Source organism: Haliotis rufescens, unplaced genomic scaffold, assembly GCF_023055435.1.
Source record: "Haliotis rufescens isolate VD_foot unplaced genomic scaffold, xgHalRufe1.0.p SCAF_49, whole genome shotgun sequence".
NCBI lineage: Eukaryota > Metazoa > Mollusca > Gastropoda > Lepetellida > Haliotidae > Haliotis > Haliotis rufescens.
Genome location: NW_025964212.1, coordinates 1 through 576,716, shown reverse-complemented (window position 1 = coordinate 576,716; position 576,716 = coordinate 1). Strand labels below are relative to the sequence as shown.

The window sequence follows — 576,716 nt, the reverse complement described above, 5'->3', positions numbered from 1 at the left end:
GCTTACGGTGATGGCGAAGAAAAGAGGTTAGTCTTTTCCTCTTTGGATCAGCTGACTGTTTTGCAGTCAGCAGATAACTTCTACATGGATGGTACATTTTCATCATGCCCAGCCCTGTGGAACCAACTCTACATTATCCATGCCAGAAGAGGTTCGAAGACCTACCCCTTGGTGTTTGCTCTTCTTCCCGATAGCCAGACAACAACCTACTGCCGGCTTTTCCACCGACAGAAGGCAGAAGAACAGCAGAAACACAACAGAATCCTCGCTCCTGTCACCGTTCAGACCAACTTTGAGCCTGCCGCCACCCGAGCTATCGAGACTGAGTTTCCTGCAGCCAGAGTGAGAGGATGTTACCTTCACTTCACACAAGCCATTTGGAGGAAAGTACAAGACTTGGGGTTTGCTGTCCAATACCAAGGAGATCCTGAGGTCAGACGCTTGGTCAGAAGCGCATCATCCCTGGCTCAGTTACCGGAAGCTGACGTCCAAGATGCCGTGGTCGACGCCATGGACAATACGCCAGAACTAGACAACGCTCAGAGATTTAATGATTATGCAATCATATTCTAACAACTTGGGTTGATGATGATGCTAGATTCCCCATCCCTCTATGGAATCACCACCGAAACATTGGACCTCGCACGAACAATCATCTGGAAGGCTTCCACTACCGACTGAACAAGTCTCTGCCACATCATCATCCAAACATTTATCGTTTTCTTGAACTGATCAAGCAGATTGAGAAGTCTGAATCTGCCAAGATGCGTCAAATTGACTTTGGTGCTGCTCCCCAAGGCAGAAAGCGAGTGTATCGCGAGACGGAAAACCGACTCATCAGATTGTGGGACCAACTCCAAGTAGGTCAGAAAAAATGTTTTCAGTTTCTGGATGCTGCTGGTTGTCTGTATCCAACTGAACACTAAATGTGAAACTGCAAATTATAGGTGATTGATGATGATATGTGCTATGATGAATATATATGCTATGCTGAGGAGTATTAAAAGATTATTAAAAGTATTAAAAGTTGTAATTTTGTGTTTCTTGGATCATTCCACTTTAATTGTGGGTATTACAAAGGTAGTTATTGGTGCAGTCAACCATACCATATGTTGTTTTAACCCGTATGACTAATGGGCCGTATGACTAATGGGAGGACACCGGACACTGTATAAACACTGGACATTGTTTGGAAGAGGACATTTGTTCACCGTTGCAGTTGGCACATCTGATGTCACTTGTGCAATCAGAGCTGTCGTTATTCTTACTGCAACTGGAGCAGACTGCAGTGGTCTACCTCACTTACCCTCACTTATAAAGTAGATTATAATGGATTACTTTTTACAAAATGTTTTAATCTGATTAGCTAATGAGCTGGCTGAACCAAAAATGCTGGGTGAAACGAGTCACAATTTCTTGTCAGTGAACTGTGTTCACGACTCTTCACCACAACCAGCTTTTTCGACGTGCCATAGCTCTGCCCTTGGAACCAGTACATCTCATCAGGGACGTGTGGTTCCGGATCCTTGAAGAAGCCCGTGAAGACGCAAATGCAGAGAGGTTCGCTGACTATGTCACCAGCTATTGGGTAGAAGAGTCACAAGGTCGGTTAATGTGGAACCATTTCACAACTGACCCAAGGACCACAAACCACGTAGAAAGTTGGCATAGAAAGCTTGGATCTTTGATCAACACATCACATTCCAACTTGTTCATAATTATGGACTTCCTGAAGAATGACAAAGACAGAACTTAGACAACGATGAGTGTGGGCGGAAAGGTGAGACTACGAAAAAAGAAGTACTGCTAACTTGATGATGATCTTGGACTCTGCAAACGTCTTTTACTTGATGGCAGCAAGTCCATCATGGAATATGTGAATGCGGTCCCCCACCTTACTAGGTATTAACATTGTAAAATAAAATGTCAAATGAATTGAAAACATAAAATATGTCATAAAGTGAAATAAATGTGAAAAATATCTCAAGTTTTGTTTTCAATTTTAGTGAATTACTAGTAGAGCACTTCCGTTTGGTAGCAGACGACACAAGTCTGTTGGGGAAGCAGACGACACAAGTCTGTTGGGGAAGCAGACGACACAAGTCTACAGGGTAGGGGACCAGACTAATCCTATTGTTAAAAGATTAAAAACTTAATTGCCAATAATTGGTCAGGTAATTACCTAACAATAGGTGCCGGGTAAGTGAGGTACATGTACCCCCGACTGCAGAGCTATGACAGGACTGTTGACACTTGAAACATCGCAGTGGATGTGGTATATAAATAAAAAAAGCTTTGATTGAAGTTGGAAGCCTAGAAAGAGCAAGTATAAATGGATAGGTGTTAGTGTTCACAACAATGTCATGATCTTTTCTTGTAAAACGTGTAACAGCTGTTACCCCTTGAGATTTTAGTTCCTGAGCAATCTCCTCTTCTAACATATCAGACGGGCATTTGGCTCGGTCGCGGACTATGCCCCTGCAGGAATTCAAAGATTTATGTATAGAGACTGTAATTGCAGTATCGGTTAAATGATGTGCATTCAACAAATTTATGGATTGTTGTCTCTACATTCTATCAAGAGTGTACCAGACCGGAGACGAGTGACGTTTTTTACGTCACCACAAGTTCCTTGAACAGCCTTTGATGCTACAAAAGGGTTGATCTTGAGAGGAAGATCAACAATGCCTTCAACAACTAGAAATCGTGGCCAAGAGTCAATATTGGTTGAAAAAGATTCATCAGTAGAAGATGAAACAGTGTCTAATTCAACATGTCTTATTTTACTTTTGTAACGAGAACCAGCGAGTTGCTGAGTAGCCATAACGAGAGAGAAGAGATTCAAAACCCCTGCTCCCCGACCACAATGGAGTGTCAACAAGGAGGGTGTTGTAGTGGAAGCCGCCTTCAAGACACCGGGGTCACAGGGATGCTATACTCGTGCTAGACACGGGAGTCAAACAGAATAAAAGTCAGGCTGATTCTGCCCTATGGATTAGCATATGAACTATTATTCTGTTTAGGTAGCCTATTCCCCGCATGAATATATTGACAGGATTCCCATGTGCATGGGGTATAAAACGGGGTGTAACACCCAGCCAATACGCTTCGCCCAGTAACACCAGAGTAAGTCAGTAAAAGACTGAAAACTGCCCCATAATTATGTATGACAGACGAATCGGTTAGTGTTACAAGTATATGTGAAAACAAAGTTATTAAAATGAAGAGCATAATTGTTAAAAGTTACTTATAAATATATATAAGTGTTGTATCTTCACTGCAAAAATAATGACGTGTGTTTGTCTTTAGTATTAACATTCAAATACATGATATCTGTCTCAGCGATATTGTCTACGTTTCACCGGTGACTTAGCATTAGCGTTATATATATCTGCAAGAAACTGTATTTCTGAAGACATCACAATACAGTTTTTGCGATGCATCAAGTTTGCACTAGCGCTTGATAACAGACAAGTGTTTGGGTGTTTCGGTAGTTTAAATTCCTGGGCTTAATATTCTTGATTAAAATTTGATACTATGAACAATAAAAAGGTTATATTAGAGGATGACTTGAGAACGGTAACAGGCGTTAATGTATATCTGATATATATAAGATGACAAAAATAGAACGAGTAGTACTTCCAGTATCTAAGACGTAAGGGAAACATTTAATAATTAGATTCAACAATTCTCCCTTTAAGTACTTTTTCCTGACTTAAAAGTATTAATCCTTTTCCTGAACTCAGCCGTTCCTGAACCTTGTGCTTTTCTAATTATTTTGACTAAAATTGTTACCGTTATCATTGTGTTAGTTAATGAGACGAAATGGATGTCGACCAAGTACGTGCCATTTAATTTAAGCGACATCGTTCGATAAGGACCTTATCATGAGAATGTGTTTATGAACCACTCTCAAATAATTATGACTATGAAATCCGCGAAATCGCGCATGCACAGAACGGAAAATTTGGACAAGGCATTAAACAATCAACATGCGCAGAACGATTGAATTCAGTACTTCCGCTAAGCGCTACGAGTACAACGTCAAACTTTGGGCTGTAATCTAACACGCGAGAACTGACCAATAAGATGTGAGATGTAGAAATTCCGGTAGAGGCTGTTGCTTGTATGACAATGTCAATTAAGAAAAGGAGAAGCTTAATGATATCATTCTCTCCAAGTAAATTCCGATGTCAAATAACACCGTATATTGACGGAAAAAACCGATGGTTTGAAAGCGTCCATAAACGTCGTTTTCCCGTCCAATTACCATATACGAAAAAAAACCCCGCCGTTTTCGCGTTTGCAGTGTAAACAGGTAGGCGTTCTGCACCTGGAATATTTCTGACCTCAGCATTAAATATCATTCACTAACTCATTTACCCTGTATACGACAGTTAGGAAAATAAACCAAGGTTCGGTAAACACAAACCAGGCACCTACCTATCAGTTGGATTTCTGAAGATGAGAATAAACTTCGGATCTGTATACACGTGTCTCATAAGATGGGGTGTCATAACCACAGGTTTCTTTAAACCTACATTTTGTGGTATTTTTGGCCATCCTCGGAAATCTTGAAAATCGACCGGAGTTGCGTCACCTAGACGAACAGACAAAGTGAGTGAGCAGGCAAGTGTGTTTTAACGCCGCTCAGCACAATATTTCACTGATATCAGAGCGTATAAGCTGCGTGTGAAAGGAGGCGGGACCACTTTGATGAAAACCAGGGGCACAATGCTGACAAACCTGGAAACATAATCGAAGTGCGAACCAGGGATTTTCAAATTGTCAAATTATTCATCAAATGTATTAATCAGGTATACTTACCTGTGATCATGTTGTGGTGGCCTGTGTCTGTAGTTGTCTCTTTTATCCGGTGTGTAACAGTATCAAACTTTTGTTGATAGCAGCTGAAGTTGCATGGTGTCTCCGCTTTCATTTTTAAACTATTTTTAAAACCTGTGAGTGATTGAAATATCAATGAGTCATACTTTACTTGTGTGTTGTTCAACAAATATATGCACTACAATGTATGCTTTTATGATTATCAAACATGTTCTACCGCATTTTATATTGCATTCTTAGCCACACCAAAAGGTAGCCGTGTATCAAACATTGATCACTATCACTAAACTGCCACAATAAAAAAGTCCGCGTGTTCTGGAGATTCGCAGTCTTGAGATCTATCATGAACTATATCCAGTATATGGTAGTAGTGCAATCGATTTATCTATTGTATCATAGGTGACATGTGCTAGAATTGATTCCCAAATTGAAACATAAAGGTTAACCGAAAATGCAGTTCATCTCAAATCGTCAAACCAGAAAATAACCACACTAGATCAATGAACAATCGACAAATTATTTTGAAATATCATAACAGACAATACCACATTAGGGCCTATTACACAATAGTCACACAAAAGTCACAGTTGAATGTTCTGGATGAGACAGGAGCTGTGGGAATAGTGTCGGAAGCTGGCAGAAAACAGTTGAGAAAGGAAGGTCCTCGTCTCTCACTTATGCATGTTCAAACAGCCTTTAGAGACTTCCACATAGGGGCCTAGTGTTCAACACTAGTTGTCCCGTTACAGGATGTGAGTACAGTAAACTACGGTTATAACGAACTCAAAGGGACTACTAATTTTAGTTCGTTATAACCGTAGTTCGTTATAAGCATATATACAGTATAACTACAGCAAATAGTCGGGACCAAAAAGTAAGTTCGTTATATCCGTCAGTTCGTTATAAGCGTGTTCGTTATAACCATAGTTTACTGTATGTCCTTGAAAACTGAGCTGCATTGGATATCTGTTGCCTTTCTTTCTCGTTTTGTTTAACTTCATAAGGACTCGGCTGCTGTGGAGATACTATAAATTTTTCAAGCAATTTACACCGTGCAAGTTAACAATTTAGTGTTTCAAAGTCGTTTTTGTCCACCGCCACTGCCTCTGAGAACTCGTGCTTGAGCAACTTGGTGAACCCACGTTCATTTAGCCACGATTAAAAACCGCCACTCTCTATCGGAGCCATGACGACCGTCCTCCAAACTTGCAAATTAGACTGAGTCGCACCCTCTGACATTCATGGCGCACATGAAGGAAGCTGCTTGCGACGTCACCAGCACGGATTGGATTCCCGTGAAGTTAAACACTAACAAACACAAACAAACACACAAAAAAGAAACGCGCATACCATTATGTCGGTTAATATATGACGAATTATTCATATTTAAGAGATATTAGAATGGTTTGATGCACAAACGAATATACTGGAATGATGTGTGAGCCAACGCTCATGAACGCATCATGTGACGTCATAGATCCATGACTCGAGATGCATCAACTGTCTCGTACAGGATTAGCGTGTAAAGTTTGGAAATCACGTGCAGCATATCGGGATAGGAATAAAGACACTCCGTGGTAACACTTGACTGATCGTTATTTGTCATTAATTTGTACACATGGGAATCATCTCTTCTTTACGTACATACTTCTCTATATATTTCCAGGGGTCGTTTTTCTTTTGGCGGTAAGTATAGTATATTCATAATTTATAAATATTTGAAATCGAATTAAACAATGTCTCAATGTTTCATGTAAAACCACTTTTTAAAATGCAACAGACAACTGAAAACATTGGTTAGTTTATCGTGTAAATTGATTTCGAGAGCTGGAAGATCATAGGATGCATACGGGTATAAACACAACTCAAATTATCATTCAATGCATAAGGAGCACAGAACTCACCAGTAACATGCCACGTTTATCGGCACTACCACAACATTATCGGCGTATGGGAACGTATGAAGGTATGAATTATACGTTAGGCAGACCTGAGAGACACGCTCTACATGCGTTTACATACGCCAGATACACGTTACCTACACGGCCCGTTTCAGGTACCTTTCCCCTTCGCTGATCGCGCTAGTCATACGTTACTCATACGCTGGGCATACGCTGTCCATATGCTGAACACGCCAGATACACGCTGGCAATATGCTTTTATACGCTGTCATAAGTTATGTATAAGTCAGTGATACACCACTAATACGCCAGACATGCATTACATATACCGTTAACTCTCGTTATGTATACTCTATGGATACGCCAAAATCATGTTTTTTCGATAAAAGCTCGACATATGACAGCGTCCTAACTGTTTTTGTACACGCTAGGTACAAGTTACTCTAAAATGTTGTAGTGTGACAGGGCCATAAAGACCGCAAGTTCTGGTATGTATGTACAAATACACTTTGAAGTGAATGTAATTTAAACTCTTATCAATCATTCACTCATCCATACACAGTAGCATTATATTAATGGTAGCATTACCATATCTTCTAAGGCACCAGTAATGGATTTCCTTCTGGTTCAGAAAGACGTCTTCATGGGCCCTTATGCGGTAGGCGAGGTCGGTGGTCCCCGATTTGACAACACCCAGAATATGGTAGTAAGGGATGCACTTGAGACGTAACTTCCAATCCTCTTTCGCGTACCAGCAGGGGTTCTTAAAGGCCGACAGATATCGGGGTCTTTCCTGTAACACACATGTAAGACACTTCATTACAAAACAGCACTTCATTAACGTTTTTATATGCGTATGTACTTTGGACCATGTGGTGTGATAAGACAGTATGATCTCAATAAATTACTTTGCGACCAAGTATCGTGAGGAACCTCCTACCTATTGTGAGCGAGTGAGTGAGTTGGGTTTTAGCTAGCTGCTATCCAATGTCTGCCTGTACTACATGAAGTTTGCAGTTGCTGCCACTGAGAAAGCCTCAAATAACAAAAACGATTATATGTAAGCATCACTACATGAATTGTTTCATCAAGAACTTGAAAAGTGACATATCAAATAATGCCAAAAATAAGGTCAATATGTGAACTGATATGTAATAAAAAGAAATTTGCCCAAACCATTCATCAGTACTATCAACTTTTGACTTAACTCAATAGCCTGAAGACAAGTCCATTCCTCTTTGGTACTGGATTCCAAAGCTAAAAAACCCGTACAAAGAGTTATCGTATATAGATATATTACTAGGTTCAGCAAACGTACAACCAAATCCTTGTCAAAACATTTGATTTTTCAACTTTGTACACCACTATCCCACATTCCAAACTTCACATAGTGAAGAAAAAACTTCATTCCTTGATCGATTGGACATTTGTTACTAAACATGGTGACAATAGATTTAGTTACATATCTATCTTTAGAAGTTCAGGGGGGCGGTCGGGTAGCCTAGTGGTTAAAGCGTTCGCTCGTCACGCCGATGACCCGGGTTCGATTCCCGACATGGGTGCAATGTGCGAAGCCCATTTCTCGTGTTCCCCGTCGTGATAGTGCTAGAATATTGCTAAAAGCGGCGTAAAATCAAACTCCCTCAATCACTCACTCAGAGGTTCCGGACAATTTGTCAAAAATGAAAGCAAATGCCATCTCAAGTTTACTAAGAAACAGTATTTGAAATGTTGGAATCCCTCATTGATAACATCTATGTAAATTTCTTGCTGATCTGTATCTTATGCATTGTTATCCGATATCTGTTCAGATAGGCAAAAGTTTCAGGTGTATCGATGATCTATTATTGTTCAATAATCGTCTAAAAGCCAGTTCCCTTCCACTGATTAACCAACTTGAACTTTTACAATATGTTACATATATAGATCTATGCTTAAAGACTCAGAGTGACAAAAACCTCTTCATCATGGCAAGAGGGGTGAATTTCCAATAGTCAACTTTCTCTTTGTCTCTTTGTCTAGCAATATTTCAGCAGCTCCAGCCTTTGGCATGGTGTTTACATTCACAACTTTTGAGGTACGATCAAAGTGGTATTTCAAGGAATATTTCAAGGAGCGTCATACGACTCTTGCTCAAGGTTATTTGATCACGGTTACAACATTCAAGGCCCCATTAAAGCTTTCATTTTTTAATGGTCGACATCGGGAGGCAATTTCTAAATTAATCAACCTCCTGAATAGAAAACAACTTTTTTATCCTAAGGTGGTTGTAGCAATGAAGCAAATCCTTCACATACCATACAGAACAGATCTTCTGCTTCATCTGGCCCTGCTCCCATACATCGAATGTCAAGTTTCACTGGCGTGTCGTTTACTCTGTTGAATTCTGATACGTATCCATTTGGAAACATGTGCAAGCTGACTTCATAATGGTCCTTTCGACTGCCATTCCAGACAAGCCATAGTGAAATACACAGACCCAGCATCAATAACACCTGTCCTCCTAATTTGAGCTGCATGGTGAGGTGCTGGAAAGAGACATGTGTTCGCATTTCGTATTTTAAGTAAATTGAGTAATATGTTGAAATATTTTTCACCGCCTAAAATACTGGTACATGGGAGTCTACGCTTATATTTTATAATGGGATATAAACGTTTTGTGTAAGATTCATTTTGAGAAGAGTTTAGGACTGGAGAGTGAACATTTCCTTGTTATTTTCACTATTTTACAGTGAATCATAAAAACTAATTTATGACAGAATTGAAATCGTAGAACTGACTCTGCTGTCCGATTCAATTCCCTATGCCCTCGTGTTTGTTTCAGGTGAACATTGGACGTGCCTTTGCATGTGCGTATGACCGGTGCCACCGGTGGGGCAGGATATGCTCAACTTTTCAACACCTTGTATCATCACTAGTTAAAAGTGGTATAGCGTGTATAAAGCTAAATACAACGAACCATAACATTCACTCAATATTTGTATAATATAGCGTGTATAAAGCTAACTACAACGAACCAGAACATTCACTCAATATTTGTATAATATAGCGTGTATATAGCTAACTACAACGAACCAGAACATTCACTCAATATTTGTATAATATAGCGTGTATAAAGCTAAATACAACGAACCATAACATTCACTCAATATTTGTATAATATAGCGTGTATAAAGCTAACCACAACGAACCAGAACATTCACTCAATATTTGTATAATATAGCGTGTATATAGCTAACTACAACGAGAACATTCACCCAATTTTTTTTATAATATAGCGTGTATAAAGCTAAATACAACGAACCATAACATTCACTCAATATTTTTATAATATAGCGTGTATAAAGCTAACTACAACGAACCAGAACATTCACTCAATATTTGTATAATATAGCGTGTATAAAGCTAACTACAACGAACCAGAACATTCACTCAATATTTGTATAATATAGCGTGTATAAAGCTAACCCCAACGAACCAGAACATTCACTCACTATTTGTATTATATAGCGTGTATAAAGCTAACTACAACGAACCAGAACATTCACTCAATATTTGTATAATATAGCGTGTATTAAGCTAACTACAACGAACCATAACATTCACTCAACATTTACATAATGTATGTACACAGCAGACTGTGGTGAACAATACTTAAATGCTAATTAACTAGGTATTGGTCAACATGACGTTAACTCAAAATTCAGTGAGGGAGGAGGGGTGAAGACACGCCTACCTCAGAGAGATTTTGAACGATCACCGATATACCTGAAGCTTAATTTTAACTCCTTAGCCAAATTACCTTGTTTCGACTTTGCCAATCAGAGCAGAAAATGTCGATTCAAATGCATAAAGAAAGAAGGAGATCACGTTTGGGATGTTTACTTCTTGCCCAAATGTCTTAAGTCATGGCAAGAATATATTTGTCCATGATTCGATTACTGAAAGGCAATCATGCTACACACGGAATGTTACTTACTTCAGCGTTAAACATCATTCACTAACTCATTAACCATGTAATCGACTGCAACAAAATAGCTAAAAATCTGGAAACACAAATCAGGATCAGTTACATTTCTGAAGATGAGAATGAACTTCGGAACAGCATACACGTGTCTCATAAGATGGTATGTCACCCGATGCGTCACCTGAACGAATAAAGATGAGTGAGTGAGTTTGTTTGTCAGCACAGTATTTCAGTTATATCACGTAGTGTCAGCCTGAAGAAGTTTATCACTTTGGAGTATAAAGCTGACAAACCTAGAAACATAATTGTAGTGCGAACCGGGATTCACGATAATAGGCTATCGGCACGTCTCAGGGACCCAACACTGCACAGCGAATACCGGCGCCTTAATCGACTGGAGACCCGTACAAAGATAACAAAAAGTGAAATATAACACATTTATGAACACCTACATGTATGTCTTGGACATAAGGGCGGTCGGGTAGCCAAGTGGTTAAAGCCTTCGCTCGTCATGTCGAAGACCCGGGTTCGATTCCCGACATGGGTACAATGTGTGAAGCCCATTTCTTGTGTCCCCCGTCGTGATATTGCTGGTATATTGCTAAAAGCGGCGTAAAACCATGCTCACCCACTCACACTTGGACATACTTTTATGTCTTGAAGAAGTACTATGAAAATATAATAGGATTAACACGTATATTAAGTTATTGTACGTTAAATGTATAGGAATATACACTCGATGGGGTTTGGGGATTCCCTACAAAAAAATGTAAAATCGTTTCAGTCCGTCCTTTGTGTACCCTGTCAAACATCATGATATTTTCAAATTGCCTTATTTTTTTTATAAAATATATTCATCATGTACACTTACAAGGAATCGTGTTTTGGTAACCCGTTTCTGTAGTTGTCTGTTCTATCTTTTGCGCAGCGTCAGCAAACATATGTTGAAAGCAGCTGAAGTTGCAGGGTGTCCTCTCTTTCATGGACTATTCATAATCTGTGGAAATGCGATTTGAAATATCAATACTGTACTAGTATTATATATTGTTAAACACATATATGTGCTGCAATGAATACAGTTGTCATAAAAACGTTTTCGTATCTTATATTAGGCCATTCACAAAGGTTTATATATCTCACTGCTTACTGCTGTCTGGGCAATATTCAGATATTTGCTAGCTACAGAATCCGGTCACAATTAAATCCGGTGGTAATCCGGTTCGGGGGAGGGGTGCCGCCATAATGGGTGTGGGACTGGGGAGTAATGATTAATCTTATCATAATTTTATGATGAAGTTATAGGGTCACGAATGTGAACTCAAAACCTGAAGGAGTCTGTTAAGTTCTGAAGGCTCCTATTATTTCAAGCTACATGTATTCCTTCCCGCTCACTTCTTACATCATCCAGGTATAAACTTCTGAACTTGGCCAATAAAGTTAACAGGTGAGCAAAGTGTGTAATAATCTCACCCTGTCCAGGTGTAATCTTCTGTGTTTACGATAATTAATCTGGATTGACTAAACATCAGCATCTAACGGTAGTATCACTGATAACAAATTGTACATGTACATGTATAATCTCAGACATATGTTTTACAAGGAAAAACAAAGGGTCCAATCCACCCTGACCTTGGGGAAGATAATCATACTCTCCTGCCTGCCCTTTGAATGCTTGTCGAGAAAAACCTCGTGATTTTTTTTTCTTTCTACGTTTGGAACCAAATGGTAATGTATCTTTGAGTTGTTTATCTTCAGAATGTCTATCAGAATGGGCGGATGCATTTAATGATTGATCATTTTCACCACCCCCTGTTTGAGAGATTTGTTGATTTCTTGACAGTGCATTTGAATGTAATTGTTCATTTAGTGACTGATAATTTTCACATGCGTCGCTTTTAGAAATATCTAAAAGACAATACTTTGCATGTGGCATCAAAGCTTTGGCATTTGCAAACGATTTGCAACATGTGATTCATGAATGTAATTCAACTGATCTTTGATTCAGACCCGCACGTGCACAGTGATGTTTTACGGAATGTAGAACATGATGACGATAATCTTTGTAGTTTAGAAAAGTACGTTGGCAGGTTTTACATGTAAAAGCAGCTCTATTATTAATGTGATATAATTTTATGTGTTCAGTGAGATAATCTTTTCGTTTCTATTCTATACAGTATTTCACTATTGTTTAAAAAAAGAAGACAATTGCCCATTTTGTTTAAGTGTTTTCTCTGAAAAAAACCCAAAACATTTTAGTAATATATCGGTTTGTAAAAAGTAAATTGAGTAACATAATTACAGTACATAAAATGAAAAATGAATTAACACTCATCTTACCTGAAGAAAAGTGTCAACAGCTGCCTTTTTTCTGCCTCTGATCTTGAAGTTCTCCAACAATAAAACTCCTTGACTGATCCGAGTTTCTCTTCTGAATACAGATTGAAAGTTCTTGACTTGATCTTGACGTGCACTGCTATATATATGGTAAATTTTAGTTTGATTATGTTTACACACCTCGACCACAAATGTTTGCATAGACCAGACTCTATATGAGCTTGTTAAATTTTATTATCGAAGTTCAGAAGTTGAAACATGAAGAGTTTATAACTGTTATATTGAAATAACGGTACATTACATTACTTATATTTAATCAGTGATACTACCGTTAGATGCTGATGTTATAAAGTCATCATAAAATCATGGTAAGATTAATTATTAATCCCCACTCCCACAGCCATTATGGCGGAACCCCTCCCCCAAACCGAATTACCACCGGATTTGATTGTCACCGGATTCTGTAGCTAGCACTTATACCCTACTGCCGTCAATGCTTTCTGATTGACATCATACGTTTTCTTATTGATGTCTGTAAAACTTGTGGCCGACCAGAATTGTAATAGTAAAGAATTGCGATGGTTCAGTACTGTTCCCAATGTGTCCTTATACATACAACCTTTTCTAATACTCTGACGAGCAAAATAATCAAATGTATTGGATTCGAACACAAAATAATGTTCCCAGATCACATTCAACGAAATTTGTTATAAGCATATTCTTCATATGAGGAATCATTTTTTTTACTTTGGTGTCATCAGCATCAGGACGTGTTGTGTTGAACAGCACAACGTTACATCGACGAGGTATTCCAGTGGTTCCCTTCCTACGACAGAAACCATGGATCTTGTTTCAACATGACAACAAACAGCAAGTATCGCCAGTCACCTTCTACAGACCAATAACGTCAACGCTTTGCCTTGGCCAGCTGGCCCTCCTGACGTGTCAACAGGTGAGGTGAAATTGAGTTTAACGTCGCGCCCAAGATTATTATATATAGCGACGTGCATGCACGTGTGTGTGGCTGGTTGTACTAGTCCGGACGAATGCCGATTTCATAGTGCTAGCTCACTGAGATACCATGCCGCAGTTTAACATGAATATCCCACTCAGACACAGTATACTGACTCCGAGCCGACCAGTCCTTGTTTTAGCCCCTTTATGCTGAGCGCCAGACAAGGTAACAAAAAGTACCATCTTTTAATGTCCACTAGACCACGGAGGCGGTGGTGGCATGTCAACAATGTCACCACCTTGGTAGTCGGATTAGAACATGACATAACACTCCTGCAAACAGACGTGACCTAATACAGGCACATAATGGTGTCGAATACCTAATACGAGTTTTAGCATGTAGTGAAGCCTGATGGTGTTGTCAATATTTTTGGTTGCATTTTGGAAGCCCCGAGTAAAACAACCTCAGATGTCGCCGACCAGCACGCCGTCCTCTTCTTCAACCACGGCATCGACAAGTACGACTTCAGTGGGCACAGGGTCATCACAATTGGCGTCATCGTGAGTGGAGGCGTGTCATCTTCTCTGATGAAAGTCGCTTTTGTGTCTCCCATGCAGACGGAAGAGTCAGAATGTGGCGCTGACAGAAACGTTGTGGAAAGGGATCCATGGGGTGGACCTAGCGTCATGATAAGGGCAGGGATTGGACTTAATGCGAGACTTGGACCCATATGCTTTCTGAATGTTGGTCAAGGTCGGGTCACGGCGTCACTGCTCAGCGGTATATCGACCAAGTGATCAGACCCCTCGTTGTTCCATTTTTTGCACAACATCAACAACATATTTTCCAGCAGGACAACGCTCGTCCCCATGTTGCCAGAGCTACCATGGCCTTTATGCAACAACACAACATGCCTGTTTTACCGTGGCCAGCCCTCAGCCCTGATCTGAACCCCATCGAACACTTGTGGGATGAGGTTCAAAGGCGTCTGCACAATGTTCGCCCAGTCCCTACAACTGCCGATGAACTACGCACAGCTGCTCTGGATGTGTGCAGGAGGATCCCTAGGGTCTTCACAAATCGTCTGATCCACTCAATGTACAGGAGATATGTGGCAGTGATCAATGCTACTGGTGGTCACACCAGGTATTGACTGACATTTTGGGTATTGACCCGAAACAGTGTTAGCCCTTAACATTGGAAAAAAACAATTATGTCACGTACCTTTTAATCCATTAAACTGTCTTCTATCAATTTTTTTTTGTCAATCTTGCCCTATTAGTATTTCTTGTCTTTACTGATGTATACTGCATACTCGACTTGCGTTTCTTTTGCGTGTGAGTTTATCTCTGACAAAGACCACTTGTTTTTGAATTTAAAAAATGCAAAACAAGTGAATCAATGCCTTAAATTTAAGTAACATTCACAGAAAAAATCGATTTCCCCTAATGTCCCACAATATCTTAAATTTCATGAACAGCTTCATTTTCCTACACGAACACCATTTCATCCAGGACCGTGTTACTGAACGTGGATTTGGCAATTCATGATGCAAATTCCACAAACGACATTCGCCATACTGCTACCAAACTATTGGCCATGTAATCACAGGTGACTTCTCAATTGTTGACAAAAGCAATCTTTGCCAGTAATTCAAATTTGGACCAAAACATCACAAGCTGACTCCTAACTGTAGGGATCACAACTTAAAAATCTTTGTGGATACGCATATGCAAAAATTGACCAAAAAGAAGAGGAACCTGTTGAGTGTCTTTCAGAGCGGGTTGAATCAATGCGCAATATTGTCATTGGTAGAATACACAAACTGAAAAAGAGGAAACAGAATTGGAATGAACCAAGCGTGGCTACCTGACATGAAGTGTTCGCAGCTATTCCCACTGGCAAGGCCTCAAATAACATAACCAACACATGCAAGCATCACCACATTAATTGTTTGATCAAATAACTGGGTATAAATGACATTTCAATCAAATAATGACACAGAAAAAGTCAGTTAACTGAGGGAGAAATATGCCCAAACTGTTCAACGTTTGTTTGACTGAAATACCCAAAGACATTTCCGTTCCTCTTTTGTTCTGGATTCCAAAGCTCAATAAAAATCCGTACACAGAAACAGATGTTTTTGAAAAATGAAATCAAAGATCATCTGAAGTTGAATGAGAAAATAACATGTCGCCATGAAATACTGGACTACCTCATTGATAACATCTGTATGAAATTTGGGGATTGGACATTTAGGCAAAAAGTAGGCATCCTTCATGGGAAAAAATGGTGCTTACAACCTGATCTGTGTTTTTATTCATATTAATATGATTTTTTTGCTCTGATTGGCAAAATCCAAACAAGAGAATTTGGCTAAGAAACAAATCTTCACATTGACAGGAGTGATGACTTACCTGCCCTTTTCGCGAACACCTGGAGTCCTCTCTGATATTCAGTGAAGCATTCATACAATTTCCATCGCCATTTTGCCTCTCATGTCCAATAAAATATGTTTCGTCGGATCATCGAGATTGGTTATTTTCTGGCGTTGATGTTTGATGTTCAACCTAACATATAGTCAACCTTATGTTAATGTAGAGTAATATTCAAGCGGCCCTAAGCTTCACTCATTTGCTAGAACTAGAAGCTACACATGAGATCCCCTCCTCTGATTTATATTTGCAAGTGTTCAAAACCAGCTGTTGCGAGCGACAAAATTGATGTCTGATACAATTCCCCTCTTTTAGGTGAACTATTGACTTGTCTTTGCATGTGTTTGTGATAGTTGACACAAGTGGGGCAGCACACGCCCAAGCTTTCGCAAAAAGTTAATACCATCACTGTTTGATAGTAATTCTGAAACACATGCTAATGATATAGTCGGAATCGCACAGTGGACTCTGCTCTGGGTAGAGATTTCTTATGGAAATGTTTTCCCGGTTTGTATTGTAATTGTAATAAATACGGGACTAGTAAGCTGAAAATAATGCATCTATATAGCACTGCAGTGGTGCACCACACACATCTCGCAGCTGCACATTTTCGACATGTGTTACTATTAGAAAATATAGCTTTAAGGGTATAAAGTGGTCACAATGCCGCTGTCATTGCCGTTGTTCATGCTATGATTCACCTGTTTGCAGACTCTAGCACTTCCTTCCCCTCCGTCCATTCACGCACGTGACTGTTACAGTCGTATATTATAAAGTCCGCATACAATTATCTGCGCTTGCATAACCATATGGCGTACTCAAACATCACAAGTATTGTGAATACCAATCATGTACATACATTGTAAAATTAATTTCAGGGTGTGATTTTTAAAACAAAATAACTGAGCTCCAATTTAGGAGATTTATGGAGGTAAACCTATATAATGATTGAATACCACCTTTGTATGCAAGTCCATATTAATTTCATTTCCTACAGTACTTTTGAAGTATTATTGTGAACAATACAATTTTAACTCTTGTATAACAAACTGATGTTCTACTTCATTCGGTTACCCGTGAAGATCCGGGTTAGAATAGGTCTTCAGCAACCCATGCTTGTCGTAAGAGGCGATAACAAACAAACAAACAAAAACATTAACAATTAACCTTTCTTGTTTCAGGAGAACTGACTTGTTCGTCCGTTGGTGCTTCGATGCGGTCAAGATGGTGAACGACTCGTGAACGACTGCGTTTTCCTTCCTATGCATGATAGAACTAAATTTGGACGTTTTCTGTCAGTGTGAGGACGTTATGTAACCTAACTGATATATGAATTTCAATGGCCCCTGAAAGAAATGAATGTGGACAGAAGCTGGTAGCTCACGATTTAAAGATTGAATCCCCCACATCTAAACACTTGGAATGTTTAACAGCACTCCAGAGAGCTCATTAAAGACTTACCTTCAAAGAAATTGCCCAATAATACACAAGCTGTGGTGAACACTGAAAATGTTTTAGAAGTACTCGAAGCGCCTCTTTAACTCGAGACTACGCTTCCTCATGGCCTTGAGGCGATTCAGTCTGGAGCTAGACGTTGAAATTAGTCGCTTGTGTTACACTGGGACATCGTTGTTGTGTAATAAAGACACTAGTAACTCTCATAGTGATATGCATAATAATATTTGAGTTCACTGACTGACACAGCTTTTGAATGACCTGAACCAAACGTGCTTCAATAGAATTGATCTAAGCATACCCCTTCCATTTAAGACAATCATGGCTAGCAAATACCACTGTTACATCTTCTGTTTTGTAATACTAGACACGATCATGACATTCGTTTTAATTTGGTTCGCTATGAAAGGATCTGATCACACTTTCAATGGGATGATTGGACAACGTATCTTGTGGGACAAAGCTCCGTCTCATAGTAAGAAATACAAAATTCTCCATACAATCAGCCGACCCAAATTTCAAAATTGTTTGCCAAAATCGTGATCTCTGTACATCAACTGCAAGGGTTCACGCACTGTTTGTTGTCCACACGGCGCCTTCAAACCGGAAGAGGCGAGATGTGATCAGAGATATGTTGACAAGTGACGTCATCAACAGGAAGTACACAATACGGATCCTGTTTCTGATTGGATGGCCGACGACATTTGTGAGACGCACTCAAGGCGACATCAGAGAAGAGACAAAGCAACACAGGGATATTCTCCAGGGCAGGTTCCTCGACACTTACAGAAACCTTACCTACAAAGCTGTGTTCGGCTTCAAGTGGATTAGCCGACATTGCAAAAATGTGCACTACGTCATCAAAATGGACGATGACGTATATGTCGACATGTACAATTTCTTTTCCACATTATATCCTAGGTTCGACACACGCCATGCTGTCATATGCAGCAATATGCGCTATTCAACGGTTTTTAGGGACGGCAGGTGGAGGGTTGATGATCATGCATACAGACACTACGCTTACTTCCCCGTTAAGTATTGTAGTGGATATGCAGTGGTATTTAAGGGCGACATGGTACCGCTCTTGTACAAGGCTTCTTTGATGGCGCCGTTCTTCTGGATTGACGATGTTTTTATATACGGTACTTCTCGCACCTTCCTACGCTATGTTATCATACCACAAGCTCTGACAGGGATGTATTTCCAATTAAACTGGTCAAAAGCTATAGAATGTTTCAAAAATGCCAAACCATGCCCTGTCATATTTAGTTCGTTTAACCAGGATACACATAGGCTTGTACAGTTTCGACGGAATTTTCTAAAACTTCTAACACAGGATTTGTTGTTGTGATGCTGTACAGTTAGACCCGTGAAGATCCGGGAAGAGAATAGGCCTTCAGCAAACCATGCTTGCCATAAGAGACGACAATGCTTGTCGTAAGAGGCGTGTTACGACGTAAATTGTAATAAAAGGGTAAATTGTAATACTTGCAGCAAATTGTAATAATTTTGACGTAAATTGTAATAACAACGTAAATTGTAATAAAATTTGACGTAAATTGTAATACGCAAATTGTAATAAAAATTGACGTAAATTGTAATAATCTCAACTTGCGGTAAAATGTAATAACTTCTTACTTAAATTTAATAACCTTATAAGTTTAGTGTCAAAGGCGTTAAATGACTAGAACCTATCCTTGACAGGGTTGGTACAGGGTTTATCGTACAATCGTCATTAAGTATGACTTAGTGCGGGGTGTGGTACTTTTTGAAACTTGATATATCGAACATTGTTGTATATACATGTATATAAACTCACTGGAGTGTTATTTCTGTAGGTGAAGTACGTGGTTTCCTTGCATTTAAAGTGTGTTAGCAGTAGTTGAAAAGAGCGATTCAGCATGAAACCAAATTTGAAATGGGGTAAAACAGTTGTTACATAGTGTATGAAATACCCTCTGAAGACATATATTGCAGTCTCAAATTTAGAAGTCTTAACTCAGTTTCAGGGTAGGCAATTAGAACTAGGTAAAAAAAAATCGGAGCAAAATATAATTTGACTTTTTGGTAAGTCACCAGTCATTTCATTGGAATTTTAAGAGAGTATGTTATTACAGTGCTTGATGTAAGCCCAAATTACTTTAATCCTCTTAATCTTTCAGAGGAGGTTATGTTTTCAGGAGATTATTGTACGTATATATTTCGTATCAAGGTTTCTTGGCGCAATCCACCAACGATTGTCGAGTTTAATGATCTTCAAGTACGTTTCAAGGTCAAAGAGAAAATTTACTTTAGTGACAAACATATTTTCATCATAAATTTTCAATTCCTTTCTATTTGGATACAAGCAGATATATTTCAGCAATTGATTGCAAGAAATTTATGATAATCCGTATACTCTTTGAAACTGTACAAGAGTTATCCGAAGATACCGGATGTTATTTGTGTATGCACGGGATCTGTCAACTCATTTGTTGTATTTGAATTCTTCGTGAAAATAAAATGAATTGTATAAATATGATTCCCTCGTTTGTTTCAAGAAAAGGATCATGTACTCGTTATCAACTCGTACAGCATTTCCACTGCAAATCGACACACTGGTTGACCAGCCTGTGTTTGTACTCTTCGTCATCACTCGTTCAGTCGTGTCCAACTGGTCAACGTACTGTTGAAGCAAGTCATGCAAAATACATCTTGAAAAGTCTCATAAGAGTATTGAACAATAGGTCACAATTAAGTTATTTGTCGAAAATACGGTTGTGTAACCCATCATTTTGACCCCGAGGATTGATCTTTCAGTCATTTAAATTTATCGATGTTGACACCGCCCCTTAATGACGATTGTACGATAAAGCCTATACCAACCATCCCTAACTTAACAGTTTTGTACGTTTGTCATCATACACAGTATTTCTCGAATTGTACATGTGAAACGCAAGCTCAACTGACAAAGATCATTTCTAGTCAATTGGCGTCTTGGACGGTAGTAAGGTTATTACAATTTACGTAAGAATTTATTACATTTTACCGCAAGTAGAGATTATTACAATTTACGTCAATTTTTATTACAATTTGCGTATTACAATTTACGTCAAATATTATTACAATTTACGTTGTTATTACAATTTACGTCAAAATTATTACAATTTGCTGCAAGTATTACAATTTACCTTTTTATTACAATTTACGTCGTAACAAGGCGACTAACGGGATCGGGTGGTCATCCTCGCAGACTTGGTTGATGCATGTCATCGTATCCCAATGATAGGATCGATGCTCATGATGTCAATCACTTGATTGTCTGGTCAAGACTCGATTATTTACAGACCGTCGTCATATAGCTGGAATATTGCTGAGTGCAGCGTTAAACAACAAACAAAAAGACAAAAAGCTGTTCAGTTATGTATTGTCAATGTGAAACTCTGCTTTACATAGTGTTTTTAGGGAAACTGTACATCACCGATGGGACAATAAAAGAACTCCTAATTCAGGCTTTACGAATGGAACAATTGGCAGAAACCCAACAGGAAACACTGAATTCTGGTTGTTTGGACCAACTAGTTTCTAACCAGCGCAAGAAATCGAAATATGCGCTAAGACGATCAATACTGAACTAAACTTAATTTTACACTCAGGCCGCCATCAGCGATATAAGAGGTACACAATCAATGCACCAACATATACATGCACATTTGAATGTGGGTTAAATACAAAACATTTTTGCTGACAGTCGAATTACTGTAAACGCTGTTCCTCGTCATTGTTGTGTACACAGTTAGACAATTGATCAATCTGTGAAGCCATATACAGATAAATCATGATAAATAGTATTCAGCGTCAGTTATCAATATATTATATGGTGACGGTGCCTTTGAGATTGACAATGTGTAACTTCCAATGGGCTCTATAATAACTGTGACAAGGATCTGACCAGAAGCTCATAAATATATCGTTAGGGATACAGAGACAAAGATCAGGGAATATAGTATAATCAATGTTTGCATCACATCAATCAAACACGTAGGCCGTATGTCATCAAGTTGTTCTGATGTTGTCGTCATGTTGGCGGCTTGCATGTTTGACATATTAATAAACAAAATGCATGTCTTTGTTTGACTTGAGCACACACTTTCTACAAAGATTTCAAAGAGCATCTTAAATATGAAAACCATGAAGTTGTTTCCACTGACATAACCATTATATATAGGCATCACTTTATCAATTGTTTGATCAAAGAACTTGATATAAATGACATATCAAATAATACCACATTTAAGGCCAGTATGTTATGTGAGGAAGAAATCTGCCCTAACCATGCAGCAATACTATCTACTTTTGACTTGACTCTAAAGCGTGAAGACATGCCCATTCCTCTTTTCTACTGGCTTCCAAAGCTCCATAGAAATGCGTACAAACAGAGAAATATTCCTGGCTCCAGCAAATGTACCACCAAATCCCTGTCTGAAAGACTAACCATAATCCTTAATACAATCAAGGAAGGACTTTCTTTATATTCACAGAAAGTATTTTAGACAAGAGGAGTTGCATTAGATTTAGTTTGTGACAGAGAACTTTTAGTTCGAAAGGAATTAATAGATAAAGACATTTCACATATATCACAAGAGTATTCTGGACATTTCATATTTATCATTGGATTGGTTACAGGTTTTAGTCCATTAGTTAATGAAACAAGCAGAGATATTTTTCATTTGTAGCAATCGGAGTGAGTCACAATCTGGAACGTAGGCTTCGTCATTTTTCCGATTACGACACACATGAGCTCATGGTCAGATGTAACTTTTAACGAATGAAAATGAGGTATTGGGACATGTGACAAAGACAGGCCAGGCCCGAATACTATAAAATGATAGATTCAACATTAGGAGAGGAGAGCGCGGTTTGCAATCGATCGAGTCGAATCCCGATCCCGGCGTTTCGTTTAAAACGATCCCCACCTTCCACGACAGGTGTCTTTTATGGTACTTCAACATTGTGGAGTCGCTTTTCCGTTACCTCTGACATAATTCATTTATAATTGCCATCTGCCATGAGACGATAATGATGATAATTCCCTTATCTAGATAGGTTGTTCTTGCCCGTAATATTTCATATTGTAATGGCTTTGTTTCAACCATTCTACGGACCAGTTATTTGTGGGTGTTATATATTATTTGTCAGTAGGGTACAGTGAGAAGTTAAGACTATAAAATGGTTGCGAATTTGAAATATTTTATCATACTAGTTACCCCCTTTACAGATACCGAATTACAGTTTATTTCTACTTATTACATCTCATTATTGTGACAATATTGAATTAATTACTTTTCTGTAGAGACAAGACCTGTATTTGGAATTGGGTTCTCTCATATGATGGTCTCTTGGTTACATTACGTTACATTATTCTACTATTGTGTATCTTCTATATTACTTGCTACGTTCAATTACCATCGGTGTTTCAATGTGTGCTCTCAGTCCATCCCACAATAATTATATACGTTGTTCGTTTTGGTGTTATTAACTACCAAGCATTTGCTGAATGTTGTTAGTTAGAATTTTATAATAGTTGAATAATGACTGTACTGTTGAAGCAGTTCATGGGTTTTTGCGATTTGTTCGTGCTTATAAATGTCTTTTTATTATCATAGTGGTCTATATTGGTGAACCTCTAATGAGTAGTCCAGAAATTCGATTCCTGCCGTTATGATCCTTATATGCAGATATGCATATGCCAGAAGCCTATTATTGTTTATATAGTCTTATTTTTACAGACAAAAGTCTGAGGTGCAGATGTCACATCTTTATATGTATTAATATTTCTATAGTTGGTATGGTACTATTGACTTGTTGATCGTGAATTACCAGTATTTTAAAGTGTTGTAGATGATGGCCGTACCCCATTCTATAGGGCGGAGAGTCAAGCACTTCCCCCGCTGTCGTCTGGTCCACGCCAAACAAATAATCTGGCTTCTGGCTACACGCTTGCTGTCGAGGGTGTACGTTGTCCTATCACCTCTGCCGCTGAACACAGACCGCAAGCCAAAGAAGGTTATCCATGTCTGTCAGCACCCCCGACGTCTACATCTACAGGTGCTCACGACCCCCGCATACACGCTGTGACTCTGTCGGCATACAACATCTTTAGACAGCGACCAATCAACACCCAAGCAGTGTCAAGAAACGTCTACCTCTCGCTTTGCCACCCCAGCCGTGGCCCAGACTGTGTGCATAGGCCGTGTGTTCAGACATTAACTTTTTCGGTTAAGGGTTCAAGAACGTTGGACAGCGTTCCGCCAATTGACTTTTCGAAACAAGAAAGGAGCCAGTGAATTCGATTGGGACCAGCGACAAAGGAACTTTGGTGAATGGTGGTGCCATATTGTGGTCATGTGCAGTGACATTTGACATTTATGCATCGCTAGTAATTCGTTCTACATTGTATTTGAATAATATTTCGTGATGATTATGCTTTGTGGTTATACGAAGTAACATAGGATCATTTCTCGTATTCTTTAGCATGTAAATACATTTTTAATGTTAAGTATTCGCTGTTTTCCGGATATTTATAAAATTTTGAAATGGGTTACAATTTAATATATGGAATGATCGATCCTGTTTTACTTCTATTGTGTTGATTGTGATTGTATTTTACATCTCAGACCTGAACTCATGCTTATGTCTTCCGAGCTGTGAGCAGCTCTTGTCCACAGGCGGAGGATGTTATAAGGTTAAAATGCGTCTAAAAAAACATTAGAAAATGGTAACAAATTTAACCGTTTATAGCTGCAATGATGAGTTGCATTAGATATAGTTTGTGACAGAGAACTTTTAGTTCGAAAGGAATTAATAGATAAAGACATTTCACATTTATCACAAGAGTATTCTGGACATTTCATATTTATCATTGGATTGGTTCCATGTTATAGTCCATTAGTTAATGAAACAAGCAGAGATATTTTTCATTTGTAGCAATCGGAGTGAGTCACAAAATCAATAGAGAGATGATCAATTAGGCTCGTAGGCTTCGGTATTTTTCCGATTACGACACACATGAGTTCATGGTCAGATGTAACTTTTAACGAATGAAAATGAGGTATTGTGACATGTGACAAAGACAGGCCAGGCCCGAATTCTATAAAATGATAGATTCAACATTAGGAGAGGAGAGCGCGGTTTGCAATCGATCGAGTCGAATCCCGATCGATCTAAGTTTTCGCCATTTAGTGACGAGTCTGGCCGGTCTGATCCTGTCCTGTATTGATAGATGGGCTGAGAGTAAGTAAAACCATGTGAGTAAAAAGCTAGTGTTACGTTTCTTAATATGCGAGTATGAGTGCTGATGGAGACAACTTGGAGTAAGCGTCTTTAGACAATCACTCCTGGACGGAGCTGAACCGATGCTGACAAGGCGAGTTGCAAAGTCATGGCTTAATTGACCATGATGACCAGGAACGGCAATACTTTCAGTAACTGTAGAAGGGTCGCACTTGACGTCCGAAAGCAGTTACGACAATAACATCCGTGTAAAAGTTGGGGATAACACATTGAGGCAAGAAGAAGGCATCCCCAAGGTCACCAATGACGCTCCCCTTCTTGTGGATCTGTTTTTTTATGCTTGGATAGGCAAAGTCAAAACAAGGTAATTTGGTCAAGAAGTTTAACTTAAGCTTCAGGTATATTGATAATCTGATATCGTTCAATAACCATCAAATAGCCATTCCCTTCCGCTGATTTACCTACCCGAACTCATCTTCCCGAAGCAAGTGAGTTAACTGACTATAAAAGTCCAGTTTCCACCCTTGCCGAACTAGGCTGGTATTATTATGGAGTTACATTTTGGCTGGACTAACCAGTCTATGCATAGTCAAATCAAAATCGCGCACTGAAATCGAAATCCAGTTCGTAAAGTGTCATGCAGATTTCGGTCGACAGCAGGGTTTGCAAAGCATGTGCACCGTTGTCAACAGATATTTTCTATATCTTTTCATGTTTTTAATCAAGGTGCTCACGTGATTTGATGCACTTCGCGATGTAAGACTCGTTTGATCACAATATAGATCTTGATTATCGATCAGATCGTCTTGACTGGGCGCCACCGTTTTGTTTGAAGCGAATGCAAGTGATACGAGAGGTTGAATCTGATTGGTCAATAGGAGAGGCATAGAAAGGACATTACTAGTAATAGCCACTGGTGGCGCTACGATCGAGCCCAGGAATTCCAGCCTAGTTCGGCAAGGGTGGAAACTGGATTTTTAAAGTCAGTTAACTCTCTTGCCTCGGGAAGATGACCCGAACTAGAAACAGTTTGAACGCCTCATCCGTTTCATAATGATTCAGAGTGACAATACATTCTTCATAAGACTGTATGACAACAGGGATGACTTCAACTTTCCCTTCATGTCGAGCAATTTTCCAGCAGCTCTAGCCTTTGGTGTTTACATTTCACAACTTTTGAGATACTGTCAAACAGCTACTTTTACGTGTTTAGGTTTACAAAATGTACATCCATATAAACGTAATTTATAAGCATAAAGAAATATAAAGTTAGAAATGAAATAATTAAAGTAAAACCTTATCGTCTTATCCTTTGTGACGGTTTCGGTCATTTGCAATTAAGGATTGCTGATTGACGCCCTAAGCGATATGCCACCTGTCATGCATGTTAAATCTCAGCTTCATTATAGATTAAGAAGCATAAATGTCAATTTATTCAATTAATTAATCAATTTATTCATTCATTGCTTACATTGTCAAATCAGAATGATTTACGTATTTATGTAAATGCATTCACAATCATGAACATAACTGTATACTTGTACTTATGTAAAAGGGAGAGAGACAAGGGAGGGGTGGCAATCGACTCGGCTCGGGACAACGGTCCACACTCTTTGTAATAAGGACAGGAGGTACAGAAAGACATAATACTTATGTCTCATGTGCGATCTCCTATGGTAGTGACAATACAACCAAGCATGCCCTTTCTACCAAGATTTCAAAGAGCGTCATAAGGCTCCTGCTCAGCAGCAGTTTGATCAAGGTTACAACATTCAATGCCTCAGTGAAGCTTTTAAAAAGTTTTATGGTTGACATGGGGAGGACTTTTCCAAATTTGACTCATCATTGACAATAATGATATCTGATACAATTCCCTATTTGACTTGTACTATGCTCCCGTGTTTTAGTCGGATATCATACAATCGACTCTGCTTTTAGCAGAGATTTCTCTTGAATATGGAAAGGGTTTTGTCGCTTTTATTTACAACAAAAGTTGTTGAATCAAGTTTTCAACATTCAAGGCCAAGGCAAATTAGATGCGTCAGTGGCAAAACTGATGTCCGATGCATTTCCCTATTTTGACTTTGCATATTATGTTCCCGTGTTATTCAGGTGAACAATTGACTTGCCCTTGCATGTGTTTGTGACGGGTGCCACCTCACTATTTGATAGTGATTCATAAATACATGCTTATTGCCATAATCGTACAATGGCTGCTTTTTGCTGAGATTTCTTATGGTTATGGTGTGTGTGTGTGTGTGTGTGTGTGTGTGTGTGTGTGTGTGCGTGCGTGCGTGCGTACCTGTGTGTTTGTGTGTGTATGTGCAATATTCCAGCTGACAGCCTGTATAAAATCGACAATGTAGCCATTGATATTTATGACCTAGGGTACGATGACACTCTGTCAACCAACCTTAATTTGAATGTATGGCCTCTTAATGTCACACCCTGCATCTTCGATGAAGCCGATTATGAAAAGAATTATGGCTAGGAAATGTGTACGCATAAACATCGATCATCATATATGTAAATCGCATAGGAATCCTACTGCAAATATCACTGCAGATGACCCATGGTGACTTTCTTCCATGCCCAATGAAAGTACCCAACACAACAACATGACTCGCAAGCTGTTGCATCCTCCAAGTATGTTGTAAGGACCTATTTATACCTTCACTTAAGGTCAATATTAAAAGTAATTATAGCATGTTCGATCTTATTGTGATATGGCAGCAACACGCACGACACAAAGAGTAATATATATTCATGGATAGTTAGGGTCTAATATTCTGACGATTCCATTTCTCTCGTTGTTGAATGTATGCCACGAAGTTCCTCCATAACATAAAACAGTTGCACACTTGAAGAGCCGATAATTTGATATTCTTGTGGAGACGGGGAATGTTTGTTTTCTTGTTTTAATGTATGTGTTAAAGCGGTTGAACAAAGATCGGAGGCTTGCATCAAACCCAATCTATCAAGCTGTTATCATCGCTTCAGCGCATGTGTCAGATGCAATTGATGTTATTACACAACACAATATCATTCAAACATACAATGATTCCTGGTGGTGTATTAATTTTCATTCGGACGGACGTACTACACCATATTGAACACTGTAGGCTTGAGAACATGCTGGGGAGGGTATGTGGCGAAGACGATGTGTTGGCCAGATTTCCGAACTAATTTTAAGCAGGTGTGCTGAACGAGCTTACACCAAAGGAGTGTGACATTGTATGGAGATGAGATCATTTGGTGACAAGGTATTTTGTTTTTTCAATATCGACACATACACATATGAGAACGGAGATTCAGATGGTTTATTTATCTAGTGCGGAATGAAGGTTCACTACCCAGGGTTATGGAAAATCGAACGTAGAGGAGCGGCGAGGAACAGACTCTAACGTTTCAAGTTGCTCTTTGAAACAGTTATTTGGCTGATTATCGAAAACCCATCGTCAACAAATAACGTGATGTCTTTCACTTTCTTCATGGAAAGGTGCTTTGTGTGTATATTGTCGATACATATTTGCTTTTTAATTGTGATGTTTACAGCATTAGGGAATCACAAAGCAGGACACGAGGTCTGTGTAAGTGCGAACATTTGTGGCCCGTTAAAAGGTATTATAAACACTAACGTTGTGAAAGAGCATCGTCATAAACGACTACAACGTATTGATGACCCATTGTTAGAGGTGGTTCTTGAGAACACACAGCTGTGCCGAGGAGTTTCAGAGGTGGACGTTGTATTTATTGTCCACAGCTCTGCTGACCATTATCACCGTCGGCAAATACTTCGGACAATTTTCCAGAAGGAGAAAACATACCAAAATTACACATTACGACATGTATTTCTCCTTGGACAAAGGAACGATGTGAAAATCCAGGGTCATATCAACCAAGAATTCAGACAAAATGGAGACATTGTCCAAGGTGGGTTTCTGGACACATATGGTAACCTGACGTATAAAGCTGTTTTTGGAATAAAATGGATCAGTCACAACTGCAGAAATGTGAAATACGTCATCAAGATCGACGACGACGTTTATACTGATATCTATAATTTTTTTACACACGTGTACCATTCACATAAAGATGATACCAGAATACTATGTTGGGCATCGAACATGCCGTACGTCGTTATAAGGAGAACGGGGAAATGGAAAGTTCCGAAATTCGTTTTTAGACATTACCAATCCTTTCCTGTTGATTACTGTAGTGGTTTTGGTGTCATTATCCCCGGGAAGATAATTCCAGCGCTTTACAAGGTGGTGTTCATGGTGCCATTTCTTTGGATAGATGACGTATTCTTATATGGAATGGCCCGTGGTTTCATAACAGGATTGCAAGACCTTGGTGATGCTCATTATAAGGTTGGGGAGGAAGAAGTATCGACGTGCTTTAAAAAGCAATCGACGTGTGAACTTATCTTTTCCCTTATTTACCCAAACCGGATTTTGCCAACATGGAGACACCGACAAAGATATCTTCAAAACATTAAGAAACTTTGAAATGCTTACAACCCATCTTCTAAGGTTGAATAAGAAGGAAGTTCGTTGAGAACGTCGTTATAACTGTGCTTGTTGAAATTATCAATGATTATCGATGATTAAAATGAACGTATGCTTTATCTACATCGTGACACACCCTCGTGAGGACTAGGTAAGAATAAGTCGCAGTATCCTTTGCGTGTCGTAAGAGGCAACTATGGGGTAACTGGGTGTGGTGTGACGTGGCTGAATCAGTGTCGTCCAACCCCTACGGCGTTGTACATTGTTTATACTTTGTCACTGTTTTGTCTCGTTTGGATTCGATTTATGGAAAACCTGCAATATTGTTGTCTGCGGCGTAAAACAAAAGGAAATAAACCTTTCTGCACAAAAAAGGATCTATATAATTTACCGATGCAAGTAGTATGGACGGTCCAGGAATTGCTCGTCGTCTCCACGACCATCCGGTACCTGCACGACACCGACGGCATATACTGTTAATTTACTCAGTAGTTTGCGTATTTAATGTCATTTATGTTCTTGCAAATTTAGATGTTTGATAATTACGTTTGAATAGTCTACAGGTTAATGCATAAAATAAATACAACTTATTTGATGAACTTTGTAAGAAAGCACTCAACCTGTATTGGATGGCTCATGTGAAAATGTCGGGGGCAAATAGGTGTAATTTGGCTATATTGCTTTAAACGACTTCTTCTCTGGAACTAAAAGATAGATATCAACCATATTTGTTTGGAAGCATTCTCCGGTGGCGAGGATTCAAAATTGCACAAATGGTGGGGCTGACCCCAAAGGGGCTGAGGGGCGGGACCAAATTGGGGTAATTTGGCTATAATGCTTTAAACGACTTCTTCTCTGGAACTAAGAGATAGCTATCAACCAAATTGAAGAATCCCTTGTTGGTGGGGATTCAAATTGGAGAAATGGAGGGTGAAGATCCCCACCTTTAACCATAATGGTACAATTGAGAATGTAATGAGAGGAATGCACATATGCTACCAGGACTGGCCCTTCTGTTCATCTGTCCGGCACTCCCAAAAGAGTTAGAACCTTGACCATAACATGCTATGTTTTTGTTATGAAGAGAATAATACCTTTAATATGATTTATCCTGGATCATAACATGGTAACGGTTCAGATCTACATGTTACATTTGTATCTTGAGAAATACACATTCATGCTATCAGGTTTGACATCCACCCATTTTAAATGCTGACAGTCCAAATTACGAAATATTTGCAGTATTATATATACATGTACAATGCAAATGTGTATTTTGACATGATTGCGTAAATATCCAGGTGAGCAATACAGGCCCTATGGGCCTATTGTTGTTTGTTATATTTATAATCACAAATCGCTGCAATAACACCACTGGATCAGCTTGAAACAGAGCTGGATTTTCACGAGACATGTTGTGCCTTGTTGTTTGTTTGTTGTTTAACGCATTAATATTCCAGCTATGTAAAGGTGGTCTGTAAATAATCGAGTCTGGACCAGACAAACAAGTGATTGATAGCATGCTCATGGCTTTTCGCAATAGGGATACGATGACATGCATCAACCTATTCAGCAAGCCTGACCACCCGATCCCGTTAGCCGCCTCTTACGACAAACATAGTCAGCTCTTGCGGCACGCATGGGTTTCTGAAGATGGGTTTCAGATGTTAGATCGCAGAGGCTTTGGAACCCAAGGAGCTGGATCGCCAAAGTTTCTGCGTTAATCAGATAAATGGAATGTAAGCGCTCAGTTATTCGTCGGTCGTCATCACCATTTTTGATGTTGCTGACGTCACAGGCATTACAGGATGGGATCGTCTACAACGCTCTCCCTGCTACGCTTATAATTAAAAACTTCTGCTAACCTCTGTATGGTGACATAGGAAGAGGCATCCTTCCCTAGTGTTGTACTCATATCTTAATGGATGGCTTTTGGTGTTAAGCCCCTTTTCTGCAAGAACTTGATCACCGCAAGTTTCCGAAGGATACCCATTTGTTAAAGGTTACAGAGCCCTGTCATAGCGAAACAGTTTGCTCAATTGCCTCAATTTGTGGATATACCTCTATAAGTGTTTATGTGACGATATGCGGCTTTTCCAAGAGGTCGGTTACATGACCGCGAAACTGGCGTTTACATTTGTGTGAACGACACATGTGTGTGAACGACACGCTACTTCCACATCAATGGGAATTGGGAATTCTCTAACGCGAATGAATACAGAAACGTTGTTTCTGATCACTCAGATCCTTTAATCTTGAACTTACCGTTTTAGCTTACATTGGGATAAGTCAAATAGTTTGATTGAATGCTTGTTCAAGAATTTCCTCGCTACGACCTATCCCAGTGATCAAAACGAAGAAATGCACATCCAAACTGTGGACTGGATCCGTGTTTAGACTTACAGGTAACAGCCTTGAACAATCTATAATTAATTAGCATCTATTTGACACATCTTTGTCATCACCTTTCAATGATTAACCAGTTGATCAATGAGGTCTAACACGTGTAATCGCCACAGGTTCACGAACACCTACGTTTATCCATTATGATGTCCTGTATTTAATGTAAACGTATTGCGACGCGCTGTCACTGTGACTTACTTACTGAGGTAGTTCCTTAGAGTCCTTTTTCATCTAATGATTATATTATTTGGATCTATTTGTTGTAACCAAACTACAAAAGATGTTCCTGTGGAGCAAGTTGAGCATACGAACGCTCATGTAACCTCTCCTTTTGATGAACTATTTTATTCCGGGTTACAGCTGGTTGTTGTATGGACGTCCGTGTTAACATGAAGTCACGCGTACTTAATAAGTGAGCGCCGCTTTTAACAGTATTCCAGTTATATCACGGCGTGTCAGCTTAATGTGGGAGGAAGGCCCAAAGTGATGCAGGTCTAAGACGTTTACCACTTCGGTGAAACCCACGAGCACGGGTATGGTGCTGACAAACCTAGAAACATAATTTGGGCGAACCGGGATTCGAACCCACAATCATAGGTTTCTGGCGTGCCCAAGGGACGCAACTCTGCGCGGCGCCTTAGGCGACTGGGCCCCCCGTGCCCCCGCGTACTTATAATTAGTGACATTTTGAGATAGATATACACCCCTGTAGGTATAAACCATTGACATACAATTTTATAAGAATTGACTTTTTTTGTGTGTGAGTTCACTTGAGGATGAACCTTCATAGAATGAGAACAAAATTGTATGAACGTCGGAGCTTGCGACACAAAGTGACATTCAATTCTTAAATCACATCATGTTATGTCCACACCAAAAAAGTTTCACTGTTAAGCAATTCTCTGAGGTTCAGTCAACCCTCCTAGGTGGAGACCCGTGAAGGTCCGGGGTAGAATAGGTCTTCAGCAACCCACGCTTGCCGTAAAAGGCGAGTATGCTTGTAAGAGGAGACTAACGGGATCGGGTGGTCAGGTTCGCTGACTTGGTTGATGCATGCCATCGATCCCAATTGCGTGGATCGATGCTCATCATATTAATCACTGGATTGTCTTGTCCAGTCTCCATTATTTACAGACGGCCATTATATACCTGGAGTATTGCTGAGTGCGGCGTTAAACAACAAACCAACCAATCAAATACTAGGTGGAATAGTGGTCAGTGCGGCGTTCACCAACAAACAAGTCACTTCTAAATCCCACCCAGAGATGTTTGTAAAGATACAATTATAGAACGAAAATATTTGAGTATGCGAATTGTTTGCTTAATCCCCTTTCTTTACCCCTATACTTCCGTACAATATTTGAGTGAGTGAGTTGGATTTAACGCCGCTTTTAACAGTATTCCAGTTATATCGCGGCGTGTCAGCTTAATGTTGGAGGAAAGCCCGAAGTGATGCAGGTCTCAGACGTTTACCACTTCGGTGAAATTGTGCTGACAAACCTAGAAACATAATCGGGGCGAACCGGGATTCGAACCCACAATCATAGGTTTCTGGCGTGTCCAAGGGACGCAATTCTGCACAGCGAATCGCGGCGCCTTAGACGATTGGGCCACCCCTGCCCCCTACAATATTTGAGTGAATACATGACACTTTCATGGATAACAGCTTCATTTATTCTTTTTCAAGACGCTTTAGGGCTACTTCTTGCTCAGTCATCAGGTCAATACTGGGTTAGCGCATAGAGTTATATATACATGATGATATGTTCACACAAGGTAGGATTAATATCCATAGATTACAATATAATGACGAAACATAAGCAGGGCCTATCAGGATTTGAACCAACGTCCATATATTTCTGACACGCAAAAGGGACGCAACTCTGCACAGAAGTGAAGGTGAGGTGAGTGTGTGTCGTGTGAGTGTTGCTGCTGAGATACCATGTCGCAGTTTAACATTAATACCCCACTCAAACACAGTATACTGAGTCAACACGCCCTTGTTTTAGCCCCTTAATGCCGAGCGCCAGGCAGGGTTAAAACAAGAACAATCTTTTTACGTGTTTTGGTATGGCGCTGACGGGGATCGATCCTGCGAACATGGATGAAAGATGGCTATCTAAATTCCGATATTCCAAACATTGTAATTTAAATGAAATATGTCTGAACTGAACATATCTTTTTACACCTCCCGTTCTACTTCTCTGTCCTTCCTTCACCCTCCCTTCCTTTTTCTCTTTCGTTTCTTTCAATACCAAAAAAAGTGGGGGAAATTATGCCTTTATTACTGGTAGTCTTCGGATCTTAGTATTTGGGGAAAAAATAATTTTACACAGGTTTATTGTTTTCATGCAAGCCGCCCGGTGTTGAGGAAAAATAACATAGTAATGATATGGACTTAGATCATGCAGTTTTGTTACTGCAGCACGCGCCATCCCGGATAGGAAATAGTCATCGATCCACATAAAGGGAACAAGCCTGGTCGCCTTGTACAGAGCTGGAGTTATCGCCCCTGGTATAACGACAGCAAAACCACTGCAGTAATCCAAAGGAAACAGATCATACTGCCTTAGATCGTCCTTATCAATGGACCACTTCCCCCCTCTGTTGACAAGCACTGTTGAACTCTTCCACGACCAACATAAAACCCTGTTATCGCCCGTATATTGATGATAAATATATGTGAAAAACATGCGCAAAGAAACGTAAACGTCATCGTCCATTTTGATGACGTATTTCACGTCCCTACAGTTGTGGCTGATCCATTTCAATCCCATAACAGCTTTATACGTCAGATTCCTATAACTGTCCTGAAACCGACCTTGGACAATGTCGCCATGTTGGTTGAATTCTTGGTTGATTATTTCCTGAATTTTCACGTCGTTCCTTTGCCCAAGGAGGAATACATGTCGTACGGTATAATTTGTGTGTGTTTTCTGCTTCTGGAAAATTGTTCGAAATATTTGCCGACGGTCATAATGGTCAGTAGTGCTGTGGACAACAAATACAACGTCCACCTCTGAAACTCCTCGGCACAGCTGTGTGTTCTCAAGAACCACGTCAATATCAGCATCGTTAATACGTCGTGTTCGTGTACGACCATGTCCATTTGGCATTTTCTTGTATTCATCATCCAGGCCTTTCTCCCAATCTTCACGAAGATGATGTGATTCGCCTGAAGCTAAGATTGTCTTATTTTGTACTGGACGGGTTCCCAGGGCGATAACAATAACAACTGATACACAGATCTGAATACAGATAAGACACGTGATTGTGATGCTCCCAGCCAAACGCATGGTGGAAGGCCGCTTTGAAATGAAGATCAATGAATACTCATGTTGGTATATATGGCGTTGTATTACAACAGTAACAGCAGGGATTGATGTTATCTTGTCGACATGGTCTTATGTAGCCCGGTCATGTCCTGAAACATTAAAACTAATTAAGGACATGCTTTTGGAAACGAATAATCAGTTTCTTGTGGCGTCATAGAAAGTAAATCTCTCACCGTGACTTTTCTTATTTTGGTTTAAGGGTGTCTTTTAAAAATACAAGGTGGTGTTCTAAATAATGTATGTCATATTTAATATGTTTTAGTTTTAGGACCTTAAAACTCTTGCCGGTCGAGTGCAATAAAGATTATCTTTAGACACACTGGATCATTAATTAAAGATGATGTAGGATACTTTGATTCATAGTAACTGCATTTAGTACTCATCCCAAAATCAAACCTGCCCTAAGAGCAAGGGTTGTCACAAGGTCAATGAAGGTGAAAACATTCCAACACACATTGTCAGATATTGTTTGTGATTTAAGAAGAATTTCGCTTTATGATCATGAGTATACGTAGTAATATGATATGATATGATATGATATGATATGATATGATATAATATGAATAATATAATATAATATAATATATTACATTATATTAGAATAATATAATATAATATAATATAATATAATATAATATAATATAATATAATATAATATAATATAATATAATATAATATAATATAATATGAATGCTACAAACACATTCCCACCTTTTTGAAATAACAGGTCCTCCTTTCCTTTGCTGGTCCACATTAACCTATGTTGGTCGTGGGAGGCGACTAAATGGATTTTGTGGCCAGGCTCAGTGACAGGCTTCATTGCGTGCCATCATTGGTAACCCGACGGACATACAGATAGAACATTGCCGTGTACGGCGTTAAACAACAAACAAATATACAAACAAAACGAAATGTGAGGTTCGCCTTCCAGCTTCTGATTTTACCCGATGTGGAGTATTGAACACTTCAGAAGAGGCCGCTGTTGTTCAGCTTGTCAACAGATCAATATAGATTTAATTATAGAGGGCCAGCAGCATATACGTTCATACGACTGAGTGAACATGAGTTAAACATGTTGTCTGTTGCGGAATGAATGGAATCAATTACCTAAGTATTACCCTTGGCAATGGTCCGAGGTCAGACACTGTAGCCACTCAATCCACATTCCATTCAACAAGCGGGTCGTACACTCTTCCTCGTATTCCAAACGGTAGGAGTAAACGTCTAATACATGCTACACTTGCAAAAAAACCCAGTCCCTGTGTGTATGTGTGTGTGTGTGCGTGTGTGTGTGAGCGTGTGTGTGTGTGCGCGTGTGTGCGCGTGTGCGTGTGTGTGCGTGTTTGTGTGTGTGTATACTATATATTGTAATATGGCAGTGTAATGTATTGTTGAACAATGATTGTAACTGTATTACATTGTTTCTGTTGACACTCTGTAGAAGTTCATTGTATTGTATTTGGACAACGATTAGTTGTCAGGAATGTATTACTATTTAATGAAAGCAAGTGACGAAGGTATTATATTTAGATGCTCTAAATATCTGTAAATTTCCGCAATAGCATGGGTGTCAAGCGCAGTAGAAACATGTGGATTATTCTGTGATTTTCTACTGACACTGGACTGGTCTGGCACTGTGTAGAAAGTGCTTGAAGCTAGTTAGACTATATAAGGAGAGCGGGCGCGTGCGTGTCATCTCACATTTCATCTGACATTTTATCTGACATTACACCAAGATTACTTTTCGTGTGAAGATCACTGATCACACCGGATTCCTGACCCAGGCGGAACCATTCATTCAGTAACAGCCACGTGGCATTGTCTTCAACAAGACTGAGCGAGACCGCTTACGGCGGGACTCACACAGAACTTTCGGAACAAGGCCAACATTCGTTTTTTTACCCTGGCCGGCATGTTCTCCTGATATGAACCCCAACGGACATTTATGGGTTCACCTTGACCGACAGATCAGAAGACAACCAGCGGCACCAGTCAACTGTCAAGAACTGGAACGATGTCTCCTTGAGGAATGGCAGCGGATTACTCTCAGCGTCATCCGTTCGTCGCCGTGTTAAGGCGTGCATTAATGCACAAGCCGGCACTCGGTATTTTGTTCAATCTCATTAAAATCAGATCTTAGTTCTCGCTACTGCTAAACAAAGATCATCCCATTACGGGTCACGTCAGACCGACCTTGCGCGAACTTTGACTGACCATTTACAGCACTAATTTCAAATTTTTGACAAATTCTCAATTACAAATTTGAAACCTGAACAAAAGAACATTCTGGAATGGCCAGTAGATGGTCTAGATTGTATGAATTCAGTCGTTAAACCCGTAACTATCGTTCGGAATACCCCGTGTTAAAATTTTCGAGGTTGTATGATTAGAAATCACATTCCGATCTGGTAAGCGACGCTCTGATTGGTCGGATGAAAGGTCGTTCTGACGTGACCCCTAATGGGATGTCTTTAGATCTTTGTTTAGCGGTAGCGAGAACTAAGGTCTGATTTTAATGAGATTGTATTTTGTTGGTTTTGAATGTGCTTTCAGAAATGTTTAAGTCACGTTGAACAAGTGTTATTGTGAAACTTGTCATTTTGGACGCCCATGTGTCTTTGTGTCTCAGTCGTATAGTTTTTGTTTGGATAACATGAGCAGTTTCGCACATTATGTTTAATGTGGCTGCTTGTGCTAGTCTGGACTATAGCCATTTTCATCGTACTAGATACCATAACGCAGTTAAACATGAATAAGCTACTCAGACACAGTGTACCGAATCCGAGCCGACCAGACCTTGTTTTAGCCCAATAATGCCGAGCGCCAGACAGGGTAACAACAAATACCATTTTGAACGGTTTTGGGTATGACGCGGCCGGAGATCGACCCCGGACCTTCCGCTCTCCGGGCGGACGCTCCACCAATAGACCCCGGAGGCGGCCTCTACTCCTTTGGGGGGACAAAGTGTAAACTCAGCATATGCTGCTATGTTTTAACCAAAACATGGGACTTGACGAACTATTTGCACTTACCTTACAAGTTGAATGTTAAGTGCGCCACTTTTCCCCCTAACATTCTGCTTCCGCGGTTCCATGACATGCTTAAAAAAACCAGAGACCATATACCGATATATGGCCTCTGAAAAAACATAGTTGCCTATTTGGAAAATATTCAAATGAAAAGCCCAAGCAGCCCAAGTACATCATCAAACCTTCTTCATGGTCATATTTAGGTGTCTTTTGTTAATGAATGATAATTAATAAATTATTGATTACTGTATCCACATTTTTATCTTGTCCACTAGACTGACATTTAGTCTCAGAAATAAAGTTATCTTATTTAAAAATTAAATCTACCCAAAAAATTGAATAAAATCTAAATGGGGCCAGGAACAATCCTCAATCCTAGAGCTGAGGCAATCTAGACTTGCCAAATCAATGTAGACTTGAGTTGGACTCCTTTTTAAAATTATTTACACGCTTCCGAGAGATATGTGATTGTAGGACGTTTCAGTCAATTACTTCCGTGCAATTCTTTGATATCTGGTGTGGATGACGTGTTACTTTTTGCCATTTCAAATACTTTAAGAAACCGTTGGAAATGGTTCGTCGGATAATCAAGACTGGTTTTATGTTTACTTGTACGGGGTCGATGTTGCTGCTGGTGGACTGAATTCCCCGAGTTTCATCATAAGTTCAGTAGCATGTATATATGCTGAGTCAGGAAAGAAATGTTTAGGCCGAAATATTAAAACTGCCCTCCCCTGTGTTGCAAAATGAATATATTTCTGAAACGTTTTTTCTTAGCAACAGAATCTCTGCAATTGTTCACAGCAGACGTAATTCAGAGTTAACGTTTTTAGTTTCAACAAAATCAGCAAATGCACTATGGTGTGCCTGGATTTCTGAGCCATCACTTGATTGTCTGGTTTGGTTATATGCCGGCGTCGCATGGCAGGAGCACTGCTGTGTAGTGTCAGGCAACAAACTCTACATTTGTATACATATTGTTTGAGTGTCAGGTGGTACCGATAGGGCAGGACTTACCCTTTTCGCAATTGCAGAGGACGACTATAACTTTTGACATGAAACAGTTACAAAACATGTCTTAAGATGATCGATTTCGATCTCTACATTTCACCATGAATAGGTCACTTTGTAAACAATAATGAATGTGTTTCGTCAGAAAATTATTACAAGAAACGATATAAGAAAATTGATCACATATCGTGTATAAATGTGGGCGAGTCTGGAGGCGTGAATGAACGTCATGCGAACGTGAGGCAACATTTGAGTGTTGGTCTGTATGGCTGCCAGAATGGCTGCCTCTGCGCATTGTCCTTGAAAGAAAACATACTGGCGCCAATAGTTGTGCCATCTAGTCCATGCTGGTCCACGTTTTCTTCCAGACTATAACGCCGCAGGTATAACTTCCCCCCACCAGCATACTTTAGTATAACCAGAATGCAATGACTAGCCACAATGAATTAACATGATCGGTAGACGTGTACGCCGACGTCAAAGTCCTTCCAAAGCGTAGTTCGGAGTTGTCTAGATTCCCTCCAGTTGTCATTGGGAGTTTGATTCGGACCATACCACGCCGTATAAACGAATGTTTGATCAGTGAGTGAGTGAGTGAGTTGGGTTTAACGCCGCTTTTAACAGTATTCCAGTTATATCACGGCGTGTCAGCTTAATGTGGGAGGAAAGCCCGAAGTGATGCAGGTCTCAGACGTTTACCACTTCGGTGAAAGCCACGAGCACGGGTTTGGTGCTGACAAACCTAGAAACATAATCGGGGCGAACCGGGATTCGAACCCACAATCATAGGTTTCTGGCGTGCCCAAGGGACGCAACTCTGCACAACGAATCGCGGCACCTCAGACGACTGGGCCACCCGTGCCACCGAATGTTTGATCAAACGTTCATTTTTAAAAATCGTCTTTCTTTTTCATCTTTATTTATCTAGTATCTGCTCACATGCAGTTTATTTGTTCCCCGACCATTCGATTCATATGCATTCCAGGCATCATACTCAACTCCCTGGAAAGTATACAAACCCAATGATGACAATCACTGGATTGTCTGGTTTAGACTCGATTATTTACAGACCGCCGTCATATAGCTTGAATATTGCTGAGTGCGGCGTTAAACAGCAAACAAACAAACCAACATGTTATATATTTGGAGTTTTTGGTATGTGTTTCATCAAACACATTTAACTGAGAAACACTCCTTCCTTGAGTATAGATGGGCGTCTTTTGGAAATTGTCCTCTTTATTGATGAACTGTTCAGTTACGTACCTAAAACAGTATCTACCTTTCTAAGCATGGTTATTTGTTTTAAATGTTTGCACTGTAAACTATGGTATCTCCGTTTAATCGCGTAAATCTGTTTGACTTGTACTCTTATGACTTATAACATATATTTTCACTTCTTTCATAACACTCTTAATCAATAATCTTCACGCCGCATGTTGTGATCAGCCAATACTTAGGTGGAAACGTCCCTTGTTGTAGAAAGCTACACAAAACAAGTCTTTGAATCAGATCGATAAAAACAGAGCTACGCTGAAACCGTAAACTCTTGGAGCTCCTGTCTGCAAGCTGGGACCTTGTCAATGTCCCATGTATAATATTATGTTCATGTATGTGCACGAAGAACGCATTAAGAATATCGGGAGCGCTTTCTGCAGTTTAACGTTTCATTCGTTGATGTTTACCTGTGCTCGAAGGGAAACACATTTCCCGCATATCAACAGGGAAGGTACAATATACAAAATACCATATCTGCACTATTGAAGAAATAATAGTAAAGACTAAAAAATAAGACATAATTTGTGATAATAATCGGTATAGATCTTGAAGTAATACATGTACGAGCATGTTAATAGCCAGCTGCTAACATGCATTGTTTCATATCTGAACTTCCTGTAAAAAAATACGTCTACACACGCACGCACGCTCACACGTACGCAAGCAAAATATTTTTTTATAACCCAAAATAATAACCAGATAAACACGGTTGTCGCAAAAGGCGATTAACGGGATTGTGTGGTCAGGCTCGCTGACATGGTTGATGCATGTCATCGTATCTCAATGGACATGATGTCTATCACTGGATTGTCTGGTCCAGACTCTATAGTTTTAGTCTATGGTATACAGGTGTTACGTATCAGTGACAGTAATGTCCGATGCAATGTCCTCTTTGGACTTTACTATGTGTTCTCGTGGGGGACTATCGCAACTATTGGAGGGGAAGGAAGGGAAAGATTTGTTCAAGATGTTACTGTATTTTGTATGATGTGGTGTGATCTTAATAAACTCTCAATCTAGATCTCCAACACACTGTTGCAATTTGCAATCTGGTGAAGGGTGGTGATTAAACTTGTGATCAAATGTGAACGTGTCAACATAGCATAGCATTGTTTGAAGAAGCCAGACCCCTAGGGCTATGAGTGAGTGAGTGAGTATGGTTTTACGCCGCTTTTAGCAATATTCCAGCAATATCACGGCGGGGGGACACCAGAAATAGGCTTCACACATTGTACCCATGTCGGGAATCGAACCCGGGTCTTCAGCGTGACGAGCGAACGCTTTAACTACTAGGCTACCCGACCGCCCCTCCTAGGGCTATGAAGTTAATTTGGTTATGTAAGCATTGATGGCACAGGTATCAGCATATATAAAACAAAAGCAATGTGATATGATCCTCATGTTTTAGTACTGTAACACGAACATAGAAAACTATTCAAATACAAAGTATACCCATGATATCTTTCAAAGACATGTAAATATTTGAAATTTTCAAAAATTTCTAAATATTTTGTGCCCCAGAAAATGCTCATATTTCAAACCTATGTAAATATCGAAACTGGTCAGATATTTTACATCCTAGGGTAATCAAACGAAATGCATTTGAAACGTACTATGATCAGGTATTCACTGGGGTATCAACTTCATTTGTGGAATATTCTGCAAATACGGTCACATCATTCATGACAATGCTCCTTGTGCATACAACTATAAACGATGACCATAAGTTTTAAAGTTGTAGCTTCATATAAAAGTTCATATCGGGAATCCTACGCAAATCCGGTCATTGTACGCATTTGATACTGTATATGTGTTTTTTCAAAGATGTAAATCTGGCTTGTGGTCCAGTGTATTGAACTACCGTGGCAGTACCGCCGCGATACTACACCGTGCTAATGCGGAAACATCATGGCACAACCGCAGCAATCACGCTATCCTTCAGAACTGTACACCACAAGGAACAAGCAATACTGAGGCGAGTGAATGTGAGCAGTTGTGTATCGCTGAAAGACATTGCGTATACAATATACATTCAAATATAAAATGTCAATGCAAGAGAAAAGCAAGCCTAGATTTGCTGCCGAAGATTCCATACACCACAATCAGTCGATACCTAGGGCGCGTCGAAGTCACGAAACGCTTAGAGAAAGCAAATTATTCTCTCATCCCGGGGTCTCCAAAATTGTGAAGCGTTTGCGCACTCTTCCAAAAAAGCGGCGCAACTACCGCTTGGTTGCCTTGACGTAGAAGAACGTAATAGAATAGGCTCGACGACAAACAGATGTAATTTATGACTACTTTGAAGATGTGGGGCAGACTTAGGATGATAGGGTGTTAGCTACCTTTCTTCATTTCCTCGTTGATCCAGGCAAGAATTTCTTGTTCCGCTGTCAAAGTCAGCCGCCATTTTGGTTTAAGAACGAAGCGACCTCAGCCAGCGATTGTTTCGCTTGCAAGCGGCTGAAAGTTGCTGTACATCGCTTGCAAGCGATTCGCGCTTTGCAACGCACCCCTAATCGCATCAAGAAGCACTACGATGACGTAGGTACTCCTGTCGCCGTTGCCACATGGGCAATATCAAGTTTGAATAAACAGGAGAGAATACAACTTTACACTTATCATCTTCGTTGAAACAATTCAAAAGTGTTCTCCCATTAAGTTTATAAAGTTCTGGATTGAGGTTTTTCAAATTGGCCAGGAAACTACGCGCCATGCCAAACAAGAAGACGTCATCGACCCAGAAGAAGGGAACGAGACGCGTTGCCTTATACAACGCTGGAATTACAGATCCGGGCATTACAACAGCAAAGCCACTACAGTAGTCCACTGGGAAATAGTCGTAATGCCTGAATTGATATTTCTGTACACTCCATTTCCCACGTCTGTTGACTTTAACGGCGTCATGTTCATATAAAACCCGACAGAGGATACAGTTTGTTAAGGGTATATCATGATATATGTATGGGAAAAAGTTATCAAGATCCACGAAAACATCATCGTCGGTTTTGACGACGTATTTCACGTTCCTGCAGTTGTGGCTGATCCATTTTAATCCCATGACAGCTTTATATGTCAAGTTCCTATAGCTGTCCAGAAACTGACCTTGGATAATGTCTCCATACTGGTTGAATTCTTGGTTGATACGGTCCTGGAGTTTTGCATCGTACCTCGTTAATCCAAGGAGAAACAGCAGATGAATAGTGTAGTTTTTGTAATTCGAGCCTTTAAGAACAGTCCTAAAAACACCGCGGCGATCATGATTGCCTCCAGCACTGTGCACAACGAAGAGAAGATCCACTTGAGAAACACCTTTACATAACAGTTTATTTTCCAGAACTACGCTTAACCGCGCATCTGTGTCACCTCGCGTCAACCTATGTCGATTTACGTTTGTGTCGTTGATCTCCTGGTAATAAATCTTTTTCCAGTCGCGTTCTTCACGATATCTGTATGTGTCTGAGATTGTCTTGTTCTTAACTGTGTGCAATCCAAATATGTATATGACAATGGAGACGCAGGCTTGGATCAGTACCAAGCAGATGAACACACTTTTTGTTCCAACATTCATGCTGATTTATTCGTCACAACATGAAACAAGTCTAGCGCTAAACAGATCCGAATCTCCGCCAGAAGAACAATACCAAAGCTTTATTTTCCTCCTGATCCGGTTCCATGAGCGTACCGTCTGTCCATGGCGGAGTTTAGGGCTGGAACATGCAGTGAAAGAAAACGGGTTAGTATCAACGTCATTTGTCGCGCTGTGTTTCTGTCTTTCAGTGGTGGGGGTAGTCTCGTGGTTAAAACGTTCGCTCGTCACGCCAAAGACCCGGGTACGATTTCCCACATTGGTACAATGTGTGAAGCCCATTTCTGGTGTCCCCCGCCGTGTTATTGCTGGAATATTGCTAAAACCTGCGTTTTACCATTGCTTGAAATATACCAGTGTCCATCATCTCGATCTAATTTGTAAAAGCAAAATGATTGGACAATTTGTGCGTACTTCATTATGTTAAGTTTGACAGGCATGTCCATAAAGATATGAAAGCCTTACCTATCTCTGACGATGTCGACCACAGCAGCCTTCAACATAACTCAAATAACACTCAAGCTGTGGTTCGTCTGATAATCAATGTTCAGTTGTAGCTTGGTATCGTCATCATTGTCAGCGGAATGGCAAGTGGGCGGAGCGAAAGTCGGCTATTCTTCACAGTATGAGAATACTATCATAATGTTCTCATGAAAAGTCACTGGTTGTTGATGCGACATCTGGTCAAACATTGACAGCAAGATTCGTTATCTGATTCTATGTATTGAGTGTTGCTTGTGTACGAGGGCCATTCAATATATAACCAGCCTAAGCTATTTATCAGATCTTAACGGTTGCATGCTTGTCACGTGCTGTGCACCAATGTATGTCATGTGCATAGACAAAGTTTCACTGAGGAAATTGTATTTGAAGTCACACACGTGATCTATAAAGATGGCAAGGGTAGATGCTGCCAAATTTTCGTCAAAGGTTGAATACAGGGCTGTTATTAGGTACCTCTACTTAAAAGGGAAACCGGGAAAGGAGATACATGATAAATTGTCAGATGTTTATGGTGACAGTGCACCTTCGTATGCACAGGTCAAATTCTGGGTTGCAGAATTTAAGAGGGGTCGGGTGAACTTGGAAGATGAGCCACGCCCTGGCAGGCCTGACCAATGGCCAAACCAGTGAAGCTGTGAGACAACTGGTTGTCAAAGACAGGCGAATGAAGGTGTCAGAAATGGCCAAGGCCTGGCTTCGTCATTGTTAGTCTACAATAACAAGTGTTTGATTCTTGAGACAGAAGAAAGACATACTACTGTTTGTCAATAAGGAGTATGCAGAACATTCGACCTACTTCAGACTATTGTTTACTCTTTAAAAAATAAATATGTGTATATCACTCGGGATGTCAAAAGTAAAGGAGGAAATGCATTGACAGGCATAAAAAATGTTCATTTTTAACATTTAGACGTGTAATTGATTTTCTTAAAGTAAAGTAATTTTTGTTGTTGACACATTTAGATATTATTTTTTTTCAAATGACAATGATAAACTTTCTCATTCAGGATTAAACTTCTTCTTTCAGAGTCAGTGATTTAAATATTAAGGATCCGAGTTAGAATTGTTCTTCAGCAACCCATGCTTGTCGAAAGAGGCAACTGTCGGGATCGGGTGGTCAAGCTCGCTGACTTGGTTGATGAATGTCATCGTAATCACGTTGCGTAGATCTATGCTCGTGATGTCAATCACTGGATTGACTGGTCCAGACTTGATTATGTACAGAACGCGGTCATATATTGCTGCGTGCGGCGTTAAACAACAAACAACAACGTAACGTTAGCGACTCTGGCTGTATCGGATATGTATCGATTAGGTGTCCAACGTAGAAAACGACCACTCGAATCATTATGGCCGGCTGAAACAAACATTTGAAAATTTGGAACGTATACTTCTTTTCACAACGCCCAGAACGTGAGTCTTAATAAAGACTTCGTGAGAAAAACTCGATCATAGGGGTCTGCTATAAATACCGTATTCGACATAATAAGCGCCAAGGGCGCTCTCAAAATTAGAAATAGGGGGCTCTTATTAGAATATTATTTTGTTGAAAAACAACAGAGTTGAAAGATCGTAAATTTCGTGGGTTTTGCTGACAGCCTGAAATCTTTATAAACGACAGATATATTTTTCCAGAATTTAATTTACCATGATTAAGGATGCATAAAACACACATATTATTCACTCAAAGAAGTAGCTATAGAAGCCATGGAGGAGTACAATGTTGGCGTGAACTCCCCCCCCCCCCCCAATTGTATCATGCAGAGTGCCATCCGATCTGCAGTCATGTTTGTGCTCAGAATCGACCACTCATTTCAACATTGGTTATGTACCTGTACTCCTTTAGAATAAATATTACCCAAAGCCATGTTAAGCTTCGATGTAAAAATAGTCATAACGACCCTTAAATATCATAATGATCATTTGCAAAAGCATTATATTAATTATTTTGTGTAAAGACAACTCCGATGTTTCAGATTTTCCAGAAGGAGCTAACAATATGAAATCACCAACTATTCAGCTGTAATAATTATTGGATATAAAACGAGCTTCCCATTTGATATCGATGCCAAAATATAAATAACGTCCCTTTTAATATCAGAATCCTCATTTGCAAAAGCAATATATTCATATGTAAAAAGACATACTCCGATGTTCAAGATCTTCCAGAAGGAGTGAGTGAGTGAGTGAGTGAGTATGGTTTTACGCCGCTTTTAGCAATATTCCAGCAATATCACGGCGGGGGACACCAGAAATGGGCTTCACACATTGTACCCATGTCGGGAATCGAACCCGGGCCTTCGGCGTGACGAGCGAACGCTTTAACCACTAGGCTACCCGACCGCCCTTCAGAAGGAACTTATCAATATGTTATATTATCACCAAGTGTTCAGCTGTTATAATTATTGGATATGAAACGAGCTTCACATTTGATTTCAAGTTGATGTCCCGAGTGGAATATTTCACGAGTGACATAAGCTTGACGTGAAATGGGAACAAGTTTTATATCATATTTATTACCAACGATGATGTTTAATCAATTATCAACTAGACTACGCCATGTTGATGTGTCCTTTTGATGAGAACAAAGTGCCCATCGATACAACACGTGCAAAATGCCCCTGCGAACTAGACAGCTGAAAGATTTGGGACATCGAAGCAAATGGCATGCTTTTGTCATCCCACAGTCGCCACAGTCGGATATATACATATCTTAAATAGAAACAACACGTTAACGTTGAAATGGCTGGTACTATCGTAACGATGAGGCTCACGCAGTATTGTGTGTCCATAGAGGAGTGCTGCATTGAAGTATGATAAGAAGGAGCTTACGTTCAGTTTAGTGTTACAAACAAAAAGGCATGATCGCGGATGAGTTTCGCCGGTTTTTGTTTTTGTCGCATGACGAATTTCACCACTGTAGATCGGCACTCGGCGGCGTTTGACATGCACAAATGTGTGTCATTCGAAGGTGTGAGATTCAAATAGTGAGTTGGGCAGGGCAGCCCACCACTCTGACTGGATTTCATACATGATAGAACCCGCATCTACAAATCAGTTGTTATCACAACCTCATCAAAAATCGGTAACTTACCTTACGTTTGCCTAGGTTTTACGATTGGACCGCCTCCGTTGTCTCGTGGTAGAGCGTGCACCCGGAGAGCTGAAGGTCCGGGATTCGATCTCCGACCGCGTCATACTAAAAGACATAAAAAGATGATACTTGTTGTTACCCTGTCTGGCGCTCGGCATTATTGGGCTTAACCAAGGATTGGTCGGCTCTAAGTCAGTATACTGTGTCTTAAAGGGGTATTAATGTTAAAACTGCGGCATGGTATCTCAGTGAGCTAGAATTATAAACCGGCATCAGTCCGGACTGGTACAAGCACAAATACACACGCACGCACACACACATACACAAGCACGCACGCACGCACGCACGCACACACACACACACACACATGTACACACGCCCCCCCCCCCCCCCCCCCCCCCCCCCCCCCCACGTACATGTACCTCGCTATATAAGTGCAATAGTGCAATAATCTTGGACGGGACATTAAAACAAATTTCAGTTTACTTCACTGTCATGATCAGATTCCTTCTCAGTTCACATCTCTCAACGTCTACCCAAAGCCACAGATAGTAGGCCCGTATTCGTCAATAGTGATTTCGCACACATGGATTTCAAAGACCTGATTGACTTGTTCGGCCATTTTTGTAGTCCATTAGACAGCAGGCGCTTCTAATGAAAGTGTATTCACTTCTATCTGGACCAAGAACATAATACTAGTATATGAAACTCGTATGTTGCTGATACATTTATGTATATTTGCAAATGCATTATGTATATAAGTCTGCTTAAATGAATAAACCTACATTGTGAAGCAATGTTATATCTATAAAAGAATTCACCTTGGTGGTTACCCTCCCTTGCGTGATATTTGTGGATTAGTGCCTGTAGATTAACCCAGTCACCAGACGGTCGAGGACATGTACACCTGAAACAGACTTCAATCTTTGTACCCATTTTGTACTTCGGTGCGACGGGCGAACGCGTAAACCACTAAACTACCAAACTGCCCTTTTCAGAATTTAGGACAACTCATAACTTGTATTTGCGATGAGTGACGCGTTTGTAAAATGATAACAGAACACATTCACAATTCTTTTCCGTTTACAGTCGGTTAACATTTGTTTTTAATCATACAGAACTTACCCCCGAATGCAGAGTACGTATGATACCACGTTTTGAATATTTAATATGTATTCCCTTGAATCTGTATTTGACTGTCTTCAAATTGTGAAAAAGCTTTCGGTTTCACAATAAAAAGGATAGCGCTAAGGCACTGTTGCTCACCGGGTATATTCAGAGTCAGCTGAATGATATATTTAGTGAAATCTTCAGCCATCAAGCGAGGAAAATGTGGCTGCTGATGATAATGTGGTCTGCGGATGGACAGTATTATGTCGATATTCTTTAAGCGTCTTTGTGGTGATACGCATTCGTGTAAAGTATGAGGTGAAGTATAAGTATGTAGCATTTGGCCAAACACGACACGAAAAAGCCCATTTCCTGACGTTTGGAATTGTGTTGGTATAAATGTAAACACACATTTCCAAGTATTCCAAATCATTTGGTTCTAGTTACATGTATGCTTAGTTTGGGGATGTGTGGACATGTTGTAGAAATGCACACAATTGCGTCAGTGTCCATTCCCGTCCATTATCCTGACAGGTGTGTTACCAGTCTTAGTGGCAGAGAGATTAGTGATGTCATTTCATTGTGACGTTACGATGACCGTTTATGTCGCAATCGTCTAAAAACACATTGTGATGCAATTTCATAGTGGCGATATCTCCTCGTGGGTATGTAGCGTTGCCAGCCATCATGACAATGATCTTCGTGTATGATTGTATGCAGTTCCGAATGCTGAAATTTCAAAATAGAAACAAATAAGAGTACATGTCGTCAGCACTGGCTGGTCAATGCATAAGCTGCATCCTACATCGATAATATAAAACCGAAATATTGAGTTCAATATACGAAAGGACATTTATGTAGACATTGGCAGACGTGTGAGATGCATTAGAAACAGGACCGGTGTCGGAGGCCCAACTCAATCACAGGCTTAAACCCGGCTCTGGTGTGATTTGGGCCAAGGCTGAGATCACCCCAGAGTGATTTGGGCCAAGGCTGAGATCACCCCATGAGTGATTTCGGCCAAGGCTGAGATCACTCCAGAGTGATTTGGGCTTAGGCTGAGATCACTGTAGAGTGACTTGGGCATAGGCTAAGATCACTCTAGATTGACTTGTTGACTTGGACCTAGGCTGAGATCCCTCTAGAGTGACTTGGGGCAAGGATTAGATCACCCCAGAGTGATTTGGGCTAAGGCTGAGATCACCCCCAGAGTGATTTGGGCCAAGGCTGAGATCACCCCAGAGTGATTGGGCCAAGGCTGAGATCACCCTAGAGTGACATGGATCAAGGCTGAGTTGACTCTAGAGTGACTTGGGCCTAGGCTGAGATAATTCTAGAATGACCTCGGTCTAGTCTGAGATAATTCTACACTGACTTTGACCTAGGCTGAGATCACTCTCGGCGTGTGATGTGATGATAGAGTGATGATTTGGACCAAGGCTGATATCATTCCAGAGTCACTTGGGCCTAGGCTAGGTGAGATAAGTTATGACTGACTTGGGCCTAGGTGGAGATGGCTCTATAGTGATTTAGACCAAGGCTGAGATCACTATAGATTGACTTGGGCCTAGGCTAAGATCCCTCTAGAGTGACTTGGGCCTAGGCTGAGATCACACCAGAGTGATTTGGGCCAAGTCTGAGATTACTCTAGACTGATTTGGGCCTAGGCTGAGATCAGTCTCGACTGACTTGGGCCAAGGCTGAGATGGCTCTACACTGATTTTGACCTAGGCTGTAATCACAATCGACTGATTTGGGAAGTGGGAAGTGACTCATTTGAAAACATAAAACATGAGATCAGTTTCGACGTTGTACACCATTGGCGTCTGTGTGGGGCGGCACAAGACGTTGAGCATGGAGATGAGGTGAATGTAGAAGAGTTCTTATAGTCGGACCCGTAACTCGTACTCCAAAAGCCTGATGAAAGCTTGCAGCAAATTTGATTCGCCTTTGAGCTCGATTTCTTAAAGCCTGGTTTCGGATCAATCCATCCTGCAATCTTGTCGTTGACCTGGTACGTCCTAAATGTTTGGGTTTGTTCGTACCTATTCCATGGTCTGCTGATCACAGTCTGTAAAACATTGAACGTACTGGCAACTGCACGCTGCGTGAGTGAAAACAGGTAACTGTTAACCGTATGATAAACAAGATCAGTAAGATTGACACAAATAATGGTCCACAGAAATTAATCGTCCTTTCTTGAAAGTGTGGGGGCGGTCGGGTAGCCTAGCGGTTAAAGCGTTCGCTCGTCACACGCCGAAGACCTGGGTTCGATTCCCGACATGGGTACAATGTGTGAAGCCCATTTCTGGTGTCCCCCGCCGTGATATTGCTGGAATATTGCTAAAAGCGGCTTAAAACCATATTCACTCACTCACTCTTGTTTAGTGTCAGGTTTTACAGACATAAACCTACTTACAAACATGTAGGATGTTTCTCGTCAACACATCTTTGTTCTAATATTTGTTGTTAACACTTATGTTTACCGATCGTCTACTTTTTTAAAGAGAATATTTCAAATGTCCATGTTCGATTGTATGTTCTAAAATGTCTGAATGTATAAATTTATTGGTAATGTATGTAGCTGGTGTTGTGAGTTGTGCGTACTGCTTGGTGACACATGAATAAAAAAAACCTCGATTAATTCGGACTGATGATACCTTTTTCATAATGAATCATAAACACATGCTTATGATACTGTCAGAATTGAACAAAGGACTGTGTATGCAGCAGAGATTTCTTATGATTATGAAAAATGTTTTGTTTATATCTAAGAAATTGTATAACAACATGGTGAATCAGTTATAATTTTTGGTGTGTTTTTACTATTTATAGATTACTTTTTTAATATTTTATTTCTACGTGGAAATGATTTCATGATCTTTGGTAACCTTCCCAGCAAGTGTGTAATTGTTGGGTTGATAATAGTCGGTATTACTTCAAGTTCTCTTCAAACAAACACAGGCAAACTTTAATAAATGAGTGAGTGGATGAGTTGGGTTTAACGCCGCTTTTAACAGTATTCCAGTTATATCGCGGTGAGTCAGCTAAATGTGGGAGGAAAGCCCGAAGTGGTGCAGGTCTCAGACGTTTACCACTTCGGTGAAACCCACGAGCACGGGTATGGTGCTGACAAACCTAGAAACATAATCGGGGCGAACCGGGATTCGAACCCACAATCATGGGTTTCTGGCGAGCCCAAGGGACGCAACTCTGCACAGCGAATCGCGGCGCCCTCGACGACTGGGCCACCCGTGCCCCCTTAATAAATGAAATAACTCCGTGTGCATAATTGGGTTCATAAATGTGTACTTCGAGTGCTGAAACAGTTCCAGATATCAATACTCTTTGTTTAGCCGTCCAACATGTACATACATATTACACTTCGCATATTGACAAGGTCCCAGCTTGCGGAGTGAGTGAGTTGGGTTTAACGCCGCTTTTAACATAATTCCAGTTATATCTTGGCGTGTCAGCTTAATGTTGGAGGAAAGCCCGGAGTGATGCAGGTCTCAGACGTTTACCACTTCGGTGAAACCCACGAGCACGGGTATGGTGCTGACAAACCTAGAAACATAATTTCGGCGAACAGTGATTCGAACCCACAATCATAGGTTTCTGGCGTGTCCAAGGGACGCAACTCTGCACAGCGAATCGATGCGCCTTAGACGACTGGGCTAACAGAGGCCCCTCCAGCCTGCTGACAAGAATTCTAAGAGCTTACGGTTTGGGCATAACTTTCTATATTCATCTGAGGCAAAGATTTACCTTAATAGCGAACACCTGGCGACATCAGTGATTTTCAGTGATCCGTTCATATAATTACGATGGCTATTCGTGTACCCCCAAAGCAATCTGCTTCGTGAACAATCAGGTAAGAAGACGGTCGAGCCTTGAGTGAGTGATTTGGGCCTAGTGGTGGCGAGTGATTTGAGACCAGGTAGAAAGCATTCTCGAGTGAAGGGATTGATTTGAGCCTGATACACAGGCGCACAAGAGGTGATACAGTCTGTCTCTTGCTTGTTTTGTTTTTGTTTGTTTGTTGTTTAACGCCGTACTCAGCAATATTCCAGCTATATGACGGCGGTATGTAAATAATCGAGTCAGGACCAGACAATCCAGTGATTAATATCATGAGCATCGATCCACGCAATTGGGATCGATGACATGCATCAACCAAGTTAGCAAGCCTGACAACCCAATCCCGTTAGTCGCCTTTTACGACAAGCATAGCCACCTTTTTACGGCAAGCATGAGTTGCTGAAGACCTATTCTACCCCGAAATCTTCACGGGTTCTCTTGCGTGTATGTGAATGATGCGGCAAAATATTTTGCATTATTTTTTGCAAACTCTTTCACAAATTAAGTTCCAAAAACGGTAGCATAAACCGTTGGTGCCCTTGTACTCAGACAAACAACAATGATTTATTTACACCCTGCACATTAACGAAGAGTTAATCCTTCCAAGCTGGTCGACTGTCAAGTCAACATGTGGCAATACCACACAGGTTGGCAATGAGCATACTTGAACTACTTGAACGAATCATTCGGGACGTCGATCGATCTCGGAACCAAATTTCTCAACAACCTCAGAAATTTGGAAGTGTCCAGTTGTACTTTCATCAGTTGTGTTTATCTCAGTTGTGATAACAGATGATATAAAAAAAATATGTGTGCACATGATCGATAATCACACACACACACACAAACACACACACACACAAACACACACACACACACACACACACACACACACACACACACACACACACACACACACACACACACACACACACACACACACACACACACACAAACACACACACACACACACACACACACACGTGCATGCACGTCGCTTTATAAGTGCAATAATCTTGGACGCGATGTTAAACCCAATTTCACCTCACCTCACATCATTATCCATGCAGTTAGCCTCTCGGAGGTGGAAGAGGGCCAACCTGTCTAGCCGCTGTCCCAGGGTCAAAGTCTCGACTATCTTTAGCTTCAGTGGCCAACCGGCCATTCGCAAGGGTTAATCACAAGCCGCTGACCCGCACATGACCCTGTGCTGCTGGCCATGATAATGATAGCCCAGCTGCTGTTATAATTTGTATTGGGAGCACTCTCAATTAAATCAATCAATCTTAAATAGATATATTTCACTTACTTAACTGAGGGAATATATAAAACATATATAATAATTTCAAACCTGTATAAAACTGATCACTTTTAATTTTCTCATTCCGTTACACTTGAGCACCGCTTAGAATTCACTGAGTTAAATCATTTTATGAGCATACATTCCTAACACTTGGCATATAAAGAGATGTTTCTCATGCCAATATTATTTTCCTCAGGAAATGTCGCCTGTGGGCAAAAGAAAAAAAAATCCACACCTTATTCCAATCATGAGGGCACTCATGGAAATGTGCTATTTCATGCAGTGTAGAGTTTCTGGGATGTAATAGACAAAGTTGAAAGTAATATTTACAGGCAGCAAAATCAAAGGTGGCGTTCCTAAATGAATTGACTTTCTCTTTAATATTTAATTAAGAATAAGAAGTTCAATCTTAATGGAATACTAAAATTCAACACATTGCAATGCTACATTTACAGCAAAATATCTGTTTCTGAGATTCTGAAGATGTGAAAACGAGGACTTAAATTATTATTTTCCATAATTGAAAAGCAAAACGTCACATGTTCTTTAGACAAGTCGCTCTCCCCTATTACAACCCCACAACGACGGTAACTATTCAGCATTACGAGGCACTACCTCTTCGATAATGCCAGTGAATGAGTGAATGTTGTCGAGCACCGCAGTCACCAATATCCCAGTTATATCATGCGGCATGACCTGACGTACCTGTAGCCGAAATTATGAATAGATTTAACGCTTTTAGTGCGAGTGAACATATGCTGACTTTAATTAAATAAAATTATTAATAAAATTATTACTAACATGTATCAAAAGGTATGGCATATAATGATCACAAGAGATTCTTTGTCTGATTTTTAAGAAAGTTACGCCGAAACCGTTCAAGCTCCAAAAAATCATCGATATTTGTGCTGAATATGATATCACAGGGTTTGGTATATTTAAAACACCCTAAAGTCTTGGAGCCGTTTGTTTGGAAATACATGCTAGTTGGAACGTATGTTATGGGAACATAGCGTAGAAAGCTACGCGAAGTTCCATATATAAAAATATCGTCGATCCAGAAGAAGGGTGCCATTAAAGAAGCCTTGTATAGGATCGGTACCATATCACCTTTAAATACAACTGCATACCCATTGCAGTATTTTACGGGGTAGCATGAGTAGTGTCTGTAAGTATATTCATCCAACATCCATTGTCCTTGTCTCTCAACACTTGTGCAACTTTTACCGATACATACAACAGCATGTCGTTCTTCAAATTTTGGATATAATGTGTAGAAGAAGTTGTGCATGTCTACATATACGTCATCGTCCATTTTGATGACGTAGGTCACATTTTTACAATGTCGACTGATCCATTTGAAGCCGAACACAGCTTTGTAGGTAAGGTTTCTGTAAGTGTCGAGGAACCTGCCCTGGAGAATATCCCCATGTTGCTTTGTCTCTTCTCTGATGTCGCCTTGAGTGCGTCTCACAAATGTCACCGGCCATCCAATCAGAAACAGGATCCGTATGGTGTACTTCATGTTGATGACGTCACTTGTCAACATATCTCTGATCACATCTCGCCTCTTCCGGTTTGAAGGCGTCGTGTGGACAACAAACAGTGCGTGAACCCTTGCACTTGATGTACAGAGATCACGATTTTGGCAAACAATTTTGAAATTTGGGTCGGCTGATTGTCTTGAGGTTTTGTATTTGTTTGTAGAATACGAGCGACGAGGACGGGTCAGTTCTTCAAACCATGACCGTGTATGTATTCCATCCACCAAGTCGACAGTGGAACTAAAATATTTTACAGCAAACTGAATTAAGATGAGTGTTATAACAGCTTGTATCAGCGTAAGGAGTAGCAAGTATCCTCTGTACTTGGAGACCATGATGTTAGTCTTAAAGAGGCTATCCGGCATCATTAAACACTTGCAATGTTTACAATTGACGGCTTCAACTATTCATTTATGAGCCCCAAGCTTCATTTGTAGTCATGATTTTAATAATTTTGCATTGACATGGAACAGACTTTCCTTCTATCGAAGTTCTTTAATGATATATGTTTCCACCATGCACCACTCGCTTTACTTGTGTTCGCTGCAACTCTTCCATCTCAGTTCACCTGAAAAGAGAAAAGTTAAGTGAATTTGTGTATGTGTACACACTTTCATAATTGACCGTTTGTTCTTTAACGCCACGGACCGCCTTCGGGGTCAAATGAATAGAGCGTCTGCCCGGAGAGCGGAAGGTCGTTGGTTCGATCACCGTCCGCGTCATAACAAAAGTTATTTAAGTATGGTATTTGTTGTTACCCTGCCTGTCGCTCGGCATGAAGGGGCTAAAGCAAGGACACGTCGGCTCGGAGTCAGTATATTGTGTCTGGGTGGGGAATTGATGTTCATCTTCGGCATGGTATCTCAGTGAGCAAGCACTATAAATCGGCATTAGTCCCAACTAGTACAAGCAGCTACATACAAGCGCATTCACGTAGCTACATAATCTTGAACTCAGCGTTATTCCCTCATTTCACCTCACATCTGTGACGCAACACTAAACAATAGGCGAGCTCTTGGAGTAGCTTGTGGGGAAGCTCCACGGATGTACTAGAAAGCCTCAGTACCGTAGTAGTTTAAAGATCTAGGTATTCTCGTCTTGACATTCGAAAGTGTATGCAAATGAATCTAGACGTTGGCTTGATCATGACGCCGCAAGGTTTTGCTATTTTACCCATGGATACATCTGAGGTTTCTGACAGTTATAATCATGGGTCTCGTTCATAACGAAGCATCATATGTGCATTGTACAGTCGCTGATAGATCGATCAGGAAGTTTAAAATTATAAACAACTCTACAATAAAGCCACGATAACCACACAACCATCGACATGCTCTTTAACAAGCCGCAGCTGTGACGGAGGTTCTGAGCGTCTGGAACACGAGCAAGGCACAACCGCCTGAGACCTTACATCTGTGGCAACACAGGCGTCATAGAATGCGGGTTTGTGTTGGTCCTTGTGTATGGATGTTTGGTGTCAATTGAAAGTATGTGCCGAAAGTAGTTGACTCAGGTCGATCAAAACCTTGATTTTTCTCTCATTTGTTTATACATCCACGCGGTTCGTTTACTTTAGATCTGGAGATGGCGGCATTGGACTTCTTATTAACGTCAATAGATGTACATACAGAAATAAATTGTTACTTATATTATCGATCATGGAATTTCAACAGTTGAAAACCCCTGGTTTACTAGGTTTGAAATGAACTATCAAATTTGAATAATTTTTATATAGCAAATCAGAACCAGATTCCTATCTACAGTACAATATAAGAAGTAATTCGTAAATTAAGATCGTTGTGTGTTAACGAGGACAGCGATCTGACTCGGATGAGAAACTGAGTTGGGTTACACACTCACCCTTTCGACAACGTTTCAGTCCGCTTGAGAGGAAAACACCAAGGGCATTAAATTAGTCATGTTTTGAGTGGGTACTGTGACGTAACCTTTAGCAATAATCCTGCATTTACACGACCGAGGACACCTGAAATGGGTTTCAAGGAATCAAGGCATCAGGGCATGGTCTTCGGCTTGACAAGCAAACGCTATCACCACTTGGCTTCCCTAACTCTCCACCATTTTTGGAATCCAACGAGATTGGGTATGGTGCTGACAATCCAAAGATCATGATCGAAAACAAATCTGAGATTCGAACCCTTATGCAACATGAGAACATATTTGGTTTTATTTGTTTGTTGTTTAACGATGCACTCAGCCACATTTAAGCACTTTGACGGCGACCTGTAAATAATAGTCTGTATCAGACGACGATTGGTATTTGGAGCAACGACTTATGTCGTCGGGCTCCTAACGGAATCAAACATACTAACAAGTCACCAAGCCTGATCACCAGCTCAGTTAAAGCTTTAGTAAACTCAACATAGGAACCTTGCATATTTTAATACTTTAGGGCATACTTAATAAAAAATGATTGATCAAAATCAAATTTGAATAACGGAAATACAGTAAAACAAACGATAAATCATTACAGGTGGAATCGTCCCCCAAACAAACAACAACAACAACAACAAGAACAACAACAACAACGCTACTGGGTCTGAGGCGGCTAGCCTTTGGCGAGGTTAATTGTGACTTTGAAAGGGTAAATGAATAGTAAAATATGCATTTGTTCAAGGTATGTTGCTATCTTTTTATGTAACGTGTAATGTGTTGTATACATGTTGAGTCAGTTTATGAAAACTACCAATTAATATTTTACAGACGCTTCGAATTTTTATTATATATGAGAGGGCGACATATCTTCTTGCAAAGATCATTCCTGAAGGTATTGTACGCAGCTTCAGTAACCGTTGAGGATGGTGATGGTGTGACGATCGTTGAAAACATAATGAGTGAGTGAGTGAGTGAGTGAGTGAGCTGGGTTAAACGCCGCATTTAACAGTATTCCAGCAATATCACGGCGGGGGACACCAGAAATGGGCTTCACACATTGTACCCATGTCGGAAATCGAACCCGGGTCTTCGGCGTGACGAGCGAACGCTTTAACCACTAGGCTACCCGAACGCCCCCGGCACCTAGTGAAGTTTTGTATATACGTCAATGTTGCTCACTCACTCACTCACTTTACCACTTCGGTGAAACCAACGAGCCCGGGTATGGTGCTGACAAACCTAGAAACATAATCGGGATTCGAACCCACAATCATAGGTTTCTGGCAATGCCCAAGGGACGCAACTCTGCACAGCGAATCGCGGCGCGTTAGACGACTGAGCCACCTGTGCCCCCTGAAAAAATAATGGGTAGACCTTCCTGAAATGTTGTACAACCGTTTCCTTTAATGTATATGTAGAAAACAAAACATGTGACATGTAAATGATGTGATGATGTGTGACACGTTCAGACAGTGTGATATATTCTGTGTTGTTGTGTAAATAATGTGAAGCGCAGCAGATTTTTAACAGTGTTATATATGATGTATTGTTGTCAAATAAATAATGTGAAGTGCAGCACGTTTTCTCAGTGTGATATATGATGTATTGTTGTCGTGTAAATAATGTGAAGTGCAGCACGTTTTCACAGTGTGATATATGATGTATTGTTGTCGTGTAAATAATGTGAAGTGCAGCACGTTTTCACAGAGTGATATATGATGTATTGTTGTCGTGTAAATAATGTGAAGTGCAGCACGTTTTCACTGTGTGATATATGATGTATTGTTGTCGTCTAAATGATGTGAAATGCAGCAAAATTGCAACAGTGTGATATATTATGTATTGTTATCATGTAAATGATGTGAAGTGTGACATACAATGTATTGGTGTCATGTAATTAATGGGAAGTGTGAGATATAGAGAATCTCACCCGAGTGTCTTTTGACATCAAATATATCGATACGAGTTGATAAAAGTGGAAAAATTCCGAGGCTTGCCGAGGATTTTTGCCACTTTTATCAACGAGTGTTGATATATTTTATGTCAAAAGACACGAGGGTGAGATTTTATTTATCATACAACATCATCCTTCCAGCTTTTTCAAATTGTAGACAGTAATTAGCAGTGTCTTCACTGGGAAAACGTCCTGCTTACAGCTTCAGTAGCAGAGCCATTAGTGATGTCAGTTGATTGTGACGTCATGGTGACCAGTGATGTCACAATGGTCTGCAAAGCATTGTGATGTAATTTCATCGCAGTGTACAGTGTACAGTGTAGTTATCGCTTGATCTCATCCAAGCGATATCTCCTGTGCGAGCCAGTTTTGGATGATAAATAATGTATTGTTGTCGTGTAAATAATGTGAAGTGCAGCACGTTTTCACTGTGTGATATATGATGTATTGTTGTCGTGTAAATAATGTGAAGTGCAGCACGTTTTCTCAGTGTGATATATGATGTATTGTTGTCGTGTAAATAATGTGAAGTGCAGCACGTTTTCACTGTGTGATACATGATGTATTGTTGTCGTGTAAATAATGTGAAGTGCAGCACGTTTTCACAGAGTGATATATGATGTATTGTTGTCGTGTAAATAATGTGAAGTGCAGCACGTTTTCACTGTGTGATATATGATGTATTGTTGTCGTCTAAATGATGTGAAATGCAGCAAAATTGCAACAGTGTGATATATTATGTATTGTTATCATGTAAATGATGTGAAGTGTGACATACAATGTATTGGTGTCATGTAATTAATGGGAAGTGTGAGATATAGAGAATCTCACCCGAGTGTCTTTTGACATCAAATATATCAATACGAGTTGATAAAAGTGGAAAAATTCCGAGGCTTGCCGAGGATTTTTGCCACTTTTATCAACGAGTGTTGATATATTTTATGTCAAAAGACACGAGGGTGAGATTTTATTTATCATACAACATCATCCTTCCAGCTTTTTCAATTTGTAGACAGTAATTAGCAACGCTTCACTGGAAAAACGTCCTGCTTACAGCTTCAGTAGCAGAGCCATCAGTGATGTCAGTTGATTGTGACGTCATGATAACCAGTGATGTCACAATGGTCTGCAAAGCATTGTGATGTAATTTCATTGCAGTGTACAGTGTACAGTGTAGATATCGCTTGATCTCATCCAAGCGATATCTCCTGTGCGAGCCAGTTTTGGATGATAAATAATGTATTGTTGTCATGTAAATACTGGAAAGTGCAACACTTTTTCACAGTGTGAAGTATCATGTAGTGTAGTGTTATGTAGCGGCACTTAAATATTTGTTTCACTTTAGATCTCTTACTCCCCTTTACTCCTAAGTTGACCTATCGTTGTGCTGACACCACACAGAGCAAAAGCTGTTTAATATAGTGTGAAACTGTGTATGCAAATAAAGCAAGTGTCCCTTGCTGAGTATTCTACATTTATTTTTCCAAGGCAACATAGCTCAGCTCACAAGCTGTTCAATATTATTTATGAAACTTTGTATACACATCAGACAAATGCCGAACTGATACCCCTTGCTTCAAAGGAATTAAAATGAAATATATATAGTTTGCATTAAGTAACAGGTTGGGCACATGTTCAAATGAGGGTAGTGTTCATTTACAGAGCTTAACTGCAAAATAATATTCTGGATATTTTAAAGACTTAAATCTTGTGTTTGCAAGGCAAAATCTTGACTATTCAACTGTAGGTAGGGTTCGTTTATGGAATTTTGTACATACATCAGCAACTTCTAAACTGTGCCGTTTGATTTCCCGGAATTTATAATTTTCATTTTCTTGCCCTTCTGTGGAGGAAATTTTACAGTTTTGTATCCAGGGCCAAACATACAGCAGACGTGTAAGATAATTTGTTCCATATTTTCACATTGTGAGAACTATAAACGTGAGTAGGTTTCGTTTCAAACTTTCTGTTAACCAAAGACAATTGTCATGTGACACTAAGGACCGGAAGTGCTAAAATGGGTCGTTTCAAAGCTCTCATTTGTAATTTAAATCTTACATAGCCGGCGCTTACAAGAGACCCGGCGTTTATTGTGCTGTACGCTGCTTCGGACCCGAAGGAGGCCTGAGTCTATTAAAAAAACAACCTCCGGTTATAAGAGGAAATACGGTACATGAAACAAGTAAGGTACTTGTATCTGTCTGGGAAAGTTCACTTCACCTTCACTGGAGAGAGTGAGTTATATCACGGCGTGTCAGCGAAGTGATGCAGGTCTTTGACGTTTACCACTTCATAATCAGTGAAACCCTTAAATACGGGTAAGCTGCTGCTAAACTTAAAAAAACATAATTGGGGGCAAACCGGGATTCGAACCCTTGAACCTACAATCATAGGTTTCTAGCTTGTCCAAGGGATGTAACTCCGCGGCGCCTTAGACGACTGCGCCACCTGGGCCTCCACGAGTGTTATGAACCTGCTGAAGCATACAGTGTTGTCCTAAATGAAGGGACTGTTTTAGTTTGGTTGCAGTTTCCAAACATTCTTCTTATTAACCTCAGACCACCTCCGTGGTGTAGTGGTAGAGCGTCCGCCCGGAGAACAGAAGGTCCGGCATGAAGGGGCTAAAACAAGGACTGGTCGGCTCGGAGTCAGCGTCTGTGACTGAGTGGGGTATTCATGTTAAAGTGCAGCAGGGTATCTCAGTGGGCGAGCACAAAAATCCGGGCTTCAGTCCGGACTAGTACAAGCAGTCTCTCGCTCTCTGTCTCTCTCTTATCTTCTCTCTCTATATCTCTATCTGCTCCCCCCCCTCTCTCTCTCCCTCTCGCTCTCTCTCTCTCACGTGCATGCACGCCGCAATAGAAGTGCAATAATCTTAGACGCGACGTTAAACCCCAATGCACCTCAGCTTTTTTAACATTTTAATTATACTGATGCCTATGTCCGGATGGATTACTACTTCTACTACTACTACTACTACTATAACTACTACTACTACTACTACTACTACTACTACTACTACTACTACTACTACTACTACTACTACTACTACTTCACCCATATATAACGTGTCAGATTTCAGTGAATGTTCATAACACTACATTATTACCCCGGTCAATGGATCAGAGTGCACTCGATATTTATTCTCATCTTCCTGGGGAATATACAACCCAAGCTCACCATGAGACAATAGATAGTTAAAGTCTCATCCTACCGGGTACCCATTTACTAATGGGTGAATCGACGCCACATGTAACATGTGTTTCAGCGTGGGACTCTCGGGATTCAAGTGGGTGCAAGGGTGACCCAGTCGTCTATGGCGCCGCGATTCGCTGTGCAGAGTTGCGTCCCTTGGGCACGCCAGAAACCTATGATTCTGGGTTCGAATCCCGGTTCGCACCAATTATGTTTCTAGGTTGGCAGCACCATACCCGTGCTCGTGTGTTTCACCGACGCGTGAAAACGTGCTGCACTTCAAATTATTTACACGACAACAATACATCATATATCACACTGTGAAAACGTGTTGCACTTCACATTAATTACACGACAACAATACATCATATATCACACTGTAAAAACGTGCTGCACTTCACATTATTTACACGACAACAATACATCATATATCACACTGTGAAAACGTGCTGCACTTCACATTATTTACACGACAACAATACATCATATATCACTCTGTGAAAACGTGTTGCACTTCACATTATTTACACGACAACAATACATTATATATCACACTGTGAAAACGTGTTGCACTTCACATTATTTACACGACAACAATACATCATATATCACTCTGTGAAAACGTGTTGCACTTCACATTATTTACACGACAACAATACATCATAAATCACACTGTAAAAACGTGCTGCACTTCACATTATTTACACGACAACAATACATCATATATCACACTGTGAAAACGTGCTGCACTTCACATTATTTACACGACAACAATACATCATATATCACTCTGTGAAAACGTGTTGCACTTCACATTATTTACACGACAACAATACATCATATATCATACTGTGAAAACGTGTTGCACTTCACATTATTTACACGACAACAACACATAATATATCACACTGTCTGAACGTGTCACACATCATCACATCATTTACATGTCACATGTATTGTTTTCTACATATACGTTAAAGGAAACGGTTGTACAACATTTCAGGAGGGTCTACCCATTATTTTTTCAGGGGGCACGGGGGCTCAGTCGTCTAAGGCGCCGCGATTCGCTGTGCAGAGTTGCATCCCTTGGGCATTGCCAGAAACCTATGATTGTGGGTTCGAATCCCGATTATGTTTCTAGGTTTGTCAGCACCATACCCGTGCTCGTGGGTTTCACCAAAGTGGTAAACGTCTGAGACCTGCATCACTTCGGGCTTCCCTCCCACATTAAGCTGACTCTCTCACTTGGGAGTCAAGCTGACGAACACGGTCACCCATCCAACATTGCTTAACATGTGACAAGCGCTTTACACCGGTTCACGTGTTACTATCTTAATTGCGTACATGTTAATGTGCTCCTTCTGTCGATCAATCCGTCATCATAAAACACAATATGCCAATAATGTATATGCGTGTGTATTGAATCTAAAATATAATATATACATCATAACGTAAGCGTCCTTGGCCGTGTTAGAATGGATCTTCAGTTACCCATACTTGTCATGAGAGGCGACTAATGGCAGGCCTACCAAGGAAAGCCAGCAGTTCAATGGAACCAACCACAGTAAATCATGCGCACGCAATCGGTTAGTTGCGGTCTACATTTTATCATTACCAAGCAAACTCTATGGGTACTGTGTCTTGTGTGTAATTTGTGTGGCTATTTCTTTGCAGTGTGCGTACCTATTCCGTACTTTGCTCTCTGCTGGTTTTCTTTGGTAGACCAAAAGCCTTCTTGGTTGAAACATGTCATCGTATCCCAACTGCGTAGATCGATGCTCATGCCCTCAAACACGGGATTATCTGGTCCAGATTCGATTATTTACTGACCGCGGGCATAGAGATGGAATATTGCTGAGTGAGGCGCTAAACAACAAACATCAACGTTAGCGGCTCTGCGTGTACAAGATAAGTATTGATTCTCTGTCCAACAGTCACACAGTAAACCACTCGAATCATTATGGCCGGCTGTATTTGGCAAATTTGGAATGCATACTTCTTGTCACACCGCCAACAACGTGCGTCATAATTAATAAAGACTTCGTCAGAAGAAACTCGATCATTTGGGCATGCTTTAAATAGATCATAAAGAGCATAACCATTTGGGGCCAGCTATTTGATATACGCGGGGCACAATGACCCAAGCAGTCAGGGAAAGCATTATGTTACAGTTCTTAGCCAGGAGCTGATGGTGATTCCACTTTTCTTTAATTATCATCGAACAAATTACTTTTGATAATTACAGAAAACTACGGCTATAACGAACTCAAAGGGACCACTTATTTTAATTCGTTATAACCGTAGTTCGTTATAAGCATACATGTATATACAGCATACATACAACAAATGGACGGGAACCAAAAACAGTCCGTTATATCCGTCAGTTCGTTATAAGGATGTTCGTTATAAACGTAGTTTACTGCAGGTAGTTATTTACCCTTCAACCCCCGACTTGGGTAACCCTGAAGCTGCGGTTGCAGGATCCCTTGCGTTTATTATCAGCTGTTCTGTACCTCCTCAGTGTTGAACAACTTGTAATAAACGATGAAGAGATGCGTTTGCCATAGTTCATACCTAAGTTACCACATAATTTGTCACAAAAAGGGAATAAATAAATCTCCCTACCTCAGTTCTGGGAACATCACGCCTAGGATCAATGTTGTTTTCTAGGTACACATTAATGCATGCAACATGCCGCTGGGTTGGTATCGAGTTATCAGTAAACCAAGGCAATAGCAACTGCTTGAAGCTGGGAACATGTGTTCAGTATCGACCTTGGAGGAGGTTGCTCAATACAACGTTGTAAAATTGAGCTTAAAAATGGAATGACACGTGGTACTGCACAGTGTACACATGCCACAAATCAGGGGAAGTTAAGCAACGTTGGTTGCGGAGAGGTGCTGGCTTGGTGATTGTGTATGGTAGCTTGACTCCTGAGTGTGTCAAAGGATTCGTTCCTGGCCCATAGTGAAACAAGAGGATTTGTTCTAAATATGCCTCTGTTCACCCAGCAGAGAATGGGTACCCGGTGGGATGAGATGGAAATGTGACTCATTCGGGAGCTTGGGCTGTATACTTTAAAATCTGAATGCAAACTGGTTCAAAGACTTAATAATATAGTAGCGCCATGAGCATTCAATTGGAGAAATGGAATTATTGCCTTTTGCTATTTAGAAATTTTGGAAATGTGACTTTTTTTATTTCCATTAACAAATGTTGAGTTCCAATCACTGAAAGTTTCCTTTCAATGAGCAAAACTCATGTATTACATGCATTTCCTCCTTATCAATCTAATGGTCGACTGGTGGCGTTATCATATTTTATATTTTTCTAATTCCGTCGAAACAAATCACTACTCCGAGTGATATTGTAATAGCAACACCATCCCACTATCTCATTGACACTTTAGAACAAATGGTGGCTTTAGTGGTCAGTGGCTGGTTTGTGATAGACATAAGTTATTTGTATTTCATACTTGTTGACGATTGTAAGAATACAGAGTTAACCTTAAAGTCACATCGTTATTGATTCAGCCCAGAGAACAAGTTCTGGAATCACACACTAAGGCGTCTAAGGCGCCACATCTCGCTGTGCTCGAATCCCGATCCGCTTCGATTATATTTCTAGGTTTGTCAGCACCATACCCGTGTTCGTCTCACCAATGTGGTAAAGGTCTTAGACCTGCATCACTTTGGATTTCCTCCCGCATTTAGCTGATCATGACGCGTCGTGATGTAATTGGAATAAAAGTTCAAAGCATTGTTAATTCTCAAACTCACTTTTCTCCGCGACCAACGAAAACGAACCATCAACTCCCCTCTCACGACCAGCATAAGATGCTTGGGACCTATCGCCTTTAAATAAAATCGCCGAATCAATTCAATGTCAAGTGAAAACGTTAATGACAACAACATTGGTCATTTTCTAAAATACCATTTAATAATAGACATGTGATAATCATAGTTATGCACCAACCTGCCGTACTAGATCCCGTGTGAGTTTGAGGCTTGTCCCAAAGTTCAGGTTCATAATCCGCAGGTAGTGCAATGTCTTTGAAACAGAACGAGCGGCCAGACCAAACACATAATCACACGATGATTGGTTAAAACATTGCACAAACTTTGTCTTGTGAAGCTGAGAGAAGTTGAACTTGGCGAACTCTTCAAAATGATGGTCAATACCACTGCGGAGTATCCCAAACAGAAATGCATCATCCACCCAGAAGAAAGGCACCATCTGAGCAGCCTTGTGCAGTATAGGCATCATGGCCCCTGACAACACCACAGCAAAACCACTGCAGAACGACCATGGGTACGACCTGTAATGGCGAAATACATTCTGGTCTATTGTCCAATGTCCTCGCCGATCTATGGGCACGCTGTTTGCGGGCATCTTGTTACACAATACCAATCGCGTGTAGCTGGAGTAGTCGTGGTATATACGATGAAAGACGTTGTATAAATCTACATATACGTCATCGTCAAGTTTGATGACGTATTTCACATTGGCACAATGCAGACTCACCCATTTCATACCCATTGGTCTTTTGTAAGTCAAGATTCTGTAGCTATCTTGGAAGTTCCCCTGTAATATGTCGTCATATTTGTCAAATTCTTGTCGAATCACCGTCATTTCCATCACATGAGCATATTTGGTTCTTCCCAGCAGGAAGAGAACACGTATCGAGTAGTTTGTGTACAGAGAACTGTTTCCGAGTGCCAGTATTGTTCTCATGGTATCGCGTCGTTTCCAGTTAGTCAAGGCAGAGTGGACCATGAACAAAACAGACAGCTGGTTGTCAGACGGACACAATGTCCTGTTTTCTAGGAGGATCTGTGTGTTCAGATCTGTGACGTAGCGAGTCTTAGTATGTCCACGTCTTTGTGGCACGTTGCCGAACGTTCCTTCCAAATCTTGGTGCATGTTCAATTGTAGTTCTGAAAACCTGGACTTCAAGAAAGACCAGCCAACAAACGTGTGGTATGGGAAAAATACAATTGCCACAATTTCAATACACAGCAGCAGCTAAAAACATTTCAGTGTCCTTGTAAGAAAATGTGCATCCATCACGGCGGCTGTTAGGTTATGTTTTACCGGAGTGATAATAAATGTGCAGGTTTTATTTTGTACACTTTATCTAAATTTGAGAGGTTAGGATGTGTCATACTTTTAACCGATTATTGAGCATGTTGAGCAAATATTTCTGAAGATCAATATGCAAATAAAATTAAGCCTCAAGGTTCTGGAATATTTGCAATATGCTCGTATAAATTAATTAAAGTGATAAAAGAGATTCAAACGACGGTTCGAAATAGTCATCAATCTGCCAACACGTGGACCAGGGTCATATCGACCAGCATTTGGCGGGATCCAGATCGGAACTGGATACACTAGTTTCACTGCTTCAAGTAACTATCGTATTACAAAACGCATTCTAGCGGCGTTCAGAACCTTTTTCATTCTCATACGACGTTGTAGTTCAGGTGAAGCAAGAACACAAATGCCAAATAAAGAGACGCAAAACAGATGTTACACCTTTAAACCAATCCTATCAAAACCCTTCAATACTGAATTCTGTTTCTACCTGTCCCCAACTCTAAACACATAATGACGTCAATTTGCGTTGCTAATTATTCACACAATGACATTGTATTTTGAATATGATATTAACTCTTTTAAAGATAAAACTAATAATAAATAAATAAATAGCAATCATCATCATCATCATCATCATCTTAATAATAATAATAATAATAATAATAATAATAATAATAATCCATAGAAAATATTACATACAAAATTCTTTGGAATAGACCCGTATACAGCTTCAAAACTACCGAGGCCAAAAATCAATTTCTGCCCCTTTTGACACCAATGTGATTGTCCAGGTTCCGGAAAAACATGGCAAATATGCTGACCTCGCTTTCGAAATGTCATACTTGCATCCTAAGTACCAAGTTGTTCGACTCCCTACTTTTCTCGGTGCCTTAGGTTTGATACCTCCCAATCTGTTGACTGACATTGTGAGAGTACCAGGGGATTGCTGCCAGCAATACAGCCCTTCTGACGATCTGGGTAATGCACAAGGCTGCCGTGTTGGGGAGGCTTCACATTCTCGGTGGGTTCGACCAGGCAACGCTTCCTGGGAGAAGTCTCATTTGCTTTCTGTGTGTGTGTGTGTGTGTGTGCGTGCGTGCGTGCGTGCGTGCGTGCGTGCGTGCGTGTGTGTCGGGGATCGAAGCACGGACCTTCCGCTCTCAAGACAACGGTGGTGGGCGCTAAATGAAGGAGAAACAAGAGATTGTGAGGATATGTGTTTAATGCTTTAGTATTTGAAGTTGTACCTGTTAATAAGACAAGGCTCAATTCCATCAGGAATTCTGACACCTGTTTACCAAACGACGCTGTATTTCTGAAATTTGACACTATGTTGAGTAATTATATAGGGTTTGATGTTAAAGCTGCTATGAATATATCAGTTATATCACTATATGTCGGCTTAATGTTGGAAGAAAACCTTTAAACGTTACGTAGGATGGCGACTTTTAACCAAACCGTGTATTTAGCTGACAGAGCATGTATGATAATTTAAAATTTATCAAAGAGGTCCTTACAGTTTTCAACTTTGGACTTTTAAATTGCAGTAATTCATTGTATAAAGATATTCAGTGATATACACTTATCAATTGATTCGCTACTTGTTTCCTTACAATTCTTTCTATAGTTTCTTCCATATATACAAGTATATAGGCAATATCTAACAAATGATGAGAGTAAATGATTAAACTATGGCATCGCATCCCCTTTAATTTCTGGGTTTTAAAGCCCCGTTTTCCTTCAACACAACTCGAGCGATAACGGCTCTGAAACGCTTGGATATATTTTGACAGCGAGAGCTTCTTTTCGTTGGTTTGTATTTTGATATCTTACGGGAGCTTCTATCACTAACGCGGCCGTAACATCACAAACGTTTAATAACAATGATCATACGTAATATCACTTAAACAATTCTCAAAGCGTCCACTCAGTATTATCTTATCTGTAACGATAATAACGCTAAAACAAATTTATGTCAAACTCACGAGGAAGGATGCACAAGTTGCTGTTGTAGACAGAACCTGGTAATAAAGTCCGTCTGGTGTTAAGTATATGTGTCCAACACAAGTTAACACCACTCCTGCCGATAGTAAGTCTATGTTATGAACTGCTGGACGTTTCTGCGAGAAGGTCAATGAAGACGTGCGAGCACCAACTTAACAAATGTATCTGTATACATAAAACTACAAACAGAATCCAATCATGATTAACAGTTCAACAGGTTAAGGAATTCACTGACAACATACGATATATCAAACAGGAAATAATATCACTGTTCTAGGTCAGCTGACTCATGTCACGTGATCACATCAGGTGTAATGCTGTGAGATTGGGCTTCTTGGGATCAGCTGATCATTGAGTTAACTTTGTGAATTGCCTTTGAAATCAGCAACGAGCAAGACCAGGACTTGGACTGATTCAGGAATTGTTTTATGTTATTTGATTATGTACGGATTTTACAAATGTGAATACTTTCACATATGGGTCACACGTAACATACAGAAACCCGTCCCCATCAAGACAGATACCACGAGGATATTCCAGATCATCCTGTTGTGTGAGGACATCTCTGACAAACTGCCCCGACTCTGTCAGCTGAATCACCTTGTGGGAGTATCCGTCTACAAGCAGGACATCTCCTGTGCTGGTTGTGGTGATACCCCAAGGCCCTGTCAAAGCTCTGTCTCCTGTGGGAGTGTAGGTGAAAACAGCTTCTCCTTCACTGGTCACAGATACAAGGTAGCTGACTCCTCGTTCACTGACTATCAAGTCGTTATGACTGGTGACATGGATATTGTCTGGATTCCTTATGACGCCCGTGTTGACAGACTTCAGTATCTTCCCTGTCATGTCCAGTATGTCCACAGAGTGAGACTGTCCATATGTACCTGCCACCAGCTGTGAAGGACTCAGACAGGCCAGGGCAAAGTACATCTTGCTTGTTTTGATAGTTGACAGCAATACAGGCTCTGGGGTGACATTCACTGTAACTATTTGCTTACTCCGTGGAAGACTGAGAGCTACCTGACTCTCACTTAACTTTGCTATATGCGACGGCCAATCAGAAAGCAGTAGCTGATTAACATGCGTGTTTGGTTTTGATGTGTAATATGTTTTGAGGCTCTTGTTAGTGTTATCTGCAACTACTGTCACATTTATACCGTCAACAGTTAACACTGTGACGTCACACAAACACGGATGCGTCTCATCCCCGTCCGCCTTAAAGTCAATAGTGTGATGTAGAACAGGGGTAGACTGGCGGTCACTCACACCACGGACAACAGCAACCTCCCCCAGCTGTAGCTCTTCCACTGCTTTACTCAGCTTGTCCATGTCGTGTGTGAATACAACTCTTCCTGACGCTGATCTGTTGTCCATGTCGTGTGTGAATACAACCCTTCCTGGCACTGGTCTGTTGTCCGTGTCTCTGATGTCTGTAGACGTCTCACGCACCGACTCATAGACGGCATACATGTCCATCTCACAGTTGGACGTCACAGCATTGGCTGTGAACTCATACTGCTGTTGGTACATCTGCAGCTCAATCTCCTGGGATTTTATTTCTGCTTGAATTGTATGTAATTGTTCGCCAGAAGATCGGTCGACTTTATCAAGGAGTTGTTTCTCCTTCCTTAAAATCATGTCTACCACTGCCTGTCGTGTTTTTCTGATACCATCTTTGATATTTTGCGCATTGGAATTTATTTCTTTGATTTGAGATTTCCTGAAGATAATGTTATTTTCTGAAGTTGTCATATTGATTTTCAGTTTTTGGTTTTGATTTGACAGGTGTTCTCTGACAAAAGGGGTCATACTATCTAAAGTATCGACATCGTCACATTTCCTGTGTTTTATACTGCAGCATGTATGACAAATGGCCATCCTACAATCTTTACAGAACAACTCTATCTGTTTGTCTTTGTGGATATTACACATGAAGCGCTGCTTAGATTTTCTCTTGGTAGCACCAGACACATCCACAACTTCATGGTCACGTGACGTTGGTATCATGTTGTGCATCTTCAGACATCCATCACAGAAGAAATCATCACAGACGGAACACCACGACGTGGCAGGAGTTGTCTTCCCTTGTTGTTTGCAAACAATGCAGATATTCACATTGGCAGCTGTAATGACAAATATCAACCTGTGTTTCTGGATAAAGGTACACATACATCATTAAACTGAAATATGTTGACAAAGTTTTCACAATATTTATATTATAAGTATATGATAGGATCTGTTGACAGAAGCTCCATGGTTGAAATTTATGACAAATGTATCTGAAAACAAAATCAATCAAAATGTCCAAAATATATCTGGGATAATGTTTTGAGCAATAAGATGATAAAAAAAACAATACTGCTGTTTTCAACAAAAAAATCACATCTGATTACACATTCATGGAGTTTATCAATTCATTATTTCTACATATATTACTACCAAATACAATTCAGTTTCACAATTAGATTAAACCTAATACATCCTTCTATAAATGATTGGTTGTACTAAGTGAACTTAAACTATCAAATAGTTACCTTCTGCCCTGGGTCCAAAGTCGTCCATCAGCCCTTGGATAACGTGGCTTGGTTTTAGCTGACCGACCCACTCCTCAACTGGACTGACAGGGTTGGTCACCTTCGTCAGCTGTCTACAGGAGGGACATGGGATGCATTTGGCTTGTATTGCGTGTGGCTGGGTGTTGGTGTATTTTAGCAGACAGGTCTTACAGAATGTGTGATTACATTCAAGTGTGACAGGGTCTGTGAACACCTCTGTACAGATGACACAGGTGAGGTGGTTGTCTGTTAGTTTCTTAGCGGTCGCCATCTGAAGTAAAACATATTGCTGAAAAAATATTGATGCACATGTAGCTACAAAGAATATCGTCTGAAACAAACAACACTGACTTGCCTTAATAAAACTTGTCAATGAATGTATCAACTCTGACATCCAATGACGTAACATCCTTATACGACATGCGCAGTTAGAGTTAATATTATCTTCAACAGAAAACACCTCGCCACACTTCAAACTGGGCTACTGCTTCAGTGCAGCTGTGGGTAAAGGGGGATAACTCTTGTAACTTTAGTTCCATACATTCATCTGACACAGTGAGTGAGTGAGTGAGTATGGTTTTACGCCGCTTTTAGCAATATTCCAGCAATATCACGGCGGGGGACACCAGAAATGGGCTTCACACATTGTGCCCATGTCGGGAATCGAACCCGGATCTTCGGCGTGACGAGCGAACGCTTTAACCACTAGGCTACCCGACCGCCCCTCATCTGACACACAATGTACATGCACACATCATTGAGTGGAGAGACTGGAAATTAATTATAAATGAAAAACACGTATGTGGTGAAGTGATGCCAGGAAAGGTACATAAATATTGCTTTTAAGCAATGAGCTGAACCATAAAGTGTGAACATGAAAAATACATGTGAATGAGTTTAAACCGAACTAGAAGAACAAAGTCGTTTCCATCATGGTTTTATTTCAATTTGCATAAGGTTCTTGTGTAGAAACATTTAAGCCCCTGTGTCAAGTTCTTATACTAATATGAGTAACATATGTCACTAGTGATGTGTACGGGATTTTAGAAGCTGAAACGGATTGTACACCACGAGACCAAAGGACGTAGTTTCATTTTCAAAATAGTCGGCACCTTGTGAAGTTTTGCATATACGTCAATGTTGCTCACTGACTGACTGACTGACTGACTGACTGAGTGACTCACTGACTGACTGAGTGACTCACTGACTCACTCACTCACTCACCCACCCTTCCACCCACTCACTCACTGCCTCACTCACTCACTCGCTCATTGGGATGTCACCGATCTCTGTTCAGGAAACAGTACTCAGGCTAATGTGATAAATATATAAAATAACACGTGTCTGTTTGCAGGATTTAGTTCACCTTGTTATTGTCTACATTGTAACAAAACATTCAGCAGTCTCAGGGCTGTATGAAAACATTTATGCTATGTCCACTTTTCACTGAAATCCGTTAATCGTGTTACTTCCGTATAATTTTATATGTAAACTAGTGTCCAAAAGAGACGATACCAACTTATTTTCAAAATTGTTTTTTACTAAGTGAATTGTCAAGTATGAAAACATGCCAATTCGTATTGCACATCCCAAACACAGCATAGTCGATAAAAAATACCGGGAAAAAACGTAAATTTCGTGAAAGTGACATTTCCCTCTCTAGCATGTTTTGCACGTGCAGAAAAAACTGTATAAAACGGCTGATCAGACACGTTGATATCACAGCAACAAAAAGAACACAAGATATGCCACGTTTGACAGCCATCGAGAGAGAGAGAGCCTTTGGAATGGTCCAACAAGGAGCGTCACACGTCGACGTCGCCGGAAGGTTGGGCTGCGCACGCATCACTATCACCAGGTTGATGCAGCGGTTACGTCAGACAGGTCAGACGTCAGACAGGCCCAGGAGTGGAAGACCACGAGTAACCACGCCCCGTGAAGATCGTTACATCCGGGTATTACACCTGAGGAACCACACCGTAACAGCGACGTCCACGGCGGCTACAGCACTAGGACACAGGATCAGTCGACAGACCGTCTACAGGAGACTACGGCAGTATGGTATCCGGCCACGTCATCCCTACCGCGGACCGCTCCTGACGCCTCGACACAGGAACAACAGACTGATCTGGGCCAGGCGAGTTCGACGTTGGCAAGAGCAGATTCCTCATCTTCAGAAACGATGGACGGCAGCTTGTATACCGACGATTTGGTGAACGTTTGGCGCCAAACTGTATCCAACAGGTCCGGCCGTTTGGAGGTGGAGGGTTAATGGTTTGGGGTGGCATATGTGGTGACGTCAAAACGATGCTTGTCGTAATTCGTGGAAACCTGAATGCACAGCGTTATCTTGATGACGTCCTACGGCCTGTTGTGGTGCCCTTTATTCAGCAACAGCCTCGTGGACTCCTTTTCCAACATGACAATGCAAGGCCACACACAGCAAGATTGACACAGAACTTCCTTGCCAACGCCGACGTACAGATTTTGCCATGGCCCGCATGTTCACCGGACATGAATCCCATCGTGCACTTATGGGACCACCTCGATCGGCAAATCCGACGTCGCCATGGGCCTCCAGTCAACGTCCAGGACTTGGAACGATGTCTCCTCGAGGAATGGCAACGCATCACTCCCAACGTCATCAGACGTTTGACGTCATCAGTCCGTAGGCGTGTTCTGGCATGTATTGATGCTCACGGTGGACATACCCGCTACTGACTTGACTTTGAGACGTGTGGTGTGACATTTCCCGTTGTTTCTGTGATCATTGCTCTAACGAAATGTTCATTTTTCGACCCCACCCATCTTTAAAGGCTTGTCATATTGGTTGTACAGATTTTATTGAAATGGAAATTTTGTACAGATGTTGTGAAAGGATTTCTCAAAAGCATAACACCAATCGTAAACTTCTGCATTGTTTAGTTTTTCTTTTATGTCGTTGCAAACAGGTGGTATCGTTTCTTTTGGACACTAGTTTATATGAAATATTATCACATACAGTTTCATGATGGTAATATTGCATATCCATCCCACCATCATCGCTAACTGTTAAATGGCGGCAGTAGCTAAAAAAGCATTGAATGTTACGCGCAAAACGTGTGCGTACATGCATGCACATTAAAACATAATCACACACACACACACACACGCACGCACGCACGCACGCAGCCACACACGCACACACGCACATACGCAGACAGGCAAGCACAAACGCACTAACATCCCAATCTTCTCCCCTCCCCACGGCCAAGGCCATGCAGCTGCATCCCATTCAAGTGGATATCGCGGGTTGTTTAAAGGGACATAACCCTTGTGATTACTTGTATATCGTCACGTAGCCTTGATCGACTGACCCATCTACTTTCTGTATCAAAGTGTAATCTCTGTCCTTGCATGTTCACATATAACATAGGTAAAACACGACAAAACCCTTTCCATAGTCCTAAGAAATCTCAGCTAACATCCCAACAAGTTACTGTAAGAAAATGTCTTATCAAATTATATCCATAGAAACACCAGGGGGTGTGTGGGTGGGGTGGGGTGGGGGTGCGTGAGTGCTTGCGTGTGTGTGTGTGTGTGGGGGGGGGGGGGGGGGGGAGGTATAATGTACGTATGGTGTGTGTGTGCGTGTGTATGGTATAATGTACATATGGTGTGTGTGTGTGTGCGTGCGTGTGTTTGTGTGTGCGTGTACTTGTGCGTGTGTGTGTGCGTGGTATGGTGTGGGGTGGGTGTGTGGGTATCTACGTGTTTGTATATGATTGCGTGCGTGACTTTATAAGTAATTTGGCGTGTGTGTGTGCGTGTACGTGTGCGTGTGCGTGCGAGCGTGCGTGTTCATAACCCAACCTTAATTTTAAACATTGTGTTAGTATATGTCGTATTTTACATTATCTAGATCATGACGTTATAATTTGCTTTTATGTCTAAGTGTCTCGTAGGCCATACCTCGGATGTTATATTTTATTGTTCTTGTACGTGTTTTAGCATGAAGTGTATATAACATGGGACACTATAATAAACAGTATTCTCTCTCTCTCTCTCTCTCTCTCTCTCTCTCTCTCTCTCTCTCTCTCTCTCTCTCTTGATCGACTGACCCATCTACTTTCTGTATCAAAGTGTAACCGCCGTCCTTGCATGTACACATAATGACAAAGGTAAAACACGACAAAACTCTTGCCATAGTCCTAAGAAATCTCAGCTAACATCACAACAAATTACTGTTACAAAATGTAATCTGTATGCCTGACTTACCACAATGACTACACCGCTGTGACTCGACTGTCTGCCCTCGTCCCACTTCCTGGCTGCTTTCCTTCTGTGTGTCACGTGACGTGGCTTCGTTTACGTGATTTCTTGAAGCACGTATGTACAGGGATCAAAGTATAAGCAAACACGACCCGAATCTATTCGAAAACATGCAATCAACATGACACATTTTTATGGGACACATTCTCAATCTGTCTATTAGGTATTTATCTGAAATTAAACTAATGTGTATAATTCCCATTGCTATTTGAATCAATATTGGACTGATAGAAGGTACGCGATCTGAAACCGTTAATGGGCAAATTACCCAGCCGTTACCGAGCAATGACATGGCCTTGAAAGCAAATAAATTTGACTTTACTTGACATGCGTTTACAGTCACTGTAGATAAAGTTATTGACAGGATGCCGACAAGATTTTACTAACACGATTATCTGGACTCGTATGTTTAATACTTATTCACCTGATATAATCATTTGTTTATATATATATGGATATGATCATTATAACCGTTCTTGTTGGGGTCCCTGAAGCGGTAAACATCTTCGACCTGCGTCACTTTTTTCCTACATTAACCTGACATGCTCCGAAAGGACTGATAAGTTCTTTAAAAATCTAAACACAGCTATATCTTTATCAGTCGGAATATAATAGATACCCTGTGGAGAACGTAAGGATGATGGTTCGGACTCGAAGTGGTTCACTGTAAGGATTTGTACAATTGTAAGGAGCCACATACACAAATGTGGGTGCACGTCGCAAAATATGTGAAATAATCTCGAACGAGATGATAAACCTCATTTCATATCTGAATCATATCTGTTAGTGTTGGCAATTTTTTCACAGGTCACAACGTCAGGTGACACCGGTTTTTCGCACAAGATAACATACCTAATTACAAAACAAACGTATTCTACTCCCACCACGTGGTTGATTATGACAATCGGAACAGTTCACAGTGTACAATATACTGAACAATGTAAAATATGTATAATATACTTTTATACAAAGTCAGAGGTGTTGGAGGTGTCGATCTCATCCGAGAACAACTGAATAACCTAAGACCTAAATGGTTGATCCCTATTAACGGATCAGTCTGTAATGACTGTTCTATCTTATGAAGGGGGCGCGGGTGGCCCAGTCGTCTAAGGCGCCGCAATTCGCTGTGCAGAGTTGCGTCCCTTTGGCACGCCAGAAACCTATGATTGTGGGTTCGAATCCCGGTTCGCCCCGATTATGTTTCTAGGTTTGTCAGCACCATACCCATGCTCGTGGGTTTCACCGAAATGGTAAACGTCTGAGACCTGCATCACTTCGGGCTTTCCTCCCACATTAAGCTGACACGCCGCGATATGACTGGAATACTGTTAAAAGCGGCGTTAAACCCAACTCACTCACTCACTATCTTATGAAACATTAATCACGTCATGCACTGTGAACTACAATGCGTTCGCGGATTAGGATAACGTGTACAGAAAGAGTTACCTACCTTAGACTAGAGCCGTCGCATGGCTCATTCGGATCAGATAACTATATATAATAAAATAATGCATGTATTGATGCTTTCATCATTACAGTAAATTATATTTTTATGTTTCACAAAGACGGAATTCGTGTATTCTCTGTTGTATTTCTTGGGTTATTTACAGATAACGTTTTTTTCATAGTAATGCCTTTACCCTCAACCTGTTAGCATGTCTTGATATGTGTATGAGTTGTTTTAATATTTCTATGTGCTGTCTTTAACATTCGTATATGTTGTCTTAATATTTTTATGCATCGTCTTGATACGTGTAAGGGTTGTCCTCATATTTCTACGCGTTGTCTCAATATATTTGTATGTGATGTCTTAATACTTGTATGTGTGGTCTTAATATACTCTTAAAAAAAGAAACGCAAAGCCAAATTTGTGAGAGGTAGGAAAATACATTTATACGAACAACCGTACAAGGTATTGAGCCAAAGTGTTGTGGAGAGAACACTTGGTGATTGTTGTCATCTCAGTTATCGGTACATAGGAAAAGTCCAAGTCGAAGGTCAGTTACTATCAATAACGCGTATTTCCCCCGTTGGAATCGATAGCGGCCTGACAACTCCTGTCTATGGAAGAGTCAAGCATACGAATCACTTCCTGGGGAATGGTAGCCCACTCGGCCTGCAACGCAAAAGCCAACTGCTGCAACGTCTTGGGTTGTGGTTGACGTCGGCATTGCCGTCTAATCCAATTCATCATACAGGTGTTCTATCGGGTTCAAATCCGGGGATCTGGAGGCCAGGGAAGAACATCAACGTTGTTCTTGTGTAGACAGGCTCTTGTGATCCGTGCTGTATGCGTTCGAGCGTTGTCCTGCTGGAATACACCATTGCCGTTGGCTGCAATTGGGAGGACGCGTGGTGGGAGAATTTTGTTGATGTATTGTTGTGCCGTAAGATTGCTCTGGATATGGACCAAACCTGTCCTACCATGATGAGAGATATATAGCCGCCCACATCACAACGCAACCCCCACCAAACCTGTCCACTTCCTGCACTCAGTTCCCGGCGTAACGTTCTCCCCGATGTCGGTAGACGCGTGCTCTTCCATCCCCACTATGGGGGCGAAATCTTGATCCGTCGCTGAACCAGATATGTCTCCATCGCAGTTGAGACCATAACCTGTGTTGACACCAATGCAATCGTTGTTGACAATGTTGTCGACTGAAAATGACGCATCGAAAAAGAAGTCTTGCTCGTAGACCTGCTGTTCTCAAACGGTTTCGTACGGTCTGGATGGAGATTCTGCGCAGTTCTGGTATTTGGGATGCGGTTGAGGTGGCTTTGGTCGTCCTTTCACGTAGGTGGCGCAATCGGATGTAGCGACCTTGGGCGAGGGTGGTTACTCTTGGTTGTCCCGATCTTCGCCGATCACGAGTTGACCCATGCTGTTGAAACCAATCCCATAGCCTTGTGATGGTGCTGGGCGCTACATTGAAAACCCTGGCTACAGCTGATCGGGACCCCCCTACCTGCAAGTGGCCCATGACGGGTTTTTTTGCACTTCTGTTAATCTTTCCATGTTGTTGAACTGTCACTGTTCGATTGACACATATGCCGTGCAGTACGTGCAGCTCCATGGCCCTTTTGTTTATCCACTGGTTGCGTTTTTTCCGAATCCTACGTGTTTCCCGACAAATGGTTTGCATGTCCTTGTTGTGATCATTTGATCCGGGACAGTTGTCACTGACACAATAACACATTAAACCTCTTCATTTTGCACCTCTTGGTCCGCTAATTTTGCTATTATTGCCAAAAATATCCGTTTTTCGTTTCTTTTTTTAAGAGTATATTTGTATGTGTTGTTATGATATATACTGAACCGCAAAGAAACGTCAGCATGGATATATATATATGAGAACCTTAATTGTCCAAACACTGTAAACATACTTTGAGAAATATTAAAAAGATGAAACTTGGCAATACTGATCATCAAGGTTGATATTAAAGTGCCAAAGTGAAACACAACACTAGTCTCTGAGAAAATGGCATCACAAGTCAGTATCTCGTTAATGACTGCCGTTCAACGTTGATACATGGAATGGATACGGCGGTTGATGAAGGCCATAGGCACTTGCGCCCACACTCTGAGGAACGCCTGGAGCAGTTCAGCTGCAGTTGTCGGCCTTGGTCGGACATCATTCAGCCATCTTTGAATCTCGTCCCACGGGTGCTCAGTGGGATTTAAATCGGGACTGAGGGCAGGCCAATGCATGGTTCTGATGCCAGTCTGCTGGTGGAAGTCTCTTATTGCTCTCGCAGTTTGGGCACGGGCGTTATCATGCTGAAACTCGTAGTTGCGGCGACGTGCCAAATGAGTTATGGCATGTGGTCTCAAGATTTGATCAATGTGCCGAGCTGCAGTAACACAATTGCCTCTCTCTGGACCAATGTTCTGGAATACCACAGGGCCGACCCTCTGTGCTAGACCAATTCCACCCCACACCATGATGCTCGGACCACCCCAAGACTCTCTCTCAAAAACACAAGCACCCAAATAAGGTTCCCCACTGCGTCGCCAGACTCTCCCTCTGCCATCTGCTGTTTAGATACAGTAACGGCTCTCGTCTGAGAAGGACTCTTCTCCACTGCTGGTGGCGCCAAAGCTGGTGCTGTGTTGTCCACTGAAGACGGTATCGGCGGTGACGTGGTGTCAGAATGGGTCCTCGGTGTGGCCTGTGACAGTGGAGGTGCCTGCTCGCCAATCGCCAACGCACGGTGTCCGCACTAATGTGTCGCTGGTGTGTCCCCGTGGTCTGTCGAGCAGTTTCCGCATGATCAGTAACAACGCGATCTTGAAGTCTGTCTTTGTAGCTCCATGTTATTTAATGACACTTATGCTTTGTAGAAAGGCGCCGAGAGCCTTTATCAACAATAATATAATAAGTCTACTTTCTGTATCAAAGTGTAATCTCCGTCCTTGCATGTACACATAAAACACGACAAAACCCTTGCCATAATCATAAGAAATCTCAGCTAAGATCACAACAAGTTACTGTTAGAAAATGTAATCTAAATGCCTGACTTACCACAATAACTACACCGTTGTGACCCGACTGTCTGCCCTCGTTTCACTTCCTGGTTGTTGGCCTTCTGTGTGTCAGATGACGTGGCTTCGTTCACGTGATTTCTTGAAGCAGGTACGTACAGGGATCAAAGTGTAAGCAAACATTGCACGAATCTATTCGAAAACATACCATTAACACAACACAATTTTTGGAACACATTCTCAGTTTCTCTATTAGGTATTTATCTAAAACACATCTAATGTGTATAATTCCCATTACTTTTTGAATAAACATTTTACTGGTAGTAGGTACGCGATGTGAAACCGTTGTTGGGTCAATTGCCCAGCTGTTACAAGCAATGACTGATTATAGCTTACGAACATATATACCAAGTGTTGTTCGACTCCCTATTTTCTCGGTGCCTTAGGTTTGATACCTCCCAATCTGATTACTGACATTGTGAGAGTACCGGGGTTTTCTGCCAGCAATACAGCCCTTCTGACGATCTGGGTAATGCATAAGGCTGCAGTGTAGGGGAGGCTTCACATTCTACGAAACGTTCTGGGTGGGTTCGACCAGGCAACGCTTCCTGGGAGAAGTCCCATTTGCTTTCTGGGCGGCGTGAAGAGGGGGCAAGGGCTCTGAGACGATGATGAGCCCAACCAGCATGAGTGTGCCGGGATCACCCAAACCCTCTCTTATGCATTTATATTTAATAATCTGTACATAATAATGCAAAATAATTTTAGCGCCACGCACAACCACCACGTTGAAGAACACATTAAAGCTGGAATTGTGTTATTTAGCGTAAAATATGTCTAAACTTTGGTTTCCATATTAAGTCGAATGTAAGATTACCATTACACAAAAAAGCGACAAAAGTCTTTCCACATCCAATAGAAATTTCTACAAAGTCGAGTGTACGATTCCGACTATATCATAAGCATGTGTTTATGAATCACTATCAAATAGTATCAGGGTGTCACATAAGAGGAATGGCGAAGATGGGACTGGTCCCATACCTGTATATGCTGTAACATTGTGGTCCATGATCATTTGTCTCAGATTTGGCAGACTGGAATATTCTGATACTCTGTGTCGATGCCTGCCATAATAGGTTTTTATTTGATAAAAGGCTGTGTTGCAGATAAAAAAAGTGTTCAAATTTGATCCTTCTTTCTCAATATTAGCAGGATATATTTGAATATCAATGCTGACAAGTGTTGTTAAGTTCACGTGGCTGTTGTAAGCATTTTAAACTGTTGATTAATTATCATAATGAGCTTCAGTGGCGTAGCACTATTCTTCATAATTCCCCATTGACATATTACAAAGTACAGTATTAACAGTGTCAGGTGAGGTGAAATGGGGTTTAACATCGCGTACAAGATAATTGCATTTATATAGCGAAATGGTTGCACGTGTGTGTGTGTGTGTGTGTGTGTGTGTGTGTGTGTGTGTGTGTGTGTGTGTGTGTGTGTGTGTGTGTGTGTGTGTGTGTGTGTGTGTGTGTGTGTGTGTGTGTGTGTGTGTGTGTGTGTGTGTGTGTTTCTGCTTCTACTTCTTCGGACTAGAGATATGACGCGACCGGGGATCGAACCACGGACCTTCCGCTCTCAAGACGGTCGCTCTACCACTAGACAACGGTGCCGAGCGCTAAATGAAGGAGAAACAACAGATTGTGAGGACATGTGTTTAATGCTTTAGTGTTTGAAATTGTACCTGTTAATAAGACAAGGCTCAATACCATCAGGAATTCTGACATCTGTTTACTAAACGACGCTGTATTTCTGAAATTTGACACTATGTTAAGTAATTATATAGGGTTGGATGTTAAAGCTGCTATGAATATATTAGTTATATCACCATGTGTCGGCTTCATGTTGGAAGAAAACCTTTAAACGTTACGTAGGATGGCGACCTTACACCAAACCGTGTATTTAGCTGACAGACCAAGTATGATAATTTAAAATTTATCAAAGAGGTTTTACAGTTTTCAACTTTGGACCTTTAAATTGCAGTAATTCATTGTATAATGATCTTCAGTGATATATACTAATCAATGGAATCGCTACTTATTTCCTTACAATTATTTCTATAGTTTCTTCCATATATACATGTATCTGGGCGATATCTAACAAATGATGAGAGTAAGTGATTAAACCATGGCATCGCATCCCCTTTAATTTCTGGGTTTTAAAGCCCCGTTTTCCTTCAAAACAGCTCGAGCGATAACGGCTCTGAAACGCTTGGATATATTTTGACAGCGAGAGCTTCTTTTCGTTGGTTTGTATTTTCATATTTTACAGAGCTTCCATCACTAACACGGCCGTAGCATTATCACAAACTTTAAATAACAATGATCGTACGTAATAAGTTGACACCACTCTTGCCGACAGAAAGTCTATGTTATGAACTGCTGGACGTTTCTGCGAGAATGTCAATGAAGACGTACGAGCACCAACTTAAAAAATGTATCTGTATACATAAAACTACAAACAGAATTCAATCATGATTAACAATTCAACAGGTTAAGGAATTCACTGACACCATACGGTATGTAAAACAAGAAATAATATCACTGTTCTAGGTCAGCTGACTCATGTCACGTGATCTCAGGTGTAATGCTGTGAGATTGGGCTTCTTGGGATCAGCTGATCATTGAGTTAACTTTGTGAATTACCTTTGAAATCAGCAACGAGCAAGACCAGGTTTTGGACTGATTCAGGAATTGTTTTATGTTATTTGATTATGTACAGATTGTACAAATGTGAATACTTTTACATATGTGTCACACGTAACATACAGAAACCCGTCCCCATCAAGACATGTACAGATACCACGAGGACATGACAGACCATCCTGTTGTGTGAGGACATCTCTGACAAACCGCCCCGACTCTGTCAGCTGAATCACCTTGTGGGAGGCCCAGTCTACAAGCAGGATATCTCCACTGCTGGTTGTTGTGATACCCTGAGGCCCTGTCAAGGCTCTGTCTCCTGTGGGAGTGTAGGTGAAAACAGCTTCTCCTTCACTGGTCACAGATACAAGGGACTTGACTCCCCCTTCACTGACTATCAAGTTGTTATTACTGGTGACATGGATAAAGTCTGGATTCCTTATGACCTCTGTGTTGACAGACTTCAGTATCTTCCCTGTCATGTCCAGTATGTCCACAGAGTGAGACTCTCCATATGTACCTGCCACCAGCTGTGAAGGACTCAGATAGGCCAGGGCGTAGTACGTCTTGCTTGTTTTGATAGTTGACAGCAATACAGGCTCTGGGGTGACATTCACTGTAACTATTTGCTTACTCCGTGGAACACTGACAGCTACCTGACTCTCACTTAACTTTGCTATTCGCAACGGTCTATTAGAAAGCAGTAGCTGATTAACATGCGTGTTTGGTTTTGATGTGTAACATGTTTTGAGGCTGTTGTTATTGTAATCGGCAAATACTGTCACATTTATACCGTCAACAGATAACACTGTGACGTCACACAATAAGGGATCCTCCTTATCCCCGTCCGCCTTACAGTCAATAGTGTGATGTAGAACAGGGGTAGACTGGCGGTCACTCACACCACGGACAACAGCAACCTCCCCCAGCTGTAGCTCATCCACTGCTTTACTCAGCTTGTCCATGTCGTGTGTGAATACAACCCTTCCTTGCGCTGTTCTGTTGTCCATGTCGTTTCTGAATACAACCCTTCCTGGCGCTGGTCTGTTGTCCGTGTCTCTGATGTCTGTATACGCCTCACACACCGACTCATAGACGGCATACATGTCCCTCTCACAGTTGGACGTCACAGCATTGGCTGTGAACTCATACTGCTGCTGGTACATCTGCAGCTCAATCTCCTGGGATTTTATTTCTGCTTGAATTGCATGTAATTGTTCGTCGGAAGATCGGTCGACTTTATCAAGGAATTGTTTCTCCTTCCTTAAAATCATGTCTACCACTGCCTGTCGTGATTTTCTGATATCATCTTTGATATTTTGCGCATTGGAATTTATTTCTTTAATTTGAGATTTCTTAAAGATAATTTTATTTTCTGAAGTTGTCATTTTGATTTTCAGTTCTTGGTTTTGATTTGACAGGTGTTCTCTCACAAAAGGGGTCAGACTATCTAAAGTATCGACATTGTCACATTTCCTGTGTTTTATACTGCAGCATGAATGACAAATGGCCATCCTACAATCTTTACAGAACAACTCTATCTGTTTGTCTTTGTGGGTTTTACACATGAAGCGATGCTTAGCTTTTCTCTTGGTAGCATCAGACGCATTCACAATTTCATGGTCACGTAGCATTGGCATCATGTTGTGCATCTTCAGACATCCATCACAGAAGGCATCGTCACAGACGGAACACCACGATAAGGCAGGAGTTGTCTTCCCTTGTTGTTTGCAAACACTGCAGATATTCAGATGGGCAGCTGTAATGACAAATATCAACCTGTCTTTCTGGATAAAGGTATACATACATCATTATAGTGAAATATCTTGACAATATTTTCACAATTTGTATATTATAAGCATATGATAGGATCTGTTGACACAGGCTCCATGGTTGAAATTTATGACAAATGTATCTGAAAACAAAATCAATCAAAATGTCCAAAATATATCTGGGATAATGTTTTGAATTTACAGGAGAGCAATTAGATGATAAAAAAACCAATACTGCTGTTTTGAAGAAAAAAATCACATCTGATTACACATTCATGGAGTTTATCAATTCATTATTTCTACATATATTACTACCAAATACAATTCCATTTCACAATTAGATTAAACCTAATACATCCCTCTATAAATGTTTGGTTGTACTAAGTGAACTTAAACTATCAATTAGTTACCTTCTGCCCCGGGTCCAAAGTCGTCCATCAGCCCCTGGATAACGTGGCTTGGTTTCAGCTGACCGACCCACTCTTCTACTGGACTGTCAGGGTTGGTCACCTTCGTCGGTTGTCTACATGAGGGACATGGGATGCACTTTGCTTGTATTGCATCAGGCTGGGTGTTGGTGTATTTTAGCAGACAGGACTTACAGAATGTGTGATTACATTCAAGTGTGGCAGGGTCTGTGAACACCTCTGTACAGATGACACAGGTGAGGTGGTTGTCTGTTAGTTTCTTAGCGGTCGCCATCTGAAGTAAAACATATGGCTGAAAAAATATTGATGCACATGTAGCTACAAAGGATATCGTCTGAAACAAACAACACTGAATTGCCTTAATAAAACTTGTCAATGAATGTATCAACCCTGACATCCAATGACGTAACATCCTTATACGACAGGTGCAGTTAGAGTTAATATTATCTTCAACAGAAAACACCTCGCCACACGTCAAACTGTGGTACCTGCTTCAGTGCAGCTGTGGGTAAAGGGGGATAACTCTTGTAACTTTAGTTCCATACATTCATCTGACACACAATGTACATGCACACATCATTGAGTGGAGAGACTGGAAATTAATTATAAATGAAAAACACGTATGTGGTGAAGTGATGCCAGGATAGGTACATAAATATTGCTTTTAAAAACAATGATCTTAACTATAATGTGTGTTGCTGGAAAATATGTGATTGAATTTAAACCGAACTAGAACAATAAAGTCGTTTCCATTATGGTTTTATTTCAATTTGCATAAGGTTCTGGTGTAAAAACATTTAAGCCCCTGTGTCAAGTTCTTATATTAATATGAGTAACATGTGTCGCTAGTGAGGTGTACGGGATTTTTCAAGCTGAAACGGCTTGTACACCACGCCATTTCTGGTGTCCCCCGCCGTGATATTGCTGGAATATTGCTAAAAGCGGCGTAAAACCAACTCACTCACTCACTCACTTGTACACCACGAGACCAAAGGACGCAGTTTATGTATTAATTTACCTTCTATTTGAAAATAACCGGCACTTTGCAATTGTAAAGTTTATATGTTTGCGACTGTGTCATAAGACAGCTCACATATACTCACTCACTGACTTACTAATCGTGTACGTACCTGTATATAAATATATGAAGTAAAACATAATCGGAACATGAAACTGACGATGTCTTCTTTCTATTAAATCACAAAAAACATCTCCCGCCACCCCGAACACTCCCCCCCAAACACCCAGCCACACACACACACACACATCCGACCCCACCCCACCCAGCCATACACACACACATACACTGTCCACCACCCCAACCTCCCACACACATCCACACACAGACAGACAGACAGACACACACACACACACACACACAGCTATACCAATACACAAACACACATCAACACACAATACGCCCACACAACCACACACCCACGCACACGCACGCGCGCGCACCCAACCACCCCCCCAACCCCCCTCCCCCCCTTTTCTCTTCCCCCCCCCCCCCCACACACACACACACAAAACAAAACAAAACAAAACAAAACACATCTTCATCAACATCCCCACACACACTCACCCCACCCCACTACAGCCACGGCACAGGCCATGCAACTGCAGCCGACGTAAGTGGATGTCGCTGTTTGTTTAAAAGGACATACTCCTGGCGAAAACTTGTATATCCCCCTGTAGCCTTGGTCGACTGTCGCAGTCTGTCTGCATACCTCAAAGTTGGCAACAATAACACTTTGTGGAAAAGCACCGCGAGTGGGTAGCCGCTTTCAGCGATGCGATTTCAGATGACATTATGCAGAAATATACAGATGTCATCCTCTTTGGATACGTTGGGATATGTTGATACAAGTCTACTTTCTGTATCAAAGTGAAACATTTGCCGTTGCATGTACACATACTAACATAGGTAAAACACAACAAAACCCTTTCCATAATCAACGGAAACATCATCCAAAATCACAACAAAATCCACTTGTGTAAATGCTGTGAAGATTGATCTGTTAGGATATATATAAATGTCAAAATTACCTTAAGTGTCTTTTATGATATGTGTTTTAGTTAGTTTTGTTATTTAAGGCAGGCTGAACCTTCTATTATCTTCATAATGTTCTATGATACCGAAAATCAGTGTCTACAAGTCAAGTTTAAGTTGGAACTCCATTCCCGGGAAAGTTTAGATACCGAGAGGATGTAACCCAACACCTACTTGCCTTAATACAACATGTAAATGAATGTATCAACCCCGACTTCCAATGACATAACATCTAATACGACAGGTGCAGTTAGAGTTAATATTATGTTCAACAGAAAACACCTCGCCACATGTCAAACTGGGGTACCTGCTTCAGTGCAGCTGTGGGTAAAGGGGGATAGCTCTTGTAACTTTAGTTCCATACATTCATCTGACACACAATGTACATGCACACATCATTGAGTGGAGAGACTGGAAATTTAATTATAAATGAAAAACACGTATTTGGTGAAGTGATGCCAGGATAGGTACATACATATTGCTTTTAAGCAATGAGCTGAACCATAAAGTGTGAACATAGAAAATACATGTGAATTTGTTTAAACCCAACTGGATGAAGAAAGTCGTTTCCATAATGGTTTTATTTCAATTTGCATAAGGTTCTGGTGTAGAAACATTTAAACCCCTGTATCAAGTTCTATACTAATATGAGTAACATGTGTCACTAGTGAAGTGTACGGGATTTTAGAAGTTGAAACGGCTTGTACACCACAAGACCAAAGGACGTAGTTTCAATTTCAAAATAGCCGGCACCTTGTGAAGTTTTGCATATACGTCAATGTTGCTCACTGACTGACTGACTGACTGACTGACTGACTGACTGACTGACTGACTGACTCACTCACTCACTCACTGACTCACTCACCCACCCTTCCACCAACTCACTCACTGCCTCACTCACTCACTGCCTCACTTACTCATTGGGATGTCACGGATCTCTGTTCAGGAAACAGTACTCAGGTTAATGTGATGAATAATAATAAAATAACACGTGTCTGTTTTGCAAGATTTGGTTCACCTTGTTATTGTCTACTTCTAACAAAACATTCAGCAGTCTCAGGGCTGTATGAAAACATTTTTGCTAGGTCCACCTTTCACTGAAATCCGTTAATCGTGTCACTTCCGTATAACTTTATATGTATATGAAATATTATCACAAACAGTTTCATGATGGTAATATTGGATATCCATCCCACCATCATCGATAACTGTTAAATGGCGGCAGTAGCTAAAAAAGCATTGAATGTTACGCGCCAAACGTGTGCGTACATGCATGCACATTAAAACATAATCGGAACATGAAACTGACGAAGTCGACCTTTCTATTAAGTCACACACACACGCACGCACGCACGCACGCACGCACGCACGCACGCACGCACGCACGCACGCACGCACGCACACACACGTACGCACGCACATACGCAGGCAGGGAAGCACAAACGCACTAACATCCCCATTCTCTCCCCTCCCTACGGCCCAGGCCATGCAGCTGCATTCCATTCAAGTGGATATCGCGGGTTGTTTAAAGGGACATAACCCTTGTGATTACTTGTATATCGTCACGTAGCCTTGATCGACTGACCCAGTCTGTCTGTGTTGATTACAATAACACTTTGTGGAAAGGCACCATGAGTGGGTAGCCACTTTCAGCGATGCGATATCAGATGACATTATACAGAAATATACAGATGTCATACTCTTTGGATACGTTGGGATATGTTGATACAAGTCTACTTTCTGTATCAAATTAAAACCTCTGTCTTTGCATGTACACATACTAACATAGGTAAAACACGACAAAACCCTTTCCATAATCATAAGAAATCTCAGCTAAGATCACAACAAGTTACTGTTTGAAAATGTAATCTGAATGCCTGACTTACCACAATGACTACACCGCTGTGACTCGACTGTCTGCCCTCGTCTCACTTCCTGGCTGCTTTCCTTTTGTGTGTCACGTGACGTGGCTTCGTTCACGTGACGTGGCTTCGTTCACGTGATTTCTTGAAGCAGGTATATATATATATATATATATATATATAAACTTTATGATTTCATTATTTTATTATATATATATATATATATATATATATATATATATATATATATATATATATATATATAAATAGTACGTTATTAGTTCATATCAATGTGTGCCATTCAGGTCTAATATGAAGGAAAATATGTCTGAAATATCACACTTATTCTATACTATTCTATACTCATTCTTGAGGCGATATGTGAAAGCTGTATATCCCCTGTTTTAAAATTATCACATTAACGCCTCACACATGTCAAATATGTGTATTTCTTGAATATGCACTATCGGTCACGTGGCCTTGAAAGCAAATAAATTTGACTTGACTTGACTAAATGGCATGTTTTCAGTCACTGTAGTTCATGTTATTGACGGGATGCCGACTCCGTGTCATCGGGTTGATCTGTAAAATTTAATAAATAATAGCCAACGATACCAAAAATCAGTGTCTACAAAACAAGTTTAGGTTACGACATTCCAGGGAAAGCTTAATGTTAGAGTACGTTTGTGAGAGGACATAATGCTGTTTTGACGATAGAATTTACAAATGACATGTGATAAAATGGTCAATACGTTTATACTATGTATAAGGCTCGCAAAAGTCCAAATTCAATAGCTACAGACAACCTATGGTTAGCTGTACATTGAAAACAAATCTTGTGTTTTTGTGATTTCAGTTTGTAGATACAAATGATAAAAACTTGTATAGCGTTTATATTTTGGTTTGATATCATGACCTTTCTGGACAGATTTATGTTGGAGACCCGAAGGGAGGCGTCAAAGAAATTGTTTCTTTCAAAACACATTTGTTTTAAGCGATTACAACTTTCCTTTTCCCATACAGAATATCAGATCCCCTAAACTGAAGGAGAGAAGTCAAACAATTTGGGTTTGGGAAAAAAATTCTTTTACCAATTATGACTTATTCACATGATCACCCCATCCAACCAATGAATATCAAATAGTCGACCCCTTAGGCCGGGACAGGTTTTATTGGCCGTGGTTTCGAATCCGATTATCTGTAGTCATTATAACCATACTTGTTGGGGTCCCTGAAGCGGTAAACATCCTCGACCTGCGTCACCTTTTTTCTACATTAAGCTGACATGCTCAGATATGATTGAAAAGTTCTTTAAAAATCGAAACACAGCTATATATTTATCAGTCGGAATATAATAGATACCCTGTGGAGAACGGAAGGATGATGGTTCGGACTCGAAGTGGTTCGCTGTAAGGATTTGTACAATTGTAAGTAGCAACATACACACATGTGGGTGCACGTCGCAAAATAAGTGAAATAATCTCGAACGAGATGATAAACCTCATTTCATCTGAATCATATATGTTAGTTGTTGTTAATGTTGGCAATTTTTTCACAGGTCACAACGTCAGGTGACACCGGCTTTTCGCACAAGATAACATACCTTATTACAAAACAAATGTATTCTACTCCAACCACGTGGTTGATTATGACAATCGGGACAGTATACAGTGTACAGTATACTGAACAATGTAAATATGTATAATATACTGTTATACAAAGTCAGAGGTGTCGGAGTTGTCGATCTCATCCGAGAACAACTGAATGACCTAAGACCTTAATGTTTGATCCCTTATTAACGGATCAGTCTGTAGTGACTGTCCTATCTTATGAAACATTAATCACGTCATGCACTGTGAACTACAATGCGATTAGGATAACGTGTACAGAAAGAGTTACCTACCTTAGACTAGAGCCGTCGCATGGCTCATTCGGATCAGATAACTATATATAATAAAATAATGCACGAATTGATGCTTTCATCATTACACTAAATTATATTTTTATGTTTCACAAAGACGGAATTCGTGTATTCTCTGTTGTATTTCTTGGGTTATTTACAGATAAAGTTTTTTTTCATAGTAATGCCTTAACCCTGAACCTGTTAGCATGTCTTGATATGTGTATGAGTTGTCTTAATATTTCTATGTGCTGTCTTTAACATTTGTATATGTTGTCTATATATTTTCATGCATCGTCTTGTTATGTGTAAGGGTTGTCCTTATATTTCTATGCGTTGTCTCAATATATTTGTATGTGATGTCTTAATACTTGTATGTGTGGTCTTAATATACTCTTTAAAAAAAGAAACGCAAAGCCAGATTTGTGAGAGGTAGGAAAATACATTTATACGAACAACCGTACAAGGTATTGAGCCAAAATGTTGTGGAGAGAACACTTGGTGGTTGTTGTCACCTCAGTAATCGGTACATAGGAAAAGTCCAAGTCGAAGGTCATTTACTATCAATAACGCGTATGTCACCCGTTGGAATCGATAGCGGCCTGACATCTCCTGTCTATGGAAGAGTCAAGCATACGAATCACTTCCTGGGGAATGGTAGCCCACTCGGCAAAAGCCAACTGCTGCAACGTCTTTGGTTGTGGTTGACGTCGGCGTAGCCGTCTAATCCAATTTATCCCACAGGTGTTCTATCGGGTTCAAATCCGGAGATTTGGAGGCCAGGGGAGAACATCAACGTTGTTGTGTAGACAGGCTGTTGTGATCCGTGTCGTATGCGGTCGAGCGTTGTCCTGCTGGAATACACCATTATGGTTGGCTGCAATTTGGAGGACGCGTGGTGGGAGAATTTTGTTGATGTATTAATGAGCCGTAAGATTGCCCCGGATATGGACCAAACATGTCTTACCATGATGAGAGATAGCCACCAACATCACAACGCTACCCCCACCAAACCTGTCCACTTCCTGCACTCAGTTTCCGGCGTAACGTTCTCCCCGACGTCGGTAGGTGCTCTTCCATCCCCACTATGGAGGCGAAATCTTGATTCGTCGCTGAACCAGACATGTCTCTATTGCAGTTGAGACCATAACCTGTGTTGACACCAATGCATTCGTTGTTGACGATGTTGTCGACTCAAAATGATGCATTGAAAAAGACGTCTTAGTCGTAGACCTGCTGTTCTCAAACGGTTCCGTACGGTCTGGACGGAGATTCTGCGCAGTCCTGGTATTTGGGATGCGGTTGAGGTGGCTGTGGTCGTCCTTTCACGTAGGTGGCGCAATCGGATGTAGCGACCTTGGGCGAGGGTGGTTACTCTTGGTTGTCCCGACCTTCGGCGATCACGTGTTGACCCATGCTGTTGAAACTGATCCCATAGCCTTTTGATGGTACTGGGCACTACATTGAAACCCCTGGCTACAGCTGATCGGGATCCCCCTACTAGTAAGTGGGCTATGACGTTGTTTTTTGCACTTCTGTTAATCTTGCCATGTTGTTAAACTGTCACTGTTCTATTGACGCAGATGCCAGGCGATCCGAAATCCTGCACTTTAATACCGTTCATAGTACTGCTACACGTGCAGTGCGTGCAGCTCCATGGCCCTTTTGTTAATTCACTGGTTGCGTTTTCCCGACTAACGGTTTGCATGTCCTTGTGATAATTTGATCCGGGAAATTTGTTACTGACACTATAACCCATTAAACCTCTTCATTTTGCACCTCTTGGTCCGCGAATTTAGCTTTTATGACCAAAAATATCCGTTTTGCGTTTCTTTTTTTATTGAGTATATTTGTTTGTGTTGTTATGATATATACTGAACCGCAAAGCATCAGGTTTATATTAAAGTGCCAAAGTGAAACACAACACTAGTCTCTGAGAAAATGGCATCACATGTCAGTATCTCGTGTGTCCGCCATGTGCATTAATGACTGCCGTGCAACGCAGATACATGGAATGGATGAGGCGGTTGATGAAGGCCATAGGCACTTGCGCCCACACTCTGAGGAACGCCTGATGCAGTTCAGCTGCAGTTGTCGGCCTTGGTCGGACATCATTCAGCCATCTTTGAATCTCGTCCCAAGGGTGCTCAATGGGATTTAAATCGGGACTGAGGGCAGGCCACTGCATGATTCTGATGCCAGTCTGCTGATGGAAGTCTCTTGTTGCTCTCGCAGTGTGAACACGGGCTTCATCATGCCGAAACTCGTAGTTGTGGCGACGTGCAAAATGAGTTATGGCGTGTGGTCTCAAGATTTGATCAATGCGCCGAGCTGCAGTAACACCATTGCCTCTCCCTGGTCCAATGTTCTGGAATACCACAGGGCCGACCCTCTGTGCTTGACCAATTCCACTCCACACCATGATGCTCGGACCACCACAAGACTCTCTCTCAACAACACAAGAATCCAAATAAGGTTCCCCACGTCGTCGCCAGACTCTCCCTCTGCCATCTGCTGTTGAGATACAGAAACGGCTCTCGTCTGAGAAGAGGACTCTTCTCCACTGCTGGTGGCGCCAATGCTGGTGCTGTGTTGTCCACTGAAGACGGTCCCGGCGGTGACGTGGTGTCAGAATGGGTCCTTGGTTTGGCCTGTGACACTGGAGGTGCCTGCTCGCCAATCATCAACGCACGGTGTCCGCACTAATGTGTCGCTGGTGTGTCCCCGTGGTCTGTCGAGCAGTTTCCGCATCAGTAACAACGCGATCTTGAAGTCTGTCTGTGTAGCTCCATGTTATTTAATGCTGATGACACTTATGCTTTGAAGAAAGGCACCGAGAGCCTTTATCAACAATAATATTTCAGGGGCTAACTGACATATTTATACAGAAATTTACAGATCCTATTTGGATACGTTGGGATATGTTGACACCAAGTCTACTTTCTGTATCAAAGTGTAATCTCCGTCCTTGCATGTACACATAAAACACGACAAAACCCATATTTATACAGAAATTTACAGATCCTATTTGGATACGTTGGGATATGTTGACACCAAGTCTACTTTCTGTATCAAAGTGTAATCTCCGTCCGTGCATGTACACATAAAACACGACAAAACCCTTTCCATAATTATAAGAAATCTCAGTTAAGATCACAACCAGTTACTGTTACAAAATGTTATCTAAATGGGTGACTTACCACAATAAATACACCGCTGTGACTCCACTGTCTGCCCTCGTTTCACTTCCTGGTTGTTGGCCTTCTGTGTGTCACGTGACGTGGCTTCGTTCACGTGATTTCTTGAAGCAGGTATGTACAGGTATCAAAGTGTAAACAAATATTGCACGAATCTATTCCAAAACATACCATTAACAGAACACATTTTTGGAACACATTCTCAGTTTATCTATTAGGTATTTATCTAAAATACATCTAATGTGTATAATTCCCAATGCTGCATTGGTAGTTTGTACGCGATGTGAAACCGTTGTTGGGTCAATTGCCCAGCTGTTACAAACAATGACTGACTTTATATATATTAGAACCACAACCATCGTGGATGTTGTTAATGTTACAAAATAAGTACATAGAGATGATATCGGTGTGCCATTCAAATCTAATAATATGGAAATCATGTCTGACATATCAAACTATATCCCATTCTAGAAAGTGTTATGTTAAAGTACGTTTTTGAGAGGACAAGATGCTGTTTTGACAATAGAATTTACAAATGACATATGATAAAATTGTTTTTATTTCGTCAACACATTTGTTTTCAGCGATTTCATTTTAACACATAACCCCTCCTTTCCCCAATCAGGAATATCACATACTCGATCCCTTAAGCCGTTGCCGGTTCTACTGGCCGTCGGTTCGAATCCAGTTAAGTCCGATTATGATCCGTAAGCTACATACTCGTGCTTGTCGGTTTCACCAAAGTGGTAAGCATTTTCGACCTGCGTCACCTTTCTTCTACATTAAGCTGTTTTTCTGTGTTTGATGTTGTTATTTACAGATCATGTTTTCATATTAATGCCTTTACCCCGAACTTGTTTTCAGGTATCATACCGACACACGCATATATTCATATGTCTGAATTAACGATTTATTCCAGGTCATTTCGATAAAAAAAACATTCTGTATTTTCTTGGATGAGTTAGCCGTTCATCAATCTTTACAATGGTCGACGGTCATTTTCAGCTACGTTCTAGGCAAGATTATGCTGTCACTGACAAATCGAATCCCATATTCGTCCTGATTATGTTTCTAAGTTTGTCAGTACCATACCCGCGCCTCATGTGTTTCATGAAAGTGGGAAACGTCTGAGACCTGCATCACCGTGGTCGTTCGTCTAATATAAACCTGATACGATTATTACATATAATAATAGGTATTCTACCATGAATTTGGAATTTACTCGATTCTGATTGGTCAATCAGAGGCTATTAAATCCCAATAAACCCCCTCTGATTGAAACAGCTGGTTTGATGGCCGCATCACTGCGGAAGTTAATATTCATAGAATAGTACTATTTTCAGTCATTGTCGGTAGGCATATTTAAAAAATTATATCTACAATTACAGGTTACAAAATGCACAGATGCGGTTACTACAATATTCAAAGGATGTGTGGCAATACATTTCGTGCAGAAAAACACGACAGAAATCAACAAAGGGAATGTATTTACGTTTTGGAGACAACAGAGAGCTTGGAATTTTGGCGCTTTTCTATATACGACTGTGACGTCATATCTTTTGCGTCACAATGAGCGATATGACGTTATAGTGGTGACGCGCGATGTAGAGCGAGAGACTTGCAAAGCTTGCTTTGATTTCTTTAGGGATGCCCACCTCATATTAGCTTACTAAGTTGCCATGCTTATATGCTTTCAATGGCTGTCATATGTTCGAGTGAAGTACAATTTATCACGGTGTAAACAAACCATATTTTGTTCCGTGATTCCGTAATTCAGATCGATAACCCACTCAAAACACTGAACTCAACCCATGCCGCTTCACTCAGTGTATTTGCTACCACCAAAGAGTTCGCGTTTTATTTAGTCATGGTAGAATGGAGACAAACATACTGTGTTTTCAATGTAGAGCTAGGTTACCTGTAGATTAAACCACGCTAAATTTAACATTTGAAACCTCACGCTGCGCGTTCGGTTCCAAATTCAATTTAGCGGGGTTAAATCTACAGGTAACCTAGCTCTACATTGAAAACACACTATGTTTATCTCCTAATTATAAACACCAACGTGGTAAATGAACATCGCAATAAACGACTACAACGTATTGATGACCCGTTGTTAGAGGTGGGTCTTTGGAACACACAGCTGTGCCCAGGGGTCTCAGAGGTGGACGTTGTATTTATTGTCAACAGCTCTGCTGACCATTATCACCGTCGGCAAATACTTCGGAAAATGTTCGAGGAGAAAACATACCAAAATTATACCATACGACATGTATTCCTCCTCAGGCAAAGGAACGATGTAAAAATCCAGGGTCATATCAACCAAGAAACATACCCCAGTTTATCTGATGATAACCACTGCTCCGAGTGATATTGTAATAGTAACACCATCCCATTTTCTCATTGACACTTCAGAACAGATGGCGGCTTTAGTGGTCAGTGGCTTGTTTGTGATAGACATAAGTTATTTGATTTCATACTTGTTGACTATTGTAACAATACATAGTTAACCTTAAAGTCACATCGTTATTGATTCCGTCCAGTGAATAAGTTCTGGATTTACACACAAAGGCGTCTAAGGCGGCGCATCCTGCTGTGCTCGAATCCTGATCCGCTTCCATTATTTTTCTAGGTTTGTCAGCACCATACCCGTGCTCGCCACACCAATGTGGTAAAGGTCTCAGACTTGCATCACTTCGGATTCCCTCCCGCATTAAGCTGATCATGACACGCCGTGATGTAATTGGAATAATGATCAAAGCATTGTTAATTCTCTAACTCACTTTTCTCCGCGACCAACTAAAACGAACCATCAACTCTCCTCTCACGACCAGCATAAGATGCTTGGGACCTATCGCCTTTAAAAAGAATCGCCGAATCAATTCAATGTAAAGTGAGAACGTTAATGACAACACAGCATGACACTGGTCATTTTCTAAAAATGCCATTTAATAATACATGTGATAAGCATAGTTGTGCACCAACCTGCCGTACAAGATCCTGTGTGAGTTTGAGTCTTGTCCCAAAGTTCAGGTTCATAAACCGCAGGTAGGGCATTGTCTTGAAACAGAACGTGCGGCCAGACCAAACACATAATCACACGATGATTGGTTAAAACATTGAACAAACTTTGTCTTTTGAAGCTCAGAGAAGATGAACTTGGCGAACTCTTCAGAATGATGGTCAATACAACTCCGGAGTATCCCATACAGAAATGCATCATCCACCTAGAAGAAAGGCACCATCTGAGCAGCCTTGTGCAGTATAGGCATCATGGCCCCTGACAACACCACAGCAAAACCACTGCAGAACGACCATGGGTACTACCTGTAATGGCGAAATACATTCTGGTCTATAGACGAATATCCCCGCCGATCTATGGACACGCTGTTTGCGGGCATCTTGTTACACAATACCAATCGCGTGTAGCTGGAGTAGTCGATGTATATATGATGAAAGACGTTGTATAAATCTACATATACGTCATCGTCAAGTTTGATGACGTATTTTGCATTGACACAATGCTGACTCACCCATTTCATACCCATTGATCCTTTGTAAGTCAAGTTTCTGTAGCTATCTAGGAAGTTCCCCTGTAATATGTCGCCATACTTGTCAAGTTCTTGTCGAATCACCGTCATTTCCATCACATGAGCATATTTGGTCCTTCCCAGCAGGAAGAGAACACGTATCGAGTAGTTTGTGTACAGAGTGGACCATGAACAAAACAGACAGCTGGCTGTCAGACGGACACAATGTCCTGTTTTCTAGGAGGATCTGTGTGTTCAGATCTGTGACGTAGCGAGTCGTAGTGTATCCACTTCTTTGTGGCACGTTGCCGAACGTTCCTCCCAAATCTTGGTGCATGTTCAATTGTAGTTCTGAAAACCTGGACTTCAAGAAAGACCAGCCAACAAACGTGTGGTATGTGAAAAATACAATTGCCATAATTTCAATACACAGCAGCAGCAAAAATCATTTCAGTGTCCTTGTCCGAACAGGTGCATCCATCAGGGCGGCTGTTAGCTTATGTTATAGCGGAGTGATAATAAATATGCAGGTTCAATTTTGTACACTTTATCTAAATTTGAGAGGTTAAGGATGTGCCATACTTTTAACCGATAACTGAGCATGTTGAGCAAATAGTTCTGAAGGTCAATATGCAAATAAAATTAAGCCTCAAGGTTCTGGAATATTTGCAATATGCTCGTATAAATTAATTGAAGTGATAAAAGAGATTCATACGAGGGTTGGAAATAGTCATCAATGTACCAACATGGGGACCAGGGTTATATCGACCAGCATTTGGCGGGATCCAGATCGGAACTGGATACACTAGTTTCGCTGCTTCAAGTAACTATCGTATTACAAAACGCATTCTAGCGGCGTTCAGAACCTTTTTCATTCTCATACGACGTTGTAGTTCAGGTGAAGCAAGAACACAAATGCCAAATAAAGAGATGCAAACCAGATGTTACACCTTTAAACCAATCCTATCAAAACCCTTCAATACTGAATTGTGTTTTCTACCTGTCCCCAACTCTAAACACATAATGACGTCAATTTGCGTTGCTAATTATTCACACAATGACATTGTATTTTGAATATGATATTAACTCTTTTAAAGATAAAACTAATAATAAATAAATACATAAATAAATAGTAATAATAATTATAATAATAATAATAATAATAATAATAATAATAATAATAATAATAATAATAATAATAATAATAATAATAATAATGATAATAATAATAATAATAATAATAATAATCCATGGAAAATATTACATACAAAATTCTTTGGAATAGACCCGTGTACAGCCTCAAACCTGTCGAGGCCAACAAACCTGATCTTGTCCTTTTGGATAAATACAATGAAATCATTTATATCATTGCAATTTCTGCCCCTTTTGACACTAATGTGATTGACCAGATTCCGGAAAACATAAGCTGACCTCACTTTCGAAATGTCCCACTTTCATCCCAAGTACCAAGTGTTGTTCGACTCCCTATTTTTCTCGGTGCCTTAGGTTTGATACCTCCCAATCTGTTGACTGACATTGTGAGAGTACCGGGGTTTGCTGCCAGCAATACAGCCCTTCTGACGATCTAGGTAATGCACAAGGCTGCAGTGTAGGGGAGGCTTCACATTCTACGAAACGTTCTGGGTGGGTTCGACCAGACAACGCTTCCTGGGAGAAGTCCCATTTGCTTTCTTGGCGGCGTGTAGAAGGGGCAAGGGTTCTGAGACGATGATGAGCCCAACCAGCATGACTCTATTATGCATTTATATTTAATAATCTGTACATAATAATGCAAAATAATTTTAGCGCCACGCACAACCACCGCGTTGAAGAACACATTCAAGCTGGAATTGTGTTATTTAGCGTAAAATATGTCTAATCTTTGGTTTCCATATTAAGTCGAATGTAAGATTACCATTACACAAAAAAGCGACAAAAGTCTTTCCACATCCAATAGAAATCTCTACAAAGTCGAGTGTACGATTCCGACTATATCATAAGCATGTGTTTATGAATCACTATCCAATAGTATCAGGGTGTCACATAAGAGGAATGGCGTAGATGGGACTGGTCCCATACCTGTATATGCTGTAACATTGTGGTCCATGATCATTTGTCTCAGATTTGGCAGACTGGAATATTCTGATACTCTGTGTCGATGCCTGACCATTATAGGTTTTTATTTGATAAAAGGCTGTGTTGCAGATAAAAAAAGTGTTCAAATTTGATCCTTCTTTCTCAATATTAGCAGGACATTTAAACTGTTGATTAATTATCATAATGAGCTTTAGTGGCGTAGCACTATTTTTCATAATTTCCTTATGACATATTACATTAAAGTACAGTATTAACAGTGTCAGGTGAGGTGAAATGGGGTTTAACATCGCGTACAAGATAATTGCATTTATATAGCGAAATGGTTGCACGTGTGTGTGTGTGTGTGTGTGTGTGTGTGTGTGTCTGTGTGTGTCTGTGTGTGTGTGTGTGTCTGTGTGTGTCTGTGTGTGTGTGTGTGTGTGTGTGTGTGTGTGTGTGTCTGTGTGTGTGTGTGTGTGTGTGTGTGTGTGTGTGTGTGTGTGTGTGTGTGTGTGTGTGTGTGTGCGTGCGTGTGTGTGTGTGTGTGTGTGTTTCTGCTTCTACTTCTCCGGACTAGAGATATGACGCGACCGGGGATCGAACCACGGACCTTCCGCTCTCAAGACGGTCGCTCTACCACTAGACAACGGTGGCGGGCGCTAAATGAAGGCGAAACAACAGATTGTGAGGATATATGTTAAATGCTTTAGTATTTGAAGTTGTACCTGTTAATAAGACAAGGCTCAATTCCATCAGGAATTCTGACATCTGTTTACCAAACGACGCTGTATTTCTGAAATTTGACACTATGTTAAGTAATTATATAGGGTTGGATGTTAAAGCTGCTATGAATATATCAGTTATATCACCATGTGTCGGCTTCATGTTGGAAGAAAACCTTTAAACGTTACGTAGGATGGCGACTTTTAACCAAACCGTGTATTTAGCTGACAGACCATGTATGATAATTTAAAATTTATCAAAGAGGTCCTTACAGTTTTCAACTTTAGACCTTTAAATTGCAGTAATTCATTGTATAAAGATCTTCAGTGATATACACTTATCAATGGATTCGCTGCTGATTTCCTTACAATTCTTTCTATAGTTTCTTCCATATATACAAGTATATAGGCAATATCTAACAAATGATGAGAGTAAGTGATTAAACTATGGCATCGCATCCCCTTTAATTTCTGGGTTTTAAAGCCCCGTTTTCCTTCAACACAACTCGAGCGATAACGGCTCTGAAACGCTTGGATATATTTTGACAGCGAGAGCTTCTTTTCGTTGGTTTTTATTTTCATATTTTACGGGAGCTTCCATCACTAACCCGACCGTAGCATTATCACAAACTTTAAATAACAATGATCGTACGTAATGAGTTTACACCACTCCTGCCGACAGAAAGTCTATGTTATGAACTGCTGGACGTTTCTGCGAGAATGTCAATGAAGACGTACGAACACCAACTTAACAAATGTATCTGTATACATAAAACTACAAACAGAATTCAATCATGATTAACAATTCAACAGGTTAAGGAATTCACTGACAACAATCGGTATATAAAACAAGAAATAATATCACTGTTCTAGGTCAGCTGACTCATGTCACGTGATCTCAGGTGTAATGCTGTGAGATTGGGCTTCTTGGGATCAGGTGATCATTGAGTTAACTTTGTGAATTACCATTGAAATCAGCAACGAGCAAGACCAGGTTTTGGACTGATTCAGGAATTGTTTTATGTTATTTGATTATGTACAGATTGTACAAATGTGAATACTTTTACATATGTGTCACACGTAACATACAGAAACCCGTCCCCATCAAGACAGATACCACGAGGACATGACAGACCATCCTGTTGTGTGAGGACATCTCTGACAAACCGCCCCGACTCTGTCAGCTGAATCACCTTGTGGGAGGCCCAGTCTACAAGCAGGATATCTCCTGTGCTGGTTGTTGTGACGCCCCAAGGCATTGTCAAAGCTCTGTCTCCTGTGGGAGCGTAGGTGAAAACAGCTTCTCCTTCACAAGTCACAGATACAAGGGAGTTAACTCGTCCTTCACTGACTATCAAGTTGTTATTACTGGTGACATGGATAAAGTCTGGATTCCTTATGACGCCCGTGTTGATAGACTTCAGTATCTTCCCTGTCATGTCCAGTATGTCAACAGAGTGAGACTGTCCATATGTACCTGCCACCAGCTGTGAAGGACTCAGATAGGCCAGGGCGTAGTACTCCTTGCTTGTTTTGATAGTTGACAGCAATACAGGCTCTGGGGTAACATTCACTGTAACTATTTGCTTACTCCATGGAAGACTGACAGCTACCTGACTCTCACTTAACTTTGCTATATGCGACGGCCAACCAGAAAGCAGTAGCTGATTAACATGCGTGTTTGGTTTTGATGTGTAACATGTTTTGAGGCTGTTGTTATTGTTATCTGCGACTACTGTCACATTTATACCGTCAACAGTTAACACTGTGACGTCACACAAACACGGACGCGTCTCATCCCCGTCCGCCTCACAGTCAATATTGTGATGTAGAACAGGGGTAGACTGGCGGTCACTCACACCACGGACAACAGCAACCTCCCCCAGCTGTAGCTCTTCCACTGCTTTACTCAGCTTGTCCATGTCGTGTGTGAATACAACCCTTCCTGGCGCTGGTCTGTTGTCCGTGTCTCTGATGTCTGTAGACGCCTCACCCACCGACTCATAGACGGCATACATGTCCCTCTCACAGTTGGACGTCACAGCATTGGCTGTGAACTCATACTGCTGTTGGTACATCTGCATCTCAATCTCCTGGAATTTTATTTCTGCTTGAATTGTATGTAATTGTTCGCCAGAAGATCGGTCGACTTTACCAAGGAGTTGTTTCTCCTTCCTTAAAATCATGTCTACCACTGCCTGTCGTGTTTTTCTGATATCATCTTTGATATTTTGCGCATTGGAATTTATTTCTTTGATTTGAGATTTCCTGAGGATAATGTTATTTTCTGAAGTTGTCATTTTTATTTTGAGTTCTTGGTTTTGATTTGACAGGTGTTCTCTCACAATAGGGGTCATACTATCTAAAGTATCGACATCGTCACATTTCCTGTGATTTATACTGCAGCATGTATGACAAATGGCCATCCTACAATCTTTACAGAACAACTCTATCTGTTTGTCTTTGTGGATATTACACATGAAGCGCTGCTTAGATTTTCTCTTGGTAGCATCAGACGCATCCACAACTTCATGGTCACGTGACGTTGGTATCATGTTGTGCATCTTCAGACATCCATCACAGAAGACATCGTCACAGATGGAACACCACGATGTGGCAGGAGTTGTCTTCCCTTGTTGTTTGCAAACAATGCAGATATTCACATCGGCAGCTGTAATGACAAATATCAACCTGTGTTTCTGGATAACGGTACACATACATCATTAAACTGAAATATTTTGACAAAGTTTTCACAATATTTATATTATAAGCATATGATAGGATGATAATGTTTTGAGTTTACAGGAGAGCAATAAGATGATAAAAAAACCAATACTGCTGTTTTCAACAAAAAGAATCACATCTGATTACACATTCATGGAGTTTATCAATTCATTATTTCTACATATATTACTACCAAATACAATTCAGTTTCACAATTAGATTAAACCTAATACATCCTTCTATAAATGTTTGGTTGTACAAAGTGAACTTAAACTATCAATAAGTTACCTTCTGCCCCGGGTCCAAAGTCGTCCATCAACCCCTGGATAACGTGGCTTGGTTTTAGCTGACCGACCCACTCCTCTACTGGACTGACAGGGTTGGTCACCTTCGTCAGTTGTCTACACGAGGGACATGGGATGCATTTGGCCTGTATTGCGTCAGGCTGGGTGTTGGTGTATTTTAGCAGACAGGACTTACAGAATGTGTGATTACATTCAAGTGTGACAGGGTCTGTGAACACCTCTGTACAGATGACACAGGTGAGGTGGTTGTCTGTCAATTTCTTAGCGGTCGCCATCTGAAGTAAAACATATGGCTGAAAAAATATTGATGCACATGTAGCTACAAAGGATATCGTCTGAAACAAACAACACTGACTTGCCTTAATAAAACTTGTCAATGAATGTATCAACTCTGACATCCAATGACGTAACATCCTTATACGACATGCGCAGTTAGAGTTAATATTATCTTCAACAGAAAACACCTCGCCACATGTCAAACTGGGGTACCTGCTTCAGTGCAGCTGTAGGTAAAGGGGGGGTAACTCTTGTAACTTTAGTTCCATACATTCATCTGACACACAATGTACATGCACACATCATTGAGTGGAGAGACCCGACATTAATTATAAATGAAAAAGACGTATGTGGTGAAGTGATGCCAGGATAGGTACATAAATATTGCTTTTAAAAACAATGATCATAACTATAATGGGTGTTGCTGGAAAAAATGTGATTGAGTTGAAACCGAACTAGAACAATAAAGTCGTTTCCATTATGGTTTTATTTCAATTTGCATAAGGTTCGTGTGTAGAAACATTTAAACCCCTGTATCAAGTCCTTATACTACTATGAGTGACATGTGTCACTAGTGAGGTGTACGGGATTTTTCAAGCTTAAACGGCTTGTACACCACGAGACCAAAGGGCGCAGTTTATGTATTAATTTACCTTCTATTTGAAAATAACCGGCACTTTGCAATTGTAAAGTTTATATGTTTGCGACTGTGTCATAAGACAGCTCACATATACTCACTCACTGACTCACTAATCGTGTGCGTACATGTATATAAATATATGAAGTAAAACATAATCGGAACATAAAACTGACGATGTCTACTTTCTATTAAATCACAAAAAAACATCTCCCGCCACCCCGAACACTCCCCCTCAAACACCCAGCCACACACACACACACACACATCCGACCCCACCCCACCCAGCCATACACACACACATACACTGTCCACCACCCCAACCTCCCACACACATCCACACACAGACAGACAGACAGACAGACACACACAGCTATACCCATACACAAACACACATCCACACACAATACGCCCACACACCCACACACCCACGCACACGCACGCGCGCGCACCCAACCACCCCCCACCCCCCACCCCCCACCCACCCCCATACACACACACACACACACACAAAACAAAACAAAACAAAACACATCTTCATCAACATCCCCACACACACTCACCGGCCAAGCAACTGCAGCCGACGTAAGTGGATATCGCTGTTTCGTATTAATACGACAGGTGCAGTTAGAGTTAATATTATGTTCAACAGAAAACACCTCGCCACATGTCAAACTGGGGTACCTGCTTCAGTGCAGCTGTAGGTAAAGGGGGATAGCTCTTGTAACTTTAGTTCCATACATTCATCTGACACACAATGTACATGCACACAACATTGAGTGGAGAGACTGGAAATTAATTATAAATGAAAAAGACGTATTTGGTGAAGTGATGCCAGGATAGGTACATACATATTGCTTTTAAGCAATGAGCTGAACCATAAAGTGTGAACATAGAAAATACATGTGAATGAGTTTAAACCCAACTGGATGAAGAAAGTCGTTTCCATCATGGTTTTATTTCAATTTGCATAAGGTTCTGGTGTAGAAACATTTAAACCCCTGTATCAAGTTCTATACTAATATGAGTAACATGTGTCACTAGTGAAGTGTACGGGATTTTAGAAGTTGAAACGGCTTGTACACCACGAGACCAAAGGACGTAGTTTCAATTTCAAAAAAGCCGGCACCTTGTGAAGTTTTGCATATACGTCAATGTTGCTCACTGACTGACTGACTGACTGACTGACTGACTGACTGAATGACTGACTGACTGACTGACTGACTGACTGACTGACTGACTGACTGACTGACTGACTGACTGACTGACTGACTGACTGACTGACTCACTCACTCACTCACTCACCCACCCTTCCACCCACTCACTCACTGCCTCACTCACTCACTGCCTCACTCACTCATTGGGATGTCACGGATCTCTGTTCAGGAAACAGTACTCAGGTTAATGTGATGAATAATAATAAAATAACACGTGTCTGTTTTGCAGGATTTGGTTCACCTTGTTATTGTCTACATTTTAACAAAACATTCAGCAGTCTCAGGGCTGTATGAAAACATTTTTGCTAGGTCCACTTTTCACTGAAATCCGTTATTCGTGTCACTTCCGTATAACTTTATATGTATATGAAATATTATCACAAACAGTTTCATGATGGTAATATTGCATATCCATCCCACCATCATCGATAACTGTTAAATGGCGGCATTAGCTAAAAAAGCATTGAATGTTACGCGCCAAACGTGTGCGTACATGCATGCACATTAAAACATAATCGGAACATGAAACTGAGGATGTCGACCTTTCTATTAAGTCACACACACACGCACGCACGCACGCACGCACGCACGCACGCACGCACGCACGCACGCACGCACGCACGCACGCACGCACGCACGCACACACACACACACACGTACGCACGCACATACGCAGGCAGGCAAGCACAAACGCACTAACATCCCCATTCTCTCCCCTCCCTACGGCCCAGGCCATGCATTCAAGTGGATATCACGGGTTGTTTAAAGGGACATAACCCTTGTGATTACTTGTATATCGCCACGAAGCCTTGATCGACTGACCCAGTCTGTCTGTGTTGATTACAATAACACTTTGTGGGAAGGCACCATGAGTGGGTAGCCACTTTCAGCGATGCGATATCAGATGACATTAAACAGAAATATACAGATGTCATACTCTTTGGATACGTTGGGATATGTTGATACAAGTCTACTTTCTGTATCAAAGTGAAACCTCTGTCTTTGCATGTACACATACTAACATAGGTAAACACGACAAAACCCTTTCCATAATCATAAGAAATCTCAGCTAAGTTCACAACAAGTTACTGTTTGAAAATGTAATCTGTATGCCTGACTTACCACAATGACTACACCGCTGTGACTCGACTGTCTGCCCCCGTCTCACTTCCTGGTTACTTTCCTCCTGTGTGTCACGTGACGTGGCTTTGTTCACGTGACGTGGCTTCGTTCACGTGATTTCATGAAGCAGGTATATACATATATATATATATATAGAAACTTTATTATTTTATTATATATATATATATATATATATATATATATATATATTGAAATAGTACGTTATTAGTTCATATCAATGTGTGCCATTCAGATCTAATATGAAGGAAAACATGTCTGAAATATCACACTTATTCTATACTATTCTATACTCATTCTTGAGGCGATATGTGAAAGCTGTATATCCCCTGTTTTAAAATTATCACATTAACCCCTCACACATGTCAAATATGTGTATTTCCTGAATATGCACTATCGGTCACGTGGCCTTGAAAGCAAATAAATTTGACTTGACTTGACTAAATGACAATGTTTTCAGTCAATGTAGTTCATGTTATTGACGGGATGCCGACTCCGTGTCATCGGGTTGATCTGTAAAATTTAATAAATAATAGCCTACGATACCAAAAATCAGTGTCTACAAAACAAGTTTAGATTACGACATTCCAGGGAAAGCTTAATGTTAAAGTACGTTTGTGAGAGGACATAATGCTGTTTTGACGATAGAATTTACAAATGACATGTGATAAAATGGTCAATACGTTTATACTATGTCTAAGGCTCGCAAAAGACCAAATTCAATAGCTACAGACAACCTATGGTTAGCTGTACATTGAAAACAAATCTTGTGTATATGTGATTTCAGTTTGTAGATACAAATGATTAAAAACTTGTATAGCGTTTATATTTTGGTTTGATATCATGACCTTTCTGGACAGATTTATGTTGGAGACCCGAAGGGAGGCGTCAAAGAAATTGTTTCTTTCAAAACACATTTGTTTTAAGCGATTAAAACTTTCCTTTTCCCATACAGAATATCAGATCCCCTAAACTGAAGGAGAGAAGTCAAACAATTTGGGTTTGGGAAAAGAATTCTTTTACCAATTATGACTTATTCACATGATCACCCCATCCAACCAATGAATATCAAATAGTCGACCCCTTAGGCCGGGACAGGTTTTATTGGCCGTGGTTTCGAATCCAATTATATCCGATTATGATCCTTGATCTGTAGTCATTGTAACCATACTTGTTGGGGTCCCTGAAGCGGTAAACATCCTCGACCTGCGTCACTTTTTTCTACATTAAGCTGACATGCTCCGATATGATTGAAAAGTTCTTTAAAAATCTAAACACAGCTATTTCTTTCTATCAGTCGGAATATAATAGATACCCTGTGGATAACAGAAGGATGATGGTTCGGACTCGAAGTGGTTCGCTGTAAGGATTTGTACAATTGTAAGTAGCCACATACACACATGTGGGTGCACGTCGCAAAATAAGTGAAATAATCTCGAACGAGATGATAAACCTCATTTCATCTGAATCATATATGTTAGTTGTTGTTAATGTTGGCAATTTTTTCACAGGTCACAACGTCAGGTGACACCGGTTTTTCGCACAAGATAACATTACTAATTACAAAACAAATGTATGCTACTCCCACCACGTGGTTGATTATGACAATCGGAACAGTATACAGTGTACAGTATACTGAATAATGTAAATATGTAAAATATACTGTTATACAAAGTCAGAGGTGTCGGAGGTGTCGATCTCATCCGAGAACAACTGAATGACCTAAGACCTAAATGTTTGATCCCTATTAACGGATCAGTCTGCAGTGACTGTCCTATCTTATGAAACATTAATCACGTCATGCACTGTGAACTACAATCATTATGCGTTCGCGGATTAGGATAACGTGTACAGAAAGAGTTACCTACCTTAGACTAGAGCCGTCGCATGGCTCATTCGGATCAGATAACTGTATATAATAAAATAATGCATGAACTGATGCTTTCATCATTACACTAAATTATATTTTTATGTTTCACAAAGACGGAATTCGTGTATTCTCTGTTGTATTTCTTAGGTTATTCACAGATAAAGTTTTTTTCATAGTAATGCCTTAACCCTGAACCTGTAAGCATGTCTTGATACGTGTATGAGTTGTCTTAATATATCTATGGCTGTCTTTAACATAATAATAAGTAAATGTTGTCTTAATATTTTTATGCATCGTCTTGATATGTGTATGGGTTGTCCTTATATTTCTATGCGTTGTCTCAATATATTTGTATGTGATGTCTTAATACTTGTATGTGTGGTCTTAATATACTCTTAAAAGAAAGAAACGCAAAGCCAGATTTGTGAGAGGTAGGAAAATACATTTATACGAACAACCGTACAAGGTATTGAGCCAAAATTTTGTGGAGAGAACACTTGGTGATTGTTGTCATCTCAGTTATCGGTACATAGGAAAAGTCCAAGTCGAAGGTCATTTACTATCAATAACGCGTATTTCCCCCGTTGGAATCGATAGCGGCCTGATATCTCCTGCCTATGGAAGAGTCAAGCATACGAATCACTTCCGCGGGAACGCAAAAGCCAACTGCTGCAACGTCTTGGGTTGTGGTTGACGTCGGCGTAGCCATCTAATCCTATTCATCATACAGGTGTTCTATCGGGGTCAAATGCGGGGATCTGGAGGCCAGTGGAGAACATCAACGTTGTTGTTGTGTAGACAGGCTCTTGTGATCCGTGCTGTATGCGGTCGAGCGTTGTCCTGCTGGAATGCACCGTTGCCGTTGGCTGCAATTGGGAGGACGCGTGTTGGGAGACTTTTGTTGATGTATCGTTGAGCCGTAAGATTGCCCTGGATATGGACCAAACCTGTCCTACCATGATGAGAGATAGCCGCCCACATCACAACGCTACCCCAACCAAACCTGTCCACTTCCTGCACTCAGTTCCCGGCGTAACGTTCTCCCCGACGTCGGTAGACGCGTGCTCTTCCATCCCCACTACTGGGGCGAAATCTTGATTTGTCGCTGAACCAGACCTGTCTCTATCGCATTTGAGACCATAATATGTGTTAACACCAATGCAGTCGTTGTTGACGATGTTTTCGACTCAAAATGACGCATCGAAAAAGACGTCTTGCTCGTAGACCTGCTGTTCTCAAACGGGTTCGTACGGCCTGGACGGAGATTCTGCGCAGTCCTGGTATTTGGGATGCGGTTGAGATGGCTGTAGTCGTCCTTTCACGTAGGTGGCGCAATCGGATGTAGCGACCTTTGGCGAGGGTGGTTACTCTTGGTTGTCCCGACCTTCGCCGATCACTGGTTGACCCATGCTGTTGAAACCAATCCCATAGCCTTGTGATGGTGCTGGGCGCTACATTGAAAACCCTGGCTACAGCTGATCGGGACCCCCTACCTGCAAGTGGCCCATGACGTTGTTTTTTTGCACTTCTGTTAATCTTGCCATGTTGTTAAACTGTGACTGTTCTATTGACGCAGATGACAGGCGATCCGAAATCCTGCACTTTAATACCGTTCATAGTGCTGCTGCACGTGCAGTGCGTGCAGATCCATGGCCCTTTTGTTAATGCACTGGTTGCGTTTTTCCGAATCCTACGTGTCCTTGTTGTGATCATTTGATCCGGGAAATTTGTCACTGACACTATAACACATTAAACCTCTTCATTTTGCACCTCTTGGTCCGCTAATTTTGCTTTTATGGCCAAAAATATCCGTTTTTCGTTTCTTTTTTTTAAGAGTTTATTTATTGTGTTGTTATGATATATACTGAACCGCAAAAGAAACGTCACCATGGATAGATATATGATAAAACTTAATTGTCCAAACACTGTAAACATCCTTTGAGAGATATTAAAAAGATGAAACTTGGCAAAACTGATCAATCAGGTTGATATTAAAGTGCCAAAGTGAAACACAACACTAGTCTCTGAGAAAATGGCATCTCTTGTGTCCGCTATGTGCATTGATGACTGCCGTGCAACGTTAATACATGGAATGGATGAGGCGGTTGATGAAGGGCATAGACACTTGCGCCCACACTCTGAGGTACGCCCAACGCAGTTCAGCTGCAGTTGTCGGCCTTGGTCGGACGTCATTCAGCCGTCTTTGAATCTCGTCCCACAGGTACTCAGTGGGATTTAAATTGGGACTGAGGGCAGGCCACTGCATGGTTCTGATGCCAGTCTGCTGATGGAAGTCTCTTGTTGCTCCGCAGTGTGGGCACGGGCGTTATCATGCTAAAACTCGTGGTTGCGGCGACGTGCCAAATGAGGTATGGCGTGTGGGCACAAGACTTGATCAATGTACGGAGCTACAGTAACATCATTGTCTCTCCCTGGACCAATGTTCTGGAATACCACAGGGCTGACCCTCTGTGCTAGACCAATTCCAACCCACATCACCCCACATGATGCTCAGACCACCCCACGAGTCTCTCTCAACAACACAAGCATCGAAATAAGGTTCCCCACAGCGTCGCCAGACTCTCCCTCTGCCATCTGCTGTTGAGATACAGTAACGGCTCTCGTCTGAGAAGAGGACTCTTCTCCACTGCTGGTGGCACCAAAGCTGGTGCTGTGTTGTCCACTGAAGACGGTCCCGGCGGTGACGTGGTGTCAGAATGGGTCCTTGGTGTGGCCTATGACAGTGGAGGTGCCTGCTCGCCGATCGCAAACGCACGGTGTCCGCACTAATGTGTCGCTGGTGTGTCCCCATGGTCTGTCGAGCAGTTTCCGCATCAATAACAAAGCGATCTTGAAGATGCTGTCGCACAATTTGACGACCCTGACGCCGGGTGGTGACACTTGGTTCTCCACTACGTGGTCGGTCATCTGTGGTGTTGGTGGTCTGGTACCGTTGCTGGAGCCTGTATATGGATCTTAAGTGGATTTGAAATGCATTGGTTACTTGCCGGTCGGTTTTTCCAGCTTGCAATCGTCCAAGGGCTTGGCGTCGCTGATTTCTTGTCAAGCTTGGCACGTGGTAGCAATTCAATAACGAGTGAATGTTATCCGATCTGGGTGGATTTTTATAGGGCAAGAAATTGGGTAACGCATATGCATTTCAGTTTCCAAGGAACTCACGTGCATCGGGTTACCATGGCCGTTGCCGTGATGCATTTGGGCGATCGGTTTTATTGTCATCTGCTTTGTCTTTTTTTATCATCAAATTTCATTTTTCCGGACAAGGTAATGTTAAATTTTAGAAACTTTGACAAAAATTACCCAGTTTTATAAATGACAACTTTTCATGCAATGTTACTTGGGGTGACGTTTCTTTTGCGGTTCAATATATTTATGTGTTGTCTTACTATTTTTCTTAATATTAGTATGCATTGTCTTAATATTTGTGTCTTAATATTGAACAGTATATGGAACAGTGACGGTCATCTGTTCTCAATATCTTGAATAACCACCATTAGAGTCCAAAACTGACTGATCTCGAAATGTGGCCTGGGTGCCACTCTGCCAGCTGATATTCTCCTTCGGATGTTTGTTTCTCTTTGACATTCCATTTCTTGCGGGGTGGTCGGGTAGCCTAGTGGTTAAAACCGTTCTCTCGTCACGCCGAAGACCTTGGTTCGATTCTTGAAATGGATATAATATGTGAAGCCCATTTCTGGTGTACCCCGCCGTAAAATTGCTGGAATATTGCTGAAGCGGCCTAAAACTATTCTCACTCACTCACTCCATTTCTAGCGTTTTCTGATCAAAACTTTCTGATTTTCCTCCAATCAGCAACGCCAAAGCTGATTCACCACAAAGTTCCTCATCAAACACAAGATTCACTTTGACTCTTTCTCATCGACTTCACTACCGTCTTGTTGGTGCTGATTGTTACACCAAAATCGTTGCAGGTAGAGGAGAATACGTCCTTAGCATTGAGGACATTGAGGGCACAATCAGCGAACAGAAAGTCTCTTGTTAACATGGACATTGGTCAGTTGACAGCTGATGTATGGCTTTCTCTGCTTCAGGCGGGGTAGGTTGGCTATGCCGTGGATGTTGTTGAAATCGGCTTGCTTGTTATTGTCGTTGAGGTAGGCTTTGTATGGTCTGTGCTTCACCTCCAGCAGCTTTGTGAAATCCTCATTGTTTTCATCAAACCAATGATGATGCTTACGCTTCGTGGTACCAAGGGTCTCAAAGGCTGTTGCATAAACAGTGTCGGAAAGGAAGCCCTGCTGTCTTCCACACTCTCTGTGACTTGGATGAGTTGTGCACACTCTTCCAGTGACATGTAGGCCCCTCACAGACTGTTGTCGTCTTCAAGCGTGGAATGTTCATGCACTTTGGTACTGGCTATCCACTGGGGCGCCGCTGGTTTAGGATTCTGATTTTCATCTTTGAGATGATGAGTCCCCCCCCCCCCCCCCCCCCCCACACACACACACACACACCCACCCCCAACCCCACACACCCATCCTTCTGACGAACTTAGCTAACTTAGAACTTGTTCTTAATAATATCCTCAGGTTCAGTCATGGTGGGTGCGTAGGCGCTGATGATCGTGGCCTACTTCCTCCCTGTGAGGGACAGTGTAATGGTCAAGTCATTGTATCCCGAAAAAGAGAGCTCAGCTTGCTGACGAGTGCATTCCTCAATGCAAAGCCAAATCCAGCTTCGCGCCGATCTTTTGTGGCTCGCCAACTCCAGAATCTCCTACCCAAATCTCCTTGATGCTTTTTCAGCTGTCCCTCCTCGGCAAGACGTGTCTTGCTGAGAGCAACGATATGCTACTGCTTACAGATATAGCTAGCCATTGATTTCCTGTGAATTCCAACCATTTGACGGTTGTGGGAAACCACGATATTCAGATTGTTCCGTAAAATTTTAGACAAAAATATTTATGCTTCAGACTGTTGAAAAACAGAAATAGTCTGCCACGAGTTTACATTGTTGCAATAAAGTTTTAATTGAATTTTTCTGGTTTTGCAGCAGAAGCTGAAGAATATATAGTCTCAATGATGGTATTACATATTGAAGAACTTTGATTCTTTCAATGCCTTTTCATAAATACATTTTCAGAACGATTAACGTGACATTCAGAATAAGGGCTGGTATTTGTTTCAAAAGCCCATCGTATTAGATATTCTTAAAATATCGACTGTAAATATCAATTATGATAAAAATGAATTAGAAACAATTGTTTGAAGGGACTATTGGTATGAACTGTTTGCTTGTTGGCTATTTCCCCGCATTTCCATGGCAGATATTATGTCAGCCACAGAAACTTCTTGTCCTGTAGTATATCTGCCAAATCCCGATTGTATCTGCTGTAAAATGTGTCAAGTAAGACACGGGTCTTTTTAAGCATAGGTCCTTCACTTTTCTTCTTCTTGCTGACATTGAGATGAGGCACACTGGAGATGTAAGACAACCACTCTTCAGTATAATCTGAAATACAATGTGCCTTTGTATGAGTTATCCTAAAGTCGGAATATGTGTATGTCAGTAGCTGAGTTGGTCTGGGGAATTATGTTGACATATCCCAAACACATAATTATGACAATGTTATCTTTCCTTTCATACTTGTTTATATTTCATGAAACTGAGCATCGTTCATCTGCGTCACTAATCGAAAGGAAACTTACGCAGCCGGAAAGAAAAAGATAAAAACTCACTTAGTTTCAAATAGTTGTACACTTTTCTCAGCTGAGCTTTTGGGTCTTGATCGTGGTCCTCTGTTCGCAAGATAAGGAATTGCTCCCTTGGAAAAACCTTCAGCCATTCTCGCATGTACACTGAATAGCACCCAAAGAAAATGAAAGTCTGGGAAAGAAAAATGCGAATTGTAATATGCGATAACGTACATCAATTTAGCTCCTAATTGCATCACCATGTCATTCAGCATTTACATATGTACACATAAGTTAATATATCACATTTCTGAACTGGTCACTGGTCAAGAGATATTTCCTACCTGAAGTGTTCGTGCTATGTCACTGCTGTACAGACAATGCTCCACCGTGTCGTTCTTCATGCAGGTCTCCTCGATCTGAATATCCCTTGTCACGGCTTCATGGAAATCCTCCACTGATCTTCTGGTCCGCATAATATAGTCAGAATACAACCTGCAATGATGTAATCTGGCATTCAGGGGTGCGTAAAAATCAAGACGTACGGATGATGACCAACTTGTCAGGATGTTATAAACCAATTTTTTTAACATGCATGCTATGAGCTTTGCATTCGAACAGAAAATTATGCCGAGAGATCTGACTGAAAATATTACCAATGAAATTAGCATTAGAATGTTATGTTCAGAAGTTTAACCAAATCATTTTTATTTGTGTTACTATCTTAATTCTTTATTTATATCTAATACTATACTTATTTAAATTTCAGATGACTGATATATGTAGAATACATATTTAAATATATTGATTGTACTTCAGACGTGGTATATTCATAAAATGCAAAGTTATTTTAGTATGTTTAGGAAATGTAAATGTACCTTCAATATGGTAATGATATGAAAAGGGGTCAATATTTAATTGTAGCCTTCGATAATTCAAATTAAATCAAATATTGATTTTCTACAAATATGAGATATATTTCCATAATTTGATGTATCTGTTAATGTGGCTGTTAATTTAATTTTCTCATTCTGTCAAAATACCATTAAATACCCGTTCTCAGAGGTCATGTATGCCTGGAGATTATGCTGTAATAAGATCTCAAGTTATCAGGGTCATAAGCTGTTTATGTGCTACCTTCATGCGTTGTGACCATGACCTTTAAAATCTTTAGATCATATGCCTAGAAGGTCACCTTAATTTCATATACCCTATTTCAGATAATTATCAATGCGATCATTATGGCTTTTCTCAAATAAAAGCAACAAAGAGTAATTTTAAAATCATCTGAAATTTCCTCTAAAACAGTCAATTGTGTGATTCCGACTATAACAAAAGCATGTGTTTATGAATCACTATCACATAGCGATACCAGGTGTTCTAAAAGACGTGAGTGTATAATTTGCACAACCGATGGCAACCGTTAAATACACACCAAAGGCAAGTTAATTGTTCACCTGAAAAACACAAGGAAAAAAATGACACATGTCAAAACAGGGATTTTCGTTGGACATCATTTTAGTCACCGTTGTGTCGAATTTAGAAGTGTCCTCTACTTGTCTACCATAATACTTTTTGCAATCTTCACTGAGGCTTTGAATGTTGTAACCCTGATATAAAAAAAAGGTTGTAGCAAGAATGGTAGGACGCTCTTTAAAATCATGGAAGACAGAGCATGCTCGATTGAACCTCAAAAGCTGTGAAATGTAGGCTGGGGCTGCTGGAATACTGGTCGACATAAAGGAAAAGTTGGAAAGTGGAAGTCATCCCTTCTGTCATACAGTGAGAGAGGTTTTTGTCACTCTGAATATCTAAGCATAGATCTATATATGAAAAACAGATTAAATAGATTTGGGAACAAGCATACACGTCCGGGTGGTAAAATAGATAACAAGGATTTAAAATTAAGGAAGATCACCTAAACAATCTCATTAAAATCATATCTTAGTTCTCGCTACTGCTAAACAAAGATCTGAGGACATCCCATTACGGGTCACGTCAGAACGACCTTTCGCGAATTTTGACCGACCAATGAAATGACTGACAAGAAATCGACATTAGCCAATCAGAAGGCAGCTTTCTCGAGCTTTATGACACTAGTTTCAAACTGGCGACTACGCTTCGAAGAATATTTTGACGTATTCTCTATTAAAAACTTTAAAACTGATAAGAAGAACACTCTGGAATGGCTTATAGTTGGCCTAGATTATATGGATATAATCATAAAACCCGTAACTGTCGTTCGGAATACCCCGTGTTATAAAGTGGGATAAAGTCAAAGCCCTCGCCACCAACCTCAGAGACTTCGAAATCAGAAAACTACAAAAAGCCATCAACATCAAAAGACTCCAACCGTCAATCAACCGCGATCAAGGCTACCCCTGGCATACCCCTGGCGTACCATCAACTCATCAAAGACCTCAATCAGTTTTAATCCTTGTGTTTATATTACTGGCGTCACTCTTTTGTTTATGCTACTGATGGTCAAGTGTAACTACATCTTAAATCTACTCTACTGTAGGTCATGTCCCATTAGTCATACGCCCATTTGTCATACTCCCAATAGTTAAACAGCAAATGAGGGATTAGTTGAAACAACAATAGGCATATACCCTTTGGTAAAAATGGATTAGTCCACTAATTAGAAAGCTTGGGATTAGTTTATTCTCCGATGAAAACATAAACGAATGTTATTAAAGTAATATACATTGAAGTTATTTGAACATAATACATGACAGCCTTTGAAAATCAAAACATTCAAATTAATGTTACTTAAATAAATACTTATGATGTTTTAGGAACAAGTACAGGATTCATCTCAAACTATTTACTGTTCTTTACTGAGTTAATTTGAGTTTACTCAATTTAGTGAAAAAATACAAACTAGTACATAAAAGTGTCTATGTTTTAGACTCTAGCATATCACTCTTGTTATCATGGCAGGATTGATTGAAGTGGAATATGTTACTTCTAGGCGAGGTACACAGCAGGTACTGTTTCAAGGTCACCTTCACAACAAGAACTCTGCAAAGGAACACTGTATCCACTGGAAGTGTGTCGTGAAAACTTGCCGTGGTAGAGTTACAACAGTTGGAAACTATGTCAGGAACACTACCCCTCATAACCACGGCCCTCAAGAACCTGACACAGTTAGATTTGTCAGTAACATGAGGAAGAGGGCCAGAGAAGAGATCCCCCGATGCCAACCCTGTACGAGGAAGCAGTTGCCCAACAAGATCCTGAAGTAGTACCTCATCTACCATCCTACGCAAGTGTCAGCAGTGCCCTTTACCGGCATAGACGACACACCATACCAGCTCTCCCACTGGCAATGGGTGATGTGGAACTTGAGGGAAAATGGACTGAGACAGCTGACCATACCTGTTGTTTGCTGACGGTGATGGCGAAGAAAAGAGGTTAGTCTTTTCCTCTTTGGATCAGCTGACTGTTTTGCAGTCAGCAGATAACTTCTACATGGATGGTACATTTTCATCATGCCCAGCCCTGTGGAACCAACTCTACATTATCCATGCCAGAAGAGGTTCGAAGACCTACCCCTTGGTGTTTGCTCTTCTTCCCGATAGCCAGACAACAACCTACTGCCGGCTTATCCACCGACTGAAGGCAGAAGAACAGCAGAAACACAACAGAATCCTCGCTCCTGTCACCGTTCAGACCAACTTTGAGCCTGCCGCCACCCGAGCTATCGAGACTGAGTTTCCTGCAGCCAGAGTGAGAGGATGGTACCTTCACTTCACACAAGCCATTTAGAGGAAAGTACAAGACTTGGGGTTAGCTGTCCCATACCAAGGAGATCCTGAGGTCAGACGCTTGGTCAGAAGCGCATCATCCCTGGCTCTGTTACCGGAAGCTGACGTCCAAGATGCCGTGGTCGACGCCATGGACAATACGCCAGAACTAGACAACGCTCAGAGATTTAATGATTATGCAATTATATTCTAACAACTTGGGTTGATGATGATGCTAGATTCCCCATCCCTCTATGGAATCACCACCGAAACATTGGACCTCGCACGAACAATCATCTGGAAGGCTTCCACTACCGACTGAACAAGTCTCTGCCACATCATCATCCAAACATTTATCGTTTTCTTGAACTGATCAAGCAGATTGAGAAGTCTGAATCTGCCAAGATGCGTCAAATTGACTTTGGTGCTGCTCCCCAAGGCAGAAAGCGAGTGTATCGCGAGACGGAAAACCGACTCATCAGATTGTGGGACCAACTCCAAGTAGGTCAGAAAAAATGTTTTCAGTTTCTGGATGCTGCTGGTTGTCTGTATCCAACTGAACACTAAATGTGAAACTGCAAATTATAGGTGATTGATGATGATATGTGCTATGATGAATATATATGCTATGCTGAGGAGTATTAAAAGATTATTAAAAGTATTAAAAGTTGTAATTTTGTGTTTCTTGGATCATTCCACTTTAATTGTGGGTATTACAAAGGTAGTTATTGGTGCAGTCAACCATACCATATGTTGTTTTAACCCGTATGACTAATGGGCCGTATGACTAATGGGAGGACACCGGACACTGTATAAACACTGGACATTGTTTGGAAGAGGACATTTGTTCACCGTGGCAGTTGGCACATCTGATGTCACTTGTGCAAACAGAGCTGTCGTTATTCTTACTGCAACTGGAGCAGACTGCAGTGGTCTACCTCACTTACCCTCACTTATAAAGTAGATTATAATGGATTACTTTTTACAAAATGTTTTAATCTGATTAGCTAATGAGCTGGCTGAACCAAAAATGCTGGGTGAAACGAGTCACAATTTCTTGTCAGTGAACTTTGTTCACGACTCTTCACCACAACCAGCTTTTTCGACGTGCCATAGCTCTGCCCTTGGAACCAGTACATCTCATCAGGGACGTGTGGTTCCGGATCCTTGAAGAAGCCCGTGAAGACGCAAATGCAGAGAGGTTCGCTGACTATGTCACCAGCTATTGGGTAGAAGAGTCACACGGTCGGTTAATGTGGAACCATTTCACAACTGACCCAAGGACCACAAACCACGTAGAAAGTTGGCATAGAAAGCTTGGATCTTTGATCAACACATCACATTCCAACTTGTTCAGAATTATGGACTTCCTGAAGAATGACAAAGACAGAACTTAGACAACGATGAGTGTGGGCGGAAAGGTGAGACTACGAAAAAAGAAGTACTGCTAACTTGATGATGATCTTGGACTCTGCAAACGTCTTTTACTTGATGGCAGCAAGTCCATCGTGGAATATGTGAATGCGGTCCCCCACCTTACTAGGTATTAACATTGTAAACTGTCAAATGAATTGAAAACATAAAATATGTCATAAAGTGAAATAAATGTGAAAAATATCTCAAGTTTTGTTTTCAATTTTAGTGAATTACTAGTAGAGCACTTCCGTTTGGTAGCAGACGACACAAGTCTGTTGGGGAAGCAGACGACACAAGTCTGTTGGGGAAGCAGACGACACAAGTCTACAGGGTAGGGGACCAGACTAATCCTATTGTTAAAAGATTAAAAACTTAATTGCCAATAATTGGTCAGGTAATTACCTAACAATAGGTGCCGGGTAAGTGAGGTACATGTACCCCCGACTGCAGAGCTATGACAGGACTGTTGACACTTGAAACATCGCAGTGGATGTGGTATATAAATAAAAAAAAGCTTTGATTGAAGTTGGAAGCCTAGAAAGAGCAAGTATAAATGGATAGGTGTTAGCGTTCACAACAATGTCATGATCTTTTCTTGTAAAACGTGTAACAGCTGTTACCCCTTGAGATTTTAGTTCCTGAGCAATCTCCTCTTCTAACATATCAGACGGGCATTTGGCTCGGTCGCGGACTATGCCCCTGCAGGAATTCAAAGATTTATGTATAGAGACTGTAATTGCAGTATCGGTTAAATGATGTGCATTCAACAAATTTATGGATTGTTGTCTCTACATTCTATCAAGAGTGTACCAGACCGGAGACGAGTGACGTTTTTTACGTCACCACAAGTTCCTTGAACAGCCTTTGATGCTACAAAAGGGTTGATCTTGAGAGGAAGATCATCAATGCCTTCAACAACTAGAAATCGTGGCCAAGAGTCAATATTGGTTGAAAAAGATTCATCAGTAGAAGATGAAACAGTGTCTAATTCAACATGTCTTATTTTACTTTTGTAACGAGAACCAGCGAGTTGCTGAGTAGCCATAACGAGAGAGAAGAGATTCAAAACCCCTGCTCCCCGACCACAATGGAGTGTCAACAAGGAGGGTGTTGTAGTGGAAGCCGACTTCAAGACACCGGGGTCACAGGGATGCTATACTCGTGCTAGACACGGGAGTCAAACAGAATAAAAGTCAGATTCTGCCCTATGGATTAGCATATGAACTATTATTCTGTTTAGGTAGCCAATTCCCCGCATGAATATATTGACAGGATTCCCATGTGCAAGGGGTATAAAACGGGGTGTAACACCCAGCCAATACGCTTCGCCCAGTAACACCAGAGTAAGTCAGTAAAAGACTGAAAACTGCCCCATAATTATGTATGACAGACGAATCGGGTAGTGTTACAAGTATATGTGAAAACAAAGTTATTAAAATGAAGAGCATAATTGTTAAAAATTACTTATAAATATATATAAGTGTTGTATCTTCACTGCAAAAATAATGACGTGTGTTTGTCTTTAGTATTAACATTCAAATACATGATATCTGTCTCAGCGATATTGTCTACATTTCACCGGTGACACAGCATTAGCGTTATATATATCTGCAAGAAACTGTATTTCTGAAGACATCACAATACAGTTTTTGCGATGCATCAAGTTTGCACTAGCGCTTGATAACAGACAAGTGTTTGGGTGTTTCGATAGTTTAAATTCCTGGGCTTAATATTCTTGATTAAAATTTGATACTATGAACAATAAAAAGGTTATATGAGAGGATGACTTGAGAACGGTAACAGGCATTAATGTATATCTGATATATATAAGATGACAAAAATAGAACGAGTAGTACTTCCAGTATCTAAGACGTAAGGGAAACATTTAATAATTAAATTCAACAATTCTCCCTTTAAGTACTTTTTCCTGACTTAAAAGTATTAATCCTTTTCCTGAACTCAGCCGTTCCTGAACCTTGTGCTTTTCTAATTATTTTGACTAAAATTGTTACCGTTATCATTGTGTTAGTTAATGAGACGAAATGGATGTCGACCAAGTACGTGCCATTTAATTTAAGCGACATCGTTCGATAAGGACCTTTTCATGAGAATGTGTTTATGAACCACTCTCAAATAATTATGACTATGAAATCCGCGAAATCGCGCATGCACAGAACGGAAAATTTGGACAAGGCATTAAACAATCAACATGCGCAGAACGATTGAATTCAGTACTTCCGCTAAGCGCTACGAGTACAACGTCAAACTTTGGGCTGTAATCTAACACGCGAGAACTGACCAATAAGATGTGAGATGTAGAAATTCCGGTAGAGGCTGTTGCTTGTATGACAATGTCAATCAAGAAAAGGAGAAGCTTAATGATATCATTCTCTCCAAGTAAATTCCGATGTCAAATAACAACGTTATATTGACGGAAAAAAACGATGGTTTGAAAGCGTCCATAAACGTCGTTTTCCCGTCCAATTACCATATACGAAAAAAACCCCGACGTTTTCGCGTTTGCAGTGTAAACAGGTAGGCGTTCTGCACCTGGAATATTTCTGACCTCAGCATTATATATCATTCACTAACTCATTTACCCTGTATACGACAGTTAGGAAAATAAACCAAGGTTCGGTAAACACAAACCAGGCACCTACCTATCAGTTGGATTTCTGAAGATGAGAATAAACTTCGGATCTGTATACACGTGTCTCATAAGATGGGGTGTCATAACCACAGGTTTCTTTAAACCTACATTTTGTGGTATTTTTGGCCATCCTCGGAAATCTTGAAAATCGACCGGAGTTGCGTCACCTAGACGAACAGACAAAGTGAGTGAGCAGGCAAGTGTGTTTTAACGCCGCTCAGCACAATATTTCACTGATATCAGAGCGTATAAGCTGCGTGTGAAAGGAGGCGGGACCACTTTGATAAAAACCAGGGGCACAATGCTGACAAACCTGGAAACATAATCGAAGTGCGAACCAGGGATTTTCAAATTGTCAAATTATTCATCAAATGTATTAATCAGGTATACTTACCTGTGATCATGTTGTGGTGGCCTGTGTCTGTAGTTGTCTCTTTTATCCGGTGTGTAACAGTATCAAACTTTTGTTGATAGCAGCTGAAGTTGCATGGTGTCTCCGCTTTCATTTTTAAACTATTTTTAAAACCTGTGAGTAATTGAAATATCAATGAGTCATACTTTACTTGTGTGTTGTTCAACAAATATATGCACTACAATGTATGCTTTTATGATTATCAAACATGTTCTGCCGCATTTTATATTGCATTCTTAGCCACACCAAAAGGTAGCCGTGTATCAAACATTGATCACTATCACTAAACTGCCACATTAAAAAAGTCCGCGTGTTCTGGAGGTTCGCAGTCTTGAGATCTATCATGAACTATATCCAGTATATGGTAGTAGTGCAATCGATTTATCTATTGTATCATAGGTGACATGTGCTAGAATTGATTCCCAAATTGAAACATGAAGGTTAACCTAAAATGCAGTACATCTCAAACTGTCAAACCAGAAAATAACCACACTAGATCAATGAACAATCGACAAATTATTTTGAAATATCATAACAGACAATACCACATTAGGGCCTATTACACAATAGTCACACAAAAGTCACAGTTGAATGTTCTGGATGAGACAGGAGCTTTGGGAATAGTGTCGGAAGCTGGCAGAAAACAGTTGAGAAAGGAAGGTCCTCGTCTCTTACTTATGCATGTTCAAACAGCCTTTAGAGACTTCCACCTAGGGGCCTTGTGTTCAACACTAGTTGTCCCGTTACAGGATGTGAGTACAGTAAACTACGGTTATAACGAACTCAAAGGGACTACTAATTTTAGTTCGTTATATCCGTCAGTTCGTTATAAGCGTGTTCGTTATAACCGTAGTTTACTGTATGTCCTTGAAAACTGAGCTGCCTTGGATATCTGTTGCCTTTCTTTCTCGTTTTGTTTAACTTCATAAGGACTCGGCTGCTGTGGAGATACTATAAATTTTTCAAGCAATTTACACCGTGCAAGTTGACAATTTAGTGTTTCAAAGTCGTTTTTGTCCACCGCCACTGATTCTAAGGCCTCTGAGAACTCGTGCTTGAGCAACTTGGTGAACCCACGTTCATTTAGCCACGATTAAAAACCGCCACTCTCTATCGGAGCCATGACGACCGTCCTCCAAACTTGCAAATTGGACTGAGTCGCACCCTCTGACATTCATGGCGCACATGAAGGAAGCTGCTTGCGACGTCACCAGCACGGATTGGATTCCCGTGAAGTTAAACACTAACAAACACAAACAAACACACAAAAAAGAAACGCGCACACCATTATGTCGGTTAATATATGACGAATTATTCATATTTAAGAGATATTAGAATGGTTTGATGCACAAACGAATATACTGGAATGATGTGTGAGCCAACGCTCATGAACGCATCATGTGACGTCATAGATCCATGACTCGAGATGCATCAACTGTCTCGTACAGGATTAGCGGGTAAAGTTTGGAAATCATGTGCAGCATATCGGGATAGGAATAAAGACACTCCGTGGTAACACTTGACTGATCGTTATTTGTCATTAATTTGTACACATGGGAATCATCTCTTCTTTACGTACATACTTCTCCATATATTTCTAGGGGTCGTTTTTCTTTTGGCGGTAAGTATAGTATATTTATAATTTATAAATATTTGAAATCGAATTAAACAATGTCTCCATGTTTCATGTAAAACCACTTTTTAAAATGCAACAGACAACTGAAAACATTGGTAAGTTTATCGTGTAAATTGATTTCGAGAGCTGGAAGATCATAGGATGCATACGGGTATAAACACAACTCAAATTATCATTCAATGCATAAGGAGCACAGAACTCACCAGTAACATGCCACGTTTATCGGCACTACCACAACATTATCGGCGTATGGGAACGTATGAAGGTATGAATTATACGTTAGGCATACGTTAGAGACACGCCCTACATGCGTTTACATACGCCAGATATACGTTACCTACACGGCCCGTTTCAGGTACCTTTCCCCATCGCTGATCGCGCTAGTCATACGTTACTCATACGCTGGGCATACGCTGTCCATATGCTGAACACGCCAGATACACGCTGGCAATATGCTTTTATACGCTGTCATAAGTTATGTATAAGTCAGTGATACACCACTAATACGCCAGACATGCATTACATATACTGTTAACTCTCGTTATGTATACTCTATGGATACGCCAAAATCATGTTTTTTCGATAAAAGCTCGACATGACAGCGTCCTAACTGTTTTTGTACACGCTAGGTACAAGTTACTCTAAAATGTTGTAGTGTGACAGGGCCATAAAGACCGCAAGTTCTGGTATGTATGTACAAATACACTTTGAAGTGAATGTAATTTAAACTCTTATCAATCATTCACTCATCCATACACAGTAGCATTATATTAATGGTAGCATTACCATATCTTCTAAGGCACCAGTAATGGATTTCCTTCTGGTTCAGAAAGACGTCTTCATGGGCCCTTATGCGGTAGGCGAGGTCGGTGGTCCCCGATTTGACAACACCCAGAATATGGTAGTAAGGGATGCACTTGAGACGTAACTTCCAATCCTCTTTCGCGTACCAGCAGGGGTTCTTAAAGGCCGACAGATATCGGGGTCTTTCCTGTAAGACACATGTAAGACACTTCATTACAAAACAGCACTTCATTAACGTTTTTATATGCGTATGTACTTTGGACCATGTGGTGTGATAAGACAGTATGATCTCAATAAATTACTTTGTGACCAAGTATCGTGAGCAACCTCCTACCAATTGTGAGTGAGTGAGTGAGTTGGGTTGTAGCTAGCTGCTATCCAATGTCTGCCTGTACTACATGAAGTTTGCAGTTGCTGCCACTGAGAAAGCCTCAAATAACAAAAACGATTATATGTAAGCATCACTACATGAATTGTTTCATCAAGAACTTGAAAAGTGACATATCAAATAATGCCAAAAATAAGGTCAATATGTGAACTGATATGTAATAAAAAGAAATTTGCCCAAACCATTCATCAGTACTATCAACTTTTGACTTAACTCAATAGCCTGAAGACAAGTCCATTCCTCTTTGGTACTGGATTCCAAAGCTAAAAAACCCGTACAAAGAGTTATCGTATATAGATATATTACTAGGTTCAGCAAACGTACAACCAAATCCTTGTCAAAACATTTGATTTTTCAACTTTGTACACCACTATCCCACATTCCAAACTTCACATAGTGAAGAAAAAACTTCATTCCTTGATCCATTGGGCATTTGTTACTAAACATGGTGACAATAGATTTAGTTACATATCTATCTTTAGAAGTTCAGGGGGGCGGTCGGGTAGCCTAGTGGTTAAAGCGTTCGCTCGTCACGCCGATGACCCGGGTTCGATTCCCGACATGGGTGCAATGTGCGAAGCCCATTTCTCGTGTTCCCCGTCGTGATAGTGCTAGAATATTGCTAAAAGCGGCGTAAAATCAAACTCCCTCAATCACTCACTCAGAGGTTCCGGACAATTTGTCAAAAATGAAAGCAAATGCCATCTCAAGTTTACTAAGAAACAATATTTGAAATGTTGGAATCCCTCATTGATAACATCTATGTAAATTTCTTGCTGATCTGTATCTTATGCATTGTTATCCGATATCTGTTCAGATAGGCAAAAGTTTCAGGTGTATCGATGATCTATTATTGTTTAATAATCGTCTAAAAGCCAGTTCCCTTCCACTGATTAACCAACTTGAACTTATACAATATGTTACATATATAGATCTATGCTTAAAGACTCAGAGTGACAAAAACCTCTTCATCATGGCAAGAGGGGTGAATTTCCAATAGTCAACTTTCTCTTTGTCTCTTTGTCTAGCAATATTTCAGCAGCTCCAGCCTTTGGCATGGTGTTTACATTCACAACTTTTGAGGTACGATCAAAGTGGTATTTCAAGGAATATTTCAAGGAGCGTCATACGACTCTTGCTCAAGGTTATTTGATCACGGTTACAACATTCAAGGCCCCATTAAAGCTTTCATTTTTTAATGGTCGACATCGGGAGGCAATTTCTAAATTAATCAACCTCCTGAATAGAAAACAACTTTTTTATCCTAAGGTGGTTGTAGCAATGAAGCAAATCCTTCACATACCATACAGAACAGATCTTCTGCTTCATCTGGCCCTGCTCCCATACATCGAATGTCAAGTTTCACTGGCGTGTCGTTTACTCTGTTGAATTCTGATACGTATCCATTTGGAAACATGTGCAAGCTGACTTCATAATGGTCCTTTCGACTGCCATTCCAGACAAGCCATAGTGAAATACACAGACCCAGCATCAATAACACCCGTCCTCCTAATTTGAGCTGCATGGTGAGGTGCTGGAAAGAGACATGTGTTCGCATTTCGTATTTAAAGTAAATTGAGTAATATGTTGAAATATTTTTCACCGCCTAAAATACTGGTACATGGGAGTCTACGCTTATATTTTATAATGGGATATAAACGTTTTGTGTAAGATTCATTTTGAGAAGAGTTTAGGACTGGAGAGTGAACATTTCCTTGTTATTTTCACTATTTTACAGTGAATCATAAAAACTAATTTATGACAGAATTGAAATCGTAGAACTGACTCTGCTGTCCGATTCAATTCCCTATGCCCTCGTGTTTGTTTCAGGTGAACATAGGACGTGCCTTTGCATGTGCGTATGACCGGTGCCACCGGTGGGGCAGGATATGCTTAACTTTTCGCGAACACCTTGTATCATCACTAGTTGATAGTGGTTCATAAACACCTGCTCATGATCATGATACAATCGGAATCGTACAATTAAATCTGCATCAGGCAAATATTTCTTATGAATATGAACAGGGTTTTGCCTATTTTATTTAGCATATATATCTTTGGATAATAGAAACAATTTTGGTCACTTTCAGTTATACTTGTTTGTTTGTTGTTTAACGCCGCACTCAGCAATATTCCAGCTATATGACGGCGGTCTGTAAATAGTCGAGTCTAGGCCATCTAAAGATGGGCAAATAAATAAATAATTGAATTGATCACCTATGCCAGATAAGTGTCACATTGGGCATTTCCTTTCGGTAAAAGGTATTTTCTCCACCTCCAAGTTTCAATAAGTAGATTATGGTTACAAGTTCTAAACTTAAGTAAGACTCGCCAAACGTTTTCCCAGAGTACGTTTAAATAATATTCAAAATATAAGCGATCATTTTTATGATAATATACATTGTGCCTTTTGAAGACTTATCTCTTGAACTTGTCCAATACTGTAGGTTATCGTCATTTAATATTTCATGGACTAAATGTTTTAGATAAGTAGGATTTTAAATTTTTTGTGAAAGTCAGATGTAGCTGGGTCCAAGTTCGTCAAAAGTTCGTTTGATATATGTAATCCATTTATGTTTGCATTTTCCAAATAGGTCGTCATTGAATAACAACTTGTATACAAGAAAGGATAATTGAGATGATTTCCCGGAAAGTAATTTTGCCCCAAAATTTATCATTCTTATTTTAGCGGTGTTTGATAGATGGAGTCCAAGTTCACCATGTACCATGCAATTTCGAGTACATTTTCTTAATGATAAAATATATTTTACAAAAACGCAAAGGGAAACCTTCTAGAGCTGAGATGTTTTCAAATCCCCATACTACGCATCCGTAGAGAAGAACTAGTATAACCATACTGTCAAAAAGCCGCAGTTGACATTTAAGTGTCAAATGTAACTTCCGTCCTTGTCATAAAACATAGAGCAAAGCTTTCGTTGCTTGTTCCTTTAGCGTTTTCTTTGTAAAAGTGGATTAAGAATTTATTTGAAAGATAACACCAAGGTCGTTATGGGAATCAACTATTTTTCCAAAACATCATGACCAATTTTGAATTTATGTTCATAATTATTTTTTTGATCAACCAAATATTTATATTTTAGTTTTGGGAGTATTAACCTTAAATCTGCAATGTGAACCACGAACAGGTTTTCTTTATTGTCTATTGATTGAAGGGCAACGGAGAACACTGCTTAGAAGTTTGATTGATACTTATACCATAAGTTGTTCGTCGAAGAGTAATTATACAAGTGTTTAATCACAGTTCTTTCAAAAGCTTTCCCAAAACAACTAATACGAAATTCCGGTTTAGATAGATACAATGGCATGGTCACCTTTCTTGAACAATAGCATTTCATTTGGCTTTTCACAACCATTAGGAAACTCACTTTGCTCTGATGATAAATTGAACAATTGAGGTAAGTGTAATTCCAATAGCAGTTCATCTGTATAACATGTAGCATAGTGAGTGAGTTCGGTAAAACGCCGCTTTGAACACCATTCCAGTTAGTCGCGGCGTGTCAGCTTACTGCGTTAGGAAAGCACGGAGTGATGTTGGTGAAAGAGGTTTACCACTTCGTTAAGAGCCCATGGCGTATCGAGATTCGAAGCAACGACCATAGGTTTCAGGCTTTCCCAAAGGACGCAACTCTGCACAGCACCACCTGTGCCCTCTTGATTAATTAAAGTCAGGGAGCATCTTATCATTGAATACATATACGAGGAGACGTTTCCTAATTATTTTCTACGCTCTCATACTTATGGTAATTATCCGTTATAACAGTCTCGGGAGAACAAGTAGAATCACGATAACAAGTCTTAACAAAGCGTATCTGCCAAACAAGAGCCAGTTCGTTGACAAAGGAGATTAGAGAGTCACTGGCAACATGTGCTGTATTATTGAAATGCATTATCTGTCTGTCTATATCTTTCTTTACTGAACACACTGAATAATGTTTAGTGATATAAACATATAGGATACAAGAGCAGCATAGCCACAAAAGGAAATGCATGGGCCACACTCCATTGTTTGGTACAAAAAATACACTCAATACTTGTATAATGTAGCGTATATATAGCTAACTACAACGGACCAGAACATTCACTCAACATTTGTATAATATAGCGTGTATAAAGCTACCTACATCGGACCAGAACATTCACTCAATATTTGTATAATATGGCGTATATATAACTAACTACAACGAACCAGGACATTCACTCAACATTTGTATAATATAGCATGTATATAGCTAACTACAACGGACCAGAACATTCACTCAATATTTGTTTAATATATCGTATATATAGCTAACTACAATGGACCAGGACATTCACTTAACATTTGTATAATATAGCGTGTATATAGCTAACTACAACGGACCAGAACATTCACTCAACATTGGTATAATATATCGTGTTTATAGCTAACAACAACGGACCAGGACATTCACTCAACATTTGTATAATATAGAGTGTATATAGCTAACCACAACGAATCAGAACATTCACTCAACATTTACATAATGTATGTACATAGCAGACTGTGGCAAACAGCACTAAAACGCTTATTAACGAGGTATTGGTCAACATGACGTAAACTCAAAATTGAGAATAAGTATTGGGTTTTCAAAAGGCTACGTTATGCATTAATAACTGTCAAAGACATCGTCTACTTGGAATGATAGGGATGTGCGATTAACTATGGTCTTCAGATAATTTTATATTGTCGGCAGTGTTTGTCTATACATCCATCACATGGACCATGGTATGTTGACAGTTTGATCAATAGGACTTGAACTCCAGTGTAAGCTTTCAGTAAAGGGTTAACGTTCTCAATAGGTTGTTTAAAACAATAACTGAGTGGGTGAGTATTTGTTTTACGCCGCTTCTAGCAATATTCCAGCAATATCACGACGGGGGACACCAGAAATGGGCTTCACACATTGTACCCATGTCGGGAATCGAACCCGGGTCTTCGGCGTGACGACAGTTACTACACTGGCCAGGGAAATACTAGACGTCCCAAATATGCAAGATATTTGACCTACGGAGTATCTAGACTTTCAATCATTAAGAAAGGCACTTGACCAAAAGAGTAACTTGACTCCCAATCGTAAATAGGTACTTGACCTAAACTAGGCAATCACGGGAAAGTTGGCTATCCACGGATTACTAGAAAAAAACGGGGTACGAAAGATACAAAAGCTTAGCTCATAGGTTTAGCTCAATACCACCAGAGTAAGTCAGTATTAGATTAAACCTGCCCCGTATTTACGGAGTTTTCGACCAAAATTATTCGAGACACGCCTACCTCAGAGAGATTTTGAACGAAGTCAGATCAGCGATATACCTGAAGCTTAAGTTAAACTCCTTGGCCAAATTACCTTGTTTTGACTTTACCAATCCGAGCAGAAAATTTCGATTCAAATGCATAAAGAAAGAAAGAGATGTTTACTTCTGGCCCAAATGTCTTAAGTCATGGCGTGAATATATTTGTCCATGATTCGATTACTGAAAGGCAATCGTGCTACACACGGAATGTTACTTACTTCAGCGTTAAACATCATTCACTAACTCATTTACCATGTAATCGACTGTAACAAAATAGCTAATAATCTGTAAACACAAATCAGAACCAGTTACATTTCTGAAGATGAGAATGAACTTCGGATCAGCATACACGTGTCTCATAAGATGGTATGTCACCTGATGCGTCACCTGAACGAATAAAGATGAGTGAGTGAGTGAGTTTGTTTGTCAGCACAGTATTTCAGTTATATCACGGAGTGTCAGCCTGAAGACGTTTATCACTTTGGAGTATAAAGCTGACAAACCTAGAAACATAATTGTAGTGCGACACGGGATTCGAACTCACGATAATAGGTTTCCGGCACGTCTCCCAACTCTGCACAGGGAACACCGGCGCCTTAACCGACTGGAGCCCCGAACACATTTATGAACACATTTATGAACACCTATGTCTTAGACATAAGGGCGGTCGTATAGCCAAGTGGTTAAAGCCTTCGCTCGTCACGTCGAAGACCCAGGTTCGATTCCCGACATGGGTACAATGTGTGAAGCCCATTTCTTGTGTCCCCGCCGTGATATTGCTGGAATATTGCCAAAAGCGGCGTAAAACCATGCTCACCCACTCACACTTGGACACACTTTTATGGCTTGAGGAAGTACTATGAAAATATAATAGGATTAACACATGTATTAAGTTATTGTACGTTAAATGTATAGGAATATACAATCGATGGGGTTTGGGGATTCCCTGCAAAAAATTGTAAAATCGTTTCAGTCCGTCCTTTACGTACCCTGACAAACATCATGATATTTTCAAATTGCCTTATTCTTTTTATAAAATATATTCATCATGTACACTTACCAGGAATCGTGTTGTGGTAACCCGTTTCTGTAGTTGTCTGTTCTATCTTTTGCGCAGCGTCAGCAAACATATGTTGAAGTTGAAGTTGCAGGGTGTCCTCTCTTTCATGGACCATTCATAATCTGTGGAAATGCGATTTGAAATATCAAGACTGCACTAGAATTATATATAGTTAAACAAATATATGTGCTGCAATGAATACAGTTTATATATCTCACTGCTTACTGCTGTCTGGGCAATTCAGATATTTGCTGGCTACAGAATTCGGTCGCAATCAAATCCGATGGTAATCCGGTTGGGGGGGGGGGGGGGGGGGGGGGGGGGGGGGGGCGCGCCATAATGGGTGTGGGACTGGGAAGTAATGACTAATATTATCATAAGTTTATGATGAAGTTATAGGGTCACGAATGTTAACTCAAAACCTGAAGGAGTCTGTTAAGTTCTGAAGGGTCATATTATTTCAAGTATTCCTTCCCGCTTACTTCTTACATCATCCAGGTATAAACTTCTGAACTTGGCCAATAAAGTAAACAGGTGAGCAAAGTGTGTATAATTTCACACTGTCCAGGTGTAATCTTCTGTGTTTACGATAATTAATCTGGATTGACTAAACATCAGCATCTAACGGTAGTATCACTGATAACATGTTGTACAAGAAAACTGAATCCCCATTTGATTGATTGTTTCTCCCCCAATTCAGACTGAAGCACATGTATAATCTCAGACATATGTTTTACAAGGAAAAACAAAGGGTCCAATCCACCCTGACCTTGGGGAAGATAATCATTCTCTCTTGCCTGCCCTTTGAATGCTTGTCGAGAAAAATCTCGTGATTTTTTTCTTTCTTTCTTTCTACGTTTGGAACCAGATGGTAATGTATCTTTGAGGTGTTTATCTTCAGAATGTCTTTCAGAATGGGCGGGTGCATTTAATGATTGATCATTTTCACCACCCCCTGTTTGAGAGATTTGTTGATTTCTGGACAGTGCATTTGCATGTAATGGATCATTTAGTGACTGATAATTTTCACCACCCCCTGTTTGAGAGATTTGTTGATTTCTGGACAGTGCATTTGCATGTAATGGATCATTTAGTGACTGATAATTTTCCCATGCATCGTTTTTAGAGATAGCTAAAAGACAATAGTTTGCATGTGGCATCAAAGCTTTGGCATTTGCAAAGGATTTGCAACATATGTGATGCATTAATGTAATTCAACTGATCTTTGATTCACACCTGCCTGTGCACAGTGATGTTTTACGGAATGTATACGATGACGATAATCGTTGTTGTTTAGAAAAGTACGTTGGCAGGTTTTACATGTCAAATTAGCTATATTATGAATGTTATATAATTTTATTTGTTCAGTGAGATAATCTTTTCGTTTAAATTGTTTCTTCACATTTCTGACACTGATATGTTTGTCTAAATGTACTGCAATTTTTTATATCTCATTAGATTTGATTTTGTGCTGTATGCATTGAAGCATATTTCACAGGTGTACACTGGAGTTGTTTTAAGGTTAGACATAATTCTTTACAGTATTTCACTATTGTTTTTAAAAAAAAGATAATTGCCCATTTTGTTTAAGTGTTTTCTCTGAAAAAACAACAAAACATTTTAGTAATATATCGGTTTGTAAAAAGGAAATTAAGTTTGTTACAAAATTACAGTACATAAAATTAAAAATGAATTAACACTCATCTTACCTGAGGAAAAGTGGCAACAGCTGCCTTTTTTCTGCCTCTGATCTTGAAGTTCTCCAACAATAAAACTCGTTGACTGATCCGAGTTTCTCTTCTGAATACAGATTAGGAAGTTCTTGACTAGATCTTGATGTACACTGCTATGTATATGGTAAATTTTAGTTTGATTATGTTTACACACCTCGACCACAAATGTTTGCATAGACCAGACTCTATATGAGCTTGTTAAATTTTATTATCAAAGTTCAGAAGTTGAAACATGAACAGTTTATAACTGTTATATTGAAATAACAGTACATTACATTATTTATATTTAATCAGTGATACAACCGTTAGATGCTGATGTTATAAAGTCATCATAAAATCATGATAAGATTGATCATTAAACCCCACTCCCCCAGCCATTATGGCGGAACCCCTCCCCCTAACCGGATTACCACCGGATTTGATTGTCACTGGATTCTGTAGCTAGCAAATATACCCTACTGCCGTCAATGCTTTCTGATTGACATCATACGTTTTCTTATTGGTGTTCTGTGAAACTTGCGGTCGACCAGAAACGTAACAGTGCAGTATTGCGGTGGTTCAGTACTGTTCCCAATTTGTCCTTATACGTACAACCTTTTATAATACTCTGACGAGGAAAATTTTCAAATGTATGGGATTCGAACACAAAATATTGTTCCCAGATCACACTCAACGAAATTTGTTATTAGCATATTCTTCATATGAGGAATAATTTTTTTACTATGGTGTCATCAGCATCAGGACGTGTTGTGTTGAACAGCACAACGTTACATCGACGAGGTATTGTAGTGGTTCCCTTCCTACGACAGAAACCACGTTTCAACATGACCACAAACAGCACGTATCGCCAGTCACCTACGGTGCATCATAACCCGCTGATGTCTATTTGCTAAATTTATGATAACAGACGCTACATTTGGGACATCTTCATAGAGTTTGGTAAATTTCATTTGTTTGTCAGAGTATATTGGATGTTTCTTAATAAAATGTCTGATCAATTAAGGTTACAAGTGTGCGTTAATTGTCAGGATTTAAACGTGCAAACATAGGGGAAAACACATGATTATATAAAAGTGGTTAAAATTTGGTTGACTATTTGCAATCTCAGTAAAAGAACCACGTTCAATAATGTCAACCATAAAACAAATGGCATCTGAAGTTCACTGAGAAAACATTATGTGAAATGCTGGACGTATGCATTGATAACATCTATAATTTTAAATTTGGGGATAACATCTACACGTCTGTGGGATCAAGGTGGAGTGATATTGCTCATTATTTTTTCCGAAGAAAGGGAGATTGGCTTCAAAGAAATAAATAATATTTTTTGTATATATCACATCACAATATCAAGTGTTACCTGTATGGACTTATGTTGACCTTGATGCCATGCTATTTCCATTCACACACACGGTTGCATAATTGTTATCTGTCATATGTCCAGGTCGGTGGACGGTTAAATCCTCCCTGATGCTCTCCATTTTCCGTCTTGTGGAGCCAGCATTGGGCGCTATTGTCATAGACGGTGTAGACATTGCTGACATCGGACTTCATGATCTCATGGAGAAACTTCATACCACAGGTAGTATCTGTCTTATAAGCATATCCGCATGGTATTGATATCAGTAACTTGCATACAACATCTTCTTCAGAAACAGCTCTCATTGATTTCTCACCGACGTCTGTGCCTGATTTTGAATATACCAAATCCAGACAAACGATATATTAATTTACATCCCAAACTATGTTTTCAGCAATATTTCTGTATGTTATCTTCTTGAAACCTGTACTCGGAACTGGACATAAAAGTTACCTCATTTTTTATAATTCTCTTCTATTTAGCCCTAGTCAAACTACTTTTGAAACTAATGATGCTTCACAAATCATCATATATTTATTACAATGATGGACAACGCCAGCTATTATGTGTGACTGGAGATTCGTGAAGATCCGTGATAGAATAGATCTTCAGCAACCCATGCTTTTCAGCAACCCATGCTTGTCGGAAGAGGCGACTAACGGGATCGGATGGTGAGGCCCGCTGATTTGATTGATGCATGTCATCGTACCTCAAAATGCGTGGATCGATGATCATGATATCAATCACTGGATTGTCTTGTCCAGTCTCGATTATTTACAAAATTATAAATATTGCAGAATGCGAGGTGGATAAGTCAGAAAAGATAAGATAGATAAGATAACACTTTATTATCCCAAAAGGAAATTTTACATCAGCACAAGATCTCAGCTTATTTATAGATACACAATACAAATAAATAAGAGCATCACAAACGAAACATTAAATGTGATACTAGCTAATAACTGCTCAACATTATGTATCAGAAAACGTTTATAAAACCTGGTACTTGCTGGTATGAATGAATTCCGGGTACAATTTCTCAGTATCATAGTATGATAGCATATAAATATGTAAGCGTATGTTAGAATTGTAAGATTTGACATTTTCGAGTTAAAAAAGAAAATGAGGGCGACAACTAGATCTTCGAATGACGCAGACTGTTTGTATAAGCTTTGGTATTGTCAAATATGTGATAGGGTGGGCCGGGGTTGGGTTGCCCTATTGCGCCGAAGGATGTCACTGTCAAGAGTAATCAATCGTTTTGTTTTGCCGAAATTCCCGTTAAAGTTTACGAAGTCTTTTAACCATCCTCTGTTTCATTACAGCAAAGACGTATATATCTATGTACGTCTTTAATAACGATTACCTAGCTGCGAACAGTGAATTGTGAAACTGTGACACCACCTTGCCAATATTCATCACGTGACGGGTGAATACTGATCATTTGACGAGTCAATATTCGAGGTCAGTGTCAGTCACATGATTTTGAGGTCGACATTGAAATGTATTGATTCGTCACTAGGTAGAGAATAACCAATGGAATTGTAAGATTCTTAATAGAGGTATAACAGTTATATACATTGACTAAAATATGTTTTTTTGCGTTTATTGGGGCCTTTGAAAACAATAAGTTCACAACTAAGGGTGACAACTCTGCACAGAGACATGTGGTGCAGGTCACCACTGGACCGTCCCTTCTCACCCAACGCCAGGTATACTTACCTAAACACGTTTAGGAGACGCAGAATTATTATGTTGTAACTTTGGATTTTAAAAGACAATAACAAAATAACACACAAATTTTAAGTCCATATTGTATACTAAATTAGTTTATTATTTAAACCTATGAAAATGGTTCTGTATTATATGAAATCTGGTGACTTCATTGAAAAGCAATGGGTTCTTTCAGAACATAAATATACGTTTAGAAAGACATCATCATATGGTCAGTGAGGTTTAATGATGTTACCGTCCTCGAGTGTTCAGCTGGAGTTGACTCCTGCATCACGCGCCATCTGATAGAACACACCTTTCGTCTGGAGCAGTTTCTCTGGGGAATCGAACTCCTTTACCTCGCCCTCATCAAGAACTAATCTTCGTTACTTATCATACTGGTATTGTTCCGATGCACGTAAAACTTGCAGCTGCTGCTATCATATAGATATCGATAATGCTACACAAGATAGGTATTCTGCTGGGTTTTTTATGACCTTATGGGCCTTAACAATCTCGTTTCATGTGCACGCTTGCAAGTTTAATGTCTCGTCATTGTCATTCTCCGTTACGGATGTGCATGAAGAAAATGAATAAGGACTGTAAATATGATCAACAATGGTTTGATAGCGAATGCCAGCTACTTAAAGAGGAACGATGTAGACGTTTAAATAATTTTAGAAAGAATAAGGATAGAGGATCACTAACCGACTATAATAGAGTAAGAAATCAGTACAACGATGTTTGTAGGAAAAAAAAGACAGACTATTTCGAACAAAAACAGAAACTGTTGGAATCAAGCATAGATAATTCTAAAACATTTTGGTTATCGCTAAAAGCCATTAAACCAAATATATATTGCAAAAATGTCATTGATATTCAAGCCTGGTTGGAGCATTTCCAGGAATTGTTTTCAGTTCCATTTAGCCATGACGATAACAATTTATTTGACATGGAATTCGACGAAGATAAAGTTGACAGTGTAACAGATGATATTCTTGAATGTCCAATATCTAAAGAGGAAATTATTGACAGCTTATCCAACCTTAAAGATAATAAGGCATCTGGAAATGATAATGTGATAGCAGAGTTTTTTAAACATTCTTCAGATATTTTAATACCATATTTGGAACTAATTTTTAATATCCTTTTAGAGAGATCATATTTTCCAGATAATTGGCATTATTGTCCCTCTTCACAAACAGGGCGCAACCAGCGATGTTAATAATTACAGAGGCATAACTTTCCTAAGTACATTCAGTAAAATATTTACTTCAATTTTTAATAAGGGACTTGTTTTTCTGGGCGGATTCTTTGGATAAGATAAGTGAGTCACAAGCAGGTTTTAAAAAAGGATACTCCACCACTGACAATGCTTTTATCCTATATTCTATAATTCAGAGATATCTATCAGTGAAACGAGGGAAGCTATATGCTGTATTCGTAGATTTTGCAAAAGCTTTTGACTCTGTGAAAAGGGATAACTTGTGGTCACTCTTTCAAAGACATGGGCTAAGTAGCAAAGTTTGAAAGTTATTATGCTCTCTATATAAAAATGTGAAGGTGTGTGTCCGGAACAATGGTGCTATATCGGATACTTTTGTAAGTAGCAGGGGTGTCCGCCAAAGGTGTATATTAAGTCCCGTCTTATTTTCCTTTTTCATAAATGATTTGGCATATCAAATCCAAAAAAATTGCACTGATTGAATAAAACTGCACCCCGAAACTATTAAATTATTTCTGCTTCTTTTCGCTGACGATGTAGTCATGTTCTCGAGCACAATACCTGGCCTGCAAAAGCAAATACATGTATTAGAGAGTTATTGTGACGAGTCAAAACTTACTGTAAATATGGATAAAACCAAAGTTGTAGTTTTTAAAAATGGTGGTAACATATCCAGAAAAGAAAAATGGTTTTACAGAGGGAAGCCTGTAGAAGTTGTAAATACCTAGGCTTGTGATTTACAAGTAGATTAACTTTGTCAAGGAATGCACATAACATTTCATTGCAAGCCAAGAAATTTTTTGTAGGTATATTAAAAAGTCTTAGAGTTCTGGACAATGTTACATATGATGTTTATTTTAAAATATTTGATACAAAAATAAGCCCGATGCTATTGTATGGATCAGAAATTTGGGGTCTAGAACATTTGGATGTTATTGAGAAAACACATTTATATGAATGTAAACGGTTTTTGGGGGTAAAATCTAGCACAGAAAACGCAAGGGTATATGGTGAATGCGGACGGTTTCCCATGTATATCAATAGTTATTTAAAGGTTATTAAATACTGGGTCAAGCTATTAAATATGCCATCTTCAAGATACCCGAAAAAATGTTATGATATGATGCTTCTCTACGACAGCCATGGGAAAAAAAATTGGGCATCAAAAGTTAAAAACATGTTATACGAATGTGGATATGGTTATATTTGGTTATGTAGATATGCCACAACATTTCTTCTCCCGTTTGACACAGACTTTAAAAGATATGTACATTCAAAAATGGCATGGTTCTTTGTCCAGTTCTAGAAAAGCAAACTACTACACTACATTTAAGACTACTATTATACAAGAACCTTATCTATTAAGTGTAAATTTAATTAAGTTTAGAACAGCTCTTTCCCGATTCCGTTGTGGCTCACATGATCTATTTATTGAAACAGGCAGATATGAAGGTATTGCAAGAGAACACAGACTTTGTAGGATTTGTAAAACTGATCGTACTGAAGATGAATATTACTTTTTATGTGTATGTCCAGTGTATGAAGATTTAAGAGCAAAATATCTAATTAACTATTTCTACCGCAACCCAAACGGTAAATTAATGACTTGTGATTGTACAGAAACTATTAGAAATTTATCAATGTTCATTTATCATGCCATGAACGTAAGAAAATGTAAGTCTGGACCCGTTAGCCAGGAAACTGTAGGGAACGTCCATACAAAGTCCGTAAAGTGACTATAAATGACATAATATTGAAAGTTGTTTATGCGGGCGATTTAGCGATTTAGACACAATAGAGAATACTTGATTATCGGCCAAAACAGATTCCAATGGGCACAAAAGGTAACATAGTGGTGCAAGTTTTATGAATAACACATACTACACATACTAAAACCCGTATGAATTTGGGGATTTTAGGTATTTCGGGAAAAGATAAGCTTATCCTATACAATAGGCATTCGATGGATTACAAAGATACTGAATAAACGTCAGTGTCACTATTGACTGTCCATTCATCTAATGTTATATACGTGGGCATCCATTCATGCACTCAAGCAACGACGGAAGGTCAAGATTCAGCTTAACCCTTACCCATTGCGCAGTCAGCATCAAACCCTTATTCGCTTAATGTTGAAACCGAATGGATAATAAATAGAATCATTTGGGCTGTTGATGAACTGTTGGACGGTTCTGCGCCGGAAGAGCGAAACCTAGCCATAATCAACTCTAAAATCTCTTCGCTTTCGTGATGCTACAGTAAAACTGGTCACGCTACCGTACTCCAGATTGACCTCCATCTCGCTCTGAGTAATCACCATGAACCCCAAGGCCGAATTGATCTAGAAAAGGGCAATATTTGGTACTATGGTGAGTCAGAGCGATATAAGACAAAGGCGGTAATTTTGATAATAGCTTCTAAATTCCGGAAAAGAACTACCCGACACGTTGGTAAATAGTCCAAACACTCTCGTCCTAGCTATAAAATGTTGAAAGTTTTTTTTTATCTAAGATCACTAAACTTGTAGACAAATCTATGAATTTATTTTGATAATTGGATTTGGCAGCAATTCGGATTTCTACACGGCTTACGTTCAGATCTCTAATTAAACGTATTCTAATTTAATGTATGAATAAATGGGTAATGCTTGCATTATCGAAACTGATATATTATCCTCCACAAACACAACACTTTATCTGCAAGATCAACGTTCAATCATAACCCTAAGAGCCACTACAAAACACCTGTAGTTTTGTTTTTCCCCAATGAAAATGAAAGGTACATCCAGTAAGAAAGCCGTCCGAAGCCCAACAAAAGCTTCAGACCTGATTCCCTTAGTCAGGTTCCGCAGTAGAGATTTTGCACTGCAGATAACGTTGTCAACAACCAAGAAATGTATACCCATCCACCTCACCGTAGAATTATTAAAACCATCAGCAACACGGATTAAAACGTCTCTTTTGGGCATATTTTGAAAAGCGATCGTAAGGCGTAAGTTTTTGTTAGCGCAGGAGACGTCACACGTATAATCTCCCTGGTTTAAAGTGCTAGAGGAAGCTATTATGTTTCTATAAAAAGGGACCAGGGAGTGGCAACAGATTAGTATGTCAAGTGTGTTAAGGTTAATCGCAATACGTGTCAATAGTAAAGACTGAACATTTTGAATTTTTTTGACTTCTGTCAGAGGTTCAGAAAGAACATGTCATGAAATATATTTTTTTATGTTGACATCCCTCCTTATCATTGAAACTGAACAAACAATTGATTGAAATATGTTCATTTCACAGCAGGTTATCTTAATAGGATGTTCTGTGTTGGCGCAGAATCAAGATACGGAAATTGGGAAATCAATGACAGATAAGCAGTCGTATTTCCGGCAACGTTTTACAAAGCTCGATCCCCGGCCGCGTCATACCAAAAGACTTGTTGTTACCCTGTCTGGCGCTCGGCATTAAGGGGCTAAAACAAGGACTTGTCGGCTCGGAGTCAGTATACTGTGTCTGAGTGGGGTATTCGTGTTAAACTGCGGCATGGTATTTCAGTGGGCTAGCAGTATAAATTGGCATCAGTCCGGACTAGTACAAGCAGCCACACACACATACACACACACACACACACACACACACACACGCACGCACGCGCGCGCACACACACACACACACACACACATATATATATACACACACACGCACGTGCATGCACGTCGCTATATAGGTTCAATAATCTTGGACGCGACGTTAAACCCAATTTCACCTCACCTCATCTATATGCTGCCTTTAATATGTGTATATGTTGTCTTAATATTTTCATGCATCGTCTTGGTGTGTGTATGGGTTGTCCTTATATTTCTATGCGTTGTCTTAATATATACTTGTATGTGATGTCTTAATACTTGTAGGGGCTGTCGGGTACCCTAGTGGTTAAGGCGTTCACTCGTCACGCCGAAGCCCCGGGTTCGATTTCCGACATGGGTGCAATGTGTGAAGCCCATTTCTGGTGTCCCCCGCCGTGATATTGCTGTAATATTTCCAAAAGCCGCGTAAAACCATACTCACTCATTCATTCACTCGCTCAATACAAGGTATTGAGCCAGAATGTTGTGGAGAGAACACACGGTGATTGTTGTCATCTCAGTTATCGATACATAGGAAACGTCCAAGGTGAAGGTCAGCTGCGATCAATAACGCGTATGTCACCCGTTGGAATCGATAGTTGCCTGACATCTCCTGCCCATGGAAGAGACGAGTAAGCGAATCACTTATTGGGGAATGATAGCCCACACGTCCTGCAACGCAAAAGCCAACTGCTGCAACGTCTTGGGTTGTGGTTGACGTCGGCGTAGCCGTCTATCCAAAACATCCCACAGGTGTTCTATCGGGTTCAAATTCGGGTATCTGGAGGGCCAGGGGAGAACATCAACGTTGTTGTTGCGTGGACAGGCTCTTTTGATCCGTGCTGTATGCGGTCGAGCGTTGTCCTGCTGGAATACACCGTTACCGTTGGTTGCAATTGGGAGGACACGTGGTAGGATTTCAATTACGTTGATTAAGCGTTGAGCCGTAAGATTGCCCTGGATATGGACCAAACCTGTCCTACCATGATGAGAGATAGGCGCCCACATCATAATGCTGCCCCCACCAAACCTGTCCCGACGTCGGTAGAAGCATGTTCTTCCATCCCCTCGATGGAGGAGAAATCTGGATTCGTCGCTGAGCCAGACATGTCTCCATCGCAGTTGAGGCCATACCCTGTGTTCTCGACACAATGTATTCGTTGTTGACGATGTTGTCGACTCAAATTGACTCATCGAACAAGACGTCTTCCTCGTAGACCTGCTGTTCTTAAACGGTTTCGTACGGTCTGGTTGGAGATTCTGCGCAGTCCTGGTATTTGGGATGCGGTTGAGGTGGTTGTGGTCGTCTTTGCACGTTGGTTGGGTAATCGGATGTAGCGACCTTGGGCGAGGGTGGTTACTCTTGGCTTCGCCGATCACGTGTTGACCCATGCTGTTGTAACCGATCCCATAGCCTTTTGGTGGTACTGGGCACTAGATGAAAACCCTGGCTACAGCTGATCGGGATTCCCCTGCCTACAAGCGGGCTATGACGTTGTTTCGTTGCACTTCTGTTAATATTGGCATATTGTTGAACTGTCATTGTTCGATTGACGCAGATGCCAGGCACGTGCAGTACGTGGAGCTCCATAGTGCGTTTTTCCGAAACCTACGTGTTTCCCGACTAATGGTTTGCATGTTCTTGTTGTGATCATTTTGTTCCGGGAAATTTGTCACTGACACTATAACACATTAAACCTCTTCATTTTGCACTTCTTGGTCCCATTATTTTGCTTTTATTGCCAAGAATATCCCTTTTGCGTTTCTTTTTTGAGGAGTATAATGTATGTGTTCTCATATATTTATGTGTTGTCTTACTATTTGTCTTAATATTTGTATGCATTGTCTTAATATTTGTGTCTTCATATTGAACAGTATATGGAACAGTGAAGGTTACGGTCGTCTGTTTTCAATATCTTGAATAGCCACCATTAGTGTCCAAAACTGACTGGCATTGTCGTTCTATGGAAGCAATCAAATGTGACCTTGGTGCCACTCTGCCTGCCGATATTCTCTTACCAATGTTTGTTTCTCTTGGCAATTCCTTTTCTTGCGGTGCAGTCGGGTAGCCTAGGGGTTAAAACCGTTCTCTCGTCACGACGAAGACCTGGGTACAATGTGTGAACCCCATTTCTGGTGTCCTCCACCGTGATATTGCTGGAATATTGCTAAAAGCGGTCTAAAACTATACTCGCTCACTCTCTCCATTTCTAACGTTTCCTGATCAAAGCTTTCTGATTTTCCTCCGATCAGCAACGACAAATCTGATTGACCATAAAGTTCCCCCTCAAACACAAGATTCATTTTTACACTTTTTCGTCGACTTCCCTTCCGTCTTGTTGATGGTGATTGTTAGACCAAAATCAGCAGGCAGAGGAGAACAAGTCCACGGCATTGAGGACATTGAGGGCACAATCTTCAGCGAACAGGAAGTCTCTAATCTTGTTAACATGGACATTGGTCTCAGTGTGAAGACGTGGAACAGCTTGCCATATGTTCTATATGATGTGTATGCCTGGATCGGAGGCATGGAAGGCTTCTGTCAGTATCGCTGTGATGCTAGAGCCATCACGCAACCTTGTTTCACTCCATTTATGACTAGGAATGGAGAGAATGCCTCGACACCATCAAAGAATTGAGCCTGGATGCCGTCATTGAACTGCTCGACTGCCTGGATTAATCTGCCTGGGCATCCAAACTTGCTTATAGACTTCCAGAGACCCTCCCGACTGACAGCGTTGAACGCTTTCATAAGGTCGATAAAAGTGGTGAAAGTGGTCGACATGTGGTTCCTGACATTTCTCCTGCGGCTGGTGTGTAGCAAACACCATGTCAGTGGTACCATGCTCCTTTCGGAAGCCACATTGTTCTCTGGCAGCAGGTCATGTTCGATGTGTTTGATGAGGCCGTTGGAGGAGTATTCTGGTTTGGATAGAGTGAGTGAGTGAATTGGGTTTAACGCCGCTTTTAACAGTATTCCAGTTATTTCGCAGTGTGTCAGCTTGATGTTGGAGGAAAGCCTGAAGTGATACGGGTGCTGACAAACCTAGAAACATAATTGGAGCGAACCGGGATTCGAACCCACAATCATAGGCTTCTGGCTTGCCCAAGTGACGCAACTATAAACAGCGAATCGCGGCGCCTCAGACGACTGGGCCACCCTTGCCACCGCTCTGACTAAGAGACTGAAGCTGTAAGGGAGCTTACACTTGTTATTTATTTCGTCAGGTTCAGTGCTGGTATGTGCGTAGGCGCTGATGACCTTGGCCTACTTCTTCCCTGTGAGGGACAGTGTCATGGTCATGAATCTGTCATTGTGCCCCGGAAAAAAGAGCTCAACTTGCTGACGAGTTCATTCCACAATGCAAAACCAACTCCAGCTTCGCGCCGCTCGTTTGTGGCTCGCCTACTCCAGAATCTCCTGCCCAAATCTCCTTGATGCTCTTTAAGCTGTCCCTCCTCGGCAAGACGTGTCTTGCTGAGAGCAACGATATGCTTCTACTTACAGATATAGCTAGCAATTGATTTTCTGTGAATTCCAACCATTTGACGGTAGTGGGAAACTACGATATTCAGATTGTTCATTAATATTTAAGACAAAAATATTTATGTTTCAGACTGTTGAAAAATGAAATAGTCTGCTACACGTTTACATAGTTGCAATCAAGTTTTAATTTAATTTCCTTCTGATTTTGCAGCTGTAGCTGAAGAATATATAGTTTCCATGCTTGTATTACATATTGGAGAATTTTGATTCTTTCAATGCCTTTTTATAAATACATTTTCATAATAATTAACATGACATTCAGAATAAGGTATTTGTTTCAAAAGCGCATCGTATTGGATATATAGAGAATACTACACTCATTCTCGTTAGTGTAAATACATAACAGCTTGCGTTCGTTGACAGACCAAACTGCGCATGAATATTGATATATGCCCAAATATGGGCATTGTTGACTTTTCTATGCATACGCATTAACAACATGCGCCTGCAGTTGTGTTTGCAAACAAAACAACACCGACGCTCAAGATCCTTTTGGAAGAAATTCTTCAACTTATGTTAATTCAAGCGCCATGTTGTTAGTACGCAGGACACCTATAAGTAATTTGAAAAGTCACATTAGCGCCTTGCCCTGAATATCGGACCAACAGTCGGTCACTCGCACTGCCTGGGTCCCGTCATGGTTCGGTTTCCTTGATCTATCAGCTGAATTAATATCATGTACGTACCATTTTGGAAGAGGGAAATCAGAGTGTTCGCCAAAGACATCCATGTTAACTGTACCACTAAATACTGAACACGTGAAAATCAACAAACTGAAGTCTGCTTTCATGTCAGTGACAGCTTCGAACGATCGAAGGGCAAGGTCACCACCGGATTAAGAAAAGACATCTGTGATCTACTCACAGCGTTTTACGCTAGAGAGAGGGAATGTTATTGTTCACATTTGGGATGTTTGGGGCCGTAAAATCAGAAGTCAGGCACACTTCCACGGAGTTTTCGAATAATTTGTATCGGAACTGTTCACTTTTAGTGATCTAGTCGTGCAGTCGTGTACAAAATACGCTTCGAAGGGGACACTGATGACACAACCGGATCGTCCTAAGTAAGTCTAGATATTTGCCCAGATAGTGTAAACAGACTTCATTTTCCCCGTTTATCATTTTACGTTAAATCAAATTGAAAGTTGCGAAAGTGGTCGGGTGCGATATGCTCATGGGGACCCTCTCTCTATTGATCGGTAGTCGTACATTGGAAATGGATACAGCTCGATTATATATATATAATGTCTGTAAAAGCTCTATGCATAACTTATATAGAATGCAAACCGAATTTGACTAACCTGTTTGGTTTAATAAAGTGTTTGTAAATATCTCTCGTTCACATGAATTTCTTCAGTTCTGCCTTGTAGTTGCAAAATGAATGACGTCTCGCGATGTTTTATGAATAAAAAAAGTAGTCCCGATGTGACAGAGGTCACGGTTATACAATCAACACGAATAAAACAAGGTCAACCTTGTACGACACACGTGTGACGTACGGATTTAGTATTTTTATAAGGCTCAAATGCGTCTCAAAAACATTAGAAAATGGTAACAAATTAAACCGTTTATAGCTGCAATGATGAGTTGCATTAGATATACAAAGTTTGTGACAGAGAACTTTTAGATCGAAAGAAATTAATAGATAAAAGACATTTGACATTTACGTGTATCACAAGAGTATTCTGGATATTGCATATTTATCATTGGATTGGTTCCATGTTATCGTCGATTAGTTGATGAAACAAGCAGAGAGGAAAGATTCTTTTCATTTGTAGCATCCGGAGTGAGTCACAAAATCAATAGAGAGATGATCACTCTGGCACGTAGGCTTCGGTATTTTTCCGATTACGACACACATGAGTTCATGGTCAGATCTAACTTTTAACGAATCAAAATGAGGTATTGTGACATGTGACAAAGACAGGCCAGGCCCAAACACTATAAAATGATACCTTCAACATTAGGAAAGGAGAGCGCGGTTTGCAATCGATCGAGTTCTCCCCAGTTAGTGACGAGCCTGACCGGTCTGATCCTGTCGTGTATTGATAGATGGCTGAGAGTAAGTAAAACAATGTTAGTATAAAGCTTGTGTTGCGTTTCTTTATTATGCGAGTATGAATGTTGATGGAGACAACTTGGGAGTAAGCGTCGTTAGACCAATCACTCCTTGGCTGAGCTCACAAGGCGAGTTGCAAAGTCATGGTTTAACTGACCATGATGACCAGGAACAACAGCAATACTTTCAATAACTGTAGTAGGGTCCCACTTGACACCCGAAAGCAGTTACGACAGTATCTTACCACCTGTATCTTTACCATGTGGGTAATAATCTCAAAATATCGACTGTAAATATCAATTATGATAAAAATGAACTAGAAACAAATGTTTGAAGGGAATATTGGTATGAACTGTTTGCTTGTAGGTTATATCCCCGCATTCCATGGCAGATATCAAGTCAGCCACAGAAACTTCCTGTCCTGTAGTATATCTGCCAAATCCCGATTGTATCTGCTGTAAAATGTGTCGAGTAAGACACGGGTCTTTTTAAGCATAGGTCCTTCACTTTTCTTCTTCTTGCTGACATTGCGATGAGGCACACTGGCGATGTAAGACAACCACTCTTCAGTATATTCTGAAATACAATGTGCCTTTGTGTGAGTTATCCTAAAGTCGGAATATGAGTATGTCAGTAACTGAGTTGGTCTGGTGAATTATGTTGACATATCCCAAATACATAACTATGACAACGTTATCTTTCCTTTCATACATTTTTTTTATATGTCATGAAACTGTCACTAATCGAAAGGAAACTTACGCAACCGGAAAGAAAAAGATAAAAACTCACTTAGTTTCAAATAGTTGTACACTTTTCTCAGCTGAGCTTTTGAATCCTGATTGTGGTCCTCTGTTCGCAAGATCAGGAATTGCTCTCTTGGAAAAACCTTCAGCCATTCTCGCATGTACACTGAATAGCACCCAAAGAAAATGTAAGTCTGGGAAAGAAAAATGCGAATTGTAATATGCGACAACGTACATGACTTTAACTCCTCATAGAATCACCATGTCATTCAGTATTTACAGATGTACACATAAGTTAATATATCACATCTCTGAACTGTTCACTGGTCAAGAGATATTTACTACCTGAAGTCTTCGTGCTATCTCCAGGCTGTACAGACAATGTACCACCGTGTGGTTCTTCATGCAGGTCTCCTCGATCTGAATATCTCTTCTCACAGCTTCATGGAAATCCTCAGCTGACCGTCCGTTCCGCATCATATAGTCAGAATATAACCTGCAATGATGTCATCTGGCCTTCAGGTGTGCGTAAATATCCAGACGTACGGATGACCAACTGGTCAGGATGTTTTAAATCAATTTTTTTAAACATACATGCTATGAGCTTTGCATTCGAACAGATAATTATGCCGAGAGATCTGACTGAAAATATTACCAATGAAATTGGCATTAGAATGTTATTTTTAGAAGTTTGACCAAATCAGTTTTATTTGTGTTACATTCTTTAGTTATATCTAATACAATATTTATTTAAATTTCAAATAACTGATATATGTTGAATATATATATTATTGTACTTCAGACATGGTATATTCATAAAATGCCAAGTTATTTTAGTATGTTTAGAAAATGTAAAGGCACCTTCAATGTAGTAATAATATAAAAAGGGGTCAGTGTTTGATTGTAGCCTTCGACAATTCAAATAAAATCAAATATTGATTTTCTACAAATATGACATATATTTCTATAATTTGATGTATCCATGTCAAAGACATATAATTTTGTTTGTTCTCATTCTGTCAAAATACCATTAGATACCCGTTCTCAGAGGTCATGTATGCCTGGAGATTATCCTGTAATAACATCTCAAGTCAGCAGGGTCATAAGCTGTTTATGTGCTACTTTCATGCTTTGTGACCATGACCTTTAAAGTCTTTAGATCATATGCCTGAAAGGTCACCTTAATTCCATATACCCTATTTCAGATAACTATCAAGGCGATCATTATGGCTTTTCTCAAATATAAGCAACAAATCGTAATTTTAAAATCATCTGAAATTTCCTCAAAAAAGCCAATTGTGCGATTCCAACTTTAAAGCAAGTTAATTGTTCACCTGAAAACACAATGAAAAAAGGACACATGTCAAAACAGGGATTTTCATTGGGCATCATTTTAGTCACCGATGTGTCGAATTTAGAAGAGTCCTCTACAAATGTACCATAATACTTTTTGCAATCTTCACTGAAGCTTTGAATGGTGTAACCCTGATATAAAAAAAAGGTTGAAGCAAGAATGGAATGACGCTCTTTGAAATCTTGGAAGACAACATGCTCGATTGAACCTCAAAAGCTGTGAAATGTAGGCTGGGGCTGCTGGAATACTGCTCGACATGAAAGAAAAGTTGGAAAGTTGAAGTCATCCCTTTTGTCATACAGTGAGAGAGGTTTTTGTCACTCTGAATATTTAAGCATAGATCTAAATATGAAAAACACGAGACGATCTCCTTTGTTTATAGTTAAAAGCATAAAGAAACAGATCATCAAGAAAGGGAGCACCATTGGTGCCCATTGGGATGCCAACTTCTTGACTAGATGTCTTACCACCACATTTTACACATACATGTATGTTATCAGTGAAGAAATGCTTCATTGATTGCTCAGTAAAACTTTAAATGACATTTGCTTTCATTTTTGACAAATTGTCATGAAGCTTTAAAGTTAGAGATGTAACTATGTCTCTGGTCACCACGTCTGATGTCAAATGCCCCATGGATGAAGGAATTAATTTATCCTTACGTTTGTCGTGTGGTATGACATAAAATATATTGACATAATTGAATCGTCTCAAATACAGTCTATAAATATAAGGAAAAGCCTTCCGTGATTGTATTAAAGAATATGGTCATTGAGACAGAGATCTGGTACAGTTGCTGGGCCCAGCAATATATCTATCTTTGAACGGATTTTTATGGAGCTTTGGAAGCCAGTACAAAAGAGGAATGGACAGGCTTAATTTAGAGTCAGGCCAAAGGTACCGATGCGTGCTTTTGGCAGATTGCATCCTTAGTAAACATATTGGTCTTAATTGATATGTCACTTATACCCTGTTATTTGATCAAACATTTAATGGCATTATGCTGAATTATGATGGTTATGTTACGTGAAGCCTTGTCAAAGCTAAAACCTTACTTCTTTGTAAAGAAAGATCGTATGAACATTTTCTAAAAACGTGAAAGAGATACATGAGGAGGGCTTTGTTGTGTCAAGGTGAGCTAACAATTAAAGCTATCAATACATAAAAAAAAATTGTTTTTGTTTTTTAAATAAACATCCATGCTATTTGATCAACAAGAACTATATCTACAGCCTAAATGTAAACAGACATGCATATGGTTACATATCTATATTCGTTTTCCTAAAACAAACAATGGCTGCTTACAGTATCCTGATGTGGATTCAGAATATGTCAATAGTACATTATGCTTATAAGTGTAAACTGAAGACTCATGGCCTGCCCAGCTGCTCTGGGAGTCAGTCCCTGTTATTTAGCTGATTAGAAGTCATGGCGTGCACAGTTGCTCTTTGGGTCAGTCCCTGTAAGTTCGCTGATTCGAAGTCATGGCGTGCATAGTTGCTCTGGGGGTCAGTCCCTATTACTTAGCTGATTAGAAGTCATGGCATGCATATTCGCTCCTGCTTTCGTACACTAGTTAGCCTAACCCTGATTCGATTATTATTATTATATCTTAAGGAATTTACTGTTGATGCGTTTTTCTTAATTGGCATGAACGATCCGGGAATATTGTCAATATACATTGTCAAAAGTCAGGCACCACGTGATATATGTCATGGCCCAATTGACATGCCGTGTCACGTGACACGTAATTAACCAATTGAATTGTAAAACCAATTCCGTTACCGGATAGCAAATGACAGCATCCACAACAACGCGCGGCTGCGAAGAAAGAAAGAACGTAAAACCCCTCTCTTATTAATAATTATTACATTTCTGTATATTTTTGTTTGTCTTTTCTGTTACTTTATATATCAAGGTTTATGTAGGGTTAACCTTAGGTATCATGTTATCTAATTCCCATATTACAAATGAAAAAATAATATATAAACGTTTTTTTAAAGTTTAACGTAGAATAAATGTGTAGTAAGCATTAGGAGTTACTTTAATCTTAATACTTAGGATGTGATGATATCTAAGCTTTGCATCCTTCAATTTCTTCGTATTAAATTTAAAATAAGGGTATATGAAAACATCATATATATAGATTTCTTGATTCATACTTGATTCATACTTAATACAAGCATTCATACAACACTAATCCGTCCGCCGATTTGATTAAAACAGCATTATATTTCAGTAATAGATAGATTACATTACAGTGAGGTTTTGTGCTCTTTCATTCTGGTGTTGATGGGGCAGGATGTTTTACTTACGTTAGATTGTCCAAAGTTGCAGTCAATTTTGTAAACTACACCTTTAGGCTAATAGGGTTTGGTTGTGTTCCTACCGTTGGCTCTTAGCAGGGTGTTGACAACAGAAGTAGTCCACATTCACCGCCACAAGCCATCAATCAACAGAGATCAAGGCTATTTCATCCCATCTGCCTACTATGAACTCATCAAACAACAACCACTTATCCTATTTAATTGGCTTCGTGTCCCATTAGCTTCCACCTATGTGCTCTCTGTCCATGGTGTTGTGACAGTATTATCGTTCTGTTGTCAACACTTACTCATGTTTTCCCACTCATGTATGCAATTATTGTTGTTACTGTTAATTCTCCACCTACTATATATATTCTGTACAATGCTGCTCATTCAGTCTTGCTTGACAACAGTATAAGGATCTATACCGAAACGTTGCTTTTTACAGTATTAAAGAAGTTTTCATCCATAAAGATTTGTGTCTACCTTGTCACCATTTGAATGGTTAACAATATTGTTAAAAAAACAACGTTTCATCACTCGGAACATTTTTTTTCAGAGAATGAATATGAGTTGGTAATCAAACGTACACGCTCATATCAATACCTCTCAAATACATTATATACAACATCCTAAGGATAACGATAACAACGAAATTTACAAATTAACAAACATGAAAAACATTTTGATTTGATGTGAATCTGTGTGCCATGCATGTAAATATAGTTGTATGCATATATGTATATGTTTTTTTTAGTCTGAGTGTAGTCTGGCATAAATATAAGAAAAAGTTCATTATGAAATTCTTCAATCATTTCGATTCCCGGAAAGGACTCAACCCCCCAAAAGCGCGGGAATCTGTACTTTACTGAGAAAGTTTTATCACAAATATAACAGTTGTTACATTTGACCACTTTCTAAATGGCATTGTGTGTACATATATTTTTAACTGTATATTTTGGTATTTTCATCCCCAAAAAAACTTTCACTATTATCCTCAAAAGCGCAATTATATTCAAACATATATATATCAGTCACTTTTCAAATCAATACGAGTACGTAAAATTATGTTTCATTACAAAGTAGACACAATTTATGGATAACAACTTATTTATTAACTGTAAAGTCGACGTTTCAGTATAGATCCTTATACCGTTGTCAAGCTAGGCTGTTGATGGATGTTGATTGCTACGTCTCCATGTAGACGACGGATGAATTATGAATGGTTTGATACATGGAATACATAAAAATTGTTCCAGACCTATGGACTGACTAATCAAAGTTTATTTACATGTAACAACATTGAACTCTTGCCGATACGTAATAGGTCTATTGTAGTGGCAATACATTCTCTAATTACACCTGTCACAAGGGACAGGCCATTTGGGTTTGTGCTAAGGGACCGTGTATTCACAAAATAACACACAACAAACTATCTACTTAGTCCTGTGATGTTGGTGTTCTTTGGCATTAATGAACATGTTTGTTTGTTTCTTTGTTGTTTAACGCCGAACTCATCAATATTCCAGCTATATGACGGCGGTCTGTAAATAATCGAGTCTGGACCAGACAATCCAGAGGTTGACAACATGAGCATCGACCCACGCAATTAAGATCGATGACATGCACCAACCAAGTCAGCGAGCCTGACCACCCGATCTCGTTAGTCGCCTCTTCAGACAAGCATAGTCGCCTTTTACGGCAAGCATGGGTTGTTCAAGACCTATTCTATCCCGGATCTTCTGTAAGTAGATAATTGGTTATGCCGTCCAAGCGCGGGCGGATTGATGCATGTGTACTTGGTCAAAATAAAAGAATTACAATTCGTTCTGAAATAGATCATAACTGTCATTTATAATTGTTTCAGTGTGTAGATGTTTCTGTTATCTTGTAATGATGTAAATCACGTCCCTGTTACTTTTAAAATAAAATACGTACGTCAGGTTTCCCATGTTTCCCATAATTTCCTAAATTGCTGACATATGTAATTTGTGAATTCTGGTAGGTTGATAAATTAACAATCTATTTTAGTAAACATTATACAAATTAATCTAACAAGCATAGAATTCGCCGATCGTTTTCGATAATTTAATTTGTAATACGAAAACATAAAGGGATTCCTTTTTACGAATATCATGAAAAGGTGAGTTGATACTAAACTGTTCACTCATTTCCAATAGATTATATTACACGGGAGGTCGTAAGTATTCCATATATTCGTACGGGTGAGTCGCGCACCGTGCTAGCTGCTTGTACGGAGTCTTGGTAAGATTCTTTATCTGCACGTTCAACAAAACGTTTTTATTTTGACAGTATATATTGATTTATTAAGGTAACCATTTGGTTTCATGCGCTTATATTATAAGTTGTAGCAGGATCACTTGGGGTGCATGGGGTTTTTATGCGCCCCGCTTAATTTCATACACCGAGCTGTTTTATGCGCCCCGCTTAAGTTTCATACAACGAGCTGTTTTATGCGCCCCGCTTAAGTTTCATACAACGAGCTGTTTTATGCGCCCCGCTAAAGTTTCATACCACGAGCTGTTTTATGCGTCCCGCTTTAGGGTTTTATACCACGAACCGGTCGCATAAAACCCCATGTGATCCTGCTACAACGAATTAATCTTACCGACATGTTTTAATAGGACATTTTCAAATAATTAAATCAACTTCAAAACTGTTCGAAAACAGTTATTTGATTGAGCTGAGGTCTTTTACGACCAGCAATGGGGTGCTGAGGAGGCATTCTTGTCTACCCCGGGTCCCCACAGGGGACGTGATCTAGACTACCAGTTGTCGGATGTTCTTTTTTTGTGGGAGAACCGGTGGCTTTGTGGGTTTGATCGCCAGCTGTGTGTGCTGGCGATTATCACTCTGGCAGTGTGGGTTCGAATCCCGGACGGGACCCAAACCCGTACGAGAATCTGTACTTTACTAAGAAAGAATACGATGAATATAGCATTTGTTGTTGGTAAATGTTTAACCGATGAAAGAAAGCAAAATAAAGGTATATTCGGCTTTGAATGGGTAATAATATCACAGATATTTACGGATTTTGATGACAACTTGGAGGACCTTCGTAACGTCTTCTCAATTCAGGGGTGGGTAATTAAGTGTGTGTGAGTGAGTGAGTGAGTGAGTGAGTGTGTGTGTGTGTGTGTGTGTGTGTGTGTGTGTGTGTGTGTGTGTGTGTGTGTGTGTGTGTGTGTGTGTGTGTGTGTGTGTGTGTGAATGTTGGACATAACATTATATTATAACAAATCTAGAGCGGAATGGTAGTTGGAGTTGGAGTTGGAAAATCATGTTTGCTATGTCCTTCTTAAGGTAGAAAATGCCGCGCATGAATGTATTAATGAGTCTTTAGCATTAACATTCAAATGCATGCTATCTGTATCAGCGATATTGTCTTCGTTTCACCGGTGAGTAAGCGTTAGCCTTACTATCTCGTAGTATATATATATCTGCAAGAAAATTGTATTTCACGATACTGTTTCTTCTGTAAATCACGTTTGTACTAGTGCTTGATAACAGCCTTGTGTTTGGGTGTTTCAGTAGTTTAAATTCCTGCGCTTAATATTAAAAGGTTATATGAGAGGATGACTATAGGCGTTAATGTATATCTGAAGATGGCATAAATAGAACAATAAGTAGCACTTCAGTATCTAAAACGTAAGGGAAACATTAATAATTAAATTCAACAATTCTCCCTTTAAGTACTTTTTCCTGACGTAAAAGTATTAATCCTTTTCCCTGAACACAGCCTTTCATGAGCCTTGCGCTTTCCTAATTATTTTAACTAAAATTGTTACCGTTATCATTGTGTTATTTAATGAGACGAAATGGGTGTCGACCAAGTACGTGCCATTTAATTTTAGCGACATTGTTCGATTACGACCTTATCATGAGAATGTGTTTATGAACCACTCTCAAATAGTTATGACCATAACTACTAGGAAAGAATTCGTGAAATCGCGCATGCACTGAACGATTGCATTCAGCACTTCCGCTAAGCGATACGAGTACAACGTCAAACTCCGGGCTGGAATCTAACAAGCGCAATGAACAATGAGATGTGAGATGTAGAAATTCCGGTAGAGGCTATTGCTTGTATGACAATGTCAATCAAGAAAATGAGGAGCTTGATGATACCATTCTCTCCCAGTAAATTCCGATGTCAAACAACAACGTTATTTTGACGAAAAAACGATGGTTCGAAAGCGTCCAAAAACGTCGTTTTCCCGTTCAATGACCATACATGAAAATCGACGTTTTCGTGTTTGCAGTGTTAACAGGCAGGCGTTCTAAACCTGGAATATTACTGACCTCAGCGTTAAATATCATTCATTAACTCATTTACCCTGTATACGACAGTTAGGAAAATAAACCAAGGTTCGGTAAACACAAACCAGGCACCTACCGATCAGTTGGATTTCTAAAGATGAGAATAAACTTCGGATCTGTATACACGTGTCTCATGAGATGGGGTGTCAGAACCACTGGTTTCTCTAAACCTACATTTTGTGGTATTTTTGGCCATCCAAGGAAATTTTGAAAATCGGCCGGGGTTGCTTCACCTGGACGAACAGACAAAGTGAGTGAGCAAGCAATTGCACGTTTGGTTTAACGCCGCTCAGCAAAATATTTCACTAATATATATCAGGGCGTGTTAGCTGCGTGTGAAAGGAGGCGGGACCACTTTGATGAAAACAAGGGGCACAATGCTGACAAACCTGGAAACATAATCGTATAGCGAACCAGGAATTTTCAAATTGTCAAATTATTCATTAAATGTATTAATCAGGTATACTTACCTGTGATCATGTTGTGGTAGCCTGTTTCTGTACTTGTCTCTTTTATTCGTTTTGTAGCAGTATCAAACCTTTGTTGATAGCAGCTGAAGTTGCATGGTGTCTCCACTTTCATGTTTAAAAGTTGTTTAGAACCTATCAGTGATTGAAATATCAATGAGTCATACTTTATTTGTATGTTGTTGAACAAATATATGCGCAACAATGTATGCTTTCATGATTATCAAACATGTTCTACCACATTTTATATTGCATTCTTAGCCACACCAAAAGGTAGCCGCGTATCAAACATTGATCACTGTCACTAAACTGACAAGTGTAAATTGGCACGGCTCCCATGGCCGAAAGCTATGCACATCCCGGACGGGACTCAACCCCAAAAAGTACGAGAATCCGTACTATACTAAGAAAGTGTCATCCCAAGTATAAGTATATTTGACCACTTTGTAAATGGCATTGTGTGTTCATATTACAGTTGAATGTTCTGAATGAGACAGGAGTCACGGGAATAGTGTTGGAAGCAGGCAGAAAACTCGATAGGTATCCCTTGAGCACAGAGGCAAGTAGAGAGGTCGCAATCGCAAGGCAAGATGAGAAAGAAAGGCCCTCGTCTCTCACTTATGCAGGTTCAAATAGCCTTTAGAGACTTCCACCTAGGGGGCTAGTGTACAACACTAGTTGTCCCGTTTCAGGATGTGAGTATGTCCTTGAAAACTGAGCTGCCTTGGCGAGATCTGTTGCCTTTCTTTCTCGTTTTGTTTAACTTCATAAGGACTCGGCTGCTGTGGAGATACTATCAACTTTTCAAGCACTTAACACTGTGCAAGTTGACAATTTTGTGTTTCAAAGTCGTTTTTGTCCACCGCCACTAATTCTGAGGCCTGTGAGAACTCGTGCTTCGGGAACTTGGTGACAGACATGTCGGTGAGCCCACTTTCATTTAGCCACGATTAAAAACCGCCACTCTCTATCGGAGCCATGACGACCGTCCTCCAAACTTGCAAATTGGACTGAGTCGCACCCTCTGACCTTAATGGCGCACGCGAAGGAAGCTGCTTGCGACGTCACCAGCACGTATTGGATTCCAGTGAAGTTAAACACAAACAAACAAAACAAAAGAAACGCGCATACCATATATGTCGGTTAACATATGACGAATTATTCATAATCAAGAGATATTAGAATGGTTTGATGCACAAACGAATATACTGGAATGATGTGTGAGCCAACGCTCATGAACGCATCATGTGACGTCATAGATTCATGACTCGAGATGCATCAACTGTCTCGTGCAGGATAAGCGTGTAAAGTTTGAAAGTCACGTGCAGCATATCGGGATAGGAATAAAGACACTCCGTGGTAACACTTGATTTGTACACATGGGAAACATCTCTTCTTTACGTACATGCTTCCCTATATGTTTCTATGGTTCGCGTTTCTTTTGGCGGTGAGTATAGTATATTCATAATTTATTAGAATTTGAAATCGAATAAAACAATGTTTCCATGTTTCATGTAAAACCACTTTTACAAAATGCAACAGACAACTGAAAACATTGCTAAGTGTATCGTGTAAATTGATTTAACGAGCTGGAAGATCATAGGATGCATTCGGGTATACACACAACTCAAATTATCATTCAATGCATAAGGAGCACAGAACTCACCAGTAACATGCCACGTTTATCGGCACTACCACAGAGAAAAGGGCCATTGGTATGGTCAGTTGGGAGCCAGACACAACACCTTCGACAGATACTTTGGTTGCATTCGTGCAACAATCATTGTCACTGTCAGGTTACCGTCACAAAACCGATAGACAGGGCAGACAATGGACACACCAAAGACAAGCAGAACATGTGTCTCCACATTGAACGCAGATAGCTTTTTGCTTATTCTTCAAGAATCACTTCTTGCCTGTTATAGTCACCAGCTTCAAATGCCCCAGGACACGCATATTGTATACAACATTAAAGTTTTAATTTCTAGGGAGCAAGTTCTAGCTCTTCAGACCGCATGGCAAAGTGAATGTGTATCGTCGTCTGAGAGGTCTGTGTACAGTGAAACAAGTAAACTGTAAAGACCGCAAGCTTTGGTTTGTATGTACCAATACACTTTAAAGTGAATGTAATTTAAACTCTTGTCAATCATTCACTCATCCATACACGGTAGTATTATAATAATGGAAGTATTACCATATTTTCTACAGCACCAGTAATGGATTTCCTTCTGTTCCAGAAAGACGTCTTCATGGGTCTTTATGCGGTAGGCGAGGTCGGTGGTCCCCGACTTGCACACCCCCAGAATATGGAAGTAAGGGATGCACCTGAGACGTAACTTCCCATCCTCTTTCGCGTACCAGCAGGGGTTCTTAAAGTCCAACAGATATTGGGGTCTTTCCTGTAACATAAGACACTGTGACATCATCACAAAACAGCACTTCATTAATGTTTTGCATATGGTATGATTTGCAAACGCAGCATCCTCTGCGTATGTACTTTGGACCATATGGTGTGATAAGACAGTATGATCTCAATAAATTTCTTTGTGACCAAGTATCGTGAGCAACCTCCTACCAGTTGTAAGTGAGTGAGTTGGGGTTTGGCGCCGCTTTTAAATTTATTCCAGTTATATCACGGTTTGTTGGCTTAATGCGGGAGGAAAGCCCGAAGTGATGCAGGTCCCAGACGTTTACCACTTCGGTGAAACCCACGAGCACGTGTATGGTGCTGACAACCCTACAAACATAATCGGGGCGAACCGGGATTCGAACCCACAATCATAGGTTTCTGGCGTGCCCAAGGTACGCAACTCTGCAAAGCGAATCCCGGCGCCTTAGACGACTAGTCCACCCGTGCCCCCCACACACCCCACACCCTCTTGTTTGAGGTTATTTGATATATATCCCAAGGTGGTTGTAGCAATGAAGCAAATCCTTCACATACCATACAAAACAGATCCTCTGCTTCATTTGGTCCTGCTCCCACACACTGAATGTCAAGTTTCACTGACGTGTCGTTTACTCTGTTGGATTCTGATACGTATCCATTTGAAAACATGTGCATGCTGGTTTCATAATGGTCCATTCCACTGCCATACCAGAAAAGCCACTGTGAAACACACAGACCCAGCATCAATAACACCAATCCTCCTAATTTGAGCTGCATGGTGAGGTACTGGAAAGAGACATGTGTTCGGATTTCGTATTTAAAGTAAACTGAGTAATATGTTGAAACATTTTTCACCGCCTAAGATACTGGTACATGGGAGGCTACGCTGATATTCTATAGCCGGATATAAACGTTTAGTGTAAGATTCACTTTGACCGGACCGGAGAGTGAACATTTCCTTGTATTGACAGGTGGATCGATGTTCATGATATCTATCACTTGATTGTCTGATCCAGAATCGATTATTTACAGACCGCCGTCATATAGCTGTAATATTGCTGAGTGCGGCGTAAAACAACCAACCAACCAAGCATAAAAACTTACTTTTGACAGAGTTGGAATCGCAGAATGGACTCTTCTATCCGATGCAATTCCCTATGCGTGTTTGTTTCAGGTGAACATTTGACTTGCCTTTGCATGTGCGTATGACCGGTGCCACCGGTGGGGCAGGATATGCTAAACTTTTCGCGAACACCTTGTATCATCACTATTTGATAGTGGTTCATAAACACATGCTCATGATCACGATACAGTCGGACTCATATAATTGAATCTGCATCAGGCAAATATTTCTTATGAATATGAACAGGCTTTCGGCGATTACTTAGCATATATTTCTTTTGATAATGGAAACAGGTTTGTCACTTTCAGTTATACTTGTTTGTTTGTTGTTTAACGCCGCAATATTCCAGCTATATGACGGCGCTCTGTAAATAATCGAGTTTAGGCCAGACAATGCAGTAATTGATATCATGAGTGGAAGACAAACGTTCACTATATATAGCTCTTGCTATAATTTGCTATAGTTTACATACATCTCTTTGTATTACATATATAAATATATATATAACTACAAATATATTTTATCTTGCTCTACCAAACCACCGTTCCGTTTAATATCCAATTAGGATCAGTCAGTGTATTTTCGACTTTACAACATATATTTCTAAGTGAAGCATCTCTTCTTCATTTAATAACTAAAGCAAAAAAAACCTTTCCATTTGCAATTGAAATCTCTGCATAACGCGGAGTCAATAGTACGATTCCGACTAAATGAGCATGGGTTTATGAATCCCTGATACAAAGCTAAATGCAGAGTACATTGTACGATTACGACTGTGTCAGGAGCACGTGTTTTTGAACAAAGGAAAACAATATACTAGTATGTACATTGTATTTTCACATTCATAACCACTCACACATTCTTCTGTGTCTTCACATTCTAGTCAGCAAAACACATAATTTAACTGAGCTAACTTAAGTCCAAAAGATAAGTACGATGGGGCCTTAGGAGGATTTTAGATTATAAGTGTTTTGTAATGTTGTGTTGAATTAAATGTTCTTTCAGTTAACGGAGTATCATCATTCCTCGGCTTGATAACCCACGGGAAAACAGCTTAATGTGAAGGTTTAAGTCTCGTACACCTATACCAAAACCTCACATACGTATTCAAATGGGCCTGATGAAAACCTGATACATTATATTGAGAGTGTCTCGGTTTAACATCATTTAGAAATATCTTTAGCTTCCTTTTGTGAGAATATAACAGCTTGCGTTTCGTCAGGATTGTATAAAATCAACCAACTTTTGGCCCATTCCTTTAATAAAGCTAAACTTCTGTACATTTTATTTTGTATCATTGCACAACATCTTGAAGACTCCAAGTGATGTGTAATCAGTCTTGTAATACAGCTTGAATTATCTGCTACGTCATTAATAGGAAGAGTAAAAAGAAAAGGCCCTAAGGCTGACCCTTGGGGGACCCAGCCTTCTTTTAACCTGTCTGCGATTGGGCTCCATTCACAAAAACACACTGATTATGATTACACATCTAACTAAAACTCCACTCTAACAAGGGTCCTTTTCAGCTGGTTTGTGTGCCCTTTATGCCATACGTGGTGCCTCTTCGCTTAACTGAACTTATATTTACACTCAGGAGTACAAAAATAGTTCAACACCATGATAATATAATATAATATAATATAATATAATATAATATAATATAATATAATATAATATAATATAATATAATATAATATAATATAATATAATATAATATAATATAATATACAAAAACATCTTTGCTGAGCATGCATGCAATTTATACAGATTCACTGGGGTAGCAATATATGTGCATCTCAATAAGAGGGAGAGTTACTTGATTGTTTAGTTTTCTCAATGTTCCTAATCGTGAATTATTGAAAAGTAAATTCATTTTATGTATGTTGGGTTTATTGTAGTAGAATCTGTGTAAAAATTGTTTTCTTTCGTTTTCTAAAGATGGACAAATAATTGAATTCATCACCTATGTCAGATGATTAACAAAGTGGGCATTTCCTTTTGGTTAAAGGTATTTTTTCCACCAAGTTTCAATAGGGTGATTGTGGTTACAATTCTAAACTTAAGTCAGACTCGCCAAACGTTTTCCTGCAGTACACTTAAATGGTATTCAACATATAAGCAATCATTTTTATGATAATACACATTGTGCCATTAGAAGTCTTATCTCTTGCACTTGTCCAACACTGTAGGTTATCGTCATTTAATATTTCATGGACTAAATGTTTTAGATAAGTAGGATTTAAAAAGCTGTGTAAAAACCAGATGTACATGTAGCAAAGTCCAAGTTCGTCAAAAGTTCGTTTGATATATGTAATACATATATGTTTACTTTTTCCAAATAGGTCGTCACTGAAAAACAATTTGTATACAATAAAGGATAATTTAGATGATTTCCAGGAGATGTAATGTAATGTAATGCATTAATAACTGTCAAAGATATCGTCTGCTGTGAATGTTAGAGATATGCGATCGACTTAGGTCATCGGATTGTTGGCGTGACCAGCAGTGTTTGTCAATCCATCCATTACATGGAACATGGTATGTTGACAGATCGATCAGTATGACTTGAACTCCATTGTCAGCATTCAGTATAGGGTTTGCGTTCTCAAAAAGGGTGTTTAATACAATAACTGTCAAGGACATCGTCTGCATCATTAAATAAGAATACAGTAATAATTGAAATTGTGGTAAAAGTCACTATGTCACTATCAGATAATTGTATCAATAGACGACAACAAAAAGGATCAGAAGCCCATTCTAAACTGATAATGATCACTGATTAATTAAACCAGGGCAAATATACATGCTCATTAGCTAAGCAATTGTAGAACAGTATTCAAAGATAGTAGCTAAAACAACACTTTGACAAGATATTGACAAGATGCCACGCCAGCCAATTATGTTGGCTGCGACCAATTACCTGGAAATCAATCAACTCACCATTCTTTGTGTGAATACCTCCAACGGGCCTAAATAGGGAGAAATAAACCCTGAGTGCTTATCCTTACAGCACGTTTCTTGGACAATAAAATATACGAAACACGCCTGATTAGCAAACAAGTCTTATAGATTAAAGTTTCAGTTACTAGACTGTCCAAGGAAATACTAGACTTCCCAAATAAACAAGATATTTGACCTGTGGCGAATGAACATTCAGGTTAAATATAAGTAGTGTACCTGCAAATATGTTGCAAATAATCCTGGAATCACGTTTTCAACTTGAAAATGGATACACTTTATCTTGTGCTACAAAGTACCTTTACCAGATTGAATGAAAAGCTTTACTTAATTTAAAGCATGAATAGATATTGAAACTTACCTGTCAGTCAGCACGCATGAAATGCAACAAGTGTCCGTGAACAGGATGTGTCTGTGTTGCTCCAAGACTTTATCACTGCTTGATCACTTGGTGACAGATTGCCGCTGTATACTGCTGTACAAGGTAGCGGCATTCAGGTCAGCTAGAGTCTTGGTCTTCCCCTGATGTTGCCACATACATCTCTGACAACTAAATATGTGCATAACTCTGATTGAACGTTTTAGTTATTGTTGCTCGATGCACATAGTACAGCGGACAAACCCAGAGCACAAATTTCAGCAGGGTCAGTCAGAGATTAGAAGGGACATAAATCGTTCTCAAGATATTATTGGTAATAACAGTACTTCATAGAAATTGTCCACACAAAAAAACCAGTTGAAAGAATATTGCCAATTGCTTTAGGCGATGGGTGCTGGCATATTTCTTTATTTGTTAAGAATAATGCATGATCTTTCAAACGCTTCGACAATTTGTGAACAGGTATTCAAAAACCTGAAGCAAGCCATTACAACGGCCCCTATCCTTGCATGCCCTGACCAAAGCAAATAGATCCCCACAGCCGATTCATCTAAAACTAACCTAGTGTTATAATCTGTACTTAAGGCTAACTAAATTCGCATCACTTAAATAAGTTAAATGTTGATTCATTATTTAAAATAAAATCGACAAAAGCCACTCCATATACTTCAGAAATATTATGAGCATGTGTTTTCGGATTACTATCCTATAGTGACGATACCAGGTGTCGGATTCAATTATGTCAACCATAAAACAAATGGCATCTGAAGTTCACTGAAAAAAATTATATGTGAAATGCTGCACTTACGCATTGATAACATCTATTTTAAATTTGGGGATAACAACTAATATACATCTGGTTTGACATCTACATGTCTGTGGGGCCAAGGTGGAGTGATATTGCTCATTATTCTTTCCGAAGAAAGGGAGATTGGCGTCAAAGAAAGAAATACTATTTGTGTACATATCACAATATCAAGTGTTACCCATATGGACTTATGTTTACCTTGATGTCATTCTATTTCCATTCACACACTGTTGCATAATTGTTATCTGTCATATGTCCAGGTCGGTGGACGGGTAAATCTATTGTTATAGACGGTGTAGACATTGCTGACATCGGACTTAATGATCTCAGGGAGAAACTTGCTATCATACCACAGGCAGTATCTGTCTTATAAGCATATCCGCATGGTATTGATATCAGTAACCTGCATAGCAACATCTTCTTCAGAAACATCTCTCATTGATTTCTCACCGACTTCTGTACCTGAGTTTGAATATACAAAATCCAGACAAACGACAATTCAGGAACTTATAAATGTACAACCCAAATTATGTTTTCAGCAATATTTCTGTATGTTATCTTCTTGAAACCTGTACTCGGAACTGGACATAAAATTTACCTCATTTTTATAGTTCTCTTCTGATTAGTCCCAGTCAAACTACTTTTGAAATTAGAGATGCTTCACAAATCATCATTTATTTATTACAATAACGGACAACGCCAGCTATTATGTGTGACTGGAGATCCGTGAAGATCCGTGATAGAATAGATCTTCAGCAATCCATGCTTGTCATAAAAGGCGACTATGCTTGTCGGAAGAGGCGACTAACGGGATCGGGTGATCAGGCTCGCTGATTTTATTGCTGCATGTCATCGTACCCCAAAATGATATCGATGCTCATGATATCAAACACTGGATTGTCTTGTCCAGTCTCGATTATTTACAAACCGCTGGAAATAGGTGGAATATTGCTGAGTGCAACATAAAACAACAAATAAATAAACAAAACTGTTTGACCCGAACACTCTTGAAGAAATCCAAGGTCCTTGTTATTGATGATGCAATAGCACGTTACAGATGACAAGATCCAACAGATCATCAGGTCAGAAATAAAGGAGGTGAAATTATAGATATTGCAGAATGCGAGGTGGATAAGTCGGAATAGATAAGATAGATAAGATAACACTTTATTATCCCGAAAGGAAATTTTACGTCAGCACAAGATCTCAGCTTATTTATAAATACACAATACAAATAAATAAGAGCATCACAAACGAAACATTAAATGTGATACTAGCTAATATCTGCTCAACATTATGTATCACAAAACGTATATAAAACCTGGTACTAGCTGGTATGAATGAATTCCGGGTCCCATTTGTTCTCAGTATCATAGTATGATAGCATATAAATATGTAAGCGTACATGTATGTTAGAATTGTAAGATTTGACATTTTCGAGAAAATGAGGGCGACAACTAGATCTTCGAATGACGCAGACTGTTTGTATAAGCTTTGGTATTGTCAAATATGTGATAGGGTGGGCGGGGCTTAGGTTGCCCTATTGCGCTGAAGGATGTCACTGTTTCGTATTTCTGTCTTCAGTCTTATGATAATGTTAATGAGTTAACGTAGACTTTGAAGTCATTATTGTCGACTTAGTATACAAATAATTACTTTTGACGAAATCAGTTTGCGAAAACAAGGACCCTAGGACCCGACCGAGAACGCAGGCAAGTCTTTACTCGTCAAGATTAATAAATCGTTTTGTTTTGCCGAAATTCCCATTAAAGTTTACGAAGTCTTTTAACCATCCTCTGTTTCATTACAGCAAAGACGTATATATCTATGTACGTCTTTGATTACGGTAACTTAGCTGCGAACAGTGAAATGTGAAACTGAGATGCCACCTTGTCAATATTCATCACGTGACGGGTGAATACTGATCATGTGACGAGTCAATATTCGAGGTCAGTGTCAGTCACATGATTTTGAGGTCTACATTGAAATGTATTGATTTGTCACTTGGTAGGGAATAACCAATGGAATTGTAAGATTCTTAATAGAGGTATAACATTTATATATATTGACTAAAATATGTATTTTTGAAAACAATAAGTTCACAACTAAGGGTAACAAAGGGTTATGTGATGCAGTTCATCACTGGACCGTCCCTTCTCACCCAACGCCAGGTGTACTGACCTAAACACGTTTAGGAGACGCAGGATATTATTATGTTGTAACTTCATATGTTAAAAGAAAATAACAAAATAAGATACAAATTTTAAATCCATATTGAATAATACATAAGTATAGTTTTTTAACCTATGAAAATGGTTCTGTATTATATGAGATCTGGTGACTTTATTGAAAAGCAGTGGGTTCTTTCAGAACATAATTACACGTTTTTGTTGGTGCGCCGTGAGGTTTAATGATGTTACCGTCCTCGAGTGTTCAGCTGGAGTTGACTCCTGCATCACGCGACATCTGATAGAACACACCTTTCGTCTGGAGCAGTTTCTCTGGGGAATCGAACTCCTTTACCTCGCCCTCATCAAGAACTAGAATCCTGAAGAACGAAAGCGTATTAAAGTAATCTTCGTTACTTATCATACTGGTATTGTTCCGATGAACTTAAAACTTGCAGCTGCTGCTATCATCTTAGAAGATATAAACAATAAAGGCATTCTGGGTTTTTTATGTCCTTATTGGCCTTAACAATTTCGTTTCATGTTCACTCTTGCAAGTTTAATGTCTCGTCATTGTCATTCTCCGTCACGGATGTGCAGCAGTTTAAAGGGAAAAGAAAGTTTTGAGTGTGATTTTCCCTTTTACCCAAATACGTATGGAAGTAACTTAAAGGTGCCCAGATATATCTTGCCCAAACTGTAATGTGTACACAAGTGGTTTAGCAATCTTGTAAACCATACACACGCGGGCTTATGATTAAAACTTCACGAACTAAATATTCAGAAATCACAAACTGCGAGGTGGTCAAGTCGTGTCCCATGCCACAGTCGTGCCAGGAACCTATGGTCGCTGGTTTGAATCCCAGTCAATCTATTCAGTCTATTGTTCAGACGACGTTATATTATCAATTCTGGTGCCATGAACAATTGGTGACGTCATATCGTATTGTTCTCAACAATGAAGCAATGTGACGCCTTATCGCTTAAATTGACCAATGAGCATTGTGAATAGCTCAACATTTGTAAATATAGACAACTCGATATTTCGACCTTTATGGGTAGTTATCAATGAATTTATGTGTACTTAAAATTACCTGTCGTAGTCGATGACCGTGTTGAGCCTGTGGGCGATGGTCAGCACCGTGCAGTCCTTGAACTCCGACCTGATGGTCTGCTGGATAAGGTCATCTGTTTCCATGTCAACGGAGGCTGTAGCCTCATCAAGAACAAGAATCTTGGCTTTCCGGAGCAGTGTTCTAGTCATACAGAATAACTGACACTGCCCGACACTGCGGAAAAGGTCAATAATAAATCCATTGATGTTTTACACTGTACATGGTTATAATAGTATTCAATCGTTATTCTACCAGTAGTCTAAAGCCCCAGAATTCACTGTGCAAAGATGCGTCACTAAGAAATCTATGGTCGTGGCTTCGAATCCCGGTTAGCCCTGATAATGTTTCTAGCGTTTTCCAGTACCATACCCTAGCTCTTGGGTTTTATCAAAGAGGTATATGTTTGAGAACTGCTTCACTGATTACCCTTTTCGCGAACACCTGATGTCATCACTGATTTTCAGTGATCCATTCATGCCAGTTTCACTACTATGTTACCTTTTACGCTAAATGGATTCTGTTCTGTCGGATACTCTCTGGCGTTTCTCTGACCTTTTAAATTACGACACGCAGCTGACACGCTGTAGTGTGACTGGAATACTGTTCAAATCATTGTTAAACTCCCTCCCTCCCTCGCTCCCTCACTCATTATTCCGGACATCGCTATGGTCAACTATAACCAAAAGCAAACATCTAACGTAAACTTGCGAACTCTATTTCAGCGGTCCCCTTACTCCTGACGCTGATTCAGACCCTTACCTTCCACCCACCACCTCTCCTCACCTGAAGTTGCTTCCTCCCTCTCCACAGTCTGTCTCGAGCCCATCAGACAGAGATTCCACAAAACGGCGGAGATGGGTGTGGTCCAAAGCCGCCCAGATTTCCTCATCTGTGTACAGGTCCTCGGGGTCAAGGTTCATTCTCAAGGGACCCGTGAAGAGGAAAGGGTCCTGAAAAGAAGTTATGATCTTTGGGGTCATTCCGTTGGAACCATGTCTTGTTTTAGATTATATTCAAGGAAAGCTTTTCATTTGCTCTGGGGTACGGGTGACGGTGTGGTTTTCAGGGGGCAAAATTTGTTATTCAGAGTTGCGTCCCATTTCCATGCAGGATCCGCTGGTTTTTGTTTTCCTTGATTGTGATCTTGTTGTAATGTATAAGAGCTTGACTTTCCCCCTAAGTCATCACTGAAAAATGCTGCTGTTCAGGGCAAAGTTATACATGCAAGTGAAGTACTCACTCAGTCCAGGCTGCCTACCTGTGGTATTATAGCTAGTTTCTCCCTGAGATCATGAAGTCCGATGTCAGCAATGTCTACACCGTCAATCACTATAGCGCCCTCTGTTGGCTCCACAAGACGGAAAAGGGAGAGCATCAGGGATGATTTACCTGCTCCTGTTCTGCCGACAACACCAATCTGTAATACCACGTGATCATGATTCCATACAAAGTTTATGATAAATGAAGTTTACAAAAAAAATGGACTTTCCTCCATGATTACCCTTATCATTATATGAAATTATTTCATGATCATCTTCCAAATCATTACTCATTCCATGAAGAGACATTCCACCTACCCTCTCCCTCCATGTCCAACAAAATGAGACTTTCCGCCAACGTTCTCCCCTCATTGTGCAACAAAATGAAACTTTCCACCTACCTTCTACCCCCATGTACAGTAAATGAGACATTCCACCTACATGTACCTTATCCCCTCCATATACAGTAAATGAGATGTTCCACCTACCTTCTCTCCCCATGTACTGTGAATGCGACATTCCACCTACCTTCTCCCCTCCATGTACTGTAAATGAGACATTCCACCTACCTTCTCCCTTCAATGTCCAATAAAATGAGACTTTCCGCCAACATTCTCCCCTCAATGTGCAACAAAATGAAACTTTCCACCTACATCTACCTTCTCCCCTCCATGTACTGTAAATGAGACATTCCACCTACCTTCTCCCCTCATGTACTGTAAATGAGACATTCCACCTACCTTCTCCCTTCCATGTACAGTAAATGAGACATTCCAGCTACCTTCTCCCCTCCATGTAAAGTAAATGAGACATTCCAGCTACATTTTCCCCTCCATATACAGTAAATGAGACATTCCACCTACCTTCTCCCCTCCATGAACAGTAAATGTGATATTCTTCAGCACCAGATCCCGGCCCTGACGGTATCGCAGACTGTAGTTAATAAATTCTAGCCTGCCTCTGTCGGGCCAGTTGAAGGGGAGTTGTCCCTTTCTCAAAGCTGCCTACAATTGGATACAGTGTAACATGGTCAGTCTGGACCCGTTAGCCAAGAAAACTGTAGGGAACGCCCATACAGAGCTAGTAAAGGGACCATAAATGACATAATATTGAAATTTGTTAATGCGGGCGATTTAGCCGGGAATATGGCCAAGACACAATAGATCTTAATAAATAAAAAAACGTCAACGCCAGATTCCAATCCAAAAGGTAACATAGTGGTGCAAGTTTTATGAATAACACATACTACACATACCAAACCCGCATGAATTTGGGGATTTTAGGTATTTTGAGAAAAGTTATGTTTAGCTTATACAATAGGCACAGGATGGATTACAAAGATACTGAATGAACGTCAGTGTCCCTATTGTATGTGCATTCATTTAATGTTATATACTTGGGCCTCAGGACGTCCATTCATGCACACAAGTAACGAAGGAAGATATAGATTCAGCTCAACCCTTACCCATTGCGCTGTCACCATCAAACCCCTATTCGCTTAATGATGAACCGAATGGATAATAAATAGAATCTCACTTCATTTGGGCTGTTGATGAACTGTTGGACTCTGTCCATAGACATGAGATTGACCTCCATCTCGCTCTGAGTAATCACCATGAATCCCAAGGCCGAATTTATCTAGAAATGGGCAATATTTGGTACTATGGTGAGTCACAGCGATACAAGGCAAAGGCGGTCATTTTGATAAATGCTTCTAAAATCCTGAAAAGAACTACCCGACACGTTGGTAAATAGTCCAAACACTCTCTTCCTTGCTATAAAATCTTGAAAGTTTTTATATCTAAGATCACTAAACTTGTAGACAAATCTATGAATTTATTTTGATAATTGGAATTTGGCAGCAATTTCGGATTTCTAGACGGCCTACGTTCAGATGTCTAATTACACAGCAATAAGATAAAGAATGTATGAATAAATGGGTAAGCTTGCATTATCGATATTGATATATTATCCTCTACAAACACAGCATTTCATCTGCAGCATCAGTGTTAAATCGTAACCCACAGAGCCACAACAAAATACCCGTAGTTTTGTTTTCCCCCAATGAAAATCAAAGGTATTACATCCAGTGAGAAAGCCGTCCCAAGCCCAACCAGAGCTCCAGACCTGATTCCCTTAGTCAGGTTCCGCAGCAGAGATGTTGCACTGCAGATGACGTTGCCAACAACCAAGAGATGTATACCCATCCACCTGAGCATAAAATTATTAAACCATCAGCAACACGATGAAAAGCGACCCTCTTGGACATATTTTGAAAAGCGATCGCGAGGCTTAAGTTCAGAGCTTAAGACAACATACGTATAACCTCCCTGGTTTAAAGTACTGGAGGAAGCTATGAAATCAATGACTGATAAGTAGTATTTCCGGCAACGTTTTACAGAGCAGTTATGCAGGTGTTCGCTAATTGTGTTAACTTATTGTGTTTACTGCTTGTGTCTACCCTCATTACAAGCCCGCTAAAGGATTTAATACCTTTATGAATAAAACTCGTGTTACAGAAAACTAGATCCGTATCAAATCCTAACCATACTTATAACTCATATTTTACATCTGCTACAGATCCGTGAAGATTGGGAATAGAATAGGTCTTCAGCAAACTATGATTGCTGTAAAAGGCAACTATGCTCGAGGCGACGAGAACGGGTGGAAGGATTCGCTGACTTGGTTGATGCATGTCATCGTATCCCAATTGCGTGGATCGATGCTCATGATGACAATCACTGGATTGTCTGATATAGACTCGATTATTTACAGAACGCCGCCATATAGCTGGAATATGGCTGAGTTCGGCGTTAAACAATAAACAAAAATCTGCTGCAGCGAATCCCGTACGCAGTGACAAGTTATTGAGTTCTGTACCTCGGACAAATGTGTGAAAACAATTATTTTGTTGAATTAATCTTTCCAGTTTCACATGTTGTACCTGTTAAGTATTCAATCCAAACAATTGCCCAGCTTGCCTTTCCAAAACCCGTATCATTTGCTGTCTCACCTGTGAGACAACAGCTGATAGCCAGGTGGTTAAAGTGTTCGCTTGTAACGCCGAAAGCCAGGGTTCGATTCCCTACATGGGCACAATGTATGAAGCCCATTTCTGGTGTCCCGCGCGTGATATTGCTGGAACATTGCTCAAAGCGGCTTAAAATCAAAATCAATCATTCAATCCATTGATAATCGACGCTGGGTGACAGGGCTTGGATTTAGTTACAAACTAATTCGTTCTAGAAAATAATGGAAAAAGCAATTTGCCACAGGTGTTTACACACAAATATTAATGTCAATACCAGCTTTATAATATTATGCTAGATGATCCTGAATGTTTGTTCTGTCCAGGAGGTTTGTGTATGTCGCTACTCACCTGTATATAATGATAGTAGTAGGCAAGTGGTATGATGAGCACTGTGACGTGGGGGGAGCTATACACAACAGCAACGAGAGACACGACCACGACAGCCACACAGTCCAGCCAGAACTCAAGGCCAAATGGCAAGTCCCCGTCAATCTTGTCTATGTCATGTGAGAAGCGATTGGTTATTCTGCCGATTGGTGTTGTATCGAAGAATTTCATTGGAGCTCTCAGGATGCTTGTTAGCAATTTGTGATGCAGTTCTCGCGAGGCCTTCACCACACCGACCGTTGTGACGGAAGTGTAGATCAAGATGCAGAACGCTGCAATATTATATTGAGATCAAGATTGCCAAACATAGGGGTTGATACCACGATACCCACAGGGGATATTACCATCACTGCCAAACACAAATTCGTCCATAAGTTGTAGACTCCACATGTGTCGTCCGAATGGTGTGCGGAAGGATGTACTTTGCTCTAAACCATGCATGTAGAGATACACTATTCACTGTGTGTGCGCTAAAATTACATTCTCATCTCCCTGGGGAATAAACAACCCAAGCTAATGCCCTACAAGGTTTTGCATTCACGTTACCACGTCGACCTACAGGACGCCCACTAGCTCTTGAGTGAACATAGGCCTATCGCCAACAAAGTGACGATCCGGAAGATACACCACACGTGTGTCTTCGTAACCTATGATTCAGTGATGGGTAGGACCAAATCATTGGAGTCAAGCGTGCAGAGCTCGGTCACTCTTACAACATCACTCCACCGCCTGCGTTGCCTGATTTGTGAACTGTGAACTAAGCACAGGACAACGTATCGCCACATTATCCCTCACACTCAGCTGCTGGGACATGGAACACATGGTGCCCTTAATTCCCATATCAAACTTCTAACTGAAATTGCAAACTTACACATGGCTAGACCAAGTCCACTGTAGACGCTCAGGTACTGCATGTTGGTCTTCCGTATGTCCTCCTGTGTTGTTCCATTAGTGAGGACGCCGTCTATGACACTCTTCAGTAGAGGGTCTTCCGTCCACTGGGCTAGCCAGATGTTACCCTCCAACCAGAGGATGTAGTACAGGCAATAGGACGTCACTGTTAACAACATCTGCCAGTAGCCGTAGGCTCTCGCATAATCCAGAAACAGGCTCCATGTCCGCTGTAGTGAAATTTGGTACAGCGTACAGAGAGAGCAGTGGACTTGACGGGTTAATGTGGGTTTCTTCACAAAAATTAGAAGCATCTAATAAGCTACGTACAAACCTCAAAAGGAAGTGTTGTTTATGTCGTAACAATTAATAATATAACAGAAATAACAAAGGATACATCTTCGATGAGACGATATTGCCCAGAAGAGAGGATAAGGAGACTGCTTATAGGAGTGTGAGGGTGGTCTTTGGCTGTTCTGAACAGAGGTGTGCTTAATGCTCTGGTGACCATTTCCATCAAGGTCTGAACGACGTAATTATGGTAACGTACGGTATTGATACATTGTCTCAGTGAAATGAGAGTAATATGGAAAAGAGACATGGTCGATATCATACAATTTAAGATAGGCAACTGGCACAGACGATGCGCAACTTTAATCAAACGTCCTAGGACTGCTTTATCAAAATCTCCCATAGTACCGAGGCAACAGATTAACAACTAGGCTACAACCATGGCTTTCACTTGTGACGGGAAATAATATACGATGGTTTAATTGCCAGCGGGATATTCAGAAACATCCAAGCTATATCAGGAGGGACACTAGGAGTTGGCTCGAAACATTGTAATCGCGTTGGAGATCGAACCAGGGTCTACCCCATTGCCCAGACGAGCTGTATGTGGTATATGCCGGTACCTTTCCACCAACTTCCACTGGTTCCTCCTCTTCAATGCACTTTCCGCCAGATTGCGAGTCATCTTCTGAGGTTGACAGATGTCTGGAGGACTGCCTTGATGTCTTGATGTGGGCCACTTCTGCAATTGTATGTTTGCCGTCAGTTGTTGCGGGTACATCCTCGCTAAAACATGATAGTCAAGCACATCTCTTACCATGGCATGGACAAAACGGTACTCGCATTTAGCTTTTTAAAAAGTGGAATCCGCAAGCAACTGTGTATAATGTAAAATGTTCAGACTTTTCTGAAATATGTGTTTGTTTGTTGTTTAACGTCGCACTCGGCAATATTCCAGCAATATGACGGCGGTCTGTAAATAATCGAGTCTGGACAAGACAATCCAGTGATTGACATCATGAGCATTGATCCACGCAATTGGGATACGATGACAATTATCAACCAAGTCAGTGAGCCTGACCACCCGATCCCGTTAGTCGCCTCTTACGACAAGCATATTCGCCTTTATGGCAAGCATGGGTTTAAGACGTAAAGACTATAACGAAACAGGTATTAGATATTACTCTTCATATGATGATACAAGCACACACATTTGCATCAGTCGCCTTTGGGAAGATAAGAAAAAAACATCCTCACCCACCGAAATGTTTAGAGTCGCCATTTTATATTACCAAGACGGCCAATATATGTATGTGGGTGCTTCGTTCGGCCCAAACAGTTTCATTAATATGTTTTACCATACAAAAAATCAAGCTGACCTGTTCAGACGAATCAGTTTTGTTTTCACATCACTGCCTACATCTTCCTCTTGGCCGGTCTCTAGGTCTGAGAGAAAAAAATAAAAATATACTATCAAATACCATTAAACCTGGACACATGTTGACGATGTTCATTTGGCATCTTTTAAATAATAAAACCAGTGATAGTAACAAGCTAGTGTAAAGTAAAGAATGAGAAATCCGTACTGAGATCATCACGTGTGATTACACGATACCCTAGCAGTAAATAATTGCCCAACTTGAACTGTATCTGTAGACATGATGCATTTACTGATGTTGATATAACTGGTTAAGAGATTCTTGAAATGCGGCAGTATTTCGTCTGTGCCGCTGGGTATATGACATTCACACCTTGTATGTTTCGTTTGTAACACGGGTGGTCACGTGGTTTAAGTTGCCTCTATTTATTCGCTGTGCAGAGCTGTGTCCCTTTTATGTGAAAGGGACAAATGTGTTGTGAAACTGAATGATTGTTCAATGCAGCGTTGTACCCAACTCATCGACCGGCTCTTTTATTTAGCATATTCTCATAACTCTAACCTTACAACAAATAGTTACTTTTGCAACACTATTCATAAACCAGAAAGTGAGCCATATCTATCACTACTACCACTACTTCTACTACTACGATGCCAGCGACGAATATTTCCACGACTACGACGAATATTTCCACTACACGACCTCAACTTGTGCTACAACAGGTCACGAATGCCAGAGGCGTGTATGCTGCCGCAATTCGCTGTGCAGAGTTGCGGCCTTTAGTAGTGTAAGATGATCGCGGGTTCGAATCCAGGTGGACCTTATGTTGCTGGATTTGTCAGCACCATATTCGTGCTCTTGGGTTTCACCAATGATAAATAAACGTCTAGACCTGAATGGCGTCGGTCTTTTCTCACACATTAAGCGGACACGCCGCGAAATAATTGAAACACTGTACAAGCTGCTACCCACTCTACTGCTACTACGACGACTACTTCTACTGCTAAAAATAGTAAAATAAAAATGATAATAATGATGATGATGATAATAATAATAATGTGACTTCTACTACTAATACTACAAGGTCAACTAGTACCGGTACTACTACTACTACGAAAACAACAAATGCATACTAATGTGACTTATACGAGTACTTCTAAACTACAGAAAACTACGTTTATAAGGACCATGCTCATAACGAACTTATTTTTTTGTCCTGACAACTGCTGTATATATGCTTATAACGAACTACGGTTATAACGAACTAAAAGAAGTGGTCCTTTTGAGTACGTTATAACCGTAGTTTATTGTACTACGACTGCGACTACTTTCTGCCGTATTCACCTTCTACGCACGCCCTGTTGTCCTCATATTCCACCAGGTAGGATCGCAACACACGTGTGAACACACCATCACTGTTGAGGAGGTCGCGGAACGACCCCGTCTCCGCCACTGTTCCGTCCCCCAAAACGACAATGTTGTCAACGCCAGGCAGGTAACGAACGTTGTGAGTTACCAAGACTCGTGTCTGATGAATCAGTATTTGAAAAGTCTACAACCACTGTTTAAAAGTTCAAGTATCATTCGACTGTCATCTTGGATGTTCGTGTGACTTACACACACAACGACATAATTCTTTCCTTTTTTCATCCTCTTAAGGAACCAACCGAACACACACACACACACACACACACATACACACACACACACACACACACTTGAATCCCAAATTGTCAGCAACATACTTGTCACAAAATGAGTAAAACGTCAAATCAATTTGAGAGGGCATAAGCTAACGCTGCGTGATGTTACTAAAAACTGTTTAAAGCTCAACCACTTCCTCACTTATTGACGCGATCATTTTAAAAGAATTAGTGGTGTAACCCCGAACGCACCTTGTCTTTCAACATCCCATCTGCACCTATTACAAAATCGAAGATGTGTTTCCCCACGTGACTGTCGACAGCACTGAGCGGATCATCCAGCAGATAGATGTCAGCATCGTTGTAGACAGCTCTGGCTAGAGAAACTCTCTGCTTCTGTCCTCCACTCAAGTTGATACCCTGATGGGGGCAAGACAGGAAACAAATACAAGACACAAGACACAACGTTGTAGACAGCTCTGGTTAGAGACACCCTCTGCTTCTGCCCTGCACTCAAATTGATACCCTGATGGCAAGACAGGAAACAAATACAATACACAAGACACAACGTTGTAGACAGCTCTGGTTAGAGACACCCTCTGCTTCTGCCCTGCACTCAAATTGATACCCTGATGGCAAGACAGGAAACAAATACAAGACACAAGACACAACGTTGTAGACAGCTCTGGCTAGAGACACCCTCTGCTTCTGTCCTCCACTCAAATTGATACACTGATGGCAAGACAGGAAACAAATACAAGACACAGCATTGTATGCAGCTCTGGCTAGAGACACCCTCTGCTTCTGTCCTCCACTCAAATTGATACCCTGATGGCAAGACAGGAAACAAATACAAGACACAAGACACAACGTTGTAGACAGCTCTGGTTAGAGACACCCTCTGCTTCTGTCCTCAACTCATGTTGATGCCCTGATGCAAGATAGGAAACCTATACAATATACATGTATACTGAACAACAAAAGCTCCTGTGACATTGAATAAGATTTAATGCAAAGTTATGTTTTTTACCAAATCTGAATCAATTCCGGTTTGCAACAGATAAAAGACTCCTGTAAGTGTTCAAAGGGTTTAATTTGCCATACTGTCTTCAGAAAATGCGTGTTTTCATAAAAAAACAACATGAACATGCCAAAATGTCAATTTACAAATCAATAGCGAGTGTGTCCACCTCTGGTTGCGATGCAAGCAAGACATCGTCGTCTAATGGAATGGACCAGGCGTCGCACATAGTCCTGTGGGATATCTGTCCATATCTGCTGGAGCATGTATCGAAGTTCCTGGAGTGTCTGTGGAACACGTGGTTGACGTCGAAGGCGCCGATCCATCTCATCCCACATGTGCTCGATTGGTGAGAGATCAGGGGAGCGAACCGGCCAGGGGATGACATTCACTTTGTTTTGTTGAAAAGAATCCCGAACAAGTCGAGCAATATGAGGCCGGGCGTTGTCATGTTGAAAGGTAATGCCTGGGCCATGACGACGCAAAAATGGTAGAACAACAGGGCCGATGATCTCCTCGCGGTACCGCTGTCCGTTGAGATTTCCCTCTACCACTATCAAACGGGTCCTCTGTCTTGCTGTAATCCCACCCCATACCATAACGCTGCTGTCCCCGAACCGATCTTCTTCCATGACACAATGATTGACGTAACGTTCACCTCGACGTCGGTACACTCGAATCCGTCCTTCGTTGTGGCTGAGGTGAAAACGACACTCGTCAGTGAATAGAACTTGTCCCCACTGCAGGGCCGTCCAGCGAAGACGCTGTCTGCACCGATATCGACGTGCTTGACGGTGGTTTCCTGTCAAAATAGGACGTCTGGCGGGTCTCCTTGCGACAATCCCTGCTCATCTGGGGCGGCGACGTACGGTTTGTGAAGATTTTCGTCGAAGGCTAGGGATGCTTCTTGCAGTCACTGTTGCTGGCTGGAATCGATTTCGTAGGTGTGTTGTTCGAATCCAGTTGTCGTGTCGATTATTGGTTACGCGTGGCCTGCCACTCCGAGGATGGTCCCTGACTGCATTCGTCTGTTGCCAACGTTGCCATAAACACCAAATATTGTTTCCGTGGACGTTAAATTGTCTTGCAACATCACGTTGACTCGATCCTGCTTCAAGCATTCCAATGGCTCGCAGACGCTCATTTTCGGACAGGCGTGGCATTTCGTAATGTTGAATAATTGCGTAAATTTGTTGTTTTTCTGAGTGGTTGTTGTCAGCACGATGCTAAACAATGCATATGGAATCCCGTTAACGCATATGTTTTTATACCCATTCTTGGGTAGTGAAATGCATGGGGCTTGCATAAAAGTCAACTTTTGCATGGAAATGCATGCTTTTCTGTAGCAGTTGCATTTTTGTGACTTGATTCCATACATGTACTCCAATATTGAAAACCAAACTTTATTTGTTTGAAAAATACACTAAAATATTGGTGTCACAGGAACTTTTGTTGCTGAGTATACAAGACACAATAGACAACTCCGGCTAGATACGCCTTCCACGTCTCCCCTCTACCCTATTCTAACCCATGTGATACCCGGATGACAAGTTAAGCAACAAATACAATACTCAAGACACATCTTTAGCTAGAAATATTCTCAGCTTCTGTGCATGCCCAGGGTTTTCTTCAAAAATAATTGTTTACATAAGATTTTTAATTTATGTCTCTAAATAAAAAGTATTGAGGGTCACTCACCCTCTCCCCTATCTCTGTCAGGTCCCCCGCTGGCAGCATATCCAGGTCAGGTTTCAGGGCACAGCACTCCACCACCTCATCATACAGATGTCTGTCCATTGGCTTCCCGAAAAGGATGTTGTTCTGCAGGGTGTCGTTCTGGATCCAGGCTTGTTGAGGTACATAAGCAACACGACCCTGCAAGTGTATAGAGCTCTAAATAGTGTTGAAAATATGAAACCTATTACTAGAAACTGCTAAAGCCTGCGAGAACCAGACATGAGGTGTATTGTCCGGACCATTGTCTGCTATGCCGTGTGTAACAAAGTGTAGAGTCATAAGTGCATCTCGGCAAATGTGTAGGGTACAATACAGAGAAATGTGTATTTCAGATTGACGTAACAATACTCAATCATTAGTATTAGTATATTCATTAGCTTTGTGAAAGGCTCCTTTAAAATAAACTGACGTCCAAAAGAAACTTTACAAACTGAATATATAAATTTCAGACAAAGTATAATTTTTTTCGAAGAAGTCTATCTAAAACACATCACCTAAATACAACAATAGTGTATGCATAAAATGTTAATCGTCTGTTACATGTTTGCGAGATAACACGCGAAAAAGTGAAAAACACGTGCACCATGGACAACTGCAAATGCACGTGCGGGTAAGGGTATAAAACGATTGCAACGGCAAGTCAGACATCCACAGTGATAAAAAACACACAAAAGAAATGCCACGACTCACAGTCGAACAACGTGAACGAGCCTTGGGTATGGTACAGATGGGAGCCACCCACGCCAGTAATTCCACGAACCTTCGGTTGCCCCCGTGTTGCCGTTACCAACTTAATGCAACGTTACAGACAGACAGGGCGGACCACTGACAGGCCAAGAACGGGCAGACCCAGGGTGACCATGCCCCATGATGATCGGTGCTTGCGTACCTTGCACCTCCGAAATCGCTTCCTGACAGTGACGTCATCGGCGACAAATGCCTTAGGTCACAGGGTTAGTCGACAGACAGTGGCCAGGAGACTCAGGGCTCATGGAATCAGGGCGTTTAGACCATACAGAGGACAGCTATTGACAGCGCAACATCGTCGTCTGCGATTGAGATAGGCTCGGACTGTACGACGTTGGCAACGAAGTGACTGGCAGAGGGTTGTCGATTCTGTATGTTTAGGGCTGATGGAAGACAACGTGTTTACCGCCGAAGGGGTGAACGAACGGCGGCGTGTTGCGTGCAGGAGGTCGTACCATATGGTGGAGGGAGTGTCATGGTGTGGGGAGGGATCTGTGGGCAGGAGAGGACACCGCTGGTCATCGTTGACGGAAACTTGACAGCTCAGCGTTACATGGATAACATTCTTCTTCCAGTTGTCCTACCATTTCTTCAACAGCAGCCACGTGGTGTCATTTATCAGCATGACAACGCTAGAGCCAATACAGCCAGAATTGTCACTAACTTCCTCGCAGCCAACAACGTCAACGACCTGCCGTGGCCTGCACGCTCACCCGACATGTCCCCCCATAGAACACCTCTGGGACTTGATGGATCGTCGTGTTCGACAACGACCACACTCTCCAGCCACCCGGCAAGAACTGATCTTGGCCCTCCAAGAAGAATGGCGTCAAATCCCATGTGACCTCATCAGACGACTGACTTTTTCTGTGCGTCGAAGAGTTTTTGCGTGTATTGAGGCATTTGGGGGTCACAAACCCTACTAATGACTTGTTATTGAAATTGAGCGATTGTTTATGTACTCTGCCTATTGTCCATGATTCTGAAAGCTCGAGTTTTGTACCACACCCAACTTTGGGGGGCTCTGACGTCATTCTCGGTAGCGGTATGATTGTCATTTTCAGTGATGATTATGTTGATATATTGATCTTCTCAATACACTTTACTTCATGCATGTATGTTTTGTTGTTTTTGAGCAACAGTGATTTCAAACTCTGGTACAGTTTCTTTTGGACGTCAGTTTATATTGTCCGCGTGATATTGAGGTGTGATATTGAAACATCATTTTGAGGTGTGATATCGAAACATCATTTTAGGTATTAAAAATAAAGTGTAAAGCTTGTTTGTTTGTTGTTTAACACCGCACTCAGCAATATTTCAGCCACATGTTTCTATGTTTTTGTTTTGTTTTTCTTATTTTGTTCGTATATTTGTTTCAGTGTTTATGTATTAGAACATAGTACATATATAACTAAATGCTTTCAATGTATAGGTTTTTACTTCTACAGCAATAAATATTCATTATTATCCATGCATTGTCCTAATTACTATTCAATGCTTAATTTACAGATTCTCATTTACAGGCCTAAAGGTAAGAACAAACGCAGCGTTGACCAAAAGTTGAAAAACAATTCTTCAGTGCCAGTAGACAAATAAACTCCCAGCTTCACGCTGGCGGTGTGTAAATAAACGAGTCATGGCCAGTAATTTCAATGATTGATATCATGAGCATCGACCCACACAATGGGGATCGACGACATGCATCAACCAAGTCAACCAGACCACCTGATCCGGTGGTCGTCCCATACGACAAGCATATGGTTTACTGAAGACCTGTTCTAACCATGATCTTTACTATTGTTGGCATGCGTGAGACCCACTTCTTTGATTCCTTCGATTTAATCTAATTTCATCAAAATGGATAAATTGTCAAACATTTGAATTTATATAACCCATGACAGTCATTTGCAAAAGCAACGATCATGTTTTGGACTCGCCTCCACGTATACATGTACCTGGACACTGAAATACTAACGATGTATTATGAGACATAAATTTTGTTTGACCTCTTATTTATTTAGCATACCTTGACACTGAGATGACCTTTAACCTTCTGTATCTCCCCCATCACTGCTGCTACCAGTGAAGATTTGCCCGCCCCCACATGCCCGACCACAGCCACCAGACTCCCCTCGGGGATACGCAGGTTCACACTGTCACAAAAAAGACAGTATTCGTCACGACCAATCCTACCAGGGGTAGACTATGAAATACCGGGGTGGTGAGGATGGGTTTCTGGCACTTATGTTTGCGAATGTTACAAAAATATTTATGTAAACCCTCCCTCAGATCAAGTTAATATTTCACACAATTTTCAGGAACAAATTATTGCTTTCTAAATCATACCACCAACACACACACAATCCACACCCAAAACATAATATCAAATGATTGGCCTCTAGTCTGTTCGTACCGTAAACCTTTTATACTAAATTCGTAGGATACCTCATATTTCCTGTTATCATATGAAATGGATTTTTTATGGCACTTTTCAAGAATTGTACATTACTTACGCTTTTAAGGCTGGTTTAGAACTGCCGTCATCCCAGGAGAAATTGGCATTCTCCATCTTGATAGCAATACCTACGGACATATTAAGTTGGGTATTGGATTTAATATAAACCACATCGATTAAATCTCAGCCAATAAGTCAGTAAATATTTAATACCGTGACTCGTTGACAATATTTGTAGAAAGAATTTGACCTACCATCAGTGTGATCATTTCCTTCTGAACTCGCTTCAAACTCGTCCTCCCGTAGAAATGTCTGTAGTCTTCTGACTGAAATACGCGCCTGAAAATATGGATCCATGATTAGTCGTTACGCAGTAAATAGTTTGTTTGTTTGTTGTTTAACGCCGCACTCAGCAATATTCCAGCAATATGACGGCGGTCTGTAAATAATCGAGTCTGATCCAGACAATCCAGTGATTGACTTCATGAGCATCAATCCACGGGATACGATGACAAGCATCAACCATGTCAGCCCGACCTACCGATCCCGTTAGTCGCCTCTTACGACAAACATAGTCGCCTGTTACGGCAAGCTTGGGTTGCTGAAAGACCTATTCTACACTGGATCTTCACGGGTCAGATAGATTGGAACCTATACTCTTACCAGGTATGCCCTCGGGGTACTTTATCAAGTAATACATTGCCCGATGTTACGATACGATGTGGCAAAGGTAAATTTGCAGTTTACCTTGGTGATGTCAAATACGATTTCTGGCGTTTGACTGATGGCAAATCGGAGTAGATTCAAGAGTGACACAACGGCGAAGGCAGATCTCGGTGACAAAATACTGTCTCCGTTCAGGTAGTAGAACCCACAGAACATCACCACGGAAATCTGGTGATAGATGTAAAAGTTGCTTTACCATTGATGGAATACAAATATTTGAATGACTGACGGTAAAAATAAGTGATATATATGTAATTAAGGCGACATAACCATTTCCATATGCATAAGATATATCTGTCAAGAGTCCATTCGACGATTCCGACTATATCACGAGCATGTGTTTATGAATCAGTATCAAATAGAGATGATACCAGGTGCTCGCGAAATGGTGAGCCTATCCTGTCCAACCAATAACGCCCGTCACAAACACGTGCAAAGACAAGTCAATTGTTCACCTGACAAAAACACGGGACCATGTGGTACAAGTCAAAATTAGGAATTGCATCGGACAATTGGAAGTTGACATCCATAAATTATCTTCCTTAAATTGAAACATGTTTTCTCACAGGACATGTTTTGAATGGCATGGCCAACAACAGGGGGGGGGGGGGGGGGGGGGGGGGGGGGGCATCAATTTGTGTAAACGCTTGACAAAACGTTTATACACACGCATAGTATATCCACTATACATCGAAGGCCTATCTTACCACATATGGTGATGCGTTCCAACTGAAGACGTTGAAGGCTCGGACCACGTACAGACGTCGCAGAACAGACAGTTCCTTGGTCCTGATTGCGTCAAGCTTGTTTCCGAAACACTTCTCCCAGGCATGGAGCTTTAATACCTTACATAGCAAACTCATGATGTTATAATTAGGAAATGTTCATAACACGAAAATGACGTTACCAATCTTTCACCTTACGACTCTTAAAGATTGGGCAATGGGAATAATTTTAATAACAGAGGTCCCTTTATAATGCACCAGATTCAATTCGACAAGTGAATACTCACAGTGCTACATTATCATTACCACGGTCTGTGGATCAGTAGCAGTCAATTTTCATTCTCAGACCCCTTGGAAGTATACAAAACAAGCTGCCGTATAAGGCCATGGAGGCATTAACAGTCACAATACAATATCATCCTACCGAGTACCCATTCATTATAAATTTGTTTTATTATGGCGTGTTTTACTTTAACTTAATGTTTGAAATTATATTTTGATACATTTTCTTTCAGATAGTTTGAAACATTTTTTACATTCTTATACATATCTTAATAGTTTTTTTACACCTTAAACTATCATATCATATTAAGATGAACTCTGCCCCTGTGAATGGATTGCGTATAGTAATACTATATATTTCATTCGAATCCCGGTTCGCCACGATTATGTTTCTACGTTTGTCAGCATCATACCCGTGCTCGTCGGTTTTATCAAAGTGGTAAACGTCTGAGACCTGCATTACTTCGGGCTTTCCTCCCACATTGAACCGACATACTGGATATAACTTGAATATTGTCAAGTGAGATGAGGTGAAAGGGGGTTTAACATCGCGTTCAAGATTATTGTACTTATATAACGACGTTCATGCATGTGTGTGTGTGTGTGTTTGTGTGTGTGCTTGTACTATTCCGTACTAGTACTAATGCCGATTTTATAGTGCTAACCCAATGAGACACCATACCGCAGTTTAACATGAATACCCCCCACATACACATTATACTGACTCCGAGCCGACCAGTCCTTGTTTTAGCTCCTTAATGCCGAGCGCCATGCAGGGTAACAACAAATTCCATCTTTTAACGTCTTTGAGTATGACGCGGCCGGGGATCGAACCACCGACCTTCCGATGTCCTGGCTGACGCTCTATCCACTAGACTACGGAATACTGTTAAAAACGGCGTTAAACCCTACTTGCCCCTCACTCACAATATTTTACAAGCGTGAACATATTTCGGAATTTTGTAGGACCATCTCTACCTTCATGCCTGTAAGTACTTCATTCATCAGTTTCATCTTCTCGTCCTTGTTATCGGAGTTCTCGTCGAACAGATCCCGCATTCTGACCGCGATGTACACATTGATGGGCATAATGAGGACGACGATGACCAGTCCAAACCAAGCTGCTGGACCAAGGATGCGGAACAGCTGGGAGAAGACCACAAAGAAGTGGAGTGGAGTGTACATCACCTCGGTCAAGTGGGTCAGACGGAAGGCGATGGTGTCAGCGTCACTTGATAGATAGTTGGTCATCTCACCTACTGAGTATTTCTTTCGGGACTTCCAGTGGAGATTCATTGCCTTCAACACAATAATTGAAATATATACATTGTAGCTCCGTATTTTTCATGGAACATTTTTTAAATATGAAACGCCAGAGAAGAATCAGTCTCGATTATCTGCAGAAACAGATTCCATTTGGGGTACAAGCCAATATGGCGGTGACACTTATATGATTGGATAACTGAAAATACAGTGATAATACCAGGTGTTCGCGAAAAGGGCAAGTACACTGTTCTACCGGTGATGCAATGGCTGCTGATTTGTCCAATATCCTGTTCGTGGTTGCATTTGTCGCAACTACAAACAGTTGGGTAGCCTAGTGGTCAAAGGGTTCTGCCCTTACGCTCAAGGCCTGTGTTCGATTCCCAGCATGTGTACAATGTGTGAAGCCCATTTCTTGTGTCTCCCGCCGTAATATTGATGGAATATTACCACAGGCGACGTAAAGCCACACTCAACATAGTGTATGGCTATAACGTGAGAAAAAATTTCTAAAGTTTGATATTCGTAATATTTCGTTTTGTTCAAATTTCAGAAAATATGTTTCTTGTTCTAGAAAAGAATTATTAACTTGAATACAAAAATGGCGAATGAGTTATTTCAACAGCCATATCTGCAGAAAACATTATATCCCCGAGAGAGCATTGCCGTTACATTACTTGTATGTACATAAATAATCCAAACCTATTTTAAAGGTTCGTTAATAATCTTAACAACATTCCTAAAAATATTCTATGCCTTTTGATCATTCATATTCTTATCACTGACATGGTAGAATATCGAAGATGGAAGAGATAAATTCAAGAAAAAGGTGGAACATTATGGTATCTTCACTAATGCCGTCACAACTCTTCTTTTGCCGAAAACGTACTGTATTGTACCAGATTGTGACTTTTAGAGTTATTAGCTGGACAGCTGAATAATTTACATTCGGAGTATTACATATACAAACGACCCGTGAAGATCCGGGGTAGAATTTGTCTTCAGCAACCCATGCTTGCCGTAAAAGGCGAGTATACTTGTCGCTAGAGGCGACGAACGGGATCGGGTGGTCAGGCTCGCTGATTTGGTTGATCTCAATTGCGTGGATCAATGCTCATGATATCCATCACTGGATTGTCTGGTCCAGACTGGATTATTTACAGACCGCCGGAATATTGCTGAGTGCGGCGTTAAACAACAAACAAACCAAACAAAACATACACAAACCTTTAAGAGATAATTACACCAATGGTTTTTATCACAAAGCGATCGTTATCTTTCGGAAAACTAATACATATGTTAACATATGCGAGTTACGGCAGTAATTGAGCTAAGATCGCATTGCGAAATTGTTCCACCTGTGCTCAAAACGAAGTTTACCTGAATGAACGTCTTTAAGACATGGGTGCACTCAGTCAATATTGAATATATTGCTTGAACCAATGGCAGTGTGGTCTAAAGTACCACGAATAAAGAAGTGGGCTTTTCAAGTAGATATTAAACGAACCTTTTAGAAAACAGATGACATGAGTGATGAGCGTAAATGCATCTCGAGGCTATGGTTGTTGAAGAAGGAGTGTTCAAACAATACCCCCGCCGTCATCAGTAGCAGCAGCAGGACCATGGACAGCAGCATCCCCATCCACACACTGGAGTTGGGGTCATCAGTTGTGTCGATCAAGTAGCTAAAATGTACGAGTGAGTGAGTGAGTGTCAGATTGATGGTGTGAGTGAGTGTCAGATTGAGTGAGTGAGTGAATGTCAGAGTGAGTGAGTGAGTGAGTGTCAGATTGATGCGGGAAAGTTACCAAGAGCACGGATATGGTACTGACAAACCTATTAATACATATAAGAAGACATGAACAGTAACTGAGGTTTACAAATGTGTAAGTGTAAGGAAGAGATATTGGTTCGATTCTTCGATTCACACTGATGGTGACTGACACTGGCTGTCATCAATTTGTTGCACACGTTATAAAAATATATTGATGTTAAGTTCGCTATAGGTTAATTAGTTGTACAGAATAATTCTATACTCGCGTTTATTACATGGTGGACGTAATAATCCTCTACAACTATTAACGTAATATCAGTCTCCGTTTTAATCATGTACTACTGTGGACCACTTACGTGAAAGGTTTACATCTCATCATGACAAGTCTCAAAAACTTGTTCCATAAAGAATATAGGAAAGATGCGTTTTTGAAATTATGAGGTAAAAGGAAATGTAACACTAAATTGCAGTTTATATAAAAAATTAAAGGTCATCCAATGCACAATGGTACACTTATAAATACATAAAAATGAATACGCCGCTTTTACTAATATTCGAGCAATATCTCCGAAGGGACAGCCGGAATGGGTTCACACATTATTCCAATCGAACTCAGGTTTTCGGCGTGACGAAGGAACGCTTTAACCACCAGGCTACCCGACCACCCCAGCTGGGAATAAGCAGACATAAATGTCACCATAACGTGTGTGAGAAATGTAAACTTAGTCTTTAGAAAGACTATGTGGATCAGTCTTCTGCCTCACTGAACATTATATACATTAAACTGTAGTTTCGAGGTGTGTACTTTCAAGAAATCAAAATTTTATGAACACGAACATGTTTGCACTGATTTAGATCGAGAATAAATGCATGTATAATGAAAACATGAATAATTTAAGTTTGAGTGAGTTAGTGAGTGAGTATGGTTTTACGCCGCTTTTTGCAATATTCCAGCAATATCACGGCGGGGGACACCAGTAATGGGCTTCACACATTGTACCCATGTCGGGAATCGAACCCGGGTCTTCGGCGTGACGAGCTACCCGGTCGCCCCTTTTTAAGTTTGAGAATATGGTACCTACCTCATGAAGAAAGGATTTGTTGTCCAAATTATTATATACTGCAAAAATCTAAGACCCATTGCTTTGAAGAACTCTTTCCAGAATGTCTTGATAATAACCATCCACAGTGAAAGGTGTTTGACTTTCTGACTCGGTTGTGTAAAATCCTGGGTCTTGACGTGAGCATGTCCTACTGTTTGTTCCCTTGTTCCCTTTCTGTGTCTTATGTCAGAACTGGACCCCGTGGTACTCTGATTACTTGATGGAATGTCCTCTGTTCTTGATGAATGTCTGAAACAAAGGTTGAATGTATGACGTTCAAGGTTGTGTAGGGAGCACGGGTGGCCAAGTCGTCTAAGGCGCCACGATTCGCTGTGCAGAGTTGCGTCTCTTGGGCACGCCAGAAACCTATGATTGTGGGTTTGAATTCCGGAATCCCGATTATGTTCCTAGGTTTGTCAGCACCATACCCGCGCTCGTAGGTTTCACCGAAGTGGTAAACGTCTGAGACCTGCATCACTTCGGGCTTTCCTCCCACATTAAGCTGGGACGCCGTGATATGACTGGAATACTGTTAAAAGCGGCGTTAAACCCAACTCACTCACTCACTCAAAATTGTGTACAAAACGTAATCGAACCTTGAGCAAACAAATGATATGATGAACAACATGAGATTCGACGTAAAAGGTCGTTACAATTTTACCCTCCATATAAATATAACCATGTGAAAGAACCATGTGCAGGAGAGAATATTGAAATACCTTAAGAGGAATCCCCGAGTATCTAGGGTATAGTATATCTCCAAGCTATTAAGACCCGTGTAGATCCGGGGTAGAATAGGTCTTCAGCAACTCAAAGCTTGCCGTAAAAGGCGACTATGCTTGTCGTAAGAGGCGACTAAGGGAATCGGGTGGTTAGGCTCGCTGACTTGGTTGAAGCATGTCATCGATCCCAATTGCGTGGGTCGATGCTCATGATATCCCTTACTGGATTGTCTGGTCCAGACTCGGTTATTTACAGACCGCCGTCATATCGCTGGACTATTGCTGAGTGTGGCGTAAAACAACATACTAACCAACCATCCACGCTATTTAGATAACTACCCATTCGCCATCAAAGCTTGTTTCGGCAGTGACGTCATCTCAATCCATGTTACGACAAATAATCATTCATAGGCGTTCTCTCTCATGTGAATGTACAGCTAATTTAGTGTCATGTCATTCGAAGCCGACGAAAACGAGTCTGTAGTGGTGAATGGGTCAAAGGTATTTAATATAATAATAATGGAGCTTTAATAATCTTAATAACCGAAGATGCTGGCACTTGTATGATGTGGGGAACCGAGACATGGTACTTGTCTGTTATTAACTGCTATGACCATAAACTGAAGAGCAAAGGAAACGATACCTCTCACTATTTTGTCCTATGTTTGATATTCACTTGAAAATAGCTCATTATATGAGTTATAGGATATCATATCCAAACAATGAACTGTACTGGCGTTTAGTTGGCACTCAAAGAATACTTCTACATGGTTTTACATTTGAAAATATAATTTGATGTAAAAAATTAAAAATTAAAATAAACGAACTCGCCACTGCAGATGAGTATATCAGACATCTTATCTTTGAAAATCAATATGCTTTTACGGCACTTATCAAACATGATAGGGGTCATGTGGTTGCAGTTTTATTTTAGTGCACTAGTGTCACTGGATCTTCTGGTCCATCGATCACTTGCAACTCTTGTTAAATTATCTGCCGAAACAGATTACATTTGGTGTAAAGGGCAAAATAGCTGTGGAAACTATGTGATTGGAACACTAAAAAGTTGTACTGGGATGCGACGGCGGTCTGTAGACAATCATGTATTTTCTTTGGGCACTAAGTTTATACAAAAAATCACATATGCATGACTTAGCAGGCAAAGTGAATACTGAATTAAATGAATTAAGCTTCCTTTGTCAGTTGGACTGATCCTAGTCCCTCTGATCAAAACTGACCTTGCAGATCTTGATCTTGGCTTCCCTCCGGAAAGGATTCTCTCGAACTTTGGGCACACATTTTGACATTTCTCCCTTGGGTTTATGGCCCAAAGTGTGTCCTCGGTAAGTGGTTCTGTGTACGCCTTCTTTAATAACCTGCAAATACAAGTTGCGGGGTGTTTGTTTTACGCACGCATTTCTTTAGTGTGTTCACCCTCAATTCACCTTTTATTGTTATTCCTAGAAGAACAAAAAATGAATAAATTCATGTTGCTGACAGTGTATGTAACGTTTCATAAATTCACCCAATGAGAATAAAACAGGATTATTTCACGAAAACATGAAATCGAATTGTTCTCTGATTAAGTTTAAATCTTGATATTATCGCATCCTGTACGACGAGCAGCTGAGAACATGTGAACCATTAGTTTACCCTAGTGAACAAAATACTCGACCCATGAAGGTCCGGGGTCTTCAGCAACCCATGTAAGCCGTTAAAGGGGCGACTATTCTTGTCATAAGAGACGACTAACAAGATCGGGTGGTCAGGCTCGCTGACTTGGTTGATGCATGTCATTGTATCCCAATTTCGTGGATCGATACTCATGATGTCAATAACAGGATTGTCTGGTCCAGACTCGATTATTTACAGACCGCCGTCATATAGCTGGAATATTGCTGAGTGTGGGGTAAAACAACAAACAAACAAAATACCCCTGGAAAGAGTCAAGCATCAACGCTCTATGGGGGGCACATGTAACCGAGTCGTGCAAGGCGGCGCAGAGTAGCGTTCGAATCCCAGTTCGTCCTGATGATATTTCTAAACGTCCAAGACCAGCATCCTCCCAAGCGGATGCGCCGCTATTTAACTGAAATACTGTTCAAAGCGGAGTTTATCCAAACTCGCCTACTCACTCTGCGATCAGCTTCGAACTTCCATCGCCAATTATGCCAACCCACAGTGATATGACTGTCCCAAGTGGTGTTAAACCCAACTCACTACCTATGTACGCTTCATCCCGGTGGCAATGACCAATGCTCGTCTGTCTCCCAGATCCTAGAGAATAACTTAAACATGAATCCAACTCAAGTCTAGAATGATTTGGCAAGCCTGAAATAAAGCATTGTTCTGGGCTCCATATGGATTTTATTTTTTTATTTTGTAGATATATATTTTAAAATATGTATAATAACTTAATTTCTGGGGTTAAATATTAGTCTAGACACCGCCTACCTACCCGTTAGACCACAAGAAGAAGAGTCGCGACAGCTTCGAGGCGTTGATCTCCGGACATGGCGTCGGCTGCAGACATACCCAGAAATTATCTTGATAATACAGCTACATCGAACTAACTCGTCTAAACTTGTTCCTTTCGGACGCAGAATAACGGGCCGACTATTGGATGTTCTTTTGGGGCTGATTTTTTTCAGCTACATGTACAGCTGCAAAACTAGATATTTGGTAATTAAAGCTATGTGCCTGAATATTTAATGAAGAAAAACACCTAGCAACAATGTATATTTTTCTGGTCAGAATAGTCAGAAGCATAATTATTTTTTTCAATTATATTCTGGGCCAATGTATATTTTGTCGATAAAATCCCAATCCAGAATATCAATTGGTTGGTCCCTAAGGACCTACAGAAAGAAACGTAGTGCCACAACAAGAAAATACATTTTTAAATTTATATATTGTCATTTCAAACGTCACATTAGATAATATTGTTTCCACCCCTCTGAGTAACAGTTGTTAGTGTAGACCATTTTTAAAAATACATGCTATAATATACAGAAGAGATGAACGAAAAGAAACTAACGAAGCATTTGTATGCGTTTATGTTGCCATAATCCTAGAAATAGGCCACGGCCGAGAGTGGACTAATGGTTAAATAAGCATCATCCGTCTATAATAAAAAAATCAAACTTTATGCGTTGATGGTTGTGGTCATACATTGCAAATCCGCTACGCTAACAAACCCGTGAAGATCCGGGGTAGAATAGGTCTTCAGCAACCCATGCTTGCCGTAAAAGGCGACTATGCTTGTCGTTTTCAGAATGTTCAGATTCGAGACAAACACTGTACAGAGATTACAGGGTTTGAGACGAAGTCTGTGGAGATAATCGGTATCGAGATAAACATATGCGGAGATGACAGTACAAATACAATACAAAAAGAGAGTATGTTGCAATAACAGCCTTCAACATAACACGACCCGTGAAGATCCGGGGTAGAATAGGTCTTCAGCAACCCATGCTTGCGGTAAAAGGCGACTATGCGTGTCGTAAGAGGTGACTAACGGGATCGGATGGTCAGGCTCGCTGACTTGGATGATGCATGTCATCGTATCCCAATTGCGTGGATCAATGCTCATGATCTCAATCACTGGATTGTCTGGATCAGACTCGATTATATAGACTCGTCATATAGCTGGAACATTGCTGAGTGCGGCGTTAAACAACACACTCAGACATACAAGCGCGCTACGCGGATAAAGTAAATATATCCATAAACTAAAAAATAATTGAAGCCAATTCTTAATTTATATCTTCACCTACAGACAAAGATACAATATTTGTAATGTGTTGTTCTATCTATTCATGTATAAATCTCCACAAGGTATACGTATATGTCGAGCAGTGACTATTGACATTATGATAGGCCTATCGATCGGTTTGGAGGTGAGGTGAGGTGAAATGGGGTTTAACGTCGCGTCCAAGATTATTGCACTTATATAGCGACGTGCATGTACGTGTGTGTGTTTGTGTGGCTGCTTGTACTAGTCCGGACTGATGCCGATTTTTATAGTGCTAGCTCACGGAGATACCATGCCGCAGTTTAACATGAATACCCCACTGAGACACAGTATACTGACTCCGAGCCGACCAGTCCTTGTTTAAGCCCCTTAATGCCGAACGCCAGACAGGGTAACAACAAGTACCATCTGATAACGTCTTTTGGTATGACGCGGCCGGTGATCGAACCCCGGACCTTCCGCTCTCCGGGCGGACGCTCTACCACTAGACCACGGAGGCGGTTAGATCGGTTAAGACCCCTTACACAATATGATTCCGTAATTACAGGCCACCGTGACATAGTTGAATGTTGAATGTACCGTTAAACACAACTCATTTATTCATCATTGCCACAGCAACTTGAAACTGATAATCAAACAAATATAATCAGTAAAACCCAGATCAGAGACTCGAAAAGGAGTGTACTATTTTTAGTTTGCTATTTATAGAATACTTGGAAATTTCCCCGGAATAATATAAACTACATGTATACAAACAACTTTATGCTTTGTTGGTTATTTGTATGAGGCTTCATTATTATTTCTATATTTTCTTCATCATGATCATTATATATTAGTGTCAGATAGTGTTTTGTATACATTTAAGATACCTTGAGTTAAGTTATAGTAAACAAAACATACCTCCAGATGTGTATCTGTCATGTTTAAGAAGTAACCTAATTCTCCGTCAACATTCCGATGTAACAAAGGCCACGAATGAAGCTTTAGCGGGCTGTTGATAGGGGAAACCTATGTCTCGGCGTTGTGCAATGTGAGTAGCCATGTGACCAAGCCATACGCTGGGACGTATGTTGTCGGAAGCTGATAACGGCGGTGTAAATGCAAATTTGTTCCTCATAAAATTTCTTTCGAAACTAAAATTGCGTTTTGAGGAACGACATCAAATTCGACTAATCAGTATGCATTCAAATTGCATTCTCAACTCCCTGGGATGTATTAGACCATAACTGCACATAAATATCCCTTTTTGAAACCTATTCGCTGGGGTAAACAACATGAATTCGTAGAGTGAATGCTGCGCTATACAAATGTATATATTATTTCTTCCTCCTCTCCTTCTTCTTATTATTATTCATAAAATATCAGTTATCATAACCCCATGAAGGCGTGCGACCGATGAAAGTAATCACTCTCGCCTTTCAAATTATAATGACTGTTATCTTAGTTTAGGACCGGAGCTTTATGTCTGTGGTTGCATTTATGTACACGACCACAAAGTCTGTGCGTACTTTTTCATACTTTGGATAAGATCAGATACTTACATGTTTTATATTTAACGACCAAAACACAAGTATTTGTTGTGGACTCGAATATAGTATGGGCATTGCCAGGATATAAAATCACAATGACATTATGTTACATTTATAATGAAAATAAATAAACTCTTGAACATAATATTACAAGTAAATATATAAATCGTTATGTTGTTGAATTTCAAGCCTTAAATACATTAAGCGACAACCGGGTTCGAGACACCCAATGTGTAGATATTATTGGGTTTCGAGACAAAACGTGTTGGGCACCTAGGTGGACAGTACGTCAATGTGAGTGTTTATGAGATAAACCAAACAATCGCTGATATATAAGGGCTCTAGAGAAGATTATGTCGAAAGAACATGGTTCAAGAAAGACAACGCGTTGAATTTTCAGATTCGAGCCAAACACTGTACAGAGATTACAGGGTTTGAAACGAAGTCTGTAGAGATAATCGGTATCGAGATAAACATATGCGGAGATGACAGTACAAAAGGAGAGTATGTGGGATCGGGTGGTCAGGCTCGCTGACTTGGTTGATGCATGTCATCGATCCCAATTGTGTGGATTGATGCTCATGTTGTCACTAGATTGTCTGGTCCAGACTCGATTATTTGCATACCACGGTCATATAGGTGGAATATTGCTGAGTTAAACAACAAACAAACAAACAAAACTTCACCATACGACGGGACGACTTTCAGCGCAGACATTTATTTCAAATGAAGTATAGCGAGACGAAAAATACACTAGTTAAGACAAAATGTTATACAATTTCGCCATTTCTCTTCTGTTGAAGCTGACGAATAAAAAAGGTAGCCTGACTGAATAACCATATTTATTCTCAGTCGTGCCAGCAATGTGTATGGAGCCTCGTTTCATTTCTTTCATAGAGCATTTTCTTCTGATCTCTGTATCTGAACACACCAGCAAGCCTACAAGGCCATGTTTGTACTATGAGGTCAACCCTGCAGCTTTGGCCATGCTGTAAAATATGCTATCAGGCTGTTGCAGCAGGGAGGAGGGTGTGTCAAACTCACACACACAGCCGTTGTCCAGGACCAGGATCCTGAATATCAAAGAAAAATAAATTCACACATGCATCATAAAGCGCATACGCGTATACGTAGCATGTATGTATATAATGAATGCTTAATAACATTTGAATGGTAAAAGATATATGATTGACTTTTTGTGTGTTTTGTTTTACCTATCGTAGTCCATGACCGTGTTGAGTCTGTGGGCGATGGTCAGCACTGTGCAGTCCTTGAACTCTGACCTGATGGTCTGCTGGATCAGGTCATCTGTTTCCATGTCAACGGCAGCTGTAGCCTCGTCCAGTACCAGGATCTTGGTCTTCTTCAGAAGAGCTCTGGCCAGACACAAGAGTTGCCGTTGACCAACACTGAAAAACGAGCGTATATTTCAGAAAATATTGTATAATGACCGAAACTGATTTCAATTTCAAGTCTTTAAGTTGAAACGGCTATCAAAAGCGTTTTCTCGACGCACCGAAGGCTTGGGTTTAACTTCGATTGCTCTTGAATACGTACAATGTGTGAAACTCATTTTTGGTGTCCTTTACGTGGTATTGGGGGAATATTTGATAAATGCAGCGTAAAACTATACTCATAACTCAACATTTATATATCCATCGCCTGTGTGTCTCCGTGTCAGTGTTTTTCTGTGTGTCTATCAAGATCTATTTGTATGTCTCTTTCTAGTTAATCAGCAGCCGTTCTGAAATTATCTTGTATTTTGAACCTCATGTTGTCTCCTCCTTCGCTGCACTCATGCTCGATGCCTTCTGGAAGCGTGTCCACAAACTTCTTCAGATGCGCGTGTTCCAGTGCCCGCCAGATATCTCCGTCTGAATACTGGTTGAAGGGATCCACATTACTTCTCAGACTTCCTGCGAACAACACAGGGTCCTGAAAACAATGACATCAATCTGTCAGAAAAATCAACGACACTAACGAATACATGATCTAGACATACTATAATTCAGACGGTATTGCTGTGAGGCGAAAATATGTAATTATATGGATAAACGATAGATAAACGACCATCTATGTAGACAGAAGATGTGCTTTGAATGATACAAGGAGACAGCAGCAGCGTTTGACCTGAGGTAGTATGGTGAGTTTGCTCCTGAGATCATGCAGCCCGAGTGTACTGACGTCAACGCCATCTATGTTGATCTCTCCTCCTGCAGCCTCTATCAACCGGAACAGGGACAGAGTCAGAGAGGACTTCCCCGCTCCCGTCCTGCCAACGATGCCCACCTGGAATGCAAACCCAATGAGGCACCTTACTTCAAGCCTTGAAAAATATTTTTTTATTTTTCACGTGGGTCAAAGCATGCCATGTAGTTTTCCGTATGTAAAAAATGTCTAGTTTTATCTGGCGTCAGTACACTGTTTTAGAAATGTGTAACGGCAGGGACTCTTAAGGCTGCCAACCCCCTTATGGTACGCGGGATTCAGGGTCTATTTAGAGGGTAATCAGAACAGACAGAACCGACTTTCATCAGTGAAGATGACCCTCTGCCAATCACGTCGCTGCCAACGACGTACAGTCCGGGCTCATCTCATCTTTGTCGACGATGTTGCATTGTCAATAACTGTCCCCTGTAAGGTCTGTAAGCCCTAAGTCCTTGAGCCCTGAGTCGCCTGGCCACTGTCTGTCGACTAACCATATGCCTTAAGGCATTCGTCGCTGATGATGTCACTGTCAGGAATCGATTCGGAGATGCAAAGTATGCAAGTACCGATCTTCATTGGGCGTAGTTACCCTGGGTGTTTCTGTTCTTGGCCTGTCTGATTTCTGCCCGGTCTTTCTGTAACGTTGCAGCGGGTTAGGTACAGCAACACGGGAGCAAACAAAAGTTGCAAAACCAATGCGGGCATGTGTGGCTCCCATCTGTATCATACCCAGGGCCCGTTCGCGTTGTTCGGTTGTCAGTCGTGACATTTCTGTGGTGTGAGTGAGTGTTTGACGTGCCGTCCGTATCATTTATATACCCTTATTGCACGTGTAGTTTCGGCTTCCCAAGCGGCACGTGTTTTTTCTCTTTTTCACACTTTTATAAAAAAACCCGTTCCATAGGCATGTATCATTTTCTGCATAGAACATTGCAGTATTTTGACTTTGTGTTTTGCATCGATTTAGCTTGAACCTGTGTTGTTAGATTTTTGCAATTTCATTTTTAAAGTTGTTATGTTTCTTTTGGCCATCAGTTTTAGAGGACGTTGAGTCAACCCACCCTTCCCTTGTCACCTTGATGATTGGTTAATCTCTTTGGTCACACGAATAAGGGGTCCGACTATCAATCATACCAACCTTTTCCCCAGAGTTGACAGTACAGGTTATGCCCTTGAGGACCAGGTCCAGTCCCTGTCTGTACCGAGTGGAATAGTCCAGGAACCTAACAACACCCTGCTGAGGCCACCTGGCGTCTGGACGCCGTTCGGGTATGCTCCACCCTGCCTTGTAAGGAAAAGGAGTTTATTCTCCAGCCTGCATGTGTAATTAAACACTGAACATTGGATATGTTGTGATGATACATGAAATTTAGTACATTAACCTTTCAGTTTTTGACAATGCAGTAAAAACAAAGCTCAAGGCAAACCAGTCTAGATTATCCGTCGAAACAGATTCAATTGGGCGTAAAAGGCAAAACACAAAACAACGGTGAAAGCTGTATTAATGGATAACTGAATATGTGATTACACCAGGTGTTCGCGAAAAGGATAAGCATGGCCTGTCCTACCGGTAGTGCCCACCATTCACACAATTTGCATAAAATGTATATGTGTTGCCTGACATGAAATGACATGAAAGGCAAGGGTCGCTAAAGGCGCTGGAGTTCATTGTATAGCATTGCTTCCCTTAGCCAGGATCCGTTGACCGTCGGTTCGAGTCCCAGATTCGCCCAAAAATAATCACTGTACTTGTGGCTTATACCAAAGTGGTAAAGACCCGCATCACTTCGGCCTTTTCTCCTCCATCGAGCTGACACGGCGTAATGTAACTGAAAACCCGTTCAAAGCCGCTTTAGACTCACTGACTCATATAGGCCCTCAACCACCCTCACCCCCACACGACCCCCAACCCACCCCCACTGCATTGCATACCTCGGACTCTATCCCACTGTACTGCTCCACCCTCTCTACCGACACCACCTGGGTCTCTAGGTCAGTTACCGCCCTCACCAGCCAGTTGAGATTGCTTGTTATCTGAGAACAAAAACATGTGTTAATATATGAGTTTCCTTATTCTAAACTAATGTTTCACCCCACCCACCCCTACACACACACACACACACACAAATTAAGAATGCTATTCTTTTTTCTCTTTACATCAATAGATATCTGCACTGCACAATGTTATAATATTTGATATCTTTGTATACTTGTTCATGCTTATTAGTATCAGGTTACACATTCATGACTTTTCAGCCGTCATTATATTGTAAGTATTATCTGTAACATATGTATGCGAAAACAAATAACATAAATAAATGCATTTAGACTTATCTACATGGAATGATCTTGGGGTTAAATTTGCATTGATGTCATGATAAAAATATTTCATTTTAAACTAACTATGATGCTATATCACAATAATATCTAATAAATAGATTTAACACTAGTACTACAGGTGTCTTGAAGTACTGTTGAATGAAAATCAAGATATGTAGCTAAAGCAGGACAGTGCATGGGTTGTAAGGAAACTAACTTGTCAACAAATGTTACCGAAACAAGAAGATACAACTAGCATTTACATCTATTTAGATAATATACACATCTTGTTGGGTAGACAATATGATTTGTTGTTAGTTGGGACAAATCTCTGTACTTTACTACTATTTTAAGAGCATGATTATCAGAATTTGAAAAAAAATGGATCAATGAAGTTACCCCTGTGATGACTCAAAGCACTAAAGGATGGGATACATTTTATAAGGGACAGAATAAAATTGGTAAATCTCTTATTTCAAAGTATGATGACTGGTTTGTATATTTCAAATAAGCAACTGATTGGTTGATAGATGCATGGTAGGTTTCATTTGGTTTTATTCTAAAACATATTGTCGGAATGAAAAATAAATCAGATGCAAGATGAAATGTTGATATGAAAGCAACATATAGAAATCAGTTTTTTTTAATTCTGAAGGTTATTTCTTCTTCAACTATAAGTAAAGGCACGGATGTGGTAAAGGTCTGTCAAGATGTCCATGTGCTGCACATGTAGCCATTTCTCCAATTTTCTTACTTTGATGTCCATAGTAGAATGAAAACTATTTGTTTATTTGAATGCTACAATAGTTAAGGACTTGTCGGTGTAACACAACGGCTGATAAATTAAATGAATTTGCATTACTAGTAATTAATCGATGCAACATGTTACCCAAGGCTGACAGAATGCCTTAATATCGTTTTTTATGGCGTTTCCCCAGCTATTTTCCATCGTGTCAGTTCGTGTTTAAGTTGAAGACTGAACAAATGGTGGTATTCTAATGTAATAATCACTGCAAATAGGTGCTAGTTAAAGTATTAAGAAGTAAACGACCGTTTTTGAATGAAGTTGCAACAGGGTAGCGTTTTAGCTTGGCTCTGTCTTTACATGCCACTATAACTGTCCGGGAACCAGACCGGAAACGACAGGTTGGACCGTCGCTTATATCATTTCAAAAGGAGAGTTCTTGCCCTTTGGAACAAAAAGATCGCCCATTGGATTTGTATGTACATTACAAAGAAATCAACTGCACCCAAGTCATTTGAATAATACAGCATACACTGTAGAGGCTATTTCGCCCCTGTGAAATGTGCTTTATTCCTCGAGCGATATCACTGATATCTTTATGTGAAAATTGACAAGAAGATTGACATGATTTTATTATCAATTTATCAATTATAAATATATACTATTGCTACACTATCGATCACATTATTACATTTTTTTATAACGATGTTTACCTGCAATGCGTACGACACCGACAGACCCACAATGCCACCGGAGAGGGAGTCACGTGACGACACGGCAAACATGGAGGCGGCTAGCAGAATGACGTTACCTAACAGTTCCAGACGGAACCCAAGCCATCTGTGGACAAAACTGTATGTTGTGAAACACCGTAATTCAGGAAACCCCTGACATTCGGTCAAACTGATACCTATACCATAGACTGGTTATATGTAACTAATTGGTTTCAGCAAGTGTCACAATTACGTCACGTCCGGTCACGTGATATGCAAATTAAAGTCATAACTACACAGAAAGATGTTGTGTATGATACTTATTGAATTCGACTTCACAGCTTTACAGTACATATTACGAGAATATATGTTGGAATAACCTACCGTTGAGCCGAAAACGAATAGAAGCTAAATCGCTGGTTCTTGTCTACTCTCTCCTCGGATGCCCGGATGAATCGGGACTGTTCCTGAAATGCTCGAATGACGCTAGCCCCTGACAGTGTCTCCCCGAAGTGACTGTATATCGGGGAGCGGGTTTTGGACTCAATCCTTTTCAGCTGCCGAGATGTTCCGATGTAGAATACCTGTTTTGAAGTGAATACTGTAAGGACGTTCGGTACAACTCCAGTTTGCAACACAGCATCCTGATAAAGTCAGAATACAGTATGGATCGGATCATTACAGTCTCTGTTGTCAGTACATATTCTCAGTTATTCCTAGGTTCAAAATGTTTATTCATCGAAACTTACTTGTACATTGTATGTCAATAGCATACTGAGGACGAACAGATGCTCTGTATTCAAATGTCCAATTCAGAGTCAGAAAATGCTTTTTCATGCGCATATGTCAGTTTTTATGGTAGATCGATTACTAAAAAAGTGACCCAGTCCTCTAAACTGTGGACACAATTCTTGTTCTTATTCTCGTCATACTTGGACGCGACGTTAAACACCATTTCACCTCACCTATTCTCGTCATAACTTGCAATGATGTTAATTATGTCGTTTAGCGATACAAGCATTTTCCTTGATATCATTCCTGTCCTAATATTAGGAACAAGCAATGTTGTTGGGTAACGTTTTTTCTGCTCTTCAGTTTATGTTGGCAATTGTTTCCATTTTAAAATATCTGCTTATCGAAACTTCCCAATGACATGGAAGATTTAGCAGAGAACATACGAAATGTTTTCAAGTACAGTAATATTAATCTTCATATGACATTTTTTCTCTTTTTCATATGACCATATTGCATTTCGAATAAAACGGGATCTGTCTAATTGATCGACACCAAATGCGTCTGAAGTCGAAGTAGTACGATCCTGATCCTATGTCTAAACATCCAGATAGTGGTTTCTGTGATGAAAAACAAATCACGGAAATTCATACTCATACATGCAGAATAATAAAAAAGAACATTTACCTTAACCTTATCTTTTTATTTTGACAAATGTCTTCCCGAGCGCCCCCCACCCCACCCCTGACGTTAACTACTTTAAGAAATGACCAACAAGTATGTCAATAAATGAAGGGAGCTCAGTTTGACGCATCTTTGTATATTATTTAGCTATTTTCACCTGGATGCTGGAGGAACACAATAACTGATCTTTATACATAAAATGATGTTTTGTTATTTCATCTGACTGGCAACACCATTGAAAAAGATCATTGAAATTCCATCTTTAACTTAATTTTATTTCGACCACCTGCCCCTAAGGTTCTGAAAGAGAGTAATCATAAAGCAAGTAATACTAGGCCTCAGTATGTTGAGGATGTTCTCTTCCTACCAGAATGAAGTAGTAGAGGATGAAGAGCGGGACAACGACTGCCAGGAATATCGGTGTGCTGTAGGAGATGACTATCACACAGCTCAGTACCATCAGGAACGTGTTAAATGTGATCTCTATCAGATGGGACATCAGTGTGTCAATGGCTTCAATGTCCTGAGAGAACCTGTTGGCAATCCGGCCAGTTGGTGTTGTGTCGAAGAAGGACATGGGAGCTTGCAATATATTTGTCAGCATTCCGTGATGCAGAACACGTGCCGCGTGAACAGACCGGAAACCCCACAGGAAGGTGAAGGTCAGCATGGACACAGCTGCAAGAGTTACGTTATAATTAACCATGGCTGTGTACTTACATAGCACAGAGTGACATTCTACAATATTTTAAATATGCATGCGTTATTGTTACTATCATCATTTCTCTTCCACGGTACAACTTTGTCATTGTCAGAAGTCCGAACTTGTCTGTACAGGAGTTCAACTTCTGAACAAATTTAGTATCATTGGGAAGATCTTGATGAGACAATTTGAAGTAATCTTTGTCCTAATGTTTATTCAAGACCATTTGCCCACAAATGGGTTTATGACATTTCCGAAATGAAACTGACAGATTTCTTTTACACAATTATCGGGCAGATAAACATATTTCTCCAGAAATATTAGAAATCTTAATATTTTCAGAAATCGTACATTTATGCCAATGTAGTTGTTACATTTTACATCCTGCAGTGAAACCCCAAATCATGTCGACCATCGACATCAAATCAAGCTGTACCCAGATATTGGCGGAGTGTCGAAATATTTGCCATAGTGCAAGCAGATGAAGTCATTGCAATCGTATTAAACCTAGATGCATGTATATTGTGGTAAGATTAACCGCAATGCAACTGCACTCCCCGGCACTTTATCTATTCCAACTTACCCCAAGCGAATAGTTCAAATATCTGGGAACTGTTTGGAGGATAGCGTGTCAGGTTGTCGAGGTCGGGTTGTTGCCTGCATCAGCCATATGCTAGACTACCATATGCCTCTGACTATCGGCTTTACCATAGGTCCTACCCATCAAGTGAGACAAATGAACAAGATCGCAATGTGTTGTATACATACGCACCTTGCATCACACCGAATCCTCCGTACACTCCAAGGTAATAGTTGTTCTTCTCAAGTCTCTGGGAGCTGTTTGCGGGATAGAACGTCAGGTTGTTGAGGTCAGGGTTGTCCGTCCACTGACTGAGCCATATGCTAGACGTCACAGAGGCGGCTTGATACACGACGTACAGAAGGGAACAGAATATCAAGAAGCCCATCCCAACTGCTCGGGCATACACACCATACACGCGCCATGGTACCTGGACAACGGATGTGAATAATATTTCGACAATGTTATAAAATGGCAGCCACAAAAGAAATAGATTATCAATATAAAAGTGACAACATGATGCGACAAGTGTTCGCGAAATGGTAAGAGCATCCTGCCACACCAGTGGCACCCGTCACAAACACATGCAAAGGCTAGTGTTCACCGACAAAAACATGGTAACATATGGTACAAAGTAAAATAGGGGCAAAGGCAAGAGATATGAATTCTTTGTTTACTATCACATTTCAGATTTCTGTACGATGCCAAAGTCACTTTAACGAAAATTTCTCTGCGGTTTCTTTCTAAAAAAATCATCCTCTAAAACACCCCGACATATGATCCTATTTGTTCCTATAATGATCCTGTGAGATCATCTAAAGATCTTATGAAGTTCCTATGAAGATCCCATGACAATCATAAATACAACATGGACAATATCATTAGTTCTGACAATGCATCACGCAGTGCAATGTTCGTATCTCTGGATAGATTACAGATGGTTCAGTCAAAATGTCCATCTTCAGATTTGCATCCCGTCTAACGAATTGAAATCAGATCTTCGCTCCACTACACATTTATCACATTACAGGTCATATCGGAATGAAATGACTAACAGGAAATCGACATAAGCCAATCAGAAAGCAGCTTTCTCGAGCTTTACGTCACTAGTTTCAAACAGGCGACCATTTCAGACTATGCTTTGAAAAATATTTCGACAAGTTTTCAAAAGAATTGAAAACTGAACATAACTGTCGTTTGGAATACCCCGTGTCAAGCTTTTCGAGGTTGTATGATGAGAAAACACATATCGACTGTCACTTTCCCGATCTGGTAAGCGACGCTCCGATTGGTCGTTTTGACGTGACCCGTAAGGGGATATCCTCTTATCTTTATGGCACAATGATCTGATTTTGATGGGATTGGCATCATTAGGATCCTTGGCATGTCACCACCATTACCTTTCCAAGGTAAAACGTCCAGTTTCACTTCAGTCTTTCAAGACACATAAACTTAACACGTCGTGATATAACTGAAATACTTTTCAAAACAATGTGAAACCCAACTCACCAACTCGTCTCTAAAAACTGATAGACAACCTATATTTAAGGTGTTGACATTGTCTTCAACAGCTATACATGTAGGTGGTGTATTTCTGTGAAGATAATGCAATGACTAAAGCTCACCTTCCCTTCCTCTACCTTCTCCTCCTCCACCAGCTTACTCTCCTGTTTAACCTCCTCCTTGAGATCCTTTTTCCTCTTCTTCATTTCATAGCTCTTCTCAAGTGATTCTGTCAGTGATTTTCTAAAATGAACAATGATCACACGGTGTTGATATACACCGATCAACACAGTACTGCACTGATCACTACTGAGCTACACTGTTCGACACCAAACTACGCTGACATACCGTTCTCGGCATATTTTCACTGACCAATGTTGGTATACACTGATCTGTACGAATAGGTAGAACTGCACAGATATATCAGAGCTACGCTGATCTACGTGTACTGACCAACGCTGACCTACGCTCGTCCGTACTGATCTTAGCGTTGTCAGTTTCCTGTAGGAACATTTCCTCTTGTACGTTACGCCATTAAATATCGGTCATATACATGCATGTGTAATTTGCCTATTAATTGCCTAATTGCTATTTTTGTACGAACGTTTCAAATCTGAACCTATAAAGACATTACTCCCTTTAACCACATGTTTACAACCATAGATAAATACACGTAGGATACTCCTATTTATCATATAATGGGTAGGTTTCTCGGCAGGATAAAGCCAACGGATAAAAACGATATCCGTTGGGGTCAAATGCGGATAGAGATGCAAATATCAAAGGTCAAGTAGGGACTACTTTCAGTGTTTATAAACAAACATGGCGTCGCCCTCGTCATTCGGCGATCGAGTCAGAATTAACCATCGGGAATCTGGATAAACTACAGGGATAATTGCTATCATTATCAAACAACAGTCTAATATACTGAAAATCAGTGTCTAACTGTGACGTAGCTAAGGCATTTTATAAGTTTGGGCAACTTTAGAGATATAAATTTCGAAACAATTTTGCGAGGGCACGAGGCCTAGCCAAGCGGGATCAGTAGCCATATGTCTGTGCTTGTAGACCTCTGCGGCTTGAAACCTTCTCCACAAATTAAAATAGTTGGATTTGGCCGAAATATGTTTGAATTGCTACCTTGTTTCCCTTTGTCGCTGTGTGTACATCTGACTACACTTCTTAACGTTATGACAGGATAGACCGACTGTCAACGTCTGACCGTGGCCGTGTGACGTCTCATAGACTAGGGTTAGAGTAGCTTTCCTTTGACAAAGGGCAGTTACTCTAGCGGACAGACCGATGGATTGCCGCGAAAGGCAATTAAAAACTATTGTTGTTTTGCGTATATGTTGCTTCGTCACTGTATAAGAAACAGATTTCAGTTCGAACTATATTGGCTACTGTCACTGTCCGACTGACACACCACTTACCCTGTGACGTAATTAATATCAATGCGCGCATTCTAGGAAAACTCGCAATGTTTCGGTAATGTAAGTGAGAGAGGGAAAGCGATTTTGAAGCATAGAATTAAATAATGACATTATATAATAAAGAGGTTATCACGCTTGAGTGTTTTGGGATGGTAAATATCCTGTATTAGGAATAAACACTATGTATTTAGCTCGCCAAGGCTCGCTAAATACAATGTTTATTCCTAATGCAGGATATTTACCATCCCCAATCACACTCGCGTGATAACCTCTATTGACTAGACCTTGTATGTCTCTTCCAACATGAAATGTTCAAATGGTCCTATTCTCTGGAACTCTCTTCATCACATATCAATGATCTGTGGTTTTCATTAGTGGTGTACTCACAGGCGGGCTATTTTCACTCCACCTTCAGTGTCCTCTTCTGATGTTACGGACTCGAGTCGTTGGAGCACCATGCGCTTCATCTCCATCTCTGAGCAAGAAGTATGTTTCAGGAGGGAATGCAATCGGTGAGGTGAGTCAAAATGGGGTTTAACGTCGCGTCCAAGATTATAGCACTTATATGGCGACCTGCATGCACGCACGCGTGCGTGCGTTCGTGCGTGCGTGCGTGCGTGCTTGTGCTAGTCCGGACTATTGCCGATTTCATAGTGCTAGCCCACTGAGATACCATGCTGTAGTTTAACATGGATACTTCACTCAGACACAGTTTACTGAGGCCGACCAGTCCTTGCTTTTTTCCCCTAAATGCCGAGCGCCAGGCCGGGTAACAACAAGTACCGTCTTTTAACATCATTTGGTATGACGCGGCCAAGGAACGTATCCCGGACATTCCGCTTATTCTACCACTTGACCACGGAGGCGGTCGGAAATGCAATCGGGTTGCCGTTACCATTATGACCAGGCGGAAACCATTGACAACGTCATCACAATATCATTAATGGAAACAGATACTTTCAGTGTACGTTCTTTGAATAACCGATTACATCGACCATATGTAATTACATCTGTCCACGAACCAAGGATCGAAAAAGTTGCAGCTTTACTCAGTACTAAGAAATATGACATTATTGGAAAATAGAATAGAATATATCCCATCTCTCAATATTGACTGACTAACTAGAATCGAAATTTAGGGCGAATCTTGGATTGGACCCCACGAACAGACGAATATGACGGGACGCAAAAGTATGAAACGATTAAACCACCTGTGCCCCTATGTCCGTGATGTTGTACTAGTGTGGATAGTGTAATGTCCATTATCATAAATTGGTATTTCTCAAGTGGTTTGTTTACCTTCTGGGTCATCGTCGTTGTTATCCTTACTTTCTAGGAGGTAAGTTTGTAGGAACTGGGCAAAGGGTCCGTTATGCTGCAGAAGCTCCTCATACGTCCCCTTTTCTGATATCTGACCACTGGTCATCACAAGGATAGCGTCCATCTCTGGGAGCCAGTGGATGCCGTGAGTGACCAATATTCGCGTCTATGTAAAATATACAAGCTGTATTTTACTAAAACATACGAATTACTATCCCATGTCTGACCAATGAAGACGATTTATGTATTAACATACGGATAAACGCAGACATACCTTCTTTGCAAGGAGGCCCTTGCTGCAGATGAGCTTATCAAATATATGTTTCCCCACGTGACTATCGACAGCACTGAGTGGATCATCCAGCAGATAAACGTCGGCGTCGTTGTACACAGCTCTGGCTAGAGACACTCTCTGCTTCTGCCCTCCACTCAAGTTGATACCCTGTTGATGAAACAAGAATATCCACATTCTGTCTACACTCCTGGTGTGTCGGAGTTGAAATAAATTTGTACCAGTCACACTGAAATGGGCACACCCACACTATTCTATGTATAAACGGACCGACCTTTTGTTGTTAACGACCTGGGAGAGCTGGGAGGATTTCTTCCCGAAAATATTGTCCCCGAAAATTCTTGAAAAAATAATAATTGTACTTCGTACTGAAATGTCCATCTATTTTGCAAAATAGCAAAAGAAATAAATGAAACATGATGACAGTTCGGAAGTAATGACTACTCTCCGATATCCTTGCACTCATACTTAATGCAAATAACATCTGAAACCATTGAATAAATTTACAGTTTGGTCATCAATTTCATAATATTATTAAAAATAACTTCGGAATTTTAATGAAAGTAATTCCTACAAATTATTTTAGGTGCAATTTATTGGTACTACCTGGAGTAATGTTAAAATGTTTAAACAGATGTCTTACCAATAATGGGGTTATACATGTATGCTTATACAGACACCAAACAGATCTAGACCATTCACGACTTTACAATCCACAGCAATATAAACAAACCCTAGACATCACAGAGCAGAATACACATTAGTAAACATAAATTATAAATAAAAGTACATTTTGGGAAAATAAGAAAATGGATGAAATGTTATTATTAGTATGCTGCATACGTCCTTAATTACCATGGTGCTATTTGAGGAACATAGCTTTCTAACCCACTCCAAACTTCTTTCCACCAGTATACAATGTACAGTACCCGCTCTCCTATCTCCGTCATGTCTCCTCCAGGTAACATCTCCAGGTCTGGAGTCAGGGCGCAGCACTCCACCACCTCATCATAGCGCTCTCTGTTCATGGACTTCCCGAACAGGATGTTGTTCTGCAGGGTGTCGTTCTGGATCCAGGCTTGTTGAGGTACATAGGCAAGTTTTCCCTGTTGGCAGTGACATGTTTCAGTTGAACTTCATATTTCAATATCAGTATTGCAATTGCACAACAAAATAATGTTAACAATGATGGTTGAATTATTAATCATGTTTAGATTCTCTGATGCAATAAAATCTCCTTACAAATTGCGATAAATACATAGATTCAAATTCATATTTCTTTCGCTTGAATAGCGTGTTACAATTTTGACACCTGGTGTCCCTGTGCAGGATGTCATACCTTCAAACACACTTGTCCTTTACATTTGTGCATCTCACCAAACATAGCTGAGATGAGAGATGATTTCCCCGCACCGACCTGACCCACAACGGCCACCAGCTGTCCAGTCTTAACTTTCAGATTGATGCTAGTAGAAAATGTATGGAATTTGAGGAAATATCATAATGTATCAGTTGATAAACAAAACGTATTGAGTTTGTGGATACATATCTATGATCTTCAATAAGATATTGGATGATTTAAATGAAAATTAAAAGTCGTTACATGTAATATATGTTTGACACCTATATAACATCAAGAGTAAATTTCAACAAAGATTGCGCACCACACCCAGAGAACCCGGACAATTGCCTGGCATCATCTGGACATGCTCTGAATAAAGATCCTGATGGTAGCCGTTGTGATTCGGAGCCACTCTTCTTGCAGAACTGCAAAGTGTTGGTCCAGATTGTGAGGCGCCCATGACGTCGCCTCACATGACGTTCAGGTTCACCACACAAATCAGGATTATTCAATAATTGTTCATCCTTGATGGTGATCTGTATCAATTTCATAACGCTATGGGTATATCCGATATATGTACGTCTACTACGACGATGCCGGATTTCACATTACAGACAAATCTATGGATATTTAATCCAGAACTGCAGATTTCAACCGATTCACGGTTCGATAACTTATTGGCATGTGGGTGATGGCCCTAAGCTCATCCGTCATGCTTTCTGGTGATGTGAATCTATCCCTTAACGCTATGGGTCCTTCCACGGTCTGCTGTTGTTGTACGTCAAACATGATTCGGAGCACAATTGGTCACAATGGTTTAATATCGGCATCCCGGTTATCTCGAATTCGAACTATGGTCAACTCGATATATTTTGTCGAAGGACCCAGGAACTTTGAGCTAACAAGGTTCCATTGTTTGAGATGCTCACTCTTTCAAGGTTGGTCCCATCTCTTCATTCCATATGAATGTAGCATCAGTGACAGTCACTGCTTCATCTGAGGAGGAACATCATTACACATAGACTCCATACATGAATCTTCATATACAAGCTGCATTATATAGAGACCACGACAGTAAATACCTACTGAGACGTATTACGCTTACGTTAGTTACAGGCGTTAGAGAGAGTGAGTGAATGTCGTGTTACGTCACAGTCTGACTACTCAAACTATATTACGATGGCCTAAAAAAACAAGTGTTTCAAAGCGTGATCAACGATCTATATCGTCGGTGCACGAAAACACATTTCCGTCAAGCATTGAGACACAATTTTAGTCAATTCTTTGGATAAGTATGGGGCTCTGAGAGAGTAGGGGTGGGTTGTCTGTCATATCTCTCCCACGTTCTCCCCCATCGCTCGGTCATTGCGTTTATCTGCGTTGCCCAGCTACATCTATGGGGCACAACTCACTAGACACTACCCTCTAAAATATAACGTCCTCCAATTTACTACGTCACCAAATTGCGAACGCGTGTTCGAATCTCCAGGAATAACGTCATGACAGAACAATGTTTTATCGTTGCATTCGTTCTCCGTTGCTCTTTGCGATTTATTGCGTAGCTATCGTGTACTGTCAATAAAAGGATAAGGGTGAATAACTAAACCATAGGGTTGATGAAACACTGAATATGGAGGTTAGGTTAATACCATGTCTGTTACTCCTCTGCACGCTGTTGTCATCTAAATCGCCGTTGTTTAGATACTTTTCAATCCTCTTAATAGAAACATTTGCCTGTAACACAAGGTATTAAATTACAATAATATGGCTTAATAGAACAATAAGGAACACGATGGTACAGGTGATTGGGTGTCTTTGTTTCTCACTATAGTGCATAACATAACATTTGTACATAATGGTGTGTAAGATAATTTCATTCAAAGTAGTTTTATTACTGCCCCGATTTAAATCGCACAATAGCAGTTCTTTATATTTGGCTGAATTTGTCAAAAATCTCTAGCAGCTAGAGGGATGATATAAATCCTTATGGTCAGTCTCCATGGTCCCTGGTATGGTGACCTTACTTTGGTAACTGGCGATCTATACCCCGGATTTTTGAACTGTCAAATAATAGATTAAGTCATAACGTTTTAATGCTTTTAAACTAGTTTTAAATATAAAAAACTGTGACAATCTGGTGATCATACTGTCCATTATACTGTGGACAGAGATCAATATATTACCAGAGTATAACAATGTGTTGTGCTTGTTACAATATGGCTGATATAATGCAACGGAATTTTAGATCTCACGCAATTGTATATAATGGAAGTCGAGGCGTTGTGTTTCCTCTCACATGGTCTTATTAATACCAGTCTTGGATTCTTGTTTCGCTGACTGAGCAGCCTGACCTCATATAATTATATGCAGTTATAGTTATATATTATATAACGTATGTTATGAGTTGAGTCAGTGCCAGAAAAGTATAAAAACATACCCTACCCTCACAAAGTCAGCTATGATTTCTGGGAGGACAAGCATCGCAAATCTAAGATTGTTTAGTAGGGCCACAGCTACAAAGGCTGTCTTTGGGCTGAGGTAGTGACCTGGAGCTGTGTAGATATACGTCAGGAAGGTCACCAACGTCACCTGAAACACAGTGACATCTTATCTATGTTTTTCACTGAGGATTCCACGACGGAATAGGATCCAAGTAACCAATAGTTATTGGTCCATGAGCCAGACCCCAAAATTTTATAAAGCGGTACCACTTGGGGTGGCAAAATCTCAGTATGATTTTTTGAAAGTCAGATGGAAAAAAACGTTGAAAGCAATCCGGGAATTTGGACAAGGCGTCTAGCGATCCGTGGTTCGAATCCCATTACGGAACTCGGAAATGTTATGTCCGCTACATATAGTCCATGAGCCAGACCAGATATTGGTACCACCTGAGGTGGCAAAATCTCAGTATGATTTTTTGAAAGTCATATATCCATAGAGGAAAAAAATATTTGAAAGCAATCCGGGACTTACAGCTGCAGCTTAGTGGTAGTAATCACCACATAAAGGGGGACCCCAGAGTCGAATCCACGGGACTAGATTTCAGGGTAGGGGAAACCAGAAAGTGGAATTACTTTACAAGCAAAAGTCATATTGTGAAGTATGACCACTCAAAATGTTGGTATCCTTTTTGGCCTGGTAAAAAACGGTTTTTGATGCATTTTAAGACAAATGTCGTTTTGCGCTAAAAGCATACAAGATTTGTATGAAGTAAGGCTTCCTGAAATATGTCATTATGTTTTGATAAAAAAAACTACTCCTATTGCTCATAGTCAGGCCCTATATGTATTTAGATGATGGTTAAGTTACATTTTGATGTAATTTGGTTACCACTAATCCAAGAAGAATGTCATCTAGTACCATATATGAACTCGGTTTCAACCTGAATATATTACAAAATATAACCATTTGAGTTAGAATAAGAAGGGACCTTTATTCTGCAAAAGAAAAGACAAACTTAATGTTTTGTTCTAAAGTTGAATTTTGAGACAATGACTGCTCGCTTTCAATGGCCTCGTCAAAAGAACAAGAACAGGGATGTGAGCCAGAAGCATTATGTGAGCATATAATCTTTTTTTCTATTGGAAAACAGTTGCTAATATTTAACTCTACTTAACATATAAAAAAGTTTAAATGATCAAATACACATTTTCCAAGACACATTACCGGTACCCCAGCTGGAGCCATCTGGTGACAATTAATCACAAACTGTCAACATACAGTACATTATAATACATCAAGATGGCAGTTTCCATGTAACGGTTAAGTATTTCTAAGCAACTTAAAGATATGTACAATATCTAGATATATGTATCTTTAATTTGCTAAGAAATACTTAATCTTTACACGAAAACTGTCATCTTGATGTATTCTTCTGTTTTGTATATTGACAGCTGGTGATTGAGTTCAGCGCACCCTTGTGGCCTTATGTGACGTGACAATGAACAGTTTTTAATGCCTTTGTACAACGACAACATGTGACTATCGCACTCCAAAATTTCATATTTGTATCTATGATATTAAATTAAATATATCGACTTTATTAGGTTCAATAAATTTACTAACACATCTACCTATGGCGCATTGAGCGATTATCTCCTTTAGCTGTATGAGTAGTATAGAGCTTTATCACGCGTGACCTTGCAATGTTGTACATCGTATCTTACCGAATAGCTCTTTTGCGCACTACCTATGCAATGTATCGTATGTTATTCAGGCAGCCAGGGAGAATGGTTCCAGGGAGGAATTAAGGTCAAGCATGTAACGCGCACTCAGTCGTTCTCCCTTCACACTGCTATTGCAAATTATTGTTCAACACGATTAAATACCAGGCTTCTATGAAGCATGGCTTTGTTTAATAAACAACACATGTAAAACAACGGGTTTGATATCAGATATCAATAAACAACACATGTAAAACAACGGGTTTGATATCAGATATTTGTAATAAGTTGTCTTCACAATCACATGTATGGTGCGTGCTGTGCAGATTTGAGCACAGTTTCAAGTAGTTCACTGTATGTAAAATAGGATTCATACCGTTTCATACGGCGGTTTATGGTTCTGCATGGTTTATTGTATTGACAGTTGTTTTAACTTCCTGCAGAGATTATACACCCGTATATGATCTTTGCTTCTGGATACACTGGAAATCAACATGTTGGCCCTTAGTTTGCAATTATTCTCCTGAAAAATAATTCGGTTGCATGATATATTCACGATGTTTGGCTTGAACATAGTAACATTCTTATAAACATTCTTCAAATTTAAGCCGGAAGTAATCACAACACAAACCCAGTTCACCAAACGGAACCGTACACAAGAGTAGTGAGTGAGAGAGTGAGTTGGGTTTAACGCCGCTTTGAATAGTATAATTTCAGTTATATCACGGCGTGTCAGCTTGATGTGGAAGGAAAGCCCGAAGTGATGCAGGTATTAGACTTTCACCACATTGGTGAAACCCATGAGCACGGGCATAGTGCTGACAACATAATCGGGGCGAACCAGGATTCGAACACACCGTCATAGGTTTCCGGCGTGCCCAAGGGACACCACTCTGCATAGCGAATTGCAGCGCAAACGGCGACTTTGGCCAACCGTGCCCCCGTACACAACTGTAACAAACTATCATACAACAAAGATGTTGAAGGTGGGATATGTATTGCGTAATTGCCCGACTTTTAGGCAATCCCGTTTACAAACTGTGATGCCGTCAGCTGCTTCACTGGAAGAGGAAAGGTTTCAGCCCTTGGGCTCCTCACCAGCGACATACACAGCAACACATTGACTTGCGTAGGCACAAGCTGGAATGTTTCAGCACAGCTGTTCAAGGCACTAGTCACAAATGTGATGTCTATACAGCACAAGGACACTTATTGAGAAGTGAATTGCGGTTCAACCACCCTTGTTTCGGTCTACAACAATCAAGACTTAAGTTTCTAACACTTATGTGATAAAGATAGTTTTTGTGTCTAATTGTGTGATCTTAACAATATTAATATTCATTATGCAAGATATAACTGCATTTTATGTTATTGCGGTTAGCATATCGAATTTAACCCTATTTGACCTTCAGTTTAATCTTGTGAGCCCAAATAACAGAACAATGTATCTTCAAAACAACTGACTACATCTAGCACATGGCCTTTTTAATTTGGAGTTGAGAGTTATAAATTCATGTGAACTTATTTCAAGCAGCCCAACCTCATACAATTTTACATCTTTTTAGCGCATGATGACATTCCTTCTAAAATGTACCAAAAAAACCGTTTGTACCACACCATAAAAGATAATAAAGTTCCTTTTATCAGACTTTAAACAGACTTAGGTACTGCTTGGCTTCAATCATAGCCCATTTGGGTTAAGAAAGTCCCATTAGTGTGGCATCTGCAATATATATTCTGGTAGGTGATAATATTTTAAGCAGAGGTCAAATGTTGTGACCTACCTTTTTACCGTATTAGTCCTATATTACATACCAACAAGTAGAGCATCAGGTTACCAACATTTTGAGTGGTCATACCATATGACTTTTGCTTGTAAAGTTATTCCACTTTCTGGTTTCCCCTACCCTGAAATCTAGTCCCGTGGATTCGACTCTAGGTGTCAAGATAATCTTGTATATTTTAATTATATGTTAGTACTTCAGATAGATGTATTACGGTATGGTTACATTAGTATATTAAGCTTAGCGGGTTGTTTTTAGATATTGTCAGGTAATACTATGGGAACAGGTTAGGTTCAGGGAAGCGTGACTGGGTACGGCTGATAGCTGGGGAGTTAATTGGTGTAACAATAGGGAGGTCAGGGGTAGCTTGGGCTTTGGGGTCAGTTTAAATAGCGGGGCAGGGTAATAATTTGTACAGTCAGCCAGAATCAGCATGGTCATGTAAGGCATGGACTAATATTGTGGGAGACTTCTACTCTGGTTGGCGTAAGTTTTTACATTTATTGTTTCATGTAGAATTGTATTTTAGAGGATAGAATTTTGAGTTATGTATTGTTTTCAAATGTAATTATATACACATATTGATGGTAATAGCGTAAAGCCACTGTAACAATAACCACAACATGATCAAAGTATAAACAGTTCAACTCAGTAATATGTAAATCGGAGTATTGGTGCATGGCTGTATGTATTGTGAGGTAGTGACACATACCTCAGTGACTGTAATTGCTTATATTATATTGTAGTGTCCCGGAACTGGCCGGTTAACCTTAGAGTGCGTAGGAGGGAAGAACCTCCGATATTACGTAGGAGGAAGTAACAACCTCCAACATCACGTAAGGAGAGAAGTTCTCCGACCCTACGTAAGGAGAGAAGTATCTCCGTTTTTCCGTGTACACATCGTAGGATGAACACAGCCGTGGCATCCATGTAAACAGGCACCCTTAACTCCGTGGGGATAACATCGCCTGGGTGGAAAGTTCACCATTCGTTATTACGAGGAAGAATTCTCGTGTGAACTGCTCAATAACATCAGAGATTCCAAAGTTCTGTATAGAACTGTTGTGACAGTGACAGTGGAGTGGCTTTGTATTGTTTGTGGGGTTGTTTTTTTTGTGGTTGTGTGTTGTTGTTGTACATATGTACACACACAAAGTTTTATTGTGTATTAGTTGTGTTATTCTTAGAACATCTGTATTAGTGTTAGTATTGGTAGAAGTAGACTATTAGTATTAGGATAGTGTATCGTGATAGTTGTATTGTTAGTAGTAGAGAGTTGTATTATTAGTAGTAAACATTTGTACTGTTAGTATTCAGATATTAGTATTAGTAGTAGATGGTAGTATTGTTAGTTGTAGTAGAAGCTAGATTAGTTAGTTGTGTTAGTTAATTTGGTATTAGTTTGAATTTAAATATTGTTATTGGGATTTAAAATTACTTTAAGGGAGGGAATAAATCTTTATTACAACTTCATTTGTGTTTGTGGTTGATTCAATACGTGACATTTTGGTGGCAGCGGTGGGATATTTAATTATTGTCACTATTGAATTAACTCAGACCATCATTCTATGAGAGATTAGGAGTTACTTCCTTGATGGTTGATCCTTGTAGTATTTTTGTGGCCAGATGTGTGATAGGTCCTCCGGCACCACTTCTACATCCTTGAGTGTACGAGTTAGAATCAAGGTTGGTAGGGTGTACATGTATTTCATTTATTGGTCAGATTAGGCTATTGTTTGGAAGTTTATATTTTTGGGTTCCATTCTATGCAGGAATGTACTTTTGTATAGTCTAAGTTCCTATTGGTAGCATTCATTATTCACAGTTGTCCAAGACTAAGCCTGCTGGGTTTAACTGTACTTGTTCTTCACACTATCACCATACAGCTAGATATGGATCTTGAAAAGATTATCAAATTGGGTCAGAGTTTAGGGTATGAGCAAAATGATTTGAGGACGTTTGTAAAAGAACAAACTGAGTTAGAGAGAGAGAAAGAGAAGGAAAAGTTGGAAAGAGAGGAAAGAGCAAGGGAGCGGGAAATCAAGAAATTAGAATTGGAGGAGAGAAAGGAGAGAGAAAAGTTAGAATGGGAGAAAGAAAAATTAGAATTGGAGGAGAGAAAGGAGAGAGAAAAGTTAGAATGGGAGAAAGAAAAATTAGAATTGGAGGAGAGAAAGGAGAGAGAAAAGTTCGAATGGGAGAAAGAAAAATTAGAATTGGAGGAGAGAAAAGAGAGAGAAAAGTTAGAATGGGAGAAAGAAAAATTAAGAGTGCAATCAGAGGAGAGAATAGAATTAGCTAAGTTAGAAAAGAGTTATGCTGGAAATAATGAAGGACAGGTAGGGGAGAAACAATCAGGTGCTGCACCTAAGATGCCTAAGATGCCTCCGTTTGATGACCGCAATGACAACATTGATGCATATCTTCAACGGTTTGAACGGGTAGCTGTAGCACAGGGTTGGAAGCCTTGTCATTGGGCAGCATATCTTTGTACGCTACTAAAAGGTAAGGCTTTGGAAGTATACTCCAGATTAAGTGTAGATGACGCAGAAGATTATACTGCTGTTAAGACTGCATTGCTAAAACGCTATGAAATGACAGAGGATGGATTTCATCAGAAATTCAGAACTGCTAAAACTGATACAGGTGAGATATTCACACAGTTTGTAGTTAGAATTGAGAACTATTTCAACAGATGGATTGAGCTTAGTGGTACTCAAAAGACTTTTGAAGGTGTGAAAGATTTATTGTTGCGTGAACAGATTTTAAATGTAACTGGAAGGGATCTTAGTATATTCTTGAAAGAGAGAAAACCAAAAGATGCTATGGAAATGGCCAGACTAGCAGAACAATTTATAGAAGCCAGAGGTACAGGTCCTGTTAGATATGGTAAGCAAGGTAGTTTTGGTCAACATGACAAAACAGAGGTCCGAGGTAAACCAGGAGAGAACAAGGCGCCAGCTGGTACAAAACCCAAACCATTTATTCCTATTAAAGAAAGGACATGTTACAACTGTAGTCAAATTGGACATTTGGCAGCACAGTGTAAGAAACCCAAATATAACGTGGCAAGTATCCAAGTAAGTGAATATACCAGTAACGTGTCTGCAGTCCTTCCAGATAGTACAGATGTTGAGGCAAGAATACCTGAAGTTGTACATGGTGATGCCACAACTTCAGAGAGGGTGAGTGAACCGGATGTAGCCCCAGGAAGCATGTTTACTACAGACCATAACATGCCTATTCACAAGGGTAAGGTAAATGGCAAGCCAGTGGATGTACTGAGAGACAGTGGCTGTACTGGCGTAATAGTGAGGAGGTCAAAGGTAGAGGATGAATGGTTGTCCTCAGAAACGCAATCTTGTAAGTTGGCTGATAGTAGGGTCCTAATACTTCCCGTAGCATGGATTACCGTGGACACACCCTTTTATACAGGAAAGGTAAGAGCTGCATGTATGGACACACCACTCTGTGACCTGATATTAGGCAATATTCCAGGAGTGAGAGAACCAAGTGATCCAGATCAGACGTGGGATAAGGATGATATCCAGATGGTAAGTGCTGTGGAAACAAGAGGCCAAAGAAGAGTAAGACAAGAAGGCATGAAACCACTGAAGGCACTGAAACCTGTGGGGCTGACATTGAGTCGAGGTGAGTTCATTACCCAGCAACAACAGGATTCCAGTTTGGACAAAGTCAGGAAATTAGTGGAGGAAGGGAAAATTAGGGAGACCAGGCATAGTATTTCCTCTTACTATATTGAGAATGATATGCTCTATAGGAAGCATACCTTCACCAAGTTTGACAAGGGTAAGCAAGTTGTACAGGCAGTTGTACCAGTAGGGCTGCGTACCCAAGTGATGAAAGTAAGCCATGAAGCATTGATGGGAGGGCACCTTGGAATCAAAAAGACTTTAGATCGGGTTATGTCTCAGTTTTATTGGCCAGGAATAATGGGTGATGTTAGAAGACATGTGCTGTCCTGTGATATTTGTCAACGCACAACCCCCAAGGGCAAGGTAAGAAGAATACCACTAGGACAAATGCCATTAATCGAAGTACCATTTGAGAGAATAGCCGTTGACTTGATAGGCCCGTTGTATCCTGTCACTGACAAAGGTAATAGGTATCTTTTGACGGTAGTTGACTATGCAACCAGATACCCAGAGGCAGTACCTTTGCCAAGGATTGAAACTGAGTATGTTGCTGAAGCTCTTTTTGAAATATTCAGTAGAGTAGGTATCCCCAAGGAGATCTTGACGGACATGGGAGCCCAGTTCACTTCAGGTGTAATGAAGGAGGTAAGTAGATTATTATCCTTGCATCAGCTAACTACTACCCCATATCATCCTATGTGTAATGGCCTTGTGGAAAAATTCAACGGTACTCTGAAGACAATGTTGAAACGAATGTGTGCAGAACGGCCATATGACTGGGACAGGTATGTAGCTGCTTTGTTATTTGCATACCGAGAAGTACCTCAAGAGAGTTTGGGATTTGCTCCCTTTGAACTACTGTACGGGCGTACAGTGAGAGGGCCAGTGCAGATTCTCAGAGAAATCTGGACTAAAGACATACAAAATCCTGAGGTAAGAACTACTTATGAGTATGTGTTAGATCTGCAAAACCGACTGGAAGACACTATTCATATAGCACAACAAGAACTAAAAAAGAAATCAGGTAAGTACAAAAAGTTCTTTGATGCAAAATCACAAGCACGAAAAATGAAAGTAGGTGACAAAGTGTTACTTCTGTTACCTACTGATTCCAATAAACTCCTACTCCAGTGGAAAGGTCCATATGAAATCTTGGAGGCCTTTGGTATTGGCAATTACAGGATACAGGTAGGTAATAAGACTAAAACCTATCATGCAAACCTACTGAAAAAGTACATTGACCGAGAGGAGATCAAGGACACAACTGTATGTGACGTCAGCATAGCTCACCTGATGTATGCTAGTGCCGGGCTAGTAGATGTCAAAGCGGAAGAGGTAAGTATGTTAGACATAGTTTCACCTGCGCTAGTTTCTAAAGAAACATATCAGGATGTAGACATTTCCAAGGACCTGACAGAAGAACAACAAATTGAGGTGAGAGAGCTCGTAAGTGAATTCAGGGATGTGCTGAGTGATTTACCAGGGAAGGTAGACTGTATGCAGTATAAGATCAAGTTGACATGCAATGAGCCTATAAGATCCAAACCATATCCGCTTCCACATCACATGAGGGACGTTGTGGCCAAAGAGATACAATCAATGTTAGATATGGGGGTGATAGAACCCTCTCACTCACCATATGCTTCCCCCATTGTACTTGTGAAGAAGGCTGATGAGACTTACAGATTTTGTACCGATTTTCGCAAGTTAAATCAGGTAACGGTCTTTGATGCAGAACCAATTCCATTAGCCGATTCCGTATTTGCAAGGCTTCGACACTGTAAGTACCTAACCAAAATCGATGTGAGCAAGGCATATTGGCAGATCCCAATGGAAGAGAGTAGCAAAGAACTGACGGCCTTTATAACCCCTGATGGGTTATACCAATGGAAGGTGATGCCATTTGGAGTTGTCAACGCACCAGCAGTATTTTCCCGACTCATGAGGCAAGTATTACATAGCATACCTAACACTGACAATTACATAGACGACATCATAGAAGGAACAGAGGAATGGTCACCTCATGTGGTAAGTCTGAGAGACATATTCACAAGGTTAAGACAATTTCATCTTACAGCCCGACCATCAAAGGTAAAAATAGGATACAAACAGTTGGAGTTTTGGGGGCACAGGGTTGGGAGTGGCCTAATTCAGCCGGAGGGTAAGAATGTGGAGAAAATCCTACATGTTGAACGACCACAAACTAAGAAACAGGTCAGAGCCTTGCTAGGATTATCGGGGTACTACCGGAAATTCATCCCAAATTATGCAGCCATACCAGTGCCTCTGACTGATCTTACCAAGAAGGGCAAATCAAACAAGGTAGTATGGACAGAGAGTCAAGAGTTAGCTTTCACGACGTTGAAAACACACATGTCAAGTTTTCCAATTTTGAAACTGCCAGACTTGGAGAAAACATTCCTAGTAAGAAGTGATGCTTCTGACGTCGGAATCGGAGCTGTTCTTTTACAAGAACAGGAAGGTGAGCGGTTTCCAATACTGTATGTGAGTCGAAAGTTGGCAGAACGTGAGAGGGCGTACTCTACCATAGAAAAGGAGTGTTTGGCAATAGTATGGGCAATACAGAAGTTAGAAAGATATCTGTTTGGGCGGGAGTTCATTCTTGAAACGGACCATCAGCCCTTAGTATGGATGACCAAAGCCAAGTTGACCAATGGACGAGTAATGAGGTGGGCTCTAACTTTACAACCTTACAGGTTTCTGATCCGTGCAATCAAGGGGATTGAGAATGTGGGAGCTGACCTCTTGAGCCGGTGTTCGCCCTAGTCACACTGTGTGCATAGCAGTATGTAAATAATGCATTTTTCAGCATCATAGTGAAGATATGACAGTCATTACTTTTTGTGTATTATTGTTGTCATTGTGTATATATATGGTTTTGTATTAGTTAATGACTTTAAAAGACGTTAGGACAAAGTTACATGTGATCTTGTTTGTTATATAATTGTGCTCAGGTACAATTAACTTAAGTGGGGAGGTGATGTCAAGATCACAGATAATCTTGTATATTTTAATTATATGTTAGTACTTCAGATAGATGTATTACGGTATGGTTACATTAGTATATTAAGCTTAGCGGGTTGTTTTTAGATATTGTCAGGTAATACTATGGGAACAGGTTAGGTTCAGGGAAGCGTGACTGGGTACGGCTGATAGCTGGGGAGTTAATTGGTGTAACAATAGGGAGGTCAGGGGTAGCTTGGGCTTTGGGGTCAGTTTAAATAGCGGGGCAGGGTAATAATTTGTACAGTCAGCCAGAATCAGCATGGTCATGTAAGGCATGGACTAATATTGTGGGAGACTTCTACTCTGGTTGGCGTAAGTTTTTACATTTATTGTTTCATGTAGAATTGTATTTTAGAGGATAGAATTTTGAGTTATGTATTGTTTTCAAATGTAATTATATACACATATTGATGGTAATAGCGTAAAGCCACTGTAACAATAACCACAACATGATCAAAGTATAAACAGTTCAACTCAGTAATATGTAAATCGGAGTATTGGTGCATGGCTGTATGTATTGTGAGGTAGTGACACATACCTCAGTGACTGTAATTGCTTATATTATATTGTAGTGTCCCGGAACTGGCCGGTTAACCTTAGAGTGCGTAGGAGGGAAGAACCTCCGATATTACGTAGGAGGAAGTAACAACCTCCAACATCACGTAAGGAGAGAAGTTCTCCGACCCTACGTGAGGAGAGAAGTATCTCCGTTTTCCGTGTACACATCGTAGGATGAACACAGCCGTGGCATCCATGTAAACAGGCACCCTTAACTCCGTGGGGATAACATCGCCTGGGTGGAAAGATCACCATTCGTTATTACGAGGAAGAATTCTCGTGTGAACTGCTCAATAACATCAGAGATTCCAAAGTTCTGTATAGAACTGTTGTGACAGTGACAGTGGAGTGGCTTTGTATTGTTTGTGGGGTTGTTTTTTTGTGGTTGTGTGTTGTTGTTGTACATATGTACACACACAAAGTTTTATTGTGTATTAGTTGTGTTATTCTTAGAACATCTGTATTAGTGTTAGTATTGGTAGAAGTAGACTATTAGTATTAGGATAGTGTATCGTGATAGTTGTATTGTTAGTAGTAGAGAGTTGTATTATTAGTAGTAAACATTTGTACTGTTAGTATTCAGATATTAGTATTAGTAGTAGATGGTAGTATTGTTAGTTGTAGTAGAAGCTAGATTAGTTAGTTGTGTTAGTTAATTTGGTATTAGTTTGAATTTAAATATTGTTATTGGGATTTAAAATTACTTTAAGGGAGGGAATAAATCTTTATTACAACTTCATTTGTGTTTGTGATTGATTCAATACGTGACACTGGGGTCCCCCTTTATGTGGTGATTACTACCACTAAGCTGCAGCTGTGAGTCCCGGATTGCTTTCAAATATTTTTTTCCTCTATGGATATATGACTTTCAAAAAATCATACTGAGATTTTGCCACCCCAGGTGGTACCAATATCTGGTCTGGCTCATGGACTATATGTAGCGAACATAACATTTCCGAGTTCCGTAATGGGATTCGAACCACTGATCGCCAGACGCCTTGTCCAAAATTGACAAAAACTCAGTCAACATGATGTAATACGTCAGATGACACCAATGCCTGCTAACCTTGTGTGACTTGAATAATGCTAGTGATGGTTACAATGTTTGACCTGGTTATTTGTGTGTCATCGAACTCGGCCGGCTTGTGTCGGTTCTCATGCAATCGACCATTGGTTTGGAGGAATGATGTGTATGTGAACACATTTCAAAAGCAACGATGAACAATTTGTTTTCATTTTGAGACAAGCAAACCATATTGCCTTTGCTACTTTTGTTTTAGAACCATTGGAACTAACAAAAGACCAGTGGAGCTTGAAAAGGAGTATTAACCACTTCGGCGCATGCGTAGATTAATTCACTTACTACGCATGCGCACAATTTATCGAAAAGGGCGACAAATGTCTCGTTGTCGCATTGTAACCTGCAAGAAGACTCGTCCCCCTATCAATGAATGTTATGCAACGAGTTGACAATTCTTTTAACTATGCCCGTTTGCGCTTAGACGCAACCAAGTCGCAAAAATGGGCACGAGAGGGGCACGAGTCGCTATTCGGAGTTGGTCACGAATGGTAGAGAGACGTGGCATCAGTCCTGCTCAGTGATGACATTCTTATAACGAAGAAAAATTAAAAAGTTATCAGTAAATGTATGTACTTACTAGATATGGAGCCAGCGTAAAAATAAACATCATCATAGCATGAAGTATAGAGATCTTCCAAAGACCCTTGAGTTCATTCTCTCGAACATCGGTGATTTTCCCCTGGAAGGATGGTTCCCAGGCATATAGTTTGAGAATCTGCAAGCAGTGATCGTTATTCATTAACTGAAGATTACGTTTGTTAACTGTTCAAAAGGTAGTGACAAACATGCATTGATTGAAAGACTCAACAAAGAGCCTGACATTATCACCCGGTCAGTAGATCAGTGTTCGTCTTAATGAGTGAGTGAGTTTGGTTTCACGCCGCTTTTAACATTATTCCAGTTATATCACGGCGTGTCAGCTTAATGTGGGAGGAAAGCCCGAAGTGATGCAGGTCTGATACGTTTATCACTTCGGTGAAACCCACGAGCACGGGTATGGCGCTGACAAACCTAGAAACATAATCGGGGCGAACCGGGATTCGAACCCACAATCATAGGTTTCTGGCGTGCCCAAGGGACGCAACTCTGCACAGCGAATCGCGGCGCCTCAGACGACTGGGCCACCCGTGCCCCCTCCGTCTTAATGATGATTATGTTTCAATGTTAGTCAGCACAATACCCGTGCTCGCGGTAAAAATGAATGTCTAAGATCTTGATCACTTCGGGTTTTACCCCACATCAAGCGGAAGAGCCGTACTTTGACTGGAAGTTCGAGTGAGTGAGTGAGTGTAAGGAAGGGAGGAAATGAGTTTGGTTCAATCCCGCTATGAAATAAATTTTAGATATATCACGGCAAGTCAACTTTCAATGTTGAAGGAACGACAAAATGAGGTAGGTGGTAGATGTTCATCCCTACCACGACACCAACGACGACATGAATGGTTTTGACAAACCAGCGATCATAATCCGGGCGAATCAGGGATATCATATTGACGATACCGGAAGGAATCATGCCCCATGCCCCATGCCCCATGCCCCATGCCCTGTCCATACAATCCGCCCGGAGAGCGAAAGGTCCGGGGTTCGATCCCCGGCCGCGTCATACCAAAAGACGTTAAAAGATGGTACTTGTTGTTACCCTGTCTGGCGCTCGGCATTAAGGGGCTAAAACAAGGACTGGTCGGCTCGGAGTCAGTATACTGTGTCTGAGTGGGATATTCATGTTAAACTGCGGCATGGTATCTCAGTGAGCTAGCACTATAAATCGGCATCTGTCCGGACTAGTACAAGCAGCCACACAAACACACACACGTACATGCACGTCGCTATATAAGTGCAATAATCTTGGACGCGACGTTAAACCCCATTTCACCTCACCTCACCTGTCCATACAAGTGTTTAGTTACGGACCTTAATACCATTCAAGACTTCATTAATAATCTTCATCCTGTTGTCCTTGAACTTCATCACGCTGCTCTGAAACTTATCCCAGAAGGTCATATTGACGTAGTTCAAAGGCATGATGACGACCATCAGCCCCAGACCCGCCAACATGGCCAGCCCAAGAGTGTTAAACAGCAGGTACAGGGCAAGGACCATCTGGAGAACGCTTGACCAACTGCCCCAGAACCACTGGATCATGAGTCGGATATGCTCAGTGTCCACCGACATCAAATTTACGATCTCTCCAACAGTGGACTCACGCCGAGATTGGATATTCATAGTAAGGGCCTGAAAAGATTTAAGACATATCACACTCGCGGTTATCATGGACATGAGTATTAACATTAAGAATTATAACGCAAAACTTGAAGATTCGATATATCATAAGCAAGATTTTTTATAAATTTGCCAAGAGACATATCCGATGCAATTCCCTATTTTGACTTGTACCACATGTTCCTGTGTTTTTTTTAGGTGATCACTAGCCTTTGCGTGTGTTTTTGACGGGTGACTTTTCGCGAAAACCTGGTATGATCACCCTTTGAGTATGATTCATAAACACATGCTCATGACACAGTCGGAATCGTACAATCAACTCTGCTTTTGGATTTCTTACGAATATGGAAAGGGCATGTCACTTTTATTTATGAATCACTATTAAGTAGCGATGACGCAAAGTATTCGAAAAAATGTGAGTGAAAGTATGGACATGGTGTATCCATCATTGCGAAACCCTATGTAAGAATTGTAAGTATTGGAATGATACAGTTGCTGTTATTATACATGAGTCCTGGAATATGACAATAGTTCATCAAATGTATAGATGACCAGGGCCCCATTGCACAAAGCGATCTTAGCGCTACGATTAAAGTAAGTCTATGTTAAAGTATGGGAGTTAGGATATCTAAGCGCTAAGATTGCTTTGTGGAACAGGCTCCAGAAAAGTCGTCACAAGTGAAATTTGCCCACTTGTATTACCAAATTGATAATTATATGAAGCTTCATCGGTGTCTGGGGCGGTCGGGTAGCCTAGTGGTTAAAGCGTTTGCTCGTCACGCCGAAGACCCGGGTTCGATTCCCGACATGGGTACATTGTGTGAAGCTCATTTCTTGTGTCCCCCGCCGTGATATTACTGGAATATTGCTAAAGGCGGCGTAAAACCATACGCACTCACTCACTCACTCACTCGGTGTCTGTGGGGTAGATTATTGATTTTGACGTCATTTAAAAGAATATGCAATACCCGAATGTGATATAAAATTGAGAAAACCAACATTTCGTCATGATTATATAATTAAATTGTAATCAAGTATTGATATCAATGTGTCACGGCAAGGAGTGACACTGGTTTACTTGAAGAACAAATTCTACGAAGAGAATTTGTTTGCAATAACAGTTTGTGGATATTATTGTGTAATCTTTGTAATATTATGATAATATTTAATATTTATAATTATATAACCGATTCGCTTATAATAAACATGATCAAGATGCTTCACAATAAAATCCCAGGAAAACGAATTTGGGTGCATTTTCCTGGGGATAATGTTGAGTTTGATTTAACGTCGCTTTTAGCAATATTCCAGCAATATCACGGCGGGGGACACCAGAAATGGGCACCACACATTGTACCCATGTCGGGAATCGAACCCGAGTCTTCGGCGTGACGAGCGAACGCTTTAACCAAAAGGCTACCCGACCACCCTTATGCTCTCTGTAACCCATGTTGGATGTATACATGTTGATCATAACAGAACTGGCATAAAACCAACTGACCGACACAAAATTTGTTTAGTAGTATGCTACAGGTCTGCAATACATAAATATAGCATGATAGACCACGCATGCTTGCGTCAAGTATAAAGCATTTCATTTATGAGAAAATGGGTGATGAGATGTTTCCTTATTTGTAGGCTTTTGCATGTTCATATGAAGGACGCTTTTATCATCTATTTACATTAGCCGTGTGAATTTCATCAGTGATGAAGATTCAGTGTATATTCCTTACCTTTCTATATAGTGCTGAGATAACTATAGCTCTGAATCTCAGAGACATCGAGTAAGACTGGTGCCAGGTAGCTTGGAAGCTGAGAGACTGGATGAGGATGGAACAGGATAGGATCACCCCAAGAGCGTAACCCTTCCATGAAGGCGCTGCCTTGTCCTCTGTGAAGTTTATCAACTCTCTGAGGGTTTAAAGATATCATGGTGATACGTAGCTGGGTTTTTTCTCAAAGACACCATCGAGAAGGATGGTTTGGAATGAGGAGCAGGGAATGCTTTTTTTCAGACGGATTAGACTGATTGCTAACACAACGGGTTGTAAAAAATCGAGTCTTGGTCCTGCAAATCAGTGATTGATAGCGTGAGCACCATGTCACAATGTGTCATTCAGGTGAGACATTGTAACCGTTTTATCATCACCTCAGTCCGCCTTTGCGACGTGTATGGAGTATTGAGGATCTATTCAGAATCAACTGGGGAAGACGTTTCAAGAATTTAAATTAAGACATATCAGGGTGGGGAAAGGATGGGTGATGAGGAGGAGGAGAGGTAGGCAGGATGTAGGAGTAGGTAGCGAGAAAGGAGAATTGGAGACATTGCTTGAAAGCTTAAAATGACCGGGAATTACACAACAGAAAATAAGCACTATTTACCCTAAAAGCAGCGGGTTTGTGATATACAGCAAATCGTAGAACAGCTTCCAAATCTGAGACTGCAGGAATTCGAATCCTAAGGCTTTCCACAATACTTTCATCAAAGAAATCTTCCCTCTCAACTTTTTGTCGTAGCTGGGTGGATCTTTGATATCCTTGTTACTGGTCGATCTGGAGATCAGCGGTGTCCTTTCATTGCAGTCTTCAACACTAACTCCATTGCTCTTGGAATAAGCAACATCGTGCTCTACATGCGCAAGACTGGGACTAAAATATAACAGAAGTTATACATTAATCAAAAGGACACAAAAAAAACATGTCATTGTTGGTGTTCAACTTACTACCGGTGAGCGTACATAATTAAAACATATACTAGGATCACATTATTTACATAAGTAAACTTTAGATGCCTGCACGTGAGAGGATAAGTATCCATCAACAATGGATTGAAAAATTATTAACTTTGAAGATTAACTTTATCGACGCATCACCTATTAACTTCTATGTACATTACAAGTAAAGTTTGTAAATATCATGCAACTATGTTTTACCTTTATACAATCATGATATGCCTCTCGTTATTATGATGCAACATCCTCTTCTCATTATAATGATCCAACAACGCATCCCTCATTACTGTGAGGCAACCACGCATCCCTCATTACTGTGATCTAACCACGCATCCCTCATTACTGTGATGCAAATACTCATCCCTAATTACTGTGATCCAACCACGCATCTCTCGTTACCATGATCCATCCACGCATCCCTCATTACCATGATCCATCCATGCGTCTCTCATTACCATGATCCATCAACGCATCCCTCATTACTGTGATCCAACCACGCATCTCTCATTACTGTGATCCAACCACGCATCCCTCATTACTGTGATCCAACCAAGCATCCCTTATAACTGTGATCCAACCACGCATCTCTCATTACTGTGATCCAACCATGCATCCCTCATTACTGTGATCCAACCAAGCATCCCTCATAACTGTGATCCAACCACGCATCCCTCATTACTGTGATCCAACCACGCATCTCTCATTATCATGATCCAACCACGCATCCCTAATTACTGTGATCTAACCACGCATCCCTCATTACTGTGATGCAAATACTCATCCCTAATTACTGTGATCCAACCACGCATCTCTCGTTACCATGATCCATCCACGCATCCCTCATTACCATGATCCATCCATGCGTCTCTCATTACCATGATCCATCAACGCATCCCTCATTACTGTGATCCAACCACGCATCTCTCATTACTGTGATCCAACCACGCATCCCTCATTACTGTGATCCAACCACGCGTCCCTCATAACTGTGATCCAACCACGCATCTCTCATTACTGTGATCCAACCATGCATCCCTCATTACTGTGATCCAACCAAGCATCCCTCATAACTGTGATCCAACCACGCATCTCTCATTACTGTGATCCAACCATGCATCCCTCATTACTGTGATCCAACCAAGCATCCCTTATAACTGTGATCCAACCACGCATCCCTCATTACTGTGATCCAACCATGCATCCCTCATTACTGTGATCCAACCAAGCATCCCTCATAACTGTGATCCAACCACGCATCCCTCATTACTGTGATCCAACCACGCATCTCTCATTACTGTGATCCAACCATGCATCCCTCATTACTGTGATCCAACCATGCATCCCCCATTACTGTGATCCAACCACGCATCTCTCATTATCATGATCCAACCACGCATCCCTCATAACTGTGATCCAACCACGCATCCCTCATTACTGTGATCAAACCACGCATCTCTCATTACTGTGATCCAACCACGCATCTCTCTTTATCATGATCCATCCACGCATCCCTCATAACTGTGATCCATCCACGCATCCCTCATTACTGTGATCCAACCACGCATCTCTCATTACTGTGATCCATCCACGCATCTCTCATTATCATGATCCATCCACGCATCTCTTATTATCATGATCCATCCACGCATCCCTCATTATCATGATCCATCCACGCATCTCTCATTATCATGATCCATCCACGCATCCCTCATTACTGTGATCCAACCACGCATCTCTCAGTACTGTGATCCAACCACGCATCCCTCATTACTGTGATCCAACCACGCATCCCTCATAACTGTGATCCAACCACGCATCTCTCATTACTGTGATCCAACCATGCATCCCTCATTACTGTGATCCAACCAAGCATCCCTCATAACTGTGATCCAACCACGCATCTCTCATTACTGTGATCCAACCATGCATCCCTCATTACTGTGATCCAACCAAGCATCCCTTATAACTGTGATCCAACCACGCATCCCTCATTACTGTGATCCAACCATGCATCCCTCATTACTGTGATCCAACCAAGCATCCCTCATAACTGTGATCCAACCACGCATCCCTCATTACTGTGATCCAACCACGCATCTCTCATTACTGTGATCCAACCATGCATCCCTCATTACTGTGATCCAACCATGCATCCCCCATTACTGTGATCCAACCACGCATCTCTCATTATCATGATCCAACCACGCATCCCTCATAACTGTGATCCAACCACGCATCCCTCATTACTGTGATCAAACCACGCATCTCTCATTACTGTGATCCAACCACGCATCTCTCTTTATCATGATCCATCCACGCATCCCTCATAACTGTGATCCATCCACGCATCCCTCATTACTGTGATCCAACCACGCATCTCTCATTACTGTGATCCATCCACGCATCTCTCATTATCATGATCCATCCACGCATCTCTTATTATCATGATCCATCCACGCATCCCTCATTATCATGATCCATCCACGCATCTCTCATTATCATGATCCATCCACGCATCTCTCATTATCATGATCCATCCACGCATCTCTCATTATCATGATCCATCCACGCATCTCTCATTACTGTGATCCATCCACGCATCTCTCATTATCATGATCCATCCACGCATCTCTTATTATCATGATCCATCCACGCATCCCTCATTATCATGATCCATCCACGCATCTCTCATTATCATGATCCATCCACGCATCTCTCATTATCATGATCCATCCACGCATCTCTCATTATCATGATCCATCCACGAATCTCTCATTATCATGATCCATCCACGCATCCCTCATAACTGTGATCCAACCACGCATCCCTCATTACTGTGATCCAACCACGCATCTCTCATTACTGTGATCCATCCACGCATCCCTCATAACTGTGATCCAACCACGCATCTCTCATTATCATGAACCATCCACGCATCCCTCATAACTGTGATCCATCCACGCATCTCTCATTACCATGATCCATCCATGCATCTCTCATTACCATGCTCCAACCACGCATCCCTTATTACTGTGATCCAACCACGCTTATCTTAATACTTTTAATGCAACCTCATGTCCATCATTAATTGCCATCACGCAGATATCACTCATGTCAAGCATACGAACATGTTTTACCTGATATGGTCCCTAGATACTTCCTTTTCCCAGGCAGATAGAAACCGGGGCACGTTGTTGGCGGACAAGTCCCGGGGGTGAAGGTCGTCCACATCATTCTCAGTCAACACTTTTTTGTATCCTCTCAGTATGAGGCTAAATTTGAAGAAACCCAACAAAACAATGACCACAAATATTGAATTCACAAAGATGTGTGTTTGTCAAGTTATATGTAATAATAATAAGTTGCTGCCTATGATAACGCTTCCGTTAGTGATTGTATTACAGATATATAGTTGTGGTGATTAATTAAAATGGTTCCTTATCCTGCAAAGTTAAAGTAGTGCTGCAAAAGCTGAGTAGCTTGACGTCTTGAACAAAAGATAAATATGAATTAAATCATTGTTTGTAATTAATAAGTGCGTTGATCATTTTGCATTATTCCTTGTGTCATAACACAAGTTAGAGCAGATGGCTACAAGGAATGACGGTGTTTTAAGATATCCACAAGTAACTTACCTGTTTGCCCACCAGAAGGTGATTCTGGACAAGAACGAAGCCGACACTTCAGGTGAAGCTCTCTGGCGAAAAGGTACAAAACAAATTCCAGTCAGTTTACATTTCATGTTGTCCTTCACTAAATAGTAACCTGTGACTAACAATTAACACTGCTTTCAAGTCCAGATTATCCCCTGAAACAGATTAAACTTTGACGTAAGCATCAAAATAACTGAATATATGGACCACTGAATATCAGTGATGACACCATGGGCCAGGTGTTCGCGAAAACGATAAGCATGCCATACCCTACCGGTAACATCCGCCATTGACACAATCTACATATAAAAGTTAGTATTTATTGCCTGACGCCACCGGCGGCCTGTAACCAAAGAAGACAACTAAGTGATCGCTGAACAAGAAAATCCAGTTACACGATAGTGCACTTACTGATTTTTGTTTGGAACTAATAAAAATGATATGTTTATTTTGAATAACGTCTGCTGTGTACAGAGTACAGAGAATCTGCTGCTAAAAAATAAAGAAAAACGCTTAAGGAATATATCTGTTTTGCAACACAGTGGGGGCGAGTTTAAATGTCTCGGCCCAAACATTTGACAATGGAATGGAACAGACAAGTAAATTATTATAATAATGTAAACGTTTTCATAATTAGATTCTCTCGAGATATGTAAATACTTACAAGGCAGTTAATAGATATCGTGATACTATCACCTTGGTTCATGTACATAGTCCTTATTGTCACTGATTTAAGCCATAAATAGGTGTTTGGCATGTCATAAGAGTAACGTACTTTAGGAGAAAGACAAAAAGTGTTATGCAAACAATTTTTCTCCTAACAATATTTTACAGTTTTCCCAAACCTTGAATCATCATACATGTACGTCTTGCTTTAATTATTAAGTAACAATTTGATCCCACATGTTGTAAATAAAGTATTAATAAAGTGTATTATAACAGCATGTTGGATATACCTTGTCCTGAAGTGATGACTCCGCAAAGCAACTTAGTATCAGGCCCACGATGACCAGAGCAAAGTAAACGTAGAACATGCAGAACTTAAACATGTCTACGTCGTATTCCTGAAAGTAGAGGCGACTTCTTCTGTTTGTTTGCGCAGAGCATCATCAACGAGAAACAACGAATCATATTTACATGACCTTAATTTGATCAATACTTAATTGAACCATATATATAACTATGTCATATAAACATATGAACACTTTGCAAATGTCTATGAGCTTCATACTGGGGTCGGACTCGGATGGTCCAGTTGTCATTAGTCCATATACTTGCTATGCTGGGTTGCATCCCTTGCTCCGAATCGGGATATGATACAAGAGCCAATGGGTTCGAATCCTAGATTAGCCCCGATTGTGAATTTTGGTTTGGTAGAACCAAACCCATGCTCGTTTGTAAATGTCTACGAGCTGTCCCACCTTGGACGTCCCTCACAACTCTCAAGGACGGGTGTTAAACGAAATCTTGTTCTTATCCAACTCGCTCACTTTACAATCCGCTAGGTGAACACTCTACCTCTTGTATAATGTTGGTGTAGAACGGCACTACTGCAGCCACAGTCAGAATGACGCAGAATATGAAGAACACTCCAGATGTGGTGAGACCCTTCCTCCTTTCCAGGAACAGCAACACCATGGCGTAGACCTGAGGAATCACTTGTCATATGTATGTCAACCAAATTATTAAAGACGTCATTGTTCACATATGATAGCATAGATATCGGGGGTGGGGAGGGGTGTGGTGGGGTGAGCGGTATTGATGAAGGTGAAAGACCATAGAAGGTTCACTATTCACATATGCCGAAAAAGTTAAAAAATATAGTTTATTTTACTAAGTAATGGTTAAATATGCTATTTGCAAATCATTTAGCACCTTTAATATAAGAGGCACCAGCTAAAGTTATTCTGCAAACTTTCATCTTCCTAGGACGTAAGGTGTTCGAAGGGATGAAGAAATTGTGTATGACAACATGATGGCCGGATAGAAAGGCTTGGAATTATTTCTATGCGTTTCCGTAGCAGTAACGTACCACCAGTATAACATTTCACGTAGGACATACCTGTGTCGAATTAATTAAACGGGAATTGGTGAGAGACTTATTTCACGTCGTTAAATGTGAATTACTACATACACGATTCTATTTTACAATTCTGCAAGGAAAATATATGTTGCATTAAACCATACATACAAACGTGATGGTCTTTAATATGGGTGCAATATAGTTTGCTGAAAAATTCCCAGCATGCTCTTCAGATGACGCCCGAATTATCTCCACAGCTGACACAAGCACCAGCAGTCCACACACCATCTAGAAATTGATAAATGAATACAAAATGTAAAGCAAGTCGGACATACTCTTGGAATTCAAAGACTACAAATACTTGGAGTCTTTCAGGAGTAAGATCGCCCTACTGATCATGACCACTTCTTTAGAGGCAAGGGGGATTGTGGACGAGGTACTACGTGGTCTAGTCGAATAACCTTACCGGAATATGGCCAGCATTGTCAGAGAGTTATACACATGTGAACCAGCGAGAGCTGGGGATTTGAAGTTGGGAGTTGCAGAAAAGACAGATTTGTGTTTTTGTTTTTTGTTTCTTGTTTAACGCCGCACTCAGCAATATTCCAACTATATGACGGCGGTTTGTGAATTATCGAGTCTGGACCAGGCAATCCAGTGATTAATATCATGAGCATCGATCCACGCAATTGGGATCGATGACATGTATCAAGCTGGTCAGCGAGCCTGACCACACGCTCCCGTTTGTCGCCTCTTACGACAAGCATAGTCGCAAACATGGGTTGCTGAAGACCTATTCTACCCCGGATCTTCACGGAGAAGATTTGTGTTGTCGATCTAGAAGTATCCTGTATACTATGAAAGTCTAATAGGGATACATCATCGATGAATTGAAGGTACACAACGGCGTGATCAACGGTCTGGTGGCCATTTCCATTGAGGGTCTAGATATACGTTGTAACCCATGTGAAAAACTCAGACATTGCTATTTTAAGTTACTTAATTATTGATAGATGTATATGCCACTGAATGGCATTGAAACAAGTCTAGTCTCTCTTTATGAAGGTTCTTTGAGACTGATCACCACAATTACCAATGAACGGTTGAAACGTATAATTAATCGATGTGTTGTGGCCTAATAAACCTTTAGCACAGATACCATTTCAGTATTGTTCAAACAGTCCTCCCAAGATATATGTAACGACAAATGAAAGGTTTTGTACACACCACTATAATATGGTGCCCAAGCACATAACGTCACAGTCCGCAATAGAGTAGCGATAAAGAATCAAGGGTTAAATACACTGTATATTCGAAGCATATATTTCCTGTCGAATTCGTGAATAAATATTTTCTTTCGCGGCGATGCGGGCATCAACATGACCTAAGGGACCGACCATTTAATATTTGGGAGAGCGCCAGGGATTTTATCGAAAAATTTGTATCCGAATTTTTTTGAAAAACATTAATATGCTTTATAGTGTTGAAACAAGAAATTGTCTGCCACAAAAGTTTCATTCTTGCAATGTGCTTTTCAGGGGGAAATATTTTGGTTCATAGTTTTAATTAAAAATCCATCTGGTATTGCAGCTGTTGACCCTTGTGCTCAAAGTTGTTTTGAACAGTGAATCAAACGGTTACTTAACCATTTTCATGTAGTATTTCCAATATGAAGAAAGAGACGTCGGTGTGACGTTCAGGAGGTAGTAGAGATAGAACGGCGACGTCAGCCACAACCACCCACATGGCACCCACACCAACACCGTGGACTGGAAGCAGTCTGTGAACTGAGGCCATGTGTTGTACCAGGTCAGGTTTGTGTCCTGGAGAAGATAGAAGAATCCTGATTACACATTACCCCAGAACCAAGAAGCTGAGGTGTTCCTTGTATTAAAGTTGATTTACGTATGCATTCTGAGCGGAATGTCAATAATTATAGTTGTTCATACATGTATGGTAGTAGTAGTAGTAGCAGTAGTAGTAGTTCTGTCCCACCGCCCGTAGTAGTAGTGGTTAGTTTGTTTGTTGTTTAACGCCGCAATATTATCAATATCCGAGCTGTGTGACGGCCCAACCAGAGAATCCATTAATTGAGATCATGAACATCCATATTCGCAAATGGGATATACGCATCAACCAAGGCACCAAATCTGACCACCAATTAGTCGCTCCTTCGACAAGCATAGTCGCCTGTTAAGGCAAGCATGGGTTGCTGAAGACCTATTCTACCCCGGATAGTAGAAACAGTAGTGGTGGTGGGGACAGCAGCAGCAGCAGCAGCAGCAGCAGCAGCAGCAGTAGTAGTAGTAGTAGTAGTAGTAGTAGTAGTAGTAGTAGTAGTAGTATGAAGTTTCCAGATCTGATCCTGTTGAGTATTTATTGCGAGGCACTGAGAATGTCGATTTATGGCGAACATAAGGTGACACGAGAGATGTGACTGGTTATCTCCCTTTGTTCAGGCTGACGTGACTCATTCAAGTGGGTATTGCAACGAATGGTGCAATCGATGGCTTATCTTTAACTAATACTAACAAAGACAATTGACTAATGATTGCAAGTATGCTATAATTTAAGTATATTATTATATGTATCCCTAAATCAGTGTGACAATACATTGCCTATAACGACTGTCTGAAACACACATCAGAGTATCATACAAACTGTAATTTAGTTTTCTCGGGTCAACCTTAATTGACAATGGTCATGCTGTGAGTTTGAAGTTTAATCCATTTTATTGTTGTATCCTATTATGGTAGAGATTATTACAGTGATGCCGGTAGTCAGTTCCTAAACAATGGCGGATTAACGAAGCATGGTTATGTTGTACCCAGAATGGCTCCATTACATATTCTAAAAGTTATGCCCAGAAGGCCGGGTTTCCGGATTAACGGAGGTTCAATGTACAAAAAATAAAACATATCAAACACAACATGTATAAAAAGTTGCACTTAAAAACTTAACATTTTTAAATCTGTACATATACATTCTACGTGTATATGAAATGACATTTCAGTGTGTAAATGTACATTCAACAGTGCATACAAATATACATACATCTTATAAGATAGTGAACGATGAATTTCAATTAAAACAGGAGCACACTCAAAAAGATATATCTGTCACTTACCCATACCGGCGTCCCGTTACACAGCGAGGCCATTGTGTCTGAGTGTTTTATGGTAAGAACCTCATTGAAGATAAAGCTGTCGCATGAGAGTACATGTGCTTATCTGCGTGTGACCTGACATGACCTGATTTCTCTTCTCTCGGGTCTCTTTCATCATGTGACCTGCTGTTGCCCAGCCTTGAGTAACCCCCCACCGCTAGTATGCCACAAACACAATACACCTGTGTACGCCAGGGTGCCGTTGTCCAAAGCGGTCTTAGCGTTATGGTGATCGTTACTCCCATACCTCAACATCTAGACAGTCGTAGCGCTGAGGTTGTTTTGTACAACGGCACCCAGGCCTGGTATTGTCATGTTAGGCGATATGGTGTAGTTTAAATTGCCACAAGTTGAAATGGTCACTTGAAAATGTCAAAACGGCCACACTATAACTTTCAATGGCCACATGAAAAAAGTGTATATAGTGTAAGTTTATACTTATTTGTTCTATTTATCTCATTAATCTAAATAATTACAATACACTTTGGTCGTTCGTAAAACCTGTGTTTGTTGTCTTTACGAAGATTTTGTAATACATACTTTGATACTGTGAGTGACAACACTTATTGGATTGACGTTTTTTTGTTTAACGCCGCCGCACTCCGCAATATTCCAGCTATATGACGGCGGTCTCGAAAATCCAGTGATTGATATCATGAGCGTCGATCTACGCAATTGGGATACGATGACATGCATCTACCAAGTCAGCGAGCCTGACCACCCGATCCCTCTTACGACAAGCATATATAGGCGGCTCTTACAGCAAGAATGGGCTGCTGAAGATCTATGCTCTACCTGGATCTTCACGGGTCGGTGTAAGCATGGAGTGAAGCAGATCCCCCGCATTACTTGTCACCAAATAAGTGCCTGCTAAGTGTGTAAAGTGTAGAAAACTGTCCTTAAGATGCAACATACTTTTGAGTGTGACTCCTGCAAGCAGCGCATCCATCGAACATGCGGCCAGGATGTTACTGATTTATGTCTTTAGGTGCTAATCAGTTAGAGTGTTTACAAATGTGCTTTGGCACGAAAATTTGTGTAGTAACATCTAACTGAATGCTTTCCAATTGTTAAAAGGTTATTTATTATCATTACAAAAGAAAGCAGCCCTGATCAAGCTTCAGGCCGGGTCACTGCAGAGAATTTTACAGAGGAAACCGTTGGAGACAACCCTGCACAAGTCTTCACAATCATGAAAATGAAAGGGTTGCCAACCGTTGTCGTGAAAAGATCTGACCCGCGATGACTGTGCCCGTCAACAATCACGTTGGAGATTCGCAATGTTTGCTATTTATATTCACATATTATAATTGATAAAACTCAAAGTCTAAAACAAGATGTTGTTCTTGTTCTTATTAATTGTTTGCTTGTTTGTTTGTTGCACGCCGCACTCAGCAATATTCCAGCAAAATGGCGGTGGTCTTTAAATTTAAAAAATCTTGAACAGACAATCCAGGGATGGATATGAGCATCGATCCACGAAATTGGGATACGATGACATGCATTAACCAAATCAGCAAGTCTGACCACCCGATCCCGTTAGTCGCCTCTTACGCCCAGCATAGTCGCCTTTTTACTGCAAGCACGGGTTGTTGAAGACGTATTCTACCCTGGATCATCACAGGTCTGTTCTTGTTAATAATATTATAGGTTGGAACAGGCGAAGCATTAGTGATGAACACTAAACAATCAAGCACTTGGTGATTTTCAAGGTACAACGTACACACAGTATTAGTATTCTGTTTATTTCGTAGTGGAAATAATCATTATACAGTATATGCAACTCAGCTATTCGTACTATGAGGTCAACCCTGCAGCTTTGGCCATGTTGTAGAAGATGCTGTCAGGCTGTTGCAACAGGGAGGAGGGTGTGTCAAACTCACACACACAACCGTTGTCCAGGACCAGGATCCTGAAAGATGCATGTTAAGTGTAATCAATATACAATATATAAAGCCCAATGGTTTTGTTCTAGGAGATCAACCCTGCAGATTTAGCCATGCTGTAAAAAATGCTGTCAGGCTGTTGCAGCAGGGAGGAGGGTCTGTCAAACTCACACACACACCCGTTGTCCAAGACAAGGCTCCTGAAAGATAGATGGTTAAGCCGAAAAGCGTTCTTGGCTTTTGTTTTTGCTGTTTACAATTTATTAATGTATGTAAGTGAGGATTTGTCATTTGGTTATCAGTTGATTTTGCCTAGTTATCGATGAATGAATTATTGTGTGGTGAATCGTATTGCTCGTTTCTAGTTTGACTGACGAAGTTGGAAGATCATGTGAATGAATGCCTGGAGGCGATATCGATATTGCATATGCTTATTCGAAACTGTTGGCTCGATAAGCCTGAGAGTTTTCAGGTCCTTGGTCCTGCCCAAAACTGAAACACATGCTGCATGTAGTGTCACCCTGGACAAATAACTTCGTTCGAAATATGCCTCTGTTCACCCAGCAGTAAAAAGGGTACCTGGTAGAATGCGATGGTGATGTCCCTGTAGCTCATATGGTGATCATATGGAAAGTGAAAGTAGCTTTGTTCGAAATATGTTTTTGCTCACCAGGAGTAAAATTGTTAAGATGAGATGACATGTGACTTTTACCCTTCTAGGGCTTGACATGGCAGTGTGGGCTGTATACTCCCCAGGGAGCCGAGAATTGAAATCGAGTGCACACTATTTAATTGATAGGGGTGTTACTGCAACCGTGCACTTTGTATTTAGTGGCATGAATCGATCCTCGGGAAGAGTTATCCCCCTTGGAAGGGTTAGTTTGTATTGGTAGCCATGCACATGGAATGAGGTGAGAAGAACACTTAAATATAGCGACATGCATGTACGTGTGTGTGTATGTCCTTTGTATTTCTCCGGAAAAATGCCAATTTTATAGTATTACTAGACCACCAATCGAGATACCATGCCGCAGTTTAACATGAATACTCCACTCAGACACAGTAAACCAGTCTTTGTTTTAGCCCCTTAATGCCGAGTGCCATGCAGGGTAACAACAAGTGCCATATTTGGGTATCACGCGGCCTGGGATCGAACTCCTGACCTTCCGCTCACTGCGCGGACGCTCTATCTACTAGACCACGGAGGCAGTCGTGTTTCTTGGAGCTTTACGATACAAGAATAAAGCTTCTGTATGAACACTACGGTGCTGTTATCTTGGATGGAAATGGCTCACTGGCTGCGACTGTCGTTATAGAGAAACACTCCGCTGACACTCCGTCGAAACTTTGTGCTCAGGTTATTTCGGATATTCGGTAATCATCTTCCCGAGGTAAGTGAGTTAACTGACTATAAAAGTCAAGTTTTCACCCTTGCCGTACTAGGCTGGTATTATGGAGTTACATTTTTGCTGGACTAACGAGTCTATGCATAGTCCAATCAAAATCGTGCACCGAAATCGAAATCCGGTTCGTAGAGTGTCATGCAGATTTCGGTCGACTGCAGGATTTGCAAAGCTTGTGCACCGCTAACTCGTTGTCAACAGATATTTTCTAAATCTTTTCATGTTTTTAATCAAGGTGTTCACGTGATTTGATGCACTTCGCGATGTAAGACTCGTTTTATGACAAAATAGATCTTGATTATCGATCAGATCGTCTTGACTGGGCGCCACCGTTTTGTTTGAAACAAATGCAAGTGATACGAAAGGTTGAATCTGATTGGTCAATAGGAGAGGCATGGAAAGGACATAACTCGTAAAAGACACTGGTGGTGCTACGATCGAGCCCAGGAATTCCAGCCTAGTTCGGCAAGGGTGGAAACTGGACTTCTAAAGACTACGAGATGTTCGATAATGGGATATTCTTGGACTGAACTGTGATTACCGTGCATTAAAGATGATTTGTGTTCTTGTTCAGTGAATAAACATTAACCATCAGCTTGACCTAATTCTGTGAGAACACTGTCGGCAAGAGCCGGTCAGTATTTAGATTTGATGAAATTTCACAGCTATTCAGCGCTCACGTGGAGAATGTGGGGTCCTGCCTGCAAGCATGGATCTATTTTAGCAGTGGTGTAACCTTGGTGTTCCTGTTCATGGGGAAACTGTGGACTATGTGCAAGGATATCTGGGACTCAATAACGTTATGTTTGGAGCAATTTTCGAATATTTTTATGTGTCATATAATATTGAACTTCGTGACTGCTTATTGTGAAATGAAGTGATGGAAACGTAGGAAATGTCCTTGCGTTTTTTGTATGTTGAAGAATGATAATTTGACATCTATTTGTTGTGCTCTTGAAACAAAATAATATGTGAGATGTTGTTACTTCTTGTGTAGATTAGTTATGATAATAGCTTCTAATGGCTTATAATGAAGAATATCATAGATGTGATAGAGTAGGTAATGATAATGACAGGGAAAAGACTATCCCGTTGTTTCAGAGAAGATCCTGGATAGCATTGCTCTTCAGCAAACCATACTGGCCGTAAGAGGCTACGTACTATGCGTGTCGTAAGAGGCAACTAACGAGACCGGATGGTCGGGATCGCTGACTTGGTTGATGCATGTCATCGTATGACGCGCGTGATGTCAGTCACTGGTTGGCTGGTGCAGACTCGATATATAACAGATCATTAAAACTAATAATTTGTAATACTACATTGCAAAATTCAGAAATGGAGACAAAAACTAGCAGGCTTATAAGAAAGATACCTGTCGTAATCCATGACGGTGTTGAGTCTGTGGGCGATGGTCAGCACCGTGCAGTCCTTGAACTCTGACCTGATGGTCTGCTGGATCAGGTCATCTGTTTCCATGTCAACGGCTGACGTAGCCTCGTCAAGTACCAGGATCCTGGTCTTCTTCAGAACAGCTCTGGCCAGACACATCAATTGCCGCTGACCAATACTACAAAATAAATGTTTGTATAATTGTTAATATAATTGTTTCGGTATAACAAAACGAATGATTACTCCTTGCGAGGTCAATATGCGAAATCAGCCTCATCTCCCCTTGTAAACTCACGACATGCACAAGTCACTATAACATAAGAATGTGTTTATTACAAGCATGGGTTAAATATTCTGCCACAGAAGCCCAATTATGAAGCCTAAATACTGTACCTCATATTTCCTCCTCCCTCGCTACACTCGTGTTCCAGTCCATTAGGAAGCGACTCCACAAACGTCTTGAGATGAGCCTGTTCTAGTGCCCGCCAGATCTGATTGTCTGAATACTGGTTGAAGGGGTCAACATTACCTCGCAGACTTCCGGCAAACAATACAGGATCCTGCAAGAGCATTTCAAAGCATTTCGTCATATTAATCGTTCAAGAGTTCAAACTGGTTATTAATATGAACAATATCATATGAAATGTCCACACGTATGACGCCAATATTGATGACAAGGAAACGCTTACCTGAGGCAGGATGGTGAGTTTGCTCCTGAGATCATGCAGCCCGAGTGCACTGACGTCAACGCCATCTATGTTGATCTCTCCTACTGCAGCCTCTATCAACCGGAACAGGGACAGAGTCAGAGAGGACTTCCCCGCTCCCGTCCTGCCAACGATGCCCACCTGAAAACCGATTTTTAAGAGTGCCTAAAACCTTTTGTTTACCCATGTCTTCATCAATGCTGATCACCGTCCCTGTTCAACACACATATCAAAACCACAATTTGTGGAGCAAGCGTGAACTATATAATATGTGTATATTGTTTCCCATTTGATGATATTAATTAATGTCCCTATATTACCTTTTCCCTGGGATGAATAGTACATGTGATGCCCTTGAGTACAAGATCAAGGCCTTCTCTGTACCGTGTTGAGTAGTCGAGGAACTTCACCATCCCTGAGTCTGGCCAGTCGTGATTTGGACGTCTCTCGGGTATGTCCCATGCTGGCTAAAATATACATACCATTTATTTTGACGGTCTAATCTTCATGACATTCAAAAATATTTTTCTTTTTGAGAAAACGTCAGTGTATTTGAGTACATGATTTAATTTTAAATCAAGTTTTTGTTCCTCCCTAACCCCAAAATGAATATAGTCTATAACCATATTACGTTTATTTTCAATTTTTGTTATTATCAAGCACTACTGCAAGGTTTGGTTCCAGGTAATTCGAAAACAAATCCTAAAAATACCTCCATGTGGTTTAATCTAATGTATCTATATGTTAATTTAGGCTGTTAGTATTGAAGTCAAGCACATCTTTGTATTTACCTCCGACTTGATTTCGAAATATTGGATTGTCTAATTCAACCAGTTAAAAAGTGTACTTTTCTCCTCACCTCCGATGTGATTTCTGTATACTGTTTGACCCTCTCCACAGACACAACCTGTGTCTGAACTTCAGATATCAGTTGAACCAACCAGTTTAAGTTGGCCGTTATCTGAAAGTCATGTATACATTGATTTCGAAGACCAAACACAACATTTACTCGCTTATATACTTCCCAACGACAGATGTGAGTTTCAAAAACGACTCCTCCTTTCATAAACTTAATACAGCCTTTAAACTTTACCGTCACGTTCTCACGTTTCAAGTGACATGGATGGCCTATAATACATTTTCAATGTGTAGATCAAGGTCATAATAGGTTCAATGTCAACGACAGGTCACTCATAAATTGCAAATACCCAAGATGTTTAGGCTGTGTCAAAATAAGCATTATTCAAGACGAACGACATACCTCAATAGCATATGAAACCGACAAGCCAACAAGCCCTCCTGACAGTGTGTCTCGGGAGATCACAGCAAACAAGGAGGCAGCGAGAACGATGATGTTTCCGATAATCTCAAGGCGGACACCCTGCCATCTGAACAGAAAAAAACGTTATACCTGGATGTGATACAGACAAATATACAGACGCAGCCACATACGTATTCGCAGACACAGACGCAATGGCATAGAACAGGGCCCATTCACATACACTGTAACATAACAAAAACACAATCGAAGTGCCATAGATGCATCTTTAGACACCAGTACAAACAGTCAAAAGCCCAGAATCTCCACCGGTATGTTGCTAAGTCTAGGTGATATGAAGCAATGTATAATGAATGTTTGATCCAGTTCGAGTATCAAGGTAAAGACAAAAATGACATTTACCTGAGAGCACAAAATGCGTAAAAGGAGAACCTCTGGTTTGTGTCTACCCGGTCTTCTGATTCTTTGATGAACCTCGACTGAGCTTGGAACGATCTGATAACACTGGCTCCGGATAATGTCTCCCCAAAATGGCTGTATATCGGGGAGCGAGCTTTCGACTCTAATCGTTTTAGCTGCCGCGAGGTGGTGACGTAGTATCCCTGAAAGTACACGTATTGTTGAACTAAGGAGTCCATTTGCTGTAATATAAAAAGATATCGTTATATAATGTTCTTGTCCAGGATAATAAGGCATGGCTATGTCATGCTTTGTTAAAACATGTTTTATTTTCAAAATCTAAGTGTCTGTTATCCTTACATTACATAATCACAAACCTGTGTATTCGAAGAGAATGAACGTTCACCTGTACAAAATGGTAAAGAATGACCAAAGGAAAGACAACGGCGAGGAAGATGGGCGTTGTGTATGAGATGACAATGATGCTACTGAGGACTTGGAACATGGTGCTGATGGCTTGCTGTGCTAGAGTAGGCATCATGGTGTCAATTGAGTCAATGTCCTGAGAGAATCTGTTGACAATTCTTCCGGTGGGTGTGGTATCAAAGAAGGACATTGGTGCCTTCAGAACGCTTGCCAACATTCGGAAATGCAGTATTCCAGAAGCCTTCACTGTCCTGATATTCCACACAAAGGAAAATATGATGATGGTTCCAGCTGAAAAATATATGATCCAGTCAGATCCTTTCATATATGTTTCAAACAAATATACTCCTCTGCATTCAAATCTTACGTTCCATTGTCTGTCAGCACCATACCCAGTTCTTGAGTTTCACCAAAGATATCTGCACATCCCAACAGAGTACATCTTGAAGTTGTCATCCATACAAATTGCCAAGCGTTTACGACCAGAGTCACTTTACTCCTACATTTAGCTGAGACGCTTGGCTATACCTGAAATACTGTTTAAAGTAGCATTATACCTCACCTCACTAACTCAGATCTTACTTTGAGCTAGACCCAAGGCACCATAGATTCCCAAATAGTAGATGTTCCTCGTCATTCGCTCTGAACAGTTGGAAGGAAGGAATGTCACATTGTTGAGGAGGTCGTCATCAGTCCATCTGCTGAGCCATGTGTTTGCTATTACTGATGTTGCTTGAAACAGTGCATACATGACCAGAGCGAATGTCACAGACCACATACCTACAGCCCTTCCGTATGCTAAAAAGACATTGAGTGCAACCTGAAACGAGAAGATGGCCAGTGTATTGAATAGTTTTCATCATAGGAGAAAATATTTCACTAACAGTAAGAATTCCATTTCAACCAAATTGTTCAATTATGTTTCAGATCGCGGACACAAATTGCAGCTCATGAACTAAGTTCAAAGTCTTGTGGCTGCCAAGATTCATACCATTGTTACCAGGCTGGTGGACCTATAATCACTGGTGACTTCTCTATTGTTGACAATAACAGCCTACTACCAATTGCGATCACAAGGTCTGTAGCCTTTCCCACTGACACAGTCTCAAATAACATAACCATTATTTGTAAGAATCACCACATTAATTGTTTGCTAAAAAGGGCTAAGTGACTTTTCAAATAATGTGACACATACGAAGTGTACATATATCTAAACAGAGGAAGAAATATCAATATATATCTATATATATAATCGAGGAATTTTATAATCGAGGAACGTGTTTATTTATATTCACAGAAAGTATTTGGAACAGATGGAATTAAAACCATGTGAATTCTCCAAAAGGGTTTCTTGAAGTTTGGCAATCTCTGAGAAGAACCAAGTGCAATTACCTCAAAACAATATATTTTTCAACTTTGTAAAGCTTAATTCCTACATTTATGGGGTATAGTTATATCCCCATTTACAAATTTATCAAAAATGAAATGTAAATGTCATCTTAAGTTTACTGAGAAGACATATTGAGAATGTCTGAACTTCCTCATTGATAAGCTACACTGTATGCAAGTTGGGGACAGGCAATACGTACACAGAGGCATCCCCATGGGCACCAATTGTGTTCCTATCTGTGCTGATCGGTTTTTACATGCGTATGATACAACATTTTTGCTTTGACTGGCAAAAGTGTTTTTTTTTAAATTTGACCAAGAAGTTTAATTTCAGCTTCTTCATGTACATCGATAATCTGATAATGGTCAAAATAGTCAATAATGGTCAAAACGCCAATTCCCTTCCACTGATTTCACCCACGTGAACTAGAAGTAATTAACACCAGTGAAAGCACGTTATCTGTTTCATAAAGTTTCAGACAGAGTGACTTAAAATAACTACAACCTGTTGGGCATAGAATCGCAAATAATTTCTCTGTTGTTGATGCAACAATACCCTGCTAGCAATTGGAATCACAGCTTTAAAACCACGGGGTCATTATGTATTCTGTGGAAACAATGAGTCGACCGAGAAGATGGGCATGTTGAAAGTCTCCCAGAGTGGGTTACATATGTCAGTGTGTGATGACTGTCTGCTCTCATATGCAAAATTAATGCGAGGGATTTTGGCCAAGAGGTTGAATTTAAGCGTCAGGAATATTTATGATGTGATATCGTTCAATTATTGGTAATAAAAGAGACCAGCGAAACCGCTTCATCTGTTTCATATTTAGATCTCTGCATAAAAGTTCAGAGTGACAAAACACTGCCCTCAAGACTGCATGACAAGAGGTATGAAAACGTTCCCTTTCTGTCCAGCAATATTCTAGCAGCACCAGCCTTTCCTATCGATATTTCCCAGCTTTTGAGGTACAGTCATGCATGCTATTTCTACCAAGATTTCAAAGAGTGTCATTTTGCTCAAAAGTTGTTCGATCTAGGTTACAACATTAAAGGCCCAGTAAAGCTTTCAAAATATTTTATGGTAGACATGTGGAGGAAATTTCCAAATTTGACACAGCAATGACAAAAATTATGTCTGATGCAATGGCGCATTCATTGTGTTCCTGTGTTATTTCATGTGAATAACTGACTTGTCTTTGCGCGTGTTTGTGACGGAAAGCACACGCTGACCTTTTATCGAATACTATTTGATAGCGATTTATCAACACATGTTCATGGTATGGTCGGAATCAAACACTCGACTTTGCTTTCAGATGGAATCTTATAATTCATTTAGCATGTCTGGTGCATTTTCCTACCACGTATTCCCGTTTGTTTAGGTTAACCATTGATTTGCCTTTGCATGTGTGTGTGTGTGTGTGTGTGTGTGTGTGTGTGTGTGTGTGTGTGTGTGTGTGTGACGGCTGTGAGGCTGGATACGTTCATTTGTGTTTCCCTTTACAAAACTGGAAATGGAGCAACATGCACTCCATCAAAGACTTCGGAACTTGACATGGGAATATGACTAATAGAGTTAGATTAGACGGCGCTTTGCACAAAGTTCATTTGTATCACCCTAAGACACCGACATAGACTTGTAAATGCCAAATAATAAACATTTTTAAACTTAAGTAAAATCAATGGTATGGTGTCGTCAAACTCAGTATCATGCTCAGGGAGAGTATGTGATTCGACCCTGTCATCTGTGTGTCCCGTGACGCAAAAGGGACGCACCACTGCTCAGCGATAGGCAGCTCATTCGGGCACAGCGTCACCCCTCCTTGAACAGAATATATACATTGTAAACGTGGAGGATCAATAAGACATGTGACCATTACAAACCTTTCCTTTCTCCACAATCTCATCTTCTATCAGTTTACTCTTCTCATTTAACCGATCCACACTAACCACTTCCTTCTGGTCTGGGATGGGTTGGGTCATGTCTGCACTCTGGATCAGGGATGTGCTACAACACGTCATCAAATCATTTATGTCACCTATTAATAATTAGTACATAAACATTATTGGTTTTATAAATGTCAGTATTTGGAACCACCAGCTGCTTATGCAACCGGTTCCAAATGAAATTTCCTGGTATCCAATATTCAAAAGCATTCACAAATGAAAACACATCATCTTTATCAACATTGTAAAATACAAAGTTATCAGTTATCAACACGTCAGATTGAATGACCGTCTCCCAGTCATTTTACAATAACGAATAAAGGTGGCGTAACTTATTTCAAATTTGTTTTTAAATGTCAATACATAGAACAATATCATGTGTGTGTATCTGACACATGAAAATAAGCCAAATCCACCATTTGCACACGAGAGACATATCTAACTTACAGACTGCGATATGGAAATGTTTCATCATCAACTCTCGTATGTAGAAGCTGGTTATGCAATAGACTCTGTGAAACATATAAATCAATATGTGTTTCTTCAAAATTTATGCTGCCTTCTTAAATGAAACTTACATGAGTGCTGCACTCTCCTGGACCTCCTGTCCCGCTTCCTCACCCGATGTCATCACTTCCAGACTTTGAAGCAGTTGTTTCTTCAGTTCAGTCACTGTATAATGTCATATTTGATGGAATTATTTACACCACCGAAAGTATTAATTGTTGTGTTATGTCATTCCATTCACTAAATAACATAAAACGAATCGTAGCTTACCGTCAGCTTCATTTTCATCTCCATCAATGGTCTCGAGGATGTAGTTCTGGAGGAACTGGGCAAACGGACCGTTATGTTGCAGAAGATCCCTGTACGTCCCACTCTCTGATATCTGACCACTGGTCATCACGAGTATAGAGTCCATCGCTGGGAGCCAGTGGATGCCGTGAGTGACCAATATTCGCGTCTATGTAAAACAAACAAACTGTAATTTACTTAAACTTCCACCTTTGGTAGCCAGTGGATGCCGTGGGTTGCCAATACCCGCACCTATGTAGCAAATTCAACATAGTCACTGATATCATGATTGTTTCAATGTAAAGCATCATGTAGTTGTTAAATATCCAATACCAGAAGTAAATGTGTTCGTACTTTTCCTGCAAGGAGCCCTGTCCTACTGATGACTTTGTCAAAGATGTGTTTCCCCACATGACTGTCGACAGCACTGAGTGGATCATCCAGCAGATAGATGTCAGCATCGTTGTAGACAGCTCTGGCTAGAGACACTCTCTGCTTCTGTCCTCCACTCAAGTTGATACCCTGAAGACAAGATAGTAAGCACAAATAATACACAGGACAATGCCGTATATACATGTACAATGTAGCTGGATTGATACTCATACTGCTTTTGTCCTAATAATCCCCTGAATGAGAATATAAAGATTTCAACAAAGATCAACTTTTATTCAGAACTTGTGAGCCTCGGGCCTTTTCGTGGAAACATTTTTTTGGTGCAAACAGTATAGAATTAAACATATATTAAAACTGCTGTTGTGAAAACGTATGTGCACGTTATCAAAACTGGAATATTTGTGTTCAACCAGCATTTGCGTGAAACAATGCCAGAACTTTGCTGTATTGGTGGAAAGATGTCAAATTTGGGTTTTATATGACTTTGTCTAAACTGGATATAAGCTGGACCAATTAACATATTATAACAAATTCCGGCTTATTGATAAGAGACGGCCAAAATTTGAAACATTTCAAAATAGCAAGTAACTGAATAGAATATCTAAAAATATCAAATAGACATATCACCTTTTCCTAACATCCTATTATTTAAAGTTGATTATTTTTACAATCGTTCTCTACCACGGAACAATAATTCGATGGAGCCTATCATTCATGATGAAGAAGCATGTGAGACATTCACAAACCTGCATGATATGAACTGCCTGCAATAAATAGCAGTTCCTCTAAATATTGGTTGCATTATGGATGATACATTGACTGTGACTGTTGACACACACATGCAAACTATACAATACTGATTGCTCGCCTGTGTTCTAATACTCACTCTCTCTCCAATCTCTGTCATATCACCAGCTGGTAACATCTCCAGATCTGGAGTCAGAGCGCAGCACTCTACCACTTTGTTGTACCACTGTCTGTCCAAGGGCTTCCCGAACAGGATGTTGTTCTGCAGGTTGTCGTTCTGGATCCAGGCTTGTTGTGGTACATATGCTATGGGACTCTGACGTTAATATCAACACAAATAGATAGTTGAAAACAGGTGAAAAGTAAACTGTTTGACATTGGATGCGTATCTGATAAAATGTTAAGTAACAGGGTGATTTAAAAAATAGAAGAAGAATAGTAACCTTCAAGATGACTTGACCTTGAAGTTTGTCCATCTCCCCCAAGATTGCAGACACGAGTGACGATTTACCAGATCCGACCTGACCTACAATGGCAACAAGTTGACCCTCTTCAACAGTCAAGTTGATGCTGAAAATATAATTTTATCACCTATCCATTCAAAATTGTACTGTAGATATGAAACAGATTGTCTTTATATGTGAAACAAATAAATGGAAATTACATGGTTTAAGTAGACATTTGATATTATTTAAAGAAGAGGAAGTGTGTAATTTCCTACAAACATTACTTTATAAGATTCCAGCCCTGGTCTGAATTCCACTGAAAACTTCCATCTGTAATCTTTAATGCAGAACCTGCAAATAAGGCAACCTAATTAATTTTTTGCTGTCAAAAATGGACAAGGATAACCAGATATGATTCGTAATGACAGATCTATGATACTGCTAAAATGTTAAAATACCCATGCATAGTTCCTTGTCATATATACATGTAGTCATCAATATGGTTTAAATCCTGGAATTCTACCTGTATGTTCCTTAAATAGACATGTAAATATAAGAACGTTTTCATCAGATATAATGTTAATGCATCGACAGTTTGAAAAATCAAAACGTCAGCGCCAATCGGTCTCAATTGTATGCCGAAACAGATTCCATTGGGTATAAACAGGCCATATTGTGATGGAAATTATATGAAGTAAGTTTTTCATATTACGTGAATAGCAGAATCCTTCGGAGAAGAGATAGCATTTCAGAGTACTCATTGCACTCATTGCAGTCTCGTATCAATACTCACTTTGTGTCGAGTTCCAAGAGACATGGTCACCAGCTATCTCTTCAGTATTGAGGAACGTGTTGATTCTCTTTACTGATACTATTGTCTGAAACGGATTTGTTCATAAGTTTTCATGACCATGTTTATCCGTTTTGCATTTATGAAAATGTATTTCAGTTTGCAAGTTTTGATTATATCCTACACTATGTTGTATATCAAACACTTTTTAAAACGTCATTGCTTTGGTCGTATTCTTAATGTGTATATATTGTCCTTTAAAGTGGTACCATGTTTGTCCCGTGAATCTGTAAGATAATGATCCAGAAGTGTTTAACGCTAAACTGAACAATACTCAAGCATTATGGCGGCAGTCTGTAAGTAATCGAGTTTGGACCAGAGAATCCAGTGATTGACACCACTAGCATCGATCTTGGCAAGTGGGATAGGGTGACATGAATCAATCAAGTCAGCGAGTCTGGCCACCTGATCTCTTTGGTGGCCTCTTACGGCAAGCATGGGTTGCTGAAGATCACTTCTAACCCGGATCTACACGGGTTTGGTTTTATCATTCCGACCCAATCATGATGGGGACACCAACAGTGGATCGCACACAAAGTTCCATGTTGGGAATTGACAAGGCTACCTAACCCTACAGGTCATAATTACCACTCCTGTTGGTGTTGAGAAAATAATGAATAGAAAATCATGACAGCCTCAAGCCAAGGCGTGCCAGAGTAGCACCCCACATGGTCAAGCATGATAGCACATTTACCTGGTTACACAATGAATATAACAAACAGAATGGAAACTTGAAAGTATCCTCTACCTGGACCAAGCTTGAGCAAAGTGGTTGTAGACTCCCCACAGCGAGTCGGATGACACCTAATAGGGAGATGGAGGTGAAAACAACCTCAGGTCTGAGGTAGTGGTCTTCGGATGTGTAGATGTATGTCGTAAACATTGCCAGAGATATCTGCAACATCGACAGTGTGCCACAGCATGGGAAAAGTTGTATCATAAATCCCATCTCTAAATGTATGTACAAATAAGGGATACGTCGTTATTTCAATAAATCTAAATAAGAATTTACGTAGAACTTTTCTCTGTTCTAATGCGTTATTTTCACTTTTTGAGGCACTCTTTTAACAATCCCGATCTTATGGTTGAATGCATATACCAACAAATATGTTTTCAGCTCAGTTTTAAACATTTAGACATGTACTTTAATGTATCTGATGCTACACCAGCTTTTTAGTTACCAAATGTGCAAGTATATGTTGTTACAAAAGAAGACGCTGATCACTAGATTATTATTTTTGAGATGGATGTTTGTCTGAATCAGTTCATTTGTGTACTAATGGTTAACTCATTGTGTGGTTATAAAACCAGCGTGAGGATTTTAAACTGAACGGATGATATCGGCGACCACTGTAGCAGCATCCTTCTAGTAAGTAGTTCATGAACATACAAGGTAGGGAACGAGAGTCCACGTGAAGGTTGTGATACTTTTTAGGAAGGAGATCGTCCACAATGTATGCATCTCCTTCTTCCGAATCTCAAGGATCTTGTCTTGGAATGACGGCTCCCACGCATATAGTTTTAAAATCTGTCAAAGCCAAATGAAGATAAATTTTCTGAGAATAATTAAACAACTGCATGAGAAAACCTGTTTCATGTCTCGACAAAGCAATTGACGCAAATGGTAATAAGCTTATATCTTGTGGATGACATCATTCTACATGAACATATTTTTGGCTCATACTTAGTAAATAGAAAGAGGTAATGTATTTTATGAAAACACCTGATTACTTTCCGGAAAGTATACGATCTGTGTTATTTCATGTGCAAAACAATTACACACCTGCAAATGTTTGTTATGAAATTAAGAAGAAAATGAATAAACATATTAAATATTAGTTGTGACATGGCAAGTTTCACTGGCTTCATTCATTAGGTCATACAGTTCAGACACGAAGTAATATGATATAAATATATACGTAATACCATGATAGAATATGAAACAGAATACCCTGGTAGAATTGGGACGTTAGGCCCTTCCGAACATTAAGCACTGTTTTATAAGCTGATATTTCTAATATGAAGGCCAATGGTAAAAATTGGCGATTATTTGTGCTATTTAAGGAAGCCGTTTTAGCTGTGTTAATGGGAGACTTACTTTGATCAGTATACTAGCATACTGAGTAGTCTTTAAAGAAATCCGACCCAAACATACATGCATATGAATTAAAATTATTTACAAAAGCACACTGATATTTCGACAGAATGTTGCATCTTTTTCTCTTTTTTAAAGGCAGGGTTCATAAATATGATACGCAAACAAAAATGGTTTGATCAGATAAATAAGGTAATCAGTTATTTATTTTTTTCACCCAAACGGTTATTAGCAAATTCTTACGTGTACTCAGCTGACTACCTTGATTCCATTGAGGACCTCGTTCATCATCTTCATCCTCTTGTCCTTCTGTTGCATCAGATCAGTTTGATGCTTCTTCAGTCGGAACGTCACGTATGTATTTATTGGTATAAAAAACAACAGCACTGCCATACCAGAAAACATGGACGATCCCAGAGACTGGTACAGCAGATATAGACCAATGGCGATCTTCATCGGATTTCCCCATATTCCCCAGAGACCCATTGTGAACCCGCGGAGATGTTCCACATCCACAGACATCAGGTTCACAATCTCACCCACTGTCGACTCCTTCCTGGCCTTGTTGCTCATCCTCAAGGACTAGGGAAAACAAAGTACACTCATTAAACATGTACAATATTTGTGAAAAAATAATACCACAACAACAGAAATGAACAATAACTGAAAGTCTGAAATCATCATGTCCCGGTCGTTTTCATAAAATATATTTAATAATTTATCATGGACTGAATTTATATTATGATGTCTAATGAATTGATCAAGTTTTTCTTAATGCCACTTTAAAGTGTATTTCAGTTATAAGAAAGTGTATCTGATATGTAAATTACCACTTTGTTAAAACCCATGACGAGAGGTATGGTGCAGACAAACCCTGACACATGATCGGGGCGAATCAGGAATTCGAACCCACGATCATAGGTATCTGGATGAAAAACGACTATTCTCAAGTAATATACAGTAATATACCCCCCTCTCCAAACGTGTATTTGGAAAAATCTATGATATTAATGTAGCTTTGTAGACATTCCTTCTGGCAATTGTCTGTATTTATTTTACGTTTGCTGATTGATTAAGTTGATACTTTAGCGATTAACTCTTTCTGTAATCATTTCATACCTTTCTAAAGATAGCTGATATAATAGCACCTGCAATCCGCACTGCTACTTTCTCCCCTTGGTGCCAGTTTGCATGGGCAAAGACCGTTTGGGTCAAAGTTGAGAGACTTAAAAGCGCACACAACACATAGCCCTTCCACATCGGCATTGTCTTGACAGTTGTAAAGGCGATGAGCTCGCTGAAACAGACCAGTATATATGGAGCATGTTTATACAAAACGTAATCACTATGGCTTTCACATGTCCCTATACATGTTATGAACAAAGGAGTGATCATGAGGGAGTAGCCAAATGGTTAAAGCTATGATTTCCCTGATGAAAACCATGTGTGGCGACCATTGCTGGTGTAACCCCGCCACCGTAGGCTTGAATATTGCTAAAATCGCCATATGAATATATACTTCTTCCACTTTGTGTATGACCTATTATGTATACTACTCATTTGAATACACTCGCAAAAAGCATTGATTGTGTTTTTTGTTTCAGCTAAACAACCTGAAATATGCTTCTTTAAAGTAATTATGTTTAGGATTCGTGGAATAAAATAGTTGAAATTTCTGTAAATAATAATGTGCTTGAATACATTTTGGATCTAATTATATAACAGGAAAACACAAAGAACCACATCTGATGTGACATAGCAATGCCTACCGAAGCAGCAGTGGGCTAGCAAATCTTAGCAATTCGCTAACAACTTTCCATACTTGGAACTGTATTAAGTCAAACCAGAAGGCCTTCCACAATATCACAACCAAAGAAATTGTTTTTGTTGGGGCAGCTACCGCCTTCTTCTCTTGTGTCACTTTGGTGTTGCTGGTCAAGAGAGGTGACTTCTCATCACAAGCAACAGTTGGTAGAGATTCATTTGGTCCATTGGAAAACGATACATTGATGTATTCATTCTGCACTTTATGTCTGAAACGGTAACAACCAGTGTAATGATAGTTGAGGATAGTTTCAGTGAGAAATACAAAATGAATTGACAAACATGGTCCATCAGTATTTCAAAATTCCATACAACAACCTTAATTTCAGATTTTACCTCGTCAAAGAAGATTCCATACTCCTAAAGGAGCATTACTGTGTTAATTATGTCTCTCAAAATTGTTACTAAACGTAATTCGCCACGTCTTCGAGTGAGTGGTTGAGTGAGTGATTTAGGTTAAACGCCGCTTTTAACACAATATTCAAGTTATATCACGGCGCGTCAGCTGGATTGTGGAAGGAAAGCACGAAGTGATGCAGGTCTGATCATACGTTTACCACTTCGGTGAAATCCACGAGCACGGGTATGATGCTGACAACCCTAGTAATGTTATCGGAGCGAACCGGGATTCGAACCCACTTCATAGGTTTCTGGCGCACCTAAGGGACGCAACTCTGCAGAAATCGCGGCGCCTTAGACGAGTGGACCACCTGAGCCCCCGTGATGACAGGAACTGTCATCGATCGTTTATGAGAATAGGTTATTACCTTTCCCCAATGTTCTTTTCTTTCTGTTTATCCCACTGAGCAAAGAAACGGGACACGTTGTAAGCAGATGATTCATCGGGATGCAGATTGTTGACATCAGCCTCTGTTAAAGTCTTTCTGTGCCCTCTACGTATTAAACTGCAATAAGGTGCATGAGTAGTAGTGGAGTGAGTGAGTGAGTTGGGTTTAACGCCGCCTTTAACAGTATTAGTTATATCGCGGCGTGTAGGCTTTATGTGGGAGGAAATCCCGAAGTGATGCAGCTTTCGGACGTTTACCACTTCGGTGAAAACCAACAAGCACGGGTAAGGTGCTGACAAACCTAGAAACATAATTGGGGCGAACCGGGATTCGAACCCATAATCATAGGTTTCTGGTGTGCCCAAGGGACGCAACTCTGCACAGCGAATCGATAGGCCGTAGACGACTGGGCCACCCGTGTCCGGCTAGCACTGCTACCATGAGGATGTCAGAGTATGCTACTTATGTCACTCTTACAATATATAAAAATATTTGCAGGGCAAAAGAAAGCTTACACTTGAAATTGGGTCTGACCCAAAACTTAAAAACGTGATCAAAATGTTCCTAGCTTCACTTGTTGTGCTATACTCATTGATATGGTGCATGTAATGTCACTTGATACCTGTATGAAACACATCACCATCGAATAACCATCTTGTTTGTTTCATCTTTAGCCACCATCAAACATGGGTGTCCACTTTCTTTTGTTCGGGACTTTTCATGGAGTTACAAACATGAACATACGAATACAGAAAATCAATATTCCACCATTTGTAAATCATTGGATAGATTAGTGGTTTAAATGCTGGCTTGTCACTGACCGGAGTTCGATTCCTAAATCACCTGGTGTATCAGGTGTACCCCACGGTGATAGGATTGGAACAGTTCTATGTTTAACGTTACCTGAAACCAAACCTCAAATTACTGCCTGTGCTAGCTACCTGTTCATCCACCAAAAACTTATCCTTGACAGAAAGGAGGCTTGCGATTCAGGACATGATGACTGAAAGTATATAAGGAAGAAATAGTTGTATCTTTAGCCAGAACTCACATATACAGGTAGTTAACAATGACGGTAGGAGCATCGTCCTTAACAAAAAGAGTTGTCACGTTTTTCAGTGCATGTTTTAACTGTTAAGATATTATTTGGAATAGCAACCAGTGATTGATATTTGATTAAATTTCAAGAGTTTTTTTATCAAGACTTTTCAAGTGTGTTGTCTTTTCGATCAATCGATCTGGTTTTATTTATAAGGAATGCCATACTGTTTTATCTGTAGATCTTTTGTCGGATGATTCTGCAAAGCAGCCCAGGAAGAGCTCCAGTGCAACCAGGGCATAATAAATGTAGAATGTCACTGCTTGAAATGCATGATGCATGTCTTCCTGAAAGAAATAGAACTCTTATATATGTGCCAAATAGATATCATTGTGATATCACAATTTTGAAATAAAATCATTTGGGAAAATCTAATGATACCTCATCAATTGATGGTATATCTGCCTCACATTCCAATGTATTGGTCGTTTGACCATGATCACATCCTATAGTTCAAATAAGGTTTACCGTTGAAAATGTAACTGAGTGGAGAAACTTAATCCATTGCAAATACCACAATTGAATGATCTCAATGACTCCTACCATGATGATAAACTATCGCCCAATCTAAGGCTGATGATTTGTCACTGTCAATGCAGACAATCGTAACCCCCATACGTTAACATTGACCTACGACAGTCATTGTGCTAAGATCGCTTTGTGGAACTGGGCCAACTACAGCGTGTCTTCAGAGAGGGAGCTGCATTGTGGGTTAATATCAGAAATTAATAAAACGACATTTTATTATGCTTCGCGTATACCTCTTGTAGGATGATGGAGTAGAAGGGGACGATGCCAGTCAGTGTGAGCAGCAGCCAGAAGGTGAACATCACCCCGGAAGTGATGAGGCCTTTCTTCCTCTCCAGGAGCAGCAGCAACATAGCAAACAGCTGAAATAATAAACCAGTCAAAGATGCTTGAGGCCACTGAACTAACTATCCGCGGCAAAATGTGCTCAATGAAAGGAAACAATTTTTGGAATACGGGTCTAATTTGAAAACTAGTATTTATTAAATTTGACTATATATAGAAAGTAACAACAGATGGTGTAGACGAAACACTTACAAAGGTGACTGCCTGGATCGCGGGTGCGACGAATATGGCTCTGAAGTTGGCGCTTGTGCAACCATCTGCATCATCGATCAGCCGTATCACCGACAATAAGACAAGGAATAAACATGCTATCTGAAAGGCGAATTATGAGCTTCCTTCATTGCCTTTTCTGAGTGAATGATGTGCAATCAAAACTCCACTTTGAATTATGTTTCAGTTACATCGCGGAGAATCAGTTTGCACTGAAATTAAGCAAAGTTTGTTACGGACACTGGTAGGATGATCATGAATAACCGCGTTTGGCAGCTTGACCCTTGAGAGTTTCTAGGGCTTCACATGTGGTGTCTGTAGGTTGGCAAGTGACTTTGTTCAAAATATGTCCCCGTTCACCGAGCAGTGAAATGGGTACCTGGTAGGATGAATTAGAAATGTGACCACAGCACTTGTGGTGTCTTTTTCGGCAAGTGGCTTTGTGCGAAATATACCTGTCTATCAGACGATGAGATGGTAATGTGACTGTTACCCTTCTAGCACCCGACAAGGGTTGTACACTCCCCAAAGAGAGTGGAAATCGAGTGCAAACTGATCCGTTGACCGGAGTAATAATGTTAGCCCTTTATGCATGCAAGGGTGTATCGAGGCTGGCGCAACATAAGTACACACATTACTATCAGCATAACGTGGAGAAAGTGATGCAGTTGTTATATGTTGGAGAGGCAAACCAAGGATCACAATTACCGCGAAACTGGGATTTGGAATCACCGGATCCTGTCGCGGCTAAGGGAGACAACTCTGCACAACGACATTGAGACGCCTTTGTAGGATATTTACAATGGATAGATCGACGGTATTTGGAACACTTAATATAGACTTATATGCCATTATTAATGTTGGTTTAAAATAATGAAGTGGGATTTATTACTATCAGCTTCTGCATGACAATGTAAGGCTAACGCACGAACCACAGTGCAACTTCCCATTCCAAGTTCATTAATTATACAACGTGAATAACCTAGTATAGGTTTTCATCTTACGAGTTCAGCTTTAAATTTATATCTTGATGAAAGTGACATCGCTGTGACGTTCAGGAGGTAGTAGAGATAGAACGGCGACGTCAGCCACAGCCACCCACATGGCACCCACACCAACACCGTGGACTGGAAGCATTCTGTGAACTGAGGCCATGTGCTGTACCAGGTAAGGTTTGTGTCCTGGAGAAGAGAGTATGCGCATGAATCTTCCCCAATAACGTACGTTAAGCACATATATACAAATGGTTTAGTGCTATGAGGCCACAGAACGTTTCAGGTTTAAAGATTATTATAAACATTGTTTTAAGAGTCGGTTTCCTTTGTATCCCTTAGCAACGAGTCGGTTGGAAATATTATTTGCAATTGAATTATATTTTAAATTTTGTCTTGACTTTTGTTATGATGTTTTGGTGTGTGTTATAGTACGATTTCATGCCGTATTTTCAATTAGTCCATATTTGTTTCAATCATGACATATATACATTATTTTCATAAATTTGTCATTTAAGCGCTTTGATTGTAGGATCGTAGTCATGACAGCAGTAGCGACAGCTTTAGAGCACGAGACCAATGACCAAAATGAGCTAATGTGCCCAATACACTTCACACACAAACCCTTAATATTGTTACTGCTGTAAGATGTTCGTATTGAACAACCTGTATCTTGATTGGTGGTACAGACAGAAAAGGATCTACTTCATACAAAATACCATTACAAATGACGGCATTCACACAACTCACCCACAATGCAGTGCCATTGCACATCGAGGACATGTTTAGGGTTAAGTAACACTCTACAACCAATGACTCAGTTATCTCCTGACCTGACCTAGGTCGATCAGCACGCTTTTTCACACGTATGGCCCGTGGGGGTTTCAACAGCTGGGCCTCTGTCTATCTCTGTATTCCTTCGATTTATGCCATAATCCTTGATGGAAGCACGTAGCGTTTCCGCAACACTTTGAGGGCTACAGTTACAATGGTCAGCACCGTTGCGAATATGACCTTCACAAGTGTGAGTGAGGTGAAATGGGGTTTAACGTCGCGTCCAAGATTATTGCACATATAAAGCGACGTGCATGTGTGTGTGTGTGGCTGCTTGTACTTGTCCGGACTGATGCCGATTTATAGTACTAGCTCACTGAGATACCATGCCGCAGTTTAACATGAATACCCCTCTCAGACACTGTATACTGACTCCGAGCCAACCGGTCGTTGCTAACACACACACACACACGCACGCACGCACGCTCGCACGCACGCACACACACACACGCACACACGCACGAACGCACACGCACACACACGCACGCTCGCACACACACACACGCACGCACGCACGAACACACATACGCACACACAAACGCACACACACACACGCACACACACGCACGCTCGCACGCACACACACACACACGCACACACACGCACGCTCGCACACACACACACACACGCACGCACGCACACACACACACACACACACACACGCACACACACACACCATATCCAACAAAGATTCAAGAGGGGATATACCTCTAATTTTGTCGACAAGATTAACACAACTTAAAGATACACATTCGCTTTGTTTATCTACTAATGTAAACAGTGTGGTACGCGGGACGCGAATACAATCGCATTTGGTACGTAGACTTTTTAAAACAAAATAATGGTGTCCTTTATTTATTTTATTTTTTCAGTAACTTAACTTCTAATCGCACTCTTTTATGGCCTAGAAACGTTTTCTGAAGCATTTCATTCTGCCTTTGTAGAGTGAAATCTGACATGTGCTTTGGGTGGGTGAAATGAAATGAGGTTTAACGCCGCGTCCAAAATTATTGCACTTATATAGCGACGTGCATGTACGTGTGTGTGTTTGTGTGGCTACTTGTACTAGTCAGGACTGGTGCCGAGATACTATGCCGCAGTTTAACATGAAGACCCAACTCAGACACAGTATACTGACTCCGAGCCGATCAGTCCTAAAATATAAAGTATACATATAGGATACAGGGTAACAACAAGTACATCTTTTAACGTATTTTGGTATGACGCGGCCGGGAATCGAACCCCGGACCTTCCGCTCTCCGGGCGGACGCTTTACCACTAGACCACGGAGGCGGTCTGTGCTCTTGGGATTTGTGTTAAGTAGCATTCGGGATTTAGGGCCGGATGAGCAAATGAGACTTAGAGTGGAAAATTAGATTGTATTCAGAATTCAGGAAACGGGGTGGCACCCTTATAGCTGCAATATTTCTAACAGCAATGGTCTGGTCCAGGCGGCGTTAGACAATAAACAAACAAACAAACAAAACAATTCCATCTTGTTATGAGCAAAACATGCCCTACGACTCTTGCTCAAAAGTTATTTGATCAGAGATCACAGCATTTAGGGCCTTTTAAAGGTTTGGAAAAGTTATAAAGTGGACACATGGAGATCATTGTTACGCATTTAAAGTTGTACCTTATATTCATGTTTGTTCAGTTGACTTGCCTATGCATGCCTATGCACCTTTTCGCGAACACCTGCTATCATCGCTGTTCGATAGTGGTTTATAAGACGCTATTATGATATAGTCGGAATCGTACAATCTATCAATATGTTTAAACATTTAGGCCTGACAACATTGGTTATTTTGTGATGAACGCGAATCGATAACGCTCTTTGTTGACCTTCGATGCTTTGCATGGTACAACATACACACAGTATTATTATAGTGTTTATTGAGAAGGTGAAATATTCAATAGACAATATATTACACCCAAGAGTCTTGCATTATGCCGTTAACCCTGCAGCTTTAGCCATGTTGTAGAAGATGCTGTCAGGCTGTTGTAGCAGGGAGGAGGGTGTGTCAAACTCACATACACAGCCGTTGTCCAGGACCAGGATCCTGAAACGAAAGAACGTCGAATTGAAAATTAAGATACATAACTATTTAAAAGTATTCATGGGCTCTCACTATCACTTTTCTGAAAAAATACGTTTAGTCTAGTGACGACGTCACCGAAACCTGTAGCTGGCACACATTCTTCTACGTATACTATATTACATCATTGAATACAAAAACAGAAGTCTACCTGTCGTAGTCCATGACGGTGTTGAGTCTGTGGGCGATGGTCAGCACCGTGCAGTCCTTGAACTCTGACCTGATGGTCTCCTGGATCAGGTCATCTGTTTGCATGTCAACGGCTGCTGTAGCCTCGTCCAGTACCAGGATCCTGGTCTTCTTCAGAAGAGCTCTGGCCAGACACAAGAGCTGCCGCTGACCGACACTGGAATAACAACAATATGCTTGTGGAATATTTTATTCATGAGGAGAACTACGTGAAAGTAGTGCAAAGGTCTATTAATTATTGGACATCAGGATACAAAGTCGGCAGTGTGGGAAAAGCAGGTTAACAAATATAAGAATGACAAAACAAAATTACAATGTATTGATTGTATTAACACCGTTCTGCGTGAAATGTGTTGTAACGTTGATGATAAATCAACAAAAACAAACAAACAGACAACTGGTAACATGACACAATGTTAAGTCTGGTACCTCATATTTTCCCCTCCTTCGCTACACTCGTGTTCCAGTCCATCAGGTAGCGTCTCCACAAACGTCTTGAGATGAGCCTGTTCTAGTGCCCGCCAGATCTGATTGTCTGAATACTGGTTGAAGGGGTCAACATTACCTCGCAGACTCCCGGCAAACAGTACAGGATCCTGCAAGTAGCGTTCAAACTCCTTTCAAGAATCTTTATATTCATCATTCAACAGTTCAACGTAGTTTCGTATTAATATATACGATTAATATGAAACGACAACGCCTATGGCGCAATTGTTAATGACGAGAAACGTTTACCTGAGGTAGTATGGTGAGTTTGCTCCTGAGATCATGCAGCCCGAGTGTACTGACGTCAACGCCATCTATGTTGATCTCCCCTCCTGCAGCTTCTATCAGCCGGAACAGGGACAGAGTCAGAGAGGACTTCCCCGCTCCCGTCCTGCCAACGATGCCAACCTGGAAGTTACATAAGCGTTTCATTATGAACTATTCGTGCTTGCATGAGCAACATGAATCTGAACAATCATTTATTGACGGAATGTTCCTACATGTATTTGGCACTTGTTTGAATGTGTTCCTCGCGGTGTTCATCGGTTGATAGATATATAAACTGTCGAGACTCAATACTATAATAGTTGACGTGGCTGGTGAAATGACAGTGAGAGGCTTTTGGAAACGTTCATGTTTTAGAACACTCAATAAGCTGTCATACTCGACGTTTTACAAAAGTAGAACGCTTATTGTAACCGTGTCCTTCATTCACGACGAGTTCTATCTTGAATTGCTCGCCCATTATAAGAACACCCCTTGGAATGATTAGTAGGTAACACACGGATTGCCAACCTTGAATATAAGAGATCTGTGTAGCGTAATGGCGTGTCAGAAACAGGGTTGGGGAATTTACTATCGCTGTCAACTTTTAAAATTGAGTTAAGTTTTAAGGCATTCCAGTATAATGCCTATGTGGAAAGTTAAAAGTGACGCAGTTTGCAGATACTATGTTTGAGAAAAAGAGGAGTACAGGTATATATATATATGTGTAATCATAATATAGGTTTCGAGCTTTCGGAACTGCCATGCATTAATAATCAGAAATATTGACATATACACGTGGGCCTTAGGAAGGGTAACAGTGACATTTCACCGCTGAGCTATTGGTTTCTCTATTAGCCTGACAGTGTCAACATTAGAGCCTTATGAAACAGCAGATTACCAATACTGTTACCTTTTCTTTAACCCGTGAAGATCCAAGGTAGAATAGGTCTTCAGCAAGCCTTGCTTGCCGTAAAAGGCGACTGTGCTTGTGGTAAGAGGCGACTAACGGGATCGGGTAGTCAAGCTCGCTGACTTGGTTGATGCATGTCACCTTATCCCAATTGCGTGGATCGATGTCAATCACTGGATTGTGTGGTCCAGACTCGATTATTTACAGACCGCCGTCATAAAGCTGGGATATTGCTGAGTGCGGCGTTAAACAACTAACAAATAAACAAACCTTTTCTTTAGCATTAACAGTGCATGTAATCCCCCAGAGAACAAGCTCAAGCCCTTCTCTGTACCGAGTTGAGTAGTCGAGGAACTTCACCACCCCTGTGTCTGGCCAATCGTGATTAGTACGTCTCTGAGGTATGTCCCATGCCGGCTGAAGAAATCAAGATGAACAAGTTCATTGTCAAAGTCAAAATCTCGCTAAGCATCAGCATCCTCACAGGGGACACCTGTGACTTATTAACATACTGACATATAAATTTAAAGGTTCCATTGAAATGTATTTGATTTTTACCTCTGAATCTATTTCCGTATACTCTTTGACTCTCTCCACGGAAACGATCTGTGCCTCTACTTCTGAAACCATCTGCACCATCCAGTTCAGGTTGGCTGTTATCTGAAGTCAATGTACAAACGTGCACCCATACTTAAACAACGCAGGTGTGGATACATGGGTTGGGCGTTAGATGGAAGATACAAGGCAACATCATCATGTCATGCTATCCTTCATAATGTCCACACAACTGTCGCATAAAAGGACTGATTTAATATGCCGACTGTTCATCGTGTCATTAGCCACGAACAACAGCAAGCTTGATGCTGCGACGTTAAGCAATAATCACTCACTCATATCATTTATTGGAACACAAATTACGTTCATAATTCCATACCTAGCGTTGCACCAGCATGGTCATAGGAACACTCACTGTATATTGTTTACTATGAGTGAGTTAGTGAGTTGGGTTTAACGCCGCTTTTAACAGTATTCCAGTTATATCACGGTGTGTCAGCTTAATGTGGAAGGAAAGCCCGAAGTGATGACGTTTACCACTTCGGTGAAACCCACGAGCACGGGTATGGTGCTGACAAACCTAGAAACATAATCGGGGCGAACCGGGATTCGAACCCACAATCATAGGTTTCTGGAGTGCCTAAGGGGCGCAACTCTGCACAGCGAATCGCGACGCCTTAGACGACTGGGACACCCGTGCCCCCCTGTTTTACTATGTATATGATCAATCTCTCGTAACTCCACAAAAATGGATTATGTACATTAAATTTTACATAAATGTATAACATTGTATATACTATTGTTGTACATAAGAATAGCTATATGTCTGTCTGTCTGTCTTGTTGACTGGCTCTAGATCTGAGCTGTCTTCATTGCAAGAATGCTAAAGGATGATTAGTACACTATCAAAATAAAAACTATTCATTGTCACTTTTATGGTCACAATCATTTTTAAAAAAAATAACATGCAATGTTTTAACCTTTTAGGAAACGAATACTACCTCAATAGCATATAAGATCGACAAGCCCACAAGACCTCCTGACAGGGTGTCACGTGACATGACGACAAAAAGGGAAGCAGCCAGGACGATGATATTTCCGATGATCTCCAGACGGACACCTTGCCAACTGTCACAATACAAAGGTGATATCAACACGAAAGTAGACCTGATGGCACTTCCTGTAGAAATCTATATGGCGACAAAACGGAACTCCTCACTATTGATGCTTTGGTTAGCGTAAGTAGCTTCTTTTAAAGTTACTTGTCATAACTGATATCTCAGAAATTGAATTACATGTCGAAGTGAATATTTCAAGTTTATACTGTGTAAATGTATATGACGACATGTTTTACAAATTCAAAATGTCAACCAGTCTCCAATATTTGCCGAAACTGATTCAACAGGACGTAAAGGCAAAATAATAGTGAATGGATCATTGCAGATTAGTGATGACACCATAAGGAAAGTAAATACCAGTGAGAAAGGAAAGTTTTACAAATTCAAAATGTCAACGTCGGAAAATAATCAGTCTCGAATAACAGATTCATTTGATATGATTCACAGTTTTATGGCAAGTGATTCCTGTTTATATCCTCCATTCTTTAGAGATCCATTCATATAAATCCCATCACTATTTTGCCTTTTACCCTCAAAGGAATCTGTTTGGGCAGTTAATCGAGACTGGTTATTCTCTGGCGTTGATGCTTTGATTTTGTATGCCGGATAGGAAGGTTGCGCATGATATCAAACCACTGCTTTCGATTTCTGTTTTGTTTGTTATTTAACGCCGTACTCCACTGACTGTCACGTCATGGGCTTCGATCCACGCAATTGGTATATAAAGATATCCAATCAACCACGTCAGCGATTCTGACCACCCAATCCTATTATTTGTGTCTCACGACAAGCAAAGGATGCTGAAGACCTATATTTTTACCCGAGATTCCGCACTCGTACTCGATCATCAAAGGTTCATTTAAATAAATTGGCATCGGTGTTACAAAAACAACCAAACAAAAGCATGTTATCACATACCAGACAGCACCCACTGAGTAAAAGTTGAACCTCTGGTTTGTGTCTACTCGGTCTTCTGATTCCTTGATGAACCTCGACTGGGCTTGAAACGATCTGATAACACTGGCTCCAGATAATGTCTCCCCAAAATGGCTGTATATCGGGGATCGAGCTTTGGACTCTAATCGTTGCAGCTGCCGTGAGGTGGTTACGTAGAAGCGCTTTTTAAAACAAGATGTATTCTTTTATTTTATGTTAAGAATACCAGAATTTTAAAAGTATTTGTTTATATGATGAATTTTACCCATGCATGTATTATCAAATATTGAGATATCCGATTTATAATAGAGTTATCTCACTATCACGATATATCCCCTTGACATTTTTAGATTGAATTTTAAAATAGGCAAAGAAACATTCCAAAAACGTGTGTTCAAACGTCATGTTCTGTTATGGTCTTTGATATATCTCAAAATGGTAATGGATGAAACAGATGTAAAACACATGTCCTCGAAAAAGCAAAGCTACATCCTGCTACGCCATCACATATGCTAATCTATGCTATGTTACATTATGACATGCTATACTGTAGTCTAAAAGGCGGACCCTAATGTCAACCTGGAGATATTTTCATGTCATCAAATGGAAAGAAAAAACTCGTTTCAAGACGATTGATGTTTGATGACTGGCCAATATGCCAAACCCACGAGGTGAGGTGAAATGGGGTTTAACGTCGCGTCCAAGATTATTGCACTTATATAATTATATAGCGACGTGCATGTACGTGTGTGTGTTTGGCTGCTTGTACTAGTCCGGACTAATGGCGATTTATAGTGATAGCTCAGTGAGATACCATGCCGCAGTTTTTAACATGAATACCCCACTCAGACACAGTATACTGACTCCGAGCCGACCAGTCCTTGTTTTAGCCCTTTAATGCCGAGCGCCAGACAAGGTAACAACAAGTACAATCTTTTGACGTCTTTTGGTATGACGCGGCCGGGGATCGAACCCCGGACCTTCCGCTCGCCGGGCGGACGCTCTACCACTAGACCACGGAGTCGGTCTGACAAAACCACGAACAATAAATGAACAGGTGCTAACAATATCACTTTGATACTTAAAGGATCTATGTCTGTGAGGGGACAATCAATAATGGCTGTATTTACCTGAACAAAGAAGTACAGAATGACCAAGGGGACGACAACGACAAGAAATATGGGCGTGGTGTAGGAGATGACGATGATGCTGCTGAGGACTTGGAACAATGTGTTGATAGCAGACTCCACCAAATTCGCCATCCTTGTGTCGATGGTATCAATGTCCTGGGAGAACCGGTTGACAATCCTGCCCGTAGGTGTGGTGTCAAAGAAGGACATCGGTGCCTTCAAAACATTCCTCAGCATGTTTAAGTGGAGAATACCAGAAGCTTTGACCGTCTTTAGGTTCCACAAAAAGGAAAATGTCAAGATGGAAACGGCTGTAAATATAAGAATTTACCCGAAATTGACATTATTTGGAATGGTTCCTTTGATCTGAATAAAAATAACGTATGGCTAAATATTATATCAGCATGATCAAGAAAGAAATTCGGCAATATATATTACTCTCTCGTATGTTAATATGTCTCTAGGAACTCTAATAATTTTAAATTATTTCTTTTCAACCAGGAATATCAAATATTCAATTATTAATCACATTATATAACAACACATGTTTTATCCCTGATAAAATAGAAAGTAAACAATAACAGAAAACAAAAACAATATTTCCATCATACATGTAGTTTGCGGTCAGGTCTTACTTTGAGCTACACCCAAGATACCATAGACTTCTAGATAGTAACTGTTTTTCTCCATTCGTCCTGAACTGTTGGAAGGAAGAAGTGTCAGATTGTTGAGGGAGCTGTCGTCAGTCCATTTGCTGAGCCATGTAATTGATGTTACCGACGTTGCTTGAAATAACGAGTACATGATGAGAGCGATTACCACAGTCCAAGGGCCTATAGCTCTGCCGTATGCAAGAAATACATTCAGTGTAACCTGGAACAAGATAATTGATATTGAATCAACGGCAATCTCAGTAGCGTTGATCGATGCTCATGATGTCAGTCATTGGATTGTCTTGGCCTGACTCAATTATTTACAGATCGCCGTCATGCTGTTGTAATATTTCTGAGTGGGTCGTTAAAGGGCAAACAAACAAGTATATTTTGTAAAGTACCAAGAACTATAAATGCCAGAGCATTACTCTGCCAGCATAAAATTATATACCAAACACTTAATGTCTAGGCCTTGTGGTTCGCTCTTATATCATATTTTGGTTTGTCAGCAACCGAGTGGTACACATCTAAGACCTGCATCAATTTGGGTCTCCCTCCCACCTGTACCTGACACGCTGTGATATAGCCGAAGTACTATTCGAAGCAGCGATAGGGGCAAGTCACTCACTCACTCTAGCCAAGCGACGACAAATGATAGACCATACATGACATTTAAAAAAGTAATATTCAAGACAACTGGCAAGAGGGCACATGTATATCAGCTAAATTTTCCATTCTGCATTTATGTCCTACCCGTGAAGAGCCGCGGAGGAATAGGTCTCCAGCAACCCATTGTCGCCGTAAAAGGCGACTATGCTTGTCGTAAGAGGCTAGGCGAACAACGGGATCGGGTGGTCAGGCTCGCTGACTTGGTTGAAGCATGTCATCGATCCCAATTGCGTGGATCGATGCTCATGATATCAATCACTCGATTGTCTGGTCCAGACTCGATTATTTACAGACCGCCGTCATATAGCTGGAATATTGCTGAGTGCGGCGTAAAACAACAAACCAAACCAAACATTTATGTCCATGAGTTGATATTATATTGATGAGTCAATGCTTTTGCAAATACTTGTGAATATAATCATGCATATAATTTTCAAGAAATATGTAATAAAATATTACTGTGACACCATGCGAGGATGTTATGTAATCATAAATACTTTTCCAGTCTCTACTTTTTCTTCCTCAATCAGTTTACTCCTCTCGCTTAAAGGTTCTTCCTCCTTCAGTAGTTGGGATTGTTTCACGTCTGTGGTTTGGATCAAGGACTTCCTGTCAGACATGCATGTTAAAACTATAAAACAACATATGTTTAGGTGCACCTAATGGAAAATGTTTTTCCCGAGTTTGGATAGGTTCCTTCTTTGCGACAATATTGCACTTTAGTATTATTATATTTACACAAATATAATAATAAAATTATTTTAGTTATGTTTACACTTGGTAAATAACACGTACCAAAACGTCTTTGGTACTCAATAATAATGATTTGAAAACTTCTGCAGTGTCTCTCGAGATGATGGCATATTTGGTTTCATTTTTGCATTCTTCCGCGGTTATCCTGCCCAGTAGCAATGGACACTCTTTTAATGACTATGCAACTTCCAAAGTGACATAGACCAGGGCCCACTTGCACAAAGCGATCTTAGCGCTACAACTATTGTAAGCCTATGTTAAAGTATGGGAGTTACGATCATCTTAGCACTAAGATCGCATTGTTCAAGTGGGCCCAGGAGATGAATTATGCTATTTGACTGAAGATATCAGAAAGGCACTGGAAAACAAACACTCATTTCACGAAATGACTGAAAGAGTTAGTTATTTCAGGATATGACTGATTTCACAGTCTGACAAAGACATATATACGTTGATGAGTTCAGATAACGTGATACAAACTTACATTAGAGTTACCCTCTCATCATTCGTCTCCTCGCTAGATGTGACTGATTTCATCCGTTGACGAACACTCTTCTCTATTTCAGTCACTGTTTTAATAAAAGTGACTAAATCTGATTTACCTTCTCAATACTCAAAGGACACATTATTGTGACATACACAAATTCAAGGAAAATCGCTGTAAACCTTTACTGCCGATGATGGAAGTATATCTGTTGGAGGAATCATGTCTGGAGGTTTGATAACGAGCAACGGTTCATATGAAGAACGCTCTCCCGATATGCAAATAGGTCGTCACACCAGGGGGTTGGGAGGTAAGATCAGAAGCGGGTGTGCGCCAATTTGTGCTTGAGCAGGAATTCATGCAACGTTGATGGAGGATTGGAAGACATCGCAAACGTTTCACCCAGACATGGTCGATTGACAGATCAAGATGTCTTGAAAGCCAGGGTAACATACTAACATGCTGCGAGGTACCCGGATACATGCATTCCTCTGACTCGACAACTACCGTTTTCACTTAGGCACGGCATCAAAAACATGGAAACAATCTGTCCCAAATATTCATTAGTATATAACGTAGTAACGTTTCAAAGAGACCTTTAATATCAGCGACAGTTAGTGGGATGCGTATATCGAGCTTTTACATAAATGTACCTGGTTCAAATGAAAAAAATGAATATTAAGGACAACTTTTGCCTTGAAATTTATTTCTTATTGTAGGATGTAGATTTACTATGTTAGATCGTTGTGAAGTCCTAGTTCCATGCGCTGTGTATTTGATCATGAACATGATGAATACTTGTAAAACCTACATTCGAGTACGCTGACATCAGGATCATTGCCCTCAAAAAGATATTTCTGTATGAGTTGGGCAAAGGGTCCGTTATGCTGGAGAAGCTCCTCATACGTCCCCTTCTCTGATATCTGACCACCGGTCATCACTAAGATAGCGTCCACCTCTAGGAGCCAGTGGATGCCGTGAGTGACCAAAACCCGGGCCTTGGTAGGAAGAATGAAAGTTATTATAATCTAAAACATGTCGTAGATTCTAGTGAGCGGGCAAGTAAATGTGTACGCTGATTTTAGCATTATTCCAGAAATATCAAGGCAGGTGACACCAAGAATGAGTTTCACACAGTGCACCCAGTATATAGCTTCACATATTTATCCTAATTCAGAATCATTAACCATCAGTTTTACGTGTATAAAGTACATGGCGTTCTTACCTTGCCTGCAAGCAACCCTTTTCTACTTAGGACCTTGTCAAAGATGTGTTTCCCCACATGACTGTCGACAGCACTGAGTGGATCATCAAGCAGATAGATGTCAGCATCGTTGTAGACAGCTCTGGCTAGAGACACTCTCTGCTTCTGTCCTCCACTCAAGTTGATACCCTATAGCAGTAAATAAACGGTCAGTTTTTGCCTTTTCTTCTTTTTTTCTACTTTTCATACACCACCGCTGGAAGTAGCAGTCAACCTATATGTAAACTATATGGTTTACAAAGGGCGATGTATTGCTCGGGTTTTACAAAGCACAAATGTGGCCAGCTTAAGACCGAGTCTAATGATAAGCATATAATAGTGAAGGCATCTTCTACTCTAGAATACTTACGAATATCACGAGATACTCACTCTCTCCCCAATCTCTGTCATATCACCAGCTGGTAACATCTCCAGATCTGGAGTCAGAGCGCAGCACTCGACCACTCTGTCGTACCACTGTCTGTCCATGGGCTTCCCGAACAGAATATTGTTCTGCAGGTTGTCGTTCTGGATCCACGCTATCTGGGGCACATAAGCCATGTGACTCTGTCAGGAAATAAGCACGAGTTAGTATTTAATACAATAAGGTTAGGATAGAATTATTTGACTTTATTTCTTTTTGTCCAACACTATAAATGAAAGAAAATAGAAACCTTCAGACTGACATGACCGTTGACCTTGTTCATCTCGCCCAATATTGCAGATACAAGTGAAGATTTTCCCGATCCAACTTGACCTACGACAGCTACAAGCTGGCCTTCGTCAACAGTAAAGTTGATACTGAAAGAAAAGTGTTCCTTTCGCTAAGGGTTATGACAGCTAAAAATATCCATTCTGTTTTAATTAGTTCAATCAATTAGTTCTATTCAATCAAGAAAGGGAGGACTTTGATGATATCGTTTTCTCCCAGTAAATTCCGATGTCAAATAACGACGTTATTTGGACGGAAAAACGATTGTTTGAAAGCGTCCAAAAAACGTCGTTTTTTCCGTCCAATGACCATATACGGAAAAAACGACGTTTTCGTGATTGCAGTGTTAGTTACGACCAAAAGCAAGTTCTTACTGTAGAGCACATTATGACCGTATAGTCGAGTACAGGTAACTGAGTGTGTTAAGCATCAGGTTTATTTACTTTGTGAGAGCTGGTCCAAGTTCGGAAGTCCACCGAAAACAACCGTCTGTGATCTTCAGTGCAGGATCTGAGATGATAACGATGTAAGAAAGATTATTTGAAATGTTATTTATTTGAGTGACCACTCCCTTGGTATTGGAGACATATTAGCTTCCATTAGAACCGCAAGCTGCAATGACGTCTGAACTGAGCTGTATTTTATCAGCGGCATAAGCGGTGCACCAATCAATGCCTAACTTTATACAGATTCACTGAGGTAACAATATATGTGCAACTAAATAGGGAGAGTTACTTGATGGTTTTAAACAATGACATGATGATTTTACAAAATTTGGACAATCTTCTCAATGTTCCTCGTCGTGGATTATTGAAGAGTTAGTTCAGTTTATAAATATTGGGTCTAATGATGTAAAATCTGTGCAAGAATATTATTCTTTCGTTTTCTGAAGATTGACAAATGAACAAAAAGTGGAACTCATCACCTTCCGTCAGACACTTTGCAAAGTGGAAACTTTCCTTCAGTTGAAGCTATTTTCATCCATTTCCCAATTTATATATATTGTAGGTAAGTTATGGTTAAAAGTTCTAAACTTAAGTAAGACTAGCCATGTGTTTTCTTGCAGTACGCTCAAGTAATATTCAAAATTTATTTAATTAGGTTTTGTGACATAAAACATTGTGCCTTTTGAAGACTTATCTCTTGCACTTACCAACAATGTATGTTTATGTCAATATATTTTTCATGGACGACATGTTTTAGAACATTAGGTTTTTTTAAATTGTGTCATAACCAGATGTAACCAAGTCCAAGTTCGTGACTTGACCTTTCTTACAATATATTGGCATATATCAGTCTTTCAGCGTCATTCATATAATCAACTAATGTATGTCTTCATTGATAGGGCTAAAAGTTGTTGTAATAAAATCGGACAAAGTACACGTCCTTGCATTAAGGTCACCACTGATAAAAATACTATTGTCGGAATCTACAGACAACTTACACGATATTTCAGTGTGTAGTCTGGGGATTTTTTCATTAGAGTAATATGGTGAACCGAATATAAGCAATACCAATATATACATCTCCCTTACGAGACGACCGCCTTCGTGGTCTAGTGGCAGAGCGTGCGCTTGGAGAGCAGAGGGTTCGGGATTCGATGCCCGGCCGCGTCATACCAAAATACGTTAAAAGATGGTACTTGTTGTTACCATGCCTGGGGCTTAAACAAGAACTGGTCGGTTTGGTGTCATTACACTGTGTCTGAGTGGAGTATTCATGTTAAACTGCGGCATGGTGTCTCAGTGGGCTAGCGCTATAAAATTGACATTAGTCTGGACGAGTACAAGCAGTCACACACGTACACCCACGTGCATGCAGGCCGCTATATAAGTGCAATAATCTTGGATGCGATATTAAACCCCATTTCACCTCAAGATACATGTAGCAATTAACGGGAGGCGAGAAACCAGATTTCATATTCCGAAGATTCATCTATTCTATGAAAGTACTTTACGTGCTATAACAATTCACAATAGAAATTGACTTTATATATACAAGTGCTTCAACTTAAGTGGTAAACGTTGACGAACTTTGTCCCTTTGTCCTCAATTACACCGTCATACAACTAATACAATGTTCTAATTTTTCTCACTATTTACGTCAAAATATGTGTAAAATGATGCAATGCCAGTAAATATAAAACGCCAACGTCAGAGAATAACCAGTCTCGATTATCCAAAGAAACAGATTCCACTTGGCGTAAAAGGCAAAATAGCGGTGAAAATCAGTGATGACATCAGATGTTCGCGGAAAGGGCAATCTCCTTCTGGGTATCTTATGCAACTAACTTAAGGAAAGCTTATATCTATCAGTATTTTTATAGAATACCCCTTTCCATCTATCTTTGACTATCACATGGTTGCACGTATCGCTTGTCAGCTGTGAAACTGCAGTCATGTGTTATACAATGGCTGGAACTTCATGACCATTACATACCTTGTGTGGAGCTCCACAATATCTGATTATCATCTAAATCTTCCGCATTGAGGAACTTGTTAATTCTCTTCAGTGACACGATAGCCTGAAATTGCAAAACAATGTCTCATGTAGCGCTGACCAGATATGCATATTCATACTACTACTGTTACTCCTATATATCACCAGGAGCATTAGCGGGTAACAGTGGCGCACTCACCTGAGGCGCTACAATCATGATATGATATTGGGTTCGAATCCCTGTTCGCCCCGTTTATGTTTCTGGGTTTGTCAGTATGATATCCGTGCTCGTGGGTTTTACCAAAGAGGTACATATGTGAGGCCATCATCATCTCGGGGATTCCTCCCTCATCAAGCTGATATGCCGATATGCCTGGAATACTGCTTAAAGTGGTGTAAACCCAACACACTCACCAGGAACACTGGGAGTACATATTTCAAAAAGGAACAAACGGTCATATACATTGTACCTGAACTAAATCTGTGAAAAGAGTTGGTAAACTGACGACCGCTAGTCTGACGATGCTTAAGAGTGACATGGCAGTAAAGACGACATCAGGTCGGAGATAGTGATCTTCTGATGTGAAAATATATGTCGTGAACGTAGCTAGTGATACCTGCAAAATATACACATTAGATTAAAGGTTCTGTATAAGCCTTTTGACATACGAAGCAGGCGTGTAATAATGATCACACATGCCCTGTGACAACTGCGATTGGCAAAGAAACAATTCGATCTCCACGACCTGACCTGCATTGTCAGTACAGCTGTTTTGCACTGATGTCAGGAGCAGGATCGATGTTATCAGTTATGTGGTAGTAGGTTGCTGGATGCACTTTAAGTTGGGACACTGGGATACAACGGCTAACTAAGGTTGGGATCAACACATCAACACTATCGTACAACTTCGTGAACCTAATCGAAGTGTCACTTGTATTTGTGTAATAATATTGATTTTACTAAATGTGGATGGATACTCGCACTTGGATGATGTATTAACATTGTATAATGCCACGAGACTGTTATTCTTAAATACGAAACAATGCTAAAAAATAGTGATACAGGCAGTATCAGAAAAAAATGAAGAACAAACAAGGATAAATTCTGTAACTTTGTTCAGGACTATCCCAAATGACAAACTTCGTTCCTGTGACTCATGGGGCATTTGTGGCTACAAGTGGTGGACAAAGATATGCTTATATTGAAATTATTTGTTCCTTTATTTCTATATTCATATGCGTCACACACATCATCACACCTTAAACACAAAAGGATTGGGTTGCAATGGTAGCTGATAGACATACGAGGTAGGGAATAAGGGTCCAGGAGAAGGTGTTGAAACTCTGCGTGAGGGAGATCTTCCACAAAATGTGCAGCTCATGCTTCCGGACCTCAAGGATCCTCTCTTGGAATGACGGTTCCCAGGCGTATAATTTAAGAATCTGGAACAACAGGGAAACATACAAGTACATATCATGTAGAATATTACTTACAATAGTTGTCAGTACACGCACACGCAAACGCACGCACACACGTACTTAATAATATCATGAATCCTTATGAAACTAGTCATGTACACTACGTCTTCTTCTTATCAAACCCCCCGGCCGCGTCATACCAAAAGACGTTAAAAGATGGTACTTGTTACCCTGTCTGGCACTCGGCATTAAGAGGCTAAAACAAGGACTGGTCGGCTCGGAGTCAGTATACTGTGTCTAATCATGAGTGTGGTATTCATGTTAAACTGCGGCGTGGTATCTCAGTGAGCTAGCACTATAAATCGGCATAAGTTCGGACTAGTACAAGCAGACACACACACTCACACACACACACACACACACACACACACACACACACACACACACACACACACACACACACACACACACACACACACACACACACACACACACACACACATACAGGTCGCTATATAAGTGCAATAATCTTGGACGCGACGTTAAACCCAATTTCACCTCACCTCACCTCACCTCACCTCACCTCACCTCACCTCAAACTCCTGTATATTTAAGGTACGGTGACTCCACTGAACACTCTACCTTTATTCCATTGAGGACTTCATGCATCATCTTCATCCTCTTGTCCTTCTGTTGCATCAATTCAGTCTCATATTTCTTCCACTTGAAAGTGGCAATAGTGTTGACGGGCAACAACACAAATAACACCGCCATCCCAGCGAACATAGAGGCTCCCAGAGACTGGTATAGGAGGTAAAGGGCAATAGCAATTTTCAGAGGATGCGCCCACGCTTCCCAGGCCCACATTGTAAACGTTCGTAAATGTTCTACGTCCACAGACATCAGGTTCACAATTTCACCTGTTGTCCATTCTGTCTTGGCCTTGTTGCTCATCCTCAAAGACTGAGAGTTATGTAAATAGGAGATGTTACATGTGCTACATGTGTTACAGACTACAAGTATTAAAAGGAAGACACTACATGTACAAGTAAGAATGTAACCTGTATGGTTATAGTATGGAAAGTGGATAGAAATAGGGTTAAATGCTGCAACAATATGTATAAAAGTTAATTTTATGCTTTATTCAGTTGTGTATGAGGACAATAATGGATTGATGTTTTGCTATGGTGCCTCAGATGCATTTAAGAATGAGTATGTCTAATAAGCATCACTGATTTTGTAGACATTAATAACTCATGTCTATGATTTATGGGATAGATTAATGATCGATGTGTTCCTTTATTCTTCAGTTTTTTAGCAGTTCATACTCAATTTGATCTACGCAATATCATAAGCCGTCACATGGAATTGTATAAGTAAGTATACCTTTCTAAAGATAGCAGATATGGTGACAGCAGCCACCCTCAGCGCCACCTTTCTAGCTTGGTACCAGTTGGCTTGAGAAAAGACTGTCTGCGTTAATGTGGAGATAGAGAGGATGACACACAACACGTAGCCTTTCCACGTGGGTATTGTTCCGTCTGTTGTGAACGTAACGAGCAGGCTGCAATAAATACCTATCAATGTGAGTGTATTTCTCTATGGGCTGATCATGGTAGTGTATTTCTTTACTGCTTGAACATAATGATGCACAATATCTGTAGGCACGAAATGCACACATATAGTGAATGCTATGATAGTCAATGATGATTCATGATCAGGCTTCAGAAATGTATCACCAGGAATAAAAGTATATGATGGTGTTTAAACTATTCAGTTATTCCTTCAATAATGTATGGCGTTTTATGCCCAGGGCAGCAATAACTCATTTATATGGAGGAGGCATGAACAAAAATGAATCTGGATTTAAAATACCCGGCAAGGTCACTTTATTGAGCACGATGACACACCATCAGTCAGGATTGGATTGATGCTATCCAATCCAAATTGTGGTTGCCGGTAACGAGCACTCATTACTTCAAAATGTTCGTGTTTTCAAATTCCATGCTAGAACCAGTTTCTTGAATCAAATCTTATCATGTCGTTGTAACACTGAATACTGTTTTCAATCAGATTCATTGCTCCAAGAGAACAAGAACCCCATCTACTGACGTGGCCAAACAAGAACGAATAAGGAGATTGGGCATCTACTAAGGTTGCACAAAAATTAAAGGATAGTATATTTTGCCTGTGAATGAATTCCTCGTTTCACTTCCTTTGTTTCCCTAATACAAATCACCACAAAATCAAACAGTGGTTGATTGAAGAACAAATAATGACAGCAATACGTACCCGAGTATCAAAGGACTAGCAAACTTAAGCATCTCGCTTACAAGTCTCCACAGCTGACTCTGTATCATATCGAACCAGAAAGTCCTCCATAATGTCATAGCTAGGGACACGTTGTTGCCAGTGAAAGTCAAATCCGCTTCTGTCATCTTCGTCGTGTTGTCTTTTATCAACAAAGGAGACTTTTCATCAGCAGCATCCACACTGAGAGATTCGCTAAGTGTTTTAGAATATAACACTTCCCTGTCTCTGTCTGTCGCGTTTTCTCTATGAAAGAACGTCAAGGAATACACATTTTGCCACCCAGTTACAGTAATAGGTTGTGAAATTAATCCGTATGTGGAGCTGATTGTTTCATACAATAAGTTTCATGTAACTAATTCTCGGATTTTATTAGTTGCTGCGTGTTTCTTGGCAGAGAGAAAACAAGTGACATTACAGATATGAGGTGTGACGAAAACCAATGTTTTGTTACATACTGTACGTCAATCTAGAACAGTGCACAGAGCTCTAAAGTAGAATATATATAAGGGATGTATTGTCCCTGGTGTCTGTGAAGAAATGGAATAAAATGATTACCGTGTCTTGGTCTTGTCTATCTCTTTGACCCACTGTGGTAGAAACCGCATCACAGTAAGGGCGGACGCTTCATCGGGATGAATATCATAGACGTCTGTTTCTGTCAAAGCCTTCTGATAACCCCTCAGTAATAAGCTGTGAGCAAAACATCAGAAATGTCAGTTTGCATCTCATATTTAATGATAAAGCAGGAATTCAGTGTGAGCAAGTTAATGGCAAACTATTCGCTGAAAGTGTATATTCCATTGCACTAGATATGCAATATCATTGACTAAGCATAATAAGGAGACTCCCATCCCTGCAGTCACAACCCGCAACGCCCAACGATATCTCTAATATAGTGCAAATTGAGTTTTTGCAAACGTTACAATAATCCGATATTGGTTATTTGCAAACATTATGAACTATAAAATCTGTTACGGTTTTTAAAAAAAAGCTCTACAATGTACCTTTAAACTTTTCTGTTATAACTGCATTTTTAACATGGCATTTTGTTATAGTTTTTGATCATCCTACCACTTCGGCCAAAGGGGCCTTATATTTTGGAGGAAAAGCTTTAGTAGTGTTATGAAGTATTATGTGCATGTGTAAATGGCATATGTTTGTTTCATGTTCTTTAAAATAAACATAAAATTATATGTAAAATACGAAATTTAATTTTGCTCGACAACTTAATCGACAACCTTCCATATATGTTCTGACATATTTGATAATTTTCTGTTGGTGCCTAGGCTATATAAACATACTAGGGTGTGATCTGGATTATAAACCATCAAGAAGACCATCAATTATGACAGACAACATTATTTTTCTTGCATAGCAATTACTACAATTTTGTAGCGTGACCTGTTCATCCACCAGAAGGTAATCCTTGAGAGAAAGGAAGCACTCAGTTCAGGGCACGGTTCCTGAAAGAAATAATTTATTGAGTCACTTTGAAAATTTGCATTGAAAAGTTGTATAATTGTTGTTGTTACTAGCATCTGTTTGCGATTATGTCACACTTGTGGTTGGGGATGCATTGATTCACCAAAGTCTTGATGGATCATGGTTGTGCTGCAGTATTGTATGATGGAGATATTGTATCGACACATAAACAGTGGATGTATATAAGGACATGTATGAAAATGAATATGAATGTCAAAATATGTACGCTTATTTACACAGTGTCAATTATGTTAAGTGAGAAATGAATCGACAATAATAATCTTGCTGACGGTTTGTTTGGTCATCAACACCAAAACCTGCAGGCAATACGTAATCAGTGGCTTCTTACAGCGGAATAATGCAAAACAGACCACAAATGTAGATCCCCAGTGGGCGTGGTATAATTGTTTGATGGTAATGGGTGAACGCAAAAGAAATTGCTTGGTTAGCAAATTAAATGTTATGGAATCACATGGAAATTATTCATAATACACTACATGAATATGAGGGCATATTACTAGAATATATATTTTTCCATTTATCGTATCTTGACGTTGCTTTAGAAATACATATCTTAATGTAAGAGGTGTCTCGACACAGCCCTTCATATGCTTTACAAAACCTTCTACATTAGAACCACGTTATGAGATAAACTAAGTAAATTACTAATGTTTTTTCATCAAATATATTGAAAAATATGTGAATCGACTAATGTAAACACACGTACATGTAAAATATAATAATATGTGCCTGTAGATAGCACGAAACGTGTTGAGAACAATAACGGCTCTGTGGGAATAAGGATCTGGCGGCTGGTAATTATGTTTGTATTACAAGTCATACCGTGTTCTGGATAGTCCCTTCTGAAGACGTCTCTGCACAACAGCTCAGGAACAGCTCCAACAGTACTAGCCCATAGTATATGTAGAATGTTACAACTTTAAGGGTGGTCTGTCCATATTGCTGAAACATATTGAACGTTAATAATACAATTTTAATGTCAAAATATATCCATAACCGTAAGTATTGTCTACTTAGAGCGATTGTACGATTCCGACCACGTCATAAGCTTGTGCTTATGAACAAGGTGTTCGCGAAAATGGGCGTACCATGCCCTATCGGTGGTATATGTCACAAAACACAAACAAGGACAAGTCAACTGTTCACCTGAAGGAACAGGGGAACATAATGGCTCAAGTCAAATCAGGGAATTGCATCAGACATACTTTTTGTCACTGATGCGGTGAGTTAGGAGGTTTCCTGCATCAAATTTGGAAGAGTCTTCCACATGTCTGTAAGCAATCTGTGAGAAGGTTTTAATGTCAGTGACATGATCAGACACTACTGATAGCTAGGGTGTTTTTGAAGTGACACCCGTTATTCAATTGGATCCAACAGAAAATATGGGTAACCTTGATGTGTTGAGATGGTCACCACTGGAGATACATCTTCGGTGACATGGATTTTCGAAGAGATAGTGCTAAAATAGCAAAGGGAAACCTCTTTGGGGAGTCAGAAAACCATCTGTTCAGAGCAATCTACTGATGATCAGCATGAACAGCATTTTAATAAGCGTCGTGTGAAGCTTAATCACCTGATTTACAGAAGATGGACTGAGCGTCTGTGCTCTTTTTTTTTGGAGGATGTAAGATTCCTCTGGGAAAGAGGTTGCAGATCCTTATAACGTTTGACTTACTACACAGTCTAACCATGTATGTTTTCTATCTGCACCTTCTTCATCCCTTACCTTCTTCTTCCCTTACCTATTTCATCCTAAACGGTTAGTATTCATTTCATGTAGGTGTGCATAAAGTATCATTATTGATATTAACATGGCGAATGGGTCCATACACTTATAATGACGCAAATAAGCCGAATGACCATATTCACAAGTCAGACGAATTTCGTTACGCTGGAATGCAGACACCCAGTCGTCGACAGATATAAGTAAATAATCTGCTCCACAATTTAACAAATGGTTTGTTTTTTAATCAGTCACACATTTTACACAACCACCTTGGTTCATGACAATTTCATCTTCCATTCACATAGTCGCATACAATTCTCTATAAATAAGGGGAAGTGGGGTAGCCTAGCAGTTAAAGTGCTGTCTTGAGATCGTCGCTCTGGGGACCAGTGTTTGATTCTCAACATGAACACATTATATATATTGTTCAACCTTTTGCAGCAGCCCGACGTGAGGTTGGATTAATATTGGTATGTTACTCATTCAATCTCTATAAAAGACGTATTAAGCCATTACATTAGTTTATTTGTTTCTTCTAGCTACCTTCTCGAAGATGATGGAGTAGAAGGGGATGATGCCAGCCACTGTGAGCAACAGCCAGAAGGTGAACATCACCCCGGAAGTGATGAGGCCTTTCTTCCTCTCCAGGAGCAGTAGCAACATAGCAAACAGCTGAAAAAAAGACACCATTAAGATGTGCATTTGGTTTGGAAATTGTCTTAAAAGCAGACCAAATAACTCAAACCAGACATGGTAATTGGACAAAGGGTTGCTATGTCGCACGTATGTCTTTGCAGGGACGTTTTTGTTCCACAGATCAAATAGGTTTAGATGGCCGAGTTGGGTTTTACGTTGTTTTGGTGTCAGATTGATTTTGAAAGCACCATGGGATGCAGGTCTTGGACGTTTACCACTTTGGTGAAACCCATGAGTACACGATGATGCTGACAAACCTAGAAACATAATCAGGGTGAACCGGAATTAGAACTCACAATCATGGGTTTTGGGAACGTCAAAGGGACCCCCCACTGCACTTAGACGTTTAAGCCACCCGTGCCTATAGGATGTGCTGATTAGAAATACAGTATATTAATATCACAATACTTCTACTTGTTATGATAAAGGTATTTGCAGGGTACGAATTATTCTTGTCTTACAAAGGTAACTGCCTGGACTGCAGGTGAGATGAACAAGGCAGAGAAGTTGGTGGTGTTGTAACTATCTGCAGCGTCGATGAGTCGTATGACAGAGAGTATGACGAGGCATGAGCACACTATCTGAAAGTCAACACAAAAACGAAATAATGTATCTGCTCAAAGTCCCTCCTCATAAGGCCAGCAAAAAATGTGTTGTACTCTTGTCATATCACTGGCAGCAGGAACACCTTTAGTTCTGATTGGCAAGATGATGCAGAAGAACGCACTGACATACACACTGGTAGACACAGGGGTGTTTAACCTGTTTCGCAATTGTCGAGTTCATTGAGTTGGTAGGGAGGTGGGGGTAACCTAGTGGTTAAAGCGTTAGCTCGCCACGTCGAAGACCCATGTTCGATTCCCCACATGGGTACAGTGTGTGAAGCCCATTTATGCTGGATATTACTCGAATACTTCTAAGAGAGGCCTCAAACCGTACTCACTCACTCGCGAAGCTAGTTGGAATATGCTCACACGAGCACGAGCTGATTGTAGCCATGTGATAGTGTCGATCTGCTTCTTGACATGAGTGTGTCAGTCACTCATACACGAGAATCACAAAAAAATAACAATGTTCAGCTGAATATCGAACCGTATTCAATTCCTTACGTCTTGGCTTGTGATACGACTTAACAGCGGCATGTTACGCTTAACGCTGTATCCAATGTGCTAGTGTATGCTATCATCCCCAGAACGTTATGGACTATGCCACTCATTCATAATTATTGGGGTCAGGTCACGGTGTAGGCGCGTGGAACTGCATAAATAGGCAGCATGATAGAGGCCATGACAAGAATACAGAATCGGTCTTAATACGGATATAAAACAACAGCGAACATCACCTGGCCTATTAGGATTGTGAATACCCATCTTACGCTTCGGTCGGTCTTAATACTGCTATCTTATACTACCCTATATATTCTATTGCTATGTGTCGTCAGTGGTGTCATGCTTCTTGTATAATATTTCACGTTCTCTTTCTATATATAATGTTGCTGTTTGTAAATTAGCAATCTCATTAAAATCAGATCTTAGTTTTCGCTACCGCTTAACAAAGATCTTAGGACATCTCATTACGGGTCATGTCAGAACGACCTTTCGCGAATTTTGACCGACCAATGAAATGACTGACAAGAAATCAACATTAGCCAATCAGAAGGCAGCTTCCTCGAGCTTTACGACACTAGTTTCAAACTGGCGACTACGCTTCGAAACATATTTTGTCGTATTCTCGATTAAAAAAATTAAAACTGATAAGAAGAATGTTCTGGAATGGCTTATAGATGGCCTAGATTGTATGGATATAATCGTAAAACTCGTTACTGTCGTTCGGAATACCCCGTGTTAAATATTTCGTGGTTGCATCATTAGAAAACACATTCCGACTGTCATTCCGATCTGGTAGGCGACGCTCTGATTGGTTAGGTGAAAGGTCGTTCTGACGTGACCCTAAATGGGATGTCCTCAGATCTTTGTTTAGCGATAGCGATAACTAAGATCAGATTTTAATGAGATTGGTAAACTAGTGACCTCCGTTTTTTTAAAATTACGAACGTGGTTTCTTTAGAATTTAATGTCTTTGCACATCACGATTTATCATATTAAAACACAAAATAACGAATTTCTGTACCAGAATTTTCATGTGAAAAATGTGAGGTGGGTGTTGGAAAATCCAAAATGGCTGTTACTGACGGTACACAGTCTCATTTTAGGTAAGTAACAACCATTTTGGACTTATACGGGTATACGGGTTCATACGGGGTCAGTAGTTCCGGTCTCTGATTCTCACTTTGAGAATAATGCTTAATTTCTGGCTTTTGAAATCAGTGATGTTAAACCACACTGAACATTAATACTGTGAATGTTCAGCTTACATATATGATGATATATTTACCGTCTTTGCTAGATATTTATATCGTGACGACAACGACGTCGGTGTGACGTTCAGGAGGTAGTAGAGATAGAACGGCGACGTCAGCCACAGCAACCCACATGGCACCCACACCAACACCGTGGACTTGAAGCAGTCTGTGAACTGTGGCCAAGTGTTGTACCAGGTCAGGTTTGTGTCCTGGAGGAGACAGAAACATCCTGATTACATATAATTAAGCAGGATGCCACGAAACTGGGGGGTTCGTGGTATTAAAGTTGTATTGTTTCTACTAATCATAGTTACTGTTGTACATATGTGTATGTAATTAGTAGTAGTTGTAGTAGTAGTAGTAGTAGTGGTAGTGGTAGTAGTAGTTGTTGTAGTAGTAGTTGTAGCAGTAGTAGTAGTTGTAGCAGCAGTAGTAGGAGTAGTAGTAGTAGTTGTAGCAGCAATAGTAGTAGTAGCAGTAGCGGGAATCACTCACGCACGAATACGGCGTTAGCATTGGGCGTCTCAACATGCGTGATTCCCGTGCACCCTTTTGAGTTGAGTTGATTGGTTTAACTGTGTCATATGGCCCTGTGACGCAGGGGTAGCATTATGCAGATGGCTGTTTCAATGAAAACTCGTTCCACCCGTGACGAACAGGTCTGGTTGTTGATGAAATATAGTGATAGCTAAATAGACAGGTTTTTTATTCATGTACCGATTGTCTTTAAATGTAATATCCAGTTATGTATGACTGTTTAATAATCTCATACCAACTTTGACTGGAGTAGGTTCAATAGTTTTTTCAGATATTGTAGTAAACGTCGGTACCTTAAATTACCTTCCAGACTATATAGTAGACCACAGGGCAAGTCCTGTAAGTAGGGCGTCGATCTGTGGCGCTGCCTTCTTTCTACTATAGATCATTAACCAAAAGTATTCGCAGTGCGGTATCCTTGGATGCTTAAACCGCTTAATTATTGTTGTTTTAACGCATTAAATCTGGGAGCCATCTAGTGAGCGATGTTAGTGGTTATGTTACTCATAGTAATTAGTGTCAAATTGACATATCGACCGTCTAGATTACTAATGCGCCTAAATCACAACTGGTTCTACTACAATAATTAAACTACCACTAGTACTGTTACTACTACATCGACTACGACAACATGCTTCTACTACTTCAACGATAACATCTACTACACAAGTAACTAATCATATACAACCTTGACAACCACAATTACTACTACCACCACTACTGCAACAAAATATGCTACTAGTTAATATCTAGAACTACGAGTACTGTTGCTACAACCAGTATATAAAAAAACAAAGTATCAAAATTCCAAAAACATTGTGTTCAGAAAACAGGGTTTCCGGAGTAACAGGGGTTCACCGTAAAAATACAATTACATCACCATTTTTCTAACCTTGCATTAAAATATTCGTTTCTGATTGATTATTTCTGTTTCTAGTGACAGATAAGGTACACATTTCATACACCCCCTGGGAATACCGAACTACCTTACCAATGCGAATACAGTGATATGATTACATAATCTCGAAGCAAAACACCTTTCAAGGGCAGTGTGGCGAACTAAACCGGGTTTTCCCGAGTAAAAGCAAGGGCGATAACTCTAGATGTGTTTGTGTCTGCTCGCGGTCAAAATGTCCGTATAACTAGTCAAACTGTTGAAGACATTTACCGACAACAGTGCCGGTCTGATAAATTCGTTGTCAGCCGGTCCCTCGGGGTGTGACTGAACCTGTGTGCGGGCCTACGGCCCAGAGCCGGTGGGCTCGCACATAGGGTGCATCTCTTCATATACCGCTGGAGACCGGTCGACAACTGATAGTGTACACCATTGTATTTTAAGGTCCAAAAATTAAATTTTCTAAGGGAAATTCCATATCAGTGTACATTCGTCATACCAGAGACCATATGATATGGTCTCTGGTCATACTCAGTGCATACCACACGTGGACCTTTTTTGGTAGCGAACGATACATGTAAACTGAAGTAGGTGGACAACTAATAGCATATATCGGCTACTCACCCATATCTGGGTCCCGTCACAGAGCGAGGACATTGTGTGTGAGTATCCAATGGTCGGGGCTAAAGTTGTTTAGCGTGCTTATCTGCGTGTGACCTGACGTGACCCGATTTCTCTCTGTGGTGAAACGACATTAACATATCAAGATCTTTACAGCGTTAGCTAGACTAACATTTAGTCTCTGAAATCTTATATTACACAATATCCTTCTTGACTCTAAAACTAAAAAGAAATTCCCTATGCTGATTAGAGCTAGCTTGAGCTGGCTAGACTTGCTTTTGTATGCATTTCTAGATAATGTTTTTTATAAAATAAATATATTCCATGGTCATGGTGCAGGACTAAGCGTTAGCCCGCTTGTGGAATTTTCTATCACTATCACTAGTACCACGTGCGAAGCAGAGAGGGCGAGAGTGAGTTCGGTTTTGTGAGTTGGGTTTAACGCCGCTTTCAGCAATATTCCAACAATATAACGGCGGGTAAACTGGAATTGTCGCCCATGTGGAGAACTAAACTCGGCTCTTCGGATTGACGAGAGAACGATTTTACAAGTAGGCGATCACCACCGTTTCTGTCATACACGAACTTCAAGAAACACTCGCAGAGATAGTGTCAACCTTGTCGTCACTGCAATAAAATGGCAACTTTTTCCATATGGAAGTATAATGTTTCAGTTGTTGTACGGTAATGTTTTCAGTAAACAATGAACAGTACAACCTCTGCGTGAGTGAAGACATTTTAATAAGAAACACTTGATCAGTTTACAGCAAAATTATCTTCACCCTTTCTTTCCTTTTTCTTAACGTTATTTACGAAGCGTTGGTACTTAGATGTCAATAAGTAAAAGCGACAAATCCTTTTCCATTGTACGATTGCAACCATATCATAAGCATGTTTGTGAATTACCATCAGATACTGATCATACCAGGTGTTTGCGAAAAGGTAAGCGAATCCTGTCCCACCGTCTCAACACTTTCAAGTATACAGCAATATTTCAATAGGACAGGTTATGATGTTTGTGTGTGAGTGTGTGTGTGATATTTTGGTGGCGGTGGGGAATCTCTGTGTGCGTGCGTGCGTGCGTGCGTGCGTGCGTGTGTCAGCCGGTGATTGAGCAATTGGTGAAAGAGTGTCGAGTGCTGCCTTCTCAAGAATGCTTTGGTTCTGGAATTAAAGTTATCTACCCTTGAGGGTCAATGTCCATGACAGGCTTGAACGTTCAGGAAGTGCCTGTATGGGACGGATGGTTGTATCCATATAAGAGCGACAATATATAGGCGATTCGAGGCCCTTTAAAGTATTCGACCTGACTTGACTTCTGATCTACTTGCCAAGTGCTGAGTTCCCACCAGCTTCCAAGAATATTCTGGATTCACAAGCGGAGACAGGCCTCTTTCCAGACATTCAACAGTGATAATATTCTGAACATTCATGAGAGCACTTACCATTAATTTTTTAGCCTTTTAATTATTGCTGCTGCCACTCATTTGCCGTTTTCATTGTGGACCTAAACTTGTGTGTTTAAATATAACGCATTGAGTGTTCTTTAAACTTGTGTGGTTATTTTCTGATTTCACAATTAAACTGTTTTTTAGATAAACCCGTTTAACTTTGAAATCTCCTCGTAACAACATCATCTAGTTATGGTGCGTTAGATTTGAAAGTCCTCTGCCTCTATTATAAAAGTTTTACTCAGGCCTTGAATGGTGTAACTCTGATCAAACAGCTTTTTAGCAAGAGTCCAAAGTCGCTCTTTGACATTTTCGTAGAAAGAGCATGCTCATTTGTATCTAAAACGCTGGAGCTGCTGGAATATTGCTCATCATAAACGGAAATTCAACTTATGGAAAGCGGAAGTCTCCCTCTTGTCATATAGTCTTGTGGCCTGGAAAGCTTTGTCCCTCTAAATCTTTATGCATAAATCTAAATATGAAAAAGAGGAGGAGGTTTCACTGGTCTCTTTTATTATCTAGTTCTGTGAACTAGTTTAAATAACCAATATACAGTATATAAAGCCCAATGGTGTTGTACTATGAGGTCAACCCTGCAGCTTTGGCCATGCTGTAGAAGATGCTGTCAGGCTGTTGCAACAGGGAGGAGGGTGTGTCAAACTCACACACACAGCCCTTGTCCAAGACTAGGATTCTGCAAGCATAAACAATTCAGTTCAATTATTATTTACCTGAATACGTCACTTTAATATTGATTTATACACATAAATACTTCAATTATTACAAAGAAATGGAAAGCATATACCTGTCACAGTCCATGACCGTGTTGAGTCTGTGGGCGATGGTCAGCACCGTGCATTCCTTGAACTCTGACCTGATGGTCTCCTGGATCAGGCAATCTGTTTCCATGTCAACGGCTGCTGTAGCCTCGTCCAGTACCAGGATCCTGGTCTTCTTCAGAAGAGCTCTTGCCAGACACAAGAGCTGTCGCTGACCGACACTGAAATATGCCAGAAGGGTAACCCACTTGTTGGCAAGTTATAGGGTTGTGGTTGTGCAGATATATATTTAGTACTGACAAATTAAAATGTACAGTAGTAGTACTTGGAAAGGAACAATATTAAGTGATACAATGCTAAGTCTGGTACCTCATGTTTTCCCCTCCTTCGCTACACTCGTGTTCCAGTCCGTCAGGTAGCGTCTCCACAAACGTCTTGAGATGAGCCTGTTCCAGTGCCCGCCAGATCTGATTGTCGGAATACTTGTTGAAGGGGTCAACATTACCTCGCAGACATCCGACAAACAATACAGGATCCTGCAAGAGTGTTTCAAAGCATTTCTTCATATTAATCATTCAATAGTTCAAAATGGTTCTCCGACATTGGTACAATTTGTGAAGCCCATTTCTGGTGTCCTCCGTCAGATTATCTCTGGAATATTGCTAAAATATTGCTAAAAGCGGCGTAAACCATACTCGCTCACTCACTCACTCAAACTGGTTATTAATATGAACAATATCATATGAAATGACAAAACGTAAGACGCCAATATTGATGACAAGGAAACACGTACCTGAGGTAGTATGGTGAGTTTGCTCCTGAGATCATGCAGCCCGAGTGTACTGACGTCAACGCCATCTATGTTGATCTCTCCTCCTGCAGCCTCTATCAGCCGGAACAGGGACAGAGTCAGAGAGGACTTCCCCGCTCCCGTCCTGCCAACGATGCCCACCTGGTATGTACAGAATATGTGTACTGGGAGCTCTCAGCAATAATTAAGTGTTCATAGTTGGCACACGTTTGAAAGTGTCCTTTGTGGAGTGAGAGACTTGGGTAACATTCATCATTATTGATTCAAAGACCACATAACGAGCAGTAAAACAGTGACATGTTAAGACTTAGATGCTTGTGCTACAGGCCCGACATTTCTAAAACATGTTTCAGAGAGCGTCATGCGACTCTTGCTCAGGAACTGTTTGATCAAGGGTACAACAATAAAGGCCTCAGGGAAGCTTTCAAAAAGTAACTGGTGGACATGTGGAAGACATTTCCGGACGTGACGCCTTGGTGAAGAGGGCGATTCCTTGTCTTGCCTTGTGCTGTGTCTTCCTGTGTGTTTTTCAGGGTGAGCAATATTGACTTGCCTGTACGTGTATTTGTGGCGGTTGCTCCCGGTGGAGCGAGGTGTGCTCGGCTTTTTGCAAGCGCCTGGCCTGGTGTCCTCGCTTTTTGAGGGGGATTCATAGGCGCATGCTCATGATGTGGTCGGAATTGTGCAGTCGACGGCGGGGGTTTCTTGTGGGTAAGAGTCTTTTATCGCTTTTATTTTTATAAAAATCAATGCATAAGCAAAAATTAACAATAATTTACCTTTTCCCTAGAATGCACAGTGCACGTGATTCCCTTGAGTACAAGGTCAAGGCCGTCTCTGTACCGAGTTGAGTAGTCGAGGAACTTCACCACCCCTGAGTCTGGCCAGTCGTGATTTGGACGTTTCTCGGGTACATTCCATGCTGCCTAGTGTAATTCATACAAAAAAACCATACAGTGTCAATCGTGATTAGAAAGATCACGCCAGAATCCTTGAAGATAATACTGAAGACATATTGATATACTGGCATATTAATATGTGATGTGTATTTGACTTTTACCTCTGAATCTATTTCTGTATACTCTTTGACTCTCTCCACGGAAACGATCTGAGTCTCTACTCCTGAAACCAGCTGCACCATCAGGTTCAGGTTAACGGTTATCTGAAGTCAAAGTACCAACCAGCATAAATCCATAAACACACAGAGCAGACACATGTACACGGTAGAGCAACAAGCACAAAAGGCACCATTATCATAATCAAAGTGATAACCCCTTTGTTTAGCCACAAGAAATCTCTTCCCAAAGAGAATATTTTGTAAAGAACAACTCATTGCAACAAAGTAATTTTGGGGGACGGCAATTTGTTTTAAACAGTCTTAAGCATAATTATTTTTTGTCAAGAATTTTCGGGAACAAATTATTTTTTCCGATGGATTCCGACTACATCAGTCGCATGTGTACGTGAATGACTATCAAATAGTGATGATACCAGGTGTTCGAAATAAGGTGAGCCTATCTTGCCCATCGTCACAAACACATGCAAAGGCATGTCAATTGTTCACCTTAAAAAACACAGGAACATATGGTACAAGTAAAATTGGGAATTGCATCGGGCATCATTTTTGTCATTGTCACTGAATTTGGAATTTGGAAATGTCCTCCACATATCTACCATAAAAGTGTTGTTTGCATACCATACCTCAATAGCATAGGAGATCGACAAGCCTACAAGACCTCCTGACAGGGTATCACGTGACATGACGGCAAACAGAGAGGCGGCAAAAACGATGATATTTCCGATAATCTCCAGACGTACACCAAGCCATCTGTGAAATACAGACATTGATATAGTGAAACACTTTTCTTTAGAATGAGTTGGTCAAACACCACTCTGTAAAGGAGTTCAGTTACACAGCATATCAGGGCATGTCAGCTTAATATGAGCGGAAAGCCCGATACGGTTCTTTATCACTTTGGTAACACCCACCAGCAAAGGTATGGTGCTGGCAATACATTGATCATAATCAGTGGGAATCTAGGATTCAAACCTGAGATAATATGATCCTAGCACGCAAACATAACAAACACAATTTGTGCACATATTTTAAAATCTTTTGTGGAAATGAGTTTGGGCATACAAGACATGATTTCGAAACGAGTCCGAGTCGACTTCCTGTACAAATCTAATTGTCCGCACAACCACTTACCTAACTAGTGATGCCGTGTTAAATGGTCAGGGTAACCTATCTGATTATAAGCAGTAGTAACACAGTTTGCAGTTGGGAATGGCTTCAGTGGCCTTCATGTGAGAGTATGCCTTGAATGGAAGCTGGCTTCAGACAACGTGATTTCAATAAAAATGTTCTCACATACCTGAGAGCACAAGATGCGTAAAAGGTGAACCTCTGGTTTGTGTCTACCCGGTCTTCGGATTCCTTGATGAACCTCGACTGAGCTTGAAACGATCTGATAACACTGGCTCCTGATAATGTCTCTCCAAAATGGCTGTATATCGGGGAGCGAGCTTTGGACTCTAATCGTTTCAGCTGTCGTGAGGTGGTTACGTAGAAGCGCTTTTCAAACAAGATATATTCTTTTATTATGTTAAGAATAATGTATTGATTCGAAATCCGATTTCTTGCAAGTTTACCCATTTCTAGTTCACCAAGTTATGATAGTGAAATCTATGATATCGCCATGACACTTCCTGTTATGGTATGCGATTCACTGAAGAGGCGAAGGAAAATGTCACTTCAAACCGTTCAAAGAAGATTCATGTCGATCCCGAAAAAAAACCCAACTCCGATTGCATTACAAATGTTTAAACCGAGACGGATATATTTTGGTAAGGGCAACAATCAAGGGTAGTTGTGTAGCATCACTATTTGATGGTGATTAATAAACACACGTTTATAATATAGTCGGAATTGTAAAATCGATTGAGCCTTTGTCACAGATTTCTTATGAATATGTACAGGGTTTTATATACTTTTATTTACCTGAATAAAGTAGTATAGAATAACCAAGGGAACGACAACGACGAGAAATATGGGCGTGGTGAAGGAGATGACAATGATGCTGCTGAGGACTTGTAACAATGTGTTGATGGCGTACTCCACCGTACTCGGCATGCTGGTGTCGATGGTGTCAATATCCTGGGAGAACCTGTTCACAATCCTGCCTGTAGGTGTGGTGTCAAAGAAGGACAGTGGTGCTTTCAGAACATTCCTCAGCATGTTCATGTGGAGAATACCGGAAGCTTTGACCGTCCTTAGGTTCCACAGAAAAGCAAATATCATGATGAAAACAGCTGTAAATAAAATATAGAAACTCAAATTGAAAATACCTCAACAGTAACTTCGATCTAAATATATATTACGTTTGACATTGGCATAAAACAATTATTAGATTTGACAAGATAGGTTAATATGTCTCCAAAAACTATTTTGAATAATTTGTCAACATAATACAATATATCCATATTTTATAACAATATATAACACATGATTTAAGCCTGATAAAAGTATCCAAACAGTAAAAGAACATAAATACAATAGTTTTATCAGACATGTAGCTTGCAGTCAAGTCTTACTTTGAGCTACACCCAAGACACCATAGACTCCAAGATAGTAATTGTTCTTCTCCAATCGTCCTGAGCTATTGGAAGGGAGAAGGGTAAGGTTGTTGAGGGATGTGTCGTCAGTCCATTTGCTAAGCCATGAAGCTGACATTACCGACATTACTTGAAATAACGCGTACATGATGAGAGAGAATACCACAGTCCAAAGGCCTATAGCTCTGCCGTATGCAAGAAACACATTCAGTGTCACCTGGAACAAGATGATCGTTACTCAATTCAATGGTAATACAATCGTAGTCTACTGAATCAATAGAGCCCCTGAAAAATAATAAATATTTCTATATTTTCATATGATAAAAACAACTGACAGGATAAAACAGTTGGAAGGATATATTGTAAAGTGAAAGAAATATGTATATACACAGTATTTTAAAACATTATTGTGAGACCATCAGAGGATATACGTGTACAGACCTTGCCAGTCTCCACTTGTTCTTCCTCAATCAGTTTACTGCTCTCGCTCACAGGTTCTTTCGCCTTCAGTAGTTCGACTTGTTTCACCTCTGTGCTCTTCATCAGGGACTTCCTGTGGCACATGCATGTCCAAAAAACAAACACAACATACGTTTTGGTGGAAATACTGGTAAATACAGATGCCTGAGTTCGGATAGGTTTTTTATAATGCTGCATTTAATGTCAGTGTGATAAATATAGCATGTTTCTTTAACAAATAATTTTCAATTTAACTTCTTTAAGTTGTCTTGAGAAGTTGGTATGATGAACAAGGGAGATAGTTCTATGGACATAAACAAATAATCAAGTGACAACGGTGTTAAGTGTCTACACTGAAACGTCGCAGTCATTGTCGAAAAGAAGTTGTATGTCCATAGAACTATCTCCCTTATTCAACATACGTTTAGGTGGAAATACTGGTAAATACATTCGCCTCAGATAAGGTAGATTTGATAATGCTGCACTTTAATGTCAGTATGATAAATAGAACATGATAATTTGACTAATCATCTTCAATTTTTGCAACCTTTAGAATTTGTTTTTCCAAAATTGTGATTTTTCACTGAAATCATTATTCCTTGATCCTTGGTGCCAAAAATGCTCTCATCAACCTGTCCTTTTGAAATAGTGTTGTATACTTGTAAGCGTTGAGCCGGGCCGGTGGGACAGGATACGCTCACCTTTATGCGAACACCTAGTATTGGTAGTATTTGATAGTGATTCATAAACATGTTTTTGACATTGTCAGAATCGTATAATAGAGCTTTCTTATTATTATGGAAAGGGGCTCATTGCTTTTAGGTTCTATGTTTCATTAATACACAGGATGATTAGGTCTGATGAAGTGTCACTGACTTACATTAATGTAACACTCGCTTCGTCAGTCTCCTCGTCAGATTCCACCGATTCCAGTCGTTGGAAAACCTTTTTCTCTATTTCAGTAACTGTTCAAATAATGTCAATGTTAGGTTCTTGAAATCTTATATGAAGTTAAATTTTGTATCATCAGATTATCAGAGTAACTCTGTAAAACTGGGTGGTCGGGTAGCCTAGTGGTTAAAGCGTTCGCTCGTCACGCCAAAGACCCGGGTTCGATTCCCGACATGGGTACAATGTGTGAAGCCCATTTCTGTTGTCCCCCGCCGTGATATTGCTGGAATATTGCTAAAAGCGGCGTAAAACCATACTCACTCACTCACTACTCTGTAAAACAATTCAATTTTCAATATATATCCCATACACTGATTACTAGTATTTGATAACAAACACACAGATTACTTGTGAAATGCTCAACCTACATTCGGGATCACTGACATCGGAATCATGACTCTCAAAAAGATTTTTCTGTAGGAACTGCGCAAAGGGTCCGTTTTGGTGAAGAAGCTGGTCATATGTCCCTGTCTCTGATATCTGACCATTGGTCATCACATGGATGGAGTCGACCTCTGGGAGCCAGTGGATGCCGTGAGTCACCAAGACACGTGTCTGGATGGTTTAGGTGAAAGTCATTATTGCATTTGTAGCAGATCGTAATGGATAGGCAAGTAAATGAGTATCGTTTTATGCTGCTTTTAGTATCATTCTTGAAATAGCAAGGCAGATGACACCAGAGTAAATCCCGTTTATAGCTGCACATACCAATGGTAATCAAGAAAAATATGACATTAGTTTTACATGTACGTATGTATGTATGACTGATTTTACACATTTACTTTAACATATATAGAACGGGCGTTCCTACCTTGCCTGCAAGCAACCCGTTTCGACTTAGGACCTTGTCAAAGATGTGTTTCCCCACATGACTGTCAACAGCACTGAGTGGATCATCCAACAAATAGATGTCATCATTGTTGTACACAGCTCTGGCTAGAGACACTCTCTGCTTCTGTCCTCCACTCAAGTTGATACCCTATAGCAATAATACACTGTCAGATTATTCTAGTTCCTCTCTTCATTTTGCCCTTTTTTATATACCAGCGACAAAGGTCGAGGTGATTGAATTACTGGAGCTGGTTTTATTCTGTAGTCTGCTTTCCCTCCTAAATGAAGACGCTTTGGTAGCAGGTTGTGATGAATTGCTCGGGTTCTACAACTCGCGGTTAGATAAGAATTGAGAGTGGTTATAAACATATAATACTGACGGCCTATTCTATTCTAGAATACACACAAGTACCACGAGATACTCACTCTCTCTCCAATCTCTGTCATATCACCAGCTGGTAACATCTCCAGATCTGGAGTCAGAGCACAGCACTCTACCACTTTGTCGTACCACTGTCTGTCCAGGGGCTTCCCGAAGAGGATATTGTTCTGCAGGGTGTCGTTCTGGATCCATGCAATCTGGGGCACGTAAGCCACGTGACTCTGCCAGGAAATAACCACAACTTAGCATGAGTGTATGAGGGCTAGGATAAACAAAATTCCTTTAGTCCAACACTACAGCAGTATAAAAGAAAATAGAAACCTTGAGACTGACGTGGCCGTTGACCTTGCTCATCTCGCCCAATACTGCAGATACAAGTGAAGATTTTCCCGATCCAACTTGACCTACAACAGCTGCAAGCTGACCTTCGTTAACAGTCAAGTTAATGCTGAAAGAATAATTTTCGTTTAGCTTTAGATTATGACAGCTGAAAATATCCATATGTCTGTTTTAGTTCTGAGTAGGAGTATGTAATTATATTTGAGAAAATCATGGGCGAACAATCGAGTATGGTAGCGTCAATTGATTGTTATACATGTACGTATATGGTGTATTTACTTTGTTAGAGCTGGTCCTTGTTCAGAAGTCCACTGAAAACATCCGTCTGTAATCTTCAGTGCAGGATCTGTTGTGTTATAATGTTTATTGGCATGAACATATACTTCTAACTAAATATACATGCATTGTCCTTATGGTTCAAGATGGGCAGTGAACAAAGATGAATAAAACATTGAAAACTTCATGCATCATTTTTCTGGTCATTTTAGCTGAACACACAAGTACATTCACATCTATAAGGGAGGGGCGTGCAAAGGGGTTTGGACTTAAGTTCGAGACACATTTGGTGTGCAACGTACCGTTTCAATGCATATATTATAGGGGTTCTAAAGGATCCATTTTGTCAGCAAATCCGGTTGTAAAGCCAGTTGAGCCCAAGTTATTTCTTATCAGTAAATTTGTTATTATTATTCAATGGCATAACCACTGCACACTGATGGGTTTGGTGCAATGAGAAATGTAAATAATTCTATTGAACGTTACTTGATGGTCACGATACAGTCGGAATCGCTCAATTAACAATATTTCTTCTGAATATGGAAAGGGGTTTGTCTGTTTAATTGTGATGGGAACACACTTGGATGACAAGAAACGTGTTCAGGGGAATAACAGACATGTGCGAACATGATTTGTAAAGGTGACTGTTAATACAAGTCATACCTTGTCCTGGATAGTCCCTTCTGAAGACGTCTCTGCACAACAGCTCAGGATCAGCTCTAACAATACTAGCCAACAGTATATGTAGAAAGTTACCACTTTAAGGATGTTTTGCTCGAATTGCTGAAACAGGGACACTTTGGATCTTAAACCCTGATCAAACAACACTTGATTCATGTGGCGCTCTTTGAAGTCTTCTTAGAAACAGCCTGTTCGATTGTACCTTAAAAAATGTGTTTGTTCGTTTGTTGTTTAACGCCGCACTCCGCCATATTCCAGCTATATGACGGCGGTCTGTAAATAATCGAGTTTGGACCAGACAATCCAGTGATTAATATCATGAGCATCGATCCACGCAATTGGGATCGATGACATGCATCAACCAAGTCAGCGAGTCTGACCACCCAATCCCGTTAGTCGCCTCTTACGACAAGCATAGTCACCAAACATGGGTTGCTGAACACCTAATCTTTTTTAATCTTTTTCGTTTTGAATTGTAGACACCAAAGGTGTTGACTCTTGGAACGTTGACGTCATCCCTCTTGACATACAGACTTACAGATAGTTTTACTTTGTCACTCTTAAACGTTATGCATATATTTAAATATGTTAGAGATGAGGTGGTCTCACCAGTCTCGTCTTTTCTAGTTCAGGTGGGTAAGTCAGTGGAATGGAATTGGCTATTTCACCATAATTGAACGATATCAGATCATCAATACACAAGAAGCTTAAGTAAACCCTCTTGATTCCCTTAGTTGACTTTACAAATCCGAGCAGATATTCCGATTCATATTAATGGATTAAAGTAGGAGAATAATCAGGTTGAATAAGCTACCGAATAATATACCATTGGGCGTTATAAGCAAAACAGCGGTGAAACTTATATGAAAGAAAATCGGTCATGACACCGGGTGTTCGCAAAAAGGGTAAGCATATCCTGCCCTATCAATAGTACTCGCCACTCCCAAAATTTGAAAAGAAAGAAAAAAGAAGAAAGTGTTTGTTTGTTGCCTGACGGTCCACAGCAGTAGTCCAATAATACGACTGGCCTGTTAACAATTGAGTCCTGACCAGACAATCCAGGGACAGGATAGCCCATTAACTGATGTTAAAACAATATGTACATTTTGAATTACGTCTGCTGTGTAAAAGTGCCGATATTCTAGTGCTCAAGTAAAGAGCAACGTTTACAAGTATGTTCGTTTTGTTACACAGTTGGTGACAGTTTTAATGTATCGGCCAAAATGGTAATGATTCCACTTGTCTTAATTAAATACATTCTGTGAATGTAAAGATAGTCATGTCTTGATTGTTTTAAGGATTACGATTAATTTTTAAAACACGGATTTGGTGGTTCCTTTGCTGGAACAACCAATGTGTCGCTTTTTCTACGGATGTTTAGAAGAAACACTGTCTTGTCTCTGTCGCACGTGTTTGCTCTATAAACGAAACTTAAAGACAAACACATTTATACAATTATAGGTTGTAGACTCAATCAGTAGGTGTTTGTTTATTTGTTGTTTAACGCCGCACATCATGAGCATCGATCTATGCATATGGGATACGGTGGCATGCATCAACGAAGTCAGCGAGCCTGACACCCGATCCTGTTAGTTGCCTCTTACGACAAGCTTAGTGGGCTTTTATGGCAAGCATGGGTTGCTGAAGACTTATTCTACCCCGGATCTTCAGCTATTCAGCTTTGTAATCCAGTACAAAGGGGGAGGAATGGTCATGTCTTCAGGTCATGTGTTGATAGCACTAATGCGTCGTTTTGGCAGAGTTCTTCCTCAGAAAACATACTGGACTGTAGTTATGCCTACATATTATACATGTTTACTAATATGTCTAATCAGGCATTAATTTAGTATGATGGTTTCTTTGAGCTACCTTCTTGAAGATGATGGAGTAGAAGGGGACGATGCCAGCCACTGTGAGCAGCAGCCAGAAGGTGAACATCACCCCGGAAGTGATGAGGCCTTTCTTCCTCTCCAGGAGCAGCAGCAACATAGCACACAGCTGAAATAAGACACCAATAAAATGTTTAATTGCTTTGGTTATTGTTTTAACTTAGCAAATAGCTGAAACGATGCATTGCCATTGCACCAAGGATGTTACATATTATGGTCACTATGTGATCGCAGGCATGAGGGTGCGATAGTATTACATCGAATTATTACTGGGACGAGTAATCAAGCCATTTGGAACCGACGGAGTCAAAACTTCCGGGCATGGAATATTCAAAAATACTGGCGAATCTGAAAACACAGATAGTTTATTGACAAAATACAAAAGCTATCAGTCCTTTTTGGCAACATTATCTCCATAAGTGAGACAGATATGAGGTAATTGGAAATATTATACGTCAAGCTGGAATGTCATTACGTCATTATACAGTAGATGGCGTCATATGCTTCCGTGATAACTGACCCCCACCTTTTTTGCATAATGTGTGAACAGTTATATCACTGTGTGTCAGCCTAATATAGGAGCTCGAGGTAAGACTCAAGTGAGGCACCTTTACCACCCTGGCACACTGCCCATGAACCAAGAAACGTAAGCAGGGTGAATAAAGATTCGAACACAGAAACTTAGGTGTCTGGTACGCCTGAGCGACGCAAATCTGCTCCTAAAAAATTAAGCCAACCTCGGACCCAAGATCAGTGAAGCTAAATAAAGTATAATATTTTTATCAAAATACTTCTACTCCTACTGTCTCGACAAAGATCTGGATTAATTTTTTTATCTTACAAAGGTAACTGCCTGGACTGCAGGTGCGATGAAGAAAGCAGAGAAGTTGGTTGTGTTGTAGCTGTCGGCAGCGTCGATGAGTTGTACGACAGATAGTATGACGAGGCACGAGCATATGATCTGAAATTCAACACAAAAAAGAACGTTTCTAAAGAATGCCTACAAAAGAATGTCATTTCACTTACAGCAGTCACACATTTTTGTTTTGTGTTGCAGCCAAAGCGTTATCAGATTAATCTCAGATGTAGATGCGGAAGGAGAGTGAATTTCACAGAGTAGAACAATCTTCCAGATTCACTGCTATATATACTACTCAAAAGAAGTTAAGGATCACCTGATTCTTTCATGTTACAATAGTTAATCTCTCATGCCATGACAGATTAACATTACCAATATGAAAGAATCGGGTGATCCTTAACTTCTTTTGAGTAGTATATTTACTCCATTTGGAAAAGTGGACATACACCTATCATACAGCAACCTGTATACGGTAGTCCAGTTGAACAAGTATTTGTTATGATGAAAACAATATAAGATAATACATCTTCATTTCCATCTTGGTGAAGGGAGTAGCTGACTACAAGAGTGGCCCATGTGTGGTCATGTTTGTTTTCTTCATTTTTAGGGGGTGATATTGTTTTCTTCTTAAAAGAGAGCTGAAACTTTTTCAACCAATGAAGAGAATGTTAGTTTTTCTCACTATTCGCAAACACATAATAACTGTACAGATGTAGGTAATTTTGAGACAGAACGTTGAAAATAGCAGTATAATAAAGCATTTGTATACTACGAAAGACTATATTTTACAACATGTGCAGTAAAACACAGTGGAAAGTTTCCTTCAAATTGACAGAAAACTGGTCAACTTAACACGTTTGTACTCAGAGCTACTGGAAGAATGTACCTTTCAATTACTAAGATTGTGGACTATGATGGACATGAATGACATAAATTTTGATGTAAACTGATGACCAAAACAAACATTACCAAACTGAAAGTTGGACACGTTCGGTCCAAAGCCCAAATAGTGTTACAAAATGGCTGAAAAGCATTCGCCCGAACACAACCAAAACAGTTTTACTGGGTAATGCACGTGCTACAGTACCCAAATCAGTGGATGAGTTTGGAATGAAACTTTTGCTGCACTTGCAGCATGCCAACCTACATAGATATGGGTACAAAATGGACGATGTACAAACAACCAAACCGTTGGGCAGTGACAAATAACATAAACGGTACAACTGAAAAAAAAATCCATTGGAATGATACACTAAGGAACAACGCATGATCACGTCGCAAGGAGTTTTGGCTCTTGCAGAATGACATTCACCAGGCTGTTGGTCTGTTAGAGGCACACTGGATGGATGGGAGACCTCCTGTCACAACCCTCCGGGAAAACTTTACATACGCATCCTCCATCTGAGGAATCGTATTATCACGGTGACGTCATCAGCTGAGATAGACATCCTGTCAGTCCTGCGTTGGGACTGTCCAAAGGCGTGTTTTGCCCGTGGTTGGTAGTTCAGGTGATTCTTCATCGTCGACGTCATCGTTGGTGAGGTGGCGGCCTTGGCTCATGCCACGACTAGCCTTACCATCCATCCTCTACTGTCAATGATCTGGGCACGTCTGATTGACCATGTCAATCAGGCTTTGTGAGTGAGCGAGTGAGTATGGTTTTACGCCGCTTTTAGCAATATTCCAGCAATATCACGGCGGGGGACACAAACAATCTTTGCCATAGATTATAGACGCCTCAATGCTTTTTCCTCTACCAAGTTTTGAAGATGTTGTTGATGCCATAGGCGACAGCCATGCCAAAATGTTTAATGTCATTGCATGTGCTAGTGGCTTTTGGCAAATACCACTCAATTCAGAAACAAAACACGGCCTTCATATCGGCGAATCAGCTTCCTTTCAGCCTCTAAAATGCTCCTATGGCATTTCAGCAAACCATTTCAGAGTCACTCAAAGAAATGAATTGGCGTTACACACTAATATATTTAGATGACAACATAATAGTTTCAAAAACGTTTTGGAACATTTGAATCACTCACTTACCCCAAACAAAAGGAAAATTCGTGACAAGACAAGTCGCCTACTTAGGGCATATCTTCCGAAAAGATGGTATTCATGTTAATCCTTCCAAATTCAGTCACACAGATCCCACCCCCGTAAAATGTCCATGACATGCGTCATTTCTCAGGTTTGGCCTCGTATTATCACAAATGTGTAGCAAACGTTTCTCCTCTATGCAACCTTCTTAGAAAATATGCGTCTTTCGAATTGTACAACAATTTCCAACATGCAGATGAAGCAAGCCCCATCCTGGCATATCCTGAAACAAACCCTTCATCCTCACAACTGATGCATCTCAAACTGCAATAGGGAACAGTTCAGTCCAACTTGATCCTCATGGCATAACCTGGCACAATGATGTTGTTAATTCGTGTCCTTTGACAATACAAGGATCTTCATTGACCTTGGTCATGTTCTGTTTATAGGAACAACGTTTTAATACAGAAAGGCTACAAGCATATTGTCTGGTAATGGCTTTGCTCACGAAATACTCTGTATCATTGAAAAAGGCCATATTGCAGTCGCGACTTTTCATGGGCGATACCCAGCTGCGTCATACCAAAAGAAATTAAGCGATGGTACTCGTTGTTACCCTGTTACGCTTGGAATTGAGGGGCTAAATCAAGGACTAGTCGGGTCGGAGTCAGTATACTGTATCCGAGGGGGGTATTCGTGTTAATATGCGGCATGGTATCTCAGCGGCCTAGCACTATAAAAAAGGGCATTTGCCTGGACTAGTACACACACACACACACACACACACACACACACACACACACACACACACACATGCACGTCGCCATATAAGTGCAATAATCTTACGCTACGTTAAACCCCATTCACTTCCCCTCAATTGTCAACCCAGAATGGACACAGGATCCGTAGGGATTCATCTTTGAAGTAGAATCCATGCAGACTTAATGGATAGGGTGGTCACCCTCGGTGATCGTGCTCCGACGACATGGATTATTTGTCATAATATCTGTCATTGGCTTGTTTTTTCCGCACTGCATAAATTTCAAGCTAGAATATTGCTGAGGAACATACAAATTAATATTAATACGGCTATATTATAAAGTATCGACCAGGCCTTTGAAAACAATTATGTAAACTATAACAACAGGGGACATTACTTGGTCTATTCATATATTAAATATTCATCTTACAACTTGATGTTCATTTATATCGTCATAACTTCATAATTTATTAAAGGGGAGTACACTTTACCATCTTTGCGACATATTTATGCCTTGATGACAGTGACGTCGGTGTGACGATCAGGAGGTAGTAGAGATAGAACGGTGACGTCAGCCACAGCCACCCACATGGCACCCACACCAACACCGTGGACTGGAAGCAGTCTGTGAACTGAGGCCAAGTGTTGTACCAGGTCAGGTTTGTGTCCTGGAGAAGACAGAAGCATCCTGATAACACATTTACCAAGAAGTGGGGGTATTTGTGGTTTTGACGTTGTATTGTAACCACTAATTCTGGTTGCAGTTGTTAACACATGTATGTAAATAGTAGTAGAAGAAGAAGAGTGAGTGAGTTGGGTTTAACGCCGCTTTTAACAGTATTCCAGTTATATCACGGCGTGTCAGCTTAATGTTGGAGGAAAGCCCGAAGTGATGCAGGTCTCAGACGTTTACCACTTCGGTGAAACCCACGAGCACGGGTATGGTGCTGACAAACCTAGAAACATAATTGGGGCGAACCGGGATTCGAACCCACAATCAGAGGTTTCTGGCGTGCCCAAGGGACGCAACCCTGCACAGCGAATCGCGGCGCCCCAGACAACTGGGCCACCCGTGCCCCCAGAAGAAGAAGAAGTAGTAGTAGTAGGTGGTGGTGAGGTGAAATGGGGTTTAACGTCGCCTGCAAGATTATTGCACGTATATAGCGACGTGCATGCACGTGTGTGTGTGTGTGTGTGTGTGTGCGTGCGTGCGTGCGTGCGTGCGTGCGTGCGTGCGTGCGTGCGTGTGTGTGTGTGTGTGTGTGTGTGTGTGTGTGTGTGTGCGAGCGTGCGTGTGTGCTTGTACTAGTCCGGACTGATGCCGATTTATAGTGCTAGCCCACGGAGATACCATGCCGCAGTTTAACATGAATACCCCACTCAGACACAGTATACTGACTCCGAGCCGACCAGTCCTTGTTTTAGCCCGTTAATACCGAGACAGGGTAACAACAAGTACCATCTTATAACGTCTTTTGGTATGACGCGGCCGGGATTCGAACCCCGGACCTTCCGCTCTCCGCCACCACGGAGGCGGTCTAGTAGTAGTATTAGGTGTAATACTAGTGGTAGTAGTAGTAGTAGTTGTTGTAGTAGTAGTTGATGTACAAGTGGTGGTGGATGTAGTAGTGGTAGTAGTAGTAGTAGTAGTAGTAGTAGTAGTAGTAGTAGTTATTCGGTTAGTAGTTCACAGTAGTTGTTCACAGTTATTATTGCCTCTGAGTATATGTCCAAAGCTGTTGTCATATGACAAGTGATATGTGATTGGTTATCTCTCCCTTTCGTCAGTCAGATGTGACTCATCAAGGTAGATACTACGAGCGGTAAATCACTGACTCATCTTTGGCAAACATGTTACAATATAAAGACACATCTATAACTAGTTGGATATATTGGTCATACAAATCATGGGTATATCGTTCGTAATAATGACTACAATTATGTATCCAAACAGATACAGTCAAGAAAGTGGGGTTACCGGATAAACAGGGTTTGACAGAATACATACAAAACTATGAAACATGTACATCATTTCACTTAAGACTCGACAATGGGAAATTAAATTGTACTGTGAACGTATTCATTCTTCATCCCCAAGACATGATACACTAACGTATTATAAGATAGTGAAACATGAACATAAACTGAAACAGATGCACACACAATAGCTTAAATTGGCTACCTACCCATACCGGTGTCCCATTACACAGCGAAGCCATTGTGTGTGAGTGTTGAACGGTTGTTACCTGACTGAAGCTATATATCCATTACTTGTTCTTATCTGCGTGTGACCTGGCATGGCCTCATTTCTCCCTGTGAGTGAATGAGTGAGTGAGTATGGTTTTACGCCGCTTTTAGCAATATTCCAGCAATATCACGGCGGGTAACACCAGAAATAGTCTTCACACATTGTACCCATGTCGGGAATCGAACCCGGGTCTTCGGCGTGACGAGCGAACGCTTTAACAACTAGGCTACCCGAACGCCCCTGTGGTCGAAGCGGGTCATTGTTTGCTCTTATAAACCTACTGCCAATTGTGCCTGTTGTATTGTAGATGTATTCCTCTCTCGTAATAACCTCTTTGGAGATTTTGCTTTTTCCTAGTAAGACCTCATCCAGGGTATGAGTTAATGATAAAAAACTCCTCCTCGGTTTTGGTTGAAAATGTAAAACCTCGAGATCGGGAAAAGCCCTCGGGCCTATGACCAGGTTTCACAATTGTCTCGTTATAATTATAAGGCGCCAAATGTAGATTGAATTTTGGTTAAAATTAAACTCTTTTGAAATTTATAAGCCATAGCAGTCACTACCCCCTCGGAGGCGTGTATTCTCCTATATACATCAAGCTCCCCATAGCTATAGCCCCTTTCCCGAAGTCCTCTTGCGGTAGGGTTTGGTTTGGTTTGTTGTTTAACGCCGCACTCAGCAATATTCCAGCTATATGACGGCGGTCTGTAAATAATCGAGTCTGGACCAGACAATCCAGTGATTGACAACATGAGCATCGATCCAAGCAATTGAGACCGATGACATGCATCAACCAAGTCACCGAGCCTGACCACCCGATCCCGTTAGTCGCCTTTTTCGACAAGCATAGTCGCCTTTTACGGCACGCATGGGTTGCTGAAGACTCTGTCTCGGATAATTTTACCGCCTACAACATACTACATTGGGGGGATTGGGGATTGGGGGGTAGAAGGGCGCGGGGGGGGGGGGGTATAGTTCTGATTGATAAAGCCGGGGTGGTATCATGCTAAAATAGCCCCTCAACGGTAGGCGTGTGTTTGGTATGTCAACGGTCACATGTTCACAATGTTCTTGGTTAAATGAAGCGAAAGGTAACCTGACCCTCGATTTCATTTATGTTCAATAAGCAACGTACGTGGACTTCGTTGTTTTATACTGTGATCAGATACAAATTGAAACTAGGGCACACGTGACCGCGATGTGTGAGGTCATCGCCTTGGAATGCGGGCGGTTAACGATAAACATATGCTCCCTGTCTCGGCTGAGCAGGACGTTGGTTGAGTGAGGTTTAACGCTTTGTTTAAGGTTTAGAAAGGCTTTTAGCAATATCACGGCGTGGGACACCAGAAATTGGCTTCAAATATTGTACCCATGTAGGGAATCGAACCCGGGTCTTCGGTGTGACGAGCGAACGCTTAAACCACTAGGCTGCCCCACCACCCCTAAGCAGGATGTGTTGGCAACTTATGAATTGAGCGGCTACATTGAGTGTGAAGTGAGCACGTGTTATAAATACCTGCAGTAAAGAATATTTTTATTCACAGTTTCATCTTGCCCACAGAAGGATGGAAGGAGTATTCGTGTTGTATTTATATTAATTCCATTTGAAATTGAAAAAGGTTCAACCAAGATAACCAACAAAATGAATTCTTGAACACCAAACAGGTTATGAGAGATTATTACCAGGTCCTGACGCAACACCAGATATCAGGGCGTACGTATAGTTCAGTACCCAGGTTGCTGGTAGTGAAGGGTTGGTTGGTTGGTTTGTTGTTTAACGCCGCACTCAGCGATATTCCAGCTATATGACGGCGGTCTGTAAATAATCGAGTCTGGACCAGACAATCCAGTGATTGATATAATGAGCATCGATTCACGCAATTTTGATCGATGACATGCATCAACCAAGTCAGCGAGCCTGACCACCCGATCCCGTTAGTCGCCTTTTGCGACAAGCATAGTCACCTTTTACGGCAAGCATGGGTTGATGAAGACCTATTCTACCCCGGATCTTCACGGGACTGAAGGGGGCGGGAACACAGGCGTATCATCGATCTCACTGTCTTTGTTTAAGTCATATCTCGAACAATAGATTCACCAATTGTATTCGAAGATCCGGGTAGAGAATAGGTCTTCAGCAACCCATGCTTTCCGTAAGAGGCGACTAACAGGATCAGGCGGTCTGTCTCGCTGACTTGGTTGATGTCATCGTATCCCAGTTGCATAGGTCGATGCTCAGTATGGCATCACTGGATTGTCTGGTCCAGACTAGATTATTTACAGACCGCAGTCATATACATGTAGTTGGAACATGGATGACTCCGGCGTTAAAACAACAAACTATCTGTGATCACTAATAACTATTTTTATTCAGTTTCACTCATTTCTCATCGGCATTCACGTGAGAACACTTAAGTAACTTGCTGCCGAAATGTATACAGTAAATCCGCTTAGACCGATCAGGTAAAGTGGTCTGGTTAGTTAGGCTTGATTAGATATTGGCAAGTTGTAAGAAGGTATCCTGCGTTTGATACAAATGCATCAATCGTACGTGGTGAGGTCAGTAAACAGTGCGTGAAGTGGGTTGAAAGTTTGGCGATTGTAGGTGTGGGGACGTTCTTTTGTCTAATTTTGAACTGTTAAGCCATCAGGGGAATTTTATGCTTAATTTGGACTTCCAAATCAGTTCGAGACAACAGAAAGATTCAGTTCGACAGATCCGAATATAAATAATGATAAATATTGAAAGAATTCGATGAGACCAGAGTTCGAGACAACCGGGATTTCGACACATCCATGTTCGACACAAAGAGAATAATATGACATTACATCATATTAAGAAGTTTCTGTTCACTTCAGACGCCTTTGAGAGACATAAAAGCGACAAAACCTTCTCCATATTCATAAGAAATCTCTGCTAAAAGCAGACTCGATTGTACGATTCTGACTACATCATGAATATGTGTTTATGAATCACTATGAAATAGTGATGATACCTCGTGTTGAAGTCATCCCTCTTCTTATACAGTATTGTAGACTTGTAGAGAGTTGTTTGTCACCCTCAGTCTTTATGCACAGATCTAAATATGATCAAACAGACGAGGCGGTCTCACTGGTCGTCTTTATTTCGAGTTCAGGTTGTAAAATTAGTGGAAGACAATTGGCCACTTGACCGGTTTTTACGATAATAAATCATCGATATACCTGAAGCTTAGGTTAAAGTGTTCAGCCAGATTACATTGTTTGACTTGCCGACCCGAGCAGATATTCCAATTCAGATACATAAAGAAGAGAACACCAAGAAGGGGAACACAATGGGTGGCCATGAGGATGCCCACGTCTTGGCTGAAGGTTTTACCTCCAGATTTCACATAGATGGTAGCAATGAGAAAGTCTTGCATTTCACCAACTAATTTTTTTTCATTTTTGTAACTATACCATTGGTCAACACGGTTAGTAAGAAATGCGCCATGGATCAAGGTTTTCCTTGGGTTTCAAATGTGGGATAGTGGTGCACAAAAGTTAAAACATCAAATGATTTGACAGAATTTAACTTGGTTCATTTCTGAAGCTGAAAACATTCAAGGAATTCAACATGATTTTCATTTTACAGGTCGTACTGGTTTCTGTGAGCATAAAGAAAGTGCTTCATTCATTGTATTGAGTATTATGCTTAATCTTTGAGACACGGATTTGGTGGTACGTGTGCTGCAATATATCACCCCTTGTACAAATCGGTATAACGCTTTGGATTCCAGTACAAAAGAGACATGGACATTCTTCAGGTCGTGTGTCTTGCGAATCTACCGCAATATTATAAATATTCCCATCTATAGTAAGGTGATCTGACTAATCATTGGTCACATGATGTTTGTTGCTATTTTGTTGGTACATAACAATGGACATTTGTTCATGTCTTCGCGGAATATTGTCTTTGGCTATTTCAACAGATGCACACCATTTTTGCGTCTAACCTCTTAAAGTGGCGATCCTTAGCAAATGTTGTATTGTATGCATTGACAATATCGTTCTTATGTTTATTTAGTTATAGGTTTTTCCTAACAGTCATGACAACTTAACTGGTAAAAACCTGACGGCACCATGTTGATATTTTAAGATACATTTTGTTAAATATAACTTTATAGGAAATCATCAGAAATTAAGCCTTCATATTTTAATTTGTCAAGACATTTCAGCCCCAATTGAATGTGATAAGGAATAATAACACGGACTGTTTGTTTGTTTGTTTAAGGGAACTTATTTCTTACAGCATATTGTAAACAGCAAGTGAATGAAATGTAGCCAGTGATTTGTCAGCCTACGATGGAAATAACATTGTCGAACATGTTTTCCCCGCCAAATGGTATCAACATCTCTCAAACGTAACTGCAAACTGTGGTTATGACATGAGAAAAACTATCTATGGTATCTATCAATGTACATGTCATCATTTACGTAGCACTGATAGTTATATGTATATGACACAATTTCGAAAGGACAAGGTACGATAAGGGCCCTTTTTGGACCTCGGTATATACTACAGTAAACTATAAGGAACACGCTTATAACGAACTGACTGATAAAACGAACTTATTTCTTAGTCCAGGCCATTTGCTGTATATATGCTCATAAGGAACAACGGTCATTACGAACTAAAATTAGTGGTCCCTTTGCATTCGTTATAACCGTAGTTTACATAATTTAACTTTCCGGTCCATAGATCACTTGATTGTCTGGTTCATCAGAAATTAAGCCTTTTAGCAGAAGTACTGCTGCTGGGTGTCAGGCAATACATACTTACTTTTTATGCAAATTGTGTGGACGGCGGATGCTACCGGTAGGGAAAGATATGCTTGCAGTTTTCGCGAACACCCGGTGACACTGATATTCAGCGGTCCATTCATATAATTTTCACAACTATTTTGCCCTTTACGCCGAATGGCACGTTTCGGCGGATAATCAAGACTGGTTCTTCTCTTGCACTGACGTTGTATAGTTAAGAAATGAGGAAATATTTTACAAATCATAAACATTAGACTTCGTTCACTACAACAACTGCATGTTAGGGACAACAATGCATAGGCAAGGTTTAAACTGTCAGAACTGCTTCTTAGAGCCTTTAGTAAACCTTTTTTTCTAATATTTGCTTTATCAAGCTACAAATTGACTTGTCTTTGCGTATATTTGTGACGGGTGTCTCCGTGACTCCGTTCTGTTGACTATTAAAAGGGTTTTGTCGCTTTTATTTGACCCATGTTGATCTTAGGAAGTGTTGAAAAAAACTACCAAAAAAATTCTTGTGTCAAGGATACTTCGATTTTCTCTTCTCTGATTTTAGCCATACGTATCATATACCATCATGTCAGCAGTCGAAAACATTAAAACTGACATCCTAGTGGGCCATATACTGAGTGTATGATATCGTCGCTTTAAACAGTATTTCAGGTACATTACGGTATGTCAGCTTTGCGTGGAAGGCAATTGGTTCACGGGTATGGTACTGGCAAAACAAGAAACATAATCAGGGTAAACCGGGATTCGAACTCACGATCTTGGCTTCTGGCACGCCTATGGGACTCAACTCTGCATAGCAAAAGGGGTGATAATTAAATTGTCCCAGTTAATTCTTTTGAAAAACATGATTATGCTTCAAACTGATGGAAAAAAGATTGCTGGCCAAAAATGACATTGTTGCAAGGCTCATAGTTTTCATTAAAAGAGTATCTGGTTTTGTGGCTGTAGCTGACAGCATACATAATCTCGATACATATAATATCAAATATATCGGTCCCTTAGCAGTGACACCCTTAAAATGGGCGATAATGAAACGTCCAAGTGGATGTCAGTGATCAATATGCCATCTATGGTAGAGCGGACAGAAATGACCGAGTCTGGGCTCGACACACTTGTGGTTGAAAGCATGGACAACTAGCCATATAGATGGGGATGGTGGCACACAATTCATCCTGTCACACACAATATCCTGCTGTTTATTTTGTAGTTGAATCAATATAAAAATGTACAACCCAAATGATATGTATTATGTCAACCCTGCAGCTTTGGCCATGTTGTAGAAGATGCTGTCAGGCTGTTGCAGCAGGGAGGAGGGTGTGTCAAACTCACATACACAGCCGTTGTCAAGGACCAGGATCCTGAAAGATGCATATTAAGTTCAATCACTGATGGTATAAACAAAGCAATTCAAATATTATTTAATTCATGCTTGCCGTAAAAGGCGATTATGCTTGTCGTAGGAGGCTACAAAGGGATCGGGTGGTCAGGCCCGCTGACTTGGTTGATACATGTCATCGTATCTCAATTGCTGTTAATTGATGCTCATGATGTCAGTCACTTGATTGTCTGGTCCAGACTCGATTATTCACAGACGGCCGTCATAAAGCTGGAATATTGTTGAGTGTGGCGTGAAACAACAAACAAACAAACAATTATTATTTACCTTTGTTTTTTTTGTATATGTTTCGCAGCTATTTGACTGCGGCCTGTAAAGAACCCAATCGGAACCAGAAAATCCAATGATTAATATTCGGAGCATCGATTTACACCAACGGGTAATATGACACGCAATCAAATTAGTCACCGAGCCCGACCACCAGATCCATTCAGTTAGCTCTTACGTATTATTTACCCTAATATGTCATTCTAACATGCGTTTACAAAAGGCCCAAGGCGTGGAATTATCTACTGCAAAAATAATAATGAGAATAATCATAATACGAAAAACAAGAAAAGTGACCTGTCGTAGTCCATTACGGTGTTCAGTCTGTGGGCGATGGTCAGCACCGTGCAGTCCTTGAACTCTGACCTAATGGTCTGTTGGATCAGGTCATCTGTTTCCATGTCAACGGCAGCTGTAGCCTCGTCCAGTACCAGGATCCTGGTCTTCTTCAGAAGAGCTCTGGCCAGACACAAGAGCTGCCGCTGGCCGACACTGAAATATGCCAAAAACATTTTAGCGTTTTGGTTGTGCAGATATATATTCAGCAATAACACACTAAAATATACAGTTATAATACTTCAGAAGGAACATTGTTAAGTAACAAGAAACAGCGTTAAGTTCGGTACCTCATATTTTCCCCTCCTTCGCTACACTCGTGTTCCAGTCCGTCAGGTAGCGTCTCCACAAACGTCTTGAGATGAGCCTGTGCTAGTGCCCGCCAGATCTGATTGTCGGAATACTGGTTGAAGGGGTCAACATTATCTCGCAGACTTCCAGCAAACAATACAGGATCCTGCAAGAGTGATTCAAAGCATTTCTTCATATTAATCATTCAAGAGTTCAAACCGGCTATTATTATAAACTCTATCATATGATATGTCCACACGTATGACGCCAATATTGATGACAAGGAAACGCTTACCTGAGGCAGGATGGTGAGTTTGCTCCTAAGATCATGCAGCCCGAGTGTACTGACGTCAACGCCATCTATGTTGATCTCCCCTCCTGCAGCTTCTATCAGCCGGAACAGGGACAGAGTCAGAGAGGACTTCCCCGCTCCCGTCCTGCCTACGATGCCCACCTGAAGAATAATTTATAAAAGTGCCTCAAAGATTTTGTTAACTTATGTGTACATAACGATCTCTCGGTCTGTAACACACATACGACGAACACCATTTGAGGAGCTGGTGTTGAAAGCGTAGACTATATAATAAATGTATATTTTGTGATCAAATTAACAATAATTTACCTTTTCCTTGGAATGCACAGTACACGTGATTCCCTTGAGTACAAGGTCAAGGCCGTCTCTATACCGAGTTGAGTAGTCGAGGAACTTCACTACCCCTGTCTGTGGCCAGTCCTTATTTGGACGTCTCTCGGGTACATTCCATGCCGGCTGGTGTTATTCATACAAAAGAATATTCAATGTTTAAGTCCATCTCGATGAGAAAAATCATTAAACTTTTGTTTTAAAAAACACGTCGGGTTATACCGATGACATAATGACATGCTGACATACTAATAATTTCTTTGAAGTGTATTTTACTTTTACCTCTGAATCTATTTCCGTGTACTCTTTGACTCTCTCCACGGCAACGATCTGTGTCTCTACTTCTGAAACCAGCTGCACCATCCAGTTCAGGTTAGCGGTAATCTGAAGTCGATGTACAACCCTGAATAAATCCATACAGACACACCGCAGGACCTACATGTATGTACATGAGTGGACCACCAAGAAAATGGGTACCATTATTCCAGTTATATCAGCGTTCGAAATACCCGATTTCAACTCGGGCTGCCAGATTTTCAAATCCCCATGCCCGACGGTCGGGTTATATTTCATATGTGAAAATATTCTAAATATTTCCCAATGATAAGCATTAATTCACATGTAAAGATGAATGATAAAATGTAACCAAAAAGAAACCCCTTTAGCTTTTAGACAACCTAAAGTTTAGGCCCTATTTAGGAATAAGGATATTTACATGATATATTCTAGGATATTAAATATAAATCTGACCTAAAAAGTGTTTGCTATTTCTTTTCTTGCATTACTTCATGTTCAATGAATTCGATTTAAAGTTTTAATTAAATCATCCTGAGAAACATATGATTATAGTGGGCAGGCAGGTTTTGGTCAGGGCTGGCAAGTATTTCAGCAAGCCAGTCCGAACCGTGATTCAACCCCACAATCATAGGTTTCTGGCGTGCCCAAGGGACGCACTGCACAGCGAATCGCGACGCCTAAGACGACTAGGCCTCCCGTGCCCCCAGGCCACCAAGACAATGGCCACCATCTTTATAATAAAAGACATCTCGATTGTACGAATCCGACTGAATCATGAGCACGTGTTCATGAATCACGGTCTGATAGTGATGATGCCAGTACTGTTTTGTTCTAGAACTGATCCCTGTACTTTGTGTTTTCAAACTTCGAGTACAAAGTCACAAACGCCAACAGTTTATCATATCATTGATCACTGGGGAATACAGGGTATACGCTAATTACATGTGCAGACAATACATACACAACTCAACACCTTACCGTGTACCAGTATTGTCATGTGAGTATGGGGACAATCCACAAATGCAGGGAATTGGTTCATATAGAATCTTCAGCCGCACAGCAATCCACGACCACATGCTATATGTATTGTTAAATGATTGTGGAAAAAGCGAAAACTTAAATTGAGGATACAATTGAACATCCATGACCTAAACGGCAGATTTTACCTCCAGTATTAAAAACCAATTCAGAAGAAGAAAATCATTTGGCTGAAACAGAACACTTTCTGTAATCAGAAGAAATCCCTGTCAGTCCGACTGATTATGAGTCATGTGCATACCTCAATAGCATAGGTGATCGACAAGCCTACAAGACCTCCTGACAGGGTGTCACGTGACATGACTGCAAACAGGGAGGCGGCCAGAACGATGATATTTCCGATAATCTCCAGACGTACACCTTGCCATCTGTCAAATACAGACTATGATATAATGAAAGTTAACTCTTTTCTTTAGAATGAGTTGGTCGAACACCACTTTGTACAGGAGTTCAGTTACACTAGCATATCTGGGCGTGTCAGGTTAATGTGGGCGGAAAGCCCGATGCGGTTCTTAGACTTTTACCACTTTTGTGAAACCCTTGCTTGCTTGTTTGTTGTTTAACGCCGCACTTCAGCTATATTCCAGCTATATGACGGCGATCTGTAAATAATCGAGTCTGAACAAGACATTCCAGTGATTGACATCATGAGCATTGAGCATTGGGATACGATGACATGCATCAACCAAGGCAGCGAGCCTGACCACCCGATCCCGTTACGACCAGCGTAGTCGCCTTTTCGGCAAGCATAGGTTGCTGAAGACCTATTCTACCCCGGATCTTCACGGGTCTGTGAAACCCTAAGCAAAGGGTTGGTGCTGGCAAACCATGGATCATAATCATGGTGCAACTGGGATTTAAACCCATAGGATCCTGGGATGATAGGAAAACATTGTTAAAGTCTTTTGTGGAAACTAGTCTTGGCTTACACAGATATATATCAAAACGAATGCAGATTGGAGACGACTTCCTGTACAAAGTGTCCGCAAAAAAGGTTTACCTTACTATTGATGCATTGTTAAATGGTCAGGGTATCTTAATTAAATATAAGCAGTAGTAACACAGTTTGTGTCCTCGTGATACGAATTCAATGTAAAACTATGTCTCAAAAATTTACACCTCGTCAATAATGTCAGGCCGGTTCCGTCCTGTTGTGTGAGGAACCCCTGCTCTAAACGTATTCATCTCTGCTGCTTTGGCAATGGTTTCAATGGCCTGCATATGAGAGTATGCCTTGAATGGTAGCTTGTCAAACTGGCTTCAGACAACGTGATTTCAATAAAACTGTTCCCACATACCTGAGAGCACCAAATGCGTAAAAGGAGAACCTCTGGTTTGTGTCTACCCGGTCTTCGGATTCCTTGATGAACCTTGACTGAGCTTGAAAGGATCTGATGACACTGGCCCCTGATAATGTCTCCCCAAAATGGCTGTATATCGGGGAGCGAGCTTTGGACTCTAATCGTTTCAGCTGCCGTGAGGTGGTTACGTAGAAGCGCTAAACAAACAAGATGTTTTAGTGGTATGCTACGAGTAAAGGTAAGATGACTCCTCAAACATGTTTTTTGTTATATGACGGTTTGTGGTGAGGTGAAATGGAGTTTAATGTCGCGTCCAAGATTATTGCACTTATATAGGGACGTGTGTGTACGTGCGTGCGTGCGTCTGTTTGTACTAGTCCGAGCGCCTGGCAGGGTAACAACAAAAAACATCTTTTAACGTCTTTTGGTATGACGCTGATCGATCCCCAACCTTCTGTTCTGTGGGCGGATGCAGCCAAGTCTCCAAACACGAATCTTTTTCTGTCAGCTCTTGCGAGCAGTATGAATTGTGTTACCACAAGAACATGGAGGAGATCATATGACGGTTTAAAAGGCAATGATTCGAAACATATTTTCATGTAATTTTACCCATTTCAAGATTGACACTTTTGGATTGAATTCTGATTGGTATCATTTGATAACAGCTAAAATAGGTAAGAAAATCATCTCATGATAAATACGAAAAGCCACGAATATGTTTTGTTGTTGCCCTTGATTTCTGTAAATATAATATGGATGTAAATATATGTGAATATATTCATGAAACACCAAAACTCATTCCTGATCGATATGGTATGCTATTCATTGAATGTCAAACAGAAAAATCATTTCAAATCGTTCAAAGAAAATTGACATGTTTGATGATCGACCCCAAACACAAAACAAAATTCCCATAAACGTTTAAACCTAGTTTCGTTCTGTTTTTGTAAAGACAACACAGAAGTATAGCTGTGCTTACCTGAATAAAGTAGTATAGAACGACCAATGGGACAACAACGACGAGAAATATAGGCGTGGTGAAGGAGATGACGATGATGCTGCTGAGGACTTGGAACAATGTGTTGGTGGCGTACTCCACCAAACTCGGCATTCTGGTGTCGATGGTATCCATGTCCTGGGAGAATCTGTTGACAATCCTGCCCGTAGGCGTGGTGTCAAAGAAGGACATTGGTGCTTTCAGAACATTCCTCAGCATGTTTAAGTGGAGAATACCAGAAGCTTTGACCGTCTTTAGGTTCCACAGAAAGGAAAAAGTCATGATGAAAACAGCTGTAATAAAAAAAACAAAATAGCAACTGATATTGAAAATATTTTGAATGGTCGATCCTCATAAAAATTACGTTTTACATTAGCATTAAAACGTAATTATATTTGAGATGATAGGCAAATATATGTTCCCAGGAACTACTTTAAATAATTAGTCAACATAATACAATATATTCAGATACATGTTTTAAACCTCATAAAATGTATCATAACAAAAACAGAACACAAATACAATATTTCCATCAGACATATAAATTGTTGTCAAGTCTTACTCTGAGCTACACCCAAGACACCATAGACTCCAAGATAGTAATTATTTTTCTCGATTCGTCCTGAGCTATTTGAAGGAAGAAGGGTCATGTTGTTGAGGGAGGTGTCATCAGTCCATTTGCTAAGCCATGTATTTGCGGTTATCGACGTTGCTTGAAATAACGCGTACATGATGAGAGAGAATAACACAATCCAAAGGCCTATAGCTCTGCCGTATGCCAGAAACACACTCAATGTCACCTGGAACAAGATGATGGTTACTTAATTCAACGTTAATGCACTCGTAGTCTACTGAATCTATGACGCCCCTGAATTATAATAAATATTTCTATATTTTCCTATTATAGAAACAATTGACAAGATTAAAACATTCATCAGAAGGATATGTAGTAAAGTGTTATGTATTAAGTGGTTGAAATATGTGTTAAATCACATTTTTGTGAGACCATCAGAGGATATATGTAACAGAAAAAACTGACAGGATAAAACATTTATAAGGACATACTGAAAAGTGAAATAAAGAAATATGTATATATACAGTATTTAAAAACATTATTGTTAGACCATCAGAGGTACATATACTTGTACAGACCTTGCCAGTCTCCACTTGTTCTTCCTCAATCAGTTTACTGCTCTCGCTCACAGGTTCTTTCTCCTTCGGTAGTTCGACTTGTTTCAGCTCTGTGCTCTTCATCAGGGACTTCCTGTGGCCCATGCATGTCCAAAAAACCAACACAACATACGTTTTGGTGGAAATACTGGTGAATACAGATGCCTGAGTTCGGATAGGTTTGAGATAATGCTGCACTTTAATGTCAGTATGATAAATATAGCATGATTCTTTGACAAACATCTTCAATTTTTCAGAAAAAAATTAAGACATTTGATTTTTGAGGGAGAAATACATTCCTTTATCCACGGAGCATTTGTCACAAAACGTGCTGATATATATATATAGTTACATTTCTATCTTGAAAGGTTTACTGAGAAATCAATAGTTGGCATCCCCAAGGGCAAATCTTTCAAAATGTTATATATACACATGCTCAAAAGTTAAGCGCCACCAACCATTTTTGTGAGCTGTTACTTTTGGCACTTAATGATGACTATTATAACGATATGTACGATTGTTATAAGCCGTATATGTAAACCTCATGTGATGCAAAAGTTGTCCCAAAGCAACTTATCTTGTGTTCCAAAAGAATATGAGCAGAAAGGAATTTTACCGAAGACCAGAAATTGAAGGATTAGAAAACATTGAAAAACTTTTTTTGTCATGTAACTGTCATGATATCAGCTGACCATATCAGGTGTCACATAGGCACCCTAGGGAGTGTAGAGTCTATTGCAAGACAGAAACGTCAGTAACGTGTGTATGATCAACGGACATTGACCACAGCTTCAACCCTACGCCTCATACTCATTACAAGTCGTTGAATGCTTCTCAGGGACAAATGGAGCCATTCTTCATGAAGTGCGGCTTCAAGTCCAGCGAGATTTTGAACTGGGGGATCACGATCGCGATGTCTGATTTTCCGGCCAAGAATGTCCCAGAGATGCTCAATCGGATTAAGATCCGGACTACAGGCCGGCCAAGGAAGAGTGGCAATAGCTTCTTGACGCAAATAAGCCAAAACTGCCCCAGATCTGTGTGGTCTAGCATTGTCGTCTTGTAAACAGGTCTTGTCTGAAGAGGATGGTTGTCAAAATGAGGGACTGCCACTGGACGAAGAACGGCATCTTGGTATTGTTGGCCATTCAGGTTTCCACGAATTGTCACCAGCGTAAGTTTGCAGCCGAAGGAAAAACAACCCCATATCATGACAGACCCCTCGCCACATGCTTAGGTCTTCTGGATGTTCCTTGATGCAAAACGAGTGTTACGTTGCCTCCAAACACGTATACGACCATCAAGAGTTCGTAGCAGCATTCGACACTCGTCAGACCAATGGATCCTTCTCCAGTTGGCCAAGTTCCATCGACTACGGGCACGACACCATATCAGACGATTCCGAATGTGCCTCTCAGTCAGTTGAGGACGTTTTACTGGACTTCTGGCGTTATAACCAGCCGCTCTGATGGGTAATCCACTGCAGTCTTAAATCTGTTGAGGTGGCAAATGGATTTCGTCTGACTATTCTGAAAAGACGTCTATCCTCTCTGTTAAAGGTCTTTCTTGGCCTACCAGACCTTTGCCTGTCATTGACATCATTGGTTTGACCATGTTTTACAATCAAACGAGTGATAACACTGTGATTACGCCCAAATTGTCTTGCAATGGCCCTTCATGACATGCCAGCATTTTTCATGCCTATCACTTGCCATCTTTCAGCGTTCGTTAACTTTTTCCTCACCATGGCTGATTTTCAACCTCTATTGGAAGGGGAATCTCACACAGGAGCAAAATGCGACCACGGGTCTGAAACTTGAATTTCACTATTTATAGGGTAGGGGAACTGCAGCAACACGTAAAGCACGCTTTCCTTGTGGTATCTGGACAAATTTGGGTTCATGAAACTATGGAATCCTAATTCAGTCATACATCATCATATTTCGTATTTCTGATTCCCACACGTGAAATCAAGAGACTATGAATATTGTGGCGCTTAACTTTTGTGCATGTGTATAGCAGACACGTGGAGGAGATTTACACATTTGACACATCAGTGACCAAAATGTCAGATGCAATTCCTTATTTCGAATTGAAACAAATGTTCATGTGTTTGTTCAGGGGAACATTTGCCTTTGCATGTGTTTGTGACGGGTGCCACTGATGGTCAGGATACGTTCACCATTTCGCGAACACCTGGTATCATCACTATGTGATAGTGATTCATAAACACATGATGATATTGTCGGAATCGTACAACAGGGTCTGTTGTGGCAGATATTTCTTCCAATTATGGAAATACACATATATACACAAATATCCACAGTGATAAGTTCTGATAGAGTGACACTAACTTACATTAGTGTGACACTCTCTTCGTCAGTCTCCTCGCCAGATTTCACCGATTCCAGTCGTTGTAGAACTTTCTTCTTTATTTCAGTAACTGTTTAAAACCCAACGTCAAAGTGAGGTAATTGGAATCTAATATGACCTTTCATTTCGCATTATTAGATGCAGTGTTACGTTACTCTGTAAAATCGTCGTAAATTCCAAATATCATACACCAATTTGTTATGAGAAACACATAATACTTGTAAAATGGCCAACCTACATTCGGGATCCTTGACATCGGAATCATTGCTCTCAAGATATTTCTGTAGGAACTGGGCAAAGGGTCCATTGTGGTGAAGAAGCTGGTCATATGTCCCTGTTTCTGATATCTGGCAACTGGTCATCACAAGGATAGAGTCCACCTCTGGGAGCCAGTGAATGCCGTGAGTGACCAAGATACGAGTCTGGGTGGTAGAGGTGAAAGCCAGTATTGCACAAAACATGTTGCAGATTATAGTGGGTGGACAAGTAAATGAGTATTGTTTTATGTTGTTTTCAGCAGCATTCTTAAAAATCCAAGGCAGATGTTCAGCCTGTATACAGTTTCACATACAAATGCCAATCAAGAATAATATAACATTAGTTTTACATGTCTGAAGCGAAAGTCACTATATATATTTGAAATAGTTTTTGGCTTCTAATCTTAGTATAATCAGTCTCCTGTGATGTTTTTAGCCAAATTGGACTTCTTAATATTGTTTGTCACATACATGGACAAATTTTTTCAGTCAATTTGTAAAATAACCTGGGCATGTTGTAGTTTGCCTAAGTGAATCCCATTTTACACATTGACCGTACCATATATAGTTCAGAATGTTCCTACCTTGCCTGCAAGCAACCCTTTTCTACTTAAGACCTTGTCAAATATGTGTTTCCCCACATGACTGTCGACAGCACTGAGTGGATCATCCAGCAGATATATGTCAGCATTGTTGTAGACTGCTCTGGCTAGAGACACCCTCTGCTTCTGTCCTCCGCTCATGTTGATGCCCTGATGAAAAGATAGGAAACAAAAACAATACAGAAGACAATGTTGTGCACAGCTCTGGCTGGAGATACTCTCTGCTTTGTTCTCCACTCAAATTGATACCCTATAGCAATGATACACTGTCAAATTCTGCTCGTTCCTCTCTTTATTTTTTCCTCACAAAAGTCGAGGTGATGGACTAACTGGGGTTCATTCCATTCTGAAGTCAACACTCCTCCCTAAATGAATGAGATGTGGTAGCAAGTGGCGATGAAATGATGGGGTTCTACAACGCACGATTACTGAGACTAGTGAAAAGTGACGGCCTATTCTACTCTAGAATACACTCAAGTGCAATGATATACTCACTCTCTCCCCAATCTCTGTCATATCACCAGCTGGTAACATCTCCAGATCTGGATTCAGAGCGCAGCACTCTACCACTTTGTCGTACCACTGTCTGTCCATGGGCTTCCCGAACAGAATATTGTTCTGCAGGGTGTCGTTCTGGATCCATGCAATCTGGGGCACGTAAGCCACGTGACTCTGCCAGGAAATAAGCATGAGTTAGCATGCATTCAATAAGAGTAGGGTATTTTACTTGATTTCTTTTTGTCCAGCACCATAACAGTATGAAAGAAAATAGAAACCTTAAGACTAACATGGCCGTTGACCTTGTTCATCTCGCCCAATACTGCAGATACAAGTGAAGATTTTCCCGATCCAACTTGACCTACGATTGCTACAAGCTGACCTTCGTCAACAGTCAAGTTGATACTGAAAGAATAATGTTCATTTTTCTTTAGATTATGACAGCTGAAAATATCGATATGTCTATTTTAGTTCCGACCAGGGATATGTGATCATATTTGAGAAAACTATGAGTGAAAAGTCGACTGTGATAGGTATATGGTTTAGTTACTTTGTGAGAGTTGGTCCTTGTTCAGAAGTCCACTGAAAACATCCGTCTGTAATCGTCAGTGCAGCATCTGTTTTATGAATATGATAACCGATGTTGACATATGGAGAAGGTGTTACATTATTTCTTCCTAAACATACACGATATATCCGCATGGTTCAAGTTGGGCAAGAACAAGAGAACACTGACGACGTTATGCATTTTCTGGTGATTTTAGCTGAACTCACAAGTACATGCACTCTCTTTGAGGGAGGGGAGTGCGAGGGGGGTTGGATTATGTTCGAGACATTTTCATTTGTTATGCCATTGATCCAATGCATATATTGATGGTGTTCAAGGATCCATTTTGTCAGCACATCCGGTTGCAAGACCACCTGAGGCCTAGTTATTTTACTCCCGTATAGTTTTATCCCATTTCATCCCAACCCACCACCAAATTTCACATGCTCGCCCTTGAAGCTTTCAAGGCATGCTTTCGTGTTACATAATTAGTGAAATATCATAACCATTACATACTCTGTGTGGAGTTCCACAGGATCTGTGTATCGTCCAAATCTTCTGTATTGAGGAACTTGTTTATTCTCCTAAGTGACACCATAGCCTGGAAGCATGAATTGATCATGAAACGATGATTGAATCAGCCACACTAGTGTCTCTTTTATTACTGTTTGTACAATATATAGAAACACTTTCAATAGCCCAATAGTACCATATTTCAAAAGGCCCAGAAGGTCAAATACCTGAACTAAATCTGAGAAGAAAGAAGGCAAACTGACGACCGCCAGTCTGACGATGCTTAAGAGTGACATCGCAGTAAAGACGACATCGGGTCGGAGATAGTGATCTTCAGATATGAAGATATATGTCGCGAACGTGGCTAGCGATACCTGTAAAAGATACACATTATTCAAAAGGATCCATATGAGCACTATAATGAATAAGAACATTATACAAATGTATAATAATGATCACACATGCCCTACAGCAAATGCGATTGGCAAAGAAATACTTTGTTGTAATGATAGTTAATTGAAACACTACAGAAGTTTGTTGTAACGATAGTTGATTGAAACACTACAGGAGACTGTTGTAATGATAGTTGATTGACATACGAGGTAGGTCCTTCTTTACATAGTATAACACAAGAAACACTACAGGATCTATGTTGCAATGATAGTTGATTGACATACGAGGTAGGGACTCAGGGTCCAGGAGAAGGTGGTGAAAACCTCCATGAGGGAGATCTTCCACAGAATGTGAAGTTCTTGCTTCCGGATTTCAAGGATCCTCTCTTGGAATGACGGTTCCCAGGCATATAGTTTTAGAATCTGGAACAACAGGGAAACATGCAAGTTCATTGCTTTTAGACTCTCAAAAACGGCAGAGCAGCATGTAAAATAATGACACATATACATATATTATTCACATACTGGAAACAAAGCAGAAAATAGTATCTTTGTATCATTGGAATAAAGTCGATTGTAGCAGTCACTCCTGCCTGATTTGTGACACACTACTACTTATCCTACCTTTATTCCACTGAGTACTTCATTCATGATCTTCATCCTCTTGTCCTTCTGTTCCATCATTTGAGCCTGATACTTTTTCCACTTTAATGTGGAAATAGTGGTGACGGGCAACAATAGAAATAACACCGCCATCCCAGCAATAACGGAGGTTCCCAGAGACTGGTACAGGAGATACAGGGCAATAACAATTCTAAGAGGATGCGCCCACGCTTCCCAGGCCCAGAAAATGAACGTGCGCAAATGTTCTACGTCCACAGACATCAGATTCACAATTTCCCCAGTTGTCGAATTTTTCTTGGCCTTGTTGCTCATCCTCAAAGACTGATGAAAATGGAAGATTTTACATGTTGGTAGGTCATGTTGGAGTGAGTCAGTCAGTTTGGTTTAACGCCCTTTGAAGATTATTACAGGTCTTAGTTGTTTAGTACTGAAACCCACATGGGTGTTGTGCTGACAAAACTATAAACAATCAGGTCTAACCAGGATTCGAACATCCTGTCAGAGGTTCCTGGCACGCCAAAGTGATGCAACTTGTGTCATCAGTGTCCCCTACATGTGAATTGATAGTTTACTATGATAAATGTAAGAAACGTATGTGTTGAAGACTTGGACCACTAAAATTATGAAAAGGGAGATACTGTCAGCACTATACCCGTGCTCGTGGATTTCACCGAAGTGGTAAACGTCTAAAACCTGCGTCACTTCGGGCTTTCCTCCCACATTAAGCTCACACACTGTGATATAACTTACATACTTTTAAAAGCGGTGTTAAACCCAACTCACTCACTCACCTTAAGGAAAACTTGAGTTAGTGGAAAGATTATGAATCTTTTTCTTTCTTTACATTGATAACCCGTACACTTTGATTTATAAGGTAGAATTACGATTCATGTCATCTTAAATAGTTCAGTTTTGTAGCAGTTCATAATAAAAATGGGCTACACGGGATAAAAGATGACACACGGAATGGTATTCAATTATACCTTTCTGTATATTGCAGATATGGTGACAGCAGCGATCCGCAGTGCTACCTTTCTCCCTTGGTGCCAGTTGGCTTGAGAAAATGCTGTCCCAGTTAAAGTTGCGACAGAGAGGATGGCACACAATACATAACCTTTCCACGTGGGTATTGTCCCATCTGTTGTGAAGTTAACGAGCAGGCTGTAATAAATATTTATCAATGTGAGTGTATTTCTCTATAGGGGCCGGGCATTTGGTATCCGAGGGATGGTCTGGCATTTTTTTAAAAAAAATATCTGTATTTGAAAATAGTTTACGGAAGAAATGGTTGACTGAAATTGCCGGATGTTCTAAATTAAAAGTGTTGGGTCTTTCTTACTGAGATGAAAATGTATATTATGAAACTGTCCAGGACAGTTATTGCGTATATGTAAAATATTTGTAGTAAACTGTAGGCACGAAATACCCTAAATTAATGAATGCAAAGCTGATTCAACGATGATGAATGGTTTGGCTTCAACGTCTCCAGGAACAGCGACACATCAGAAATTTGAGTTGAAGTTTTTCATTTACACAGCAAAACATATCAATGGTTATTGGACAGCAATTACAATAGCAGTACTTACCCGAGTATCAAAGGACTAGCAAACTTAACCATATCGCTCACAAATCTCCATAGCTGACTCTGAATAATGTCGAACCAGAACGTCTTCCACAACGTCACTATGAGAGACAATTTGGTAGTTGTGGGAGTCAAATCCGCTTCTGTCATCTTCATCGTTTTGTCTTTTATCAACAAGGGGGCCTTTTCATCATCAGCATCCAGACTCAGAGATTCATTAAGTGTTTTAGAATATAACACTTTCTTGTCTCTGTCTCTCCTGTTTGCTCTACAAACGAAACTTAAGGACATACACATGGATTCAGTTAGAGGTTGTGGAATTAATCATTATGTGTTTGTTTGTTTATTTGTTGTTTAACGCTGCACTCAGCAATATTCCAGCTATATGACGGAGGTCTGTAAATAATCGAGTCTGGACCAGAGAATCCACTAATTGACATCAAGGGCAGCAATAGGGATACGATGACCTGCATCAACCAAGTCAGCGAGCGTGACCACCCGATCCCGTTAATCCCCTCTTGCGACAAGCACAGTCATCTTTTACGGCAAGCATGAGTTGCTGAAGACCTATTCTACCCCGGATCTTCACGGGTCAAATCAGTAAGTGAAGTCGAATATAACATATATTCTAAAAAAGAAAGTTTTACTGTCAAAAGTAAATTTCATCTATGGAAAGGATTCCATGTTGCATTGCTATACGTAAGGAAAACGACATAAACATTTCCAGACCATAATCATCAGAAATCTCTGCTGAAAGAATGTAAGTAAAGTCCATTTTAGAGTGTCATAAAACGGTTTTAATGTCTTTCATTGAGTTAACATCGATGATCCTTGACATTTGGAGCACATGTCGATCTCACAAAGTATTCAGTTAACAAGTGAAGTTTGAAAATCGTCATGCCAAGACAGCGAGAAATAACGCAAATGGTAAAATTGAAGATGGTGAATCACAAACATCAGTGGCAGGGCCTTTTGATGTGACACCACAAGAGATCGTTCAAACAAAGGCTGACCCACATCACCATAGCAGCCCAGGAACACTAAGTGCATACATTCATTGCTTGACACCGTGCTAAACACCATGAATGACGCCGTGCTTGATACTGTGCTGTCTCAAAGAAATTATTCCTTGAGGGACAACGTCGGCATAAAACAATTCAGTATTAAATAGCTCGTCCCGTCGCAGTCTGTAAAGATTCATGAAAGGCAGAGCATACACGTACAGGATCTCAACCAAATTGAGCATATATGGGGTCAGCTTGACAGGCGTTTACATCAAGGTCAATCAGGGCCACATAATCCGCAGCAATTACGCCAAGCTCTTTATAATCCAGAAGGATGGTATGCAGCTCCGCAAGTGTCTTGGTTCCAGGTGCAGTGCAGGCATTCAGTCCAATGGTTGACACACCCGGTACTGGGCTTTACGATTGCCATGATTGAGATTGTGACGTAAGCGACGCATGCTAAGATATTTCCATTAACGCTTGATGAACTCTGTGTATTATCATAATTTTCCAAACTACACGAACCACGTATTGCTTTTTAAAGCCTTGGTGAACTCACAGAATCAGTCTTTTATAACACATTCTTTTGGGGGAATAATAAAAAAAAAACTCATAAGGGCATGAAGATAGGTGAAATTATTTTCAGTTCTTCTCACTGAGTATTGTAACAGTTGGCCTTTGTTTTCACTGTTTGCAAAAAGACCCATAGCAACCCGACGTCTTATGGACGCATTGTTGCAAAAAAAATAGGTTGACGTCCTCCATTGTTCATGACGTCATGCTTATGTGAGGTTCGACTTATGAACTGTTGTCTCCATTTTAGATCAGGAAACCAAAATGTTTCCACAATTTATCAGAACAAATACAATGTGCAATATAAATAACAACCTACTCGCAAGTGTGAATGACGGATTATTTCTCTTGATGACCTCGCAATAACTTATAAAATTAATTCACACGAAACAGATAATCCTCAATTCCTCGTTGTTGTAAGTTAGTCTCTAAATAGTTAATTGTAGGTTGTCACTGTCCACAGAGAGTAGACCTTCAGTGGAATAAAATAGAAGGAAATGATTACCTTCTCTTGGACTTGTTTATCTCTTTGACCCATCGTGGCAGAAACCGTGTTACGGTGTGGACGGACGATTCATCCGGATGAATGTCATAGACGTCTGTTTCTGTCAAAGGCTTCCGATATCCCCTCAGTAATAAGCTATTGGAAAATTTCACAAATGTAAATTTTCAGAGTCATATTTGGTGGAAAACAGCAATTTAAACCCAGATGAAACTATAGATTAACAGTTTAGTTACTTGAAAGAGGCCCTTATCAAAGGGTGTAAGGAAAACGCATCTGTTTTTCCTCGATATTTGACACATTTCTCAAAGTATTCTGACAAAAAAAGATTGTTATGTGTCGGTTTCTAAACTAGATAATCATTCCCCAATAAAATGGAGCCACAAGCGTTTTATTTTCCTTCCTCACTCTTCTCTTCCTTAACAAACCCAAGCATAACCAAAGTCATAATTTAACCCTCACATGATGCAAACAATAATCACAAAATATATTCTTGTCCAATGATATCAATTACTGCATATATCATGTTATGTAGTGTGACCTGTTCATCCACCAAAAGGTAATCCTTGAGACAAAGGAAGCAAATACTTCAGGACACAGTTTCTGAAAGAAAGCAAGAATTATAGATATTTATTCAGACAGTTTGAAAACAGTCGAAGGAATTTTTGGTTGGTTGGTTTATTGTTTATCGCCGCAATATTCAGTATTTCAATTATACTCCGGCTACCGGTACTTCCAGAGCAGATAAGCCAGTGATTGACATCATGAGCATCGATATACACAATTGGGATACGATGATATGCATCAACCAGGTCAGCGAGTCTGACCACCCGATCCCGTTTGTCGCCTCTTACATGAATTCTAAGCAGGATCTTCGCGAAGCTCCAATGTATCTGACATTGGAAGTAATATGTTCACTGTGTCATATCAGACTTTCACCATTAGACACATTGATGAGTTCGCTACAATGAGTAATTAAATAGATTATATGTCGTGCAATCGACTCGAGATTATGGTGGTTTGGGCTCTTTTATTGTGATGTGAACAGACTTAGATGACAAGAACGTGTGGAGAGGAAGCCAAGTTATAAACGCTCTGTTGAAACATGGATTTGTATATATTGACTTGTGTTACATGTCATACCTTGTCCTGCAAAGTCCAACCTGAAGACGTCTCTGCAAAACAGCTCAGGATCAGCTCTAACAATACTAGACCATAGTATATGTAGAAAGTTACAACTTTGAGGATGTTTCGTTCGTATTGCTGAAACAGAGGGATAAGCTTTAGGTATAAAACCCTGATCAAACCATATTTGATGTGTGTGACGCTCTTTGAAATCTTCTTTGAAAGAGCCTGCTCGATTGTAACTCAAACGTTGTGTAGACATCAAAGGCAAGCGATACTGGACATGAAGGGGAAGTTAACAATTAGTCCTCCTCTTGTCATACAGACATTTTGCAACACAGTGGATGGCAGTTGTAATCGTAATAATCCCGCTTGTCGTATATACATTCTGTGAACATAAAGAAATAAATGTCTTGATTGCCTGTAGCATTATGGTTAATTTTTAAGACACTGATTGGTGGTACATTTGCTTGAACCAGAAATATGTCACTTTTGGTACGGATGTTAATAGAGCTTTGGAATCCAGTATGGATGGTCATGTCAGGTTTCAGAGTCAAGTCGAAGGTTAATTCCTCAGTTAACATACTGGACTATGGAGATGCTGACATATAATTCACGTTAACTAATGTGTCTAATCAGCCATTGCATAAGTATGATTGTTTACCTTCTTGAAGATGATGGAGTAGAAGGGGACGATGCCAGCCACTGTGAGCAGCAGCCAGAAGGTGAACATCACCCCGGAAGTGATGAGGCCTTTCTTCCTCTCCAGGAGCAGCAGCAATACAGCAAACAGCTGAAATAAGACACCATAAAAATGTTCAAATACCTGGGACATTGTTTATATTCCGTTTATAAACTTGATTTATGGATATATCAACTTAATGTTTCACAAATGTTGATTGAAATGTTTTTTTCTTTGAAAGGTCCGTATACTATTGAAATACATCCAAGATGGTCGAAGGGGACACAGGAAAGTAAACCTTGATCTTATTCCCCTCCCTACCCAAACAGTACTTTTAAGAGGTAAATTGTCTTTTAATTTTGACCAACGACCATGTGTTTTTTTGGACAATCTCTACATCAAGCTACCAATGTGCAAATAATAATAATTATAATGCAAATGGAAGTTGCTTGCCAATTCTGGAGAATTTATTGTTTTGGCGAAAATATTTCTTGAAGGCAACACTTTCAGGATGTTCAAATGCTTGGGATAACGTTTATTGTAACAACTAACACATAACTGAAAGGATGCATTGTTATTTTACAAAAAATCCTATGTATGGTAACTATTTGGTTGCAGCGTTAAGGGTGCGATGGTTTTACGCCGAATTATTAATGAGACCAGTGGCACAGACGCCTGGTAGCCAACACAGTAATCAAGCCAGTGATAGGTATTTCATTTGGGACCGAGGGCGTTAGGCTGAATTTTCAAATGTCATTATTTCCGGGCATCGAATACTCAATTACACCAGCAAATCTGAAAATACAGAATGTTTATCGACATTTGAAAAAAACAAAAGCTGTGAGTATTTTAGTAACCCTCTCTCCCTAAATGAGACAGATTCTAGAATGACAAGACGTCAAGCTGAAATGTCATCTCGTCAGTGGATACAGTTGATGGCGCCATATGCTTCTGCGATAACTGACCCCGACTGTTTTGCCGAATGTAATTAGTTATATCATGTTGTGTCAGCTTGAAGTGGGAGCGCGAGGAAAGCCTCAAGTGATGCTCCTTTACCACTGTGGTGAAAATTATGTGCACCGATATGGTGCTAACAAACCAAGAAAAGTAATCCCTGTGAACCTTGATTCGCACATACGAACATCGGTGTATGGAACGCCTAAGGGAAACAACTATGCACGTAGACAATTAAGCCAACCGTGCCATCAAGACAAAAGGAAAATACAATATGATATTGATATAAAAATACTTCTACTTGTGTGAACAAAGATCTGGATTTATGTTTTTTGCCTTACAAAGGTAACTGCCTGGACTGCAGGAGCAATGAACAAGGCAGAGAAGATGGTGGTGTTGTAACTGTCTGCGGAGTCGATGAGTCGAATGACAGATAGTATGACAAGGCATGAGCACAGGATCTGTAAGTCAACATAAAAGAACGTTTCTTTAGAATGGCGTACAAAAGAATGTCACCTCACTGACGGCAGTCATACATTTTAGTTCTGCTTTGTAGGATGACGCAGCAACACAATGGCAAGGCGTTATCAGATTAATCTGAGATGCAGATGTGACAGGAGAGTGAAATAGCACACTGAAATATTATACCATTTTGTTGACATTCTCGTGTACACAGATCGGGTCTGTCACGTGACAAGCGTATCACATTATTACCATGCATGTTCCAATTCACCAATTCCTACCAAATGTACATGTGGGTTAGTCTCAGACGTTTTGGGGTGCCCCCTTCAATATCGACAAACACTTTTGTTTATACCTGCGAGGGTTTTAATAAAACGTCAACGCAAGGGAATACTGCTGAACTGATTCCATTTGGACAATTATAAAAGTGAGTTGAGTTTAACGTCGCTTTAACAGTATTCCAGTTATATCGCGGTGTGTCAGCTTAATGTGGGAGGAAAGCCCGAAGTGATGCAGGTATCAGACGTTTACCACTTCGATGAAACCAACGAGCACGGGTATGGTATGGTGCTGACAAACCTAGAAACATAATCGGGGTGAACCGGGATTCGAACCCACAACCATAGGTTTCTGGCGTGCCTTAGGGACGCAACTCTGCACAGCGAATCGCGGCGCCTCAGACGACTGCGAAACCTTAGACGCCTTAGACGACGACGGTGAAACCCACGAGCACGGGTATGGTGCTGACAAATCTAGAAACATAATCGGGGTGAACCGGGATTCGAACCCACAATCGTAGGTTTCTGGCGTGCCCAAGGGACGCAACTCTGCAGAGCGAATCGCGGCGCCTCAGACGACTGCGAAACCTTACACGCCTTAGACGACGACGGTGAAACCAACGAGCACGGGTATGGTGCTGACAACCCTAGAAACATAATCGGGTCGAACCGGGATTCGAACCCACAATCATAGGTTTCTGGCGTGCCCAAGGGACGCAACTCTGCAAAGCGAATCGCGGCGCCTTAGACGACTGGGTCACCCGTGCCCCCCACAATTACATGAACAAATCACGGAACATCACTGGTACCTAAATGGGCAGCATGATACAGGCTATAAACAGATTTTGTCTCGGATTGTGTCTGGAGATATGTAGTTATTATTTTAATTAAAACAAAGAGCATAAATATTCTCTTATGAATAATACGTTTCTAGAAAAACACGTTGCAACAATGCATTTATGTGTCTGACAAGTTGACAGTCTGAAGCATCATTGCTTGTTTTTATCAAGAATATTCTGGGACAATATATCTTTTTCGAGGGTAGTACACTTTACCAGTTTTGCTATATATTTATGCCTTGATGAAAGTGACGTCGGTGTTACGTTCAGGAGGTAGTAGAGATAGAACGGCGACGTCAGCCACAGCCATCCACATGGCACCCACACCAACACCGTGGACTGGAAGCAGTCTGTGAACTGTGGCCATGTGTTGTACCAGGTCAGGTTTGTGTCCTGGCGGAGACAGAAGAATCCTGATTACACATTACCCGGGAACCAAGAAGCTGAGGTATTCGTTGTATTAAAGTATTACTTCTACTAAGTATAGTCACAGTTGAACATACGTGTATGTAAGTAGTAGTAGTAGTAGTAGTAGTAGTAGTAGTAGTGGTAGTAGTAGCTGTAGTGGTGATGGTAGTGACGGGTTGTTTGTTGGTTTGTTTTGTTGGTTTGTTTGTTTGTTTTACGCCGCACTCAGCATTATTCCAGCTATAAGACGGATGTCTGTAAATGATCGCGTCTGGACCAGACAATCTAGTGATTGACATCATGAACATCGATCCACGCAATTCGGATACGATGACATGCTTCAACCAAGACAGCGAGCCTGACCACCCGATCCCGTTAGTCGCCTCAAACAAAAAAAACATTGTCACCTTTTACGGCAAGCATGGGTTTTTGAAGGCCTGTTCTTTACCGGATCAGTAGTAGTAGTAGCAGTACTAGTAGTAGTAGTAGTACAACATCACGGGTCAGTAGTAGTAGTAGTAGTAGTAGTAGTAGTAGTAGTAGTAGTAGATCATCACGGGTCAGTAGTTGTAGTAGTAGTAGTTGTAGTAGTAGTAGATCATCACGGGTCAATAGTAGTAGTAGTAGGAGTAGATCATCACGGGTCAGTAGTAGTAGTAGTAGTAGTAGTAGTAGTAGTAGTAGTAGTAGTAATGCAACCAATTATGTCTGATTAACGGGACTTGACTGTTTATCAGTTGTGTGATTGGTTATCTCCCTTTAATTTGTTCAGACACATGTTACTCTGTGAGCTAGATATTACGGGTGGTTATTATAACAATGTGCCCATAGAGTTGCATCAATAGTAGAACTTGATGAACTAAAACTTGATGAAAAATCATGCCGTGTATTTGAAACATAATCTATATTACTATATTGACGTAAACTGCAGGGTTAAAGGAAAATACACGTAAAAAATTGAATTTGACAAGAAAATTACCAAACGTTTCTGGGCTAAAGTAGTCGCCGAAAACACTGCAAACTTAAAGTCCGCAACGCAGCTGTGATACCCGCATCAAAAACAATACCATGAAATAACCATTTCTTGCATTGTTTGTATAATATTTAGTTACCATCAAACATTGGTGTATAGATCTGCAATTAGTTTATTAACATAGAATTCATTGTAATGATACCCGCTAATCCAGCATGCACCGTTCATATAAACGAAGCATGGGTAAATCGTATGTAGGAATGACTATAGTTCTGTAGCCATAATGATACTGTCCAGAAAGTGGGGTTACCGGATTAACGGGGTTTGGCTGTATAAAAAAACGTGTACATGACGTCACCAAAAGACTCTACGAAATAGCAGTAACTCGTCAACGTGAAATCAGATGTTGCTGTGAACATGTACATTCCTCACCCCCTATACATGATACACTTACGTATTATAAGATAGTGAAAGATGAACATAAACTGAAACAGATGCACACACAATAGCTAACATCGACTACTTACCCATACCGATGTCCCATTACACAGCGAGGCCATTGTGTGTGAGTGTTAAAATAGCAGCTCCCTGGCTGAAGCTATAAGTCCAATGAGTACATATGCTTATCTGCGTGTGACCTGACAAGGCCTCATTTCTCCCTGTTGTGAAAGCGGATCGTGGTTTTTGCATATCAAGCTCCCCACAGCGATGCCCTCTTTCGCGGAGTTTTCTTGATGCAAGGTAATGGCCATTCGCCACCAGTCGCATGTTTCCGTGATTATAAATATAAAAAATAGGGTAGTGGTAATATATATTAAACGGATTTAATTGATATAAATATATATTTGGGTGATTAGCTGGTTTCCAAGATAACCCTACACAAAAACTGTGTTATCAGATCGTGTCACACACCTTTATTACATTAACAAGTGATAATTGAAAAAAGAATACAGGTTGCTGGAAGAAAAATTGATTCCTCAATAAACATTCACAGCCATATGATGGTTTATATACCACAAATCATAATCGCAAAGATATATTAGACTCGAACGAATTATTTGGGAATCTGTAAAAGAAAAGAAAGCCATCGTAAAAGGATCAGCATTAAATACAGACAGGAATTGGAAATGAAAAGTTCATGTAATAATATTATGGGTTTTAAATTACCTAAATTGGTGGCGTATCTAACCTGTAAAAGACGAGAATGTTACTCCCACACAATTAAATCAGTTAAAGATATTTACATGTATGTTATATCTAGCACATAGTTTTTACTCAGCTACATGTCTTTACATTAGTTGATAAGATTGTAATTCTTCCTTTTTTTAAACACCTCAAATTTGAACGAGCTTCGAAATCTTGTTTGTTGTCTAACGCCACACTAAGCAATATTCCACCTATATGACGGCTGGCCGTACATAATCTAGACATCACCAGGGAAACCAGAAATTGATATTGTAAGCAACGATCCACGCGGTCGTGGAACGATGGCACCAGTCAACCGAGTTTAAGAGTCTTCGCATCCCATTCATTAAGACGCCTCTTAACCGCCTCATAACGATTCTTTGGAATCCCCTCGGTGTTTGAATATTAACATAGTCTCACTATGTTGCTGGTGTGTGTTTAGAAAAACTTCTACTCATCTTTTAGACATGGTGGATATGGCATTCCATCATAATTGCATTGTAACTAGTGAGAGAGTAAATATGGTTTTATGGTTTTAGCAATATACCTACAATATCACGGCGGGGTACACCAGAAATGGGCTTCATACACTGTACCCTTGTTGGGAATCGAACCCGTCTTCGGCGTGACGAGCGAACGCTTGAACCACGAGGCCGTCCTTTTATTGTAATTAATTCATATAAAATTGGTACACCATTTGTTAACGGTGTTCATGAAAGTACAGATTCAGCCATCAAATAGATGAGTTTTAAAAATGTCCTTTAAGCACTGAAAAGACAATGTCAAATCTGCCACGCTTAACTGAACATGTCTGAGAAATTCATTGGTTAAATGAGTTAAATCCGAAAACCACCTTGGTTTTGTCAGTTTTCTTCATCTAATTTTAATATCTTATTCAATAAGTATTTATTTGTAAATAAAATACGAACAGTTGATAATGAATGAGTTGAATGTCTGGCCAAATATATTTTTGTACAAAAGAATATGCTAGTATTTATCACAGGGAGGTTCAATACTTTTACAACAGGAATAAGCGAGAGCTGCTGTAATGCCTACAAATCGCGGGTATAATTAGAGTTATGGTTCTTCTTTGAAGTAGTTCTCGTGTTCATACGCCAATGTGGAAGCCTTTGAGAGGGTCACAAGTCTACATTCGGCATGTTTCGGAATGGGAGGAGTTGGTCACGAATGAGGTAAATGCCAGTTATGCCCCAGGTGCCAATGGGATCCGCGCGTTTTGATTGGTTAAGGAAAGTCCCGCCGGGGTGACCTCATGCTAAAAATAGCTCCTCGCCAGAAGGCCAGAACGGTGTCTTACGAGGCGTTGTGTAATAATTGGGAATCCCCGTTGCATGACATGAACACAATGCTCTTGGTTAAATGAAGCAAAATGTAACCTGACCCTCGAATTCATTAATATGTTCAATAAGCAACGTGGACTTCATTGTTTCATACTGTGATCATATTTGCAGTAAATGACATACCTTCAGCCTTTTTTTAATTATAGACAGTAAAATCATATCCCATAAGCCTTTCTTAGATACAGTTTGAAACCATGGCAGAAATTACCGCGATGTCAGAGGTCATCACCTTGGAATGCCGGAGGTATACGATAAACATATGCCATCTGTCTCGGCTAAGCAGGACCTGTTGGAACTTATGAATTGAGTGGCCTAAGTTGTGCCTGTAGTAAAAAGGTATCAGTGTACGAACCTAGCCTCAATTGTGTTATTGATATCTTATCCTGTAAAAAACAAACCTGTCTCAGTGACTCCGTTCTTGTGACAATTGAAAGAGAGTTGTCGCTTTTATTTGACCCATGTTGATCTTAGGAAATGTTGTGAAAAACTACACACAAATATCTTGTGTCAAGGATACTTTTTAACCATACGTATCATATACCATCATGTCAGCAGTCGAAAACATTAAGACTGACATTTTCAGTGGACCATAAACTGAGTGTGTGATATCGTCGCTTTGAACAGTGTTTCAGGTACATTACGGTATGTCAGCTTGGCGTGGAAGGCAATTGGTTCACGGGTATGGTACTGGCAAAACAAGAAACATAATCAGGATAAACCGGGATTCGAACTCACGATCTTGGCTTCTGACACGCCTATGGGCCTCAAAAAAAGATTGCCGGCCAGAAAAAAAACGACATTGTTGCAAGGCTCATAGTAAATGACATTGTTTCAAGGCTCATAGTTTGCAGTAAAAGAGTATCTGGTTTTGTAGCTGTAGCTGGCAGCATACATAATCTCGATACATATAGTATCAAATATATCGGTCCCTTAGCAGTGACATCCTTAAAATAGGTGATAATGAAACGTCCAAGTGGATGTCAGTGATCAATATGCCATCTATGGTAGAGCGGCCAGAAATGACCGAGTCTGGGCTTGACACACTTGTGGTTGAAAGCATGAACAACTAGCCATATAGATGGGGATGGTGGCACACAATTAATCTTGTCACACTCAATGTCCTGCTGTTTATTTTGTAGTTGAATCAATATAAAAATGTACAACCGAAATGATATGTATTATGTCAACCCTGCAGCTTTGGCCATGTTGTAGAAGATGCTGTCAGGCTGTTGCAGCAGGGAGGAGGGTGTGTCAAACTCACACACACAGCCGTTGTCCAGGACAAGGATCCTGAAAGATGCATGTTAAGTTCAATCACTGATGGTATAAACAAAGCAATTCAAATATTATTTGATTCATGCTTGCCGTAAAAGGCGATTATGCTTGTCGTAAGAGGCGACAAAGGGATCGGGTGGTCAGGCCCGCTGACTTGGTTGATACATGTCATCGTGTCTCAATTCCTGTTGATCGATGCTCATATTGTCAATCACTGGATTGTCTGGTCCAGACTCGATTATTTATAGACCGCCGTCATATAGCTGGAATTTTGCTGAGTGTGGCGTTAAAAAACAAACAAACAAACAATTATTATTCACCTTTGTTTGTTTGTTTATCTTTCGCAGCTATTTGACTGCGGCCTGTAAAGAACCTAATCGGAACCAGACAATCCAGTGATTAATATTCGGAGCATCGATTCACATCAACGGGTACTATGACCCCACCAAGTCCATTCAGTTAACATGAGTTTACAAAATAATAATAATACGAAGAACAAGAAAAGTGACCTGTCGTAGTCCATTACGGTGTTGAGTCTGTGGGCGATGGTCAGCACCGTGCAGTCCTTGAACTCTGACCTAATGGTCTGTTGGATCAGGTCATCTGTTTCCATGTCAACGGCAGCTGTAGCCTCGTCCAGTACCAGGATCCTGGTCTTCTTCAGAAGAGCTCTGGCCAGACACAAGAGCTGCCGCTGGCCGACACTGAAATATGCCAAAAACGTTATAGCGTTTTGGTTGTGCAGATATATATATTCAGTAATAACACACTAAATATACAGTTATAATACTTGAGAAGGAACAATGTTAAGTAACAAGAAACAGCGTTAAGTCCGGTACCTCATATTTTCCCCTCCTTCGCTACACTCGTGTTCCAGTCCGTCAGGTAGCGTCTCCACAAACGTCTTTAGATGAGCCTGTTCCAGTGCCCGCCAGATCTGATTGTCGGAATACTTGTTGAAGGGGTCAACATTATCTCGCAGACTTCCAGCAAACAATACAGGATCCTGCAAGAGTGATTCAAAGCATTTCTTCATATTAATTATTCAAGAGTTCAAACCGGTTATTATTATAAACTCTATCATATGAAATGTCAACGCGTATGGCGCCAATATTGATGACAAGGAAACGCTTACCTGAGGAAGTATGGTGAGTTTGCTCCTAAGATCATGCAGCCCGAGTGTACTGACGTCAACGCCATCTATGTTGATCTCCCCTCCTGCAGCTTCTATCAGCCGGAACAGGGACAGCGTCAGTGAGGACTTCCCCGCTCCCGTCCTGCCTACGATGCCCACCTGAAAAATAATTTGTAAAAGTGCCTCAAAGATTTTGTTAATTTATGTGTACATAACGATCTCCCTGTCTGTAACACACATACGACAAACACCATTTGAGGAGCTGGTGTTGAAAGCGTAGACTATATAATAAATGTATATTTTGTAAAATTAACAATAATTTACCTTTTCCTTGGAATGCACAGTACAAGTGATTCCCTTGAGTACAAGGTCAAGGCCGTCTCTATACCGAGTTGAGTAGTCGAGGAACTTCACTACCCCCGTCTGTGGCCAGTCCTTATTTGGACGTCTCTCGGGTACATTCCATGCTGGCTGGTGTGATTCATACAAAAGAACATTCAATGTTTAAGTCCATCTCGATGAGAAAAATCATTAAACTTTTATTTTAAAAAACACGTCAGAATCCCTGAAGGTTATACCGATAACAAAATGACATGCTGACATGCTAATCATTTCTATGAAGAGTATTTTACTTTTACCTCTGAATCTATTTCCGTATACTCTTTGACTCTCTCCACGGCAACGATCTGTGTCTCTACTTCTGAAACCAGCTGCACCATCCAGTTCAGGTTAGCGGTAATCTGAAGTCGATGTACAACCCTGAATAAATCCATACAGACACACCGCAGGACCTACATGTATGTACATGAGTAGACCACCAAGAAAATGGGTACCATTATTTCAGTAATATCACGGTGTGTCAACTTAATGTGGGAGGAAAGCCCATAGTGATGCATGTCTCAGACGTTTACCACTTCGGTGAAACCCACGAGCACGGGTATGGTGCTGACAAACCTAGAAACATAATCGGGGTGAACCGGGATTCGAGCCCACACCATAGGTTTCTGGCGTGCCCAAGGGACGCAACTCTGCACAGCGAATCGCGGCGCCTTAGACGACTGGGCGACCCGTGCCCCAGACCACCAAGACAATGGCCACCATCTTTATAATAAAAGACATCTCGCTTGTACAAATACTACTGAATCATGAGCACGTGTTCATGAATCACTGTCTGATAGTGATGATGCCAGTACTGTTTTGTTCTAGAACTGATCCCTGTACTTTGTGTTTTCAAACTACGTGTACAAAGTCACAAACGGCAACAGTTTATCATATAATTGACTGGGGAATACAGGGTATACGCTAATTACATGTGCAGACAATACATACACAACTCCACACCTTACCGTGTACCAGTATTGTCATGTGTGTATGGGGACAATACTTTTAAACCTCTACGCTAATTTATTTGAGATTCACATACACAAATATTGTAAATTGATAACGCCAACAGTCAAATTAGTAATATTGCATAAACTGTTTAGTCGTAAGATGAAGTACTCAGTACTAAGATGTGCATGTTCTAACATATAACATACATATGAAATGTACTCAACCTACACATGTACATATGTAAGCATTGAACTGAGTGTTTAGTCATTGGTTGTTTCTTGTAGATAATTCATATATATATATATATATATATATATATATATATATATATATATATATCCACAAATGCAGGGTACTCGTTCACATGGAATCTTCAGCCGCACAGCAATCCACCACCACATGATGCTATATGGTTTGTTAAATGATTGTGGAAAAAGCGAAAACTTAAATTGAGGATACAATTGAACATCCATGACCTAAACGGCAGATTTTACATCCAGTATTAAAAACCAATTCTAGAGAAGAAAATCATTTGGCTGAAACTAAAGGCAACAGAACACTTTCTGTAATCAGAAGAAATCCCTGTCAGAGTCCGATTGATTAGGAGATATGTGCATACCTCAATAGCATAGGTGATCGACAAGCCTACAAGACCTCCTGACAGGGTGTCACGTGACATGACTGCAAACAGGGAGGCGGCCAGAACGATGATATTTCCGATAATCTCCAGACGTACACCTTGCCATCTGTCAAATACATACTATGATATAATGAAACACTTTTCTTTAGAATGAGTTGGTCGAACACCACTTTGTACAGGAGTTCAGGGCGTTCAGGGCTTTCAGGGCGTGTCAGGTTAATGTTGGCGGAAAGCCCGATGCGGTTCTTAGACTTTTACCACTTTTGTGAAACCCTTGCTTGCTTGATTGATTGTTGTTAAACGCCGCACTTCAGCTATATTCCAGCTATATGACGGCGGTCTGTAAGTAATCTAGTCTGAACCAGACATTCCAGTGATTGACAGCATGAGCATCGAGCATTGGGATACGATGACATGCATCAACCAAGTCAGCGAGCCTTACCACCCGATCCCGTTACGACCAGCATAGTCGCCTTTTCGGCAAGCATAGGTTGCTGAAGACCTATTCTACCCCGGATCTTAACGGGTCGGTGAAACCCAACAGCAAAGGGTTGGTGCTGGCAAACCATGGATCATAATCATGGTGCATCTGGGATTCAACCCATAGGATCCTGGGATGATAGGATCCTAGCATGCCTATATAACAAACATTTTTTTGTAAAAGTCTTTTGTGGAAACTAGTCTTGGCTTTCACAGATATATATCAAAACGAATGCAGATTGGAGACGACTTCCTGTACAAAGTGTCCGCAAAAAAGGTTTACCTTAATATTGATGCATTGTTAAATGGTCAGGGTATCTTAATTAATTATAAGCAGTAGTAACACAGTTTGTGTCCTCGTGATACGAATTCAATGTAAAACTATGTCTCAAAAATTTACAGACAGGTCGTCAATAATGTCAGGCCCGTTGTGTGATGAACCCCTGCTCTGAACGTATTCATCTGTGCTGCTTTAGCAATGGTTTCAATGGCCTGCATGTGAGAGTATGCCTTGAATGGTAGCTTGTCAAACTGGCTTCAGACAACGTGATTTCAATAAAACTGTTCTCACATACCTGAGAGCACCAAATGCGTAAAAGGAGAACCTCTGGTTTGTGTCTACCCGGTCTTCGGATTCCTTGATGAACCTTGACTGAGCTTGAAAGGATCTGATGACACTGGCCCCTGATAATGTCTCCCCAAAATGGCTGTATATCGGGGAGCGAGCTTTGGACTCTAATCGTTTCAGCTGCCGTGAGGTGGTTACGTAGAAGCGCTAAACAAACAAGATGTTTTATGGCTATGCTACGAGTAGGGTAAGATGACTCCTCAAACATGTTTTTGTTATGTGGTGAGGTGAAATGGAGTTTAATATCGCGTCCAAGATTATTGCACTTATATAGGGACGTGTGTGTGTGCGTACGTGCGTGCGCACGTCTGTTTGTACAAGTCCGAGCGCCTGGCAGGGTAACATAAATACAAACTAATACTTAAACAAATCTTTTAACGTCTTTTGGTAGGACGCTGATCAACCCCCGACCTTCAGTTCTGTGGGTGGATGCAGTCAAGTCTCCAAACACGAACCTTTTTCTGTCAGGTCTTGCGAACAGTATGAATTGTGTTACCACAAGACCATGGAGGAGATCATATGACGGTTCAAATGGCAATGATTCGAAACATATTTTCATGTAATTTTACCCATTTCAAGATCCCGGAATTACGATCGTGAAATCTCATGAACATCGCCCTGACACTTTTGGATTGAATTCTGATTGGTATCATTTGATAACAGCTAAAATAGGAAAGAAAACCATCTCATGATAAATATGAAAAGCCACGAACATGTTTTGTTGTTGCCCTTGATTTCTGTAAATATAATATGGATGTAAATATATTCATGAAACACCAAAACTCATTCCTGATCGATATGGTATGCTATTCATTGAATGTCAAACAGAAAAATCATTTCAAATCGTTCCAAGAAAATTGACATGTTTGATGATCGACCCCAAACAAAACGCCCATAAACTCCCATAAACGTTTAAACCTAGTTTCGTTCTATGTTTGTGAAGTCAACACTGAAGTACAGCTGTGCTTACCTGAATAAAGTAGTATAGAATGACCAATGGGACGACAACGACGAGAAATATGGGCGTGGTGAAGGAGATGACGATGATGCTGCTGAGGACTTGGAACAATGTGTTGGTGGCGTACTCCACCAAACTCGGCATCCTGGTGTCGATGGTATCCATGTCCTGGGAGAACCTGTTGACAATCCTGCCCGTAGGCGTGGTGTCAAAGAAGGACATTGGTGCTTTCAGAACATTCCTCAGCATGTTTAAGTGGAGAATTCCAGAAGCTTTGACCGTCTTTAGGTTCCACAGAAAGGAAAACGTCATGATGAAAACGGCTGTTATAAAAAAACAAAATAGCATCTGATATTGAAAATATTTTGAATGGTCGATCCGCATAAAAAGTACGTTTTACATTAGCATCTCTTTGAATAATAAGTCAACATGATACAATATATTCAGATACATGTTTTAAGCCTCATAAAATGTATCATAACAGAAACAGAACACAAATACAATATTTTCATCAGACATGTTGCTTGCTGTCAAGTCTTACTTTGAGCTACACCCAAGACACCATAGACTCCAAGATAGTAATTATTTTTCTCCATTCGTCCTGAGCTATTTGAAGGGAGAAGGGTCATGTTGTTGAGGGAGGTGTCATCAGTCCATTTGCTAAGCCATGTATTTGCGGTTATCGACGTTGCTTGAAATAACGCGTACAGGATGAGAGAGAATAACACAATCAAAAGGCCTATAGCTCTGCCGTATGCCAGAAACACACTCAATGTCACCTGGAACAAGATGATGGTTACTTAATTCAACGTTAATGCACTCGTAGTCTACTGAATCTATGACGCCCTTGAAATATAATAAATATTTCTATATTTTCTTATTATAGAAACAATTGACAAGATTAAAACATTCATTAGAAGGATATAGAGTAAAGTGATATGTTGTAAAGTGATATGTATTAAGTGGTAGAAATATGTATTAAATCACATTATTGTGAGACCAACAGAGGATATTTGTAACAGAAACAACTGACAGGATAAAACATTTAGAATGATCTATTGTAAAGTGAAAGAAATATGTATATATATATAGTATTTAAAAACATTATTGTTAGACCATCAGAGGTACATATACTTGCACAGACCTTGCCAGTCTCCACTTGTTCTTCCTCAATCAATTTACTGTTCTCGCTCACAGGTTCTTTCTCCTTCGGTAGTTCGACTTGTTTCAGCTCTGTGCTCTTCATCAGGGACTTCCTGTGGCACATGCATGTCCAAAAAACAAACACAACATACGTTTAGGTGGAAATACTGGTACATCCAGATGCCTGAGTTCGGATAGGATTGAAAATGCTGCACTTTAATGTCAGTATGATAAATATAGCATGATTCCTTGACAAATCATCAATTTGTGCAACTTCAGAATTCATTCCTTTATCCACGGAGAATTTGTCACAAAACGTGGTGAACATAGATATAGTTACCTTTCTATCTTGAAAGGTTTACTGAGAAATCAACAGTTGGCATCCCCAAGGGCACCTGTTGCGCTCCCCTCCTTGCTGATCTGTTTCTTTATACATATGAATCAAGCATTCTGCTCGGATAAGCAAATACAAAACAAGGGAATTTGGCCAAGAAGCTTCGGATATATTGATGACCTGATATCGTTCGGTAATGGTCAAATAATCAATTTTCTTCCATTAATTTAGCCACCTAAACTGGAGACCAGTGAAACAGCTAATCCGTTTCCCAATCATATCTGTTCCTAAGGAATCATAGTGGTAAACAACTATCCACAAAACTTTACGACAAGAGGATGACTTCAACTTTCCAAAAGTTAACATTTTTTTTATTTTACGTCGAGCAATATTCCAGCTACTACAGTCTTTGGTGCGCACATTTCACAATGTTATGCTCTTGTTCTAAAACGTTCAAAAGAGTTGCATGACTCTTGCTCATCTGTGTAATAGGGGTTACAACATTCAAGGCCTCAGTAAATCTTTCAAAATGTTGTACAGTAGACACGAGGAGGACATTTACACATCTGACACATCAGTGACCAAAAGGTCAGATTCAAATCCTCATTTTGAATTGAACCAAATGTTCACGTGTTTGTTCAAGTGAACACTGCCTTTGCATGTGTTTGTGACGGTTGCCACCGATGGTCAGGATACGTTCACCATTTTGCGAACACCTGGCACCATCACTATTTGATACGGATTCATAAACACATGATGATATTGTCGAAATCGTACAATGGGGTCTGTTTTTGGCAGATATTTCTTCCAATTATTGAAAGGGAACTCTTGCATATTTTTAGTATTATGTTTCACATTCAGAAATACACATATATACACAGATATACACAGTGATCAGTTCTGATAAAGTGACACTAACTTACATTAATGTGACACTCTCTTCGTCAGTCTCCTCGCCAGATTTCACGGATTCCAGACGCTGTAGAACTTTCTTCTTTATTTCAGTTACTGTTTAAAACCCAACGTCAAAGTGAGGTAATTGGAATCTTATATGACCTTTCATTACGTACTATTAGATGCATTGTTGAGTTATTCTGTAAAATCGTCGTAAATTCCAAATATCATACATTCAGTGACTTGACGAAACGCCAGTGGGAGAAGCTGCAGGAGCTGAAGGACGCCAACAAACTCGGCTACCACAAGTATGGCAAGCTATTCGTTATTGACCGACGTCCCCCTCGTGACGACAGCAACCATGGAAACGTGGGCTCTGTTAATACAGGTAGCAGCATCGACATTGGCAACGACAGAGTGGGTAATCAGGGACGTTCTCTCCATTCACGAGGCAACAAGGAAAAAAAACATAGGGGTGCGACGACAGCTCAAGCAACAACCGTGTTTTGATCTGAACTTACTATATTGGAATGTCAACGGATTGCTATCTAAACTCAATGACAATGAACTCCTTAATTACATACGTACATTTACAATTATAGGATTGTGTGAAACCTGGCTAAAAGCTTACGACTTTTCAAATATGGAATATGTTTACTTTAATGTTGATGCTTGTCAAATCTCCAAACAAGGTAGGCTATCCGGTGGTATTACATTGTTAATAAAAAACACACTTCCAAAATCCATTTTATGGTCAAAAATATGTGACAATTGTGTTTTCATTTTGCTAAAGAAATCTGTATTTAATAATGCTAAGGACACTCTTATAGGTTATGTATACATCAATCCAGAGAATTCAAATTGGTATGTCAATAAAGCCAACAAATGCGGCGTATCTATACTCCAGGATGCGTTAATAGATGTACTACCACAATTTTGGGACGTCTCTATACCCTCGGGGGCGACTTAACGCCCGCACTGGAACAGACTTTGATTTTGTTGAGGACGATATAATGAGAGCTCTGCACATTGACAAGTGTCATTTTCTCTGTGAGGGTATTTTTGCACACAGCGATTTTCATCCGATAAGACTGTGAACAAGTTTGAGCGAATTTTGCTTAATATATGTGCTTCTCTAAACTTGTCTATACTTAATGGTCGTTGTGGATCTGATGCCAGTGGGGGAGATTTTACGTTTGTGTCCCCTACAGGCGCAAGCGTGATTGACTATGCTATCACAACAAGTGATTTGTTGACATTGTGTAAGAATTAAAACATCGGATCTCGGATCGAGTCTCCCCACGCGCCAATCAATTGAACCTTTCAGTCACGTGATACTGAAATTGACAATGCTATGTCGGGTGAGAATGTGAAGCCGGAAGTTTGTATTAAGTATACTTGGCGTGATAACTTTGGTGATCGGTTAAGAGAAAATGCCTCATGTGATGAAATTAAGTATTTGTTTGATGATTGTATTACGTTGGCATTAACAGACATAAATGCAGCAATTAGTAAATTTACGGACGCTTTGTTGAAGGCAGTAGATTTTACAAAGCGTAGGATTGTTCAGCGTCATGGACGCGACAGGCCGTGGTTTGATAAAGAATGTGATTATGACAGAAGAGAAGCCTTCCGATTACTAGATTTTTTTAATAGGAAAAAGGATAATGTTTCGTTACAAACCTTTTCACTGCAGCGTAAAACATATAAGGATATCGTAAGGTGTAACAAAAGAGCTTTTAATAATTTGATTCGTGACAGACTTTCATCCAGTATCAATAACTGCAAAACACTTTGGGAAATGTTAAGAAAATACTCTGGTGTTGGAGAAAGGGAATCGTTTATCCCCATTAGTGACTGGTTTTCGCATTTTAAAACTTATTCCAAGATATGCATACCGTTTTCTCTCATGATACTAGAGAAGATGGTGTAGATTATCCTTTTGATGATGATACACGTTCTATCCTTGACAGCCGTATAACTGAAGACGAAGCATTGCAAGCTATCAATCAATTAAAAAACCTTGTTTAACATTTTATTTGAAAATGGTTCGTTTCCCGAGTCGTGGTGTACTGGTGTTATCATACCTCTGCATAAGAAGGGCGACTACTCAAACCCCAATAACTACCGTGGTATCTCCTTGCTCAGCACTTTTTGTAAACTTTATGTGTCTGTACTTAATTCAAGACTAACGTCCTGGTCTGATGCGTATGATAAAATTTGTGACTCTCAAGCTTGTTTTAGGAATGGTTATAGTACTATTGATAATATATTTATTCTGCAGTCTGTAATCCAGCATTGTCTGTCTAAGAAGCGTGGTAAATTATATGTTCTTTTTGTTGACTTTAAAAAGGCTTTCGATTTTGTAAATAGATCTAAACTATGGCTAGTTCTTAAATCCAGAGGTGTGTCCCCAAAAATGTTAAATGAATTAGAATCCATCTATTCCTGTGTTAAAAGCTGTGTTAAGATCAGAAATTGTTTTACAGAATGTTTTGATTGCCCTCTAGGACTTCGGCAAGGCTGCGTAATGAGTCCATTTTTATTTTCTATTTTTATAAACGACTTAGCTTTGTATATAGAATCAACATGCACTCCAGGTGTACAGCTACACCCTGACACTGTACAGATTTTCCTATTGTTGTTTGCTGATGATGTTGCATTTATTGCTGATACTGTGTATGGCCTTCAAAAACGCATAAAAGCTCTGGAAAGTTTTTGTAGTATCTATCATCTAACAGTCAACTTGGATAAAAAAAAGGTAGTGGTATTTAAAAATGTGGGTATTTTATCAAAATATGAAAAGTGGTATTACAAGGGTAAAAAACTTCAGTGTGTAAGTTCTTATAAATATCTTGGTACCATTCTTTCAAAAAAACTCTCCTGGTCTTTGCATGTTAATAGTGCTGCTTTACAAGCTAAAAAGGTCCTATTTGGTGTCATTAAATCTCTCAAAATGCTTCAACCTCTTCCTCATGACTTTTTTTCAAAAATATTGGGTCTCTAAAATCAAACAAATTCTCTATTCGTTTGGTTTTGGCTACATATGGGAGATGCAATTTAGTAATAGAAGTTTTATTTCGGAATTTGTAAACCGTTTAAAAGCCTCATCTGAGCAAGATTGGCATGCAGTTGTTTCATCTAGCACTAAATCCCAAAGTTACTCTCTTTACAAAATTTTATTTGGCTTAGAAAGCTATATCAATGTAGTAAATGTTTCAAAATTCAGAGCTGCACTTGCTCAGTTGAGCTGCTCCTCCCATCGGCTGCGAATTGAGACCGGTTGATAAATTAAGGAAATTAGAGAACAGAGACTGTGTTTGATTTGTAACCAGAATATTATTGAGGACGAATATCATTTTGTGCTTATATGCAATGCTTATAGTGATTTAAGAGCTGAATACATTCCTCCTAAGTATTTTACAACACCTTCTAAAAATAAATTTAATGCTCTTATGTCATCCACTAACTTTAAAATCATACGAAATCTAGCAGTCTACGTTTACAAAGCTTTTCGACTTCGGTCATTGCATGCAGTCTAAATATTTATTTGTATATATGCATGTGTATGTGTATGAATGTGCATGGGTATAGATATATATGTAAAATAGTGGTAATTCTTTTTTCTCCCCCTCTCTGTAAATAGTTCTGTGTGATAGGCCTACGGCCTAACACTTTTTGTTAATAAACAATATATAATTTGTTATGAGAAACACATAATACTTGTTAAATGGCCAACCTACATTCCGGATCCTTGACATCGGAATCATTGCTCTCAAGATATTTCTGTAGGAACTGGGCAAAGGGTCCATTATGGTGAAGAAGCTGGTCATATGTCCCTGTCTCTGATATCTGACAACTGGTCATCACAAGGATAGAGTCCACCTCTGGGAGCCAGTGAATGCCGTGAGTGACCAAGATACGAGTCTGGGTGGTAGAGGTGAAAGCCAGTATTGCACAAAACATGTTGCAGATTCTAGTGGGTGGACAAGTATTGTTTCAAGTTGTTTTCAGCAGCATTCTTGAAAAACCAAGGCAGATGTTCAGCCTGTATACAGTTTCACATACAAATGCCAATCAAGAAAAATATAACATTAGTTTTACATGTCTGAAACGAAAGTCACTATATATATTTGAAATATTTTTTGGCTTCTAATCCTAGTTTAATCAGTCTGTTGTGATGTTTTCAGCCCATTTGAACTTCTTAATATTGTTTGTCAAATACATGGACAATTTTTTTCAGTCAATTTGTAAAATAATCTGGGCATGTTGTATTTTGCCTAAGTGAATCTCATATTACAAATTGACTGTAACATATATAGTTCAGGATGTTCCTACCTTGCCTGCAAGCAACCCTTTTCTACTTAAGACCTTGTCAAATATGTGTTTCCCAACATGACTGTCGACTGCACTGAGTGGATCATCCAACAGATAAATGTCAGCATTGTTGTAGACAGCTCTGGCTAGAGACACCCTCTGCTTCTGTCCTCCACTCATGTTGATTCCCTGATGGCAAGATAGGAAACAAATACAATACAGAAGACGATGCTGTGCACAGCTCTGGCTAGAGACACTCTCTGCTTCTGTCCACCACTCAAGTTGATACCATATAGCAATGATACACTTTCAGATTCTGCTCGTTCCTCTCTTCATTTTTCCCTCACCAAAAGTCGAGGTGATGGACTAACTGGGGTTCATTCCAGTCTGTAGTCACCACTCCTCCCTAAATGAATGCCATTTGGTAGCAAGTGGCGATGAAATGATCGGGTTCTACAACGCACGGTCAGATTACTGAGACTAGTGAAAAGTGACGGACTATTCTACTCTAGAATACACTCAAGTGCAATGATATACTCACTCTCTCCCCAATCTCTGTCATATCACCAGCTGGTAACATCTCCAGATCTGGATTCAGAGCGCAGCACTCTACCACTTTGTCGTACCACTGTCTGTCCATTGGCTTCCCGAACAGAATATTGTTCTGCAGGGTGTCGTTCTGGATCCATGCAATCTGGGGCACATAAGCTACGTGACTCTGCCAGGAAATAAGCACGAGTTAGCATGCATTCAATAAGAGTAGGGTATTTTACTTGATTTCTTTTTGTCCAGCACCATAACAGTATGAAAGAAAATAGAAACCTTAAGACTGACATGGCCGTTGACCGTGTTCATCTCGCCCAATACTGCAGATACAAGTGAAGATTTTCCCGATCCAACTTGACCTACGATTGCTACAAGCTGACCTTCGTCAACAGTCAAGTTGATACTGAAAGAATAATGTTCATTTTTCTTTAGATTATGGCAGCAGAAAATATCGATATGTCTATTTTAGGTCCGACCAGGGGTATGTGATCATATTTGAGAAAACTATGAGTGAAAAGTCGACTGTGATAGGTATATGGTTTAGTTACTTTGTGAGAGCTGGTCCTTGTTCAGAAGTCCACTGAAAACATCCGTCTGTAATCGTCAGTGCAGCATCTGTTTTATGAATATGATTACTGGTGTTGACATATGGAGAAGGTGTTACATTATTTCTTCCTAAACATACACGATATATCCGCATGGTTCAAGTTGGGCAAGAACAAGAGAACACTGACGACGGTATGCATTTTCTGATGATTTTATCTGAACACACAAGTACATTCACTCTCTTTGAGGGAGGGGAGTGCGAGGGGGGTTGGATTATGTTCGAGACATTTTCATTTGTTATGCCATTGATCCAATGCATATATTGATGGTTCCCAAGGATCCATTTTGTCAGCACATCCGGTTATAAGACCACCCGAGGCCTAGTTATTTTAGTCCCGTATATTTTTATCCCATTTCATCCCAACCCACCACCAAATTTCACACGCTTGCCTTTGAAGCTTTCAAAGGCATGCTTTCGTGTTACATAATTAGTGAAATATCATAACAATTGCATACTCTGTGTGGAATTCCACAGGATCTGTGTATCGTCCAAATCTTCTGTATTGAGGAACTTGTTTATTCTCCTCAGTGACACCATAGCCTGGAATCATGAACTGATCATGAAACGGTAATCGAATCAGCCACGCAAGTATGTATTTTATTACTGTTTGTACAATATATAGAAACACATTCAATAGCCCAATAGTACCATATTTCAAAAGGCCCAGAAGGTCAAATACCTGAACGAAATCTGAGAAGAAAGCAGGCAAACCGTTGACCGCTAGTCTGACGATGCTTAAGAGTGACATCGCAGTAAAGACGACATCGGGTCGGAGATAGTGATCTTCAGATATGAAGATATATGTCGCGAACGTGGCTAGCGATACCTGTAAGATACAAATTATTCAAAAGGATCCATATGAGCACTATAATGATAAGAACATTATACAAATGTATAATAATGATCACACATGCCCTACACCAAATGCGATTGGCAAAGAAATACTTTGTTGTAATGATAGTTTATTAAAACATTACAGAAGTTAATTGTAATGATAGTTGATTGAAACACTACAGAAGTTTGTTGTAACGATAGTCGATTGAAACACTACAGAAGTTTGTTGTAACGATAGTTGATTGAAACACTACAGAAGTTTGTTGAAATGATAGTTGATTGAAACACTACAGAAGTTTGTTGAAATGATAGTTGATTGAAACACTACAGAAGTTTGTTGTAATGATAGTTGAATGAAACACTACAGATGTTTGTTGTGATGATAGTTGATTGAAACACTACAGAAGTTAATTGTAGTGATAGTTGATTGAAACACTATAGACGTTTCTTGTAAAAATAGTTGGTTGAGACACTTCAGAAGTTTGTTGTAATGATAGTTGGTTGAAACACTACAGATGTGTATGATAGTTGATTGAAACACTACAGAAGTTTGTTGTAACGATAGTTGATTGAGACACTACAGAAGTGTGCTGTAATGATAATTGATTGGCATACGAGGTAGATCCTTCTTTACATACTATAACACAAGAAACACTACAGGATCTATGTTGCAATGATAGTTGATTGACATACGAGGTAGGGAATAAGGGTCCAGGAGAAGGTGGCGAAAACCTCCATGAGGGAGATCTTCCACAGAATGTGAAGTTCTTGCTTCCGGATTTCAAGGATCCTCTCTTGGAATGACGGTTCCCAGGCATATAGTTTAAGAATCTGGAACAACAGGGAAACATGCAAGTTCATTGCATTTAGACTCTCAAAAACCACAGAGTAGCATGTAAAATAATGACTTGAAATTCACATACTGGAAACAAAGCAGAAAATAGTATCTTTGTGTCATTGGAATAAAGTCGATTGTAGCAGTCACTCCTGCCTGATTTGTGACACACCACTACTTATCCTACCTTAATTCCACTGAGTACTTCATTCATGATCTTCATCCTCTTGTCCTTCTGTTTCATCAGTTCAGCTTGATACTTTTTCCACTTTAACGTGGAAATAGTGGTGATGGGCAACAATAGAAATAAAACCGCCATGCCAGCGATAACGGAGGTTCCCAGAGACTGGTACAGGAGGTACAGGGCAATAACAATTCTTAGAGGATGCGCCCATGCTTCCCAGGCCCAGAAAATGAACGTGCGCAAATGTTCTACGTCCACAGACATCAGATTCACAATTTCCCCAGTTGTCGATTTTTTCTTGGCCTTGTTGCTCATCCTCAAAGACTGATGTTTATGAAAAATTGAAGGTGTCACCAGTGAGTCAATGAGTTTGGTTTAACGCCCTTTGAAGATAATTACAGGTCTTAGTTGTTTAGTACTGAAACCCGCAAGTATGGGTGTTGTGCTGACAAAACTATAAACAATCAGGTCGAACCGGGATTCGAACATCCTGTCAGAGGTTCCTGGCACGCCAAAGTGATGCAACTTGTGTCACCAGTGTCCCCTACATGTGAATTGATAGTTTACTATGATAAATGTAAGAAACGTATGTGTTGAAGACTTGGACCACTAAAATTATGAAAAGGGAGATACTCCTGTGAGCACCATTCCCGTGCTCGTGGGTTTCACCGAAGTGGTAAACGTGACCACGTCACTTCGGGCTTTCCTCCAACACTAAGCTCACACACTGTGATATAACTAAAATACTTTTAAAATCGGTGTAAATCCCAACTCACTCACTCACCTTAAGGAAAACTTGAGTTAGTGGAAAGATTATGTATCTTTTTCTTCCTTTACATTGATAACCCGTACATTTTGATTTATAAGGTAGAATTACGATTCATGTCATCTTAAATACTTCAGTTTTGTAGCAGTTCATTATAAAAATGGGCTACACGGGATAAAAGATGACACACGGAATAGTATTCAATTATACCTTTCTGTATATTGCAGATATGGTGACAGCAGCGATCCGCAGTGCTACCTTTCTCCCTTGGTGCCAGTTGGCTTGAGAAAATGCTGTCCCAGTTAAAGTTGCGACAGAGAGGATGGCACACAACACATAACCTTTCCACGTGGGTATTGTCCCATCTGTTGTGAAGTTAACGAGCAGGCTGTAATAAATATTTATCAATGTGAGTGTATTTTTCAAAGGGAGCGAGCATTTGGTATCCGAGGGATGGTCTGACATTCTTTTTGAAAACATATCTGGATTTGAAAATAGTTTACAGAAGAAATAAAAAGTGTTGGGTCTTTCTTACTGAGATGAAAATGTATATTATAAACTGTCCAGGGGAGTGATTGCGTACAAATGTATATGTAAAATATTTTTTGTTAACCGTAGGCACGAAATGCCCTAAATTAATGAATGTCTCATACATGTTTAAATTTCAGTTGGACTTAAGCGAGGGTGTCACATTTTATGCTGAAGTCAGCAATAATACATTTGTAATTACAATGAATGAGACGTTTCAGTGCAGATACTATCACTGTTATCAAGCAATGTAAAATAGGAATTTGGATAATTGATGTTTATACTAGGTTAAATGATGAATGATTAATAGTTAACATATCAGATAAGGTTGAGGTTTTTAATCCATACAACTACACATCTCCCTTGTTCATCTTACTAATTATTATCCCTTTATCTCAAGGATGCATGAACGCATTTCTTTAAGTTTGAGAAAAGAAAGACATAGGATGTTTTGTGTGTGAAAGAAACCTTCGTTTTAATTTACACTGTCGCCATACTACACATCATCACACAGTAAAACATATCAATGATTGATTGGATAGCAATGACAATAGCAGTACTTACCCGAGTATCAAAGGACTAGCAAACTTAACTATAACGTTCACAAATCTCCATAGCTGACTCTGTATAATGTCGAACCAGAACGTCCTCCACAACGCCACTGTGAGGGACAATTTGTCATTAGTGGGAGTCAAATCCGCTTCTGTCATCTTTATCGTTTTGTCTTTTATCAACAAGGGGGCCTTTTCATCATCAGCATCCAGACTCAGAGATTCATTAAGTGTTTTAGAATATAACACTTTCTTGTCTCTGTCTCTCGTGTTTGCTCTACAAACGAAACTTAAGGACATACACAGGTATTCAGTTAGAGGTTGTGGAATCAATCAGTAAGTGTTTGTTTGTTTATTTGTTGGTTAACGCCACACTCATCAATATTCCAGCTATATGACGGCGGTCTGTAAATATTCGAGTCTGGACCAGAGAATCCACTAATTGACATCAAGGGCAACGATCCACACAACTGGCATATGATGACCTAGATCAACCAAGTCAGCGAGCCTGACCACGCAATCCCGTGGCCAAGCACAGTCGCCTTTTACGGCAATCATGAGATGCTGAAGACCTATTTTACCCCGGATCTTCATAGGTCAAATCACTAAGTGAAGTCGAATATCACATATACTCTAAAAACGAAAGTTTTACTTTCAAAAAAAAAATCATCCATGGAAAGGATTCCACGTTGCATTGCTGCACGTGAAGAAAAACGACATAAACATTTCCTTAATCATAAGAAATGTCTTCTGAAAGCATGTAAGTAAAGTCAATATTGGAGTGTCATAAAACGGTTTTAATGTCTTTCATAGTGAGTGAGTGAGCGAGTTGGGTTTAACGCCGTTTTTAACAGTATTCCAGTCATATCACGGCGTGTCAGCTTAATGTGGGAGGAAAGCCCAAAGTGATGCAGGTCTCAGACGTTTACGACTTCGGTGAAACCCACGAGCACGGGTATGGTGCTGACAAACCTAGAAACTAAATCGGGGCCACCCGTCCCCCGTCTTTCATAGAGTTAACATCGATGATCTTTGACCATTTGCATGCTTCATTTTATCTGGGCAAAGTGAAAAAGGTTTTATGTGCACGTTATGATTTCTTGGCCAAGTTTATGGCAGGGCATTCGATGTGGCACCACAAGAGATCGTCCAAACAAAGGCTGACCCACATAGTTGTCCAGGAACATCACATCCAGACATTCATTGTAATTTACACAATGCATGACGCCGTGCTTGATACTGTGCTGCTGTCTCGAGGGAATTGTACCGTGAGAGACAACGTCGGCATAAAAAAATTCAGTATTAAATAGCTCGACCCCTCAAAGTCTGTAAAGATTCCTGAAAGGTCAAAGCATACACGTACAGGATCTCAACCAAATTGAGCATATATGGGGTGAGCTTGACAGACGTTTACATCAACGTTAATCAGGGCCACATAACCGGCAGCAATTACGCCAAGCTCTTCATAATCCAGAAGGATGGTATGCAGCTCCGCAAGTGTCTTGGTTCCAGGTGCAGTGCAGGCATTCAGTCCAATGGTTGACACACACGGTACTGGGCTTTACGATTGCCATGATTGAGATTGTGACGTAAGCGACGCATGCAAAGATATTTCCATTAACGCTTGATGAACTCTGTGTATTATCGTAATCTTCCAAACTACATGTACCACATATTGCTTTTTAAGGTTTTGTGAAGTCACAGAATCAATATTTTTAACACACTTTCTTTTGGGGGAATAATAAAAAATAATCACTCATAAGGGCATGAATATAGGTGAAATTATTTTCAGTACTTCTCACTGAGCATTGTAATTTTACAGTTGGCCTTTGTTTTCACTGTTTGCAAAAAGACCAAAATGTTTCCACAATTTATCAGAACATAAAATGTGCAATATAAAAGACAACCTACTCGCAACTGTGAATGACGGATTATTTTCCCTTGATGACCTCACATTGATAATCCTCAATTCCTCATTGCTGTAGGTTAGTCTCTAAATAGTTAATTCTTGTTTGTCACTGTCCACAGAGAGCAGACCTTCAGTGGAATGAAATAGAAGGAAATGGTTACCTTCTCTTGGACTTGTTTATCTCTTTGACCCATCGTGGCAGAAACCGTGTTACGGTGTGGACGGACGATTCATCCGGATGAATGTCATAGACGTCTGTTTCTGTCAAAGGCTTCCGATATCCCCTCAGTAATAAGCTATTGGAAAATTTCACAAATGTCAATTTTCAGAGTCATATTTGGTGGAAAACAGCAATTTAAACCCAGATGAAACTATAGATTAACAGTTTAGTTACTTGAAAGAGGTCCTTCTAGGAGGGAATAAGGAAAATGCATCTGTTCAGTTATGTCATGGCTTTGGGGTTAATGTTGGAGAAGATCATTTTTCTCTCGATATTTGACACATTTCACAAAGTATTCTGACAAAGAATGATTGTTATGTGTCGGTATCTAAACTATATAATTATTCCCCAATAAAATGGAGCCACATTTTACTCTTCTCTTTCTTAACAAACCCAAGCATAACCAAAGTCATGTTTTAACCCTCACATGATGCAATCAGTTATGACAAAATATATTCTTAACCAATGATAGCGATTACTGCATATATCATGTTATGTAGTGTGACCTGTTCATCCACCAAAAGGTAATCCTTGAGAGAAAGGAAGCAAATACTTCAGGACACGGTTTCTGAAAGTAAGCAATTAAAGACATTTATAAAGACAGTTTTGACATGCAACAACCAGATATGCGAGTCTGACCAACCGATCCTGTCGCCTCTTACGATGTGCATCAATTCTAACGAGGATCTTCATGAAGCTCCAATGTATCTGACATTGGAAGTAATATGTTTACTGTGTCATATCAGACTTTCAGCATTGGACACATTGATGAGTTCGCTACAATTAGTAATTAAATTGATTACATATCGTGCAATCGACTTGAGATTTTGGCGGTTTTGGCTCTTTTATTGTGATGTGAACAGACTTAGATGACAAGAACGTGTGGAGAGGAAGCCAAGTTATAAACGCTCTGCGGAAACATGGATTGTATATGTTGAGTTGTGGGTTACAAGTCATACCTTGTCCTGCAAAGTCCATCCGGAAGACGTCTCTGCAAAACAGCTCAGGATCAGCTCTAACAATACTAGACCATAGTATATGTAGAAAGCTACATCTTTGAGGATGTTTCGCTCGTATTGCTGAAACAGAGGGATAATTTAGATATCAAACACTCTTCAAACCATAGTTGATGTATGTGACGCTCTTTGAAATCTTCTTTAAAGGGCCAGCTCTATTGTACCTCAAAGGTTGGGTAGATGCGATGCTGGACATGAAGGGGAACTTAACAATTGGTCCTCCTCTTTTCATACAGACTTGTGGATAGTTTTTTTCAGTCTGCATTTTATGAGATTTGTCTGTTTTAAAAGTATCTTTTATTTCAAATTCGAGTCTTGACCAGACGATCAGCGCATTTACTGATTTTGTTGAAACTAAAACGATATGTTAAATTAGAATTACGTTCAGGAAATATGTTCGTTTTGCAACACAGTGGATGGCAGTTGTAATCGTAATAATTCCACTTGTCGTATATACAATCTGTGAACATAAAGAAAGAAATGTCTTGATTGCCTTTAGGATTATGGTTAATTTTTTAGGCACCGATTTGGTAGTACATTTGCTGGAACCAGAAATATGTCACTTTGTGTATGGATGTTAAAAGAGCTTTGGAATGCAGTACAGAGTAAGGATGGTCATGTCAGGTTTCAGAGTCAAGTCGAAGGTTAATTCCTCAGTTAACATACTTGACTGTGGAGATATAATTCACGTCAACTAATGTGTCTAATCGGCCATTGAATAAGTAGGATTGTTTACCTTCTTGAAGATGACGGAGTAGAAGGGGACGATGCCAGCCACTGTGAGCAGCAGCCAGAAGGTGAACATCACCCCGGAAGTGATGAGGCCTTTCTTCCTCTCCAGGAGCAGCAGCAATGCAGCAAACAGCTGAATAAGACACCAATAAAATGTTCAAATACCTGGGGCATTGTTTATATTCCGGTTATAAACTTGATTTATGGATACATCAACTTAATGTTTCACAAATGTTGATTGAAATGGTCTTTTCTTTGAAAGGTTTGTATACTATTGAAATACGTCCAAGATGGTCGAAGGGGACACAGGAAAGTAAACTTTGATCTTATTCCCCTCCCTACCCAAACAGTACGTTTAAGAGGTAAATTGTCTTTTAATTTTGACCAACGACCATGTGGTTTTGTGGACAATCTCTATATCAAGCTACCAATGTGCAAATAGGTATAGTGCTAATGGAAGTTGCTAGCCAGTTCTGGAGAATTTATTGTTTGGGCAAAATATTTCTTGAAGGCAACACTTTTAGGATGTTCAAATGCTTCGGATAACGTTTATTGTAACAAATAGCAGATAGCTGAAAGGATGCATTGGTATTGTACAAAAGTCCCTATGTATGGTAACTCTTTGGTTGCAGCGTTGAGGGTGCGATGGTTTTACGCCGAATTATTAATGAGACCAGTGGCACAGACGCCTGGTCGCCAACACAGTAATCAAGCCAGTGATAGGTATTTCATTTGGTACCGAGGGCGTTAGGCAGAATTTTCAAATGTCATTTTTTCCGGGCATCGAATACTCAATTACACCGGCAAATCTGAAAATACAGAATGTTTAATCGACATTTGAAAAAAACAAAAGCTGTGAGTATTTTAGTAACACTCTCTCCCTAAGTAAGGCAGATCATAGAGTGACAAGACATCAAGCTAGAATGTCATCTCGTATTGATGCAGTGGATGGCGCCACATGCTTCTGCGATAACTAATTCCGCCTGTTTTGCCGAATGTAAACAGTTATATCATGTTGTGTCAGCTTGATGTGGGAGCGCGAGGAAAGCCTCAAGTGATGCTCCTTTACCACTCCGATGAAACTAATGAGCACCGATATGGTGCTAACGAACCACGAAAAGTAATTAGGATGAACAGGAGTTCGTACACACGAACATGGGTGTATGGAACGCCTAAGTGAAACAACTCTGCACGAAGACGATTAAGCCAACCGTGCCCTCAATATGATATTAATATCAAACTACTTCTACTTGTGTGAACAAAGATCTGGATTTATGTTTTTTTGTCTTACAAAGGTAACTGCCTGGACTGCAGGAGCAATGAACAAGGCAGAGAAGATGGTGGTGTTGTAACTGTCTGCAGGGTCGACGAGTCGTATGACAGATAGTATGACAAGGCACGAGCATATGATCTGAAAGTCAACATAAAAGAACGTTTCTTTAGAATGGCGTATAACAAAAAAGTCATTTCACTGACGGCAGTCACACATTTTAGTTCTGCTTTGTAGGATGCAACAACACACTGACAAACTGTTATCAGATTAATCTGAGATGCAGATGACAGGAGAGTGAACTACAAGCACAATGAAATATTATGCCATTTTGTTCTCGTGTACACAGATAGGGTATGTCACGTGACACGCGTATCACATTATTACCATGCATGTTCCAATTCACCAATTCCTACCAAGTGTACATGCGGGTTAGTCACACATGTTTTGGGGTGCCCTCTTCAATATCGACAAACAGCTTTTTTTACATCTGCGAGGGTTTTAATAAAACGTCAACGCAAGAGAATAATCAGTTGTCGATTATCTGCTGAAATTATTCAAATTATTCAATTGGGACAATTATATGAACAAATCACGGAACATCACAGGTACCTAAATGGGCAGCATGATACAGGCTATAAAAATATTTTGTCTTTGATTGTGTCTGGAGATATGTAGATATTATTTCAATTAAAACTATGACCATAAATATTGTCTTATGAATAATACATTTTTAGAAAAACACATTGCAACAATGCATTTATGTGGCTGACAAGTTGACAGTCTGAAGCATCATTGTTGTTTTTTCAAGAACATTCTGGGACAATATATCTTTTCGAGGGTAGTACACTTTACCAATTTTGCTATATATTTATGCCTTGATGAAAGTGACGTCGGTGTGACGTTCAGGAGGTAGTAGAGATAGAACGGCGAGGTCAGCCACAACCACCCACATGGCACCCACACCAACACCGTGGACTGGAAGCAGTCTGTGAACTGAGGCCATGTGTTGTACCAGGTCAGGTTTGTGTCCTGAAGGAGACAGAAGAATCCTGATAACACATTACCCGGGAATCAAGAAGCTGAGGTGTTCGTTGTATTAAAGTATTACTACTAGTAAGTATAGTCACACTTGAACATACGTGTATGAAATTAGTAGTAGTAGTAGTAGTAGTAGTAGTAGTAGTATTTGTTGGTTTGTTTGTTTTACGCCGCACTCAGCATTATTCCAGCTATATGACGGCCGTCTGTAATTGATCGTGTCACCAGACAATCCAGTGATTGACATCATGAACATCGATCCACGCAATTCGGAAACGATGACATGCATCAACCAACTCAGCGAGCCTGACCACCCGATCCCGTTAGTCGCCTTTTACGACAAGCATAGTCGCCTTTTACGGCATGTATGGGTTGCTGAAGACCTATTCTATCCCGGATGTCCACGGGTCTGGCAGATGGTAACAGTGTGGCTGAAGATCGTTTCTTTCCCAGATCAGTAGTAGTAGTAGCAGTACTAGTAGTAGTAGTAGTAGTAGTAGTAGTAGTAGTAGTAGTAGTACATCATCACGGTTCAGTAGTAGAGAAGAAGAAGAAGTTACTCGGTTATCCATTAATTAACGTGATCCGACATAATCATATTCAACCAATTATGTCGGATTAACGGGACTTGACTGTATATCAGTTGTGTGATTGGTTATCTTCCTTTGTTCAGACATATGTTACTCTGTGAGCTAGATATTACGGGTGGCTATTATAATTATGTGCCCATAGAGTACTGATCAACTAAAACTTGATGAAAAATCATGCCGGGAATTTGAAATATAATCTATATTGCCATATTGTCGTAAAGTGCAGAGTTAAAGGAAATGTACACGTAAAAAATTGAATTTGACAAGAAAATTACCAAACGTTTCCATGGGCCAGGCTGAAGTAGTCGCCGAAAACACTGCAAACTTAAAGTCCACAACGCTGCTGTGATACCCGTATCAAATACAATACCATCAATTAACCATTTCTTGTTTGTTTCATGTTTAGTTGCCATCAAACATTGGTGTATAGATCTGTACTCAGTTTATTAACATAGAATTCATTGTAATGATACCCACTAATCCAGCATGTACCGTTCAGATAAACGAAGCATGGGTAAATCGTATGTAGGAATGACTATAGTTTTGTAGCCATAATGATACTGTCCAGAAAGTGGGGCTACCGGATTAACGGGGTTTGGCTGTGTAATAAAACGTGTACATCACGTCACCAAAAGACTCGACGAAATAGCAGTAACTTGTCAACGTGAGATCAGATGTTGCTATGAACATGTACATTCCTCACCCCTATACATGATACACTTACGTATTATAAGATAGTGAAAGATGAACATAAACTGAAACAGATGCACACACAATAGCTTAAATCGACTACTTACCCATACCGGTGTCCCATTACACAGCGAGGCCATTATGTGTGAGTGTTAAAATAGCAGCTCCCTGTCTGAAGCTATAATCAATGAGTACATATGCTTATCTGCGTGTGACCTGACATGACCTTATTTCTCCCTGTCATGAAAGCGGATCATGGTTTTTGCATATCAAGCTCCCCACAGCGATACCCTCTTTCGCGGAGTTTTCCTCTCGAAGGCCGCAGTGCGTCAAAACGGCGCCAGCCAATGAGAAGGCGCGTCATGAATTGGGTACTTCGATCAATATAATCCCATATAATATCAGAAGAAATGTATGAATAATCATTTGCTAGTGTTTGTCATTTGTCACTGTAGGCAATAGTACACTAAAATGGGCCAGTTCAACTCTGCAGAGAGGTAGCATGTAAAACCAATGAAGCATATAAATGTTTGTTTTAGACTGTAGGCATTTGTCACTGTGGACTCCTCCCTCTGAGACCGGTACCACGCGGGTTCGGGTAATTAACTCTCCTCGCTCTTGGGGGCATACAGAACAGAACAGAAGTTTATTGCTCGAAAGAAAATCACGCAGGGTGATTACAGAGCATACATGAGGTTGAATGTATACACAACCACACCAACAATAATATCTAATAATATATATATACATGAATACATACATGCACCAAATCACGCATAATGCATTTCTGTAATACATGTGTGATCTGCATAACTACACACATGAACACACCAAATATACACATATATCATATTGTAGAGTGAAATGCACAAAGTTTAACGTCGCAAGGGTAGTTTTCCAGCCATAAGGTATAAGGGGTGCGTTGCAAAGCGCCAATCGCTTGTAAGCGATGTACAGCGATTCGCTTCACAACAGTGCGCTAACTTTCAGCCGCTTGCAAGCGAAACAATCGCTGGCTGAGGTCGCTTCGTTGTCAAACCAAAATGGCGGCTGACTTTGACAGCGGAAGAAGAAATTCTTGACTGGATCAACGAGGAAATGAGCAAAGGCAGCTGACACCCCATCATCCTCAGTCTGCTCCACATTTTCAAAGTAGTCATAAATTTCATCAGCTCGTCATCGAGCCTCTTCTATTATGATCTTCATAACGTCAAGGCAATCAAGCGGTAGTTGCGCCGCCATAATGGAAGAGTGCGCAAGCGCTTCCAACTGTTGCAGACCCCGGGATGAGCGATTAATTTGCTTTCTCTTAGCGATTCGTGGCTTGCAACGCGCCCAAGGATCAAGAGTGGTGATTCTTTGTTATCGTATCAACATCTTCTTATAGTTTTATCTTTGATTTGTCTTTACATCTCCCAGATTTTCGATGGCAAGGCGCTTTTCAATACATTTTTATAACTCGTTTAACGCTGTGTTAAAATGCATAATTTTCACCTCTGCACGTGTGATGACGTCTTTGAAAACAATATCAGTTTCATTAGTTTCGTTAATAAAACGATTCTAACAAAATCTGGTATCAGTTACAGCATGCAGTATTTGAGTATGATCAAAGCGCACTCATGTTTCGCGATCTGTATTTCTAGGAACCAACACATTATCCAAGATATATCTCTGCTTTGAATGCAACAATATTTGTCCGTCAAACATCCATGCATACTAAAGTTTTACATGGTTGTTCAAATGCAAACCTATCATATGATATAAGGTCAAACCAAGTATTCCAATACTTGTATATCTGTAGTTTTCGTCTCTTATGTGATTTCAGTGCCAACGTCTGTTCATTACGACAAATTCATTAACTGTAACCTCTAGCAAAAGTTTATTAACATTATTCTAGTTAAATGCCAACAATTACATTTATTTGCAAAATACCAAAACAATTCAAAGTATTAAGTGTCTGTCAAAGCATAAGTTTTGGAACAAGGTTTTAAGATGTTAATCCTGCAACCGATATGGGAAAACGCAGGATTCCCTTCCAAATGTTAGGTTAAGTAAGATTTCAAGTTTGACATATGATACACAGTCACACATATTCAATGCATTTATAGTTATATTTCATATGTAGATACATACATGTATATCAAATCCAAGAATCGCTTACACTAGTTTGATTGTTTGAAGTATTTAGTTTTAGAGTTAACTCCCTGATCTTTTCAGTATAAATAGCCACAGCCTTAACAATATAAACGCGGAAAATAGATGCTTGCTTCAGATTGCTTGCTCTTTTACAGAAAGTTCGTAAATTTTGTTTTATCAGAAGGTTCGTAGTATTTTAAGAGGGGAAATTATGTTTTGATTTTAATTGGTTCAACAGAACTAAACTATAAATATTCTGATTCGTTAAACTAGTATCTCATTTGGTAAAGTATGTTTACTCCAAATATTTATGATCTCTATATTCACAACATGTCTGTACGACTGCAAAACTTTTAACTAACTGTGATACCTGGTTTATCTACCTCAGCAAACCTTTATATCTTCACAGATGTTTAGAGAAGAAATTACAATTTTAACAACAAGTAAAGAATTTTTATTATATTTGATATATTTCTTTAGAAACGATGTCCGCACTATCGTGTAGAGTTAACATTTTGGGGAGTAATGTACAATGTAGCGTAGCGCAACTGAGACCGGGAACCAGGTTTGTGTGTAGGAAATTAATAGACCAATCAGCGTTCGCGTCTCACGGCGGAGAAGGGAGTTTTCCAGTCGTGTATATAGCACGGCATTGGTCCACTATTTGCACGATATCGTGTATATAGACGGTCCGTATAATCCCGAGTATTTAAATTAATTTGGGAATACGCTGTTTGTTAAAAAATGTGGAAAATGTATATTTTCGGTTCCACACCGCAGTGTGTACGGAGAAGCGAATTGTGTTATATTAATTGATGTTGTTACTTGTAGGGCTATTCAGGATACTGCTCCCTGACTGTAATATCCGTTCATTTCGGCCATCACTAGTCTTGGCTTACCAAAACTACATTCAGTGTAATATCCATTTTGATGGTATGGTATGATTAACACTGATTAACTAATCACCTATTACAAAACAAATTATTTACAAACTATTTAATAAACAATTATATTTGGGTGATTAGCTGGTTTCCAAGATATATCTCTACACAAACAACTGTGTTGTCAGATCGTGTCACATACCTTTATCACATTAACAAGTGATAACTATAAAAAGAATACAGGTTGCTGGAAGAAAAAATGATTCCTCAATAGACATTCACAGCCGTATAATGGTTTATATGCCACAAATCATCATCGCAAAGATATATGAGACTCGAACGAATTATTTCGGAATCTGTAAAAGAAATGAAAGCTATCGTAAAAGGATCAGCATTAAATACTGACAGGAATTGGAAATGAAAAGTTCATGTAAAAAATATTTTGGTTTTAAATTACCTAAATTGGTGACGTACATATATTCTTGTTTATCTAACCTGTAAGAGACTAGAATGATACTCCCACACTATTTAATCAGTTAAAGATATTATATGTTATTATGTGTCATATCTAGCACATAGTTTTTACTCAGCTACATGTCTTTACATATGTTTATAAGATTGTAATTCTTTCTTTTTTAAACACCTTAAATTTGAACGAGCTTCGAAAGCTTGTTTGTGATTTAAAGCCACACTAAGCAATATTCCACCTATATGACGGCAGCTCGCACATAATAGAGACATCAAGAGGTAAACCAGTAAACCACGCGGTCGTGGAACGATTGCACCAGTCAACCAAGTTTAAGAGTCTTCCGATCCCATTCATTAAGACGGCTCATACGACAGGCATAGCGCTACTTATAATTAGGAATCACCTCGATGTCTGAATATTAACATAGTCTCACTATGTTGCTGGTGTGTGTTTAGAAAAACTTCTACTCTTCTTTCAGACATTCGGGATATGGCATTCCTTCATAACTGCATTGTAATTAGTGAGAGAGTAAGAATGGGTTTATGGTTTTAGCAATATACCTACAATATCACGGCGTTGTACCCATGTTGGGAATCGAACCCGTCTTCGGCGTGACGAGCGAACGCTTTAACCACTAGGCAGCCCCTTTATTGTAATTAATTCATATAAAATGGGTACACTATTTGTTAACGCTGTTTATGAAAGTACAGATTCAGTTATCAAATATATGAGTTTTAAAAATGTCGTTGTAGCATTGAAAAGACAATGCCAAATCTGCCACGCTTAACTGAACATGGGAAATTCATTGGTTAAAACCACCTTGGTTTTGTCAGTTTTCTTCATCTAATTTTAATATCTTATTCAAAAAGTATTTATTTGTAAATAAAATACGAACAGTTGAGAATGAATGAATGAATAGGGTGAATGTCTGGCCAAATATATTTTTGTACAAAAGAATATGCTAGTATTTATCTCAGGGAGGTTCAATACTTTTACAACAGCAATAAGCGAGAGCTTCTGCAATGCCTACAAATCGCGGGTATAATTAGAGTTATGGTTCTTCTTTGAAGTAGTTCTCGTGTTCATACGCCAATATGGAAGCCTTTGAGAGGGTCACAAGTCTACATTCGGCATGTCTAGGGATGGGACGAGTTGGTCACGAAGGAGGTAAATGCCAGTTATGCCCCAGGCGCCAATGGGATCCGCGTTTTGATTGGTTAAGGAAAGTCCCGCCGGGGTGACCTCATGCTAAAAATAGCTCCTCGCCAGAAGGCCAGAACGGTGTCTTACGAGGCGTTGTGTAATAATGGGGAATCCCCGTCGCATGGCATGAACACAATGCTCTTGGTTAAATGAAGCAAAATGTAACCTGACCCTCGAATTCATCAATATGTTCAATAAGCAACGTGGACTTCATTGTTTCATACCGTGATCATATATGCAGTAAATGACATCATACCTTCAGCCTTTTTAAATTATAAACAGTAAAATCATATCCCATAAGCCTTTCTTAGAAACCATGGCAGAAATGACCGCGATGTCAGAGGTCATGACCTTGGAATGCCGGAACGTTACGAGGACGTTACGATCTGAATCAGATATTCCTCGCCCTGATGTTTGTGAGGCATTTAGATGTTTCGAGTGCTCATTCATGGATTTCGTAAATGAACACAGTTTTGTCTCTCCAAATGGTTAGCGACAAAACCAGGTGTTGGACTAAGTGTATTGTGCGTTTAGACCAAGAGTGTTTGTCGAAATGTAAAAAGGATAATTTGGTTCATTGTAATGAAGCGGATCGTCAAGATATTCACACATTTCCCATCGATTAGAACAAAGAAGGAATTCTCAAATGAACTGTGATCTATTATGCCAACAATGTGTCCACATCCGCGATTGTCAATTCTGACTCGATCGCTGATTAACAAGGCCCACGTCGTGTTTGTTTCTAAACACTGATAGTAGTCCCAACTTGACCGTTCCTATTTGCAGCTCCATCTGCATATGGCCCCGACGGATATCGTTTCTATCCGTTGGCGTTATCCTGCCGAGAAACCTACCCATTACATGATAAAGCATATACATTATATAAGAAGTTCCTGTTCACTTCAGAGTCCCTGGGGAACAATAAAAGCGACACAACCCTGTCCATATTCAAAAGAAATCATAAGTCGACTGTACAATTCCGACTACATTACGAGCACGTGTTTATGAAGGACTATCAAATAGTGATGATACCAGCTAGGTGTTCGCGAAAAGGTGACGCGTATCCTGACAGCCCGAGCAGATATTCCAATTCAGTTGCATAAAGAAAGAGAACACCAAGAAGGGGAACACAATGGGTGGCCATGAGGATGCACACTTCTTGGCTTCATGTCCTTCCTCCAAATTTCACATGAATGTTAGGCATGAGAAAGTCCAGCATTTCACATATTAGATCCCTTATGTACCTGAAGCTCATTATATAATGAGTTAAACTTCTTACCCATATTTCCCCGTTTTGACATTGCTAATGTGAGCAGAAAATCCCATTCATATGCACAAAGAAACAGATGAGAAAGGAGGGGTGCGCCATTTGTGCCCGTGGGGATGCCTTCTTCTTGCCTAAATGTCTTACTCTTTTACATAGATATTAGCAATGGGGAAGTCCAGTATTTTACATTTTGTTTTCTCAGTAAAATTCAGATGGCATTTGCTTTCATTTTTCACAAATTGTCCTAAACCTTTAAGGATAGATAAGTAACTATACCTATGGTTACCATGTTTAGGAACAGATGCCCCATGGATCAAGGAATGAAGGTTTTCCTTGGGTTTGACATGTGGTACAGTGGTTCACAAAGTTGAAAAATCAAATATTTTGACAGAATTGAACTTGGTTCTTTTCTTCCGTTGAAAAAAGTCAAGCAAATCCACATGGTTTTCATTCCACTGGTCTAATTACTGTCTGTGAGTATGGAGAAAGTGCTTCCCTCATTGTATTAAAGATTATGCTAAATCTTTAATTCACGGATTTGGTGGTACATTTGCTGGACTCAGCAATAAATCTCCCTTTATACAAATTGGTATGGAGCTTTGGATTCTTTTACAAAAGAGAAATGGACATGTCTTCTGGTATTGTGTCTTGTTAATCTACCGCCGTTTTATAAATATTAGTACATCAGGAGAGTGACCTGTCTGATATTTGTGTGGCAAATGAAAATGGACTTTTCTTAATTTAATATGTCAGAGATGTCTTGTGAATATGGAAAGGGTTATGTCGCTTTCATTTGACCTGTGATGATCTCAAGAGGTATTGATAAAAATTATAGAAACATATCTTGTGTCAAGGATACTTAGATTCCAAAACTTTATGATGGACATTTTCAGTGGCCATAAAGTGAGTGTGTGAGCTGGGTTTATCGTCGCTTTGAACAGTATTTCAGGGAGGAGAGTGGTTCACCGGTATGGTACTAAAAAAACTAGAAACACAATTATGGACAATCACAACACTAGAACCCACGATCTCGGTTTCCGACACGCTGAAGGGCCTACACTCTGGACAGCAAATTGCGACGTCTTAGATTGCTGTCTCACCCGTGCCCTTATCCCTCCACGTCAAGTCCCAGGTTTTTTCTGGCCACGGAGAATCCATCCACGGCCATTTTAAAGTTTTGCCACTGTGTCCGTTTGTACAGATGGTGGCACACAATTAATCTTGTCACACACACACACACACACACTAACACTAACACTAACACTAACACTAACACACACTAACACTAACACTAACAAACTAACACACACACACTAACACACGCTAACACACACACTAACACACACTGTCGTGATGTTTATTTTGTAGTTAAATAATCAATATACAATATATTAAACCCAAATGATATGTATTATGTCAACCCTGCAGCTTTGGCCATGTTGTAGAAGATGCTATCAGGCTGTTGCAGCAGGGAGGAGGGTGTGTCAAACTCACACACACATCCGTTGTCAAGGACAAGGATCCTGAAAGATAGATGTTATGTTTAATCACTGGTACAGCAATACAGTTCAATCAATATTTACGTTATTTGCTTGTTTGATTGTGTGTTTGCTTGTTTGTGTATGTATATTTGTTGGGAGCAGTCGATCCGCACCGTCGGGAACCATGACGAGCAATCAACGTCACTACCAGAACTCTATGGTCGCCTCTTACGTATTATTTACCCGAAAATGTCATACAACACCCGATGCATCAAACTTAAATACTGAAATTCTGAAATAATAAGAACAAAGTACATGAAAACAAACCTGTCAGAGTCCATTACGGTGTTGAGTCTGTGGGCGATAGTTAGCACAGTGCAGTCCTTGAACTCTGACCTGATGGTCTGCTGGATCAGGTCATCTGTTTCCATGTCAACGGCAGCTGTAGCCTCGTCCAGTACCAGGATCCTGGTCTTCTTCAGAAGAGCTCTGGCCAGACACAAGAGCTGTCGCTGACCTACGCTGAAATATGCCAGAAATATAACCCACATGTTGGCAAGTTATAGCTTTTGTGTTGTGCAAATATATCTTAAGTGCTGACACACTCTAATGTACAGAAGTAATACTTGAGAAGCAACAATTTTAAATAACAAAAACATTGACAGGATCTGGTACCTCATGTTTTCCCCTCCTTCGCTACACTCGTGTTCCAGTCCGTTAGGAAGAGTCTCCACAAACGTCTTGAGATGAGCATGTTCTAGTGCCTGCCAGATCTGATTGTCTGAATACTGGTTGAAGGGGTCAACATTTCCTCGCAGATTTCCAGCAAATAATACAGGATCCTGAAAGAGCATTTCAAAGCATTTCTTCTTAATCATTCAAGAGTTCAAACCGGTCATTATTATAAACTCTATCACGTGAAACACCACACGTATGACGCCAATATTGATGACAAGGAAACGCTTACCTGAGGTAGTATGGTAAGTTTGCTCCTGAGATCATGCAGCCCGAGTGTACTGACGTCAACGCCATCTATGTTGATCTCCCCTCCTGCAGCCTCTATCAACCGGAACAGGGACAGAGTCAGAGAGGACTTCCCCGCTCCCGTCCTGCCTACGATGCCCACCTGGAATATGCAGAATGTGTGTATTATGAACTGTTGGTGCAAGTACAAGTGATGTTCTGATGAGTAAATACTTTGCTGTTCATTTTCTGTAAATGTTTGGGTATCAATTATCCCATGAGGAATCAGGGTGAGAATAGGTCCCCAGTAAGCTATGCATGTGGTAACTGACAACTACATAAATGGATAGGATCGCCATATTAAGGTGATTTGGTTATCATCGTACGTTACTCATAATATCAATCACTGGTTTGCCTGGTGTCCGTTTGTCTGATGTATGGTGTCTATGAGATATCGGTCCCATACTAAAATATGCAGTTATTCGATGGCATTTAAAAAAACGTAGGAGCATAATTTAAAAAAATATTCATTTTTATAAAGGCCATGTGCAATATTTTCAAAGTAAGATAAGTGTATTTCAGAAGAAAAGAAAACAACGATGTCACGCATTGAAATGTGTAAGCTATTGTTCAAAGAAAACAATTATCTATTAAACGTTTAAAATTCTAGTAATCTTCGGAAATTGCTCGAACGATAAAATGAACCTGAGTCAGTTCCTTAAAGTAAAATAGTTTCATTCCATCCTTTAATTTCAACAACCAAGCACATTTCTATCCAAATTAACATGTAAGGTGCCAGTACTACTCAATTTACCTTTTCCCTAGAATGCACAGTGCACGTGATTCCCTTGAGAACAAGATCAAGGCCTTCTCTATACCGAGTTGAGTAGTCGAGGAACGTCACCATTCCTGAGTCTGGCCAGTCGTGATTTGGACGTCTCTCGGGTATGTCCCATGCTGGCTAGGATTGAATAAATCTATCTTATCAACACTCTGGCAGGCACGTTGAAAAAAAGGCAAGTATTAGAAGATCATTGCACTTTTCAAGAGGTAGTCTAATACTGAATTAGAATGCCGTAATACTGAATTAGAATGCTGATGTTTATCAGAAAAGGCATCATCAACGTACATCTCGCTTCAGTCTGGTTTCGTTTTTCATACCTCTGAATGTATTTCTGTATACTGTTTGACCCTCTCCACCGTAACGATCTGAGTCTCTACTTCTGAAACCAGTTGCACCATCCAGTTGAGGTTTGCGGTTATCTGAAGTCAATGCACACACTACTAACATGTATATATCAGCACATGTAGATCAATGGCATGGATACAAAAGGTACACGGCAAAAGCTTGATGTCATCCTTCATAATGTCATACACCTGCCATGTTAGCTGCCAGAACTTATTCCTGAAATTGCGGTTTCTAACAAATTCCTAAATAGTGCGGACCGTTTATCTTGTCATTGACTGAGACAGAAGGAACATTACATCACAATCTGTCTGTATCTTTGTTGACACAAATGACACAAACTGATCACTCTGATCTAGTTGCTATTGCTTCACACACGGACAAGTTGTACGTGACATTGTTGGCTGTAACTATGATCCAACTGAACCAATCTCATACTTTAGGGGGATGGGCGGTCCAGTCTAAGGCGCCGCAATTCGCTGGGCAGAGTTGCTGTCCGTTTGGTGCGCCAGAAACCTATGTGGGCATAAAGTTCGCCACGATTTTGTTTCCAGGTTTGTCAGCACCATACCCGTGCTCGTGGATTACACCAAAATGGTGAACGTCTGTGACACTTCGAGCTTTCCTCCCATACCGTAGTATAACAGGAATACTGTTCAAAGAGGCATTAATCCCGACTAACTCGACCATCTTCAATGTAATAAAGGATACCGCTCCCTGTGGCGGGAGTAAGAATGTAGAGTCTCTTTGGGGGTTCTTGTATAACAGATGTTGCTGCCAATATTGTCTTTAGACTTTACGCCTAAAGTATTTCAGTACTGCAATAACATAGTCGTGATTCCGAGTTATAATTTATCCCCAGCGTGTCTTTGGGACTTAATGGATCAGGTTGTCAGGCTTGGTGACTTGGTTAATTGTGTGTCATTCTACCCCGACAGTGCTTTGCTTATTAGATTGTACGATTTCGACTATATCAGGAGCATATGGTTTATGAATCACTATCAAATAGTGATGAACGAGGTTTTTGCGAGATGGTGAGTGTCCTGCCGCAACGGTGGCACCCGTCACAGATACATGCACGGTCAAGTAAGGTGTCCATGATCGCCTAACCAAACTCAGGTTCGCAGTGTCATACATACCTCAATAGCATATGAGATCGACAAGCCCACAAGACCTCCTGACAGAGTGTCACGTGATATGACGGCAAACAGGGAGGCGGCCAGGACGATGATATTTCCAATAATCTCCAGACGGACACCTTGCCATCTGTTATGATGCAAACAGAAACGCCTTTCTTTATACTTTGTAATAGAATTGTCTTACCTCTGCTTTAAAAAGTAGTTCAGTTATCTCTCATGTTGCGAAAGTTCAATGTGAGGTTAAATGGGGTTTGCGTGCGTGCATGTGTGCGTGCTTATTTGCCGGTTTTATAGTAGTCTGACTCACTGAGATACCATGCGGCCGTTTTGACATGCATGCCCAACTCAGACACTGTATACTGACTCCGAGCCGACCAGTCCTTGTTTTATCTCGCAAATACGGAGCGCAAGGCAGGATAAGAACAAGCACCATCTTTCAACGTCTTTGGTATGACGCGGACCGCAGTTCAGCGTGACCTATATGTACTTTAAATGATCAGCATATGCGTTATTTCGTTACAACAATGACTTCAACCTGGCGCGTCATATTTCGTTCATAGACTGGTACAACCACTTGGAATGTTCTTGATACAACTGTGACTGTTACTGAAGGTCACACCCACTCTTAAGGTCATATTCTCCAAAATGTATTCACGTTAATGTGGTTGGTTGGTTTGTTCTTTGATGCAGCACCCGACAATATTTCAGCTGTATGACGGTGGTCTGTAAATAATGGAGTCTGGACCAGACAATCCAGTGATTGATATCATGAACATCCATCCCCGCAATTGGGATCGATGACAAGCACCATTGCATGTATAGAGTGTAACTATATGTATATGTATTTAAACAATCTTAGTATAAATCTCAACACGAGTTTAGAGTTCATTTACTTTGTTCTTGATAAACCTGTGGGAAGAGTTAATGGATAAGGCATCTATTCCAGCTCTTATTGACAAAACATAATGACCCGTTGATCTTCGCACAGCATACGACCGCCTCCGTGGCCTAATGGTAGGGCGTCCGCCCGGAGAGCGGAAGGTCCGGGGTTCGATCCCCGACCGCGTCATACCAAATGACGTCAGAAAAGATGGCTGCTTGTACTTGTCCGGACTGATGCCGATTAATAGTGCCAACTTAGTGAGATACCATGCTGCAGTTTAACATAAATACCCCACTCAGACACAGTATACTGACTCCGAGCCGACCAGTCCTTGTAAAAGCCCCTTAATGCTGAGCGCCAGACAGAGTAACAACAAGTACTATCTTTTAACGTCTTTTGGTATGACGCGGACGGGGATCGAACCTCAGACCTTCCGCTCTCCGGGCGGACGCTCTACCAAGAGACCACGGAGGCGGTCCTTAAACCGGAAGTATTTGTAACTGAGGTAACTGAGGTAGATATAGAGACCTGGGACGTTCTGCTTGTAAGTTCCGTGCGTGATGTGGTTACAGCTTATAGCTTGTTATCAGGGTAGCTAAATATAAAGGACTAAGATATAATGCATGAGACAACATATATAGTATGTGAAGTATAACTAATAATAATACGTGTTTGGTTGGAAAGCGTTTGGGGCATTCAGGAAATGGTGGGAATAGGACTGCTTCATGCAAATAAATAAAATCGACAAAACCCTTTCCATATTGATAAAGCGGCAAAATCCCTTTCCATATCCATAAGAAATCTGTCAAAAACAGTCGATTGTACGATTCCGATTATATCATGAGCATGTGTTTATTAATCACTATCAAATAGTGATGATACCAGGTGTTGTACTAAATATTCATCAAAGCGAGGGGGGCGATTTTTTTGTGCTTTCATTGATTTCAAGAAAGCCTTTGACTTTGTGGAAAGGAAAAAAATAGTATATATGCTCTTACAAAAAGGTTGCCATGGCAAGTTGTATAATGTCTTAGCTAGTATGTATTCTGCTGTTAAGGCTTGTGTAAAAACAGACGAAGGCAGAACAGATTTGTTTACAACTAGCTCCGGTGTAAGACAAGGCTGTATCTTAAGCCCACTTCTGTTTATCTTCTTTATTAATGAGCTTGTAACTGACATTTATAAAACGTGCTGTCATGGTGTGTTTGTTTCAGAAAGTATTGAAGATATTATGCTACTACTTTTTGCCGACGATGTGACTATGTTCTCATATACAGTTATTGGTCTACAAAGACAATTAGATATCTTAAGAAAATTTTCCATTACCTGGGGCCTAAGTGTGAATCTTGATAAAACAAAAACAATTGTTTTCCGAAATGGTGGCATTATACGAAAAAATGAAAAATGGTTCTATGGTTCTATAAATGTAAAACTTGTCACTTACTACAAGTATCTTGGAGTATTTTTCTCCTCAAGGCTAATCTGGTCAATGGCCTGTAAAAGCCTAGCATCACAGGCTTCTAAAGCCACTAGAGCCATTTATCATGTTTTCAAAAGAAATAGCTATATAACATTCGAAACAGCTTGTACAATGTTTGATTGTAAGATTGCTCCTATATTACTTTATGGGGCTGAAATCTGGGGGGCAAAATATTATGAATGTATAGAAAAAGTACATACGTCCTATTTTAAAAATTATGTTTGTATCGGAAAATATGCCTCTTATAAAGCTATTCTTGGTGAAACTGGACGATTAAATATGTTCGTGTTTAGCAAAATAAGGGTACTTAAATACTAGTTGAGATTGCTACGTATGAATCAATGTCGATATCCAAAACAATGTTACAATCTACTTAAACAGTTAGATGATAATGATAAACACACCTGGGTGTCTGATGTAAGATATATTTTGTTTTCTTCAGGCTTTTCATTTGTATGGATCTCTCAACATATTGGCGATGAAAATCTCTTTTTGCTAAAAATAAAACAAAGGCTGAGTGATATGTATTCTCAAGAGTGGCATGACTCTATTTCTTCATCAAAATATCTGTCACATTATGCAAATTTGAAATCACTTTTACAGCCAGAATTTTACATCAGTAATCTCACGAATAAATCACTCAGGAGAGTATATTGTAAATTCAGAATATCGCTACACGGTTTTAAGATTAACATGCTACGAAAGTCAAAACATACAAATGAAGACTTGAGTTTATATCTATGTACCCACTGTACAGGGAGGCAATTAGAGGATGAATTTCATGTTTTGTTTATATGTTCAAAATATTCTTCTGTCAGAAACCACTATTTGCCTTGGTTATCCAATGTCCATCATGATAATCACAGTTTATGTAATCTACTCAACTCCAAAAATATCAACATTGTAAAGGCTTTGGCCTTATACTTAAATCATGTATTTAATGTGAAATAAGACTACTTGTATTTATTTTCCTGACATCACGTGACGCAGCAATTATTGTAATTGTAATTGTACTCTAGGCCACATAATACTGAATAAAGAATCTTGAATCTTGAATCTTGATACCAGGTGTTCGCGAAAAGGTCAGCCCCACCGGTGGCACCCGTAGCAAACACTTGCAAAGGCAAGTCAATCGTTCTCCTAAAAAACCTGTCCGAATAGGGCAGAAATCTTTGCAATAATGCAAACACCTTTCTAGTTTGAAAGATTAATGTGATCATCACCATATCGCAATTACCTGAGAGCACAAAATGAATGTGATCATCACCATATCACAATTACCTGAGAGCACAAAATGAATGTGATCATCACCATATCACAATTACCTGAGAGCACAAAATGAATGTGATCATCACCATATCACAATTACCTGAGAGCACAAAATGGATGTGATCATCACCATATCACAATTACAATAGAGCACAAAATGAATGTGATCATCACCATATCACAATTACCTGAGAGCACAAAAATTAATGTGATCATCACCATATCACAATTACCTGAGAGCACAAAATGAGTAAAAGGAGAACCTCTGGTTTGCGTCCACTCTGTCTTCTGATTCCTTGATGAACCTCGACTGAGCTTGGAACGATCTGATAACACTGGCTCCTGATAACGTCTCCCCAAAATGGCTGTATATCGGGGAGCGAGTCTTGGCTTCTAATCTCTTCAGTTGGCGAGAGGTAGTCACGAAGAACCGCTACGGAAATGAAGGAGGTATTCAAATACGAAATCCAAATGTGGACACAAATCACTTGACGAAATGAAATGTGAACGTTAACTACATACTGTTGGCAAATATCATTTTATTGGTGAACAGGATCCTATAACTTTGAATACTGATTCAAGTCTAGTGTTATTATGTATGGGGAAAGAGTCATTCCATGATATAAAACAAAAGAAATAGTTACTGCCTGTGAGAAAGTGATATTCCAAGGGATTCAAGAATATGTATACTGTCTAAGCCCAGTAGGGATGAAGACGTGTTTTTTTAATTTTTTGCCTGGATGTCCTTTTTGTTAAAAAATATATAAAATATATTTGTTAAATATATATCATTGTTAAAGAGACGGATGTCCTTTTAATTGTCAGTTAAGAATTAAGTATTTACCATCTAAATACTTTTTCTGTCCTGATATTACGTATGTGACATTAGGCTATTAATCAACGTTGTATATACATTGTACTATAGGTCTGTGTCGTCTTTTGTACGGAAGTATAGCAACAACTGAGAAAATGAGAATACAATTTCCATTGCGGAAGGGAGATGATAACGATTCTTTCCAGCCCACAGGATGTGCACAATTGAGGAAATTGGCAAAACCATTAGAAATGGCTATGACAGTTTATCAGACATGGTCCCATGAATGATAACTAGATTTTGTTTAGTTCAACAACTGCATGTTTGCGACTAATAACAAAATATAAAATGTTTATGTAGGTGGAAAATGTGACAAAATGGCTGATAGAAAAGGTTTCATTAAGCATTTTTCAATTTTTGAACATGAGCAAGTCCTTCACACAAGCTGATTTTGTTTTTTGTTTTTTGTTTGTATGTTTGTTTGATTGTTTGTTTGTTGTTTAACGCCACACTCAGCAATATTCCAGCTACATGACGGCGGTCTGTAAATAATCCAGTCCGGACAAGACAATCCAGTGATTGACATCATGAGCATCGATCCACGCAATTAGGATACGATGACATGTATCAACCAAGACACATAGATGAAAACAACACACACAATTGGTACAAAATGATTCTTCGGTCACGGACTTGCTTTAAATTAAAGTTCCCTGTGTTATCGTTGGCGTTATAGGCTTTAAAGAATATACGTTATTTTTGTTCACCTGTACAAGGAAGTAAAGTATGATCAGGGGAATGACCACGACGAGAAATATAGGCGTAGTGTACGAAATAATGATGATGCTGCTGAGGACTTGGAACATTGTGTTGAAGGAATACTCCACCGCAGTCGGCATCCTGATGTCGATGGTATCCATGTCCTGAGAGAACCGATTGACAATTCTTCCGGTTGGTGTTGTGTCAAAGAAGGACATCGGTGCCTTCAAAACATTCCCCAGCATGTTTGAATGGAGAATACGAGATGCTTTTACTGTCCTTAAATTCCACAGAAAGGAAAACACCATGATGAAAGAAGCTGGAAAATGAAATGCATAGACTCACTATCAGAATTATTATAATGAGTGAGTGGGGAATGTTGTTTTACGTTCATATGAACAACATGCCCGCTCTGTCTCGGCAATATGTCAATAATTGAGTCTTGGCAAGTTCTCATAAATTGATTGTCTGCTTGTTGTTTAACGCCGCACTTAGCAATATTCCAGCTTTATGACGGGGGAAATGTTGTTTTACGTTCAAATGAACAACATGTCCGCTCTATCTCGGCAATATGTCGATAATCGAGTCTTGGCAAGTTCTCATAAATTGTTTGTTTGTTTGTTGTTTAACGCCGCACTCAACAATATTCCAGCTGTATAACGGCGGTCCGTAGTCTGGACCAGACAATCCAGTGATTGACATCATGAACATCGTTCCAAGCAATTGGGATACGATGACATGCATCAACCAAGTCAGCGGGCCAGAGCACCCTATTCCGTTAGATGCCTCTTACAAGCATAGTCGACTTTTACGGCCAGCATGGGTTGCTGAGGACCAATTCTACCCCGGATGGCAGTTAGGCTGGGGAACCCCATGTGGAATCGTTGTAATGAGTGATTGAGTGGATGAGTAGGTTTTAACGCCACACTGAACAGTATTTTCAGCAATGTTACGTGTGAAATAGCTCGTAGGCGTTCACCACTTTAGTAAAAGACATAATTTCAGATATGCTGTTGACAAGGAACAAGGAACATCGTCAGGGCGAATCTAGAGTACGAACCCATTACTAACTTATCCTGGCGCAACCAAGGAGCGCAACTCTACTTATTTAATGACAAAAACACATAACACTGCAAACACGAAAACGTCATTTTTTCCGTATATGGTCATTGGACGGAAAAACGACGTTTTTTGGACGTTTTCAAACCATCGTTTTTTCGTCCAAATAACGTCGTTATTTGACAACGGAATTTACTGGGAGAGAACGATAGCATCACGCTCCCCCTTTCTTGATTGACATTGTCAATCAAGCAAAAGCGTCTACCGGTATTTCTACTTCTCAGATTTCATTGGTCAGTTCTCGCGTTTTAGATTACAGGCCCTGTACTCGAAGCGCTTAGCGGAAGTACTGAAATCAATCGCTCTGCGCATGCGGATGACAGCTATTGTACTCTTTGAGCATACTCATGTTTATCCTTACTTTGAACTAGACCTAAAACACCATATATTCCCATGTAGTATTCGTTTTTCTCCATTCGGAGTGAGCTGTTGGACGGAAGAATTTTTAGGGAGCTGTCATCAGTCCATTTGCTGAGCCATGTAGTTGACGTTACGGAGGTTGCTTGAAATAATGCGTACATAACCAATGCGACCAGCATCGGCAATAGTCCTATAGCCCTGGCGTAGGTTAGAAACACTTCCTTTGTAACCTGTAACAACGAGAGTGTGGTATGAGTGTGCAAACTTACGCTTCTTCCGCCAAAAGGAAAAGTCGCCCAATATAGTATATTTCCTTCATTTGATCTTACGGGAAATGACAATTGAAAGTTTACACCTGTAAAAATTAAGCACCATACTTAGTGAGTGCGTATGGTTTTACACCGCTTTTAGCAATATTCAAGCAATATCACGGCGGGGGACACCAGAAATGGGCTTCACACATTGTACCCATGTCAGGAACCCGGGTCTTCGGCGTGACGAGCGAACGCTTTTACCACTAGGATACCCGACCGCCCGCACCATCCTTAATTTATATTCATATTTACATTGGCTGCAAAGCTTTTACGTTGTATGTATGAAATATTACTTACAATGTAAGTGAACATGTAGCATGTGATGTTCGTTTGCACTCACGATCATGTATCTTGCCTATTAATATAAGATCTACCGCTTTTCTACAAGATTTTCGTTTTTACTTTTACGAAGAATACACATATTATCTTTTATTTCAAACTATCAAAAGTTTCTTGTACATTAGACTTTAAATTGAACTTCGCACCTTGAATATTCAATTTTGGTATCTTGCAATTTCTAATTTCTAATTTCAATATTGTTGAGAGTAGGTTGTCGTCGGATACCTTGCCAGCCTCCACCACCTCTTCCTTAATCAGTTTTCTCTTTTCCTTCACCCTTTGTTCTTCCTTGACTGGTTGTGACTGTCTGGCCTCTTTGCTCCGGGGTTTACTCCTAAATGTATGAACCAACATTTTGTTTGTAAACATAAACTGTGTGCCAAAATAAGGTATACCAAACTTGTTTTTTATGTCATTGAAAATTGGAAGAACTGTTAATTTTGGCTATGTCTGTTTAACCATCACTCATTCCTGCAACAGTTTGTAAAAATGTAATCTGCGGCTGGGTAATTTTGCATTTAACTAAATTGGTTCAGTGAAGATGGAGGGAAGACATGAGTGAGTGAGTGAGTATGGTTTTACGCCGCTTTTAGCAATATTCCAGCAATATCACGGCGGGGCACACCATAAATGGGCTTCACACATTGTACCCATGTCGGGAATCGAACCCGGGTCTTCGGCCGCCCCGGGAAGACATGAATTTGCAATCACATGACCCCTGCCATATTTTTAAAAAGCTGGTTTATTGAGTTTCAAAGGTAAGATCAGCACTTGTATATTATGTGAATCTGTTTTAAATCCAATCATATATTAAAAAAATAAAACCACGTAGAAGTATTCTTTGAGTGCTAATTAAGCGCCAGTACAATTCGGTTTTTTTATATGTAATAATAATTTAATATATTTTCAATTTAAAATCAAACATATGGTAAAATCAAGGTAGGTATATTTTCTTTTGACCCTCGTTTTAGAAGGACGATTGTTTTATTTTGTAAACATAGAAGGGAGGCGGCTTACCTGTGAATTGTACATACCACCACCGACTGGAACAAAATGTCACTATGACACAAGAACTTTAAATAATATGTTTTTACATGGTCTTTTAAAGCATTGGGAGCCTTATATCAATCTGTTCAAGTCATATTCAAATACATTATTTACTTACAGGACAGTGAGATTGTCTGTATCCATCTCCCCACTTGATTTAACTGATTCTAAGTGTTGAAGACCATGCATCCTTATTTCGCTCACTGTTTTCAAAATGATGTTAGAATTAGATAATGTGACGTCGCTATGCATGTATATGTAAGTATGTCTCCTGTATACGTAAACAATAGTTACATGAACTGTTGTTTATATACAACGTCATCGTCAGAGAACATTGCATATTGTACGCCGAAACAGATTACACTGGGCTTAAACGGCAAAATAGCGGTGAAAATTATATGAATGGACAGCTGAAAATCAGTAATGACACTACGTGTTCAAGCGTGATTTGGGTTAAATGCTGCTTTGAACAGTAACATGGAAGGAACTGTGTTTGAAGAGTTGTAGTTTAGCTCCTCGGTAAAACCCACAAACATGCATTGGTGTGGCGCTGACAAACCAAATTAGTGAATGATCATCTTCAAGTTGGATCTTGGATTCTGACCATGGATCATAGGATCCTTGCACGTCTCAGAAACGTAACTCCTCTCAGATAATTGCGGTGCCTTAGACGACTGGATCAGCAGTGTCTCCATCCGTTTGTTAAAACATGGAAAAATGTATATACCTCAGCAAATAAAAGTTTGAATGAAATAGATGAACATTTCTTTATAATGCATTAACATATGTTCGCCAAATGTTGAACCTACGTTCAGTTTCAGAATCATTACTCTCCAAGAAATAGGTCTGTAGAAACAGGGCAAATGGCCCGTTAGACTTGAGAAGCTCCTCATACGTCCCCTTCTCTGATATCTGACCACTGGTCATCACGAGGATAGAGTCCATCTCTGGGAGCCAGTGGATGCCGTGAGTGACCAAAACCCGGGTCTGGATAGTTTTGTGAGAAATTTAGATAGTCAAAATCATTTACAAAATAAGGTAGGATATCAAATATATATCTGAATGTATGTGTAAATATTTATGATATTTGACACATGTCTCTTACTCGCGACAATAAATTAGATGTAGCTCTCACTTATGCTAAAATTATGTTGATATAACATCATATAACAGCACACCTATGTGTACCTACCTTGCCAGCGAGCAACCCTTCGCTACTGATAACCTTGTCAAAGATGTGTTTCCCCACATGACTGTCGACAGCACTGAGTGGGTCATCCAGCAGATAGATGTCAGCATCGTTGTAGACAGCTCTGGCTAGAGACACTCTCTGCTTCTGTCCTCCACTCAAGTTGATGCCCTGATGGCAAGATAGGAAACAAATACAATACACAAGAAACAGTAGACAGCTCTGGTTAGAGTCACTCTCTGCTTCTGTCCTCCGCTCTAGTTGATATGCTGATGACAAGATAGGAGACGAATAGAATACACAAGACACACACTGTGTACAGCTCGTGCTGAAGACTATCTCTCTCAATACTCACTCTCTCCCCAATCTCTGTCATATCACCAGCTGGTAACATCTCCAGATCTGGATTCAGAGCGCAGCACTCTACCACTTTGTCGTACCAATGTCTGTCCATGGGCTTCCCGAAGAGGATGTTGTTCTGCAAGGTGTCGTTCTGGATCCACGCAACTTGGGGCACGTAAGCCATGTGACTCTAAAAGGGGAAAAGCAAGACTGGCAATATTTATATGATATGTTACAAAAAAAATGTAAAGAACATTGAAACCCAATACATGTAGTTTGATATTGTACATTGTGCACTGACTGTTTTGCAGCAGGAAAGGAAATCATGAACGACCTTCACACTGACATGACCGTTGAGCTTGTCCATTTCCCCCAAGATGGCAGATATAAGTGAGGATTTCCCTGATCCGACTTGACCTACAATGGCCAAAAGTTGTCCCTCGACAACAGCCAAATTGACGCTGAAAGAACAAAATACTTTTTACTCTGTGGTAGTTAAAGTGAGTGAGCAATATCACGTCAGGGAAAATTATTTCACACCTATCAGATATTAGTTATATCATTTAAAAATCTGGCTTTCAGATTTAGCCCCATCTCATTTGTTCAGACGGTATGAAATGGTTGATATGGTGTTATTATTTTTATGTTAAAAGATTACAAAATATAAGAAATTGGCAAAAAAATGTTATTTACTTAGTAAGAGCTGGTCCTAGTTCAGAACTCCACTGGAAACATCCGTCTGTAATCGTCAGTGCATGACCTATATCATATAGGCGTAATTTTAAGACACTTATTGTGTAGGTGAATATATATCGGTCAAGTTTCATCAACTTACTACATTAAGTTTGACAGGTTAGTATATTATATAATAAGCTGGATACACATACTCTTACGTTACACAGATTGGTATTCTCTGAGAAAGTGTAAACCTAGCAGTTATAGCTTTGGGTCACTAATAGCAAAGCTTACTGACGTTGTGTGGCATTCCATAAGATTTGGGTATCAGACAAGTCTTCTGTGTTGAGGTACGTGTTAATTCTCTTCAGTGATACTGTAGCCTGAAATCGTAAAAAAATTTATCATGTATAATGATATGTAAATGAAATCAATGTAGCTCACCAGATGAAGAACCATACAGATGTATTGCACATATGTATTGTGAAGTGAAATGGGGTGTAATGTCGCGTTCAAGATTCTTGCACTTATACAGCGACGTGTGTACGCTTCTGTGTGTGTGTGTGTGTGTGTGTGTGTGCGTGTGTGTGTGTGTGTGCGTGTGTGTGTGTGTGCCTGCGTGCCTGCGTGTGTGTCTGCGTGTACCAAAAAAGATTAATGCCAGTTGTAAAGCGCTATCCCGCTGAGATACCAATCCGCAGTATACTTGGGCACCCCACTCAGACACAGTATACTGACTCCAAGCCTACCGGTCCTTGTTTTACTCTCTTAGGTAGGGGAACCTCAAATACCATCTTTTAGTACGACGCGGCCAGGATCGAACCTTCCGGGTTTTTATTGGAATGGCGGCGTCGGTACACGATGCAGGCTCTCTACCTGAACTAAGTATGCGATGATAGAGGGTGTTCTCGTGACAGCAAGTTTGATTATGCTGAAGAGTGAAATGGCCGGGAAGACGACCTCAGGCCGGAGGTAGTGGTCTTCAGAAGTGAAGATGTATGTCGTGAATGTTGTAAGAGACACCTAGAAGAATAAAGGATCCATTGACTAAGCAAGATAAACACATACTTTAATCACATATGTCTGGTACTAAGTTCACATGACCTAATGCAAAATTTATGTTTTTAATGACAATTGTCTAAGAAAGACGTTAACCTCAATGATCTGACCCAAGGCTTGATTATTTTCTCGTTATTACATTCCAACATAAAATTGACACTCATGCCTAGCATACTTCGAGTGACTACGCTATTAGCTTTTAGAAAATCATTGATTGACATTTTTCAAATCATGATCAGTTGTGTTCATCAAGGACACATGTCACCGATGACACATGTCCTTAATATTTATAGTGTACTTCATCTTACTGCACGGGTGGCACTGTCGTCTAAGGCGCCGCGATTCGCTGTGCAGAGTTGCGTCCCATGGGCACGCCAGAAACCTATGATTGTGGGTTCGAATCCCGGATCGCCCCGATTACTATAGTATGTGCTAGTGGGTTTCACAGAAGTGGTAAATGTCTGAGACCTGCATCACTTCGGGCTTACCTCCCACATTAAGCTGATACGCCGCGATAGAACTGGAATACTGTTAAAAGCAGCGTTGAACCCAACTCACTCACTCACTCACTCACTCACTCACTCACTCACTCACTCCTCTTACTGTCATGTATAAGCGGCGGGTAAATTTGAATGTGCCCGGCCTCTAATTCACCACAATTCATTTAATTTGTACAGTTACTGTTACTGGTCATTATCTAATAATTATTTACAGAGAAGTAAATTTGTATGGCTTCACAGTGAGTGAGTGAGTGAGTGAGTTGTGTTTAACGCCGCTTTTAACATTATTCCAGTTATATCACGGCGTGTCAGCTTAATATGGGAGGAAAGCCCGAAGTGATGCAGGTCTCAGACGTTTACCTCTTCGGTGAAACCCACGAGCACGGGTATGGTGCTGACAAACCTAGAACCATGATCGGTTCGAAACGGGATTCGAACCCACAACCATAGGTTTCTGGTGTGCCCAAGGGACGCAACTCTGCACAGCGAATCGCGGCGCCTTAGACGACTTGGCCACCCGTGCCCCCTTATGGCTTCACAGCAGGGTGGATTTAAAAAATGTTACTCACAAGATAAGGAACGAGAGTCCAGGTGAAGGTATTAAAACTCTTCAGGAAAGACATCTTCAACAAAATCTGTATCTCCTCATTCCGAACCGCCAGGATTTTCTCTTGGAAGGACGGCTCCCAGGCATACAGTTTCAGTATCTATGTCAGCAAAAGCAAATTAATCATTTGTTCACAAAAAGTCTTTACATGTATCAGTTTACTCCTTTTGGCGTTCTGCACAATTTCATCTGGTACTGCTATGCAGTTAAGTTGTCCTGAACGCGAAACAGGTCGGTCCTGCCCTTATGCGAGATTGCCGCCGACACCATCACACTACTTCCGCGGAATCTGTCGACTTTCTGTGTATAGTTTGTCGCTAAGCGCTCATGTCGCCGTATAAATGTTACAGTCAATGGGTAAAGTGACTGAAATTTTCACTTAGGCAATTTACAAGACGCCTAAATATTTCAGTTATTTCACAAATTGACCGAAAATCTGTCCATATTCTTTTTCATGATAATGATTTCCAAAACACATATATGTTTAATTTCATCACCCAGTGACTGGAAATGATAGGTTTAAAAAATAACGAAAGTCAAGGTATGTATTTTTGTTATTTTCTGGCTTCTAATCCTAGCACTTTCTGTCTATTGGGATATTTTAAGCCCTTTAGAACTTCTTTATAATTTTTAGTCACTGATTTTTCCGTCAGGTTGTAACATGAATGAAATATTAGCCCTTTTATAAATTGCGTAAGTAAATTACATTTTACACATCGTCTGTAACATACATCCGAATTCTTCCATCCGCAGGACGAAGCAAAAAACGTGATTGGTAATTGAGCAACAGAGTTCTCCATCGCAGGTAAGGGCCTACCTTGTGGACAGGACACCACTGACGTTGTTGGTTGGTTTGTTGTTTAACGCCGCACTCAGCAATATTCCAGCTATATGACGGCGGTTTGTAAATAATCGAGTCTGGACCAGACAGTCCAGTGATTAATATCATGAGCATCGATCCTCGCAATTGGGATCGATGACATGCATCAACCAAGTCAGCGAGCCTGACCACCTGATCCCGTGAGTCGCCTTTTACGACAAGCATAGTCACCTTTTACGGCAAGCATTGCTTGCTGAAGACCTATTCTACCCCGGAATCTTTACGGGTCAACTGACGTTGTAGTCCATCTACGCAAACCTTGTATGGCGGATGCTGTGAAGGACTCGGATGTAGCTGTCCTGGGCTGTGCTGGACACACGTGGTCTACCGTATCTGGGAAGGTTTCGTGTTGTTCGTCGGTGTTGGTAGCGATTCAAGAGTCTCGTCACTGTTGAGATACACGAAAAGTCGTGGCTATTGCCGATCTGAAGTCACCCGTCTCCAAGCGACCGATGGCGTTACAACTTTCTGCTTCACTCAGTCGCGGCAAGTGTTTGTTGTTGTTCATTCGCCCAGACAGAGGAGACCGAAAACGAAAACCCTACACGTTTATAGCCCTTCACGTACAGCTGCGTTTTGGTGAAATTGTTGCGTTTTGGAGACTCTGACAATGGCGAAATGTTTTGGCCATCAAGTTCCATAGTATTCATGATTCCTGTATCGCTATGTGTAAAATGACAGATCTAAAATTATATATCTATTGTTAATGACTTAATTCATGGTGCGTTACTTGTCTTATAAAACATATTGCAACAGGCGATGTTCAGTGAATATACGTAGACACGAACATTTTGCACCAAAGTGCATACAGAAAGTCGACAGATTCGGCGGAGGTAGTGTGATGGGGTGAACAGCATATATATAAATAAAGATATAAGTATAATCCCGTTACAACTGTCATAGTTCCAAAATACGTCATATTTTCTTCTATTTTTCATTAATAATTTTGACTTATAAAATAAGACTAAACAACATATTTTGTGTATATTACTCAATAATTTGTGTACTAAAAGTCTATCTCAGTCGGCGATGATATACGCCGGCCTTCGTTCACAAGTTTTGGTTGATAAGCATTATGTATTAAGCGCTAAGACTACATGCGTGTACCGTCCGAAGTCACTTATCAGTCGGTGTTGATATACGCCTGCATTCATTTCCAAGATTTAGTCTATAAGCGGTATGTGCTAATCGTTAAGACTACAGGTCCGACGAGAGAAGTAAACATTACTCTATGATAACGCGCTCTCCGAGAAAACTTATGTAATTTTAGTCACTTCTGCATACTCATGCCCTTCAAAACTGCGAGGTAATCTCTAAAATTCAGAAAGTCAGCACGTTAGATTAGCAACATTGCGTAGGTATTGTTTAAGTAAGTGATAATTGAAAATGCGACCATATCATGACCTAAGAGCATCGGTGGTATCAATAACAGTCTCTATTCTTTATACGGAATAAAGACTGGCCACTAACAGATGCTTCTCTTGGTTGTTTTCAGGTGTGCGGTCCCACGCTAATTCCCCGACAACTAATTCTAGGAATTATAATCAGCCTAGACCAAACATAAACCTTTAAAGGTTATTATAGGTCATAAGGATATTATACAACGTATAAGTATTAAGGAGAATGTTCAACAAAAAAGAAGGGGCTACATCTAATCATAAACCTCCCATTACCTTGATTCCGTTGAGGACTTCATTCATGATCTTCATCCTCTTGTCCTTGTGCTTCATCAGTTCAGCCTGATACTTCCTCAACATGAACACAGCGACAGTGTTGACGGGCAACAGCACAAATAACACCGCCATCCCAGCGAACATGGAGGCTCCCAGAGACTGGTACAGGAGGTACAGGGCAATGGCGACATTCATAGGGATAGCCCAGACTGCCCAGATCCAGATCGTAAAGGTTCGTATATGCTCCACGTCCACAGACATCAGGTTCACAATTCCACCTGTTGTCGACTCTTTCTTGGCCTTGTTGCTCATCCTCAAAGACTTAGAGTTGTTTATGAAATGGAAAATATTACAAGATGCCTATGTATAGTTTGTATGGTACGAGAATGAACAAACAGATTGTATAAGACCCCTGGGCTGCTGGAAGTGCAAGTGCCGACGCCATGATTCTGGAAACTCTTTTCTAAACTCATCTGCTAATGCCAGGAAGCGATTCATAAGAACTGTGCATACCATACATGTTGTGCCAGGCAGAAGGATTTGAAGGTTAAGTCAAGGTTAAGTTAAGTTATGGAATAGTTAATAAACAGTAAAAAATAGTTTGTCATTACAGCATTCAGACTGTGGAGCAATCGTACCTTTCTGTAAATTGCAGATATGATGACAGCAGCCATCCGCAGTGCCACCTTTCTCCCTTGGTGCCAGTTGGCGTGAGAAAAGACTGTCTGGGTTAACGTGGATACACAGAGGACAATGCACAAAAGGTAGCCTTTCCACAGGGGTATAGTCTTGTCTGTGGTGAAGGTTACGAGAAGACTGTAACATATTAAATGAGCATTTGTTAAAAGAACAAAACAGTCATTTGTGTGCAATAATTTTACATAAACCGCCTGAAGAGAGAGCTGTCTTTTAAGCGGATGGTTTTAACAAATCAGGTGTGCTATTGCTGTTCATATCGCGCTTTAAAATATATGTATTACAGTAAACTACGGTTATAACGAACACGCTTATAACGAACTGACCGATATAACGAACTTATTTTTTAGTCCCGGCCATTTGTTGTATATATGCTGTATATATACTTATAACGAACTACGGTTATAACGAACTAAAATAAGTGGTCCCTTTGAGTTCGTTATATCCGTAGTTTACTGTACAAGAAATGAATGAAATACAGGTTCGTCAACAGACGGAAAGTCATTGATGAGGAGCATGGGTTAACAGTCTGTGTTTTCATGGCCCCATTATATTTTGCAATATAAGCATAGAAAACAGTGTTATATGTGGCTACCTACCCGAGTATCAAAGGACTTGCAAATCTAAGCAAGTCGCTCACAAGTACCCATACTTGAAACTGTATCAAGTCGAACCAGAACGTTTTCCACAAGGTCATGGCCAGGGAGATTTCTTTTCCACAAGCTGTCTCCTTCGTCTGTTTTCTCTGTTGATTTTTACTTCCCAACAAAGGGGATGTTTCATCACTAGCATCCAAACTGAGAGAGTCATTAAGTCTTTTTGAATAATACACTCTCTTGTCTCCCTCATTGCTTCTGCAATAGGAAAGTATAAAAATAGTACACATCAACTGATTCTGACATCACATCATTTTATGCATATAGGGCTAGCTGCAGGTGTATTCCCTGTCAAACTGTCTGGGGTGTATTTTATTCAGGATGATAAGTAACTAGACAAAACTGTCGATGTTACATATACAGGATTACGGTCACGTTGTTAACATACTAATTGTCTGGGTTTTTTAATGTTCTTTAACGCCTCAATCAGTCAATATATGACGGATTTCTTTAAATAATATTGACCAGACAATCCAGTGACTGACATCATGAGCATCGGTCTACGCAATTGGGGTACGATGACATGCATCAACCAAATCAGCGAGCCTGGCCACCCGATCCCTTTAGTCGCCTCTGATGGGTCACTGAAGACATGGATCTTCACGGGGCAAGATATTATTTATTTCTGGTACACGAAGATCAATCACAAACTGATACCTGCAATAATTAATTTTGAGTGAATGAGGGAGTTTGTTTAACGCCGCTGTGGTCTTCATTTCACTGAGCATTGGGGGTAGGAGGCGTGACTTAGAGTTTGGAGGGGAGCATCCGACGTATTGCAGGTCTTATATTTCTACCATATTGGTGAATTCCTCCACCTCGAATATGGTACTCAAAACAGGGACATAATCAGACGAACCTGTAACACAAACCCACGATCACAGACCTCTGGCAAGGAAGGCTCAGGTTCGCCAATGTGCACAGCGAATTGTGGCGCCAAAGAAGACTGGGCCAACAGGGCTCCCCTCACTATGGAATACTGTAAGGGACATTCTCGCGATCTCGACCTGTGCAAACGAGGTAAATATGCCCAAAACACGAGAATGCGAGATCGCGAGAACGCGATATTTTGACCAAATTTCGCGTTCTCGCAATCTCGCATTCTCCGGTTTGGGGCATATTTAGCTCGTTTCAAAAGGTCGAGAATGCGAGATCGCGAGAATGTCCCTTACAGTATCCCATACCTCACTGTAATGTAACAAGCTGTTTACCTTCTTGGCTTACTAGTCTGTTTGCTCCACCGTGACAGAAAGCCAGGCGTGTTGCGGGCAGACGATAAAGCTGGATGAATATCATCGACGTCTGCTTCTGTCAACGACTTTCGGTAGCCCTTGAGCAATAACCTACGACGCAAGCATGAGTGTGTGAGTGAGTAAGATTATATTTACAGAGCTTTTAGTAATTTTCCAGCCATATCAGATCGCTGGATACCAGGAATTGGCTTCGTATATCGTCCCCAAGTGGGAAATCGAACTCGGATCTTCTTCTTCTAAGGCAAAACAACGCTACCAGACCGCCCCTTACTCTTGCTTGAGTGACTGAGTTTTAACAGTATTTCACTTATATAGTGCCAGCTTGAGAGAAAACGCCGAAGTGATAGACGTTTACCACTTTTTGAAAACCCACGAGCACGGGTATAGTGCTGACAAACCTGGAAACATAATCCGGGAGAACCTGGATTCAAACCCACGATTTTACTCTTGCATGAACTGTGATTCGCTGTGCAGAGTTGCGTCCCTTGGGCACGCCAGAATCCTATGATTGTGGGTTCGAATCATGGTTCGCCCCGATTGTTTCTTGGTTTGTCAGCACCATACCCGCACTCGTGGGTTTCACTGAAGTGGTAAACGTCTAAGACCTGCATCACTTCGGGCTTTCCTCCAAAATTAAGCTGACACGCCGCGATATAATTGGAATACTGTTAAAAGCGGCGTCAAACCCAACTCACTCACTTGCATGGAGTTCTTGTTGCTTGATTTTTGTTGGTAATTTGGTCGTCTTTCTGGTTAGAAGGCACTGATGACTTTGAGTTTTCAATGTGTTATTTCTCGACCGTGGTCGGCTCTACATGTTGTCCTTTAGTTCTTGGCGGTGGGGTAGCCTTGTAGTAACAGCATTCGCTCGTCATGCCGAAAACCCAGTTTCGATTCCCTATCTGGATACAATGTGTGAAGACCATTTCTGATGTCTCCCACCATGATATTGCTGGAATATTGCATCAAGCGGCGTAAAACCATACTCACTCACTCATCTTTATTTTATGCACATACTTTTAGAATTAATGTGTTGATATTCTTTGATCTTAATTATTAATTGTTTCACGGTGTTGTTTTAAAAGTGAGAAGTAAACAAATATATTGCTGTCCGTGTTTGGCAGGTGTTAATGATGATGTTGAGAAGCGGGGACGGTCGGGCAGCCTAGTGGTTAAAGCGTTCGCTCGTCACGCCGAAGACCCGGGTTCGATTCCCGACATGGGTACAATGTGTGAAGCCCATTTCTGGTGTCCCCCGCCGTGATAGTGCTGGATTATTGCTAAAATCAGCGTAAAACCATACTCAGTCAGTCTGATGTCATCACTCCAATTGTCTCCAATGATCACAAGAACTTCAAAATGTTTCAGTTAACTAGATCTCAATGTAATTTTATACTTTACTTGAACAGATTCTTTTTTCATGAAAGCATTTCATCAATAAAAGGACATGGTTTATAAGATATTTTGCAAATATCCAATCTCCTACCCCTAATCTCCTCATACTGTAGGCATGGTAAGTATTTATTTATAGAAGAAATCCTTTTGCGGTTTATTAAGCTGTTTCAAGAGGCATGGATTACAGATGAAACCTGTTATGTAAACTTTCATGAGACTGGAACAAAAATTTAGATGGAATTTTATTTCCATACTCACTCACTCACTCACTCACTCACTCACTCACTCACATTAGAAGCATTACCTGTTCATCCACCAGAACGTAATTCTTGAGAGGAAGGACGAATGTAGTTCAGTGCATGGTTTCTGTGAGTGATCAAGAACTGTTGTCAGTATTTTGGGGGAACTAATCCATGACAACTCATGAATCCAAGGCAACAAGCACTTACTTATGGAATCCTAGAATGGACATTGTCACCCTTATAAAAACAAGCAAAAATTATCCAAAACGTCAACTCGACATTCGATCATTTGTCTCATGATCACGCGCTGAATAATATATTTGTTTTACGAAAGAGCGACAATGCATCATTATCAATATGTTGCTTTGTCTCGCATTTTAATGCTTCTGTTACACATTTAATATAAGAAGGGCAACAGTGAGACAACGCAATATATTTTCACCTTGAAAATATATCGCGGTGTCTCATTGTCGTCCTTTGGTAAAAAAACAAACAAAAAAAACGTCAGAGCTGGACAATGCGACAAATGGTCAAAATGTCGTATTGTCGCGCTTCAGTTATTTTGGACTCTTTGGTTTTGTTTTTGTAAGAGCAACGATGTCTAGAATTTCATACTTTCTCAAATTAAGTACATTTTTCCACAAGCACCTGCTGTAATGTGGAATTGTTCTTCACTTTAATGATCTGAGTATAGATTTCGACATGTTCAGTCTGTATGTCTGTTGAGATGACACATCGCATTAACTACAGAAAGTTACAGAAACTACAGTAAAGTACGGTTATAACGAACTCAAGGGGACTACTAATTTTAGTTCGCTATAACCGTAGTTCGTTATAAGCATATATACAGCAAAACTACAGCAATTATCGGGACCAAAAAAGTAAGTTCGTTATATCCGTCAGTTCCTTTGAAGCGTGTTCGTTATAACCGTAGTTTACTGTAGCGACATTGTTCCTGAAGACACTTGGTATTCTTGGATTATGACAATAAACGGACATACCGTGTCCTGGCTTGAAGAATCTGAAGGCGTTTCTGCAAAACAGCTGATGAACAGTTCTGATACTACCAGCCCATGATATATGTAGAATGTTACTGTGTAGACACTTTTATCCTGCTGAAAAATATTGATTTTAATACTTAAGACATGGCTAGCTGAGCAATACTTTTGGGATGTCAAATGTGATTGTTTTTGTTCATTAAATGTGTGTTAAATAACGCATCACTGACATTACGTACGCGTGAAAAACTGCATTCGTGACCAACTCGTGTTATTCCGGGACAAGCCGAATAGCGACTCGTGCCCCTCGTGCCCCCCTAACGACTGTATAACAAGAGGGATGACTTCAACATTCAAATAGTCAGGTTTCTCTGTATGCCATCCTTATTCCAGCAGTTCCAGCCTTTGGTGTCTACATGCATTTCACAACTTTTGAGGTGCAGTCGAGCATGCTCTTTCTACGAATATTTCAAAGACCGTCACACGACTCTGATTAAAGTAACAACATTGAGGGCCTCAGTAAAGCTCACAAAATGTTACGTGGGGACATATTCCAGAATTTTTATCAGATGAACGTCAATATTCATTGAGCTTACATAATAAATAATAAATTAAGACGCTAAAAATCTCATTATGGAACTGGTCCCCCAGTGCAATATATCTGCATTGAGAGAGTAGTTCCTTAACAAGTTACGGACATTGTTGGATAATATCAAAAATAAATAAAAAGCCATTTTAGGATGCTATCTGTAAATTACCTCTTGAATGATGATGGAGTAGAAGGGGACGATGCCAGTCAGTGTGAGCAGCAGCCAGAAGGTGAACATTACCCCGGAAGTGATGAGGCCTTTCTTCCTCTCCAGGAGCAGCAGCAGTATAGCAAACAGCTGAATAAGACACCAATAACATGTTCTTATGCCTGGGATTTTGTTTTCAGTCCGAGTATTAATTTTACTTGATTTATGGATACATCGACTAAATGTTTCACACGTGTTGATTGAAAACGCTTTTTTGCGAAAGGTCTGTTGACTATTGAAAAAACAATGTCCAAGATGGTCGAAGGGGACACAGGAAAGTAAACCTTAAACTTTTACCCCTCCCTACCAAAAGAATGCCTTCAAGAGGTAATATTGTATTTTAATTTGGACCATCGACCATGTGATATTGTGAAAATCTCTAATTCAAGCTGCAAATGTGCAAATATGTACATAATACCAATGAAAGTTGCTTTGCAAATTCTGGATTTATTTTTTTGGGGAAAATATTTCTTGAAGGCAATCGGTGAAGGTTTGTTTGTTTGTTTGTTGTTTAACGCCGCACTCGGCAATATTCCAGCTATATGACGGCGGTCTGTACGTAATCGACTCTGGACCAGACAATCCAGTGATTGACATCATGAGCATCGATGCACACATTTTGGACACGATGACATGCACCAACCAAGTCAGCGAGCCTGACCACCCAATCCCGTTAATCGCCTCTTACGACAAGCATAGTCACTTTTTACGGCAAGCGTGTGTTTGCTGAAGACCTACATTTCGGATACGATGACATGCATCAACCAAGTCAGCGAACCTGAATACCCAATCCAGTTAGTCGCCTCTTACGACAAGCATAGTCGCCTTTTACGGCAAGAGTGGGTTTGCTGAAGACCTATTATACCCCGGATATTCACGGGTCAATCGGTGAAGGTAGATCCACTGGATCGTAGTTGTTATCATCAGATATAAACTAACGTTATTCGTTACATCTTACAAAAGTCACTGTATGGACAGCAGGTGCGATGGTGAAGGCTTTAAAAGTGTTGAAGTTGACGTCCTCATCAGCAACGATAAGCCGGGTTGTGGAGAGAATGACAAGACAAGAGCAAAGGATCTGGAAAAAGAACAGGATGGAAGGCCAATGGTGATATTCACAATGATATGTAGACGAGGGGCATGACGTTTAAGGAGCCACAATTCTCTACGCTGACTCTTCTGATTGTGTCTCGGTTTGTTTGTTGTATAACGCCGCACTCGGCAATATTCCAGCTCTAAGACGGCGGTCTGTAAATAATGGAGTCTGGACCAGACAATCCACTGATTGACAACATCAGCAACGATTAATGTGTGTATCCCTTATTTTTTTATTGATATTGTTCGAACATAGGTGAAAAGAGATATACTGATTAACTCACTTTGATTACATATTTTCCGAAATTATGCGAGTCGTAATAAACATATATAGTTTTAAGGTCCAAGCATAGGATAGTCAATATATGGTTGCACCTCACCATCTATTCTGGACATTTATTTCTTGATGACGCGTTTTTACAAACGTACCATTTGTTTGTTTGTTGTTTAACGCCGCACTCAGCAATATTCAAGCTTTATGACGGCGGTCTGTAAATAATCGAGTCTGGACCAGATAATCCACTGAGTGACAACATGAGCATCGATCCACGCAATTGGGATCGATGACATGCATCAACCAAGTCAGCGAGCCTGACCACCCGATCCCATTAGTCGCCTCTTACGACAAGCATAGTCACCTTTTACGGCAAGCATGGGTTGCTGAAGACCTATTCTACCCCGGATCTTCACGGGTCTACAAACGTACTAGCATAGGGTACTCGAATTACGGTTACTGTTTACCATCTTTGCTATAAATTTATATCTTGATGAAAGTGGCGTCGGTGTGACGTTCAGGAGGTAGTAGAGATAGAACGGTGACGTCAGCCACAGCCACCCACATGGCACCCACACCAACACCGTGGACTGGAAGCATTCTGTGAACTGAGGCCATGTGTTGTACCAGGTCAGGTTTGTGTCCTAGAGAAGACAGTATATGTTACATAAAATAAAAGCGACAAAAACCGTTTCCATATTCATTAAGAAAGCTCTACTAAATGCCGAGTTCAATGTACGATATCATGTTGTAAGATAATATATTATGTTGACAAAAAGAGTCATTTGCTTGGATGAAGTCCTCTGGCCTGGTTGTGAAACAGAAGGCTTTCTGTTTGCCTCCCAGAGTGAGTCAGTTCCCACTCGAAACCGTCAATGTGTGATTTGGCCTCAAAATGGCAATATGAAATGTAGATTATGCAATGAATTTAATGAGCCTGTCCAACACATTGTCAGTGGACGCCCAGCTATGGCTCAAACACAGTATCTTAAGCGGCATGATGGAGTGGCTCGACCCTTTTATTACCGTTTTCGCTATACTTGTGGTTTTGACACAGAGGTTCATCCATGGTACGACCCAGAATATGAAGAGGGTGTCATGGAAAATGATAAATACGAAACTCTTTGGAATAGGCCCGTTTCCAGCCTCAGACCTATCCAGGCCAACAAACCTGATTTTTACCTTTTTGATAACTCCAATAAAATCATTTATGTTATTGAATTCGCTGTCCCTTTTGACACTAATGTCAATGCGGACCTCGTTTTTGACATGTCTCGCTTGTATCCCAAGTACCATGTTGTCCGACTCATTGTTGTCATTGTTCTCGGTGCCTAAGGTTTGGTACCTCCCAATCTGTTGTCTGACATTGGTTCGCTGCCAGGAATACAGCCCTTCTGGCAATCTGTGTAATGCAGAACAGCTGCAGTGTTGGGGAGTCTTCACATTCTCCGAAAAGTTCTGGCTGGGTTCGACTGGGTAGTCTGGGCTGCGTGTAGAGGGGGCAAGGGCCCTGAGCTGATGATGAGCCTAACCAGCCTGACTGTGCCAGGATCACCCAAACCCTCTAAATATGTTTAAAGTTTTGGTCCACCGAGGTCTAAAGATCTACGTGTCCATAATGTTTTGTTGCTGTATGACTAATAGTGTTTCTCTCATACAGGAAGTTGACACTGAAAATATACCTGATTACTACGATCGGTCTTCGCCTTCCTTTAGTTACCACCACCCACATACCCCCATATTAAGCTTTTATCCCCACACATTTATGATCCTATAAACATGTATAAAGCTGTTAAACACAATCTTAAACATGTCAAATTTATAGGACAAGGAACCTGTTTCAGGTTGTGTTTAGGATCTAAACACATTTTGTACAGTGTACATACAGGGTGAATTCATGGGCGGTTGAGTGAAAACATACGGTAGGGTGTATGTATGGGCGGTAGAGTGTATATATACGGTAGGGGGAATGTATGGGCTGTAGAGTGTATATATACGGTAGGGGGAATGTATGGGCGGTAGAGTGTATATATACGGTAGGGTGTATGTATGGGCTGTAGAGTGTATATATACGGTAGGGGGAATGCATGGGCGGTAGAGTGTATATATACGGTAGGGTGTATGGATGGGCTGTAGAGTGTATATATACGGTAGGGGGAATGCATGGGCGGTAGAGTGTATATATACGGTAGGGTGTATGTATCGGCGGTAGAGTGTATATATATGGTAGGGTGTATGTATGGGCTGTAGAGTGTATATATACGGTAGGGGGAATGCATGGGCGGTAGAGTGTATATATAAGGTAGGGGGAATGTATGGGCTGTAGAGTGTATATATACGGTAGGGTGTATGTATGGGCTGTAGAGTGTATATATACGGTAGGGGGAATGCATGGGCGGTAGAGTGTATATATACGGTAGAGTGTATATATACAGTAGGGTTATGCATGGGCGGTAGAGTGTATATATAAGGTAGGGTGTATGTATGGGCTGTAGAGTGTATATATAAGGTAGGGTGTATGTATGGGCGGTAGAGTGTATATATAAGGTAGGGTTATGCATGGGCGGTAGAGTGTATATATACAGTAGGGTTATGCATGGGCGGTAGAGTGTATATATAAGGTAGGGTGTATGTATGGGCTGTAGAGTGTATATATACAGTAGGGTTATGCATGGGCGGTAGAGTGTATATATAAGGTAGGGTTATGCATGGGCGGTAGAGTGTATATATAAGGTAGGGTGTATGTATGGGCTGTAGAGTGTATATATAAGGTAGGGTGTATGTATGGGCGGTAGAGTGTATATATAAGGTAGGGTTATGCATGGGCGGTAGAGTGTATATATACAGTAGGGTTATGCATGGGCGGTAGAGTGTATATATAAGGTAGGGTGTATGTATGGGCGGTAGAGTGTATATATAAGGTAGGGTGTATGTATGGGCTGTAGAGTGTATATATAAGGTAGGGTTATGCATGGGCGGTAGAGTGTATATATAAGGTAGGGTGTATGTATGGGCTGTAGAGTGTATATATAAGGTAGGGTGTATGTATGGGCGGTAGAGTGTATATATAAGGTAGGGTGTATGTATGGGCGGTAGAGTGTATATATAAGGTAGGGTTATGCATGGGCGGTAGAGTGTATATATAAGGTAGGGTGTATGTATGGGCTGTAGAGTGTATATATAAGGTAGGGTGTATGTATGGGCGGTAGAGTGTATATATAAGGTAGGGTGTATGTATGGGCGGTAGAGTGTATATATAAGGTAGGGTGTATGTATGGGCGGTAGAGTGTATATATAAGGTAGGGTGTATGTATGGGCTGTAGAGTGTATATATAAGGTAGGGTGTATGTATGGGCGGTAGAGTGTATATATAAGGTAGGGTGTATGTATGGGCGGTAGAGTGTATATATACGGTAGGGTGTATGTATGGGCGGTAGAGTGTATATATATGGTAGGGTGTATGTATGGGCTGTAGAGTGTATATATACGGTAGGGTTATGCATGGGCGGTAGAGTGTATACATAAGCATGGGTCGTCCTAGTGTATATGTGCGGTATGGTGTAAATACAGCACGGTAGTCACTGAAACTCTACCAACAGTCTTTTACAACAGCCGTGTTCCTGCATGCGGTGAGGGGGATAAGAATAACTTAAAGCTGACGCAGTTCCCAGTGAAAGTCGAGTAAAAAACTGTGTTCTTTTAAAGCAGAATGCCCCATCGGGGGAAAAGCCCACAGAAATATTAGAGCACATTTTTCTCAACTTCAGTGCTGGGTGTTTGAACGTTTTGACTTTTTACAGCCAGACACCGTTGCACACGAATATTCAAATACCTCCGCAGTATTTGGGGGATTTATTTAAAACTAGGGGCCATGTGTTGTTTTAAAAAATGAGGGGTTTCGAAACCGTACAGAGGAAGTCATGGTACAAAGCATTTTGTTCCACTCACCCATAACGTCGTTCCATTACAAAGAGAGGCCATGTTATAATGTGAAGCACAATGACTCAAATTCTAGTACTATAAGTGGCATTATGACTAACCGTGTTATCTGGCTCTCTTTCGGGGACACACGTACGTCGTGACCCACACGAAACGACCTAGATCTATGACATTTGCCCTGTTTGCAAAGGTAAAGCGTCTTTTCTTATCCGTTGTCGATGGGAGGGGGCGGGGGAGTACATTTTTTAAAAAAAAAAGGGGGGTGGCCACCCCAGGTACATTATAATAATAGGGGGTGGCAACCCCAGAAACAGCCACACCTTGATCCGCCACTGAATAATTAATACAGAGTTTAGCCATTGTTTCTGTGTATATAAGGTCATCATTATCTGATAAATTGATATAGAAATTAAAACTTTGCACAGCAGAACAAAAAACTGTGATTTGTGTGACGCGAATCAAATGTGCTGGGACTGCCAAGTAGCCGGGGTTATTGTCCCCCCTTTAAATCAACACGATCTTGTTTCCACTTTTAAGTCTCCGAAAGATGTGATTAGCGGGATCGGGTGGTCAGGCTCGCTAACCTGGTTGATGCATCAGTTTATCATATTCCAATTGCGAAGATGGATGGTCATGTTAATCACTGAATTGTTTGGTCCAGACTCGATCATTTACAGACCGTCGTCATACAGCTGGTATATTGTTGCGTGCGGCTTTAAACAACGAACAAAGGTGGCATATACACTGTAAACCCTTACCGTGTCTTATACGGTAAAGGTTGGCAGCATGCTGCCAGTTATCCTCCCGTAAATCTTACGGTGTGCTGTTGGAATATATAGCGTAATTGTTACAGTAAAACGTTGACGGCAATGTCTCAATTGTATTCAGTACTGGCCATAAAAGACTTAATGCAAGTTGTATATCGTCAGATCCGGGGTAGAATAAGTCTTCAGCAACCCATGCTTGCCGTAAAAGGGGACCAACGGGAACGGGTGGTCAGGCTCGCTGACTTGCATGTCATCGTATTCCAATTGCGTGGATCGATGCTCATGATGTCAATCACTTGATTGTCTCGTCCAGACTCGATTATTTACAGACCGCCGTCATATAGCTGGAATATTGCTGAGTGAGGCGTTAAACAACAAACCAACGAACCAACTCTACAACTGGAATACTATCCAAAGCGGCGTTACACTCACTCACTGACATTTTTCTTCTATTTCAGTTGTAACTTCAGTGCGTATTGCACATGAACATTTTACGGGCGGTTGAATCAATGACTCAATTGTGTGCGCATACGCCTGTGACCAAACCTTGTCCTTTTCCCACGAGATAGGGTCGCATATTATTTCGATCTAGCCAGTTAAAACCCTTATCTATGAGGTCAGATTAATATAACGAGGTAATATGCAGTAATCCTGGTTCGACGGTCTGATGATCAGGTAGCAGGTAGACAAATGTTTGCCTAGTAACATGCCCCCCATGGCCACCCCCCCCCCCCCCCCCCCCCCCCCCCCAAGCATCTATCTGTGATTACAAATGAAATTTGTACATTAAAACGAAGCGATAATATTACTTTTATGTGTTTTCACATGTTCAGTCGTAGTACGTTATGATTATTTATTGTTTCATATTTTAACGCGAGCCGACCTGTCATTATTATGAAAATAATTCAGACAATTAATATGTTCGACCGTGTACAGTTTGAACTAATAATTTACTGCAAAGATGGTAAATTGATGTTTACTTATTCTAAAAATTTATAATTTTTTTCTGTTTTTAAAAGTAAATCCTCCTCGTCGCATTTTCATTAAAGCAGCTAAAAATGTATTTCACAAAGTTGCCATCGTAGTTTTGAGAGGTGATGTCGACGTAGTCATGTTACAAAAGATAAACTGTCGTGCAAAAGACAGTATACACTACAAATTTAGATTTGACCCAAAAATTACAAACTTTATCAAAACGTTACTAGGCTAATTAAAATCTGTCGCCGAAACACTGCAAACTTAAGGTACAAAATACAACTATGATACCCCCATCAAAAACATCATCATTGAAAAACATATATGTAGCTACCATCAAACAGGGGGGTGTACTTTATTTTGCCCGAGAGTTTGTTCATGGAGACCCGGTTTAGAATATGTTTCCAGCGACTTGTGCTTGTCGTAATCTGAGTCAACCAATCAGATTCGATTACTTGTTAGATTGCGTGTCGTCGTAACCGGGCGGCATGGAACGTCACTCTTAATATCAATCATTGGTTTGTCTGGTCCAAATTAGACTGTTTTTGACTGGTGAGGTGCAGCTGGAATATTGTTGGGTGCAGTTTAAACAGCAAACCAACGACGAAATATATATTAACTGTATCAGAATTATTTTTTATGAAAGTGTAAATTAAATTTCGCCAAGATGATTAAAGGAATATTTTCGTTTTTACAGTTGTTAGGGTTCTTGGTTATAATTTAAGTTTAATTAATGGATAAGATCGTTTGATGATGTCAATCACTGGATTGTCTGGTCCAGTCTCGATTATTTACACAACGCCGTCATATAGCTGGAATATTGCTGAGTGCGGCGTTAAACAACAAACAAACAATCAAAATGATTTGATTATCTAAGAGTCCCTGCATGAATACAATGCCTCAATTTCAAACAATTCAGTTATAAAATCGATTGGACCAAGCAAAATACGTATATACCTATGTGTATACCTTCTTATATATGACCTAGACTGGAAATTGACTTCACAATCTCCTATCCAGATTTACTTGCGGTATTGCAATGCCAAGTCACCACTGCCCCAGAGTGTGTGAACTTGAGTGAACAACAATTTTCTTTTAGCGGTCTTCATTGTTTTGCCCGCCCGTAAGGTGGCAGCACTGATCGACGCCATTTTTCAAGTTGTTGACATTGACACCGGTTGATAAGAGAAATCCTTCGCGTGTGTTCCCCAAATAGAAAAGGACGGAATTCTATGAATTCGGTATCGATGTTCACTGGAAACCGGTCTTAAGGCCTAGTTTTTGTCTACACTTGTACGTATTTGAGACTTTTTTCAGTCAGTATTCCTACGACTAATGTAGTAATGACCGTTTCAGTTGATGTACAGAAACTACGAACACAAGGCTAGGCCTCGATTGATAAAGTGACGTTGTGGATGAGGGGTAGGGCTCAAACGACACAGAAAGTCACAATGTAAACCAGCCATACCTATATGAGCATATTTACTGGAGAATTTGCTTTTCTAGTCCATCCCCTATATTAATCATATTTATGCACTGGAGGGAATTGTTATTCTTTTACAATCCATCAATTAGGCCCCTATGTCTTATGACAGCAATGTAAGAGTTATGAAGTTGTATTTGTGTGTTAGTTATCACCAAGGAACCATATATTCAGTGATATCATTTTTAGAGTCAGCCATTTGGGAAGAAAATCTTTCTTATTTTCGATAAACTCAACTTTTTTTAACAGTATGGTTGCTTGAAGATATTATTATCACCATGATAACAGAAATGATTGAATTAATTCTGAATGATTTGCAGACAATGTTTTCATGGTCAAAGGGCCTCAGTATGGTTTTACCTTAACTTACAAAAGAGGGTGTCCAGGGTACCCCAATTAATAAATTTTAAGGGTCCTGCAGAGCTCCAGATAAGCTGCGTATCTGCGTAGAATACGCATCAGAAATGCAGAAATATACAGTAAAATAAATTCCAAGCGTATCAAATACACAACGAACATTACAGATATGCTACAAAAATAAAACTTGTGCGTATCATCCAAATATTGTGAAGTAACCCTGTGTATTCGATACGCAAATCAGCAACTTATTTTGAAATCGAAAACGGACATTCCGTCAACCTTGCCAAACTCCACGATGACAGTTACATCATGATCAATTGCCATCCCACTTGTATCGTGGTATTTTTGAGTCCTATAAAGCTCTCGAACCAACACGACACCAGTTTGCAGGGCCTAGATGAATAGTGTTTTTAAATATTTAACTCAAATACCCACATGTGTAAAAACTAGTGGGAAACAGAAATTTGAATACCCAGATAGAATTACTGATACCCAATGATTTTAAAATGCATAGGTAAAATACCCACAACACCAAAAGCTTAGCTGGAGCTCTGTCCTGTGGAGTAATAATATGGTGTAGTGTACCGTATGTTTTGGTAATTACTTTAGAGCCTGGAATGAATCAATGATCATGTGGACAGCTGTCATCATTGATGGATGAAATGACAGACACCCATAACTGCTTTTGATGGGCTGTAAGTGCAATGAATATTATTCTGTGTCCGTCATGACGCAGTATGTTTTTTTTCTGAGTCCAATCACAACGTTTGTGCATACTGAATTGGAGCACTTAGATTGTGTTTCAGGCTCAGTTTAATGAGCATGGTACTGTAAATAAGTCAGCAAGTTGTTTTGAATCAGGAGTTGTTTAACGTGTTTAATTTGTCTTAAATAATCTCTTGAAATATGATAACTTAAGATAAGGTCAGTAGGGCTGGCTAAAAAGATCGATAGTCAGATTTATAGTTGCTGGGAAGAAATATTAGAGATTTATAGTTGCTGGGAAGAAATATTAGAGATTATAGATATGAAAATTGTGTCATCAATAATATCTTGCATGAATCTTTGTGATGAAATATAGTTTAGATTTACCAAACAGACTTGTTATTGTCAATCATGTTAATTGCTGAAGATCGAAAACAACTGTTTGTGTTTCATCTTAAATGTCCACAAAGTAATCCCAGCATAAATGTGCAACCACTTACCATGCTTACCATTTGGGTGAAATATGTTGTTTTCTTTCAGACTTTTTCATGTATTTGCTCAAAGTTACTTCTCCGATATTGATCGATAATTGAGCAATATTTAGTGAATAATTATCGATCCTAATGATCTGTATCGATAGCCAGCCCTAAATGTCAGGTATGGGTTTCCTGACCACGGCGACCCGTATGTATTCAAAACAATCACTATTTTAACCGACTAGCAGAAAATACTGTTTACCCAACAGTTAACATGATTCACCACGTAAGAACTGTTTCTGAAAACTGTGTGTAACAACCTAAAGCAATACTTTAATATTCACATAATTGAATTGTAATACTGACTCTAAAAACGCTAGGGCGGTTGGGTAGCCTAGTGGTTAAAGCGTTGGCTCGTCACGTCGAAGACCCGGGTTCGATTCCCAACATGGGTACAATGTGTGAAGCCCATTTCTGGTGTCCCCCGCCGTGATATTGCTGGAATATTGCTAAAAGCGGGGTAAAACCATACTCACTCACTCACTAAAAACGCTGATTAACAACAACAAAATATGTCAGTATAATTTGTTTATCACAAGACCCATAATGTATAGGCTTTAGCTTGCCTGCCTCTGTTGTTCCGTGTTGACATGTGACATTAATTACATGTGTCAGCGCAACAAAGTAAGGCCTGTAATTGTTGAGATGGTGCTTATTACAGAGTTGAAATACTATCTGACTGAAGCAGGGTTAAGCCAGGGATTGCTATTCCGCCCAGGCTGTTAATCATTTCCCCATCTGGGTGGTTATACCTAAACACACTGGCAGGTCTTGACTAACATCTAGTCTCTGAAATAAAATATTTTACTGAAAAAGAATGCTGTTAAATTATCATAATATGATATAATACAAGGGAAACTGAATTAATCTAGACTTGCCAACGATATACAATTATATGGCCTCTGCCAAGGATTACTGACTTGCATGGGCTGTATTGGATATATTTGTTTCAGGGTCTGTAAAAGGACATACTTGAATATTTTAAATGGCAGACTATAGTTAGTTATTCTATTACTAAAAATCACATATGAGTAAAAATTATCATTTACAATAAGACAGGTCACTGTCCTGATGTTTCAGGTATATAATATTTATCATGCATATTCATGAGAATGGACAATCGTCAGTGAAACCTTTATTAACCTTCATATATTGTTTGAGATAAGTAACTTAATGATACCAGCAGAATCTTTATCAAAAGTAGGATCTGATGTCAGCTGTGCGGTTGGGTAGCCTAGTGGTTAAAGTGTTTGCTCGTCACGCCGAAAACCCGGGTTCGATTCCCGACATGGGCACAATGTGTGAAGCCCATTTCTTGTGTCCCCTGCCATGATATTGCTGGAATATTGCTAAAAGCGATGTAAAACCATACTCACTCAGTCTGATGTCAGCACCCCAATTGTACATGATTGTCTCGGACTTGAGATAATGTCATAGGTTTCCAATGATCACAAGAACTTTAACATGTTTCAGTAAACTAGATCTCAATGTAATTTTATACTTCACTTGAACAGAGTTTTTTTTCATGAAAACATTTAATCCATAAAAAGACATTGTTCGTAAGATGTTTTGCAAATATCCAATCTCCTACCCCTAATCTCCTCACTCATACTGTAAGTATTTACTTATAGAAGAAATCCTTTTGTGGTTTATTAAGCTGTTTCGAGAGGCATGGATTACAGATGAAACCTGTTATGTAAACTTTCATGAGACTGGAACAAAAATTTAGATTGATTTTTATTTATCTTAATCTGCCAACAAGACGGCAGTAATTTTTCATCCCTATTCTTGGTGCCGCTGCCAAACAATGTTTGCACTTCACGATGTAAGACTCGTTTTATCACAATATAGATCTTGATTATTGATCAGATCGTCTTGACTGTGCGCCGTCATATTGTTTGAATCAAATGCAAGTGACACAAAAGGGGGAATCTGATTGGTCCATAGGAGAGGTTTAGAAGGGTCATAACTCGTAATAACCACTGGTGGCACTACGATCGAGTCCAGGAATTCCAGCCTAGTTCGGCAAGGGTGGAAACTGATATCGATATCGATTACAAAGATTGTCATGCACTTAATTCTTGTTGATTAAAATATGTTATCACTCCAACATGAATTCTGCAGTCAAATTACAAAATTCTGTGGTAAAAACATAACCATTTTCCCCTAAAATATATATGCTAATCTTTTCAAAAATGCGAATCCAAATCCGAAACGAAATAATTCCCCAAACTGTCAAGATAAACAGTCATCATTGGATAAGAAATATGCAAAGTGTCACTGACATTTATCTATGGTTAGATGTAGTTTTTGTAGTCATAATACCACAAGAACGTTTTAAAGTCAGAGTTAATCATTTCAAATTCAGTTTTATTGAAGGATTCATATTTTGTATGTTTGAATTGCTTTTTAAATTTTGGGTCATCTGTCAAGTGCATAATTTGATCAAAAAAAATTGAAAATATTGAAAATTGATGGGTAAATTCAAGGACTTTTATTTGGCAATCCTGCAGGAGTGGTTCCATTTTCTGCAAATATTTCTGTAATTGCAGAATCACAGAATTTGTCTAGGACTGTGTTATGAAGAGATTAAGAAATTTGGTTACAGCCACTTGGATGATTTTGTCAGAGCTAGTAGAGACTGATAAAAATTACTGCATTGAATATGACTTATCGAAAGTATAATCACTTTTTTGTGGATGAACTTGAAAAAAACATGCAGGATCTCAACTGAAACTCTGTTCAAACCTTTACTTATCAGTATTTTTTTGTTTCTTTTCATATACATTATATTCCTTTGTGATTTCCACTGAATTCATAAGCTCATTGTAATTCTACTCTCTCTTAAGCACAAATGGTGGATGACTCAAGGTCTGAAACTAATTTTCTTTGATAGTGATCAGACTGAGTGACAAACTTGCAATCACAGCCACTATAACTACAGGAGCTTAGCAGCAATTCTAACCATGAGAACCTGCTATATGTTCTTATACAATGCATTGTGTTGAAACCTGATATTGGGGTGTTATTCTTCCAGATTAAATCAACTGAAATCTGGATTACAGAGTCACAGCTGTGTGCAGTGGAGTGCGGGGCCTGTAATTAACATTGTGATCAGCACTTGATCCAGTTTGGTGTAACAACTATCAGCTCCACATGCTTGTTGCAGACCATGGGGGGTGAAACTCGATGAGGCGTGGTGATTGTGGGACAGGCTTCACCCAGGCAGGTGTCTACAACAAGCCATGTCATGGCAGGGAGACATGGGACTCCCCCCTTCTCACTCAACAAATGTTCCAGGTTTGTTGGTTTTTTATTTTGAAATTATTTTTATAGAACAATGATGTCGTAAGTTTTTGTTGCCTAGTGGAAGATAGAAGTCGTGACAGTTCATTTTCTTGGTACCTCTCACAAAGCTCTCAGTGTTAAGATGATTGTAACTCCCATACTTTAACATGTTTAACGTAGACGTACAGCTCGATGTATACATTAGGGGTGAAACGATACAGCAAGTTCACGATACAATACGTATCATGATACATAGGTCACGATGCGATACATATCGCGATACATTTATTTATGTCACGTCAAATAGAAACCTCTTGACTAAATATTTCAGAGAATGTTCAAAAGGAAAATTTAGCTGTAGACACAGCATGTCCGGAGCGGCTTTTTTAAAGTTGTGAACTTGAAAATCTAATTTTACACTTTGCAATTTTTGACTGACAAAACTGATGGGCTAGGGTCATTAAACAAGTAGTAAATTATTTATTGTAACAAATGAATTGTCCTGTATAGATACAGAAAAAAAGCGTATCGTGTATTGTATCGTGACATGAACGTGATGAAAACTCAGGGTGCACTGATGTATCGTTTGACCCCAAATATACCTGATACTGGTTTTATGTATCTCTCTAGCATAATTAAGAACTGACCTCCCTTTTTTGTGGGTTCATTGGAGTATGAACCTTCATAGAGTGAGGGGCAAGCTGTAAGAACATCGGAGCTTGCTTGAAAGTCAATTCTTATAGATGTCATTTGACCTACATTACACGCGATCGCACGAAACGATGGAAATAATAACTTAGATGTAAGTTTGATTACTTTTAGATATATTTTTGTTGATTTTATTTATCACTTTGTATAATATATTTAAAGATTTGCTTAAAATAGTCTTTATTTTGCTCTTTGACATGTTCGATGCGGACCCGTTGTCGAAATGTGTGTCCCAGAATTTTATTTTCAATAACATCGCGGGAAATAGTGAATATTTTTTTAATTTATTGATAAAAAATGATAAATTAGAATGGAATACGTATTTCAGACATTGTGAAATATGACAGATTTAATAAATGAATGATATTACAGGTAGATCTAGGTCCATAAAAATATATACTATTTTGACGTGACGTGAGATAAACACATAGGCCTATTGATGATTTGAGATTTGCCGAGCGCGCTCCCCCGCCTCGGCCTCGGTTAAACGGCTCATCGTCTATAACGCCCACCAATTATTTGGACCCCATTGGTAGCGCAATAGCGAGCGATCACTGTAGTAGGGGCACGGGTGGCCCAGTCGTCTAAGGCACTGCGATTCGCTGTGCAGAGCTGCGTCCCTTGGGCACGGCAGAAACCTATGGTTTTGGTTTGAATCCCGGTTTGCCCCGATTATGTTTCTAGGTTTGTCAGCACCATACCCGTGCTCGTGGGTTTCACCGAAGTGGTAAACGTCTGAGACCTGCATCACTTCTGGCTTTCCTCCCACATTAAGCTGACACGCCGTGATATAACTGGAATACTGTTAAAAGCGGTGTTAAACCCAACTCACTCACTCACTCAATTCTTATAGTATTTTATATCACTATTTTTTACCTCAAACACAGCTCCAGATAAGCTGCATATCTGCGTAAAATACGCATCAGAAATGCAGAAATACGCAGTAAAATAAAATCCAAGTGTATCAAATACGCAACGAACATCACAGATATGCTACAAAAATAAAACTTGTGAGTATCATCAAAATATTGTGAAGTAACGATTGTGAAGTGAAGTATTCGATTAGCAAATCAGCAACTTATTTTGAAATTATAAACGGGCATTCCGTCAACCTTGCCAAACTCCACGATGACTGTTACATCATGATCATTTGCCATCACACTTTCTTGTGGAAGTATCGTGGTATTTTTGAGTCCTATAAAGCTCTCGAACCCACACGAAACCAGTTTGCAGGGCCTAGATGAATAGTGTTTTTACATATTTAACTTAAATACCCACATGTGTAAAAACTAGTGGGAAACAGAAATTTGAATACCCAGATAGAATTACTGATACCCAATGATTTTAAAATGCATAGGTAAAATACCCACAACACCAAAAGCTTAGCTGGAGCTCTGTCAAAGGATATGACCTAGATCTAAACACAATTATATTTAGTACGTGTGACTTCATGTTTACACTCACAGCCATACAGCGTAACAGAGTCCCAGTTTTGCCACACTTAGGCCAGGTTTTTTTTATTTTTAGGATTACGGATTTTTGGAGTAAGTCCAGGGTTGGAGGAGGGAACAAAAAAGAAAAAAGCCAGATTCATTTCTTTTAATGCAGAATGCCTTTGGCATACTTAATGAACATATTCTGTGCTCAAAAGACCACTATTTGTGACAATATAGCCCCTTGTAACAGTAAAAAGTCTACCACTTACAACACAGATAATTGTCAAGGGAGGCCATTCATGTTCGGCTTCGAGATCAACAAAGATCGATTATGTATCTCTTTATTTGTTTACAACGGTAAATTCATATATTTTTTATTAAAAGGTGATGATAACAAATAAAATAACTGACATCGTGTCTATCGGTGGGGGAAAAAAAATGGAAATCTGATTATTTATTTTTACATTTTCTAAAAAATTAGAGTCGGCAGGTCTGTAATCCGAAAAATGTAAAACGCCTGGCCTTCTTAAATTCTACAACTCACCTAAATGTCTTTGTGAGTGGCCTGTGTCACACTTGAAATAGAATACAGTTTTATCCCTGTTGTTTGTGTGTTCCAGATTATCAGAAGATGCTGCAGGCTCCTCAGTATTCTAATGCAGGTAACTGTTTGTTTGTTTGTTGTTTAATGCCGCACTCAGCAATATTCTAGCTATATGACGGCGGTCTGTAAATAATGGAATCTGGATCAGACAATCCAGTGATTGACATCATGAGCATAGATCCACGCAATTCGGATACGATGACATGCATCAACCAAGTCAGCGAGCCTGACCACCCGATCCCGCAAGTCGCCTCTTACGACAAAAATAGTCGCCTTTTATGGCAAGCATGTGTTTCTGAAGACCTATTCTACCCGAGATCTTCACAGGTCTGCTGGTAACTAATGCTCTCAGAGGGGGCACGGCTGGCCCAGTCGTCTAAGGCGCCGCGATTCGCTGTGCAGAGTTGCGTCCCTTGGGCACGCCAGAAACCTATGATTGTGGGTTTCGAATCCCGGTTCGCCCCGATTATGTTTCTAGGTTTATCAGCACCATACCCGTGCATGTGGGTTTCACTGAAGTGGTAAACGTCTGAGACCTGCCTCACTTCAGGCTTTCCTCCCACATTAAGCTGACACGCCGTGATATAACTGGAATACTGTTACAAGCGGCGTTAAACCCAACTCACTCACTAATGCTCTCAGACTTAGATGATTAGACAAACTCTGTTCATGCTTTAGACATGTGTCAAACATACCTCCTCTAGGGTGTAGTGGATAGAGTGCTGCCCGAAGACCAGATGGTCAGTGGTTCAATCCCAGCACGTCATACCAGAAGACGTTAAAAGATGGTACTTGTTGTTACCCTGCCTTGGCTCGTCATTAAGGGGATACAAGGACTGGTCTGCTCAGAGTTAATATACTGTGCCTAAGTGAGGTGTTCATGTTAAGATGCAGCATAGTTTCTCTGTGAGCTTGCACAGTAAAAGTGGCATCAGTCCCGACAAGTACAAGTAGCCACACACACATGCATGAATGTCGCTATATATAGGTGCAGTAGTCCTGAACACGATGTTAAATCCCATTTCACCTCACCACAGGTATATTAGGCTAAATAAAATAATAGTCTTGGTTCTCAGGCACTGCCTACATCATCATAAAGTTCATTGCACGTATTTTGTTTCCATTTTCAATTGTTTTGTGCATTATGTTTAAGAATTAGGATTTTTTTGTGGATTTTTTTTTTTAAATGGAAATAAAAAACAAAACATGCGACAGACTTTATGATAATGTGGGTGGTGCCTGAGAACCAAGACTATTATTTTTTTTAGCCTTGCTGTGGTTAAACTGTGGCAGACAGACATTCTATGAAGCATGTGGTCTTACATACCCTCAAGCATTGTCATGGGCACCATTATCTTACGCCTGTGCAGTTTTAAAAAAATTAGAGATTAAGCATGGTGAAAATGTCTTATCAGAATATGCTACAAAAAAGGCTATGAGGGAAAGAAATGTAATGTAATACCTTTCATCTGTGTGAAGGATGGAGGGAGGCACCTCATTTGGAGGATGCACAGACTTTAGTGCCATCCCCCGTGGTCCGACACCCAGTCAACTCCCCACAGAAGCTTGGGGGACAGCACCTTGGCTACCACCCCTCCAAGTACGGACTGGTCGCGGGGTCAACTCTCTACCCTGAGTCCCAGTTCAATGATGGCATCCACCCTAGCATGCCTAGTGAACGTGCTGTGCAGTACTCCACCAGAGAGGGGGAAACTATATACAGGTCAGTCAGATGACTTCCCTCTGTGAAAAGGCTGTGAATTATTGTTATATTTGTGAGAGAGTGAGGTGTGTATATTATACTTTGAACAGTATTTCATTTTTATTTCGGCATTTTTTATCGGCGTAATCATGGTAATGTTCACTTGAGAATGATGTTGGTTTAGTAGTGGATCTTGGCAAAGATGAGGATCTTTGTCACTGATAGATTCCTGCTAGTTATATAATAAATATTTGTTGTCAAATAACATGTTTATCTTCATCGACAGACATGTAACAATTAGTCACACCTTCAACAAATTACACATACCATATTCGACATAATAAGCGCTCCTGTCTAATAAGCGCCCACGGCGATATGCTAATATATTGGCTAGTGAACAATCTCAATTAGAACTCCATCCGATTGATCAATGTACACAGGACTTATTTATTGGTGTATAATGTGCACTCGTGTGTCATATGCACCCTTAAATATGGGCAATTAAATTCTGTAAAAATATATCTGTCGTACATAAACACTTCAGGCTGTCAGCATAAACCATGAAACTTATGTTCTTTTAACTCTGTGTTTTTCACCAAAATAATATTCTAATAAGACCTCCTATTCCTAATTTTGAGAGCTCCGTGGGCGCTTATTACGTCAAATATGGTATATTTTATCTACATGTTTTCAATTTTTGAAAACTCTGCTTATTTAAATCAACATATATTATAAAATGGTGAAGAAAAAATTATTTTTGCTTAATGTTTGTGTAAAACTTAGTCACCATTGCCCCAGAGTGTGCCTTCTCCGTGTATCATTGGACCCGTGAAGATCCGGGGTAGAATAGATCTTCAGCAACCCATGCTTGCCGTAAAAGGCGACTATGTTTGTCGTAAAAGGCGACTAACGGGATCGGGTGGTCAGGCTCGCTGACTTGGTTGATGCATGTCATCGACCCCAATTACGAGGATCGATGCTCATGATATATATCACTGGATTGTCTGGTCCAGACTCGATTATTTACAGACCGCCGTCATATAGCTGGAATATTGCTGAGTGCGGTGTTAAACAACAGACCAACCAACCAACCATGTATCATTGAGGCCAACTGAAAGTTGTTCCAGTATTAAGTGTTGTTTCATTTGAGTGAAATAATGTTATTAAATTAAAGTGGAATAGCTTTATTCAACTTCTGCGCCCCACATGGTTTATTCTGCCTGCAGTATTGTAAGATAAACAAGTCCCACTCGTCACATATTTGTTAAATAAACTCTTCTGTTTGTTTGTTTTGTTTGTTTGTTGTTCAACGCCGCACTCAGCAATATTGGGGTTATTTGGCGGCGGTCTGTAAATAATCGAGTCTGGACCAGGCAATCCAGTGATAATTATCATGAGCATCGATCCACGCAATTGGGATAGATGACATGCATCAACCAAGTCAGCGAGCCTGACCACCTGATACGACAAACTCTTCGTTATGGTCCACAACGACACTTGTTATGTCCACACTTGTTATGGTCTGATGTCATGAGTATGTGTTCATGCAGAATCCAAGAGGCCTACATGCCCGACCAGCTTCCTGTGGAGGACAAACTCCAGTATGATGAGGACTACATGGACATGAAGACACCACCCAGTCGGAGCGGCCATGACCTTCAGAGTGGCTACAAGACACCTCCCAGCAAGACATCAACACTGTCTGAGTTCCACCAACTTCCGAAAATTGGATTCAGCAGCCAGGGAGACATGAGACAGTGGCAGACACAGCAACAGCAGTATTATGATCAGCAGGTAGGGAAATAGTGTCTGGGTTCAACAGCAGTATTATGATCATCAGGTAGGGAAATAGTGTCAGGGATCAACAGCAGTATTATGATCATCAGGTAGGGAAATAGTGTCAGGGATCAACAGCAGTATTATGATCAGCAGGTAGGGAAATAGTGTCAGGGATCAACAGCGGTATATGATCAGCAGGTAGGGAAAAAGTGTCAGGGTTCAACAGCCGTATAATGATCAGCAGGTTGGGAAATAGTGTCAGGGATCAACAGCAGTATTATGATCAGCAGGTAGGGAAATAGTGTCAGGGATCAACAGCGGTATAATGATCAGCAGGTAGGGAAATAGCGTCAGGGATAAACAGCACTATTAGGATCAGCAGGTAGGGAAATAGCGTCAGGGATCAACAGCGGTATATGATCAGCAGGTAGGGAAAAAGTGTCAGGGTTCAACAGCGGTATAATGATCAGCAGGTTGGGAAATAGTGTCAGGGATCAACAGCGGTATATGATCAGCAGGTAGGGAAATAGTGTCAAGGATCAACAGCGGTATAATGATCAGCAGGTAGGGAAATAGTGTCAGGGATAAACAGCGGTATTAGGATCAGCAGGTTGGGAAATAGCCTCTGGGTTCAACAGCGGTATTATGATCAGCAGGTAGGGAAATAGTGTCAGGGATCAACAGCAGTATTAGGATCAGCAGTATTAGGATCAGCAGGTAGGTAAATAGTGTCAGGGATCAACAGCGGTATTATGTTCAGCAGGTTGGGAAATAGAGTCTGGGTTCAACAGCGGTATTATGATCAGCAGGTAGGGAAATGTGTCAGGGTTCAACAGCGGTATTATGATAAGCAGCTAGGGAAATAGTGTCTGGGATCAACAGCAGTATTATGAATAGCAGGTACAAAAATTGTCAGGGAACAACAGCAGTATTAGGATCAGCAGGTAGGAAAATAGTGTCAGGATTCAACAGCGGTATTATGATAAGCAGCTAGGGAAATAGTGTCTGGGATCAACAGCAGTATTATGATCAGATAGGGAATTACAGCTTGGGTCCAGTAGCTGTCTGTGAAGGACGAGACGTGATGTTTGTGAGGTGTCTTTCAGAGTGTGTACAACAAGGGGGTTCGGCAGGTTGGGATGGAGGGAGTGTTCCAGCAGCTGTCTGTGAAGGATGAGGATGAGACCCAGTGGGACCCAGTCAGAAGGGCGGCCGACAGCATTATCAAGGAAAAGAATATGATCATACACAAGTAAGTTGCTCTTGTTTGGCTCTCAGCCCTGAATCAACCACTACCCTTACTAGAGCCAAAGGGGCCCTGAAGGACCCTTTTTCCTGTTTCATAAAATAAATCCCTGTGAAATGGCACTCCTTTTTGATTTTGTCCATACATCATTGACATTAAAGGATAGTCTACTCTATATCATCGTAGCCATGAGGAGTTCTTCTGCCAATTGTGATGACAATGTCAAAGATCAAAGTCACAAGATAACAGAAAACAATGATGTTTACACTAAATTTTAACATACACCTACTGACCTAGTCTAAGATATCAATTTACTCTACAGCCAAAGGTAAAAGTCACTGTCCAGGTTCTTGTGAAACTATTGTGACATGTTTTAACTAGCTGATGTCCAACTTATCACAGCCTTATAAGGTTGTGTCATGAGTCCCACTTGCAATGGCACAAACTGGAAGTGATATCATCAGACCTGTATTGCATATGGAGCAGCCATAATGTCTGTGATGGGTTTCAAACCATTGACATTCTGACCTCAGGTTGGACGCCTTGTCCACATCGTCCACCAAAGAGGTTGACCTAGTCAGCAGCTGACACAGTAAGGATGTCATCTGTGGGATGACTCCACGCCTCGCTACACATACATCAAGCTGACACTCTGTGATCATGTCCCATTTATCTGACATGATTGGTTGCATACAGTTATGTCAGAGTGAGTGAGTGAGTTGTGTTTAACGCCGCTTTTAACATTATTCCAGTTATATCACGGCGTGTCAGCTTAATGTGGGAGGAAAGCCCGAAGTGATGCAGGTCTCATACGTTAACCACTTTAGTGAAACCCATGAACACGGGTATGGTGCTGACAAACCTAGAAACATAATCGGGGCGAACCGGGATTCGAACCCACAATCATAGGTTTCTGGCGTGCCCAAGGGACGCAACTCTGCACAGCGAATCGCAGCTCCTTAGACGACTGGGCCACCCGTGCCCCCAGTTATGTCAGAATAACGATAAACAAAATTAAATACAGTTAACTTCGTTTATAACGAACACGCTTATAACGAACTGACCAACATAACAAACTTATTTTTTAGTCCCGGCCATTTGTTGGTTATATACTGTACATATGCTTATAATGAACTACGGTTATTACGAACTATAATTAGTGGTCCCTTTGAGGTTCATCATAACCATAGTTTACTGTAGTATCAACGATCTTGATTGAAAAGATAGATAACGATACAAACACGCAATAAAAAAATTAAATATTCATATATTATTATGTTACATTGTTAGCAGAATATGTTTTCTTATCATGCAACCTCTAAAGCTTAACACAAAACTACTGTTACGAGCTGTATAACTGATTCAAAATACTTTTAAAAGTATAGTCTGGAATGGAAGTTGACATTTTAAACTAGTACCTCAAAGCTCAAGAAAGCTGCTTTCTTAGTGGCTAATGTCGAACCTCTGTTATTCATTTCATTAGTCGGTCAAAGTTTGCGAATGGTCATTCTGACGTGACCTGTAATGGGATGTCCTCAGTGGTTTCGAGAACTTGTATCTGATTTTAGTATTTTGAGTGTGTCTGTGTGGACGAGACGCAGCTGTCACATTATTGTGAGATTGTTCTTGTTTCTCCCACCAGGTTGAAGAGCAAGATCTCTATGATGGAGGAAGACTTGAGTATATGTGAGAACAAACTGCGTAGTGCCATCATCAGCAAGGAGGATCGAGATGATGTGCTGCATCTCAAAATACAGGTACAGGAGTTTGGAAACTGGGAACCCAGTGCAGGAGCTGTCTTTCCTTTTTACTATAAGTCTACTTGGTGAATATGTTGAGTATATGGCAAGTCTTGACCATCCTTGGTCTATGGATCCACTCGCCAAAGCTATCACAAGTACAGAACATATGTAGAATAAATTGTTTGATAGGCATTTATCATCCAAAACTGGCTCCCACAGGAGATATCGCTTGGATGAGATCAAGCGATATCTACACTGTAGATATCGCTGCAATGAAATTACATCACAATGCTTTGCAGACCATTGTGACATCACTGGTTACCATGACGTCACAATCAAATTACATCACTAATGGCTCTGCTACTGAAGCTGTTAGCAGTACTTTTTACACTGAAGAGACTGCTAATTACTGTCTACAAATTGAAAAAGTTGAAAGAATGATGTTGGATGATAAATAAAATCTCACCCTCGTGTCTTTTGATATCAAATATATCAACACTCGTTGATAAAAGTGGCAAAAATCCTCGGCAAGCCTCAGAAGTTTTCCACTTTTAGCAACTCGTGTTGACATATTTGATATCAAAAGACACTCGGGTGAGATTCTCTATGTCTTAGAAGTTGACGGTTAACAAAGTGGACACAATTTATATATCAATTCCTTTATTTCACTGCAATGATGCTCCTTATACCGTTGTCAAGCAAGGCTGAATAATGAACATGGTACAGAATATATATGGTAGGTGGAGGATTAACAGAAACATTTCAGAGAGATTAACAGATGGATAATACTGTAACAACATGATGGGACACTGTTACTGTTAATCCTCCACCTACCCTATATATTCTATACCATGTTCATTAGTAAATAGGACCTATGCCCAAACGTTGACATGAGGGTTGCCATTAGAAGTTGTTGTCCATAAATTGTGTCTACTTTGAAATGTGGAATAATATTTAGAACATGTAAAAACAGCCTTTTGTCTTCATTTCAAGTCTCTTATTTCATATTTCAAGATTACAGTCACTCTACAAAGGAAGGTCTTGTTAAGATGTAAGGGGCGGTTGGGTAGCCTAGTGGTTAAAGCGTTCGCTCGTCACGCCGAAGACCTGGGTTCGATTCCCGACATGGGTACAATGTGTGAAGCCCATTTCTGGTGTCCCCCGCCGTGATATTGCTGGAACATTGCTAAAAGCGGCGTAAAACCATACTCACTCACTCACTCACTGTTAAGATGTCAATCTCTTTTCCGTGGAGATGCTGAGTACCTTATATAAATGGAAAAAAACAATGTTGAAAGTAGGTCATCGACACTGTCAAATACCTGATAATATTCAATCTACTCTTCATGTAGGAGTATCTACATATTTTAATCAGTCGGTTCATTTGTGTGATGTAAATGCTATTCCTCCATGGCCTCCAGGAACTACAACACAAGAACAGTGCTATGAGGACAGATATTATTGACAGCAAGTCCCAAAAGAATGCTGAGATTGATGAGATGGAAATCAAGTTAGGGTAGGTCACTCAGGTGATAACACTACCGTATTTGACGTAATAAGCGCCCCGCTCTAATAAGCACCCACTGTGATATTTGCTAATATATTGGCTTGTGAACAATCCCAATTTGCACCCCTTCCGATTGATCAATGTACTCAAGACTAATTTATTCGCGTATAATACGCACTCGTGTGTTATGTGCACCCTTAATTATGGGCAATTAAATTCTGGAAAAATATATCCGTCGTATATAAACATTTCAGGCTGTCAGCATAAACCAAGAAATTCATCTTTTAACGGGGTTTTTTTTTTCACCAAAATAATATTCTAATAAGAGCCCCCTTTTTGTAATTTTGAGAGTGCCCTGGGCGCTTATGACGTCGAATACGGTATGTGTTCTGTGTGTGGAACTTCCATTTGGAACCTCTAGCCTAGCAAAAAGTACCCACAAATCTATTACCTCAAACATGTCTTAAAACATTATAAATACTTTAAGTTACCAGTAGGACTGCTTCTCTGGTTTTGTGAATAGAGTGTTTTTCCCAGTGAACGGAACCTCGATAGTTTGATCCTGGTCGTGTCATACCAAAAGATGTACTTGTTGTTTCCCTGCCTGCTGTTTTGATATTGTGGGGATAAAACAAGGACTGATCGGCTCAGTGTCATTTTACTGTGTCTGAGTGGATATTCATAGTAAACTGTGGCATGGTATCTCGGTGGGTAAGAGCTATAAAACCAGCATTAGTCTGGAATAGTTCAAGCGGCCACACAGACACACACACACTCACATGCATGCACACACACACGCACGCATGCATGTTGCTATATTAGTGCAATAATCTTACATGCGCATTAAGCCCCATTTTACCTCACCTTAGATATCAGTAAGTTTCTGTAGTGCTCCAACAGCAAAGACTTGTACATGATATAACTTGACAGCATGATACATTGGGTGTCATATGCTTCAGTGACACTGTAGTCTGCCTGAATGCAGAGAAAAACAACTACTAAGGGACTAGTCAATTATTATGGGGTGACATTAGTCTCTGGACTGGATTATATTTTGACCTTCCCCCCCACCCCCACATGTAACCCCCCCCACAATAAACGACCAGTCCATAAAAAATGTTTAAATTTATAAAACAACAGAAACAAACTTTTTGTGATAAATAATAATCAAATGCAATATTTTACAACATGTACTATATATAACCTAGCTGATTGTGTGTCAATGTATGTTAAAGGATGAATCTTTGGTCATCTGTCCACCACTGGTTTACTTGGGCCAGGCTTGATTATTTACGGGGCAGTCGGGTAGCCTAGTGGTTAAAGCGTTGGCTCGTCATGCCTGAAGACGTGGGTTCGATTCCAGACATGGGCACAATGTGTGAAGCCCATTTCTGGTGTCCCCCTGGTGTTGCTGGAATATTGCTAAAAGCTGCGTAAAACCATACTCACTTGATTATTTACAGGCCGTGGTGACAGCTGGAATATTACTGCTTGTGTTAACATTCACGGGGTTAGAAACTAACAGTTTTGGCCCACTAGTCCTTATAATGATAACATATAGCAAAACCTTTAAAATGGGCCATTTTCTTCTAGTCCTTAGGATATCTTTACTATTGGGCAGTTTGGTAAGGACTACAGGACTAGTGCCAGTTTCTAACGCTGATTCACTCACTTACTTACCACAGTCACCCACCTATGTGAAATACTTCAGTACCATGAGGTACTGCAGTGTGTATTTGTTGTGTTGTACTGTCCTGCCTTGCTCTTGTTCATTTTAAACAAGGTCAAGTGATTATGTTTACAGGTGTCTGCCACTGATCATAGTGCAATGACCGTCATATCACCCATACACGAACATAAGCATATGATAGTAATAGCGCTGATACAAAGAGGATAATTTGATTGCAATTTTGAATGCGAGTGATATAATTTTCCAGTGCTGCAGAGCATGAGGTGATGCAGCTAAAGTCTGTGTTGAGGAACAAGGAGGTTCACGTGAGAGAGGCTCAAGCCAAGGTGAGTTGAGACTCAGGCCAAGGTCAGTTATGGATTAGGCCAAGGTCAGTTGAGCATAAGGTCAAGGTCAGCTATGGATCAGGCCAATGTCAGTTGAGCATTAGGCCAAGGTTCAGTTATGGATCAGGCCAATATCAGTTGAGGCTAAGGCCAAGGTTCAGTTATGGATCAGGCCAATATCAGTTGAGGCTAAGGCCAAGGTTCAGTTATGGATCAGGCCAATGTCAGGTGAGGCTAAGGCCAAGGTTCAGTTATGGATCAGGCCAATGTCAGTTGAGGCTAAGGCCAAGGTCAGTTGAGGCTCAGGCCAAGGTCAGTTATCGATCAGGTCAAGGTCACTAATGGCTCAGGCCAAAGTCAAGGCTCAAGTAAAGATAAGTTGAGGCACTGGATAGAATTGTCCTCTGCCAGCTGCAGTTATACTGACTAGTCAGTGTTATTTTTCACACTCTAAGTATCTCTTCCTAAGAGCATGTAGATAGTTAAAACAGTATTTCCCTGGAGGTATAAACAAACCTTTAGGTTGTATAACATGCTCAGACACAAAGGATGGAGGGCCAGACAACCTTTAGTGACTGCAGGAAACTATATGTGGGCCATGTGATGAGTCAGGTCCTGATCTTTTGTGTTGTATGTCAATTTGAAATTTTTTGATGTTTTGGTAGACAGAGTTAAGTTGGAAATCTAAAGTACTTCAGTCCACATGTACATTGGACCCAACTAAAGAGACATTTTTGACATTTCATTGTTATCAGCAAAGTATGAAAGTATTTGATTACAAGTCTTCTTTCTTATCAGCAGTAGTTTTATGGTGTCACAGGAAAATACACTTTCATGTTGTGTCTACACGCTAATCGTTCACTGATGGTTGATATGTTTTGCCTTCAAGTTGGTTGATGCTCAACGTGAGGTGGAAGAATGGCGGTCCAAGTTTCAGGAGATGAAGTCGAACCATCAGAGCATGAAGGCCAACTTAGACAGTCTAGAGCGCTACCTGGCTGACTTGCCTACAGTGGAGGAGAAAGCTCAAATGGCTAAAGAAATATCCTTTCAATCAATCATTCAATCAATCATTCAATCAATCATTCATTCATTCAATCAATCAATCAATCAATCAATCAATCAATCAATCAATCAATCAATCAATCAATCAATCAATCAATCAATCAATCAATCAATCAATCAATCACTCACTCACTCACTCACTCACTCACTCACTCACTCACTCACTCGACCAATCACTCGGCCAATCACTCGGCCAATCAATCAATCAACCAACCAACCAACCAACCAACCAACCAACCAACCAACCAACCAACCAACCAATCAACCAATCAATCAATCGGTGTCTCTAGAATTTGCAATGCAGAGTTGGCTTGCCAGGATTCGCTGCTCAGGTGTCCAATTCCCTGACTGTCCCGATTATCATACTTTGTCAGCATCATACCCATGAACTGAACTATTTTTCAAAGTGGCATTAAACCCACCCATCTCCCTTTTTTAGCCTCTTCTACTATGATACCCAATGGTTGTGTATCATTGTACTCCAGTGACAAGGGATGTTGGTCTTAATATCAGTCATTGGTTTATCTCGTCCAGTTTTGATTATTTACAGGCCAACGTTTTATAGCTGGATATTGTTGGGTGAATATATATACACACACAAGAATTCTCAATGTGTAGACAGACCACAATTACTGTATTCAACGTAATAAGCGCCCAGGGTGCTCTCAAAATTAGAAATAGGGGGCGCTTATTAGAATATTATTTTGAGTTGAAAGATCGTAAATTTCGTGGTTTATGCTAACAGCCTGAAATGTTTTCATACGACAGATATATTTTTCAAGAATTTAATTGCCCATAATTAAGGGTGATATAACACACAAGTGCGTATTATACACGAATAAATAAGTCTTGTGTACATTGATCAATCGGAAGGGGTGCTGATTGGGATTGTTCACTAGCCAATATATTAGCAAATATCGCCGTGGGCGCTTATTAGAGCAGGGCGCTTATTACATCGAATACGGTATGCAGAAATCTTGTCTGACAGTCTGAGATACAGGTACGACAGACATGGTATAAATTCTGTACCCATGAGCAAGTCTATGCACTAGACATTCCAGTGTTATGTTTCTTGACTTATTACCTGGTTGCCCTGCGAGAGGAGCGAGCTGTTTACCGGGCCACGCTGGAGGACCTGGAGAAGAAGCTGATGCAGACCAAGCAGACTCTGTCGTCCCGGGAGATGGACCTGAGGGAGATGAGTGAGAGGGAGCACCAGATGCTTGAACGCCTGAACGAGGCCACAGACAACGTGGAGAGGCTAAGGTCGGAAGGATCAGGTGCTGCCCTCTACAAGGCGGAAGTGGAAGCACAAGCGATGCGGGAGGAAAAGGAGAGATTGGCAATAGACTTGGAGAAAGCGAAAAAAGTATGTTGGTTAAATCAAATGCAAATTATAATTGCTAATTTTTTTCATTTTCTGTAGCTTGTTTGGAATGGTAAAAGTACTGTTGAAGCAGGAATGGAACAAGTAATGTTCATGCAGACTGTTAGAAGGTTGTAGTGTTATTTGATAGTATGATTTGTTGCAGCTGCTTGAGACGACAGTGCGGCGTTTACGTCACCTGGAGGCTAAGCACCAGAGTGAGGCTCGCCAGATGAGCGAGAGGGTGAGCCAGGAGGAGGAGATGGTGATTGCACTACGGGGAGAGGTGGCCACTAAAGATTCCCAGGTTGAAGACCTGAGGAAGGCTATGAAAGAGGTTGGTTAACTTACTGCATCATCTGTGCCTCAAGAATGACTGCTCCAAGTCTCTCCCACATGGTATATAGACTGACACAATCCGTCACTATGCATAAATAGTCTGAAATTTATTACAGCTCATGCGACAAAGAAATTCACACAGGCCAGCAAGTGGGAGTCCGTCTGATGTTAACAGTATCCTAAGGGCCTAATTAGAATCATGTAACCTTAAATCTACAAGTTTACACTTCAATGATAGCTGTGAAATTGTGATTAAGTGATATCATGAGCTGAGAAAGTGATATCATGAGACGAGAAAGTGATATCTTGAGACGAGAAAGTGATAGCATGAGGCAAGAACACAATATTGTTGTGCGAGAAGCACTCACTTCCTTGTCTCGTGTTATCACTTTCTAGTCTCCTGTTACTGACTAATTGCAATCTCACAGCCATAATTGAAGTCGATGAAGCGATGTCCCCTCTCAGCCACCATACAATTTGACATGATTGTTGTTTCAACTCTCCTCCAGCATAGAGTTCACCAGAACTGAAAAGATAGCACCCCCCACCCCACAACAAAAAAAAGAATTTACAAAACAAGAAAATACAGTAATCATAAATGCGCAATGCGCACTAATAGATAATTTAATGATAATGTTTCTTTTTTGTTTATTTTTATCCTCTTGCCTTCTCGTATTTCAGCGGTAAGAAAGCAAAAAATCCTAATATTTAAAAACAATACAATATTTCATGCAGTTTACTACCCTTTAATGCTTTACTGGGCACTGCTTTACTGCACATAACTGTTTATTTTGTAACATACTAGTTTAAACAAGCAAAATAATTTTATAAACACCACCCACTCGCATTATACTTTCGATTTCCTGAGAACCAATTCTTTTAGTTTTTTAGTTGTAAGCCTAATTATTTTGGTCTGGTCTCATGAACTGTAAGTGCCGTTCATCATTTCCAGTGTGTATTCAGGTGTTGCTAATTAAGCTGTAACCTTGTGCTCACAGCTGGGCTCCACCAACCAGGATCTGATGGAGCACAACCTCATCATGCAGGAGCAGCTGAAGCATCTGGAGCTGCAGTGCACAGACGAGACACTCAAACGTCAGCGGCGCTTGATGCGCGAGCTGGGCTTCTGCTTCTCGGAGCTGCAGTCACTTGTACAAGTGTGTATGCAGCGAGCGCATGGCGAGGATCCCAACATTTCCATGCTCCTGGGCACTAAAGGTGAGATAGAATTGTTTCTGAAGGAAGGACATTAGCATTAAATGCCTGGATGATGTGGATGGTGGATGGATGTACTGCCACTACCAGACAAGGCTTAATTCCTGGCTGTGACCTTGCTGATGTGTCAGTGTCTTCAGACAGTGTGGATGGTGCATGGATGGGCCACCAACACCTGGCTGTGACCTTGCTGATGTGTCAGTGTCTTCAGACAGTGTGGATGGTGCATGGATTGGCCACCAACACCTGGCTGTGACCTTGCTGATGTGTCAGTGCCTTCAGACAGTGTGGATGGTGCATGGATGGGCCACCAACGCCTGGCTGTGACCTTGCTGATGTGTCAGTGTCTTCAGACAGTGTGGATGGTGCATGGATGGGCCACCAACACCTGGCTGTGACCTTGCTGATGTGTCAGTGTCTTCAGACAGTGTGGACGGTGCATGGATGGGCCACCAACACCTGGCTGCGACCTTGCTGATGTGTCAGTGTCTTCAGACAGTGTGGATGGTGCATGGATGGGCCACCAACACCTGGCTGTGACCTTGCTGATGTGTCAGTGCCTTCAGACAGTGTGGATGGTGCATGGATTGGCCACCAACACCACACACCACCAACACCTAGCTGTGACCTTGCAGATTATCATCAGTATCTTTAGACAGATTGGATGTTGCGTCATAGGGCCACCACCACCTGACCAAAACACGGCTTTCATCGATGCCTATAAAAATATCATGTATTTAGCCAGTGGAGATCATTGTCTACCGTCCACCATGATGTAGCTGTTATATTTCAGATTGAGATAACTCCACAGTAGCTACATCTAACTCGTGATCAATCGCTTACACATTTTCTGTAATAAATATTGACAATCAAGGTGTCTCTTGTTCCAGGAATGTCAGCTGGTTACTCTGATGACGGCCCCAGCAACTCGGAGATTGAGACCATTGTGCAGTGGCAGACCAAGGTGACGGAGCTTCGCGGCGAGGTGGACCAGCTGAGAAGCATCATCTGCAACAAGTACGCAGAGGACCAGGGAGGCAACATGGAGTGTAACCCACAATGAACAATCTGTCATCTCAGTGCTGTGTCAAACTTGTTGCAGTCTCATCTGAAAGCCTTTTATTATTTAGTATCTGGTTTACAAAATCGGCTGACATCAAAGAAAAATGAAATGGAAAAAAATAATGACATTTGACAATATCTGTTTCAAGAATGAAACCAAAATTTAGAAAGTGATTGTTCTTGAAACTTCTATAGGATCAAGTCCCGAAATTTGATCAACAAATTGATTTTTGCTGTAAATATTTGTCAGTTTTGCAAAGATTATGGAATCTGGTGAAACAAGTGTCAACCCTTGACGATCAACACCGAACTCAGTGTCCTGCCATGTTGAAACCTGTTTCTCATGCATTTGTAGTTATGATTTAGTGGCTGCATTTGTTTGGACATTTTGTTTTTACCACCTACATGGATTTTTGGCCAAATCTTTTGTAAACCAAATAATAAAAAATAAAAGGCCTGAGGCTGAGCATGTCTCTCACATGGGGCACTAACTTTAGGTTTAGACTGGGTATGGAGACTGAATCTATGGCAATGAAATCCTCCATAAACAACAATTTTCTTCCATCTTTGAAAGCTTATCACGTACTTCAGGTAAAATGTCTCTTGTAATCTGTTAAGGGTGTCAGGTGAAAGAAAATAGTCTTGATGGGTTGTATATATGTTTGATTTTGAACCCAAGCTGATATGTCATAATAGAGACAATAATTAAATTGTCAAGAAAATAATATGACACCTTAAGCTACTACCAGCAAGGCTAGTACATGTATTTGGTTCCAGTTCTGAACACGTATTACACATAATTGTGGGTCTGCTGTCAGTACAATGTACATCAACAAGGGAGATAATTCTATATGCTTGATTGGCATTTAGAAGTTGGTAGTAAGTAAAAAACGGACAACTTTATGGATAACAACTTCTGCTTTATGGCATAGGCTAAAAAAATAATAGTCTTGGTTCTCAGGCACTGCCCACATCACCATAAAGTTCGTTGCACGTTTCTTTTTGTTTCCATTTTCAATTGTATTTAAGTATTAGGATTTTTTTAATTTTTTTTAAATGGAAATAAAAGCAAAACATCCGGCAGACTTTATGATGATGCAGTTGGTGCCTCACAACCAAGACTATTATGTTTTTAGCCATATAGCTATGTCCTGATGTAGATTCTAACACCGTTATCAAGGTTGATAACCGTGTAAGAATCTACATCGAAATGTCACAATATGCAATAAATCAGATGTGGTTATCCATGAAGTTGTGCGTTTTCTTTGATAGTTTTATGGATATACAACTTCTTTTTTTACGTTTGTATATCCATAGAACTATTTCCCTTGTTCCTCATTCCAACTTGTAAATGCCACTTAAGAAGTGTACACAATCTCATTAAAATCAGATCTTAGTTCTCGCTACCGCTGAACAAAGATCTAAAGACATCCAATTAGGGGTCACGTCACAACGACCTTTCATCCGACCAATCAGTGGGTCGCTTACCAGATAATGAAAGTGACAGTCGGAATGTGATTTCTAATCATGCAATCTCGAAAACTTTAACGTGGGGTATTCCGAACGATAGTTACGGGTTTAACGACTGAATCCTTACAATCTAGACCATCTATTAGTCATTCCAGAATGTTTTTTTGTTCAGGTTTTAAATTTGTAATCAGGAATTTGTCAAAATATGCTTCGAAGCGTAGTCGCCAATTTGAAATTTGTGCCGTAAAGCACGAGAAAGCTGCCTTCTGATTGGTCATTCCATTGGTCGGTCAAAGTTCACGCAAGGTCGGTCTGACGTCACCCGTAATGGGATGTCCTCAGATCTTTGTCTAGCGGTAACGAGAGCTAAGATCTGATTTTAATGAGATTGGAAGTTTACATTAAATACAGTGTTTCTTCTAGATTATCAAACTCTTCCTAAAACAGGATCCAAAAATGTTTTAGAGAATGTCAAGGGTCTAAATCTCTTTTGAGACAACATAGCAATTATGCTGTTCCTGTCCTCAGATCCGTAAACATATCAAGTGAGAAAAACACCCTCTTTAATGAGTCTTCATTGACTGGCCACACTATGTGGTGTGGTTACAGTTTTTGACTTGATAAGATGTAAATTTGTGGTCCCCATGTTCAAGAATCTCAAGATATAATCAGAAGTACACATTTCTACACAAAAATGGTCCTGTTGATTTTTGAGATTTGAAGATGACCTTTATATCTTGCCAGGGAGAACACATGATTGTCTACACAAGTCAGTGTTTATTTGCTTTATAAACAACTGAAAAGTCAAGTATTATCATCCATTGTCAGAATTATTCATGACTAGAAATCTACAAAAGGTGCTGAAAACAAGTCAAAAATAGGACAAGACGATGTTATCAAATCTAGCAATTTCAGTCATCTTGAACCTCTTTCATTTGCAGGAATTGAACATATTTTTGTGTGTTAGCATATTTTTAGTCATGAGAGCACAGATACAAATTATGATGGATTACAGGTCATCTATCATCATTCAATGGACCGATAATATGTTATCTGTTATTTTGTTTTGCAGGATATATTTATATGTAAGCTATGATAGCACAGATACAAATTATGATAGATTACAGGTCATCTATCATCATTCAATGGACAGATAATCTGTTATCTGTTATTTTGATTTGCAGGATATATTTATATGTAAGCTATGATAAGCACTGTCCTGTTGGATATCTGGTCACTGTAGGACAGAGCTTATCACGGTTAATTTCCATTCATGCAAACACGTTAATGATATTATGTTAACCATGTTAACAATGTGAATATTTTGTTGTATCTAAAGGTCAGTTATATTTTCCAGATAACTCTGACCAATATGTAATGATTGTGTATGTGGCACGTGGTCCTATGCGCAGCGCACAGGTCACAGGTCACAAATCAGGTGAAGTCCTTGGATGGGTGACTTTGTTTTGGGGGCTTGGCTCCTGAGAGTTTCTAGGGCTTCGGTCCTGCCCCACACTGAAGCACATGTAACACATGTGGTGTCACCTTGGGCAAGTGACTTTGTTCGAAATGTGCCTCTGTTCACCCAGCAGTGAGTGGGTACCAGGTAGGATTTGATGGCAATGTGGTTGTTAACCTTCTTGCGCCTAACAGGCAGCTTGGGTTGTATACTCCCCAGGGAGCTGAGAATGATTGTTGAGTGCACACTGACTGGGGTAATGATGTCAAAGCGCTTAGAGCATGTTTATGCATGGAGTACAGTGCCATATAAATGGACTATTATTATTATTATTAATATATATATATATGAAGTAGTGGTTACTAAAATGAGATTGTCAAACATTCCCTCAGTTTGTTGAAGGCTACAAGAAGGAGGTTCATGTAATTTGTAAAGTGAACTAACATCCATCTGTGCCATTGTGATAATGGAATACATCTCTGACAGGCAGTCTGGGTTGTATACTCCCAAGGGAGCTGAGAACACAATTTGAATGCACAATGATCCAGTGATAATATAGTCATGACATTTGAGCATGTGCCTTTGTGGCATCGAGTATTTGCCGTTAGAAGTGGGTCTATCTTATTATGATTAATATATGTTGATGTTTAGATATCCGAATCTCGATTCTGATGTGAAACTCACCTGATGCCACATTGTGCGAGTGTAGCCATTTCTCAAACTATCGATGGACTGCAATCAGTGACATGTTCGTATATCAATTGTTACCATAATGTTTGGGGTACACTAATGATATGTCAGGAGTTATAATGAAACTAATAATATGCTGGTAATCATTTACTTTTCTAGGCCCCATTCCAAGTTTTCTTAGTGCTGAGACTGTCATTAGTCTGTGGGACAGTCGGGTAGCCTAGTGGTTAAAGCGTCCGCTTGTCACGCGGAAGACCCAGGTTCGATTCCCGACATGGGTACAATGTGTGAAGCCCATTTCTGGTGTCCCCCCGCTGTGATATTGCTGGAAAATTGCTAAAAGTGGCGTAAAACCATACGCTTGCTCATAAGTCAATGTTAAAGTTAGGGAGTTACAATCACCTTGGAGCTAGGATCACTTTGTGGCACAGGGACTGTTCATTTGGATCCAAACACCCTGCTTAAGGAGACATGGTATCCTTTGGAAACAGTTTATGATTTGGTATCAGACATCCCTTGAGTATCTTCACAGTCATTCTGTTGAATGTTTTGGACTTGCTGGTCCATTAGGCCATATCAAATAATGCAAGGAAGTGCAGGTAGATATCTAGCTAGTTATACCTGTATCACAATTGTATTGCAGTAGTGTGTTTAACTATCACACTACTGTTGCAGTTGTATAATTCACCCATACCACATTGTCTATCTGTTTGAAGTTCCAGCTATTGATATTCCATGTCAGACAGAATGTTTTCAACTGTTGATATAAAACATTTGTACCATAGATGAGTTTGAAAGTTTGCCAATGAGTGTTCGAAATTGAGTACAAAAATGAAGGGGTTCTAGTGATAACTGTCGTGTTACAAACTCTAGAAACCAGCTGCTTCCTTGATTCAAATTCTGTTGGAGAAAACCTCAAGGGCCACCTATGAGCCCATGAGTTTCGAGCACTGGCCGTTTCATGTTCGATTGTTTATTTACTTTACAATGTTGATGACTTTAACTATAATTTCCTGAACAAGTGGCCTTTGTTATGTTGTACAGATGCTAAATGTGTTCCATGATGCCTTAGGTGACATCTAGTTTGTGATAAACTTGCAAATGTTAGCCAAATGTGATATGTATTGTACATTATATCCGTCCATTATTTTCACAGGTGCTAGTCAGTTCGTCTCCTGATACAGATTCAAACCTATCTTGTCACAAATACACATTACAGACGTATTGGAATATTCATGCAAAGTTGCCTTTATTCAGACCAGGACAGATTTCTTGATCTTTTTTTCATTCCATATGTCAGTGAAAGGTGAAGGGTGAAGTATATTTTGTCAAATTTTGCACCTGACCTGGTGATGTTGATGTTATGTTTATGCTGTAGATTTTCGTTCATCTGACTTTCACTCAGATGAGCTTATGTCATGGCCTTTGTTTGTCATCCGTCGTAAACATTTTCTTCTTAGAAACCCCTGAGCCAATGAAGCTGAAACTTCACATACTTGTTCCCACCAATGATGACACTGGATTGGTTCAAGAGGTCCGAATCCAATTTTCCATATGGCCACGGGCTGTGTGGTAGCTGTAATATTGCGGCGTAAGACTGTACTCACTCCCTCACTCAATATGGCCACCATATTGAAAAATCTATTAATGGCCGTTACTCTGCCAATTTTGTACAAACTGTAATGAAATTTGAGATTTGTTTATTTTGTTATGGCATGTATGTTTGTCAAGTCGCTGTCTTAGTGTGAAGTTTCAAACTATTGACTGCATATCCAGGTGAGCTACAGTGAAGTGTCACTATCTTTGTAAGTACTCCTTAGTCAACGCCCATTCTTCATCATGACAAGATGAATATGGCTCCCCTGCACCTGTTCTTGTTGGGGTGACTTAGAGAGGAGGGGAGGGGGCAGGTTGGCTCGGTGATGAAGTTGTTTGAGGTCATCGTTCTCAAATCAGATGCTTGATGCTCGTGATGTTAATCGTTTGTTTGCCTGGTCCAAACTCATTTGTAGGCCACTGTCATAAATAAACAACCAAACATCATGAAAAAAACTCAACTTGCAGATATGATAAACATCATTGTGATAGATACAGCATCTCTCATCATGTGAACATCTAACTTGCTTCTCAGTATTAGGGAAACTCATTTTTTTTGAAGACCAGACAAATTGTATTTCTTATTCTGCAGATTTTCCTGGGCCACTATGCCAAGAAGCATATAAGTAATGTCATGGTGGTTTTGAAATAAATCTTTTGAATAACAAATTTGGCAAAAATAATAAAAGGAGAAAATGGTAAGATACTTTATCAGTCATCCATTTTTATTCTTTTGTTTATTTACGTTGGGAAAATAGTTAAGCAGGTTCCTTACCGAAAGAACAAGAAAATAAATTGATCGGTCCTAAAAATATTAAAATCCTGACGTAGGTTAGCTCGCATTAGCTAACCAGAAAAGTCACCTGCCAACAACTATATTTTTCATTAGATATGTGCTGAGGGGGTTTTGACATGCTTAGTTTTGCATTCAACATTCTTTTAATCAAAATCAAATCTCACCTTGTACTTAAGCCGTCATGTTTATTTTATGATTAATGATTCAGATGACAGGTATTTGAAAAAAATATTGCATAATAGTTTGTATTAGACTGTAGGCATTACAGGTTGCCTCCAGCATGTATGTCAAGATGCAAGACTGATTGTGTGAATCATCCATATCACCCTCATTGAAATTGCAGTCATACTTTCTGTGAGGATACAGTTGTATGTTGTGAATAAATGGACATTCCTAGCTCACACCAGAAGTGTGGGATAATTCCTGAACTTTCTGTGATAGATATTGAGAGGTGTTGGAGGAGAGAGAGACAGTTGATGTTCAATTTTGCAGTGCCAAATATTCATCCCAAAAGACAGAATAAGAAGGCAAATTTGAAAGTATGCTCATGGCATTAATTAAGGGGACATACAGAGTGCATGCCTGGAGACCAGTGGTTGTGTGATGATGTGTGAGGATGTTAATGGTTCATTCTGTGTCATATCGGTTGCGGCATGTGAATCAGGTGATGTTAAACAATATTGATTGCAGAGAGTAGATGGATCGGTGACCGTGTTCGGCAGCTTGACTCCTGAGAGTTTCTTGGGTTTCGGTTCTGCCCCACACTGAAACACATGCTACATGTGGTGTCACCTTAGACAAGTGACATTTTTTTTTCGTAAAATGCCTCTGATAAGATGGTAGTCTGATTGTTTACCTTCTAGCGCCTCACAGGCAGCATGGGTTGTATACTCCTCAGGGAGCTGAGAATCAAACATTGAGTGCACACTGAGAACCATTGACAATAGGGGCGGTCGGGTAGCCTGGTGGTTAAAGCGTTCGCTCGTCACGCCGAAGACCCGGGTTCGATTCCCGACATGGGTACAATGTGTGAAGCCCATTTCTGGTGTCCCCCGCCGTGATATTGCTGGAATATTGCTAAAAGCAGCTTAAACCATACTCACTCACTCACTCCCACTGACAATGATAATGTAGCATCATGAGCATTCACTTGGTGAATGGAAGCATCTATGTTGAAGACAGCAGGGAACTGTCTTCTCCATTGCTGTCACTGCCAAGTGTTTTCTTATCATGTCCATCAGCATGTATATGTTCCCTTTGTTATTTATAGTAAATTTGGAATCAGTTGTGATGTATTAATATTTCTTAAGTTCAGATATGGTACAGTTTGGCACTTCTTAGGCTGAGCCATAACTGAAATGCCATAACGGTTGTACTCTCTCTCTTCCCAACCACACAGGTCAACTTGTTGATTCAATATTTACTGTGATCAACAGCATTGCTCACTGCCACAGCCGCTGTTTACACTTTTGCACAAATTATGCAAATGTATTTAACAAGAGATAAATTGTTAAACACTGAAACTGTTTTTGCCTTGTCTTTTGTTTAGCTCATTTTACTGAAAGATAAGCGATCTTCTGTCATGGTCGTTTGGCATCCAGCGATGGCGTCACCTCAGAAACAAATGGACCATTGAAACGGAAACTTGGTGCTCCTGTTATCACAAAGGATGACATCTTTCACAAATATTGATGCGTCATTTATGGACACTACTTATGGCCGTCATTTTTGTGATGAAATTTGGTATATGAGTTAAATATTGACCCAATCACAGATACCTCTCGACCCATGAAGAGATCCGGGGTAGAATAGGTCTTCAGCAACCCATGTTTGCCGTAAAAGACGACAATGCTTGTTGTAAGAGGCGACTAACGGGATCGGGTGGTCAGGCTCGCTGACTTAGTTGTTACATGTCATTGTATCCCAATTGCGTGGATCGATGTTCATGATGTCAATCACTGGATTGTCTGGCCCAGACTACAGACCGGTGTCATGAAGCTGGAATATTGCAGAGTGTGTTGTTAAACCAAAAAAAACCCCAAAAGATACCTATCTGCGTGAAGACCAAACAACACCTCCGAAGAACGTCACATCAGAGGACCCTGACCAAACTTTCACCGCCCAATCTAAATGAAGGATGCATGGGTTCTTGAGCCAATCAGATGTCAGCTTTCTAAAACAGTTTGTTTAGGTATAGATGCCATGGCACTTAGATGCTGAATGGATGATTAGGCAATTCACACTGAAGAATTTATTGAACAATATGTTCTAAAACTCGGGGTATAGTTAAAGATAACTTCTTTGATAGGCATTTAGAAGTTTGAGGACTAAGTAAGGATAAGAATTTATGGATGAACAACTTTATTACAATTAAGAGCGACGTTTCGGTCACTTGCTTGATAACGTTGTTAGAACCTACACCGAAACGTCGCTCTTAATTGTAACAAAGAAGTTGTTCTTCCATAAATTCTTATCCTTATATTGTAAAGGATGTTACATTTTTTTCAGAAAAAAACAATGAGCCAGGAGTGATAAAGTTCTTCATAGGAATGTTCGTAGTTTCACGTCATGAGAAGGCCAAAGGTCGCGTTAACAGATGAAAGATGCTCACTGAAGTATTTTTTACACTTTCACATTAGCAGTATAGAGAGCTTGTTAGCAAATAAGACAGCAAGTGTGGAGTTAATGATGGGGTGATGATATCAGTAGGTTGTAGAGCTAAGTGAACCCTAGCCTAACTACCATTTCCACACTGTCACTATGCATTTTCGGCAGTGTTATAGGTTACAATAAATGCATCCAAAAACATAAGAAAATTGTAACAAGGAAATGATGGTTGCGAGAGCTTCATTGATGTGACGGTTGGGTAAATAGCCATCGTGACAGAAAGCTTCGACATTGTGACACAAACATACAAGGTGAGGTGAAATTGGGTTTAAAGTCTCGTCCAAGATTATTGCACTTATATAGCGACGTGTATGAACGTGTGTTTGTGTGTGTGGCTGCTTGTACTAGACCGGACTGATGCCGATTTATAGTGCTAGCCCACTGAGATACCATGCCGCGGTTTAACATGAATACCCCACTCAGACACAGTATACTGACTCCGAGACGACCAGTCCTTGCCTTAACCCACCAATGCCGAGCGCAAGACAGGGTAACAACAAGTACCACTTTTTAACGTCTTTGGTATGATGCGGCCGGGGATCGAACCCCGGACCTTCCGCTCTCCGGGCGGACGCTCTACCACTAGACCACGGAGGCGGTCCAAACATACAAGGAAATCGACAGAGAAATGACATTTTCTATTTGCCATCGTGATTTTGTTTGATGTTATCATTCTATTAATCAGCAGAGACAGAACACATTTAATCAAGAGAAACAAAACAGTAATGGCAGAGGATCCGGAAATGAAGACGTTTTCATACAAGAGTCTGTGCTTTTTTCAATCACGACACGACCATGAGTTCAAGATCTGATATAGTTTCAACGAATCAAAAATGGATGTATCAAGACATGTGACAAAGACAGGTCAGACACTTTAAAAAGATACCTTTAACACTAACACTGTAGTGTGGGCTTTGCAGTTGACTGAGGCACATCAGTCTGTTCTGACTCTGTAACAGCCTATATAGCCTGTCTTGTTTTGAAGTTGTATGGACTGAACCTTAGTTCATTGACGTGAGTATAAAACCTTATGTTAATCCTTGTGTGGGGGGTAGAAGGGGGGGGGGGGGGGGGGGGCGTTACATGAAGCTGGTGAGGACAATTAGGAGTAATTCTCACTCCTTGACTTAGATAACCCTCTCCTGACCAGGCGAGTTGTAGAATCATGGCTTACATTGACCATGACCACACGGAAAGGCAATACGTTCAGTTGGTAGGATCCCCTTAAGCCCAGGGGCGGTCGGGTAGCCTAGTGGTTAAAGCATTCACATTGAAATGTATTAATTATTGTTTCGTGTAACGAAGCAAAGCAGAAACTATAGGAGAGATTTAGAGTTAGCTGTTCAACACCAAATGTCTTAGAAGGTAATGTTACAGGAACATGATGATGGACACATAATGAGTGAGTGAGTGAGTATGGTTTTACGCCGCTTTCAGCTATATTCCAGCAAAATCACGGTGGGGGATACCAGTAATGGGCTTCACACATTGTACCCATGTCGGGAAACGAACCGGGTTTTCAGCGTGAGGGGCGGTTGGGTAGCCTATAGTTAAAGCGTTCACTTGTCACGCTGAAGACCCTGGTTCAATTCCGACATGGGTACAATGTGTGAAGCCAATTTCTGGTGTCCCCCGCCGTGATTTTGCTGGAATATTACTAAAAGCGGTGTACTGTTTGATTGGCAATTTCAGAAGTTGGTGAGCATTTGATAAATAACCAACGAGGTACGAGTTGATTACGGTAATTAATATTAATGAACGACACTTGTAATCACTAGTTTAGTACCAAGTTACAAAGATACCAAGCTGCACTCTTATTGCACTTCTGAAAGTGACCAGTTTGACTCCCGTCGAGATCTGACGTTTGTTATGTGACGTCATTACATTACAAAGTGACCTCGTTCAGTTTGTTTGGTTCAAATTTTCATTTTAAATGACCAATCAGCTGTTAGCATCTTCTTTATCACCTCGGGGCGGTCGGGAAGCCTACTGGTTAAAGCGTTCGCTCGTGTCCCCCGCCGTGATATTGCTGGAATATTGCTAAAAAAACGGCGTAAAACCATACTCACTCAGTCACACATTCTCACCTCACTGGCGTCGGATGAAGCGGGTCATCACTTGTATCCAATGCTTTTAAAATAATATCAACCTCTACAGTGTATACATCTGGTAAATATGTAGATAGGTCATAGTTGTCATAGGTCATAGAACAAGTAATCTCAGGAAAAAGAGCATCCCAACCTGGACACTTAAGAAATCATTTGATGAAAGGTGTTGTTCTATCTATGTTTGGGGACCGCCTCCGTGGTCTAGTGGTAGAGCGTACGCTCGGAGAGCGGAAGGTCCGCGGTTCGATCCTCGGCCAAAAGACGCTAAAATATGGTACTTGTTGTTACTCTGTCTGGCGCTCGGTATTAAGGGGCTAAAACAAGGACTGGTCGGCTCGGAGTATACTGTGTCTGAGTGGGGTATTCATGTTTAACTGCGGCATGGTATTTCAGTGGGCTAGCACTATAAATCGGCATCTGTCCGGACTACACAAGCAGCCACACACACACACACACACACACACACACATGTCGCTATAGAAGAGCAATACTCTTGGACGCGACGTTAAACCCCATTTCACCTCACCTCTCTATTTTTGGAACAAGGGATTGTTTGCTGAAACAGTATAAGATAATAGAATCAAATGCTAGACTACATTACATAAAATATATATTTTTCAATTTAAAATTATTTCTTAAACTCATGTTTTACAACTCTGTCAACCTTTATATCAATAGTTTGAGACAAATTCCGCATGTTTCAGTCGGATAACGGCCCACGTTGTTCGTATACTGCATACATATTGTTGCAATGCTTAACTATGGCATGGAGTGAAAATATTGAATTTTCTTGTTCATTTTGCAATCAAATCAAACACACAAACAATGACATGGTCTCAGTATTTGTCACTACAAACCAGTTTGAAAACGGCAACTAATGAGCCCTTATAATCAGTATGTCATGAAATTAAAATGTTTGACATCATGAAGGATTTACAGAAAACGTGCCCATTCGAAGTAATAATTTTGTCTCTAACAACGCTGCACATTCGCTTCCTGTTGTTTACAGACAAACTGGTGATGTATGAAATTATTGGCGATGCTCATAAATACACTCTTCGAAAAAAGAAACGCACGGGTAGTATGTAGTTCTAACCTGACTACACAAAAAATCCGGTATATATATTGGATATATGCCCCCCTCCCCCCACCCCCATGTTCCACAAACTTATGTTCTACGAGTTACCCGCTATGCTTTCTCAACCTCTCGGCGTGAAATGAGTATTACTTGCTTTGATTTTGTCGTTTCTTACATCATGGAAGAGTGAGTGAGTGAGTGTGGTTTTACGCCGCTTTTAGCAATATTCCAGCAATATCACGGCGGGGGACACCAGAAATGGGCTTCACACATTGTACCCATGTCGGGAATCGAACCCGGGTCTTCGGCGTGACGAGCGAACGCTTTAACCACTAGGCTACCCGACCGCCCCACATCATGGAAGAAACTAAAATTGGTTTCAATCCGCATCAATAACAAATATGTTTGGTTTGTATGACTCCGCATTAGACTCGTTCCAGGATCCTCCGTTTGGTGCTGCTGCTCTCCCTTCTCGGGTAACTGTTACTCAAACTGACTAAACTGTATTCCCGGCATATTAAAATGTATATACAAATAATAACGACTAAATTACCTTATAACGTTTCACCGTAGAAAAAAACACAGACATTTAAAAAAAAAACCAACCTAAAAAACCTCGTGTAATTTATTTGCCAAAGTACTTAATATTTTTGTAAGTATTAAATGCCATTTTTTATAAACCTCCTCTTGTGACTGTCGTGTTTTTGGTGACCCTACCCTGATTGCCTTTGACCCACCCACTCCTGTGAAAAATGACTGGACCCCAAGAAGCTGAAATAAAAAAATCAAATGACAACTGTAATGTTGTTATAACATGGATATGGACTGTTTTTGGAGAATTCCACCAAAGACAAGTTCACTTCAGCAGAATTAACACCATAAAAAATATAGATATATTTTAAGGGCTCGAACCTATCTTAGCATAGATAAGGTTCTATGACCATTGTTTAAGACACCCGGCCGATAAAATTTAGAGTAATCTCCCCTTCACATCCCAGCTGTGTCAACCAGGACACGGTGAGCTTTGTGTGCAGGATTGTAGACTATCTGGTGCATGTCATCTTGCAACTGTAACATAAAACGTAAGTTACTTAACCGGTGTGCACTCTGTCAGAACAACATGTATCGTGATTGCTATTTATTTTAGGAAAGCATGGGTTAGTTCTCTCGCTTGAAATCAGTCATGCCCCTATCAATCGATCTTGAGAGGGACGCTTAAAGTCGCTTGTACAGTGGCCTCGCACTCGTGTCGTATGTGAAATCAGTTTTCCTCATTCATCTTACATTGCCTTGTTGCTTGTCTCTTTCTTTCAATCCATGCTTTTAATTATCAATGAGAATAGGGAGATAAATATCGTAAATTTAGAGCATAAATTCTTTCTTATCATCTTATATGTGTCCTTCGTTCGCTCGTCACGCCGAAGAGTGAGTGAGTATGTTTTTAAGCCGCTTTTAGCAATATTCCAGCAATATCACAGCGGGAGACACCAGAAATGGGCCTCAATCATTGTACCCATGTCGGGAATTGAACCAGGGTCTTCAGCGTGACGAGTGAATGCCTTAACTATAGGCACAGGAACTCGATGATACGGTGTATAACATAATATATTCGTATAGAAACAAAATCACACCACTCTGTATACATATAGACAAGGAGTCATGCCCGCCATCTTGGTTCTTATTCAAGATTTCGCACTCGGTTCGAATCATACCTCATTATGGCATGAAATATGAATGTCACTTATTTCAACCTATTGGAACTTGCTACACAAACGTCAGGCAACACAATCGTGTTCATCTGTGGTCACCTTACCTCGTATTTATTTTAAAACAACCATCAAATCTCAACCCTATGCTTCGTCGCCGAGGTAAACAAGAAAAAGGTGGCCGGAAATAACGGCGCTACACGGGCTTAAACTCGCCAAACATGATATTGCTTGAATATTGGCGGCGTAAAACCATACTCACTCACTCACTCATTATGTGTCCATCATCATGTTCCTGTAACATTACCTTCTAAGACATTTGGTGTTGAACAGCTAATGCTAAATCTCTCCCATAGTTTCTGCTTTGCTTCATTACACGAAACAATAATTAATACATTGCAATGTGAATTATATTCACACTTAAAGACAAGTAGATTCCACCCAGTAAACCTGTTGCAGATAGGTGTTTGGCATCATCAACTTTTTATATTCGGTACTCTTTGGCTGCTTGGCCGAACACACGTGTCAGGCACATCTGAACACTCTTGTCGGGCTATTCTGAACACTCTGGTTGGGCTATTCTGAACACTCTTGTTGGACTTTTCTGAAGACTCTTGTCGGACTATTCTGAACACTCTTGTCGGGCTATTCTGAACGTTCTTGTCGGACTATTCTTAACACTCTTGTCAGGCTATTCTGAACACTCTTGTCTGACTATTCTGAACACTCTTGTCGGGCTATTCTGAACACTCTTGTCGGGCTATTCTGAACACTCTTGTCGGGCTATTCTGAACGCTCTTGTCGGCTGTTCTGAACGCTCTTGTCGGCTGTTCTGAACACTCTTGTCGGCTGTTCTGAACACTCTTGTCGGACTATTCTGAACACTCTTGTCGGGCTATTCTGAAAGCTCTTGTCTGACTATTCTGAACACTCTTGTCGGGCTATTCTGAACACTCTTGTCGGCTATTCTGAACGCTCTTGTCGGCTGTTCTGAACACTCTTGTCGGACTATTCTGAACACTCTTGTCGGGCTATTCTGAACACTCTTGTCGGCTGTTCTGAACACTCTTGTCGGCTATTCTGAACACTCTTGTCGGCTGTTCTGAACACTCTTGTCTGACTATTCTGAACACTCTTGTCGGACTATTCTGAACACTCTTGTCTGACTATTCTGAACACTCTTGTCGGCTATTCTGAACACTCTTGTCGGGCTGTTCTGAACACTCTTGTCTGACTATTCTGAACACTCTTGTCGGCTGTTCTGAACACTCTTGTCGGCTGTTCTGAACACTCTTGTCGGGCTATTCTGAACACTCTTGTCGGACTATTCTGAACACTCTTGTCGGCTGTTCTGAACACTCTTGTCGGCTGTTCTGAACACTCTTGTCGGCTGTTCTGAACACTCTTGTCTGACTGTTCTGAACACTCTTGTCTGACTATTCTGAACACTCTTGTCGGGCTATTCTGAACGCTCTTGTCGGGCTATTCTGAACACTCTTGTCGGGCTGTTCTGAACACTCTTGTCGGCTGTTCTGAACACTCTTGTCTGACTGTTCTGAACACTCTTGTCTGACTATTCTGAACACTCTTGTCTGACTATTCTGAACACTCTTGTCGGGCTATTCTGAACACTCTTGTCGGGCTGTTCTGAACACTCTTGTCGGGCTATTCTGAACACTCTTGTCGGGCTATTCTGAACGCTCTTGTCGGCTGTTCTGAACACTCTTGTCGGCTGTTCTGAACACTCTTGTCGGACTATTCTGAACACTCTTGTCGGACTATTCTGAACACTCTTGTCGGGCTATTCTGAACGCTCTTGTCTGACTATTCTGAACACTCTTGTCGGCTGTTCTGAACACTCTTGTCGGGCTATTCTGAACGCTCTTGTCTGACTATTCTGAACACTCTTGTCGGGCTATTCTGAACACTCTTGTCGGACTATTCTGAACACTCTTGTCGGCTGTTCTGAACGCTCTTGTCGGCTGTTCTGAACACTCTTGTCGGACTATTCTGAACACTCTTATCGGACTATTCTGAACACTCTTGTCGGACTATTCTGAACACTCTTGTCGGCTGTTCTGAACACTCTTGTCGGCTATTCTGAACACTCTTGTCGGCTGTTCTGAACACTCTTGTCGGACTATTCTGAACACTCTTGTCGGGCTATTCTGAACACTCTTGTCTGACTATTCTGAACACTCTTGTCGGGCTATTCTGAACACTCTTGTCGGGCTATTCTGAACACTCTTGTCGGCTGTTCTGAACGCTCTTGTCGGGCTCTTCTGAACGCTCTTGTCGGTCTGTTCTGAACACTCTTGTGGGGCTATTCTGAACACTCTTATCGGGCTATTTTGAACGCTCTTGTCGGGCTATCCTGAACACTCTTGTCAGGCTGTTCTTAACGCTCTTGTCAGTCTGTTCTAATCAATAGTTGGTGAGCTTTAAGAATTTTGTTGTGGCTGCAGTATCATTGATTCCCTGTGATACCTTTTGAGTTCTACATGTTCAATAAGTTACAAAACTCTGTTCCAGTATTTTCAACAAGCATGGCGGTACTGTTCCAGTATTTCACAAGGCGTCCAGATTAAAAGGAATAAATGCACATATGCTTTCAATTTCAGGAAGTATTTTTCCGAAAAATGAATAGATATCAATATAATGAAAACAAACGAACACACTGTTTATAGTGGAATACTATTATCTTAATATTCCAACATGTTTTCACTCAATGAATAGTGGGTTTGTAATCATTTCACACAAATTCCACATTCCATGCTCTTTTAACATTGTTTAACGGTGTTACTTTGCATTAGGAGTGAAAACGTTTCCTTTCACAAATTTTGTATACATCAACTAGAGTATTTGAGCTTATATTTCTTAACTGGCCATGTCAGGCGAAGTACGCAATTTAGTCCCATTATTATATACTGAACCGCAAAAGAAACCATGGATAGATATATGAGAAACCTTATTTGTCCAAACACTGTAAACATACTTTGAGACATATTAAAAAGATGAAACCTGGCAAAACTGATCATCAAGGTTGAAATTAAAGTGTCAAATGTTCTTAAAGTGGAACACAACTCTAGTCTCTGAGAAAATGGCATCACAAGTCAGTATCTCGTGTGTCCACCATGTGCATTGATGACTGCCGTGCAACGTTGATACATGGAATGGATGAGGAGGTTGATGAAGGCCATAGGCACTTGAGCCCACACTCTGAGGAACGACTGACGCAATTCAGCTGCAGTTGTCGGCCTTGGTCGGACGTCATTCAGCCTTCTTTGAATCTCGTCCCACAGGTGCTCAATTGGATTTAAATCGGGACTGAGGGCAGGCCACTGCATGGTTCTGATGCCATTTTGCTGGAGGAAGTCTCTTGTTGCCCCCACAGTGTGGGCACCGGTGTTATAATGCTGAAACTCGTGGTTGTGGCGACGTGCCAAATGAGGTATGGTGTGTGGTCTCAAGACATGATCAATGTACCGAGCTGCTGTGACACATTTGCCTCTCCCTGGACCGATGTTCCGGAAGACCACAGGGCCGACCCTCTGTGCAAGACCAATTCCACCCCACACCATGATGCTGGGACCACCCCACGAGTCTCTCTCAACAACACAAGCATCCGAATAACGTTCCCCTCTGCACCACCAGACTCTCTCTCTGACATCTGCTGTTGAGAGACAGTAAAGGCTCTCGTCTGAGATGCCAATGCTGATGCTGTGTTGCCCACTGAAGACGGTCACGGCGATGACATGGTGTCAGAATGGGTCTTCGGTGTGACCTGTGACAGTGGAGGTGTCTGCTCGTCAATCGTCGATGCACGGTGTCCGCCCTCATGTGTCACTGGTGTGTCCCCATGGTCTGTCGAGCAGTTTCCGCAGCTGTAACAAAGCGATCTTGAAGAAGCTGTCGCACAATCTGATGACCCTGACATTGGGTGGTGACCCTTGGTCTTCCACTTTGTGGTCAGTCATCTGTAGTGTTGGTGGTCTGGTACTGTTGCTGGAGCCTGTACATGGTCCTTACGTGGATTTGAAATGCATTGGCTACTTGCCTGGCGGTTTGTCCAGCTTGCAATCATCTAAGGGCTTGGTGTTGCTAATTTCTTGTCAATCTTGGCATGTGGTAGCAATTCAATAATGCATGAATGTTATCTGATCTGGGTGGATTTTTCTAGGGCAAGACATCGGGGAACGCATGTGCATTTCACTTTGCATGGAACTCACATGCATTGGCTGTTGCCGTGATGCATTTTGGTGATTGGTTATATTGTTTATCTGCTTTGTTTTTTTATCATCAAATTTCATTTTTGGTAATGTTAAATTTTAGAAACTTTGACAAAAATTACCCAGATATTTAAATTACAACTTTTCATGCAATGTTACTTGGGGTGACGTTTCTTTTGCGGTTCAGGATACTATCTGGTTATGAAAACATGTTCATTGTGTTTCTGGACTGTTTGTAATATATTATTTTATTTTATTTAAATTGTCATTCAATCTTGTTTACATTATTTTTGCAAAATCATGTGTGAAGTGATTGATAGATCACACACTCACAGTTATTTACAGCAACCATGGTCAGATTACCGCTATTGACGCCTTGAAACAATTGACGTCTGTAAATAATCGAGTCTGGACAAGACAATCCAGTGATTAATATCATGAGCATCGATCCATGCAATTGGGATCGATGACATGCATCAACCAAGTCAGCGAGCCTGACCACACGATCCCGTTAGTGGCCTCTTACGACAAGCATAGTCGCCTTTTACGGCAAACATGGGTTGCTGAAGACCTATTCTACCCCAGATCTTCACGGGTCTTCCAAGTTGTGATTTGCCTGGACTAACAGGTTTATGCATGGTCCAATCAAAATCATGTAATGAAATCGATATCCACTTTGTAAACAACATGGCAACTGCTAAAATGGCCAGTACCTTATATAGCTGTTTCCTGATTTCACTATGAAGCATGAACGGATGGCCTGTCAGTAATTTTGTTTGTAAATTGGCACAGTGATATTTGTTGATGAAATGATACTGTTTTCAGGTTTTTATTTAGCTGATATCATTTTTATGTTGAAAGTTTTGGTTATTTGCAATTATAATGTCCAAAAGAGTGCAATTTTTGGCCTATGTTTAACAAAAATGGCCCATAAATTTTGTAATCATGGAGCAAAAGGCCCATGAAGAAAAATTTGTTCCCCCAAATTTTGAAATGGGCAACTGACAAGTTAAGTAACAATGACAGACAGAACATATCTAGGAGCGCTATGCTCCTCCATGTCGGCCATGTCAAGTTTGTAATTACAGTAGTTTGTACAATTAGACTGCCCCAGTGGTCCAGTGGATAGAGTGTGTGCCAAAAGAGCAGACGGTTGGTGGTTCGATTCCTGACTTTGTCATATCAAAAGAAGTCAATCACTGCGGCGTTAAAAAAAAAAAAAAAAAAAAAAAAATCGTATCAAAAGACACAGTTCTCAACATTTAGGGGATTCAGAAAAAGGACTGTTTGGCTCCAGTCAGTATTCTGTATCTGAGTAGGGTATCCATGTTAATCTGTGGCATGGTATCTCAGTTGGCTAGCACTATCTAAGCTCACCACCCACCTACCCATGGATCGGGTGGTCAGGCTCACTGACTTGGTAATGCATGTCATTGATCTTAATTGCGTGGATCAATGCTCATGATGTCAATCAGTGGACTGTCTGGTCCAGACTTGATTAGATCCAGGCTGTTGTCATATAGTTTGAATATTGTTGAGTGTGGCGTTATACAACAAACAAAACAAAACACACAGACACACACAGACACAGACACACACAGACACACACACACACACACACACACACACACACACACACACACACACACACACACACACACACACACACACACACACACACACACACACACACACACACACACACACACAGAGTTGACCAGTTGACAAGAATTAACTTTGCAAGTGTAAAACTTAATATTGCTGTCTCATACTGACAGACAAGTTCCAGTTTGCAAACTGAGACACTTGAAGACTGACCCGGACTGATTTGCTGTCTGGATTAGCAAGGATTAGATAACCAGTAGAGAGGGTTATCATCACATGACCTTGAGCACCTCTGTGTGTGTGCAGCGGGTATATTGTTGCCAATGCATGTTTGAGTTACATTGAGTTACCGATGTGACCCACCTGAGGGATCCAGGACGTCTGGGCTCACAGCTGGCTTCATCTGAAGATCTCTGCAGCTGATATTGGATGGCTAGGTGTTCTTCAGTGCCAGAATAAGATCATTGTCGATATTCACGGGTTTGTACATACTACATTCTCCATCATACATGCATAGGTCTCCAGAGCCTTGGGGCTTATAACCACAATGTCAGGCAGTGGTCGGGTTCCCACAGTGTTCATGCATGGAAGAGGTGAGGTGAAATGGGGTTTAACGTCACGTTCAAAATTATTGTACTTTCATGTAGTGACGTGCATGTGTAAGTGTGAATATTATGCTACCCTATTTTTTATCCCAGGGATGAAATTCTCTAGGGTCATGATGATTCTCCTTAGTGAATTTGAACCCATACCAGTTTGTTTAATACTATCCTGTACTATACTTTAGAGTAAAACTTTCCCCGGGATAATATTTAGGTAGAATATAATCCTTGCTTACACATGCTTTTGTGTGTGTGTGTGTGTGTGTGTGTGTGTGTGTGTGTGTGTGTGTCTGTCTGTCTGTCTGTCTGTCTGTGTGTCTGTCTGTCCGTGGCTGCTTGTACTAGTCTGGACAAAGGCTGGTTTATAGTGGTAGCCTACTGAGACAAAGTAAACTGACTCCGAGTGCCAGGCAGGGTAAAAACAAGTACCATCTTTTTACGTTTTGGGGTAAGAATCTGCCCGGGGACCGAACTCTGGGCAGATGATCTATCCACTGGACCATGGAAGAGGTCACACAGAGTAGGGTCCATTTGATGTCCATGGGTTTTAACAGACTAAAGTCATTAGTACACATTTCACTACTGGACCACAATGCCATGCATTGGTCCTCATTGTACCTGCTTATTACAGGAAGTGAATTTATTATAAGTCAACTGGTTGGCCACAGTGGTTGCTGTTCTGAGTGTTGAATGTGCTTGTTGACCATGAGATAGCTGCTATTATAGAAAGAGTTTTACTAAATGCTAAATATTATGTCCTTTACACATACATATACTGTATTTGAAATGAGTGATGACTGTTTAAATCATTTAAGTTTTCGAAATTGCATGTAACATAACACACATTTCTATTCTTGTTCATCTTCCTGAGACAACGGAGTTATCTGACTCTAAAAGTCCAGTTTCCACCCATGCCGAAGGAGGCTGGAATTTCTAGGCTCATCTGTGGGATGACTTAATGCCTTGCTACATACTCCCCCGTCAACAGAAGGCACGTCCCAGGCCACATAGTAGGCTACTGAGACTTATTTTGCTCAAATTTAATATGAATGTGCTCAGCCCCACGTTGGGTGCCAATGTAGCGGCCATAAAATTTCCGAGTCCCGTGATGGGATTCAAACCATGGACCTTCTGATCAGAGGTCGGACGCCTTGTCCACATGACCAAAGAGGTTAACCCCGTCAGCAAGCTGACAAGGTAAGAATGTCATCTGTGGGATGACTCCACGCCCTGCTACACATATGAGAAAACAACAGACATTTCAGCATTTCTTTTCTGTTTTTCTGTCATTTACTGCTTGCGCATTCTGTTCCTTAACTCAACAGTATTAGTGTAGAGTATACACTGTTTTAATTGGTCAGTATGGTAGTTTGCATTTGGTGGAACAAAATAAATTGGACTTTATGATTTTGGTTTTTCTAAAGTCTTTTTGGATGGCAATCTATGAATCAAATATTTAAAAATGTATACCATATTTGACGTAATAAGCGCCCAGGGCGCTCTCAAAATTAGAAATAGGGGTCTGTTATTAGAACATTATTTTGGTGGAAAAAAACAGAGTTGAAAGATAAATTTCGTGGTTTATGCTGACAGCCTGAAGTACGACAGATATATTTTTCAAGAATTTAATTGCCCATAATTAAAGGTGCATATAACACATGAGTGCGTATTAAACGCGCATAAATAAGTTTTGTGTACATTGATCAATCGGAAGGGTTCTAATTGGATTTGTTCACTAACAAATATTAGAAAATATCGCAGTGGGTGCTTATCAGAGCGGGGCGCTTATTACGTCGAACACGGTAGCCTGATTTAGAAAGGCAAAGTTGGTGTCCTAAGGTTAAAATCTCTGTTGTGAATACTCCAGGACCTCAGGACTTCTTCACTTATTACAACAGTGTTGACATAGGTTAAATATTGCTGACTAAGGTTTTTTTTACTGAAGCATGTTATCTGTGACAGACAGTAGGTTGCAATGACTAGGTCATGAACAAGTAGAGGAAGGTTTTCAAGGTAAGCCAAGGATGAGTCCAGATTAACTACCTGGGTACCCGACACCCTATTACCTGGCCCTACCCAGGTACCCGCTCTAGGTCTCAAGATGTCAGATTGGGACTTGTTTTCCTGCAGCCCTGGTAAAACTATTTAGATGCATGTATAAAATGATCTGATCATGCTTACACTTAAGTTGACTGAAGCTTTATCTTTTAAAAGTCATAGGAATGTGGGCATAGTTCCAAACAAATTTAACATTTAACAGTATATCCTGTGTAACCATGGGTATGGGTAGCTATGTGGGTACCCAGGTCCTACTCAGTACCCACCTGACCTGAGTACCTGAGTTACCCATCCCAGCCCTAGATCAAGGACTCTATGAAAAGACACTTAATTAATACAATATTTTTTATTGGATCTTTAATTGTTTTTTGTAGGTTTACAAAACTGACTGACAAAAACAACATGAAATTAGAAAAATGAAATAAAATGACCTCTGACAATTATCTTTTTGGCTGAATCTGTTTTGCAATTAGATGAAATGAAAAAACGAACAAGATTGTATCACAGCTGTTTGTAAGAAATGGTAAATTTCGACAAAAGAAACAAATCAAATGTCTTTCAGTATCATTTCTCAGTCATGCCTCTGTGATGCTCTGTCAAACAAGATTGTTTTTCATTCATTAGCTGCAGTATTGATCTGGAACAGGCATTTCATTTTTTTATTTTTGACCACCTACATTGAATTGTAGGCTATAATTTTTGTAAACAAACTAATAAAAAATAAATGGCCTAAAGGGAACTATTTCAATAGTGGTAAGACTATTGTATCGTGAAAGTATGATGTGAACCTAGACCTTTTTACACCCTGTTGGGAATATTGCTGAGTCATCATTAAGAAGCAGACAAACTGCTGGATTTTTTTCATCATGTTGATGTCAAATCAAAGACACCATTGTCACTCACTAGTTGGTCTGGACCAGACTGACTGACATGTTCCTTGTGAAATGTTTGACTGCCATGTTCCTTGTGAAATGTTCCAGACTGTCACTAGTGTTCCTTGTGAAATGTTCCTGACTCCCATGTTCCTTGTGAAATGTTCTTGACTGACATGTTCCTTGTGAAATGTTCCAGACTGTCACTAGTGTTCCTTGTGAAATGTTCCTGACTCCCATGTTCCTTGTGAAATGTTCTTGACTGACATGTTCCTTGTGAAATTTTCCAGACTGTCACTAGTGTTCCTTGTGAAATGTTCCTGACTCCCATGTTCCTTGTGAAATGTTCTTGACTGACATGTTCCTTGTGAAATGTTCCTGCCTGCCATGTTCCTTGTGAAATGTTCCTGCCTGACATGTTCCTTGTGAAATATCCCTGACTGACATGTTCCTTGTGAAATGTTCCGGTCTGACATGTTCCTTGTGAAATGTTCCAGACTGACATGTTCCTTGTGAAATGTTCCAGACTGACATGTTCCTAGTGAAATATTCCAGTCTGACATGTTGCTTGTGAAATGTTCCGGCCTGACATGTTCCTTGTGAAATGTTCCAGACTGACATGTTCCTTGTGAAATGTTCCAGACTGACATGTTCCTTGTGTAATATCCCTGACTGACATGTTCCTTGTGAAATGTTCCAGACTGACATGTTCCTTGTGAAATGTTCCAGACTGACATGTTCCTTGTGAAATGTTCCAACCTGATATGTTCCTTGTGAAATGTTCCTGCCTGACATGTTCCTTGTGAAATATTCTTGGCTGACATGTTCCTTGTGAAATGTTCTTGACTGCCATGTTCCTTGTGAAATGTTCCTGCCTGACATGTTCCTTGTGAAATATTCTTGGCTGACATGTTCCTTGTGATATATTCTTGACTGCCATGTTCCTTGTGAAATGTTCCAGACTGACATGATCCTTGTGAAATGTTCCAGACTGACATGTTCCTTGTGAAATGTTCCAGACTGACATATTCCTTGTGTAATATCCCTGACTGACATGTTCCTTGTGAAATGTTCCAGACTGACATGTTCCTTGTGAAATGTTCCTCTCTGACATGCTCCTTGTGAAATGTTCCAACCTGACATGTTCCTTGTGAAATGTTCCTGACTGACATGTTCCTTGTGAAATGTTCCAGACTGACATGTTCCTTGTGAAAAGTTCCTGTCTGACATGCTCCTTGTGAAATGTTCCAACCTGACATGTTCCTTGTGAAATGTTCCTGCCTGACATGTTCCTTGTGAAATATTCTTGGCTGACATGTTCCTTGTGAAATGTTCTTGACTGACATGTTCCTTGTGAAATGTTCCAGACTGACATGTTCCTTGTGAAATGTTCCAGACTGACATGTTCCTGCCTGACATGTTCCTTGTGAAATGTTCCAGACTGACATATTCCTTGTGTAATATCCCTGACTGACATGTTCCTTGTGAAATGTTCCAGACTGACATGTTCCTTGTGAAATGTTCCTGTCTGACATGCTCCTTGTGAAATGTTCCAACCTGACATGTTCCTTGTGAAATGTTCCTGACTGACATGTTCCTTGTGAAATGTTCCAGACTGACATGTTCCTTTTGAAAAGTTCCTGTCTGACATGCTCCTTGTGAAATGTTCCAACCTGACATGTTCCTTGTGAAATGTTCCTGCCTGACATGTTCCTTGTGAAATATTCTTGGCTGACATGTTCCTTGTGAAATGTTCCAGACTGACATGTTCCTTGTGAAATGTTCCAGACTGACATGTTCCTTGTGAAATGTTCCTGCCTGACATGTTCCTTGTGAAATATTCTTGGCTGACATGTTCCTTGTGAAATGTTCTTGACTGCCATGTTCCTTGTGAAATGTTCCTGAGTGACATGTTCCTTGTGAAATGTTCCAGACTGACATGTTCCTTGTGAAATGTTCCAGACTGACATGTTCTTTGTGTAATATCCCTGACTGACATGTTCCTTGTGAAATGTTCCTGACTGACATGTTCCTTGTGAAATGTTCGAGACTGACATGTTCCTTGTGAAATGTTCCAGACTGACATGTTCCTTGTGAAATGTTCCTGACTGACATGTTCCTTGTGAAATATCCCTGACTGACATGTTCCTTGTGAAATGGTCCTGACTGACATGTACCTTGTGAAATGTTCAAGACTGCCATGTTCCTTGTGAAATGTTCCAGACTGAAATGTTCCTTGTGAAATGTTCCAGACTGACATGTTCCTTGTGAAATGTTCCAGACTGACATGTTCCTTGTGAAATGTTAACATGTTCCGTGGTGTTTATATCACTACTCAAGCAATTTGTTTTTGTGTTTGTTTCCATAATTTGAAAATGAATTGGCCATGCACACGAACGAACTACTGTTACCTGATTGGCCGATAAAAGAAAGGGCGGGGCTTGTTTTGCATTGCATTACACAGCATGCAGACCATTTTTTATGACTTAATACCTCCATAAATGCAAACAAATTGAAGCGAATTTCTGAACATGATGAATTGACACAAATTGCAAGATCCAAGCTGAATAAATAATGTGTCTCACAAATTTGAGGTACATTCCTGAAAGGAGAATCAACTTAAAATAAAATTAACAAATAAATCAACAAATTACAAAAACATGGCAGTAAAATTATCAAAATTCTGCAGCTAAAATTGCAAAGTTCTGTGGTAAAAACATAACCATTTCCCCCTCAAACATATATACAAACTGGTTTTATTTCTTTAAAAGATTTTAACCTCTTGCATTTACACGTTTCAGGTTTGACATCTCAATCAGCTGATAATACTGATAATAATCAGCTGATAATACCCCAACAACATTTCAAAGTGAGATTTATTTATTTCAAATTTTGTTTTATTGTAAGATTCATATTTAGTTTGTTTGAATGACATGTTATATGTTTGAGATCATTTGTGTGCAAAATTCAATAGATAAGCTTGAAAATAAATAAAATTAGTGTATTGATTGATAAAAAGAGGCAAATGCAATAAGTCACATGTTCTGCAAATATTTCCGCGGAATTGCAGAACTCATGGACTGTGGAGTACAAAAACTGCCTATTCAGGTTTAGTTGTTAGATATATGAAAATTGAAGTTACACATTCGCATGTCTGTCGCTGTGTTCCAGAATGGATCATGCAGTGTTCAAGCATCGGAGGACTACTCTGGAGAGAGCTGAGAAGTTCATATCTCCTACCTACTTCACTGATGTCAACTTGAGGGGAAAGTGAGTAGGGTGATTTATTTTCGCTTTCAGGTTTATGAATTAGGTGACCAGAACCAAAAGACACTGTCGGAAAAGTGAAATAGTCACATTTTTAAAAATTTGTTTTTATTTGCCTGACCATAATGTTTTTGATGGATTTGAAAAATAAGAAGATACAAATACAAAGATCTTATGATTGTAACTGTAGTCGTTTAAGATCATAATGGAATACTGTGATAGCCGTGATGGCAGCCATATTGAAAATGCAGGGATGGACTTGTATTTTGTTTTCATGATATAGAACAGACAATTTATCTGTTGTATTCAGACTAGATTATTTTATTTTATTTTATTTTTGTTTTCTGCTGAAGCAAACAAAGTTATAGGGGTGGTGGGGTAGCCAAGTGATTAAGGCGTTCCCTCATCACGCTGAAGACCCGGGGCCGATTCCCCACATGGGTATAATGTGCGAAGCCCATTTCTAAAGTGCCCGCCATGCTATTGCTGGAATATTACTAAAACTGTCGTAAAACCATACTCACTCACACACTCACACAATGTAATGTAGATGACCTTGGTCTGTGATGACTACAAAGTACTGGGATGCTTGTCGTAAGAGGCGACTAACGGGATCTGGTGGTCAGGCTCGCTGACTTGGTTGATGCATGTCATCGTATCCCAATCACTGGATTGTCTGGTCCTGACTTGATTATTTACAGGCCGCTGTCATATAGCTGGAATATTGCAGAGTGTGGCGTTAAACAACAAACAAACAAAACAAAGTACTGGGTATGAGCAGATCGTTTGAAGATCATGAACAAAACAAAATATATAATTATTTCCTCCAATTCCAGACTCTACCCAAAGAAAACAGCACTGACAAAGATCCTCCATTATGCTACGGCTGAAAGGATTCCATATGAAAAGGCTGTTAAAGAAAAGTACATGCCAGCAAAAGTTGGAGAATCATTTGGACCAACGTAAGTTCAGGTTGTTTACAAAGCATGTCAAGAAATAACACCAACTGTATTCGCGTATTAAGTATCTTTACTGCTAGATCTAAATTTAACTTCCTTTATGGTTTCGATAAAGACTTCTGTGTGTCAATGTTCTGAACATCACTCTCTACTGTAAAGGGATAATGTACACATACACTGTATGTTGTGTGCAGATGGTCGACACACTGGTTCCGCCTGGAGATGGAGGCTCCGACAGAGTGGGAGGGGGAGGAAGTGAGGCTTGTGTGGAACTCCCACACCGAGGCTCTTGTGTGGGTGGATGGCAAACCAGTACAGGTGAGAATAGAGACTTGACTCCCACACCGAGGCTCTTGTGTGGATGGATGGCAAACCAGTACAGGTGAGAATAGAGACATGACTCCCACACCGAGGAGGCTCTTGTGTGGGTGGATGGCAAACCAGTACAGGTGAGAATAGAGACATGACTCCCACGCCGAGGAGGCTCTTGTGTGGGTGGATGGCAAACCAGTACAGGTGAGAATAGAGACTTGACTCCCACACCGAGGCTCTTGTGCGGGTGGATGGCAAACCAGTACAGGTAAGAATAGAGACATGACTCCCAGAATGAGGCTCTTGTGTGGGTGGATGGCAAACCAGTACAGGTGAGAATAGAGACTTGACTCCCACACCGAGGAGGCTCTTGTGTGGGTGGATGGCAAACCAGTACAGGTGAGAATAGAGACTTGACTCCCACACCGAGGCTCTTGTGTGGATGGATGGCAAACCAGTACAGGTGAGAATAGAGACTTGACTCCCACACTGAGGAGGCTCTTGTGTGGGTGGATGGCAAACCAGTACAGGTGAGAATAGAGACATGACTCCCACGCCGAGGAGGCTCTTGTGTGGGTGGATGGCAAACCAGTACAGGTGAGAATAGAGACATGACTCCCACGCCGAGGAGGCTCTTGTGTGGGTGGATGGCAAACCAGTACAGGTGAGAATAGAGACTTGACTCCCACACCGAGGCTCTTGTGCGGGTGGATGGCAAACCAGTACAGGTGAGAATAGAGACATGACTCCCACACCGAGGCTCTTGTGTGGGTGGATGGCAAACCAGTACAGGTGAGAATAGAGACTTGAATCCCACACTGAGGAGGCTCTTGTGTGGGTGGATGGCAAACCAGTACAGGTGAGAATAGAGACATGACTCTCACACCGAGAAGGCTCTTGTGTGGGTGGATGGCAAACCAGTACAGGTGAGAATAGAGACTTTACTCCCACACCGAGAAGGCTCTTGTGTGGGTGGATGGCAAACCAGTACAGGTGAGAATAGAGACTTGACTCCCACACCGAGGCTCTTGTGTGGGTGGATGGCACACCAGTACAGGTAAGAATAGAGACTTGACTCCCACACCGAGGCTCTTGTGTGGGTGGATGGCACACCAGTACAGGTGAGAATAGAGACTTGACTCCCACACCGAGGCTCTTGTGTGGGTGGATGGCACACCTGTACAGGTGAGAATAGAGACTTGACTCCCACACCGAGGCTCTTGTGTGGGTGGATGGCACACCTGTACAGGTGAGAATAGAGACTTGACTCCCACACCGAGGCTCTTGTGTGGGTGGATGGCAAACCTGTACAGGTGAGAATAGAGACATGACTCCCACACCGAGGCTCTTGTGTGGGTGGATGGCAAACCAGTACAGGTGAGAATAGAGACATGACTCCCACACCGAGGCTCTTGTGTGGGTGGATGGCAAACCAGTACAGGTGAGAATAGAGACTTGAATCCCACACTGAGGAGGCTCTTGTGTGGGTGGATGGCAAACCAGTACAGGTGAGAATAGAGACATGACTCTCACACCGAGAAGGCTCTTGTGTGGGTGGATGGCAAACCAGTACAGGTGAGAATAGAGACTTTACTCCCACACCGAGAAGGCTCTTGTGTGGGTGGATGGCAAACCAGTACAGGTGAGAATAGAGACTTGACTCCCACACCGAGGCTCTTGTGTGGGTGGATGGCACACCAGTACAGGTAAGAATAGAGACTTGACTCCCACACCGAGGCTCTTGTGTGGGTGGATGGCAAACCAGTACAGGTAAGAATAGAGACTTTACTCCCACACCGAGAAGGCTCTTGTGTGGGTGGATGGCAAACCAGTACAGGTGAGAATAGTGACTTGACTCCCACACCGAGGCTCTTGTGTGGGTGGATGGCAAACCAGTACAGGTGAGAATAGAGACTTGACTCCCACACCGAGGCTCTTGTGTGGGTGGATGGCACACCTGTACAGGTGAGAATAGAGACTTGACTCCTACACCGAGGCTCTTGTGTGGGTGGATGGCACACCTGTACAGGTGAGAATAGAGACTTGACTCCCACACCGAGGCTCTTGTGTGGGTGGATGGCAAACCTGTACAGGTGAGAATAGAGACATGACTCCCACACCGAGGCTCTTGTGTGGGTGGATGGCAAACCTGTACAGGTGAGAATAGAGACTTGAATCCCACACCGAGGCTCTTGTGTGGGTGGATGGCAAACCTGTACAGGTGAGAATAGAGACTTGACTCCCACACCGAGGCTCTTGTGTGGATGGATGGCAAACCAGTACAGGTGAGAATAGAGACTTGACTCCCACACCGAGGCTCTTGTGTGGGTGGATGGCAAACCTGTACAGGTGAAAATAGAGACATGACTCCCACACCGAGGCTCTTGTGTGGGTGGATGGCAAACCAGTACAGGTGAGAATAGAGACTTTACTCCCACACTGAGGAGGCTCTTGTGTGGGTGGATGGCAAACCAGTACAGGTGAGAATAGAGACTTGACTCCCACACAGAGGCTCTTCTCCCATGCTAAGTTTTGCAGAATTACACAGCGGACACTTCTTCTTAACTGATGAAAGAATACCGTATTTGACGTAATAAGCGCCCGGGGCGCTCTCAAAATTAGAAATAGGGGGCTCTTATTAGAATATTATTTTGGTGGAAAAAAAACAGAGTTGAAAGATAAAGTTCATGGTTTATGCTGATAGCCTGAAATGTTTATATACGACAGATATATTTTTCCAGAATTTAATTGCCCATAATTGAGGGTGCATATTACACACGAGTGCGTATTATACATGAATAAATAGCTCTCGTGGATTGGGATTGTTCACTTGCCAATACATTAGCAAATATCGCTGTGGGCGCTTATTAGAGCGGGGCGCTTATTACGTCGAATACGGTACAAACATTTCATGGCAGAACTTGACTTTGAAATAATTTGTTTTAATTTGAATTTGAAAGAAAGACCTTAAAGAAGCCTGTTAGGTCCTGTTTTGAGAGATGTGTTTTGTTTGTTTGTTTATTTGTTGTTTAACGCCGCACTCAGCAATATTCCAGCTATATGACGGCGGTCTGTAAATAATCGAGTCTGGACCAGACAAACTAGTGATTGTCGTCATACACATTGATCCACGCAATTGGGATCGATGACATGCATCAACCAAGTCAGAGAGTCTGACCACCCGATCCCGCTAGTCGCCTCTTTAGACAAGCGAGTCGTCTTTTACAGCAAGCATGGGTTGCTGAAGACGTATTCTACCCCAATATCTTCACGGGTTTTGAGAGATGTGAAATCCCAAATGATGATGACCGCCAATTTTGCCCTTTGAAACTCAGTTTTTCAGTTGTTGTTCGATTTGTTGTTAGATGAATGTAGGGTGTTTGGTAGGTGCATGTTAGACTTCCACTTGACATTATGATCCTCAAGTACCAAGTTGCCATGACAAGATGGTGATCATCCACAGGGCTTGAGTGGAGAGACAAACCGACATGACTACATCCTGACTCGGAAGATGAAGAAGAAACACAACAAGTGAGTGTTTCAGTTACGTTACAAGCATAATGATACGGAGATACAGACCGGTTAGTGAAGGTAGCATATGTCCAGGTAGTAGGGTTGGGACGAGTCAAAATCTCCTACCCGGGTACCCACCCCCCTATTACCCGACCCTACCTGGGTACCCGCTTTAGGTCTCACGAGACCGCCTCCGTGGTCTAGTGGTAGAGCGTCCACCTGGAGAGCGGAAGGTCCGGGTTTCGATCCCTGGCCGCGTCATACCAAAAGACGTTAAAATATGGTACTTGTTGTTACCCTGTCTGGCGCTCGGCATTAAGGGGCTAAAACAAGGACTGGTCGGCTCGGAGTCAGTATACTGTGTCTGAGTGGGGTATTCATGTTAAGCTGCGGCATGGTATCTCAGTGAGCTAGCACTATAAATCGGCATCAGTCCGGACTAGTACAAGCAGCTATATAAGTGCAATAATCTTGGACGCGACGTTAAACCCAATTTCACCTCACCTAGGTCTCACGACATAGGTACAAAATGTCCGATTGGGAATAGTTTGACCGTACTCATGTCAAAATGTATTTAGATACAGGTATAAAACGATCTGATCATGCACACACTGAAAATGACCGATTTTTTTTGTCTTAATGGAAACATATAAAGTCAGAAGGAATGTGTGCATTGTCAGAAAGACATTTGTCACTTATAGTGTAACCATTGAGTTCTAGATCATTTTTGCCATTAAGCAACAATCACTTGACTGACCACGGGTCCAGCTAGTCCTGTGGGTGCCCAGGTCCTACTCGATACCCACCCGACCCGAGTACCCATCCCAGCTCTACCAGGTAGCTCGTATATTTGTTCCTTTACTGGGGGGACTATTTGAAAATTAACAAAATAAAACTAATCTGTTACTAAAATGCTGGAAAAAATTGGCCTAAGGTTTTTTAAGTCACACGACTGTTCACTGTACATGTTGTATATTGTGAAAAGTTCTGTTTTGTGGGTCCTCGTTTTAAAAAAACCACATGTTTATTTGTAATATCTCTGACTGAAATAATAATTTGTCTCAAGCAAAACTTGGCCTTGCTGACTCACTTATTGTAAGTATTGGAACATTTTCTTAAGTGATCAGTTAATCAGTCTCTATGGCCACTATCTGTCTGTCTTTGTTACACATCCAGGAGAATGTCACATTTGACTTTACACAAACTGGTTATAACATGTATTGAAGGCTTCTGCTGTTTCTGATATATTTTTTTGTAGATATACAGTGTACGTCGAGATGGCCTGTAATGACATCCTGTGTGCATCCTGGGTGACGAGTGTGGTACCTACATCCCTCTGTTTTTCTACTATATTGTGTTGCAGGTACACAGTGTACATCGAGATGGCCTGTAATGGCATCCTGGGTGTTGGGTGCGGTGGTATGATCCAGCCAACTGACCCCAACAGGACCTTCACACTGTCCACAGCAGAGATCGCAGTGTTTGACCGCAAGGTCTATGACCTCCTACTGGACATTAAGATCCTTTATGAGATGGCTAAGGTAAAACGCCATTGTGGATACAGGACTTCATGTCTCTCTGATAAAATTAAATCAACACCAAAACACCCCCAGTAATCTGAAAACCACTAATTTTATATACCCCCAGTGCAAAGGGTTAGAACTAAACTCAAAAGCTTCAATTTCACTAGCTTGGCGAAGAGAAAAAATGCTCATGTAATGTTAAAACAATGGGGAAAAAAGGAAATTTGTTCCCGCCCACATGAATTTGAACCAGCTGGCTAGTGTTTATTTCTAACCCTGAATGGAAACATAACATCTTGACAAAATAATCTGCATTCACACAGAGGTGAAACATGTCTGTTGAAAAAAAAATAATGAGGTTGTGGTGGATTGGGAGTTTCTAGGGGCCAACCCTAATTTTCCTATCTAACCTAGGGTCCAACTAGGGTCTGGCAGGGGCATGGTGCATCTGACCTTATGCTGAGCACTTTGTCAGGCATCAGTTGTCTCCTTGTAGGCCTTATCTCGTATTAGGCCCCAAAATAATTGAAGTGGTTCCGATTACCGTATTTGATGTAATAGGCGCCTAGCTCTGATAAGCACCTATGTCGATATTTGCTAATATATTAGCTAGTGAACAATCCCAATTAGCACTCCTTGATCAATGTACACAAGACTTATATATTCGTGTGTAATATGCACTCGTGTGTTATATGCACCCTTAATTATGGGCAATTAAATTCTGGAAAAATATATTTGTCATATATCAACATTTCTGGGTGTCAGCATAAGCCACGAAATTTACAATCTTTCAACTCTGTTTTTTTTCCACCCAAATAAAATTCTAATAAGAGCCCCCTATTTCTAATTTTGAGACCTCCCTTGGCGCTTTTTACGTCGAATATGGTATGTTTTATTTTAAACAGTCTAGGTAACTAGTTTTGATTGTTTGTATTTTTAGATGTATTTTAGAAGTATTTTCAAGTGTGCTATTTGTTTTATCATGAACAGAAAAAAGTCAGGGTAGGTCGGGTAGTCGGAACCACAACACTTTTGAAAGCCTTGTGCACATCTTTGACAGCATATTCCTGACTGATTTCAAGATGGCAACCACAGCAGCCATCTTGAAAAATACAACTCATTCCCTCTTGAATCTGTGTTTTACCTGAAGGAGATCCCTGAGAAGAGGGAGCGTAGTTACCAGGCGCTGTACACCGTCAACAGCATCATCAACATGTGTGACACCGCCGACAGATCAACATACAAAAAGTAGGTTGCTTCATCGTTGTAAAGATCCCAAAAAATTATTTTTGTTAAAGATGTTTTCGTTAATTAAGGAAGGATGGACTTACAGAATACATCCTCAGTATTTATTCAATGTGATGCTATACTGTCTTTATCAAGCAAGTGACTTGGTTCCTGGATGAAAGTATGCCTACTAATATGACAGAGTTCCCGCTGGCTTTTGGATTGGCAACACTAAAAATTACCAGTCCCCTCCTCATTTTTGTCAGTCCCAACTTTCAACAATTAAAAAAACGTATAAAAAGTATCTGGTTTTAATTCATTTCACATGAGGTGAGGTGAGGTGAAATTGGGTTTAACGTCGCGTCTAAGATTATTGCACTTATATAGTGATGTGCATGCACGTGTTTGCGTGGCTGCTTTTACTAGTCGGGACTGATGCCAATTTATAGTGCTAGCTCACTGAGATACCATGCAGCAGTTTAACATGAATACCCCACTCAGACACAGTATACTGACTCCGAGCCGACCAGTCCTTGTTTTAGCCCCTTAATGCCGAGCGCCAGACAGGGTAACAACAAGTACCATATTTTAATGTCTATTGGTATGACGCGACCGGGGTTCGAACCCCGGACCTTCCGCTCTCCGGGCGGACGCTCTACCACAAGACCACGGAGGCGGCTCATTTCACATGAGATCATCTCTGAAGTAACTTAGTTAGATCTGCACATCACTGCAACGTCTAAGCAATGGTCATGTCAGAGTACTTGAGTCATGCTGAAGTGTGTGTTTAGATGCAGGGAGGTTGCCCAAGCGTTCTTGAAGCAGAGAAATGGAGAGAGCCAACATGTCATTCACGCAATGGGACATGCTCACATTGACTCCGGTGAGATGACAGTGTCAAATACCGTATTCGCCATAATAAGCCCCCTGCCCGAATAGGCATCCTGACCAACTTCTAGTCCAGACCGATCTGTTGGTACTTTTTATAAGCGCCCCCATATAAGACCGACAATTTACATGACTGTCCACATATTCTTGTTTACATTGCACATTTTTAACTCAATTCAGCAGTAGGGGTATATAACTGCCCAGTAACTGTTATAAAAAATGTTTCAGTTTCATCTAAAGTTGGTCTAACTTTGTTCCCAGTTGCCCAATGTCTATGGTTTTAACTAGCATCACCTTTGGTCAATTTTCTTTGTGCCAAGGGTGCTTATTACGGCGAATACTGTAATTATCTTTGTGGACACCTTTGGATATTCATGATAGACTAGCTGCAAGTGTGTAAAAACATATTATTGCTTAATCACATTCAAAGCATGTAGAGCAATTAAAAGAAATTAGTACTTGCCTGCCAATCCAAACATTAAGTATAATTCTGACTTGTGATGTGTTATTGTCAGGCCGCCAATTTTTTAGTAGTTGTTTCCAAAACCGAACGACATAAACAGATACTACCAAAAATATAAAACAACTTTGGAAAATTTAGGGGGCAGACCCTGTTTTGCAAGCAGGTATTGTTCCACAAATTTGTACTGCAAAGTGCTATGATTTATGGTTGTCGGAGGACATCAGGGGTATTTCGAAATGACAACATCCGATGAGCTTCCACCGTTCTTTTTGTCTGATTATTTAGGCTGAAGAAATTAATTAACATGCGCCCTTTTTCGAAATCTTCATACATCACGGATAACCAATCAGTGTTAAAAAATGCGTAAAACAGATATTGCCTCGAAGTTTATTTACGCTGTCCTTATAGACGGTAGCCCAGTCTCTTTTCACGCTCAGTTGCTTTAGCAAGCAAATCGACTCACGGCAGCTAGTGAGCCCTAGCGGCCAGTGTCAGACAGCCGAGAAGAAGCCAGAGATTAGTGCCCCTTTTACCTTCTTGCGCCGCACAGGCAGCGTGGTTTGGGTATTTCCCAGGAAGCTGAGAATGAAAATCGAGTGCACACTGATCCATTGAAGGGGAATAGTGGTATTGTGCAATGAACATTTACTTGGTACATGTAAATGGAATTAGGCGTGTTAGAAATGCACATATAATTATTCACAAACTGTCGTGGCTCCTGAAGCTTCACAAGTAGGAAGACCCCTTTCAACACACAGGCTGACGTTCCATCTCCTAGACTTTTGCTGCAAATATTTGTGAACCATCGACTAGCAATACTTACGGTCAATAGTTTGTTCTTAGAAGATGGAACATTTTTTTCATTCAATAGATAAAGTATTTGATAGAATGTTTACCATCTACATTTAATTTTGGATTAAAACTGTAAACCAGATAATAAAAAAAGTAAAAGGCCCTATAACTGCTTATCGTATATAATATCATTATCCATACTAGCAGATAAAAAACTGTATATTTTCTATGTAGAGGTTACTAATGTAGATTTGACACCTGTAAATTTCATCAACACAATAAATTTCAATGTTTATCAAGTAAGTTCATATATTTAAATTAGCTAATGGTCGGTTGTGTCAAAGAAGTGCTTTCAAATGTATATATTTTTATATTATATTTTCTGCTAATGTAGTCATCAGCCAAATAATGATGATAACATAGATTCAATATCACTGGCAGACCAATCAAAATACTGGATTCTGAACATCATATTGGTTCAGATGCCATTGCTGTACATTGTTTTGATCTAATGTTGTACATATGCATGACTTTTGGTGTGGATGGTGCCTCTCACTGTGTGTAGCTTGGTTGTGGCCGTATGCTGAGACTGTCAGGAAGTGCGCTCGCAGTTGGAGCTGCACGGTCAAGCTGATGGAGGAATATGATTGGTTCACATTTACATGTTCTCAGGTAGGGAAATAGTTCACACTTACATGTCTCAGGTAGGGAAATAGTTTACATTTACATGTTCTCAGGTAGGGAAATAGTTTACATTTACATGTTCTCGGGTAGGGAAATAGTTTACATTTACATGTTCTCAGGTAGGGAAATAGTTTACATTTACATGTTCTCGGGTAGGGAAATAGTTTACATTTACATGTTTTCAAGTAAGGAAATAGTTCACATTTACATGTTCTCAGGTAGGGAAATAGTTCACACTTACATGTCCTCAGGTAGGGAAATAGTTCACACTTACATGTTCTCAGGTAGGGAAATAGTTCACATTTACATGTTCTCAGATAGGGAAGAGTTCACATTTAGATGTTCTCAGGTAGGGAAATAGTTCACATTTACATGTTCTCAGGTAGGGAAATATTCACACTTACATGTCCTCAAGTAGGGAAATAGTTCACACTTACATGTTCTCAAGTAGGGAAACAGTTTACATTTACATGTTCTCAGGTAGGGAAGAGTTCACATTTAGATGTTCTCAGGTAGGGAAATAGTTCACATTTACATGTTCTCAGATAGGGAAGAGTTCACATTTAGATGTTCTCAGATAGGGAAGAGTTCACATTTACGGACAAGTTCTCAAGTAGGGAAATAGTTTACATTTAGATGTTCTCAGGTAGGGAAATAGTTTACATTTACATGTTCTCAGGTAGGGAAATAGTTTACATTTACATGTTCTCAGGTAGGGAAATAGTTCACACTTACATGTCCTCAGGTAGGGAAAAAGTTTACATTTACATGTTCTCAAGTAGGGAAATAGTTCACACTTACATGTCCTCAGGTAGGGAAATAGTTACATTTACATGTTTTCAAGTAAGGAAATAGTTCACATTTACATGTTCTCAGGTAGGGAAATAGTTCACACTTACATGTCCTCAGGTAGGGAAATAGTTCACATTTACATGTTCTCAGGTAGGGAAATAGTTCACACTTACATGTCCTCAGGTAGGGAAATAGTTCACATTTACATGTTCTCAGGTAGGGAAGAGTTCACATTTAGATGTTCTCAGGTAGGGAAATAGTTCACATTTACATGTTCTCAGGTAGGGAGATAGTTCACACTTACATGTCCTCAGGTAGGGAAATAGTTCACACTTACATGTTCTCAGGTAGGGAGATAGTTCACACTTACATGTCCTCAGGTAGGGAGATAGTTCACACTTACATGTTCTCAGGTAGGGAGATAGTTCACACTTACATGTTCTCAGGTAGGGAAATAGTTTACATTTACATGTTCTCAAGTAGGGAAATAGTTCACACTTACATGTTCTCAGGTAGGGAGATAGTTCACACTTACATGTTCTCAAGTAGGGAAATAGTTCACACTTACATGTTCTCAGGTAGGGAGATAGTTCACACTTACATGTTCTCAAGTAGGGAAACAGTTTACATTTACATGTTCTCAGGTAGGGAAGAGTTCACATTTAGATGTTCTCAGGTAGGGAAATAGTTCACATTTACATGTTCTCAGATAGGGAAATAGTTCACATTTACATGTTCTCAGGTAGGGAAGAGTTCACATTTACAAGTTTTCAAGTAGGGAAATAGTTCACATTTACATGTTCTCAGGTAGGGAAGAGTTAAAATTTACATGTTCTCAGGTAGGGAAATACTTCACAAATGGGACACAACCCAAAAAAGTACAAGAATTTGTATTTTACTAAGAAAGTGTTATCCCAAATATAACATTTGTTGAATATAGGGTTTTTTTCCAGGACATTTCAGTCTGTCCAACAATTAATTTATCTTTCAGCGGTAAAACCTGATGACAATTTTTTCTCTCCATGTTTTCTGGAACCAATTATTTTGGCCCACCCCCAGAATATCAAATGGGCAGCAGCTAATAAAACCTAATGTTAGTGTTATAGTCTTGTGGAAGTGTGTGTGGTATTTAAAGGCACATTCTGCCCTCCCGTGTGGCAGGCCCAGCAATTCCAGTGGGTGAAGGACCACTACCCCAGCCTGTACAGCAAGATACAACACTTCGTCAAGGCAGGCAGGTTCATACCCGTCGGAGGCTCCTGGGTAGAGATGGTGAGTAACTAGGGCTCACACAGCCTTGTAATGCCTTGAATTTAACAGTCCGGCTTTGAAATGGCCTAAAATTTATCATCCCAGCTTTGAAAATGCCTCGATGTGGCCTTGAATTGAACAATCCGGCCTTGAAAATGCCTAAAATGTGATAAAATGCCTTAAAATTGACTTGAATTTAGGAGTCTGTCCTTAAAATGGCCTTATATTTATCATCCCAACATTGAAAATGCCTTAAATTTGACAATTATGGTTAAGTTTGCTGTTCAATAAATATTTAATTTTCCTCCAATAATGCTAGATGATATCATTTGGCAAAAGATTAACCTGTAGCTTGGGCAATAAACAATATGGAAACACTGATATGGAGACATCAATATTTGTGTAACTATTTTGTTAATGAAAGAAAATAACATTAACTTAATAAATATGTTTTAGAAGCACTCTTTGGTTTTATTCTTTGCCTTGACGAGTGTGATCATTGCCAAAAAGCCTTAAAAAGGCCCTAAATATGTATTAAAAGACCTTTTAAAGGCCTTAAAATTTGGTTTTGTATGAACCCGTCCAAGTACAATTGCTCTTTCAGGATGGCCTTATTCCTAGTGGGGAGGCTTTTATTCGTCAGTTCCTCTACGGTCAGCGGTACTTCCAGAAGGAGTTCGGTGTCACCTGCTCAGAGGTGGGCGATGTCAATGACATTTTATGTCATGGAGATGAGACCATTTTTTTTCTATATGTGTATTAACAATAGATTTAGAATTACGAGGAAATGTAGAAATTTTGTCTAAAAGTAGATCCAATTCATTATTTTGTTCAGGCAGGCTGCCATGATACGGCTGACATATTGCTTCCAACAAACAATTCCCATTTCAGACTTACTGCCTCACAGAGTGAGTGAGTTGGGTTTAACACTGATTTGGGAGGCATGCCTAAAGTGATGCAGGTCTTAGACGTTTACCATTTTGGTGAAACCCACGAGCACGGGTATGGTGCTGACAAACCAAGAAACATAATCAGGGCGAACCGGGATTCGAACCCACAATCATAGGTTTCTGGTGTGCCCAAGGGACCCAACTCTGCCCCACGAATTGCAGCGTCTTAGACGACTGGGCCACCCGTGCCCCCGCCTCACAGAGAGCTTGTGTTTTATATAGTTGCTGACTGACACATACTAGTTGACTGGGACAGGTAACAAGGTTACTCGGGTTTGGTGGGTGCTGAGTAGGACCCGGGTACCCACAGTACGACCGAATGACAAATGACAAAAATTATCTGTAACTCCTTGGTTACACTACAAGTCACTAATGTTCGCATTTCTTTCTGACTATGTACGCATTCCTTCTGACTTTTATAAGTCTCAATAAAGATAAAGCTTCTGTGTATGCATGACCAGCTATTTTATACGTGTATCTAAATACATTTTCGCCGAGGCTGTGGTCAATCAATTCTCAATTGTACATTTTGTACCCATCTCTTTAGACCTACCCAGGTAAGGTAGGGTAATAGGGTGTTGGATACCCTGGTAGTAAATTTGGACTTGTCCCAGCCCTACATACAAGGGCCCACTTGCACAAAGCGATCTTAGCGCTAAGACTATTGTAGGCCTATGTTAAAGTATGGGAGTTATGATCATCTCAGCAATAAGATCCTTTTGTGCAAGTGGGTCCAGGACTAGTATCACGAAGTGATCACAGTGGAGCCTTGTATCCATACTGTCTTTCAGTTCTGGCTGCCGGACACATTTGGGTATGCAGCCCAGTTGCCGCAGCTGATCAAGATGTGTGGGATGACACGCTTCCTCACACAGAAACTAAGCTGGAATCTCGTCAACAAGTTCCCGGTCAGTATATAAGGATTAGTATTAGCCGCTTTGAACAATATTTCAGTTTTACGAGGGTTGATCAAAAAGTTCTAATCCTGACTAACTTCAAGATCAGCGAAGAAAGTATTGGCCACTGTATTCTGGGATGCAAAGGGTGTGGTCCTTGTTGATTACTTAGAAAGTCAAAAGACGATTATTGGTGCCTTTATCCTGATTTGCTTCATCGCCTGAGAGATTCTATCTAGTTGCAAGGAATGCTGACTACTGGAGTTCTACATTTTCATGGCAATGCCTCTTCTCACACCTCTCCACTTGCAAAGGCTGCTGTTCGGCAATGTGTGTTCAAAGAGCTTCCTCACCCTCTGTACTCACCAGCCTTGGCACTAAGTGATTTCCACCTGTTTCCTAAACTGAAAGAACAAATTCGTGGATACTGCTATGATGACAACGATGACCTCAAAGCTGCCATGAATATGTTTTTCAGGATCGCTTTGGAAACGTCTTCCTGACTGGAATTGAACAGCTTCACTATTGATATGAGATGTGTATTGAAAAGCAAGGAGAAAAACAAAATTAAAAACACTTTCACAATTGTTGACTTTGTTTCTTAGGCTTAGAACTTTTTGACCAGCCCTCATATCATCTTGATGTGGGAGGAAAACCAAAGTCATGCAGATCTTAGATGGTTAATCCTTTGGTGAAACCCACAAGCACAGACACAAACCCATACAACAGGGCCACCGGTGCCCCTGGATACAGACTGACTGATGAGTGTAGGAAATTACCGTATTCGACGTAATAAGTGCCCCGGTCTAATAAGCGCCCAAGGCGATATTTGCTAATACATTGGCAAGTGAACAATCCCAATTAGCACCCCTTCCGATTGATCAATGTACACAAGACTTATTTATTCTTGTATAATACGCACTCGTGTGTTATATGCACCCTTAATTATGGGCAATTAAATTCTGGAAAAATATATTTGTCGTATATAAACAGTCAGCATAAACCATGAAATTTATCTTTCAACACTGTTTTTCCACCAAAATAATATTCTAATAAGAGCCCCCTATTTCTAATTTTGAGAGCACCCTGGCCGCTTATTACGTCGAATACGGTATGTGGAAGTTCATTTCTTCGACTAGTGAGGTACAATATTCTTGTGTGTATAGTGCGCACTTGAATATAATGCGTACAATATTGAATGAAATTTTGAATATGATTAATAAAATAGATAACAAACATATGTGTAAAAAAATATTTTATAACCAGGCAATGTAATGACAGGACTGCCTTGTGTATTTCAGATTAGTTGGGGGCGGTCGGGTAGCCTAGTGGTTAAAGCTTTCACTCGTCACGCCGAAGACCCGGGTTCGATTCCCGACATGGGTACAATGTGTGAAGCCCATTTGTGGTGTCCCCGCCGTGATATTGCTGGAATATTACTAAAAGCGGCGTAAAACCATACTCAGTCAGTCAGTCAGTCAGATTAGTTGACAGCTATTTCCAGTGTTATGGCTCACAGTAATGTCTATAAAGTGCAAATGATAATCAGAACACATTGCATGTGTGTGTGTGTGTGTGTGATATGCACCACCCATTTAACAGACGTATTGTTTGCCAAAAAGTGTGCACTATACACAAGAAAAAATGCCATTGTCAGTAGCACTGGCTATCGATAATCGATAATTACTGAATAAGTATCGTTCAATTATCGATAAATATCGGAGAAGTAACTTTAAGCAAATATGCACGAACAGGGACACATTTATGCATAGATTACTTTGTGGCCATTTGTGATAGAACAAAAACAGAGTTTTTTTGTCTTTGGCAATTGACAATACTGACAATAACACCGTCTGTTTCGGTGAATCTAAACTTTATTTTATCACAAGGGTTTATGTACTGTATATGACCGCAGATAAGCCGACCCGTAGATAAGCTGAGATATTAACTTGACCATTGAAATATGAAAGAACATGATATGACCTGTAGATATGCCGAACCAGGAAGTGAAAGGCAACATCACACCGCGAAGTCGGACTGCAAGACTGTACTGGTATTTGCAGATATTCAATAATATAAGATGAAAAACGTTGTAATTATATTGAAAAAGTCATTATAATTTCTAATATTATCGATGATAATTTCATATTGATAATCGTTTATATTTTTCTTCCCATCGATGACAATTCCAATTATCAATCTTTTTAGCCAGCACTAATTGTCAGTGATGACAGAAGACTGTTGTTATAGATAATCCAGTATCGATTGTCTTAGTACCTTCTCGCACAAGCGACATGGTGGACCAAATGTCGCCCTTCCGAGAATAAGCCCTTCCTTTAAAACCTGGCCATGGACTGATTGCCATTTCAGCATCATACATTCCTCTGGGCAGGCATCGATGGCACCAGTGTTCTCACACACTTCCCACCAGGGGACAATTATGGTATGCAGGCTAACGTCAAGGAGGTAAGAGTTACCTCCCCTGTTCTTTAATGTTTACGTGACTTTCTTGTTTGTGCGTGTTGCAGAACCACACGTTCTGGTGGGAAGGCATCAACGGCACTCAAGTCCTGACTCACTTCCCACCTGGGGACACATATCATATGATGGTTAATGTGAAAGAGGTGAACAAAAGCTGTCCAGTATTGCTTATGGTGTCAGGGCTTGTTTGTATGCATAACCTGCCTTATAACTCATCCCAGTTCTCTAAATCACCTTCTTTCTCATGATATACCTCTTGCTGCTATCCTTACCCAATCCTCCCTCCCTCTCTCCCTCCCTACCCCCTTCTGTTTCTCTTGTATTTCATCTTTTGTGTCCATGGTCAGACCAAGTTAGGTTTGAAAAAATAAAAGAATTAGTTCTCAGGCAATGACTTTAAAAAAAAAAAAAATTAAAGTAAAAACAAAACGTGCGACAGACTTTATGATGATGCGGGCGGTGCCTGAGAACCAAGACCATTATTTTTTTAGCCTTAGTATTCTTTTTTTACAGATGAGTCTAACATAATTGTTTTGCAAAAGTAAAAATGTTGTGTTTTATTTGAAAAATGTGTTTTTGCTCAAATCAACCCTAAGCCTACATGCTAAAACAAGCTTTTGATATTTTGTTACTCTATTTGAATGAAGACAAGGTGGACCAAGATGTTCTGTGCAACAAAACTCAAATTGGTCCGGACTTATACATGTTATAGATATAAGTGAATTTTTTTTATGAATTATATTGAAAAATGAAAATATGTAAGTTATATGAGGTAAAATATTTGTGTGATCATACTGGTTTAAAAAGTGCAGTTTAAAATAATGCTAAAAAACAATAGTTAAGGTTTAGAAGCCATACTTCATAATAAAAGAAAAGAAAAATTTTACTCATTTTCCAAACCCTTAGAAAACAGAATTTACAATTTACATATATGTGTGCATCATTAGTATTATCATGGTTATTATACAACTATATTAAAACCTCACTATTAAGAAGGGATGAGATGGGACTGTTCAAGGGAGACAATCAGTGATGATGATTATTCAACAGTTCCACATCATAAATATCATCTACATGTATTAGAAAATAATAATTGTATTTTGCCACAATTTGCAGCGGTAGAAACTAACATCATTAGTCCACTGGACCTTATAATGATAACATATAGCAAACCCTTAAAAATGGCAAATATCTACTTATCCTTATGTTACCTTAACTACGGGGCAGTTTTACAAGGACTACAGGACTAGTGCCAATTACTAACGCTGCTTCGGCAAGCATGATACATACCGTATTCGACGTAATAAGCGCCTCGCTCTAATAAGCGCCCACGATGACATTTGCTGATATATTGGCTGGTGAACAATCCATATTAGCACCCCTTCCGATTGATCAATGTACACAAGACTAATTTATTCGCGTATGATACGCACTCGTGTGCTATATACACCCTTAATTATGGGCAAAAAAATTCTGGAAAATTATATCTGTCGTATGTAAACATTTCAGGCTGTCAGCATAACCATGAAATTTATCTTTCAACTCTGTTTTTTGTACCAAAATAATATTCTAATAAGAGCCCCCTATTTCTAATTTTGAGAGCACCCTGGGCGCTTATTACGTCGAATACGGTAGTTTTATATCCAATATATGACAAATAATGGCGTCGGCGGTGTTGTGTGTTGCAAGCTCCTGTACACAGTGGACAACTTCCAGGACAAGGGCCGGTCTGGACGCACATGCTACCTGTTTGGCTACGGAGACGGAGGGCATGGTCCAACGTTAGTCACCTCATCAGTTGCCTCTTTATCATCTGTTCATTTTGTGATGACTCTGTTGTTACAGAGTAATCTCATGATACTGGGACCAAAGTTCTTTTTCATTTACCGATTTTACAGATTTACTGATGGTTTACAGATTTTTGCTATCAAATAAGCTCGGGTATGTAGAGAAAAAAACAAATTGTCTTGTGAAAGGTTTCCTCAGGGGTGTAAGGCATTGCAATTTGGTGTACACAGTTATGTTCCTTTCTTGTGGCAGGATCTGCTGGGTTTGAAACCTGTAGGCTATTCAACCACATAAATGTTCTTGGTCTGTCAACACCATCTCCATGCCCTGATAAGTGGTAAACAATTATAAGCTGTATCACTTGAACCTACCTCTTTTGTTCTTGGTGTACATGGTTATGTTCCTTTCTTGTGGCAGGATCTGCTGATCGAGGGTTTGAAGCCCATATTCAACCTCATAAATGTCCATGCCTGACAAGTGGTAATCAATTACAACAGTATCACTTGAACCTTAGTAACCTCCATTATTCTTGGTGTACATGGTTATGTTCCTTTCTTGTGGCAGGATCTGCTGATCGAGGGTTTGAAGCCCATATTCAACCATACAGATGTCTATGCCTGACAAGTGGTAAACAATTACAACCTGTGTCACTTTGGAATTCTTTCCAATCTGACATCGGCGACAGTACTGAAATATGCTGTTAAGCAACCTACCTCACTCGTTTTTAGTATTTTTTTGTTCATCAATTTCACTTTTTTGTTTTTCCATGTCAGAGAGGAGATGCTTGAGAAGCTGCAGAGGGTGAAGGATGTTGATGGGCTACCAAGGTATGTAGACATTTAATCACATTATCCATGTAGCTGCCACGTACAACCAGCACAAGTTCAGTCACTATTCTAACCTGGAATCCCAAAGAATCCCAAGGAAATAGGATTGATTGTTCAGCCATAATTATACTTTACTTTATGTTTTACATATGCAAATTTAAGCACAATATTTCATCGCTTGATCAAAACAGGACTTATATGCCACGGCTGATTAATATACATGTTAAATTTTATATGATAGTTTCTGGAATGTTTTTCAAGCGGAATGACCCCTACCTCCATTTAAAATTGGTTAGAAAAAAACTCATTGGTTTGGATGAGGACCTGATACTGATACTGATTATGCATAAGCCAACACAGGAAATGATGTAACCCACATAATCCCCACGTCTCACACCATAAAATAGTGATACCACGGTAATATAGAGTTGCCTCCCCTTGAGTCGCTAATGACAGGTACTTTGTTTACCGAACTCGTAAGAAAATCAGCTTTGATCAATCTAATTGGTGTATTGTTAAAGTTGAACAAAGAACAAGAAACAACGTATGAAATATTTAATAGTTTAGTGTTCACGATTACTATCCATTATGAATTAACTACCGCAATAATAAAGCATACCATACTCAAAAAGCTGCTAAATTATTTATGATGGGTGAATGAATGGTGCAATATTCCATCTATATCACAGCCTGTAAATAACAGAATTTTTAAGTATGGGAGTTACAAATGTGGAAGGACAGTGTTAAAGTGAGTGAGCGAGTATGGTTTTACGCCTCTTTTAGCAATATTCCAGCAATATCACGGCGGGGGACACCAGAAATGGGCTTCACACATTGTACCCATGTCAGGAATCGAACCTGGGTCTTCGGCGTGACGAGTGAACGCTTTAACCACTAGGCTACCCGACCGCCCCTCAGTGTTAAAGAATACGAGTTACGAATGTCATTGATCATCTTGAAAGTAGGGGAGTAGATCAATGTAGATGTATCGGGGTAAAAATGTTGTCGGTCAATGTTAAGTATGATTAATTCGCAATAGACTGGGAATAAAGAAATATTTAATACCCAACGAAAACTATCAATACCCAAAATAACAGAAAAATGTCTTTAAATCTCCTCTGGGCCCCGTTCCTCAAAGTGATCCTAGCGCTAAGTTGATCGTAACTCCCATTCTTTAACACTGAGTTACGACAATCGTAGCGCTAAGATTGTTTTGAGGAACGGGGCCATGGATACCTGGACCCACTTGCACAAAGTGATCTTAGCGCTAAGATGATCGTAACTCCCATACTTTAACATTGGCTTACGATAGTCTTAGCACTAAGATCACTTTATGCAAGGGGGCCCTGGTTGTATCTGTTCCAGGGTAGAGATGAGTACACCGGACGACTTCTTCACGCTGGTAGAGAAGGAGAGTGGCCGGGACAAGCTGTGCACATGGAGGGGCGAGCTGTACCTGGAGATGCACAACGGCACCTACACAACACATGCTCAGGTCAGCGGAACAACCAACATGTTTCCCATTTATATCCCCTGCAACGAAGTGGAAGGGTGATATAGGATTGGGTGCTGTACATCAGTATTTCCATCCCTCCGTCCATCTGTCCATCACATCTAGTTTAGAACTCAAAAACCATGTTAGATATCTTAACCAAACTTGGCACATAGATAGGTCTGGTGGTGAACTGATAGTTTGCAATTTAAAAAAAATAATTTTTCGAGTTTCCATGGCAACGATTTCGCCTTTGACTGAAAATGGTGGTAGTGCTCCTTTCCGAAGCAGATCTTGAAAACAATACAATATTTCTTGCCTTGCACACAACCGGTCATGTCATATTGGTAGGGGATATGAGTCATGATTGTTCTCACTTGAAATTACAGATGGATTGAATAAAGTGAGTGAGTTGGGTTTAACACCACTTTTAACAGTATTCCAGTCATATCACGGTGCGTCAGCTTAATGTGGGAGGAAAGCCTGAAGTGATGCAGGTCTCAGACGTTTACCACTTCGGTGAAACCCACGAGCACGGGTATGGTGCTGACAAACCTAGAAACATAATCGGGGCGAACAGGGATTCGAACCCACAATCATAGGTTTCTGGCCTGCCCAAGGGACGCAACTCTGCACAGGGAATCCTGGCGCCTTAGACGACTGGGCCACCCATGCCCCCAATTGAATAAAGGCTCCAAGACACTTTAAAGTGCTGATAACAGAAATAGAGAAAATTATGTAACTAACATAATCTCAGTATTGGACATGTCGAAGGTGGTGATGTTTGTCTCTGCATCTTTAGGTGAAGAAGAGTAACCGCAAGTGTGAGTTCCTGCTCCATGATGTGGAACTGATGGGTACCATAGCAACCGTCCTGGCATCCGCCAGTGGGAAAGGCTACAAATACCCTAGTGTAGAATTGGAGAGAATCTGGAAGCTGTTTCTCCTCAACCAGTTCCACGATGTGCTGCCAGGCTCCTCCATTGAAATTGTAGGCACTTCTGGGCTATATATATATATTTATTGTGGGCACTTCATGGCTCTGTATTGTGGGCACTTCATGGCTATGTATTGTGGGCACTTCATGGCTATGTATTGTGGGCACTTCATGGCTATGTATTGTATACACTTCATGGCTATGTATTGTAGACACTTCATGGCTCTGTATTGTGGGCACTTCATGGCTATATATTGTGGACACTTCATGGCTATATATTTTGGGTACTTCATGGCTATGTATTGTGGACACTTCATGGCTCTGTATTGTAGGCACTTCATGGCTATATATTGTAGGTACTTCATGGCTATATACTGTAGGCACTTCATGGCTATATATTGTAGGTACTTCATGGCTATATATTGTGGGCACTTCATGGCTCTGTATTGTGGACACTTCATGGCTCTGTATTGTAGACACTTCATGGCTCTGTATTGTAGGCACTTCATGGCTCTGTATTGTAGACACTTCATGGCTCTGTATTGTAGGCACTTCATGGCTATATATTGTAGGTACTTCATGGCTCTGTATTGTGGACACTTCATGGCTCTGTATTGTAGGCACTTCATGGCTATATATTGTGGACACTTCATGGCTATATATTGTAGGTACTTCATGGCTATGTATTGTGGACACTTCATGGCTCTGTATTGTAGGCACTTCATGGCTATATATTGTAGGTCCTTCATGGCTATATACTGTAGGCACTTCATGGCTATATATTGTAGGTACTTCATGGCTATGTATTGTAGACACTTCATGGCTATGTATTGTGGGCACTTCATGGCTCTGTATTGTAGACACTTCATGGCTCTGTATTGTGGGCACTTCATGGCTATATATTGTGGACACTTCATGGCTATATATTGTAGGTACTTCATGGCTATGTATTGTGGACACTTCATGGCTCTGTATTGTAGACACTTCATGGCTATATATTGTAGGTACTTCATGGCTATATACTGTAGGCACTTCATGGCTATATATTGTAGGTACTTCATGGCTATGTATTGTAGACACTTCATGGCTATGTATTGTTGGCACTTCATGGCTATTTATTGTGGGCACTTCATGGCTCTGTATTGTGGGCACTTCATGGCTATGTATTGTGGGCACTTCATGGCTATATATTGTGGACACTTCATGGCTATGTATTGTGGGTACTTCATGGCTATGTATTGTGGGCACTTCATGGCTCTGTATTGTAGGCACTTCATGGCTATATATTGTGGGCACTTCATGGCTATATATTGTAGGCACTTCATGGCTATATATTGTAGGCACTTCATGGCTATGTATTGTGGGCACTTCATGGCTATGTATTGTAGACACTTCATGGCTATATATTGTGGACACTTCATGGCTATGTATTGTGGGTACTTCATGGCTATATATTGTGGGCACTTCATGGCTCTGTATTGTGGGCACTTCATGGCTATATATTGTGGGCACTTCATGGCTATATATTGTAGGTACTTCATGGCTATGTATTGTGGGTACTTCATGGCTATATATTGTAGGTACTTCATGGCTATATATTGTGGACACTTCATGGCTATGTATTGTAGACACTTCATGGCTATGTATTGTAGACACTTCATGGCTATATATTGTGGGCACTTCATGGCTATGTATTGTGGACACTTCATGGCTATGTATTGTAGACACTTCATGGCTATATATTGTGGGCACTTCATGGCTATGTATTGTGGGTACTTCATGGCTATGTATTGTGGGCACTTCATGGCTCTGTATTGTAGACACTTCGTGGCTCTGTATTGTAGACACTTCATGGCTATATATTGTGGGCACTTCATGGCTATATATTGTAGACACTTCATGGCTATATATTGTGGGCACTTCATGGCTATGTATTGTGGACACTTCATGGCTATGTATTGTAGACACTTCATGGCTATATATTGTGGGCACTTCATGGCTATGTATTGTGGGTACTTCATGGCTATGTATTGTAGACACTTCATGGCTCTGTATTGTGGGCACTTCATGGCTATATATTGTAGGTACTTCATGGCTATAGATTGTAGGTACTTCATGGCTCTGTATTGTGGGCACTTCATGGCTATATATTGTGGGCACTTCATGGCTATGTATTGTGGGCACTTCATGGCTATGTATTGTAGACACTTCATGGCTATGTATTGTGGGCACTTCATGGCTATGTATTGTGGGCACTTAATGGCTATGTATTGTAGACACTTCATGGCTCTGTATTGTAGACACTTCATGGCTATATATTGTGGACACTTTATGGCTATGTATTGTAGACACTTCATGGCTATATATTGTAGGCACTTCATGGGTTATATACTGTAGACACTTCATGGCTATTTATTGTGGGCACTTCATGGCTCTGTATTGTGGGCACTTCATGGCTATATATTGTGGACACTTTATGGCTATGTATTGTAGACACTTCATGGCTATATATTGTAGGCACTTCATGGGTTATATACTGTAGACACTTCATGGCTATTTATTGTGGGCACTTCATGGCTCTGTATTGTGGGCACTTCATGGCTATGTATTGTGGGCACTTCATGGCTCTGTATTGTAGACACTTCGTGGCTCTGTATTGTAGACACTTCATGGCTATATATTGTGGGCACTTCATGGCTATATATTGTAGACACTTCATGGCTATATATTGTGGGCACTTCATGGCTATGTATTGTGGACACTTCATGGCTATGTATTGTAGACACTTCATGGCTATATATTGTGGGCACTTCATGGCTATGTATTGTGGGTACTTCATGGCTATGTATTGTAGACACTTCATGGCTCTGTATTGTGGGCACTTCATGGCTATATATTGTAGGTACTTCATGGCTATAGATTGTAGGTACTTCATGGCTCTGTATTGTGGGCACTTCATGGCTATATATTGTGGGCACTTCATGGCTATGTATTGTGGGTACTTCATGGCTATGTATTGTAGACACTTCATGGCTCTGTATTGTGGGCACTTCATGGCTATATATTGTAGGTACTTCATGGCTATAGATTGTAGGTACTTCATGGCTCTGTATTGTGGGCACTTCATGGCTATATATTGTGGGCACTTCATGGCTATGTATTGTGGGCACTTCATGGCTATGTATTGTAGACACTTCATGGCTATGTATTGTGGGCACTTCATGGCTATGTATTGTGGGCACTTAATGGCTATGTATTGTAGACACTTCATGGCTCTGTATTGTAGACACTTCATGGCTATATATTGTGGACACTTTATGGCTATGTATTGTAGACACTTCATGGCTATATATTGTAGGCACTTCATGGGTTATATACTGTAGACACTTCATGGCTATATATTGTCTGTACTTCATGGCTATATCTATCGTAGGTCTACACTTCATGGCTATATACTGTTGACACTGCATGGCTATATATTGTCTGTACTTCATGGCTATGGATATAAAATGACACTGATTACAAAATTCCATGATAATTTACAGACAGACACTGACAGTCTTCTGTTAACCTGATCTATATGTGTTCCAGGTGTATGACGATGCACACAGGTATTACAAAGGTGAGCTTTAGCTGTATATACTAGTTTTCCTTTCTGTAGGGACCTCCTCCGTGGTCTAGTGGTAGAGCATGTACCCGGAGAGCGGGGTTCAATCCCTGGCTGTTCCATATCAAAAGACGTTAAAAGATGGTACTTGTTGTTAGACCTATTCTACACCAGATCTTCATGGGTCTAATGTGTTCGATGAAGCATCCCAAGTTACAATAAGACTCTGTGTCTTCTGTCATACGTTCTCTCAGTGTGTTCCATGTTATCATTGGTTCTGTCACCTTGATGTTAATTTCCATTGTGATGTTCACAGATGTAGACACGTCTGGACGGAAGCTGCTGAGACAGGCAGTATCTGCCGTTGTCAGGCAGGAGGTATGTAGGAGGGAGTCGCTTCTCAGAGGAATATGTCATATAGCTTGCAGGGCTTGATTAAACCATATAAAACATGCACTAGTATTGAGAAATGCAACCTATTATTTATCTCTACATGTACCCAGTGCATGCCAAAAAGTTTACAAATTTGTGGCTGACTTTCTAAGAATATTCTTTTTACACAACATCAATCTTTGAACTCATTGTCAACCATACTACATCACTATTCCCAGTGTTGGGTAATTTGACATTGTCCTTTGGGCTTGACGCCATCAAATGAATCTTATCAGGTGAATCTTATGATGACAAGAAAACAAGAGAATGTATGGGATGTGATTCCATTTGAAGCGATTTTTACATCTACTGGAGAATACTGGAATCTTGAATCAATATGTGGACAATCCTTGAATCTGGAATCAATGTGGGCAATACTTGAATCTTGAATCAATATGTTAAGAATACTGGAATCTTGAATCAATGTGGGCAATACTTGAATCTTGTATCAATTTGTAGAGAATACTTTAATCTTGAATCAATGTGGGCAATACTTGAATCTTGTATCAATTTGTAGAGAATACTTTAATCTTGAATCAATGTGGGCAATACTTGAATCTTGTATCAATTTGTGGAGAATACTTTAATCTTGAATCAATGTGGGCAATACTTGAATCTTGTATCAATTTGTAGAGAATACTGGAATCTGGAATAAATATGTGGACAATCCTTGAATCTCGAATCAATGTGGGCAATACTTTAATCTTGAATCAATGTGGGCAATACTTGAATCTTGTATCAATTTGTGGAGAATACTTTAATCTTGAATCAATGTGGGCAATACTTGAATCTTGTATCAATTTGTGGAGAATACTTTAATCTTGAATCAATGTGGGCAATACTTGAATCTTGTATCAATTTGTAGAGAATACTGGAATCTGGAATAAATATGTGGACAATCCTTGAATCTCGAATCAATGTGGGCAATACTTGAATCTTGAATCAATGTGGGCAATACTTGAATCTTGTATCAATTTGTGGAGAATACTTTAATCTTGAATCAATGTGGGCAATACTTGAATCTTGTATCAATTTGTGGAGAATACTTTAATCTTGAATCAATGTGGGCAATACTTGAATCTTGTATCAATTTGTGGAGAATACTGGAATCTTGAATCAATATGTGGACAATCCTTGATTCTAGAATTAATATGGACAATACTTGAATATGGAATTAATGTGGACAATACTTGAATCATGTATCAATGTGTGGACAGTCCTTTGCATTAGAATGGGTTAAATTGGTTGTTTATGCTTAACATTTTGTCTGAAAATTAGATTTCTATGTGATGATAAATTTGTTACATGTGTCAAAAGCAGGATGTACAAGATATTTTGAGCTGAAAGTCTGTGCACCCACTTTGACCTCTCCTTCTACCAGTCTATATGCCACCTGGGAACATACTGACACATGGGACCCGTGACATGCCCCACCCTCTCTCTGTTGCAGCTGGACAAGGGTGAGGCGGTGGTGGTGAACACCCAGGCCTGGGAGCGGCAGGGTGTGGTCAGGGTGGCCGAGGCCACTGCAAGCCCTGCCAAGAAGAAGAAGTCCACTGGCACAGACACACAGCAGGTCGACAAGGAGGGCAACACATTAGGTAGAAGCATCCTTACGTTACAAATGTAGAGGAATACCTTTGGAAAATAGAAGTCACAGGTGGCGTAATGATCTGAGGCATAGACTCTCATTGTGTAGGATCAACTGTTGATGGTTCGAAATCCAAAATGACCTTGATGATGAACCTTGCTCTGTTAGCACAGATATAATAATAATGCGTTTATAAATAGAGCTCCAGATAAGCTGCGTATCTGCGTAAAATACGCATCAGAAATGCAGAAATATGCAGTAAAATAAAATCCAAGCGTATCAACGAACATTACAGATACGCTACAAAATTAAAACTTGTGCGTATCATCAAAATATTGTGAAGTAACACCGTGTATTCGATTAGCAAATCAGCAACTTATTTTGAAATTATAAACGGGCATTCCGTCAACCTTGCCAAACTCCAAGATGACAGTTACATCATGATCATTTGCCATCCCACTTTCTTGTGGAAGTATCGTGGTATTTTTGAGTCCTATAAAGCTCTCGAACCCCCATGACACCAGTTTGCAGGGACTAGATAAATAGTGTTTTTAAATATTTAATTTAAATACCCACATGTGTAAAAACTGGTGGGTAACAGAAATTTGAATACCCAGATAGAATTACTGATACCCAATGATTTTAAAATGCATGGGTAAAATACCCACAACACCAAAAGCTTATCTGGAGCTCTGTATAAAGAACCTGTTTGGATAACTGCTCATGACATTATAGAAAGCCAAGTAGACTAGGTGCAGTGCTGGTGATGGTAGGCCCAGTTGTGTGGTCAATGCATCCAACAGCAGTCCTCTTGCATGGGTTTTTATCAATGTGTTGTTATTTATGCTAGGTTGCATAACGAGCTGGTGAAATCCACTGGTCAACGTTGATGTCCAAAATTTGCCCTGTGATGACCTCTCGTTATCACCATCCCCAGCTTGTGGGTTCCATAAAAGTAGGAGACATATACAATCTGTGTCACTATAGGTTTCCTCTGACATTAGCCATATATGTATTGGTGTATTTATCCGATACACCTAAAACATTATGAGTATTAAGCTTCCTTATCCAAACACCCCACATCTTCTCAAGGCAAGGGTGTAGACTGACTATAAAAGTCCAGTTTCCACCCTTGCCAAATTAGGCTGGAATTCCGGATTTTCATTTTGGCTGGACTAACGAGTCTATGCATAGTCCTATCAAAATCACGTACGAAATAGACATCCAGTTTGTAAACAAAATGGATTTCAACATGCAGATTTCGGTTGACTAAAGGATCTGCAAAGCATGTGTACCACCAACCACAGGAACTCGATGATAGCGTGTATAGTATAAAATATTCGTATCGAAAAAAAATCACACCCCGCCATACATATAGACAAGGAGTGACATCCATCTTGGTCCTTATTCAAGATTTCGCACTCGGTTCGAATCACAGCTCGATATCGCATGAAATATGAATGTAACTTATTTGGAATTCAACCTATTGGCACTTGCTAAACATACCATAGGCTACACAATCGTGTTCATCGGTGGTCGCCTTACCTCATACTTATTTTAAAACAACCATCAAACCTCAGCTCTAAGCTTCGCTGCTGAGGTAAACAAGAAAAAGGTGGCCAGAATTTACGGTGCTACGCGGGCTTAAACTCAGCAAGAGGTAAGACCTGTTTATTACAATCTGGATCTTGATTATCAATCAGATCGTCTTGAATAGGCACCGCCATTATGTTTGAAGCAAATGCAAGTGATATGTGAGGTGGAATCTGATTGGGACACAGGAGGGACATAACTCGTAACAGCCACTTGTGACGCTATGATCAAGCCTGGTAATTCCAGCCTATTTCGGCAAAGGTGGAAACTAGACTTTCATAGTCAGTTAACGCCCTTGCCTCCGGAAGATGAGCCCCATGGTGAATCTAAGATGGATTTGATCCCCACAAAATATGCTTCTTGTAAGAGTTGACTGAAATGACTCAGTAACTTGCTTGATTGCATGTCATTGTACCAAGATGGTACTTTGCTTATGATATGGACCACTGGTTTGACTGACGACATTGCTTATAGGCCACTGTCATGAAGCTTAGAATATGTAATTATTGTTGACTGGTGTAAAACAAACCAAACGTATAAAAATTGTTTTTCTTTTCCAGCTCTTGTGAAGGCTGTGAGCTGTGGTGTGTCTCGTTTAGAGCGTGTCCCTGACTACAAACCTGTTACTGCATCGAAGAAGGTAAACAAGTTTTCGCGCTGTGCCATCTTCAAATATATCAAACATATCGAAAATCTTTATTCCAAACACTATTCACACAACCTCTTAGTTTTAATTCATATGATGAATACATGCCATCACAATGATGAGACTTTTAAAAACAAAATTGATTAATGGATTTCTTTGAAACAAAGTTGAAAAAAAAATATCGTGAAAAGCAAGTCCGACAAGACTTTATTAACTTACACCGTTCCGATGACGACTCATTCAGATAATATTTTGAATAACAATAACAAAAATAGTTTCACAAAATAATTAATAAACCAAAGTACAAAACAGTCTGGTTTTATTGATTTATGATCTTGTTTCATTAAGAAATACTAAGTTTTGTCATACACAGGGTAAGGTGATTACTATTTCTAACGGGCTCCTGACCGCTACAGTGGATAGCCATGGACGAGTTACATCTTTGATGGTACAAGATTCACAGAGGTAATTTTATGCATCTTTTATCCTCAAGTGATATGCACACAGGTGGCCCTCTTGTCTGAAGTGCCGCAATTTGCTGTGCAGAGTTGCATCCCTGAGATATGCCAGAAGCCAGATTCACAGTGATTATGTTCCTAGGTTTGTCAGTACCATACCTGTGCTCGTGGGTTTCACCAAAGTGGTAAACATCTGAGACCTGCATCACTTCGGTCTTTGCTCCACAATATGCCTGAAATACTGTTCAAAGTGGCTTTAAACCATACACAGTCACTCTTGAAGTACCAGAGGATGAGTGTGAGTATGATATGATCCCCGGCCCAACAAAGTTGGCGGGGGATATAGAAATGGGCTCCGTCCGTCCGTCCGTCCGTCTGTCCGTCACGTTTCGTTTCATTTCCGGAGCATAACTCAGAAACCGTTCAATATTTTTTCATCAAACTTTGCAGGTCTGTCAGGTACATGCTGAACTGGTGCCTTTTGCTATTTAGAAATTTTAGAAATTTTTGATTTTTACGTTTCCATGGCAACAAGATGGACTTAGGTTCTGTGAGGGAAGGGTTCGTTTCCGGAGCATAACTCATAAACTGTTCAATATTTTTTCATGAAACTTCGCAGGTTTGTCAGGTACATGCCGAACTGGTGCCTTTTGCTATTTAGAAATTTTAGAAATTTTAATTTTTTTACGTTTCCATTGCAGCAAGATGGACTTAGGTTCCAAACTCTTCTTTTTTTTACAATTTCCATAACAAGTTCCACCTCTGTTAAAAAAGGTTAGGGTTTGTCTAGATTTAATTATGTCATAAATTCTGCAACAGGGGCGGGGGATATAGCCACGTTAGTGGCAAACTCTTGTTGGTATTCAAAGGCACTGCCACCAGAAGCAAAATGAGAGGCGAAGCATGCCTTTTTTTTATAAGGCCGTACCACAGTTAGATACATTTTGCATGAACTCAGGATATACCCGGTAAGTGCTCTCCACATGTTGGTTGCTTGGTTTGTTGTTTAACACCGCTCTCAGCAATATTCCAGCAATATGACGGCAGTCTGTAAATAATTTAGTCTGGACCAGGCAATCAAGTGATTAATATCATGAGCATCGATCCATGCAATTGGGATCGATGACATGAATCAACCAAGTCAGCGAGCCTGACCACCCGATCCCGTTAGTCGCCTTTTACGACAAGCATTGTCGCCTTTTACGGCAAGCATGGGTTGCTGAAGACCTATTCTACCCCGGAATCTTCATGGGTCTGTTCTCCACATAATCAAATTGTGACTTCTTGCTTGACAAGATGTGCTTAGACAACATTCACTCGTTCACTCATTGTCAAACACCAGGCAGCAATATTCCAGTTAAAGTTGGGAAAGGGTAGCCTAGTGTATAAAGTGTTTGCTAGCCATGCTGCAGACCTGGGTTTTGTTTCCCTATGTAGGGAATGTAGGGCTTGGACGAGTCCAAATTTACTACCTGGGTACCAACCCCCCTATTACCTAACCCTACCTAGGTACCCGCTGTAGTTTTATCCTTATTCAAACATATGAAAGTCAGAAGGAATGGTGTATATTCAGAAATAACTGCAAACATTAGTGACTTGTAGTTTAAACAGAGTTCTAAATAATTTTTGTCATTGAACAATATCTCATGTGATTAACCACTGGTCCGGGTTGTCCTGTGGGTACCCGGGTCCTACTCAGTACCTGGCTGACCCGAGTACCTGAGATAGCCGTCCCAGCCCCCACTACAATGTGTGATGACGATTTTCTGTGTCCCTCGCTGTGATATTACTGGAATATTGCTAAAAGCTACGTAAAATCATAATGGCCTCACTCACTCACTCACTCACTCCAGACAGTCTAGTGATTAATATCCACGCAATTGGAATCGATGACATGCATCAACCAAGTCAGCGAGCCTGACCACCTGATCCCGTTACTTGCCTTTTACGACAAGCATAGTCACCTTTTACGGCAAGCATGGGTTGCTGAAGATCTATTCTACCCCGGAATCTTCAAGGGTCCACTGGCTCAGAATCATGTAGGGGTTTCTCTGATAAACATATACTGGTATGATAATTGTCATTTTATTGTGATGATGTGTGACATAACTGCTTTGACTGTGACAATAGCTTCCTTGAATTTAGGAACGTCCTGAGTGAGGACCATCCTGCCAACCAGTTGTTGTTGTATGACGATGTCCCCCTGTACTGGGACGCCTGGGACGTCATGGACTACCACCTAGAAACAAGGTAAGCCAGTTGTTGTATGACGATGTCTCCTTGTACTGGGGCGTGATGGAGTACCACCTAGAAACAAGGTAAGCCAGTTGTTGTATGACGATGTCTCCTTGTACTGGGGAGTGATGGAGTACCACCTAGAAACAAGGTAACCCAGTTGTTGTATGACGATGTCTCCTTGTACTGGGACGTCATGGACTACCACCTAGAAACAAGGTAAGCCAGTTGTTGTATGACGATGTCCCCCTGTACTGGGACGCCTGGGACGTCATGGACTACCACCTAGAAAGAAGGTAAGCCAGTCGTTGTATGACGATGTCTCCTGGTACTGGGGCATGATGGAGTACCACCTAGAAACAAGGTAAGTAAATTGTTATATGATGATGTCCCCTTGTACTGGGACGTCATGGACTACCACCTAGAAACAAGGTAAGCCAGTTGTTGTATGACGATGTCTCCTTGTACTGGGGAGTGATGGAGTACCACCTAGAAACAAGGTAAGCCAGTTGTTGTATGACGATGTCTCCCTGTACTGGGACGCCTGGGACGTCATGGGAGTACCACCTAGAAACAAGGTAAGCCAGTTGTTGTATGACGATGTCCCCTTGTACTGGGACGTCATGGACTACCACCTAGAAACAAGGTAAGCCAGTTGTTGTATGACGATGTCCCCTTGTACTGGGGCGTGATGGAGTACCACCTAGAAACAAGGTAAGCCAGTTGTTGTATGACGATGTCCCCCTGTACTGGGACGCCTGGGACGTCATGGACTACCACCTAGAAACAAGGTAAGCCAGTTGTTGTATGACGATGTCCCCTTGTACTGGGGCGTGATGGAGTACCACCTAGAAACAAGGTAAGCCAGTTGTTGTATGACGATGTCTCCTTGTACTGGGGCGTGATGGTGTACCACCTAGAAACAAGGTAAGCCAGTTGTTGTATGACAATGTCTCCTTGTACTGGGGCGTGATGGACTACCACCTAGAAACAAGGTAAGCCAGTTGTTGTATGACGATGTCCCCTTGTACTGGTACGTCATCGACTACCACCTAGAAACAAGGTAAGCCAGTTGTTGTATGACGATGTCCCCTTGTACTGGGGCGTGCCTAGAAACAAGGTAAGCCAGTTGTTGTATGACGATGTCCCCTTGTACTGGGGCGTGATGGAGTACCACCTAGAAACAAGGTAAGCCAGTTGTTGTATGACGATGTCCCCTTGTACTGGGACGTCATGGACTACCACCTAGAAACAAGGTAAGCCAGTTGTTGTATGACGATGTCCCCTTGTACTGGGACGTCATGGACTACCACCTAGAAACAAGGTAAGCCAGTTGTTGTATGACGATGTCCCCTTGTACTGGGACGTCATGGACTACCACCTAGAAACAAGGTAAGCCAGTTGTTGTATGACGATGTCTCCTTGTACTGGGGCGTGATGGAGTACCACCTAGAAACAAGGTAAGCCAGTTGTTGTATGACGATGTCCCCTTGTACTGGGACGTGATGGGAGTACCACCTAGAAACAAGGTAAGCCAGTTGTTGTATGACGATGTCTCCTTGTACTGGGGCGTGATGGACTACCACCTAGAAACAAGGTAAGCCAGTTGTTGTATGACGATGTCCCCTTGTACTGGGACGTGATGGACTACCACCTAGAAACAAGGTAAGCCAGTTGTTGTATGACGATGTCTCCTTGTACTGGGGCGTGATGGACTACCACCTAGAAACAAGGTAAGCCAGTTGTTGTATGACGATGTCCCCTTGTACTGGGAAGTCCTGGACTACCACCTAGAAACAAGGTAAGCCAGTTGTTGTATGACGATGTCCCCTTGTACTGGGACGTCATGGACTACCACCTAGAAACAAGGTAAGCCAGTTGTTGTATGACGATGTCTCCTTGTACTGGGGCGTGATGGACTACCACCTAGAAACAAGGTAAGCCAGTTGTTGTATGACGATGTCCCCTTGTACTGGGACGTGATGGAGTACCACCTAGAAACAAGGTAAGCCAGTTGTTGTATGACGATGTCCCCTTGTACTGGGGCGTGATGGAGTTCCACCTAGAAACAAGGTAAGCCAGTTGTTGTATGACGATGTCCCCTTGTACTGGGGCGTGATGGAGTACCACCTAGAAACAAGGTAAGCCAGTTGTTGTATGACGATGTCCCCTTGTACTGGGGCATGATGGACTACCACCTAGAAACAAGGTAAGTCAATTGTTGTATGACGATGTCCCCTTGTACTGGGACGTCATGGAGTACCACCTAGAAACAAGGTAAGTCAATTGTTGTATGACGATGTCCCCTTGTACTGGGGCGTGATGGAGTACCACCTAGAAACAAGGTAAGTCAATTGTTGTATGACGATGTCCCCTTGTACTGGGGCGTGATGGAGTACCACCTAGAAACAAGGTAAGTCAATTGTTGTATGACGATGTCCCCTTGTACTGGGGCGTGATGGACTACTACCTAGAAACAAGGTAAGCCAGTTGCTGTATGACAATTTCTCCTTGTACTGGGACGTCATGGACTACCACCTAGAAACAAGGTAAGCCAGTTGTTGTATGACGATGTCCCCTTGTACTGGTGTGAGATGGACTACCACCTAGAAAGAAGGTAAGCCAGTTGCTGTATGACAATTTCTCCTTGTACTGGGGCGTGATGGACTACCACCTAGAAAGAAGGTAAGTCAATTGTTGTATGACGATTTCTCCTTGTACACTTACAGAGTTACTCTTGACAGTCCCTTCTTAATGAGACATACTAGACTGCATTGACAAACTGATGCCATGTAATTTAGAAACTAACAAATGAATATTTCTATTATTTAGAAAACCCATCACAAGTGTCACCCAAGAAGCTAAGCTTGTTGATCAAGGACCTCTGAGGGCAACCATTGAGGTAATGTCAGGCTTTCTTTGGTTTCTGACCAGAACTACAATATTTTCTCATGGATTATATATACACTTTAGTAATTTGTTCAACACACAGTTTTGAGGGTAAACAGTTTGAGGGGGGAAATATACTACTCAAAAGAAGTTAAAGAACACTCACAGTTGGAAGTCTTTGTGTTGCAATACCTTCCAGCAATAAGAGATCAAACAAACTCAACATGCTCAAAGGGACCAATAACTTCTGTTCGTAGTTCGTATCGAGAACTAAGATCTGATTTTAATGAGATTACAGATTGTCTCAAAATGCAATTTGACTTTGTAAACATCTTCTCCTATGAATATACCAATTGAAAAGCATGGTGACAGTGTTGTTGAAGCTTTATTGTTATTTTGTTCTGTTAAAGATATTAAAATATTCAATTTTCACATTATAGTTCAAACAGTGTGTTTTGCTGTAAGCTGAAATCTAAGGGATGACAATGGCCATAAAAATGTTACAAACAAAAGAGTTAAACAGTGTTAACTATAACAATCATTGTGACAGAGTAGGAAATGTTATAATTTGACCCTTGTTCAATACTTTCATCCTTACACAGGAACTATTGAAATATCAATGACGCAGCAAATGTGTCTATATTTGATGATCATTGTTGACAACATATACTCAGGTGAGCTACAGTACCAGAACATCCTAGCTTCACATTCTGACCTTTTATTTAAGGAATAAACGACAAGTTTGAGTTGTTTATCATACAATAAAACACTGCACAGAGAATAAACTATGAGGGGCGCAGCCATGATTGGTTTATTCTTTCTCCTAATATCGATTGTCACATCTCTCCCAGTTTGGGGTGTGATCATTTGACCTCTGCGTTTATCTGTGGACCCGAGCTACATCTGTAGGAACAACTCACTAGACACTTCCATCTTAAAAGTAATGTTGTCCAATTTACGACGTCATCAATTTGCGAGTGCATGTTCGAATCTCCAGAAATGACGTCATGATAGAACAATGTTTTATGGTGAAATAAACCATGAAGTGTCCATTGCCAATTACCAATCAGTGATAATTTAGTCCTGGCTTCCAGTTGTCATAACTATCAGCGCCAATTATCTGTTGGCTTCCCTTGTTAAGTTTCCAACTTTTGTTATCTTATTACTTTTGTTGTTCTTACGTGTAAATATATGTTCTCTGCCTCAATGCTTTCATTCACCTGATGAAGGAGTAAGCATATACTCTGAAATGTTGTGTTCCTCATGATAAAGAAGTTGACATCCTTAAATTCTCTTCCTTATGTATATCACTTCTTAATGCCTTTCAAAGACTTATCTTATATAACTTCTTTCAGTGGCATTTAGAAGTTGGTGTGATGAAGAAAGACAAGTTCTATGGATGAACAACTTCTTTATTACAATTAGTGCGACGTTTCGGTGTAGATCCTAACACCTTTATCAAGCAAGTGATGGATAGTACTGGACAACAGAGATCTTATTTAGACTGATGAATATATACTCCACAAGTTGTCTTGTAAGTGGTAAAGATTCAGTGTTTCTCGGTGTAGGTTTCTTTCAGTGTGGCACATCTTCCTTATGTATATCACTTCTTAATGCCTTTCAAAGACTTATCTTATATAGACTGATGACTATATACTCCACAAGTTGTCTTGTAAGTGGTAAAGATTCAGTGTTTCTCGGTGTAGGTTTCCTTCAATGTGGGCACATCTTCCTTATGTATATCACTTCTTAATGCCTTTCAAAGACTTATCTTATATAGACTGATGACTATATACTCCACAAGTTGTCTTGTAAGTGGTAAAGATTCAGTGTTTCTCGGTGTAGGTTTCCTTCAATGTGGGCACATCTTCCTTATGTATATCACTTCTTAATGCCTTTCAAAGACTTATCTTATATAGACTGATGACTATATACTCCACAAGTTGTCTTGTAAGTGGTAAAGATTCAGTGTTTCTCGGTGTAGGTTTCCTTCAATGTGGGCACATCTTCCTTATGTATATCACTTCTTAATGCCTTTCAAAGACTTATCTTATATAGACTGATGACTATATACCCCACAAGTTGTCTTGTAAGTGGTAAAGATTCAGTGTTTCTCGGTGTAGGTTTCCTTCAGTGTGGGCACATCTTCCTTATGTATATCACTTCTTAATGCCTTTCAAAGACTTATCTTATATAGACTGATGACTATATACCCCACAAGTTGTCTTGTAAGTGGTAAAGATTCAGTGTTTCTCGGTGTAGGTTTCCTTCAGCGTGGGCACATCCAGTTCACTGAAGCAGAGGATCATCCTGGATGCTGGATGCCCCTATGTCAGGTTTGATACGGAGGTAAGAAAGCTATGAAACAATCTTGGTTCTCTGGTACCACCAGGTCTGCTGAACCATTTGTAGTTCAGGACATAGACAGAAAACTCATCATTCAGGTTCCAGGGCCCATTAGTTGAAGGCTGCAATTGACCATGCAAGTGATGTAGCCCTTGTTCAGTATTTCTTATCTGAACAAATGGACTATCAGCTTTGCTTATTTAACTGAAATACGTTTTGCCAGCCTCTAGACAAGCTGCAAATGGTCATAGACTCTTAGGCCTAGACCCTACCTTTACCCCAGGCTCATTGACACAAGTTCCTGAAGATGGCGACATCATTGCACTGCTATCTATATACATGTTATAATGATCCCCTACCCCTATCCAAGGTGAGCTGGCACGAGAGCCACAAGTTCCTGAAGGTCGAGTTCCCCACTAGCATGACGTCATCCCAGGCCACGTACGAGATCCAGTTTGGCCATCTACAGAGACCCACACACTACAACACCTCCTGGGACTCTGCCAGGTTCGAGGTGAGCGGAGATGCTTGGTTCATTGTTATTGTTGGTTGGTGTTCTTGGTTACAAGTTCTGATGGGTTATTGTTTATTTTAAACAGAAAATATACTCCATGGCTACCAGGCCATTTCCAGCATAAGTTAGACATTGTGTAGAGTGCCATGTGTGAACTTGTGATTGTAGCGAAAGCGTGAACAACTAACTTGCCTTGTTCATTTATTGTTTAACACTTCACTCAGCAATATTCCAGCTATATAAAGGCTGTCTGTAAATTACTGAGTCTTGACCACAATTTTTTTTTCCATTAATATTAACAAACAGGGATACGATACAAGTCAGCAAGCATGACCTCCTCATCTCATTAGGTGCCTCATATAAATTAGATTAAATTTTTAAATTGAATAAGTATAACAAAAATAACCAGAAAAACAGGAACTTGTAATGAGGTGAGGTGAAATGGGGTTTAACGTTGTGTCCAAGATTATTGCACTTATATAGCAACATGCGTGCATGCGTGCGTGCATATTTAAATAATCTGAGGTTTAGTAAGTTGTTATTAAATGTCCCTTATTCCATTCACATAGAGGACCCCCTCCTTGTCTAGTGGTAGAGCGTTAGCCCGTAGAGCGGAAGGTCCAGGGTTCAATCCCCGACCGCGTCATACTAAAAGACATTAACAAATGGTACTTGTTACCCTGTCTCGCACTCTGCATTAAGGGGCTAAAACAAGGATTGGTCGGCTCGGAGTCAGTATGCTGTGTCTGAGTGGGGTATACAAGTTATACTGTGGCATGGTATCTCAGCGAGCTAGCACTATAAATCGGCATCAGTCCGGACTAATACAAGCAGCCCCCCCCCCCCCCCCTATGCATGTCCCTATATAAGTGCAATAATCTTGGATGTGATGTTAAACCCCATTTCCAAACCCCACTTGTCTCAACCATTAATTTCATCAAAAACACAGTTAAATGGTACAATTAAATGAAATAATAGTGTTTTAATGGGAAAATTATGCATTTTGATGCATCTGACTGGCACTAGCGTTACAGCAGTGATATACCAATGAACCGATGACACTTATACTTCTAGGTCTGCAGCCACAAGTGGGCCGACATCTCCGAGTATGGCTACGGTGTGGCGGTCATCAACGACTGCAAATATGGATTTTCCACAGTGGATAACATCATGAGACTTTCATTGTGAGGATGAAAATATTTTTGGAATTTTATTATATAATAGTTTTCACAACAAATTTTAATTTAGATTTGGGAGAGACATGCGGTAATGTAGGTGTTCATATCTGTATTGATGCCATGGCAACAAGATGGCTTCTTGCAGAAAATTATGACACGTGAGTCAATTGGTAGATTTTGTAGGTCCATTCTTTTCAGTGTGAGTAAAGGCAGAGCCCATGTCTGCCAAGGATTCTGAGTTGCTTTGTCCTAATATGGTAGGACCCGTGAAGATCCGAGGTAGAATAGGTCTTCAGCAATCCATGCTTGCCGTAAAAGGCAATTATGCATGTCGTAAAAGGCGACTAACGGGATCGGGTGGTCAGGCTCGCTGACTTGGTTGATACATGTCATAGATCCCAATTGCATGGATCGATGCTCATGTCAGTCACTGGATTGTCTGGTCCAGACTTGATTATTTACAGACTGCCGTCATATTCCTGGAATATTGCTGAGTGCGGCGTAAAACAACAAACCAACCAACCAACCTAATATGGAGTTCTGAAGCTCTTTTTCTTACAACTGGCAAATGAATATGACAAATATTTTAATTTTTCAAACGTTATTACAGCTTCCAAACTTCACTGGGAAATGTTCCTGTGGGTGTTGGCAATTAGTAAACATCTATAAGACCTGCATCAAGCTGACATACTGAAATACCGTTCACTGATCACATACCATTATCTCTCCAGGCTGCGATCCACCAAGGCGCCTGATGCCAATGCTGACATGGGCGACCACACCTTCACCTATGCCCTCATGCCACACACAGGTGTGTCGACATTCTGGTTTTAGTCATTGGTCCCCCGACAGTTTCACCTTTGTTTTGTACTCAAACATATACTCAACCGAAAAAGAAACGCAAGTTGTACATAAAATGCGGATAAGGTTACGACCATTAACAATATGTGGATAATATTAAGAAACGATAGCAGAGAAAACTTTTGATAGCAATTAGCCTCGATTGTTTGATGACAACCATCCGTGTTTATTGACAAATTCCCTCGAAAACCGGTTCCCCCAAACAGAAAAATGACAAATGTCAGTCATGTCCTTCAATAGCGTGTGTGGCCTCTGTTAGCTGTGATACAGGTCGCGCATCGTCATCTCATTGAATTGACAAATCTTTTGAAGAAGGCTTGAGGAATCCTGTTCCATTCCCGCACCAAAAAGGCTTCCAGTTCCTGTAGTATATGTGGCTGCCTCACAGCCTGAAGATGTCTCCCAATCTTGTCCCAGACATGCTCAATTGGCGCCATGTCTGGTGACCAAGACGGCCAGGGCATTACAGGAATGTTATTCATCGTGAGAAGGTCCATAGAGACCAATGCTGTATGGGGACGAGCTTGTCCTGCTGAAAGACCTGGAGTTGAGGTAGACCCAGCAAGAGAGGTCTGATGTGATTACGAAGAACATCATCCCTGTGCACGACAGCAGTCACATGATCGTGGGACATGTGTAGAGTGAGTGAGTGATTGACTTTGATTTTACGCCGCCTTTAGCAATATCACGGCGGGGGACACCAGAAATGGGCTTCACACATTGTACTCATGTCGGGAATTGAACCCGGGTCTTCGGCGTGACGAGCCAACGCTAGGCTACCCAACCGCCCGAACATGTGTAGAGGGGTCCGGTAGTGGTAACTGAACCCTCCCTACACCATGATGCTTCCTCCTCCCCACAAGTCGGCCTGTAGGACACCGCAGCTACCGTAACGCTCATTGCGTCATCTCAACACTCTGATGCAGCCGTTGGTGTGAGAAAGGTTGAACCTTGATTCATGAGTGAACCACTTGAGACTTTAGATAGATATATGTTTTTTTGGAGTACCATTCAATAAATCTCCATCTTAATTAAGTCCTCCATCATATTTAAAGCATGGTCATATCTATGTTTACAACAAATGCAACATTTTTTTGATGCATCAAACAAAAGGATTTGATATCTAACTATAAAGTATCAATACAATCCAGTGGACATCCTTAAGGCCATACATGTTTTATTTTCGCGCACCCTTGCTGAAAAGCATCTGGAAACGAGATAAATATTTATTTTTGTTGTGTCTCCCACTAGTGAATACAGACCCTCTTATAGAAATAAAAATTGTCATATATAAATTCCATGTCTACATCACTATCGGTGATTCAAGAAGCCAGCTCAAGTTTTAACTGAATGACTTTCATAGTAATCAGGGGCGGTCAGGCAGCCTAGTGGTTAAAGGGTTCGCTTGTCACGCCGAAGACCCGGGGTCGATTCCCGACATGGGTACAATGTGTGAAGCCCATTTCAGGTGTCCCCCGCCGTGATATTGCTGGAATATTGCTAAAAGCAGCGTAAAACCACACTCACTCACTCACTCATAGTAATCATGGTAATAAGAAAATAATTGACATAGCTATTCACAGTCAAGTCTCGTTAATCCGACACTCGTTTATCCGACAATCGGCTTTATCCGACACAAATGATGGGAACCGATTCAATCAGTGCTATTTAGACCCGTCAATCCGACAGTCTCGCACTCTGACTCCGACACACATAATTTGCAACGAATTGCTGAAATCACCCATTAATCAGTCTCGTTAATCCGTTATTTTTATTTCGACCGACCTTGTGTCCAAAAGCTGGAATGAATCTGTGAAACACAAAATTAAAAAGGTGTGGCCTAAGCTGAAGTACTGTGTGATGGAGGTGGTTTGATGATGAGGTGCTGACACCAGGTGTGTGTGGTTGTTGATGCAGGCAGCTTCCAGACAGCGGGTGTCATCCGGGAGGCCTACAACCTGAACAGCCCTCTACAGGTGTACAACGCCCCGGTCACCGCCCTACCACCAGGGGGCGCCTCCTACTTCACCCTCAACACACCACAAGTGATACTGGAGGCGGTCAAGCTGGTCAGTAACTCAGTTTGTCCCTGTCATTAGTCCTACTATTGCGCTGATGCCCAGCTGACCTTTTATTGTGTTGTTCAGAGTTGTGTCCCTTGGTTGTCCCAGTATTCACTCAACGTTGGTTTGAATCCTTGATTGTCACCCTGCCTAGGACTATGCTTGTCGTAAGAGGCGACTAACGGGATCGGGAGGTCGGACTCGCTGACTTTGTTGATGCATGTCATCGATCCAAATTGCATGGCTTGATGCTCATGATATCAATCACTGGATTGTCTGGTCCAGGCTCGATTATTTACAGACCGCCGTCATATAGCTGAAATATTGCTGAGTGCGGCGTTAAACAACAAACAAACCAAACCAAACAAACTTGGCGTTACAAGGATAAAATAAAGACTGGTCGGCTAAGTGGGGTATTCATGTTAAACTGCGGCATGGTTTGTTTGTTTATTGTTTAATGCCGTACTCAGCAATATTCCAGCTATATGACGGTGGTCTGTAAATAATTGAGTCTGGATAAAAAGTTCCTGTGATTTACATCATGAACATAGATGTACGTTACGCAATTGGGATACGATGACATCCATCAACCAAGTCAGAAAATCTGACCATCCGATCCTGTTAGTCGCCTCTCACGACAAGCATAGTCACCTCTTGCGGCAAGCATAGGCTGCTGAGATGAATTCTACCCCGGATCTTCACAGGTCCTGTGGCACGGTATGTCAGTGGGACAGTACTATAGAACCGACATCAGTCAAGACTATCACACACACATCTCTCACAACATTTGGTGAACAAGTTAGACTTGCATGACTAGCTTTCATAAGATTACACATTGTCAAATAACTGAAAAAAATCCTCATTTAGAATACATCCCAGTAATCTGATAGCAGAGGTGGCCCACTCGTTTGAGACATATGTTTCACCGTACATAGTTCTGTCCCTTTGTTATGCCAGGATATGCTTATTGTGTATTTTGAATCTGATATTAACCATTTTTTAAAGTTTTCAAACATGAAATGGAGTGTCCGGAATTAATTTAGTTACCACAAATAGTAAACAAACAAAACAAAACAAATCAAATAAAACAAAACAATTACTAACCTGTCTGACTTTGGTTCAAGTTGTCCCACAATTAGGACAAATATTGAAATTCGGAATCTACAGTTTGAATGGATTGTTTTGTTTCTTTCACCAGTCTGAAGACGATGATGGAGCTATGATTCTGAGGCTGTATGAAGCATTTGGTGGCAAGACCAGTGCTACCTTGTCCACATCTCTACCCATCAAGACCGTCAACAGGTAGGGGAAAATCTGTTACAGAGTAGTTGGTGAATAATTGGTGGCATGGAAGACCCAGTCGTCTAAGGCACCACAATTGTCTGTGCAGAGTTCCATCCCTTGTGCGCGCCAGAATCATAAGATCGTGGGTTCGAATACCAGTTTGTCAGCACCATACCTGTGTTCGTGGGTTTCACCGAAGTGGTAAACGTCTGAGACCTGCATCACTTCGGGCTTTCCTCCTACATTAAGCTGACACGCGTGATATAACTGTCATACTGTCAACAGCAGCGTTAAACCCAACTCACTCACTCTGGGAATAATTCAAGTTTTCTTTTGGAATGGTGATATAAGTGCTCAGTTTGCTTTTTGGAATGGTGATCTTAGTGCTAAATTCTTTTTGGACAGTAATACCACTATGCTTGGTTTTTTAAATGGTGATCTGAGAGCAAAACTTGCTCATGGCGTTCAACATTTTTTGTCATAGGGTCCTGGTGGATCCTAACAACGTTACTACACACTATATACGAGATAGGGAAAAGAGCTACTTTCAGGCCTCAACAAACCGTAAATTCCAAAAATACAATCACCAACCTTTGACACTGAGGAACGTTTATGTCAACATTCTTATAAACCAGAATGACTGGACAGAAGGACTGGGCGCGAAAATGCAGAAGTAAAAACAGTGCGCCAAAACGCTACAAAACAAACATTCAATGGACATGAAAATGTTGTGTTTCACGTGCAAGAGGCACTTAACATGTTACGCGACTGTGGTTTTGAGTTCAATTGTGCAAAAGTTGTCAGGTGGGAACATGTGCTTATAGTTTAGTCCCAAGACAGGAATTTAGGATAGAAACGTTGTTATAAAACAACATAGTAACTGAGTTCACATATAAAAAGTGAACTTATCCACTATTAGTGTAGAAACATTGTTCATTATAGAAAATAGTGTAATTGATTCGATACATTAAAAGTATGAACTTGTTTCAATAGTTTATTGTTTTGAATTTAGGGGTTATCTTCACTCCAGTGACAGCTTACAAATTCAAGCATCCCATTCATGTCCTTTCAGATGCAATGGCCTGGAGGAAGTTGAAGAGGATGGGGATGAGTTTACTAAGGGAGATGTCTCAACAGTCACCGTCTCATTCACAGCCTTCCAGATTGTCAGTTTGATTGTGAAGTTTTAGTGGCTTCATAAAAATAACAGGAATGGACCTTCTGGTCTCAGGAAGTATTGTCGGCTCCACTCTGTGGCTCCACGTTGCCTGGCAACACGGGGAGTGATGCCACGGGAGTGAGGCCCATGTACAACCAGATGCTACTGTTAATCATGCATTCCGCAGAGGTTATTGATGTATAGCGTTTGTATGCTGTGGAGGAAATAGGAATGTTGCCTCATATTTAAACAGTGCATTAAGTTTTCATTATGTATTTTCATTGTAGTTTCTTGTCTCTTGTTTTATGGAGAGTTTATTATGAGTTCATTATGTCCCCCCCAACACATCCCTAAAAGTCATATCGTTTTTGGCTCGGTTCCTGATGGCGTTGGCGTCGGCGTTCCCATCCTATTCCAAGCCATAACTTGAAAACTGTTCAATGTGTTCCAAGGAAATTATTCATATGCATTGTCGTTAGCTGCCTTTTGCCATTGTGATTTTTTTCTAAATTTTATTTTTTACGTTTTCAGGAGCACAATTTCGACTCAAACTAGTGTTTCGGGATCATAACTTGAAAACCTTTCAACATGTTTCAATAAAACTTGGTATATGTATTGCTCATCAGCTTAACTCGTGCCTTTTGATATTTTGAAATTTTCTAAATTTTATTTTGTTACCTTTTCATGGAAACAATTTGGACAAGTCTCAAACAACTCCAGGTTTTTCTGATTTCTGGTGTGATTGGATTAAGAAGACAAGTACTAGATACTACCCTATCACTATATGTGATAACTATGCATTTTTGGAATTGTGTCCATTCTCAAATACTTGTCAATAGATATTGCTGCCAGACTTTTCATTATGTTGGCATAAATGCTTTAATCGGAATCTGTACCAGTATTTTTTGCTATTTTTGTTTTTCTGGTTTGCAAACACATTTGTCAGAACAACTTGAACTAATGTATCCAAAAAAGGATGCTGTAGACGTATGTTTTTATGAGTAAAAACACATTCTAGTTATAAGTAAAAAAAATAAAAAATGATATTTTAAAATGTTTTTGAGGTTTTTGTTAAAATATCTTTAAGTTTGTTTTTTGTTGAAGAATTTTCCTGAGCATTTTTTTATTAATCTCTGTTCAACCCTGCCAACCCCTCAAAAACTGTAAAATACAAAAAATTGTAATTGTCTTGTGACATTTGAGAACTGACAGAGTAGATTGCAAAAACAGACCATATAGTGCTTTTTATTTTGAAGTTAATTTAGCTAGATACCTTTATAATGCTTATGTTGAAAGAAACATTTTCCAATATTTAACAGCCTGACTGTATTATTATATTCTGCTGACAAAGGCCTGTGGTCTATACACATTGAATACAAAAACAAACTGAAATGGAAAATTATTTTGAAGTTCTTCTCATATACTTATCTTTTTGAGTATTTGCTTTTGACAGTACAATGTTGTTTATATTTTATATCAGTGAGTAAGTGAGTGAGTTGGGGTTAACGCCGCTTTTAACAGTATTCCAGTTATATCGCGGTGTGTCAGCTTAATGTGGGAGGAAAGCCCGAAGTGATGCAGGTCTCAGACATTTACCACTTCGGTGAAACCCACGAGCACTGGTATAGTGCTGACAAACCTAGAAACATAATCGGGGCGAATCGGGATTCGAACCCACAATCATAGGTTTCTGGCGCGTGCAAGGGACGCAACTCTGCACAGCAAATCACTTAGATCACTGGGCCACCCGTGCCCCCATATTTTATATCAAGAAACATAATCACCTGAAGCCTTTATTGGGAGAAAGATCTACACTTGTATTCTCAATATAATCTATGTTATATACTACATGTACATGCATTATATAATAAAATCACTTAGCTGGCTTGAACTTGTGTTATTCAATTATTTTTCTAAATTGTTTGTTTGAACAAGGATGCTTCCTGTTCTGCATTAGGCTAAAAAAAATAGTCTAGGTTCTCAGGCACCGCCCGCATCATCATAAAGTTTGCCGCACATTTCGTTTTTATTTCCATTTTTAATTTTTTTAATTAAAAATCCTCAAATACTTCAAGTCCAATGGTGGTCAAATACTGTATTCAAGTATTTTACTATCAAGGAATACATTTATGTAGGGAGGCCCTTTCCCGTGTTGATTGTACACAATTGTTTATTGATTATACGACTGTTTATTGGTTTATACATACTAGTGTGGGCAACCAAAAAATAAAAGAAAAAAGACACCACCCACCCGCACTATATTTTCAAAAAACATTGCCTGAGAACCAATTCTTTTATTTTTTTAAGCCTTAGTCAGCAGTAAAAACCATTGTCTTGAGTGTAAAAGTACTGAGAACAATTAATGTTACATGAATTTTACCAAGACGCGGGTAGAATAAGAGTTATCGTTCTTGTTTGAAGTAGTTCTCGTGTTCATACGCCAATATGGAAGCCTTCCAATGATGGCAGCGTCTGTAAATGCAGAAATGGTGTTTTTCATCTGTTTCTAGAGTTTTGTTTAAAGTTCATTTTCTATATTTTGGTAAAGGTTTAAGTTTCATTTATTTTTAAAAAACAAAGTTTTTCTTAGTTAAATATTTGGTCCACTTAAAGTCATGGTCATTTGAACCTTCTCACTTTGGCTTAGTGGAGAAAGTGTTTTGTCCTAATATGTCACATGACCTTTGAAACCTAGAAATTGTAAGTTCAAATCCCCATTTCTCAATAAACTTTTGCAGATAAATTAATAACTTGTTTACAGCCTCAATTTCATTTCAAGTCACATGATCTAAAAAGCACACGTTCCCCACACAATCGGTCAAATCTCCATCTTGTTGGGACCACAATTATATTCTCCAAAGTATGAAGCAACACAAATGTAAGTAAACTCATATTTGTCAAAGTTAATATTATTTTATCTCTCAAGTGTTCAATGCATTTATAACTTCAATTCAGTAATCATTTGACAGTTGTAAGCAATTTTGAGTATTTTGTCAGAAAGTTGTTTGTTATTCTTTTAGATTGGTAATTTTGACTATTTATTTGGTTCAGCCTATAGTAAGGATTGTATTTTCTTTCTATTTTAGTTTTCTGAACCTCACCCACCAATGTATTCAACGTAAACAAATGTAAACAAAGATGGTCGTCTAATAACGAGACTGAAATTGCCTCATTATAACGCCACAGAATGTAAACATGGTTTGAAGTTGTATCTTGAAGTCGTCTTTACCGTTCAACGTCAGCTCTTCAGTTCAACTCCTTCACCAAGGATTATGTCTGAATGGATATTGTTCAAAGTTTGTATTGAACATTGTGATTAACGCTCAACATCATGTAATAAAAATCCTTGTTGGTGCGAGTGTCAGAAGTCAAAATCAGAAATTAAAAGTTCTAACTTCTAATTCATGCATAGTAATGGAATCAATGGCAAAAAACAGGCTATAACACTACTTAGAACAAAACAACATAATAAATCCAGACCAAAGCGGTTTCACTCCTGGACGCTCAACCTTAGAACACCTCGCCCGACTAGAGCAGGACATTAAAACAGGCCAACTTAACAAACTATATACTACAGGCATCTTTCTAGACTTCTCCAAAGCATTCGACATGGTTTTGCATAACGGGCTAATAGAAAAACTACGAAAAATAGGTCTTAAAGGTCAAATAATTAACTACATCCAAAGTTTCCTAACAAACCGCAAAATCACCGTGGGCATAGACCGAACGCTATCGGACCAATGTCCCCTAGAAAATGGCACTCCCCAGGGCAGCATCCTCAGCCCCACACTCTTCAATATTATGATTAACGATCTATTCGAGGGACTATCCCCCAAAGTAAACACATAAAAATTCGCGGATGATGGAGCCCTCTGGATCCGCAGTAAAAGCATTAAAGTGGCCCAAAACTTACTACAAAAATCTCTAAATAAAATACAAAAATGGGCTGACAAATGGGGCTTCTCCCTAAACTCAGAAAAAACCCACAGGAATTGTATTTAAACACAAAAATATGCAACCCGCATATTGCGGGGGGTATAATGTACGTATGGTGCGTGTGTATGGTATAATGTACGTATGGTATGTGTGTGTGAGTGCGTGTGTTTGTGTACTTGTGCGTGTGCGTGTGTGCGTGGTATGGTATGGGGTGTGTGTGTGGGTACCTACGTGTTTGTGTATGATTGTGTGCGTGACTTTATAAGTTATTTGGCGTGTGTGTGTGCGTGTGCGTGCGAGCGTGCGTGTTCATAACCCAACCTTAATTTTAAACATTGTGTTAGTATATGTCTTTTTCTTACCTTGCCCAGATCATGACGTTATAATTTGCTTTTATGTCTAAGTGTCTCGTAGGCCATACCTGGTCGGATGTTATATTTTACTGTTCGTGTACATGTTTTAGTATGAAGTGTATATAACATGTGACACTATAATAAACAGTATTCTCTCTCTAGAGTCACCCCTCTCTCTAGAGTCGCCCCCTCTCTCTAGAGTCACCCCTCTCCCTAGAGTCACCCTCCTCTCTGGTCACCCCCCCCCCCCCCCCCCCCCCCCCTCTCTAGAGTCACCGCCCTCTCTAGAGTCACCGCCCTCTCTAGACTCACCGCCCTCTCTAGAGTCACCGCCCTTTCTAGACTCACCGCCCTCTCTAGACTCACCGCCCTCTCTAGACTCACCGCCCTCTCTAGACTCACTCTCTCTAGACTCACTCTCTCTAGACTCACTCACTCTCTCTCTCTCTCCAGTATCAGGCCCTAAAACTAATCACTCGAACTCAACATGGCACCTCCTCCACCTCACTCCAGGCCTTAACAGGAGAAATGCCACTTAAACTACGTAGGGAAAAACTTACCCTAAACTTCTGGGCCGCGTCCCAATCAAACCCTCTAATCGAAAACTTAATAAAAAACAACATTAGCCCTAGCCCGGAAAATCCACTGCTTACTCCAATTTCCCAAAGAATAACCAATTACCTAAATGAACACAAAATAAATAATCTTAAACAAAACAATAAATCACCCAATATCTTCAATCCAAAACTTAAAATACCAAAAATAGACACAACACTAGCCGATACACTAAATAAACAGACCGATCCTAACATAGCTAAAACCACCACACTAGCATACATAGACGAAAATTGGCCAAATTGGTGTCACATATACACAGACGGATCCTCAGATCCGATCTCAAAACACACAGGTTTCGGAGTCCACATCGCACAACCAACCAAAAACACCCAATCATACCGACTCCCAAACAACCAATCCATATTCACGGCCGAACTCATGGGAATGGCTTCAGCACTACACAATCAGCAATCTAAAAAACACCAAAAAATCCTCATCCTAACCGACTCCCTCAGTGGTCTAAAAGCCCTCAAAAACAAAAACACTAAAAATCGCCCCAAACTAATAAATCAAATATTCAAAAGCTCAAACAACTTAACTAATGCAGGTAAACAAATAGAGTTCATTTGGATCCCCGCCCACGTAGGAATCTTTGGAAATGAAAACGCAGATAAAGCATCAAAATTATCCCTTAAACTACCAGAAATAAGCTTAAACTTACCCAGCTCAAAATCAGAAATCAAAAGTGTCACTGAACAAAAAATCAACAAAAAATGGCAAAATATATACCAAAACTCAAACAGCCAAATCAGGAAAGTACTAAAAAAAACCTAACTAAACCAAAAATACTACACCCATCCAAACAAATCGACAGAATAATTACTAAACTACAAACAGGCCCCACCAAACTAAATAATCACCGTAAAAAAGCTAATCTACACACAACAGGAAACTGCACACATTGCAAACAACAAGAAACACCAGAACACGTACTCATTCACTGCATACACTACCAAACACACCGAACAACACTACAGACCACCCTAAATCTTAAAACCGCACTTACACTAGAGTCAATCCTAAATCCACAAAATAAATTAGAAAAACTCAAAGCCTTTGGCATATACCTAATTAAAACAGGACTAATTAGTCGCATTTAAACCCCAAATAAAATATTAAAAACAAAACTACCTAATCAAACAACCACCCAACACACACAGCTCCCTTAGTTCGTCCTCCACCCAATCTTGGCATTCATTCCAAATCTCAAAATTTCAAAATTACTATATAAGCAACCCCTAAAGCCCCCCTCCTGGGTTGCACAAACTCACTTTTTACCCTTTACGGAAACTCATTAAATGGCCTGGCCGGGCCCGTGTGCGACATATGCTTGCAGTCGGAAAGCTCACGTTAAATCTCCAATATAAGTACGTAAGTAAGACGTCAGTTCGAGGGAACACCACTCTAGACGAAGGTAAGACTTCCGTCCGTACCCCCTCCAAACGTTTTATATATTAACATATGGCTAGTTACTTCCAACTATATACATAAATAGAAAGTCTTCTGTTTCACTTAGGGGCGGTCGGGTAGCCTAGTGGTTTAAGCGTTCGCTCGTCACGCCGAAGACCCGGGTTCGATTCCCGACATGGGTACAATGTGTGAAGCCCATTCCTGGTGTCCCCCGCCGTGATATTGCTGGAATATTGCTAGAAGCGGCGTAAAACCATACTCACTCCCTCACTTCTGTTTCACTTTCCAGTCCAGCCGACTTCATCCAAGCGAGGTACCCCGCAGGTTTGCTGATCTCATCATACTGCACATAAACTCGATCCAGTGGTCGTTGAGATAGCCTCTCCATGAAAAAATCGGTCTGGGTCTATTGACACGGCTCTTCGCTTGGTTGACACTCATTTCTGTACCGTCCTGCAGTACAGAACAATCTGCAGTATCAGGTAATTGATATGGCTGAAACTTTGTATTAGCTTGTGAACTGATACATGATACGCTTATTTCTGTAACGATAGGTATCGTTTAGCAAACTAGGTTTATTGTCATTAAAGTACACGATCAATTGACGCAAATTATTTCTGACATTTAGCTGTATATGATGTAGAAAAACGTTCAGTGTGCTCATGTATAGAAGACATTAACATGGGCTAGCCCAAGACATAGGGGCGGACACATTAGTTTTCGGGGGTCGGGGAGCTGGACTGGTGTCGTAGTTGAGTCAAATTGTACTCGTAGTACTTAATGAGTGACGAGGGGCGGTCGGGTAGCATAGTGGTTAAAGTGTTCGCTCGTCACGCCGAAGACCCGGGTTCGATTCCCGACATGGTTACAATGTGTGAAGCCCTGGTCTCCCTCGCCTTGATATTGTAGGAATTCCGCTAAAAGCGACGTAAAACCATTCTCACTCACTAATGAGGGACGAACCATTTCATCTTGGATGGGGATGGGGGAAGTTTGTTGAGAATATTTTCCGGTCACTTCTTGAAGATATACCGTTCGTGTCTTCTTCTCTGAAAGGAGTGATTGAGTGAGTATGGGAATACGCCACTTTTAGCAACATTCCAGCAACATCACGGCGGAGTCACCAGGTCATGCGATTGCAAATTCATTTCTTACCCAAGTCATTATTAAACCAATCTATTTCACACACCATTACCCAGACACAGAATACTCTTTTTTTACAAACTGTTGCAGGAATGAGTGATGTGATGGTTAAAAAGACCCAATCAAATTTAGCAATATTTCTTTCTGTTTTCAATAACATCAAAACAACCTAGTTATACATTCTATTGCCCCTCAGTTTATTTTTTTTTTATTTGAATATTGAAGTCAAGTTTTAAATATGATAAAACTGTCACGTCCGTATGTCAAGTTTGTCATATTCGTTGTGTCTAGATTACAAAACGTGCTGTCAGATGTCCCCTGAATAATATCAACAATGATACAGTTGGTGGCGGTACCAACTGAGGTATTGGTGTTCACTCCGTTGTGTTGGAAGCTTTCAGCTGGAACACGGGGTCTCAAAGCGTCTCTTCACGGCAATTTCATTAAAGTCAAATCTTAGTTCTCGCTTCAGCTAAACAAAGATCTGTGGACATCCCATTACGGGTCACGTCAGACCGACCTTGCGTGAACTTTGACCGGCCAATGGATTGACCAATCAGAAGGCAGCTTTCTCGTGCTTTCCGGCACTAATTTCAAATTGGCGACTTTGCTTCGGAACATATTTTGCCAAATTCTCGAATACAAATTTGAAACCTGAACAAAGAACATTCTGGAATGGCTAATAGATGGTCTAGACTGTATGGGTTATGTCGTTTAACCCGCAACTATCGTTCAGAATACCCCGAGTTAAAGTTTTCGAGGTTGCATGATTAGAAATCAGATTCCGACGGTCTTTTTCATAATCTGGTAAGCGAAGCTCTGATTAGTCGGATGAAAGGTCGGTCTGACGTGACCCCCCTAATGGGATGTCTTCAGATCTTTGTTTAGCGGTAGCGAGAACTAAGGTCTGATTTTAATGAGATTGCTCTTCACGGAATCTTGATTCATGGACCGCCTCCGTGGTCTTGTGGTAGAGCGTCCGCCCGGAGAGCAGAAGGTCCGGGGTTCGATCCCCGGCCGCGTCATACCAAAAGACGTTTAAAGATGGTAATTGTTGTTACCCTGTCTGGCGCTCGGCATTAAGGGCCTAAAACAAGGACTGGTCAGCTCGGAGTCAGTATACTGTGTCTGAGTGGGATATTCATGTTAAACTGCGGCTTGGTATCTCAGTGAGCTAGCACTATAAATCGGCATCAGTCCGGACTAGTACAAGCAGCCACACACACACGTCCATGCATGTCGTTATATGAGTACAATAATCTTGGACGCGACATTAAATCCAATTTCACCTCACCTCACCTCTTGACTAACGAGATTGTGAGATGCTTTGTGTACGTGACAGGTGTTACATTGTACGTGACCTGTGTGGCGAGTGTCGGGCGATTAGTTGGGATCTCCATTTACGAAGCCATATGTGACCGTAATAGAAAGTTAAATTCGAGATTATTCTCGAACTGAAAACTTAGTTGACATGTGATTGTTGGGTAAATATACACATCACTCAAAGATGGGGAATGCAGATACATGAGATTTTATACGAGCATTGGTGTCAACCTGGGCTGGCACCAGTCAAAATTTACTACTCGTGTACCCAACCCCGTATTTCCCGACCCAACCTCGAGAGATTATTCCAAAAGTCCGATTGGGAATAGTCTGACCGTAGCCTTGGCAAAAAAACATTTAGATACTCGTTTAAATACTCGTATATATACTGGTCACGCATTCAGTGAAGTTGTATCTGATATAAACATATTTATTTCCATAAAGTGGAGGGATTGGCAAACAAGCAAATTTTGCTTATCTGAATGCGTTTCTCAAACATGATACATATACAAATAGCAATGTATTGATAGTGACATGAGAAATAGCATACATTGTATAATTGACCTTAAAGGAAAGTATTGTTCTGTAAGTGTTTAATTACTGGATTATCTTCCATAACTACAGCACAACAACATCGCTATATCATAGAGCAAAGCCATCATCTCAGACAAAATCTCTAAATCGGCAAGAAGATAGAATAAAACTGTGCACCGATTTCAAAATTTCAAGATTTGTTACTGTCGTTACATTTGAATTACCATTTAGAATTGAATTTTAATCGTAGCCTTTTACGAAATAATACATGTTTTGCCCTACTGTACTGTTTAAGGGACACGTAAGAAAGAAATGAAGAGCATCTTCCGTATGATGGCCACAACAACATCTCGGGCTGTCGGATATAAATCTGGCAAATTTGTCGGCGTTAAGATCACTGCAGCTAAGCCTGAGACGGGAGTGTATAACCTGACATAATCTTGATCCATAATTTGTATCTCTATTTAAACTTATATAGTCAGAAGGAATGCGTGCATAGTCAGAAAGATATGTGAACATTAGTCACTTATTGTGTCACCGTGGAAGTTCTAGATAATTTTTGCCATTAAACAATATACCACGGAACTAACTACGGGTCCGGGTAGTCCTGTGGGTATCCGACTCCAACTCAGGAACCACCCGACCCGAGTACCCGACTTACCCGTCCCAGCTCTAGTGTCAACGGGTGTTACAATTCCAGTATTTTCTGAGCGAGACCGATCGCGAATAACAGTTTGACACACATGCGAATGTAATCATTTCTGTATTACCCATTTTGTGTTAATCATGTTGGGTTCCTTTTATGAAAAATGCGCTGATTTCGACTGCCGACACCAACAATGAAGCCAGTAGGAAATTCTTCTTATTTAATTACACCTAGACATTTTCGATAACAGACAATATAACAGAGTTCCAGATAAGCTGCGTATCTGCGTGAAATACGCATCAGAAATGCAGAAATACGCAGTAAAATAAAATCCAAGCGTATCAAATACGCAACGAACATTACAGATACGCTACAAAAATAATACTTGTGCGTATCATCAAAATATTGTGAAGTAACCCTGCGTATTCGATTAGCAAATCAGCAACATATTTTGAAATTATAAACGGGCATTCCGTCAACCTTGCCAAACTCCACGATGACAGTTACATCATGATCATTTGCCATCCCACTTTCTTGTGGAAGTATCGTGGTATTTTTTAGTCCTATAAAGCTCTCGAACCCACACGGCACCAGTTTGCAGGGACTAGATGAATAGTGTTTTTAAATATTTAACTGAAATACCCACATGTGTAAAAACTATCTAAACCAAAAGCTTATCTGGAGCTATGAGTATATGTGCCAAAGGTATTCTCATGTTCATATGTCATTACCAAAGCAATGATTATGGGAGTATGTCGATCTGACTTATATGGATATGTCACCTTGACTTTATTTTGAATGGACCTTTTGCTGCTTCTAAATATTTACTTCAATCATAAAGTTGCTGCAAACATTCAAGTAGAAATGAACAAGACCAACAGTTTGACAGTTGATGCAAGTATGTTTAAAGGGAGACAACTCAAGTATGGCCTTGCCACACATCACCTTGTCAATTGTTAATTTTCTTAAAAATTAATCCCAATTCCATTTTCTATCATCCTAATCTGTATTTTTTTCACCAAATATGGCAAATAATCACCATTATGTGTTTAAAGACATCCTGATTAAGGCGTCCAGGAAGACATCATTTTCCCCTTTTTCTGCCATATTTGTCCCGATAAATAATATAAGATGGATAAAATATATTTGCCAGTGGTCGATTTTGGTTGGGTTTGGTATGGTTTGACAGAATATGTATATGATTCATTTTAACATATAATTTGTCTGTTATCAAAAATGTCTAGGTCCTTCAATAGAGGTTATCACGCGAGTGTTTGGGGATGGTAAATATCCTGCATTAGGAATAAATATTGTTTATTCCTAATACAGGATATTTACCATCCCCAAACACACAAGCGTGATACCCTCTTTATCATATAATGTCATTCTTTAGTACTGTGCTTGGAAATCGCTTTCCCTCTCTCAAAAATATTACCGAAACATTGCGAGTTTTCCTGGAATGCGGGCATTAATATTTTTTACGTCACAGGGTAAGTGATGTGTCAGTCGGACAGTGACAGTAGCCAATATAGTTCGAACTGAAATCTGTTCAGTGGCAAAGCAACATATACGCAAAACAACAATTGTGTTTACTTGCCTTTCGCGGTCATCCATCGGTCTGTCCGCTAGAGTAACTGCCCTTTGTCAAAAGGAAGCTACTCTAACACTAGTCTATGAGACGTCACGGCCACGTTCAGACGTTGTTGACAGTCTGCCTGTCCTGTCATAACGTTGAGAAGTGCAGTCAGATGTACACACAGAGACAAAACGAAACTAGGTAACAATTCAAACATATTTCGGCCAAATGCAACTATTTTGAGTTGTGGAATAGGTTTCCAGCCGCAGAGGTCTACTGATCCCGCTTGGCTAGGCCTAGTGCCCTCGCAAAATTGTTTCGAAATTTATATCTCCAAAGTTGCCAAAACTTAAAAAAATGCCTTAGCTACGTCACAGTTAGACACTGATTTTCAGTATATTAGACTGTTCTTTTGATAATGATAGCAATTATCCATGTTGTTTATCCAGATTCCCGATGGTTAAGTCTGACTCAATCGCCGAATGACAAGGGCGACGCCATGTTTGTTTATAAACAGTGAAAGTAGTCCCTACTTGACCTTTGATATTTGCATCTCTATTCGCATATGACGGATATAGTTTTTATCCGTTGGCTTTATCCTGCCGAGAAATCTACCCATTATATGATAATTATTTCTACTGGCCTATTAAGGCAGATGTACAGTCAAAATAACCAATATACTGAACAACAAAAGTTCCTGTGACATTGAATAAGATTTATTGCAAAGTTATGTTTTTTAACAAATCTGAAACAATTTCGGGTTGAAATAGATAAAAGACTCCTGTAAGTGTTCACATGGTTTAATTTGCCATACTGACTTCAGAAAATGCGTGATTTCATAAAAAAAAACCATGAACATGTCAAAATGTCAATTTACAAATCAATAGCGTGTGAGTCCACCTCTGGGTGCGATGCAAGCAACACATCTTTGTCTCATTGAATGGACCAGACGTCGCACAAAGTCCTGTGGAATATCTGTCCATATCTACTGGAGTATGTTTCGAAGTTCCTGGAGTGTCTGTGGAACACATGGTTGACGTCGAAGGCGCCGATCCATCTCATCCGACATGTGCTCGATTGGTGAGAGATCAGGGAAGTGAGCTGGCCAGGGGATGACATTCACGTTGTTTTGTTGAAGAGAATCCTGAACAAGTCGAGCAATATGAGGCCGGGCGTTGTCATCTTGAAAGGTAATGCCTGGGCTATTGCGACGCAAAAACGGTGGAACAACAGCGCTGTCCATTGATATTTCCCTCTACCTCTTCCTCGACACAATAATTGACGTAATGTTCACCTCGACGTCGGTACACTCGAATCCGTCCATCGCTGTGGCCGAGGTGAAAACGAGACTCGTCAGTGAATAGAGCTTGTCCCCACTGCACGGCCGTCCAGCGTAGACGCTGTCTGCACCACTGTAGACGTGCTTGACGGTGGTTTCCTGTCAAAATGGGACGTCTGGCGGGTCTTCTGGCGACATCTGAGGCGACGACGTACGGTTTGTGAAAATATTCGTAGAAGGCCAGGGATGCTTCTTGCAGTCATTGTTGCTGGCTGGAATCGATTTCGTAGGTGTGTTGTTCGAATCCAGTTGTCTTGTCGATTATTGGTTACGCGTGGCCTGCCACTCCGAGGATGGTCTCTGACTGCATTCGTCTTTTGCCAACGTCGCCATAAACACCAAATGGTGTTTCTGTGGACGTTAAATTATCTTGCAACATCCCGTTGACTCGATCCTGCTTCAAGCATATAAATGGCTCGCAGACGCTCATTTTCGGACAGGCATGGCATTTCGTTATGTTGAATAATTGCGTAATTTTGTTGTTTTTCTGAGTGGTTGTTGTCAGCACGATGCTAAACAATGAATATGGAATCCCGTTAACGCACATGTTTTTATACCCATTCTTGGGTAGTGAAATGCATGGGGCTTGCATAAAAGTCAACTTTTGCATGGAATGCATGCTTTTCTGTAGCAGTTGCGTTTTTGTGACTTGATTCCATACATGTACTACAATATTGAAAACCAAACTTTACTTGTTTGAAAAATACACTAAAATATTGGTGTCACAGGAACTTTTGTTGTTGAGTATAGATTACGAGTAATGAAACCAGACATACGGTAAGGATAAAAAGTTGAACGAGCTGATTGGTTACTAATTAAAAGAGTTGAACAAGCTATTTAGATACTAATATTAAGAAAGAGTCTATTGCTTGATTAGATATTCATATTGTTTGATAAAATCGTATGTGCACTAGTGCAAATATCACGCAGCGGTGTATTGTTTACGTCATCCGGACGGACTTGGAATCTTATTGAGACGTAAAGTCGGAATGACGTCACACTAGAAACGACGTCATAGTTGAAGATTTTCCTGGCCGTCAGCTGACTTTGCAAACCGCTCAGTGCCTCACTGTGATGACGTCGCGGTTTCAAAAACGCATACATTGTATCAAAAATGTTCTGGAACTTCTTATTTCTTCACTCAGTGTAACCAAATTGTATAACATGCAACTCGAGTTAATTGTCTTTCCACCAGAATCTAAAGTCAATAAATCCAAACGATCTATGCACTGCCTAGCCATTGATAAAAGTGCTGGTATTGTAAGTCTCCTACTTTTTTACATAATCGTAATATGGAAGCACCCGACTGTGGCAAGTTAAGTCAAGTAAGTCAAGTAATTATATATATAAGTACATATCCTAACGGTGATCATAGACATATGACATTTTTGTCGAAGTACACATTCATTGAGAATTTTCCGTGATTTATATTTACAGATAAAAAATCCCGATGAAATTAATTGTCAGTGCTTTTGACGTCAAAACAAAATTGACGGAAGTGGTCGTGATTCGTTAATACGCAGACTGTTTCAAAGATTATGTTACTAAACGAATGGCAGTTTTAAATGTAAATCTTGAAGAAATCCTACTATCATCCATGTAGGTTTCAGTGTCCGTCCCCCTTTCATTAGTGATAAAAACAACCTCGGGGTAATTGACATCGGACATTTTCAAAGGACAAAAACATCGCTAAACAGCCCTAACAATCCTCAAATTGACATCGCTCAATATCAGACATCATTATTATTTCTTAATAATTAACAAGATTATACTAACGTACTACCATCCAAGAGTAAGTACACGTAGATTCAATCAAAATCGTTGAAACGTTTTCATGGGCAGCAAATCTATTCAACAAACCTATTTTCGATCACTCGTAACTCGGGCGCCACATGTCATACAAGCATTGCTTCGTAATACAATCACAGAGACCTCTCATTTATACTTTGGATGTTATGATGTGTTGTTAATGGTTTAAACCTAACGGATAAAAAGCTTGAAACGAGATGCAATTGGACAATTTTAATACTTGAATTTGAAAGCTACTCAACCAACCTGACCTCAAACTACCTGACCGTGTGTATGACTTACCGTTTCACATTTTGTCGCAAAAGGAGATTTCAAAAGTGTGGCCACGACATCTAACGTTTGTCGACGCCATATTGTAAAATAAGGTCGGTTTGACATGTGGTAGGTCTGCCACCGTTTCCGTCGGTGATACACGCGATACAAACATATAACCACTATTAAAAACATCAAAGTGACAGCAATATCTTTTTGCATTTGGATAAACCGCTTATGGATACGATGTGCTGTAAAGTTCGATTTCGATTTTTTTTCTTTTCATTGAAACTGTGGTCATGGCTCTATGATTGGTTTGCTAAAACAGTAAACTCAAAATTATGACCATCATCACCCTAATCATCCCAGCTTTAACATCGTGTAAAAATATGGTGAGATTTATAAAGTGGTTACCGCGCTTCTCGACCTTTTTCTGCCATGTTGAACTTCATGCGAGTTACGTCGATTTTATTATTATGCACCAACGTCACATACACGTAACTATTATAATATCAGACTGCCAATTTGAAAAAGAAATCTGATCGGTATGCAAGCTGACTGATTTCCAGGCACAATGAGGGTCAATGCCGCGCACCAGGCAGGGCAACACCAAGTACCATCTTTTAACGTATTTTGGTATGACACGGCCGGGGGATCGAACCCCGGACCTTCCGCTCTCCGGGCGGACGCTCTACCACTAGACTACGGAGACCGTCCATAACTAAATATTAAGAGGTGTATTCAAAGATCAATGATATTCTTCAATGTACACTTTAAATGTAAACAATCAGTAATTCTGTTACATTATTACTGTGTGACGTCCTTCTGAGATATTTAATACTTATAGCGTGGTGCATTTACTATCGTTCATCCGCCCCTTCGTGTCAAACATTCACAAATAGCCAAGTCGTCAAAGGCGCCTTCCCGCAAATTTGAGCCCCTCATCTCATGCCTTCCAAAAATCCTATGATCGTGGGTTCGAATCCAGATTCGTCCTGATTATGTTTCTAGGTTTGTCAGCACTAAACCTGCGCTCGTGAGTTTCACCAATGGTAGACGACTAACACTTGCTTTACTTCGGGCTTTCCTCCCACACCAAACTGAAACGCCGTGATTTAACTGCAAACTCACTCACTCACTCACCCACGATAGTTCAAGTGAATGTTGTCCGTCTTCCATCTATTCATCTCACCGAGCAGCAGAAACACTTTCAGAATCTGCTTTGAAACCAAAATGGCCACAAACTACCATCTGAGCGCTAGTCCACAAATGGATCTCAGCTATAAGACGATCGTACTGTAATTCTAATATTAGTGCAGAATTTCTTTTATCTGGGCGCTGTTCCACAAATGGATCTCAGCTATAAGAAACCTATGATTGTGGGTTCGAATCCCGGTTCACCCCGATTATGTTTCTAGGTTTGTCAGCACCATACCCGTGCTCGTGGGTTTTACCGAAGTGATAAACGTCTGAGACCTGCATCACTTCGGGCTTTCCTCCCACACTTAGCTGACACACCGTGATATAACTGGAATACTGTTAAAAGCGGCGTTAAACCCGACTCACTTACTCATTACTTCGGGCTTTCCTCCCACACGAACTTTCCAGCAGTAACGTTATCAAAGCTACTCATGTATAAGGCGGGAAGGAAGCCTAGTTGCTGGGGCGTTCGCTTCTTACGGCGAAGGCCCGGGTTCGATTCCCACGTCCACCTAACGCGTGAAGCCAATTTCTGGTGTCCCTCACCGTGGTATTGTAACCGGGTTTTCTGTGCCATTATCCATAACATTATTGTGAAAGCCTAGTGATAAGGAAAGGTGCTTACCTTACAGCGTAAGCTAGAGGATGGGGAGATCGAGGTGGAGTAACTTCGGTGGTTGTATTCGTCCGTTCTGTTCAGTGTCCAGTCTCAATCTGTCCCTTGTCGCCAGTCAGATTAGGCGGGTAAGTTAATCACGTGCCTCGATCACACCCGGAACCATACGAGTACATCGGGTGGCCACATTCGTGACCAACTCGTGTTATTCCGGGACAAGCCGAATAGCGATTCCTTTCGTCACCACTCGCCCCTTTCCGTAACCTGAAAGAAGAAAGGCTTGTCCCGGAATAGCACGAGTTGGTCACGAATGTAGCGACTGCAGGTTACGGAAAGAGGCGAGTGGTGACGAATGCGGGTGGCCAATCCGATCGATATAACCGAATGTGCGAGTATGGAAGCACCAATCACTACAACATATACTCAGATGACACCATCAGCTACGGGTGTGAGGCTTCTATTTATTCGTTAATGAGCAAGATAGACACCCTGTAAGAATAAACAATTAATATAATATATATGCATATGAAAACATAATTTATATCATATCATCATCAAAACAATAGGATAATTTCTGTTACCTTGCTTACAACCAAATACTATTAGATAGTATAAGAGAAATGGCTCATAATCTGTATAGGATAAAATAGTTACATACTTCTGAATGTATCATAGATAATAAAATGATATACAATGCACACTACCCTATGTGTGGCATAAGGGTGTGAAACGTGACACGCTTCAGCCGTCACTGCTCATTATATAGGTCCTGCACAAGAACGAGCAGGAATAAATACGTATGCATAATATGTACATACTAGAACATAAGGTGAGGTGAGGTGAAATGGGGTTTAACGTCGCGTCCAAGATTATTGCACTTATATAGCGACGTGCATGTACGTGTGTGCGTTTGTGCGGCTGCTTGTACTAGTCCTGACTGATGCCGATTTATAATGCTAGCTCACTAAGATACCATGCCGCAGTTTAACATGAACACCCCACTCAGATAAAGTATACTGACTCCGAACCGACCAGTCTTTGTTTTAGCCCCTTAATGCCGAGCGCCAGACAGGGTAACAACAAGTACCATCTTTTAACGTCTTTTGGTATGACGCGGCCGGGGATCGAACCCCGGACCTTCCGCTCTCCGGGCGGACGCTCTACCACTAGACCACAGAGGCGGTCTAATAGAATATAAGAAAATAGCATTACCAAGTGCACTGACAGATTACTATGCAAACCAAAGGCAATAAAATAAATATCAAAATGCACAGTTTGTGCACTTCCATAATTCCAGATATACCTCAGCATATATGCAAGATAATATTAAAATACACCATTGAACTTTACTTGCTTAAGTTAAAGTTCAACCTCTAAAATACATTCATTCAAAACGTCAACATTCATAAAAATATATGATTTAATGTAAATATGATAATTACTGCTGAGATGCTTATTTATAATGCCTAACTTTTGTTTACTATCTAATCCTATCGAGAGAAAAAAATAATCTTATAAACTAATCTCTGGTGATGATCCCCAAATGCTCCCGATGCAGCGCATAGTAAAAGTGGCAATATGGAGTTAGCCAGAGCAATACGGTAGTGTTTGAATTTGGCCAATCACCGGATACCTTGGGATGTGATAGATCTGGACATAAAATGTAGGGATAAATACTACTTGTTGGACAACAACATATATTGCCACCCTGAAATGCCAACAAGCCTCTGTTGAATATAATTCAACAGAAACAAAAGCTGAAATAGAAAATACTTACAAAAAGCTAAAATACAAATAAATACCTGCTACAATATTGATACAATATTGCAAAAAAAACCACGGCGAATAATATGACACACTCACTGACGTATTAACCCCAAATCATGAATGAAACGAAATGTTATTTTTTTCATGTAATAGTTCAAAATGGCGTACTGAGCAAGTCATTCATTGCATTGTTCCTGCTGTGACCATGACAAGCAGGTAGGTTTGTAATAAATTTGTTTTTACCCTATGCCTGAGATGAAAGAATCTACCGTCATAGCATGTGGCAGCTGCTATGAACAGCTGGTGCTGTTTATTCATTGCATTAAATTGCTATAAATACGAACGCGTGACAGAGCATATGAAAGCTGTAATTACTCGGGCTATGCTCAGTTGTATCGCCGTGAGATCAGCAAACCGGAAGCTGCCGATCACAACTCTTGCTCCTCCGAGTTCAGTTCAGATTGCAGCGTGTTGCCATAGCTACAGGTTAGTCTTATATATTTCTTGTGTGGACAATACAAATTCATGTATTTCAAATTCGGCATTATACATGTATTGACTAATTGTCCCGCAACAATCATATATTCTTTTCAGCTACTTGCTGCTAATTGAACACGGAAAGGACAACATTTTAGCGTCAACTTAATCGTTAAATATCATTCGTGACCAACTCCATTCGTTACCAACTCGTGTTATTCCGGGACAAGCCGAATAGCGACTCGTGCCCCTCCTATGGCCATTTTTGCGACCGGGTTCCGTTTTAGCGCAAACGGGCATACCTAAAATAATTGTCAAATCGTCGCATTATGGTTCACATGTTTCCCCATATATTATATATATTTCAGATGCAATTTAAAGCACATTTGGACATGCAGAATTATACAGTATGATTGAACACATTTAACTGTGTCTTGGGTATATTTTTAGATGCAAGACATATGTAAAATCAAAAATTATTTCTGAGGGATTCTTTGACGAAGAACTTGAAATCATACGCGCATTCTGATTGGTTTGTCGTATTTTCGCACATAACATTCATCGATAGGGGGACGAGTCTTCTTGCAGGTTACGGAAAGAGGCGAGTGGTGACGAATGCGTTAAATGTCTGCGTGTTTGCTTTCCGAGTGCATATGTATCCTGTGTATATGACTGAATAAAAATTTATAAAAAAAATATATATATATAAAAATAAATAAATAAATAAATAAATAAATAAATAAATAAATAAATAAATAAAATGTCTGCGTGTTTAGGACTTTTCTGCGCATGTAAGTGAATGTGGTGATAATGTTACCAAACAGTTAAGAATATGAATGAAAAACAAATCCGCGTGTAGTCACCTTTCATTTCAGTACAAAATGAATGAATTACGATATAAATGAGACTGTGCAGGTGTATTGGAGTTGTCGTGAGTCTGAACTGAGAGTTTGTTTGGTTGGTTGGTTGCACTCAGCAATATTCCAGCTATATGACGGCGGTCTGTAAATAATCGAGTCTGGACCAGACAATCCAGTGATTGACATCATCAACATCGATCCACGCAATTGGGATCGATGACATGCATCAACCAAGTCAGCCAGCCTGACCACCCGATCCCGTTAGTCGCTTTTTACGACAAGCATAGTCGCCTTTTACGGCAAGCATGGGTTGCTGAAGACCTTTGCTACCTCGGATCTTCACGGGTCCTGAGAGTGAAAGCTTTGACACGTCAGTCTGCTCTTATTAAACGTACAGTCTTTTTCATCGTCGCGTACACACATAATTTACTGCTGCGCTCTGACGAAAATATTCCATGGATAACTATAAGGCTTTCAAATATACATTTGCAGAAAGCAATCTGCTTAACTTATTTACGAGACATTTTCTGAAGCGATCGGACAAGACACGATATCTACAAAATACAGCGATGTCATGACGAGAGCAATTTTCTTCAAGATTTAACTGACGTGATAGTAAGATTACACTTCGTAATTTTCAGTTGATTTATCAACTGACCCATCAAAACGGAAAGTTAATTTATCATCAGTTTGCTCATTTGTAAATGGATTACAAAAATGAAAAGAAATTCTTCAAATGTCTACCATAAGCTAACTGTTCACATCAGAATAGTAGGGGAACAATATGAAACAAAATACAAAGGTGTCACGAGTGTGCCTGCTCACTAGACAGTGCTGAAGAAATGCCACATTCAGTCGATGGTATCTTTTTTCCGTCTGGGGCAGCTGGCTTGACGTTGCCCATAATGCTAGTAACTACAGGAGTATTGAATTTGTATAGCTTAACAGGTATGTGGTATCCTATGTGTTACAACACATAGCAGTAGCACTTCACGAGCACTAGGACTCAAGTGACTTAGATTTTGCTATTCAGCCACCACTATTCAAGAAACATCACATTTATCTGTAAATAATCAAGCCTAGGGCAGACAAACCAGTTATTGATGAGATGAGTATCAATCCACCCATTTGCGGTATAAGTAGGAGAAAGTATGTGTTTTCATATTTCGGGCGTTAATGCGTAATCTACCATGAATTTGGAAACGACTCGATTTTGGACTTTCCCTGAACATACATAGTCGTCCCCCACTTATAACTTTTTTTTATACTGACCCAACGCATGCATGTGATGTGTATTCATTAATATTTCAAATAATTGTTTACGCGGTATATCGGTCATACCGCCCACCTCTTATGACCACCAGAAAACATACATCCTCGTCTCACCTTGTATTTCGCTATAAGCTGCATTACTTACTCCTTTTCTCGAAATATATTTGTTTTGGCTGGTACTAGTCCATGAAATACAACTTGTTCTTTCACTTTTTTTATCCCATCTTTGTACTATTTACATTTTACACCTTGGTATATATATGTACATTAAAAGACTTACGTGATAGGTTATTTGAAGTAAAGTTTCAAAGGAAAAGTTAGAAAATGTGATAGATAATGTTCGTAGATAAATGAAACTAATGCTGGCTGCAATGAACTACTGTACGATTCGGGCAGTATGGGGTCTGGCGTTGTCATGCTGATTGACATAACGTGGCAGCTGTTGTTGAAATGGAAGGACAATCGGACGAAAAATGTCATCCATGTAACGCTGAGCTGTCACATTTCCGTTAACAATGAACAGTGGTGTTCTCTCCTGCCCACAAATTCCTTCCCACGCCATAACACCTCATCCACCATGAACCATGACCTCCTGAACGCAACATGCCGCCGTTCGTTCTCCCCTTTGGCGGTAAAACCGTTGTCTTCCATCAGCACTGAACAGACAGAACCGGTTTTCATCAGTGAAACGACCCTCTGTCAGTCAGTGAAACAGGTCTTCATTGGGCGTAGTTACCCTGGATATGACTGTTCTTGACGTGTCTGGTGTCTGCCCGCTCTTTCTGTGACGTTGCATCAGGTTAGTTACAGCAACACAGGTACAACCAAACGTTCTAGCGACGTGGACATTGTTGACTTCCATCTGTATCGGGGCGGTCGGGTAGCCTAGTGGTTAAAGCGTTTGCTCGTCACGCCAAAGACCCGGGTTCGATTCCCGACATGGGTACAATGTGTGAAGCCCATTTCTGGTGTCCCCCGCCGTGATATTGCTGGAATATTGCGGCGTAAAAACCATACTCACTCACTCACTCCATCTGTATCATACAGAGGGTCCACTCGCGTTGTTCGGGTGTCACAGGTGGCATTTCTGTCGTGTTTTTATCAGTGTGATTTTTTGACATGCCGTCCTTATCATTTATATACCCTTATTGCACGTGTAGTTTCGGCTTCCCAAGCGGCACGTGGTTTTCATTTTTTCGCATTTTCTAAAAAAAAAGAAACGTGCCGTGTTTCACTTTCTACATAGCCATATTATGTTCAGTTTGTACTTGTGTTTTTTAATTTTTTGTAATTTCATTTTTATACTGGTAAAGGTTCTTTTCGTTGTCCTTTTATATAATTTAAGATTGCGAAAAAATCCCATGATATATTTGTTTTTATACAAATTTTATTTTTATTAAGATTGCAAAATAAATTATATATTACTAAATACGAATGTAAATCACATGACATTGATGGAAGTATTTGATAATTTAGAGAATGCTGGGTAATAAAATAAATAATGAAAACTATTTTAAATAACGAAAACCATACACATTTACAATGAAACATTTTGTCATTCAGGTATCAATTATCTATATTGTGTGTAATTACTATTACTATCTATGTTATTACTTGAGCTATTCGACATTGATGTTTGTGGTTAATATATTGAAAAAGCTGTTTTATCTTGGATCCATTTTCACAGCTCTTCCATTCCCTTAGTCAACTATATGTGCATCTTTGTTTTGAAATACCACGCCTTTAAACAGATATGAAAAGCACATGTCAACATACCAAAATGAGAAAACTGCGCCAAATTCTAACGGCGTTACTCAAGCGATAAAAGGTCTCATTTATTCGTCTTCAGTGGCGGGAAATCACTGACCGTCTTTAAGTCTACACGCATGAATACTTGCGATAGATTATCAATACTTTTTAAATCTAATATAATTATATCTAATATCCATAGCAGAATGTTGGAAATACGAACCCTATCATGTAATGGTAATATATGAGATGTATAATGTGTATGTGTTGATTTACATAATTATTCATCAATTATCTTCTACAATTACAGCATGTTACATGGACATTAGACAAACGGAAAACACTATTTCAGCACATCAATCATAGCATATCACGATGGGGTAGCCTAGTGGCTAAAGCGTTCGCTCGTTACGCCGAAGTCCCGGGTTCGATTCCCCACATGGGTACAATGTGTGAAGACCATTTCTGGTGTCCCTCGCAGTGATATTGCTGGAATATTGCTAAAAGCGGCGTAAAACCATACTCACTCACACATAGCCTGTCACAGTTAGAATGCAAGGAAAACCAAACCGAAATCGACCTTTACAGTAACAGTTATTTGTGGAAATCCACGGGCGATCGTGGAGAACCACAAGCAGAAACGTAATCGCGGCTTAGCGATCGAAAATCGAACATGCCATCATTTCTATTGTAGGGGTGACAAGTTGTAGAAAAAGGTTTTTAAATGCTAAACAAATATATTTCTACAACAAACTTTTTGAATTAACATTCTATTAGTTAGCAATTACCCCCAGTAAACAGTAATAACATCAAAATAAATGCCTCTCTACCCCGGACTTGGATGTGGCAGAATTTGACCTACATCACGGTTACTCACACCTCGAAGCTGTCAATGACTGACAATCTTGTGTTTACATATATTGTGTGAGCAAGATGACAACCCCGATCTATGATGTGGTTCAGCATTAACCTGTAGATTTACTGGGAATGATCGAGCCTGCTGGTACAATATGATTACCAATGGAAGTGGGTATGACTGAACATCCGCTTTTTAGCCTGCCGACGAGTCGGACATTTTTTACACAGCTTGGGCCTATCTCAGTATCCGCATGGTGCTACCTATCCATTTCAAGATTTCATGGATTCCAAAGCCAGCGTGTGAATGGAATGAGACATTCGTGGCCCAGACATAGCGGGTCGTGTATGATTTCCTTAATTGTGCGTGTTCTGAAATGAATTTCATCAAGTTTGACTTCAATGATGTAGGGACATTGTTTTCGTGGAGTTTCGAATGGACAAGTGTTTTCTGGGTGACGGAATTTCAAATCCTCTTCTGCCAAATCCTTACGATGGTGGTTGGCGGAGATAGCGTCGAATATCGATCACAAAAAGGTTTGTAAACAACAGGTTTTGATGAAAAAAGTTTTTTCAAACCATATTTTAATGTTATATTTTACTTTCATTGTTGGTTGTTTCAATGTTGAAATAGCTTAAATTGTTCCAATTCTGGTCACCATAGAACATTTCCCTAACAGTTTCATAAACATTTCATCTGTATGCAAAAGATATGCCTTCGTTAAATCTTTTAATGCCATCATCGAAGCAGTCTAGGTTGCGGCCTAGCCAACGCCCAAAACATCCGATATCAAACTACCGTATTTCCTCTATTTGACGCTATGCCGTCTTTTAATTTCACGAGAGCCCTTGACTCGGCGTGTATTAGAGACCTGGCTGGTATTAGAGACCCAGCGTGTATCAGAGGAAATATAGATACGTTTTACAGTTCATATGGGGTGATCGTTCGGCAGCCATTTTCTATGAATCGATATTTAGTCTATCTATGTATTCATACGCACGTTTTTTGTGTGAAAAGGCCTGATATATTTGAAAGGGATTTCTGTAGCAAAATGGAAACCTCTTTTTAACCATTCAGAAGCAGCATTCATCAATGTCATGGTAGAATGTTGAATAATTGCGTAATTTTGTTGTTTTTCTGAGTGGTTGTTGCCAGCACGATGCTAAAGGGGCCGTCACACCATGACGTTCTGGTCAACGTTCTCTGAACATTTCAATTGTTCAATTTTTGAGCGTTCTAGAATGAGGATGACACATCTGGCGTTTGATTAACGTGTGCCTAACGCATGACTAGCGTGTGTCTAACGCACGAGAAGCGTGTAACAGCGACCAAGTAAGATACCCCTGAAAACCATTAGCGTGTGCTAACGTGCCACTGGCGCGCGACGAACGATTTGTCAACGTTAGACGAGCGTATTGAGCGTGTGACTAACGTGTGAATAACGACAGAATAGCGTCTTGCTGGCGTGTCGTGTCACACGCTGCGTGCGCTAGGGGACCGTTCAGCGGTCGTTGACAGGTCGCCAGTGAGTCGTTCAATGCAAAGCAAACGATTAGTAACAACCAAGTAACGCTAGAGTAACGACTGACTAACGATAGCCGAACGCGTGCAACGCTCGGCGAACGTTAGTAAAACGTTCCACGAACGTTCTTAAACGTTCTTCAGCGTTTAAAATTAAACGTTGAAGAACGCTGGTCTCAGTGAGAACTTTTGTGCATGTTCAAAACTTTTTTTCCGGACCAGCGTTCTCCGCCGATTCCCGGCGATCACCGACGTTCACTAGCGTTCACACAACGCTCTTCTGGCGCTATCCCAGCAACCATGGGCGACTACCAACGTTTCCTCAAACGTCATAGAACGCTGACCAGAACGTCATGGTGTGACGGCCCCATTAACAATGCATATGGAATCCTGTTAACGCACATGTTTTTATACCCATCCTTGGGTTGTGAAATGCATGGTGCTTGCATAAAAGTCAACTTTTGCATGGAATGCATGCTTTTCTGTAGCAGTTGCGTTTTTGTGACTTGATTCCATACATGTACTACAATATTGAAAACCAAACTTTACTTGTTTGAAAAATACACCAAAATATTGGTGTCACAGAAACTTTTGTTGTTGAGTATACATGTATGTCTTAGGTAATTAATACAATTTACTGTATTTTAAATTCGGCATATAACATTTCTTTAAACTTATTTGCTGCTCATTGAACACGGAAATGACAACATTTTAGTGGTACCATTGTATCGTTAAATGTCTGCGTCTTTAGGACATATCTGCACATGTAAGTGAAAAGGTTAAGAATAAGAATGAAAAAAAATCCGTCGAATAGTCACATTTCATTTCATTACAAAATGAATGAGTTACGACAGAAATGTTTGTTTATTTGTTGACGCCGCACTCAGCAATATTCCAGCTATATGACGGAGGTCTGTAAATAATCGAGTCTGGACCAGACAATCCAGTGATTGACATCATTAGCATCGATCTACGCAGTTGTGACACGATGACATGCATCAACCAAGTCAGCGAACCTGGCCACCCGATCCCATAAGTCGCCTCTTACGACAAGCACAGTCGCCTTGTACGGCAAGCATGGGTTGCTGAAGACCACTTCTACCTCGGATCTTCACGGGTTGTGACATAAATGAGACTGTCCGGGTGAATGGGAGTTGTGTGAGTGTGAACTGAGAGTTGCAAATATAAAAGCTTTTGACACATCATTTTACTCTTATTAAACGTACAGTCTTAGTCCCTGATACAAATATATATCAAATACAGCCCATGCAAGTCTATAATGTTTGGCAAGTCTAGATTACTGCAGTATCTGAAAATGAAGAGTCACTGGGCTCCCTTTTATTATATTTTTATAAAGATAATTGAACGACTGTTTTTTCTGTACGATATGTACATTTCAGAGACTAGATGTTGGTCTAGTACAGTCTGTTTCTTTTTAATTCGTGGCTTATACACATAATTTACTGCTGCCTTGTGCACGAAAGCATTCAACTTCATTATTAAGGATAACTGAACGGTTACAAATATGCCTTTACAGAGAACAGTCTGTTTAACTTTTTACGAGACATATTCTAAAGCGATCCGATAGGTGACTTTTGATCACACGATTTCAATAAAATACAGTGATGTTACAGTTTATGTTATAAGTCACATATAAGTGTATTATCGGAAACCCAAATGTTACAATTTACATTTATACCATTATTTTACCTGGATCTGGCGATACACGAGTTGTGAAAAACTATACTTGGAGCAAACAGGTGTTGCAACCGGCAACTTTCGGTCTGTTTTGTACAGGGGTTGATACATAGGGTGTACAACGCCCAAACCGGAAGGAAGGGGTTTTGCAAAATTTAATCCCTGGCAAAACGAAAACAGAAACGAAATCAATAAAGTGGCGCTTGATGTTTCCAACCCCAAGGTTTTGGTGCACATCGTATACGAACTGCAGATATTATGTACAGTCTGTAGAATCAGTGTATGCGAACTGCAGATATTATGTACAGTCTATGGCATCATTGTATGCGAACTGCAGATATTATGTATATGGCATCAGTTTATGCGAACTGCAGATATCATGTACAGTCTATGGCACCAGTGTATGCGAACTGCAGATATCATGTACAGTCTATGGCATCAGTGTATGCGAACTGCAGATATTATATACAATCTATGGCATCAGTGTATGCGAACTGCAGTTGTCATGTACAGTCTATGGCATCAGTGTATGCGAACTGCACATATTATGTACAGTCTATAGTATCAGTGTATGCGAACTGCAGATGTCATGTACAGTCTATGGCATCAGTGTATGCAAACCGAGATGTCATGTACAGTCTATGGCATCATTGTATGCGAACTGCAGATGTCACGTACAATCTATGGCATCAGTGTATGCGACCTGCAGATATTATGAACAGTCTATGGCACCAGTGTATGCAAACTGCAGATGTCATGTACAGTCTATAGCATCAGTGTATGCGAACTGCAGATGTCATGTACAGTCTATAGCATCAGTGTATGCAAACTGTAGATAGTATGTACAGTCTATAGCATCAGTATATGCAAACTGCAGATATTATGTACAGTCTATAGCATCAGTGTATGCAAACTGCAGATGTCATGTACAGTCTATGGCATCAGTGTATGCGAACTGCAGATATTATGTACAGTTTATAGCACCAGTGTATGCAAACTGCAGATGTCATGTACAGTTTATGGCATCAGTGTATGCAAACTGCAGATGTCATGTACAGTCTATGGCAGAAGTGTATGCGAACTGCAGATATCATGTACAGTCTATGGCACCAGTGTATGCGAACTGCAGATAGTATATACAGTCTATAGCATCAGTGTATGCGAACTGCAGATATTATGTACAGTCTATGGCATCAGTGTATGCAAACTGTAGATGTCATGTACAGTCTATGGCACCAGTGTATGCGAACTGCAGATGTCATGTACAGTCTATTGCATCAGTGTATGCGAACTGCAGATATTATGTACAGTATATGGCATCAGTGTATGCGAACTGCAGATGTCATGTACAGTCTATAGCATCAGTGTATGCAAACTGCAGATATTATGAACAGTCTATGGCATCAGTGTATGCGAACTGCAGATATTATGTACAGTCTATGGCACCAGTGTTTTTTTTGGTACAGTCAAGTTTTTTTTCTTCATTCGCCTATTTAGATGTTTTTCCTTTCAAAAGAGAGCTCAGATTTTTTATGCCACATTTCAAAGCAAAGATCAAAGAAGCTTGACTCATCCTAAAACCAAGCAAATGTAAATTCGCGACAAAACAATTCGCCTATTTAGGGCATATCTTCAGCAAAGATGGCATCCATGTCCATCCTTCCAAAGGCGAAGTCAATAACCTTGTCCAAGGCTACAACACAGTGACTTGCATGATATGGCCCCATGAAATGGAAGATTTGAAATGATTATTAATAAATAAGTGTTACAGACATATTGTCTCTCACAGTGATGTCTCTCTGTCAAAGACTATGGCTTTGCTCTTTGAGGATTGCCATATTACGGTCGATACTTCTTATTGAGGCTGAGGTGGGTTTTTTCAAGCAGATGGAAGCTGATTTTTTTTTTATTTACACAAGAGTATGAGCTGTGTTTGTTTTTATTTAAAAACCGGGCTTACCCTTGAAATCAAATCCCCGTAGCGATAATTTTACTTTCGACTTTAGCGATGCCATCAACAAAAACGGTACCGGTGCTGATTTTGTTTATTTATTTCAGTACCCAACGTGTCCCATGGATCTCATCCCCTTCAAGCACCGAGACACCCAACTGGCAAGAATACGGAAGTTTCTATGTCATGATCTATTTGACGGAATTTGTTTGACCTCCAGGTAAGCAGATCTTTTAAAAGTCTCCCCTTTGATTAGTTTCATATTTTACATTTTAAAAACCATCTGAACATACGAATGTAAGTCAAACATTGACATAAGAACATCTAAGACCAATTCTTAATTATAATTCTTAGTCAGTTTTCCGAGGACTGTTGTCCTGATAATAAATAATTAAAGTAATAATGTGTGTACTTATATTGCGCTAGATTCCAGACACAAAGTACATGCTTACATTATTACCCTGGGTAATGGATCAGTGTGCACTGGATTTTCATTCTCCGCTGGAGTATACCGTGATACAGGTGTATTATTTTATACTGATATTTATTAATGAATCTATTATTCTAGCCTGGCTCACTTTCAACTATGAGCCGTAACAACGTGAACTAGTCAATAAAGTGCATTGTTTGAGTAGTTCATTGCAAGTGTATTTGATCTGGTCAGGCCGTTTGTATATTAGTGACAGCCCTTTGAACGTGATAGGAGTCCAAATAGACACAGAAATGGAAATGAAAGAGTACCGAGCAGTCATCAAGTTTTTGACTTCAGAGAAAAGTACTCCCCTAAAAATTCCTGAAAGCTGCCGTGAATTGGTTTTTCAAGATGGCTTCAGAAAATTTCGTCCTGACTGGAATTGAAAAGCTTCATTATCGATATGAGAAGTGTATTGAAAAACAGGGAGATTATGTTGAAAAATTAAATGAAAAACACTTTCACAATTCATTGTTGGTTTTGTTGGTTTGATAGGCTTGGTACTTTTTGACCAGCCCTCCAGAAGGCATTCATTATTTGCAAAACACTTTAAGTCAATTATTGTGAACTGATTTCAGTGCTTAATAAATGATAAAGGCATTTCGAATTTTGGTAGCAAACTAAAGCTTATAACTTGCACTTGTTCTGAATTATGACGAACGTCACGTCAATATTTTCGATTTCAATACACCTATCGAAATTTTCGATATTCAAGAGTGGTTACGTTGTAACCTATTTTGTCTTTTGTTGATGTATTGAAATCGGACCAAGAAAATTCCGATACATCAATAATGCGATCAGTCAGAACACACCAAGTCACGGGATTGAAATTTTGGATCGACATTGAACATGAAAAATTGATTTCTAGGTCATTATGAATGTAATTTATCTATGAGTATATATTATATTCTTTATTAAAGAGTATATCCACAAAAGGAGGCACTGTGTTGTATTGCTCACGCGCAAGCTGATGACACAGTAATGTACGCCCAAGCCGTCAATCTTCCCTATGACGAGGTCAAGGTTGGCCAAGCGTTTGGACCTCTGTAAGTTTACATTTATCATGATTAGATTTGGCGTACGGTCTACGATATATATTCTGTTACAAAAGTGTTCTGTTTTTACTATCCCAATATTTAAGGTACATATACTACAGAACTAAAAGTATCGTCATGGCCTGCTTAATGGATAACTGACCCAAGACACAGAACTGGTCCGTAAAAATTGCTTGCCGAACGAGCAGGCTCAAGTGGAACGGGCTGTCACGTTCTGTGACTTGGTCGATTGTGTGTCACCGTAACCCGACTGCGTGGGTTGTTGGTCATGATATCAACCACTGGTTTGTCTGGTCCAGACTTGATTACTAGTAGTTGCAGGCCACTGTGGTAGTATAGCTGGAACATTGCTCATTAGTGACAGCCAAAACTGTACTTTGTTGGATTGCTAGGTATGCTATAGTATACGAGCTGTTACCATTGCAACAACTGTAGGTGGTCCAAGCACTGGTTTCGACTCCAAATCAAGATACAAGAGAGCTGGTCGGGACAGGAAGTAAGGCTAGTGTGGAATTCTGGTTCCGAATGTCAAATATGGGTTGATGGGAAGCCAGTGCAAGTAAGTCTTCTTCTTCTTCTTCTCCTTCTTATTATTATTATTATCATTGTCATTATCATTATTATTATTATTATTATTATTATCGACCATTACTTTCTCGAACACCTGGTGCCATCACTATTTGATAGTGATCATCAGCTTTTAGCATCGATGTCTTATGATTATGGACATAATTTTTGTCTTTAATTAATTTATTAAGTTATGGCCCTTGCTCCAAGCTTTTCAAATGCGTGCATTCTGCGTGAAAAGCGGACAAATTGTCTGAGAAAGTACTGAATTTACATAAATGAAAGTTTGCATCCTTATCTAAGAGATACTTGCCAAGACAGTTCGAAAATTGTCACGTAAATTAGTTTTGTACACAGTTAGTGCCCTTGATCTCTGCTATTTTACCTTGTCTATAGTGCTGCAATGGGGACAAGTTTTCTTAGAAACTACTGAATTTACATGAATGAGACTTTTGAAATCTTATCTGAGAGATACTTGTCAAGACTGAGTTCGAAAATTGGTCCATAAATTACTCTAATTCGGAGTGACGTGCTTTGCTACATGTTTTTAGATTTTGTGCATCCTGTCTTCAATACATTTCCTGAAAACTACACAATCATTTGCATGCTTATACGAGATACTTGTTTAATAGTTTTAAAGACATTAACGTCCGTATTATTCACTTGAAGAAACATAATTCTGATATGGCCCTTGATAACGCTGTTTTCTTGCTGATAACTGATCTGAGAAGGGATGATTGTTTCATTGGAAAGTAATGTGGTTATGTTAGCTTTCCTTTGGATCTATCTTTTTGAGCAGGAAAGCTTTAATGCATCAATAAAGGTTTGGATATCTATGTTGGGAATCGAACACGGGCCTTCGTCCTGAGAAGTGAACACTTCAACCACTGGGCCACCCCACCACCACTTCATATTCTGAAGTAAATGTGTCCTCTCTCTCCATCTGCAGACTCTTGTTCTTGTCTTCCAGGGTTTGAGTTGCATGAAGAATAGATATTACTACACCATCACGTCCTGTGCCGATTCAGAAGCTCTTGAGTGAGTTTCTGAGTCCTTTTTCAGTTTTTTTTGTTTTCTGTTTACCGCAAAAGTCAAATATTTATAAAAAGAATTATGCGACAGGTTTAAATGGTGAACAACTAGTATTATTTAACTTTCTTACATTAGCAAATACATGGGGATGGATAACATGGGCATAAAAGAATATTTTATCCATCTTCGAGACAATGTCTTGTCCCTTCCCAATGTATGTGATGGAGATACGAACCTTTATATCACTTAGGCCTTAAGCTTGCAACGACGTCTTTAATTCAGTCACCTCATCTACATCGAGATGTCTGTCAACGGTATCTACAACGATTTTAACGAAGCACCTCCTGATTTCCAAGCAACGTTGACAACAGCAGAAATCCGAGTATTTGACAGAAATGTATTCAACGTTATGATGGATTTGCAAGTGTTGTACGAAATGGCAAAGGTACCAAAATATATATAGATTAATTACACCACCTAATTTGATATAAGAATTAAAATATAACTTGTAATCTGAACGATTGCTTTGAGCATATTGTTAGATTATGTACAGTGGTGTGTTTTTTATGGCAGAGTTTGTTTGTTGTTTAAAGCTACACTGAACGCCGAAATGAAAGTGATTTAATAATAAGATCAATATTGACATCAGTCTGTCTAACGGAGGCTCATACTCAAATTGGCAAAACACAAACACAGTTTGTCCAATTTATTTGGGGCACGAGTGGACCTGTTGTCCGTGATGCCGAATATGCTGTCAGAATTGCGTCCCTTTGGCGTGCCAGGAACCTGTGCGTTCGTTTTCCATATTCGGTCATAAAGCTGACATGCCATGATATAAAACTGAAATACTGTTCCAACCAGTGTTAAATCAAAACTCACGCCCTTACTCGTACGATTTAGAAATGTATATGTATCGGCATGTGATATTTAATGTTACAGGATCTCCCACGTGATAGCTGTATGTCGGAGTATGCGCTGCAGGTTGCAAATGACGTCATCAATGCGTGTGTGCTTGGAACTAAAGAGGCCTACAAAATGTTGGTAGTTTGTTTAATCACAGATTTTTGTTACCATTAGAAACAAAAGAAATAAATGTATTCATACATTCCGGTTAAGTGTCACAGTGTAAAACGAATAAATTAAGTACATCTATAAGAATCGTGACTATAAAAATGCACATAAAAAACATCAAACCGTACTCCCCTATGTATACAAAGATCTAATAATGGTGAGGTGAAATGAGGTTTAACGTCGCGTCCAAGATTATTGCACTTATATAGCGAAGTGCATGCACGTGTATGTGTGTGTGTATGGCTGCTTGTACTAGTCCGGACTGATGCCGATTTATAGTGCTAGCTCACTGCGATACCATGCCGCAGTTTAACATGAAAACCCCACTCAGACACAGTATACTGACTCCGGGCCGACCAGTCCTTGTTTTAGCCCCTTAACGCCGAGACAGGGTAACAACAAGTGCCATCTTTTAACGTCTTTTGGTATGACGCGGCTGGGGATCGAACCTCGGACCGTCCCGGCGGACGCTCTACCGTTAGACCACGGAGGCGGTCGATCTAATACTGAGGATTCGGTGGATAATATGACCTGGTTGATTGAGTGTATGTCATCGCACCTCAACGGTATGATGATCAGTCAGTCATGTGTCTGCAATATTTGTATATTCACTTGCTGACATGTCAGATGGAGTATTGGTGACTGCAGAAAAAAATGACACAACATCCATTTAAATATATCACCCTCATATTGTATGTTAATATGAAAATGATATTGGAGCAAAGTGGCCTAATCGTCTAAGGCGTTGCAATTCGCTGTGCAGAGTTGCGTCCCTTCGGCGTGCCAGGAACCTATGATAGTGGGTTCGAATCTCACTTCGACCTCATTACCCGTGTTAAAACTTGTGAATGCCTTCATCACAAGTGTCTTTCCTCAAACAAGGGGGCGGTCGGGTAGCCTAGTGGTTAAAGCGTTCCCTCGTCACGCCGAAGACCCGGGTTCGATTCCCGACATGGGTACAATGTGTGAAGCCCATTTCTGGTGTCCCCCGCCGTGATATTGCTGGAATATTGCTAAAAGCGGCGTAAAACCATACTCACTCACTCACTCACTCAAACAAGGGTAGACTAGTGTTCGCTCGTCAAGCCGAAGCCCCGGGTTGGATTCCCGACATGGGTACAATATGTGAAGCCAATTTCTGTGATATTGCTGGAATATTGCTAAAAGCGGCGTAAAATATGCTCAATAACTCACATTCCGCCAACGCTAACTGACATACTGTTCAAAGCTGTTTTATACTCTACTCACACGCGCAGTCAAGTTGGCATTTGATGTCCATATTATTAATTATTTTCCTTTGTTGCGTTAATTCAGAGCACGGTCACGCGCACGTCACGCACTGGGCATGACAAGCGGAAAGGGGAGTCATCAGATACACGCAGTGGGCTACGTTAATGTGGATACAGGTATGACGCTTGCATACGATATGTAATACGGACTACATTCCATAACATACAGTATCTATGTGCTTTAACTTTCATCAATTATTTATGTACTGTAAACAATTATTTATGTACTGTAAATATTTTCTGCAAGGACAATTTGAATTAAATAACTTTTCCTAACCGTGATCTGCATCGTCATTTCCAATTTCGTATCAAACGAAGTCTCGTGTGGAATTATTTACAGGATACATTCCTGGTGATGGACATGCAAACCTCGTCTCATTTTCCTATTATATGTGGGGGGCACAGGTGGCCGAGTCATCTAAGGCGTTGCGTTCCCTGGGCTGAAAACTATGATCGTGGGTCGAATCCCGGTTCACCCCGATTATGTTTCTAGGTGTGTCAGCACCATACTCGTGCGCGTGGGTTTCACCGAAGTAGTAAACGTCTGAGACCTGCATCACTTTCTGGCTTTCCTCCCACATTGGGCTGAAACGCTGTGATATATATCTGGAATACTGTTAAAAGTGGCGTTAAACCAAACTCACTTACTCATATGGTATGTGTTTAATGTACATTGTATTACGTACGATGATCTGTTATTTCACGCCATTAATGAAACGTCTTGCCCTTGACGTGAGTGAGTGAGTTTGGTGTTACGCCGCTTTTAGCAATATTCCAGCACTGTCACGGCGGGGGACACCAGAAATGGGCTTCACAAATTTTACCAATGTCGGGAAACGAACCCGGGTCTTCGGCGGGACGAGCGAACGCGTTAACAACTAGGCTACCCGACAGCCCCTCCCTGACGGGAGAAAGATGCATATGAAAACGTGATGAATGGGGAATGTTGACAGACGTGTCCATCTTAACTTAACATAGACTGCTGAATTGTGTGTGAAATTTGGGAAAGCATTTGTCATAACGCAATCGTCTTTACTGTTATGAGCAAATATTTTACACATTTTACTCCGCAGAGCTTGACAAGCTGGAACTGGCGATCTAGGTTCTCTCCAGGGTTCTGATTGTATATTCATAGTGTCGTTTATTGTATCCACAGTGTTCTGATTGCGTATTCATGTTGTTCTGATTGCGTATTCTCGGTGTTTTCATTGTGCATGCTTAGTGTTCTGATTGTGTGTTGACGCGAGTGAGTGAGGTGGGTATTTGACGTTTACCTCTTTGGATGAACAGTCATAATCAGGGTTATTTGAGATTCGAACCCAAGGAAGTTAACTGAATGTCAGTATTATAACATGGTAACACACAGTCTGTTTGTTCATAATCAGCTATAACAGCTATATGAAGGCAGTTTGGACCAGGCAAACCAGTGTTCATGATCGAGAATGTTACAGGCAAACCAGTGGATATGATCGAGTCTGGGACAGGAAAACCAGTGTAGATGATGGAGTCTTGGACAGGCAAACCAAACTTAGATGATCGAGTCTTGGACAAGCAAACGAGTGTAGTTGATCGAGTCTTGGACAGGCAAACAAGTGTAGATGATCGAGTCTGGGACAGGCAAACTAGAGTAGATGATCGGGTCTTGGACAAGCAAACTAGAGTAGATGATCGGGTCTTGGACAGGCAAACCAGTGTAGATGATCGAGTCTTGGACAGGCAAACCAGTGTAGATGATCGACTCTTGGACAAGCAAACCAGTGTAGATGATCGAGTCTGGGACAGACAAACCAGTGTAGATGATCGAGTCTTGGACAGGCAAACCAGTGTAGATGATCGAGTCTTGGACAAGCAAACCAGTGTAGATGATCGAGTCATGGACAGGCAAACCAGTGTAGATGATCGAGTCTGGGACAGTCACACCAATGTAGACGATCGAGTCTTGGACAGGCAAACCACTTTTTACGCCACTTTCAGCATTATCCCAGCAATATCATGTCGGGGGACACCACAAATGGGCATCACACATTGTACCCATGTCGGGAATCGAACCCTGATCTTCGGCGTGACGAGCGAACGCTTTAACCACAAGGCTACCCGACCGGCCCTCTTGGACAAGCAAACCAGTGTAGATGATTAAGTCTTAGATAGGCAAACCAATGGACGAGTCATGGACAGGCAAACAAAGAGTAGATGATCGAGTCTTGGACAGGCAAATCACTGCAGATGATCGAGTGTGTTATTTTATTGTCGAATCACCGACCTTCGGCTCTCTGGGCAAACGCTTTATCCACTAGACCGTGGGGGCAGGCCAGTTACTACTGTTCCGCTATTCATAGTGAGTTAGTGAGTGAATGAGTTGGGCTTAACGCCGCTTTTAACAGTATTCCTCCGCTATTCATAAAATGTGATGCTGAACCATTGGTTTCAGTGACATGTTAATCAAAAGTAGATTCGAAAATTAACATGAAGGACACGTTGTACCTTCGATGGATTTTACATGTACTGATAAAAAACACAGTATTTACCTAAACAGAAAATATACATAAATAACTGTAATCTGAGTTGTGACGAGAATGTGTTAACTTTGTTTAATACGTGAGTAGCTGTCATAAAGCTTTGTTCTTTCATAAAACAATGCACGTAAATCACAACATTCAGAACAAAAGTACATGCATGTTCCCACTGTAATATATTTGGGACAGAGCCAAACAATGGAACTTTTCGGTGTGGATACTTAAAAATATCTTTCCGCCTCCGTGGTCTAGTGGTAGAGCGTCCGCCCAGAGAGCGGAAGGTCCGGGGTTCGATCCCCGGCCGCGTCATACCAAAAGACGTTAAAAGATGGTAATTTTTGTTACCCTGTCTGGCGCTCGGTATTGAGGGGCTAAAACAAGGACTGGTCGGCTCGGAGTCAGTATACTGTGTCTGAGTTGGGTATTCATGTTCAACAGCGGCATGGTATCTCAGTGAGCTAGTACTATAAATCGGCATCAGTCCGGACTAGTACAAGCAGCCACACAAATACACACACACACGTACATGCACGTCGCTATATAAGTGCAATAATCTTTGACGCGATGTTAAACCCCATTTCACCTCACCTTAAAATACCTTTACAAGTAAAAACGTTTCCTATTTTAAGGTTAACAGCCCGACTTATTGATTTTGATGACGGATATTTCGCTCTTGGTACAATTGTTCTCCTGAAGTTGGAACCCGTGCTCATGGGTTTCACCAAAGTAGTAAAGGTCTGAGACCTGCACCACTTCGGGCTTTCCTCCCAAACAAGCTGACGCGCCGTGATATAACCAAAATACTGTTCAAACCCAACTTTTACCGTCAGAGTTCTTTTCGAAAAATGCAAACATGTATGAATAATGCAAGTGCTCTGAAACTAGTAGGTGTTGAGTGACTGAGTTGGGTATGTATGAATAATGCAAGTGCTCTGAAACTAGTAGGTGTTGAGTGACTGAGTTTGGTATGTATGAATAATGCAAGTGCTCTGAAACTAGTAGGTGTTGAGTGACTGAGTTGGGTATGTATGAATAATGCAAGTGCTCTGAAACTAGTAGGTGTTGAGTGAGTGAGTTGGGTATGTATGAATAATGCAAGTGCTCTGAAACTAGTAGGTGTTGGGTGACTGAGTTGGGTATGTATGAATAATGCAAGTGCTCTGAAACTAGTAGGTGTTCGATGACTGAGTTGGGTATGTATGGATAATGCAAGTGCTCTGAAACTAGTAGGTGTTCGGTGACTGAGTTGGGTATGTATGGATAATGCAAGTGCTCTGAAACTAGTAGGTGTTCGATGACTGAGTTGGGTATGTATGAATAATGCAAGTGCTCTGAAACTAGTAGGTGTTGGGTGACTGAGTTGGGTATGTATGGATAATGCAAGTGCTCTGAAACTAGTAGGTGTTGAGTGAGTGAGTTGGGTATGTATGGATAATGCAAGTGCTCTGAAACTAGTAGGTGTTGGGTGACTGAGTTGGGTATGTATGAATAATGCAAGTGCTCTGAAACTAGTAGGTGTTCGGTGACTGAGTTGGGTATGTATGGATAATGCAAGTGCTCTGAAACTAGTAGGTGTTGGGTGACTGAGTTGGGTATGTATGAATAATGCAAGTGCTCTGAAACTAGTAGGTGTTCGGTGACTGAGTTGGGTATGTATGGATAATGCAAGTGCTCTGAAACTAGTAGGTGTTGGGTGACTGAGTTGGGTATGTATGGATAATGCAAGTGCTCTGAAACTAGTAGGTGTTCGGTGACTGAGTTGGGTATGTATGGATAATGCAAGTGCTCTGAAACTAGTAGGTGTTCGATGACTGAGTTGGGTATGTATGGATAATGCAAGTGCTCTGAAACTAGTAGGTGTTGGGTGACTGAGTTGGGTATGTATGAATAATGCAAGTGCTCTGAAACTAGTAGGTGTTCGGTGACTGAGTTGGGTATGTATGAATAATGCAAGTGCTCTGAAACTAGTAGGTGTTCGGTGACTGAGTTGGGTATGTATGGATAATGCAAGTGCTCTGAAACTAGTAGGTGTTCGATGACTGAGTTGGGTATGTATGAATAATGCAAGTGCTCTTAAACTAGTAGGTGTTGGGTGACTGAGTTGGGTATGTATGAATAATGCAAGTGCTCTGAAACTAGTAGGTGTTCGGTGACTGAGTTGGGTATGTATGGATAATGCAAGTGCTCTGAAACTAGTAGGTGTTGGGTGACTGAGTTGGGTATGTATGAATAATGCAAGTGCTCTGAAACTAGTAGGTGTTCGGTGACTGAGTTGGGTATGTATGGATAATGCAAGTGCTCTGAAACTAGTAGGTGTTGGGTGACTGAGTTGGGTATGTATGGATAATGCAAGTGCTCTGAAACTAGTAGGTGTTCGGTGACTGAGTTGGGTATGTATGGATAATGCAAGTGCTCTGAAACTAGTAGGTGTTCGATGACTGAGTTGGGTATGTATGGATAATGCAAGTGCTCTGAAACTAGTAGGTGTTGGGTGACTGAGTTGGGTATGTATGAATAATGCAAGTGCTCTGAAACTAGTAGGTGTTCGGTGACTGAGTTGGGTATGTATGAATAATGCAAGTGCTCTGAAACTAGTAGGTGTTCGGTGACTGAGTTGGGTATGTATGGATAATGCAAGTGCTCTGAAACTAGTAGGTGTTCGATGACTGAGTTGGGTATGTATGAATAATGCAAGTGCTCTTAAACTAGTAGGTGTTGGGTGACTGAGTTGGGTATGTATGAATAATGCAAGTGCTCTGAAACTAGTAGGTGTTCGGTGACTGAGTTGGGTATGTATGGATAATGCAAGTGCTCTGAAACTAGTAGGTGTTCGGTGACTGAGTTGGGTATGTATGAATAATGCAAGTGCTCTGAAACTAGTAGGTGTTGAGTGACTGAGTTGGGTATGTATGGATAATGCAAGTGCTCTGAAACTAGTAGGTGTTGAGTGAGTGAGTTGGGTATGTATGAATAATGCAAGTGCTCTGAAACTAGTAGGTGTTAAGTGAGTGAGATGGGTATGTATGAATAATGCAAGTGCTCTGAAACTAGTAGGTGTTGGGTGACTGAGTTGGGTATGTATGAATAATGCAAGTGCTCTGAAACTAGTAGGTGTTGGGTGACTGAGTTGGGTATGTATGAATAATGCAAGTGCTCTGAAACTAGTAGGTGTTGAGTGAGTGAGTTGGGTATGTATGAATAATGCTAGTGCTCTGAAACTAGTAGGTGTTGAGTGACTGAGTTGGGTATGTATGAATAATGCAAGTGCTCTGAAACTAGTAGGTGTTGAGTGACTGAGTTTGGTATGTATGAATAATGCAAGTGCTCTGAAACTAGTAGGTGTTGGGTGACTGAGTTGGGTATGTATGAATAATGCAAGTGCTCTGAAACAAGTAGGTGTTGAGTGAGTGAGTTGGGTATGTATGAATAATGCAAGTGCTCTGAAACTAGTAGGTGTTGAGTGAGTGAGTTGGGTATGTATGAATAATGCAAGTGCTCTGAAACTAGTAGGTGTTGGGTGACTGAGTTGGGTATGTATGAATAATGCAAGTGCTCTGAAACTAGTAGGTGTTGAGTGAGTGAGTTGGGTATGTATGAATAATGCAAGTGCTCTGAAACTAGTAGGTGTTGAGTGACTGAGTTGGGTATGTATGAATAATGCAAGTGCTCTGAAACTAGTAGGTGTTGGGTGACTGAGTTGGGTATGTATGAATAATGCAAGTGCTCTGAAACTAGTAGGTGTTGAGTGACTGAGTTACGTTTAACGTTTTTTTAAACAGCATGTCATGTATATCGCGTCAGCTTGATGTGGGAGGAAGTCCCGAAGTGGTGCAGGTCTCAGACTGCAGATATTATCTGGGCCAGCCGGGATTTGAACCCATGTACAACCCATGGCAGGTTTGCAAAGCGAATGGCAGCGCCTTGCCCCGTACGGTCTTGGTGTTCTTCGTTGTACATGTAGGTGTCTAGGCAGCTGCACTGGATCTTGTAGACTAGGCCTTATTTAATGTCGGAACATTTTGTGTTCTGGATTCGGTCGAGTAGCCTGGTGGTTAAAACGTTCGCTCGTCCCGCCGAAGACCAGGGTTCGATTCCCGACATGGGTACAATTTGTGAAGCCCATTTCTGGTGTCCCCCGCCGTGATAGTGCTGGAATATTGCTAAAAGCGGCGTAAAGCCTTACTCACACACTCTGGATTATTGAATGCTTTAGGGTAATATTGTTTATATACGTAAAACGTGTCAGTATTGAATTGTTGCATCTTCCTATTTTCTGCCTGGCTTAACCTATGTACGCATCATCCACATGACTCGTGTTGTCGACCTACCACAAATTCAACTGATTCATCATCGCAATTACCAACATCGAAAGAGGACATCAAGAGACAATGTCTGCTACCCACGCTACCATTCTGCAATATCCCTTAAAAACAGAATGTCGATATACACAAATGGGTACAAGTTTGTGACTGGTAATTAGTTATAATACCACAGAAATGTACATGTGACGTGCACTGTTGTTACCAATTAATGTGATCCAGTGGGGTAGCCTGGTGGTTAAAGCGTTCGCTCGTTATCCCGACGACCGGGTTCGATTCCCACTCGTGTGAAGCCATTGTTATCGTATCCCCCGCAGTGATATTGCTGGGATAATGCTAAAACTGGCGTAAAACCAAACTCACTCATTCGCTCATAGTGATCTGACACAATTAGCTTACATATGAAGCCACAATCGTTTAAGTACGTACACATGAATTATTATTTTCAGCATGGTTGTGGCCGTACCGGAAGACTCCGATGAAAAGCGTAAGCAGTTGGTCAACGGCATTCAATGTGATGGAGAAATATCCCTTTAAAATGGCCTTTACTCAGGTAAAAATTGGACAAGAAAGAGTGAAATAGAAAATATTCTAGTGTCGCACGTCACATAATTTACATGACAACAATGCATAATATATTGTCAACTTAAACAAAAAATGTTACATCTCAAATGATGCTACTGCCACACGTGTATTGCTGTAGAAATACACATATTCGCCCATGATATGAATCACTGGATTGTCTGCTTGAGACTCGATTATTTACAGTCCGCCGTCATATAGCTGGAATATTGTTGAGTGCGGCGTTAAACAACAAACCAAACAACGACAATGCGTGTGTATCCTTCCAATAACTCATAAGTCCTATAGTCCAGAATTATCATCGCCAAAAACAGAACTAGAATGAGTTTTTGTTTTGTGTGTTGTTTAACGCCGCACTCAGAAATATTCCCGCTATATGCCGGTCTGGAAATTTGAGTCTGGACCAGACAATCCAGTTATTGGTATCATGAGCATCGATCCACGCAATTGGGATCGATGACATGCTTCAACCAAGTCAGCGAGCCTGACCACCCGATCCCGTTAGTCGCCTCTTCAGACAAGCATGGTCGCCTTTTACGGCAAGCATGGGTTACTGAAGACCTATTCTACCCCGGATCTTCACGGGTCCATTGTCAAAGAGGGTGTCTTCGCAATTAGGATACGATGACATGCATCAAACCAAGCCAGTGAACCCTTCCTCGGCATCATCAGCAGGTTTGTTGTATCAGTGCAGACATGGCTTCATAGAAATGACCATTCACAGACACAGGGTCACACAGAAAGAAGTAGTTATGGTCAGTATCTGTTATTAAAAACACATACATGGAAATACTTTGGACGCAAATCAGGCCATGCTTGGTTTACTTCCTGTATTACGAAAAAAACACTATAACTTCTAACAAATGAAGCATAACATGTCAGGGTGGATTTGCGGACAATGTCCTCATAGCCATGGAAGTTAACTGTTTTACAAATATACAATTATTCGTGTAGACAGGAGTATTAACAATCAGTTTTCAATCTTATAAAAAACATGAAAATAAATTGTTTTAGCCCAAAGGCCTGATGATTGTCATAACATACGGTTCGCCCTCATTTCATTATGAAAGAAGGTCATTTGAAAGAGAATATTCGTAACCAGATTAAAGAGCAAGAATACTTTTTTAAAAACATCATCATTTGACATTCCGCACTTAAATCCTAATACTATGCATGCCTTTCTGGAACAATCTGTAGCGTAAAGGGAATGTGGATTTGCCATGAACTAGTCAGCCAAGGGTTGGGTTCGACTCCTCATAAGGATACAATGGGTGAGGCCCATTTCTTGTGTCCCCCTCCACGAGATTGGTTGTTTATCGCTGAGAGGGGCGTAAAACTCTATTCACTCGCCACACAATGGCGTAAAAGTGTTTGTTTTCATTCATATTCAGAAATAGTGGAATCATTTTAAACCATTTAATCGGCTTGTTCTCGTCACGGTTATTCTAAATATATTCAGATGTCGGTTTGTTTTCAGCCACAGCAATTACAGTGGGTCAGCGAAAAGTACCCGGACTTTTACATCAGGGTGAAACACTTCATCAACACCGGCCAGCTTATTCCAGTCGGCGCTACCTGGATAGAAATGGTCAGTCCCGGGTTCGATTTCCAAATGTCCCCAGCCGTGATTCCTGAGAAATTGCGTTCACTGAAACTGTATTTGACAGTTTCGAAGATCTGGACGAAAGAGACAGTGACATTTAGATTAGCATCTTTTCTTCAGTTCTAACCAGAAGTAATCTGAAAGTTTCATTGTGGGACTTTATTATTAAAAAGACTGCCTCCGTGGTCTAGTGGTAGAGCGTCCACTCAGAGAGCGGAAGGTCCGGGATTCGATCCAACTGAAATAATAATTTGACTGACAGCTGCATTATCTTAACCATCTCTTTTACAATAGGAAGCTTTAATTCCGGTCTCAATGCACCCGGGGCGGTCGGGTAGCCTAGTGGCTCGTCACGCCGAAGACCCGGGTTCGAATCCCGACATGGGTACAATGTGTGAAGCCCATTTCTGGTGTCCCCCGTGATATTGCTGGAATATTGCTAAAAGCGGCGTAAAACCGTACTCACTCACTCACTCACTCAATGCACCCCCTCCGACTTACAATAATCATAATTGTGAGTGAGTGAGTTGGGTTTAACGCTGCTTTTAACAGTACTCCAGTTATATCACAGCGTGTCAGCTTAATGTGGGAGGAAAGCCCGAAGTGATGTGGGTCTTAGACGTTTACCACTTTGGTGAAACCCACGAGCACGGGTATGGTGCTGACAAACCTAGAAACATAATCGGGGCGCACCGGGATTCGAACCCACAATCATACGTTTTTGGCGTGCCCAAGGGACGTAACTCTGCACTGCGAATCGCGACGCCTTAGACGACCGGGCCACCCGTGCCCCCAACAATAATCATAAACGTGATTCACATCATCTGTGAACTTCATCATGTACCGTATCACAATGGTATATTGAGCTCGTTCTGTTTATTTCATTGTTTGCATTTGAAATTAGCTGAATAACAATACCAAGAAAATCACTAACACTGCTTTAATATTTTACAGCTTCTCATTGCATATTCCGTTTAATAACTACTACCGAAAGATACGCTTCAGATTTTCACCGTTACGAGTTTGCAGCAAACGGACTCTTGCACAGGCACTCGCGCACACACACACGCACGCACGCACGCACGCACGCACGCGCGCGAGCATGCACATCACTATATAAGTGCAATAATCTTGGACGCGACGATAATTCTATATCATGAATTTAGTATTGCGGACAAGTTTTAATTCCCTTTTCAAGATGCATGTAGATTTATCACTGTTTTGTTACAGGATGCAAACATGCCAAACGGAGAGTGCCTATTGCGACAGTTCCTGTATGGCCAAAAGTTCCTTGAAAACGAATTTGGTACAAGGTGTACCGACGTGAGTTGTTTGTATGTTAATGACTTAACGTCCGTCAGGCGCTGTCGGATCAAGGGAGTTAAACAATATAGGCTCGTATCTGTAACATTAAAATGAGTCCCACAAAATTATGGATACAAATGGTAACAACACATCTTACGAATGTTTGGAAGTTCAATGACGACATCAAGTGTTCGCAAAACTGGTATTCATAATGTTCCTAGTCCGTAGTGTACCTCGTACGTCACGACACACACCTCTCGTACGTCACGACACACACCTCTCGTACGTCACGACACACACCTCTCGTACGTCACGACAAACACCTCTCGTACGTCACGACACACACCTCTCGTACGTCACGACAAACACCTCTCGTACGTCACGACACACACCTCTCGTACGTCACGACACACACCTCTCGTACGTCACGACACACACCTCTCGTACGTCACTATGGAACCATTTCGAACGTCACTATAAACACTTCCTACATATGTATTCGCCTCTCATACGCCAGTGTAGACGCATCTCGGACGTACCCATAAATACTAAAGACATCTTAAACTTCACTATAGACACCTCGCATTGTATACTCCTCTCGTACGACAATATGGACACCCTACGTAAGCCACGATAGACACCTCACGTAAGTCACCACATGTATATACTACTCTCGTACGACAATATGGACACCCCACGTAAGCCACGATAGACACCTCACGTAAGTCACCACATGTATATACTCCTCACGTTCGACAATATGGACACCTGACGTAAGCCACGATAGACACCTCACGTAAGTCACCACATTGTATACTCCGCTCGCACGACAATATAGACACCCTACGTAAGCCACGATAGACACCTCACGTAAGTCACCACATTGTATACTCCGCTCGTACGACAATATGGACACCCTACGTAAGCCACCATAAACACCTCACGTAAGTCACCACATGTATATACTCATCACGTTCGACAATATTGACACCCCACGTAAGCCACGATAGACACCTCACCTAAGTCACCACATGTATATATTACTCTCGTACGACAATATGGACACCCCACGTAAGCCACGATAGACACCTCACGTAGGTCACCACATTGTATACTCCGCTCGTACGACAATATAGACACCTCGCGTAAGCCACGACAGACACCTCACGTAGGTCACCACATTGTATACTCCTCTCGTACGACAATATGGACACCCTACGTAAGCCACGACAGACACCTTACGTAAGTCACCACATTGTATACTCCTCTCGTCAAAATGGACATATCACGTATGTCTAGTCCAGTAAATATGACATGATCGCAATCGATGAAAAGCTACACTTTCTTGTCAATGTATGTTTCAGACTTGAACCCTTATACGAACGCAACACACCCCAATGGATCTATAGCCTGACAATCTTATAGTGGATATTGTGTCCGTTGAAGAGCTCAGTATGAATAATGTGTCATGTCTGTTTCCTCAGCTGTGGCTACTCGACAGCTTCGGCTATTCGGCTCAGCTGCCCCAGATCATGAAGCACTGTGACGTCACGAGATTCGTCACCATCAAACTCAGCTGGAACTCCGTCAACAAATTCCCGGTTTGTGATTCTCTACGTCGGTAAGGTTTAGACATGTTGACATACTGGAAATGCACAATTTCATAAGTATATATTTGATGGACGTAGGGAAATGTTTTGGAGTGCCTTCAGGCACAATCAGCAATATACCAGCTATATATTGATGGACGTAGGTTTATGTCTTTGGGGTGTCTTAAGGCCACAATCAGCAATGCACTGATACATCAAACATGATGATGATGCTGAGGAACAGGTCTTCAGCAACCCATGCTTGCCGTAATGGCGACTATGTCTGTCGTAAGAGGCGACTAACGGGATCGGGTGGTCAGGCTCGCTGACTTGGTTGATGCATGTCAACGTATCCCAATTGCGTTGATCGATGCTCATGATATCAATCACTGGATTGTCTTGTCCAGCCTCAATTATTTACAGACCGCCGTCATATTGCTGGAATATTGCTGAGTGCGCGCTGAAGAACAAACAAACAGATCACTGGGGCTGTTATCTTTCAGCACAACACATTCTGGTGGGAGGGGCTGGGAGGACACCGGGTGTTGACGCACTTTCCCCCAGGCACAAATTACCACAAGGAAGTCACAGTGGATGAGGTAAGTTCTCTTGTCTTGGGGTAGGGTGGAGGGGGGGGGGGGGGGGGGGAGGGATTCGGATGGGGATGCACGGGTGACCCAGTCATGTAAGTCGAGTTTGGATCAATATAGAAGACAGTGTAGTTAATGGAAGCTAAAATTGTATGTCATCTTCCCGAGCCAAGGGACATTTACTGAGTATAAAAAAGTCCTGTTTCCACCCTTGCCGAACTCACCTGGAATTTCGTGGCCCGATCGTAGCGGTGGCTACTACGAGTTATGTCCCTCTTATGTCTCCTTTATTGACCAATCATATTTCACCTCTCACACCACTTGCATTTGCTTCAAACAAAGTGGTCCCGCCTGGTCATGACGATCAGATCGATAATTAAGATCTATATAAAATAAAACCTTGATTAAAACCATGGAATGGTTTGGAAGATATCTGTCGACGTCCAGTTGACGGAACACATGCTTTGTGAATCCTGCAGTCGATCGAAATCAGCGCAGAAGTCGCCCTGTTGTTTACGAACAGTATGTCTACTTCGTAACGCGATTTTGATTGGACTAAGCGTAGACTCGTTACCCTCGTTAGTCAATTAAGCCCAAGGTAAGTGAAAACGGAGTAAACACATAGATGTACTGCATTCATGGTACGGTTAAGAGACAGCACGGGTGGCCAAGTTGCATTAGAGTCCGCAATTCGCCGTGCAGAGATGTGTTCTATGATCGTGGGTTCGAATCCCGGTTCGCACCGATTATGTTTCTAGATTTGTCAGCATTATACCCGTGCCCGTGGGTTTCACCAAAGTGGTAAACGTCTGAGACCTGCATCACTTAGGGCTTTCCTCCCACATTAAGCTGCCACGCCGCGATATAACTGGAATACTGTGAAAAGCGGCGTAAAACCCAACTCACTCACTCACTCCTCCCATCGCAAGCTGACACGCCGTGATATAACTGAAAGACGGCCTTGAACCAAACTCACATGCTCTCTCGTCTTCCATGTACTCTGTTGAAAAACGCTCGTTCTATAGCAGTTGCCCTGACATATTTGTGTTTAAAAATAAACATTATTTATTCCCAGCATTACTGTTTGATTATTTCATGCCTTGCAGGTTTAACCTAGCTTGAGCAACTTTTTTTTAACATGTGTTTGTGGAATATTTATAGAAAAGAGTTTTTAGGTTGTGTGTGAAATATTAATTTGCATGCTTTTGTACTTTTATTATATTTTGTGTTTAGTTGCTGGAAGTGGAGAGGGAATTTTCCGAATCCCGGAGGTCAAATTCAAGTCTCTTCCTGTTCGGACACGGGAATGCTGGGATTGGTCCAAGGTGAACAAAATAGGCCCCTTTTACCGACTGGTTGTAATAGTCGATTAATGAAGATCGGGTGGTCCCAATGAATGACCCAATCTCATTCAAATCAGATCTTAGTTCTCGCTACCCCAAAACAAATATCTGAGGACATCCCATTACGGGTCACGTCAGACCGACCTTGCGCGATCCAATGGAGTGGCCAATCAGAAGGCAGCTTTCTCGTGCTTTACGGCACTAATGTCAAATTGGCGCCTGCGCTTCGAAACATATTTAGACAAATTCTTGATTACAAATTTGAAACCTGAACAAAAAAAACATTCTGGAATGGCTAATAGATGGTCTAGATTGTATTCAGTCGTTAAACCCGTAACTATCGTTCGGAATGCCGCGTGTTAAAGTTTTCGAGGTTGCATGATTAGAAATCACATTCCGACTGTCACTTTCATAATCTGGTAAGGGACGCTCTGATTGGTCGGATGAAAGGTCGTTCTGACGTGCACACTAATGGGATGTCTTCAGACCTTTGTTTAGCGGTAGCGAGAACTAAGGTCTGATTTTAATGAGATTGTGAATGATCTGGCTGATTATGTGTCAACGTCCGGCACGAGTGGCCAAGCGTTTGAGGCGTTGAAATTAGCTGTGCTGAGTAGCGTCTCTTAAACGTACCAGAATCCCATGATCGTATCTTCGAGTCATGGTTCACCGTGATTATGTTTCTGGCTTTGTCAGAACCGTCTTTGTGCTCGTGTGTTTTACCAAAGTGACAAACGTTTAGAATTTGCTAACTTCAGACAGCCTCCCACATGAAGCTGACACGCCGTGATATAACTTGAATACTGTTCAAAGCGGAGGTTCACTCGCTCACTCACTCACTCAACCACCCGACCCGTGAAGATCCGGAGTAGAATAGGTCTTCAGCAACCAATGCTTGCCCTGAAAGGCGACAATACTTATAAGAGGCGACTAACGGGATCGTGGTCAGGCTCGCTGACATTTGCGGGGATCGATGCTCGTGATGTCAATCACTGGATTGTCTGGTCCAGACTCGATTATTTATAGACCGCCGTAATATAGCTGGAATATTGCTGAGTGCGGCGTTATGCAACAAATAAAAAAAACCCTCAACCACCCAAAACCTACTCACTCACTCAGCGTGTCACATGACATGATTCAATGATGGGAACATGATTCGAACTGCGAACTCCCAAGTCCAGATTCGAATATTTACAGGCTATTATATTGGCCGGAATATCGCAAACTGCTGCTTTCACATCTATTTCTGATAAAGAAATTTAAAACTAAAACCGCTACATTTTACAACGTCACATTCTTGTGTCTTCTTAGGTAACGCTTACAGTAAACGTGGCGGTGAGGTAGGCAAGTGGTTAAAGCGTTCGCTTGTCACGCCCCGGGTGCGATATCCCCACATGGGCACAACATGTGAAACCCACTTCTAGTGTCCCCCGCCGTGGTATTGCTGGAAAACTCTCACTCACTCCCTCACTCACTCACTCACCCAAACACCCACCCACCCACCCACCCACCCACTCACTCACTCACTCACTCACTATACGATGTCAAATTCATTAACATGATTAACTTCTCTTTTGTAGTGAAGAAATGTTAGAAAAACTGCAAAGGATGAAAAGTCTGAATGGACTCCCAAGGTAATATATTCCCTATATGAACTACAGTGAAACCTCGTTAATGCAGACGGGGCTGTATAGATAACTCTATGGGGAATCAGTCCCCGTCAATGTATGCTGGTGATCGGGATTTAAATAATTGGGTGGTCAGTCTCCGTGACTTGGTCCACTGAGTGTCATCGACGATATCGATTGTTGTTCATAATATCATTCACTGGATTGTCTTATCCAGACTTGATTATTGACAGCCCGCCTTCGTGTAGCTGGAATATTGCTGGGTGCAGCATTAAACAAAGTCTTTTTAACAAACAAAAATGCAATCGGTATGATTAACGAATTATAAATACGTGAGTGGACTGCCGAACAGCACTGGTCAGAAAAGTCATATTTCCGGATTAACGAGGTCCGGAAAATAGGGGTTTCACTGTAATGAGATGATTTTAAAGATTGATCAGACTAACCATGTGATAAACTCATTTATCTCCTTGTACTTTAATGACTGCTAGGATGGCACAGTCGTCTTGGGATTGTGGGTTCGAATCCCGGTTCGTCCCGCTTATGTTTCTAGATTTGTCAGCACCATACCCGTGCCCGTGTGTTTCACCGAAGTGGTAAACGTAGCTCTTTTCAACTACTGCTAACACACTTAAAATGCAAGGAAAGCATCCCAAACATATATTTTTATATATAAATACATTGTGTTGATAACCACGTACTTAACCCACAGAAATAACATTCCAGTGAGTTTATATATATATACAACAATGTTCGATATATCAAGTTTCAAAAAGTTCTCACACCCCACACTAAGTCATATTTAATGACGATTGTACGATAAATGCTGTACCAAACTTCCCTAAACAGTTTTGTACCTTTGTATATATATGTACACATACTGTTCGGAGTACAGTACAGTAAAACATTTATATATATATATATATATATATATATATATATATATATATGTATGTATATATATATATATATATATATATATATATATATATATGTAACTGTTTAACTATTTATATATATATATACACACACACACACACACACACACACACACACACACAGTTATTATATTTGTGAACAGTAATCCTTATACAACTATTGATATGTAAAGGGACCTTTGATATATACATCTTTACTTAATCCGTTACTTGTTGGAGACATGTCAAGTAAGTTGAATGTTTGCTTTTATGTGTTCACCAGTGCAAAATGCTTTTCTTTCTGATTAGTATCAATATTAATCAATATTTTCTATGTATTCCCTTGAGCTGTAAATTTACCCAAATAATATTATGTTGAATCGCCGTAAAATATCCAGCTTTGGCCATGTAAAAAATTCCTTGTTTCTCATCATCATGTTCGGCACTCTCAGTTTTCAAACTTTTCTTTCCAAAGATTACTTGAGCCAGGTTAATGTATTATAATATCTTCTGTAAAGAGTTCATACAACATGGGATATATTCCAATGTTAACATGAGCAAAATACATGTGAGCAATGAACCCCAAAATCAGCAACTTTATCAAATGCTAAAGTGTTTTTGAGTAATCTGTCGAAAAATTAATATGTAGAAAATAAAATAATAAAACCTACCGCTTTACCCATATTGTTGTTAACAAAGGATGAGAAACAAGGACATTTTTTTAATGTCCTTAAAGAACGCGTGTAAAAGGGACATCACTCTCATCCTTCAGTCAATAGGATATATATCAATAAAGTACAAAACACACAGAGTATTTCTCAAATAAATAAGAAAACTAAGTTCATTCTAGTAATTAATCCTCTTCTGGACAACCATAGAAATGAAATTTCTATGCGTTTATATATACATATAATTATACAACAATGTACGATAACGACCTCAATTGCAATCCTCCCCCACACCCATACTTTAATGACGATTGTACGATAAACCCTGTACCAACCCTGACAAGGATAGGTTCTAGTCATTTAACGCATTTGACACTAAACTTATAAGGTTATTACAATTTACGTATAAAGTTATTACATTTTACCGCGTTGAGATTTGTTGAGATTATTACAATTAACGTCAATTTTTTTATAATTTACCTTTTCATTACAATTTACGTCGTAACACTGCTCAATAAGTTAAAGAAACAAATATTAATGTTTTTGTTTTAAACCATACCTAATCTCCAACCAGGATGGAAAAAATCCCGTAAGTACACAATCATGTTGCTTCTGTACAGAATCCAACTGAGTACCCCTGAGACTTTCTACGAGTCAGTGGAGAGGGACACTACAAGACTGTGTACCTGGGTCGGGGAACTATACTTGGAGAGACACCAGGGCACTTATACCTCTCAGGCTCAAGTAAGTTTGAACGTATGGACGGTCGCGATCGTTAAAGGAATTCATCGAGCGATATCCAAAGGCGGGAGGCCATAAGTAACACGTGACCAAATATGTCACAATCGAATTCCCTTTTTGAACACACCACTGTTAATCACCACGACAATACTAAGATTGCATGTATGATATTAATACGTCGAAAGCCCTAGTGACACTAAACCCCGTACTTTGTTTTGGCGTTAACAGTCATGTGAGTGAGCTCTCGGTGGCTGCTTTTAAAGTGAGTTTTGGGTAAAGTTGTCTTTCCTACATTCTGAGGTGAGGTGGTGAGGTGAAATGGGGTTTAACGTCGCGTCCAAGATTATTGCACTTATATAGTGACGTGCATGTATGTTGTGTGTTTGTGTGCCTCCTTGTACTAGTCCGGACTGATGCCGATTTATAGTGCTAGCTCACTGAGATACCATGCCGCAGTTTAACATGAATACCCCACTCAGACACAGTATACTTACTCCGAGCCGACCAGTCCATGTTTTAGCCCCTTAATGCCGAGCGCCAGACAGGGTAACAACAATTACCATCTTTTAACGTCTTTTGGTATGACGCGGCCGGTGATCGAACCCCGGACCTTACGCTCTCCGGGCGGACGCTCAACCACTAGACCACGGAGGCGGTCTCCTACATTCTGACGCTATCGCGATCAAACAAGCCAGCGTAATGACTATCTTGGTCACTTTGATGAGAACAGCTGTTCATGACTGTATAAAAGTGGGACTTGGCTTGGGCAAAAGAGCAGCCTTTCAGTATATCACTGAGTTCTATCAACACACCCATCAAATTCATCCAACTCGGGAGCACGGGTGGCCCAGTCGTCTAAGGTGCCACAACTCGCTCTGCAGCGTTTCATCCTTTTGGGCACGCCAGAAACCTATGATCTTAGGTTCGAATCCCGGTTCGTCAGAATTTTGTTTTATGGTGTGTCAGCACCATACCTGGACTCGTGGGTTTCATCAAAGTGGTAAACGTCTGAGACCTGCATCACTTCGGGCTTTCCGCCAACTGATATAACTATAATACTGTTCAAAGCGGGGTTAAACCTAACTCAGTCACTCTGCCTCACATTTTGTAGTGTTTATCAATGAAGCAGTTTTTCCTTTACTGTTTACTATGTCTCAATTGCAAACATGGTAGTATATTTACAATATATCTATCTAAATTTAAAACAACTCTTGATCGAAGTCGCCCTTTTAGTAATATTACACACATTATCGTTCGGATATTGTACCCAAAGTTAATCCCATTGTGTATTGTGTAGTTATTGAGTTTGAATTAACGCCTTTAAAAACAGTATTCCTTTTATATTATGTCGTGTCAGCTTAATGTCGGAGCAAAGCCGGAAGTGATGCAGGTCTTAGACGTTTACCACTTTGGTGAAAACCAGGAGCAGGTACATGGTGCTGACAAACCTAGAACACAATCAGAACGAACCGGGATTCGAACATACGACCATAGGGTTCTGGCACGCTCTGCATAGCGAAATGCGTCACCTCAGACGATTGGGTCACCCGAGTCCCTGTATATAGTGTAATTGTCTTTGAAGGACGGGTGCATATTATGATGCTACGTTACCTCTAATGCCAACCGATTTCAATATATTTAAGAAATGTTGAATAGTGTTGGACATCACTGTGAAAGTGACCACATAAATGTTTACTTGAAAGAAAATTAGATGTTTTCACTGGCAATTATTTAGAGATAAAGTGTAAATGTAAAAACCCATTCCAGCCTGGGAAACGAACTTTCTCAGTCTCTCTGGAATGTAAAACATGAACAATTTTTATTTACTTCTGTACGCGGTAAGAGCCTAGTCGTCAGTCATAGATACATACGTGTCTGATGACGTCCTTGTTACTAAAGAAATGCCACGTGTCCAATAGGAGGACCACGCATGCCTTTTTTTATGGAATTCTGCAAGGGGAATTCCTGATCCATGAATTCGCGCGATTTCGACCCTTGAAGCTAGCGCTCGTGTCAGTTACATTATTCCATAGTAAACACATGTTCCATAACAATAAAGTGTTCACATTTTAAGACGACATTAAGACGCTGAATAAATATACCAAAATTTAATTTGAACTTTATTTAAACGACAGGTGAAGAAACGTAACAGAAGAGCAGAGTTTCTCCTCCGAGAAATGGACTTTTGGACGTCCATAGCGACAGCCACATCCACAAATCAAGGAGACTATCGTCATCCCAGCAACGAGATTCGCCGGATATGGAAACTTCTGATGCTTAACCAGTTCCATGACGTACTTCCGGGTACATGTCACCCAGAGGTACGTCTCCGACATGTGCAGATGCACCAGCTGCATCCGTTGCAGGTGTTGTGTCTCGAGCAACAGGGATCCAGGTGGTCCAGTGGTCTAAGGCATTATAGTTTTATTACACCCACCATTATCTTCTGTTCGTGAGTTTGAATCCTCGAATCGTCCTGATTATGAACCTTGGTTTGTCAGTGGTAAACATCAGAAACCTGCATCACCTCTGACATGGCTCTTTTGTTGAGCTCACCTGACTGAAAGTAAAGTAAACTTGTATCGTGGCGAGTTGTCCGTCCGTCAGTAACAATACGTTTCCGAAGCTATGAAACCATTAATGATCCAAATGTGATATTCGTAAGTATTTGCTACACGAAATAACCACGTGATACGTTTTCTGGCATATTTTGATTGTTTTATCAAGTTACGACTTTTGATCTCCACGTACTCCTGTTTCTGGATCTTACCTGAAACTACAGGGCATGATGAACTGAAACTTTGTAAGAATGATACGTGCAATGGTGTCTCTAAAACAGCGCACAAAAGTTCGATCCGATTTTAAATATGGTGAGCTATAACCATAGATATCGAGTTTTTATATCGAGCGGGCCGTGATCACGATATAACGGAAATACTGCTGGTGACCCCTTAACCCAAAGCCGCTCACTCTGTATTCGTTCATATATAATTGTTATCTGCTATGACTTCTTTACAGGAAATTAATAATGGATTGTGAGTGAGTGAGTGAGTTTAGTTTTACGCCGCTTTTAGCAATATTCCAGCAATATCACGGCGGGGGACACCAGAAATGGGCTTCAGCCATTGTACCCATGTCGAGAGTCGAACCCAGGTCTTCGGCGTGACGAGCGAACGCTTTAACCACAAGGCTACCCGACCGCCACAATTAATGATTGATACATGGTATGGAAAATTATAACAATGGACGTCTATTTCACTGATATTTTTATGCTGATAACAACAAGCGTAATTGTTATAGAAGTGTAACATATTAACATATTTATATTTAATAGAAATCAGTTATTACACGTACTTGTCTTTTTATGAGAATGTAGAGCATGCATTCTCTTGTAGGTCTACAAGGATTTCCACGCTCATCATGACGGTAAATATAAAACCTTGTGTATATATGTGTAGTCTATCACCCCAGTAAGCAGTCATTGTACGTGCACTGCACTGGTACCGCAGGGGTCAAAGGCTATGCTGAGTTACGTCCCTTGCAGTGCGAGGTCCGAAGGTCGTGGTCCTGTTTCGTACAATGTTGGGATAGTCTCATATTCCATGATTGTACAAAGCATCTTAAGATTAAACGTCGTCTCAATATATATATTTCTAACCGACTGGTACGCCACGACGAAACCTTGACGACCTCGCGCACTGAGCAAGGCACTAACTAATACCCCCATTACACCGGACGGCGACCTTTCTACAACCGTTCTGCGTTCTTAAGTTTTGCCAGGTCGGCGTTGAAGGCAGAGGGGTCGCAGAACGGTCGCGTAGAGCGCACAAGGGAGGCAGAGGGAACGCTCAGCCATCGCCAAGAGCGCCACTGTCGCTGAAAAGTTTTGAACCTGCTTAAAACAGTCGCAGTGAGATCGCCGTCGATGTAAGTCGCTCAAGGGAGGCAGAACGGAGGCAGAGGGAACGCAGAAAGGAGGCAGAGGGGAGGCAGAGGGAACGCAGAGGGAACGCAGAGGAGACGCAGAGGGAGCGCAGAGATATCGCACAGTGAACGCCTAGGTCGTTCAGGGAACGCAGTTACATTGACAAAAGTACCATATTTAGTCGCAGAAGGAAGGCAGAACGGTCGTAGGGGCGATTACACCAAAAGGGAGTTTTCTTGAGTATGGCGACCCCACTGCGCTCTAGTCAATTTTAGGACGCAGAAGGAGCGCAGAGCGATCGCCGTTTGGTGTAATGGCCCCTTTACTGACGGTAGGTTGGACTGCCAGTGTTGACGTGACGTTGTTGTCGGCTTTCTGTATACGGGTATACGTGTAGGATAAAACACGTCAGAGGGTTTTTTATAAGATATAAAACCTTCATCCTCGGGGCTGACGGCCCTCAGTTTTATCTTTTTGATTCGTGTTGTCAATATCATGCAAACCCGAGGGTAAGTATTTTATCTAACTTAAACAGAAAAAAGAAACATAAAACAACATTTATCAACATTTTTGTTTCAACATACTTTCACCTTAGGAAACGGTCATAAAACACGAGGGGCGTTCAATAAGTTTTGCAACTTCAATATAAGACCAACTCGCAGAATATCTTAAGTACAGTTAAATCACCCACTCTACAGCTCAGACTTAGCCCCCAGTGGCTTTTTCCTGTTCCGGCAAATGAAAACTGGCCTACGTGTAAGACGCTTCCAGGATGACGAGGATATAAAGGCTGCCACAGAGGTGTATTTGGAGGGTAAATCTGCGGATTTCTATAAAAGTGGTATTAAAAGCTTGAAGGACAAATGGAATAAGTGTATTGAGGTGAATGGAGATTATATTGAAAAAAAGTGCAAAAGATATTCTGCGATATAAGTTGCGTTGAAGTTTTGAACGCCCCTCGTGTCTGTTGCTGGTTTATGTGTGATTTATCAGCGCGTATGTAACCTAATGGTACATTCACAAAGTTTGCATTTTCGATCCTCCGGAATATAAATGTAATATTTGTCATCTGAGTTTTGACTTTTTAAGTTTTCTTACATTTATCCTGCGTACTAAAAACATTGCGCCTGAACTACCAAAAGATGCAGACATTCAAAAATATGATTTTGAGCAATGGTGCTGCCAGGTTTGCACACAACACAAGGAACACGTTAATGCGTATGCATAGAAATGTCAGCAATGCCCATGTTTCGGACTGTGGGAGCCAGTTTTGGATGATATATATAGAGGTTATCACGCGAGTGTGTTTGGGGATGGTAAATATCCTGCATTAGGAATAAACATTGTATTTAGCGAGCCTTGGCGAGCTAAATACATAGTGTTTATACCTAATACAGGATATTTACCCACCCCAAACATACAGGCGTGATAACCTCTTTATCATATAATGTCATTCATTAATTCTAGGCTTGAAAATCGCTCTCCTCTTTCACAAACATTACCTAAACATTGCGAGTTTTTTTTCTGGAATGCGCGCTTTAATATTTATTACGTCACAGGGTAAGTGATGTGTCAGTCGGACAGTGACAGTAGCCAATATAGTTCCAACTGAAATATGTTTCTTATACAGTGGCGAAGCAACATATACTCAAAACAACAATTGTAAAAAAGGGCTGCTTTTCTTGTACTCTTACAGATACATACATATAAACTTATAAAACTAAACTGGGGGGGGGGGGCGAAAAAAGCCTCTCAGCTGATTTAATGATTTGCTTGATTTTCAGTTGAAAAGTTTTATATATATATATATATATATATATATATATATATATATATATATATATATATATATATATATATATATATATATTATAAAATAATAAAGTCCACGTTAGTCCATCATCTTCTTTATATCAGTTTCAGACATAGTACTTTCGCTGTCTTATGACAGTGTCATGGGACAGCGAAAGTACTATGTCTGAAACATACATGTATATTACATGTATGTTACATGTATATCCAAAACCTGAACTGTACTTGCGCTTAGTGATCAGCACTCAAAGGACATGTCTACATGGATTTCTTTTTTAAAATATAATTTGATTAAAAAAATTAAATGTGTAAAAAATCGCACACTACACATCTTGTCTTTGAATATCAACAAAGTTGCTTCTTTAATTCGGCAAAACTTTACATTTCAAACATGGCAGGGGTCATGTGGTTCCAAATTAATTCCTTACCCCAGTCTTCAATGAACCAATTTATGTTTACACAACATTACCTATCCACAAAATCTTTTTGACTAACTCATATTTTGTATCCCAGTTTTGCTATGTATATATTTCTTTGGATTACATGTATTTTACATCTAGCTGATGAAGCAGGTATGCAAATGCGTTATTTTCTGAAAAATTATTGTTTGATCACTGATCTTTATTAAACTACAATTATATCTATTTCATTTGAACGGTTTTTTTCAAAACTCGGATGAGAAAACACCTTTCGTTATTCATGGCTAACGATGCTTGTGATTTGAGGCTCCACATCACTTCCAGTGAAACGTATTTGCAAATTTATAGCAAACACTGTTTTCATAGATAGTAATACTGACAATAAATATATAGCATAATCATTGACAACAACAGTGCAACACCACTGTAGCTCACCATGAATAACGAACAGTGTTTCTTCATCCGAGTTTTGAAAAAACCGTTCAAATGAAATAGATATAATTGTAATTTAAGAAAGATCAGTGATCAAACAATAATTATTATTCAGAAATATAACGCATTTGCATACATGCTTCATCAGCTGGATGTAAAATACATGTAAAAATCACATGTATATATACACAGCAAAACTGGGATACAAAATATGAGTTTGTAAAAAAGTAATCTGTAATAAATAGGTAATGTTGTGTAAAAATAAATTGGTTCATTGAAGACTGGGGTAAGAATGTAATTTGGAACCACATGACCCCTACCATGTTTTAAATGTAAGTTTTTGCCGAAAGAATCAACTTTGTTGATTATCAAAGATACCCATCAGCAGTTGTGTATGGTGCGATTTTTATGAATTTTAAGTTTTTTAATCATATTATATTTTAAAAAGACAACCATGTAGAAGTGTCCTTTTAGTGCTGATCACTAAGCGCCAGTACAGTTCAGGTTTTGGATATATACATGTAATATACATGTATATATGTCTTAGGTTTTTATTTAATTGAAAAAAAGCATATTATAAAATCAGCTGAGAGTTATAGCTTCTTTTGCCCCTCAATTTAGTTTTATGTGCATGAGTGAGTGAGTGAGTTGGGTTTAACGCCGCTTTAAACAGTATTCCAGTTATATCACGGCGTGTCAGCTTAATGTGGGAGGAAAGCCTGAAGTGATGCAGGTCTCTGACGTTTACCACTTCGGTGAAAGCCACGAGCACGGGTATGGTGCTGACAAATTAGAAACATAATTGGGGCGAACCGTGATTCGACCCCATAATCATAGGTTTCTGGCATGCCCAAGGGACGCAACTCTGCACAGCGAATCGAGGCGCCTTAGACGACTGAGCCACCCGTGCCCCCTTTATGTGCATGGAGATGCAAGGGTACAAGAAAAGCGAAACTATCAGCCAAGTCACTGACCCTGCCCACCCGATTGATTTACGACAAGCAGAGGTGGCTGTTTAGAGTTGCGTCCCTTGGGCAAGATCAGGAACCTATGATCGTAGGCTAGAATCCCAGTTCGACCCGATCATGTTTCTAGGTTTGTCAGCACTATTCCCGTGTGTCACCGAAATGGTAAACGTCACAGACCTGCATTACCTCCGGCTTTCCTCCCATCTTAAGCTGACATTCTGTGATATAACTGGAATACTGTTCAAATCGGTTTAGAAAATACCCGAAAGACAGAGTCGATAATATCCCATCAACCTCAACACCAGTTATCAAACTCACCGTCAGTTGGAAGTAGCCTATAGTTAGCTACGAGACGCAGCCAGCTAGGCTGTAGGTTACACACAACCAAATATTTTCCCATAGACTTCTATAGTAACGTTATATTTTTTTAAAATAACTATGCATTCAACAGCTATTACCTGTACGTGTGTGCACAGTTTGGCCTTAGAGCAGCAATAAAAACAAAAAATGACTAGCTTAGCCAGCTCCTTTTCCGAGTACAGGAAGCAAAGCACACCACTCCCAGTTTCGCACCAAATGTCACCTACTTGAAAATAGCTGTGGTCACACTCAGCATAAGTCATCATGTTGAAAAAGACAGTACTAAATAAAGAAAAACATGGTCAGTTTTAGTAACTGGATGGATGTACATTTAAAAGACATAAAAAGCTTACACAATATCCTCCAATCAAAGCCTGCAGATATCTCTCGATCTGCACTGAAGGCTGATTTGGTGTAGTAGAACCTGTAACGGGTAACTAGTAACCCGGCTACCAGACAATTACAAACGAATATACATTGTACACCGCATAGAGGTGGAAAAATCTTTCAAAAACGATAAACGTGACAGTCCATGGACTGGAACGTTCTCATGTGTTACACAGCAATAAACATCTTAAACCTATGCGTATCTATGGTTTTTCCCGATAATAATTTGTCACGCTGTGATATAACTGAAATACGGTTCAATGCGGCATTAAAATGAACTCATTCACTCATTCGTCGACTATTACACATTGTAGCCAATTACGTTAATATATAATTTACATGTATCTTGTCATAACTACACTGTACGTCAATACTATGTTAATGATCACATGGAAACTAATTGAATAGTTTCATGGTTATTTTCAGAAATAGAGCGAGTCGCTGGGTCCCTCTGTCAGATTGCTCTTACCTATATACTGAAGGTGAGTAACTCTCGACAGACGTTATGATTACATGGTTTACGGATGTTCCCAATTTTTATCAGGTGTACAATTGACCATTACTAAAATTAACTCTGCTTTCTGTATAGTTTCGAAACCAATCTGAAATTTTCTTCCATATTTCAACAGCATAGTCACAATTACATAATACACGAGCAGTTGTTTCAGATAGCCATTACCTTATGAACAAACTGGTGATTCAACATATCCGATATTAAATAAATAACAGTTAGTACTTAAAATATTATTTATAACTTTAGACGGAAACCATCTTATTTCAGTACTTTGTGTACACCTTTTTGCCGAAAGGTTAAACTATATCCACTTTGTATCTGTGTTCTGTTTTTTAAAACAATCTTCCCATTTACTGTCACACTAAAGTTTTATAAATTTAGGGTATTATAGGGCTCCTTAAGATGCCCTACTAGCCGTTTTATTGTTTATTTTGGATATATCATATCGCAGTATGGGTGTTAGCTATTTGTATTTAGATGATGTACTTTTTTTTAAACCTATCTAGATCACACAGGGAGATGATTTAGGAATGTCAAGTTATGTACATGTCTCATGGAACACGTCACAAGTTATAGCTCCTAGTTATTCTGTAAATTACAGGCTATTGAAAGTTTTACTCCTTGATAGGTCAAAAGGTCTCTCTTCAAACTACATTTGTGTACAAATTCATCAAAATCATATAATTTCCATGTGTCATGAATAAAGTCATTATAGATGCTGTACCCTTTTGATGCCACTGAGGAAAGTAAATAGACTTACCAATGGCATCAATTTTGATTTCATTATTATACCAGACATATTTGCCCACCGTATCTTCAACAGATCGTATAACATTAAAACAACAATTCAAATATAAGGACCACTTAAAACAAAACTTTCGCCCGAAGTTATTTTTAATGTTTGGAATAATCTATCAATGAGTGATGACACCAGGTGTTCACAAATAATGTAAGCGTATCTCTACTCACCGGTGACATCTGTCACAAACACATGAAAAAGTTAGTTGTTCACCTGAAATGAAAAACGCGGAAGCATACGGTACAAGTCAAAATAGGGAATTGCACCAGATATAATTTTTGTCATTTATGCGTCAAATTTGTACATATCCTCTCTACGGCTACATATGTCTTTGTCAAAACTATACAATACTATTGTAACCCTGAATGTCAAACAACTTCTACTGATTGACCCTGACTCTGTAAATGAGCTTTGAGAAGTGAAAACACAATTAATATGGATGTCCTTACTTTTGTAATGGTTGCGAATAATGGTAGATATTTACCATTATATATACAGTGCTGTCATTCAGTGAGACAGAAAGTGCTACACGACAACTCGGAACTCAATAGCTCAGTACAGTCAGCGGATGTACACATCAACGGTGACGCTCCTCTCGGTGTAACAAATGGTAACTACTTATTATTATCATGCTCTTTGATAAAATTGGTACCTGATGTTTATGATAACTATGACTATGACGATATGAAGCGAGGAGGAGAGGAGAACATATTCACAATTTGCACCGTATTGTTTTATTACGAAAACATTTCAAATATAGTTCTAAGTAGACAAATGTCCTTGGGACGTATAATTCGGTGATTGGTAAATATGCCGGAGTGGGTCCTACAGGAATTGTATGGTTGCCCGGGATATGCATTCCATAACCCTAGTTGTCAATGGATAAAGTGCACTTCCTTATGTGTTTTTTTGTCAGAATATCTTTTCAATCACCACTGTTTCAAGAAATTCAATTAAGTTTCCCTGAAAAGAGGCGCCACAGCATAAATGATTCAGGGCATAAAGTCAAGAAGGTTTATGTACAACCAGATACAAATTTCTTTTTCCAATTTGTTTTCTGGAACACCCCCATGCCACCCAGAATATCCAATATTCAATCAAGCATAGGATATCTCTTGCGACGCCAGTTCTCTAAGTCTCAGCGATTGATTGTGCAGAGTTGTGTCCCTTAGGCGTACCAGGAACCAGTTTGTTGATCCCCATTTCATCCTCATTATTGTCATTAATTTGTCATCACCCTATCCGTGCTCGTTGGTTACTTCAAAGTGGTAAACATCTGAGACATGTATCATTTCGGGCTTTTACACCAACATTATGTTGGCACGTCATAATGTAACTGAAATACTTTTGAGAGCGGTGTTAAACCCAATGCACCCAGTCACTCTATCTTGCTGTTTTGTATATGTCTGTTCGCTGCAGGTCTACTAAAGGGAGACAACGGCTCACTAGAATTGTCCGAGACAGAGGTACGACCAATATCGTCTTCATACAAAATTGGACTTAACAATAAGCACATTTATTGCATTTGAAATGACGTAGTACTGATGCGAAGCAAAATAAAGTTGTCTCGTCTTTTTCTTACGGTTGATATAATACAATTAACATGAAATATATTTGAGATGATGCACTTCTAAATTACATAGCGACACCGTATTTCTATAGTCTGAACATGAGAATTTCGTTCCTCTACTGCATTGTAAAATCATAAACACTTTATTATGTTTAAATATCAATCCAAAAGGGATGTTAACAAACATCATCCATGAATACTTGACACTTTTTATGGGTAGCAACTTCATATATTTTTTGTCACGACGTTTCAGAGCTACATGTACTTCATGCTCCTTCATCTTATCAGGTGAATGCTACAGAGTTTATATATACATTTTATATATATATATAAAATGTATGAATGTATAAAGCTACAAATGCACCTAATTAACTTTGCCATTATATTGTTATCTTTGTGACCGTCTCCGTGGTCTAGTGGTAGAGCGTCCGCCCGGAGAGCGGAAGGATCGGGGTTCGATCCCCGGCCGCGTCATACCAAAACTTGTTGTTACCCTGTTGTTACCCTGTCTGGCGCTCGGCATTAAGGGACTAAAAACAGGACTGGTCGGTTTGGAGTCAGTATACTGTGTCTGAGTGGGGTGTTCATGTTAAACTGCGGCATGGTATCTCAGTGAGCTAGCACTATAAATCGGCATCAGTCCGGACTAGTACAAGCAGCCACACACACGCGTGCATGCACGTCGCTATATAAGTGCAATAATCTTGGACGCGAGGTTAAAGCCAATTTAAACTCACCTGCTATCTATGTACATATATCTGTGCCCTTACTGATGAAGAAACATCACGTAGCTCTGAAACGTCGTGCTATCCATAGAAAGTGTCCTGTATCATTATTTCAACATCTAAATGCCTGTCGAAGACTTCAAACATTATCCACTTACAATGCGTGTTTTGAGCAAACAGATAAAGGTGATACGTATTATGTTAGTATTGTCCATATGAAATGATGAAACCTTCTGTGTGACGTTGCCAGAAAACGACGGGTACGACCACTGACTGCGGAGAAATAACCGTCGTTAATTCCTTGTCATGGCCCAGGACACAAGTAGTGAGGGTACCAGCAGAATGTTCATGGGGCAACAGTCTACAGACAGATCACCATGGCAACAACTTTGGTAAAGGACTATTAATGTTATATCGATCGTAGCTCTCGTGAAGATCAGGGTTAGAATGGACCTTTAACAACCCATTCTTGTCATAAGAGGCGAAAAACGGCATCGGTTGGTCAAACTCGCTGATTTGGTTGATGTATGTCATCGTATTCCAGTTGCGTAGATCAATGCTCATGATGTCAATCACCGGATTGTTTGGTCCAGACTCGATAACTTACAGACCACCGTCATATAGCTGGAACATTGCTGAATGCGGCGTTAAACAACAAACAAAACAATGAAATATATCCATCGTCGTCACCTTTTAACTGTGTATGTACAATGGCAAATAACTGCAGGGGTTCGCTTTTCAGACGCCGCTGATATCGATATCAGGCTTAATACACCAACTGACAACGGAGACAAATATTTTATAAATGTATGTAAATGTACCTCAGGTTTATGGGGCGGTTGGGTGGCCCAGTGGTTAAGGAGTAGCCCCAGGTTATGAGAAGGTATTCTTTCTTTACGTAGCATACCAATTAAGCAAGTGTATTCTTCATTTTAGTAGCATGTCAAGTTCTAAACAGTGTAAGTTCTCGCGTAGTCCCCTGACCTACTTATGGGCCCTATTCGTGGTATTAAGTAACATATCAATGCAAGGTTATTCTTGGTTCAAATAAGACGTCAATACAAGGCTTTTCTTGGTATTAAGGAACATATATGAATGCCAGGTTTTTCTTGGTTCAAGTACGATGTCAATACAAGGCTTTTCTTGGTATTAAGTAACATACATGAATGCCAGGTTTTTCTTGGTTCAAGTACGATGTCAATACAAGGCTTTTCTTGGTATTAAGTAACATACATGAATGCCAGGTTTTTCTTGGTTCAAGTACGATGTCAATACAAGGTTTTTCTTGGTATTAAGTAACATACATGAATGCCAGGTTTTTCTTGGTTCAAGTACGATGTCAATACAAGGTTTTTCTTGGTATTAAGTAACATACATGAATGCCAGGTTTTTCTTGGTTCAAGTACGATGTCAATACAAGGTTTTTCTTGGTATTAAGTAACATACATGAATGCCAGGTTTTTCTTGGTTCAAGTACGATGTCAATACAAGGCTTTTCTTGGTATTAAGTAACATACATGAATGCCAGGTTTTTCTTGGTTCAAGTACGATGTCAATACAAGGTTTTTCTTGGTATTAAGTAACATACATGAATGCCAGGTTTTTCTTGGTTCAAGTACGATGTCAATACAAGGTTTTTCTTGGTATTAAGTAACATACATGAATGCCAGGTTTTTCTTGGTTCAAGTACGATGTCAATACAAGGTTTTTCTTGGTATTAAGTAACATACATGAATGCCAGGTTTTTCTTGGTTCAAGTACGATGTCAATACAAGGTTTTTCTTGGTATTAAGTAACATACATGAATGCCAGGTTTTTCTTGGTTCAAGTACGATGTCAATACAAGGTTTTTCTTGGTATTAAGTAACATACATGAATGCCAGGTTTTTCTTGGTTCAAGTACGATGTCAATACAAGGTTTTTCTTGGTATTAAGTAACATACATGAATGCCAGGTTTTTCTTGGTTCAAGTACGATGTCAATACAAGGTTTTTCTTGGTATTAAGTAACATACATGAATGCCAGGTTTTTCTTGGTTCAAGTACGATGTCAATACAAGGCTTTTCTTGGTATTAAGTAACATACATGAATGCCAGGTTTTTCTTGGTTCAAGTACGATGTCAATACAAGGTTTTTCTTGGTATTAAGTAACATACATGAATGCCAGGTTTTTCTTGGTTCAAGTACGATGTCAATACAAGGTTTTTCTTGGTATTAAGTAACATACATGAATGCCAGGTTTTTCTTGGTTCAAGTACGATGTCAATACAAGGCTTTTCTTGGTATTAAGTAACATACATGAATGCCAGGTTCTTCTTGGTTCAAGTACGATGTCAATACAAGGTTTTTCTTGGTATTAAGTAACATACATGAATGCCAGGTTTTTCTTGGTTCAAGTACGATGTCAATACAAGGTTTTTCTTGGTATTAAGTAACATACATGAATGCCAGGTTTTTCTTGGTTCAAGTACGATGTCAATACAAGGTTTTTCTTGGTATTAAGTAACATACATGAATGCCAGGTTTTTCTTGGTTCAAGTACGATGTCAATACAAGGTTTTTCTTGGTATTAAGTAACATACATGAATGCCAGGTTTTTCTTGGTTCAAGTACGATGTCAATACAAGGTTTTTCTTGGTATTAAGTAACATACATGAATGCCAGGTTTTTCTTGGTTCAAGTACGATGTCAATACAAGGTTTTTCTTGGTATTAAGTAACATACATGAATGCCAGGTTTTTCTTGGTTCAAGTACGATGTCAATACAAGGTTTTTCTTGGTATTAAGTAACATACATGAATGCCAGGTTTTTCTTGGTTCAAGTACGATGTCAATACAAGGCTTTTCTTGGTATTAAGTAACATACATGAATGCCAGGTTTTTCTTGGTTCAAGTACGATGTCAATACAAGGTTTTTCTTGGTATTAAGTAACATACATGAATGCCAGGTTTTTCTTGGTTCAAGTACGATGTCAATACAAGGTTTTTCTTGGTATTAAGTAACATACATGAATGCCAGGTTTTTCTTGGTTCAAGTACGATGTCAATACAAGGTTTTTCTTGGTATTAAGTAACATACATGAATGCCAGGTTTTTCTTGGTTCAAGTACGATGTCAATTCAAGGCTTTTCTTGGTATTAAGTAACATACATGAATGCCAGGTTTTTCTTGGTTCAAGTACGATGTCAATACAAGGTTTTTCTTGGTATTAAGTAACATACATGAATGCCAGGTTTTTCTTGGTTCAAGTACGATGTCAATACAAGGTTTTTCTTGGTATTAAGTAACATATATGAATGCCAGGTTTTTGTTGGTTCAAGTACGATGTCAATACAAGGTTTTTCTTGGTATTAAGTAACATACATGAATGCCAGGTTTTTCTTGTTCAAGTACGATGTCAATACAAGGCTTTTCTTGGTATTTAGTAACATACATGAATGCCAGGTTTTTCTTGGTTCAAGTACGATGTCAATACAAGGCTTTTCTTGGTATTAAGTAACATACATGAATGCCAGGTTTTTCTTGGTTCAAGTACGATGTCAATACAAGGTTTTTCTTGGTATTTAGTAACATACATGAATGCCAGGTTTTTCTTGGTTCAAGTACGATGTCAATACAAGGTTTTTCTTGGTATTAAGTAACATACATGAATGCCAGGTTTTTCTTGGTTCAAGTACGATGTCAATACAAGGTTTTTCTTGGTATTAAGTAACATACATGAATGCCAGGTTTTTCTTGGTTCAAGTACGATGTAAATACAAGGTTTTTCTTGGTATTAAGTAACATACATGAATGCCAGGTTTTTCTTGGTTCAAGTACGATGTCAATACAAGGTTTTTCTTGGTATTAAGTAACATACATGAATGCCAGGTTTTTCTTGGTTCAAGTACGATGTCAATACAAGGTTTTTCTTGGTATTAAGTAACATACATGAATGCCAGGTTTTTGTTGGTTCAAGTACGATGTCAATACAAGGTTTTTTTTGGTATTAAGAAACATACCTGAATGCAAGGTTTTTCTTGGTTCAAGTACGATGTCAATACAAGGCTTTTCTTGGTATTAAGTAACATATCAATGCAAGGTTATTCTTGGTTCAAGTAAAATATCAATACAAGGTTATTGTCTGTATTAAGTAACATATCAATACAAGGTTATTCTTTGTTCTTGGTTCAAGTAAGATGTCAATTCAAGGTTATTCTTTGTTAAAATAACATAACAATGAACGGTTATTCTTTGTTTAAGTATGATATCAATGCGAGGTTATTCTCGGTGTAAGTAATATATCAGGCAAAGTTTGTCCTGGTTGAAGTAACATATCGATTATTCAATATTATTCTTGATTTTAGTAACATAATATGAATTATGACGGTTATTTTTGTTTTAAATGATATATGAATTATGCAATGTTATAAGCTTATTCTTAGTATAAGTAAATATCAGTTTTTCTTATACCGTACACATATGTGGTTTATCATGTCAGCGCTTGTACAAGCACCAAGTTGTGGACTATGCAGCCTACAGTTGTGTGAGGTTACACGCCCTGCTACAGCAACCGTGGGGAAGGTGAGTCTACATATCTTCTCATCTCCTGCTCGGGAAGCCTTATACCTTTACTGGGCTTCCCCAGCAGGAGCAGATATGTCCACATTTGTCAACACATTTTTCAACATGAACATTATGGTGAACCCATTCCGGTTTCTCGAGCTGTGGCTATTCCGGGTTGGAATTGGTCCCCAGCTTTGCTCAACCCCAGTTATGCTCTGTTACTTGGATGATGACGTGTCATCCTAGTCTCTGATGGTGCTCACAATATCAATCATTGGATTGTCTTGCCAAGATTTGACCATTTGCAGGTCGCAGTCATATACGTGGAATTTCCCCGAGTGCTTTGTCAACAAGGAACAAAACACAACCCAAAACCCAAACTGTGACTTTACTGCAATATTCGTATTAGAGTGCAAAACCTCACTCACTCACTCACTCACTCACTCACTCACTCACTCACATCTTCAACGATTAATACGAAGCCTTTTTATTGTGATTAAAACACCCATGTTGTTATCAGCAGTAATGGTGATCGAACGTGTGTCATGACGTACTAAATATATCTCCTTCTTTCCGGTGTCCAAATGTCCTTGTAACGTTTTAGGATGGCCTCATCCGCTTGAGTAACCGTCTCGTGTCCGCCACTGTAGACACGTATGGCCGCCTTGTGGGTCTGCGGAAGACGGGGAGTGCAAAGTAAGTTTGTGTCTCTACTCAGAAAACTAGCAACTTCCAAACAAAACCAACAAGATCATAGCCCCTATATCGATGTATCTCATCCTATATTAATGACGCTAATGATCGACTTTAGACGCATTCGATGAGTGATCACCGATATTTCGAAACTTTATATACAATTATTCATCTCACGACTGTATTTTTCATAGCGATTTTATTATCGCGACTTGAGGATTTGTGGCAGTATAGAAGCACCACTTCGGGCCTTCCTCCAACTTGAAGATAACAAGCTGTAACATAACTGACCATGAAATACTGTTAAATAGAACTCGCCCAAATCTCTTTATAATTTTAATGATTATGTATAGTGGAACGGAGAGGAGATATCGTTTATGTTTAACTTATAAAAGAAATAATAATTACAAATGCATTTGCATCTACGTTTCAGAAATTTCCTGAACTCCGGTCTCCATGGTAATCAACTAGTGATGTACGACGATTTCCCTCTATATAGAGATGCCTGGGACAGTCTGGATTTCAACCTGCAAACACGGTACACATGGGCGTGTTTGTTGCTGGGCAATGTGTGGCGCAGTTGTCTGAGGCGCAGCAATTGTCTGTGAAGAGCTGAAACCCTCTTGACATGCCAGACACTTGGGATCGTGGTTCGAATCCCAAATCCCACCTGATTATGATTCAACGTAGGTAATGTCCAAGACCTGCATCGCTACGGGCATCCCTCCCACATCAAGCGGATACGCTGAAGTATAACTGAAAGACTGTTCAAAGCGCCATTAACCCAAACGCATCCACTCGTATACCGTGTGATTCGACATGGGCCTTGGTTTGTTGGTTGGTTAGTTTGTTGTTTTATGACGCACTCAGCAATATTCCAGCTATATGACGGCGGTCTGTAAATAATCGAGTCTGGACCAGACAATCCAGTGATTGATATCATGAGCATCGATCCACGCAATTGGGATCGATGACATGCATCAACCACGTCAGCGAGCCTGACCACCCGATTCCGTTAGTCGCCTTTTACGGCAAGCAGGGGTTGCTGAAGACCTATTCTACCCCGGATCTTCACGGGTCCCTTGGTTCGTAGACAGTTATTCGTATACATTGTAATCGAGTTTTCACGTTTACAATCTTCATCACTTTCTTCTAATTGAAGCGGGGGCACGGGTGGCCCAGACGTCTAAGGCAATGCGATTCGCTGTGCAGTCCCTTGGGCACACCAGAAACCTATTATTGTTGGTTCGAATCCCGGTTTGCCCCGATTATGTTTCTAGGTTTGTCAGCACCATACCCATGTTCGTGGGTTTCACCGAAGTGGTAAACGTCTGAGACCTGTATCACTTCAGGCTTTCCTCCAACATTAAGCTGACACGTCGTGATATATCTGGAATACTGTTAAAAGCGGCGTTAAACCCAACTCACTCCTACTTTGATGTATGACAGAGGGTTAATCACGTGACCCAGGAGGGTCCTCGAACTTATTTGTGACCCTATGCCGTCACGTGACGTCTGTGCAAAGACCTATCATCGGCTTTAATAAATCGCCGTTATATCAGTGAACCAATTTTAATTTTAGACGGATTGTTATCGATGTCGTGAAACCTGCCACGGTGGTGGAGAATGGTCCAGTTCGAGCTGTCGTGAAGGTACGTGTACATGATTAATTTTATATGATACTAAGTAACAGAAACTCATTATGATGTCGTTGTTGCAGCTGATTCTGAGCCAGGAATTCAGTGGCCATTGCCCGAAAAACAAGTACAGTAAAATACGTTTTTATCGAACACGCTTATAACGAACTGACGGATATTACTAACTTAATTTTAGGTCCCGGCCATTTGCTGTATAGATGTTGTATATATGCTTAGAACAACTACGGTTAAAACGAACTGAAATTAGTGTCCCATTTGAGTTCGTTATAACCGTAGTTTACTTTACAGTAAACTACGTTTATAACGAACACGCTTATAACCAACTGACGGATAAAACAAACCTACTTTTTTGTCCCGACTATTTGCTGTAGTTATGCTGTATATATGCTAATAACGAACTACGGTTATAACGAACTAAAATTAGTGGTCCCTTTTAGTTCGTTATAACCGTAGTTTACTATACTATAAGTGATTGAACTCTAAGTCATTATTCTCATTATGTACAATTATTATAGAAACGTTATTTAGCAACCATAAACCACATGATTTAAGTCCGAGATTCTGATTCTGTAATAGTTCTGAAATATTACTAAATGTGGCTTAAACCCATTCTCACTCGGTTATTCGTGACCGCCTCAGTGGTCTAGTGGTAGAGCGTCCGCCCGGAGAGCGGAAGGTCCGGGGCCGATCCCCGACCGCGTCATACCAAAAGACGTTAAAAGATGGTACTTGTTGTTACCCTGTCTGGCGCTCGGCATTAAGGGGCTAAAACAAGGACTGGTCGGCTCGGAGTCAGTATACTGTGTCTGAGTGGGTATTCATGTTAAACTGCGGCATGGTATCTCAGTTTGCTAGCACTATAAATCGGCATCAGTCCGGACTAGTACAAGCAGCCACACAAACACACACACGTACATGCACGTCGCTATATAAGTGCAATAATCTTGGACGCGACGTTAAACCCCATTTCACCTCACATCACTCAGTTATTTAATTTGGAGAAATCACTTGAATTTGTTGATTCCAGAAATAAAATCACCTCGCCCCTTCGTGAGAGATTCTCGTGATTTCTAAATTACTGAAATAATTTTACATTTAATTATATTCCATGATAGTGTTTTAGCAATTGTAATCGTGACATTTGTCAATAATAAAATTTCTGCCTTGTAGCCCTAGTGTTAGCACAGTGTGTATGATCGTAATGGTATCCCACCAGTGTGTCTCTCAATCGCTTATGTTGGTGTTTTGTGTTAGTATTTCATGGGGTTCGATCTTGTCATTTTCTTAGGGGGTTGGGTAAATAATTTGTTTCAGAAAATATTTGTTTTCTGGACATGTAGTGTGAGTGAGTTGGGTTTAAGCCGTTTTTAACAGTATTCCAGTTATATCACGGCGTGTCAGGTTAACGTGGGAGGAAAGCCCGAAGTGATGCAGGCCCCAGACGTTTACCACTTCGTTGAAACCCACGAGCACGGGTATAATGCTGACAAACCTAGAAACATAATTGGGGCGAACCGGGATTCGAACCCACGATCATAGGTTTCTGGCGTGCCCAAGGGACGCAACTCTGCACAGCGAATCGCGGCGCCTTAGACGACTGGGCCACCCGTGGCCCCTCTGGACATGTAGGATTTCCTGAAGACAAACGTGCTATGACAACATGCCACCGTTGAAGGTTGGTTTTACATGAGTATATGTCATTTTGGTGTGTTACCTCAGCATTTCAACAATACTAAGTTACTGTCTGTATATTTACCTGATTCAGCAGTGTGTATGTGTTGTGACCAGGTGTGCGTGCGGGTCAGTGAGAGCAGTCACGTGACACAGTCCATCATTCTGGACGCAGAGTGTCCCTACATCAAATTCAACACTCAGGTGAGAGCTGAGGAATTACGATGCGGTGCCAACTGAGTATGCAACCATGGTGGATATCTTGGGTCTTCTATTGGTCTTTAGCAACCCATGCTTGCCGTAAAAGGCGACTATGCTTGTCGTAAAAGGCGACTAACGGGATCGGGTGGTCAGGCTCGCTGACTTGGTTGATACATGTCATCGATCCCAATTGCGTGGATCGATGCTCATGATATAAATCACTGGCTTGTCTGGTCCAGAATCGATTAATCACAGACGCCGTCATTTAGCTGTAATATTGCTGAGTGCGGCGTTAAACAACAAACCAACCAACCAACCAAATTGCGTAGATCAATGCTCATGATATCAATCACTGGATTGTCTGGTCCAGAATCGATTATTCACAGACGCTGTCATTTAGCTGTTATATTGCTGAGTGCGGCGTTAAACAACAAACAAATGACATGTTATAACCACCCCCTACCTCTATCCAAGGTGAGCTGTCATAAGAGCTACAAGTCCCTCCAGAGGTGTACTTCACTGTGCAACTATCTGTATACATTTGTACATATACATGTTATAACTATTCTTACCCCTATCCAAGGTGAGCTGGCACGAGAGCCACAAGTTCCTGAAGGTCGAGTTCCCCACCAGCATGACGTCATCCCAGGCCACGTACGAGATCCAGTTTGGCCATCTACAGAGACCCACACACTACAACACTTCCTGGGACTCTGCCAAGTATGAGGTAAGCAGAGGACACTGTACATGACGGGAGTGGTCCTAATAGGAATCCAGATAGTGAAAGCCTCACACTTTATAGGGTATGTAAACAAAAACGACAAAACCATTTCCAAATTAATCATAAGAAATGTCTTCTGAAAGCAGAGTCATTTGTACGAGTCCAACCATAGCATGAAATCAGCATGTGTTTATACGTCTCTATCAAATAGTACTCATGTTAGATATTGAGCAGGGGCCACGGGTGGCCCAGTCGTCTAAGGCGCCGCGATTCGCTGTGCAGAGTTGCGTCCATTGGGAGAACAAGAAACCTATGATCGTGGGTTCGAATCCCGGTTCGTCCCGATTATGTTTCTAGGTTTGTCAGCACCATACCCGTGCTCGTGGGGTTCACCGAAGTGGTAAAAGTCTGAGACCTGCATCACTTCGGGCTTTCCTCCCACATTAAGCTGACACGCCGTGATATAACTGTAATACTGTTAAAAGCGGCGTTAACCACAACTCACTCACTCAGATGTTGAGGCCGTCATATAGCTGGAATATTGCTGAGTGCGGCGTTAAACAACAAACCAACAAAGATGTTGAGCAAAAGGTTGGCGTATCCTGCTCAACCCGGGACACCCGTCACAAGCACATGCAAAGGCAAGGCAATCGTTCACTTACTTTACAGGCCTCCAGGATGATGTAATTTTAAGAGAACACATATTTAAACTGTTTCACCTTGTCAGTTTGATGCATTGCGTGTATGTATTGTTGTAACAGGTCTGTGGACACAAATGGGCTGACATATCTGAACACGGCCGCGGGGTGGCGCTCCTCAATGACAGCAAATATGGCTACTCGTGTGTCGGCGGAACTCTCCGGCTTTCGCTGTAAGTAAGCAGGACATTTCATCATCGTCACCATAATTACTCTCCACCTTCGTCAATTCCTGATTCTTGGTTTGTCGGCAAAATACCCTTGCTCGTCGCTTTCTCCAAAGAATCTAAGACCTGCTCAGCTGGGGGCTTTTCTTCTACATGAATTTGACACTCAATGATATCCTGCCATAATGTTCAACTAACTCACTCAACTTTCTATTTTATTTCTAGTTTGAGATCACCCACAGCCCCCGACACCAGCTGTGACATCGGAGACCACGAGTTTACATATGCAGTCATGCCTTATACAGGTAGAACGAAACGTTTAATTAAAACGCATGAGTAACTGAGTTTGAAAATCACATCAATCTCATTAAAATCAGATCTTAGTTCTCGGTACCGCTAAACAAATATCTGAGGACATCCCATTACGGGTCACGTCAGACCGACCTTGCGCGATCTTTGATCGACCAATGGAATGACCAATCAGAAGGCAGCTTTCTCGGGCTTTACGGCACTAATTTCAAATTGGCGACTACCCTTCGAAACATATTTTGACAAATTCTCCATTACAAATTTGAAACCTGAACAAAAAAACATTCTGGAATGGCTAATAGATGGTCTAGATTGTATGCATTCAGTCGTTAAACCCGTATCTATCGTTCGGAATATCCCGTGTTAATGTTTTCGAGGTTGTAGGATTAGAAATCACATTCCGACTGTCACTTTCATGATCTGGTAAGTGACGCTCTGATTGGTCGGATGATAGCTCGTTCTGACGTGCCCCCTAATAGGATGTCTTCAGATCTTTGTTTAGCGGTAGCGAGAACTAAGTTCTGATTTTAATGAGATTGAAAATCACATGTGAGAATCTTATCATGTCTATTTGGAGCATAGGCAGTGTTGTGAATCATGGAGCATAACCAGGTGATTGAAGGTAAGACATAGTGGTCTATGTAACTCTAATCCCACTTGGAACCCGAAATAGCAGCGAGGTGGTACCAGTGGATCGTACTTCTTGCAGAGTTGCGTACCTTAGCCTAAACAGGATCCGCTGATGGTTGGTTCAAATCCCAGATTAAACCTGATCACGATCCTTGGTCTGTCAGTACCGTGTATCTGCTCTGGTTTCCCTGGGCGTTAAACGAGTACGACTTGCCTCGCTTTGGGCTTTCCTCTCACATTACACCTGTCCGCCTAACCTCGGATTGAATATTTTTGGTTTATCGTAAAGTTATAGTTTTTATGAAACACAAACTGGTTCTATATATGTCCTAAATCTAGTGGCATATTTCTGAATTGGGCATATTTCTGTTTATTGAAATTACCCTGTTCTGATTAAATATATATTACATAATGGCATGAACGTAACCATTTATTTAAGAATATGAACTGTTCTTTTGTATAGGTACATTTCAAGCTGCCGGGGTCATTCAAGAAGCATACAACCTGAACTCTCCTCTAAACCTGCGTCCTAGCCCCGCTTTCAATCTCCCAACACATGGCGTCAGCTTCTTCCGGTTGGATACAAATCAGGTTGTCCTGGAAACTGTGAAAGTTGTAAGTTCAGTTTCCCCTGTTACACGATAGTTTAAACATTTAGTTATTCACCACGCTGAGCTCTCCTGTATGCTCGCGTTGTTCACTAAATATTTCAAAGCTTCGGTATCTACTCTTGTCAGACGCAACAAATCCACAATGCACCACCCTTACCTTATTTCCCTATTCACCACTGCTGTCGCCAACCTTAATCTGTTTGATCCTGACTGGAACCATCTTCCCGAGACAAGAGAGTTAACTCACTATAAAAGTCCAGTTTCCACCCTTGCCGAACTAGGCTGGTATTATGGAGTTACATTTTAGCTGGACTAACAAGTCTATGCATAGTCCAATCAAAATCGCGCACCGAAATCGAAATCCGGTTCGTAAACTGTCGTGAAGATTTCGGTCGATTGCAGGATTTGCAAAGCATGTGCACCGCCAACTCGTTGTCAGCAGATATGTTCCACATCTTTTCATGCTTTTAATCAAGGTGCTCACGAAATTTGATGCTTTTCGCGATGTAAGACCCGTTTTATCACAATATAGATCTTGATTATCGATCAGATCGTCCTGACTCGGCGCCACCACTTTGTGTGAAGCAAACGCAAGTGATGAGAGAAGTGGAATCTGATTGGTCCATAGGAGAGGCTTAAAAGGGACATAACTGGTAATAGCCACTGGTGGCGCTACGATCGTGCCCAGTAATTCCAGCCTAGTTCGGCAAGGGTGGAGGAAACTGGACTTTTAAAGTCAGTTAACTCTCTTGCCTCGGGAAGATGGACTGGAAGCGACTGGTGTAGAAGACCTCCTCCTCGTGGTGTAAAACGTCCTCCACATAATGTTTGCCATACAGTTTGGGAAGAGGTAGAAATCTGACAGTGCCATAGCTGGTGAATACGGAGAGTGTTCAATGTGTCTAAAGCCACAGTCATCTATTTGTTTTGGTTTGGTTTGTTGTTTTACGCCGCACTCAGCAATATTCCAGCTATATGACAGCGGTCTGTAAATAATCGAATCTAGGCCAGACAATCCAGTGATTGATATCATGAGCATCGACCGACGCAATTATGATCGATGACATGCTTCAACCAATTCAGCGAGCCTGACAACCCGATCCCGTTAGTCGCCTCTTACGACAAGCATAGACGCCTTTTACGGCAAGAATTGGTTGCTGAAGACCTATAATAATTCTACCCCGGATCTTCACGGATATTGTCATCTATTGATGCCATGGCGACTTGTGCCGGTTCATTGTCCTGGGCCCACTTGCACAAAGCGATCTTAGAGCTAAGATGATCGTAACTCCCATACTTTGGAGGAGACGTCAAATGTTTCTACTACTCTTTTACTAATAGTGGTGAGTCCACGACGCACCGGCTGGGTCTACTTAAAAACGACAGATGATGAACCCGATCGTTTTTGGTCTTCCTGATCTTGTATCATCTTCGAGGCTCGCCTCACCCCCCCCCCCCCCCCCCCCCCAAAAAAAAAAAAAACAACAACAAAAAAACAAACAACAAACCCAAACAACAACACACCTTTGAACTCCGCACCCCGCTTACCATCTCTTAACAATAGGGGAGGTCGGGTAGCCTAGTGGTTAAGGCTTTCGCTCGTCACTCCGAAGACCCGGGTTCGATTCCCGACATCGGTACAATGTGTGAAGCCCATTTCTGGTGTCCCCCGCCGTGATATTGCTGGAATATCGCTAAAAAAGGGCGTAAAACCAAACTCACTCACTCTTAACGATAGCAAAGGAAGCAGCATCGTTCCCAAAAGTTGCAACATGTCCGCATATGCTAACCCTTTCAGTTGAAAATACTTGATGACAGCTATTGCCAATGTTGTCCATCATCAAATATGCTGCCTGGTTATGTATTTGATTTAAATGCAGCCTGTAAGCATTGAACATATTGTACATAATACATGCAAACTAAAGGTTCACAGTAGACTTACCAGCCACCCTTCATATGGCTATGTATTTTGTTACATCTTTTGCTTCATTTTCATTGTATTTTTAGTCCGAGGAGGATCCACGAAGTCTTATTCTGAGATTGTATGAATCGTTCGGTGGAAGTGTGGCAGCCACGCTGAGTACCTTACTCCCTGTTTTGAGTGTTTCAAGGTAAAGAAGTTAAAAGTTATTTTTTTTAAATATACATTTAGTAACTCAGAGAGCTCGGGTGACATGTTGGTTGCAAATCGCTGCGCAAAGTTGTATCCTTGTGTTCACAGTTGGTTCGAATCCAAGATACGCCAACGTTACGACCCTTGTCAACACCTTACGCGTAGGTTTTAAAAGATTTGTAAAATGAATTGGGCTAACGAGAGTATCTGTGTAAGTGTCCTGACATACCTTAACGTCTTCACAAAAATATATTTAATAAATCAGTTTTTGGTCAGAAAACTTCAAACCATATATGTAAACGTACGTTCTGATGTTATAAACGGGTCATGAATAATTTATGTAACAAAGTTTCATATATCATTTGAAATATGATTTTGTTTGGTTGTTGTTTAACGCCGCACTCACTATCAACCAATTTACCGAGTCTGACCATCCAAACGACAAGCATATGTTGCCGGAGACGTATTCTTGCCCAGAATACCCACGGGCTTAGCTTTCATGGAAGACAACTTCCTGTGAGATCAGAACCGTACAGTTTTGTTTGTTTGCTGTTTAACGAGGCACTCAGCAATATGCCAGCATTATGACGGCGGTAAATAATCGAGTCTGGACCAGACAATCCAGTGATTGACAGCATGAGAATATCGATCCACGTAATAGGGATGCGATGACATGCATCAACCTGTTACGGTAAGCATGGGTTGCTGAAGACCTATTCTACCCCCGATCTTCACGGGCCAGGTATAACATGTATACAGAAAGTGGCACAGTGATGTTCACACTTTCAGGAACCTGTGAACAAGAAAACGTAGTCAGTTTGAACAATATAAGACACTATCACGATTGACTACAGATTCAGTTTTTCGGATGGCATATTAACAGACCTGTCATAGCGACTGATTTACGACAACAACCATTGTCTGAAAAACATTCGATTCCAAAGGCTAATTACCCTGTAGCCGTGACATGTGCATGTCTCCATGACTTAATTGTCATTATGTATTAGACCCTAATCCCCGTTGTTAATCCTCACTAACATTTCATTGTATATTGACTGTCAGCCAATCTGGGCCACTACATCCCTTCCCGTTAATTACTGTTATTTATAGTATGACATTTATTGCCTGAATTGTTCATACCCTGAGCTGTGTCGGTTCATCACCCCCAGAAGTCCCATGTCCAGAGCAACGTCATTGTCTGTCCATTGTTGTTCATTACTATATATGTGTTACTATTACACTGTTAGTCATAATCCTATAGGCTCCCAATTAATCAATCAATTTTCACAGCCGAATTAATGGGGATAGTACTAGCCCTGCACAGCGATCAAATAAATAGACACCAAAAAACCCTAATCCTTTCAGATTCATTAAGTGGGCTCCAGCCAATAAAAATCAAAAACACAAAAAGCGCTCAAAACTAATACAACAGATAATTAAAAGCGCCAACAATCTACGTAGAAATAGAAATAGTTTGGATCCCTGCCCATGTTGGAGTGTTTGGCAACGAACACGTAGACAAAGCAGCCAAATCAGCACTAACATTAGAAGAAGTAAGCATCAACCAACCAATATTAAAAAACGAAATTAAAAGTATCACAAAGGAGAAAATCTTCCAAAAGTGGCAAAATAACCATCAGAAATCTGATTGCAAACTAAAACACCTGCAACAAAAGCCACTCATAAAACCAAAAATCCACCTTAAAACCAAAACACTTGACAGTAATAACTACACTACAAACAGGCCACACTTTGTTAAACTCCCACCCACACCAAATTATAAAACACCAAACCGGTAAATGTCCCAACTGCAACTTAAAAGAAACGCCTGAACACGTAATACTATATTGCACACATTACCAGCAACACAGAACAACGCTTCAATGCACACTAAATTGCAACAACCACATGACACTAGCAACGGTACTAAACCCCCTAAATGACTTACAAACCCTTAACGCACTAGGCATATATCTAATCAAAACAGGCCTACTTGCAATTGGCCGCATTTAAAAATAAAAGAACGACAAACAAGCTGCCAATAAACCCTAAAATTCTAAAGCTATAAAAACACACAAACTCCTTTTAGCCCTCCCCCCCCCCCCCCCCCCCACACACACACACACACCCCTTTTGCTTGGCATTTTTCAATATTCCAAATTTGTTCTCCAAATTAAGTAAGCGAGCCTAAAGAGCCTCACCTTTTTGGACAAACCCTTTTCGACCAAACACCAAATGGCCTGACGGGCCCGTGCGCGAAATACGCATATGTCGGAAAGCGCACGTTAAATTCCTAATTTAAGTAAGTAAGTAACTGTAAGTCACTTTGGTATTCAGAGTGCTGGTGTAGGGACGACCTCGAGCAGGATGTGCCACTCGTAGGAATCGTCCTGAGGTTGAGCTGGAGCTCCGCTCGCCTCATGTGTTTGTGTTGTCAGAGCAGGTATTCCGATCATTGTGTATTTGTTGTATATTGTTTAAATGTTGTGCATAAAACGTTCCGGGACAGTGATGTCGATTTTGTCCTTGATTCCCCGCTAATTCCCCGCCAACAAGCGCGTTGACAGACCTATTCTACCCTTGATCTTCACGGGTAGGTATCTGTGTGTCTTTGTGTTTGTGCGGTATGTGTGAGTTTATGTATGTGTGTTTGTGTGTGTGGTCCACACACTTCCCCAGAGAACTCACGTTGCTACAACCCACACACGTCTTTATTTCATTACTATACACATCCAACTGTGCTAACAGTCAAACTCCCCTCTCCATTCTAGTCATTCCGTGCACCCGCTTACCTAGCAACGCATCACCTTCGTCCGCCATATTCGTTCTACATTCTTTTAGAGTTACCCCTTACACTGCCCGTACAAGCCCGTACATGTATGTGCCACAAGTTACCTCCCCTTATACTACAATATTAATAAATGTGCATTAGCATGTGACTGTCAAGATCGAACGTTTGACCAGTGATACTGATTTACTGACCAATCGTTGTCGTTGCAGATGTAACGGGCTGGAGGAGATACTGGACGATGATGAAGATGTTGACTTCATCCCTGGTCACCCTGCCACAATACGGATGTCTCTGGGTCCATTTCAGATACTGTCCCTGATAGCTCGCTTCTAGTGAGCCAGATACGAAAAGAACCGACTAACGCTCTTGTAGATGTCCCATTTGGGCCAGTCAGGGTCCGTGGAACCCCTCAGTAACCATAGAGCCGGTTGATATGGTTGGTTGGTTTGTTGTTTAACGCCGCACTCAGCAATATTCCAGCTATATGACGGCGGTCTGTAAATAATCGAGTCTGGACAAGACAATCCAGTGATTGCTATCATGAGCATCGATCCACGCAATTGGGATCGATGACATGTCTCAACCAAGTCAGCGAGCCTGACCACCCGAT

The 576,716-nt window shown here is 40.4% G+C and overlaps 22 protein-coding genes across 27 annotated transcripts; 4 read left to right on the top strand and 18 right to left on the bottom strand.

The window, feature by feature from the left end:
• Positions 1-27,959: 27,959 nt before the first annotated feature.
• On the top strand, positions 27,960-30,412 carry LOC125372816 (beta-1,3-galactosyltransferase 5-like). Its single transcript, XM_048383468.1, has one exon. It carries the CDS (start codon positions 28,641-28,643, stop codon positions 29,676-29,678), a length of 1,038 nt encoding a protein of 345 aa, XP_048239425.1. The 5' UTR covers positions 27,960-28,640; the 3' UTR covers positions 29,679-30,412.
• Positions 30,413-33,753: 3,341 nt separating this feature from the next.
• On the bottom strand, positions 33,754-36,346 carry LOC124139057 (beta-1,3-galactosyltransferase 5-like). Its single transcript, XM_046506035.2, has 2 exons — positions 36,128-36,346; positions 33,754-35,505 (listed from the first exon to the last, which is right to left on the bottom strand). The coding sequence occupies exon 2, from the start codon at positions 35,375-35,377 to the stop codon at positions 34,355-34,357; it is 1,023 nt and encodes a 340-aa protein (XP_046361991.2). The 5' UTR covers positions 35,378-35,505; positions 36,128-36,346; the 3' UTR covers positions 33,754-34,354.
• A 5,952-nt stretch (positions 36,347-42,298) lies between these two features.
• Positions 42,299-44,346, bottom strand: LOC124139055 (beta-1,3-galactosyltransferase 5-like). Its single transcript, XM_046506034.2, has one exon. The coding sequence runs from the start codon at positions 44,297-44,299 to the stop codon at positions 43,253-43,255; it is 1,047 nt and encodes a 348-aa protein (XP_046361990.2). The 5' UTR covers positions 44,300-44,346; the 3' UTR covers positions 42,299-43,252.
• A 22,392-nt stretch (positions 44,347-66,738) lies between these two features.
• Positions 66,739-67,698, bottom strand: LOC125372825 (beta-1,3-galactosyltransferase 1-like). Its single transcript, XM_048383481.1, has one exon. It carries the CDS (start codon positions 67,696-67,698, stop codon positions 66,739-66,741), a length of 960 nt encoding a protein of 319 aa, XP_048239438.1.
• Positions 67,699-69,076: 1,378 nt separating this feature from the next.
• Positions 69,077-81,275, bottom strand: LOC124139015 (tripartite motif-containing protein 2-like). The gene is made up of 3 exons (XM_048383477.1): positions 81,266-81,275; positions 72,411-72,702; positions 69,077-71,999 (listed from the first exon to the last, which is right to left on the bottom strand). Exons 2-3 carry the CDS (start codon positions 72,700-72,702, stop codon positions 70,303-70,305), a joined length of 1,989 nt encoding a protein of 662 aa, XP_048239434.1. The 5' UTR covers positions 81,266-81,275; the 3' UTR covers positions 69,077-70,302.
• A 1,648-nt stretch (positions 81,276-82,923) lies between these two features.
• Positions 82,924-90,184, bottom strand: LOC124139012. Its single transcript, XM_046505970.2, has 3 exons — positions 90,064-90,184; positions 86,107-86,398; positions 82,924-85,683 (listed from the first exon to the last, which is right to left on the bottom strand). Exons 2-3 carry the CDS (start codon positions 86,396-86,398, stop codon positions 83,981-83,983), a joined length of 1,995 nt encoding a protein of 664 aa, XP_046361926.2. The 5' UTR covers positions 90,064-90,184; the 3' UTR covers positions 82,924-83,980.
• Positions 90,185-101,442: 11,258 nt separating this feature from the next.
• LOC124139011 (tripartite motif-containing protein 2-like) lies at positions 101,443-107,801 on the bottom strand. The gene is made up of 3 exons (XM_046505969.2): positions 107,746-107,801; positions 104,477-104,768; positions 101,443-104,135 (listed from the first exon to the last, which is right to left on the bottom strand). The coding sequence occupies exons 2-3, from the start codon at positions 104,766-104,768 to the stop codon at positions 102,484-102,486; spliced, it is 1,944 nt and encodes a 647-aa protein (XP_046361925.2). The 5' UTR covers positions 107,746-107,801; the 3' UTR covers positions 101,443-102,483.
• Positions 107,802-148,041: 40,240 nt separating this feature from the next.
• Positions 148,042-160,278, bottom strand: LOC124139046 (carbohydrate sulfotransferase 15-like). The gene is made up of 7 exons (XM_046506023.2): positions 160,159-160,278; positions 159,409-159,613; positions 157,218-157,349; positions 156,824-156,980; positions 149,092-149,242; positions 148,793-148,940; positions 148,042-148,579 (listed from the first exon to the last, which is right to left on the bottom strand). The coding sequence occupies exons 1-7, from the start codon at positions 160,276-160,278 to the stop codon at positions 148,398-148,400; spliced, it is 1,095 nt and encodes a 364-aa protein (XP_046361979.2). The 3' UTR covers positions 148,042-148,397.
• A 5,755-nt stretch (positions 160,279-166,033) lies between these two features.
• Positions 166,034-194,383, bottom strand: LOC124139010 (multidrug resistance-associated protein 1-like). Its single transcript, XM_048383480.1, has 27 exons — positions 194,245-194,383; positions 192,049-192,113; positions 190,829-190,966; positions 188,848-189,117; positions 187,499-187,676; positions 185,707-186,027; positions 184,429-184,566; positions 183,743-183,889; positions 183,250-183,334; positions 183,054-183,123; positions 182,567-182,693; positions 179,755-179,931; positions 177,288-177,455; positions 176,737-176,920; positions 175,393-175,459; positions 174,637-174,799; positions 173,703-173,952; positions 172,738-173,103; positions 172,559-172,572; positions 172,427-172,440; positions 171,498-171,624; positions 170,950-171,051; positions 170,277-170,417; positions 169,413-169,571; positions 168,938-169,104; positions 168,134-168,328; positions 166,034-167,419 (listed from the first exon to the last, which is right to left on the bottom strand). Exons 6-27 carry the CDS (start codon positions 186,022-186,024, stop codon positions 167,305-167,307), a joined length of 3,294 nt encoding a protein of 1,097 aa, XP_048239437.1. The 5' UTR covers positions 186,025-186,027; positions 187,499-187,676; positions 188,848-189,117; positions 190,829-190,966; positions 192,049-192,113; positions 194,245-194,383; the 3' UTR covers positions 166,034-167,304.
• A 1,181-nt stretch (positions 194,384-195,564) lies between these two features.
• Positions 195,565-237,709, bottom strand: LOC124139007 (multidrug resistance-associated protein 1-like). The gene is made up of 30 exons (XM_046505957.2): positions 237,472-237,709; positions 235,991-236,167; positions 234,513-234,632; positions 233,840-233,968; positions 233,278-233,385; positions 232,304-232,365; positions 231,806-231,940; positions 228,319-228,585; positions 227,670-227,847; positions 225,628-225,948; positions 224,294-224,431; positions 211,890-212,036; positions 211,097-211,181; positions 210,377-210,443; positions 209,445-209,571; positions 209,035-209,211; positions 208,088-208,255; positions 207,793-207,979; positions 206,881-206,968; positions 205,183-205,303; positions 203,750-203,987; positions 202,642-202,952; positions 201,243-201,442; positions 200,859-200,985; positions 199,014-199,115; positions 198,220-198,366; positions 197,004-197,162; positions 196,642-196,808; positions 196,088-196,282; positions 195,565-195,946 (listed from the first exon to the last, which is right to left on the bottom strand). The coding sequence occupies exons 1-30, from the start codon at positions 237,502-237,504 to the stop codon at positions 195,832-195,834; spliced, it is 4,596 nt and encodes a 1,531-aa protein (XP_046361913.2). The 5' UTR covers positions 237,505-237,709; the 3' UTR covers positions 195,565-195,831.
• A 1,527-nt stretch (positions 237,710-239,236) lies between these two features.
• LOC124139009 (multidrug resistance-associated protein 1-like) lies at positions 239,237-254,952 on the bottom strand. Its single transcript, XM_048383518.1, has 22 exons — positions 254,781-254,952; positions 253,923-254,243; positions 252,957-253,094; positions 252,315-252,461; positions 251,510-251,594; positions 251,001-251,067; positions 250,714-250,840; positions 250,410-250,586; positions 249,485-249,652; positions 249,113-249,299; positions 248,914-249,007; positions 248,273-248,396; positions 245,582-245,819; positions 244,980-245,290; positions 244,577-244,776; positions 244,157-244,283; positions 243,755-243,856; positions 243,216-243,362; positions 242,878-243,036; positions 242,582-242,748; positions 242,172-242,366; positions 239,237-239,422 (listed from the first exon to the last, which is right to left on the bottom strand). Exons 1-22 carry the CDS (start codon positions 254,925-254,927, stop codon positions 239,308-239,310), a joined length of 3,543 nt encoding a protein of 1,180 aa, XP_048239475.1. The 5' UTR covers positions 254,928-254,952; the 3' UTR covers positions 239,237-239,307.
• Positions 254,953-255,426: 474 nt separating this feature from the next.
• On the bottom strand, positions 255,427-257,270 carry LOC125372823. The gene is made up of 3 exons (XM_048383479.1): positions 257,215-257,270; positions 256,253-256,390; positions 255,427-255,694 (listed from the first exon to the last, which is right to left on the bottom strand). Exons 1-3 carry the CDS (start codon positions 257,220-257,222, stop codon positions 255,427-255,429), a joined length of 414 nt encoding a protein of 137 aa, XP_048239436.1. The 5' UTR covers positions 257,223-257,270.
• A 251-nt stretch (positions 257,271-257,521) lies between these two features.
• LOC125372822 (multidrug resistance-associated protein 1-like) lies at positions 257,522-258,550 on the bottom strand. Its single transcript, XM_048383478.1, has 3 exons — positions 258,438-258,550; positions 258,134-258,262; positions 257,522-257,659 (listed from the first exon to the last, which is right to left on the bottom strand). The coding sequence occupies exons 2-3, from the start codon at positions 258,251-258,253 to the stop codon at positions 257,522-257,524; spliced, it is 258 nt and encodes an 85-aa protein (XP_048239435.1). The 5' UTR covers positions 258,254-258,262; positions 258,438-258,550.
• A 3,627-nt stretch (positions 258,551-262,177) lies between these two features.
• On the bottom strand, positions 262,178-287,078 carry LOC125372851 (multidrug resistance-associated protein 1-like). Its single transcript, XM_048383520.1, has 30 exons — positions 287,000-287,078; positions 284,976-285,152; positions 283,043-283,162; positions 282,429-282,557; positions 280,982-281,101; positions 280,058-280,119; positions 279,212-279,346; positions 278,636-278,899; positions 277,730-277,907; positions 276,986-277,306; positions 276,230-276,367; positions 275,395-275,541; positions 274,925-275,009; positions 272,929-272,995; positions 272,448-272,574; positions 272,164-272,340; positions 271,756-271,923; positions 271,312-271,528; positions 270,531-270,615; positions 269,791-269,902; positions 268,607-268,844; positions 267,972-268,282; positions 266,824-267,023; positions 265,789-265,915; positions 264,791-264,892; positions 264,503-264,649; positions 263,305-263,463; positions 262,999-263,165; positions 262,532-262,726; positions 262,178-262,344 (listed from the first exon to the last, which is right to left on the bottom strand). The coding sequence occupies exons 1-30, from the start codon at positions 287,030-287,032 to the stop codon at positions 262,230-262,232; spliced, it is 4,623 nt and encodes a 1,540-aa protein (XP_048239477.1). The 5' UTR covers positions 287,033-287,078; the 3' UTR covers positions 262,178-262,229.
• Positions 287,079-288,957: 1,879 nt separating this feature from the next.
• LOC125372847 (ATP-binding cassette sub-family C member 2-like) lies at positions 288,958-296,543 on the bottom strand. The gene is made up of 15 exons (XM_048383516.1): positions 296,320-296,543; positions 295,874-296,041; positions 295,431-295,617; positions 294,992-295,076; positions 294,094-294,205; positions 293,632-293,869; positions 293,039-293,349; positions 292,413-292,612; positions 291,739-291,865; positions 291,098-291,199; positions 290,817-290,963; positions 290,020-290,178; positions 289,596-289,762; positions 289,253-289,447; positions 288,958-289,141 (listed from the first exon to the last, which is right to left on the bottom strand). The coding sequence occupies exons 1-15, from the start codon at positions 296,356-296,358 to the stop codon at positions 289,027-289,029; spliced, it is 2,352 nt and encodes a 783-aa protein (XP_048239473.1). The 5' UTR covers positions 296,359-296,543; the 3' UTR covers positions 288,958-289,026.
• Positions 296,544-297,442: 899 nt separating this feature from the next.
• On the bottom strand, positions 297,443-305,381 carry LOC125372848 (multidrug resistance-associated protein 1-like). The gene is made up of 5 exons (XM_048383517.1): positions 305,303-305,381; positions 303,608-303,784; positions 300,302-300,421; positions 299,441-299,569; positions 297,443-297,673 (listed from the first exon to the last, which is right to left on the bottom strand). Exons 1-5 carry the CDS (start codon positions 305,333-305,335, stop codon positions 297,548-297,550), a joined length of 585 nt encoding a protein of 194 aa, XP_048239474.1. The 5' UTR covers positions 305,336-305,381; the 3' UTR covers positions 297,443-297,547.
• A 5,959-nt stretch (positions 305,382-311,340) lies between these two features.
• LOC124139008 (multidrug resistance-associated protein 1-like) lies at positions 311,341-333,789 on the bottom strand. Its single transcript, XM_046505963.2, has 30 exons — positions 333,610-333,789; positions 331,918-332,094; positions 330,464-330,583; positions 329,151-329,279; positions 328,505-328,624; positions 327,903-327,964; positions 327,365-327,499; positions 325,287-325,550; positions 324,684-324,861; positions 323,701-324,021; positions 323,362-323,499; positions 322,912-323,058; positions 322,688-322,772; positions 322,175-322,241; positions 321,903-322,029; positions 321,622-321,798; positions 321,109-321,276; positions 320,506-320,689; positions 320,253-320,337; positions 317,877-317,988; positions 317,287-317,524; positions 316,707-317,017; positions 315,725-315,924; positions 314,668-314,794; positions 313,374-313,475; positions 313,071-313,217; positions 312,744-312,902; positions 312,448-312,614; positions 312,119-312,313; positions 311,341-311,516 (listed from the first exon to the last, which is right to left on the bottom strand). Exons 1-30 carry the CDS (start codon positions 333,640-333,642, stop codon positions 311,405-311,407), a joined length of 4,587 nt encoding a protein of 1,528 aa, XP_046361919.2. The 5' UTR covers positions 333,643-333,789; the 3' UTR covers positions 311,341-311,404.
• A 2,952-nt stretch (positions 333,790-336,741) lies between these two features.
• LOC124139044 (multidrug resistance-associated protein 1-like) lies at positions 336,742-361,275 on the bottom strand. Its single transcript, XM_048383515.1, has 30 exons — positions 361,191-361,275; positions 359,618-359,794; positions 358,784-358,903; positions 357,497-357,625; positions 356,704-356,823; positions 356,251-356,312; positions 355,686-355,820; positions 353,629-353,892; positions 352,747-352,924; positions 351,774-352,094; positions 351,445-351,582; positions 350,597-350,743; positions 350,373-350,457; positions 349,859-349,925; positions 349,587-349,713; positions 349,306-349,482; positions 348,786-348,953; positions 348,191-348,374; positions 344,477-344,561; positions 343,221-343,332; positions 342,618-342,855; positions 342,089-342,399; positions 341,066-341,265; positions 339,990-340,116; positions 338,677-338,778; positions 338,363-338,509; positions 338,039-338,197; positions 337,743-337,909; positions 337,413-337,607; positions 336,742-336,918 (listed from the first exon to the last, which is right to left on the bottom strand). The coding sequence occupies exons 1-30, from the start codon at positions 361,221-361,223 to the stop codon at positions 336,807-336,809; spliced, it is 4,587 nt and encodes a 1,528-aa protein (XP_048239472.1). The 5' UTR covers positions 361,224-361,275; the 3' UTR covers positions 336,742-336,806.
• A 7,115-nt stretch (positions 361,276-368,390) lies between these two features.
• Positions 368,391-398,557, bottom strand: LOC124139005 (multidrug resistance-associated protein 1-like). The gene is made up of 30 exons (XM_046505954.2): positions 398,472-398,557; positions 394,991-395,167; positions 394,113-394,232; positions 393,116-393,244; positions 392,361-392,474; positions 391,422-391,483; positions 389,681-389,812; positions 388,413-388,667; positions 387,756-387,933; positions 387,118-387,438; positions 384,527-384,664; positions 383,275-383,421; positions 382,697-382,781; positions 382,417-382,483; positions 382,058-382,184; positions 381,737-381,913; positions 381,385-381,552; positions 381,002-381,179; positions 380,311-380,395; positions 379,371-379,479; positions 378,494-378,722; positions 377,022-377,332; positions 375,674-375,873; positions 371,809-371,935; positions 370,645-370,746; positions 370,298-370,444; positions 369,488-369,646; positions 369,196-369,362; positions 368,848-369,042; positions 368,391-368,562 (listed from the first exon to the last, which is right to left on the bottom strand). Exons 1-30 carry the CDS (start codon positions 398,502-398,504, stop codon positions 368,451-368,453), a joined length of 4,551 nt encoding a protein of 1,516 aa, XP_046361910.2. The 5' UTR covers positions 398,505-398,557; the 3' UTR covers positions 368,391-368,450.
• A 2,793-nt stretch (positions 398,558-401,350) lies between these two features.
• LOC124139004 (centrosomal protein of 85 kDa-like) lies at positions 401,351-425,770 on the top strand. 2 transcript variants are annotated; one of them, XM_046505952.2, is made up of 14 exons: positions 401,351-401,497; positions 406,458-406,588; positions 409,341-409,382; positions 410,804-411,047; positions 412,577-412,820; positions 413,912-414,057; positions 415,694-415,808; positions 417,215-417,309; positions 419,238-419,316; positions 420,206-420,358; positions 421,466-421,750; positions 421,914-422,084; positions 423,085-423,304; positions 424,192-425,770. In XM_046505952.2, the coding sequence occupies exons 2-14, from the start codon at positions 406,534-406,536 to the stop codon at positions 424,362-424,364; spliced, it is 2,022 nt and encodes a 673-aa protein (XP_046361908.2). In that variant the 5' UTR covers positions 401,351-401,497; positions 406,458-406,533; the 3' UTR covers positions 424,365-425,770. The 2 variants fall into 2 exon arrangements, with proteins under 2 accessions (XP_046361908.2, XP_046361909.2); XM_046505953.2 differs by having other exon boundaries at positions 406,326-406,588.
• An 11,437-nt stretch (positions 425,771-437,207) lies between these two features.
• LOC124147248 (alpha-mannosidase 2C1-like) lies at positions 437,208-496,231 on the top strand. Of its 4 annotated transcripts, none has more exons than XM_048383473.1 (32): positions 437,208-437,309; positions 450,101-450,168; positions 450,471-450,569; positions 451,403-451,528; positions 451,720-451,843; positions 455,301-455,368; positions 456,714-456,891; positions 458,024-458,121; positions 458,892-458,983; positions 460,809-460,915; positions 462,881-462,991; positions 463,575-463,667; positions 464,712-464,828; positions 467,345-467,440; positions 468,987-469,078; positions 469,859-469,912; positions 471,278-471,407; positions 472,207-472,395; positions 475,933-475,963; positions 476,265-476,326; positions 477,831-477,981; positions 480,125-480,204; positions 480,584-480,675; positions 482,814-482,918; positions 485,736-485,805; positions 488,055-488,141; positions 488,509-488,652; positions 489,727-489,836; positions 490,562-490,641; positions 492,609-492,760; positions 493,953-494,056; positions 495,111-496,231. In XM_048383473.1, the coding sequence occupies exons 3-32, from the start codon at positions 450,472-450,474 to the stop codon at positions 495,226-495,228; spliced, it is 3,159 nt and encodes a 1,052-aa protein (XP_048239430.1). In that variant the 5' UTR covers positions 437,208-437,309; positions 450,101-450,168; position 450,471; the 3' UTR covers positions 495,229-496,231. The 4 variants fall into 4 exon arrangements, with proteins under 4 accessions (XP_048239430.1, XP_048239431.1, XP_048239432.1 ...); XM_048383474.1 differs by lacking the exon at positions 467,345-467,440 and adding an exon at positions 467,187-467,282; XM_048383475.1 differs by lacking the exon at positions 437,208-437,309 and adding an exon at positions 444,052-444,247.
• A 17,864-nt stretch (positions 496,232-514,095) lies between these two features.
• On the top strand, positions 514,096-576,656 carry LOC124139040 (alpha-mannosidase 2C1-like). Of its 2 annotated transcripts, none has more exons than XM_048383525.1 (33): positions 514,096-514,205; positions 524,211-524,323; positions 525,496-525,621; positions 526,066-526,189; positions 527,168-527,235; positions 527,512-527,674; positions 528,169-528,266; positions 529,615-529,706; positions 536,871-536,974; positions 538,481-538,591; positions 539,837-539,929; positions 541,396-541,512; positions 542,004-542,099; positions 543,324-543,415; positions 545,014-545,067; positions 547,267-547,390; positions 549,523-549,708; positions 550,783-550,813; positions 556,117-556,172; positions 557,502-557,613; positions 558,423-558,469; positions 559,549-559,690; positions 563,779-563,861; positions 564,448-564,539; positions 564,970-565,074; positions 566,119-566,188; positions 567,983-568,069; positions 568,650-568,793; positions 569,549-569,658; positions 569,878-569,957; positions 571,055-571,206; positions 573,210-573,313; positions 576,316-576,656. In XM_048383525.1, exons 2-33 carry the CDS (start codon positions 524,226-524,228, stop codon positions 576,437-576,439), a joined length of 3,285 nt encoding a protein of 1,094 aa, XP_048239482.1. In that variant the 5' UTR covers positions 514,096-514,205; positions 524,211-524,225; the 3' UTR covers positions 576,440-576,656. The 2 variants fall into 2 exon arrangements, with proteins under 2 accessions (XP_048239482.1, XP_048239483.1); XM_048383526.1 differs by lacking the exon at positions 514,096-514,205 and adding an exon at positions 517,000-517,127.
• The last annotated feature ends 60 nt before the right edge of the window (positions 576,657-576,716 follow it).

Excerpts from the sequence above, each read along its gene's own strand:
- LOC125372816 (XM_048383468.1), top strand. The coding sequence starts at position 28,641 with ATGTCTTTCACTTTCTTCATGGAAAGGTGCTTTGTGTGTATATTGTCG.
- LOC124139057 (XM_046506035.2), bottom strand. The coding sequence starts at position 35,377 with ATGCGTTTGGCTGGGAGCATCACAATCACGTGTCTTATCTGTATTCAG.
- LOC124139055 (XM_046506034.2), bottom strand. The coding sequence starts at position 44,299 with ATGAATGTTGGAACAAAAAGTGTGTTCATCTGCTTGGTACTGATCCAA.
- LOC125372825 (XM_048383481.1), bottom strand. The coding sequence starts at position 67,698 with ATGCACCAAGATTTGGAAGGAACGTTCGGCAACGTGCCACAAAGACGT.
- LOC124139015 (XM_048383477.1), bottom strand. The coding sequence starts at position 72,702 with ATGGCGACCGCTAAGAAACTAACAGACAACCACCTCACCTGTGTCATC. Across the intron at positions 72,000-72,410 it reads CTTTGGACCCAGGGCAGAAG|CTGCCAATGTGAATATCTGC; the intron begins GTAACTATTTGA and ends TTGTCATTACAG.
- LOC124139012 (XM_046505970.2), bottom strand. The coding sequence starts at position 86,398 with ATGGCGACCGCTAAGAAACTAACAGACAACCACCTCACCTGTGTCATC. Across the intron at positions 85,684-86,106 it reads CTTTGGACCCGGGGCAGAAG|CTGCCCATCTGAATATCTGC; the intron begins GTAACTAATTGA and ends TTGTCATTACAG.
- LOC124139011 (XM_046505969.2), bottom strand. The coding sequence starts at position 104,768 with ATGGCGACCGCTAAGAAATTGACAGACAACCACCTCACCTGTGTCATC. Across the intron at positions 104,136-104,476 it reads CTTTGGACCCGGGGCAGAAG|CTGCCGATGTGAATATCTGC; the intron begins GTAACTTATTGA and ends TTGTCATTACAG.
- LOC124139046 (XM_046506023.2), bottom strand. The coding sequence starts at position 160,278 with ATGCACATGTTTTCAAATGGATACGTATCAGAATCCAACAGAGTAAAC. Across the intron at positions 157,350-159,408 it reads CTGGTGCTGTAGAAAATATG|GTTCTAAACAACTTTTAAAC; the intron begins GTAATACTTCCA and ends AATCACTGATAG. Across the intron at positions 149,243-156,823 it reads TTTAGAAATCCAACTGATCG|GTTATATTCTGACTATATGA; the intron begins GTAGGTGCCTGG and ends ACATCATTGCAG.
- LOC124139010 (XM_048383480.1), bottom strand. The coding sequence starts at position 186,024 with ATGAATCTCCACTGGAAGTCCCGAAAGAAATACTCAGTAGGTGAGATG. Across the intron at positions 177,456-179,754 it reads TGACAGAGATAGGGGAGAGG|GGTATCAACTTGAGTGGAGG; the intron begins GTGAGTGACCCT and ends TGCCCCCATCAG. Across the intron at positions 171,052-171,497 it reads GGACGGCTTTCTCACTGGAT|ATAAATTCGGCCTTGGGATT; the intron begins GTAATACCTTTG and ends GCCCATTTCTAG.
- LOC124139007 (XM_046505957.2), bottom strand. The coding sequence starts at position 237,504 with ATGGCCTCGCTGTGTAACGGGACGCCGGTATGG. Across the intron at positions 211,182-211,889 it reads TCATAGCTGACTTTGTGAGG|GCAAATGTTTCTATTAAGAG; the intron begins GTAGGGTATGTT and ends CTTGTGTTACAG. Across the intron at positions 197,163-198,219 it reads CTGTCAACTCTGGGGAAAAG|GTGGGCATCGTTGGCAGGAC; the intron begins GTTGGTATGATT and ends TTTGCATTCCAG.
- LOC124139009 (XM_048383518.1), bottom strand. The coding sequence starts at position 254,927 with ATGCCGATGTGGAAGGGCTATGTGTTGTGTGCGCTTTTAAGTCTCTCA. Across the intron at positions 253,095-253,922 it reads AGGTCCTCAATGGAATCAAG|ATTTTAAAACTATATGCGTG; the intron begins GTAGTCAGCTGA and ends TGGCTTTGACAG. Across the intron at positions 251,068-251,509 it reads CTCTTGGAACTCGACACAAA|GTTCTGCATTAAAGATTACA; the intron begins GTGAGTATTGAT and ends CCTTATTTGCAG.
- LOC125372823 (XM_048383479.1), bottom strand. Across the intron at positions 255,695-256,252 it reads GAAAAGAACATTGGGGAAAG|ACATAAAGTGCAGAATGAAT; the intron begins GTAATAACCTAT and ends TTACCGTTTCAG.
- LOC125372822 (XM_048383478.1), bottom strand. The coding sequence starts at position 258,253 with ATGTTGCTGCTGCTCCTGGAGAGGAAGAAAGGCCTCATCACTTCCGGG. Across the intron at positions 257,660-258,133 it reads ACTCCATCATCCTACAAGAG|GAAGACATGCATCATGCATT; the intron begins GTATACGCGAAG and ends TATTTCTTTCAG.
- LOC125372851 (XM_048383520.1), bottom strand. The coding sequence starts at position 287,032 with ATGTCCTCGCTCTGTGACGGGACCCAGATATGG. Across the intron at positions 267,024-267,971 it reads TTCTGTACTTCTTTGTTCAG|CGCTTCTACGTAACCACCTC; the intron begins GTAAATACAGCC and ends TGTTTTAAAAAG. Across the intron at positions 264,893-265,788 it reads CGATCTTATATGCTATTGAG|ATAACAGCCAACCTGAACTG; the intron begins GTAGTATTCGTT and ends CATTGACTTCAG.
- LOC125372847 (XM_048383516.1), bottom strand. The coding sequence starts at position 296,358 with ATGTTACCAGCTGGTGATATGACAGAGATTGGAGAGAGA. Across the intron at positions 296,042-296,319 it reads TGACAGAGATTGGAGAGAGA|GGTATCAACTTGAGTGGAGG; the intron begins GTGAGTATCTCG and ends TTATTGCTATAG. Across the intron at positions 293,350-293,631 it reads TGTCTTGGGTGTAGCTCAAA|CTGTTTTCATCATGATATTT; the intron begins GTAAGACTTGAC and ends TTTTATTTACAG.
- LOC125372848 (XM_048383517.1), bottom strand. The coding sequence starts at position 305,335 with ATGGCTTCGCTGTGTAATGGGACACCGGTATGG. Across the intron at positions 300,422-303,607 it reads ATAAATATGTCGCAAAGATG|ATCATATGCTCGTGCCTCGT; the intron begins GTAAAGTGTACT and ends GTTGAATTTCAG. Across the intron at positions 297,674-299,440 it reads ACTCCATCATCTTCAAGAAG|CAATTCGAGCAAAACATCCT; the intron begins GTAGCTCAAAGA and ends TCCCTGTTTCAG.
- LOC124139008 (XM_046505963.2), bottom strand. The coding sequence starts at position 333,642 with ATGGCCTCGCTGTGTAATGGGACATCGGTATGG. Across the intron at positions 321,277-321,621 it reads TGACAGAGATTGGGGAGAGA|GGCATCAACATGAGCGGAGG; the intron begins GTGAGTATATCA and ends TCTTTTCATCAG. Across the intron at positions 313,476-314,667 it reads CGATCACCTATGCTATTGAG|ATTACCGCTAACCTGAACTG; the intron begins GTATGCACATGA and ends CATCGACTTCAG.
- LOC124139044 (XM_048383515.1), bottom strand. The coding sequence starts at position 361,223 with ATGGCCTCGCTGTGTAATGGGACACCGGTATGG. Across the intron at positions 358,904-359,617 it reads ATAAATATATAGCAAAATTG|ATCATATGCTCGTGCCTTGT; the intron begins GTAAAGTGTACT and ends GTTGACTTTCAG. Across the intron at positions 338,198-338,362 it reads CTGTGCATTCCAAGGAAAAG|GTGGGCATCGTAGGCAGGAC; the intron begins GTAAATTATTGT and ends ATTATTTTTCAG.
- LOC124139005 (XM_046505954.2), bottom strand. The coding sequence starts at position 398,504 with ATGGCCTCTCTTTGTAATGGAACGACGTTATGG. Across the intron at positions 382,484-382,696 it reads CTTATGGAATGCCACACAAC|GTCATGCACTGACGATTACA; the intron begins GTCAGTAAGCTT and ends TATATGATATAG. Across the intron at positions 381,914-382,057 it reads ACGGTCATGTCAGTGTGAAG|AGTCACATGGCTTACGTGCC; the intron begins GTCGTTCATGAT and ends TTCCCCTTTTAG.
- LOC124139004 (XM_046505952.2), top strand. The coding sequence starts at position 406,534 with ATGTCATGGCAGGGAGACATGGGACTCCCCCCTTCTCACTCAACAAAT. Across the intron at positions 406,589-409,340 it reads TCACTCAACAAATGTTCCAG|ATTATCAGAAGATGCTGCAG; the intron begins GTTTGTTGGTTT and ends TGTGTGTTCCAG. Across the intron at positions 422,085-423,084 it reads TGAGGAAGGCTATGAAAGAG|CTGGGCTCCACCAACCAGGA; the intron begins GTTGGTTAACTT and ends TTGTGCTCACAG.
- LOC124147248 (XM_048383473.1), top strand. The coding sequence starts at position 450,472 with ATGGATCATGCAGTGTTCAAGCATCGGAGGACTACTCTGGAGAGAGCT. Across the intron at positions 451,529-451,719 it reads GGAGAATCATTTGGACCAAC|ATGGTCGACACACTGGTTCC; the intron begins GTAAGTTCAGGT and ends TGTTGTGTGCAG. Across the intron at positions 480,205-480,583 it reads CTGTTACTGCATCGAAGAAG|GGTAAGGTGATTACTATTTC; the intron begins GTAAACAAGTTT and ends TGTCATACACAG.
- LOC124139040 (XM_048383525.1), top strand. The coding sequence starts at position 524,226 with ATGGATCTCATCCCCTTCAAGCACCGAGACACCCAACTGGCAAGAATA. Across the intron at positions 547,391-549,522 it reads CTTATACCTCTCAGGCTCAA|GTGAAGAAACGTAACAGAAG; the intron begins GTAAGTTTGAAC and ends TTTAAACGACAG. Across the intron at positions 569,958-571,054 it reads TGCAGTCATGCCTTATACAG|GTACATTTCAAGCTGCCGGG; the intron begins GTAGAACGAAAC and ends TCTTTTGTATAG.